The sequence below is a fragment of the Sus scrofa genome, chromosome 13, assembly GCF_000003025.6.
Source record: "Sus scrofa isolate TJ Tabasco breed Duroc chromosome 13, Sscrofa11.1, whole genome shotgun sequence".
NCBI classification, from domain to species: Eukaryota; Metazoa; Chordata; class Mammalia; order Artiodactyla; family Suidae; genus Sus; species Sus scrofa.
In genome coordinates, this window is record NC_010455.5 from 32,572,331 (window position 1) to 33,035,955 (window position 463,625).

At 53.8% G+C, this 463,625-nt stretch overlaps 19 protein-coding genes and 1 long non-coding RNA gene across 64 annotated transcripts; 8 read left to right on the plus strand and 12 right to left on the minus strand.

The window, feature by feature from the left end:
- RBM5 (RNA binding motif protein 5) lies at window positions 7,450–40,386 on the plus strand. Of its 7 annotated transcripts, none has more exons than XM_005669588.3 (25): window positions 7,450–7,764; window positions 9,051–9,120; window positions 10,911–11,076; window positions 11,811–11,966; window positions 22,081–22,150; window positions 22,638–22,711; window positions 25,158–25,241; window positions 26,068–26,128; window positions 27,291–27,356; window positions 27,929–28,089; window positions 29,043–29,140; window positions 29,759–29,846; window positions 30,009–30,086; window positions 30,170–30,242; window positions 31,485–31,570; window positions 31,959–32,043; window positions 32,259–32,350; window positions 34,526–34,687; window positions 35,384–35,533; window positions 35,624–35,695; window positions 36,281–36,460; window positions 36,753–36,827; window positions 38,333–38,430; window positions 38,509–38,638; window positions 39,766–40,386. In XM_005669588.3, exons 2-25 carry the CDS (start codon window positions 9,104–9,106, stop codon window positions 39,889–39,891), a joined length of 2,448 nt encoding a protein of 815 aa, XP_005669645.1. In that variant the 5' UTR covers window positions 7,450–7,764; window positions 9,051–9,103; the 3' UTR covers window positions 39,892–40,386. The 7 variants fall into 7 exon arrangements, 1 of the variants encoding a protein (XP_005669645.1); XR_002337527.1 differs by having other exon boundaries at window positions 7,614–7,764; window positions 36,753–36,868; XR_002337530.1 differs by lacking the exon at window positions 31,959–32,043 and having other exon boundaries at window positions 7,644–7,764; window positions 22,638–25,241.
- On the plus strand, window positions 69,046–98,901 carry SEMA3F (semaphorin 3F). 3 transcript variants are annotated; one of them, XM_013981731.2, is made up of 19 exons: window positions 69,046–69,541; window positions 73,826–73,983; window positions 88,227–88,387; window positions 88,486–88,548; window positions 88,664–88,783; window positions 89,495–89,587; window positions 91,212–91,305; window positions 92,647–92,766; window positions 92,995–93,134; window positions 93,261–93,375; window positions 93,545–93,614; window positions 93,781–93,925; window positions 94,787–95,009; window positions 95,642–95,730; window positions 95,867–95,908; window positions 96,091–96,248; window positions 96,414–96,498; window positions 96,763–96,896; window positions 97,551–98,901. In XM_013981731.2, exons 2-19 carry the CDS (start codon window positions 73,872–73,874, stop codon window positions 97,738–97,740), a joined length of 2,154 nt encoding a protein of 717 aa, XP_013837185.1. In that variant the 5' UTR covers window positions 69,046–69,541; window positions 73,826–73,871; the 3' UTR covers window positions 97,741–98,901. The 3 variants fall into 3 exon arrangements, with proteins under 3 accessions (XP_013837185.1, XP_001925178.2, XP_013837184.1); XM_001925143.7 differs by having other exon boundaries at window positions 96,431–96,498; XM_013981730.2 differs by lacking the exon at window positions 89,495–89,587 and having other exon boundaries at window positions 96,431–96,498.
- On the plus strand, window positions 99,047–106,064 carry GNAT1 (G protein subunit alpha transducin 1). Of its 5 annotated transcripts, XM_021068805.1 has the most exons (9): window positions 99,047–101,323; window positions 102,624–102,666; window positions 102,759–102,900; window positions 102,998–103,155; window positions 103,249–103,377; window positions 103,635–103,764; window positions 104,017–104,170; window positions 104,273–104,464; window positions 104,829–106,064. In XM_021068805.1, exons 1-8 carry the CDS (start codon window positions 101,218–101,220, stop codon window positions 104,461–104,463), a joined length of 1,053 nt encoding a protein of 350 aa, XP_020924464.1. In that variant the 5' UTR covers window positions 99,047–101,217; the 3' UTR covers window position 104,464; window positions 104,829–106,064. The 5 variants fall into 5 exon arrangements, with proteins under 5 accessions (XP_020924464.1, XP_020924462.1, XP_013837188.1 ...); XM_021068803.1 differs by having other exon boundaries at window positions 103,635–104,170; XM_013981734.2 differs by having other exon boundaries at window positions 104,273–106,064.
- On the minus strand, window positions 102,255–105,349 carry LOC110256232. Its single transcript, XR_002337533.1, has 2 exons — window positions 105,208–105,349; window positions 102,255–104,226 (listed from the first exon to the last, which is right to left on the minus strand). It is a non-coding gene; the product is annotated as an uncharacterized LOC110256232 (long non-coding RNA).
- On the plus strand, window positions 110,801–127,473 carry SLC38A3 (solute carrier family 38 member 3). 2 transcript variants are annotated; one of them, XM_005669590.3, is made up of 16 exons: window positions 110,801–111,061; window positions 120,986–121,143; window positions 121,240–121,321; window positions 121,488–121,603; window positions 122,180–122,253; window positions 122,338–122,430; window positions 122,519–122,600; window positions 123,687–123,769; window positions 123,852–123,910; window positions 124,222–124,386; window positions 124,469–124,548; window positions 124,819–124,919; window positions 125,143–125,267; window positions 125,362–125,506; window positions 126,387–126,490; window positions 126,580–127,473. In XM_005669590.3, the coding sequence occupies exons 1-16, from the start codon at window positions 110,975–110,977 to the stop codon at window positions 126,682–126,684; spliced, it is 1,659 nt and encodes a 552-aa protein (XP_005669647.1). In that variant the 5' UTR covers window positions 110,801–110,974; the 3' UTR covers window positions 126,685–127,473. The 2 variants fall into 2 exon arrangements, with proteins under 2 accessions (XP_005669647.1, XP_003358496.1); XM_003358448.4 differs by lacking the exon at window positions 110,801–111,061 and adding an exon at window positions 112,411–112,513.
- Window positions 132,996–161,474, plus strand: GNAI2 (G protein subunit alpha i2). 4 transcript variants are annotated; one of them, XM_021068546.1, is made up of 10 exons: window positions 132,996–133,176; window positions 139,873–140,660; window positions 155,742–155,784; window positions 156,041–156,182; window positions 156,353–156,513; window positions 158,416–158,544; window positions 158,907–159,036; window positions 159,120–159,273; window positions 159,630–159,844; window positions 160,454–161,474. In XM_021068546.1, exons 2-9 carry the CDS (start codon window positions 140,543–140,545, stop codon window positions 159,818–159,820), a joined length of 1,068 nt encoding a protein of 355 aa, XP_020924205.1. In that variant the 5' UTR covers window positions 132,996–133,176; window positions 139,873–140,542; the 3' UTR covers window positions 159,821–159,844; window positions 160,454–161,474.
- Window positions 164,770–177,303, plus strand: SEMA3B (semaphorin 3B). 10 transcript variants are annotated; one of them, XM_021068808.1, is made up of 18 exons: window positions 164,770–164,794; window positions 170,216–170,402; window positions 171,139–171,296; window positions 171,468–171,530; window positions 171,942–172,061; window positions 172,142–172,235; window positions 172,422–172,541; window positions 173,466–173,611; window positions 173,707–173,818; window positions 173,912–173,981; window positions 174,061–174,205; window positions 174,535–174,754; window positions 175,014–175,105; window positions 175,182–175,223; window positions 175,461–175,618; window positions 175,721–175,776; window positions 175,866–176,005; window positions 176,474–177,280. In XM_021068808.1, the coding sequence occupies exons 2-18, from the start codon at window positions 170,294–170,296 to the stop codon at window positions 176,870–176,872; spliced, it is 2,244 nt and encodes a 747-aa protein (XP_020924467.1). In that variant the 5' UTR covers window positions 164,770–164,794; window positions 170,216–170,293; the 3' UTR covers window positions 176,873–177,280. The 10 variants fall into 10 exon arrangements, with proteins under 10 accessions (XP_020924467.1, XP_020924466.1, XP_020924471.1 ...); XM_021068807.1 differs by lacking the exon at window positions 164,770–164,794 and adding an exon at window positions 168,047–168,135; XM_021068812.1 differs by lacking the exon at window positions 164,770–164,794 and adding an exon at window positions 168,051–168,135 and having other exon boundaries at window positions 174,064–174,205.
- LSMEM2 (leucine rich single-pass membrane protein 2) lies at window positions 180,185–184,712 on the plus strand. Of its 4 annotated transcripts, none has more exons than XM_021068814.1 (5): window positions 180,185–180,644; window positions 180,824–180,956; window positions 183,132–183,315; window positions 183,399–183,584; window positions 183,707–184,712. In XM_021068814.1, exons 1-4 carry the CDS (start codon window positions 180,581–180,583, stop codon window positions 183,579–183,581), a joined length of 564 nt encoding a protein of 187 aa, XP_020924473.1. In that variant the 5' UTR covers window positions 180,185–180,580; the 3' UTR covers window positions 183,582–183,584; window positions 183,707–184,712. The 4 variants fall into 4 exon arrangements, with proteins under 4 accessions (XP_020924473.1, XP_020924474.1, XP_001927860.2 ...); XM_021068815.1 differs by having other exon boundaries at window positions 180,186–180,599; XM_001927825.4 differs by having other exon boundaries at window positions 180,195–180,644; window positions 180,829–180,956; window positions 183,211–183,315.
- Window positions 184,341–218,433, minus strand: IFRD2 (interferon related developmental regulator 2). The gene is given in 14 exon segments (XM_001925104.5): window positions 184,341–184,866; window positions 184,985–185,080; window positions 185,160–185,288; window positions 185,373–185,510; window positions 185,828–185,933; window positions 186,023–186,201; window positions 186,287–186,337; window positions 186,508–186,665; window positions 186,751–186,875; window positions 186,982–187,066; window positions 187,154–187,273; window positions 217,913–217,985; window positions 217,988–218,155; window positions 218,398–218,433. Coding segments are annotated over 14 exon segments (1,545 nt in total). The 3' UTR covers window positions 184,341–184,785.
- Window positions 218,513–224,665, minus strand: HYAL3 (hyaluronoglucosaminidase 3). 3 transcript variants are annotated; one of them, XM_005669570.3, is made up of 4 exons: window positions 224,127–224,665; window positions 219,604–220,514; window positions 219,310–219,399; window positions 218,513–219,210 (listed from the first exon to the last, which is right to left on the minus strand). In XM_005669570.3, exons 1-4 carry the CDS (start codon window positions 224,221–224,223, stop codon window positions 218,935–218,937), a joined length of 1,374 nt encoding a protein of 457 aa, XP_005669627.1. In that variant the 5' UTR covers window positions 224,224–224,665; the 3' UTR covers window positions 218,513–218,934.
- Window positions 221,454–222,320, minus strand: NAT6 (N-acetyltransferase 6 (GCN5-related)). Its single transcript, NM_001003663.1, is given in 1 exon segment — window positions 221,454–222,320. A coding segment is annotated over 1 exon segment (867 nt).
- Window positions 225,805–228,375, minus strand: HYAL1 (hyaluronoglucosaminidase 1). The gene is given in 3 exon segments (NM_214441.1): window positions 225,805–226,371; window positions 226,545–226,634; window positions 226,926–228,375. Coding segments are annotated over 3 exon segments (1,308 nt in total). The 5' UTR covers window positions 227,826–228,375; the 3' UTR covers window positions 225,805–226,053.
- HYAL2 (hyaluronoglucosaminidase 2) lies at window positions 232,890–241,354 on the minus strand. 6 transcript variants are annotated; one of them, XM_021068571.1, is made up of 4 exons: window positions 241,292–241,354; window positions 234,608–235,587; window positions 234,006–234,095; window positions 232,890–233,604 (listed from the first exon to the last, which is right to left on the minus strand). In XM_021068571.1, exons 2-4 carry the CDS (start codon window positions 235,535–235,537, stop codon window positions 233,194–233,196), a joined length of 1,431 nt encoding a protein of 476 aa, XP_020924230.1. In that variant the 5' UTR covers window positions 235,538–235,587; window positions 241,292–241,354; the 3' UTR covers window positions 232,890–233,193.
- TUSC2 (tumor suppressor candidate 2) lies at window positions 239,858–243,042 on the minus strand. The gene is made up of 3 exons (XM_003132224.4): window positions 242,729–243,042; window positions 241,292–241,412; window positions 239,858–241,121 (listed from the first exon to the last, which is right to left on the minus strand). The coding sequence occupies exons 1-3, from the start codon at window positions 242,872–242,874 to the stop codon at window positions 241,056–241,058; spliced, it is 333 nt and encodes a 110-aa protein (XP_003132272.1). The 5' UTR covers window positions 242,875–243,042; the 3' UTR covers window positions 239,858–241,055.
- RASSF1 (Ras association domain family member 1) lies at window positions 243,826–253,156 on the minus strand. Of its 5 annotated transcripts, XM_005669595.2 has the most exons (7): window positions 252,480–252,974; window positions 250,271–250,377; window positions 247,842–248,014; window positions 246,136–246,240; window positions 245,641–245,938; window positions 245,405–245,520; window positions 243,826–244,784 (listed from the first exon to the last, which is right to left on the minus strand). In XM_005669595.2, exons 4-7 carry the CDS (start codon window positions 246,142–246,144, stop codon window positions 244,638–244,640), a joined length of 570 nt encoding a protein of 189 aa, XP_005669652.1. In that variant the 5' UTR covers window positions 246,145–246,240; window positions 247,842–248,014; window positions 250,271–250,377; window positions 252,480–252,974; the 3' UTR covers window positions 243,826–244,637. The 5 variants fall into 5 exon arrangements, with proteins under 5 accessions (XP_005669652.1, XP_020924483.1, XP_005669650.1 ...); XM_021068824.1 differs by lacking the exons at window positions 247,842–248,014; window positions 252,480–252,974 and adding an exon at window positions 253,068–253,156; XM_005669593.2 differs by lacking the exon at window positions 247,842–248,014 and having other exon boundaries at window positions 252,480–253,034.
- Window positions 253,068–257,707, minus strand: ZMYND10 (zinc finger MYND-type containing 10). The gene is made up of 12 exons (XM_021068822.1): window positions 257,430–257,707; window positions 257,049–257,157; window positions 256,013–256,129; window positions 255,833–255,886; window positions 255,576–255,713; window positions 255,376–255,464; window positions 255,185–255,285; window positions 254,317–254,489; window positions 253,945–254,070; window positions 253,741–253,862; window positions 253,504–253,629; window positions 253,068–253,415 (listed from the first exon to the last, which is right to left on the minus strand). Exons 1-12 carry the CDS (start codon window positions 257,519–257,521, stop codon window positions 253,340–253,342), a joined length of 1,323 nt encoding a protein of 440 aa, XP_020924481.1. The 5' UTR covers window positions 257,522–257,707; the 3' UTR covers window positions 253,068–253,339.
- On the minus strand, window positions 258,565–261,875 carry NPRL2 (NPR2-like, GATOR1 complex subunit). 3 transcript variants are annotated; one of them, XM_003132226.4, is made up of 11 exons: window positions 261,673–261,875; window positions 261,064–261,155; window positions 260,794–260,962; window positions 260,532–260,640; window positions 260,025–260,161; window positions 259,836–259,933; window positions 259,681–259,717; window positions 259,471–259,564; window positions 259,276–259,393; window positions 258,869–259,011; window positions 258,565–258,782 (listed from the first exon to the last, which is right to left on the minus strand). In XM_003132226.4, exons 1-11 carry the CDS (start codon window positions 261,748–261,750, stop codon window positions 258,715–258,717), a joined length of 1,143 nt encoding a protein of 380 aa, XP_003132274.1. In that variant the 5' UTR covers window positions 261,751–261,875; the 3' UTR covers window positions 258,565–258,714. The 3 variants fall into 3 exon arrangements, 2 of the variants coding, with proteins under 2 accessions (XP_003132274.1, XP_005669657.1); XM_005669600.1 differs by having other exon boundaries at window positions 261,571–261,848; XR_306793.3 differs by having other exon boundaries at window positions 258,566–258,782; window positions 259,127–259,393.
- Window positions 261,876–264,677, plus strand: LOC100517372 (cytochrome b561 domain-containing protein 2). The gene is made up of 4 exons (XM_003132228.4): window positions 261,876–262,064; window positions 262,487–262,638; window positions 263,097–263,134; window positions 263,800–264,677. Exons 2-4 carry the CDS (start codon window positions 262,512–262,514, stop codon window positions 264,301–264,303), a joined length of 669 nt encoding a protein of 222 aa, XP_003132276.1. The 5' UTR covers window positions 261,876–262,064; window positions 262,487–262,511; the 3' UTR covers window positions 264,304–264,677.
- On the minus strand, window positions 265,332–270,592 carry TMEM115 (transmembrane protein 115). The gene is made up of 2 exons (XM_003132227.6): window positions 269,203–270,592; window positions 265,332–266,125 (listed from the first exon to the last, which is right to left on the minus strand). Exons 1-2 carry the CDS (start codon window positions 270,051–270,053, stop codon window positions 265,921–265,923), a joined length of 1,056 nt encoding a protein of 351 aa, XP_003132275.3. The 5' UTR covers window positions 270,054–270,592; the 3' UTR covers window positions 265,332–265,920.
- On the minus strand, window positions 272,780–416,521 carry CACNA2D2 (calcium voltage-gated channel auxiliary subunit alpha2delta 2). Of its 4 annotated transcripts, none has more exons than XM_021068819.1 (39): window positions 416,027–416,521; window positions 389,658–389,739; window positions 343,115–343,231; window positions 305,804–305,863; window positions 298,141–298,185; window positions 294,544–294,685; window positions 291,292–291,423; window positions 291,044–291,101; window positions 290,254–290,304; window positions 290,022–290,121; window positions 289,750–289,908; window positions 289,427–289,534; window positions 289,251–289,329; window positions 288,601–288,650; window positions 288,325–288,414; window positions 288,058–288,129; window positions 287,783–287,857; window positions 286,201–286,275; window positions 286,048–286,119; window positions 285,894–285,965; window positions 285,725–285,786; window positions 284,758–284,834; window positions 283,494–283,514; window positions 280,704–280,764; window positions 278,335–278,432; window positions 278,023–278,113; window positions 277,853–277,915; window positions 277,603–277,706; window positions 277,230–277,328; window positions 277,049–277,137; window positions 276,793–276,840; window positions 276,487–276,558; window positions 275,967–276,119; window positions 275,763–275,815; window positions 275,592–275,647; window positions 275,329–275,455; window positions 275,128–275,237; window positions 274,956–275,038; window positions 272,780–274,851 (listed from the first exon to the last, which is right to left on the minus strand). In XM_021068819.1, the coding sequence occupies exons 1-39, from the start codon at window positions 416,239–416,241 to the stop codon at window positions 274,711–274,713; spliced, it is 3,462 nt and encodes a 1,153-aa protein (XP_020924478.1). In that variant the 5' UTR covers window positions 416,242–416,521; the 3' UTR covers window positions 272,780–274,710. The 4 variants fall into 4 exon arrangements, with proteins under 4 accessions (XP_020924478.1, XP_020924477.1, XP_020924480.1 ...); XM_021068818.1 differs by having other exon boundaries at window positions 276,793–276,843; XM_021068821.1 differs by lacking the exon at window positions 283,494–283,514.

Below are 463,625 nucleotides of genomic sequence, written 5' to 3' on the forward strand. Positions count from 1 at the left end.
CTATGAGATCCTAGGAACTTCTATATGCTGTGGGAGCGACCCTTAAAAAAAAAAAAAAAAAGTCCCTATGCATAAGGCAGGACCAAGGAGGTTTCTACAAAAACCGAGTGAAGGTCTTGGCATTTTGGATGAGCATTGAGGAATGGGAGAGGTTAGGAGAGGTGGGAGTATACCAAGGAGAAAACATTTGTAGCAGGATTTCCTGCTATGGCACAGTGGGTTAAGGATCTAACTTCAGTGACTTGGATTGCTGCAGAGACACAGGTTTAATTCCCAACCTGGCACAGTGGGTTAAAGGATCCAGGGTTACCTCAGCAGTGGTATAGTTTACAGCCGTGGCTCATATTCCATCCCTGGCCTGGGAACTTTCAAATGCCACAAGTGCAGCCAAAACAAAAAAAAAAACCCAAACATTTCTAGCAACAGGAACAGTAAATATGAATTTAAATTGTTTGCCATGCTGTGTCCAAATATAATCCCTTTCTCTTGGACTTTAATATTATTACTTAGCCCTACAAAAGGGAAAACAAACAGTAAAACATTGGCTTAGGGTAGAGTTTCCACTTGTAGCACAGTGGGGTCGGCAACATCTTGGGAACACTGTGACACAGGTTCAATCACTGGCTCAGCACAGTAGTTTAAGGCTGGGCATGGCCACAGCTGCCACTTAAGTCACAGCTGCTGCTTAGATCTGATCCCTGACCGAGAAACTATGCTACAGGGCAGCAAAAAAAAAAAAAAAAAAAAAAAGCAATATTGGCTTAGGGATCCAGGGCTCCTAGTTCTGGGCCTTACAACCACTAGTGCAGCATTTCAGAAGATAGGCCATTTGAATCTTCCAACCCCCAATGGATATACTCCAAGAGCCTTTCTGTTCTAACTCATGGTCTACCGATACAAATATGGTATATATTTCATTACTCTCTGACTTTCACTGAGTAGGTCAACACTTTTTGGAAGCTGGTCCAAATTTGTTCTGAACTGGCCAGACTAGATTTTCCTTCTATTTTGTGTCATCCTGTTGGGCCTAGCCTGAGCTGTGGAACACATCCTATGCTTCACTGTTGAAGAGTCCTGTAAAGGCTATTTGGTTGACACAGGTTAATGTCTGCCCAATAGAATCCCCATCAGTTTATGAAGTGTTCATTTTCTAGTGTTTTTAGAGCCTACTTTGTCACTGGGGCCATAGCAAGATGAGTGTTGGTCTCTGTGCCCATGGAATGCATACGCCCAGGGGCAGATGAACTTTGAAAAATTTCTGATGTGATGAGAAATGCAAGGGGGAAGTACAGCATGCTACTGGGATGGTATGACATGGACTTAAATTCTCATTTGGTGGTAGCACCTTCTCTGAAGTTTGGGCCATTGCCTAGTTTTATATTGTCTTCTGGTTTTATTTTGCCACTTTGGTGGGGATTTTGCCATTGGAAATAAGGTCTAAATATTTCATAACATGAGTTCCCTGGTAGCCTAGTTGTTTAGGATCCAGCATTGTCACTGCTGGTGGGTTTGATCTCTGGCCTGGGAACTTCTGCATGTGGGCGTGGCCAAAAAATATTTCATGCATTTTAAAAGCAGTACTTTGGGTATTGATGAAAGTACGAATGAGTGTGAAAAGTTTGTTACCCTATGATGTCCCTGGGAGATTCCCTGAGGCCTCTGATCAGAATGCCAGCTATATAAAGGCAGAGATCTTGGATAATTTTCTTCATTGCTGTATCTATCCTTAGGGCCTGGCCCAGGGCCAAACACAGTAGGCACTCAATAAACTAATGAATAATGCAGAGCTCATAGGTCTATGGTAGATACTGTTGAATTAAATTTTGATTGCATATCTCTCTCAGTTCATCAAACCCCATCTCTGACAAAATAAATTATTTTAGTTTCTTGGTATAGGCCAGAAAATCCTATACTAAGGCCCTGTAAGTCTTTTTACTAATTCTGAATAGCAGTTCCCAGTCTGGGATGAAAACATGTGAACTAGTTTTTTTTTTTTTTTTTTTTTTTTTTTTTTGCCAAGTGGTGGGAAATTAAGAAAAAAAGAAAAGGTAAAAGACAAAGATCATTTCATTAGAAGAACTTTTTTTAATATCAATAAAGTAGGAAAGGCAAGCTTAAAGGACTATTTATTAAACATTTGTGGCTTGGGAGTTTCCTTTCATGGCTCAGCGGCTAACAAACCCAACTAGGATCCATGAGGATGCGGGTTTGTGATCCCTGGTCTCGCTCAGTGGGTTAAGGATCCGGTGTTGCCCTGAGCTGTGGTGTAGGTGTCAGATGCAGCTCGGATCCTGCTTTGCTGTGGCTGTGGTGTAGGCCAGCAGCTGTAGCTCCCATTCGACCCTTAGCCTGGGAACTTCCATATGCTGTGGGTGTGGCCCTAAAATGCAAAAAAAAAAAAATGTGGCTTTATTTAACACAAAAACCAACTCATTCGTTTGTCTTTGTTTTCCTTACTTAGCTGGGGCCTTGTTAAGCTTTTCCAGGCCCATATCAGCTGCCAGATAGCCCTTTAGAAGCACAGCTCTGGAGCTCAATAGGGCAACGTCCACAGAGAAAGTTAGCTGTCAGAGGAGTTTGAGGATGGCATTTGCCTCTGGATGGAATACATCTTTTTTCCTAGATACCTCATTTAAATATTTAAGAATGATTTTGTACTATTTATGAGTAGCCGTGATGAATTTTATGACTAGTGACGAGCCCAGCCCATCAAGTACCTGAGGGATGCTCAGAAGTGCTTGTTGAATTTTGGAAATGAGGCAGACTTTTAATAGCCATTAAGCCTAGCAGGTTCTGGATCCTTGGCATGTGCACCATCCATTGCAGGGTTTGCAATGATCCCATCTATATTTAACTTTCTTTTTTTTGGTTGCGCCCACAGCATATGGAATTTCCTGGGCCAGGGAATCAGAGCCAAATCCTTAATCCACTATGCCACAGTAGGAACATTCCTTCCCAGGGTCACATACATTTAAATTTTTCTGTGTGGTTTTTTTTTTTTTTTTTTGGTCTTTTGTTTTTTTAGGGTGCACCTGCAGCATATGGAAGTTCCCAGGCTAGGGGTCAAATTGGAGCTATAGCTGCTGGCCTACACCACAGCCGCAGCAATGCCAGATCAAGCCGTGTCTGTAACCTACACCACAACTCATGGCAACGCTGGTTCCTTAACCTGGGATGGAACCTGAGTCCTCATGGATACTAGTTGGGTTCCTTACTGCTGAGCCATGACAGGGACTCCAATTACTTCATTCTGATGATAAAAGTTATATATATAATATATACATATTATATTTGTATACATACATATACACTCCCCCCATAAGTTCAATACTATATATAGACATACATACATACATGAATATGAAAATGTAGAAATATACATGTATGTGTGTGTAGGTAATGCTATGGTCTGAATGCTTGTATTCCCCTGACCCCTGTCCACTACCAAATTCATATGTTGACATCCTCACCCCCAAAGGTAATGGTAGTAGGTGAAAGCTTTGGCATGTTATTAGGTCATGAAGATGGAGCTGTAATAAATGAAATTAGTGCTCTTATAAAAGATCACACAGAACTCCCTTGAGGCTTTCACCATGTGAAGATAGAACAGGAAGTTTGCAACTCGGAAGAGAACACTCACTCAACCATGCTGGCACCTTGATCTTGGCCTTCCCAGGCTCCAGAACAGGTAAGAAAAAATTTACTGTTTATAAGCCACCCAGTCAGTGGTATTTTGTTAATACCAGCCCAAACAGACATGACAAACAGGAAGATAGAAACAGAGAGGGGAAGAGGAGAGAAAGAAAAGTTAACCCATTATTCCAAAATCCAGAGATTTTTACCTTTCTATCTATCGCTATGTTTTTAATTATCCAAAGAGTTTGCAGAGTCAGTCATTTAATGCCTTTGATATAGATGAAGATAAGCCATAGTTAGAATGCGTTTAAAGATGTTTCCCGGGAAAAAGATTGTCCAGTATATCTGAAGTTTCTGGTTTGAAATCTCTGACATCCTGGAGTTCCCGTCATGGCGCAGTGGTTAACAAATCTGACTAGGAACCATGAGATTGCGGGTTCGGTCCCTGCCCTTGCTCAGTGGGTTAATGATCCGGCGTTGCCGAAAGCTATGGTGTAGGTTGCAGACATGGCTCGGATCCCGAGTTGCTGTGGCTCTGGCGTAGGCTGGCAGCTACAGCTCCCAATTAGACCCCTAGCCTGGGAATCTCCATATGCTGCAGGAGCAGCCCAAGAAATGGCAAAAATACAAAAAAAAAAAAAAAAAAGAAATCTCTGACATCCTTTTCTTTGTCTTTTTGTCTTTTTTTTTTTTTTTTTTTTTTTTTTTTGCCCTTTCTAGGGCCGCTCTCACAGCAAATGGAGATTCTCAGGCTAGAGGTCTAATGGGGAGCTGTAGCCACTGGTCTACGCCACAGCCACAGCAACACCAGATCCAAGCTGTGTCTGCGACCTACACCACAGCTCACAGCAACACTGAATTCTTAACCCACTGAGTGAGGCCAGGGATTGAACCCTCTACCTCCTGGTTCCTAGTCAGATTCGTTAACCACTGAGCCACGATAGGAACTCCCTCTTTAACATCCTTCTACTTATTCATGAAAGATTTCTTATCCAGAAAGAGTAATGTGGGTGTGGTTTTCCATAACTATCTTCCTCTACCTTGTCATGATTTAATTTTTCAATCTATGTAATGTGTCATGAAAAATCGTTTCCGCTAAAACTATATAAATAATGACAATGGGGGGTTTCCGTTGTGGTGCAGCAGAAACTAATCCGACTAGGAACCATGAGGTTTCGGATTCCATCCGTGGCCTTGCTCAGTGGGTTAAGGATTCAGCGTTTCCGTCAGCTGTGGTGTAGGTCGCAGATGTGGCTAGGATCTGGTGTTGCTGTGGCTGTGGTGTTGGCTGGCAGCTGTAGCTCTGATTAGACCCCTAGCCTGGGAACCTCCATATGTGGCAGGTGCGGCCCTGAAAAGACAAAAAGACAAAATAATAATAATAATAATGACAATGGGCAAGTTTGCTAACTGGATGCATAGGAATACCACCTTTTCACTGATGAGTCAGGGTCCAAAATCTCTCTCTGAGTTCCCACTGTGGTTCAGTGGGTTAGTATCCATGAGGATGGGGGTTCGATCCCTGGTGGTTTATAGCTCATGCAGATGTGAAGATGCAGTTCAGATCCTGCCTTGCTGTGGCTGTGGTGTAGGCCAGCAGCTGCAGTTCCAACTCAGCCCCTCGTCTGGGAACTTCATATGCCACAGGTGCAGCCCTGAAAAGAAAAAAAATTAAATTTAAAATGGGAATAATAACATACACCTTGCAAACCGATTGTGATGATTGGATTAGGTGCAGGTTGAATCACGTAAAACTGAAAAAGAGGAGTTCCTGCTGTGGCGCAATAGAATTGGTGGCGTCTCTGGAGCACTGGAACAAAGGTTAGATCCCCAACCCAGCACAGTGGTTTAAGGATCCAGTGTTGCCACAGCTGTCACAACAGCAGCTTGGATCTGATCCCCAGCCTGGGAACTCCATATGCCTCATAGTGGCCAAAGAGGAAAAAAAAAGAAAAAAAATCTCTCAGGAGTTCCTATAGTGGCTCAGTGGTTAACAAACCTGACTAGGAACCATGAGGTTTTGGGTTTGATCCCTGGCCTCGCTCAGTGGGTTAAGGATCCGGCATTGCTGTGAACTGTAGTGTAGGTCGCAGATGTGGCTCAGATCCCACATGGCTGTGGCTGTGGCTGTGGCCAGGAGCTGTAGCTCCCATTAGACCTCTAGCCTGGGAACTTCCATATGCCACGGGTTTGGCCCTAAAAAGACAAAAAAAAAAAGAAGACCTCTTGGGGTGGGGGGTGGGGAACAGGAGTTCCAGTGTTGTCACTGCTGTGTCTTGGGTCACAGCCCTTGCATGAGTTTGGTCCCTGGCTTGGGAACTTCTGCATGTCAAGTTTGCCCCACCCCTACCTCCCAAAAAGGACAGTGATAGTGGCTTTGACTAGGTGAAGAGTAGTTGAGGCAGGTAGAAGTGGTCAGGTCCAAGATATATTTTAAAGGTACAGTCCACAGGATTTGCTGACCAATTGGGTGCAAGGAAAAAGGAGTCATGGATGACTCTAAGGTTTTTGTCCTGAGTAACTGGAAGCAGGGAATTGCCACTCACAGTCCAGGGAAGGCTGTGAAGGAGACAAGGTTGGTTTTGGCTGTTAACTTCGAGATGCTCTTAGAAAGAAGACCAAGCAGGAGTTCCCGGTGTGGTGCAGTGGTTAATGAATCCAACTAGGAACCATGAGGTTGCAGGTTCCATCCCTGGCCTTGCTCAGTGGGTTAAGAATCTAGTGTTGCAGTGAGCTGTGGTGTAGGTTGCAGATGCGGCTCAGATCCCACGTTGCTGTAGGCGGGTGGCCATAGCTCCTATTAGACCCCTAGCCTGGGAACTGCCATATGCTGCAGGAGCAGCCCTAGAAAAGGAAAAAGACAAAAAAAAAAAGAAAAAGAAAAAGAAAGAAAGAAAAAAGGAAGGCCAAGTAATAACTCTTAAAATAACCCTGGTATATAACTTCCCTGAGCCCTTGCCTTAGACTAATATTAATGGAATGATATTCTGGACTGCCTTCAAGAATAGTCTTCAGGAGTTCCCGTTGTGGTGCAGCGGAAAGGAATCTGATTAGGAACCATGAGATTTCCGGTCCCATCCCTGGCCTAGCTCAGTGGATTAAGGATCCCGAGTTGCCCTGAGCTGAGGCCTAAGTCGCAGAAGCAGCTCAGATCTGGTGTTGCTATTGTAGGCCGGTGGGTACAGCTCTGATTAGACCCCTAGCCTGGGAACCTCCATATGCTGCGGGTGTGGCCCTTTAAAAGACCAAAAAAAAAAAAAAAAAAAAAAAAAAAAAAAAAGTCGTCTTGAATTTCCCGCGGGACTCAGTGGTAATGAACCCAATAGCATCCATGAGGATGCAGGTTCAATCCCTGGCGTTGCTCAGTGGGTTAAGGTCAGCAGGTTAAGCATATGTTGTCGCCTTGAACTGTGATGTAGGTCGCAGACGGGGGCTCGGATCCCACATTGCTGTGGCTGTGGGGTAGACCAGCAGCTGTAGCTCCGACTGGACCCCTAGCCTGGAAATTTCTCTATGATGCAGGGTGGGGTCCTAAAAAAGAAAAAAAAATCTTAATTTCCATAAACCTCAATTTCCTCACTTGTAAATGGGTTTAATACTCACTTCCTAGGTCATTAAAATAAAAATATATTATTTGTAAAGGTTGTGGCCCAATAATCTAATCTACTTTTCAATGATGCAATAGGCAATCAACCTATGTTCCTTCTCTTAAAGCCAGATTAATCGTGATGGTTTACATCCTATCAGTGAAAGCAAACTGTACTCTCTAAGACCTTTGTAGCCAAGGCAAATAATTACTTTGCCTAATAAAGGTGAGAGTTCTGCAAAAGACAGATTGAGGACTTGGCGGTGGTTTTGAAGAAAGAGAAATACGCAGGAAATTGACACTGGGCGTAGTTAAGTGACAGGCTGCCCTAGCGACCACACTTCCCAGCAGCCCTCGCTCAGCCAAAAACCTTCTGGATTGGACTTCTCCTTAGGAGGCGGGGGAGGAGGGGAAGGGATAGGCGCGAGGTACTGTGGGTAGGAGACGGCCTTCGACGGAGGCGCCATTTTGTGAAGCGGTGGACCCTGCTGCAAATCTGGAGCATAAAACCGCTACTGCTGCTACTTCTGTCTTTCTTGGGGGTAAGTGCGGCATCCACCCGTAATGACTGGAAGTTTCTGCTCTTGGGGTAGACTCTGTAGAGCCTTCCTGTCAGCCGCGGGCGGCGGCCCATCAGCCCCAGCCAGATCTCCCGAAGGGCTACCAGAGGCTTTGGAGGGCCGCGCCCCTCCTCGCCACCAGCGTTGTCAACTTTCAGAGGGCGTTCTGCCGCCCAGTTCGAGGCCCGCTTCTTTCGGGCTTTGAGTGTACCCCTACCGGGACGTGTTTCTGACTCCCCAGCTGAACTGAATCGTCGTCTGTTTCGGGTACTTCTCAGGGGCGCCCTGGTAGTCTCCAGCCGCCATCGCCCCGCAGCTTCGGTGAAAGCTGTTAGGTGAAGGCTGATCTTCGGGCTGGGAATCTCTTGGGGGAAGGCGCGTGTGCAGGCAGGAAGAGAAAGCAGGACGCCTGAGTCGGTCTCGCAGGCCGTGGCGCCGCCATCTCAGCCGCGACACCCCACGGAGGTGGGTCCGGGCACTGCCCAGGCGATCAGGGGCTGCATCAGAGATTATACCCAATGCCTTGTTTCTCCCAGATGGTTCTTTTCCATTTATTAATTCAGCAGATGTTCTTTGAACAGGCGCCAGGGACGGCTGTAACTAGTTTCTCGGACCTTACACACATCGAACGCCGTCTAGCTGTGTGATGTTGTATCACTCCCTGTGCGCCGCGGGGCCAGGCTGGCAGCCTCTGGGGTGGTTATTGTTACCTAGGAATTAAGTCATGTCGAGGTTTGCTCTTGTCTGATTGAAACAGCTTTGGACCAGCCGTTGCGTTATAAATGGAGTAGATTTCAGTCAGCTCAGCATCGGGTTTCTGAAAGATTTTAAGTTTTTTATCAGTAATTTTTAAACTTCATTTTGCTCCTTTTATTAATAAAGATACTTTGATTAATGTTTTAACTACCCGGTTGGAGTTGCCTTGATCCAGAACACAGAGAGCTGATTGCAGCTGTGCCCTTTTTGCATTGTAATCCTAGAGTAGGAGCAGGAAATGAATCTTCTGCTTGCATCATTTTATGGGTTTGTTATGAATATGGAATGTGATATTTTAAAGTATATTTAATCTTTTTATGCTCACTGTTAACAAAACTTTAGCTTGATTTTAATGTTGACAGTTTGTTCCCACCTCCCTCCCCACCCCCAACCTTAAATAATTACTGGTAAGGGTTTGATGACATTCCAATCTCAGTAGTGTCCCAGTTTATGGAACAGTTGACTTAAGTAATCTCTCAGATTTGCAGCAACCAATCTTTCTTGTCTCCTAGAAAAAACAAAATTTGAACCTTTTGGAGCAGTGTGCTAGATCTTCAGTAGGACAATGGGTTCAGACAAACGGTAAGTTATTACTGTACATGCCTTTGATCTCAACATTTCAGTAGGGACTGAAATATTTGTTAAAAATTGTTTATCAAACAAATATTTGAGTGTCTTTTGTGTCAGGCATTGCTGTGAGCATTTTCATACTTGCTCTCACAAGCACACAGTTTAATTAGAGATTAAAATACTGAGTGAACTGTGCTGTGACAAAAGAAGTTGAGGGTGCTGTTAGAACACTTAGGGAAAATTTCCTGGAGAAAGTATTCTCAATGGTGATGACTGAAGGGTAACAAAGAACTGGGCAAAGAAGGGCAGGGTGAAGTAGTCACTGAGGGTTCCCAGTGTGGGTAACGGCCAATGGTAGAAGCTAGGAGATCATACATTCTGGCACTTTGCACAGTACCTAGCTGTAGAAAGCAATCAGTGACTGCCAGTTTTCACCTCCATGATAAGATGGTCCAGATTATAGAGCTGAGAAGCTTTGGACCATGGATTACATTTTTAAAAAGAAAGAAAAACTGCTAAAGAATTAGTAGAAAATTAAGATGAGAGCATTAGGCTGCTGTGTCATCTGTAGATTCTCTCACTCAAAGCTCAAAGCATTTGATTTAAACACACAACCTTTACTTATTCAGCCAGCTACCTTCTTAATATTGAGTTCAGTCCCAGTGAGCGATCAAATTGATGGTCCATTGAGACTCAGGAAAATGTTCATGGCATATGATATCATTGTTTTAATGCTTTGTCAGTAGTTGGTGGTTCCAAATAAATTTAACATTTCCGTTTTAGGGTCTTTTAGCCACATATTGCATATGATGGAATTGTCCTAGACTACTTGTTTCATTCATTTCTTTTTATTAAATGTGTTTACTCTAAATGAGGCCTTTATAAAAAGCCTTTCCCTTGTCTTTCTAACACAGTAGTTTTATGAACCTGGTAAGCAATTTATTAAAGAACTATTTATATCTGTGGTCAAATGAAATTAGGCTTCTTGTTATTATATTTTTCTGTGAGGCCCAGTGCTGCCCAGTAACCAAAAATAAATCAGCTGTTGTGGGGAAAAATATTCTCTGATGGTGCTAGTTATGTCTAACAGATGAACTTGGTTAACTGCCTAATGGGAAACAACACTTAATCATCCAGGTTGTTGGTCCATTTCTCAGTAGTGAGATATCCTTCAGAATGGACAAGTCAGGACATGTTCTTTGAAATTGAGTGAAATGCTAATACAACTGACCTTTAAAATAGATTTGAATTGTGCGGGTCCAATTATTTATTGAGTTTTCTTCAATAAATATAGTACCACACGATCCATGGTTATTTGAATGTGGATGCAAAACAGCATGCACAGAGGGCTGACCCTGAGACTTGAGCGTTCATGGGTTTTGGAATCTGCAGTGGGTCCTGGAACCAATCTATACTGAGAAATAACTGTAATTGCGCTCTTCTTGGATTGATCACTAGGATCTGAAATAAGGGATGAAAGGAGTGATATGGACCACAGGCTTGGGGGGAAGGCGGGAGGAACTTAGCCTAACTCTCTCAAAAGTATTAGACCCAAATATTTGATAGCTGAATTTTTAGATTTAGTATGAATTCCTGAAAACTACCTGTGCATTGAAGGATATAGATGTTTTCCCAACGGTTGTCTTTGTAAATTGGAATTCGGTGAAAATTTTTAAGAGATACATTGAACTATTTGGATATCTTATAAACTGAGATGCGGGGTGTATGTTTTTCAAACTTATTTTCTAAAGGGACAAAATGTGATATACTTGAGAGTAAATGAAAATTATTTCCCCTGACAGAGTGAGTAGAACAGAGCGCAGTGGAAGGTATGGTTCCATCATAGACAGGGATGACCGTGATGAGCGTGAATCCAGAAGCAGGCGGAGGGACTCAGATTATAAAAGATCTAGTGATGATCGGAGGGGTGATCGATACGATGACTACCGAGACTATGACAGTCCAGAGGTGAGTGACCAGCAACTCTTTATGGAGTTGTTAGAGTTATGAACTATAAATTGTTAGAATTATGCACAGAAGCTCCAAGATTCTTGAAATAAGACCAGATGTGGAAATCTCTCAAATGTAATATTATATTCAAATTCTTTATTATTCTAAAATCTGTTTGACTTGATTATAACCCTCAAAGACAGACTGAGCCCTGTAGTAGTAGAAGACTGGCTAGGGTTGACATAGGGCTCACCATGCATCAGGCACTCTTTTGAGCACTTGACTTAGATGAACTCATTCAGGTCTCATTACAACATTATAAGGTAGATGTTATTCCCATTTTTAAAATGAGGCAGTTGGGGCATAATTATATACCATCCCTGTGCCTCAGACGTGATTCTAAAAGTTGTAGTTTAACATCATAACATACTTTGTTCAGAAGTAATTGTGGTGCCCACATAATCTTGCACTTTTTTTTTCTTTTCCCATTCAAATAGTCTTATTATAGCAAGTAATACTGTTTGTGTGTTCATATATGGTGAGTTGTTGAACTATTCTCCCTGAACTAAATGATTGTTGCCAGGTTTAGGGATTTCTGGTTTTGTTTTTTTGCTGTTTTAGAAAACATCATCATGGAGTTCTTAAATTATCTCTGTTCCTAAAGATAAATACCTGAGAGTGCAGGGACTGAATCAAAGGATATAAGTAAGCCTGGTGTGATTTGAATTATAATTTTGTTTATTGTAAATCAGAGAGAACGTGAAAGAAGGAACAGTGACCGATCTGAAGATGGCTACCATTCAGATGGTGACTATGGCGAGCATGACTATAGGCATGACATCAGTGATGAGAGGGAGAGCAAGACCATCATGCTTCGCGGCCTTCCTATCACCATCACGGAGAGCGATGTAAGGGGAACCAACAGTTCTAATGAGTCATCTAGTAGGCACAACAAAGTTTGAGCCTCTTTCATTATTTTCTTGTGTTATTTTATCTCAAGCTACTGTCTAGTTTCTATATTTAGGGTGGAGTTCTCTTACCTTGGTTCATAATTAAATTACCATTTATATTTAGGCTTTGAAGGTCAGTGTAGAGGTTTTCAGAAGTTCCTTAACTACAGGGAGCAGTTCTTATTCCTTCAGTAGCCCTCAGGTAGTCAGTACATTTTTATTGAACTGGCTACTTATTCACTGAGGATACATCAGTAAGAACATTTTATGATTTGGCCACCTTTTGACTTGATGGAAATTGTATTCTCCATTTGAAACCTTTGGAAAGTCTATTGAAAAGCCTGGCTCCTCACCTCTCAGACTGGCCACCTAGGACTTTGGTGTACTGGACATTGCCTGATTTCCATTGATATCTTTGGCCTTCACCCATTCCTTCCAGCCATATCTACCATTTGCTTTCCTGCAGGCCACTTTCGATATGTCCATTGTTCTGCCAGTGTACTTTTTTCTGCTTGAACCCATTCCTGACTTAGCAGACAGAATTTCTTATGTGTATTCCCAACCCTTGAATGCAGGAGGTTGCCCAGCTAATGCAGTTTGTGAAATGAATGTGATATGTTTTTTTTGTTTTTGTTTTTGTTTGTTTTTTGTCTTTTGTCCTTTTAGGGCCACACCCGAGGCATATGGAGGTTCCCAGTCTAGGGGTCCAATTGGAGCTGTGGCTGCCAGCCACAGCCACAGCCACGGCAACACCAGATCCAAGCCACGTCTGCGACCCACACCATAGCTCACAGAAACGCCAGATCCCTAACCCACTGAGTGAGGCCAGGGACCGAACATGGTTCCTTAGTCAGATTCATTTCCGCTGTGCCACGACAGGAACTCCATGAACGTGATGTTTTGAAATACATTCTTTTATGGCCACACCCATGGCATATGAAAGTTCCTGGGCCAGGAGTTGAACCAGTGCCTCCGCAGCATCAGAAGTCACTGTAGTCAGATTCTTAACCCACTGTACCACCGCAAGAACTCCTGAAATACATTTTTAAAAGATATAAATAGACAGTATTGTGCAAGTATCATGGAATATTCAGAGTAATGTTCTGACTAATGTTCACTGAATTTTATTTTTATTTTTCACTTTTGGCCATCCCAAGGCATATGGAGCTCCTGGGCCAGAGATCACATCCGAGCCACAGTCACAACCTAAGCCGCAGCTGCAACAACACTGGATTTTTAACCTACTATACCGGCTGGGGATCAAACCCGTGTCCCAGTGCTCCCAAGACACTGCCTATCCCATTGTACCAGAGCAAGAGCTCCTATTTTATTTATTTTTAATTTTTTTATTATAGTTTATTTACGGTGTTCTGTCAATTTCTGCTGTACAGTGAAGTGACCCAGTTATACATATGTATACATTGTTTTTCTCATATTCTGTCATAAGTGATTGGATATAGTTCCCTGTGCTATACAGCAGGACCTCATGGCTTATCTATTCTAAGTGTAATAGTTTGCATATACAAACCCCAAACTCCCAGTCCATTCCACTTCTTCCCCTTCCCCCTTGGCAGCTACAAGTCTGTTCTCCCATGTCTGTGAGTCTCTCTCCATTCTATAGATAGGTTCATCTGTGCCATACTTTCTTTTTTGTTTTTTAGGGCCACACCCATGGCATATGGAAATTCCCAGGCTAGGGGTCAAAGCAGAGCTACAGCTGCCTACCTACACCACAGCCACAGCAATACGTGATCCTAGCCGTGTCTGCAATCTACACCACAACTCGCAGCAAAGCGAAATCCCTGACCCACTGGTTGAGGCCAGGCATTGAACCTGCATCCTCATGGATACTAATCAAATTCATTTCTGCTCTACCACAATGGAAACTCATGTGCCATAGTTTAGATTCCACATATAAGTAATGTCATATGGGATTTGAGTTTCTTTTCTGACTTAACTCAGTATAAGAATCTCTGGTTCCATCCATGTTGCAAATGTGACGTTATTTTGTTCTTTTTTATGGATGAGTAGAATTCCTTTGTGTTTGTGTACTGCATCTTCTCGATTGGTTCATTTCTTGGCGGACATTTAGGTTGTTTCCATGTCTTGGCTATTGCCAATAATGCTACAATGAAATAAGGGTGCAGGTATTTTTTCTAATGAAAGTTTTGTCTGGATTATATGCCCAGAAGTGAGATTGCTAGATTATTATGGCACTTCTATATTTAGTTTTCTGAGGAACCTCTATACTTTTTTCCATGGTGGTTGTACCAGTTTACATTCCCACCAACAGTGTAGGAGGGTTCCCTTTCTCCACACCCTCTCCAGCATTTGTTATTTGTAGACATGTTAATGATAACCATTATCTTTTTAGGGCCACACCTGTGGCATATGGAAGTTCCTTCAGCTAGGGGTCAAATTGGAGCTGCAGCTGCTGGCCTACACCACAGCCACTGCAATAGCAACATGGGATCTGAGCCACATCCATGGCCTACACTGCAGCTTGCAGCAATGTCAGATCCTTAACTCAGAGTGAGGCCAGGGATCGAACCCACATCCTTATGGATACTGGTTGGGTTCTTAACCAGCTTAGCCACAACAGGAACTCCCTTCATTGTATTTTTTGTTTGCATTTCTTTAATAATTAGTGATGTTGAGCATTTTTTCCATTGGCTATCCATACATTTTCTTTGGAGAAATGTCTATTCAGGTGTGCCCATTTTTCTTTTTTTTTTTTTTTTTTTTTTTTTTTTTTTTGTCTTTTTGTCTTTTGTCTTTTGTTGTTGTTGTTGTTGCTATTTCTTGGGCCGCTCCCGTGGCATATGGAGGTTCCCAGGCTAGGGGTTGAATCGGAGCTGTAGCCACCGGCCTACGCCAGAGCCACAGCAACGCGGGATCCGAGCCGCGTCTGCAACCTACACCACAGCTCACGGCAACGCCGGATCCTTAACCCACTGAGCAGGGGCAGGGACCGAACCCGCAACCTCTTGGTTCCTAGTCGGATTCGTTAACCACTGCGCCACCACGGGAACTCCATGGTGTGCCCATTTTTCATTTGGGTTGTTTGTTTTTCTGCTATTGAGTTGTATAAGTTTGTATATTTTGGAGCTTAAGCCCTTGTCGGTTGCATCATTAGCAACTATTTTCTCCCATTCCATAGGTTGTCTTTTTGGTTTTTGTTTTGTTTTTTGTCTTTTTTGTTTTGTTTTTTGTCTTTTTTCCTTTTCTAGGGCCGCTTCCCGAGGCATATGGAGGTTCCCAGGCTAGGGGTTGAATCGGAGCTGTAGCCACCAGCCTACGCCAGAGCCACAGCAACGTGGGATCTGAGCCGAGTCTGCGACCTATACCACAGCTCACGGCAAGGCCAGGGACCGAACCCGCAACCTCATGGTTCCTAGTCGGATTCGCTAACCACTGAGCCACGATGGGAACTCTCTTTGGGGTTTTTTTTTTTTTCTTTTTTTTCTTTTTTTAAATGGTTTCCTTTGCTCTGCAAAAGCTAGTCAGTTTGATTAGGTCCCATTGGTTTATTTTTGTTTTTATTTTTATTGTCTTGGAAGACTGACCTAAGAAAACATTTGTGTAGTTGATGTCAGAGAATGTTTAATCTTTATTTTCTTCTAGGAGTTTTATGGTATCTTGTCTTAATGTTTAGATCTTTAAGTTATTTTGATTTTATTTTTGTGCATGGTGTGAGGTGTGGAATTTTATTTTTTATTTTATTTTTTGGTAAATTTTAGACAGCTGAAGATAAATATTAAGCTTACACAGCTTTAGGAGTTCCTGTCATGGCACAGTGGTTAATGAATCCAACTAGGAACCATGAGGTTGCTGGTTCAATTCCTGGCCTTGCTCAGTGGGTTAAAGATCCGGTGCTGCCAGGAGCTATGGTGTAGGTTGCAGACGCGGCTCGGATCCCAAGTTGCTGTGGCTCTGGTGTAGGCCAGGGTCTACAGCTCTGATTAGACCCCTAGCCTGGGAACCTCCATATGCCTCGGGAAGTGGCCCTAGAAAAGGAAAAAAAGAAAAGAAAAGAAAGCTTACACAGCCTTAGTCTTCTAAACACTGGAAGTAACAAATGGGATGATAGAATTACTAGTGGTCCACTATTAGCATTAGCGGATCCACAGCACACTCACTACAGTATGTACCTTTACACTGTAGTAATGCGGAACCATGATCCTGCTTCATAAAAACTTAAGGAGGAATAATAGTAAGGTCAGCAGATAATGAAGACAAGGCAGAGTAGAAAGGGATAGATGTTAGAAGAGGTCCTGATTTTTTTGTTTGTTTTTTGTCTTTTTTTATTTTAGGGCTGCACCTGTGGCACACAGAGGATCCCAGGCTAGGGGTCCAGTCGGAGCTATAGCTGCCGGCCTATGCCACAGCTACAGCAACGCCAGATCCAAGCCATATCTGCAGCCTACACCACAGCTCACGGCAACATCAGATCCTTAACCCACTGAACGAGACCAGGGGTTGAACCTGCATCCTCATGAACACTAGTCAGATTCCATTTCCACTGAGCCACTACAGGAAGTCCTGGAAGAGGTCCTGTTAAAAGTGGTTCTGTGGAATAGCTCTGGAGGCTTCCTTAAGGGAAGTGGTTTCTAGTGGAGGGTAAGGAAGGGCTACAGGGAGATATTAGTTGAACTGATTCCTAAGGCATAGAAATGTTTTGATGTGGTAGAGAACTGAGGAAAAGGTGTGGACTGGCCCTGACCAGCTTGATTTGACTGAAATTAAAGACTTTGGGAATTCCCTGGTAGCACAGTGGGTTAAGGATCCTGCTGAGTGCAGGTTTGATCCCTGGCCTGGGAACTTGCTCATGCCACACATACATGGTTAAAAAAAAAAAAAAAACGCCTGGCGTAGGCCGGTGGCTACAGCTCCGATTCAACCCCTAGCCTGGGAACCTCGATATGCCGCGGGAGCGGCCCAAGAAATAGCAACAACAACAAAAGACAAAAGACAAAAAAAACAAAAAACAAAAAAAAAAAACGCCAAACTCATATTCCCCTAATAAAAATAATTTATTGACATAACGATGTAAACCAGCTATAATAGAAAAAATGAAAACCTTTTAAAAATTAGATTGTTATTTTTTTAATTTTACTTTTATTTTTTTGTTTTTGTTTATTTATTTATTTATTTATTTGTTGTCTTTTTGTCATTTCTTGGGCCACTCCTGTGGCATATGGAGGTTCCCAGGCTAGGGGTCCAATTGGAGCTGTAGCTGCCAGCCTATGCCATAGCCACAGCAACGTGCAATCCAAGCAGCGTCTGCGACCCACACCACAGCTCACAGCAACGCCGGATCGTTAACCCACTGAGCAAGGACAGGGATCGAACCCGCAACCTCATGGTTCCTAGTCGGATTCGTTAACCACTGCGCTACGATGGGAACTCCTGTTTTTGTTTTTTTAGAGCCGCACCTGCGGCATGTGGAGATTCCCAGGCTGGGGGTTGAATCGGAGCTGTAGCTGCTGGCCTACACCACAGCTACAGCAGCGTGGGAGCTGAGCTATTTCTGCGACCTACACCACAGCTCAAGGCAACCTCCAGATCCTTAACACACTGAGCGAGGCCAGGGATAGAACCTGCATCCTCGTAGATACTAGTCGGGTGTTAACCACTGAGCCATGACAGGAACTCCAGATTAAATTAAATTTTTAAAAAAGAAAAGACTTTGGGTAGGAGGGAGTGGGTGGGAAGGTGCTTTGAGGGCCAGTGCTGGAGCTTGAAAGTTCAGCAAAGTATAAAAGAAAGCTACTAAGGTTTTTGCCTGTTAACAAAACCTGTGCAAGTTAGAATGGTGGAGGGGTTGATGGAAGGCATGGCTGAGCTTAGGTAGCTGCAGCTCTGTTATGTGGAGCAGGGGAGGCAAATCCTGCAAGAGTCAATTGAGGAAAGTATATTTGGTTTTTTGGGGTTTTTTTGTTTTTGTTTTTTTGTTTTTTTGGTCTTTTGCCTTTCTAGGGCCTCTCCTGTGGCATAGGGAGGTTCCCAGGCTAGGGGTCTAATCAGAGCTGTAGATACTGGCTTACGCCCGAGCCACAGCCACTCGGGATCCGATCCTTGCCTGCAACCTACACCACAGTTCACAGCAACGCCAGATCCTTAACCCACTGAGCAAGGCCAGGGATCGAACCCGCAACCTCAGTCGGATTCATTAACCACTGTGCCACGACAGGAACTCCAGGGGCAAAATATACTTTGGGGGAAAGTATACTTGTTGATCATATTGTCATCTTGAATCTATTAGGTCTGTGGCCCTGGGAACTCATAGAGAAAGTGGGTGGCATGGGGACAGCAATGCCCTAGCTAATTCTGGGGGCCTTCCCTTTTGGTAATGAAGCAAGAATATAATGCTTATGTATTTCAAGATTCTTAGACGTGCTTACCATAAGAAGGCAGGTGCTGGGGCATTCCCTGGTAGTCTAGTGGTTAGGATTCGGTGCAGTCCCTGGTTTGGGAACTGAGATTCCCACATCAAGCCCCTGCACACTGAGGTGGTGGGGAGGGGCATGTTTTCAAAGTAGAATTCCTCAGGCTTTCAAATATTGACACTATTCGTAGGAAATTTGCTAGTTGAGATCTTTAAAACATTTGGGTTGAGGCAGGCAGGGGCGGGCATGCCCACGTCATGTGAAAGTTCCCGGGCCAGGTATCGAACCTGAGGCACAGTAATGACAATGCCAAATCTTTATTTTGAAATTATAGTATTTAAAATATCTCCTGAACTTCAGTTTATCACTTTCATTATTATTTGTTAGTTTTTTAGTTCTCCCACTGAACATGTGAATTCTTAGAGTAACTATCTTTAGTTAAGTATGTTACTGTATAGCACTACTTTTATAGAAACTGTAGTTATTCTGGTGACTGTTAACTATGTTACCAAGTATGAGCTTGAGTCAAGTGGTTGGGTCTACTTCTGTGTAGCACTTCTCATACTCTTTGAAAAAAATAGGGTTGATTTTTCTTATTTGTGGTAGCTACAGTCTATAAAGCCACAGGGAATACTGAACAATATGCTCTTAGGAAAAATATAAAGTTAGGTTTCTGTGAGTCTCTATTCACATTTTTATCAACGGATCAATATACAGCCTTGATTCGTGTGTGTTTCTGTTTAGAGGTGCCTTATTTAATATATATTGTGAATTCATTAGCATGGACCTCACAGCCAACAGCACTGTAACTCATGTGTGAATGAAGCTTTTCTAACATACACATTTTCTTTGTAAAGGACATCATATCCTTCCTTCTTGGATTTAGGAACACTAGACAGCACTTCAGCCCTGTCCTTTTTTTTGTTGTTGTTGTTTTGTTTTTTTGCCTTTTCTAGGGCCGCTCCCTCGGCATATGGAAGTTCCCAGGCCAGGGGTCTAATCGGAGCTGTAGCCACCGGCCTGTGTCACAGTCACAGCAACTCGGGATCCGAGCCTCGTCTGCCACCTACACCACAGTTCACAGCAACGCTGGATCCTTAACCCACTGAGCAAGGCCAGGGATTGAACCAGCAACCTCATGGTTCCTAATTGGATTCGTTAACCATTGAGCCATGATGGGAACTCCAGCCCTGTACTTTTTAAACAGTGTATCACCAACAAAAAGTACAAAAACGCAGGGAGTTCCTTGGTGGCCTAGCAGCTAAGGATCCGGCATTGTCATGGCTGTGGCACAGATTCAATCCCTGGCCCAGGAGTTCCTGCATGTCACAGGCGTGGCCAGAAAAAAGTGAAAAACATAAAACTAAATAGACTGTGAGTAGGACACTTGTTTTAAAAAATGAAAGCTGAGGAGTTCCTGTAGTGGCTTAGCAGAAACAATCTGACTAGCATCCATGAGGATGAGAGTTCAATCTCTGGCCTCGCCCAGTGGGTTAAGGATTCAACATTGCCGTGAGCTATGGTACAGGTTGAAGATGCGGCTCAGATCCTGTGTTGCTGTGACTGTGGCGTAGACCAGTGACTACAGCTCCCAATTGGACCCCTAGCCTGGGATCCTCCATATGCCTCAGGTGCAGCCCTTAAAAAAAAAAAATGAAAGAAAAAAGCTCGGAGCTCCCATCATGGCCCAGTGGTTAACGAATCCAACTAGGAACCATGAGGTTTGGGGTTTGATCCCTGGCCTCGCTCAGTGGGTTAAGGATCCAGCATTTCCGTGAGCTGTGGTGTAGGTTGCAGACAAGGCTCGGATCCTGAGTCGCCGTGGCTGTGGCGCAGGCCGGCGGCTACAGCTCCAATTAGACCCCTGGCCTGGGAACCTCCATATGTTGCCGGGTGGCCCTAGGGAAAAAAGAAAAGACCAAAAAAAGAAAAAGGTGAAACAAGGCAGAGCATCACTACTCTGCACATGTTTTCAAATGACCATCAGAGCACTATAGGTTAGGTATTGATTTGGAGTTAAAATTTTTAATGAATAGGCAGCTCCACAAGTAGAGAATCCACAAACAATGAGGATTGAGAATCCTGCAGCGTTCACCCATAATTATGGAAAGTTGGGGCCACTAAGAATCTGATTCACAAATTTGGCCCTGGTTTTTTTCCTGGGAGTATTGCTGCCTAGTGTGATTGATAAAGAGACTAAGGTACTTTTAATGTATTTTATCTTCTAATAGGGCTTTGATCTGACATCAGTAACAAGCCTATTAGCCAGAAGTCTTTCTTTGGGCTCAATTAATGTTTATATACTAAGAGCCTAAGAGTATTATGAGCTTTGTTAACTTTTATCATTAATGTAAATACAGGAAAACTATTTCTTGAAGACATTGTGAAGAAAAAAAATTTTTTTTTTGGCCATGCCTGTGGCATACAGAAGCTACAGGGCCTGGGCTCAAACCTGGATCATAGCTGCGACCCAAGCCACAGCAGTGGCAGTGCTTGATCCTTAACCCACTTTGCTACCAGGGAACTTAACAGAAAATATTTATCTTAAGGGAGGTTCCTCATTTTTTGGCTATTGATTCTTGGTCATTGAATTCAGAGGATAGTGACATATCTTCTGCCTCTTTTTTTCTTTTTTTTTGTGGCTGTGCATGCGACACATGGAAGTTCCCCAGGTCAGGGATTGAATCTGAGCCCTATCTGCAACCTGTGCCCACAGCTGCAGCAACACCAGATACTAACCAACCATGCCAGGTTGGGGATTGAACCTGTGCCTCCTCCCCATGCCAGGTTGGGGATTGAACCTGTACCTCCTCCGCAGCAACCTTAGCTGCTTCAGTCAGATATTCTGCCTCTATTTTATTTGATTTTTTTTTTTTTTTTTTTGTCTTTTTAGGGCCGCACCCATGACACGTGGAGGTTCCCAGGCTAAGGGTCAAGTCAGAGCTGTGGACACTGGTGTAGACCACAGTCACAGCAACAACAGATCCTTAACCCACTGAGTGAGGCCAGGGATAGAACCTGGGTCCTCATGGATGCTGGTCAGATTCGGTTCCTCTGAGCCACAATGGGAACTCCTATTCTGCCTCTTTTAAATCTCATTTTTCTCTTTGGTCTTTTAGAACAAAAGACAAAATTAGACTAAAGGAAGGAGGCTTGAGGGACAACCTCCATGTGAACTTACCATGAGCAATATCGTGTGTCACAACGTAAATAATTGTGCTTGAGGAAATACCTAGTCAGCACAAAAAGAATGCCTTCAGGGAATTCCCATCATGGCTCAGTGGAAACAAATCTGACTGGCATCCATGAGGACGCAGGTTCGATCCCTGGCCTTGCTCAGCCGGTTAAGGATCTAGTGTTGCCATGAGATGTGGTATAGTTGCAGATGCGACTCAGGTCTGGCCAGCAGCTAGAGCTTCGATTCAACCCCTAACCTGGGAATCTCCATATGCTGTGGGTGTGGCCCTAAAAAAAAAAAAAAAAAACACAAATCTGTTATATCATTTTCTGTGAGAAGTATTCCTGCCTTTATTCCATTTTTAGAATAATTACATTTTAATGATAGAAGTTTTAAAAGCTTGGCTAATTAAGCAGTTGATGAATCCATAGTCCTTGAACTCTCTTTAAGTGTGGAGTAGTTTGTGGCTGAATCTTTAACTATAAATCTGTAAAACCCTGTTCAGATTCGAGAAATGATGGAATCATTTGAAGGCCCTCAGCCTGCGGACGTGAGGCTGATGAAGAGGAAAACAGGTGAGAGGTTGCTTAGTTCCTGCTATTCTGGTTCTCTTCCCCATTCCCACCTCAGTCCCTAAAGAACATCCTGATATCCCCAATCTTCAAGCACATGAATTCAGAATGAAAGGTTTGCCATGGCTAAGGAATGTGACTCTTTGAAAACGATGTTAGGAAGCATCTGAGGACCTTTTTAAAAACTTTGTTTCTAGGGGCTTTTTTTTCTTCGGTAAGTAGTGATTTATAAACTCCTTGTTTGACTGTTTGTAGTCGGTTGCATGGTTACTTTTTAAGCGTGGAATCAGATCGAGTGGCATTTAGTTCAGGCGGCTTGGTTCCTTGCCATGGCAAAGTATCAAGAAGATCCCCAAGTCAAGTCACATTTGTAAAGCTGCTTCCCAATTGGCTTTGTCACGCAGTGTTGAAGCAGTGGGAGAGAGATTCACCTGTTATAAAGGAACTGACTAACACGAGTATCCCGTCTATATCTGAATGCTGTCTCTAGGTGTAAGCCGTGGTTTCGCCTTCGTGGAGTTTTATCACTTGCAAGATGCTACCAGCTGGATGGAAGCCAATCAGGTTGCTTCACTCACCAAGTCTAGATATTCATGAAAATGGAACAAGTCTGTACAATTAAAAAAAAAAAGGTTGAAGGAGTGGTTTGTTCCAAAGGAGTGACTTTTAAAAAAGAAAAGCTTTGTATATATTAAAATTGATATTACTAGAATAAATACCATGCAAAGCACCACTACATTGCAGAATTTGCTCTGCCTTTAAATGTGGCTACCTGGCAGGGCTTTGTTAACCCCTGAATATCTTGAACATCTCAAATATTCCTCTTTCCTTGCCTGATTATATTCCTATTTATTATGTCCATTGAGAGTAATCTTAGAATATCTAACTCTCAATTTGACAGTGAAGAGAGTATAAAAGAAGTCTGCTACAGAAATTTTATAAGTAACTCTTTATTTCTGCTTTGAGATCACAAGCCTCTTGGAGGCATAACTGCTCATATGGGTCTTCAAGAACTATTTAAGGACCTAGTAGAATTTATGAACAATAAGTCTGATGAGACTAGCTTGGGAGCTGATGTCCTGCCGCTGTCTGATCTAGTTAGAGTGGCATTAACATTCTAATCTCCTTGAGAATACCTTTTATAGTCTCTTCAAAGCAAATCATTGATGATTCTTTGATGCAGCATTAACTGAAGTGTTCTACAGTTTGTCAAGATAATGTTCAGTGCTTGGCACTTAAATAACATTTTTTGCAAGAACTCCAAAGCACAGTATCGAATGCCTTAACCAAGTGCATTCTGGGGAAGTTTGCTTAACTCATTATGTTGCTTTTCTGCAGCATTTTATGATTTGTCACTCATAAATAAGAGTTATATTCTTTGGTAATTTATTGTCATTTATAGCAAGACTCAGGAATGGGGGGTATCATTTTGATTGACTGATTTGTTAGATTTTTCAGCCTGTTTCCTTAACCCAGAGGTGACAATCTGGTCATATAAAAGTAGATCTTCATTCATTTCATACCATGGACACCATCCTGATAAATTCAGAGTATATGCAAGTGTTATGTGAGTCCACTTTCTTTACATGACAGCATCTTTTAATGCAGTGAATATATCAGAATTACTTGTTTGGGAGTTTAAAGCTCCTAGGAAATTAAAACCTGTAAGACACTTGAAGATCTCCACAATTTTAATGTATACAAAGCTATGTTAATGTGTAATATTTCATTACAATTCAAATTCACTCCAAAAATAAAAGGCCAATAGGATTAGGGACTCAGTGGTAGTTTGGAGTCTCCCCTAGCACATATCCCTTCTAATGGGATGATCTGTTGACATATCTCCCAGCCTCTTTGTTTTTGCTTCTGTACAACACAGTGAGTGGATGGCCCTTCAGCTTTTTCCCTCTTGGCCAGACATGCAGTCTTGCCTTTAGATATTGCAGAGACAACATTCACAGCATGTCTTTAACTCTTCCAGGATTTGCAAGAATCAAATTGCTCAACAGTATGTATGTTTAGAGGGGTTAGACTCCTTTAAAATTTTTTGGATACCTAACCTCCTACTTAAATCTGTTCTGACAGTGTCAGAACATCCCACTCCCTTCCCCTCCCCCAAGAAAAAAATTTTTTTTTCCTGTTAAATGAAGGCTCTTTGGGGGCAGGTGCTGGGTGTACTCTTGGCTAGACTGATTCAGCTCAGAGTTTTGACCTTTGAAAGTTAAGTCCCTTTAGTCGTGTGGTTGACTTGAAGGATGAGGTGGTATATGAACATTTACAAACTTCCTAACCCCCTGAAGAAACTTCATTGGCCTCCTGGTTACTCATCTCGAAGAGAGTACCATCTATTTCACTGAAAGACGCATCTTTCACTCAGGACATCACGTGGTTGGAGTTGGCAGGAAGAAATCTTATTTAGCTGTTTTAGAGTCGATGGCATTCAGAATAGTCCCTCCTGAGAAAATTGTAACCAGATTCCCTTTAAAAATGAGTTCCTTCCCATTGTCCCCCAAAGGACACATCCTGAAGCAGGAATTTGGGGGAAGGGGAAAAATAAAGGCTTTCACTTTGCATAAAGATGGGGGCCTGGGGAAAAAGTGAAGTGAAGCCCAAGGACACCATGTTTAAGGGCTGAAGTAGGAGACAACATCAGAACTGGGAAAGTTGTGTCTTCTGCTTTTTGAAATAGACTGTCACTCTCAGGCAGCCTGTCAATGCTGAACGTTAGGACTTCTGTCTCTGCTGGAGACACGGCCTGGTGCATGTCAGCGTTTAGTGTGTGGCAGCTTTCTCAGCACTCCCTGACTCCGTTTACCTTTACTCCGCATCCCATTCTCTTACTGCCTATCTGAAGGATTGGATGGGCAGAGTATAGGTGGCGGTGGTTGGTCCTCCCCGTATGTTGTCCATTTAATTCCAGAGCACTGATTTTTCCGAAGTGTGCTCTGCCCTGGGAAAATGGACACACGTTCCTCACAATGGAAATAACTAATTACTTCTTTTTTTACAGAAAAAGTTGGTGATTCAAGGAAAGCATATCGCAATGCATTATAGCAATCCCAGACCTAAGTTTGAAGATTGGCTTTGTAACAAGGTAAGCATGTGTTCTTCCCAAACAGACAAAACTTTTCTGGGTTTTGTTATTTTCTGTTTGTTTCTTTGCCCAAACAAGGAAACTAGTAAGTACACAATCACCAGCTTTTATTATAAGGTGATTTTTGTGCTTTGTGACTTTCTTGGGTTTTCCTGAGTAGGTATTAGAGGACGGAATCCCTCAAACATGAGAGATTTTTTTTTTTAAAGATCTGGGTTCTAAGCCCAGTTTTTCAGTTGAGATTTTAAGTTTGTTTTACTTGTATGGTTTCTTGAATTCCAGAACTCTCAACTTTTGGCAGTCTCTTAATTACATTAGCAAAGCTCTTTGTGACCCTGCTCACATTATATAAGGTCTGTTATGGTCCTGTCACCAGTGCACCATTTTGAACTTCTGTTGCTATTGATATTTTGAGGGTACTCAAATTCTGTTCTTCACATGTCCCATATCCAGCAGGGGTCTAGACAGTATTCTCTTCACATCATATTTGTGTTTATAGAGTGGTCCATATAGTGCTCTTGTGATAAAAGGGAGAAATTTTCCAGTAGCTTACTACAAGGATTTGGGGTGAACTGACTTCCCCAACTTGATAAAAATGGAATTCTACTTCAAAATACATCAGTTTGTTTTTCTTAAGAGAATTCACATAACAAAGCATTCTAAATTTTTAGGTTAATACTCCTTTGTCTTAGATACATGCTGTCACTTTCTGTTTTTTGTTGCTCACTGACCCTATTCCCTATTACTCTAACCCACACTGTTACAGTAAGCCTGGCTTACTGTGATAAATAATTATAGATAAAACTTTTTTTTTTTTTTTTTCCAGTGCTGCCTTAACAATTTCAGGAAAAGACTAAAATGCTTCCGATGTGGAGCAGACAAGTTTGGTAAGTCCAGATTTAGCTATTTGGACTATGTATTTAAACCTGACTAATGGGTTTGTCTGTGAACCTGAGAAGAAGGCATTTAAATGAGTAATGTATATACTCTTCTTAAACCTTCTTACCTTAGGTTAGGTAGATGTTGCTGATGATTGTGAGAGTGCAGATAGTTCTTTAAATTTCCAAAATAAAGTCTGCTTGCCTCGTGTGTTCTGCATCTGCTCATCTGCTTTACTTTTGTATTGAGGTAGTGTCTGTCCTCCACTGGCCCAGTTTTTGCATTCCACATTTAAAGTTCACATCAAGGAGATGCCTGGTAGCCTGGCTATTGAGGATCCAGCATTGTCACTTCTGTGGCGTGGGTTTGATCCTGGGCCCAAGGACTTCTGTGTGCCACGGGCACAACCGAAAATAATAGTAATAGTTTATGGTGTGGTGCATTGGGATCAGTGATATCTACATCACCAGGATGCAGGTTCGATCCCTGGCCCAGCACAGTTGGTTAAAGGATCCAGCGTTGCTCCAGCTGCAGCATAAGTTGCAACTGTGGCTCACATCTGATCCCTGGCCTGCAAGCACCATATGCCACAGAGTGGCCAGAAAAGAAAAAATTTAAAAATAATAATAAAATTCATTTAGGAGTTCCCTGGTGGCATAGTGGGTTAAGGATCCTGTGTTGTTGCTGCTGTGGCGCAAGTTCAATCCCTGGCCCAGGGACTTGCACATGACATAGGCATGCCAAGAAAAATCTATATTTGTGTCAATTAATGGGGTTGTACTATAACCACAAATGGTTATAAAAGAAAAAAATCACTACTATATTTATTTAAAATTAAAACTTTGGGAGTTCCCGTCGTGGCACAGTGGTTAATGAATCCGACTAGGAACCATGAGGTTACGGGTTCGGTCCCTGCCCTTGCTTAGTGGGTTAAGGATCCAGCGTTGCAGATGTGGCTCTGGCGTAGGCCAGTGGCTACAGCTCCGATTCAGTCCCTAGCCTGGGAACCTCCATGTGCCGTGGGAGCGGCCCAAGAAATAGCAAAATAAAAGACAAAAAATTAAAAATAAATAAAATAAAAATTAAATTAAAACTTTGTTGTTTGAATGTTTTTCTTTGCATTGGTTTATTGTTTGTCTTCAATTACTGAGTCTTCCCCTCTTCTTATAGATTCTGAACAGGAAGTGCCCCCTGGAACCACAGAATCAGTTCAGTCTGTGGATTACTACTGTGATAGTAAGTTCAAATGTAATCTTCTGACCTTTATGTGGAAAGTTGACCTCCATTGGATTTTTTTGTTCTATATCCTTTTTTAATGAGGAGTGACAGCTTTCAGATTGTCTCATGAGAGATTGGTTTTTAGGCATTCTCTTGTGTCACAATTGGTTAAGGATCTGGTGTTGTCACTGCTGTGGCACGGGAAGAAAAAAAGATTGGTTTGGTTTTTACAATCTTCTCCATGTCAAAGTGGAATATACACAGTTGACCCTTGAACAACATGGGTTTGAACTGTGTAGGTCTACTTATATGCTTTTTATTGTCAGTAAATTGTACAGTACTACACCATCTGCTATTGGTTGAATCTGGGGGTGTGGAACTACCAGTACAGAGGGCTGACTGTAAGGTTATACACAGATTTTTGATTGCATGGTTGGGGTGGGGGTGGGGTCAGCACCTCTAACCCCACTGCATTGTTCAAGAATCACATGTACTAGAAACCTCTCAGCATTTGTTTGTATTTGAACCTGCCTGGAAAGTCATTGGTGGTCGGAATGCATACATATGTCATTTGTCTCATTCACCCCCAGCAATCATACTTCGAAACATAGCTCCACACACTGTGGTGGATTCCATCATGACAGCGCTGTCTCCCTACGCGTCCTTAGCTGTCAATAACATTCGCCTCATAAAAGATAAACAGACCCAGCAGAACAGAGGTTTCGCGTTTGTGCAGCTGTCTTCTGCAATGGTGAGGAGTTTGTTAAATCTTTCTGTTTAAAGGAAACTGAGCTTTAATAGGCAAATGTAGTTCATCCAATTATGATACTATATGTAAGGCTCCTTGAGCCCAAAGTTCAAGACTACATAGTGACAGTTATTGTAGTGCTGAATTACAGACTCATGACTTCAGTTAAGTGGTAAAAATAACATATATACTTGTAAGTAACTGGCATCACTGAAGTTTAAGCCATGATTTCATCCTTTCTTCATGCTTTGCTTTGTTTTGGATTGATTTAGCATTTATTCTTTTAATAATACTGGATACCGGAGCTCCCATCGTGGCTCAGTGGTTAACAAACCTAACCAGTATCCATGAGGATGCAGGTTCGATCCCTGGCCTTGTAGACATGGCTCAGATCATGGCGTAGACCAACAAGCCGCAGCTCTGATTAGACCCCTAGCCTGGGAACTTCCATATGCCACAGGTGTGGCCCTAAAAAGCAAAATTAAATAAAATAATATTGGATACCTTCATGTTCTGGAGGAAGGAGGGTGTTTTTTTATTCCTTGAGATTTCATACCCACAAATAGTAATGAATTGCTCTCCGTTTTTGTTGTTGTTGTTGTTTTGTCTTTTGTCTTTTTGAGGGCCACACTTGGCAGCATATGGAGCTTCCCAGGCTAAGGGTCTAGGCAGAGCAGTAGCCGCCAGCCAGAGCCAGAGCCACAGCAACACCAGATCCGAGCCATGTCTGCAACCTACACCACAGCTCACGGCAATGCCGGATTCTTAACCCATTGAGCAAGGCCAGGGATCACATCCACAACCTCATGGTTCCTAGTTGGATTAGTTAACCACTGAGCCACAAAGGGAACTCTGTGAATTGCTCTTCTTTTAAAATACTTCTTTGAATGGGATAGGTGGTAGGGCGAGATTTTCAATTAAATGACAAAATTATTTTTCTTCACATTCTCTTTTAGGATGCTTCTCAGCTGCTTCAGATACTACAGAGCCTCCATCCTCCTTTGAAAATTGATGGCAAAACTATTGGGGTTGATTTTGCAAAAAGTGCCAGAAAGTGAGTGGCTTTGTTGTCCTTACTTCAAACTATTGCATCCACACTCTTGCCTGGGGACAGACACCTTGCTAACTGCGCCCAAAGCGCCCAGATGCTGTCCTTCCTGGTTGCCAAGGCTGGAAGGAAACAGTTGTTGTCTTCTTATCTTTTTAGAGCTTATTTCTTCCTGTCCTTAGTAACCAGTTGCCAGAAAACTTCAGAGCAGAACAAAGATGGCAGAAGGGTTGAGAATATGTGCTATGCAGACTGCTTCAGGACAGTGCAAACCCATCTGGAAATAATCCTTTCCTTCTAGAAAAGCATGCTAATATACAGCTTCATGTATATAGAGCTCCACTCTCTCTAGCAATGTAAATTTCCCGTTTCTAGTATCATTGCTCATCCAGCAGACACCTTACTAGATGGCAGGGTACAGTGTGGAACAGAAATACTACGGGGACACTTGCCTACTGAGGGCTTTGTCCACGGAAATCCCTCCTTGCTCTGAAATGTGGCCTTGTTGGCATTAGAGAGCTTCCAACCAAGGCTGGAGTGAATTGCTGTTTGCTAGGTAGTGTGAAGTTAGTGTTTGGACACATACTGAGATAGAATCACATGATTGGATCTTTATGGTTTCAGAGACTTGGTCCTCCCAGATGGTAACCGGGTCAGCGCCTTCTCTGTGGCTAGTACAGCCATTGCTGCCGCTCAGTGGTCATCCACCCAGGTGAGATGGAGGATCTTTTTGCTCAAAGTAGTGTGGTGATGTTACACAGATTCACAGAAGTAACCTCTGCTTCAGTGCTTGCCTTGGAAGCTCTCCAATGACATTTTAAAAAACTTGATATCCACTAAGTTTGTCTGTTTCCTTTTTTTTGACATTTTGTAGTCTCAGAGTGGTGAAGGAGGCAGTGTTGACTACAGTTACCTGCAACCAGGCCAAGATGGCTACGCCCAGTATGCTCAGGTCAGTAGATTTGGCCAGCATCCAACTTCTGGTCTCCAGGCTGTGCCTGAGAATAGCAGCTTTAATGGTGGACTTTTCTTCAGTATTCACAGGATTACCAGCAGTTTTATCAGCAACAAGCTGGAGGATTGGAATCTGATGCATCATCTGCATCAGGTAATAAATTTTATGTCCCTTTTATCTTTTATTTAAGTAAATATAATTGAGATTCAACTAGATATTCTCACTAGACCCGAATAAATCTAGAAGAGCCATTTACCTGCAAGACATGGTGGAGCTGGGGGTGGGGGCACATTTAAGGTTGTCACCATGTGCCTAAGATCCTGGGAGAAGATTGGGATCACTCGTGTACATCAGGAGCTGATGGGAACCTTTTAGAGACCATGTTGTGATAAGTGTTCATCCTTGGACTTGAATTCGGTATTTCCCCTCTCTGTGTTGTTAGGAGGCATGGGTGCCCAAGTTGGTTCAGGTGATCAGAGACAGTGTGGCTCTAGAGTCTGGTGTCTAGGAGTTCACGTCATGGCGCAGTGGAAAGAAATCCGACTAGGAACCCTGAGGTTGCAGGTTCGATCCCTGGCCTCGCTCTGTGGGTTAAGGATCTGGCACTTCTGTGAGCTGTGGTGTAGGTTGCAGACACGGCTCAGATCTGGCGTTGCTGTGGCTATGGTGCAAGCAGGCAGCTACAGCTCCGATTCGAACTCTAGCCTGGGAACCTCGATATGCCACAGGTGCGGCCCTAAAAAGCGAAAAAAAAAAAAAAAGTGGTGTCTAGGCATCAGTCAAAAGGGTCACTTTAAGAAGATTTTGCTTTAGTTTTTGTTCCAGAGGTTTTTTTTTGTTTTTTTTGTTTTTTTTTTTTTTTTTGTCTTTTTTGTCTTTTTGCCATTTTTTGGGCCACTCCCGAGGCATATGGAGGTTCCCAGGCCAGGGGTCTAATTGGAGCTGTAGCCACCAGCCTACGCCAGAGCCACAGCAATGTGGAATCCGAGCCGCGTCTGCAACCTACACCACAGCTCACGGCAATGCCAGATCCTCAGCCCACTGAGCGACAGCAGGGATGGAACCCGCAACCTCATGGTTCCTAGTCGGATTCGTTAACCACTGTGCCACGACGGGAACTCCTTGTTCCAGAATTATAAAGATTCTCAACCCCAGAGCAGATATGAAGACGTTCTTCCCTTCCTTCTTAGCTGTCATATAGAATGTTTGACTTTGTGTGTCACATTCTAGTGGGATTATAAAAATGAAAATAATAGGTTCAAGCAACTTACTGGGAATTAGGTTGTTAAGAACTGAAATATACAAAGACAGATGCTAGATTGGGCATTACAGATAACAGTATTTGGCTTCGAATTCAGTGCCTCGGCTCTTCCTAACCCCTATGTTTGTCATCAGGCACAGCAGTGACCACCACCTCAGCAGCTGTAGTGTCTCAGAGTCCCCAGCTGTATAACCAAACCTCCAATACACCCGGCTCTCCGGTAATCCTATCATCCTAAGTACAGAACTGATGACTGGGGGAAATGTTGTGTTGCTGTACAAGTGTTACCTTTTCCTGCTGTATGATATAGGGTTGAATAATATACACACACACACACTTATTTCTCTCTGTCTGATAGTATTAGCTAATAAAATAGTTTTGTGTATATATTTTAATATAAGATTCCAAACAGGGTATATTTATACTATGCATGCTTCAACTTGACCTTTAGGAAGAAAGTTGTTAGCAAGTGTTTTGCTCAAGGATTGCCTTAGATCATTGCTGTAGTGTGTCTGTCAGGGAGCCCTACCTGCTGGATGATTGCAGTGATTTAGTTCTCTTGAGAGGCTTTACAGTTGAAATTATATTGAAGCTGCTGTTCTTTCCAGACTGAGGAAGCACAGCCTAGCACTAGCACAAGTACACAGGCCCCAGCCGCTTCCCCCACTGGTGTAGTTCCTGGTACCAAATATGGTAAGCTAAACCTCATGGGGCTATTGACAGTTGGAAGGTCCTAGTTGTTGTCTCTGTTTAATAAGAGTTCCTCTCCCTTTGGGGGTGTCAGAGGGACACTTGGGGATGTGAGAGAAGAAGATCATTAAGGCCTGCTGCATCTCAGTGGCTTAGAATTGGAAGTAAAGCCAATTTCTTACCTGCAAATGACTGTGTGCTGGATCTTGTTTTTGCAGCAGTGCCTGACACATCCACTTACCAGTATGATGAATCTTCAGGATATTATTATGATCCAACCACAGGGCTGTATTATGACCCCAACTCACAGGTAATTTAAAATATGTTTTGGGAAGTTCCCATTGTGGTGCGATGGAAACAAATCCTACTAGTATCCATGAGGATGCAGGTTCAATCCCTGTCCTTGCTCAGTAGGTCAGGGATCCAGCGTTGCCGTGAGCTGTGGGTAGGTTGCAGATGAGGCTTGGATCTGGCATTGCTGTGGCTATATGGCTCCGATTGGACCGCTAGCCTGGGACCCTCCATATGCTTCAGGTGTGGCCCTAAAAAGCGAAAAACAAAGCAAATAAAATGTATATTTTGAGGTTTAATGTACATATGGGAAAATGCACAAAACTGACACATGCAGTTTTTTGAATGTTTACTTGTATATGTTTTCATACATTTACCAGCACTGAGATAAGAGCTAGAATAAACATTCCTAGCATGCTGAACGTTCCTCATGTTCTAGCCAGTCAGTACCCTCCCCCTTCAGTAACCACTGTTCTTATTCCTATTACCATAGATTGTTAAGTTAAAATTTATAGATGGTTTAGAGTATTCACTTAAGTGGTGGTTAGTATATTCACAGTGTTGTACAACCATCACCACTATCTCATTCTAGAAATTTTGATCACTCTCCCCCAAAAAACCCAAACCCTGTCCCTCCTCACCCCAGCAACCACTATCTGCTCTCTGGCTCTATGATTTGCCTATTCTGAATAAGACATTTTATATAAATGGAATCAGATAATATGTGACCTTTCATGTCTGGCTTCTTATTAACAACCCTTTATATTCTTGAGAGTAGAAATTAGCAGACCTGTGGCATGATGTTTTATTTGTGGTGCTATATATAACTTTTAAAGAGGAAAAGCAACATTAACACTACATAAACAACTATTTATGATGAGGAGCTGTATATATATAGAGAGAGAATAGTAAAAATAAGTGCTTTTGACAGGAACTTGGCACTGAGAGCTTGTGGTTTCTGAGAGAGTCCGGTGTGAAGCTATGTGGAGCCTACCTAGCAGGCCAAGCCTCTACATGCTTTACTGCTCTCGTTGGTGAAGTCTGGCCATTTCCTAGGCGGTTCTCCTTGGTGGCCACAGAAGTTGTGGCTCCTGTGTCTGATCCACATCACCTTCCCTGGAAGAGATACAATGTTGGCGGTCTCTCCTGGGTTCCTATTGATCAGGTATAATGAGTGAGTGGACATTAGAGAGGAAAGGAGAGGTAGCTACTATCTATTCTCTGTTGTAGTTCTCTCTACACATTTCAGATCAGGCTCCTTCACCCTGTTACCTCCTTCCAGGCTCCCAAGCTAGCATTTTACCACCTATGTGTGGTTGCCTAGGTGTGCACAGGCAGGGTTCTGCATGATTGAACCCAAAAATGAAATGTTAACTGCTTGTCATGGAGGACATGTGAGAAAAAGCTCCTAAACCCTGTTCTGGCCACCTGGTTTGTATAAATGGTCTATCTATGGAAAAGAGACCCACTGCTCTTTGGGTTCCCTCTAGGCCCAGGAATTAAATTAATGGGAACTGGACTCTTGAAAAGAAACCGCATTCTGCTTTTGCCCCAGAAGTTTCACACCTCTTCGCTGATTGGTTCATCATCCTTACTACACCAAAGTGTACAAGCACGTCCTTCTCTCTGCAAGGAAATATTACTGGTGCACATGTTTTATGTCTTTATGTTTCACTTTTTGACAAAACACCTTTTTTTTTGGCCATGCCCATGGCATGTGGAAATTCCTTGGCCAGGAATACCTGTGCCACAGCTATAACCAGAGACACAGCAGTGACAACACTGGATCCTTAACCCACTGAGCCATGAGGGAACTCCCCGAACAACTTTGATGTGCTTTTTTTTGTTTTTTTAATAACTTTGCTGCAGCTGTGGCAATGCTGGGTCGTCTTAACTCACTGCACTGGGCCAGGGGTCAAACCCTTGCCTCTGCAGCAACCTGAGCCATTTCATCAGGTTCTTGACCCGTTGTACCACAGCAGGAACTCCTTGATGTGCCTTTTTGACAAAATACTTCTTTAAGTTAATGGTTCTACATAACAGAAAGTCTGCATTAATTGTGTTTTATTTCAGTGTGTGACTGGGTCACCTTGCCGTACAGTAGAAAATTGACAGAATGCTGTAAACCAGCTATAGTGGGAAAAAAATAAAAATCATTAAATAAAAAGAAATAAATAATGTGTTTTATTTCTAGTACTACTACAATTCCTTAACTCAGCAGTACCTGTACTGGGATGGAGAAAAGGAGACCTATGTGCCGGCCGCGGAGTCTAACTCCCACCAGCAGACGGGCCTCCCTCCTGCGAAAGAGGGGAAGGAAAAGAAAGAGAAACCCAAGAGCAAAACAGCCCAGCAGGTGGGAACATGACCCAACCAGCAGACTCATATTACTCTCTGGGGTATTGGGCTTAATTTGAGGAGGGGAGGGTTGGGGAGTAGGCTGTGACATTTATATCAGCTTTATTTGGATTCTTTTGTGTCAAGTTTGTAGAGCATTTTGCAGTTTTTTTAGTGTAGTTGTGTGTGTGTTGTCTGTCAGTTGCCTTTGTACTTAGTGGAGGGAACTCCTGAAAGCTCACAGACTTTTGAGCAGTATTCATTAAAGACTTTGGTTAGGAGTTCCCGTCATGGTGCAGTGGTTAATAAATCCGACTAGGAACCATGAGGTGGCGGGTTCAATCCCTGGCCTTGCTCAGTGGGTTGAGGATCCAGTGTTGCTGTGAGCTGTGGTGCAGGTTGCAGACGCAGCTTGGATCCCGAGTTGCTGTGGCTCTGATGTAGGCCGGTGGCTATGGCTCCGATTGGACCCCTACCCTGGGAACCTCCATATGCCGTGGGAGTGGCCCTAGAAAAGGCAAAAAGACAAAAAAGAAAAAAAAGACTTTGGTTGTATGCATTAGCACCTCATATAGATAAGGGCAAATGGGGTTTTGTTACAGACTGTGTGGTTGAGATAAGACCCTTAATGGTTTATTGTCATGGCATAGGAGACTAAGTGTTGTCCAAGTTCCTCCACTTAAGTGTTCTTTTCATGATTATTGTTTGACTTTAGATTGCCAAAGACATGGAACGCTGGGCTAAGAGTTTAAACAAGCAGAAAGAAAATTTTAAAAACAGCTTTCAACCTGTCAATTCCTTGAGGGAAGAAGAAAGGAGAGAATCTGCTGCAGCAGATGCTGGGTTTGCTCTCTTTGAGAAGAAGGTAACAGTATAGGAATAGCCATCCTTCGTCAGGGGAACTTAGGTAAATTAGGTGAAACTTCAGGTTTACGACTTGTTCTTTGTTTCCTAGGGAGCCTTAGCAGAAAGGCAGCAGCTCATCCCTGAATTGGTGCGAAATGGAGACGAGGAAAATCCCCTCAAAGTAAGGAAGTACCACCAGTGTGTAAAGGCCATATCTGTGCTTTGTGTCTCACTTTTGAAACTCAGCTACATCTTGGCTAATGTGATTCCTACTTAAAATGGGATGTGGTCACTGCCAGTGGGTATTTGGAACAGCTTCTACACATAGTATCCATGTTCAAGGCTTTGTTTTCTCTGCATGGGAGCAGGTGAGATGGAGCAGAGAATGAAGCCTGAATTCCTGAGCTCAGTTAATTGAGTTTTATTGCGTTTGTAAATAGAGAGTTTTAACGGTCTGGAGAGAGAAAATTAAGACAAGAAAAAAACGTATTTTACTTGGTAGACACTAATTGAGTGGGCCATTACTGTGATCATTGTATTTGGGATTTTCAGACATGGTCAGTAGTTTGCAAACAGCCATCCAGAAACTCTTCTTATGCCCCAAGAGGGTTGGTGCCGGGAGGCTGTGGGGCCCAGCACTAGAGGACCTGACCGCTTCACACAAGTGGTGAAGTGGGGTTTTCTCACAGCTTGGATTAGGCGTTACTTTTAGCCATTGCTATCTTTCAGTTGTGCTTCCAATGACCCACCCTCCTTTTGTCCCTAGAGGGGTCTGGTTGCTGCTTATAGTGGTGACAGTGACAATGAAGAGGAGCTAGTGGAGAGACTTGAGAGTGAGGAAGAAAAGCTGGCCGACTGGAAGAAGATGGCCTGCTTGCTCTGCCGGCGCCAGTTCCCAAACAAAGACGCCCTGGTCAGGCACCAGCAGCTCTCAGACCTACACAAGGTGACCATGCTTCTCTGACCTGATCTGAGGCAGGGTGGGGAGGCAGCAGGTACCCCGACAGTAGGGAAGGTTCAGTAAATACCTCTTGAGTAATTGCCTTTTAGAAGGCTACTCCTGATTATAGTGTCTCAGATTTTAAAGTGGAAAGGAGCATGGCAGCTCCATATACACCAGGCTCTGGCTTTCATACTGTAGTATAGTGAATTGGAGAATACAGTAGATACTGATAATGTTGTGATATTTCAAATTGGGATGGTCTGAATTCTTTTTGTCTGTCAAATCTCTCATATAGCAAAACATGGACATCTACCGACGATCCAGATTGAGTGAGCAGGAGCTGGAAGCCTTGGAGCTGAGGGAGAGAGAGGTGAATGGGGGTCATTGTGCCGCTAGAAAGAGTGTCTTGGGGTAACTGCCTTTGGCTTTTATTTGTAGCACTTGTTCCAGGTCCCAGGGGCAGGGTGGGGATTTGTCAAACACTTGTCACCTGACCATTGTGGCTCATGTAGACTGGACTCAGGCAGTGTATGCTTAGTGAGCCCTACACTGTCTCTCTATGAGGGTGTTCAGGACTGCTCACAAGTCCTGAGTGCCAGATACTTGCTGGTGAAGTACGCTAGATTTTAGTAAGGAGAAAGTGAGCTGGCTTGGCCTGGCCAGGGAAGCCTTCATGGGCAATGAGGGCAGCTTCAAATGATGCTGAGAACAGCAGGACTGCAGGTAATGAGGGAGGAAGCAGTGGGCAGGAGAGCCTGTGAGGCCAGTAATGGGCAGTCATTTGCTAGTTGATAAGGCAGGTTGAGAGCCAGCTGGGCAGGGTGGCATTTTTTGTTTGTTTGTTTGTTATTTATTTTGTCTTTTTAGGGCTGCACCCGCGCAGCATAGGGAGGTTCCCAGGCTAGGGGTCTAATCGGAGCTGCAGCTGCCAGCCACAGCCACAGCCATGCCAAATCTGAGCTGAGTCTGTGACCTACACCACAGCTCACAGCAACACCGGATCCTTAGCCCACTGAGCAAGGCCAGAGATAAACCCACAACCTCATGGTTCCTAGTCAGATTCATTTCCCTTGCGCCACACTGGGAACTCCTGGGCAGGGTTTTAAATATAAATAGAGGCCTGTATGTTAGAAATGAACAAGTGAGCAAGTTACTCGAAATTTCTCAAGATAATTCTGAGGAATCTATAGTTAGGGCTTTTGTTTTCCTGGTTTTTTTGTTTGTTCGTGTTTCTCCCATTGTTTATGGTGCCAGCTCCCCAGAGACTAGAAGGTCTCTAGAAGCCTCCTTGGCTCTGTCTGCTCTTGGAGGTGGGCCTGTCCCAATGCTGAGGGGGAACAGCAGCTCTGCCCGCCTCTCCCTCTAAGATGTTGGCAGGCTCTGCCCATGCCCAGCAAGCTGGTTGAAGAGCTTGACAAGAGGTGACTCATTGGAGTTGTCTTGTAGTGTAGCAGGTTAAGGATCTGATGTTGCCATTCCCGTGGCTTAGGTTACTGCTGTGGTGTGGGTTTGATTTCCTGGCCTGGAAACATCTACAGGCCACTGGTGCAGCCAAAAAAAAGAAAAGAAGGTACTCATCAAATAAAACCACTTGCTTGTTGGGAACTCAGTTCTGCCCCAGGTTCCACACATAATTCATCTCTACAAACCTGCTGTTTTGGATATGACCAAGTCTAGTGAGGGAGGCAGAGCATGTGGTATTTCAGACCACTCTAAAAGGCCAAGCTCCAATGGAAAAAATAAAAATCATTTTAAAAATAAATAAAAATAAAAGGCCAAGCTCCAGATGAAGAAAGCACTTGAAATGGTAATCTTGAAGTGTGGGTGCCTGAGACTACCCACAGATTGTCTAGCAGTATTTGTTTTCCCACTTAGATGAAATACCGGGATCGAGCTGCAGAAAGACGAGAGAAGTATGGCATCCCAGAACCTCCAGAACCCAAGCGCAAGAAGCAGTTTGATGCTGGCACTGTGTATGTGTTGTGCACATTTTCCACTTTGTGAGCCACAGCTCTGGCTGTTTTAAGTAACTGTGTGTTTGCCACTGGCAGGAATTACGAGCAGCCCACCAAAGATGGCATTGACCACAGTAACATTGGCAACAAGATGCTGCAGGCCATGGGTTGGAGGGAAGGCTCGGGTTTGGGAAGAAAGTGTCAAGGCATCACAGCCCCCATTGAGGTAAGCAGTGGGATTAGGCTTCATTGGCTTGCAGGCTTACCCCAAAGATGAGATGAGGAAGATGAGCCCTCTCCCTGCAGCTCTCCCATGTTTTACCCTCCTTTTTAGATGTCAGTTGGGAGTTCCCACTGTGGCACAATGGGATCGGCGGCATCTTAGGAGTGCCGGGACACAGGTTCGATCCCTGGCCTGGCACAGTGGGCTAGGGATCCTGGCCTGGGAACTCCATATGCCGCGGGACAGCCAAAAAAGAAAAAACACTACAGTAGAAGAGAAATATTAATTTTTTTTTTTTTTTTTGTCTTTTGTTGTTGTTGTTGTTGTTGCTATTTCTTGGGCCGCTCCCACGGCATATGGAGGTTCCCAGGCCAGGGGTTGAATCGGAGCTGTAGCCACCGGCCTACGCCAGAGCCACAGCAACGAATTTTTTTTTTTTTTTTTAAAGATGTCAGTTGGGAGGGTTGGGTGTGGTCCCTGCTTGATTTAAAACCTTTTTCTAAGGACTCTGTATTTCTGTGTCCTTAACACCAACTCAGACCCATGTAACTTAGATTGGATTTTTAGAAAGGTGATGTGCTTTAATCTTTCTTTCTAAGTGATTTTGGTTACATATACAACAAATATAATTTAGTAGGGTTTTCATCCGTGATAAGAAATCCTTACTCCACCAGAGCTCAGGCCTGCAACCACTGGCCTTCTAGACATGAGCACCACCAGTGATTTTTCCCTCTCTGACCTGGTAGCCTAGCATAGGTTATACTTTCACCATTGGTTTGTGCACATGAACTCTGCTGGCTTAGAGCTGTCCTGCTGCAGTCTGTGCCCAAGATTACCAGGCCTTCCCTGGGCTTCAGTGCTTTGGAGCCCTTATAAGGCACAGTGCCTGCTGAGCAGGCATGGGGCTGGGAGAGTGTGGTTCTAGCTACCTGTCTCCCTTACGCATTTGATCCCTTCAGTCCTTAAACCTGCTCCAGGTCTCCAGTGCAGAAAGCCATATCTTCAACTTTAACTTCCTTCCTTGTCTCCCAGTGGGTGTTCATGCTCAGTAGGGAGTGGGCTGGATGAGGGGAGTGAAAGCAGTCTACACCCTACCCCACCGCTGCTGACAGCAGTTTTATTTTCCCCAGGCTCAAGTCCGGCTAAAAGGAGCTGGCCTAGGAGCCAAAGGCAGCGCATATGGACTCACTGGTGCAGATTCCTACAAAGATGCTGTACGGAAGGCCATGTTTGCCCGGTTCACTGAGATGGAGTGAGACTCAGAGGGGTGACAAAGAGCACGGAGTGCTCCAGCTCCTAAATTCACTCTGACCACCTTTCTCTTTAAGGGCATGCCTCATGCTGTTAATAGTTTTTAGGGTGAACCACTTCATTCTGAAAGGTTCTCCCACTTAAAGGAGTTCCCCTTGTATGAGTTATCTGGTGAATGGACTGCCTTCCTGCCAGAGGGCTTTTGAGCTGGCCAAGGGGACAGTGGGTCTTTTATACTTCTGTGTATATAGTGTAATGTAGTGTGTTTTACATGTGTAGCCTATGTTATGATCCAGCACCCCCTTGCATTCCTAGGGGTTGTTGAGATGCCCTAGGTGGTATGTAACACCAAAGCCGCCTCTGTCATTCGTTGTGCTGTCTTTTCTTGGCAAAAGCCTTGTGTATATTTGTACATTACACATTTGTACAGAATTTTGGAAGATTTTCAGTCTAGTTGCCAAATCTGGCTCCTTTACAAAAGAAATACCTTGGAAAATGAGTATCTGTGTGTCCTTATTCTTGGGTGACCAGGTGGGCATAGCATGTCAGAGCCAGTCAAGCCTGGTGTAAGAACTCTTCATTAGCCACTCAGTCATAACCGAGCCAGCTTTTCCATGTCCACTTTCTAAAGGCTGTAGTGAGTGTGAGCACTTGGGCCTCTCCACTTCCCACAGACTATATTGCATACACGCGGGGGTAGGCATGTTACTGCTGTGTGGGCAGGAACCTCCCTGCTTTTGGCCATGATATAGGTGATCCCCCTGCTGAGATGGAGGGGCTGAGAGGCCATCTCTGTCCCCCAAAGCACTCTTCTCTGCTGTCATCTCAGCTGCCAGGGAGGTGGTCAAGGACATTGCACGGTTTTCCATTCTGAGTGGTGTCACCCCGTCCTTACCATCATTTTGGCCAGCAAGACCATACTTGACAAGGTCAGGAAGAGTGCCTGAGTCTGAGGCTGCTCCCGAGATCATACGTCGTGATGGGGTACCCATGCCGCCAATCTGGCTGAACTGAGTGCTTGGGCTCCCTGTTTGGCATGTAGTCAGGGAGGGGGAGCTTATTCTTAAAGCTCGAAGCCTATGACTTTTGTGGATGGTCATGTTTTTCAATTTTCAGGCAGGGCTGGCCCTTATAAAATCAGGATACAAAATGCTCAGGAGCTTTCAGGGCCCAGGCCCTCACCTCAGCTTCCTAGGGAGTGTCTTGGAGAGACTAAGCCTAGCTTTGCTGGAGAGATGTCAAGGCAAATACAGAAGCCCCAGGCCTGGGCTCCTGTGGGCTAAGTTTTGGGAACCAAGTGAGGATCCAACAGACTCGCACATCTCCTGGCGTCAGCCACACCTGTAGCCCTTGCAAGCAGTTTAATTAGACACATCTGACAGCCACCCTGGACGTCTGTTCCAGGTGAGGCCACTCTTGAGGTTTGGGAAACTCTTAATTGCACATGCTGAGCTCATCAAAGGCTGAGTGAGTGTAAGGTTCTTTCCTGGGGAAGCCACAGCTGAGCCCTGGCAGCAGCGCTAGACCTCTGTCAGCCACCTTGATCCTCGAATTGACTTCCCCACACCAGTAAGGGCACTTGAATCAGTCCCAGCCTGCTTGAGGCTGATAGTCACCTGCTTGAGGTTCCCATGAAAATGGCTCTGGATCTGCAGAGCATCTGCTGTCTGCACTGATACAGGCTTTAACATCGAATTACTCTCCATCCTCTGATCAGCCCCTCAGAGAAACTGGAGGCCCCCTCTCCCTTTTTCAGCCTGTTCCACAGCTATATCTAACACAAGCATACCTAGCCAGGTGACTGCATCTGAATTCATGGCCCAGTTTCTTAAGATTTGACAGGCTGTACCTTCAACTCAGATCTCTCATGCAAGACTATATTTGGGAGCTCCTGCTAGCGCTGCATGACTCATCCCCTGAGGACCTGAGGCCCAAGAGTCCAGGTATCGCCTACTGGCACGTTAGGATCTGCTTCAGCCCCAAGCCCAGGGAATGAGTGTGCTGTGTCCTACCATGCCACAGGGCCACTGTTCCAGTAATGCCTGATGCAGGTGCTGCAAGAGCAGTGCAAAGTTCCCAATCAGGGAAACCAAAATTCTGAATTTGGAAGGGTCTCTTGCTAACCTAGAGGGAGCCTCCAGGGATCCCAAATCCAGGCTGCCCTTGGCTGGAACAGCTGCTGCAATGTGCTGGGCTTTGAGGGCAGTCCAGGAGCAGCTGTCATGGCTGTGCATCAAAAGAATTTCAAAGCCCAGATGAACATCCAGGGCTGAGCTAAGCTCCCCAGGCATGCACAGTCTGGCTGGAGGTCTCAAGGGCACCTGGAGTCCAGCCATCAGCCACCCTAATTCCCCAAGGATGAATGCTCTCCGGGACAGGTGGGATTGGGGAAGGAGTACATGGTGGGGGAGTGGGGGAGGTGCCTTGGAGACTGGACTTTGGAGAGGGGGCTGTGCTGCTGGTGGCCACCAGGTGGCAGCACTCTATCATTTATAGGCTGGGCTGGTTTGGGTGCTGGTAGTAGGATGTCTCCCCAAGTCTGGGGTGTGGGAGGATGCTAGGGCCTCTTCCAGGTCTGAGATTCAAAGAGACCTGGCTAGAACTCCAAGCCTGGTGCTCTGTGTGGAACGGGACAGGAAACAAGTCTGTGAGCCCTGCAGTTTCTTGACAGCTCCCCTTCTTCCCACTGGCTGGAAGGGGAAGTTGTTGCCCAGCTGTGGGGAAAAGTCAGGATGGCCCTGCACATAGTAAGTGCTTCAGTCTCTTAGCAATTCTTCCCAACCTAGGTAAATAATTTCTGTGGTTGATAAAATGCACCTCTGCCTCACACTCCCTTCACCATCTGCCTGACTATTGGCTCACAAAAATATTCCCTTGGCAGAGCCCACATTGGATCCAGAGCCTCTGTCTCTATAGCCAGAGGAAGTTGGGGCTGAGCTCACCCAGGGCTCTCAGGAGGAGGCAGGGAATGTCCACATGCCCTCACCCAACCTCCCAAAAGGTGAAGGGGAACTTTCCAGCAGGAGACACAACCAGGGGCAAAGCCCTTGCATCTGCTTAGTCTCTGAACTACCTTTAGTCCCTGAATCACTTTCACCTAGTATAAAGAGGAAACAGGCTCAAAGCAGAGCAGTTGCTGGGGGTTACCAGGCTGGAAGGTGCTGACCCTAGGTCCTAACCCAGGTACCCTGCCCAACTGACACCTGGACCAAAGGGACTCAGTGGAGGTGGGTCCTTAGCTGCAGGCACAGGATCAGGCTCTGGTTTGGGCAGCTCTGGCTGATGGGTTGGGGGTGGAGCAGCCAGCTGGGCCTTGGGATACCACAGCCCTCCCCCTTCCCCAGCCCCCCACTGCCCTGGGGAGAGAGAACACTGACAGGGAGAGGCAGGATAAAAGACAACTGCAGACAAAGCAAGGCCCGGAAGATGCGGGGAAGAAGATCCAGAAAGGTCTGCCATGGCAAGATAAGGCAGGGCAGGGATGGCAGGGATGGCAGGGTCTTGGGGAATAGGTTCTGCTTCAGCCCCTGGCTGCTTGAGAGATAAGACAGCCAAGCAGCAGTGGGTGAATTTTGCACACTGAATGGGGAGGCGAGGCCCAGACAGGACTGCCAGGCACCCCTTGCCAGCTTTCCAGACAGACTGAGCAGTACCCCCACCTGCTCCTGCCCTGAGTCTGGTGCACCCAGGTCAGGCTCCCAGCTCCAGGCAGGCACCACCACCCCTTCTGCTGGACAGAAGCTATTTGAGAATGATTCATGAATGCCGTTAAAGGTCCCCCCCTCTGTCCCCTTGCTTGGGTAGGAATGGCGGGGTGGGTAGTGGGAGGAGTGCAAATTTGGCAGTCCTGGCCTGCTCCCATAGGGTGGGGTTAAACACAGCCAAGTGCCCCAGGACACTGGCTCCAGATCTGCAGGCTGGAGCAAGGCAAGGCTGGGCCCAAAGCTTGGGGGATACCCAGGCGGGGGCTGCTGCTTCTTTCTCCCCATGTCCTAGTCTGTACTCACAAGCATGCGAGAGTGTGCCTGCACATGCACGCACAGGCCTGAATAGTCTTCCAGTGGCAGAAACTTCTCTGGCACCCTCAACTCTGTGTGTGTGTGTGTGTGTGTGTGTGTGTGTGTGTGTGTGTGTGTGTGTGTGTGTGTGTTGGGGGATAGGACATGCAGATGCCTGCAGACCCCAACCTCCCCCAACCCCACCCATGCGTGAAGCACACAAGTTCACACATACCTCTTTCCAACCAACTGCACATGGGCAGGCCAGGTCCAGTCCTGAAAGCTCGCCCCTGCACACACTTAGAGCCTGTTCTGGCCCAAGGGCGCGGGAATCAGACTCTTGCTACCCCCTAAAGGAAGGAAGACTGGTCTGGCAGCCCCACTGGAAGCTGGGAAGAAGGAGGGAGACCCTAGGCCACAGTGGAGCAGGGCTCAGCTGGCAGAACAGAGGCACACCCTGTGCTCGCACGCAGTCACTCTGCAGCTTCCCCCTTCCAAAGTAGGTGGATCTTAGGGGTTTCCACCTTAAACGGGCTCCTAAGCTTAATGGGGGCAGGGAGAGGGGAGGCTGAGGAAAGGGACACATTGCTCCTGAAACATTGGCTCAGAGCTCATAATCTCCCCTTCTGTTACCACACTAGACGAGGAACAGCAGCAGCCTTCTCAAACAGACTGGTAAACTGAGGCTCAGAGGTGGGCAGCTACTGCACACTTGACTGATAGGGGTCATTCACAGCTCATGGTACCCAAGGCTCCTATCCCTGCCCCTAATCATCTCCGTGGGTTGGTGTCCTTTGTCACCCAAGATTGGCTTCTCCCCTCAGACTGGGAGACCCTAGGATCACCCCCTCAGCAAGCAGTCCCCAGAATCAGCTGGGTTCTGCCTCCTCCCTCAGACTGGAATCTCCTAGGCCTGGGCACCCCAGCATGGGTTTGGCTGGGCCTCTCCTCTCAGACTAGGACGGAGCCCCAGCCTGAGCCCCTGAGGCTCTACCAGGCTCAGACGCAAAAACGTGAGCAGCAACCACACACTGCTGTCCTCCCCCCTCTCAGATTTTTCTGGTTCTTATTAATGTAAATGAAATCTGCTCAGCGTCCTTAATGGAAAGCGTTCCTGGAATTTGTGCAAACGTGGTGGGGGCGGGGGGCAACCTGAGATTAACTCTTGTGCAGCCAGACAGACATTCCTCAGGCTGCACAGTGACCCTCAGGTTTCAGGCTGGGTTGGGGCTTGGTGGAACGAGGACTCAGCCCCTGCCAGAATCTTGTCCAGGAACATCAAGGGCAGCAGAGCACCATGTATATTCTACCCTTTGTCCTGAGACCAGCGGGGCAGTCCAGAGGTTTCTCAGAGCCTGAGGAAGATGGCCTTGACAGGAAATGGGGAGCCCTCGAGGGAGGGGCCCAGCCAAAGCCCACAGGGGTAAGGGAGCTGAGGAGGGTGGCAACTGCTGGTCCGGCTGCCCATCCTGTCCTCATCCGGCTCTGTCCTGGGTTGGAGGGGGACCCAGGCAGCAGAACCTCTGCACCCTGCAGGGAGAAGACCCCTCCTCTGTGGCGCCCCCACTTCCTCCTCCGCCAACCTTACTCCTGTGATAGATCTGCCAGGACAATTATCTTCCTAACTGTGGGGGCAGAGAGAGAAGCTGGAGACCCCAGAGTGGGTGCCCAGGGACGATTGGCTGTGAGGGTAGGGGGCAGAGAAGCCCTGGCCTGGAGCCCACACCTGGCCCTGCCTGGCTCCCTCCGCAAAATCTGGATGCTTGTTCTGGCACAGCCTTCCCCGCCCAGCCCCCGCCCAGCGCGCCCGCCGCTGGCCCCAGTAGATCCCTGTTTTACTGCCTTTCGTAGCCAGGACGGGGATGTCTGCTTCATTGGCGGGGGTAGGGGAAGAGTCTAAGATTTCAATTTCTCCCAGGTGTGGCTCAGTCTGGAGGATGCCTTGGGGAGGCTGGCTGAGGGGCCAGCACCTGGGGGGAGGGCAGTGCAGAGAGGGGGAGGGGCTCAGGAAGGGGAGGAGGCTGCAGAGGGGGTCTCCAAGAGGGAAAGGGGGCTTGACGGGGTGGGTTGGAGGGGCAGGGGACTCAAAGTGGGACTGACTTCAATGGGGGACAATAGGCTGACAGTCCTCCCTCTCACCCACACCTGTCAGGCAGGCTGGGGGAGGGGGACTGACCCACTTAGCTGCCTCCCCTCTCAGGCTTCCACTAATGAGCGCTCAGGGCTTTGGGAGGCAGCCTTCTTCCCCCACCCCAGGCTGTGCCTGAGGCTGTCCCTTCCCCCCAGCCCCTCATTATCTACTGGGGTGCTTATTGGCTCTGGCTGCCCCCCTGATCTGCAGCTATGCCTGCCTGTGTCAGTGAGGAGGCTCTGGGCCCCCAAATGTGCCCTCTCTGCACCAGCTCCCCTACACCCCCAGGGCTGGGAGACAAAGGCTCCGGCTCCCTGCTGTGCAGCTGGGCTCTGAGCAGAGGGCTTTGATTCCACCTATGGGCCCCAGCAGCATGCCAATGAGGGAGGCTCGGGAGACCTGGAGCAGAGGAGCTGGCAGGACCCCTGGGAGAGGGGGTCCGCTCTGCTCACCAGAGGACTTTCCGGCAGCTGTGGTCAGCCGTGCTTGACCAGGGGAGGGGACCCACGGTGGGTGAGGTGGGGGCGGCTCCCAAATGTGTGAAGGATGGAGAGTAGGGAGTGCCACTGGGGGGCGCAGTTCTGGGAGGAAGGTGTGGGGTTAGGAGAGCCAATGGGGAGGTGGGGAGAAGTTTACATGGGCCAGGATCCTTATGGACAGTGTCCTGGGGGATCACGGCTCTGGAAGGACGATGCCCATAGGAGCGTGAACAGGGAGGTTGTGCTGCGGGAAGGGCAGCACAGTTCTGGGAGGATTGTCTAGGGAGCACGAGAGTGAGTGTGGTCTGGGGGTGCTGATGTGTGTGGGTGGCACAGCTCACAAAGATATTCTGTCAGAAGACAGTCCAGCAAGGAGGCGGCCATGTCTCTGGTACCCTGGGCCTCTTCTGACTCCTCCTCCCCCACATTCCTGGGGTGCATGGGGAGGTCTGGTTGCCAGAGCATGCCCAAGGGCCCCCAGGCTTCCTCTGGCTCTGTCCCGCTGTCCATCTGCCTGCCCCCTCCCCAAGGATCCCAAGGCCCAGGTGGTACTCTCCCCTCGCAGCAGCACCCTCATTAGGAAAGGGCTTTGAGATCCTTCTGCCCCAACCCCCACCTCCAAGCCAGCTGCAGGCTCTGGCCCCTAGAGCCTGATAAATATTTATGACAAGATAAGTAGGATCTGCCAGGTCCCAGCCCAAACCTTTGTCCTGGGAGCTAGATGGCAAGGCAAGGTCAAAACCTCAGGACTTGAGTGTCTGGGGCAGAGCTGGGTCTCTTGTTCCGGTGGGTAGGGGCAGGCCTGATTGTGTAGGCCTCCTGGGCCCTTCCTAGGGAGGGGGCTGGGCTGCTGCTGGAGCCCCGGGTGAGTGAGGGGGTTTTCTTCAAGGTGCCTCACTGGCCTAGGTCACTCTCCCCCAACCTGGCAGGTCTTGTTTGGGAGGGGCGAGGGGAAGCATGGGTTTACACCAAACTTGGGACCCCTTTAATTCCACTGGGAACAACTGCTGTACCCAGGGTGGGGTTAAAGCCACACCTAGGGGCAGTTCTGAGCCCAGGGAAAGAAGCCCTGAAATTGAAGAGGGTATGACCACCAATTTTTTTTTCTGGCCACACCCACAGCATATGAGAAGTTCCTGGGGACCAGAGATCAGATCAAACCTATGACATAGCAGTGACCTGAGCCACAGCAGTGACAGCAGGAAACTTCGGGAATGAATACCATTGATGGTGAGTCCAAACTCTGGGTGTTCTAGCTGAAGAGGTGTGGCCCATGTGATCCAAGGGGGTCACCCATGGATTCCAACCCTGCCTAGAGTGTGTAACCCTCACAAGGCAGCCAAGCTGGGCTCAGGGCTGCTTAAGAGCAGGTGAGGGCAGCCTAAGGAGGCCTGGAGGAGGAGTCCCCACTTCCCTCACTCTAGGGCTCCTGCCTAGTGGGCCCCTGATCTTTGTCCTTCCTGAGAGCTGGGTGCCACCTGACCAAGCCCTCGGAGAGAAAGGCCAGGCTCCTTGTGGTGCAGGGCAGAGGCCCAGACAAACCAGAAGGGTTTGGCCTCTTACATGTGGCCCCAGGTGCTCCTGGGGTATCAAGGGCTGGCCTGAGGCTGCAGCCACTGACTGCACCCTACGTGGCAGGTGTGGGCATGACGAGGGAGATGGAGACTGAAGCAAGCTGGGACCCAACTGGAGCACCCTTAGGGGCCTGCTCTGAAGAGGGGACAGCCACCTTGTGTGGAGGCTGGGGAGCTCCCAAATCCCTGAGGGCCAGCCCTGCTGTTCCTATGGTCCCTGTGTGTGTGCCCACATGTGTCAGTGAGAGGTTTGGGGCCTGGGTTAGGGTCAGTGCCCTCTCCCCACCAGTCATAACTCCAGCCACCTTCCCAGTGTCGCCTGATAATAGCCCCATCTGACCCCAATCAGGCGCTTCCTTCCCACAGCCTGTGGAGCAGGGAGGATGTGGGCTGTGAGGGGCTCCTGGAGCCTTTGCCAGGATGGTTTTGTGTTTAGCATCAGCTGTTCAGACCTCAGAATTCCTTAACCTGGGCCAACTGGGCTAGTGGGGAGGCAGGATCCTGAGGGGGCTGCTCTGGGCTGGATCTCCCTTCCCAGCGCTAGACAGAGAAGCTTCTACAGATGTTGGCCCCTTCTGGGCTCAGCTTACCTACCTGTGACAGAGGCAGGTGGACTGGGAAGCCAGGGAAGGAAATCTTCTCTCTCACCCACTGGTACCCAGCCTCCAAGAAGAACAGGCCCTGAGACAACCATAAGGAAGAGCAGGAGGCATTAGAGTCCCTTGGGGTCTTCTCCAGATTCAGGAAGTATCTCCTACCTGCCTGAGGGCTGCTTTTTCTCCTAGATGGACTTGCTCTTCTCCCCACCCATCCCAGGTAGTCACTGGGGTCACTCAGCATCCCACATGCTCTGTGCCATGCTCTCAGCAGAAGGGAATTCTGGGGGTGGGTCTGGGAATCTGGAGTGTAACAAGTCTGCTTGAGGCGGACAGACTAGGAAGGTAGACACCCTCACATCCTTTGCTGACTGTCCTGCATAAACATACACACATGCACGCGTACACACATGTCTCCAAGGCCACAGACAGCCCATATATTCTCTGAACTTGGCTACGCTAATGCATTAATGGAAAAGCCTGAGACTCGGAGCCAAGTTGCTCCCAGGTGTGTTTAACAAGCATCTTCTGGCGTCACTTGGAGCCCCAGAGACAGACTCTGATGGTAGGATGTCAGGCCTCAGGGCCAATGAGCCTGAGTGTCCAGTCTCTGAGTGTGAGAGGGTCACTTGGGACCCGGTGGCTGCAGAGGTCAGTCCTGAGCCCACATCAGGACCTATCAAATGCGACCTGTGCTTCTGGCTGCCAGGCTGTCCTCGGGTTTCTGAAAGAGTTCTTGGCGGTGACAGAACAGGAGATTTTCTGTCCTGCCTGGACCCTGGACCAAGGTTCTGATAATAGGTCTGGAGTCCTGGAGGTTATAGGCTCTTGGAGGAGAGGACTGCTACCTAGAGAAGCCATCTTCCAGGTGTGTGGTCATCTCCCAGGTGTACACATGTAGCTATCCTCGGGGTATATTTTCATTGTTTTCCTCCAGGCCTCCTGTGGGTGATTCCTGCCGATACACTTCTTTCTTGGGGGGCCCAGTGACTGTGATGGTGACTCCCAGACTGCCACTCCCTGAGGTCAGGAGCAGACTTGAATGGTCTTCAAGCCCCAGGCTCTCAGTTAAGCAGGCTCAGGATCCCACTCAAGGCTACTATAGGCCAGAGACATGTGAGAAAGGAGTGGGTGAGGAGGTGTGAGGGGATCATTCCTGACAATATTTTCTTCTCTGACCCCACTGACAGAGAAGGCAACCAGTCTGGCCTTCTGGAAGTGTGGGGGTGGGTGATCCCAGGCTGGATAGCACCCCCCCAAAAAAAACCCTGCTCCAACCCAGGCTCAGCCTCCTCCACCCACCCCCTCCGGCCACCTCCCAAATCCCCAATCCCGGCAGCAGACCTCCGTGTTTGCTTGTTGCCATGGCAATGGGATGCACCTTTCTGTTACCATGGCAACCAGCCAGGGGTTTTTAAAATTCAGTTGAGGTAATTTCCACCCCTCAATCCTCATCCTCAGACACCTCATTCTTCTCTTTTCTTCTCTGAATCTTAGAAGGTGGGGGGAGCCCACAGCCACCAGTCAGAGGTGGAAGATCAGAGGGACCAGTAGGAAGACTGTGGCCCCATTCTTTCCTGACTCCTCCATGTGGACTAGACCTCAGAGAATAGGGCAGCCTCTTCCCCATTCTCTTTCCAGATCAGGTCCATGGTGGGAAGATGAGGGATTTGCATGGCTGGGCAGACAGAAGCCAGCACACCTGGGAGGCCTGGTTGAGGGTATGGTCTGCACAGCTATGCAGGAGCAGGGGGAGTCAGCGGGACCCTCCCAGACCTCCCCCTTTGTTTCCAAAGCTTCTATGAGGATCTCAAGATGCTAGGGCCCAGATCCCAAGACAATAGGGGGCCGATGTTCTTTATGCTGTGTCCTGGTGCTAAGGAGCTTAGCTTAGTGGAACTCTGGGCTGGCTGGATTTGGGCAGAGGGCATCCAAGAAGGATGGAGGGAGAGAGATGTAGATACTGCCCTGTACCTGCCCTTACTTAGGGTCCTCTTTCCCCAGGAACCAGGGCTTCACTGGTCTGGTCATTGTAAATTCATGAGGCCCAGCATTCCCTCCTGCCCTCACCAGCTTCCTGATTGGGAGAAGAAGAGCCAACAGCCTAGGACAGACAGGTGGATGCCCCCCTGAGCAGAGCAGACTGAGTTTAGGGGATGATGGGGCCCCAGGCCCATACTCTGGAGTTCCTGTTGTAGTACAGTGGAAATGAATCCAACTAGTATCCATGAGGATGATGGGGTTTTTTTGTTTTGTGTGTGTGTGTTTTGTTTCGTTTTTTGTTTTTTGCCTTTTCTAGGGCCGCTCCTGAGGCATGTGGAGGTTCCCAGGCTAGGGGTCTAATCGGAGCTGTAGCCGCTGGCATACGCCACAGCCACAGCAACACCAGATCTGAGCCGCATCTGTGACCTACACCACAGCTCACGGCAAAGCGGGATCCTTAACCCACTGAGAGAGGCCAGGGATCGAACCCGCAACCTCATGGTTCCTAGTCAGATTCGTTAACCGCTGAGCCACAATGGGAACTCCCAAAGATGAGGTTTTGATCCCTGGCCTCGCTCAGTGGGTTAAGGATCCCGCTTTGCCGTGAGCTGTGGTGTAGGTGGCAGACACAGCTTGAAACCCGAGTCTCTGTGGCTGTGACCTAGGCCAAAGGCTGGCAGCTGCAGCTCCAATTCGCCCCCTAGCCTGGGAACTTCCATATGCCTCAAGTACGGCCCTAAAAAGAAGAAAAAAAACCAGCCCAGGCCCCATCATGCCTCATGTGCATGTAATTCCTTCATACTTTGACTTGTCTCTGTGGCAGGTTCATGCCCTACAGGTGAGGCCATGCCTCAAGAAGTGGATTCAAGGAGGGAGAAGTTGGGAAGAATCCTGCAAGCAAGAGCACCCTCCCCACCTCCCCTGTTCTCTCCCTATGCCTATCCTTCCACCCCATCCATCAGATGGGTAGAGGGGTCTCCCCAGGATGAATGTGGAGGGACGGCAGGGCCAGCAGGTGGGTACCAAGGCCAAAGGGAAGTCACTACCAGCTTCTCTGTCCCTTGAGCTCAAGGCCCAAGACCCTATAGCAACAACGCTGCTGAGGACACAGATGGACAGGCCAACCTAGGAGGGTTACAGAGAAGCCCCCAGGTTGAGGCCCAGGCTGCCTGAGTCCCTGCTCCCTTCTCCCCGCCTCACCCCAGGCAGGGAAGTTTTGTTCGGGTTAACTGCCCTCCCCAATCTATTATACAGCAGCCCCAGCCAGGGTCCACTCCACCCAGGGGTGGGGTTCCCTGATGTCCTTCCCACCAAGGACCCACAAAGGCCCTTCCAGAGTCCACAAGTGCCCAAACACCTGGATCCACGGCCCCCCACGTGCAGGCTAATAAGGTCTGTGTTTGACACTTTTCCTGAGTTATTATTCCCACCAGCCCTGCAGGCTCCACTGGCCCAGACAAAGCCACAGGGCTGTCCATGGCAAGCATGGTTAACTCTTCTCTGTTCCCCTGTCAGCAGATGGGAGAGCTGGGGGAGGGGGGGTTAAACCAGAGAACTCTGGGAAGGAGGGGATGGGGTGAGGTTGGAGAGGAACAGGACAGAGGAGTGTCATGGCCACCCCACCACCACCCTCCCACTTGCCCACTTTTCTCTCAGTCCCTGATCCCCCCAGGTTCCCAGACCAGGGAAACCACAGGCTCGGCTGGGGAGGAGGGAGCCCAGCCCAAGCCCATGGTGAGAGTGGGGATGTCTCAGGTGGAACACCCTGGTAGCACCTCCAAGTGCTTATCACCCTGGCACCTCCCCTCCAAAAACATCTACTGACCCTGGCAAGCTTGGGCATCACTGGAGCCCCCCTCTGCAGTCAGAGGAGTCAGGGCAGGGTGGTATGGGAGTTGAGACCACCCCATCCTGGGACACCAGATGGCCTTGTTTCTGGGCACCTTCTCTCCTCTAGGATCAGAGACAGCACTCTGTCCCCCACACGTTGGCTGTGTCACTCACATCATGTAGGGAGCTGGCCTCATACTCCACAGGTCATATCCTTGGACCAGTCTGATGCCTGAACATCAGGAGACCCCCAAATTGCCCAGCCTCACTGGAGAGGGGCCCCAGGGGCTTCAGCACCAGGAATGAGGGCCCGGAAGCCTGCCTCCCCAGGGGGCATTTAAAGGAGAAGCTGAGGAAATGCCAGCAACTATTTATAGCCTGTGGGATATGCCAGCCCCAGCCCATGCCCTCGTTTTCCTGCCAGCCGCTTGCCCCCCCCCCCGCCCCCGTGGAGTGAGCATCGCTGTGCTGTGCTAGAGCAGAGACCCCCAAAGACTCAGAGCAGACTTCTCTGAAATGCCACAGCTCAGGACCTGCACAGTCTTGGGAACTGGGCCATGGGGGCAGGGAGCAGCGCCTGACCCAGGGCACGGCATGGTGGGGGTGGGGTACTGGAATGGGAACATTTACTCTGAAATGGGAAGGGGTAGTCAGATACGCCTCCTGGTAGGGGAGTGGATTCCAGTTCCCTCTGCATGGAGCTAAGGCCATCCAATTATCTGTAGGTTTGGGCACAGGGTGGTTGTCTTGGGAGCGCTAGGATGCAGGTCCGTCCCCAGCCATGCACAGTGGCTTAAGTATCCAGCGTTGCCGCAGCTGCAGATTAGGTTGTGACTGCCACTCAGATCTGATCCCTGGCCAGGGAACTCCATATGCCCCAAGGCAGCCAAAAATGGCCAAAAAAAAAAAAGTGGAGGGTAAAAATTGTCCTGCCAGCTTCTGTTTAGGAGCCTCAGCCACAGGAGCAGGGAGCAGATCAGAGCTGGGGATGTGAGGGGCACTGGGTGTCGCTGAGGCTGGTCCCCACCCCTGGCTGAGTGGACTGGAGATCAGAGGCTTAGGAACCCCTCCCAACCCAGCCACCTGATGAGAGTGCTTTCCACTGAGCCCCTCCAGGAGCACCCCTGAGCCCTGACCTCCCAACTACTCGGTATCCAGATGCTCTGACAGCCCATCTATCTTGGGTCTCTCTAGGTTTCTGTGGGGCCCAGGGGCATGGCATCTGTTTCCTTAGTCCTAAGCCTGTCCTCCAGGAAGATTCTGAGCTCTGGGAAGGCAGAAACCAAGCTGGCCAATGTCCATACCCTCCCCACCCACTGCCCATACCAGGGCCCAGGAAAAAGAAGGACACATGGACCATTCTGTGTGAGGCAACGAATGATTTTGCCTTAAAGCAATGGAAATGGATCTGTACTTTGCAATCAGTCCATTGACTGAGCTGTTATCCAGTGCTGCCCAGATCTGGGGACCAAATGTGACTGAGACAGATGTGGTTTCCGTCCTACCAGAGCTCCCAGTCCCGTGGGCAAGGAGAACAAAGCCAATCCGAGTGGCTGGACCTGTGATGAGGGCCGCGGGAGACATGGGATCTCAAGGAGGAGTGACTAGGCTATCTTCTTTTTAGGAGAGGTCCCTGGGCAGAGCTGGCCCCTGGTTGGAGCCCAGCATCTCCAAACTGTAGCCCAGAGAAGGAGGCACATCAGGACCCAGGAAGAACCCCTCAGAGCTGGAGTTGACTTGACCAACTTTCCCCGAGATGAGATGGACTCCGGAGAGGATGGTGAGATGGGAGGTCAGAGGGGCCTGCAGGGGGCATCTTTTTTTCATCATGGATAGGCACACAGAACCAGGACCGGAGGCAGTGGAAGGGCCTCGGGTCACTGCCTGTCACTGACCTGAAGGACAGGCCAACTCAGATCTCCCTGGAAGCTGGCTCTCCTGTTCTGACTGGAGACTGAGACCCCAACTAGGATGTGAGCAGAGACATTCTGGCCAGGAACACTGGGGAGCAGACTGTGAGAGGTACTTGTCATCTCAGCCTTATCTGGACACATTTGTGTTCCTTCCCAGCAGGCACCCCATTCCCAGGCACTGGTTGTTCTCCCCCAGGGCCTGCTAGGATGACCCCCAATGCACTAGCCAGGCATCCACCCATCCCACCTTCCAGGGACACAGGGGTCGGGTCCCCACACCTCAACAGGTGAAGCCCATTCTTCACCAGCTGCCAGCACGGAGCCAGCCTCCTTCCCGGGAAACCATCTGCTCAGCTCAGGTTGCCTGAAATGGGTACCAGCATCTGAACAAACAGTCCTGAGTGAGGCGGGGCTGGGGGTGGTGTTGCAAGAGGTAGGGCCCCTGCCCCTAGCCCTGCTCTGGAGGGAATTCGCACGAGTTCTCACAGCTGCCGCTGTCCCAGTCCTGCCTGATGACTGCATAGACTTCCCACTCCTCAGCCCCATGGCTGCCACTGCCTGCCCACTGGAGCTCTCCCCGGCCCTCCCCAGGCCACCCGTCTTCTTGTCCTGGCACATGAGTGGCCTCTGCTTCCCTCCAGGAAGAGTCCTCCCATGGCTCCCATCCCTGTCACCACACCAGTCAAGCTGGGCTGTCCTTCTCAGTGTCCACCACTGCCCTAATGCCAAGGGCAGGCTGGCACACAGTGGGTAATCAGAAAGCATTGCTGCCTGTGGCCGTGACTGTGGAGTGAGTGCTCCCAGGGATGTGGCCTGTTTAGTTTGGACCAGCTGTTCTTCCTGCTCCTCAGTCGACGTGAAGGCCTGACCCAGACTTAGAGCTGGGCAGGCTCCTGCCTGGGGGCTGCCCATGTAAGACCCATACTCAGGCCAGCTGACTCTGCCCCTGCCCACTTGGGGAAAGAAGGGACTGGCACGGCCCCTCCCCCATACCCCTCTGCTGGCATTGGCATTCAGAGGAGGGGTGGGGGGGGCCCTGCCACCCGGGAGGAACAGCCTCTCTGGGCCTCAGAGCTCTCATCTGGGAAATGGTGCCCCATCTATGGGGTGCAGGGTTGCTGTGGACCTAGGATCTGGGCACTCTGTGCCTGGCACCCCTCAGAAGGCTTTGGACCCTACCTTGCCTGCTGCCTAGGGGTCGGGGCAGGGAGCAAGTGACCTTCGTGCATCTTTTTCCACGAGAGACTGTCAGCGATCTCTGTCTCTAGGTGGGGGACTTCCAGACAGCACAGAGGCGGGACCTGTGGGGTCCTGGGTACCCGTAGGACGGCACAGGGCTCCCCAAGGACCCGTGGGTACACAGGGGTCCCTAGCAAGCCTGATGGCCTATTTGCTATGTGATCTCAGGCCGGGGTTGGGGAGGAGTGTGAGGTGTGGCCCCTCCTGCTGGGTACTCCAAAAAGCAGTAAGTGCCTCCCCCAAGGTTCATTTTCCATTTCCTGTAGGTCGGATCTCAACCTGACAGGCATCCCCTCTCACCTCCCAATCACCATTCCTCCCACCCTTCCCCCTCCTCCCACCCCCTTTTCTATTACCCGCCCCTTCCCCCTACCTAATTGGAGCGCGCCCCCACCCCCACAGAATGGCTTCCTCTCTCCAAGTCTCATTCCAACCGCAGTGAGGAGAGGCCCGCACCCCACCCCGGCCTCCCTGCCTCCCCACAGTCCCTGCTCTCCCTCCTCTGCCCTTCTGGAAGCCTCCACCCCACCCTGAAAGAGCCCACCCTTCTGAATCCCCCTCCCCAACCTGGGATTCAGTGTCGTGGGGCGCCCACCCCCAGCAAACTTGGCTCCTTTCAGCTCCCCTCCCTCACGGGCAGAGGCAGGGCGTTCAAGTCCATTTAATCTTGGCAGAATGCAATTTCCTGCTTCAGGGAGCTGGCGGGTTTAGGAGGCTTAATGAGGGGGAGGGGGGAGGATGGGGAAGAAGAGAAGCTGAGCGGGGCTGGGAGATGGAGACAGAGTCCCTGAGAGGGGTGATCCAGGAAGCTCAGTGTCTGGAGGTTGCCTGAGGGGTCTTTGGGCTCACATAGGGGTCAGCTCTTCAGCTTCAGGCTCCCACTAGTAGGCCATGGGCTCCTCAAACCTCCCCGCCCCCAGCTATGTGGGATGGAAATGGGGGAAGGGGAGAGGCCCCAAAGTGGCCCACAGTATGTGAGTGTGTGTGTGGCACTTGGCCTATATGACCAAGTGGTGGACGTGCAGGTCCAAGATTGCAGGTGGGGGAAGGGGGTCCCAGGGAAAATGTGCAGCTGGGGCCATCCTAGATGGCCCAAATCCTCGGGGTGGGTCTTGGGGAAAATGTACAGCTGGCAGGTCCCAGACCCCCAGGTAGGGAAGAGGGCAGCCGGGCTGGAATTTCAGCCCCAAATGGGATGTTTATCTGGATACTGCCACCTAGGAAGCAGAGAAGATAAGGGACAAAGGGGCCTCTGAGCTGCCGGAAGCCCCACACCTGGCAGGGGCCGGGCGGGGCGGTGAGGGGGGGGGCAGCCTAGAGGCTCGCCTGACTCCCAGAATTCCAGCAACCTTCCAGGAGGAGACTGAGGCTGGGCATCTCCCTGCCTGCTTCTTCCTCTGACTGACACCTCCCCATGGATTGTTCCTCACTCTGCCTCTTTGCTGAGCTCAGCTCTGGCCCTCCTGGCTCCTCTAAGTGTCAGTCAAAGCGGAGCTCCTGTGCCACTGATCATACCCCCCACCCCACCCTGCCCTGCTGGCCCGGCCACACACACCTCTCTAGTGGACTCTGACACCGAAGTCCACTCAAGACAGCGTCATGATCTGGCTTCCGGGACACACCTTGACAGGCTCTTGCCCGGGTTGTTCCTTCATCCTTTAAGCTGGGAGATTCCTGATTGGGTCTTTAAGGCTTCATGACAGGGTCACCTCCCTCCTCTACACAGCCTCTCCTGAGTCAGCCTCCTAGCCCTCTGAGGATGCACACCTGCTAGGATGCCCCTGGCTGGACTAGGAGCTGACCTGGGGCCTCATCATCTTGCCAACTCCAATAGCTCCTGGTTCATAAATGTTTGGAGGCACTGGGGGCTGAACCCTGGGGTCAGGGCCAGAGTGTGGCTGGCCTACTTAAGGAGAGAGGCAGGTGTGTGGCCCAGGAGTCCCAGGTGTGCTGCTTTGCTAGCACCACCGCATTGTTCCCATGGCAACTGACAACCTGCAGGTGGGCTTCTCCCAGGGACGGGAGCATGAGGTTGCCTTTGCTGGTGGGGGTGCCAGTGGGGCGAGACTGCGCACCCCCCTGCAGGTCCTGGATGTCTGAAGAGCTAAGGCAGTGACAGGTACCCCATCCTGTGTGGACCCTTCTGCCTGTGGCAGAGCATTTCAGGTAAGCCCTCATGCCATGCCCCTGGCGCTGGCATCTAGGTCTCTCTGTCATCCGTTGGGAAGAAACAAAGGTGCTATGGGCAGAGTGTGCCCTACATAGCAGATACTGCTCCTAGCAATCTGCTCTTGGTGGCTTATTTAATCTTCCCAGCACCCAAGGTGGAGGAGGGACTTGCTCTCATTTTACAGATGAGGAAACTGGTTCTCAGAGAATAAGCAGATGAATGCACCTAGGCCATGGGTGGGTGAAATCCTCAGGCTTGGAGTCAGGGGGGTCCTTAATGGGCCCAATAGGGACCTTCCAAAAAAAAAAAGGAGTTCCCGTCGTGGCGCAGTGGTTAACGAATCCGACTAGGAACTATGAGGTTGCGGGTTCGGTCCCTGCCCTTGCTCAGTGGGTTAACGATCCGGCGTTGCCGTGAGCTGTGGTGTAGGTTGCAGACGCGGCTTGGATCCCGCGTTGCTGTGGCTCTGGCATAGACTAGTGCCTACAGCTCCGATTCGACCCCTAGCCTGGGAACCTCCATATGCCGCTGGAGCGGCCCAAAGAAATAGCAAAAAGACAAAAAAAAAAAAAAAAAAAATAGGGACCTTCCCACACATGTGTGCATGGGTACTGCAGCCCCAGCCTTGCTGGCCCTGATGTTTGGGTAAGCAGAGCGAGGTGCATTGAGATCAAGAGCTCGGTGGCCCTGCCTGCGCCTGCCCGTGTTCCCACTTCCATGGAAGTTCTCGTGGCTGCTTGGAGAGCAAGGCCAAAGCTGCAGGGCTTCTGCCACTGCCCAAGCTGCACACTGGTTTCCACGCTTCCGTGGAACTCATGTCTCGCTAGATGTCGGGCCTCTTCCTGACTGGGGTCCACCTCCCAGTCCTCCCGGGGGCTCTCCAAGGTGTAGGATCCTAGGTGGCCTAGACCCTGCAGAGACTTGATCCCCCCAATCCTGTGCCATCAAGGTCTCCTGAGGAGGCCGCCACCCCTCAGTCTCAGACCTGTAAGCCTAACCTACCACTCCTTGGAGAAAATTTTGTTGAAATTTCAGGCCAAACTGGGGTGGAGAAATGGCATGGGGTGGGGTGGGGATTTGGTGCCTTACCTAGTGAGTGGTCTGGCCGATTTCGCCCATCCTCCCAGGACCAGCTCTACACCCTTAGCCCAGAGGAGACTCCACAGGCCCTTTGGAGGTCACAGTCCAGAATGAGAGTGAGATGGGTGGAGATGTCAGCCTCTGTGGCCTGGGATTGGGCACATGAGATGTCTGCAGAATGAATGAATCAGTGACATTTGAGCAAGACACAAGGTAGAGTGAGAGGTTCTTTTCTAGAAGCTCCAAGGACAGAGACTAGCTGGGCAATCAGGGAAGGCCTTTGCAGGGAGATAGCACTTGAATCTGGCCAGAAGGACTAGGAGAACCATCCTGGGGAGATAGGAAAGATATTCCTGGTAGGAGACTAGCCCAAGCAAGGGCTAGAGAGTAACATTGTACTCGGTGTGATGGGGCGGTGGCCCTTCAGGAAAGTTGGAGTGACCCAAGGAGCTGACCGGCCAGACCATGGGAACCTGGATTCCAGCACTGAGGTTCATCTGCGAGACCCCTACAGAGACCCCTCTGACTGGGTCCCAGAGCAGACAAACTGGGCTCTGGTGCTTCTGACTCGGACTTTCCATGGGCATTTTCTGGGTCCTCATCCTCCGCATTTGCTAAGCAGCACCTTTGCCTGGGAGGGGGTGAGGGGCCCCTGGTGTGGGAAGGTGTGGACATCTCATCTGGGGAGGCTCCGTGGGGAGAGCAGATGGCTAGTGGTGAGCCGGAACTCACAGGCATGCGTTCTGATCTGCCAGGGAAGGGGCAGAAGGGTTTGTGCCCTTGATCACCAAGTGACAGAGGGGGCAGAACTGACCCTGCCTAGACAACTGGAAGCCCCAAGTTTCCCCCACAACAAGCCTCTCATCATAATGAAACACCCTGTCCAGGGAAGCAGATTGGGCGGGGTGGTGCTCAGGGGCATTCAACATAGAATTTCTCTCATCCTCTGGCTGGGGTGGTGGGGTGGGGCTCTCAGGCCTTGTACCCTCACCCCCAGCTCAGCCCTCACCTCCTCCTCCAGGACCCCTCTCCCAACTGCAGGCCCCAGGATGATGGAGGCCCAACCTGGACCATCTTGTGGCCCCAAGGCTGCAGAGCCTGAGGCATGAGCAAACCAATATCCAGGCCTGGGTCCCCCTGGATGACTAAAACCACAGCGAGAAACACCGTGTTATCCAGAGGATGGGCCCCAGCTAGCCCTGCCTGACCCCTTCCCGGAGAATGGGGCCCCCATAGCTCAAGCTAGGAAATGTGGGCTCCCTGAGGCTCTGTGTTAACCCAGGGCTTTGGGTTGCTGCCTAAGATCCCAGATTCAGGCTAGTGTACAGATGTCCTTGGCTGGGAGGTGCTGATTGGGGGGGCACTCAGCTGGTAGGGAGACGCCTGTTCCCAGGGAGGGAAGCTGAGACAAGTAGTCTGGGGGATGTGTCCCTCAGGGGAGTCTGGTAGGTCTGGGATCCAGAGACCAGCCCCCACCTCCACCCCATGCCTGGCTCCACCCCCCAGAATGGGTGCTGGAATTTCCTCCTCTTTCCAGCTGCCCAGCTCTCCATGTGCCTTGTCTCCTCCAGGCAGGTGCTGGGTACACAGAGAAGAGTGGGGAGAAAAGGGCAGCCCCATGGTGGAGGGTGGTGGGGAAGGACCACAGTGAGGAGTTGGGTGGACAGTTAGGGTGACTTGGGCTAGAGGACAGGAACAAGGGTGCTTCAGGAGAGGATAACGGGGACACGCTGGAGGACCTCACTGTCTACTCAAAGACTGCGAGGAGCCCAGCAATTGGAGTAGGGGGCAAGTGGCAGGGCAGTGGCCTCCTTTTGAGGAGGTAGCGCCCCTCCGGTGGTGCCCCTGACTTTGTCCTGGGGATCCAGACCTGTCCAGGGCTAGGCTGGCTGAGGGGTGCAGCTTGGGCCCCAGAGACCCTTCCTGGAGGTCTCTGAGCGAATGTGACTGAGGTAGCAGTGGCACCAGTAGGTGCTCAGGGAGGCTGTGGACGCTCCAATGCATCTTCTAGGAGGCACGAGCAAGGCCCCTCCAGGTTAGCCTGAGGGTGCTGCAACAGGCAGGGCAGAGGGTGAAGGATGGATTTCCGATCTCTCCCTCTGTGGGCCCTGCCCCCTCCCCTCCTCCACATCCCCCTCCCACCTTATCCCCTGATCTAGGCTGGTCCCTGCTCCTTCCAGCAGCAAATATGAGCTTTGCAGAAACTTGTCCTCGGATTAAATCTTAAACCACGGTCTCAGGGGAGGGGGGCAGGGAAGCAGCCAGGCCACATGCAGAGGGTGTACGAGGCCAGGAGGGAAGCCTCTCTCCCCTCCCCCAAATCCCAAGTCAAGTGAAAGGTGAGGGGACCCTGGCTGGGTTTGAGGGGACCCAGCAGTACCCCTAGTAATCTAGCCAGGTCCCTATTCCCTTCTCTCCAGATTGCTCATAGCTTCCTTTCTGGCCCCCCAGGAGCCGAGCCAGAGGAATCCTTGAAATTTTAGATCAGATTATGCTATGCCTCATTACCCTCAGGCCAGTCCTAGCCTTTATTCTATCAGAGGCTGCACCCCAACATTCAAGGGGGCCCGAGTCTGGAATCCTCAAACAAGTTTGCCCAGGCCCCTCCTCCCCGAGGTCTCAGTATTATTTTCTAAGAAATGGGAGTTCCCATTGTGGCGCAGTGGAAATGAATCCGACTAGGAACCATGAGGTGGTGGGTTCAATCCCTGGCCTCGCTCAGTGGCTTAAGGATCCAGCATTGCCATGAGCTACGGTGTAGGTCGCAGACATGGCTCAGTTCCCCCTTGCCATGGCTGTTGGGTAAGCTGGGGTTACAGCTCTGATTTGACCCCTAGCCTGGGAACTTCCATATGCCATGGGTTCAGCCCTAGAAAGACAAAAAAAAAAAAAAAAGAAATGGGTACACGGAGATGTTCTGGCCAGGGTGAGCCAGAGCCCCTCATCTTGCCTACGACTCCATAGATAGCACAAGAGAGCCCCCAATTCCTGGATGCAGGGCCAGAGGCCAGGTAAGGCCGAGGTGTCCACTCTGCCCAGTTGTGTTTGGAAATCAAACCCTCACGGGAGAGGAAGGCACCCTCACCTGGGGTAGGGAGCTTGGGCTCTGCCTCGCTACCCTGCCAGCCACACCCCTGGGGCAAAAGAGGCTCATCGCTCTGGATGGAGAGCTTTGCAGGCACCAGGCTGGCCAGGACAGGCCCAGCTCCCTCCCACCGCCTGGCACTAGCCCTGCCACCCGACACTCCTCTAAGGCACAAGGCCATGAGCTGAGAACGGGAGATTCTTTGCAAGCAAGGAGCCTTCCTCCTTGGCCAGTCCTAATGCTTCTGTGCCACAAATCTTTGCAGCCCCGAAGAGGCAAGGTGCTGGCCGAGAGCCTCCATCTCCTGGCTCATGGGGAATGGAGGCCCAGATGGGATGCTCAGGCCTTAGACCTCATATTGTAGCCCTTCCTCAGGGAAGACCTGGAGCCAGACTTAGAGAAAAGGGCCAGGATGGCAGGGTGCCCAGGGGCGGCCCACCAGCCCCGCCCTCTTCCGGGAGGCTGCCTTCATCTGGGCCCCACTTCCCTGCTGGGGGAGGCCGTGCCGTGACTGTCACGGAAGGGACATTCCCCAGTCATTTGGAACTAAATAAGTCCAGATCCCAGCTTGCAGGCCTGGCTGCAGGACCCTCCTCTGGCCCCCCTCCCCCAAGACCATGGCCACACAGACACATGGAGGGTGTGTGTGCAGCAGATGTGGGCCTGGGAGGCAGCCAGAAACCCCACAGGATCAGAGCCCGGTGCAGTCAGCTTTGTTGGGGGGCTGCCCAGGTCTCCCTTAGCTCTGAGACACACCTCGGCCTAGGGGACGATGCCTGCCTCTGGGAGGTTCACAACTGGAGCGTCCCTGCTTTTTAAGTCAAGGCAGAGTCTACCTTGACTCTCTGGGGCTATAGCTTGAGACACTCCTCAGCCCAGCTCTTTCGTAGAAGAGGGGACAGCCTGTGGGCACCCATCCCTGCCCCATCCTTGGCTCCAGGGAGTGTGAGCAGAGGCCTCAAGAGAAGTGGAGAAAGCAGCTCCCAGGCCCTGATCAGAGTAAAGAGGGGCCCTGGGATGAGCTCCTCTCTCATTTAACACCTAGTCTATACCAGTCTCCATTCTGGGTGCTGGGAAGCAACAAATAGACACAACAGTTCTTGGCCCTCTCTCTCTTTCTCTCTCTCTCGCGCTCTCTTTTTTTTTAAATTTTAATTTTATGGCTGTACCCATGGCATATGGAAGTTCCCAGGCCAGGGATCAAATAGGAGCCACAGCTTCAATCTACACAGCAGCTGTGGCAATGCTGGATCTTTAACCCACTGTGCCTGGTGGGGGATTGAACCGGCACCACCACAGAAACAAGCCTGCTCATTAATCCTCTGTACCACAGCAGAAAGTTCCTGATGCCAATAGTCCAGCAGGGGTGGGAAAAGGGACGTAAACAACAAGCATAAAAAGAAGTACATGATGGCGTAGGTTGGGAGGAGAAAATGAGAGGAAGGAAGGGACTCAAGAGTGCTAGGGTGGTGATGGAAGATTTACTGAGAAGCTTCTATATCTAAGCAGAAATCTGAGAAGGTGAGGGAGACGCCATGGAGGGGCTTGCAGGAAGGGCAATCAGGCAAAAGGAACAGTCATTGCAGGGGCCCTGAGGCTGGAGTAAGCCTGGTGGGGGAGGAAGAGGCAGGAGACTGCAGCCAAGAGCAAGAGGACATGAGCCAGAGATGGGGCAGGGACTGAGGGGCAGCCACTTCAAGAACTTGGCTCTCAATGAAATCAATGCCATTGAGAACTTTGGGCAAGAGAGATACATGTCCTGGCTTCCATTTTAACAGGGCCCTTTGGATCCTGGCTGGCTAGCGGGAGGCAAGAACCAAAACTGGGAACCTGGTAAGGAGGCTCCACTACTCCTCAGGCAGAGACAAAGTTGGGCCTGGAGGTGGTAGCTGCAGAGGCAGTGGCTGCAGAGCTGGTGGCCAGGGAGAAGGTGAGAAGTGATCACCTGATAGTTTGCATATTTTGAAGGTGAAGTTGAAAGTATTTACTTCACCAGATGGTTTAGATGTAGATGGGAGGGGCAATCATAACTGAACCGCGCAAAGCCAAGGAGTGGCTGGTGAGTACTTCCAGGTGGCTCCAGATCTAAGGTGTTTTCAGCCAGGCTCCATACCCCTTACTCGGTGGCTGGGGTGGCCCAACCACTACTGACCCAGGGCCCAGGCACTGAGAAAAAGGCCTGCTGCTATGGGGCAGAGGAAATGCTGACTTCCCATCCCAATTCTTAGTAAAGAGGCCTCTCTGAAGAAGATAAGGATTGAGCACTGAGCCCAAGACCTGGGCTCCCCAGCAGGGGCTGGGCAGGCCCAAGTGGGTGAGGGATGGCTGTCTGGCCTCTGTCTAAACAGGATGTGCTCAGGCTGGCTGACGGTCATGGGTCACTTGGCAGCCAGCCAAGCCTGGGCCCACCCAACCCCCACCTCCCTCACACACACACGTATACAAACATGGGATGAGGGAGTGTGGGGCAACACATGAGGATCTCAGAGCCTAGTCTTGCAGCTCCCTCTCTTGCTCACTCTGAATTCACATGAGAAAGTTGCCGATGGCTCTGTATGGGCCCAGCCAGGAAAACACAGAGAGGCCTAGGGTCTCTTAGAGTCTGGATGGGGATGCAGAATCCACAGGGGCCCAAGGAAACTCCTGACCCAGCCACTAGGACTGGCTTCCTGGTAGGTAATGACTTCCTAGAAGTCTGCAGGATATATAAGGAAATAAGAAAAGCACTCTAGGCACAGGGGAACAACCTACGCAAAGAACAGAGAAGGGAGAGAGGGCAGAGTTCCTGAAAGAGGCCTGGTATGGCTGCAGGGCTCCAGCAGGGAAGGGGAGGATCAGGCAGCTTCAAGAAAGGAGGCCTGGGGAGTTCCCATTGTGGCGCAGTGGTTATCCAATCCGACTAGGAACCATGAGGTTGCAGGTTTGATCCCTGGCCTTGCTCAGTGGGTTGAGGATCTGGTGTTGCCATGAGCTGTGGTGTAGGTCGCAGACGCGGCTCGGATCCTGTGCTGCTGTAGCTCTGGCGTAGGCCTGCAGCTGCAACTCTGATTCGACCCCTAGCCTGGGAACTTCTATATGCCGCGGGAGCAGCCCTAGAAATGGCAAAAAGACAAAAAAAAAAAAAAAAAGAAAAAAGAAAAAAGAAAGGAGGCCTGGGAGTTCCTGTCATGGCGCAGTGGAAATGAATCCAACTAGGAACCATGAGGTTGCAGGTTTGATCCCTGGCCTTGCTCAGTGGGTTAAGGATCTGGCGTTGCTATGAGCTGTGGTGTAGGCTGGCAGCTGTATCTCCGATTGGACCCCTAGCTTGGGAACCTCCATATGCTGCACGGCCCTAAAAAGCAAAAGAAAAAAACAAGAAAGAGAGAAAGAAGGCCTGGAGGCCGCCCCTGGGGCAGAAAGGAACAGTGTTTGGGGGTGAAGGAGGTGGCCAAGGGCTCTGGGCTAGAGGAAACACAGGGTTTACAGTGGCACTGAAGTCAGGAAGAACATTCCTGGTAGAGGGGACAACAGCAGAAAAGGCCTAGAGGCAGCTTTGGGGAGCGGCCAGGGAGGTGGGTCTTTCCAGCTTTTGATCGGCTCAGAGCCAGCCCCTGGGGCAGGCTGGGCAAGAGACGCTGAGTGGAACCCCATCCAGAGCCAGGGCTATGGGTGACTCCTCACTGCCCACCCCCTCCTGGTCCTGCTGCACACCACCGGCACCCCCTCCTGGGCCCCCTTTCCAACACTCCCCCTCTCAGAAATCCAGTTCCGGGCGGGTGGGGGATGGGCCAGAGAGCAGGCAGCGCCTGGGGCAGAGGAGATGAGAAAACCAGAAAGTGGGGAAACCTGAGCCAGCAACGCTGGGGCTGGGCGGGCCAAGGCTTGCTCAGCCTGTTAGGCCCGGGAAACAGGTTCCCCGGAGACTGGGCCAGAGGAGGGAGTGCTGCTTTAGTCGCCACCTTCATCAAGGGGGCATGGCCCATCCCTGAGGCCCAGGCCTTCCTCATCCAGCCTTCTAGATGCAGAGGCCCTGGGAGGGCAGGTCTTCTCTCAAGGTTCCCAGTACAGCAGGCTGCCCTCTCCCCACCAGGGAGGCCAGAGAGAGGCAAACAGTGCAGACAGAGTATAGACAGGCAGCAGGAGGTTCAGGGCTGCACTTTAGTCCCCAACAGCACAGCCTGGAAAAGCCAGAAGGAAAAGAAACAGGCATGAGCATGGCCAGAGACAAAGGCTGGGCCAGGCTGAAGTGTTTAGGGGTGTTTAGGGGAGAAGACCTTCAAAGCTCTCCTTCCCATGGCCAGCACCATCACCTGGATGGAGGCTGGGAAAAAGCAGGCCAATTCCTCCCCAACTATAACCTCTACTGTTGGGCTCTGTGGTACCTCAGGAGCTCTGGGAGGTGGAGCCAGATGCCTAGAGCTCATCAGCCAGGATGTCACCCAAGGGCCTGTCTGCATCTGAGAAGGGAGAGGAGGCTGCTCCAGGACAGGGACCCCAGGGGTCAGTGGGGGAACCAGTCCTGGCTTAACTATCTCTGAGCTCCACCAACTTGCGTGTCCAGATTGGTACCAGGTTGGGCCATAGGGGAGCTGGAAAAGAAGCAAGCCTGGGATCTGAGGGTCCACAGGAGAGGGAGGGAGGGAGACCTGGCAGGTAGGAAGTCAGCCCGGCCTGGCTGTCTCCCTTCAGATGACCACACAGGGCATCCAGGGTGGCTCTCAGGTGGAACTAGCACAGCTGAGTGGCGTTTGGAGGGAAAGAGAGAAGGACTGGGTGACAGGGAGAGTGTCCGCTGGGGGCAGCCGGTCCAGGATGGCAAGGAGTTGGCTCCTGGCCTCTAGGCTCTTGGCTCGTGTTCCCTCTTGGACCTGGTGCTGCAGGGATTTGCCCTCTTATTCATTCAATAAAGATTTATTGAGCGCCTTAAGTGCCACATGGAGCTCCAGCACTCGTTGTCAGCCCCCAGCACTGGGCCTGGTTTGCAGACCCTTGGCTCCATGTGGACCCTGTGGCCTGGCCCTTCCCTCCTGGAGCCTTCCCATAGCTCTTGAAAATGGCATCTTTCCCATCCCACAGCATGGTGGTTACAGGCCTCACCCCACTTTTCGCAGTCTCCTCTTCCTTATCTGTACAATGAGGAGAGCAGGGCTTGCTTCTCAGTTGCGAAGTGCCGGGCAGGGGAGTAAATGACCATAAACTCTGTTGGCGTGCAGGGCCCTCCAACATGGCCTTGGGGGCTGGTTTCATGGGCTATTTGGACCCCTGAAATTGAAGGCAAAATCACTGGAGGCTCTACAATATTGCTCCCGATAATACATATTATATATAAAATAACATTTATAATGATGCAACGCTCAGCCCAGCATCACACAGGGCAAGGGTACAGGGTAGATTTGCTGCCTCAATAATAATTGTTTTTATTCTTATTGATTACTCAGCCTTCTCACATTGATTATGCATCATTCCACTGTGTGTAGCCCTGCTCAGCTTTAGCTCTCTTCCCTCTCTCTATCCCCTCCTCCTACCCTCCCACCCGCGGCACCAAAGGCCTCTGTGTGCTGGCGCTCTTCTGAGTGTCTGAGAGGAGCTCCAGGTACTAATCAACTAAGTCTCTCTCCTTTCCAACCCAGCACCCTGGAGTTGTCTTTGGCAAATCCTAACAGTTCTACTTTAGTGACTGTGATGGTGATCATGCCAGGGGTGGTGACAGAGGAGGCCAGGCTATGAGGAGAATATGGAGGCTGGGGATTGGCAGTGGTGGAAGTGATAGTTTTGGAAACCACAGTGATGGTGGCAAAGGCTGTGCTGGTAATGGTGGTGCAGTGGTGGTAACTCAAGAGTGATCTGGTGCAGAGGAGTGAGGTTGAGGAGGAGTGATTTTCACAGTGTTTTCAAATAAGGCATGGAGACAGGGACAAGGAGGAGATGCACAGGTGCTGTCACTGCAGCTAACGTAACAGCAGGCTGATGTTTCCTCACATCAAGTGGCCAGCCTTGGCTTGGGCCAGCACTCCAGGTCCAGGTCAGGAGACCCTCATCAGGATCCCTAACATCTCACCCCAACCTGCATTTACAGTCAACCAGTCAATGGGTCAGAGGGAGAGATGTTTCCACCGGTCTCGCTAGCCAGGAAGAGAAGGGGAAGGAGGAAGAGGAGAGGAGGAGGAAGGAGAGGAGAGAGAAGAGACAGAAAAATAGGGGGAGAGGAAGGAGGGGGAAGAGGAGGGAAGGGCAGAGGAGAGAGGAAAGAATAGGGAGGAGAGAGGGGACAAAGAGGGTCCTGCCCATTGGAACCTCAGCAAAGTGCAGGGGGCTGGTGAGGCCTTGGCCTTGGGGATTGGGTTGGGGTTGGGTGGAGGTCACAATGGGCAATGGGCGCATGGCTCAGTCGCAGGGCCCTCAGGTCCTCAGGAGGCCATTTGAAAAGCAAATGTCCCTTTTACAAGAGGAGGCCCAGCTTATCGGGCTTCTCTGGGGTGTGGAACTCAGAGGGATGGGTCTGGGGGGCTACAGGCTTGAAATAGGGCTGGCTGCTGGAGGGATGGCTGGGAGCCCTGGAGCTGCTGAACTGAGCTGTAAGGCTGACCTGGCCTGGGCCGGAGGCGGGAGGCATGTCCAGCGGTACCAGCAGTCCCAGGGGCTGTACCGCCACCTGCTGAGCGGCCGGGTGCAGTCCTGTGTCCTGGCTCACGCGGGGCCAGGCGCGGCGGGCAGCGGGTGGTAAGGAGGGACACCGCAGGGGGTGCGCAGGTGAGCGCAGGCTCGCTGCTCCCCGGCGCGCCTGCTCTTCCCGCCAGGGAGTTGAGGGCCCGGGTAAACACCAGGCGCGATGTGCGCGGTGTATCCACGGAGAAAGACAAAGCCAGGGCGGGGCGGGGGCGCCGCCCGCGAAGCCGGGGCGGGGGCGCGGAGGGCAGATTAGCCTCCCCGGGCGCGGGCTGCCCCACCGACGGGGAGCCCTGAGCCCAGTCCTCGGACAGGTGGAGCGGGGGCGGGACAGCGGCCAAGCGGGTCCCGCCCCGGGGGTGGGGCCGGGCGGGGCGGGCGGGGCGGGGCCGCGCTATGCAAATGTCGCCCACGGGCGGCCAATTGCTGGCGCTCCCCGCGCGGCTCCGAGCGTCCCGTCCCGCCGGCGGCCGCGAGACCAGAGCGAGCGAGCGAGCGAACCGCGGCGGTCCGGCAATCCCAGAGCGCAGCCCAGCGCGGCCGCCCGGCCCCAGTCCAGAGACCAGGCGAGCACAGCGCCCCGAAGCCAAGCGCGCGCCGTTGCCCGCGCCCCGCGCCGGGGAATGCGCCCTCGGCGCGCCGGCCAGGGGGCGCCCGCAGCCCACCCGGGGGGAGGCGGCCCCTAGCGCCCCTGAGCCTTCCCATGGCCCGGGATGGGGCCCGGGGCCTCGGCTGCTGACGCGCCCGAAGCCCGCAGAACCCGTTAAGCCGGGGCCGCTGCGGCGACCCCGGCCCAGGCACAGCGGCAAGAGGGCGCGGGCAGGGCCATGGCCCCGGGGGGCCGCTAGCGCGGACCGGCCCAACCGGGAGCCTCTCTGCTGCCGCCGCCGCCGCCGCTCAGGAGCCCAGGCCCCGCCGCTGTGGAAGAGGTGAGTGCGGCGGGAACCGGGAGGGAGCGGGCAGGCGGCCCGGCCATCCCGCGATCCCTCTGGACCCGCGGCACTGCAACTCTGCGGAAGTGTCTAGGTCGTGGGGCTCAGAGGGAGAGCCTGGGAGCTTCCCGCGGACGCAGGGTGACAAAACTGGAGTGGGCGCTGTCCGGGCTGCCGGGACCCTCCGCGTCGAGGCGACATGGGGATGTGTGATGGCCTTCGGGGTCGCCAGTGTGCAAAGCAACAACTTTCCCCCCCCCCAACGAAAGGTTCTGGGTGGATGGGTGCTTCCACACACCTCCACCCCCTTGTTCCGGGAGTGGGAGGCCTGATGCCCCTTCTGGCTGAGCTGTCCCAGAAACGCCTCAAGGCAGTGCTCTTACAGTAGGTACTCCTGCCCTGCCTCAATGTCCCGATCTGGGGATCCTCTGCTGGAAGCAAAGCGCTATTCTGGCAGCCTCCACGTGGAGGGTCTCCAAGATCAGCAGGGCAGGAGGACAGCCAGCCCTAAGGCTTTTCTCTCAGCTCTGTGACCAGTCCCCTGATCTCCCACTGCCAGTTTGGGTTTGCTCTTCTAGCAGGAAGTCTTGCTTGGATTAGGGGCCCTGCTCTATGTGGGGAGAAAGTGAGTTGGGAGAGCCTGCAGTCAAGCTCCCATCTGGACAGGTTGGGGCCCGTCGGAAAAGTGGGTAGGGGACACTAGGAGCTTGGTGGGCTTCCCTAGAGCAGGTGCGACCAGAGAATGTCAAGGTGGCCCAGGAATGAGGCAGGGCTCACAGAAAGGGTCAGCTGGAGCTAGGACTGGAGGCTTGGCTGGATAAATAACTTCCAATTCCTGAGATAACTGTATTGTGAACACCAGCCCATGATTATTTGAGGGAAGGGGATGAGCTGAAGGTACCGATATGTCCCCTCTGGTGGTTGAGGGTTCCTGTCCTCCTGAATCCATCCAGATTGTCTCCCGAAGCCCCTGTCTTAGAGATAGGGAGACTGCACCCAGAGGTTGGGAGGCTCATCCCAACCCAGGGGGGTGGATGAAGCTGGACACTTTTCTCAGGCTGCACAGAGAGTGTGCCTAGACCCTTCGGGTAAGGTGTCCTGGAAGGTGAGGGCACCAGGCATGCCTCCCCTTGCTGTTGCCCCTGCTGCTGCTCCTCAGTTCTGAAGGAGTCAGACCCAGAAGTGCAGGGGTTGGGGAGAGAAGGCGAGGAGCCCAACCTCAGCCCCCTGCTGCTCTGGGCATGCCTTGAGGGGGAAGATGGAGCCAAGCCCAGGTGACCTTGACTGGGAAAGCCTGACCACTAAAGGAGGGGGGCGTTTCAATTCCGTCTATGCTGGGGTGTTTCTGCTTCTTGGTCCATGGGGGGACTGGGGGAGGGGAAAGCCAAGAAGTCAGGAAGGAGCTCTGGCCTGCTGTGGGAAGTATCAGAGGTGCTAGGAGGGGGTTAGGGTACTGTTAGTTTCTTCACCACATTCCCCCAAAGCCCCTGCTGCTGCATCTCTTCCATCCAGGCAGTTCTTAGCTCGGAGGAGCCAACCTTCCTTCCCTGAGGCAGGCTGTCCACCCCCCCTCACCCCCCAAGCCTGGAAAGTCTGGATCTGGCTGGACTATTCAACCTCCTAGCCCCCTGCCCCGCCCCCAGGTGCCTCCAGACCCCCTCGTCTGGCCGCCCCTTCCCTGCACCCCTTGCCAGCCCCAGCCCCTCGGTTCTTTGTTCGAACGTCTCTCCTCCGTCCCTCCCTCTCTCCTCCCTCTCTCCTCCTCCCTCCCGCCTGCCTGCCTCCCTCTCTTGCTCCCTCCCGCCAGCCTTCTTTCCTTCCTTCTCTGCTCTCCTCCTGGTGGGCTCCCAGGTGGCGGTGGCTGTTCCTTCTCTGTCCACCCACCTGGACTTGGCCAGACGGGGTTTCTCTGGGGCTGGGGCTGAGTGGAATGTATCTAGGGGCTGGCAGAGGGGAAACGACTGTGGAAATGCCTTCCCCTTCCCTCTCTCTGCCCTTCTCTTCCTCTTCTTCCTTCCTTTTCCTTCTCTCCTCTATCCCCCAGAAGTCAAAGAGGGGACTTGGACTTGGGCCTAAGGCCCCAACAGATTTGAACATCCCCTCATTCACCCCTTTAAAGGGCCAAAGCATCGTGGGAGGTCCCTGTAGGGGCCCAGTGGAGCAAGGCCCTTTCCACCTTCCTGGACACCTTGGGGGCCTCCAAAACCATCCTTGGTTACCATGACCTCGTCACCGTGAAAATGGATGTAGGAGAAATGAGGTCACAAGGACGAGGGGAGGTGAGTCACTCAGAGCCCCCTGATAAGGAGGATCAAAGCTCTCCAAGGGACACAGCCTACATCTTGTCCTCCCCAAGTCAGGACAGTGTCTCCCAGCTTCCTTGAGCCCCACCCCACTAGCAGGTCAAGTTCTTGAGCAAACACATGCTTGTAAGGATGAGTGCTGACTTGTAAGTGTGGATGTGTTTATATCCACAGCTGTTCGCGGGGGGCTTCCCAGGTGTACCCCGAAGGTGCTGGTAGCTGCACTACTCTTTCTCCCACCTGCCTGCCTCGTCAGGGCCTGCCATTCAGTCAGCACCAGCTTTGTGCCTCAGCAGACTGGGGGAGGGGCTAGTTCTGATTCTCCCCTCCCTCAGCCATCCTCTGCAATGGGGGATCTTGAAGGAATATGAGAGATGTGTCAGGAGCTCAGGAGAGGGTGTTCCCACAGAGGGCACCGCAAGGGGAATGGGTCAGGCAGCCTGAAGGTGCACTTCCTGCATGAGGAACCACCAGTGGTTTGCTTGACGGGAGAGGCCAAGCTCAGGGGAGGTGACTAGGGACAGCATCAGGGTCTGTGTGGAGCCTGGGCCTTGCCTCAGGATGTGTTAGTGCCAGGGATTAACAGGCCACAGTACCTCTTACCCCCAACCCCAAGGTCCTAGAAATAGGCCTGGGGTCCTGCCTCCCATGGGAGAAGGAAATAGACTGGGCAGATCTGGGAGAATGGGGCTCATATTGTCATTCTTAGTGCCCCCACCCCTACTGCCTCTGAGTTGGCGGGGAGGGGGGGGAGTTTGGAAGTTGGCACTGGTTTTTGCCGGGAGGGAGCAATATGTTCTGACAACTGGTGCTGGGCGGCATTTACCCAACAACCAGCCTGCCTGGGGAGACAATATTTGAAAAACATTGAATGGAAACTTGGGCCTGCTGGGGGTGTGGGAGTTTTGCAGGGGACACTGAGTCTGGCTTAGATCTACCCCAGGTCTGCTGGCCTTCTGAGCTCCCTTTCTTTGCTCTTTGTAGGTAGAGCTGAAATTTTTCCAGGCAGGAAGTCCTTCTGTATGTCTAACCTGTATCCCTCCTGCTGTGATTTCAGTAAAAGTAGACCTTGCTGTTCCTTGCCTCTCCTTTTCTGGCTGCTGTCTCTCTCTCACTCTAGGTCATCCTTGTGTGACTTCCTCATCCTCTACTCTCTCTCTCACGCCCCCAACCCCAGTGATCAGGTTCAGATTTCCCTGTGCTGGGAGGAGAGGTTTGGCTGGAACCGGCAGGACTGGACCCATCTCTTCTCCATTCCTTCAAGCGAGAGAAGGAAGGAACAGCCCATTTACTTGCGGGGTGGATGCAAGGGAGAGAGCCTGCTGGAAACTGGAGAGGGCTGGAAGATCGCCTGCTTGAGCTGAGCCCTGTGAATGGAATTCAGGAGGCTGTGGTGGGGGGAATGTTTAAGTCTCCGCTGGCCCCTATTAGCACTGATAACTCCAGGCTGCACCCAGTTGCTTGGTCTTCAGGCCCATTGGCAGGGGAAAGAAAGTACATGAGGTTTGCACACTAGGGCATTCATGGTTCCAGGCCGAGGGTGGGAGAAAGGAAACATCCATCACCCTCTTTATTTTATTTTATTTTTTAAATTTTTTTTGTCTTTTTGCCTTTTCTTGAGCCCCTCCCATGGCATATGGAGGTTCCCAGGCTAGGGGTCTAATAGGAGCTGTAGCCTCTGGCCTACGCCACAGCCACAGCAACGTAGGATCCAAGCCGCATCAGCAACCCACACCACAGCTCACAGCAACGCCTGATCCTTAACCCACTGAGCAAGGCCAGGGATCGAACCTGCAACCTCTTGGTTCCCAGTCGGATTTGTTACCCACTGCGCCACGACGGGAACTCCCCCATCACCCTCTTTATTCAGATGAGGAAACTGAGGCACCTTGAGCAGAATTACACAGCGAAATGGTAGGGCAGGACATCCCCCAGCCCTGTCTGCCTCACATATTACAATCTTCTTTCCCTCCCCCAGGTTCCTAGACAGCTGCCTGCTTCCTGGGCCCTAGGCCCCTCCCACAATGCATGCCTCTGGTCTCCTCCTCTGGGCTTCCCTACTGACTGGGGCCTGGCCAGCCACCCTGACCCAGGACCACCTCCCGGCCACACCCCGGGTCCGGCTCTCATTCAAAGGTAAGAGGCTGCCTTACTGTTGCCTGGCATCCTGCTCTGTCCAGAGCATTTGGCCGTGTTGCACAGGAGAGAGAGGAGAGGTCAGGGCGAAAAAGGACAGATTGTGTAGCCACATGGGTCACCAAGGGTGTGTGGGGGGAGGCAGGGGAAGTGGTGACTTGCTGAGAAAGGCTGGAGACTGGACTACTTAAACAAAGGTCCAGGAGTTCCCGTCGTGGCGCAGTGGTTAACGAATCCGACTAGGAACCATGAGGTTGCCGGTTCGGTCCCTGCCCTTGCTCAGTGGGTTAATGATCCGGCGTTGCCGTGAGCTGTGGTGTAGGTTGCAGACATGGCTCGGATCCCGCGTTGCTGTGGCTCTGGCGTAGGCCGTGGCTACAGCTCCGATTCAACCCCTAGCCTGGGAATCTCCATATGCCATGGGAGCGGCCCAAGAAATAGCAACAACAACAACGACAAAAAAGACAAAAGACAAAAAAAAAAAAAAAAAAAAAAAAATAGATGCCAAAAAACAAAGGTCCAGTCTCCAAAGGTCCTGAGTCTGGGCCCCTCCTGGAGCCGGAATGTATGGTCTCTGGGTTCGGGCCTGCAGAGCATCTCCCTCTGTGATATCTGGGGAGATAGGGACATCATGCCTTTCAAATTTGTGTTTGCAGAAGCCTTCCCTGCCCCTGGGCTAACCCTGCGTGGTCTTTGGGGTGGAGGGTCAGACAGTTGGGCAGACCCTGAGGCCTGTTGGAGGAGCAGAACCTGCTCCGCTGGGGTGTGGGTGCTTGAGAAACCTTGCTGTGGGTCTCCAGGTAGGAGGGGTTCCCAGGAACTGGGAAGGGGGCTGTTGGCTATGACTGGAGGATAGGCTAGCTGGTGAGCTGAGAGAGAGCATGTGCTGTTGTGACAGGTCCGAGATCCTCAGTGAGTGCTTTGCCTGAAGTAACTGGAAGGTTTTTAATGATGAGTTGAGGTCTGCAGAGTGAGATGCGGTCCTCCAGCTCCATCACAGGCAGGTGCACACAGGTGGCACACATACCCAGGCATACAGATGGCTTACTCACTAGCAGCTTCCTCAAAGGTGTGTGTGATCCTAAAGAGTCTACCCTTGGTCTGAGATAATGGGAAGTGGCCATGCCTGGGGAACCTGGGGTCACTGCTGAGTTCTTAGCCTTGGCCTTCCTCTGGCCCAAGGTCACATTGTCCAGCCATCTGCCCTGGGTGGGGCCACTTCAGCCCTGGCTGGCCAGATTTCCCGGCACACTTAACTAGGGTGAAAGGCTGGGCTGACCTTTTCTTCCTCAGGCTTGGCTGAGGCCCAGCCCCCACCTCACCATTTTCCCTTGTCCCCCAGCAGAACCCCTCCCGGCCCCATCCCACCCCTGCAACTTGATTGGGCGAATGGGGAGTGAATTTCTGAGCATGTGCCTGTGAGGAGTCCTGACAGGGCCTGAGAAATGGGCAGAAGTGTCGATTGGTTCGGGTTGTCAAAAAACAACCCCTCTCCTAGGTCTGGGAAGGTGAGCTATTTATTCTGTGCATAACTCTTCCCTTCCCTGATGGAATTCCTCAGAGCAGATTAATAAATACTGCAGGGGCTGGTCCCCCTCTCACCCTCTCCCCAGCCCAGGGTCCCTGCAGGAGGAATAGAGCATCTCCTCCCCCCACAGGCGAAGAGAGGGTGGCTTGGTCTCCACACCCCTGGGATCTCGAAGCCCAGACAGCCACTCTGGGTATTGTTTTTGCCATCACCCTGGAGACCCATGAGAGGAACGAGTCCTAGGGAGGTCCTCTGTACGCTCCTTTCAAACCTTCTTGGACTTGCAGGGGCAAAGAGGCAAAGGCTTTTGTTCCTGTTTTCCAGAGCGAGAAACTGAGGCTCAGGCAGGGGCAGGGCCAAGGTCAGGCAGGAGGCAGAGGCGAGGCCAGAAATAGAACCCTGGTGTCCTGGCTTTGCTGACGCCTGACACCCACATCGGTCAGGTCGATTCCCTCTCAATTAGCTCTGAAGCCAACACCCGCGGTGACTAAAAGCCCAACTCGCTGGCAGCCAGCCTGTGGCGCTGACTGTTGTGGCAGCCTGGGGTGGGGCGGTAGGCTGCCTAGGGCCACTCCATCCCCGGGCCTCTGTGCCTTTGCACACGCAGGTTTCCCTGCCCTGAATGACCTTTCCTGTTTCCCACGTGATATCTTGTCCTAGTTCTATGCTTAGATGTCACTTAGTATAACATACTCGAGCACCTACTGTGTGCCAGGCCCTGTGCTCAGTACCGGGGGACTCTGTAGTGAGTTAAATGGGTTGCTCATAGACAAACTGGCTGAAAAAACAATGGCCACCCCTCCACCCCCACCTCCACCTCTGTGCTGGATGGTCTCAGCCAGGTCACACCTACGATCTGGCCCTCAGTGGGGAGTAGGTCTTCATTGAGCGTTTGTGGAGTGAGAGTGGAGCCCAACACCTACAGATTCTGGGTCCTGGCCTGGCTGTGGCCAGAGCTGGGGGAACTTCTCTTCCGAAATACACACAGGGATGCAGAGAGGGCTACTTTTATATGCACTGGTGCTCACTCCGGCTCCATGCCTCAGTTTCTTCCTCTGTGCTTTGGTTGGATATAGCAGCTGGCCTCCCAGGCCTCAGGAACTCAGCCCAGCCACATCTCCTCCCCTGCTTGGGTCCTGCTGCCACTGGGCGGTGCTGGTTGCAGCCTGGTCAGGCCAGACCCTCCACGCCAGAGGTGCTGGTATGAGGGACCATGCTGCCCAGGGCAGATAAAGGAACAAAGGCAGGAACTGGGTCAGCCTTGGGCTTGTTGCCTGCCCATCCGCCTGGGCACCCCAGCCAGGCCTAAACCAAGAGAATATGTAAAGGAGAAGGAGTTCAGTCACAGGTCAGAGATTCCTATGGCCCATCTGAGTTTCCATGAGCAGCACAGCGAAGGTTGGGTGGAAATGAGGGGTCAAGTGGGGAAGATTTTCAGGAGCAGGAAAGGTGTTCTTTGAGAGCTCGAGGTTGTTTAGGACTAGAGGGCCTGGGCAGCAGGACCCTCTTTCCTCCACCTGTCCTTGCCTGGGCCTGGAGTCCCTTTAACCCCATTGTCACTGGCCAGTGGGAGGGAAAATCTCTCCCTTCCTCCACCCTGAGATGGTCCACACCCTGGGGTACCACCTCCTGCTGCAGAAGGGATGTGCGAGAGCCCTGCCAGTTCCTTTGTTCAGCTTGGGAGAGTGTTTACTTTTTCCCGGGAAGCCACCCCCACTGCTGCTGCCTGGGCTGGCTTTGGCCAGGACTTGGGGCCAGGAGGTATTTGGAGGGGAAAAGGGGTCTTGTGATGACATGAGGTGGCTGGGCTTTTGGGGAAACTGAGACAGGGGTAGAGAGATGGAGTGGAAGGCCACCTTGTCAGGGGAGGTCAGGAAAGATGAAAATAATAGAAATAACAGAAGGTACCCATGATGATAACCAAGTGGTAGTCCCTCCAAGGCCTGGGAAGGGGAGCTCCCTGCGTTTCCTGGGAGCAATCAGACCCAGAGGTCACTCTGGAGCAGGACTAAGATGGAGCCTGGCTCTGCCTGATGTCTGAGCCTGCCCCAGGACTGAGAGTGGTCGGTGGGTTGGGGGATGCTGGCACAGCCCTCTCCCATGGACCAGGAATAGGGTTCCAGAGCCCTCCAGCACCAGCTTTAGCCTGCCCGCCCTCATTTCCCACGGAAAGGGCTGGGTTTGTCCTGGGCAAGCTTCTCGTGTCCTCTGCCGCAGAAGAAAGAGCACTTGGGTTTGCTTATGCCCTATGCATCCAGCCCTTCCTCACCCCAGCCTCTCCATTGATCAGAGTGCCCTAGGAGACTCTCCCTTTGGAGAAGGGAAACTCAGAGAGGAAAGAACTCCTATGTCCAGAGTGCCTCTGGAGTTCCACCTTCTTATAGTATAGGCATATCTGGCTTGCTCTGTGGGAAGGACGATCTGCAGATGGAGGGTGAATGGGGGTGCTGGTCACTGCCCACCAGCCCACCAGCCCACCTCAGCCCAGGATCTGAGCCTCTGGGGCTAATGGCCCAGAACAGTGCCACCACTTACATCATTTGCTTGTGGCATCAGAGAACTAGAGTCGCCGGGTCTCCTTATTAGGAAATGAGGAGATTGGAGGTTAGGAGGGGTCACAGTCCGTTTACTTCACCCAAGGGGGAGTGAGTACGGGGTGAATGTGGGTTGAGATGTAAGTGCCTTTAGCAAGCCTTGATTTAGCAGTAGTGGGGGTGGGGCTGGGGAGCTCAAGGACCTGCCCGCCCTCCCCTCCACCGCCAAGCAAGGGGGTGTTCCCTGGCCAGCCAAACAGGCTTGGAGCTTCACATTGCAAGGCAGGGGTGCAGAAGCCCAGGATCTTGGAGGCCAGGGGTGGCAGCAGGGAGCTGGGTAGGGGTCCAGTAGCTTTGATAGCTGCAGTGGGACTTGAAGCTAGCAAACTGAAGAGAGGTGGGTATTCCTGAATGATCCTGATGAGGGAGGAAGGAAGACCCAAAGTGTGAACTTGAGCCCAGATCCCTGCATTTGGGATTTCGATTTTCCCAGAAATGGGAGCTGCCTTACTCCTGAAAGAGGACTTGGAAGTGGCCACTTTGGGAGTTGGGAGGTCCTGGGGACTGGCTGGCTTCCCCGTCAGATGGCCAGGGATTGGCCCTCAGAGAAAGCAGGCCAGGTCCTTGTGCTTGCTGAGAACCTGCCTGAGGCCCAGCCAGGCTCAGAGGCCCTCAGCTATGGTCCTTCCAGGTCCAGCCCAGCTTCAGATGGGACCGCCACTGGCTGAGCCTCCGCAGCACAGGCCCTGTCTCTGGTTCACTGGCATGATGCCCGCCCCTCCCTCCCTGGCTCGAGCTTCCTTTGGCACCAAGTGAGGAGCTGGTGCATGCTCAAGGAGTAAATCATGTTCCTTGGCAGCCCTCGCTGCTTTGTAATCGTAAAGAATTTAAAGAGAAACCGCCAAGATAAAAATCTCATCCTGGCCCATAAAGGCATCTTTCACCCTGTGGCTTGGGAGGCAGAGCCCTCAAAGTGGGTTCCTGATTATCTGCACCTGCGCAGATTCACCTCCAACCCCGTGACCCCTCCAGAGGTGGTGGGGCCCCTGAGGGTGTCTTCAGAGGTGGGGGTACCTGGCCCCTGACTCCTGGGACACCTCTAGCTCCTTTCTCAGGGCAGATAGTGGGACATGTAAATTTGGTAGAATGCAGAGATGGTGCTGGTGGTGGTTGAGAGATCTGGCCCTGAGGGTAGACACGCCCCTATCCTACTTTTGTCAGCTGTGTGATCTTGGACCAGTGGCTTAGGCTCTTCCACCCCGGGTTTCTCCATGTAAGGAGACAGTGGCCCTATGGACGTGGCATCCTGAAGGCTCAAGCTGCCTAGCTTGCATCCTGGCTGTGGGTGGACCTTGCATAGTGAGGTGTCCCTGCTCCCTCGTCTATAAAATGGGGATAAGAATGGTACTGACCTCATTGTGTCTTTGAGAAGACCAACTTTATGAAGACAGTTATGGCTTCGCCCAAGGAAGTCTCAGAACCTAGGAGCTATGCTGAGGGTAACAGATAGGTGAGGGCTGATCCTGGGGGTGGCCACGGAATCCATGCTGCCTCTCCCTCTAGTTTTCTAACCCTTGGTGAGGCAGACAGTATTTGGAAAGGACTACAAGAGGGACCCTGAGCCCAGTGGATGGAATGGGGTTAGGAGGAGGAGGATTCCCACCATGGACATCTGGACAGGCTTTGTGGAGGAGAGTACATCTCAAACAGGGGAAAGGAGGTGTTCCTGTCATGGCTCAGTGGAAACGAATCTGACTAGTATCCGTGAGGACGCAGATTCGATCCCTGGCCTCACTCCGTGGGTTAAGGATCCAGCATTGCTGTGAGATGTGGTATAGATCACAGACACAGCTTGAATCTGGTGTTGCCGTGGCTATGGTGTAGGCCAGCAGCTGCAGCTCCAATGGGACCCCTAGCCTGGGAACCTCCATATGGTGTGGGTGTGGCCCTAAAAAAAAAAAAGTCAAACAGGGGAAAGGAGATTTCAGGAGAGGGAAGAGCAGGAGCAGAATCGGGGTATATGGTGCAACAATTGGTGAAAGGTCAAGATCCCTAGCAACAGTCTTGTTCTTGCTGGTTATAGAGTTTGTACTTTCTCCTTGTGGTTTTGTGGGTTTGTTTTTTTTTTTTGTCTTTTTGCCATTTCTTGGGCCACTCCCACGGCATATGGAGGTTCCCAGGCTAGGGGTCTAATTGGAGCTGTAGCCACCGGCCTACACCACATCCACAGCAATGCGGGATCCGAGCCATGTTTGCAACCTACACCACAGCTCACAGCAACGCCTGATCCTTAACCCACTGAGCAAGGCCAGGGATCGAACCCTCAGCCTCGTGGTTCCTAGTCGGATTCGTTAACCACTGAGCCACGAGGGGAACTCCTCCTTGTGGTTTTTAAGCTCTTTTTTTTTTTTCATGGCAGAGGTATCAAATACATACTGGGAAAAATCCAATGATTTTTGCATTCAGGGAAGGGATGCCACAGAGGGAGCCCCTTCTGAGATGAGTGCCCCGGTCAGGTTGGGGCCCACAAACAGCTGCAGTGACCCCCCTTGAGGGGGGTCTGTTCTAGCTCCTACAGCCTCTGCTAGGGTTGACCAGACCCGGGTTGCTCTTGGCTGTCTGGCCTGGTCTGGCGCTGTCCTGGGAATCTGAGCTCTGCCTCAAGGGAGCCCTTAGAGCTTTGGAGAAGCAGAGACGATTCCTGCTGCATTTTTCTTAGAAATAGCAAGAGGGCCTTTGCCAGAGGCCTGGATGCCAGAAGGCTCCGGTCTGAATCCAAAGCCCAGCTCACGTGGGTGCCTGAGCTTGGCAGGCTTGCGGGCTCCCACCCACCTCACCTCCCGGGACTGCTGAGCGGCCCTAGGGAGAGGGCGGAGGCCTTTGGGCCTCCAAACCCTAATCACTGATCCTACCCGGCAAAGAATGGGGTCTGGGCGGTGGCTGCTGACCTAGGATCCAGGAGGCTAGGCCTTGGCAGAGGGAGGATCAGCTGCATTGACTTGTGAGTTCTCACTGGGGCTGCAGGCAAGTATTGTCTGTCTGCTACACCTCTGCAGGGCAGGGACAGCCTCAAGGCAACAGGCCCCTCCAGGGACCAGGAGGTCTTTGGGACATGACGCCTCAGCTCCAGACCCCCCCTTCCCCCAGTCTTCTTCCTTCCTTCCTCCCTCCCCTCGATCCCCTCTTGCCTCCATCTCCTCCCGTCACCACCATGACCCCCTCCTTGGCTTCCTACCCGGACATGCTCTTTCCTCTAGGTCTCTGCACCCAGCCAAGAGCTTTGTTTCTTCCCATTTAGGACTCAATGCTTTAGGACTCAATGCTGATGCCCTCATTTCCCTCCAAGGGCAGAGCCCACTTGCAGGTCGGCCAGCATGGGTGACTCCTGAGGGTCATACACCACAGTTGCCAAGCAGCAGCTAGACTGTGGGGGTCGTGCAAAGGAGCAGAACCTGAGGTGCAGTGGGTGTCACTCCAGGCTCCACTGCCCAAGGCTGCCCCCACTGTCATTTTGTTGAACACTCTCCAGTCCCAGCACCAGGCAGCGCAGAGTACTCTCTGCCTTTCTAGTCTGGTAACCAGCTGAGTCCTGCCTGGACTCCTGACATAACTTCAGTGCGTCCCCCAAGACTGATCGTGAGCATTCTTCGGCACAGTGCCTCAATTTCCCCATCCGAATGTTGGGGAGGGGGCTAAGACTATCTCAGACATCCTGGGAATCTCCGGGTGGGTGATGTGAAGGGGCCTCAGGGACCTCAGGAGTCTGAGGAGAGCAGCAGAGACGGGGGCTGGGCTGAGGGCAGGGGGAGGGTCTTGATAGCTACTAGCCTGTTGGTCCCATCCTGTCTGCCTGGTTGATTTATCAGAGTAAATGAACCATGGAGAGTTTGTTGTCTTTTGCAGTCACAGGGAGGAGGAGGTGGCAGAGGAAGGAGTGAGGGGTTTCCGGGCCAGGTCTGGAATGTGGGAGGAGGGGTGGGTCCCGAGGCCTGTGGAGCTAGAGGCTCTGATCCACTGTCCCCACCTGAGAAATGGATCAGTGCCACCCTCCCCTCAAGACCAGCCCCTCTTCCCATCGCCTTCCCACACTTCTTGGGGCACATTCCAGTGTGAACTGCTTGCCTGGCCCAGTCCCCCTCCACCCATCCCTTGCACAGGGCCCACCCTGCCCCTTCAAGCTAGCTTTCTTCATTTTTTTTTTTTTTAGGTGCCGCTCCCAAGGCATATGGAGGTTCCCAGGTTAGGGGTTGAATCGGAGCTGTAGCTGCCGGCTACAGCCACAGGCATAGCCACACAGGATCCGAGCTGCATCTGCAACCTATACCACAGCTCATGGCAACACCAGATCCTTAACTCACTGAGTGAGGCCAGGGATTGAATGTGTCCTCATGGATGCTAGTCAGATTCGTTAACTGCTGAGCCACGACGGGAACTCCCAAGCCAGCTTTCTTGCCCACACTGTGTCTTTTCCAAGCTAGGCTAGAGCTCTGAACTTTGCCTGGCCAGTGGATGCCCAAAGGTGTCCCCTTAGGTAGCTACATCTCATTTGGGTCCATGTAGGACAACCCAGCCTCCTGAGCTGGCAACCCAGACCTAGAGCACTTGGGTGCCGTGGGGCCCTGGGGGTGGGCAGGGATTAATGGAGGCACCTAGGCTGGAGGGCCCCCTACCTTCTGGGGCAAAATGGTCAAAGGTCATTGAACATCCTTGGGGAGAGGTGCAGAACCTCTTATATCCACCTGATGTGTGTGCCAGGGGACAGTGACCCTGCTGCCTCTTCTTTCCTGGCTTTTCCTGGGTCAGAAGGGGCTGTGCCCGCAGCCTGTCTTCTCTGGGGCGGAGCAGGTGGGCACTGGGGCGGAACGGGCGTGGGAATAGCATGCCTCATTCTGCTGGCCCCAGCCCCTAGCCCTCAGCCCCCCAAATGGGAGGGAAGGCTTCAGTGGAGCTTAGCCCAGCTGGGCTGCTCCAGCTCTGCCTCAGCTTGGTGTTTACTGAACAGCTGGGATGTTTACAGTAGCCCTTAAGAAGGGGCCCCTTGTTCTAGAGGATTTCCCTTCTTGAGGGTCTCACTGGGGGCTCTTCTGACCTTACTACCTCCCCACACTCCTGGGATAGGCCTGTCAGGGAGGCAAGGGCTCCACCCATCTCCACCCTCTCCAGGACTGGGCGCCTGCCCCTCCACCCTTCCCTCTGGCTTTGGGGCCCTCTCCCTGGATGAACCGAGGAGTCAACATTCCTTGGAAATGGCAGTTCTAAGTGGTGAAATACGGTAACCAGGTCCCCAGTTCAGACTTTTAAATTAAATTCAATCAGAGCTGTTATTGAATATAAACACACGGAGTCATTTACATGTTAATTATGCTGAATGGACTACGAGGCCATAATTAGTTGCTAATTGGGTGAGAGCGGCTGTAATTGGTTTTGTTGGCACCAACCTGGCTCACCTGCCTTGGGGGAAGGGGGGCCAGGGTGTATGGCTCCTAGGGAGGCCTTTGGGCCCCCGTTCTGGACAGCCTGATCCAGGGATGGGATTGGAGAGGACGGATTTTGAGGGGCTTGGGGCCAGAGGAACCTGGAACTTATCTCCCGGTGGGGAGTCGGCTTGAGCCCACCCCCCCCCAGCAAAACCCTGGGTCTGGCTTCTAGGGGTTCTCATCCCTGGGGGCTGGGGCCTGGGAGGAGGGACTGGGGAGCCAACCCCTGGATCAAAGGTGACAACCTCCCCTGCCCAGTCCTGTGTGGGACCTGGACCTGAACAAATGGTAAGTGCCCAGGAGAGGGTTCATGGGAGCACAAGGCACATGTCACCTTGGTATGTCCCTGCAGATGCTGGGGTCTTGGGTTGGCCTGGCCAGGTTTGGGTCTTGGCATTGGAGTATGAGTGAGGTGGGTGTGTTGAGCAGGGAGAAAGGCTGCACTCAAGGGCTTTGGGGCTGCCCTGCCCCCTACTCGAATTGGTTGGGGCTCCAGGGTTGCAAGGCTGTGGCCAGAGGCTGAGGCCTTCCGGCTGGCCGCTCATTAAAAGAGGATTAGGCTGGGAGCCAGGGGGCCAGCCCAGCCCCCGGGCCTTCCTCTGGGGCCCCTCACAGCTTGGAAGAGTGATAAAAAGGCTGGGGGCCACCCCTCCCTAGAGCTCACGGCGGTGTCCAGGAGGGATTGTCTGGACCCTGCTACTTCTGCTGCTGCTGCTGCTACCATCTCCTTTTCCACCTCAGTTTCCCTCCTCAGAAGGGCAGGAGGATAAAGCTGACAAAGACCCTGGCCAGCACCCCCACCCCTCACCCCCAGCTCCAATTCTCTTCGGTTTAGGGATTAGGGCTGCACCAGCCCACATGAGGTCAGAGGTCAGGGCTGGGCTGCAGGAACCTGTCCATCACCTCCCAGTACCCAAGCACAGCAGCCCAGGGAGGTGACACTCTCAGTCAAGGCCTGCTGCTTTGTGGAGCTGTAACCAAGGGGGCGGGATATCCATCTCTGCTCCAAGATCCCCCCCTTTTGCTGCAGCCCCTGCCTCACTGGCAGCAGACCTGGTGTCCTAGAGACGAGCAGCAGGGGTTGTGGGCCTCCCACTCAGGGTCTGCGGGTGAGGGCTGCAGACACGCCTCCTCAGTGCTGTCCTCTCCCATCGCCTCCTTTAAAGTAAAACATCGTCAGCTGCTTCCCAGAAAGGAGGAAATGGAGACCCCCCCAGGGTCAAGCCTCCTATGCACTGAGAAATTTTCTGCCTCTGGACCTTAGCCAGGCCCTTCTGGGCCAGGACCCCAAGTGTCTAATGGCCATGGAAGAGGGCTAGAGGCTGGGAAGGGCTGCGGAAATGAGGTGTCTAATTCCAGAAAAGGCTCTTCCTTCCTGATGACGGGAAAAGCTTTCCCGGATATCACCCCGCCTAACCTGTACCCAGCTTGGGTGAGGGCGTGGGGGTGGGGAGACCTTTCCTGGAGCATCACCCAGGCACACCGCCCTCCCTCCCCAAGGTCAAAACTTATCCACACTTGAATCCCCGATACCCACAGAGCCCTTGGTTGCACCCTAACCCCTTCCCCAATATTGTGTTGAGGGTGGGGGAAGGGTGACACGCCTGCTCTCATAGCTGGGATTGGGACAGGTGGAGCAGAGATGGGGACCGGCCTGAGGACATGAGCAGCTGGGGACCATGTCAGCCCCCTTGCATACACTGATGCCCCCTCAGGCCCCCAGGTACCCTTGGCCCAAATCCCTGCTCCCCAAGGGGGCTGGGGGCCAGTAGACCCTTGCCCTGCTGATGCCGCAGTTGTCAGAGTAGAATGCTCAGGGCTCCTCGACCACCTCCTGCCCTGCCCTGGGCTTTTTGGAGGAGTGAAACCCCACCCCCACCCCTTCCTTTGCCCTGTGGCAGAATGGGGAGGGGAGACAGGACACCAGTTTTACTCCTTACCCTGTGACCTGATGTGAACACCACTCTCCCCTAGGCCTCAGTTTTCCTGTCTAGAGCTGGGGCTGTAAGGCTGGCATAGGGCCCCTTGCTTTAATTCTTTCCTACAATCTGGCATGAGGGAGACGAGCACTCCATGACCCCAACCAGTCATGAAGCCCATGCCAGAGCCAAAAGATTCCTGACCCTTCATCCCACCCCTCCTCCATCCCACACGGCCTTATGGGGGTTCCCCGCCCCTGCCAGTTTCCACAGTGACCAAAACATCATGTCCTGTGACAACGGAGCCATTGACGCCATATCCCGTGGCCACAGGGCGGGATCCCGAGGGTCCTGAGTCATGTGCCCCGTCAATGGAGAACAAGTCACCTTCCGGCCCTGGCCCCTCCCAGTGGGCAGTCCCTACCACCAGGACTAGTTTCACCAGGCCTGCCCCTCCTGTAGCCCAAAAGACCGTGGACCTGGATGGGAGTCCCACGCTTCATGTACTCTGACATGTCACTTCTGTGTTCTGCTTCTTCTCAGTAAATTGGACATTGTGAGCACAGGTCTTTGCATGTAATAGGTACTGGATAACTAAGTGAGAGATAACCTAAAGGGCAGGGGCATGGAGGGTTGAGAGAGTAGGATGTCAGATCAAGGCTGATCTCCTTCTCCCGATGTAGGTCTGTTTCCTCATCTGCTGAATATCTCTCCTCTGCCCTTCTCACAGTGCTTTGAACTCAGAATGGGAACTTGGACTTGGGGCTCTGGCACTGGGGGTCATGGCACTGCAGAGGCAGAGGGTCCAGATTATATGGGCCCAAGTCTGGGCAGGGATGGAAGGTTAGGGTCATGGCTGGTTGCACGCCTGGGGCTATATGTTTGGCTCTTCACCCTCAGCTTAGGTGCCTGTGTCTGAAGGTGCCTGCTTGAGCCTCCCCTCCCCTACTCCATTGCCCCCCAAATGCCCCCTAGCCTAGCAGGGCATGTAAGGGCACAGCCAAGGCCATGCCCCCAGTCAGGATATAAATAACCCCTGACAGCCTGTCCTAACCTGGGGGTGGGGGTGGTGGGCTCCACTGGCAGTCCCACTTCCTCTCTGGCCACTTCCCGGCCCCAAGGGTGGGGGAGTGTTTACTTTCCTGTTGTCACTATGGCTGAGTGGCCAGGCGGGGGACTCCGAGTGGCCCAGCAACAGGTGCAGGACAGGTGCTTAGGCTGCCCTGCCCAGAACTTCAGAGGCACCGCCGGACAGGCGGGTGAGGCCATAGCCAGGCAGGGATCGGCCCTTTGATCCCTTGGCGTCCCTGCGTCCCAGTGGTTGGCCAAGGTCATCACCTGTATTCTCTTGTTGCCATAGGCAGGGCAAGCCCTTTGCTTGCCCTGCCCAGCCCTCAGACTTGGGCTCTGGGTCCACTGTGGGAGTCCCCTGGCTCCCAGCCTACCTCACATGCCCATCTCAGCCCAACCTGAAGCTCCATCCAAAGCTGCTCTCAGGCACAGCCCCCGCCAGCTCCTCTCCAGGGTCCCCAGCACACAGCAGGGTTCAGGGTCAGCCGGGCTAGTCAGAGACACCTACCTGAACAGAGGGCAGCCTTGACTAATGGGATGGGGCCACCTGCTGGTTCAGGCGGCATCTAGGGCTCTCAGTGACCTCAGGTCCCAGTATTCTCCCTCCCCAGGCCTCCTCCTTGATTGCCCCTGTGAAATGGGTTACCAGCTTTGGGGCAGGGAGATGGGACGTGTATGATCCCTTTGGTGATGGCTTATCTGATGTGTGATGTGTGTACTGGGCCATGTGCCTATGTACACACTCTCCTGTGTACTGCCGTCTCAAGCCTCTTGTGCTGGTGAATATTCATCACCCTCATTACAATCCCTCCTCTCCTGTGGAGCTAGAAATAACCAGAGGTGGGTGGAGGAGGGGCTTGCCAAGGGGACCCTTCCCAGAGAAGGGTTCCCAAGTTTCCTGGGGTCCTGCGTCAGTCATTGGCCTAGCACTGGTCAACCTTACTCCTGTCTCAGCCTCAGACAACCTGGGGTGAGAGGGTCAGGGCTGCCAGACTCACACAGAAGGGAAACGGCTCAGCTGGACCCTGTCCCTAGCCCTGGGTGCTCTGTTGCACTAGGAGGAGGGCCTCTTTCCTGGGAAGGACTTCCTGGCTGGTTCAGAGTGGCCTGAGGATTCTACCATCAGCAGCCCTGTGGGGTCCAGGGGAAGCCTGAGGTCTTGCTAGGCAGTTTGGTTCCAGCAGGGATTTCCTGTGTCCTGGCCAACCTGCTTCAGTCAACGTGGGGACCTTGCTGTGTGCCAGCTTTGGTGGGCAGCTGGGGTGAGCAAAGGGCACCCTGGCTCCATGCCAGCATCTTTGAGCTGTCCTGGATGCACCTGCCCCCCCCCTTTGCCTCATAACCCTTTTAGGCCCCTGTGGGGAGCTGGCCCCACCCTGAGCGTGAGAACGTTACCCCCACCTGAGCAGAGAGTCTTTGATGCCATCATGTGCCCTGGCCCGTACCCGCTGCCCTTTCATTGGGACCCGGAGCCTAACTGGGCTGCCAATGAATCAGGGCCCTGGCTTTGGGTGTGGCCACTAGGCCTGCCCACCTGTTCCCTGTTCCCTTTCTCCTCCCAGCATGCCAGGGACTAGAGAGGGAACCAGGTGGGCCCTGGAGGGGAAGCTGGGGGTTTAAGATGACTGTGTGTTGGGGGTGCCCCCTCTGTCAAAGAGGGTATGGCTGGCTGGTCTCCAAGAACCCCGACTACTGCTCTGCCCTCTGCTCACAGAGCTTAAGGCCACAGGCACGGCCCACTTCTTCAACTTCCTGCTCAACACCACCGACTACCGAATCCTGCTCAAGGACGAGGACCACGACCGCATGTACGTGGGCAGCAAGGACTACGTGCTGTCCCTGGACCTGCACGACATCAACCGCGAGCCCCTCATTGTAAGGGCCAGCCCAGTGTGGGGCGGGGGGGGAGAGGGATGCGGGCCCCAGGGCTGGGGGCCCTGTCCGGCAGGCCCTCTGACCCCCATCTCTGGCAGATCCACTGGGCAGCCTCCCCTCAGCGCATTGAAGAGTGTGTGCTCTCAGGCAAGGATGGCAACGTGAGTGCAGTGGGACCCACCTGTGGGGTGGGGGGGCCAGGGGACAGGGGACCCCAGGAAAGCAGTGGGGCCAGGCAGGCACCTGGGCACCTCCTTGGCTTTTCCTTGGCCCCAGGGTGAGTGCGGGAACTTCGTCAGGCTCATCCAGCCCTGGAACCGAACACACCTGTACGTATGTGGGACCGGCGCCTACAATCCCATGTGCACCTATGTAAACCGCGGCCGCCGTGCCCAGGTAAGCCCCGCACACCCTGGCCCTGTGCCGCCCCCACTGCTAGCTTCCTTCCAGGGGTCTGCTGGAAGGATGGGCTTGAGCCCCAGCCCTGCCACTTCCCAGCCCTGTGACCTGGGGTGAGTGACTTCTTTCACCTCTCAGAGCCTCAATTGCCTCACTGAAAATGGGGCTAATAGCTGCCTTTCTCACAGGTCGGTGTGAGGAAGAGGCAGTGAGCTGACGCTCTCAGAGTTCTTAGCACTGTGCCTGGCATGTAGTAAGCGCTCGCTCCACATGCGGCAGCAGTTCTCTTGGCTATGCCTGTGGACCGTGCCCCTGCAGCCAAGCCAGAGGGCCTGGCGGGGGCCTCAACGTCAGGAGGCTGGACGCCAGGGTCAGCTTCTGCCATACGGCCTGGAGGAGAGCTGCCCCTTCCTTGGCTCTGCCCCACCCTGCCCGCTTCTGTCCTCCTCCATTTCCATGTGGGCATGTGTGTGAGCTGGTGCGACCTTATAGGGCCTGTGTGAGAGCGATTGGACCTAAGGGGCACAAGTGTGTACAGGCGTGCCCCAGCTGTGCGTATGTGGTCATGCACGGGTGCATGTATGTGCTTTGGGGGCCCAGGTGCTCCCCCATGTTCCTGGCATGTGTGGTGTGAGAGGCTGGCAGCCCGAGCCCGCTCCCCCAGCCCCTGCCACCCCTGGCTCTAACCCCTATTCCTCGTCTTCTCAGGCCACACCCTGGACCCAGATGCAGGTGGTCAGAGGCCGAGGCAGCAGAGCCACGGATGGTGCCCTCCACCCGACGCCCACAGCCCCACGCCAGGTGGGCCTCATCCCTCCAGGCCCTTGCCCGGCAGCACTGCCTTTGAAATCAACTCCCTCCCCACTCCGGGCCTGGCTTTCCCACCAGGAACCTGTACCACAGCCCAGCCTCCCCAGGGTCTTCCATCTACCTCTGTGTCCCCCTACCCCTTCCCTGCAGTGCCCTCAGGCTCTGAAGGCATTCCCAGCTGGACTCATGTCAGCCTCAGTGTGACCCCTGCAGGCAAGAAATCATGAAGCCACCAGGTGGGGAAGACAGGAGCTCTGGGGACAGCCGTGCCTCTGCCCTCAGGACACATGTGTAGATACGTGGGCACCCACTGGGCATTCTCCACCCCTTAGCACCCAGCGTGGGGACGTGGCGCATGTGTGCGCCCTGACACACGACTCTCAGATGTTCATGCCCCTTGCTTCCCCTGGGTCATGGGTTAATACAGGTGTCCTACACACTCCCATGCTGGGGCTCTCTTCCCCAGAGCTGTGTGTCTACTAGACTTGACCTGGGACAGGGCGGGGGGCTGGGATGGGGGTAGGGGGGCTGGGGCTGGGCTGGGGCGGGCAGGGGGGCAGGGGCTGCCGGTGAGTGATAGAGCAAGTGGTCACTTGAACCTGTGTGTCTGTGGCAGGGAGTGATGAAAGGTAGGACCGCCCAGACTCTGCGTGCGTGAGTGTGTGTGTGTGTGTGTGCACGCGCGCGCCCAGGGTGTGAAAATGGGTTCCGTATGTTGCCAGTGGTGTGTGCCAAGCTGTGTGTGCAGCCCCATGTGTGCTGGAAGTCGTGTGTGTGGAGTGTAACTGGAAGCAGGCCTGTGTACACCTTCCCATCACCATCCCTGCCACCTGCTGCCCCTTTCTTTCTGCCTCTGCCTCTCTCCTTTCCCTCCCTCTCCCTCCTCATAAGCTCATCCTGGTCCCACTGCCTTCACCCACTTTCCTCCTAGCATCTGCAGGGCTGGACTGGGAGGCATGGTGGGGAAGTGTTTGTGAATTCCACGTGGTCTAGGCTGGACCCCTCAACTCCCGGCTCCCTGCGGAGATGTGTGGAGCTGGGGCCCCTGCCGAGGGGCAGGAAAGGGCCTGGCCTATTAGTCTGTCCTGAGGACCACAGGTAGGGCATAAAACCTGGCGACACAATAACCTCTGAGCCCTCTGGCCTGGTGGGACCTGATGGCAAAGGATAAGACCCCAGATCCTTGGCCAGTACCCGCTGCCCTGGTCAGGTTGGCAGCCCCTTCATGGCCCAGGAGAGGCAGCCACAGGTCAGAGTTGTGCCTTTGTGGCTTAAGGGGACCCTGACCAGAGTCTTTCTGAACGAGCTGACATGGAGGGGCTTCAGCTCCTGTAAGCCCACCCCATCCACCTCTCATGATTCAAAGCCAAGTCCTCTGAGACTTGATTTCCAGGTCTTCTCTGAGGCCTGGACCAGGAGGCACCTCCCTTGGAACCCAGAGCACAGCCCTGCCCTGGGAGACTGGCCAGATAGGGTTAAAACTCATGAGACCTGGGAAACTAGGGGGGCTTCAGGGTATCCTGGGGGCTTGCTCTCACCCTGGGAGCCTGAAGACCCTCGCCTTTCCTGGCTGTGGGATGGCTGGGATGATGCTGAGCCCCTTTCTGCCCTGCAGGATTACATCTTCTACCTGGAGCCTGAGAGACTCGAGTCAGGGAAGGGCAAGTGTCCGTACGACCCCAAGCTGGACACAGCCTCAGCCCTCATCAGTGAGTGCCCCCACCCCACCCTGGTTCTGTAGGCGAAAGATGTGGCCTCTGCCTCTGGAGCAGGGAGCATGGCGCTAACACTTACCCCAGGGCAGACCATGAAATTGCCACCTCTGAAGCCCCTGCAGTGTGGTCCCACTTGGTAAGGGGAGGGGTACAGAGCAGACCCCAATATGAGCTAGGGGCCAGAGACTGGGTGGTGTGAGCCTCCATCCAGCCCCTCAGATGGGGGTGGGTGGGCTCAGGGGCCAGATTCTACCCTGAAATCCACAGTGTAGTCCATGCAAAGGCCTCTACCCTCCAGGCCACAGGGTTCCTAGAAGAGAAGACAAGCCAAGTCTGCCCCAAGGGTGGTATTGGGTGGTCCCATAGAGTGTTCTCAGACTGTCTGGGATGCTGGGAGAGGCCCACGAGGCAGCACCAGTGAGGAGTCCTGGCACAGGGTCCAGCTGGGGGAGTTCGTTTCTGGTCTGACCAGGTGTCTGGGAGAGTTGGGAGAATGTTCTCTGAGGAGGAGTCCTGCTTAGAGCAGAGCCTCAGGAGCAGCTGCTGCCCTACTCCCAGGTCGGGTGAGCCACCACTAACCCTGATGCCTGCGCTCTGCCTACTTTCTGGCTGCCCAACCCAGCCTGCCTCTCAGAGCAGCTGCTGGGCAATGTGCCGCCTCCAAGCCGGGGAGAGGCAGGGGGTGGGCCTTATCCTCCCCATCTTGGTGAGTACGAAGGTCCTAGCCTGACGGCAGAGCGCAGACCAGGGAGTCTGATGGGGGAAGGCAGGGCCTGCCCGGGGGAGACTATAGGGAAGACATGGGATGGTGTGCTGGAGCCAGTGTGGTTGTTAAATTTTCAGGTATTTTGTGGGTCAGCTGTTAAAAAACAGCTATTATTAAAAAGTAAATTATGTAAGATTACAATTAAATAAATTACTTCAAAAGCAAAGGTAAAATACTCAAACCTCTTGGCTTCTAATTTTACTCCACATTATCAACTATGTTCTTGAGATAATTTACATCTACTGTATCTATGCAATGGATATACTATACAATGGCTTTGGCAGCTCTTCCCAGCACCATTTTCAGTGACCTCAGGTTAGTAGCTTGAAGTCAGCCATGGTGGGAGTATTTACACCACAAAAATTTGGCTCTGGCTGCTCATCAGAGCCAATTGCTGCTACTAATCCCAGTCCTCCCGAAGCCAGTGGTGAAAACGTTCACCAGTGGTGATCCTGCCGTGCCCTAGAGAACCTGAGGGGGAAATGGGACCCAGCTCTGGAGGGATTCTGTGCTCTGCACTGGCCTTAGCCAAAGGCATCCCCCTGACTGATACACTGGCCCACCCGCAGACGAGGAGCTCTACGCGGGTGTGTACATCGACTTCATGGGCACCGACGCAGCCATCTTCCGCACCCTTGGAAAGCAGACAGCCATGCGCACAGATCAGTACAACTCCCGGTGGCTCAATGGTGAGCACAGCCCACGGGACCTTTGGTGGGCAGCACGTCTGGAATGCTGCACGGAGATCATAAGGAAACACTGGCGGGGGGGTGGAGGGGTAGGATTTTTGGCCCTTGACCAGCTAGGTTGTGGGTAGTTTCTTGTCCAGGGAAGAATTGGGGGTGTTCCTGTACTGGGCCAAGGAAAGAGGCCTAGTTCGAGGAGGGCTCCCCCAGCTGACCCCTGCCCCCCTGCAGACCCTTCATTCATCCATGCCGAGCTCATCCCTGACAGCGCAGAGCGTAACGACGACAAGCTCTACTTCTTCTTCCGCGAGCGGTCTGCTGAGGCACCGCAGAGCCCCGCCGTGTACGCCCGCATTGGGCGGATCTGCCTGGTATGTACTGGCGAGGCCCCTTTCGGCCCCCTCCGCAGACCCAGTCGTGGCTGTCTCCACCCCGCTCTGTCAGGGTCTCGGGGGTGAGTGAGCTGATCTGACCCAGCCCCTGCCCCTGCCTCCCAGAATGATGACGGCGGCCACTGCTGCCTGGTCAACAAGTGGAGCACATTCCTGAAGGCACGGCTGGTTTGTTCAGTACCAGGCGACGATGGCATCGAGACACACTTTGATGAGCTCCGTGAGCACCCAGCAGGCGGGAGGGGGCCTGTGGCTACCATGGGGGCTGGCGGCCAGGTGGGTGGTCAGGGAGCGTCTGGTGTTCCCGGGCCCCCTACCAGCAGGAATGAGCAGGGCCTTTGGGCTTCTGGCCAAGGTACCCTCCCAGCACCCTCTCCCTCTGTCCCCAGAGGATGTGTTTGTCCAGCAGACCCAGGATGTGAGGAACCCAGTCATTTATGCTGTCTTTACCTCCTCGGGGTGAGGCTGGGGCCCAGGCCAGCAGTGGCAGGGTGTGGCCGGGTTGGGGGTGGCTATGATTTGTGGAGGATCCCATCCTGGTGGTGAGCTGTGGGTGGGGGCGGGCTGGGGAGGGGCCCGGGCCAAGGTCTGCCCCACCTACAGCAGCAGCCTGCCCTGCCCACAGCTCTGTGTTCCGAGGCTCTGCCGTATGTGTCTACTCCATGGCTGACATTCGCATGGTCTTCAATGGGCCCTTTGCCCACAAGGAGGGCCCCAACTACCAGTGGATGCCCTTCTCAGGGAAGATGCCCTACCCACGGCCCGGCACGGTAAGGTCCCCACTCACTTCACCTGACGTTTTCCTCTCTTTCTATGAGGCCGGCCTTGGGTCAGGCCCTTTGAGACGTGGGCTCCCCATCAAGGTGCTCAGAACCAAGTAGAAGAGGTGGTCCATACACACATGGCATTTACCCTCAGTAAAGCTGAAGTTAAAACACAAAAACACTCTGCCATTTATGCACAGTGTCAGGCTGTGAAGAAACCCAGCAAGGATCCTGAAACAAAGACGGTGGGCTGGGTGTGGCGGGGTTCTCCCTCTGGGGGGCTGTTTGGGAGCTAAAAGTTGTAGGGAAGAAAGCAGAAGCCGGAAGGCAGGCTGGAGGTGGGGGTGAGCAGGAGCCTCTGCAGTGGTGGAAGGCAATTCACCTGATCTTGGTGTGACGTGGGCCACTGCAGGAGTCTAAGCAGGAGAGGTTCGTGATCTAATCACATGCCTAGGGTGCTAAAGGAGCTCAGGGCTGCAGTCCCGCTGATCATGGGCGGGGTTGGGGGGTGGTGCCTGGAAGAACAGTCAGAGAAGAAGGAGACAAGTGGGTAAGGGGATGAGGACCTAGAAGGGCCATGGTCAGCTCTGCCAAATGCTGCCACAAGGTCATGGCACCTGAGGCCAGGGAGATGACCATGGGATCTGGCCATGTGGCACTTCCTTGGAACCTCAGCTGGAGCAGGACCTGCCGAAAGGTTGAGTGCAGGGCAAAAGCCGGTATGGGGGTTCTGAGGAGTGGAGTAGGTAGAACCCCTCCCAGCAGACTGACAGAGGAGAGCGACAGAGTAGAGACGTCTTTTGAAGCTAATGGGCCCAGAGGGCCCCCCCGGGTGGTCTGGGCCTGACGCTCATACCCTGCCTGTAGTGCCCTGGCGGAACCTTCACGCCATCCATGAAGTCCACCAAGGACTATCCTGATGAGGTGATCAACTTCATGCGCAGCCACCCACTCATGTACCAGGCCGTGTACCCTCTGCAGCGGCGGCCCCTAGTGGTCCGCACAGGCGCGCCCTACCGTCTCACCACTGTCGCCGTGGACCAGGTGGATGCAGCCGACGGGCGCTATGAGGTGCTTTTCCTGGGCACAGGTACCCACTGCTGCTCCCGGCCCCTCCCACTCTGGGCCCTCTGGGTGGAGGGTGCTGATCCATGGGGCTGGGTCCTACCCTGCTAGGGGGTTGCTATAGAGTTGTCTGGCCTCTGCCACCTTCTCCTTTGGAGCCTTCTCTCTGTTACCACAATACCTAAGAACAGGGGTAGGCAAACTCCATTTTCATCCCCATCTCTGGTGGCTGGAGCACAGGGACCCTGGGTGACTGGGGACCCATATTGAGACAGGAAAAGGGAGGACAGTTGGCATTCACCTCCAGTATACCCAGGTCCAAATATGGACACACATGCTATTGTGTGCACAGCACCTACCTACCGCTGTTCCAGGAGCCCTCAACCCAAGGGAATACCTCCAACATCCTATTCTCAGCTTCCCCAAATGTGGATCTGGAGTCGGAGGGACAGATTCTAGCTGTCACCACCCCCGCTTATCCAGACCCAGTCCCCTCAGACCTCTTCCCCTCATCTGAGAGCAACTCTTCAACCTTGGCACAGAGCTCCTGCTCCACTGCTCTTGGGGAGTTTGGGCCCTGGTGGGGGAAGGGGCTGAGGCTGGTGCCCCTTCCCCAGCGTCCTCAGCCTCACTGAGGCCCTGCCCGGCCCGTTCCAGACCGCGGGACAGTGCAGAAGGTCATTGTGCTGCCTAAGGATGACCAGGAGATGGAAGAGCTCATGCTAGAGGAGGTGGAGGTCTTCAAGGTGGGTGTGACACCACCCAGTCCTGTCCTCCCCCTGCCTGCCAGCCTCCCTCAGTACCAGCCTCTGACCCCAGACCTCCAGGTCAGGACAGGGAAGGTGTGCCCAGGGTCATAAGCTGATCCCTGTCTTCTTCTAGGACCCAGCACCTGTTAAGACCATGACCATCTCTTCCAAGAGGGTGAGTTTTGGCAAGGTGGGCTGGGGGTAGGGTTGGAGCCTGCTTCCCCTTGGGGCAGGCCCTTGGCACAGAGATGGGTCCCCTGAGGCACAGAACAGGAAGGAGAGGAGCCTGGCCCAACTGGCTCCTGAGGAGGGCTAGCTGTGGGGAGGGAACTGACAAGCCCCTACTCCTGCCCACAGCAACAACTGTACGTGGCCTCAGCCGTGGGCGTCACACACCTGAGCCTGCACCGCTGCCAGGCATATGGGGCTGCCTGTGCCGACTGCTGCCTTGCCCGGGACCCCTACTGTGCTTGGGATGGCCAGGCCTGTTCCCGCTACACAGCATCTTCTAAGAGGTACGGACCCTCAGACCTTTGGAATTTCGGCCACCAGACCCAGGGCCCTGTCCTAGGGGGGTTGGAAGTGGATATGATGTTACCCTGGGGGACTCTGTGGGTGAGATATCCTACCCTGGAATTTGGGACCTAGGGGGGCGAGCTTTCTTGGGAATACTCCTTCAGGAGCTATCTTCATCCAGGCGGAGCCGCAGGCAGGATGTCCGGCACGGGAACCCCATCAGGCAGTGCCGTGGGTTCAATTCCAATGGTGAGTGTGCTGTGTCTCACCACTGGGTGTGGAGCCACGCAGCCCACAGAACTGCTCACAGGGCGCACACTGGAAGGATTCTCACATGGTCTATGGGGGTGAGAGGGCTCAGGGTTTTGGAGAAAGGATGTCCCTGGCCACCCCCTCAAGGAGGGGATGCCCAGTGGCCCAGCCCTGTACATGGTGGGCTGGCCCTGTATATGCCCCTCGCCAGCCTGCACTGGAGGCAGTGCTGCTTTCATGGAGCACCTTCCCATTCTACAGCCAACAAGAACGCTGTTGAATCTGTGCAGTACGGCGTGGCAGGGAGCGCAGCCTTCCTTGAGTGCCAGCCCCGCTCACCCCAGGCCACTGTTAAGTGGCTGTTCCAGCGAGATCCCAGCGACCGGCGCCGTGAGGTGATTTCCTGTGCCCCACAGTCCTCACCGTGGATGCGGGAGTCCCTTGTCCAATCGAAATTCCACGTGGGTGAATGTAGTGTAGGACCCAGTCTGGGCCAGCCCTCCTTCTAAGAAGGCCATGCCAAGCTCCCTTCCCTAGGTGGAAATCATTTGAGTAAATCCAGTTGTAGGGAAACTCAGCAGGGTTTCCATATTATATGGAGACTGTAGGCCTGCCTTTTTATCTGAGAATGCTGTGTGTATACTCTCTCAGCGGTACTCCTCATTGTATGGAAATGTCACATGGATGAGCTCCAGCATATGGAAATATGAGCTCCCGCATATTATGGAAATGCCTTCAAGGCATTCCCTTCTTACATGGAAATTCTATCAGGGTGCCCCAACATCTATTTATTCTCATTAGGTAGAAATTGTGTGTACGTTCTAGAATTCTCTCATTGCACAGAATCCCCTGATGCTCATTCCTCCTGACATGGAAGTATGTGTTATTCAGATGTAATGTGGAAACTTCATGTGGGTTTTTCTTGGCATATGGAAATTCTACCTGAGTGCCCCTACCATGGGGTGGCTGCAAAGGTGGTCTGATACGGGAGCTGGCTGGGGCAGCAGGGTGGTGCCACCACTCCTGAGCCGTACCCTCTGCCCCTGCAGATTCGCGCTGAGGACCGCTTCCTGCGCACAGAGCAGGGCCTGCTGCTTCGCACCCTGCAGCTTGGTGATCGCGGCCTCTACTCCTGTACAGCCACTGAGAACAACTTCAAGCACGTCATCACACGGGTGCAGCTGCATGTACTGGGCCGGGACGCCGTCCATGCTGCCCTCTTCCCGCCGCCAGCTGTGAGCGTCCCACCACCCCCAGGCGCCGGCCTCCCCACGCCCCCTTACCAGGAGCTGGCCCAGCTGCTAGCCCAGCCGGAAGTGGGCCTCATCCACCAGTACTGCCAGGGCTACTGGCGCCATGTGCCCCCCAGCCCCAGGGAGGCCCCAGGGGCACCCAGGCCTCCTGAACCCCAGGACCAGAAAAAGCCCCGAAACCGCCGCCACCACCCGCCGGACACATGAGGCCTGCTGTCTAAGCCCTGCAATGGGCTAGCCTAGCCCTCATCCCTTTTAATATAAAAGATATATATATATATATATATATATATAAAAATCTCTATATTCTATATACACCCTGCCCCTGCAAAGACAGTATTTATTGGTGGGTTGTAAATAGCCTGCCTCAGCGGCAGCATCATTCAAAACTTCAACCCACACTGGTCAGAGACGGCAGAAAACAGAGCCCACCTAACGAGGCCCAGCCAGTTGGCCGGACCAGGCCAGGACCACACAGTCCCCGCAGGCTCAGCTGGGAGTCTACCTGCTTGGACAGCCACCACCAGGATCTAGAGGACACAGGGAGGGAGCAAGCTCTGCCTGGATGGGGCATGGACTACACCTTTGCCAGTGTGCGCTGTCAACCTGTGCCATTGGCATATGCGTGGATGCGAGGACTGCTTTGGAGACTGGGGGTGGGGGTGGGGGCTAGATGCACTCAGAGAAGGGAAGAAGGGGCCCGCACAGGATGCTGGCCCCTGCCTGGTTAGGGGCACTCAGTCAAGGCCAGTCCTTTCCTGGGTATTTATTCTCTATTTATTGGGGACAGGAGAAGAAGAGCCCCACCTGGGTGGGGCAGCTCCTCCAGCCCTTCCTTCCCTCCCTGCCTGGCCACTCTACCTCCTCTTTGCTTTTTCTGTGCCACTGTGATGCGGAGGCTGGGAGAATAGCAGAGGGGCCAGGCTCAGGCAGCGCTGAGGGGAGAGGGGGCCATGGTGGAGGCCTGGGGCCTGCAGGGGCTCCCTGGGGCTCTCTTCTGCCCACCACTTCAGATGATGGGTGTAAATAGCTCTGGGGGGGCAGTTTGGTAGGTGGGTGAGGTCTCCTGGCAGCCCTCTGCTGCCCAGGCCTGCCACACCTGCCCTTGGGTTCCATCTTGCTAATAAACACTGGCTCTGGGACTGGACTTTGGCTTTCTCCTTGGCAGAGGAGGGAGGATGGGGGTTCAGCCTGCACCTAGATTCTGTCCCTCCCACACACACCTCCAGGTAGTTTGGCCACCAGTTCCCTCATTCAATTGTTTGATCACTTGTTCACACTGTTTTCTCACTTGCCTTTGTGTCTTGCCAGGCTCTAAGGACTCAGAATTGGTAAGACAAAAACCACAGCCCTGACAGTTCAACTGCCCCTGTCCTGAGAATCCCATCCTTCCTGCCTCTTTCCAGCCAGCTCTCAGCAGAGGGCCCAGCACAAGCAAATGTCCAGAGGTGGGGAAGACCAGAATAGGTGGGAAGCTGCTAGAGAGGACCAAGTAGGCCTGGGGGCCCCGTGCCAAGTTTAATGAGCAAGCCCTGGCAGCGGAATCCAAGAGCTCGGGAGGCTCACGGATCCAGCAGGGCTTAGGGCCATACGTGGCAGGCAAGGGGAGCCAGGTGGGGCTGGGGAGGCCGTGTAATGATCCCATTAAGTAAACCCAATATGTAGAAAACAGGTTTAACAAATCTGGGCTTCTGCACCACCCCACCCCCACTTGACAGTGTGTAAGGGGCTGCAGAGACCCCCCCAGGAACCACTTAAAATGTGGGGGTGGGGGTGGTAGAGGATGAATGGTACCCAAAGGCTGGAAGTGGCACAAATGATGTGTTGTTCCTGGATCAATTCTCCCTCACACAACAGGGTAGATGTTGAAGCCACCAGCTCACAGAGCCAGTATCTGCTTGCCGCATGTTTAGGGACAGTCTTCAGTGCTCAGTATCAGGCTCTGGCACTGTGTCATGGTCTCTTGCATCTGCAAGGGTTGAGTACTAAGCTGGGCCAGGTTTCCAAGGAGTCCAGCCAGGAGGAAGCCATGAGAGCCCAGGGTCTGAGTCTTCTGATGGGAGGTGGCAAATCTCCAGAGGCTGGAGCGTGATACTGCATGCTCAGTTGAACCATTTCCACCCAGTAGCACTGTCCCATCTGAACACCCACACAGATCTCAGACCTCTAAGCTGAGGCACACATGCCCTGAAGATACCCCTAGGCAGGCCCACTAGTACCCAGTAGGGACAGAAGAGGAGCAGAATGGATGAGTCCCACTCCTCAATGCTCTGGGAGCGCCAGACCTGCTCTGGGACAGCCATTCCCTGGAAGAGTCTGGCCACCTCTGCAGGTCAAGTACACGTGTACACATAAGCACAGGCACATGCAAGTGTGCACACACATAGGCAGCCACATGCAGAAATATACATGCACACACTAGCACACATCTACATGTACTTACACATTCATGCACACACATGTCAACTCACACAAGCAGCACAAAGTACACATACACATGTGCACATGAAGAGAAATGCACAAAAGCTCATCTGGCTCAGGCACACACGGTACACAAACAGGTGAGCAGAGACACACAGAGGTACGAACACACAGGTGCATGTGTACACAGTTGTATACACAAAGGTGTCATGTCATCGCTTTGCTTGGTTCCAGTAAAGGATAGACACACACAACCAGTACATGCGGCAGACATGCAAGCCCACTCAAGTCCATTGGAATCAAGGAGGCCTGGAGAGGCCTTGCCCAGGTCAGATTCAGCCCTGGGTATAGGGCAAACACAAGGTCCACCTTGCCCTCTTGACTCCCTGCTAAGGAAGGGACCCTGGTCTGGAGTTACGCAGCCTTTCTCAACCATCTCCTGCTGTGTGACCTTCTCAGCCTCCACTTCCTCATAAGTAAAAGGGGGCTGATGATGTATGCAGCCATCAGCACAATCTAGGTAAGAAGCAGTGCTGAGCCCAGTGCTGGGCAAAAGGCAGGTGCCCCATGCATGCCTCTCCTACTCCCTCTGGCAGCCCCATCCCCCATGGCCCCCATCCCCAGGACTTGAGGCCCTATCCTCCCCTTTCTGAGCCTGGATCCTCTGGAACATGTCTCCCTGCTCTGGAGCAGGGGCTGAACTATCTCCAGGGTCTCTCCCAGAGGGTTTGGGGAATGATGTAGAGGGGGTGCAGAGTCAGCAGTTGAGGGATTGGGGCCATGCCAGCCTGATTAGGATGGCTGGGGGCTGAGCTGGATTCACCTGTCCTTGTCTCTGATTGGCTCTTTGGTACCAACAACCCACAAATCCTACTAAACAGCCCCACCAGGGCCTGCACTTGTCTCTGGACAGTTGATTGCCACTTCTGGGGCCAGAAGGGTGTCTGTGGAGGCCAGACCCTGGCTTGGGCCTGGCTCTGGGGATCCCTTCCATCCAGAAGAACCAGCTGACTACTCTGTTCCTTCACCTCCTGCCGGGGCCATGGGGGCTGGGGCCAGTGCTGAAGAGAAGCACTCAAGGGAACTGGAAAAGAAGCTGAAAGAAGATGCTGAGAAGGATGCTCGAACTGTGAAACTGCTGCTTTTGGGTAAGGGTTTGGGCCGAGCTGAGGCCACTGCCGCTAGAAGCCTGGGAGCAGGCAGGTGGCCCTTCTATGAAGCAGGAGTGACTAAGGAAACAGAATGCACCTACAACCTGATAGGGAACAGAGTGGGAGCCCTGGCCAGGCAAGACCAGGCCTGACAAGTGATACCTTGGCTCCCTAAAGCTGGGTTCCTACAGAACTCCTCTCCAGAGGGCCCAGCCTCAGGCAACTCCCTCTCCCTCCACACTTTTGTAGATATGTGTGTACGAGACCCACTTTTGTCCTTGTTGGGCTCCCTTAAACTCCAGCCTTTGGCTTGATGGGTCTGCTGGGCAGGGCTTAGAAACCATGGGCCTCCTTGGGAACCTGTAATAGAGCTGCTCCCTTGGGAAAGAGAGGGTAACAGTCACCTGAGAGTTGGCAGCCTCTAGGACCACCCAGACCCACAGACAATGGCTCTCTGTATTCAAAGCTTTATTGTTGGCAGACCTGCAGAACAGCTAAATGGGGTTAAAGGGGGTACTAAGGCCCAGCAGGGAATAGATAAGGCCATGTCCATGTCCACGGTCCCATGGGTAATGAGGGGAGATGGGATAATCCAGTACCTCGAGGCCAATTCCTCCCCACAGGGTAAGAGGGAGCTGATTTGAGAGTGCAGTATGGTCTCTACCGGCTCTCCAGGGTCAAGTCAGACAGCTGGATGTGGGCAGAGGGACCAAGCCAAAGTACCCCAGGGAAGACAGGCTAAGCCAGAAATCCCATTAACTGTGCCCAACGCCTATAGGAGAGCAGGCTCAGAGGGGCTGTCAGCTCTGTCCTTTAACCCAGCCAAAGGCCCTAATTCCCTCTGAGCCTCTTGGAGACACTCCCTTCCACCCCAGGTGAAAAGCGGGGTTGACCCGGCTCAAATAATCCCATGCATGCACTACCAAAATTTCCCACCAGGTGGCGTTCCAGGTTTCTTTATTTTGGCTTCACAATTATAAAGACTGCGTTTACCGTTTACCGGGTCTCAGAGGATCCCCAGCACAGTTGAGGTCGATTTCCCCACCTCAGCCCTCTTCTGTCACTACTGACATTTGCGTTTTGCTGTCAGGGCATCAGGACCTTACTCTGGGAGGTGAGGGGAAAATAGGTGGGACCAGGATTTGGGACAGTGTCCTGGGCTCCCCAGCCATTTTCTGGGCATCGGTTTTTGGTTTTTGGTTTTTGGTTTTGTTTTGTTTGTTTGTTTGTTTTTATGGGCGAGAATTAGAGGGGGCGGTGTGGTCAGCGCGGCTCTGAGGCAGGGTTTCCATTCCAGGTGCTGGTGAGTCCGGGAAGAGCACCATTGTCAAGCAGATGAAGTGAGTGCCCCTGCCCTATCCCAAGGCCCCTGCGGGTGGGCACACGCAGGAGGTCTGTCCTTCCCAACTTACCCGGCTCTCCACGGCCGCAGGATTATCCACCAGGACGGGTACTCGCTGGAAGAGTGCCTCGAGTTCATTGCCATCATCTATGGCAACACACTACAGTCCATCCTGGCCATCGTTCGTGCCATGACCACGCTCAACATCCAGTATGGAGATTCTGCGCGCCAGGTGTGCCAAGAGGGTGGTTGAAAAGGGCCTCTGAGGACTCGAGGCGCGAGGCTGGGCCCAAGTCCATGTCTCCACCAACCACTCCCCCTGCCCTCAGGACGACGCCCGGAAACTGATGCACATGGCAGACACAATCGAGGAGGGCACTATGCCCAAGGAGATGTCAGATATCATCCAGCGGCTGTGGAAGGACTCGGGTATCCAGGCCTGTTTCGAGCGCGCTTCAGAGTACCAGCTCAACGACTCAGCCGGCTAGTGAGAGCGCAGGCGGGGTGAGGGGAGGGGGGCGTGGGCGGGGCCCTGCCTTGCCCCTTCTCCCCATCCTATCCGCACCCCGGTCTCCCGCAGCTACCTTTCGGACCTGGAGCGCCTGGTAACCCCTGGCTACGTGCCCACTGAACAGGACGTGCTACGCTCACGTGTCAAGACCACGGGTATCATTGAGACGCAGTTTTCCTTCAAGGACCTCAACTTCCGGTACGGCCCGCACCCTCGCTCTAGCTCTGGGGGTCTGCCCCCAGGTTCACCGCCGGAGGCCCGTCCGGTCCCAGAGGCCACATCCCTACTAGAGACCCTGCCTCTTCTCCGACACATTCCCGCCCCCGCAGAAAGGCCTGGCCCCTGCCGATGCCAGTCCCAACTGAGCCTCCCAGCCAGCATTAGAAAGTGAGGGGATGAGTGTGGGCGCATCCAGAGGGCTCGATGCTCGGGTTCAGGTCCTTACGGCCCCGCAGGATGTTTGATGTGGGCGGGCAGCGCTCCGAGCGCAAGAAGTGGATCCACTGCTTCGAAGGTGTGACGTGCATCATTTTCATCGCGGCGCTAAGCGCCTACGACATGGTGCTGGTGGAGGACGACGAAGTGGTGAGTGCCCAGCAGGGCCTGAGCGTTAGAACCGGGAGGAGGAGTGTAGAGACGGCGCTGCGGGCGCGGAGAACGTCTGAGAGGGGACATTCGCCCCACTCAGAGGGGGCGAAAGGGGAGGCGGTCTTGGAGCTGTCTGTCGGGAAGAGGGAACCCCGGAGCCCAGGGATCAAGGCTCGGCCCGCGGGCCGCAACCAGGCGGGGCCAGCGGCCGCTGTCTCCCCGGTGCCCGACAGCCTCTGCCCTCTTCAGAACCGCATGCACGAGAGCTTGCACCTATTCAACAGCATCTGCAACCACCGCTACTTTGCCACCACGTCCATCGTGCTCTTCCTCAACAAGAAGGACGTTTTCTCGGAGAAGATAAAAAAGGCTCACCTCAGCATCTGCTTTCCGGACTACAATGGTGAGACCCTCGATCCGCCGCCAGGCGGCGCCCGGAACCCATGATCTCGGCCTGCGCTAGGAAGGATTCGGGACACGGAATGAGAGCCCCCTTCCCCACCAGGGCCTAACACTTATGAGGACGCGGGCAACTACATCAAGGTGCAGTTCCTCGAGCTCAACATGCGACGCGACGTGAAGGAGATCTATTCCCACATGACGTGCGCCACCGACACACAGAACGTCAAATTTGTCTTCGACGCTGTCACTGACATCATCATCAAGGAGAACCTCAAAGACTGCGGCCTCTTCTGAGGTGGCTTCTCACTGGCCAGGATGATTCCCTGCCGTGCCCCTTAGTCCCCTTAGTCTCAATACCCCAAGCCCTATTCCCAGCTCCCCACCCTAGCTCTCTAGATCCACTCCAATTCCTGGCATCTGGCCCCCAACTTGCAGACCTTCCCGCTTCCAGGCCCCACCCTGGCTCCTCAGGCTTCACACCCCCGCCCCCACCACAGGCCCCTCTTCTGACTCTCAAGCCCCAGCCACTCAATCTCTTTTGACCCTGCCCAAGCCCCCAGGTGTCACCCCTTCCAAGCCCACCTCCACTTGTCTCTCAGCCCAAACCCAATTATTTTGGTTCTTAGGAATGTTGATTCTGTTCCTTTTTCTCTTCACAGGTGTCTGAGCTCATGCACCCTTGAGATCCTGTAGCCCTAGCTGCCTTGTAGCCCTGATCCACAGGACCCTATCAGAACCCAGGATTACTGGGCCCCAGGCTGTGGCCCCACCAGCCACAGATCTAAAGCCCTGAGCCCTGCTGGCCTGAGGCCCTAACCCTCCCTCATGGCTCCCAGGATTCCCATGTCTCTCAAAGCACAATGCCCCCAACCCAGCACTGCCCTTCACGGCCTGGCTACTCTGGCCTCCAGGACCCACCACAGCCAGCCCCAGCTAGGAGCAAGCAGGACCTGGGGCAGCTAGAGCTCATGGTGACTCAGCAGTACCCCAGTGACCAATCTCCTGCTGTGCTTCTGCCGCAGGAGGCCCGTGACTCACCTGGTGGGTCTAGGTTCAGCAAACAGCCCTCCCTCCTAGAGCCTCATGAAGGGCAGGGGGGCAGGCAGAGAGCCCTCCTCCAAGCAGGTCTGCTGCTTACCATCAGCCCATTCTAGCCTTTCCACCTCCATGTGACCAGTCTGACACCCATCTACCCAGTGACCAGTGACTGGCCCGCCCAGCAGCTTCAGGGATCCAAAGTCCAAGCCAGTGCTGGCCTGTGCCGCCCATACATAGATGATTAGTGAGTAGGGGCAAGTCTGGGACCTCCTGGGTGCCAGGAAAAGACTCAAGCTGGACCCTTCCCCACATACCCTATTCCCTTCCCCCATAGGCTCTGCTGCCTCCGTCCTTGGACACTGGATTCATGTCCTACCTCACCCACCCACCCACAGTACTCCAGGCCAGCCAGTCTGTTGAGGGAGGGTACTGTTGACACCAGCTATGGCCAATGGTCAAACTGTCCAGAGGGGTGGCTGGGAGCAGAGTCCGGCTCTCATCGATCAGCTCCGGCAAAGGATTTGGGACAGGGAGGAGGTCCAGGTTGTGCTCAGAGGGGTCTGCCTCAGGTGGGGTCACGAGCAAACCCACGTGACCCTCTTGTCCCTGCCACCCGCTTCTTATCCTTCCCTGGTAGGAAAAACTGAAGGCCATGTCCAAACCATCGGGAACAAAGGCCCATGTCCCCCCACCCCTGATCCCTACTTCCTCATCAAATGCCACATCCTTGCTGATGCCTGAGGGCCGGGGCCTGTGCTGCAGTCGAAGGCAAGGAATTTCCTTCTAGCAAGGCCAGGGCATAATTTGCACTCCCATCAGCTAGATGCACAGACTCAGCAATAAACCTTTGCATCAGGCCCCAGTTGTCTTTTCTTGGGGGGAAGGGGAGAGAACGTTAATTATCACAAGTCATGGGCATTTATTAAGTCCCTGGTGCTGGTCTGGACATGAATAGGATGATGGTCCCTTCTGGGGAGATGACCTGACACAGCAGGGGGCACTCTTGGGGGCATGGGCTCCATCCATGCCTCTAGAAAGAAGCCATGGGAAATATTCACAGGGACAGTCTTGGATCAAGAGAGGGTTGTGAGGAGGAAGCTCATTCTGGCAGGGACAGTCAGATGTATAAGGCCCAGGAATGTGGGCTGGTGGGCCACAGGAGTTCAGTGCAGCAGGAGCAGAGAAAAAGATGGAGTGGGGAGGCAATGGGCTGGTGCCAGAGCCTGAGGGCCCGTGCTTCCTCCGGAAGATGATGGGTCCAGGAAACCCTTGAAGCTAGGACATAATTGCAGGGCTGGGATTAGGGTGAGGCAAATGAGGCACTGGCGTGAGGTGCAAAATGTAAGTTAGTGCCAAAAATTCAGTAATCAAGATAAATATTAATGCAATACTTTCAAAAATCAAAATTACTGCCAAAAAAAAAAAAACCCATGATAAACAGAACATCAAATCTTTAAATAAAGACAAGATCCTAGTGCACCCTACAGAGCCATATTGGCCACTGAAGCAATAGGGAAAATGTCCACATTCCTATGTATGTATTTTATGTGTTTTGTTTGTTTGTTGTCTTTTTGTCTTTTTAGGGCCACACCTGTGTCATATGAAGGTTCCTAGGCTAGGGATCTAACCGGAGCTGTAGCCACCTGCCTACGCCACAGCCACAGCAATACCAGATCCTGGCCTCGTCTTTGACCTACACCACAGCTCACGGCAATGCCGGATCCTTAACCCACTGATCTGATTGAGGCCAGGGATCGAAACTGCAACCTCATGGTTCCTAGTCAGATTTATTTCCGCTGCGCCACAACGGGAACTCCTATTTTATGTGTTTTAAAAGTTTAATTTTTCTTCACAGAACATTAAAGTAGTTGAAAAAACATCAAACAAATTGAAAGTTTGTATATTCAAACTCACAGTGGGAATTCCCTGCTACGATGCAATGGGTTCGGAGGCATCTCAGGGGCACTGAGTTACAGTCTTTTTTGTTTTTTTTGTTTTTGTCTTTTTGCCTTTTCTAGGGCCACACCCGAGGCATATGGAGGTTCCTGGGCTAGGCGTCTAATCGGAGCTGTAGCTGCCGGCCTACACCACAGCCACAGCCACGCCAAATCTGAGCGGCATCTGCGACCTACACCACAGCTCACAGCAATGCCGGATCCTTAACCTACTGAGCAAGGCCAGGGATCAAACCCACAACCTCATGGTTCCAGTCGGATTCGTTAACCACTGAGCCATGACGGGAACTCTCCTGAGTTGCAGTTTTGATCCCTGGCCCCGCACAGCCACAGTGGGTTAAGGATCTGGCACTCCTTCAGCTGTGGTATAGGTCACAACTGTGACTCAGATCTGATCCCTGGCCCGGGAACTCCATATGTAGTGGGGCAACCAAAAAAAAAAAAAAAATTAAATTAAAAATGTTAAAAAACTCACGTTACTTGAAGCTTAAATATTTTATTTATATCTAAAACAATTTGTACTTTTATTTTCTTGGCTTTAGTGGACATAAAATCATCAATGATATTTTCCAAATCTGTTTTTGGGACATACAATCTTTAAAATTTTTCATCAAATCACATATATAGGGACACACATCTCTCCTGGGGGCCAGGCATAGGGGAAGACAAAGTGAGGCTGGGGGGATTCATGAGGAAGAGACATGTCATTGCCCCATGGGGATCAGTGACAAGGGTCTGGATCTGCAAGGAATGGGACTCAGTGACAAGGGTCTGAATTTCTGCAGTGACCAAGTGCATGGGATGCCTCCACCAAGCTGGGGCTGCAGAGCATTGCTGAGGGAACTGAGTTTTCTGGAACTGTGGCCACCTGGGGGAGAGGCCCAGGAGGCAGATACCTGGGGTAGGGCAGAAGGCAGCATGTGGGCAGTATCCCTTGTGTCGAGGTGGAAGTGGCCCTGTGAGCCTGAGCAGGGCTAGAAGGGGAGAGTAAAGGTGCCCAGCCTTAGCACAGGGTGGAGGGAGAGACACTGGATGGGTTAGGGAGCCCAGGAGACATGTGAGCAGCCACACTGGTGCTGCTCAGAGGCCTAAGAGGAGGAAGATGTGGCTGGGACCTCCACTGGGTGGTCTTGGTCCAGATGAGCTGGGGCTGCTCAACCCTGCCGAGGATCCTCTGCCTGAATAATTTACTGGAGTGAGGTGGTGAGTGGGATTTTATGGTCGTGAGGGGCAAGGCAAAAAACAGGCTTTGAGGAGCTGGAGGTGGCAGGTAACGGAGGAAGCTGTTGGCAGAGGTGGGCTGATGGGGTCTTCCATACAGCCACCTTGTCTTGGAAGGAAGGTAATGAGCTCCCCAGCCTTCCTAGGCAAGGAATAGAGAGGAGGCCAAACACCATGCAGGAGCTGGAACCTATGCTCCAGGAAGTCTGACTCCAGGGATTTACGACCAGTATTCTTGGCTCCCATGGACTGGGTTCACTGCCTGGCCTCAAGCTGCCCTGTCCATGGCCAGTTTCCCAGCCTGAAGCCTCCTCGGCACCACTCACCACACTGGTGTAATTATACCCTAAAGAGCAGGATCAATGGTTGCCCGATGCCTGATTCACAGTCCAGGGCAGAAGATCAGAGAGAGCTGGCCCAGAGTTGGCACAGTGGCCACACCCTCATCCTGTAGGCAGGGGGCATTTACTGTGGGTACCTCCAGCCACCGCCATCCCTGCCTGACTTCAAACTCAAGGTGCCCCTGAGGGCCTTCACAGCCTTCAACTCTGGCTCTGACAGGACAAACCTGGCCCGGCCACTGACCAGAGATTAGACTGGCCTGGCGGATGGTTAATGCCACTGACGTCAGGGCCTGGTTGGGTGGCCGCTGGGGCCTTGAGCCCTCCCCACAGGCAATAGCATGGCCCACGTGACCTGGACTCATTAAGCCGCTTCAGTGACCAGAGAAGCTGGGGGCCAGATCTCAGCGCAAAGAGGAGGGCCCTCCAGGTCTGTGGGAGCAGGCTTCAGCCAGGAGGTCAGCAGTTCTGGGGACCTGGGCCAGGGGAGACCTAGAAGGCAGGGTTTGCCTATGGGTCCCCTCTCTATTTCCATACCCCTAAAGTCCTGCTTGTGCTGCCCAAAGAGGAGGCTCCCAGACACCAGACTGGGCAGAGTGTAGTCAGGAGCTGTGGGTGTGGATCCTCAACTCTGGGCTGTGGAGGGGAGAACAACTCTCTCCTATGAGGTCTGGAAAGCCCCCAACATGACTTCAGGCCAAGGGTCCTGCCCCTACACACAGCCCTCCACCTATCAATGCTGATCCCACACTCACTCAAGCCTCCCTGTGGCCAACTGGTTTCTTCCACCCACAGTGCCCTCTCTTCCCCACCCTGGCATGTGCCTTTCCTCCCCTTGGCAGAGCCAATGCCACAGATTGCTTCTCCATCAGGTTTTTCCTGAGCTGCTTTTAGAGCTAACCTGGCAAGAGCTTTCCTGTCTAGAGGAAAAGACAGGCGCACCCAGAGACACTGAGGCTGTGGCCATGCAGTGGGGTGATGAAAGCAGCTGCAGTAAGTACAGGGAGAGCTGGTTCTTCCTGGGGGCTCAGGCAGGATTCTCAGAGGTGACCTTTCATTTGGGCTTTGAGGAACAAGTGAGAGTTCGCCAAGGAGGTGGGACAGGAACGTGTGCGGCCAACCAGGCAGTGGGGGATGAAGAGGCCAACTGGGAAGAGGAGCAGGTTGGGAGGATGTCAGGGAAGCCAGCTGGGTGCGAGACAGGTGCTTGCAGTGTGTCCAGGGAGCTGGTGGATAAAGATGCTAGGCTCTGGGGAGGACTGGGTTGGAGGTGAAGATGGAGCTCCACTGTAAAAGAGGGTCTGGGAGTTCCCATTGTGGCGCAGGAGAAACAAATCCAACTAGTAACCATGAGGTTGCAGGTTCAGTCCCTGGCCTCGATCAGTGGGTTAAGCTGTGGTGCAGGTCGTAGATGTGGCTCAGATCTGGCATTGCTGTGGCTGTGGCGTAGGCCTGCAGCTGTAGCTCTGATTAGACCCCTAGCCTGGGGAACCTCCATATGCTGCAAGCGTGGCCCTAAAAAGCAAAACAAAAGAGAGAGAGAGAGAGAGGGTCTGGGGTTTCTGTGTAGATGGTGTGCCAGGGGAGGTGCTGGCATGGTGAGAGGAGCCTACCTAGCTGGAGGTTGAGAAGATGTGACTAAAGAGGGAGGAACAGAGCAAAGGGCTGCCGGGACCCTGGAAGGAGGGTCTGGGAGATCCTGGGACCCTAAGTTCTGCCTTGTGTGTTTAGCAGTTTCTGGAGATGAGGGAGCAGAGGCAGGGGGCCCGGCTGAAGGCTGAGATAAAACTTCCTCCACCTTCCACTCCACGTGGCTGCCCCCAGTGCTGCAGCTATGTGGATGGATATTCCCTCTGGCCTCTGGCAGAAGGCGCCTGGTACCTCTCAGAGCCCCGTAACGGCTGCCAGATGTCCAGCCACCTCGGGCTGGGTTGGGAGATTCGGCAGGTGGCGGGAAAGGCCTCCGAGCTGTGTTTGCCCTGGCTGGGGCCCAGGCCTAGCATCAACAAACAGGCAGCCCCTCCCCCAGCCTGGCCACAACTGGCCCGCCCAGGGACCCCACATCACGCTGCCTTGGTGCCTCCCACAGCAGCCCAGCCCAGCCAGTCCCTGCTTCTTCCAGTTTGGATTGAGGACCCCAACACCCACATGATGAGTGACCTTGAAGCCAGGCCTGGCTCCTCAGGAACTGCCAGTGGGAACACCCAACCCTTGGCAAATGGCTTCTGTTAGCATCCAGGGTATCTGGAGATGGGAGGTGGGGGCAGATTGAAATGCTGCTCAGCGCCTCTCCTATGTGACTCTGTCCCACCGGCAGTCCTCAAGGCCCTTTGGAAGGTAAGAGTCTTGGGGTCTCTTATAACCAAGGTAAGCTGTGATCTGGGGATTACACCAGCTCCAGATCAAGAGGGAGAGCCAGTCCCTTCCTGTTTCTCAGCCATCAACAGGGAAGGAGCTTGGGTAGTTTAGGTTTTCAAGGATGCCACCATCCTAATGCCTTTCTCTTTAGTCCTCCCAGGCCCCTGGCACTCTTAGCCAAAGCTGAGTCCCCTGCCCTTTGCTCACAGCTTCCCCTTCACCCACTCCCTGAAGCCAGGGGAAAGGACAGAGCCATTTCGTGTAACACAGAGAGAAACTGAGGTGTGCTAGGGCTTGGCTGTGGTGGTGCCATGAGTCAGGAGGAAGAGAATTCTGGAGTCCTGACTCCGAGGGCAGGGGAGGGTTGTGGTTCTTTCCCAACACCGGGGAGGGGGGCATACATGAGACAGAGACTAGCTTGGCTAGGAACAGCAGAGGCCATGGATTAATCGGATCAGAGCCAGTGGCTGAGAAGCAAGTGACACAGCTGTTCTACGAACACCCCCGCCCCAATTCACCCCCAAGGTCAAGGCCTCCCCCAGCATCCCTGAAGGGGGGGCCTTAACACCCACCACCCACCTCTGAGCACCAAGGCCTTAGGGGAGAAGCAGGCAAGGGTGGGATAGGAGCTTCCTGCCAAGAACCTGGCCACCCTAGAAACCCCTTCCCCAAGGCACCAAGTCCCAGGCCTCACTGCCCATGGGCAGACACAGCTGTCTCCTATTCCTTAGAAATAAGGAAAGGGGGCATGGCCAGGGGGATCCAGGCAAGGCTGAGCACCAGCCGAGCCCGGCTCCACCCCTGTCCTCACTGCCCCAACACTTGTCTACCCGCAATCTCTTCTGAATATTTGGGAGTAAAGATAGAATTGATATAGGGAATGTCTGTCCTCACCCTATCCCACCTCTGCTTGGGAAGGGCGAGGCAGGCAGAAAAGAAGTCCCTTGTCCTGAGTGATGTCTGAAAATCCCCCACGGAAGGCACCCTTCACTGAGGCCCTGCTCCCACTCCTCTTGGTGAAGAGCCTCTTCTGGCTTCAGGGAAGTGAGGGCAGAGTCTTTCGGGGGTAAAGGGGGCAACTCAGAGACCTCGGAGAGAATTTGCTTTGGACTAAAGCATTTCCCCCCCCACAACATGCAACTGAGCCTCTTCCAGGGCCGCTGCTCTCCTACCTAGGGACTCAGGGCTTGGGCTGCCCCCTTTGCTCCAGGCCTGCAGGGGGGAAGGTGCGGGGGGCGGGGGTAAGGAAGGGGCCCCGCCTCTCCCCAGACCGGCCCCTCCTCCCGCGGGCCGCCAGGGATTGGCGGGCCGGGGGCGGGCCGGGGGCGGGGCCGGGCGCCCTTCATCCCCAGCAGCTGCGCTCAGCCGGGAACAGAGCCGACAGCACCGGCCGGAGCGGAGTACCGCGCGTCCCCCCACCCGCGAGGCCAGGTACTGCTGGGGGCGCCGACCCCGAGTCCAGGGGCACCGGGCGGGCGGAGCCCTACTGTCCACTTTCACGTCCGGATCTGGACCCTGGGCAGCTCCCTTCGGAGCTGCCCAGGTCCCGGGCAGGCGCCCCAGCCTCCGGAGCTTCAGCCCCAACCGCTCCGAGCGCAGGTCTAGAGACCTTCCAGTTGGGACCTTCCAAGCTTGGGATCTTCCGAGCTTGAGCGGGTGTCCCAGGAGGGGCACTTCGTCGTTTCGGGGCCTCTCGCAGAATCTGGCAGGATAGCGGGAGATCCGTGGCACCAGGGGCTGGGGCCACAGGACGCCTTGTTGGGGGCTCGAGTGGCGTGCGATAGACTGTCCGAGGCATGGCCCACGGGGACGGGCTCGAGAGGGTCCTGGAGGGGGGCCTCAGAGGGCCCGGGAGCTGGCCCTGGAGCGCTGCCCCGACGGGCGCCTGACAAGCAAATCAGCCCGGCTGGCACACCAGGCCTCCGGGTATATTTATCCCGCTGTTTTAGGCAGGGGCTTGAGGGCAGATCGGGCCAGGTTGCCTAAGGGGCCGCGGGGCACATTTTGGTCCCAGAGCCGGTGCCATTTGCAGCCGGGCCAGCGGGCACCACGGGCACAGGGCTCGTGTGGCTCCCTGGCCTGAGGGCGGGGCTCCGGCCGAGCTCCTAACCGCCTAGCTCCGGGACAGGGTGCGAGAGCTGACCACACGCTCAGGGGCGGAGGGAAAGGACCAGGATTCGGTTTGCAGGAGCCCGCCCTCGCCCGATTGGCCACAGCGGGTGCATGCGTTTGTTTACACCCGGGAGGGGGAGACCAGGGGCGGGGCTTGTGGGAATTGGCCCCCTCCCCCACAGTGACCTGATCCCTGAGCCCAGGTTTAGGCACTAGGAGAGGTCTGAGGGGGACTAAGTCTAAGGCCCTTGCACTGTGGGGAACACCTACACCCAGGTCCATCCTTCCTTCAGCCTGCCAGTCCTTCCTTCCACGGCTGCCTTGGGCCACCGTGCTGTCCCTGAAAGAGGCCCTTTCTCTTCAGTACACAGTCTGGCATGGGGGCTCACTTCCTTCTGGAAAGGAAGCAAATCCCTCAGAGGTTCTCAATCTGGAGCACAGAATGCTGGAGAGATCTCAAGACAGTTCATTTTGAGAGGGGAAAGTTCTACACAAGCACAGAAGGCTTCCTGCAGGAAGCACCAAAGGTGGGAGGAATGGGGAGGGGGGGGCAGGGAGCCAGGCCTGGAACATCTCCACAAGGGCTAGAATGACTGAAATCAAGAATGAGAATCTGGGAGTTCCCGTCGTGGCGCAGTGGTTAACGAATCCGACTAGGAACCATGAGGTTGCGGGTTCGATCCCTGCCCCTGCTCAGTGGGTTAAGGATCCAGCATTTCTGTGAGCTGTGGTGTAGTTTGCAGACGCGGCTCGGATCCCGCGTTGCTGTGGCTCTGGCGTAGGCCAGTGGCTACAGCTCCGATTGGACCCCTAGCCTGGAAACCTCCATATGCCGCAGGAGCGGCCCAAGAGATAGCAAAAAGACAAAAAAAAAAAAAAAAGAATGAGAATCTAAGAGTTCCCCTTGTGGAGTTCCCGTCATGGCTCAGTGGTTAACAAATCAGACGAGGAACCATGAAGTTGCGGGTTCGATCCCTGGCCTTGCTCAGTGGGTTAAGGATCCGGTGTTGCTGAGCTGTGGTGTAGGTTACAGACACGGCATCAATCCTGTGTTGCTGTGGCTCTGGCGTAGGCTGGTGGCTGCAGCTCCGATTGGACCCCTAGCCTGGGAACCTCCATATGTCGAGGGAGAGGCCCAAGAAATGGCAAAAGGACCAAAAAAAAAAAAAAAAAAAAGTTCCCCTTGTGACTCAGCAGGTTATGAACCTAACTAGTATCCAGGAGGATGAAGGTTCAATCCCTGGCCCCACTCAGTGGGTTAAGGATCTGGTATTGCTGTGAGCTGTGGTGTAGGTCACAGATGCAGCTCGGATCCTACATTGCTGTGGCTGTGACATAGACCCGCAGCTGCAGCTCCAATGTGACCCCTAGCCAAAAAAAAAAAAAAAAAAGAAATGAGAATCTCTGATCCCTTTGGCTGAGGGCAGGGGGCTGTGCCTCTGGGGTGGGTTGGGGTATACATCTCAGAACTTTGTTCTGTGTGGGCCCATAGAGCCCCTGTCCTCAGTGGCTTTTCAAGCCACCCTTTGTTCAGTAATGTTTTCTGGAGTTCATGTCACAAACACCCCTCAGTCCAGGGCTCCAGGTGGCCAGACCATGAGAGTTGTTTGCTCCTGTCCTGGTGGCTGCTTCCCCAGCAAGTAGACTTGGAGTCCTAGACAAATGGAGAAGCTGAAGAAATGCAGGAGTACATGCTGGGTGGTTCATGGTCTCTACATGGGGTCAGGAAATATTGTTGAACCAAACCGAGTGTATCCCGCACTCGGTCTGGGCTGGGTAGGGTACAGGCACTTAGTTTGAGGAGAAACTGTTTGGGGGGAGCAGTTGGCTGCAAGAGAGGTTCAGTTTTGGCATCTATGTGCACAGAAAGCTGGGGTGGGATATGATGCAGCCTATACCAAACAGGGATAGGGGCCCTGCGGGAGAATGTTCCAGTGCAGTCATGGCCAGCCAGGTGCCACTTGGAGCAGGTGAGATGTGCTGGAGCCTTGCCAAAGACCTCAGACCCATTCCATTCACTTAATACTTACTGAGTACCTACTGTGTGCCCCAAGCACAGTCCAGTAGGGAAGAGTTGGACTTTGACTCTGGATAAGAAGACAGATGCAGGGTGGGGGCACTCCAGAGGACCAGGTGGGGCTTCTAGGGGCTAAAGGGAAGGACCAGCTGCTGGGGCAGGAGGGGCTTTCCGGTCAGCAGCCTGGGGTGGCTTGGTTTTGAATTTCCGCTCTGCGGGCCACGTCCTGTACACAGCCTTCAGCCGGCACGTCTGCACACGTGCATGGCCACTAAGGATGGGGGTCACTCCAACTGACTGCCATCTCCGTAGAGCTTTCCCATTGTGTGGGTGGACAAGCTCTGGGTGCTGAACTAGAGGGTTCTGAATTTTCCAGCTGGGCCCGATCTTGTGGCCCTAGTGGGCTCAGTCCCACCCTCCAGCTGTCCTGTATCTGGCTAAGGAGGGCATGACCTGCCCTTGTAAAAACTTGGAAAAGCTGTGGCATCCTGCATCCTGCTGTGGCATCCACTGGGCCTGCTGCCCCTCACCTGGGCCTCTGGTCCCTTCTCAGCACCTTGCTCCTTTTGGGGTGCTCTGTCTCTTTCTCCATCTGGCTGTCTCTAACTAGTTGGCTGTCTCTGTCTGTCTGTCTCTCACCTGTCTGGTTGTCTGTCTCTCTGTCTGAATGGCTATCCATCTCTCACTGTATCTTTCTCTGTTTGTGTCCCTCTATAATCTGTCTGCATTTCTGTTACCTCCCCGTACCTTGCTAGGACTGTCCCTCTGTCTGGATCAGTGTGCAGGGACACACATATCATGTGGGTATGTTTTCTCTCCCTGCCTCTCTTTTCCCTCCCTCTGCCTCTCTCTGCTTCTTCCTGACATTGGATGGTGTCTGTCCTCCAGGCTGACCTTGCCTTTTGCCCCCCCCCAAGCCAATCAGGGTCTCCAGTGAGTCCTGAGCTGCCCCAGGCCCCTGCTCCAGCTTTCTTTAGGGCCAGAAGTCCGGCTGTCCAAATATTTGGCTGCCTCCAGGGAATTCCGGGTCAGCAGGGAGGAGGATGGGCTGGCTGGCTCGGGGTCTCCCCTGCCCCTGGGGGGCCACAGGCACGTGATGTCCTGTCCTTTGCCTCAGCTGGGCCTTGGGCTGCACGTCCTTCTCAGCGGGCTGGCAACTGGGGGGAAGCGGCTGCTGCTGGCTCTGGCCTGGTCTTGAGCTGAGAGGTTCTGACTGTAGCTTCTACTGGGGCCAACCTGAGCAAGGAGGGTCTAGGACTGGGCAGCGGGGGAGGCACGGGCGTTAGGGGGCTAGGCCCAATACTAAGCATCTGTTAGGTGTTTAAAAAATGTACCCTGTCACAGGAAAGTCCATCTTCCGGCCCCAGCTGGGGCCCTCAGATCCTCCTAGATGCTTCCGGATGCCCAGAACACAGAAGGATGGGGCCAGGGAGCTAGGGGATGAGAGAGGTTAGTGTGGCCAACACATCAATGTTCTGCACTGTTTGTCTTTGCCTGATGTGCCCCCTCCTACATTGCCACCCCCTAAGTACCAGCCCGGTGTTGGTCACACGCTAGCCACTTAGTGTTGTTGACAACAGGGGAGTCGTAGATGTAAGACTGGACCTGCTGAGGTCAAAATCTGGAGTTGTGGGTCTGGGGGAGGGGCCAGGGCTTTGTTTTAGTATCCTTGCCTGCTCTGAACACCCTCCCACACGCCCTGTCCCTAGACCCCTGACCTCAGCAATCAGCTCTACACCAATTCCTGTGGCTGTGCCTTAAAAACATACAATCCAGACTTATCTGTCAAATCAAGTTTCCCTGTTAATGGAGAGCTTGTCCGAAGAGGGTGTTTTCCTTCTGAAGCCTGGAGAAGTAGGTGGGCAAGGGGGTGCTAGGTTGGGAGGGGCACCTTCTCTCAGCTAACCAGGGCAGCAGTCAGGACAGGTGAGCTCAAACTGGGGGCAGCCCTGAGCCCCAAGGGATGACCACACTGGACCTTTAAACCAGGCCAGCAGCCTCTCCCCTAAGATCTGGGCTGAGGTGAAGTCTGCCCAGGCACACGGAGCTTGGGGCCCATGGCAGAAAGCTATATGGGGTCTGCAATGCCACCAGCACATTCCCACAGGGCCAAGGAATGGCTCCCTGTAGCTGACCCGCTACTGCAAACCCACTCATGTTCCTGAGTGTTAGGGAGGAAAGCCAGGCTCAGAGCCCTGGTACCTCCAAGGACCTCAATGCAGGGATAGAGAGATGTGCTTCCCATAGCAGCTGATGCAAGCAGTGGCCCCACAGTGGCCTGGATTCCTGGGTCTCGAAATCTTTAATTAGCCGAACTCAACGCCTGCAGAGGAGGTGTGCCTGACAAATTCTCACCCTGTGATGTCTGCGTGGGAGGACGGTACCTGCTGTGCTACCCCTGTGGCTCCTGCTCCCCCTGGCCTTTATCTCCCAGCAGAGCAAACAGGCCCCAGGGCAGTGGCCTGGACCATTGATTTACTGCCTGAACCCATGCTACACCCCTGACAGATGCCATTCTGATGATCTGCCCAAGGTTGCAGTAATCTTCCCACCCCAGAGCCTGACCCCTCTCTGAGAGCCCGTGGTCTGCCCTGGGGCCGAAGTTCTGAGAGAGGCTCCTCGGTCGGTCCCTACCTTTGGTCCAATCTCACGGAACCCCTGAAGGACGGAGGCCACTGAGGTCCTGAGTGGGGAGTGCTTTGTCCATGATCACACAGTATCCAGGGCCAGGTCAGGCCTCAGACCCAGAATGTCCACTCTGGGCTTTCCACACAAGTGGGTCAGGATCTGCTGACTGCTTCTGTCAGGCAGGGGCTGTCATCTGAGTCTACCCTAATACCTGATGCAAAGGAGCTTGGGAGGTGGCAGGCCTGAGAGATGGGAACTGTCAAACATGAACTGCCAGCCTCAGGGAATGGCTGTAGATCCACATGCCAGGCCAGTTCTAGTCTCTGCCCTGGGCCCCCCAACCCTCAGTCCTGCCCTAGACTGAAGCACAGACTCCTTCAAAGTCCTATCAGGCTTGTCTATGCCTTGGAACCTTCATTCTATCCTCACACTGCCTCATACTATACCTCAGGGCCTTTGCACATGCCATGCCCTCTGCTTGAGGCACTCTTTCCTGTTTCCACACCTTGGGACATCCTACTGGAATTTATGAACTGGTTCCATTGCCTCCTCCAGGAAGTCTTTCTTTTGCCTCTCTCTCTCTCTCTCCCCTTTTTATAATTTTTTTTTAACTCATGGTATGCAAATTTCCTGGGTCAGGGATCAAACCTGTGCCATAGCTGTAACCAGAGCCACAGCAGTGACAACGCTGGATCCTTAACCTGCTGAGCAGCAAGAGAAATTCTCCATCTTGTTTTGTTTGGTTTTGTTTTCTCTCTCTCCTTTTCTGAGTCCCAGCACTATGTGGCTCACACTCAGTTACAGTAGGAGCCATAGGGTAGGGGATGTGGGTAGGGGTTGTGTCCCTTCCAGACAAGAAACTTCTTGAGGAAATGTAGTCCATGTCTGCTCTGGGATGTCAGGCCAGCCTGAGACCCAGCAGTGACTGGTCATGAGGAATAGACAGGACCTGAAAGTCTAGGTCCAGGTCCTGTTGGGGGTGGGGAACCTGGATCCAGGACCTCAGACACCTTGGCCATGACCATGCCATGGCCTGTGGTCTCCCTGGAGGCAGTGCTTGGCTGCTAGGGAAGAATATTAAGGCAGAGAAATGCGCTTTGTCCAAGCTGCCGACTCAGCACAGTCTGAGGGCCTGTCCCAGCCTGCCCAGGGTGAGAGGCCCAGCAAGGGCAACCCCAGCTGAGAGCCAGGGGGCACTCTGGAGTGACTCTGGAGAAAGGGTACAGATAGCCTTGGAGAAGTGCTGTTGGTGAGGCTTGGGGCAGGGGCATGAAGGAAACAGGCTGATCTTGAAGGCTCTGGTCCAGGGAATAGGGTGTGAGAAGAGATGCTTAAACTGCCATGGTCCTGAGTGGACAGGGCTGGAGGAGAGAAGGGTTCAGATGCCAGCATAAGAGGAACAAGAGGCAAGTTGAGGTGTCCAAGGGTGCTAGGTATGGGGTCCCTAGGACAGAGGTGCCTAGGATCTGAACTCTGGCTTGTGGTGGCCTGGGGCAATGGCAGGGAGGTCCTCTGGTCAGTTCCGCGTGGCTGCTGCCTCCAGGACATGGGGCCTGAGGCCTGAGCCTAAGCCTCCCCACCCACCCTAGCCCTGAGTGCTGAGTTTGAGACCCTGGTACCCCAGCTTCCAGAGTAGACCTGAGACCATCAGGGTCTGGAGTGGGGTTGGGGGTTTTAAGGCAGAACACAGGGTTCCCAAGCAGAAGGGCTGCCATGATGTCAAGATCAGGCTCTGGCAGTGCTGCCCTGTCCCTGGTTTCCACTGTGGCCTCAGATCTCCTGCTGGCCTGACTGGCCTTCAGAATGTCCTTATTGGAGCTCCCATCGTGGCTCAGTGGTTACCGAATCCGACTAGGAACCATGAGGTTGCGGGTTCGATCAGTGGGCTAAGGATTTGGCATTGCCATGAGCTGTGGTGTAGGTTGCAGACAAGGCTCAGATCCCATGTTGTTGTGGCTCTGGCGTAGGCTGGAGGCTACAGCTCCGATTTACCCCCTAGCCTGGGAACCTCCATGTGCCGCGGGAGCAGCCCTAGAAAAGGCAAAAAGACAAAAAAAGAAAAAAAAGAATGTCCTTATTGATCCTGAGGGTACTATGCCCAGGTACCTTCTGGGGTAGGTGGCTCCCCAGCCCCAGTGATAGGAGAGGAACCAGTGAGTTGTCTGGGCAGTAGGCAGGGTTGGGCATGAGGAGGAGTGGAGCTGGTTCCTTTGAGGCCCAGCAGAGCTACTCCCTGAGAGCAGGGAGGCAAATACTGACCCGGTGGTCCAGGCCCACCTAGAGCTGGCCAAGGCCCCGAGTTCCTGATCTGGGGCTCCAGGAAGTACGGTGTCCGCTCAAGAGGGGTGGGCACCTAAGTGGAGGGTTCCCCAGCAGGGCAGGAGAGTCTTGAAAGAGAACATGACCCTGAAGTCAGGGCTGTGTGGAGGGTCAAGCCCATGTGGCCCAGAGAACTGTGCCCCGAGGTACCCATTTCCTGGAAGGTTCCCCGAGGGCCCTTCACAGCCAGGCGGGCAGGGCCCAGGTGTCCAGCCACCCAGCACCGCCTCAGGCCTCCTGGTTCGGTGGGGGGAGTGTAGCCTCTGCGCCTGCCGTTCCCAGCGCCAACTCTCAGCCCACAGAAGCTCCTTTGTTCTGGCTGCCAGCAAAGCCCGCCGGGCGGCTGGGAACAGGGCCCACAGCCCTCACCCTCTCCCGAGGCCTCCAGCCATCGGGTAGTGCCATTCTAGGTTGGCCAGGAGGCCCCTGGCACACAGGGCCGGCACAGGAAAACGTCTCCCAGTATTACTGTCAGGGAGGGGGGGTCAGTCCAGGGTGCACCCCCAGAGTAGGGTCTGGAGGCCTGGGACTCAGCATCCTGGGGTCCTGGCACCACTGGGCTCTGAACTCAGGTCATCCACTGATTCCACATCACAGATGGGGAAACTGAGGCCCCACAGGCTTGCCTGGGCCGATCTGTGTCTGTGGTAGGCGGAGCGCTAAATCCTGGCTGAGGCATCCCCTCAGCATGTTCTGGAGAACTTAGGTACCTGAGCTCTGCCCTGAATCAACTTCTGGGAGATGTGCTACAGCGGCAGACTTCCTGTGGGAGTGTGAGCCATGGGCCCGAGGAGCAGGGTTGACCAGAGGGACTGTCTGCCCCGTAGACAGCTGACCACGTCAGTGTGGGAGCCTGTGTTCCCGGTGGTGGTGGTTCCAGAGCGATGGAGGCACCTCTGCAGACGGAGATGGTGGAGCTGGTGCCCAATGGCAAACACTTGGAGGGGCTGCTCCCAGTCACCGCCCCCATGGCTGGCAACCAGAGGTGAGCCAGGGCCCCAGTCATGGCTTAGGGTGGGGCAGGGCAGCGTGCGGGCCCAGGCGCTGGAGCTGAGCTGCCTGCTGTGGTCTGTGCCTGCAGGGTCGAGGGCCCCGGACGGAGCTGTGTTGAGGGTGAGGGCTTCCTACAGAAAAGCCCCAGCAAGGAGCCGCACTTCACCGATGTGAGCAGGGGCAGCGGTGGGGGGCTGGGGTACCACTGGGAGCTTGGGTGCAGTAACGAGGCACTCTGGGGCAGCGATGGGAGGCCAAGGGACAGTGGTGGGGAACCAACACTGATTTGCCCTCCACACTCACCCGACACCTCCCATCTCACTCTGGCGCCTGCAGTTCGAGGGGAAGACATCATTCGGTATGTCAGTGTTCAACCTTAGCAACGCCATCATGGGCAGCGGCATCCTGGGGCTCGCCTACGCCATGGCCAATACAGGCATCATCCTTTTCCTGTGAGTGCCCTCAGCAAACCTTCTAAAGATAGGAACCCTAAACAGGCCACCAACCCTGACCTCCCAGGACCTGCCGGTTTCCTGTCCCAAGACCCAGGCTACAGTGGGTGGGCACTTACAGTCAACCCAAACCACTGCTGAAAAAAAGACAGCCATGGCCAGACAAATATTCCTCACTTCCCTGTAAACCCACTGAGCTGACAACACGGAGCCAGCCTAACAGACCCAAGTCTGTCCTTCTACCACATTTCTGTGTGACGGATAAACCCTCAGGGCCAGGCTGTATGTGGGTACACGTGTCCTTACCTGGGAGCACTGCCCTGTGGCCTAAATGGAAAGCACGTTTGTTCAAAGAACTCAAGGGGAAGTGGTGCTCGGAGGGCCCTTCTGGGTCATGGCCACCCTGGGTCAAGCCAGGTGAGGTTCACCACGCCTGGGGTCTGCTGAGCTTGCATCCACACATGTGGGGGATCCGGACAGCTGGGTCACAGACCCAGCACTCCCAGGCCTCCTGGAGCTCATCGCCCCCGCCAGCCTGGGGAGGCCCGGCAACCTCTTTTCGTCTAACTTCCCCAGCTTCCTGTTGACGGCCGTCGCCCTGCTCTCCAGCTACTCCATCCACCTGCTACTCAAGTCCTCAGGGATCGTGGGTGAGCCCCAAATCTGGCCTGTAGCAGGGAGGGGTGGGCTGGGTCAAGCCCTCCTGACCGCATCCTGATTCCCCGGCCCTGCAGGCATCCGTGCCTATGAGCAGCTGGGCTACCGTGCCTTTGGGACCCCAGGAAAGCTGGCAGCAGCCCTGGCCATCACGCTACAGAACATCGGAGGTGAGGTTGACGGGCAGGCGATGGGTGGTAGACAGGCTGAGGGCTGGCTGGTCTGGCTGGATTGGCTGACCTGCCCCCTCTCCCCCAGCCATGTCCAGCTACCTGTACATCATCAAGTCTGAGCTGCCCCTCGTCATACAGACCTTCCTGAACCTGGAGGAGCAGACCTCGTGAGCCCCAGGGTGGGGTGGGGCTGGGTGAGCGTGGGAGGACCCAGTCTGTCCCTCTGTGTCCACCACTAATGGCGCTCAGGCCAGGCCAGCAGAAGAGACAAGGCAGGGTGGAGGCGGGGAGCAGAGAGCTGCCAGCAGAGCTACCTTTCAGTGGACACTCGATTATGAAGCATCTAGGGGAGGCCCCAGGAAGGCCATGTGGGGCCGGGGTGGGTGAGGCCGCAGAAACTGCCCGCTAGCCCTGGACCCAGCCTGAGAGCACAGAGGACCTGAGAACCTCGGGCTTAGCTCTAAGCTCCTGCTATTCCTGACCGTGGCTTGGGTGTTAGCCCCCCCTCGCGCCCCGCCCCAACCAAGAAATTAAGCCCACAGTGTCCCAGTTGCCTGTCATCAGTTTAGCCAGCACTGATGGCATCAACCATGTTTTGTGGGTAGAAACAGAGAGGACAGCCAGGCCCTGCCCTTGGCCACACAGTCCGGACAAGCAAAGAGACTGTGCAGCTAAGAGATGCCTTGGGAAGAAGGAAACATCCAGGATTCTGCCCCTGGCCCTGGGGGCCTTTCCCAAGGAGCTAGCCTTTGAGCTTGCCCCGAAGGGGCATTTCCTCAGTTCCCTGTATCCACTGTCCATTGGGGGGCGGGTCAGGATGATACAGGATGCAGATGTGGGGAGGGGGGACCACAGGGAGTTCAGGTGGTTGGCAAGTCCCTGAGGCCCCCATAGAAAATGCCTCACCCCTCAGAATCAGGTTCTTTCACCCCGCTGGCCCCCTTGGGGCCATTCCCTGGGAAGACTAGACCCAGACTTAGGTGTCCTGGGAAAAACAACAACCGTGACTATTATTGTAGGGGTTTCCAAACAGGAGCTGAGTGCATTAGTCTTCACATCTCCCGCAAGGAGAGCGCTAAGAGTATGCTCACTTGGCAGATGGGGAAAGGGAGACTCAGACCTGTGAACAAGTATTCTTCAGAGGTCACTCAGTGGTGTGACTTAGTGGCACCCACCAGCTGGGGGTGAAGGCAGGTGACCCCACCCAAGGCTGAGTGGGCTCTAATCTTGGCTCCCCACTCCTGGCCCTGCAGGGACTGGTACATGAATGGGAACTACCTGGTGATCCTGGTCTCTGTCATCGTCATTCTGCCCCTGGCATTGATGCGGCAGCTTGGTGAGCGTGGTGGGACCAGATCCTTGGAGGGATGCCTGGGAGGGGACCCTCAGTCTCACAGCCCCCCTTCCCCACTTTGCAGGCTACCTAGGTTACTCCAGTGGCTTCTCTCTCAGCTGTATGGTGTTCTTCCTAATCGCAGTGAGTCACCCTCCAGGCTGGTTCAGGGAGGGGGCAGGTCTTTCAGGAAGCCTGGGTCAGAAGGCAGCTCCTCCAGGAGTTCCCTGTAGTGCATCGGGTTAAGGATCTGGCATTGTCACTGCAGTGTCTTGGGTCCCTGCTGTGGCATGGGTTCAATCCCTGGCCTGGGAGGTTTTGCATGCCACAGGTATGGCAGGGGAAAAAAAAAAGAAGGCAGCTCCTCCAGTCCTGATCTAGATGTGGCTTCACAGTGACTTCCCAAGCAGCCGAGCCTGGCCCTGATTCCTTCATCCTTCGCCATCCCCACCTAGGTCATCTACAAAAAGTTCCACGTGCCCTGCCCACTGGCTCCCAGTTTAGCCAACATTACAGGCAACTTCAGCCTCATGGAGGTTGTCAAGGAACAGGCCCAGCTGCAGGTCGAGACGGAGGTCACAGCCTTCTGCACCCCAAACTACTTCACACTCAACACACAGGTTCCGACAGCCCAGGGTGGGGGCAGCGGGCCTGGTGAGGGGGGGTGGTGGCCATCCTGACTCAGAACCTGTATTTCCCCAGACGGCATACACCATCCCCATCATGGCCTTTGCCTTCGTCTGCCACCCCGAGGTGCTGCCCATCTATACAGAGCTCAAGGAGTAGGTGGCTGTGGCGGGGAGAGGGGGTGGGGCTGCCATGAGTTGGCCTGGGGAGGATGGATGTGGTCCTAAAGAAGGGAGGGAGTGATAGGAGCCAGATCATTTTATCAATGATTTCCAGGGGCGCCACGAGGGGCCAGTGGGGGCAAGAAGGAGGCTCCCTCAGCTGCCAGACGGTGAGGGGTGGTGCCAGAGAGAGACCCTGGGACACACGGGGCTTTCCCAGTGTGGCCCAATGTGGCATCACTCCCCTCCCCTGCTGCCCCATAGCCCCTCCAAGCGGAAGATGCAGCACATCTCCAACCTGTCCATCGCCGTCATGTATGTCATGTACTTCCTGGCCGCCCTCTTCGGCTACCTCACCTTCTACGGTATGGCTGGACCGAGGGCAGAGGCAGGCCAGGCTGGGGGGCAAGGGGCTGGCCGGTGGCCATGGCACCCTGCAGGCTCTAGGTGCTTTATTAGGTCTGTTAACTGTGCCCTGCAGCTGTGGAGGTGAGTCTGTTGCCACTCCCCACAGTGTCGGGGTCAATCCAAGTTCAGAGCCCAATCCCCTCCCTGGACCTCCCGCTGACCACTCCCTGCCTGCCACAGATGGGGTGGAGTCAGAGCTGCTGCACACCTACAGCAAGGTGGACCCATTTGATGTGCTGATCCTGTGTGTGCGTGTGGCTGTGCTGACAGCAGTCACTCTCACGGTGCCCATCGTTCTGTTTCCGGTGAGCCGACGTGCAGGTGACCAGGTGGCCAGACCAATGGCAGGTGGGATTATGCGGCTGACAGATTGATGACTCTCCCCAACCTCCTCCCCAGGTACGCCGCGCCCTCCAGCAGATGCTGTTTCAGGACCAGGAGTTCAGCTGGCTTCGGCATGTGCTCATTGCTATTAGCCTGCTCACTTGTATCAACCTGCTGGTCATCTTTGCCCCCAACATTCTGGGCATCTTTGGAGTCATCGGTGAGGGTCTGGCCCTGCTGTGAATGGAGGCAGGGTATCACCCCAGAGAACATCCCTCCTGCAAACCCTGGTGGATTCCTGAATCTGTATCCTACATTGAAGGGATGCCTGCTGGCCATGTGCACAATTTGGCTTCCTGTCTGAGATTCTGAGGGCTAACCCATTTTGAGGGCTCAGAGCACTGAGTCAGTTACTCTTTCTGGGGGACAGGAAGCCCAGAGGTTGGGGGCCTACGCAAAGGATTTCATTGGGTCTTGTCCCCATCTCATGTATAAGGCAGTTTGCAGTGATTCAGGGAGAGCCATGTAGCTGGTAAGTGGAGGGCCTTCATTCAGCCCTGGGATTATGGGATTATAAGTTTTGGGGTTCTGTCCACTGTCCCATCTCAGTTGAGGCTCTGAGCTGGAAGATCAGACAATTCCGAGACATCTTTGTGGTGACCCAACTCAAGAGGCAGATTCTCCAACCCAGCTCTGCAAGGACCAACACACAGACCTGGGGGCTGAGTATCCTGGATATCATAAACAGGATTCTCGGTTGGATGTCTGAAATCTAACTCAAAATGAAGCAAGCAGAAAATAATGTATTGGCTCAATTAATGGACAGCCTTCAGGAATAGCTATATCCAGGAACCCAATATCCTCAAGGTTTCGTCTCTCTCCTCTCTCTGCCTGCCTTTTCTCTTTGCTAGCTTCATTCACTGATAGATTCTTCTGATACCAACTGCACTAGCCTTCTGCTCTCTAGAATCAGGCAGAGCTCTCAAGTGGAATCTCAGGATGAGACTCCCTCAACAAGGAACATTTGATCTCAGTAAGGGTCTACCCCTGAGCCTCAGCCAGGACGTGAGCCAGCAGAGGCCATGTGCTACTCTTTGCAGGTGCCACGTCTGCCCCATGCCTCATCTTCATCTTCCCTGCCATCTTCTATTTTCGCATCATGCCCATCGAGAAGGAACCTGCAAAGTCTACCCCCAAAATCCTGGTGCGAGGGGCCTAGAGGTTGTGGGGCTGGTGTGGGGCTGAGGAAGGTGCCCTGAAACTAAGAACTAACTCTGACTTCTGACCCCACAGGCCCTTTGTTTTGCTGCAGTTGGTCTCTTGCTGATGACCATGAGCTTGAGCTTCATCATTATTGACTGGGTCTCGGGGACAAGCCAGCACGGAGGAAGCCACTAGGATGAACCCCCCCATCCTGTTCTGTATCCCTGCCCAGACTCTTCATCCTGTGGCCAGCTGAGGGAGGAGAAAGATGTGGTGAATACTATGGCATTTGGCCCTGCCCCACGTCCTCTCTGTTGTAGTTTTTGTTAGAGCCAGGACCAAGGCCCTTGGGCCACTACCCTGCTGGGCTCCTGGGCCGCAGGGACTTCCTGAGCCGGGAACAGGGCGGGGTTGTAACTCCTGCTCCCTTCCTGCCGCCGCAGACCTCAAGCCCCTCACCCTCTTTGCACAGGTGCATAGACTGAGGCCCAGCCGCTGCCGCAGAGGTCACACAGCCTGTAGGGACATGTAGAGCTGAATCAGGCCCGCAGTCATCCCCCTACCTTGCTGCTGGGCCACAGTCCACACCCTGAGGCCTCATCTCCCCCAGCCCACTGGCCTTTCCTCCTTCTGTCCCCTAGAGCCTCTTCAGGCACTTGGGCTCAGGCCCTTAGATAATCTAGTCCTGTTCTCCCACCTCCTCCACCAGGAGCAGACCCCCCCCCCAACCCTCCGGCTGGGGCCAGCAGGATCTTTTGAGGGTGAGGCTGGTGTGGGCACCCCCAGGGACACCTGCCCTGGCCCTTCACCAGTCCCGGGGAGGCTGGGACTCCCCCCACCCCCAGCCCCGGCCAGAGCTCACATTCCACTGCAGGGAGAAGGAAGAGGCTGGAGGGCCCTGGGAACCAGAGACCCCCAGGGCCACACTGGGGCCAGGGTGGAGAGGCTGGCAGCCCCCTTTTATAAATATTATACATAAGACCAGCTGTGCTTTATATTCTTTTTTTAAAAAAAATTATTATAGTTGACTTACATTGTTCTGTCAATTTCTGCTGTACAGCAAAGTGACCCAGTCATCTGTATATATACCTTCTTTTTCTCATATTATCGTCATCACATTCCATCACAAGTGATTGGACATAGTTCCCTGTGCTATACAGCAGGACCTCATGGCTTATTCATTCTTAATGTAACAGTTTGTGCTTTACATTCTTTTTTTTTTTTTAGGGCCTTACCCATGACACATGGAGGTTCCCACGCTAAGGGTCAAATCGGAGTTGTAGCTGCCGGCCTACGCCACAGCCACAGCAACGCCAGATCAAAGCTGCGCCTGCGACCTACTCTACAGCTCACAGCAATGCCAGATCCTTAACCCACTGAGTGAAGCCAGGGATCAAACCCCCAACATCATGGTTCCTAGTCGGATTCATTTCCACTGTGCCACAAAGGGAACTTTCTTGCGCTTTATATTCTTGATCGCCGTGGTTCCTGGGTTCCTGGAAAGTGGGGTAGGAGCCGGGACATGGAAGGCGATGGCAGCCCGCCCGCCCTGCCTCTTTCCCTGGGCTGAGGGTGGGGACAGGGTGAGTCCCCTAGTCCACCCAGGCCCCCCCCCGCCCCCTCCCAAACCAACCAGTGGCGTGCTCAGACCCGGTTCTGGGCTGGGGCCAGTCTCAGCACAGACCTGCTTTCTCACGGGGTGAGGTGGGGAGGAATTAATGAGGCCCCAGGAAATGGGACAGAGAGAGGCCTCCGGAAGGAGGCAACGTGAGGTGCATCCCCAGCAGCTTCAGGGAGGGTCTGAGCTGGGGGCCACCGAGCCACAGGGAAGCCCTGTGGAAGGGCCCCCTGCCCTCCCTGGCTGCCATGTCAACCTCTGACAATGCCTTGAGTCCAGGGATAAAAATCCAGCGGTCCTGTGCCCAGTCAGACTAATCTTTTATTAATGGTAAAAGCTGCCGTGAATAAGGGTGGGTTGTTGAGTGCCCATCTGGGAGGCCTGAGTCTTGAGTTGGGGCGGGGGGGTGGTGTGCAAGGCAGGGCAAGAGCCACCCCAGGTGCCCTGGGCTGGGTGGGACTGGGAAGCTGCCCACTGCCTGAATCAGCTGGGATCCAGCAGAACAGAGCTGCCCAGGCCTTGGCATCAAACCCTCATTAGGAGAGACCCCGCACCCGGCTAGGATGCTGGGGAAAGGGCAGCAGGAAAAATCCAGTTTGAGAGCCGGCAGCTGCCAGCTTGAGAAACCCCTGAAGAAAGAACTTCCCCAAGCTAGTGGCTGCTAGGCCCATGGCAGTGCCAGCTGATCAGAGGGGGACTTCCTGTGTCTGGTTCTCATTAGCCCCAGGCTCCTGACTCCAGCCTTGGGACTCACCCAGAAGCCCCATGGCCCCAGAAAAGAATTGGACACCAGCCAAGAGGTGGCCGCAGCCCAGAATGCCCCTGGCATGCAAGGCCGCCCTCAGGGGGTCACCTTGTCACCTGGGGCCATGGCCTGAGACCCCTGCCTCCTGGGGAGTAGGAGGCAATAAAAGGCCAGGGCCCTTCCTGCTGACAGACCCTGGAGGTCTCTTCTCACACTCCCTCCATCCAAAAAAGGCTGCAGATCTGAGCAGCTGCAGGACTGCCTGGAGTCTCTTAAGACCTCAGGTCTGGCTTCAGGCCTCTCAGACCAGGGGATGTTCTGACAGTAGGTCCACCCACCCCTCCCCCAACAAATGCATCTAGGATGGAGGAAGGACCCTGGCCCTGGAGGCCATCTCTGGCTGCCCAGCAAGGTCTCCTCCAGACCAGGGGGGAGGGGGCAGGTGGTGTGGCCGCTACACCATATCCAAAAGTCAAGTGCCCACAATAATGTTTGAAAATGAGTATCCTGGAAATTCCCATTGTGGCTCAGCAGTAATGAACCTGACTTAGAATCCATGAGGATGCAGGTTTGATCCCTGAGCCCACTCAGTGGACTGGGGATCCAGTGTTGCCATGAGCCGTGATGTAGGTCATAGACACAGCTCAGATCTGGCATTGCTGCGGCTGTGGTGTAGGATGGCGGCAACAGCTCTGATTAGACCCCTAGCCTGGGAACCTCCCTATGCTGCGGGTGCAACCCTAAAAAGACAAAAGACAAAAAAAAAAAAAATTCCCAGGTCTTTCCCCTTCTTTTTTGCTTTTTCAATCTTGCTGTGATGGGAGTTCCCATCGTGGCTCAGCGGTTAACGAACCCAACTAGCATCCAGTGAGGATGCAGGTTTGATCCCTGGCTTCACTCAGTAAGTTAAGGATCCAGCATTGCTGTGAGCTGTGGTGTAGGCCTGCAGCTGTAGCTCCAATTCGACCCCTAGCATGGGAACCTGCATATGTTGCGGGTGCAGCACCGCACCCCCCGAAAAAAAGGCAAATTTTGCTCTGAAAAAAAATTTTTTAATCTGCTTGAAATATTAACAAATTAGAGCTCCATCGAGGTCATCTATATATCTTTTCACTGCTTTTCATATGACTACTTATAACATAAAAATAAGATGATACAGAAAAGGGGCCAAAGCATGGACCTTGGACTCCCTGATAAGTAACTGCCCTTGCCTGCACACTGGTCTCCGGTGTGTGCATGCGCACATTCCCCTATCAACTGAAAAGGAATTCATTCAGCGAGTATTAAGTACTCTTCCATCACCTGGACACACAACAATGGACAAGGTGAAGACCCTCGCCTTCCTTGAATTTACATTCTTGGTTGAGGAATGGATTCAGACCAGAAATATGAAACATAATCAGTAAGTTCTATCATTCGTTAGAAGATGGTCAGTGGTACAGGGAGTAAAAATGGCAAGTTAAGGGCCATGAAGAAGAAGGGCTGGGAGGTGTTTGATGTTTACTCAGACATTGGAGAGATAGGCAGTCATGTGGATATCGGCAGGGAACATTCTAGACAGAGGAACTAGCCAGTGCAAAGCCCTGAGGCAGCCGAGAAGCCATTGTGGCTGATGTGGAGGGAAGCAGAGGATGGGAGAAGGGGTGAATGGGGGCTAATGGGGGGCCTTGTCAGCCACCACAGGACTTAAGATTTTTCTCTGGAAAAGGCAGGAGCCAGTGCCAGGTCCTGAAGAGAGGAGGTGGCTGTAGCAACTCTAAGTGGATTTTTCTGGCTACTGCATTGAGACAAGATCCTGGTGTGTGGGGTAGGGAGCCAAGGGTGACACTGACACCAGGGCTATTACAGTTTTTCCAGACAGACATGTCAGGTGGCTCTGTCCAGGGACTGGCACAGTTGGGGTGAAACGCTGGGCATGTCCTAAAGATAGAGGTGCCATGGTTCCCTGATGACTCCAGTACCTATGAGGGGAAGGGCAGAGGCAAGTCCAGGGTGACTCCAAGTTGCTACTCTATCCACTGAGGAAGGCTGGGGAGGAGCAGGCTTGGAAGGGACATCAGTTCTGCTCATGGAAAGTTTAAAACACTAACTGGACATCAAAGTGTAAATGCCAAGTTTGCTGCTAGGTATGTGACTCGAGTTCAATAGAGTGGCCAGTACTAGAGCTTTGGATCTGGGAAGCAAAGAGAGTGAATAGGTACTTAAAGCCAGAGGCCTAGATGTGATGGAGGAAGGTGAGTTTAGAAGGAGGAAGGCAGCAGTCAGGACTGAGCCCTGCAACATTCCTGGTGGGAGGTCGAAGAGACGAGGAACCAGCAAAAAAAGCTGAGCAGGGAGTTCCTGTTGTGGCTCAGCGGGTTAAGAACCCGACTAGTATTCATGAGGACACAAGTTCAATCCCTGGCCTCCCGCAGTGGGTTAAGGATCAGTGTCGCCGTAAGCTTTGTTGTAGTTTGCAGAAGCAGCTCAGATCATTCATGGCTGTGGTGTAGGCTGGCAGATGCAGCTCCAATCTGACCCCTAGCCTGGGAAATTCCATAGGCTGTAGGTGTGCCCCCCCCCCCGAAAAAAGAAGCTAAGTAGGAGCAGCCAGGGGTTGGGAGGAAACCCCAGGAGAATGTGGGCTCCTGGGAGTCAGGTGAGCATCAGCTGCTCCTGGAGGTGAGGATACAGAACTGACCACTGGGTTGTGGGTTGCTGGGGACCCCGACCAGGGCTTTTGTGTAGAGGGAGGGGCAAGCCTACCTGGAAGAGGTAGAGGAGAGGGAGGTAGGAAGTTTAAAGAACAAGTGCAGACAATTTATGTGAAGTGAGAGGAACAGGGCCAACAGAGGCAATTATGGACGACTGGGGAGGGGGTTACCTGGTAGGTTAATGATCCAGCCTTGTCACTGCTGTGGTATGGGTTTGACCCCTAGCCAGGGAACTTCCGCAAGCCAAAAAATAAAATAAAAAGAGAAGACTAGGGAGAAGCAGGTATTGAGCATAAGACACTGGAAGAAGCTGGGAGGGTGGTGGGTTGGAGGTAGTTGAAGGACTCCTGGGCCAGAACCCCGGAAGTACTGACAGAGCTGGAAGACAGTATATGGAGGTTGAACAGTGGCCTCGGGGAGCACACAGGGTGGCCACCGTGGCCACTGCCTGGCCTGGCCCGGCCAAGCGCTGGTAGTTAGGACATCATGGGTCCAAGATGCAGCCAGAGACATCAAGGAACCTGTGGAGGGATCCCAAAGACCCATTCAGATCCCTGCCTTGACCTCAGTTTAAAGTCATCCAGCAACTAACTTTCAAACTACTTGGAATAATAATAATAGACTACAAGTTACTTAGAAAGAAGAAGCAAAAGCAGCCCTGGAAGAATATCGGAAAGAACAAAACTGCATTCAAAACCCCACAAGACTGCAAACCTGCCCTGCCATGCACAGCTGGACCTGAACAGGATTAGGCAGGTACTTAATCCCCACCCTCAACCACCCCGCCCCGCCCCCGAGGTCATATAAGGCGGTCTCTGCTACCCTCTGGCGGTCAACGCCGGAGTCCGCTCTGGACAGGATTGGGGAGGGATTTAGTCCCCACCCACCTCCTCCCCGCCTACCCAGATGAGGTGGTCTCTGCTGCCCTCTGGCGGTCAAAGCTGCGCTGCACGGTGACCCACCGATCGGCATTAAGACCGGGTCGGCTCAGGGTGCAGCAGGCCCTGAGACTCCAAGGCTTCAAGACAGTCCAGGAAGGCGTCCTGGCTGACGCATGGGAGGAAGGCAGGCAGGAAGGCTCAAGGCTCGGGGCAGGGCGGGAGGGGTGAGGTCGCTAAGAGAAGGGCCAGGGCTTCAACACCGGGTATCCTGGGCTGGTGAGGAGCTGCCAGTCCCACCCTTGCCTAGGTCCTCCAGAGGCCAGGCCTGGGGTCCCCCACGAGCTGCCTGATCTTGGATGGTTTCCTGGCGCGGAGGAAGTGGCCAGAGTCCCAGACCCACCCTTAACCAAGCATTCTGAGAGAATCAGACAGCTCCTCTCCTCATATTGCCCAAGTCTCTCCTGGGGTCAAGCTCAGCAAGGCACCTGAAGCTGCTAAATCGCACACACGGGGCCCCGGCCCAGCGCAGGCTATGGGCACTGAGCCGCCCCAGCTTCAGGAAGCAGAGGGAGTGCCCACCAGAATAATCAACCAGATCAGCGTTTATTCTCCGCGCTGTGAATTTGGGAAGATGGAGGGCGAGAGAGCATCTTGGAAAAGAGCGGGCAAAGATGCCATCATGCAGGAAGGCAGATGTCGTGGCACGTTCTGCGGATCGGCTGAGGGCGTCTAAGGCTGGAAGGAGACCAGGTGGGCTGGGGTCATAGCCAGGCGAGGGCCATGGGGCGCCACGGAGGACTCTGAGCAAGAGGACGCTGAATGGCTGCTGCCCTGTAGAGGGAAGGCCTCGCTGGCTACCGAGTTGGCGGATCGGCGGAATTAGGGGCCGGGTTGAGGGTAAAACAAGGCAGAAGGTCAGGCCCGATGGGGGTAATGGTGAGAGGCAGTCAGGAGGGAGGAGCGGGCTGTGAGGAGGTGGGGGGGCTGGGCCCGCCTCAGCTCCCGCACTGCGCCAAAGACCCGCTAGGAGGCGCCACTGCACCGTGATGCCGGTCACCGAAACCCAGCCTAGAGAAGCCCCGGAAGAGGCGGGGCGGTGCACACAGAGGCCGCTTCCGGCTTCAGCTCGCGCGGGTAGGCTGGCTGGGCGGGGGCAGGATTCTGAGAGGCGCGTGGCGGGAGGGGGTGCGGGCGAGTGCCGAGGGGCGGGGGCAGGGAAGGCCGAGGGGCGCGGGGATTAAGAACTGGGGAGGAGGGCGCGAGGGGGTTGCCTTAGGCTGAGGAGGCAGTGTTGGGGGTTCATAGAACAGGGGCTACAACTACCCGGGGCGGGAGACCAAAAGCAAAGGGAAGGGCTCTGGTCTGCAAGACTTGGGGCAGGGCAAGCGAAGGAGAAATGGAAAGGGAACTCCCGTAGGGAAGTGGAGAGGTGCACGGAATTGGGGAAGCAGTTATAGGCGCCTGGGGAACCCTTTAGACAGATTTATTTATTTGTTTACTTTTATTTATTTATTTTTTTGCAGCACCCCAGGCTTGTGGAAGTTCCTAGACCGGGTTTGAACCTGCACCCCAGCGGCCACCCCAGCTGCTGCACGGGATCCTTAACCTGCTGCGCCACGAAGCAACTATATATACTTTTTTTTTTTTTTTTTGGTCTTTTTAGGGCCACACCGGCATTATATGCAGGTTCCTAGGCTAGGGGTCCAATCGGAGCTGCAGCCACTGGCCTACACCACACCTCATGGCAACGCCGGATCCCTAACCTACTGAGCAAGGCCGGGGATCGAACCTGCGGCCTCATGGATGCTAGTGAGATTCCTTTTCGCTCATCCACGACAGGGAACTCCCCGTATACTTTTTTTTTTAATGTTTGAGCAATGTCGTTTTGGAGAAGAGGCCAAGCCTGTGGAGAAGACTGAAAGGGGACTAGTCAGCCCAAACATGCTAAAGGAACAAGCGCAGCCCAGTTATACATGCCCTGCCCCCAACATGTCTCCAGCTACCCTCTCCTAGAAGATGTGGGATCGTCCTGTCTCCATAGGCTTCACTCCATCTCCCTCATCTCCTGCACCACATGGTGGTCACCCTCTGCCTCCTTCCCTTCTCTCTTGTCCACAAGGACCATTCTCTTCATAGCCACCAGAGGGAACTTTAAATAGCAGATCACGGCCCCCACCCTTAAAAAACCCTCCAGTTTTTCCCTTCACATTTGAAACAAAATTAAAACTCTCCCTGCCCTATGGCCCTGATGATTGCAGCCCCTGCTGACTGCCCTCTGGCACTTGCCCACAGCCTGGCCTGTGCTGTGATGGACAGTGCTGGCCCAGGGCCTTTGCACCAGCTGATAGCATCTCAGAAGCTTTTCTCTAGCTGTGTTACGCAATCCCAATGAGGCTCATTCCTCTACTCTGTCTAGTTGGCTTCTGTGGCAGTATTTGCTCCCTGCACTATTGCAGAGCAGTGTCCCATGCTCCCAGGGCTCAGTGACCAGCATCTCTCCCAGGACAGGTCCCCTGGCTCTCCCCTCTCTACTCCTAGTCACCATCTGCAGGCAGCATCAGAGCCCTGGTGGCTGGGCCTTGGAGGCACCTCATGAGCTGCTTGCAGTTGCATCACCTTCATTAGGGCTGTTTTTGCTTCTTCATTAAATTAAATTCCAGGAAGCAGTGCTAATGAAAGTCCTAACAAGTCGCAGGAGAGGTTACCAGCCCCAGCCTGTGGACAGCATGACAGGGGAAGGCGCAGCAGCAAGGTGAGCGGAGGAGTGGCTCCTGGGGATAGGGCTGATTATCATCTCCCAGGCCCTCTAAGGACCCTGGGTTTCCCAGGGGACCTGGCCTTGAGAGGCTGCATAGATGGCAGACACAGTGGCAAGTTGGCAAGAGCCTTCAAGGATAAGGAGGTGGGGGCTCAGCTCAGGCTTGGTCCCAAAGCTTTGGGTCTCTTGCTAAGTCACTGACTGGGCAGTTCTCCCCCAGTCCTATTGCAGCACCCTAAGTGCCAGGATCTGTTGGATTTTCAGGGCCAGACATGGGTCACTGGCTTGAAGATGCTGGTGCCCACTGCAGGCTCATATGTACTCCTACCTCAGCGTCTTTGGGGCACTTGGGAATCCCCTGCCTCATGGCTGTCCCCCCTCAGTCTAAGGCTTCCCTCACTGTTCTGGCCAGTCTGGCCTTTCTGTTCCGGAACACCCAGCCCCTTCCCACCTCAAAATCTGCATTGCTGTTGCCTCTGCCTGTCACCCTCTTCTCTTGGCTTGTCACATGGCTGGTCCCTTCTCATCATTCAAAGTTCCCCTCCTCTGACCATTTCCTCCTGCGTTCACCTCCCAGTGGCTCTCATGCCACCCTGCTGATTTCCTCCGAAAAGTGTAGAGTTCATTTCCCTGTAAGCATGTTTGGTGTGTTCTCCTGAAGGTAGGATCCCAGCTGCTTCCCTTACCCTAAGGTTCTCAGCACAATGGCACACAGTAGGTAGTAAACAGTAGTTGCACAGGTGACCCCTTTCACAGAGTTTCCTGCCTCTGTATCAGGTGGAACCCCCTAGCCCATCCAGAAACTTCTGGCATGGAGTGTTGGGGCCTGAGTTCTCCAGTCCAAAGCCACTTGTTTTTGAAGGAGGAGGATAACTGGGAAGGGGGACCCTGAACCCCAAGGCCTGCTAGGCTTGTGATCATTTCTCTGAAGGCCGGGGATAGAGGTTTGAGAGGAAAGGGCAGAGAGAGCAGAACAGCTTGACTCCAATCTCAGAAGTGCTGCTGGGCTCAGAAGCAGGAAAGGGGAAGTGGCGGGGATGTACCAGGAGGTGGAGCCTTGCTCAGGGCGGCAGGGAGGCAGCCAGCTCAGGCCGCTGAGATGTACAAGTAGAAGTTGCCAAGGAGGTTATGTCTGCAAAGCTGCTATTTGGTGGTACAGAGTCTTGCCTGCCAGGGATTCTCTGCCATCAGGGGGCCATGGAAGTGGGGTGGCCGGATCCCTGTGGGGGCCTGCCTGTTCCTGGACTCTGTGTTGGGGCAGACACACCTACCCCGAAACTGCCTTTGGGGAAGTGCTGGCAGCTTCCCCTTTCTGGAGCCTGTGACTGGGGTGTCCCAGCCCACGGAGGGGGTCTCCGTTCCTCACTCCATCCAGCCTGGCGCACAACAGGAACTCTGGACAAGCCGGACCTGTTCTGTGGCCTGTGGTCAGTCCCAAGGCTCTTCTGGTTGTCCAGTGAGCCGGTGGCCGCCACTTCTCCATTCCAGCTGGAGTGCCAGGCCATCCTCAGTTCTGCTGAACGTCACTTCACTGTCCTTTATGGTCTTGTTCACGTGGTGCTGGACCAGTGTGCACAGGGGCACGAGTCATCCTCCTCCCGTGAGGCCCCGGTGGGGCAACTATGCTCTGCCCCCAGAACAACATCTCTTGAAAGGATGAGAGGACTTCTGGTTTCCCCAGTGTGGAGGAAGCAGCATGCCTGTGATGTCCCTCACTGGGTGACCGTGGATGGGTCCTGCCCTCTTCTGGGCCTCAGCTGTGAAGCCAGGTGTTTCTGTAGCTTCGACCCTTGATTTTCTCTCCCCAGCGCTGCCCCGAAGGAACCCATCCTCCCATTCCCTGTTCCCTCTTCCTGGAACATGATTCCTCCTCCTCAGTGACCTTTTTCCTGGACCTTTTTCCTCCTTGCCCTCCACCAAGGAGGCACCCTGACCTTCCCAGGCACCATTAGTTTCTCCCCTCTCTGCACAAACAACTATAGCAATGTTTTTGTTTGTTTTTCTTTTTTGGCATTTAGAGCTCCTGGGCCAGGGATCAGAGCCAGCCACAGTTGACACCTAAGCCACAGCTGCGGCAACGCCGGATCCTTAACCAAACTGTGTCAGGCTAAGGACTGAACCTGTGTCCCAGCACTTCCAAGACACCATAGATCCCATTGCACCACAGCGGGAACTCCTAGGGCAAATATTTTTATAGTGACAACAGGATTAGTTGTTTACACCTCTCCCCGCTCCAGGATGAGGGAGCCCCTGGAAGGGCGGGTTAGACTCTGTGTGATTCATTTCATCGCATTTGCCAAGTATTCACCTGCCACCCTCAAGGATTAAGCTGCAAGGGCTCAGGAGTCAGAGACCCGGGTTGGTGGGAGAGATTCAACAGCAGGATAGTGGGATCTGGCTGGCTAGGGCAAGCCCCAGGACAGTGGGAGTCAGAGATGCCAGCTCAGAGCCCGGGAATGAAAGATGGGGAGGAGGGATGAGTGGGGGAAGGAAATGGGGGGGAGGTATAAGAGGATGGGGAGGGCAAGGCAAGCCAGATGGCTGGAGTGCTGGTGTGTTGCAAGTGGAGGGAGATGAGGTGGGCCTTGGATGGGGACAGCAGCTATAGGGCCTGGCAGAAATGACTGTTATCACAGCTAACCCCTGCTAAGGGTGTTCCATGTACCATGCACATTCTGAACATCTACTTACATTTCTTCCCTTAGGCCTGGCCTCACCCAGTGCATTGGGTATCTCTTAATATTAGGTTCATTTTACAATTAAAAAAAACTGAGACATAAGGAATTTCTGATACTTGTCTCAAGTAATACATAGCCAGAAGTTGCAGACTGCTCCCCAGAGCCCTTGCTGTCAGCTGCCACTCTACCACCTCCTCCCCAACACAGTCCAATGCAGTGTTGTTTGTGGGCTTTATCTTCAGGGCCACAGAAGTTTTGTATGCAAGAGTGATGTGATTTCTTTCGTTAGGATCCCTTCGATTGCCATATAGAGCATAGATTGTAGGGAAAACAGGAGGGCCAGAGCGGAGGCTGGAGGCCTAAAATAAGGGACAGTGGGGACAGAGAATGGGGGTATGTTTGAGGGGGAACTGAGGAGGGAAAGAAACTGATGGGGTGTAGAGTTGGGTGGGAGGGTCATGGCTGTGGCTGGTGAGAGGCCCCAAAGTGGAAAGCCCAAGAACAGGGTGAATGTTCTTCACCCCAAAATGTCTGGGGGGGAGGCTTCAGGGCATCGGTGGACATGGAGCTTGTGATCAGGGGAGAAGTTGGGCTAGAGATGGCCCTGTGGGCCTCTGAGCCCCCAGAGCCTCCAGTATGTGACTGGAGGAGCAAACAGAGGCCATGCAGTAGCCCTGGGAACCCCCATGAAGACAGAGAGGGAGCAACTGGGAGTGCTGGAAGCAGGGGTTGCTGGACTCTGTAGAAAGAGCACTTAACTGGAAGGGAGTGGCTAACTGGTGGGAAGGGTGCAAATACCACAGAGCCTGGCTTGAGGCTGGAGGAAGCTCTGGGTGCTGCCCTGCCTTGCCTCCATTGATTGGGGTCTGAGTCTGCCCACCTCTGGTGAGCCTGGCCTCCAAGGGGCTGACAGGTTCTCCCTGTTGCCTGGCAACTGCAAGAGCGGTTGGCTGTTGCTAGGAGCAGGCTGGAGAGGCCCGAAGAGGGAGGATCGGGATCGGCTCTCAAGCAAGGGGTGGGGCTGGCGGGGGATGAGGCCCGCCTTGAAGCTGGGTTTGTAGTCTGTGTGGACCCGCTGTGTTCTTGGCTGTGTGCACCCGTTTTTACAGTGTGTTCTGTGAATCTGAAGCATTTTGGAGGCCGGGCATATGTATAGGTGTATAGAGCATATCTCTGGATGTCTGTGTCCCTGGGAGGGCATTGTGTATTTTCAACAGGTTTGCTGCATGCAGGGCCTGCCTGAGATTTGGCTCCAGACAGGAGGGAGCCCTGGGGAGACCAATGGAAGGCTTGGAGGACAATGGCTGCTCAAGGAGGGAGCAGATGAGATACGGACACACACACACACACACACACAAGGGAGCTGAAGCAAGGTGTGTGCCAACATGGTGAGGAGGAAGTCTATGCTGAAAAAGACTGTGGGTGGCCAAGCATTGATGACCAAATATTGGTGGCCAGTTCCCTTCCTGGCTTTGTGAACCTTCCTTGTCTTTGAACTGGGGCCTCGTTGCATCAGGTGACATCTCTCCCTATCTTTTTCCCTCTCTCTCTCCTCTTTGGGTCATGCTTGCTGGGTCCCAGGTTGGAGTCCCAGGATGGCTACCTGCAGGAGAATACCTCCCAGAAAATCAGAAAAGGATGGATGTCTTGGATGATTAGAGAAGTTATCCCAGTTGAATGAGATAGTCTGGGCAAAGGTGGCATTAGACCTTTTTCTCTTTCTTCTTTTTCTTTTTCTGTCTTTTTAGGGCCGCACCTGGTGCATATACAGGTTCCCAGGCTAGGGGTTAAATTGGAGCTGCAGCTGCCCGCCTACGCCACAGCCACAGCAATGCCGGATCCGAGCCGCATCTGCAACCAACACCACAGCTCACAGCAACGCAGGATCCTTAACACACTGAGCGAGGCTAGGGATCGAACCTGCGTCCTCGTGGGTACAAATCAGATTCCTTTCCGCTGAGCCACGACAGGAACTCCTCTCTGTCTCTATCTCTCTTTTTTTAACTGCAGCTTTGAGAGAGAAGGGGCCAAACCCACTTTAAGACGAAGAAAAGCGGCAGTCCAGAGAGCCTCCGGGGCGCTGTAGATCCCAAAACAAGTTTATTGGGTTCATTAACTTTAACAAATGACGAAGACACGCCTCCTCTACTCATCTCGCTCGACTCTCAGAAGCTTGGAGGGCTGGTTCCTGCTTGGCCCGCGAGGTGCACCGGATCCTCATCCTCGGGCTACGAGATCCGCCCGCCCCCGCCGTCGGGCAGCGGAGCTCCAGGCGCTCCGCACCCAATCGGAGCCCGGCCCCGCCTGCGATCAAAGCTTCTGTGCTAGGCTCTACCCCTACAGCTATCCCTTGGCGTGGCTCCGCCTTCAGCCCGCACCGAGTTTGGGCTGCGCCTAACTTCTCCCTCGAGCCAATCACTGACCCCGGGTCTCCTGTGGCCCCGCCTCCGGGCCCGCCCCGGCCCAGTCCTCGGCCAGACTAGCTCGGGCCCCACCCCCGGCCCGCCCTGCCGTCGGTGCGCGGCGGCCTGGAAGGCACCGCCTGCAGACGCTCGGAACTGCGGACCCGAGAGCTACCCGTAGAGGGCCGGCGGCGGCGGGAGCCGAGTGGGTCGGGCGGGGCCGAGCCGGGCCGGGGCCGTGTGGTGGCCGGGCAGCGGCCGGGCCGGCGGACGGCGGGATGGGCTGCACCGTGAGCGCTGAGGACAAGGCGGCGGCCGAGCGCTCCAAAATGATCGACAAGAACCTGCGGGAAGACGGCGAGAAGGCGGCGCGGGAGGTGAAGTTGCTGCTCTTGGGTGAGGCCGCGTCCTGCGCTGGGACCCCTGATTCCCTACCCAAATTCCCTACTTTGACCTGCGGACTAGTGTTTCGAACTCCCACACTCGGCCTGGACTTAACCCCGTAGACCCGCCTGGCAAGGACATACAAATAAATAATGGATCAAAACTCAGGGTTGGCCTAGACCTCTCAGATCCAGAGCCCAGACTCTAGATCAGACTCAACTCATCCCAAACCCCGGGCCCCCAAACCCAGACACTGGTGCCTCAACATCCGCTGCCCAGAATTCTGTCTGACCATCCACCCTTACTGACCAGCCTCATAGACCTTCGGAGCCTCTGCCTTGTCTTTACATCCTTACCTAGACTTTACCCAAACCCCCAGAATCCCATTCAGACCCCATCCTCAGGCACCACCTGTTCCCTCACTAGCTCCCCCTCTTCCTATTGGGCATGAGTATCTCCAGGGGCCCCTCCCAGGCCCCCACTCACTCCCTCCTTTACCCTCTGTGCCTCATCTTCATTCTAGACCCTATATCCTCCACCTGTGCACCTTGACCCCAAGAGACCTCTCAAGTGGGATTTTGGTTTGAACTTATCAAATGAGATGATTACTTAATAAGCTCTCCCTCCAGCCTTTAGAGACCCCCCCCTGCTCCCTGCTCTGCCTCTGCCTCACCGACTCCCTCTCTGCATGCATCTCACCTCAGATCCTCTGCTCCCCAGCTCTTAAGTCCTCTCTCACACTCTGGTCTTTTCTAGATTCCCCCACTCTTCCTGCACCAGGTAGGCTGAGCTGGGAAGACAGGCCCCAGACACCTAGGGGGCTGGACTGAGGCTCCACTTGGTCACATCCGGGAGGGGACCAGGCCTCAAGCTTCCCAGAGAGTTCTGCGGGCTGTCTATCTGCTTCCTAGTTTCTAAGCCCTGTCTGGGCCGGTGGGTGGGGGGAGGGGGTGTCTGGGAGTAGGAAGGAGTGTGGAGGAGTTCGGGTTGCGTGGCCTCCAAGGCCAGGGAAGATGGTGGCTGCTTGAGGGGTGGGGGGAAGTGGAAGTGGTGAGACAGCCGACATATTGCTGCCCCCGGCGGGCAGGCCAAGGAGATCTGCTGACGGGTGTGGGCCTCCCACACCCCTTCTGGGCCCAGCGGCCTGGGACATGGCCTCTGGGAGTAGGTGGGCTTGTCGGATCTTGCCCTGCGAGGGAGGGAGTGGTGGACCAGCTGGTTGAATAGTTGGGGGCCCTCTAGGGTGGGCATCTGAAGTGGACTTGTGCAAAGACTGTGGGTCTGGTAGTGGTCCCTGTCCAGCCTCCCACTGCGAGCAGGTGTGGTGCCCAGTGGCAGCCTGATTTAGAGGGATTTCAAGGGGGAGAGGGGAGGGAGACCCTCCTGGCATCGTTGGAGGCTGGACTGTATATGTGGGGGGGTGTGGCCCCTCATCCCCAGAGCTGTCTTGGGGTCCCCAGGCTGTGAAAAGTGGGGCTTTTCACGCCGGGCGTATGGCTGAGAGACAGGATGTCTTCCATCCTGGGCTCATCTGTTGACTGTCCCTGGGGGCCCGGCCTCAGGGGCACAGCCCCGGAGATTTCAAAATGGCATCCGCTCAGCCGCCGCCGCTGCGGGGAGGAAGAGAAGGGGCGGGAAGGGGCGGCGGCCCAGCCTCCTGGGCTGTTTTGCGTTGGGCGCTTGCCTCTTCCTGTCTCTGCTGCGAGTGCGGCAGCGGCAGTGAGTGGCAGTGAGTGGGTGTCACCGCGGTGGAATGCCCATCTCTGCTGCCCGTTGGGCCTGGGGATGGTGCTTCCGGTACTGCTGCCTCCCAGTGCCCGGCCGGGGGCCTCTAGCCAGCCCCTTCCAGGCCGATGGCAGTTATGGTGGCTCCTGAGGAGACCTGAAATTGGGCCATGGAGCTGGGGCACACAGAGCCTCTGGCCTGTTCCGCGTCTTGACCCTATCCCACCAGTCTTGCTCCTTGAACCCCAGCTCCTGTTTTGGGCCTGGAGACCCCTCCCATACTGGGCTGGCAGCAACCAGGGGTGCTCAGCATTTTCTAGGCTGGGGAGTCCATCTCAGCATCCTGGCCCTCTGGCCTTCTCTTCCTTTGTGAAATGGGCTTCCTGGGTTTGGGCCAGAGGAGTGCTGTGTCCAGGATGGGGAAAACAGGGCCCTCGTGGAGTGGGGGTTGGGGGCTAAGATCCTGCAGAGGATGCATCACCAAAGGGGCTGGAGAGGATGCACCACCAAAGGGGCTGGGCCACCAAACTTTGCCTGAAATTGAGGACCTGATCTGCCAGGGCTGCGTGGGGAAGGGTCCTGGCTGGCCATCCCTTTTCCATCCAGGCACAGGGAGGTGATGCAGTTGAGCCCAGCTGAGGCAGCTTCAGAGTGCTGGGCTCCTGTCCCACGTAGCGGGAAAGACTCTGTCCAGGCAACGGGACTCAGGCTGGGCAATTGCCAGCCTTCCCTCCCAGCCAGAACCACGCCTGCTGCCCCACCCGCATACTGGCTCCTTCCTGTCCTGGGTAGCCCTGCCAGCGAGCCGGCACAGTCACTGTCACCAGGGCAGAGGCAGATGTGGAGCACAGTGGCAAAAGAGTTTTTCCTGACAGCTTGGTAGGGGGAGCAGAGTTGCTGATATCAGTCCTACTTCAGAGATGCCCTCTCTCCCTCACCACCCAGTTCAGCTTGACTGATCACCTATCCCCGGGTATCCCCAACTATCCCCAGTGCCCTTGGGCTGGGCACTTAGGGGAAAGTTAGCCCATGTGTGTTTAGGGGGAGTCTCTGATTTGGGATGGGCCTGTGTGGGCAGCTTATAGAGAAAGGAGAGACAGTGTCCATCTTGGCTCCGGAAGGCTTCAGGATATAAATACAGCAGTTCTCTCTTGCCCCTGGGACTTTATATCTGTTCCCTCCACTGGATGTCCTTTTCCCGTTTTACTCCTACTTGATTGTTCTTTAAGACTCTGCTCAGGGATCACTTCCCAGGATCCTTCCTTGACAACTCCCCCTTTCCCAGGCTGGGGAACACCTCCTCTGTGACACCCCCCCTCCTATGCCCTACCCCCATCAGACCATGGTATTTGCCCTCATTACAGCTGGTCATAGCTGCGGTCCCCTGAAACAGGGCAGGGCTGTGTCCTGTTCATTTGCCAAGCCTTCTGGGCCAAGCATGGAGCCTGGTACCTACTGGGTGCTCCTTGTCTGTTTGTTGAATGCAAGAAGTGCTGCTTGTGTGAACTTGCTTTTGGGGATGGGTAGATGGAGGAGTAAGATGGCAGTCACCCATATCATGGGCAGGTGGCAAGAGCTCGGTGTAGAGCCAATGACCAGGATTGAGGGGGAGGCTGAGGGAAAAGTTCTTCAGGCTGTTTCATTTTGGTCTCATCACAGCCAACCCCTGTCCCACTCCATGAAGATCTCTTGCTGATGAAGAATCTGCAGGCTGTCACAGGGCACAGCACTCTGGAGGGACTCCAGCTGTTCAGATGGAAGAGTGGCTTTGCGTTCTTCCTTTCAGCGCAGGCTGCTTGGGGACTGTTGCAGACCTGCTCTCTCTGCTGCTCCAGTAAAGTCTTTCTCTCTCTTGGGGCTGGAGTTGCCCCCCTGCCATGGGGATCAGACCTGAGTAATGCTGCAGGCATTCTTGACCTGGCTAGGGCAGAGACTGCACACACAGGGGCGCAATTAGGTTTATCCAAAGAAAAGGGAGTTTTGTGACCTTTGTCCAGTCTGTGTGTCTCACAAGGAGCTGGGCACACTGTAGGTACCTGCTGAGTGTGATGGAAAGAATGAAACTGTGGAGCACATCTGTGAACAGGGATCAGTAATTCTGGGGCTGTTGGCCTGGGGCTTGGTGTAGCTCGAGTTGGTGGGAAGGGCTCGCCTAGGATCCTGGCCACCTGCATAATGAGTAGAGTCTAATGATGCCTGTGAATGGAGGGTGCTTCCTGGAGAAAGGTGTCCTCTGAGTAACCCTGAAAAATTAGTCACATTTGCCAGGATCAGGCATTGGGCTTGGGGGTGGGAGGCAGAGGAACCAACTCACCAAGGGCACTGAGGTAAGAAGTCCTGGCCTAAGTTCCCAAGCCTTTGAGTGGATGATGATTCCTGGCCTGGGGGAGGAAGTCTTAACTTCCTTAGACCAGTTCTTAGGGTTACACAGACCTGAGTTCAAATCCCAGCTCCACCTAGTGTACTGACTGAGAAACCCAGCAACAGGTGAGATCTCGGTAGATGACCTGCTCTCCAGCTATAACCTGGGACCAGGTGCCTGCCTGCAGCCCAGGTGTTGTGGGGAAAGCACACCAAAGCCTGGACGTATGAAAACAGGTGAGAGACCTTCTGCTGTCTCCTGCAGAGCTGAGAGTTTGGTGGGGGTGGTGTCCCCAGCCTGGAGGCTGCCTGGCCACAGTATGGGGGCCCTGGGAACCCCCTCCGTGGCCCTTGGCAGCTGGTCACAGCAAGTGGGAGACATTTGGTGCCATCTGGAGTGGCACGTTGTCTTGGGGACCTTCGGCCCAGCTTCTGGGGGCTGAGCCACCTTCCGGGGGGGTCTGGGGTTGAGGGTGTGGCAGGGCCCTGGCTACCAGGTGGGCTGGTACTCAGGCTGGCCTCCAGCCTCCCTTTTCTCCTCAAAGCTTTCCCACTCCCACCCTCCTGCCATCCGCCATCCTGCCTGGAGCTCATTAGCACTTGAATGGGAGGCGGGGCAGCTTGGGCCTCTTGAGTCTCTTCTTCCCACCCCTCCCCCAGGCTAGGCTAGGCTTTGTCTTCCAGGGCCAGTGGTGCAGCCCTGGGGCTCCCAAGCTAGGGAGGGAGTAGGGGGTCTAAGCCATTTCTGACCCCCTCTGGCTGGGTCCTGCCTTGTCCCACTGGGCTCCGCTCCCGCCCATGACTCCAGTGTTGGTGCAGCCAGTAAAAGTCGTACCTCTAGGATAGGAGTGAGAGTGGGTCCTTCAAGGGATAGCCCTGAGCTGGGAGACTGGGCAATTCAAGGTGGTTTTACAAAGAAGGTGACACAGGAGCTCAGCTGAGGGCATCTCATTGAGGGGTAGGAGTGGAGAACCCCAGACAGAGGGCAGAGCAGGTGGTGAGGACAGAGGGAATGCCTGCCGCTGTGGCTGGAGGTGGAAGTCAAGCCAGCTGGGGAGCTTAGGCTTGCCAGGCCCTGAGGCAGTTGAGCCACCCACTGTGCTTGAGTTGAAGCCTAGGCTGCCAGATGGGGCTTGGCATGGTCCAGGACCCCTTCGGGCGTGAACAGCCATTCAGGGTTGGCCCTGGGCTGGCCTGCGGGGCCACCCGGTAGCATCACTGGTATCCTAGGCTTGCAAACTGTTGCCTAGTGACAGCAGGTAATGCTGGGCATGGGGCCTGATGGGTTCCCAGTGAGGTCCTAGGCTCCAGCACCGCAGGGGCTGGTGCATGGGGCAGGTTGGGTCACAGGCCGCACACTGGTCCTGTACACTCTGCCCTTGGTCTCAGTCCCTGGTTGTCTCTCTCGGTCTCGGTCTGTCTCTCTAAAAGGCATCCCTTTTGGCAGAAACAGGATGGAGGAAATGTCCGCATAAGCTCTTAGCCTCTGAGTGATCAAAACTTGTCCCACCACATCCCCAGCAGAGGGCGAGACAATCTGAGTCTGAGTGCTGCCTCCCTGGCAGGATGGGGCAGATGGGGGCAGGGCCCAGGCCAGCTTTGGGCTCAACCTCCCAGTATCTCGGGGCAGGAGAGTCCTAACCTCCAAGTTCAGAGTGGGGAAGGTGTCAGCAGATTTTGGCCAGGCCTCAGCTGATGGGACCTGCCTAAGAAAGCCCTGGGGAGGGCAAGGACTAGGCCCTTTGGTGGTGGCTCTAGAGGCGGCCCCTCCCTCAGCCACAGGTGCAGGGTGGGGCCCCCTCTGCCCAGCCCCACCCCTCCTCTCCAGCCCGCCAGCCTGGAGCTCTTGTTCTTACTAAACCCCAACCCACTCCACCCTCACCCCAATGCTGCTTCTTGGGGCTACAATCATCTTGGTTTGGGAGGAATAACCTCCCCAGAATAACCACACATTCTCTTGGCTGGGCCAGGCCTTCAGTCCTGGGCTTCTGTGTATACTTCCAAGGCTTGGCAGTAAGTGCCGGGCCAGTTTGAGCCAAAGCCCGAAGGTGGGATCATATAAGGCTTGTGAGAAGGTATCCTTGTGGCTTGGAGGATTCCAGAGTGCCAGGGTGCTACAGCAGCACTTACTGTGCGCTGGGCTGGAGGAGGGGCAGTGAGGTCTGCATGGCAGGGCTGGGCCTCTCGGGGAAGTGGTGTCCACACCGGAGGAAAAGGAGGAAGCAGCTGGAGGAGGAGGAGCTCAAAAGAGGAAGAGGCCAGAGGGCTGCTCACACTCTGCACTGGGGTGGGGGGGTGTGAGCCAGGTCATCTGGGGGATTAGAAGGTGAGCCCCACCTGTGCAGGCGCATCTGCATATCTCCCTGGGCCACCCTACTGGTAGTCACTGGGTTGGAGTTAGTCCGCACAGCTCTGACCCTTGTCTTGCCCCAGCAATCACTGGATCCAGGATCTCAGAGAAGGTGGCCCCTCTGAAGAGGATTCCAGGCCCCTCCTCTGACCACAGGAAGTGGTGGCTGGGAGAGGGACGCCGACTGGGGGTGGCTAGCAGGAAAACAGAGGGCTGCTCCTATGTTCCCAAGCGGCCATTGCCCTCCAAAGCCGGAAGGCCGGCTGCAGGCCCAGATGAATGCCCGGAAATGGAGCAGCAGCCCTGGGATTAGCTCACTCTGGGTTTCCCCTGTCTATGGGTAGACAGAGGGGCCCTTGATCCAGCCTAAGGATTCCCCCTGTTACTACCCACTGGGCCTGGGGGTGCTTTCACTGGGCCTCAGTTTCCCCTCTCGTGACAACAGCAGCTGCCTCTCATTAAGCCTTGACTATCGCATAGGGCTGTGAGGCTGGGACTGACATTTTATCCATTTCGTTCATGTGGAAACTGAGGGTCAGGGACATTACGTGACTCACCCAGTAAGCAGAGATACCAAAACATGACCCAGGTGGTGACTCTGAGCGCCTGCCCCCAACTCCTGTAGCCCCTCAGAAGTCTCTGCCCAAGTGGCAAGAATTGGTCAGTCAGGATGACAGACAGATGCTGTGGGTCCTGGTCCATGTCCCCTCACAGTAATACTTAGGTCATAGTCAGGCAACTTAGTGCTTCGCTTTGTCCCTAACATGCTTGTGCCTTCCACCCCCACCCCCCACCCCCCGCCCAGGCTCAGGAGACCAGGGCTGAGGAAGGCTCAGAGACTGTCATGGTCCAGCATGGGGACCCCTGAGCCTGGTCTCAAGACCATGAGTTGTCCAGATGGGGAGAAGGGAGAAATGTCCTGCAGGGAGCCCCCACTAAGAAAGAGCAAAGGCTGTGGTGCGCCCGTGTAAGGTACAAGGTGGTGATTGATGTGTCCATGCTGTGAGTTGGCCACAGCATGAGAGGTGTGGGGAGACTGGCCCTCATGCTTCTTGGCCTCCAAAACCCAAGTTTTCCTGCCTTGTCCTCCCCACAGAGGTTCCCAGAATTCTGCTCTAAGTTGTCAGGCCAAGAGCTGAGGAGCCTAAGAGGCTTAGGAGAGCTACAGCAGAAGCAGTAGATGCATCAGGGTCTTAGTGGGCTCTGAGGTCACTCACAAAGCTGAGAACATGCATCCTCATGGCCAGTCAAGACTTCGGGTCCCAGAGGGCCCACTCCCCACTTTCCTCACCATGTGACCTCAGGCTGTCCTTTCCTATCTCTGTGCCCATCCCTGGGACCTATGATGTCATATTTCTCAGCATGGCCCATGGCTTGTGGGCACATAGACAAACCTTGGGCTTGGACCCTGGAGCAGTTTGGGGTGGGTGTGAAGGCCCAAGGGAGGCTCCTCTTGGCAGGCGTTGGGCTTGGTACCCTCCCTTGTGGGGTACTTTTCGTAGATTGGGCCATGAGGCCCAGGCATGGGCATCTCACCCAAGGTCTGCCACCATGAATGAGGAGAGGTAGGAGTTCCCATGTGGGTCAGTAGGTTAAGTATCTGGTATTATTGTCACTGCAGGGGCCCAGATTGCTACTGTGGCACAGGTTTGATCCTTGGCCCAGGAACTTCCACATCCCCTGGATGCATCCCCCAAAAAGGAATTCCCGTTGTGGCTCAGTGGGTTAAGGATCCGACTAATATCCATAAGGATGTGGGTTTGTTCCCTGGCCTCACTCAGTGGGTTAAAAATACGGTGTTGCTGTGAGTTGTGGCATAGCTTGCAGATGCAGCTCGGATCTAGCATTGCTGTGACTGTGGTGTAGGCCAGCTCCGGATTCAACCCCCAATCCGGGAACTTACAAATGCTGCAGTTGTGGCCCTAAAAAGAAAAGAAAAAAAAAAAAAAAAAAAGTAGGAGTTCCCAGTGTCGATCAGGGGTAATCACCCTGACTAGTGTCCACGAGGATGTGGGTTCAATCCCTGGCTTCACTCTATGGGTTAAGGATCTAGTGTTGCTGTGAGCTGCAGTGTAGGTCGCAGATGGTGTAGGTCACAGACGCAGCTCAATCCCACATTGCTGTGGCTGTGGTGTAGGCCAGCAGCTGCAGCTCTGCTTTGACCCCTAGCCTGTAACTTCCATATGCTGCAAGTGCAGCCCTAAAAAGGAAAAAAAAGAGAGAGAGGTAGAAGTTATTTAGATTCTTTACAGCCGCACTTGTGGCACATGGAAGTTCATGGGCCAGGGATCGAACCCTCACCTCCACAGAGCTTATACTGGATCTTCAACCTGCTGCGCCATGGCAGCAACTCCCAAAATCTTTGGGTTTTTGGGGTTTTTTTTGTCTTTTTTTTTTTTAGGGCCGCACCTGCGGCATATGGAGGTTCCCAGGCTAGGGGTCAAATCTGAGCTGTAGCCGCTGGCCTACACCAGAGCCACAGCAATGCGGGATCCAAGCCATGTCTGTGACCTACACCACAGCTCACGGCAACGCCTGATCCTTAACCCACTGAGCAAGACCAGGGATCGAACCCACAACCTTTTGGTTCCTAGTTGGATTTGTTTCCTCTGAGCCACGACGGGAACTCCCAGGAACTCCCAGATTATTTGAAAACAGCAAAGGCAGTCCTTAAATGAAGCATCAGGAAGAGAGGTATGCCAAATGGCCTGGCTCCTTGCATGACCTGGGCCCAGTGCAGCATCACTCCTGTGTCCCAAGGGGCCAATGATGAACAGGCCTCGGGGCCTCCTCTCCTCTGGAGTGTCCTTCCTTACCCAGTATCTCACTTTCCCTCTGTACAGTGGGCAGGGTCCCACTGAGGGTGACAGGGCCCTACCCTGGGGAGGCCTCTCCCTTGCACTGAGAACTCTGAGTTGGCAGTGGCCGGCCAGGCCCTGGTTGTTAGTGCCTTGCTGGTCAGCATCATGAACTCCTGGAAGCCGCTGGAGGCTTCCCAAGTTGACAGAGTAGAGGGAAGGAGGTGCCCTGTTTCTTGGGGCACCTGGGGGAAGGCGAGACCACACATGTGGATGGGGATGTCGCAGGGTCAATCCGAGACCGACATCCCTGCCCTTCGTAGTGGCACACCCAGGCTGAGCCTCCTTGGAGGGAGTGAGGGGGCCAAAGAGGGGCACCTGGAGGAAGGAAGAGACGCCAGGGGCGGGCCTTGGAGGGCCTTTGTCTGGCGGGCCCTCTCCCCCTTCCTCCCATTCCCATTGTTCCCTGGTGTGCCGCGTCTCAGCAGGCTCCTGGCTTCCCAGGCTCGGGAAGGGGCCACGGGTGAGGCACCTCCCCCAGCTGCTCGTTGCCGGGACTGCTTTTCAGAAACAAATGCTCCCCTGCGCCGCCCAGCCCCCACCTCCACTGGGTCTCTGGCTGCCGGGCTCCCCCTGGTGGTGGCGGCTGGGACCCTAAGGCTGCAGGGGAGCGGAGGGAGCTACCGCGGCCCTGAACCACAGACTGGGCGGGAGAGAAGACGTGGCACCTTCCCGGGGTAAGAGTGGGAGGTGGTGCCTGGGCTGCCTTTGGGATGGGCTTCCCAGGGCGGGATGGGCGCCCCCGCTTTCCCCCAGTGCCCCACCAGGGTAGGCCAGTTGGGGGTGTGGTGGGGGGGTGGCAGTGGGGACAGGCCTGTGCTGTGGGTTTGAGCTGGGCTGCTGCCCAAGCCTACCCTGTGGTCCCAGCCACTGCTGCTTCTGAGAATCTCTGCCCTCAGGCCTGCCACGTCAGCTGGCTGCTGTCCCTGGCCCCACATATTCCAGGGAAGCCCACCAGCACATGAGCCTCAGCCGGGCTGCCTCTCACCCAGCCTGCCCAGCCATCTGGGTGCGGAGAGTCAGCGAGCAGTGTCTGCGGTGAGGACGCAGGGCGGGCCGGAGTACCCTGCTGTGTAGGAGTGCTGGGTTGGGTTGTGTGAAAGGGAAGTGACGAACTCGGAGCAAAAAGCCTGCAAAGGAGTGAGTGGCTCTGACTCCTGTCCCAGGTTACACAAGTCCCGGCAGGGAACCGCCACTGCTGAGTCAGCTTCTTAGCCACTGGTCATTGCCCTTCACTGTACTTTGTCTGAAAGCCTCAGAAACTCGCCTTCAAAATGAGATGGCCACAGCAGGCCTCTCTGCAGGCTGTGGTCACAGTGACCTATGCAGTGTGGTCACTGTGGGTTGTAGGAAATGAGAGGTTTGGGAAAATCTGTCATCTTCCAGAGGGTAGAAAAATAGTGATAATAACTTTGATCTGAATGCTCGCCGTGTGCCAGGCACTCACCCGTCTCCTAGAAGGAGATGATGGTGGTGTCCTGTTTCACAGATGAGGTGCCAGAGGAAGGGCAGGAAGGGCCTGTGGCTCTTGGAGGTCTTAGGAAGGATGAGGGTGGGTCCAGGTCTGGACCTCCCTCTGGGAGAAGATCTGAAAGTGAGAGATGGGCCTGCTGGCCACTTGAAGCTTTGCAGCCTCTGCAGAAGGGAAACTGAGCCCAGAGAGGAAAGCAGCACATCAGGGCCTCGCAGCAGGACAAAGCCAACTGGGAGATAGAGAGTCCAGAGTAGACAGAGACAGCAGAGACCTGATGCTGGGACTTGGGATCAGCATCAAGCTTTTGGACCAGTGGCCCCGTCTCTGCTGCAAAGGCCCTGCTAGCCTTGTTCAGGCAGGTGGAGCTGTTTGTTCTCCCTTCCCCCATGTGTTCCCTCCTCTGTTGAGACCCAGCATTCACAGAGTGGAAGCAGATGTTCTAACACAGAGCAGCCGCTGTCACCCAGCACATCATAGCAATTACTGCCCGCCAACTGGGGGCCCAGCAGCTGCACCCCAGGGCAAGGGCTGCAGAGGTTGCTTCCTTGGTGGGATGAAATATGGCCCAGTGGGAAGTCTTAGGCCACCCCAGGGAGCCTCTGCGGGTCCTTCTGGTCTCCCTCAGCTGGAAAAGGAGTGCCTGGTGGGCCCCCTGTAGGTAGGAGATCTGCCATCTCCTAGTGACTGAGTTCCCCTACCAAGCACCTTTGCCACAACCCAGAACCAGCGAAAGCCCCCTCCTCTGAGGGCAAGGTACAGGGCTGGCTGGGGAGAACTGCGTGCCCAGAATCAGTCAGGTACAAGCAGACTCTGAGCCATGTACCAGCCTATCTGATAGGGTAGCATCATCAGGCCCTGATGGAAAAGGAGCCCGCTGCCCCACAGCTCCTAGGGCACCTAGCTTGAGGGCTGTCCTGGAACCCCGGTGTCCACCTGGATGTCATGCTGTGATCCCACCCACCCTGCCCTCTGATCTGATCTGCCGCAGCTGCTCCTGGGCCAGGCCTGTGATTCTGTCCTGGTACTCCCCCCGGGCTTTCTGCTTGTCTGCCAGCACCACACCCTTTCCTGCCACTTACTTCTTCCCTCTTCAGTCACAGCTGCTAGAAGGACAAAGGGACTGCTCTGGGTCCAGGGCTGGGGGCCCCATGACCTTGGTTTGTCCACCTGTCAAATGGGAGTCTTTCTGCGATAACCCCTGCTGGGGGACAGAGAATGTTCTCCTAACTCTTGGAAGGGAGACTGAGGCTCTAAGGGGACAGAGAAGGGGACCTTAGTGTCTGCCAGGTCTGCCACTGCTAGAAAAATCAGATGCAAAGCAAGTTTGTGCTGTCCTCCCCATTTCTGCCCAGGGTCACGGAGTGGCCGTACCACTTACCAAGAGACCAATCAAAGGGAGACTGGTGCCTCAGGTGGACTGTAGTGCCAAAGTCACCATCACAGAGGTCCCTTGTACCCTGGAGGTGCCTGCTCTGCCTGCTGTCTGCTCTGAATCTTGTTTCGCCTGACTGGGGATGGCATGATGGATCTAACTTTTCACTTTACATCCTTGGCCTCCACTCTTGCACTGGGCCCCCCGATCCTGTCTGAGACGTGGGGTTCCTGGGTCGTCCCTTCAGAATGTGCTCCTGCCTCCTGCTCTGCGAGAGCAAGCACCAAGGTGGGGAAGAAGCTAGACGATCCCCTGGCCCTCGTGGTTCTCCAGTGCTGTACTCCCTGCCTCACGAATATTCTGGGCCCTGGGGGATGGGCCTCAGTGATTAGGCATCACTGTCAGGCCTTCCCAGGCCCTCTCCCCATGTCCTCACTCAGCAGGTGGGGCATGTTATGTGGGGGATCCTGGCTGCTCCTCTGCCCTGCACAGCACCATGGAGAGGGAGGGGTGCTGCCACCTGACTGCAGCCCACGCTTAGGGGAATTCACTGGGGCTGGGGCGTCTAGTGCCAGGAGCTGAACTGAGAGGGGAATCACACCCCAGACTGCCCAGAGCATGCTCCTTTGTGCCACCCCCTGTGCTCCTCTATCCTGGGAAGCAGGCCTGGGACAGGCAGAAGCCCAGTGATTTCGGGTAGCAGGTGGCATTTGTGAGGCAAGCCCAGGCCCCTCTCCTCCTGGGTTGTACACATCTGCCCACAGTGGCGAGGGCTCTAGTTTCTCCCAGTAAATGGGCATGTGGGCGTGGAGGTAGGGCGGATGCAGGCAGGCAGGGGCCTCAGCAGAATCTGCTGCTGCCTGGCGGACACTGTAGAGACTTAGACCTGTGTCTGCCCTGGAAGGCAGGGAGTGGACCCAGTGGTGAGCGCCGTGTGGCATGTGGTGCAGTGCGAGGAGGTACCGGGGAGTGGGCCACCCGCAGAGGGGCAGAGAAGCCTCGCTCTCAGTTTCCTCCTTTGTGAGCTGGGGTGAGAGTAGAGCTTCCCATCTCCTCAGGCTCACTGCAGGATGACTTAGTGGACATGATAGGCACAGAATAGCATCTGACACGTAGAGGGTACTGCTCACTTGGTCGTGATCATCAATTCTGGTGTTAGTCTTGCTGTTCACGGTCGTTTGTGTGTTAGCCCCTCTATCCTCCGTGGTTGTCTTGACCAACCTTGGGGGATAGGGGGGCCAGAGTTCCACTTCCCCACTGACCCCGCCACCCACCCTGCTGAGCTGGGCAGAGTGACAGACCTGCCACAGTGATCTGGAGGTTTGGGACACATGTAGATGGGGCATGTGGTACAGGTGTGCCCGGCAAAGAGAACTGCGTGGGCCAAGGCCTGGAGTTGGCAAGAGGCAGTACCTGGCAAGCGCAGGTGTGACTGGCAGTGATGGGGCAGAGCAGAGGGAACAGGCTGGGCAAAGGCTGGGAGGGAAAGCTGGGCCCAGCTGAGGTGTCCTCTACCTGGAACTTAGGACAGGGAGCAGCAAAGGGAAGAGCTGAGGCCCTGCCCCCACCTCCTCCACCCCCCTAACCAGGAGTTTGGTGGCCTTCTGGGTCTCACACTCCCTGCACAGACTCCCTGGGGAATGCAGGTTTCTGGGCTGCACCCCTCAGGATCTGGCTGTGTGTCTGGGATAAGGCCTGTGAGTCTCTGCCTTTTTTTTTTTTTTTTTTTTTTTATACCCACCTGAGGCATCATCCCATAGCATCTGTGCATATTTTGTTAAGGGCTGGGTAGGCCAGCCATCATTATCCTTCATGTCTTCCTGCCCTTCTGAATCCTGGCTACTGATCTTGGGCCAAGACTACTTTTATGAGCCTCAGTGTCCTCATCTATAAAATAGGGGAATCCATACCTATTTGTGGGGCCGCTGTGACAGTCACAAGAGAGCCCCTGGAGTTCCCATTGTGGCTGAGCAGGTTAAGAACCTGACTAGTATCCATGAGGATGCGGGTTTGATCCCTGACCTCGCTCAGTGAGTTAGGGATCTGGTGTTGCCATGAGCAGTGGTATAGATAGGTAGCAGTGGTGTAGTGGCTCGGACCCCATATTGCTGTGACTGTGGCGTAGCTCAGCAGTTGTAGCTCCGATTTGGCCCCTAGCCTGGGAACTTACATATGCTGTGGCTGTGGCCCTAAAAAAGAAAAGGAAAAAAGAGAAAGAGTGCCAACAAATCCCTCAGCACTGGTCAAAGAGAAATACAGGGTGGGCTCCCCAGGCCGGGGAAGTGTCTTGAGTTAGTATAGGGGTGTGTGTGTGTGTGTGTGTGTGTGTGTGTGTGTGTGTGTGTGTCTAACGCTGCATGTCTCCCAGGTCCTGGTCTCTCCGCCTGGAATAGACCTGGGCCCCGCGAGCAGGGGCCTGGGCCTTGGGCCATGTCTGGGAGGCAGGGGTGTGACACCATGCCCAGATCCAGGCCCCTTGGCAGCTGCCCCAGGCCCCAGGGAGAAGAGGCCTGCTGCCATGCTGGAGCGCACAAGGCTCCTTTTTGCCAGCTGCGCCAGGGCTCCAGGTTGGGGAGCCCTGGCCACGGTGTGGCAAGCCTCCCTGTGTGAGAATGACAGGGTGACTCCCGAGGGGCTGGCCTCAAGTCTCTGGCCAAAGCCCCTGAATTTAACCAGGGCAGTGGGATCCATGGTAGGCAGTGGAGCTCGTGGGAAGCCAAGGCCTGCAGTGAGTCCACCATGGGGTCCAGGTGGCCTAGGTTGCCTTCACCCCTGTGGCTCTGCCAGCCGTACCCCTGTAGCTCTGCTACCCACCAGGCCCAACTGCCCCCATCTCACTGTGCACTTGATGGGGAGGGTGAGTTCTGCCTCTGGGGCCGCATGGCTGGGCCGCTAGTTGCTTGCCTGTGTAGCCCCACTGGCCTGCGCTGACCGCCTATGCCCTTTGTTCCAGGTGCTGGGGAGTCAGGGAAGAGCACCATTGTCAAGCAGATGAAGTAAGTGCTGTGTGCAGGAGGCAGCCTCCAAACCTTGATTTCCCCTCTTCTTCCTCTGGGCCTGTCCTGCCCCCGAGTGTAGGCCCAGCCAGTGTGAGCCAGGCCCAGAACCTTTCCAGAGGCAGAATCCATCCTCAGGTCCCAGTGGTTCAGAGGCAGTTTCCTCCTCTCTGAAGTAGGTTCCCGCAGGCCCCAGCAGCCCCAGGCGACCACGTGAGGTCCCTGTGCACCCTAACCCCTGACCCCTGGCTGCCAGGATCATCCACGAGGATGGCTACTCAGAGGAGGAATGCCGGCAGTACCGGGCAGTCGTCTACAGCAACACCATCCAGTCCATCATGGCCATTGTCAAAGCCATGGGCAATCTGCAGATTGACTTTGCCGACCCCTCCCGTGCGGTATGTGGACTCCCCCGTCCTGCCTGCCCCCATAAGGCTTCAGGGCAAGTCTTGGCCTGGGGAAGATGAGAACACCCCAGCCTGGGCCCCGTTCCGGAGGCCTCCCTGCCTCTGACAGATGGGGTGGGGGTGCACTCCTGCACTGGCTGACCCCTCACCGCTGTGCCCAGGACGACGCCAGGCAGCTGTTTGCGCTGTCATGCACGGCTGAGGAGCAGGGCGTGCTCCCCGAGGACCTGTCCGGCGTCATCCGGAGGCTCTGGGCTGACCACGGTGTGCAGGCCTGCTTTGGCCGCTCGCGGGAGTACCAGCTCAACGACTCTGCCGCCTAGTGAGTGCTCCGAGGGGCTGGGCTGCGGGCACCTAGACCATAGCCTGGACCTGAGGGCCTGGGCGCCCTCAGACAGATATGGCCAGTCTCTTCATGAAGCTGCTGTCAGCCAAGGCCTTGGTGGTGTGGGGCTTGACCTGCTGCAGGATGCTGGTCACCCCACAGGGAATAGGGCAGATAGGCTGGCCCCTGTGGGGAGACATCCACAGGTTCTGGATAGTGTCACCCTGATGGGCTGCTGACCCCATACTCTCACATCCCCTCTCCTACCTCTGCATAGGTCAGTCTCTATATCTGAACACCTTTCCCACTCCACTACCCGTCGATCCTGAGCCCACATCACTCACAGAGACAGCCTTCCCCTGCTTGCAGTGAATGCACTTGGGAGTGTATGCCCCCCTCAGGAGCTGTGGGGTCACAGCCCTTCACCACGGGGGGCCTCCCAGAGGTCACAGACTCAGTGCCAGCAGAGCTTTTGGGTCCTGGAGGCGGGGAAGCATGGGTCCTATCAAAACCACTGCCATCACAGTGCCCAGGATACTCGAGGAGGTCAGGTCACCTTCTGGCCACTTCCCACTGTTCCACAGCCCCGTCCTTCCTTCTCCAGATGTTAAGTACCCATTGTGTGCCCAGCACTATTCTGGGTGTGGGGATTCAGCAGGGAGCCTGGGCTGTGCCCTCCTGGGCAGTTTTATGCCGTGACAAGATCACCTGGGGTGGGAGCAGATTGGAACATTCCAGGGAATGGGCACACTCCAGCCCCTCTTCACAGCCATCCTCCAAGGCAGTGGGTCCCTGGGGTGAGCCCACCTGTTGGGGACAAGGGAGAAACTGGTGTAGAACCCAATGGGCCTCTGGGCTGGAGGCTCTCAGTAGGGGCCAGGTCACAGCATATGCGTCATGGTCCCCCATAGCCCTTCCTGTTTTTCTGTTCTGTCCCTGCGTCTCTGAGTTCATTTCCCTCTGGCCTAGCTGCTGGTGGGAGTCAAGAGCGGGCTTAGGGAGTTCCTGTTCGTGGCTCAGCAGTTAACGAACCCAACTAGCATCCATGAGGATGCAGGTTCGATCCCTGGCCTCGCTCAGTGGGTTGGGGATCCTGTGTTACCATGAGCTGTGGTGTAGGCTTGGATCCCATGTTGCTGTGGCTCTGGTGTAGGCCGGCGGCTACAGTTCCGATTTGACCCCTAGCCTGGGAACATCCATACGCCACGGGTGCAGCCCTAAAAAGACAAAAAGACCAAAGAAAAAAGAGAGAGAGAGTTGGCCCAGCAGTCCTGCCCCAAGAGTGAGACATCAGTACTGGGCAGTGGCTGAGAGGCCTGGACCCAACTCCCAGGGCACAGCAAGGATACTGAGGCAGGCGCAGAGCCGGTCTCAGGGCTTGGCTGGGGCATCACTGATACTAATTAGAGAGCTGGTAATGAAGAGCCCCTGGGACCCCAGCCAAGCAAGTGTCAATGCCCTCCCCCTGAGGAGCCCAAATTTTACTGGGCGCTGGGCAAAGAGCCCACTGGGCCTGGCAGGCCCCAACCTGTCCAGCCCCGAGTCAAGGGACATGCCAGGCTGCTCTGCAGTGAGTGCCATAATTGTGCCCATTAGCATCCTGAATCTCTCACCTAAGGACTAATTTGCCTCCTCCTGCCTCCCTCTCCTGCAGCTCCACCAACCTGGATCCTGTCTGAGGCAGGCCGGGCTGAGGCCTGGGGGCTGGGGCTTGGCTGGCCAGGTCCAGAGCTGCCCCTCCTCCCAGGCCTGGTCCACAGGCAGGAGGCAGGGACGCTAGCGCAGGCTTCCTCATCTGAGCAGTGAATGCAGCACAGACAAGGGCTCTGCCTGAGAAGTGAGCGGATGGGAGGGAAAGGGGCCAGTTGGCCCCCGGTGACATTCCGACCCCCACCCCAGCTACCTGAATGACCTGGAGCGCATCGCACAGAGTGACTACATCCCCACGCAGCAGGATGTGCTGCGGACCCGAGTGAAGACCACAGGCATCGTGGAGACGCACTTCACCTTCAAAGACCTACACTTCAAGTGAGTGGGCATGTAGGCAGGAGCTGCCAGCCTTGGGGCTGCCTGGGGGAGGGATCCTCATGCCAGGGCCTGCTGGTGGCTGTGTTGGGAGAGAGGGCTGATTCAGGATCCCCAGCCCCACTCCGAGGTTTCTCAAGGCTGTGTGGTTGCCAGCAGCTCACAGCCTCTGCTGCCCTAGCCCCATGTGGCCGCAGCCAGCTCTGCTGACCAGCCCGACCCCACTGGGCCAGTGTGGATGACTCTGTGGAGGCAGCCGCCCTACTCTGAATAGGCCTCTGTCCTCAGTCAACCAACCTGTGAAAGGAGGCAGAGAGACCTTCTCCCAGAACCCCCTTCTCTGAGCTAGGGCACTGGGTCCGCAGGATGTTTGATGTGGGCGGTCAGCGGTCTGAGCGGAAGAAGTGGATCCACTGCTTTGAGGGCGTCACAGCCATCATCTTCTGCGTAGCTTTGAGCGCCTATGATCTGGTGCTAGCCGAGGACGAGGAGATGGTGAGAGGCCCAGAGGCCACTGAGCCGGGTGGGGGCAGGGGCTGGGGCTGGGGCTGGTGCTGACATCACCGTCCTGCCCCCAGAACCGCATGCACGAGAGCATGAAGCTGTTTGACAGCATCTGCAACAACAAGTGGTTCACGGACACGTCCATCATCCTCTTCCTCAACAAGAAGGATCTGTTCGAGGAGAAGATCACACACAGCCCCCTGACCATCTGCTTCCCTGAGTATACAGGTGTGGGGTCTGGGCCTCTGGGGAGGAGCTGGTGGTGACCAGGTGACCCCCAGGCGCCCCCCGCTGGACAGAAGGGTAACAGTGGACATTCAAGCAGGAACTGGTGCCTCACAAGCACATATACTTATACCTGCACGTCCCAGGACCCTTCTTAACACACTCAAGGAGGCACTCCGTACATGTCACTGGGCATCCTCCTTCACACAGGTGCCCCTCTGCACACTCAGAAGTGTGTTCACTCTCACAGCCGGCACGATGTGCTTATCGTTTCACCTGCACAGAACCTTGCTGTACCTGAGGGCAGGGCCTGCCTGCCCCCAACACCGCACGCATCCTCACCACTTTGTCTCCTGCAGGGGCCAACAAGTACGACGAGGCAGCCAGCTACATCCAGAGCAAGTTTGAGGACCTGAACAAGCGCAAAGACACCAAGGAGATCTACACACACTTCACATGCGCCACAGACACCAAGAACGTGCAGTTCGTGTTCGACGCCGTCACTGATGTCATCATCAAGAACAACCTGAAGGACTGCGGCCTCTTCTGAGGGGCAGCGGGGCCTGGCAGGATGGTGAGCCAGGGGGGGCTGGGCAGGGAGGAACGGAGTAGGGCCAGTGAACCCAGAGAAGGGACAGGGTTAGGGCTGGGGAGGGTCCAGGTGGGCGTGGTGGACCTGGGGAGCCAGTAGGAGACCTGGGGAGGGGGCTTGGGGGGGCAGAGGGTGCTGAGTCAGGAGGGCGACCGAGTGCCAGGCACTGAGGAGGTGGCACGGGTAGGCCCAGGCGGTCCCAGTCTTCCTTGGAGAAAACTCACTTGCTCACCCATCAGGCCACTGGCCTAGCCGGAAGGAAAGGATGTGGATGACAGAGGGGGCCCAGCCACCTGCCACTCAGCATGACTAGCTCTGTACTCCTCCCTGCCCTCTTTCCCTTGGACCTATCTGAGGGTCCTGGTCCGAGTCTGGCCCCAGCAGCCCTGGGAAGGCGGGAGGACTCTGCCAGTGCGGCAGACTCCCCTCCTCCACGTAACCCAGCAACACACACTGGATCTTGGGCAGCCACTGTGTCTCTGGTAACAAGTGGGTGGGAAAAAAGGAGCAGGGTCATTGTCTAGGGAGTCTGGAGGAGAGATACACAGTGGCTCCCTCCCAACCCATGTCCTGACTGTCCCCCACCTCCAGGGCCACCGCCGACTCTGCTCCCCCAGCCCGAGGAAGATGGGGGCAAGAGGACCGTGCTCCCCACCTGTCCCCCTGGCCGCTTTTCCCCTTCTTTCCTCTCTCTGTTCTTGGCTTCCACCCTGCCCTGTCCCCTCCCTCAGCTCCAGAGACTTGGGGGAGGGGTTGCCATAGGCCTCCCTGCTGGAAGCCCGCTCTTGTCCCTAGTGCAGGGAACGGCCGAGGTACCCCCTCCTGGCATCTGTTCTGGTTTTGACCATTGTCCTCTTCTGCAATGAGGGAGGGGAGCACATGCTGAGTCTCCCAAGGCCTGTATTTGGAGGGACACCCACTTTTCCAGCCTAGGACCCCTGGCTTCGCCTAACACCAGCCCCTGACCCAGCCCAAGTCCAGATGTTTACAGGGAGCCTCCTGCCTGCTCCTCAAACCATCCCCCGCCCAACAAGCCACTCGGAGGCCCCAAAGGAAAAAGCACAAGAAGCGTGAGATGTCACCATTCCCGGAGACCACAGTCCACCTGCTTATCTCGTAGCTTTTTAAAAAAATTAAGTCAAGAGGGAGAAAAGAAAAAAAAAAAAAAAAAGAAAACTGCAAACCTAGAAAACTTTTTAGAGGAAAACTATTTAAAACTGTCAGATCCTGACCAGCGCCCACCCAGCCCCCTTCCTGTGATTCTGTGCCTTGAGTGTGTCTGCGTGTTTACACCCATCCCTCTGCTGGTTGCCCCCCTGTGTGGGCAGTGCCCTTGCCCTGCCCTCCACAGAATTGGGTTCCAAGGGCTGTTCCAGACAACTGCCAATGTCACTGAGGGCCCCGCTCCAGCGGCCCTGGGCCCTGGCTCCATTAACCTAAATGTAGCTCCTTAGCGCTAACCTAGGAACCGCCGCTGCCTGCTGAGGGGCCCTGCCCCTCATGCCCTCGCCCCAGGCCCGGGTCCTTCAGCGTTGAACACTTCCTTGCTTTTTTCACATGTTTTATGGAATTGTTCACCTGGTTTGAAATAATAAAATGTAGAAAGAAAAAATACCATGAACTGCTCACCATTCTTCTCTCCCAGGGACAGAGACCCAGGCTAAGACGTGCGGAGGCAATAGTGGTCTGCACCTGGATGCTTGCTTGCAGCAGGGCCCTGGGTCATATTCAGCCCCAGTACTCATCGCTTCAGTTTTCCCACTTGGATTAGTCATCTTACTTGTTGGGACCTCCGTCCCAGCACCTGTGCAGTTTTGGATCTGGTGCAGCCTTCAAGCTTTGCTGGGAACAGTGGGGCAGATGTCTTAAGCTGTTCACCTAAGGGGATTCTTCCATGTTGGAAGCAGGAGGAGTGTCCAGTGAGTCTAGTACAGAAGGATATGTAACTTCTGGCCTCCCAAGTCCAGGGCTTAGAGACAGTGTGTGCTGCTGATTCTGCACAGCCCCACTAGGCTGCAGCCCCTTGAGCACACTCCCCTGTCCCCCTCTGTGACACTGCCCAGAGCCTTGCCCAGATTTGAGGCCCCTTGGGTTTGACTAAACAAAGTTGAGGACAGCAGGGCCCTTGAGGCATGTTCAGAAAGGTCTCTGTCCCAGAGGTCCCCCTCCAAACCTGAGGGGAATCGAACAGGCAGGTGGCAATACTTCCTGTGACGGTAGCTACCGGCGGGGAAGGGGAGCGCTGGAGAGCTGCAAGGCTGTGGCTGCATTGAGACCAGGGCTCTCAGTGCAGAGACCCATGAGGTGATGAGACGTGCTCGTGCGTTGCTGGAGGAAGGAACAGTCGATGGCAGATGACAGGGCCGGGATACCTGTGGAGCGATCCCTGAGCGCCAGGCAAGGCACCTGGACTTTCTGCCCTGGACAACCGGGACTGCAGTGGACAGACCCTGTGGGAAAGGCCCGCCTCTACTGGGCGGGGCTCGCAGGCGAGCCCTTCCACCTTCGGCCACCAGAGGGCGCTGCAGCCCGCGCGGGGCTCTACCGGGCTGGTCGCGGAAGCTGACGTCATCGGTCCTGCTGAGGACGCGGGGCACAAAAGCAGCTTTGTAGGGCGGCGGCGGCTGCTCCGCGCCCGCGGTGAGACAAAGCAGCCTGGGCCGGGGTCGGCGCCGCCGAGGCGGGGAAGGCGGAGAGTAGGCCCAGGACCTGGGACCCCCGCCTCCGCACACCTGCCAGTCCCCCCTCGGCCTTGGGGCCCCGAGTCCTGGCAGGAGTTGAGAGACTGCAACCGCCGCATCGGAAGCAGATCAACGCCTCTCAGACCCGGTCCCCGCCCTAGGCCCTCGGGCTTTTCCTGCTACCCCTGCTTCTGAGGTTCTGAGGAGCGCGGATTGACAAGAAGTACAGAATCCCACGGCTAAGCAGGATCCCTTCCTGCCTTCAGCGGTCAGCCCTAGACCCCGCTGAACTGTAGATATACGGGCGGGGCGGGCGCCAGAGATAGTTCCTTCCTTCCGTCCTGAGAGAAAACCCTGCACAGAGGGCCATTGAGGGGCTGGCATTGTCTGCCTGAGGAACCCAGTGCCTCCCTCCCTGGGTGGGCCACACAGGATTCTGGCCAGGAGCCCTTTATACCCGTTGGCAGTGGGTCTGGGTGGGGTCCTGGCAAGCAGTGCTTCCCTGGGCACAGACAGCTAGGCTCCCACCTGCCCTTGGCCCTCCTACCCCTGCTCCGATTTTGAGAGCATAAGGCTTCATTGTCCCAGCACTGGCGGGGGCGGCCTCTCAATTCATCCTTGTTTTTGATGGTTGGGAAAATCCCAGCCATGGGGGGCAGGAGGCAGGGGTGGCTTCCCAGGTGTCCTGCACCCTAAGAGGAGGGACTCCATGAAGTTGACTCCTGGAGATCCCCCATTGCCTAGAGCTGTCCAGGGCTGGACCTCAGCCATCCCTCATCCTAGGAGGAGCTGGGTGAGGAGAGCCAGAGATTCAGTGTTCCCTGGCCTGGCTGTGTGGTCCCTCAGAGTTCTCCCAGCCTAGGAAGGCCCATCTTCCTGGCCCCACCCATGGGCAGCTGCATCTGTGAGGCTCAGAGCCAGGAAAAGGACCCAGGCTCCTGCTCCCAGACCAAGCCATGGATCCCAGTATGAAGTGGGCTGTCTCCCACCAGTGGGGACTGTCAAGAGGCCGATCCACCTCCCAGAAGGCCTGCTGCACTCCAAATAGTTTGCTCAGGCTACTCATGTGGTAGCAGCCTTGCTATTTTTAATCCATTGCGGGGGGATGACACCGGGACACAGCTGGGAAGAGAGAGACAAGCCCTCAGAGTCAGAGAAGTCTGAAGAGGGGAGGATGCAGGGAGATGCTGTGGGGAAGAGGCAGTCCAGGCTTGCAGCCACTTCCCAGCGCCCCTGGGCCAGACCCCCCACCCCCAGCAGGTGGGTGGAGACTCAGTTGCTAGGTGCAGAAAGGAGGGGGTGCCCCATTAGAACCTGAGCACCTGAGGCTGTGGGGGCTGCTGAGGCCTAGAAGAACCCCTTACCATGTTCCAGGGCAGTCCCATGGCTCCTCCTGATGTCAGGAGATCCTCCTTCTCCCCTGAGGACCCCTCAGAATCATTCCCCACCCTTGACCCAGAGTTCCAAGTCAGGCATCAAGGCTGGAGCTCTGACTCCAGCCACCTGGCCTGTGGCATGGCCAGCTAGGTCCTAGTTGCCCTGGGAGTCAGGAAGAGGTCTGGGATAGGACTCCAGATTCTCTTGGCTGAGTTCTGGGTCCAGCCCACTCTCAAACAGCTGAACCCAATCCTTGGGTCTCTTGCCCTGAAAGGGATCCTAGCGACCCTCATCCCTGCCATAGGGCTATGCATTCCCCCAAGTCTCCCTTGAACACCTGGAGGGGAAGCCAGCACCCAGCACACTCCCAAGGAGAGCCTCAAGCCTGCTGAGGTCTGCGTGCAGCTGTGCGACAGCAAGTGTGTCCGTTCTGCCAGCCAGTCAGCTCCTCAGTTAACCACACAGTGACGGGCACTAGTGTCCAAGGGGTAAGGGTCAAGGCCGTGGATCTCTTTTCCTTCCCTGCTTTTGTTTCTCCCCTTGCAGGAGACCCAGCCTCACAGGTGATGTTATTTAGGAAAAAAATTTGTTTGACATTCCTTGGCATTACTCTGTTTTCTGACCTCATTATGGGTGGAGGGAGTCAAGTCCTGAGTGGCTGCTGCAGGGTCAAAAGGGGCCTGAATTATCCCTTTCCATCAACCCCCCCAAGACCCAGCAGGCCCCAGAAGGTGCAGGTCCTCCTGCAGGCACTTGTTTCCCTGTGCTTGAGGCCCTTAAGTGCTGGCATCTGCCGGGAACCCTGAGCCCTTGCAGAGAGGCTTGGACCCGGTGTAACAAGCGTCCAGAGCTCCAGAGGAAGGTGGGTGAGGAGGTGAGTGGTGAGGAAAAGGCCAGCAGGTGGCAAACGGGAAGGCCTAAGGGGTGGAGGGCCCAGCCCAGGCTGAATCCTGGGGTGGCTGGAGTTCTGGCGAGGTTACCTCGGGCTGAGCTAGGGAGGGGTGTATGAAATGCCTGGCTAAGAGCCTGGGGTGTCCCCAAGTTTCAGCAAGCTCTCTGAGTGAGGGGCTGGGGAGGGCAGGGTCCTGAAGGGAGGTACTCCGAGGAGAACTGGCAGAAGGACCACCAAGGCTGGGTCCCCTGTGAAGGGGTCCGGCTTCAAGCTGCAGGGGGGGAGGTGAGGGGGTGGGGCTTTGCCCTGTTTTGAAGGAGACAGGAAGGCCTCCTTGAGTTGGCCGCTCTCTGGAGGGAGGAGTGTAGGCTTGGGCACTGTTGGGGTGGGTTGGAGACTTGGAGTAAGAAGACTTAGGAGTCCCCAGTCGCTGGGCAGGGAAAGAGGTTCAGGTGGAGGTTCGGGCGTTGGGCTGGGGGCTGGGAGGGTGGGTAGAGGGGCGGTGGGGGAGGGAGGGAAACAGGAGAGGAGTCAAGCCTGAGAAAACGTCCCATGAAGCTGGGCTGGAAGGGGCTGCCGTGGAATCTCCCTCGAGGCTGGTGGCCTGCATGCCACAGGATGCCCAATGCTGGGATGGCAACCAGAGTGCACACCTGTGGACCCCACATGTGCCAGACTTGCCTGGCCCACCATTTATAACCTGGGGCAAGTGAGGAGAGGAATCTGAGAGATTCATTCTGCTTCTAGGGACACACAGCTGGTGAGCGACAGAGTCAGGATTCAACCCCGCCCCTCCTCAGCTACTTTGGTGGGGATCCCTGAGGCAGGCGCAGTCCATCCTCTTCGAGATGCATCTTGAGCCCCCCGACCAATACTCTCCTGATGCTCTCCCCCAGCAGAGTAAGGGAATGTGGGATTTATGTTAATGTATGTTAATGAGCACAGGGTGCCCCAGGAGTCGACTTTTGCAGCATTCTTGGCACCTCCTCCCCCGCTTCCCCCAGGCTATAGGAAAGGAGGGGAGAGGGAGGCCCCACCCGCAGGCCCCTCTTCTTTCTCCCTCCCCCTTCCCCCCCTGCTGGGCAACGAAGAAAACAGGAGTGAGTGGAGAGCTGTGATGTGGCTGATGGGGGGGGCTCCCCCCATCCCGGAGGGGCTGACCTCAGCCGGGGAGGAATGTGCAGGAGGCGGAGGGCAGGGGCGGAGCGGGTGGGGGTTGGGCCCCAGCCAGAGGCCCAGGGTTCCTGGTGGCCCCTCCTTCAGCCCCTCCACCTCAGCTCTGACAGGGCTTTCAGAAGGGAAGGGAACAGACAAGGAGGGGAAGAACTGATCTTTCCAAAAAGGTGGGCCAGGGTCCTGCGGGAGCCTGGAAACCGGTCTGGGGGTGTGTGTGGGGGAAACACCAGACAGACCCTTCCCAGGAGATCCTCTGGCGTGGGTAGCAGATTGTCAGGGAGGTTAAGCCTCAGCTAGATTCTCCAGGGCCCACTTTCCTCCCCCCATGCCTAAATCCTCAGGGTAGCCCTTCCTAGTACCCACGTGGCTGGAAGAGGGGAGGGTGAGATATTGGAGCCACCAGCCCTGATGGCAAAAGCAGGTGTGTGTGGGGAGCCAAGGCCTGACCCAGCCCAGGCTGGACACTGGGAGGGTTGGCTGTAGCCTTCCCCAAATGGATGTCCTAGCCCAGCCTAGTCATACCACCTAGAGTCCAGGCAGAGGAGTGGGGGAGGCCCAGCTGGCGACGAGGGCTGGGGATGCAGGTGCTGGGACTTGGTACAACAATCCAGTTATTTCCAAAAGGAAAAACCAAGGCCTTGGCAGGCTGTGCCACTGACAGGCAGCACCAGGGACCTAAGCTGCCTCCCCTGGTGTGTTCTGTCCTTTCAAGACCCAGACCCAGGCTGCCTGATTCCAGAACCTTTGGGGACTTCCAGAGCCCAGAGCAACCCACAGTCAGTGACCCTGCCCCTAAAGGTTGCCTCTGGACAGTCCCTACCCCGAGCTGAACCTGCATGCACTGGGACCTGGGACTGAGGAGCAAAAATGAGACCTGGGGAGGGGGGAGATGGGTGAGCTCTCCCCCTCCTCCCGCCCCCCGCCGCCGGAATCTCCCATCCTGCTCCACAAAGGCGACACGTCTGGAGGTGGGAAGGCTCAGATGGGCCGGGGACAGCCCAGTCCCTCTGGCTGGTGGGTTGAGTCCCAGGGTGTTGGAAAGATGGTGGGGGCTCCTAGTTTCATTTTCCAGTATGGACGTTGGATTTGGGGGTGGTGAAACAGAGGCTAGGACCCTGGACACAAAGAGCTGCAGTAGGGGCAAGTAGGGGGCACAGTAGGGGTAGGTGGGGACCTCAAAGGCACTTGCTGATCTTGGCTGCTTGGGTGGAAAATTGTAAACAGCCAAAGAATTTTGTTTGCTTGCATGGGGCCAGGGGAGGCTGTTCAGGTCCAAAGCAAAAAGAGCCTGGGAGGAGGAAGAGGCTATATCCTGGAAGCCCAGGAGCTCAGACAGGGATGCTTCCCCAATCTCCCTCTTAAGGCCCCTGGTCCTCCCACAGACCCCCACCCTTCACCTGCCAACCGGCCAGCCAGTCTAGCCAGAAATACCAGGCCTGAGGCTCAGGAGACAGAGGCATGCCCCACCCTGGCTAAGCACAGATACTTCTAGTCCAGGGACTTGTCAGGAGATGAGCAGCAGAACTATGGGCACTTGAAGCACCCACACAGCCTCCCTCAAAGACCCCTTGAGGAGCTGCTGATCAGCCTTGGGGAGGATGCATTTTGGGAGGATGGAGAGTTGAAGCCCACTCTCAAGTCCTGGTATGTCCATCCAGGCAGAGCTGAGAGCCCCACTCTGTCACTGTCAACACTCAGCCCCTCCAAGGAAGTACCCCTGGCGGTACAAATAGAGAGTATCCACCAGGCGCAGCTTTAAGCCAAGATCCCAGACCCTCCCCAGCTAAGAAACGGAGGTGTAGGAGGCCCCTCCTGCCCTTGAAGCTCCCTTGGGTACCTCACTGTGTTTGGTGGGGCAGTTCCCCCCATCTCCAACCTAGGAAGAAAGACTGGAGTTCACAGAGATGGCATAGAACCCCTCGCCTCCCAGCAGAGATGTGGGACTGCCCTTTAAGACGAGGTCGCTGGATGATCGCACACCCTGCAGGGCAGAAATGAGACTTAATCACCTGCCCCCCTACCTCTCTGGCCCTCCTCCCCTGCCCCAGACTGGCTCTCATCGAAGCCACTGCCAGCCAGGTGGCAGAAGTACTTCGTGGCCCAAGCGTAAGGAAGGACTGGGTCTTGGGGGCCCATCGGACCTCCAGGTGAGAACCCCCCTCCCCTGACCTCTGACTGCCCTTCCCAGCTGGCTCCTGGGAACCTAGGTGGCAGCTGAGCCGATCATTACCCGCCTCCAGCTCCCCAGCTGTGGATGGGCAGGTGGAGAGCCAAGTCCCTGGGGTTGCCCCGTGTCTGGCGTTTCCCTTCACCAGCTGCGCAGAGCCGCAGGGACTGGGGGCTCTCTAGGGCTTCTTCCTCCTTTGCCTTGACTGCCCGCCCCACTTCTAGAACCGCCGTCTGAGGCATCCTATTGCTATGAAGCCCGACAGGACGGGGGGAGGGATCGACCCTACCCGCCGCCCCTCCCTTGTGCCCGCTCCACTCTGGCCTGGCCACCAACTCCAGCCGGTCCCGGCTGCCTGCCCAGTCACCCGATCCGCCCCGTAAACTTGACGGCGGGGCGCGGCTGGCTTGGTGGGGGCGGGGGCTGCTCCTTAAAGGAGCCGTCAGAGGGTGCCCTTCGGCCCCTAGGCTTCTCCCCTTCTCAAGGGTGAGAAGGGGCTAGGGTGAGGAGACGCTGCCGCCGGAGCTCTCTGTGGAGTGTGAGAAGGCAACCAGGTGTTTTGTGACATCGCAGACCTCACAGGCTTAGAAGCGGCAGTGGCAAGTGTCAATGGAAGGAAGGAGGGAGGTGGGAGTCCTAGGGTGGGAGGGGTCTGAGGCTGCCAGCTCGGCGCGGGCATTTGGGGAGAGCATCTGGGATGTGCCCCAGGACCTTGCCCCACACCAGGGCTCCTGTGCCTGGCACCTGCCCAGCCAGCTTCTGGGAAGGAGGGTGGGCATTGCAGCCAGAGCCCGGCCCCACCTGAGGGGTCCTGGGAAGGGCTCTAGCTCAGAGAAGTGGAGGGGCTCCGAGATGAGGAAACCTCCAGAGGCTCAGCTTAGGGAGACAGTGGAGGCTGGACAGAGACGGGCAGTTCACCCGAACTGGGGCTGAGGCTGCCTCTGGCCCTTGGCTCTTCTCAGCTGATTCTTCTTGGGGCAGAAGTCTGAGCTCACAGAATTTCTGTGTGTGACCAGCCCCTCCCACTCTCTGGGGTGGGGAGAGCGAGGTCAAGTGCAAAGCTGGGGCTGCTGGATCCAAGAAGAAGCAGCCCCAAGTCCGAAACAGAGGTGTATGCCCAGCCCTGGGTCTCCCCGCAGCCCTCGTTCCTCTGAGAAGTGGGTTTCCTGGGATGCCTCAGATTTGAAGGCAGTGATTGATCCCGCGGTTGTATTTGCTTACCTGCATGTCCAGAGAGATGCATACACTTGTGTGCACACACACACACTCGTGCAACCCACACATATACATGCTTACAAAGTGCACACACCCCAGACATATACTCACGGTATAGGCATGCACACAATACCATGTGTGTGCATACTCACATGTGCCACACCTCCATGTTTAATAAAACACACTTGTCACGTGGTCTCACATAGATATGTACACATGTTCATATAGATAGACATACACACGTGTGCGATACAGATATACAGAGGGACCCTCAGGAGCGCATTCACACTCACAGGCGATCATACCATTGGCTCCAGCCCCAAGGTGCTTCTGTTTCTCTGTGGGGGCCTTGGGGGCACAGCCACATCCAGAGGCCCCGCCCCCCCATACTCTCACACCCATGATTGGCTTATTTTGCTCATTGCACTTGGCACCTCTGAAATAACTGCACCAATCTGAGTCCTTGCTGGCACTCTGCCTCCTCCTGCAGAGGGACCTTGTCTGAGTCCCCCAGTGCCCCCAGCCTCAGTCCCAGACTGGCGTAAAGTAGGCACACAGAGTTTGTGAATAAATGCCTGTGAGTGTGTATACTGAAGGGCGGGTTACTGGGGAGGGTGACGTGGTGGGGCGGGTGCCTGACACTGTGGGGTTGACCCCAGGCGGTGCCCAGCGTGGGTGTGTCTGTGATCGTGGCCAGGCAGGGCACCCTCTGCGGGAGAGGAGGGCTGAGGGCTGGGAGGCGGAGTGCGACCCCCCAGCCTCTTTCCCCAGGGGCTGTAATATGATCCCTGGGGACTCCCCCCAGCCTCCCGCCCTCGCCCTTGCTGCAACTCCTTCTCTTCCAGATCCTGGGGCAGAGTCCAGGGCGGCTCAAGACTCCTCCACACACACCCGCTGAACCCTGAGCGCCCTGAGCCCCGGGGATGGGGCGGACCGAGGCCGCCGCCATGATCCCGGGCATAGCCATGTTCTGGGTGGCAGTGCTGGGGGGTGCAGCCCCCCACACCCCACGCCTTCGCCTCTCCTTTCAAGGTAGGTGCACCTGGCAGGCGGAAGGGCCCAGCTCCTGGTGAGCAGGAGAGGGACCCAGTGTGGGTAGGGGGCATGTGTTTGCTGTCGCCCTGGGTGTATGCCACTGGACCGAGTTGGATTGGGGACACTCTCAGGCCATTTCAGTTAACCCTTTCTCTGGCCTTGGTCCCCAAGCTTTCTGGCCACATTCTCATGCTTTCCCAGGAAGACCCCCTGGCAACCGATCCTGCCTCTGTCCCATCTCCTACTCCCAGGGCAGTTGAGGTGGGGCCATTAGAGCCCCCTTCCCACAACCACAGGGTGGTCATTAGGCAGTGGCATCAGCTTGAACCCAGGCACTGTGTGCCTATACAGTGAGTACATGTTTGGGGTGGCAGAGAACCCTCAGCTTGACTTTAGAGCTGGGGTTCCGGCTTCCCTACATGCGGGCCTACACCCCAGAACCCTTGCCTTCCTGTATGCTGGCCAGGAAACCCAGCTCAGAGACACCTCTTGTCTGAACACACCCGAGAAGCTGCACCTGCTTTCCCCGTGGGTGGGGGCTGCACTGTCCATCCTGGATGCCCTGCACCTGAGTGGGCCTGTCCCCTCCAAGTGTAAACTCATACACATGTAAATTCACACGTGTGTGGGCCAGGTCACACACAACTTGGGCCTGTGAGAGAGACAACACGCAGGGCCTAGAGGAAGTTTGTAGCTTGGCGGGTGAATCCTTAGCAGCATCCCCATCCCACAGAGCTCCAGGCCCGGCATGGCCTCCGGACCTTCAGGCTGGAAAGGACCTGCTGCTACGAAGCTTTGCTGCTGGATGAGGAGCGTGGACGTCTGTTTGTGGGTGCCGAGAACCATGTGGCCTCTCTCAGCCTGGACAACATTAGCAAGCGGGCCAAGAAGGTGCCAGGGACCCTCAGCCCTAGCACTGTCCCTGGAAAGAGTCCCAGGACCCCACTCCAGGCTGCCTGGAGAGCCCTAGGAGGACAGACCCCCCCCCCGAGTGAACCCCCTTAGCACAGAAGACAGCCGAAGTCCCTGACCTGTGCTCTCCCTCCCCCACCCTCCCCATAGCTGGCATGGCCTGCCCCTGTGGAATGGCGAGAGGAGTGCAACTGGGCAGGGAAGGACATTGGTGTGAGTGTTGGCTGCCCGGGTGGGAGTGGGGAGGGTCAGCCCCTCACCCTAGAGATGGGCAGTGCTAAAACAGAGGCCTGCCTGTTCTAGCTGTGAGGGGGCAGGAGGGTCGAGGTGGCTGAAGTCCGGAGGTAGTGAGTCAGGGTCGGGGCTCATGTGATTCTTCTTGGGGGCCTCTGAGTCACAGGGGGCAATTCAGGCCTGTGCTTCCCCGCAAACCCATGCTGGGGAGAGGTGGGCCGGGCTGGTCACCAAGGGCACCTGGGGGCCCGGAAGTCCATGTTAGTACTTGTCTGGGCCCATGCAGAAAAGAGGAAGGGGTGGGGGATGCCACTGGTGAGCTGCAACCCTTTACCGCCACCTCCCTGGGGGAGGCCTCATTGCTCCTGCCCCTGTCTGCGTACATGCCAGACCGAGTGCATGAACTTCGTGAAATTGCTGCATGCCTACAACCGCACCCACTTGCTGGCCTGTGGCACAGGGGCCTTCCACCCAACCTGTGCATTTGTGGAGGTGGGCCACCGACTGGAGGTAAGGCCAGATCTAGTCAGGGAGGGCAGTTGGGAGGGTAAGGAAGGGCCTGGCAGTAATGACTCCCCCCTGCCTCCCAGGAGCCCATGCTCCGGCTGGACCTTCAGAGGCTAGAGGATGGCAAGGGCCGGAGTCCTTATGACCCCAGACATCGGGCTGCCTCCGTGCTGGTGGGTGAGTCCAAAGGCTGGGACCCCAGTAGAGCTCCTGGAACCCCTCAGAGACTCTAGCATCTCGCAAAGTCCCAAGACCCTACCTAGAGCCCTAGAGATCCCCATAGCCTCACTGAATTCCCAAAAGCCCCCCCACCCCCATCCCTGAGCCTCCAGCTTTGCTAAGCAGCCCTTGCTCTGTCTATAGGGGAAGAATTGTACTCGGGAGTGGCTGCAGACCTCATGGGCCGGGACTTTACCATCTTCCGCAGCCTAGGCCAGCGTCCAAGCCTCCGAACAGAGGCACACGACTCCCGCTGGCTCAATGGTGAAAGGCTGGTGGGGCTGTTGGGAGGGTGCCCTCATCTCCAACAGAGCAGGTGCTGTGTCAGGCCCATAAGGGGAGTGAGCAGTGAGTGCTCACCTGGTTCCTGCCCTGGGTCAGGCTCTGCACTAGGCACTGGGTCTCAGGGCAGACAAGATAAATATGGCCATGCCCTCTTTAAGTTCACAGGCCTCAGAATGAATACACAAGAAGATCAGTTCCAACGGCCATGAGACACAGTGAGAGAATAGAGAAGAAGGGCAAGGAGGCATGGTGGGGATGGTGGAGGTAGGGTTGGAGAAAGGAAGCCATCTGCTCAAGAGAGATGTGAGCTAATTCCCAAAACACAGCAGGATTGAGGAGAGAGCATGAGAGCATTCCAGGCAGAGGGAATAATTAGTGCAAAGGACCTGGGGGTAGGAACAAGCCAAGAGACAGACTCTTGAAGGAAGCAATGATAAGGGGCCTAGACTGTCAGGGTAGGGTTGGGCCAGGGTAGATTATTCTGAGTGATGGGACCGAGCAGAGGATTTGAAGCAGGAGTGGGGCATCTACTTCCTGCTGGAGAGGAAGATTCATGAATGAAGGTAAAACCAGATACCCCATATCCCTCCTTTCTTGGCCCACTGGCATGGAGACATGCCAGGGGCAAGGTAAGAGGCCCACCCCTGGCCATGGTCCCCTGCCTGTGGACTTAGGTGGCCATGGTCTCTGCTGCCCTCTCGTGGTTTCTTCTTGATTTTACAGGCCCTCATTCTTTCGATTTGGGGTGGGGGGGGCTACTGTCTGAACTTGATCCTGGAGGTTGTGTCTGCTGCTGCCCCGAGGGTTTCTGCGAGCCTGAAAGGAAGGGGAGGTGGTGCGTGGGTCTCTTAGCTTGGAGAAGAGCCAGGACCTTGCTGACCCCACACCTCTTGCTGTGGCCAGAGCCCAAGTTTGTCAAGGTCTTTTGGATCCCAGAGAGTGAGAACCCAGACGATGACAAGATCTACTTCTTCTTCCGTGAGTCGGCAGTGGAGGCCACACCCGCACTGGGACGCCTGTCTGTGTCTCGAGTTGGCCAGATCTGCAGGGTGAGGCATCTCTGGGCCACAGTCTGTGACCCCGTCCCCTCCCTTTTGCCTTTGTGTTGGTGTCCTGCCCTCATCCCTTCCCACTGACCCCACAGAATGATGTGGGCGGCCAGCGCAGCCTGGTCAACAAGTGGACTACATTCCTGAAGGCACGGCTGGTATGCTCAGTGCCTGGCACTGAGGGTGACACAAACTTCAACCAGCTTCGTAAGTGACAGGAGTGGGGGATGGGGAGGTGGGGGATGGGGAGGTGGCAGAGACTGCTGTGCACCGGCCCCCAGCTAGGTCCCTTCCCTGCAGAGGACGTGTTCCTGCTGTCCTCTCGAGATCGCTGGACCCCACTGCTCTATGCTGTCTTCTCCACATCCAGGTGAGGTGTGGGAGGGAGGCGGGCAGGGCTGGTTGGGCTCCACTTGAGCCCCCTACTCCACTTACATCTTCTCTTGCAGCAGCATCTTCCAGGGCTCTGCAGTGTGCGTGTACAGCATGAATGACGTACGCCGGGCCTTCCTGGGACCCTTTGCGCACAAGGAGGGGCCCTTGCACCAGTGGGTGTCCTACCAGGGCCGCGTCCCTTACCCCCGACCTGGCATGGTGCGTAGCCCAGGGACTCCCACCACGACCTGCTTAAAGCTTCAGTGGTGAAGAACTTGGCATGGGGTTTTCTTGGTGAATGTGGTTTCTTCCTGTTGTTATTGGGAAAACATTGTGTTCATCAGACAGGGCTCTGCAGGGGAGGCCATGTTTCCCCCTCAGACTCCCAAGGGCAAGGCTGGGGCTCTTCTCTCAGATTCCCAGGGCGGGCCTCTGGCCATTACCCCTACCCCCTGCCCCAATGTCCGGTTCTGGGAGGTCTCCTCTGGAGGGCTGCCCACCAGGCCCTTATACCCACATCCTTGTTGTGCCTCCTCCCCACCCTCCAGTGTCCCAGCAAGACCTTTGGCACCTTCACTTCCACCAAGGACTTTCCTGATGATGTCATCCAGTTTGCCCGGAACCACCCCCTCATGTATAACTCAGTCTTGCCCATGGGGGGACGCCCTCTCTTCCTACAAGTGGGTGCCGGGTACACCTTCACTCAGATTGCTGCCGACCGAGTAGCAGCTGCTGATGGACACTACGACGTCCTCTTCATTGGCACAGGTCAGGGCCCTGGCATGGCCACCCACAGATCCAGGCCAGGCCCTTTGGCCTGTGAGTGGAAGCTCCCCCAGTTCAGTCCCATCTCTGTATCTTTGCTGGGATGTGTCCCCATCTCCTTCTGGATGCTGCACTGATTGCTCTAACCCATGTTCTTCACCTTCCCCATCATGCTGAGGGTGGAGGTCTCAGAGGTGAGGAGAGCCCTGGCCCTAGCTGTCAGGGAACACGAGGAGTTGCTCACCCCCTCTCATCCCTGCAGATGCTGGCACAGTGCTGAAGGTGATCTCTGTTCCCAAGGGTGGCCGGCCTAATGCTGAAGGACTGCTCCTGGAGGAGCTGCATGTGTTTGAGGTGAGGCCTAGCCCCCATTATCTGGGGTACTCCAACCCCTTGGAGCCCTGTTCCTAGTGTTCCTTCTCCCTCTCAGGACTCAGCAGCTGTCACCAGCATGCAAATCTCCTCCAAGAGGGTAAGTGACCAGAATGCTTTGGGGTGGAATAGACCCACCCCAGCGTGTTCCCAGCCCCCCCCCATTCCTCTCTTGGTAGTTGTAAGTCTTGGGTTCGAGTACAGGTTCTGCCCCCGCTAGACTGTGTGACCTGAGACCTCAGTGTTTCCATTTGTCAAGTGGGGAAAGAGATCCCTGACTGATGCGAGGCGGGTACAGGGCCGCCCTCGGTCAGCCTGGAGCCCCTTGTACCCCTAGCACCAACTGTACGTAGCCTCTCGGAGCGGGGTGGCCCAGATTCCGTTGCACCGCTGTGCTGCCCACGGCCGCGCCTGTGCCGAATGCTGCCTGGCACGTGACCCCTACTGCGCCTGGGATGGGGCCGCCTGCACGCGATTCCAGCCCAGTGCCAAGAGGTGGGCAGGGGTGGGGGCAGGGGGAGGGTTGCCTGGAGGGAAACTTTCACTGCCCCTGGCAAAGAAGGGCTCACAGAGGCTCCAATGTTCCCACCTCCCCAGGCGGTTCCGAAGACAGGACATAAGGAACGGTGACCCCAGCACGCTGTGCTCTGGAGGTGAGTGCCCCAGCTTACTCTCACCCCTCAACCTTTGAAGACTGCCCCATCCTGCCTTGCCTGAAATCTGACATTCCTCTTGTCCCCAGACTCTTCCCATCCCGAGCTGCTAGAGCGGAAGGTGTTCGGTGTAGAGGGAGGTAGCGCCTTCCTGGAGTGTGAGCCTCGCTCGCTGCAGGCACGAATGGAGTGGACCTTCCAGAGCGCTGGGGAGGCGGCTAGCACTCAGGTGAGCTCCCCCTCACCCCCCAGGTCCTTGTCCTGCTCCCAACGTCCAGGAAGTGCCCCTGATTAATGAGACCCTTGGCCTTCTTCGCAAGTCTGGACGAGGTCCAGCCCCGCCCAATGAGTCTCCACCTAATCAGACCCCTTACTCCACTTTGGACCCTTGCCTGCACTCCGCTTTCAGTTGAGGCCCTTTTCCTCTAACTAGGCTCCTGGCGCCCCGGAGCGTCTGAGCGAAGCCCCGCCCTCGCCCCGCCCCCCACGTTCAGGAGAACTCTGCTCTGTTCGGGTTTCCACATGAAGACAAAGGTCCTCCTGTCCCTAACTTTCAAATGCGTATGTGCAGGCACCCCTTTCCTGCTTCTGCTCGGCCGCTAATGGCCCTTTGCCTCTCCTGTCTCACGCTGGGAACCGGAAGCCCAGTTCCCCATCCTGACCCTGACGCCCCGCCTCACGCTGGCCCCGCCCGCAGGTGCCGGCAGAAGAGCGCTCGGAGCGCACTACGCGGGGGCTGTTGCTGCGCGGGCTGCGGCGTGGAGACTCCGGCGTGTATCTGTGCGCAGCAGTGGAGCAAGGCTTTTCGCAGCCGCTGCGTCGTTTGGCGCTGCACGTGCTGAGTGCCACGCAGGCCGAAAGGCTGGCCCGGACAGAGGAGGCTGCTCCTGTCGCACCGCCAGGACCCAAGCTCTGGTACAGGGACTTCCTGCAGCTGGTGGAGCCCGGAGGCGGTGGCAAGAATTCCTTGCGAATGTGTCGTCCACAACCCGCGCCGCGCCCACTGCCTCCTGAATCGCGGAGGAAGGGCCGCAACCGGAGGACACATGCCCTAGAACCGCGTGCTGAGCGGGGGCCACGCAGCGCAGTGCACTAGTGATTCTGTCGTCCCCACGCCGGGGACTGGGGAGGAGGTGACAGGCGGGAGAGGGGGCAGTTAGACCCTGGGAGACAGCTAGGGGCCCGACACTGCGGTTCCTGGTGGAGGGAGACACGGACCGACAAGCCCTGGCCAAGGGGCAGCTGTGCCCGCTTATTTATTAACAGGATAACGCTTGAATGTAATCCCAATAGGGGTGGCCCAGGCTGGGTACAGGGTACAGATGGTTGGGAGGAGGCAGAGAAGCGGGGTTCCCGAGCGTTGACCTGGGTGGGGGAGGTGCCCGGAATGCCCACCCTGGGGAAGGACCATCTCTTTGGGCGATGAGCAGAAAGCTGTGAACAGGCTGGGTGGGTGGGATGGGGCAGCCTGGTTGTACTAATGCAATAAACATTATCAGCTGAAGCTGGAATGTCCCCAGTAGAAAACCGCTGGTCCTAGTATTACCAAATCAGGTTCTTAAACTCTTTTTTTTTAATTTCTTTTTAGCTTCTTGTCTTTTCTAGGCCCACACCTGCGGCATATGGAGGTTCCCAGGCTAGGGGTCGAATTGGAGCTGTTGCTGCCGGCCTACGCCACAGCAGCATGGGGTCCGTGCCTCGTCAGCGACCTACACCACAGCTCACAGCAACGCCAGATCCTTAACCCACTGAGTGAAGCCAGGGATCGAACCCAAAATCTCATGGTTCGTAGTTGGAGTCCTTAAGCACTGAGCCATGACGGGAGCTCCCTTGAACTCTAACCAATAGAAATTGATAAGAGGTTAGAGGGGCTTTATTGGGACTCCCGTTACAGTATGGGGGGGGCAAACAAGAAACAGGTGCCCAATAAGCAGCAGGTGCCCTTGCTCACACCATGAGGGAAGTGGGGAGGGGGCAAGCTGGTTCTTTAAATGGAGTGATGGTGGTGGAAAATTGATTGATCAGTGGGAGGAGTGGCTTAGGTGGTGTGTCCACCCCCTTGTTGGTGCTGTGTGCAGGGATCAGGCACAGTAATCTGCTTTTGCTCCCTACTCCTGAGAAGTGGCAGTTTGGATTTTGGCCCTTTTGTTTCTTATTGTTCATAATTTACCCCAGCGGCATGCATGTAGTTATTTTTATATATTTTGATAGTTTGTATTCTTTTGCTTGAGGAAGAGACATTTGTCCAGGTATAACCCTGCAGCAAAGAGTCCTAGGTTGCACCCTGTCTCTTCACCCACTCCCCCCTGCCCCCCACTGCCCCCAAGGATTCCTCAGCTCTTAAGGGATAAGGGCTGATGATCTCTTCTTCTGAAACTATTCCTGCTGGGCAGGGGATGCAGACCCTATCCTACCCTAGGGGTGTAGAAATCCCTCGTTGACTGTTTTAGGTTCCTATAGGGACCTGGGCTACCCTCAGCTGGAATGGGTTGGAATCCTTGAGCCATCCTGAGTCTTGAAACTGTTGGAACCTAGAAGGCGCAAACTTAACCCCAAGGTTAAACAGGGGCCAAAAAGGAGGATAGTAATAGCCACTAAATGGCCCAGAGTGGGCAGGAACCAAGTTCATTTGGGGAGGCATTCCCTAACTGATGACCACACAGCTGGTGGTATCTCCCCTGCCAAAAATGTGAAGCTGTTCTGCTTGGGTGTGTATTTCTATAATATTAACATTTCTCCTGTCTCATTGATTCAGGTGCAGGAGGAAGTATTAAGTTATCCCACAAATTCTGCGTTTTTCTGTCAAAAGGCAATTAAGAGCTAAACGATTATCTAGAGTTAAATTAGCCAACGAAACAAGAGCAGCCTTAAGTCCCATTAAGGCCTACCCTGTCTGGATTATCACATAACCAAGCTGTCTGGTGAGACTGCTCAGTGTTGCTTCCTGATAGATAAAGTCTCCCTGTGGAGCTGCAGTCCTGTGGCTAGCCTTGCCACTGCTAAGATCATTGCTCCTGCTCTCTGGGTTTGGTGGTGAAAATCCCTCTTATCCCTCTAGTTCCCTCTCCTGTGAAGGGGACATCATCACTGCAGTTAGAGGCCATAGGTTGATTGAAAAAGGTCAGGCTCTGGCTATAATTCCATAACACAGGGTGGTTTGGGTGTCTGCAGAACAAAGCCCTTCAGAGGTGCAGAAGTGAATGTCTGCCTCATGGTTATTTGGAGCTGGGAGTCCTTGAAGAACAAAGCTATTGCTAGTATGTGTGCAACTCGGGGAAAAGAAACCATTCTTTTGGTCGTTTAGACCATATGATGTCATAAAAGTCTTAATAAAAATGCTCCAGTATGATTTTGTCAGAGAGCAGAGGCGGGAAAGTCAGCTCACTATTTGTTCCGTATCCCACAAGTGGGTTGAATTTGATTTCAAGGAGATGGAAAATTTCCTTATTTGAAACAGCACACATGGGTGAGGTTGTAAGTACAGCGTATTGTTGTATAAGAAGCAGAACAGCTGATATAATTATACCTGGGGGCGGGAGTGCATTGGGGGTGTGTGAAACAAATGCCATTTGTGGAATTTAACTTAGTGTGCCCCATGCCTTGGGTCCCATTGTATGGGGGAGTCAGGTAAAAGCCCTGGGATAGCCCCCTGGAAGGTGCGAGTGTGCCTAGCAGAGGTCAAGGGAGTAGTGATTTAGGTAGTCATCGGAAATTGTAGGTTCAGGTGAAATGCAAGAGAAAGGCTACTAGCCAGCTGGGACTGTTGATGGCATGGCCAGCATTCTTGTAAATATTCCTCTTTGAATATGATTTTGGAAATGTTAAGTGAGTTTTCTTGTCATTGTCCCTATTCCACCCCTAGCCTGGGAACTTCCTTATGCTGTAGGTGTGACTCCTAAAAAAAAAAAAAAAGGGAAAGAAAGTCATTTTCCTGCCTGCAATGTCAAGGGTGACTCGAGGCTCCCTTGGAGCAATGAGGATGCATTGTCTTAGGATCTGGAGCCCACCAGGTCCTTGGGGCATGTTGGTTGATCATTTGGTCTGTAGGTCCCTCTGTGTGATGGTATCTCACCCCAATTTCACCAGGAACTCGGGCTGCTTAGGGTTGTTTCTTTGTTGCCCACAAGAGGGAGCTTGCAACAGGCCCCCCCCTCCTTCTGACAAAAGGCACACTGGTTTCCCCCCAGGTGGCTCCTAGGCTGTCTGCCTGGGTTTGTCAGCCCTTTAGGGTCCCCTCGACGACACAGTGGGTCAATCACAGCAGCCCAAAGCCGTGTTTTCTTCACTGGCCTCTGTTAAGTCTCACTGCTGAGGATGGACCTTGAAGGCCTCCTCTACCAAGGCTGACAGCGGGGTTTGGGGCCCAGCCTCAAGCTTTTGTAACTTTCTCCTGAGCGCGGGAGCAGACTGGGTGGTCAAATGCAGGGCTAAGGGCGATGTCCCTTGTGCAGACTCAGGGTCTTAATTGGTGCCCTTCCTGAATGCCTGTCACCCGGCTCAGGAAGACTGCTGGGTTTCCCTCTTTGGGTTCTGCGTCACTTCTGGGACCTTGTCAGAATCTAGGCTTTGCCATCCACCTTTTCATTGCTTCTGACAGACGAGAAATATACTGTCCCATCCTGGCCTGTGTGCTTGTGACCTTCCGAGTGTTACCCCTGCTTGAGCCATGTGGTGGTGTGGATTGGTGGCCACTGGGCTCTCTGTGTGGTTTAGGGGTGTCTTTGCCTCCTTCTGATAAAAGGCACACTGGTTTTAGCCCAGGTATTTTCTTGTGCACAGGAGTCCATTCAATGTCTTGGTTACCATGGGGGACATCACTGGAGGTATGAGGAGGTTTGTTCGGCTGAAGGCTCCATGTCCCTGCACGTGTGAGTAGCAGGGTGTCCTGGGAAAGACCGTGGCCCCAGGCCCTCGTTGAGGTACATCCTCCCCTGGGCTCCAGCACCAGGCAGAGTCCAGGCTGGTCTATGTGGGTCACTCCGCCCCTTCCCATGGTGTTGCCCCCTCTAAATATAGCCCAGTGGGCTGAGCTCAGTTCTATTTTCAGTGCAGGCTGGGAGGTGGCCAGGCCTTCTCCGGGGTCATAGGAGCCACTTCTACTCCCTCCTGTCCTGCTACTGGGCACGCTCATCGGCTCCTGGCTGCCCACCCACCCACCATGCCCGAAGGAACCCAAGAAGGTAGGAAAATAACTTGAAGGGAGGGTAAGGCCCCAATCCTCTGACTCTGTGGACCATGGAGAAACCTGGCCTCTGTCCCACTGACCTCATTTTCTTGACTCGTCATTAATCACTATATCCCAGAAGAGAGACCTGCCCCCGCTGCGCATGAAGGAACGGCTTACTGAGTCTGGAAAGCCTCTTCAGCTCAGGCCTATTCCTCCTGCAAGGGACTGCAGGGGGTGCTTAGAGGAGCTTCCCCACTTGGGGGAAGAGTAAACCAGAGCCTGTGCTTAAGTGGGCCAGGCAGTCTGGCCAGTGCAGTTCTTCCTTCGGGGAGGACACTGGGATTGGGGGTGGGCAATGGTTTTGGATAGCGTTTGGGTGCATGGCCCAGGGACTGGGAGTGTATAGGATTCTAGCCTGAAATGTGGGCTAAAAAGTTGGGGTCCCTTGGCCTGGCCTGTCTGACTTCTAGTTAAGACTTTGGTGGCTACCACTCATTGCCCCACTGTATTCAAGAGGGATGGAGGGTTGGAGGGACAAGAGCATTGACTTGGGAAGCTTCAGATACAGTGCTGCTCCAAGGCTCCAGCCTGATCTAATCACTCCTCCCATCACATTTTCAGCATTTTATACTGGATGGGAGGGGCCTGGCCCCGGGTGTGGGGGCGTCTTAACAATAACATTTACTAGGGTTTTTCCTGGTAACAGAATCCAAGTTCAGTTTAAAGTGTGTGAAAAGCACAGCCAAGTGCAAAGAGGGAATTTAATATGAACCTCAAACTACCATCACCCAGTCATAATGACAGCCAGTACCTGTTTTTGTTTCACTTTTTTTTTTTTTTGGTCTTTTGTCTTCTTGGGGCCACATCCACAGCATATGAAGGTTCCCAGGCTAGGGGTCAAATTGGGGCTGAAGCTGCCGGCCTACATCACAGCCACAGCAACTCGGGAGCCAAGTTGCATCTGCGACATACACCACAGCTCACGGCAACGCTGGATCCTTAACCCACTGAGCGAAGCCAGGGATCAAATCCACATCTTCATGGATCCTATTCAGGTTCATTAACTACCGAGCCACAATGGGAACTCCTGTTTCACTTTCTTTTGAGCATGGCAGAGGCCCGTTTGAAGCAAATCACAAAGGTTGAGGTACTGTACTGAAAGTGATAGGCCCAGAGTCCAGTCACCCTTGCCTGTGTCAGGAGGTATCCCTGCAGTGTCCCTCCATTTGACATCTGAAGATCTCAAGGGGCCAAGATTTAAAGGAGGGGGAAAAAAAAAAAAACACAAAAAACCCCAGAATACAATGTTTAGAAATCACAAAACAAACACTCCACTGGGTCTGAAAATAATTAAAATTACAGAAAAAGTACACAGATTGCAGTGACTACATGGGCAGAGGCTGTGAACTAGGAAGCCACACACATATTGGTCAGGCTCCCCAAGCAAAGAAAACCAACCAAATTGGTCAAGAAAAGCCTTTCCTCATTTCCCAACTTAGCAAATATATGTGTGCACTTAGGTATATTAAACTTTTTTCAGTGGAGATGCCTAATGGTGGCAATATTGTACTCTTTGGGTGGCTGTGGACAGCCATTCCTGAGGTCGCTTTGGTAATAGCCTAAAAGAAAAAGTCCCTGTCTTGGATCCAGTAATCCTACTTCTGGGAATCTGTCGTTAATAACTATGGGGAAATTGGGGAAATCTTTATACTATCATGCATGTCCTTTTCTAGGGTTTATTGGAAACAACCGAAATGCCCAGGCAGCCTAGAAGGGATGCCTGAGGGGAGACCTCAGAGGCAAGCGGAACAGTTTGATAACAAAGGCCGGTCTCCTGTGCGATGTTAAGTGAAAAACAGTAGCGTTCCCAGAAACAGAGCAGAATCATGCTGAGTACATCTAAAGGGGGCAGAGTGAGGCTGGGAGGGAAAGGCACAAGGCTGCCTAGAATGGGGCTGCTGCTGCTGGGGACAATGAAGAGACCCAGGCATAGGGTGTACAGGGAAAACTGACAGCAGAAAAGGCAGGAATGAATTTCATGGGTTGTGGGTTTAGTCCTCCCAGTCAACTGCACCTGCTATTACTGGGGGCGAAAGGGGTTGTTTTGGCTCCAAATCAGGGATCATTCTTCAGTTGGTGTTAGGTGCTTAGGAGCCAAATGCCCCCTCTCCTCCCTACCTTTTCTGAGCTCCTGCTGCTCCTGGAGGCCATCTAGGAGAAGAGAGGGGGTGAATCCCCGGCTGAAACACCCTGCACTACCCCTGCAGACACCGCAGCACCAACGACAAGAAACCGGGCACCGGTGGCCCCCAATCACGTGCAGGAGGTGCGCCTGTACCGGGTGGAGTCCATCAGCGATCTACACAGCGGAGGTGAGAGGGGGCGGGGGAGCGGGACAGATGGACTGGGAGGAAGGAGGAAAACAGGCACACCTGATGCCCCATTCTCCCTGCAGGTCCACTGTGCCCCTACCTGGCGGAAGAGGCGCAGCCATGGGACGAGCTTCTGGGTATCCTGCCTCCATCACTGTGCGCCCAGACCGGCTGCAGCCCTGTGCACAGTCGCGGCGGCTTCCTGCTGCTGCTTGCGCTGCTGGTGCTCACCTGCCTGGCGCTCGCTGTCCTGGCAGTCTACCTGAGTGGTAGGGAGGGCACAGGAAGCCACTGGAATGGAGAGGCTGAGCCAGGGAAGGGCTAGGTGGGTAGGAAGTCGTGGGGTGGCCTGTCGTCGGCTAATCCCTTATTCTCGCCGTCTGTCTTGCAGTGCTGCAGAGTGAGTCCCTCCGCGCACTGGTGCACACGCTGCGCGCGCAGGAAGAGGTGCTACTCAAGCTCCGGCTCGCCAGCCTCAGCCAGCTGCGGAGACTCAATTTCAGTGAAACCCGAGCACCTAGCTGAGAAGCCCCTTGGACCTGGGGCCTGGGGGGGTATTTGTAGGGGAGATAAAGTGGTCGCTGACAGGTTTCTCCTCTCCCACTGCGACTTGACACTTCCTTGGTGAGGGTTTTGTATGACCCTGAGGTGACCCCAAGGCTCCCTGCCTTTCTTGGCTTCTCAGGCTAGACCTAGCCAAGCATTCTAATGCCAAGCCCTGCTTTGGGTGGCCCAAGGTTAGGGGAAGCAACACCAGCCTCCTGGCTCCTCCTCTGGCCTCCTGCAGCTAGAGGTTCAGGAGTCTAGAAATAGTTGCTCACCCCAGTCACCCAAACTGCCAGGCCCCCTGGTGGGGGTCCAGCCTCAGCTCTCAGAAAACAGGCTGGGCTCTGAGCAGGGGGAGGAAGGCCACTGGGGAGAGACTATCTTGGAGGGCAAAGGGGAGCTGGAGATAAGGAGGCCCAGCTGGGTCAAGCCTGGGTTAGTGGAGAGAGAGAGGGAGGTCAGGCACAAACAGCCAGAAGCCAGGGCCACAGAAGGCTGAGCACTGTTTAATTATCTCTAATACCCTTTAAAAATCAGCACATAAATCCATTCCAGGTAGTCTCACTTCCCCACCTGTTGTAGTGGCATGTGTCCAGATCCCACCCCCTGGAAGTGGTTCAGCCCAGGGGAGCAAGACCTGAGAAAGGAAGGCACAGCCCTCTTCTGCCTGCCCCACAGCCCTGTGACAGGCTCACAGCTGGCCTGGCCTGAGACAGGGCAGGAAGAAGCCACAGGGCTGAGTGCAGGGGCAAAGTGCCAGGGTCCCAAACGGCCTGGCCTCTAGCCACCCATACTCATCTCTGTTTTTGGTTTTGTCATTAAAAAAATAAAGTGACAATTCCTGGCAAGTACCAGGTATTGCACTGTCTTCTGTTAAAAGTATAGGCAAGGACGTGGACAGTCTCCACTTCAGCTGGTCCTGCCTCACAGGATGTCTGCCCGCTTGTCCCGCACACGGCTGCGAGCCTTGGTCCTGGCTTTGAAGGAAGCAGCGTTGTACAGGTGCTGGAATGGGGGCAAAGAATGAGGATCTAGTGAGATGGGGAGGGGGCGGCCGGGGCTTCTATTCCAGCCCCTGCAGAGCTCCAGGCCTCCAGCTTGTGGGAATGGAGGGAAGACAAACCTTCTCAAAACGTGAGATTTTGCAGGCCTTCAGGGCAGTGGCATCCAGTACCAGCACAGGGCCCAGGCCAAAGATGTCACGGAGTAGCTCATTGTTCTGGGGGCAAAGAAGGCAGTGAGCTCAAGCTAGTCTGAAGCTGCCAAAAAGGCTACCTCCTCCCTGTCCACCTCCCCACCTGGAGGTGGTGGTGCATGCCAGAACCCAGCACATCCTTGAAGGCAGCGTAGATCCGGCGCCGAGCCCAGCTGTCCACATAGAGCACCTCGAGCCCAAAGCGGACTGTCTCTTCCTCACACTCGCCGCCCTGCAGGGTAGAGGGGCTGTGACTGGGCTTGGTGGCTGTGCCTGGGGCACACTCTTGCAAGGAGGCATCCAGTCTCACGCGTACCTCAACAAAGTGCAGCACAGAGCGGAAGGTCGAGCGCTGGCGCCGGCGGTCAGCCTTGGCACGATACTTGTTGCTATCGGTGGCCAGAGTGCGCAGCGCACCGCAGAGGGCCTCCATGTCCTCATAAATGAAGTCCTCCTGCAGTGGGTGTGATGGAGGACATGTGAGCGCAAGCCTAAGCTCTGCTACCTCTCAACACATGGGAGTTGCCCAAACCCTTCCTTTCAATGAGGAAGTCTTTTTCTTCTCGGCCTAGCCCTCCTGAATCGCTTACTGGCTTACTGAATCAGGCTTACTGGCCCTATCATAGCACCCAGCATCTGAGTCTGTGTTGGGGCTACTCCCCTGCCATAACGACCTAAGGCAGCCTTGTTTTCAGTAGCATCCCCTGCACCCAGCCTAAGATGGGCAGGTGGTATCAGCAAGCACCTCCCTCCGCCCCCCACCTCTCACACCTCAAGGTCCCGGGCCAGTTCAAAGAGCAGTGCGATGGTCTCTCCAGCAGCAATCCGCAGGTTCACGCTTTCACTGGATAAGAGCTGGGGCAGCTGGGGCAGCTGCCTGGGGAAGGGGCAGGCTGAGCTATGTGTATGTGGGTTGGGCGCCTCTTCACCCTTCACCTCCCACTCCCAGTGGGCAGTCGCCCCTACCTGTCCAAGATGTGACTGATGTGGGTGCTGGGGCAGATGGTAAGTAGCAATGCCCAGGCCTGCAGGGCAGCACAGAGCAGGCCATGCAGGCTGGTAGGGACCATAGGAGCTGTGGCGCCACCCACACCACAGGACCGGCTGAAAACACCTTCCAGACAGGTGAGGCAAGAGACCAGGTCCTAGGGGCACAAGGAGGGAGGTGAGTCATTCCGGGGCAGAGCTAGGGCCTGGGTGCTCTACTGCTTGTGTCCAAAGACCACTTACCTGTACATCGGCAGCAGCCACGTAGCAGCCCAAGCCAAGAGCAGAAGCGCACTGTGGGGAGGAGGGCAAAGCCAGGCCTTGGTCAGAGGGTGACCCTGGGTTCCCAACTATGGGACTCACCCTAAAGTAAGGGAGCCTGAAGGAAAGTGGAGCCCACCTCTCTGCTTAGGAATGGAAGGGGATGAAGGAAGGAAAGGGATCACGGGGCATGGAACACTCACGTGGAGCCGGGCAGCAGGGCTAGCTGTGCCATCAGTGAGCACAGAGACCAGCAGGGGCTGCAGGCTGTGGAATAACTCCTCTCCCTTGGGTCCAGGGCCCAGCTGCACACACAGCAGACCTAGCACGGCAGCGGCCAGGGCCTGTTCCTCGCCCTTCCCTGCAAGGATGCCTTCCAGTCAGTCCATGCAAGCAAGGGTTGGCACCCAGCCAGTTCAGGCCCCCCACTGGCTCCCAGGCCCAACCTTTCTTGAGGCACTTTTCCAAGGCATCAGCCAGTGTGAGGCAGCGTTCCAGCAAGAAGTCGGGAAGTAGGTGAGCTGCCAGGGCCAAGCGCAGGCTCTCAAGAGCACCCTGCCGGGTCTTGGCACTGGTGGATGAAAAAAAGGCCATTTTGTGGGCTAACCCTACCCAGTCACATCTGGCATGGGCTGAGTGGGGAGATGGGGAAGGGGTTGGCTGGCAATCAGGGGTACCTCTTGTCTGTGAGGCAGTCCACATACTCCTTCAACTTCTCCTCAAGGTCTTCCTGCTGACCCTGCTCATCCACGGCATCCCCCCCTGCAAGGCCAGCTGGTCATCCCTGCTTCTTGCCCTAGCCCACAGAGCATCCCCCTGAGTCCCTGCCCAACTCCCACCCACTCTTACCAAGGCCTTCCTCTGCAGCGGTGCTCAAGAGGCTGGGGCATTCACTGGTGGTGCTGCGAGCCTCACTGGCTGCCTCATCCTCGCTGGAACCTGAGTCAGCTTGGGTACTGCTCCGGGCACCTGGGGAGGGTGGGAGGGGAACTTAGGCTGCCTTCATGGATAAGTGATGGCTGGGGTCACCTCACCCAGCCTCATGATCCCACAGGACACTATGCTGCCCCTCTTTCAAGGCTGAAGTGGGAGACAAGGAAGCTGATGCTGGGGAGTCTGAGGCTGGAAGCAAGAAAAAGAGAATGAAGTCCATCTGCTGGAGACAGTTGAACACCGGGCCCAGCCTAGGATAACTTGGCAGACTTGGCGAGCAGAGCCTCCTTGTCTAGAGCCTACTTTAAGGGAGAGACCTAGAGCTGGGCAGAGGCAGAAGGGGCTGCAGTAGGCCTCACCAAGGCCCAGGGCCCAGCATAGAGTGGAGGCATATTCAGGAACACTATGCGGGAGACTCAACCACCAGCCCATATGATGCCCCTGAATTGCCAGGGCAAGCACCAGGGACTTTACAGAGTCCGACAGACCCAGGGTTCAAATCCCAGCTCCAGGGTTCAAATCCCAGCTCCATCTCTTACTAGGGGTGTAACCAAGTCAGATACCTAGTCAAGAAAAATTAGCAAGTTCATTTGCAGGGATGCAAGGTGAATTAAAGGCACTGAAGAGCAGAATGAATAATGCACAGGAATGAATTAGTGACTTGGAAAATAGAAAAATGGAAATCATCCAGTCAGGACAGCAGACAGAAAACCAAATGAAAAAACATGAAAGCAATATAAGAGATTTATGGGATAATATAAAGCAGGCCAATCGATGCATAATAGGGATTCTAGAAGCAGAAGAAAAAGAAAAAGGGATTGAAAATGTATTTGAAGAAACTATGGCCAAAAACTTTCCAAATCTAAAGAAAACAGATATCAAGATACAGGAAGCACAGAGGGCCCCAAACAAGTTGAACCCAAACAGGCCCATACTAAGACATATTAGAATACTCTACCCAGCAAGAATATAATTTAAAATAGAAGGTGAAATAAAGAATTCCTCCAACAAACAAAAATTGAAAGAGTACAGCATGCTAAACCCATTCTAAAAGAAATATTGAAAGGGCTCCTCTAAATAAAATAAGAAATAGGACGGAGAAAATCACAACTGGAAACCAATCACTTAAATAAGCCAGTACATAGAACTAAAAGGCGGGGGGGGGGGGGGAGGAGACCTATTATAAAAGTGACGATAAACACAAGGAACAGCAAAAAGATAAACATGAAAATGTTTTTAAAAAGGACATCAAAATCATAAAATGTGGGGAAGTACGAAAATCTAGGCTTTTGTTTTGTTTTTTACAATGTGTTTGCACCTATATGACCATTAGACTAAAGCAAGCAGATATAGGAAGGGGTTGACAGACTTGAAAAACAGGGCAACCACAAATCACCACCAGGGAGTTCCTGTCATGGCTTAGTGGTTACAAAACCAACTAGTATCCACAAATCAAAACCAAACAATGCATTCACAACAACTGAAAAGAAAAGGACACAAGCATAAAATAAAAACAAAGGAACAAAGGATAAATATAAACTCCACTGGAAAACAAGGTTTCAAATGGCAATAAATACATATTTATAATTACTGGAGTTCCCATCATGGCTCAGCAATAATGAAACCGACTAGTATCCATGAGGATGCAAGTTCAATCCCTGGCCTTGCTCAGTGGGTTAAGGATCTGGCTCTGCCGTGAGCTGTGGTGTAGGTCATAGACGCAGCTCGGATCCCAAATTGCTGTGGTTGTGGCGTAGGCCAGCAGCTATAGTTCCAATCCGACCCCTAGCCTGGGAACTTCCATATGCCTTGGATGTGGCCCTAAAAGGACCAAAAACAAACCAACAATAATGACCTTAAATGTCAATGGACTGAATGCTCCAATCAAAAGACATAGAGTGGAAGACTGTATAAAAAACCCAGAGTCTACAATATACTGCCTATAGAAGATTCACTTTAGGAAAAAAGGACACATGTAAATTGAAAGTGAGGGGATGGAAAACGATATTTCATGCAAATGGAAAAGACAGGAGGAAGGCAGGAGTTGGAATACCCACATCAGGAAAAAAACAAAACAAACAAAACAAAACAAAAAAAAAAACATAGATGCAAAATTCTCAACAAAATTTTCGCCAACCAAATCCAACGAAATAGTAAAAAGATCATATACCAAGACCATATGGGATTCATCCCACCTTCACAAGGATGGTTCAACATAGGCAAATCAATCAACATCATATACCAAGTTAACAAAAGAAACGTCAGAAACTACATGATCATCTCAATAGATGCAGAAAAAGTATTTGACAAAATCCAACATCCATTCATGACAAAAACTCTTATCAAAGTGCGTAGAGAGGGAACATACCTTATCGTAATAAAAGTCATTTATGACAAAGCCACAGCCAAAAGAACGCTCAACAGAGAAAAGCTGAAAGCTTTCCTGCTCCAATCTATAACAGGAGAAGGATGCCCATTCTCACCACCTTTTTGTGTGTGTGTGCCTTTTGGGGCTGTACCCCCAGCACATGGAGGTTCCCAGGCTAGGGGTTGAATGGAAGCTATAGCTGCCGGCCTATACCGCAGTCACAGCAACACAGGATCTGAGCTGCATCTGCGACCTACACCACAGCTCACGGCAACACCAGATCCTTAACTCACTGAGCAAAGCCAGGGATCGAACCTACAACCTCATAGTTCCTAGTCGGATTTATTTCTGCTGCACCACGACAGGAACTCTAGGAATGCCCACTCTCACCACTTTTCTTCAACATAGTATTGGAAGTCCTTGCCACGGCAATCAGACAAACAAAAGAAATAAAAGGTATCCAAATTGGAAGAGAAGAGGTAAAATTGTCACTCTATGCAGATGACATGACACTATACATAGAACACCCTTAGGACTCCATGCAAAAACTACTTGAACTGATCAATGAATTCAGCAAAACAGCAGGATACAAGATTAACATTCAGAAAACAGTTGAATTTCTATGTATTAACAATGAAATATTAGAAAAGGAATATACAAATATAGTACCTTTTAAAACTGTACCCCAATGGGAGTTCCCGTCATGGCACAGCGGTTAACGAATCTGACTAGGAACCATGAGGTTGCGGGTTTGATCCCTGGCCTTGCTCAGTGGGTTAAGGATCCAGCATTGCCGTGAGCTGTGGTGTAGGTCGCAGACGCGGCTCGGATCCCACGTTGCTGTGGCTCTGGCGTAGGCCAGTGCCTACAGCTCCGATTAGACCCCTAGCCTGGGAACCTCCATGTGCTGCAGGAGCGGCTCAAGAAAAAGGCAAAAAGACAAAAAAAATAAATAAATAAAAATAAAAAAATTTTTTAAATTGCACCACAAAAACTTAAATACCTAGGAATAAACCTGACCAAGAAGGTGAAAGACTTATATGCTGAGAATTATAAAACAATCAAGGAAATCAAAAAAGGATTCAGGAGTTCCTATTGTGGTACATTGGAAATGAATCCAACTGGGAACCATGAGGTTGTAGGTTCAATCCCTGGCCTTGCTCAGAGGGCTAGGGATCCGGAGTTGCCGTGAGCTGTGGTGTAGGTTATAGACACAGCCCCGATCTGGCGTTGCTGTGGCTCTGGAGTAGGCCAGTAGCTACAGCTCCGATTAGACACCTAGCCTGGGAACCTCCATATGCCACAGGAGCAACCCTAGAAAAGACAAAAAGACAAAAGCAAAACAAAACAAAACAAAACACCAAGCAGGAGACATAACTCGCCCAGATTTTAGGCAATATTACAAAGCCACAGTAATCAAGACAGTGTGGTACTGGTACCAAAACAGACATGGCGATCAATGGAACAGAATAGAGAACCCAGAAATAAACCCAGACACTTACTATCAATTAATTTTACACAAAGGACACAAGAATAGAAAATGGGAAAAAGTCTTTTCAGCAAGTGGTGCTGGGAAAACTGGACAGCCACACGAAAATCAATGAAACTGGAACACACCCTCATACCGTGAACAAAAATAAAACTCAAAATGGCTTAAAGACTTAAACATAAGTTAAGACACCGTCAAATTCCTAGACAAGAACAAAGGCAAAACATTCTCTGACATCAACCTTACAAATGTTTTCTCAGGTTGTCTCCCAAGGCAACAGAAATAAAAGCAAAAATAAACCAATGGGGAGTTCCCGTCGTGGCGCAGTGGTTAACGAATCCGACTAGGAACCATGAGGTTGCGGGTTCCGTCCCTGCCCTTGCTCAGTGGGTTAAGGGTCCGGCGTTGCCGTGAGCTGTGGTGTAGGTTGCAGACGCGGCTTGGATCCCGAGTTGCTGTGGCTCTGGCGTAGGCCGGTGGCTACAGCGCCGATTCGACCCCTAGCCTGGGAACCTCCATATGCCGCGGGAGCGGCCCAAGAAATAGCAAAAAGACCAAAATAAATAAATAAATAAATAAATAAACCAATGGGACCTAATCAAACCGACAAGCTTTTGCTCAGCAAAGCAAACCATTAAAAAAACCAAAAAGACAACTTAAAGAATGGGAGAAAATAGTTTCAAACGATGCACCCGACAAGGGCTTAATCTCTAAAATATATAAACAACTTACACAATTCAACAGCAAAAAAGCCAACAACCCAATGGAAAAATGGGCAAAAGACCTGAACAGACATTTCTCCAAAGAAGATATACAGATGGCCAACAAGCACATGAAAAAATGCTCAACATCACTGATTATTAGAGAAATGCAAATCAAAACTACTCTGAGGTACCACCTCACACCAGTCAGAATGGCCACCATTAATAAGTCCACAGATAACAAATGCCAGAGAGGGTGTGGAGGAAAGGGAACCCTCCTGCACTGTTGGTGGAAATGTAAACTGGTACAACTATGGAAAACAGTATGAAGGTTCCTCAGAAAACTAAATACAGAACTGCCATAACATCCAGCAATCCCACTCCTGGGCATATATCTTAAATTTACACTGAAAAAGATATGTGTACCCCTATGTTCACTGCACCACTATTCACAAAAGCAAAGACATGGAAACAACCTCAATCAACAGATGAACGTGCTAAGAAGATGTGGTATACATACACAATAGAATACTACTCAGCCATAAAAAAGAATGAAATCGGAGTCCCCACCATGGCTCTGTGGTTAACAAACCTAACTAGAGTCCATGGGGATGCGGGTTTGATCCCTGTCCTTGTTCAGTGGGATAAGGATCCGTTGCTGCCATAAGCTGCGGCGTAGGTCACAGATGCAGCTTGGATCTGGCATTGCTGTGGCTGTGGTGTAGGCCAGCAGCTGTAGCTCCAATTTGACTCCTAGTCTGGGAACCTCCATATGCTGTGGGTGTGGCCCTAAAAAAAAAAAGAAATCATGCCATTTGCAGCCACATGGATGCAGCTAGAGACTCTCATACTAAGTGAAGTAAGTCAGAAAGAGAAAGACAAATATGATAGAATATTTACATGTGGAATCCAATATATGGCACAAATGACAAATGCTGGAGAGGGTGTGGAGAAAAGGGCACCTTTCTACACTGCTAATGGGAATGTACATTGGTACAACCACTATGGAAAACAGTATAGAGGTACCTCAGAAAACTAAATACAGAACTACCATATGACTCAGCAATCCCATTCTTGGGCATATATCTGGACAAAATTTTCTTTGAAAAAGACACATGTACCCATATGTTCACTGCAGCACTATTCACAATAGCCATGGACACGGAAACAACCTAAGTGTCCATCGACAGATGGATGGATTAAGAAGATGCGGTACATACACACAGTGGAACACTACTCAGCCATAAAAAAGAACAAAATAATGCCAATAGCAGCAACATGGATGGAACTAGAGACTCTCATACCAAATAAGTTAGAAAGACAAATACCATATGATATCACTGATTTCTAGAATCTAACATATGGCACAAACGAACCTTTCCACAGAAAAGAACATCATGGACATGGACAACAGACTTGTGGTTGTCAGGCAGGAGGGGGAGGGAGTAGGATGGACTGGGAATTTGGGGTTAATAGATGCAAACCATTGCCTTTGGAATGGATAAACTATGAGATCCTGCTGTGTGGCACTGGGAACTATATCTAGTCACTTACGATGGAGCATGATAATGTGAGAAAAAAGAATGTATATATGTATGTGTGACTGGGTCACCTTGCTGTACAGTAGAAAACTGACAGTATACTATAAACGAGCTATCATGGAAAACATTAAAAATCACTAAAAAAAAAATAAAATAAAAATATGGCATAAATGAACCTATCTATACAACAGAAACAAACTCATGGACATAGAGAACAGATTTGTGGTTGTCAAGGGGGAGGGGGAAGGAGTAGGATGGACTGGGAATTTGGGGTTAGCAGATGTAAACTATTGTACTTGCAGTAAATAAGCAATGAGATCCTGCTTTGTAGCACAGGGAACTATATATCTAATCACTTGTGATGGAAGATGATAGATGATAATGTGAAAAAAAGTGTATATATATGCACAACTGGGTCACTTTGCTGTACAGCAGAAATTGACAGAACACTGTAAATCAACTATAAAAATTTTTAAGTAAAATTTAAATTAAAAATAAAATCTATTCTGAGAATTTCTTTCTTTTTTTTTTTTTGGCCTGTTAGGGCCGCACCCGCAGCATATGGAGGTTTCCAGGCTAGGGGTTGAATAGGAGCTGTAGCTGCCGGCCCACACCACAGCCACAGCCACACAGGATCCAATCTGCATCTGCGACCCACACCACAGCTCACGGCAACGTCAGATCCCCAACCTACGGAACGAGGCCAGAGATCGAACCTGCAACCCCATGGTTCCTAGTCGGATTCGTTTCCATTGTGCCAGGACAGGAACTCCTATTATGAGAATTTCTTTGCCTCTCAGCACTTGGGTCTTAAACCCCATGCTGCCTTCCACAGCACCCAACTCCAGTTTCCCAAGGGTTAGGTTCCTCTTTGCATCTATCGGACCCCCTTCGCTTCAGGCCTTGGCAGCCTATACACTGCTACGGACAGCCTACTGGGCTGGCCACCTCACAGAATCTCGCATTATAAACTTTGTAGATGCTCAATAGTGAGGCTACACCACAGTATGGGAAGACGTCATAGGGCATAAGCTCTATAAGCAACAGATCCCCCATAAGGGGAATCCTGGCAGCTGTTGTACACTGATACAAATGTCTTCCCCTGACAAAGGGGCAGAATATCTTGCACAAGGAATTAATTTTGACCAGAGACGTCTCTCGATGGGAGAGTAGAGGATGCTCAAAAACCTGTCAGGTTCAAAGGGAATTTGGGAGAGGCTCTGAACCCCTTCAGGTTAAAGCCTCCTGGTAAATTCTTCCAGCACACCAGATCAATTTCTAGATTTCTCTATTTTTTTTTTTTTTTTTGTCTTTTTTTGCCATTTCTTGGGCCGCTCCCGTGGCATATGGAGGTTCCCGGGCTAGGGGTTGAATCGGAGCTGTAGCTGCCAGCCTACGCCAGAGCCACAGCAACACAGGATCCGAGCCGCGTCTGCGACCTACACCACAGCTCACGGCAACGCCGAAACCTTGACCCACTGAGCAAGGGCAGGGATCAAACCTGCAACCTCATGGTTCCTAGTCAGATTCGTTAACCACTGCGCCACGACAGGAACTCCTAGATTTCTCTTGTTCTTGGTTGCAGGTTACTCAGCATGGGAGGATGCTCTTCCAAGAGAGAAGAAAAACCCCTGGAATTTAAGCGGAAATTAAAAAAAAAAAAAAAAAAAAAAAAAAAAGGCTGAAAAAGGAAAAACTTAAATCCTACCCCAGCACTGCCTGGCCTTTATGTAATTTGAGGGATGGAGAAAAATGGCCTGAAAATGGGTCTCTAAATTATAATACCACTCTGCAATTGGATATATATGTTTATTTTACGGCCACACATGCAGCATATTGGAAGTTCCCAGGCTAGGGATCCAATTGGACCTGCAGCTGCCAACCCACACCATGGCCACTGCAACACAGGATCCAAGCCACATCTGCGAACTATACTGCAGCTTGTGACAACACTGGATCCTTAACCACTGGTGAGGCCAGGGATCGAACTCACATCTTTATGGATACTAGTTGGGTTCTTAACCTACTGAGCCACAATGGGAACTCCTGCAATAGGGTCTTTACTGCTGCAGGATGAATAAATGGACTGAGGTTTCCTATGTTCAAGTCTTCATGGTTTTTTACCAAAATATTATCCTATGTGGCTCTTGTAAATCAGAAGCCTGGAGAACCGAAAAACTCTCCCAACATTTTAGATGATCCCCTTCTGGAGTTCCCATTGTGGCTCAGTGGAAATGAAACTGACTAGTATCCACAAGGACGCAGGTTTGATCCCTGGCCTCACTCAGTGGGTTAAGGAGCTGGTGTCGCTGTGAGCTGTGGTGTAGGCTGCAGATACCATTCACATCTGGCATTGCTGTGACTGTGCTGTAGGCTGGCAGCTGCAGCTCTGACCTGAACCCTAGCCTGGGACTCTCCATGTGCCGTGGGTGCAGCCCTAAAAAACAAATAAATAAATAAAATAAAAGTAAAACGGTAAATGATCCTTTTTTTTTTTTTTTTTTTTTTTTTGTCTTTTTGCTATTTCTTTGAGCCGCTCCTGCGGCATATGGAGGTTCCCAGGCTAGGGGTTGAATTGGAGCTGTAGCCACCGGCCTACACCAGAGCCACAGCAACGTGGGATCCGAGCCGCGTCTGCGACCTACACCACAGCTCACTGCAACGCCGGATCGTTAACCCACTGAGCAAGGGCAGGGACGGAACCTGCAACCTCATGGTTCCTCGTTGGATTCGTTAACCACTGCGCCACGACGGGAACTCCAATGATCCCCTTCTAATCTTCCCCTACTCCTTTTTAATTTATTTGATTTTTATAGCATTTTTTTTATCAATTACATTTATAGTTGTACAATGATCACCACAACCAAAGTGTATAATAGCATTTCCAACCTAAAATCTTCCCCTACTCCTGACAGTACCCTTACTTCTTCGGAGCCACCCACTTCTCTGGAATCACCTACCTCTCTGCATCCCTCTGAATGATCCCCAACTCTACCTCCCTCTTTCCCTCTATAGCCTCCATTACCTCAAGACAGACAGACTAGTCCCTATGGTAACTTGTAGTGGAACTTCCTATCACTCAGGATCAGGGAAAATATGCCCTCTTAAGGAAGTGGCAAATGGTGAAGGGGCAATCAGAATACATGTGCCCTTCTCTCTGATTTAGCTCAATGCAAATAGCGACTGTGCTGATTTTCTGAAAACCTCAGTAAGTTTGAAGGGTTTTAGGCCCTAACTTTGGCCTTTGATTTAACCTGAAAGGATGTCCAAATAGTACTTGCTGTACTTCTAAGGAAAAACAGAGAATTTGGGCAGCAGCCCAGCAGCACAGCAACCAGCTTGCCAGGGACCAACCCCAATATTTTGTTATGGGTGCAGATTCAGTCTTGAATCAGAAGCCTTGGTGGAGTTATAATTCCCCAGAGGGGAGTTCCCGTCGTAACGCAGTGGTTAACAAATCTGACTAGGAACCATGAGGTTGCGGGTTCGATCCCTGCCCTTGCTCAGTGGGTTATGGATCTGGCGTTGCCGTGAGCTGTGGTGTAGGTTGCAGATGCGGCTCAGATCCCGCGTTGCTGTGGCTCTGGCATAGGCTGGAGGCTATAGCTCTGATTGGACCCCTAGCCTGGGAACCTGCATATGCTGCAAGTGTAGCCCTAGAAAAGACAAAAAGACAAAATAAATAAATAAATAAATAAATAAATAATTCCCCAGAGGGAACAGAAGCCAAGAACCACATAATCCAACGTGTATTAGAAGGGATAAGAAAGTGTATCAAACAGTTAACTATGAAAAGGTTAAAGGAGTGACCCAGGAAGAAAAAGAAAATCCAGCCCTCTTTCAGGGACAGCTTGTGGAGGCTTTTAGAAAATTTACTAACACTGACCTCTCCACTCCCAAAGGCCAATCCCTTCTGGGACAACAGTTTACTAAGCCAGTCCAGTCCACTCCTGATATTAGGCAGAAACTCCCAAAGTTTCAAGTAGACTCACAAACCTCTAGGCCCCAACTCCAAGAGGTGGCCTTTGGGGTATTTAACAGTCGAGATCAAGCTGAAAAGGAACAGAAAACCCTACATGAAAGCAGGCAGGCCAAGCTCATGCTAAACTGGCAGCCATTGCTATCAACCAGGCCTTGCAACCTCAGGACAACTCAAGGGGGCCAAGAAAGTTTGACTATCCATCTAGAGGTAAGACCAGCAAGGGGCAGTTCTTCAAATGCAAGGAAACTTGCCATTGGGCCTGAGAAGGCCAGTAAGAGCTCCCTGGGCCCTGTCCAGCCTGCAAATGAACAGGTCAATGGAAGTGGGACTGCCCAGGCCCTCAGCAAAGAACTAAGGGAGGTACACCTAAAAGGGGCTATTCTACAGTATGTGGGTGATCTACTAATACATAGCCCTTCCATGGAGGCCTTGGATCAAAATACCACTGAAATCCTCAATCTCCTTGGGGCCCGAGGTTATAGAGTCTCTCAGATAAAGGATAATATTTCAAAGCCACAAGTTAAATATCTGGGATATATTATAAAACTCAGAAGTAGAGAGTTATCTCCAGATAGAAAACAAGCTATATTAGACCTAAGTACTCCAAAAACAAAGAAACATCTCCATACTTTTTGGGGCATCATAGGATTTTGCAGAATTTGGAGTCTAAGATTTGGGCAATGCCAAACCCCATATGAAATCACTAAAGGCCCAGACACAGAATTTTGGACTGGGGAACAGGAAAAGGCTTTTAATAATATCAAGCAGGCCCTCACCAGAGCTCCTGCTCTGGGTCTCTCCAATTTGAAAAAGACATTCATCTTGTACGTGGCTGAAAAGCAGAGTACAGCTCTGGGGGTCCTAGTACAGAAGCAAGTAGAAGTTCCTCAGCCTATATGATATTTTTCCAAACAAACTAGACCCTGTGGCTCAAGGCTGGCCTGACTGCCTTCAGGAAGTAGCTGCCACCACTGTTTCATTAGTGGAAGCAGCTAATAAGCTTATCTTTAGACAGCCACTGGAAGTCCAGCCTACTTACCAAATACAAGGGATTCTAGAGATAAGAGGCCACCATTGGCTAATGGAGGTTGCCTTACAAAGTACCAGGCTTTGCTCCTCAACTCCCCAGAGGTAACTCTAAAATTTGCCACACTCTCAACCTGGCTACACTTTTGCCTCCTTAAAGCCCAAAACTAACACATTCTGGCCTTGAAACCCTTGACCAGGTTTATGCCGGTAGGTCTGATCTAAGGGATCAAGCCATAGAAAACCCTAAGGAAGAACGTTTACTGATGGCAGTGGCTTGATTACGGACAGGGTTAGGAGGGCAGGGTGTATATCATGAGCACTCACAGCGTTACAGAAGCAAAATCTTTGCCAGCTAACACCTCAGCCCAAAAGGCTGAACTGATAGCTCTAACCAGAGCCTTAAACCTAGGGAAAGGAAAAATTATAAACATATACACAGACACAAAATAGGCCTTCCTTATTAAAGGATCTGGTGTTGCCGCAGCAGCATAGATCACGAGTGTGGCGCAGATCTTAACCCTGGCCTAGGAACTCCATCTGCCACAGGGCGTCCAAAAAAGAAGATATTCTAAGCTTGTTTCTGAAGCTGATTGCTATAGTCTATCTTTGGGTGAAGAGCAGATGCCCATGATAATAACCGAGATTATGCATACTGGGAAAAGCATCCTTTAAAACACTGTCTGGGAGCTCCTGTCATGCTGTAGTGGAAACGAATCTGACTATAGATAGCTTCCATGAAGATGAAGGTTTGATCTCTGGCCTTCCTCAGTGGGTTAAGGATCCGGCGTTGCCGTGAACTGTGGTGCTGTGGTGTAGGTGGCATACGTGTCTTGGATCTGGCGTTGCTATGGCTGTGGTGTAGGCCAGCGGCTATAGTTCTGATTCAACTCCTAGCCTGGGAACCTCCATTTGCTGTGGGTGCGGCCCTAAAAATAAGCAAATAAAATAAAAAAGACAACCCCCCCAAAAAGCGAAGTCTATAATAAGAGAAAAAAAAAAGGACTCAAATCAATAAAATTAATAATGAAAAAGGAGAAGTTACAACTGACATCACAGAAACTGAAAGGATCATAAGAGATTCCTACAAGCAACTATTTGCCAATAAAATGGACGGCCTAGAAGAAATGGAAGAGTTGGATAAATTCTAAGAAAAGTACAATCTTCCAAGACTAAACCAAGAAGAAATAGATGAGCAGACCAACGACAAGTAGTGAAATTGGAACTATGATTTAAAAACTTACAAAAAACAGGAGTTCCCGTCGTGGCGCAGTGGTTAACGAATCCGACTAGGAACCATGAGGTTGGGGGTTTGGTCCCTGCCCTTGCTCAGTGGGTTAACGATCCGGCGTTGCCGTGAGCTGTGGTGTAGGTTGCAGACACGGCTTGGATCCAGCATTGCTGTGGCTCTGGCGTAGGCTGGTGGCTGCAGCTCCAATTCGACCCCTAGCCTGGGAACCTCCATATGCTGCAGGAGTGGCCCAAGAAATAGCAAAAAGACCAAATAAAATAAAAAAATTAAAACTTACAAAAAACAAAAGCCCAGGACCAGATGGCTTCACAGGTTGAACTCCACCAAAAATTTAGAGAAGAGTTAACAACTATCCTTCTGAAATTATTCCAAAAAATTTCAGAGAAAGCAACACTCCCAAACTCATTCTACAAGGCCACCATCACCTGACACCAAAACCAAAGATATCACAAAAAAAGAAAACAACAGCTCTTTGCTGATCCTTTTCAGCAATCAGACTGTCGACATTCCAAAAATGTTGACATCATTCCAAAAGGACACACAGTTATTATGAAGGGCCCCAGAGGCACTTCGTCCACATCAATCTAGAATTCAGTCTCCTTGGAAAGAAAAAGAAGAGGCTCCACGTTGAAAAATGGTGGGGAAATAGAAAGGAACTGGCTACTGTTTGCACTATCTGTAGTCATGTACACAACATCATCAAGGGGTTACACTGGGCTTCCGTTACAAGATAAGCTCTGTGTATGTTCACTTCCCCATCAACGTCTTTTCTTTTTTTTTTTTTTTTTTTTTGCTTTTTAGGGCCGATCCCGCAGCATATGGAGGTTCCCAGGCTAGGGGTCAGATGGGAGCTGTAGCTGCCGGCCTACACCAGGGCCACAGCAACGCCAGATCCAAGCTGCCTCTGCGACCTACACCACAGCTCACAGCAACGCCAGATCCTTAACCCACTGAGCAAGGGCAGGGATGGAACCCGCAACCTCATGGTTCCTAGTTGGATTCGTTAACCACTGTGCCACGACGAGAACTCCCCCATCAACACCTTTATTCAGAATGGTTCTCTTGCTGAAATCCAAAATTTTGGGGGTGAAAAATACATCCACAGGTTTCTGATGAAGCCAGGCATTACGTGTTCAGTATCTCAAGCCCAGAAAGATGAGTTGATTCTTGAAGGAAATGACAATGAACTGTATCAAATTCAGCTGCTTTGATTCAGCAAGCCACAACAGTTAAGAACAAGGATATCAGAAAATTTTTGGATGGTATCTAAGTTTCTGAAAAAGGAACAGTTCAGCAGGCTGATGAGTAAGATCTGAGTTGTCTGGCTATAGAAACAATATGCCAGATGATTCTTCAGACTCATCTGTGATGTTTTAAGATATAATAAAAAGCCTATTGACCTAGGGAAAAACTAAAGAAAATTACAGGCCAGTATCACTGATGGACATAGATAAAAAAATCCTCAACGAAATACTAGCAAACCAAATCCAGCAATACATCAAAAGGATTGTATACCATGATCAAGTGGGATTTATCCCAGGGGTGCGAGGATTTTTCAATATCCACAAATTAATCAGTGTAATATACCACATTACAAACTGAAGAATAAAAACCATATGATCCTCTCGATAGATGCACAAAAACCTCTTGACAAAATCCAACGCCCATTTCTGAAAAAAACTCTTCAGAAACTAGCCATAGAAGGAGCCTACTTCAACGTAAAGGCCATATGTGACAAACCCACAGCTAACATCATTCTCAATATTGAAAAGTTAAAAGAATTCTCACTAAGATCAGGAACAAGATAAGTATGTCCGTTCTCACTTCTATTCAACATAGTTTTGGAAGTCCTAGCCACAGCAATCAGAGAAGAAAAAGAACTAAAAAGAACTGCGAGTTCATGTTGTGGCTCAGCAGAAACAAATCTGACTAGTACCCATGAGCATGCAGGTTTGATCCCTGGCCTCGCTCAGCGGGTTAAGGGTCCAGCATTGCCATGAGCTGTGGTGTAGGTTGCTGACTCGGCTTGTATCTGGTATGGCTGTGGCTGTGGCTATATGGCAGGCAGCTACAGCTCTGATTCAACACCTAGCCTGGGAACTTCCATATGCCATGGGTGCAGCCCTAAAAAGACAAAAATAAATAAATAAATAAATGAAATCCAAATTGGAAAGGAAGAAGTAAAACTATCACTGTTTGCAGATGACCTGACACAATACTTAGAAAATTCTAAAGATGCTACCAGAAAACTGTTAGAGCTCATCAATGAATTTGGTAAAGTTGTAGGATACAAAATTAATACACAGAAATAAAATACATTTCTAATTTCTATATACTAACAATGAAAGATCAGAAAGAGAAATTAAGGAAACAACCCCACTTACCATCACATTAAAAAAAAAAAAAGAAAAAAACCTAGGAATAAACCTACCTAAGGAGAAAAAGACCTGTACTCTGAAAACTATAAGATGCTGATGAAAGAAATAAAAGATGACATAAAGGGAAAGATAGATATACCATGCTCTTGGATTGGAACAATCAATAGTGTCAAATTGACCCAAGGCTATCTATAGATTCAACACAATCCCTATCAAATTACCAATGGCATTTTTCACAGAACTAGAATAAAAACATTTTAAAATTTATTTGGAAACATAGAAGCCCCAAAATAGTCAAAGCTATCCTGAGAAAGGAATCAGGCTCCCTGACTTCAGACTATACTACAAAGCTATAGTCATAACAACAGTATGGTACTGGCAAAAAACAGAAATAGAGATCAGTGGAACAGGCTAGAAAGCCCAGAATTAAACCCACACAACTATGGTCAACTAATCTATTGACAAAGGAAGCAAGAATATACAATGGAGGAGTTCCCGTTGTGGCTCAGTGATAATGAACTGGACCAATATCCATTAGGACACAGGTTCACTCAGTGGGTTAAGGATCCAGCATTGCCACAAGCTGCCGTGTACGTCGAAGACACAGCTCACATTCCTTGTTGCTTGTGGCTGATGTTTAGGCCTGCAGCTATAGCTCCGATTCGACCCCTACCCTGGCAACTTCCATATACTGCAGGTGCAGCCCTAAAAAGAAAAGAAAAAAAGAAAAGAATATACAATAAAGACAGTCCTTTCAATAAGAAGTGCTAGGAAAAATGGATTATTACATGTTAAAGAATGAAATTAGAACACTCTCTAACACCATACACAAAACAAACTCAAAATGGATTAAAGACCTAAATATAAGATGGGACACTATAAAAAACTCTTAGAGGAAAACATAGGCCCTACACTCCAGCATAAACTTCTAAAATATCTTCTCAGATCCACCTGCTAGAGTAATGACAATAAAAATGAAAATAAACAAATGGCACATAATTAAACCCAAAAGGTTTTGCACAGCAAAGGAAACCCTAAACAAAACAAAAAGACAACCCAGAGAATGGGAGAAAATATTTGCAAATGAAGTGACAAGGGATTAATCTCCAAAATATACAAACACCTCCTGCAGCTCAATATCAAAAAAACACAACTCCATCACAAAATGGGCAGAAGATCTAAACTGACAATTCTCCAAAGAATACATACAGATGGCCAAAAAACACATGAAAAGATGTTCAGCACTGGAGTTCCCATCGTGGCTCAGTGGTTAACAAACCCAACTAGTATCCATGAGGATGCAGGTTTGATCCCTGGCTCGATCAGTGGGTTAAGGATCCGGCATTGCTGTAAACTGTGGTGTAGGTCACAGACACAGCTTGGATCTGGTGTTGCTACTGCTGTGGTTGTGGCGTAGGCTGGCGGCTGTAACTCCAATTCAACCCCTAGCCTGGGAATCTTCATGTGCTGCGGGTGCAGCCCTAAAAAAAAAAAGAAAAAAGATGTTCAACGTCACTAATTACTACAGAGATACAAAACAAAACTACTATGAGGTACCACCTTACACCAGCCAGAACAGCCATCATCAAAAAGTCTACAAACAATAAATGGTGGAAGTGTGGAGAAAAGGGAACCCTCTTACACTGATGATGGGGATGTATATTGGTGCAACCATTACGGAAAACAGATTCCTTAAAAGCTAAAAATAGGAGTTCCCGTTGTGGTGCAGCAGAAACGAATCCAACTAGTATCCAGGAGGATGCAGGTTTGATCCTTGGCCTTGCTCAGTAGGTTGATGATCTGGCCTTGCCATGAGCTGTGGTGTAGGTCACAGACTTGGCTCGGATCTTGCGTTGCTATGGCTGTGCCAGAGGCCGGCAGCTGTAGCTATGATTTGACCCCTAGCCTGGGAAAACTCCATATAGTGCAGGTGTAGCCCTAAAGAAGGAAAAAAAAAAAAATAACAAACCAAAAAAACTAAAAATAGAATTCCCATATGATCCAGCAATCCCACTCTTGGACATCTATCCAGAGAAAATCATGACTCAAAAAGATACACGTACCTCAATATTCACTGCAACACTATATACAACAGTCAAGACATGGAAGCAACCTAAATGTCCATCAACAGAGGAGGAGAGGAAGATGTAGTACATACACACAATGGAATACTACGCAGCCATAAAAAAGGAATTAAATAATGGCATTTGCAGCAACATGGACACAGAAATCATCATGCTAAGTACAGTTAGACAATGAGAAACAAACATCATATGCTATCACTTATACATGGAATCTAAAAAAAAGGATACAATGCACTTCTTTGTAGAACAGAAACAGACTCACAGACTTTGAAAAACTCATGGTTGGTTACCAAAGGAGACAGGTTGGGGATAGGGGCAGCCATGGCAGAGGAATAGACTGGGGGTTTGGGATGGAAATGTTGTAAAATTAGGAATGTGATGATGGTCGTACAACTATAAATATAATAAAATTCATTCAATTAAAAAAGAAAAAAGAAAAAACACTGCCAATGCCAGGATTAAAAGATGATGACATCAGAAGTAGACATCTCTCTCAAGACTGTCAGACCTGACTCATACAGCTGCTTACGTTTTCTTGAACTTTTACACACGAATTAAATTTTTATTTATAATGGGCATGATCCTATGCAAATCAATCCAACTGTTGGGTGTGTGGTAGCTGCATCTGGTACCTTTTTGTTGTTGTTGTCTTTTTGTTGTTTTAGGGCCACACCGGCAGTATATGGAGGTTCCCAGGCTAGGGGCCTAAACAGAGCTGTAGCTGCCGGCCTACACTACAGCGACGCAGGATCCGAGCTGTGGCTGCGACCTATACCACAGCTCACGGCAACGCCAGGTCCTTAACTCACTGAGCGAGGCCAGGGATTGAACCCGCAACCTCCTGGTTCCTAGTCAGATTCGTTTCCACTGCACCACGACGGGAACTCCACTTTTTTTTTTTTTTTTAATTTTATTTAATTTTATTTCATTTTATTTCATTTCATTTCATTTCATTTCATTTCATTTCATTTCATTTTATTTTATTTTTTGGTCTTTTCTTGTTGTTGTTATTGTTGTTGCTATTTCTTGGGCCGCTCTCCCGGCATATGGAGGTTCCCAGGCTAGGGGTCGAATCGGAGCTGTAGCCGCCAGCCTATGCCAGAGCCACAGCAACTCGGGATCCGAGCCGCGTCTGCAACCTACACCACAGCTCACGGCAACGCCGGATCGTTAACCCACTGAGCAAGGGCAGGGATCGAACCCGCAACCTCATGGTTCCTAGTCGGATTCGTTAGCCACTGCGCCACAACGGGAACTCCTTTTTTTTTTTTTTTTTTTTTTTTTTTTTTTAACAGTTGTACCTGCAGCATATGGAAGTTCCTGGGCTAGGGGTCGAATCAGAGCTGCAGCTATGGCCTACACCACAGCCATGGCAACACCAGATCTGAGCCCCATCTTCAGTCTACACCACAGCTTGCTATAATACCGGATCCTTAACCCACTAACCAAGGCCAGAAATTGAATCCACATCCTCACAGAGACAATGTCTGGTCCTTAACCCACTGAGCCAGAACAGGAATTCCTGCATCTAGTTCTGATTTACCTAGGTGGGTTTATACCCTCCACGGCTCTCCTTAGTTAGCCCGTTGGAAATTTATTCTAGCAGACTAAGCCAGACAACCTAGGGACATACTGAGCTGCAGCTAATGAAAATTCTTGATTTAAATTTTTACTTATGACCTTATTAATATTGTTAGCTATATTATTTTTTTAAATACTGCCTGTTTTACAAAGTTGTAGTTTCTTGCATCACCAAATCTGTGACTGAGCCTCTGATAAAGTGATGATATACAGTTCCATATGAGATCAATGACAGTGTAATTCTGGATATGGGAAGAAGCAACAAGAGGGAATATTCTCCTCATAAGAGACTAGAAGACAGGTAGTCCAGAGATTTTTGCTACTGTTAATAAAGCCCAGTCTAGTAGTAGCACATCAAATGGCCTACCAATGAAATCTTTCAGACCTAGGAATGAGCATTCCTAGTACCATAGGACAAAATGGTCATGAAATTCCCCCAAACCATCGTCAAATTTATGACTGTAAAGGGGCCCTGCTGACTGGAAACTAGCACTTATCTACCTTTATAAGGATTATATCATGAACCACTGCAGTGGCTGACCTTCAACACCCCCTGAAAGGAGTTCAAGGTGAAAAATCAGCAATGAGGTAGGCGCTCTGTGCTCTGAAAAAACCTGGCAGAACAGACCTTTAGATATATATTTTTAGGAAAGAATTTTTATGAGCCTAAATTTGTGCATCTTCTCATATCTAGAAAAGCACTAAACCCACTAACAGTGACATGCACTTTGGCCATTAAGGAGTGATGTGAAAGTCAGAATGAAGTAGCTGTGGTTCAGACATCCAAAGTAATACTAGGTGGCATAATGGGCATAATTTCAGACAAGTCGTTGTATTCCTGAGAGTTTAAGTTTTATAAGCTATGTCAGACTTGATGCCACCAGCCATTCTCAAAGCAGCATCAGCTGGCAGCTGGGAGCAGCAATCTCAATGGGTTTTTTTTTTTTTTTTTTGTCTTTTCAGGGCTGTAACTGTGACATATGGAGGTTCCAAGGCTAGGGGTGTAATCAGAGCTGTAGCTACCGGCCTACGCCAGAGCCACAACAATGTCAGATCTGAGCCGCATCTGCAACCTACACCACAGCTCACAGCAACACCTGATCCTTAACCCACTGAGCGAGGTCAGGGATCAAACCCACAACCTCATGGTTCCTAGCTGGGCTCCTTTCCACTGCGCCAGGTCAGGAACTCCTGTAATCTCATGTTTTAAAGCTCTCCTTTTGTAACAAATTATTAGACAATAAAGTTGCTTTAGATAACACATTAACAAAAAGAGAAGACGTGTAGGCGTTCCTATTGTGGTGCAGTGGAAATGAATCCGACTAGGAACCATGAGGTTGCTGGTTCAATCCCTGGCCTCACTCAGTGGGTTAAGGATCCGGCATTGCCGTGAGCTGTGGTGTAGGTTTCAGATGCAGCTCGGATCTGGCATTGCTATGGCTGTGGTATAGGCTAGCAGCTGTAGCTATGATTCAATCCCTAGCCTGTGATATGCCTCAGGTACAGCCCTAAAAAGGAAAAAAAAAAAAAAAAGGGAGAGAGAGAGAGAAGATGTGTATGATGACCAATAATATATATATATATATATAATATATAAAACCAATAATAATATAATGACAAATATATATATACACATACACATATATAAAACCATGCCAAGTGGCTCCATTCCTTTGGACATGTAGCTGAAAAGTAGGGCACAGTTCTGAGTCCTTGTACAAAAACCAGGAGAAGTTCCTCAGCCTAGACTAGTTTTCTATACAATTGGCTTGAGGTTGGCCTGGCTGCCTTGAGCAGTAGCTCCCACCACTTTAGTAGTGGAAAAAGCTAAAAAGCTTACCTTAGTAAAGCCACTGGAAGTCCAGACCCCGCACCAAGTATGAGGGATTCTGGAGATTGAAGGCCAACATTGGCTAAAAGGAGACCATCTCTTGGCTCCCCACCACAGGTAACTCTCAAAACATACTGCACCCTCGATCCAGCCATGCTTAGAAAGCCCAAAGCTAATATATTCTTGTTCTGAAAACTTCAACCAGGTTTATGACTATAGACCTGACCTAATAGATCAGGCCATAGAAAACCCTGAGGAAGGCATTTCCGTCGTGGCTCAGCAGAAACTAATCTAACATCCATGAGAACATAGGTTTGATGCCTGGCCTTGCTCAGTGGGCCAAGGACCTCGTGTTACCATGAACTGTGGTGTAGGTCAGAGGCTACAGCTGCAACTGGAAGCCTAGCCTCAGAACCTCCAACCGCTGCGGATGCGGCCCTCAAAAGACAAAAAAAAAAAAAAGACAAAAAAAAAAAAAAAAAGACAAAAAAAAGAAAACCCCGAAGAAGAATGGTTTATTGATGACAGTAGTTTCATTAAGGACAGAGTCAAGAGGGCTGGGTATGAGCCCTTCGGGTGTCATAGGAGCAAAACCTTGGCAGGCTAACGCTTTAGCCCAGGAGGCTGAACTGAGAGCTCTAACCCAAGCCTAATCTCAGGAAAAGGAAAAATTATTATTATTATTTTTATTTTTTTGCTCTTTAGGGCCACACCCACGGCATGGAGGTTCCCAGGCTAGGGGTCGATTCGGAGCTGTGCCCACCAGTCTATGCCACAGCAACACCAGATTCAAGCTGTGTCTGTGACCTACACCACAGAAGGAAAAATTATAAATACATACACAGACTCTAAACATGCCTTCCTTGTTTTACATGCCCATGCAGCTATCTAAAAGGAAAGAGCACTTACAAAAGCAAAAAAAAAAAAATTCCTTTGTGGTTCAGCAAGTTAAGGATCTGGTGTGGTCACTGCCAAGGTTCAGGTCAGTATTGCAGCGCAAGTTTGATCCCTGGCCTGGGAATTTTCACATGCTGCAAGTGCAGCCAAAAAAAATCCCTTGTAAATTATGGAGCTGAGATTTTACCACTTATAGAAGCAGCTCAAAGACCAAAACAAGAAGCAGTCATTCACTACTGCAAATAACTACTGTGGCCACTGAAACGTAATTTCTCAAAATTATCCAAGGAAACAATAAGGGAGGTAAGGAAGCAAAGAAAGCATCCCTGACGCCCGTAACAGAAATGGCACTGGGTCCATCCCTTACCCCATCTAATGTGATACCCAAGTACTCAGCTTCTAAAGAGACCTGGGCATGAGACAAAGGGGAAACTAAGGAGACAGATGGCTGATTGGACACAGATCAAAAATTGCCTATATCTCTTTCAGACCAATGGACAATCGTTAAAGGGCTACACGATTCTATGTGGGGAGAGATCCATTGTCTACAATTGTTTTTTGACTTTTTATAGGGAAAGGGCTTCCAGATACAATCAAGAGCATCACTTGAGCTTGCACCCTCTCTGCTACTCACAATCCAGGAGACAACATCAAACCACCTCACCTTTTGTTAGCCCAGTCCAGTGACATGGGACTTACCCAGGAGAGGAGTGACAGATTTCACTCAGATGCCCTCTTTCCAGAGCTTTAAATACTTACTAATTTTTTTAGATACTTTTACTGGGTAGATAGAGGCCTTCCCCACCAGAACAGAAAAGGTAACTGAGGAGTTCCCATCGTGGCGCAGTGGTTAATGAATCCGACTAGGAACCATGAGGTTGTGGGTTCGGTCCCTGCCCTTGCTCAGTGGGTTGACGATCCAGCGTTGCCGTGAGCTGTGGTGTAGGTCGCAGACGCGGCTCGGATCCCACGTTGCTGTGGCTCTGGTGTAGGCCAGAGGCTGCAGCTCCGATTTGACCCCTAGCCTGGGAACCTCCATATGCCGAGGGAGCGGCCCAAGAAATAGCAAAAAAAAAAAAGAAAAGAAAGAAAAGGTAACTGAAGCGGCTAAAGCACTTCTGAAGGAAATTATTCCTAGGTTCGAGATGTCCTGTCATCTCCAGACTGACAATGGGTCTTCGTGCATAGCAAAGGTCACGCAACAGCTTTCACAGGCTTTAAAAATTAAACACCACCTCCAGGGAGTTCCAGTCATGGCTCACGGAAATGAATCTGATTAGTATCCATGAGGACACAGGTTCGATCCCAGGCCTTGCTCAGTGGGTTAAGGATCCAGCATTGTCGTGAGCTGCGGTGTAGGTCACAGACATAGCTCGGATCCTGCACTGCTGTGGTGTAGGCCAGCAACTATAGCTCCAATTCCATCCCTAGCCTGGGAACCTCCATATGCCACAGGTGCGGCCCTAAAAGACAAACAAGATACCACCTTCGTTTTGAAGGAGATAGATGGGGCCCAGTCTGAGCAACTGTAATCTGTTCTCTGTGGACAAACAACTTCAAGATAAACTCTGCATCCTGTTGGACAAAAGAAAGATCATCTCTTTCTCATTTCTGAAGTCAAGGAGACCTCCAGAACTGCACACTTGAAGAAAGGATCCTTGGGGGTCAAAGAAAGGAGGTGCACCAGACCACAGTATATCCTGTCAACTTCCCAGAGACCCCTGTGCTAAAATACATCCTGAAGGCGGGGCCCTGAGTCAAGCCAAAGCCAGACGAAGCAAGATGACTGGCCAGAGGAAGCCTGGAAGGAGTGCCCCCATACAAGTGATTTAAACGATCTCCAAAGCACATGTTGATCTCTTCCTCTCTTGCTTTTTCTCTGTGTGTCTTTCTCTCTCCCTTTCAACTGCTCCCACCCAGCCTGCCTGTGCCTGTTTTCTCCCCACCTATCTCCTCTCTCTAAACAAACATTTAATTGCCTCACTACCCTCAGTCTCTTTGCAGAATTCTTTCTCTAAAGGGACAAAGTTCTGGGAACCTACATCAAGTGGTTAGGGTTTAGCATTCTCATCCATCAGCCACCCGAGAACACATTTGTTCTGGAGACCTCAGTCTTCAGAAAAAGTGGAACAGGCTAATCACGACCTGAAGAAAACCTTAAGCAAATTCTGTCAGGAAACATCAGAACCATAGTATCACCTGCTGTCAATAGCCCCCTTAAGGGTCAGGGCAGCCCCTAAAACTACTAATCCAAGCACCTTAGAAATGACAGACAGATGGAATTCCCATCACAGCTCAGCAAGTTACGAATCCAACCAGTATCTATGAGGACGAAGATTAAATTCCTTGGCCTTGCTCGGTGGGTTAAGGATCTGGTGTTGCCGTGAGCTGCAGTTTTGGTCACAGACATGGCCCAGATCCTGAGTGGCTGTGGCCAGCCAACTGCAGCTCTGATTCGACCCCTAGCCTGGGAACTTCCATATGCTGCAGGTGGAGCCCTAAAAACACACACAAAAAAAAGAAAGAAAAAAAGAAATGACCTACAGATGGCCATTCCTCACCCTCCATGTGACTCAAAAACCTAAGCCCATCTTAAATACATTATAAACCTAGGCCACGTCCAGAGGACTATATAAGAATATGGCAATGGGAGTTCCCTCGAGGCTCAGTGGGTTAAGGATCTGGCACTGTCACTGCTGTGGCTTTGGGTGCAGCTGTGGCATGGGGATTCCTGGTCTGGGAACTTCTGCATGCTGAGTGTGTGCCTCCCCAGTCCCCCCCACCGCCCCACAAAAAAAAAGAATATAGCAACAGAATTCAGTCCTCTCCAGTTAACAGTCCCAGTCACTCCATCACTCCACTGTAAACCTTGGGGACTGGATGCTCTCCCCCGCCCCCTTTTGACCGCCCACAGCATATGGAATTCCCAGGCCAGGAATCAGATCTGAGTTGCAGTTGCAACCTACACTGCAACTGAGGCAACACCAAATTTTTAACCCACTGTGCCAGGCCTAGGATTAAACCTGTGTCCTGGTGCTGCAGAGATCCCGCCGCACCACAGCAGGAACTCAAAAGTTTCTTTTATTGCACGGCCACAGCTGTGGCACATGGAAGTTCCCGGGCTGGATAATGAACCCAATGAACCAAAGCTTTGCTAAGTACCCCTCCTCCAGGAGTTAAACTCCAGGGAGTCACTAGTTGGGTCCATTTGTCCAGGATTAAAATGTCTCTACTGGAGTTCCCGTCGTGGCTCAGTGGTTAATGAATCCAACTAGGAACCATGAGTTTGCAAGTTCAATCCCTGGCCTTGCTCAGTGGGTTAAGGATCCGGTGTTGTTGTGAGCTGTGGTGTAGGTCACAGACCAGCTCGGATCTGGCGTTGCTATGGCTCTGGCGCAGGCTGGTGGCTACAGCTCTGACTGGACCCCTAGCCCAGGAACCTCCATATGCCACAGGAGCAGCCCTAGAAAAGGCAAAAAGACCAAAATAAATAAATAAATAAAAGTCTCTACTGATTGGGTCCATTTGTCTAGGATTAAACTGTCTCTACTGACATGTTACAAAAACACACAGTCCAGCCAAACCTGTGAATCTGTCCCTTTCCCCAAGTCTTTGCAGGACACAAAGAATCTTAAACAGCCTGAAAAATCCAGGTGGATAAGTGAACTTGTCTAAGACCTGATGCTTTTACCCAAGAAGGACAGAAAAACTTCATAAACCTAGCAGAAGGAAAAAAAAAAAAAAAAGTCCAATTGTAGGGATGACAAACTGACATTATAGCAGTGTTTTGTTTTTGGCTTTCAAGGGCTGCACATGCGGCATACGGGAGTTCCTAGGCTAGGGGTCAAATGGGAGTTGTAGGTGCCAGTTTACACCACAGTCACAGCAACTCGGGATCCGAGCCACATCTTGGACATACACCACAGCCCACTACACACTGGGCTAGTTGATTAAACCTGAGATTTACTTGGTGGCATCCTGGAGTGAGATGCCTGTTTCTTAGAGTATACATGGTTACTACGGTGGAGGGTAGCTGCCCACCAACATGTCCTTCGAAACTTGTCTCACACTTATCAGAGCCAACAAGACTGCTAACTCTTTCTCTTACTAATTTACAGAGCTCCCTTGATTCACTGGTCAAGGTGGTACTTACAACATGCTAGCCCTGGATTATCTATTGGCAGAACAGGGAGGGGTCTGTGCAACTGTCAATACTTCTTGTTGCACATACATTAATACCTCTGCTCAGGTAGAAACCCACACTGAAAAAATTCAACAAGCCACCTGGCTTCAGCTGACACCCATTAATCTGGGCAGGGGAAGTAAAAACTGGTTCTTTGTTCTTCTGGATAAAAAACTTCCTGACAGGAAGTTTTCAGCTTCTTATAACCATTCTCTTTTCAGTCATACTGATTTATGCTGGATTTTGTCTAGTGCTCTATTGTCTTCCTTACTGTTAAAAATCTGTGACTGGAGTTCCCGTCGTGGCGCAGTGGCTGACGAATCCGACTGGGAACCATGGGGTTGCGGGTTCGGTCCCTGCCCTTGCTCAGTGGGTTGGCGATCCGGCGTTGCCGTGGGCTGTGGTGTAGGTTGCAGACGTGGCTCTGGCTGTAGACTGGTGGCTACAGCTCTGATTCGACCCCTAGCCGCGAGCCTCCATGTGCTGCGGGAGCGGTCCAAGAAGTGGCAAAAAGACAAAAAAAAAAAAAAAAAAAATCTGTGACTAAGACTTTTGATCCCAGAGAAGGACCTGGGACCAACAAATTCAGATCTTCCATTTTAAAAACAGGACAGAGTTCCCACTGTGGTTCAGGGTGTTGAGGATCGTTATTGTCTCTGGGGTGATACTGGTTCGATCCCCAGCCTGGTGTAGTGGGTTAAAGATCTGGCATTGGAGTTCCCGTCGTGGTGCAGTGGTTAACGAATCCGACTAGGAACCATGAGGTTTTGGGTTCAGTCCCTGGCCTTGCTCAGTGGGTTAACGATCCGGTGTTGCCGTGAGCTGTGGTGTAGGTTGCAGATGCGGCTCGGATCCTGCGTTGCTGTGGCTCTGGCGTAGGCCGGTGGCTACAGCTCCAATTAGACCCCCAGCCTGGGAACCTCCATATGCCGAGGGAGCGGCCCAAGAAATAGCAAAAAGACCAAAAAAAAAAAAAAAAAAAAAAAAAAAAAAGATCTGGCATTGCCACAGCTGTGGCCTGGATTTAATCCCTGGCCTGGAAACTTCCACATGCTGTGGGCACACCAAAAAAAAAAAAAAAAAGAGAGAGAGAAGTCAAAATGGAAAAACATATTAAACTTTAACCCTAGGATTTAATTTGATTTGATTTTTGCTTTTTAGGGCTGCACCTGCAGCATATGGAGGTTCCCAGGCTAGGGGTTGAACTAGAGCTGCAGCTGCCAGCCTATGCCACAGCTCACAGCAATGCCAGATCTTTAACCCAATAAGCAAGGTGAGGGACTGAATGCACATCCTTGTGGATATTAGTAGGCTTCATAACCCACTGAGCAACAACGGGAACTCCTAATCCTAGGGTTAACAAAAATATACTTACTAATCACTCATGATGTAACCTGATTACAGTGACTACAATAATATTTTTACCAGCTCCTGCCTTGTTTAGTCTATTTGTTTAGTTTTTTGTCTCTGGAGCACAACAGTTTTCCAGATAAGATGATGGTGATGCAGAGATTGAAGGCACTCCTCAGAACAGACCCTGCTGACTAACAGCAGAAATCACCTTGGGGCCTCTTAATAAGACAGGGCAAGAGCTCTGTGGCCTCAGTTAGGTAGGATTTGCAAGCTCCTTACCAGACTGATGAAGCTATGGAACATGGACATAGCTTCCACATTGCCTTTCATCTTCCCAATAAAGATTTTTTTAGGGTCCACATCAACCAGGGGGGTGATATGAGGTAGGAGGTAAATGGACCCCAGGCTGAGATCAGCTGGGACTTGTTAGGCTGAGTAAATTGGACCTTGTGGGAGTTCCTGTTGTGGCTCAGCAGAAACAAGTCTGATTAGTATCCATGAGAATGTGGGTTCAATCCCTGGCCTTGCTCAGTGGGTTAAGGACCCAGCGCTGCCATGAGCTGTGGTGTATGTCAAAGACATGGCTCGGATCCCACACTGCTGTGGCTGTGGTATAGGCCAGCAGCTATAGCTCTAATTCCTCCCCTAGCCTGGGAACATCCACATGCTGAGGGTGTGGCCCTAAAAAGCAAAAAAAAAAAAAAAAAAAAAAAAAAGGAGAAGGAGAAAGTTAAGGAGATAGTTGAAGGAGTTGAAGGAGAAAGTTAATAGCAAGAGGCTGAGCTCTGCTGGAGTATAAAGATAAGATGATCACATTAGTCACTCTTGAAGTCAAGACTTCTCTGACTACACATGTGCAGAAAGACTCCTAGGGGGTCAAAAAGAGAGGAGACATCAGGCCGTATTAAGTTCTGCTAACCTTTGTGTAAGCCCTTGTGCTAGAATCCATCTTGGGTAGAAGGCCAATAGGTGCATGCAACTATTCACAATAGCCAAGACATGGAAACAACCTAAAAGTCCACTGACAGATGAATGGATTAAGATGTGGTACAGGAGTTCCCCTCGTGGCTCAGTGGTTAGCGAATCCAACTAGGAAACATGAGGTTTTGGGTTCAATCCCTGGCCTGGCTCAGTGGGTTGGGGATCCAGCGTTGCCGTGAGCTGTGGTGTAGGTCGCAGATGCAGCTCGGATCCCGCGTTGCTGTGGCTCTGGTGTAGGCTGGCGGCTGTAGCTCCTATTAGACCCCTAGCCTGGGAACCTCCATATGCCAGGGGTGCAGCCCTAGAAAAGACAAAAAGACAAAGAAAAAAAAAGATGTGGTACATGTACACAGTGGAATACTATTCAGACACAAAAAAGAACAAAATAATGCCATTTGCAGCAACATGCCTTACTTCATTTATTTTCATACTAAATGAAGTCAGAAGGAAAAAGACAAATACTATATGATACCACTTACATCTGGAATCTAATACATGGCACAAATGAACCTATCTATAGAAAAGAAACAAACTCATGGACATGGAGAATAGACTTGTGGTTGCTGAGGGGGAGGGGAAGGGAGTGGCTTGGACTGGGAGTATGGGATAGTAGGTGCAAACTATTGCACTTGGAGTGGATAAGCAATGAGGTGTAGCTACACAGCACAGGGAACTATATTTAATCACTTGTGATGGAACATGATAGAAAATGAGAAAAATCATGTATATATATATGTATAACTGAGTCACTTTGCTGTACAGCAGAAATTGACAGAACATTATAAATCAACTATAATAAAATTTTTTAATTAAAAAAAATAAAACAAATTAAAAATTAAAAATAAATAAATAAAAGATGTATATGTGTATCTGGGAGGGCCCTGGGTCTGATCATGTGTGAGAAATAAACCAATCGGCCAAAGGAAAACAAAGACCCAGAACTGCCCCCAAATAAGTGATTTAAACTACCTCTCTAAAGGCTTGTTAGCAGAGCTCCCGTTCTGGTGCAGAGGTTAACGAATCCAACTAGGAATCATGAGGTTTCGGGTTCGATCCCTGACCTCACTCAGTGGGTTAAGGATCCAGCGTTGCTGTGGCTGTGGTATAGGCCGGTGGCTACAGCTTCAATTAGACCCCTAGCCTGGGAACCTCCATATGCTGAGGGTTCGGCCCCAGAAAAGACAAAAACAAACAAAAAAGACAAAATAAAGACTGGTTAGCTTACTTAGATACAGCCTGGTGCTAATAAATCACCTTTCATGCACATTCCTCATTCAGGATGATGCCCACACCAGCACTCTTCTTTTGGGTGTGTATTACTGCCTTGCCTCTGTCTTAAGTAAATAAACTACTTCTCGGAGTCCCCCGCTGTGGCACAGTGGAAACTAATCCGACTAGGAACCACGAGATTTCGGGTTTGATCCCTGGCCTTGCTCAGTGGGTTAAGGATCCAGCACAGCCGTGAGCTGTGGTGCAGGTTGCAGACACGGCTCAGATCTTTCATTGCTGTGGCTCTGGCGTAGGCCGACAGCGACAGCTCCAATTCAACCCCTAGCCTGGGAATCTCCATATGCCACAGGTGCGGCCCTCAAAAGACAAAAAAAAAAGAAAAAAAAATTTTTTTTTAAATTAAGTAAATAAACTACTTCTCTGTGTGCTCTCCCACAAGTCCTGCTTGGCCTCTGATAATAAACCTTGTACCTGTTTTTACAGTTTTTGCCTCCTTGAAACATTCTTGTTTTCAAAGGGGGCAAGAATCAGGGCAACTCTGCTTTTAGCCTCTAGCTGGTCTAGTGGCTAGGTTTTCGGGTTTTCACCTAGGCTGCCCAGGTTCAATACCTAAGCAGGGAATTAAGATCTCACTTCAACCCATCACTCACTGTTCTCTCTCAGAGATCATAAGGATCATACTGAGCCTTCCCACAACAGAACCCTACCATATATCCTCTGCTGTGGCTCCTCTCTAAAGTACCTAGAATTATCTATTATTAAGTATCTAACGCAAATTTCCTGAGCTGTTTTACAGATGTTAAAATCACCACCATAATGGAAGAAATTACCTACTTACTGACCATGAGTGGGAAGCTCCCAGACTCACTGGCACATAAGGACTGATAATGTTAACACCTGTGACCTGTTACCTCACCATTAATCAATCAGATAATTGTGCAAGAATGATCATATACCATAGGGACACCCCCCCCCCGCCCCAATCCCTCACCTGGCCTGTAAAAACGCTTTACTGGAAACCCTTTGAGGAGTTTGGGGGTTTTGAGCACCAGCCATCCCTTCTCCTTGTATTGACACCTTACGGCAAACACTGCACTTTCCTTCCCACAAGCCAGTGTCAGCAGATTGGCTTTACTGCTTGTAGGCAAGTGAAACCAAGTTTAGTTCAGTAACACCCGCACCCAAGCCCCGTGAAAGAGGTTGCCAAATCTTAACTGTGCCTAACAGGCACCCCATCCCTGTAGAGTAAACATATGTGTTTACTGCACCACTATATGCTTCTTTCTCCAGGTCTGACCGAGCTGATAAGCGACTCTCAGGGCTGCCTCATGCTCCAGGGCACTCATCCACCTTCTAGGGCCAAGCAGCCCAGGACCAAAATTTGCACCTTCCCTATCATCCTCTCTCTCTGCTCTCTGGGATAGGCCAGGCTAGCCCAGTCCAGGAAAGGATCAAGTCTCGGCGAGGGGGCTGGCTTCCTGCTCTGTCCGGCTAGATTGTCCGGCAAAGCAGGCAACTGGAGTAAAGAAGCAATGAAAAAACCAACCAATGCCAGTAGGTACGGACAGGGTCAGGGCCAAGAGAGAGGGCTCCAGGCAGGCGGGCAGCACACTCAAGTTGGGCGCACACGTGGCCGCTGACTCCCGGGGCACGTGCCGACCACGGAGGAGCTGCAGAAGGTGGCACCAGACTGGTCAAAGCAGGAGTCTCTTGCCCAGGACCCTCCGGGACACCGACGGGAACCCACGCAGGGGCCCCTGCTCGGCGTTCCTCAGTTTCCCCGTGACGCCCCACCTACCTCCTCCGCGGCGCTGGCCGCCTCTGCGGGGCGCGTTGCCCTTTCGGGCGCGGGGCATGCCGGGAATCAGGTGCCCGACGGGCGCGGGGTCAAGGACCCGGTGGGTGAGGGCTCCAGACCAACGAGTCACCGGCCAGTGCACTGAGCTGAGACTTGAGCAGACGGTGGAAGCCACACGCCGCGCGCGCCACCATCTTCACCAGGCGCCTCACCCTGCCAAACGGGTCGAAACGCCCCGCCCTGCTAAATGGGCGGCTGGGAAGGCGAGTCTCTGGCCACTTGGTTCAGCTCCACATCCACGCCGGTGAAACTACTATTCCCAGGATGCTGCGCGCACAGATTACAGCGGGCCGGCTGGGCGCAGGGCACCTAGGGAATTGTAGTCTACTCTGGGGACCCATACCCACAAAACTCTCTAGCTGAACTCTGCACCCACAATGCCCTGCGCTTCCCCTCCTCCCATACAAACACGTGTAGTCGTTAACTCTGAAGCTGCTCCCTTGGAGCTGCCCACCGTGCATGACCGGCAGCTCTGGGCATTTGCAGTTGGACCCTCACGACGGGAAGAGGGTGGGTTCTGGTAGAAATGGGGATAAAACCTCAGTGAAGAAAAAGTAACTTTATGATGAAAGCAGGATACAGACAATAGCTTAGCACTGACACATCTTAGCCAAGCTCATGGGGCCAACCTTTCCCTGAACGAGTCGTCCCTGACCTCTCCATGGACTCAGTGAGGTGTAGAACAGAGCCCTAGGCTGGCAACCCTAACCTTCTGGAACATTGACTTTTCTTGGGGCTGCTTCCCTGTCATCAGGGATCAGGTGAGCTCACAGGGCCTCTAGTTTTAATATAGTGTGTTTCCTCTGGCCTCTCCCACTCCCCAGGGATCCCATGAGAAGTGGGGTGTGTGAGGGGAGAGTTGACTGTAACGTAAATAGAAGAAGAGTGAGACAGAGTCCTCCCTCCAGGACTGGAAAACTGGCAGCAGGAACAAGAAGGTCCGGGACAGGTGACTCCTGGCTTTACGTTGCTTCTTCAGGCCCAAGCTCAGGCCTGGGCTCCTGACAGGTAGGGCCAGCCCAGCCCCAGTAACAGCGGCAGCTGAAGGACTCCCAAGCTCCAGGGCTGCCACCTGGGTGCAGGTGCAGAAAGACTTTCAGCTGCCCTGGGTCTTGCCAGGCACAACGGCCATGACCATGGCACCGCTGGTGACTGCAGGCCATGGCTGCCCTGGTAACGTTGATCACGTAGGGGCCCAGGGTGCCCACTAGGTAGTCACGGAGATGCCAACACTCCTCCTGAGGAGAGGGGAGGAATATATCAATGCTCCTGCTCCATGGCCCTGATATGGGATGCCAGCATGGGCTGTGTGGCAGGCTGGACAGGGCAAAAATCACCTCAGAACTGGAGAAACTCAGATCTCCCCAGAGCACCACGCCGGCTGCCCCCAGTGCAGCACTCACACCAATGGTCTGCACAAGTTCATCCTGGAAGCAGAGAGCTGCTAAGCCAGATCTGTGCTGGCCAGATCCATCTGGGCCTACCTCCACTTTCATGGCTCACTGCCATGATCTGATCCCACCTCTAGAGTAGGGTCACTTGGCCCTGAGCCTCTGAGTGGCGTCTCAGGCCCTTCACTCAGAGAACATCATGCCACCCACTCAGACCCCTAGACTTAAGCTTTCACTTACCTGGGACAGGAACCTTCCAGAGTTCCGGTGTGTAAGGCGGGCATAGGCCAGGACAGGCAGGGGATGTGGGTGTCCAACAAGGGCCACACGGAAGGCCTCCTCCAGGCGGTATCGCACAAATGCCTGGTGATAAGCAGGTGGTAGCCCGGGTGGGAGGTAGATGCTGGGGAAGAGGGCACTGGAGGCAGCCCAGAGCCAATACAGCTGGGTGTTGCGGGCCAGGGCAGCTGCATGGCAGTGGCCTGTGTAATTAGAAGCCGTACCATGCCAGCCATTGCCACAAGCTGGGTAGTGATAGAAGCCCCAGAGCCCATGGGGCCGCAGCATGCGGCCTAGCCGCAGTGTGTCCTCCATCAGTGCACGGGCTGCCTCTTCAAAGCCAGCACGGGCCTTGCAGAGCTGCTCCTGGGGATCCAGGTTGGGATATACCCGCTGTGCCCAAGCACAGGATGCTGCCTGATAGGCTTGGCGGCGGCCCCAGTTCCCAGCCCAGAGTGGACACCATTCCTCCCAGTCCAGCACTGCCAGGCCAGTGAAGCCAGGTCGCAGGCTGCGGTGGATCTGATAGGCAGCCCGTGCCAGGTGGTGGTCAAGGGACACAGCCTGGGGGATGCCGCCATTGTGAGCTGTGCCCCTAGGCCCAAAGTAGGGATAGAGGCCGAGCTGGTTCTTGTAGAAGATGGTGATATTCTGGCCGTGGAATCGTTGACCATGGTTGGCTGTGATGCCCAGGGCCTCTAGTGGCAGGTGAACGCCAAAGCGGGCCTTACAGCGTGCTGAGGGCACGTTCCACAGCACACAGAAGGGCCGTTCAGGGGCCCGCAGCAGGGGCTGGCCACACCCCAAGCACATGGCCACCCCTAGCACCAGGGCCAGGCCTAGCTGCATGGTCATGCCCCAGGGATGGTAACCTGCAGGAGAGAAGGGATGTGAACTTAGAGTCCATGGCCACACCTTCCACACAGCAGAGAAAGCTGGGAAAACTCCAGCTCCTCCCCATAAGGAAGGGAGGTGGGGGGAGAGCGGTCCCCAAGGGGTCTCACAGGCCTCTCAGAGCAGCCACAGCCCAAGCTGGCCTGGGCAGCTCCCTTTCCATGTTGTCCGTCTCTGTCATGGCATCATGGTGCCTTCTGACACCTCCCTCCCATGATTCTCACAAACCCCCTTCTTCCCTCTGCTCATCTTGCTTCCTGCCCCAAGAACACTCAACCCCAACCTTTCCTGGCTTAATTCTACACAGCACTGAGCTGTCTGCTACGACATCTCCTCTGGGAGGTCTCCTGTATCTCCAAGTGGAGTGAAGGCACTTGAGCTCCCACTGTCCTGACATGGATCCTGCCACTGTATGCCTGCCCTGTCCCCTGGGTTGAGACCCTATCTGTCTGTCTAGTTCACTACTGCCTGTGTCCAAACCAGTGCCTGACACACAGTAGGTGCTCAGTGAATGGTGATGAGTGAATGTGGAAGGAAACAGACACTGTGTCCCCCGGGGCCTGGCAGAGTGAGAGGAGCAAAAGGCAGATGTCCCTCCATCTGTGGCCCTAAGGCCAAGGTAGATATGGGGGCTCCTGCAGAGATAGGGGAACTGAGCCAAGGCTGGGAGGTGAGAGAAGGAGGTCAACAAATACACTGTCACAGCCACACCCAACAGAAGCCTTTATTCAGCCACACTAAGCACTCTGAGCCACAGCCATGGAGCCACCCTCTGGCCCCCCTTAGCATTCAAGAAATATGGGTAGGCTAAAGCTGTCTTCAGGGGCTAGAGCTGAGGGATGGCCAGTGGGCTTAGGCTACTACTGTCCTGGGCAGTGAAAGGACCCAGAAAGTCAGCATCTTGCCCTAGGTAGACCTCAGATGTCTTTCTCCATCCAGAATATGGGGTATCCTCTCAGGTCTTGGTATTGTGTCTTCAGCAGGCTTTGTGGAAGGGGCCCTGCTGGAGGTGGGGGTAAGGTGGTCACAGGCTCAGGCAGGGGAGGGGGGGGCGGCACTAATGGCCCCCTGGGGGCTCTTGGGGCAGACTGGGCAGTCAGGCTAGGAGCCTTGCTGGGTGGCTGGGGAAAGGGGGCCTTAGGGAAGGCACTGAGCAGGGTGGCAGGCAGCCGCCGACTGGTGAAGACCAGGCCCTGCACAGGCTCACCCAGATGGTAGCCCAGATGGGCATAAAAGTGCAGCTGGTCATGGGTGGTGAGGTGTAGCCGGTGGAAGCCCCGGGCCTGAGCAAAGGCCTCGAGGCCCTCCATGAGGCGGCGGCCAAAGCCACGGCCCCTCAAGGCCCGGGCCACCACTACTGTCTCCACTAGGAGGCTCTGGGGCCGGTCCAGCACGCGTGAGAGGCGAGCATGGCCCACCACAATGGGGGGTGCCCCCGGCATGGGATGGGGGCTCAGCAGCATCAAGCAGAGGGGGAAGGCATCTGAGGACTGGCCCAAGGAGTGCAGGCGGGAGGCACGGCTGCGGGGCCACTGCTCGTTGATGAGGTCAGCACAGGCATCCAGGAGCTCAGGTCGGCAGTGCACAGGCTCCATGGTCAGCTCAGCCAGGTTGGGGACTGGGGTCTCCTCTGGCTGGCGTGCAGGATCCAGGGTCAGCTCTGGATGGCATGCGGAACCCAGGGTCAGCTCATCTAGCCTGGGGCTCAGAGTCAGCTCTGGCTGGTGTGTAGGATCCAGGGTCAGCTTGGCCAGTTGGATCTCAGGGTCACCTCTGGGTGGCATGCAGGATCCAGAGTCAGCTGGGCTGGGTTGGTACTCAGGATCAGCTCCACCTGGTGTACAGGGTCTAGGGTAGGGGTCAGCTTGGCTGGGCCAGGGCTCAGACTCAGCTCTCACCTACATGTAGGATCCTAGGCTCAGCTGAGTCAGGCTGGGAACCGAGGTCATCTCCTGCTGGTTTGCAGGTGGCTCAGTGCCAGATTGGGGGTTAAGACCCTAGGCTCCAGCAGTGGTATCTCCTCAGACCTTAAGGGTGCCTCTCCTGTGGACAACAGCCATGCTGGGCTGAGCCATAAGGGAGGATGGAGTTGGGGCAGGGAGTGGCTGACAGAGTGCTAGCGAGGGCCATGCATTCTGGAACTGGTGGGCTGCATTTTGTCCCCATATTCATCTGATGGCATAGGTGACCTGGAGGATCCCATCCCCTATACCTGGGGGAGCTGACTCAGGTGGAGAGCAGAGGGGACGGGTCCAAGGTGCCCTGCCTTACAACTGGACAGAGGCTGAGGGCTAAAAGCTGGGGCAGAATCCCAAAAGTCCTAGCCCCAGCCTGCTCTGGTTATAGCTTTGTCCTCCCTAGGACAGTTGATCTGGCCCTATACCATTGCAGCTGGCTGGCCATCAGACAGACCATGCAAACTAGACACCACAACCCCCTGAAAAAACCCATTATTCCCTTCAGAGGGAACACAGCTGCCCCAGGACCTCCCCTGTCCCACCCTTCTCCCTACTCCAGGTTCCAGCCTCTTTTTTTTTTTTTTCTTTTTTCTTTTTCTGCTGTCCCCATGGCACATAGAAGTTCCCAGGCTAGGGATCAAATCCAAGCTGGAGCTTGACCCATGCCACAGCAGCAGCAATGTTGGGTCCTTAACCCACTGCACTGGGCTGTGGATCAAACTGGAGCCTCTACAGAGACAAGTCGGATCCTTAACCCATTGTGCCACAGTGGGAACTCCAGTCCCAGCTTTTTTTTTTTTTTTTTTTCCCTGCTTTATTTAGGGCTGCACCTGGAACTTCCCAGGAAGGGGTCAAGTTGGACCCTGCAGCTGCTACTATGTGGGATCCAAGCCGCATCTGCAAACTACACCACAGCTCATGGCAATGCTGGATCCCTAACCCACTGAGCAAGGCCTGGGATCGAACCCGCGTCCTCATGGATACTTAGTTGGATTTGTTTCCACTGCACCACAAGAACTCCTCAGTCCCAGACTTTTTGAGTACCTGGGCCATGCCTGCCACCTAACTGATCCTGAGACACTATTCACTCATGCATCCAGCTCAATTTTCCCTTCCTGGATTGCCTCCCCTGCCTGGGGCACAGAGTCCATGGCCCCCTCCCAACACTGCCCAGCTCAGGACTCTTTGATTGGGCATGCACCCTACTGTCTCCTCAGCAGGGGCCCCAGCAGCACTAGCAAGGGGCCTGGATCACATAGCACTGTGACTCCTGCCGGCTTGGTTCCCCACTGGCCTGAGTTTCGTAGCCACCCTAGATAAGAACCACAGCTTCCTTCCTACATCCACGGGGTGCCCAACTGCCACCAGGTAGGGGGCCCATACCTCCCACCCCCAAGCTCCATTGTTTGTCCATCCTATCCCAGGTTCCTGCTGGCCGGAGGGCCTATGTGGGGGATTGCTAGCAGTAGGTAGCCACTGGGCTCCACCCTTCTGCTAACCTGCTCCACAGGGAATGCCTTGGGTCCCCTTCCCCGTAAAGCCCCCTGAGCTTGAGGCCAGTCCACACTGGTCAGTAACAGCAGCCCCCTCTCCTCACACCACATCCCATTAAGAAGGCTAGAAGTCCCTCACCTGCATCAGCCACCTCCGCAACAGCTGCATCCGCGGACCAGGAGGTAAGAAGCCTCAAGATCCGCCCCTGGGCCTGGAGCCCCCAGACTTCCCCCATGGGCTTGCCCGCTTCTGTGCTGACCCCACCCACTGTGGGCGGGGCTCCCGAATCCCCAGAGAAAGCTGCAGTCTCTCCAGCCTCGGTTTTCCCCTTCCTCCCAGTGGGTGACAAACCGTGGAGTCTGGGGGTGGGGGCTTTGGGTGGGTGTGGCTCGGCATGCTCTGGGAAGAAAGGTCAGACGCAAGAGGGGCATGCAGTGAGGCTTAGTAACTTAAGGACTCTACGCCCTCTGCGGACAGGGAGAGCCGGGAACAATGAGGAGAACACGCCGCGCGTGGGGAGGAAGCAATACTGACATGTTGACGCCGGGCTCCGGGATGCTCCGCGTCCTCACTCCGCACGGCTCCGTATCTCGCTGGCTCTGGCTCTGGCTCTGATTCTTCCCTCTCTCGGCGCTGGCCCCTAGCGGTGCGGCGGACGCACTGCAGCCGTCCCCGCCCGCGGCGCACCACCCGGTCGCGGCGACTCCAGAGCGTCCAGGCCCCGCCCCCTGCCGGGCGCGTAATAACGCAGACCAAACCCAAAGCGGGTTCAATGCTAGCTCCACCTCTGCCCCTCCCGCCTTTGCTTTTCCAGGCCCTGCTCCAGTTGAGTTCGGACCGAGCTCCGGGTCCATCTCGGGTTGGCTGGACTTCCGTCTCGCCCCGCCCCAGGCCCAGATAGGTCACACCCCAGCTCAGCTTTTTCTTGGCTTACGCCGGTATCTCCCTCCAGCTCAGCATGGTAGTAGCGGTCAGATCGAGCTGCTTCCTGAAATTGAGGACCCACCCAGGGAAGCAGCCGCCCTTAGACAGACATGAAATCTGAGTGAGAGGAAAGTTTTCCTGTGCTCTTTGGATCCCAAAGCATGCACGTTTTAGGCGCTCAATAACAGCCCTTGGGGAGTTCCTGTCGTGGCGCTGCGGAAGAGAATCCGACTAGGAACCATGTCGTCGCGGGTTCGATCCCTGGCCTTGCTCAGTGGGTTAAGGATCCGGCGTTGCCGTGAGCTGTGGTGTAGGTCGCAGACGCGGCTCGGATCCCACGTTGCTGTGGCTCTGGTGTAGGCCGGTGGCTACAGCTCCGATTAGACCCCTAGCCTGGGAACTTCCATATGCCGCGGGTGTGGCCCCTAAAAAAGCAAAGTAAATAAAAAATAAACAGCTTCTTGAAGTAAGAATCATGTCTGCTTTGTTTGTGAGGCTAGTACCTCTGAGCAGATTCTGCATGCCTGTGGTTAGGCCAGCAGCTGTAGCTCCGATTAGACCCCCTAGGCTCTGAGAACCTCCATATGGCCCACCTGCTGCCGTAAAAGGACAACAAAAACAGATGTCGTACAGGGCTGGTTACCACCAACACACAGTGGGAGCCAAGGGGCTCTACCTCTATAGCCGTCTAGACAGCCTGGGTTTGAATCTCAGCTTCTCTTCTCTATTGTCTGGCTGTGCTACTGTGGGTAAAGTGCTTTCCCTCCCTCTGTGTGTCTCAGTGTCCTCACAGCATCGTGTTAGGATTTCACAATTAAGTCAGCCTACTTAAAATGCTTAGCACAGGACTTGGAAAGAGTATACGTCCAGTAAATATCAGTTCTTATGATTGCTGCAGTTTAAAGACTGGCTTGGGGTCTCTGGAGGAAATAGTTCTGATCCTACTGGGCGGGTGCCCAAGGCTCTAACTCCTCATGCAACTATCCTGGTCTGTAAGCACATGTGCATGTGCTAGCATACGCTCATGACAGTGGCTGAGTGTACTTCTGACTGTGATCATGACTCCTGTGACTGTGTCTGTACTTGAGAAAGCCATAGCCAGGCCCAGAGTGCATTAGGAATCAATGTATGCATGTGCCAGTCACCGTGTGCCCTGCTGCTCACACCATGTTCCCCTCCACCCAGGGTAGCAGCGGCATTGGAACTCCTCAGCCATCTGCACCCGATCCTTGAGTGAGAGGGCACCTTGGAGAGTCAGAGGCCCACCACCAGGTGTGGGCTTGATGGAGAAACTGCTGGGGTTGAGAATGGGGAGGGCCTCGGTGTGGCTGGGGCGCCGGACACAGCGGCCATGGCCAGAGCACACGGCCTGACTGCACAGAAGAGCCCCGCTGGTTACATTCAGGATGAAGGGCCCCAGCGTCGTGTCGACATACTCCTTGATGGACTGGCATGATTCCTAGATGGGAGAGGGAGTGTCAGGGACACCATGGCCAGGCATGGGTCCACCTAGGGCACTGAGGCACTCACCTGCTGGTCAGCCAGGACTGCAGGGGTAAGGGTGGGCCAGGGTCTCCCCAGTCAGCCTGGCAGCTGCCCCCACCCTCACCCCCATCCTGAGCCTGAGCTCACCTTGGTTCTTGTGTTCTCCCAGCTCACCCAGAGCACCACTCCTGCTGCCCCCTGGGCTGCACTCTCCCCCAGGCTGTGTTCCAGCTCCTCCTGGGGAAATGATAGCATAGCTCTGTGGGGCCTCCCCACAGCAGACTGCTGTGACACTCCTGGATAGGACAAACAATTCATAACCCCCACCTGGGGCTGCTCTAGCCCTGCTGGCCGGTGGTAACCCTGCCCCCACTCTAGCTTGGCACACAGTAGGTGCTCAAAGAATGTGAAAGGGAAATGGATGAAAGCACCCCAAGGCTAAAGTGCCCCAGGGCCGTGTGGCCTCAGGTACCAGATTAACTCCTAACAAGATAGGCTATAACGTGGACAGGGTCACAGGAGACTCACCCGAGACAGAAGGCGGTTAGTCATGTCGTGGAAGATCTGGGCATAGGGCAGCACTGGCAGATTGGGGTCCCCAGCAGCCGCGGCCACACGGAATGCCTCATTGACGCGATGCTGCACATACAGCTGAGTCTTATTCGTGCCCTCCAGTGCTGAGGGCAGGTAGATGCTAGGATAGAGGGCACGGCTCTGGCCCCACAGCCACCCTAGTTGGTCATTCTGGGCACTGACTCCTGGGGGGCACTGGCCTGTGTAGTTGGAGCTTTGAAAATCATAGTTATAGCAGTCAGGGAAGCCATAGAAGCCCCAGAGCCCATGAGGCCGCAGTGTTTGTCCCAGCTTGAGGGTGCCTGCCATCCAGGTTTGTGCAGCTTCCTGGAACTGGTCCTGAGCTGCTGCCTCCACCCAAGGAGCTGGCCAGTCTGGGTGCTGCTTCTGTACCAGTGCCCGCGAGCGCTGCCGGTAAATGTCCTTGGCATCCCAGTTGAAGGCCCAGCGTGGGCGCCATGCCTCCCAGTCAATGACCGCCAACCCTGAGAAGTTGGATTCAGGCATGGCAGCCAGGATGTCCTTGAATGTGCGGTTCAGGTGGACATCCAGGCTGGCATTCTGGGGCAGGCCACCAAACACAGGCTCCCCAGCAGATGTGTAGTAAGGGTAGGTACCCAGCTGGGAGCTGTAGAAAATTGTCATGTTGGGGCCGCGGAAGGTCTGCCCTGGGTTGACCACCACCTCAAACACACTGACATCCACGTCCACGCCGTGCCTCTTCAGACACCACTGGGTGTTTGCATTCCAGATGGTGGTGAATGGCCGGTTGGGTACCACAGGGTCCCTGGATCCTTGGGCCACGCTGAGCAAGTTCAGGAAGAGGGTGCAGATGGGAAGCAGGTGAGCTGCCATGGCACAGGGCAGGTCTAGGGAAACCTGGCCAGGGGAGGCAGAGCTGAGAGCAGGCTTTGAATTCTCTGACCCCTACCGAGAGCAGGCAGGCCAAGTCCCTTGCTCATTAATCCATCTCTGTTCTGGTTTCAGAGAGCTATTGACCAGTGGGGCTCAGGGAGGTCAGAGGGCAAAGGAGAGGCACTGAGAGGACCATGACCACTAGAGGGCTCATATGAGTTGCCTCTTGGGCAGGCCACTGCCCTCTCTCTCCCACAGGCCTAGTCCTGTTCTAAGCTTGCCCACCCGCCTTCCCAAGGGCCGCAGAAACCATAATAGCTATCTAGAGAAATGCAGCTGAGGGCTAGGCCCTCAGCCTCCAGGCTGACCGGCTGACAGAAACAAGTGGGGGCTTTCCTGTCTCTTCCCCCAGGAATCCTGGCCAGCCATTGAAGGTAAGGATGCTCAATGACATAGGAAAGGTCAGCCCAGCCCTCCTTACACCCCCAGTCTGCCCACTTGCCCCTGCTGACCTCAGGGCTGAAGGGCCTCATTCTCCAGATTTCCTGACCCAGGGGTGAGGGCCTAGGCAGGGCTCAGCAAGAGTTCAGCAAGATTCTGTTCCTTAACTCTGGTCCAGCTGCAATGAGACTCGGAAAAAACTGCAGCAGGAAACTCTGAGCTTTTATGGGGAGTCACCCCGCCCAGTCTCGGGGCGGGCTAAGGGGGTGGGCCCTGGGCTGGAGGGCTGGCTCAGACAGTGGAGCCGACTGTGCACTCCTAGCAAAGTGCTCTTGGTAGGAGGTAGGTCTGGGCTGGAAGTGACCCCTCCCATTCTGTCAGCACTTGAGCTGGACTTTGTGCTTTATTTGGGATGAGGTGGAGTGAAGGCAGTACAGGAGGTCAGTCAATCCTGGTGGCAGATAGGATTGGGCAGGCCTGTCTGCGATACTGGCGTCTGGGTGCCTTCCCTGCAGGGCTGCATTATGACGTCTGTGGGCCCTAGGTATTTTCGCCTTTGTTGGCCGCTTCCTCACAATATTTTTAAAATATTTTATGACTATATTTGTATAAAGACATATAATCCAAACTGAATTCATTATTACTTATTAATTATTAATATATTTTTTCTTCTGATTAAAAATTTTTTCTTTTTTTCTTTTTAGGGCCACACCTGTTGCATAGGAAGTTCTCTGAGCCATGGTTGCCAGCCTACATCACAGCCACAGCAATGCCAGATCAAACCCACATCTGTGATCTGTTCAGCAGTTTTCAGCAACCCACTGAGCAAGGCCAGGGATTGAACCTGCATTCTCATGGATACTATGCTGAGTTCTCAACCCACTGAGTCACAATGGGAACTCCAAAAGATTAAAACATTTCTCTGGGGAGTTTCTGCTGTGGCTCGGGGGTAACCAACCAGACTATTATCCATGAGGATCCAGGTTCAATCCCTGGCCTTGCTCAGATAGTTAAATATCTTGTGTCACTCTGAACTATGGTGCAGGTCATAAACGTGGCTCAGAACTCACATCACTATTGTCTGTGTAGGCCAACAGCTGCAGCTCCAATTCAAACCCTAGCCTGGGAACCGCCATATGCTACAGGTGCAGCCCTAAAAAGAGGAAGAAGAAAAAGCTTTCTCTGGGCCCATATAAGTGTCATGGCCCTGTACCTACTGGGTAAGTCACCCCTGCTTTAGGGACCTGCATCTGAAAGGCACTCTGTTCCTCTAGTCAGGGCTGTATGTGTTGTCACCCTTTGTATATGGGCTGGGTCAGTGACTGTGTCTTTGTGAAGCCCCAATGGGTGGACATCTGGGCCTCTCCAGAAATTCCACTAGAGTCAATATGTGTGAGTGTGGGACCTGGTACCTGGGATTCTGTGTGTGCTTGAGACACAGACATCTTATGTGTCTTATGACTGTGAGACCCCATGTTTGTGTGACCACACGTATGAGCATGGATGTATCACTGATGATGAGTTTATTCATTCCTATGTGATTTTCCTTGTTTGCTGATTCAGACACTAGTAGCTGAGACCTGCTGGGTGCCCAGGCCCAGGCTTGCCTGCTAGAGTTGGGTGAAGGAAACATTATGTCCCTGGCTCATGTGAAAGCACTGCCAGGGTCCATAGCCAGTCTGAACTTGAGCTCATGGCCCCCTGGCATGGCGCTTACTGGAGCAGTGACAGTTGGCTACCATCTGGATTGGTCTTCTAGGCCGGCTTCTAAGCTGGCAGTGCTAAAAGGGAGGAGGGCCTAGGTGCTGCGGGCTGTGGGCACATCAGCCACCACCTAGGCATGGGATCCAGCCAGACATGGTAGCTGTGAACTACTGCTACTAGCTCCGACTAGACCCCTAGCCTAGGAACGAACCTCCATATACTGCAGGTGCGGCCCTACAAAGCAAAAAAAAAAAGGAGTTCCCATCGTGGTGCAGCAGAATCAAATCTGACTAGGAATCATGGTGAGGTTGTGGGTTCAATCCCTAGCCTCGCTCAGTGGGTTAAGGATCTGGCATTGCCATGAGCTGTGGTGTAGGTCACAGATGCAGCTTGGACTCCACGTTGCTGTGACTGTGGCAGAGGCCAGCAGCTGTAGCTCTGATTGGACCCCTAGCCTGGGAACCTCCATATGCCCTGAGCGTGACCCTAAAAAGACAAAAAAAAAAAAAAAGAAAGCAGGTCTCAGAGTGATGACTATGTCAGAGAAGCTAGCAAAACTCCCAAGGGCTGAGGGGGCAAGAAAACGTCAAGACCCCTTCTTCCTGAGGCTCAATGCTCCATGCAACTTTCTGAAACTGGGGTGAGTCGGAGGTCACCCCCAGAAACCTATGGCTGCGTTGGCACAATCCAGCTAACCAGCAGGCCAGCATTCTCTTGCTGGCCTCAGTCCCAGGGAGAAGCCTAATGGTGGAATAGCAGGAAGAAGCCTGGCAGCCCAAACCCCTCCTCCACCCCAGGGCCCTGCCCACAGGCCTGCTCCTGCCTGGTGGCTGGTGGCTGGTCCGATTGGTCCAAGCAGTATGTGTGCTCGGGGTCAGCCCTGCCTGCTGTCTGGTTGTGTTCCCTCAGGCTCCTGAGTCATCTCCCTATCACCCACACCCAGAGGACAGCTCCAGCCATCCCCAGGCTGCACTTTCTCCAAGGCTGTCTTCTAGGCCTTGCAAGGGAAGCGATGTGAGGTGGTCACAGGTATGGCAGGGTCACAGCCATGTAGAGGTCACAGATGTTTGGGAAAGATAACAGCTGTATAGGATCACACATGTGGGGGAATCACAGCTTTGCACATAGGGGGTTTCAGGGGTCATAGCTAGGTGGGCAAGGTCACAGCTGGGTGTAGGGGTCACAGCTCCTCCTTCCTTGTCCTCCCTCTGCTGGCTCTGCCACCTCGTGGCTTTATTGTCCAACACCTGAGTCTCCAGCAGGCCTCTCCCCACCTTGGTCACAAGCAGCTGGGAACCCTCCCTGCTGGGTATCCTCTTCCTCCATGTGATTTGACACCTCCTTCCCAGGGCTACCACCCAACCCTCTTCTCTCCATCTCTGCCATCAGCAGCCAGAGGGACAAAGGATCCCTCTGCAATCTGAACTGATATTGATTTGGTGGGGACTGCTTCTCCAGGCTCTGACCACAGCACCCTCTCGCCTGCAGGCTTCTCTGGGGAGCACTCTCCACAGTTCAACATCTGACTTGGTCTTGGCATCCAACATGTGTCTGACTTTACACTGTCATTCCCGAGGATGGTGGTGTTTGTTGGTTTTTCATGGACAGATCTCCAGCACCCAGCCCAGTCCTGGCACACGTGTGTGCTCATGTGTTCACTGAATAGGTGAGACAGTCACCACAATGGAACAAAAGCTGTGCCCCAAATAACACCCCAGCCTCAAACTCTGTGCTGCTTTGTTCCCAGCATCAAGCTTCCCCTTCTCCTTTCAAAACTCAGTGTATTTTTTCCCCTTTTCATTTTTGGCCACCCCACAGCATATGGAATTCCTAGGCCAGGGATCAGTTCCGAGCTGTAGTCAAGACCTAAGCTGCAGCTGTGGCAGCGCTGGATCTGTAACCCACTGTGCCAGGGTGGGGATTGAACCTGCGTCACAAGCACTCCCTAGACACCACCGATCCCGTTTCGCCACACGGGAACTCCTCAAAATGCAATGTAGAAAAGCACTTCCTCGTGGTTACTTCCGAGTCCTTGCAGCTGGGGTGCCCTCCTCACCACTCAGCTGTTTCCTGAGTCTGATCCCTCACCTCAGAGCTAGTGTTTCCTGAGGGCAGGGGCTCAGTCATCACTGACAGGGACAAGAGGACCCCGGTATGGGTCTTACGCTGAGGGGAGGGACAGAGACCCACCCAGGGTAACTCGCTTCAGAAGCAGAGGGAGGGAAGCAGGTCAGAGCTGATCTGCTTCTCTCCTCTGGGACAGCTGTGGACAAGCTATGCTCTCCCATGGCTGGGACAGAGCTGACCATGGAGGGTCCTCGTCACCCCATCATCCTCTCTGCAGTTGTACAGGGACTGGGCCTCAGGACCCAGACCCCAACGCCCTGCTTGCCTCCTCCCGACCACACCTAGTGGAGGACTCTGACGCAGATGGGCAAAGTGCGTGTGGCTGAAGTCCATTTCCCTTGCCAGCAAGGCACGGAGGAGACACCCTTGTCTGTGAGAATAGCAGGAAGGAGTGGTCTGGCTACCTGCCCAGCCAGGGAAGATGAAACATCCGCTTTCCCCTTTCTCCTTGGGTGGGCAAGGTGAGGTGGCTGGCAGCAGCCCAGCTGGAAATACAGTGGCAAGCAGGAGAAGCCCAATGAGCCTGTCCCTCACAGAAGCTTGAGCCTAACTGCTTTCCAACTGATATGGAGAACAAGGTCCTTGGAGGTGGGGTAGAATGTGAGCCCCACCACTACCAGGGGCCCCTGCCCTAGCAGGATGGCTGGAGCGGGCGGCTCTGGCCCACAAGTCCCAGTGAATGCATTTTATAGATGAGAAAGAGTCTGAGACAGAACTGAGCTCAAACCTTATATGGAAGACTCTGAAACCTCCCACATGCCCTGGAGCAGGCTCAGACAGTCCAAGCACAGAAGCAGTTGTTTTATATTTAATTTATGAAAGAGACCCCAAAATAATAATAATAAACTATACAGGGACAGGGGAGTAGGGTCAGGTCCTCCCCAGCCCGGCTGTGCCCCTCTTCCTCTCTGGCAGGGAGAGAAGGGGCCTCCCAGGGGACTGCCCCTCCCCCTTAGAACAGGGGGTGGGAGCTGGTACGAACACCCTGCTGGGTATCCCAGGGGCTCTGCCCCTCCAGACTCCAGTTTGTCCACCCCTTGCAGGCTCCTACATGCCTGGCAGAGCCCAGCTTGCCTGGCAGCCAGGTGAGAGACCCTTACAAAGTCCAGGTGAGGGCCAGGGCTGCCAGAGCCAGCAAGCTGGTGAGGTGGGACCCAGCCCAGGCCCTGCTGGCATCCCCAGCTGCCCGCCTAAGGTCCCGCTGGCATTGCTCGCCGCCCCAGCCCACATAGCACTGGCAGCGAAAGTGCGTCTGCAGGTGGTTGCGGTCGGCCCAACTGAGTTCCCCTTCTGGTCGCAGCTGCGGCTCCCCAGGTGCATGGCTGGCCACTAGGCGGAAGCTGCTGGCACTGAGGTGCAGGAAGATATTAGCACTGGGGTCTCGGCGCACACAGCGCCCATGGCCATGGCACTGGGCCCAGCTGCAATACTGGGCAGCCCAGGACACATTGACGACGTAGGGTACCAGCAGCCGTGTCAGGTAATCCTTGAGGTATTGGCAGGTCTCCTGCGGGGAGAGAGGGTAAGGGCTCAGGGTCAGCTGCCTCAGCTCATAGGCCCAGATGGAGACTGTCCACACTGTGGTGACTGTACCATCTTTTACCAGCGCACACGTGCACACACATGCATGTCTGAGCCTCACTGTCTCTGTTCCTTCTAGGAAGGGGGTAGGGGCAGCGACTGGACCCCAGCAAGGCAGAAGGGGCAGGGTGGAACTCAACAGCAGTTCAGGACAGCAAGTCCCCTTTCCTGGGAACAGGGGAGGGGCTCTGTCTTCTCTGTTGGGACCAGGGACGCCTTGGGTGGGAGACAGGCCAGGGGACCAATCTAAGGTTTGTAGTCAAAAGCACAAAGGCCCTGGCTGCCCCCACAGACTCAGCTCTGGTAGGCTGGGTGGGTCTTACTTACCATGCTGGTGGTGTACCCTGCGTCTCCCCAGAGGATGACGCCAGCCGCACCTAGGGCTGCACTCTCACCAATGGTGGAGATGAGATCCATCTGTGTGGGAAGGAGATGGTCACTGGGGAAGACCGAGACTGCCGGGTGAGGACAGACAGGGTGGGCAGGCCCTAGCCTGTTCTGAACTGCTGATGACCCCCGGCCCAGGCCTCCCCTTCTCACCCTTAGGCAGAGGCTCTGTTTCACTTTCTCCTTTACCATTTAAACCATTTCCACCCCCCACTGTTCGCTTCCAATTCTCAAGCCAATTCTCAGGTCCACGTGAGCCTAGGGTGTCAATCACGATGGACTCTGAGGTCAAAATGCTCTGCTCAAGTCCCTGCTCTGCCCTGAACTTTCTGGGGAACTCTGGGCAAATTTCTCAGTACTTCTGGGCCTCAATTTTCTTATCGGCAAAATAGAGATAATGATGCCACCCTTTCATAGGCGTACAGAGAGAATGTGGTGAGAGGATGTAGCGCAGCCAATAAACTTGGGGGTAGGAGGCCTCCTGGTAAGCCAAACCTACAGTGGTTTCCCAAGGAAGAAGACAGGCCCAGGGAGGCACATACCTCGCTAAGCCCTGTGAGGCCGCGGCTATAGGTGGGCCTCGTGAAGACGTAGACCGGGAGTGCATGGTTGGCATGGTGGGTGTGAGCCACACGAAGGGCCTCCTGAACACGGAAGCTGACAAAATTGCGGCCATGAGTGGAAGAAGCGAGTGTCTCTTCCAGGTAGACAGAGGGGAAGAGCGCCGTGCTCTCAGCCCACAGCCAGGCCAGCTGGTCGTTTCGGGAAACCTCAACATCAGGGCAGCGGCCGGTATAGGTCTCCCAGTTCTGCACATAATCATGGTTATAACAGTCGGGGAAGAGGTAGAAGCCCCACAGATGCTGAGGCCGAAACGCCTTGACAAATCGCAGTGTCTCCAGCATGAACTGCCGGGCAGCAAACTCAAATTCATACTGCGCCTGCTTGACTACACGATCTGGTGGCCAGTCAGGGTGACGACTGGCCACCAGCTGGCGTGATAATCGGCGGTACACGTCCTTGTCCTGCCAGTTGCGCACCCACACTGGCCGCCAGTCCTCCCAGTCAATGACTGCCAGCCCTGCAGGTTCCTGTGTACGAATGTAGTGTTCCACATGTCCCTTGAGCATCTTCAGATGTACCCAGAGACTGCCATTCTGTGGCACGCCGCCATGCACAGACCTCCCCACTGAATCAAAGTGTGGATACATGCCCAGCCGGTCACGGTAAAAGATGGTGATATTCTGGTTCACGAAACCCTCATTAGGTGAGGCCTGCACATCGAAAGCCTTCATGTCCTTTGGGTCCAGTGGCACCTTGTGGCGTGGGCCACAGTCTTGTGTGGGCACGTCCCATGCTACCACAAAGGGCCGGCCGGTGAAGATAGGTGGTGCTGTGGGCTTGAGCTCCGTGGCCCATGCCACCGCCAACACCAGAGCCAGTGTGACGGTGGGGCCCAGGCCTGCCCACATGCTGGGGGCTGCAGGAAGACAGTGTTACCTGCCTGGCACCAGCTCAGGAACTGGGGAAGGATAAGAGAGAACAAGTCAATCTAGACAATCTTGGAGGTGCCCACCCCAAGCACATCAATAGTCCCAAAGCCCACGCTGTGTAGGGCACTGTACCCAGGGTTGTTCAGACCCTGTTAATGGCTACAACAGGTCAGGTCTGAGAGACCACAGGCCACTGAAGGGCAGGCAAGGCACCCTGGGATCTCGCTGCCAGGAGCATAGGGCTCCTTCCTGGAGCAGGTAGCCTTCGGCTAGGTCTGTAACTGCTCTTTGAATTGCAAAACTGAGCTATGGACTCACTGCTGAGACCCACACATGACTCAATACCACCCGAGACATGGTTTCCCCAAACCCAAGGCCTACCCTGTACCCTGATAAGAACTCTTGGTCCTGAGAAATCAGCATCTGGGTAAGGCAGAGCACAGCTCAAGCAGCAGCTAGGAAGCTGGAACGCAGCCTCGGAGCGGGTTATCTTTTTTAGCACCGCCCAGCAGGAGTGAGGCTATCGGACTTTGTCTCGGCGAAGACACTCTCCCAAGCTTGGTGGAGGCCCCGCAGGGACAAAGGGGCGGCGGATCTCTCAGAGTGGCGCCCGGCAGACCGGCTTTTCTCTCTCTACAGCCAAGAAGAATGCGCGCGCCCGCACTCCAGGCGGGTCTGGGGCAAAGCCCACTCCACCTGGCCTTTGTCCGGGACCCCGCCCCCGCCCCGCACGTGGGGCCTGAACTCCGCCGGGTAGGGGGTAGGGCCCCTGGGCCTCCTCCCTGGGGGTTCAGAACCGAGACCGCGGAGAGAGAGCCGCCAGGCATGCACTGCCCTCCCTCACCTTGCGCAGGCCGCCACCGGGACCTGCGCCACGGCCATCGCTACCGCCATCCCCGCCCCAACCCGGCCCGCTCCGGCCGAACGACCAGGCACGGCCCCGGCCCCGGCCCGGCGCCCCTGCTGGCTCCGCCCCCCCAGCCCGCGGGCCCTTTAAGAATCCGGCGCGGAGGCGGACCCAGAGCAGGACTTGCGGCCGGGGAGGGAAGGTGTTTCTGACTTTCGCGCCGCCAGTGCCGCGTTTTAGGCTTCACGGTCCCCAGACCCTCTGCCGAGAAATGTGGCCACCTGTATGGAACCGTGAGACCCCTCGGAACGGGGCTTTCTCTTGGAGTCTCAGCCTCGAGCGTTAGTCAGCCCCAAATTCCACCCCCGCAGCCGGCGGCCGGTGGTACAGTCCTCCCGGCTTCGCTACGCGGCCAGTCGCTTAAACGGACGGCTTAAAGGAACGGGATGGGGAGCTTGAATAAAGGAAATGTTGGTCCCTCGCCCGGCCATTAGGAGGTGCTGTGGGACCCCGAGGTCTTGGCTGAGGGCAGTAGTGAATCTGGCTCTGCACTCCTGAGTGCAACCTCCAGCCCAGGGGCCCCTTTGTAAAAGGGGGACAGTGACCCAAGCCTATCTCCAACCTCCTAAGACAGTTTAATGCCCAGCCCCCTCCGGATCAGAGTTCCCTTCCCGCGTCCCTAGTCTAAAGGGAAGCCCCGCCCCCTGCCAGACTCGGGTAGGAGGCCGAGTATCTGCGTCTTAGCCCTTCGAGGGCTGGGTGGTTGCAGTGGTAGTGCTAGCAACACGGGCTGGGGGTCGCAGCTAGGCCTGCCCTGCTCCGGGCAATTATGCCCCAGGGGTTAGGGCGTCCCCTTGCCCCTGACCTGCACCACGGACAGGCTAATCCTTGTTTCGTCTCCGGGGTCCTGTGGGAGGCCGCAAGGCTTCCTTTCAACCCTGAGGGAGCGCCACCCTTGCTAAAGTTCCTGGCCAGACGGCAGAGAAAGCCGGACCCGGCCAGAGGGGTTCCCCTGGTCCTCCCGCTGTACTGAATTCTTTTGCCCTCAAGCCCCTCCCTCTGGGGGAACAGGCTTCGGGCTGGAACAGTGCAAGGATTTCTTGCCGCTTCCTCAGCTCCTCCAAAGGGCCGGATCTGCACTCCCAACCCATTCCACTCCGAGCGCCTGGGAATAGAGGGAGAGAGCGCTCCTGTGAGCGCATGTACCGTGGTACAGAGCTGTTGTCTGCGTTGGGCTCACCTGTGTAGGAGTCCGTCGGCCCAGTAAGTCCGCTGCCTCCCTCCTTCTGGGGTAAGCCTCTCCAGCCAAGCTACTCACACCAGCTCCTGCCCTCTGGGCAGCGGCCGGCCGACTTGATAAACCCCATCCCTCCCACCCACTCCCGCCTCCCACCACAGCCCTTTCTCCTCACTTCCTGCTGCCCCTCTGAGAGGAAAAGGCCAGGAACATGCGTGGGGGAGGGGACCGCCTTGACCCTGTTTCCCTTGGGCATGCCCAGCTGGCTGGCTGTCTGCCCCACCCTTCCCTAGTAGGCCATGGCCTGGCAAACTGCACCAGGTGACAGGAAGGCTAGGGGGCAAAGTCAGGTGCCAGTCTCCCACATGCCGGCATCTTCCTTAACACTGAAAATTATTCTGCCCTATCTACCCTTAGGGTTGAGGCCCATTCTCAAATCCAGCAGTTTGTGAGTGGAGGGGCCCTGGTGCTCACGCTTTGGGAGTCAAACTACTTGGGGGATGTTTGGCAGATGGTCCCCCAGAAGCAAGTGGTAAAGAAGGGAACCAACCCTGGGGCAGGGAACTTACAGGAGCTGAGTCAATTTTTTTCCACTGAGAACGGAAGCATCCCAACTGTGACAGTGGACAATGTGTTGATGTGGGTGGCTGTGGGGTGGGGGAGGGCCTGGAAGGGTTCTGCAGGGTGCTCTCCTGCCAGAGGACATTTCTAGGTGGATTTCACTAAGATGCTGCAGAGAAGGGGGCTCCTTACAACACAGGTGAGAAAGGGGTGTATTCCTGTGGGAAGAGTATACACCTAATGTAGCTGGGTCCAAGGAGGGCTGCAGCAGGGTCCCAGCTGACCCCTCCAGAGGTGGACAAATCAACACCCTCAAATCACCCTATTGGCTCACCTCCTTGATGTCCAGGGCCTCTCTCCTAACAAAAGGCTGTTTAAGACTGAGTCTGGGGAAGGTGAGCACATATCCTAGTCTAATGCTGATAACCAAGAAGTCCAGGACATGGCATGGGAGGGTGGTGTCCCTGGACTATGCTGGCTCCACAAGGGACACAAGCCTTGGAAGCTCCAAAGGTGCGGGCCCCTGAGGAAACAAAGGCCAGACCAGACTGTCCCAGGGCAGGGACACTTCCTCAGGCAGCCAGCAGGAAGGAAGTGAGCACAGCCCAGTGGGAGGGAGTGGGGAAGCATAGCCATAACCCCCATTGTTTTCAGCTTTGGGGTCAGCCAAGGCAGGCCCAGTACAGGGAGTTCCCCACACTGGGACAGTGGTGATACGATGCCACTTGACATGGCAGAACTCTGGCCCTGGGGCAGTCAGTATGAGGGTCAGCGGAAGATCACAGGGCTTCATGACTGGCATCTTATTGGGAAAATGTCCAAAGAACTACAAGGCTAGGCTACACAGGGTGATCCTGCTCCAGACTGGACAAGTTTAAACCCCCCAAAGACAGGCAGGTCAACTCTACAGACCCAGCAGCCCATGTCTCTGAACTCCCTCCTCCCTGAGAGCTGGGTTGATGGTCAAGGGCTAGGCCTAGCAGAGAACCAGCCCCAACAGCAGGGCCTGAGAAGTGTAGGCCAAATGTCCACAGGGGGCAGGTTGCAGGTGAGAAGACTGGGCGGAAGGGACCAGAAGTATTGGGTGGCTGAACTTTGCCTGCTGGAATAGAAGTCCCAAGCCTACTCTCCAGGTAGTACTCACAGGCAGCCTTGGGAGAAGGCAAGAGGGTTTGGGCTGCAGAGCCTCACAGTAGGTCAAGAGCAGTGGCACCCACCTAGCTGCTGTCCACCTAAGGCTGGGCTTTGTAGGTCCAGGGGGCTCAGGCTCTGAGCACATTATGGGATTAGCTGACACTGCTGGGGGCAGAAAAACTGTTCCAGACCCCTCTGAAGTCACACTTTCACCTCAGGTATGCCAGATGGGTCAAATCCCAAGTGAAGCATCCCAGGGCCTTCCAATTCCAAGGGTCCCCACTTATTAACGCAGAGAGCAAGCTACTCTCCATCTTAAGGGGGCCTGCAGTAAGGGCTGTGTGAATACACTGCCATCTGCTGGTTGTGGCTGGGTTTGCAGCAGGCTAAGCTCAGGCTCACTCTGACCCTTGCTGGAGATGGAGGTGCCCAGAATCCTGGGCCCACACCTACCTACTAATAAGCCCAACTGGTGGTCTAGACACTATGTATCACAGCCTCAGAGGATGCCACTCTTGTATGCAGGGTCTACAAACAATTTTATTGAACAAACAACACAACAGCCTCCCTAGATTGAGGGCTACCCTCCCCAAGCCATTTCTCACACTCTTAAAGCACAGAGTTCGCACAGTAAGGATTTAAAAACAAAAAACAAAAAACAGTGATTTCTATGTAGAAATCAGACTCTGCTCCAACAATATCATGGACTAGACTATTTACAAGCTTTCACATTTTAAGTATTCCTTTTATGGTTCTCTCCTTTCTGTCCCTATCCAGGGGTTCCAGTACTTTCTCTTGACTGATCCTGAAGGGATGGGTATACTGTAGGGGAAGGGGAGGTGGGCTCCTCAGAGCTACTGGCACCAGCGCTCAGGTGCTGTCCCTTACACAGGGCGCTGGATGTGTAAGGGCAAGGGAGATTAGACAGAGTAGGTGGGATGGGGCAACTCCCCACAGGCACAGGCATCCAGAGCCCTTCCTGATCCCCATCCTATGCCCTCTCAATTGGTGGTGCAGTGTGTGTTGTGTGTGTGTGTGTGGGGGCACAACTAGTTGTAGTGGGGAGAGATCAACCTCACCTTGGGTCGAGGGAGACGCCTCCCACACCAGTCCTTATTCTTATTAACAGCCAGCAAACTGTCCATCCATTTGGGGGTGGGAACAGATGGGCAGGTAGGCAGGAAAGATCAGGCTTGCGCTGCCCTTAGCCTCTGTCCAACACAGGAGGAATCGAGGTAGCAAACGGCTGAAATGCTCCAACGAGAGGGTAAAGGAAGTGAGGGAAAGGAAGTTCCCACTTGTGTACAGCTCCCACAGCCCTGGGGCTGGAAGAAGGCAGACCTTGCTTGTAAAGTGCTGTAGCCTCTATCAGGGCTGGGCCCTAGGCAAGCGTGGAAGAAGGCAGGCCAGGCAAGGGCACAGGAACCTGGCCTTCCTGACCAGCATATGCCCTGCCATGCTCCTCGTAGGGATTGCTGGGAAAGGTGGGCTGCTAACTCCGCCATCAGCCCTCGCCAGCCATCAGCCACTTCTTGTCCATATACAAACCAACACCCAACCAACATTGTAGGACTGCCCTGCTCACAGCTGAAGGTTCCAGGCCAGTGGAGTTTATTCAGGGTTGTGGCCCCAGCCTAGGTTCCTCAATGGAAGCCACACCTTGTGCCTGGGGGTTTCTTGCTGGGGCAGGGGGTGCTTATGCCTGCCACCTCCCAGGCTCACACCTCATAGAGGATCACAGGGAAATCCACGTGGATGCGGGGGGGATCCAGCTTCACGATGCCCTGCCATGGAAACAGAGGCTAGTGAAGGCCAGCTCAGGGCCCCTACTCCAGGAAGCCTTCTTGTTCCTCCCAGCTCCGCCCCCAAAAGCCCCCACCATGACAGCAGACCCCATCTGGGTCTACCTCCACACACTCAACACAGGCTCTGTGACCACTGCCCAGCCCCTCACCTGAGGAATCAGGTTCTTATGCACCCGCCTCAGCTTGGCCCGCTTCTGCCCGTTCTTGGTGATGATTGTCTCCTCATAGAACTCGTGAGCCAGATCCCCATCCTCGTCATAGAACATGGAGCTGTGTAGAGGGAGAGGGGAACAGGCTGGGCTGAAGTCCCACACCTAGTCATGGCAAATGCCACAGACCACAGGGAAGAGCGCCCTCACCCAAATGCAGAGGAAAAACTTCGGTGGGAGGAAGAGAGGATAATATGCCTGGAGAATCCCTTGCTTAGGGTCTGGGGTCTACTAGAAGGAAGTGGGGTGGTGGCCAGTGCTACTCTGTCAGACCCTGAAAAGAGAGACCATACCAAAACATCACTGGCTTGTTCAGCAAGAGTAGCCCTTCCATCAGGCTCTTGTCTTCACCCAGGACTTCTAAAGTGAGCAGGATGGTGGCCTGGGCATGTTGGTGTCACTACAGAAGACACTGCTGGCCCAGGACCAAAGCCTGAGATAGCAGATGCCTGGGCTAAGAAGAAGCCTAAAGAGGAAAAGGCTGCATCCTCCCCCACCCAGGTGGCTGATGCAGCCACTGTTGGGATCCCCCTAGTATCTTTTTTTTTTTTTTTTTAAGGGCCGCACCCGCAGCATATGGAAGTTCCTGGGCTACGGGTCGAATCCAAGCTGCAGCTGTGGGCCTACACCAAAGCCACAGCAACGGCAGATCCCCAACCCACTGAGCAAGGCCAGGGATCAAGCCAGCGTCCTTGTAGTTACTAGTCAGATTGGTTCCCGCTGAGCCACAAGGGGAACTCCCCTCCTAGTATCTAAAGACAAATCTAAACTAGCATCATCTGAGTGCCAGTCCCCAGGTGCGAGTCAGGGACAGGCCAATCTAGAGCTCCTGTCTAGACCCCCTAGGGGAGGGGAGAAGTCAGTGTTCCAGGTATGGGAAACATACCTGGTTGAGGGTCTTTTCCCAGGGCCCCATCCCCAATGCTAGGGCCCAGTCCTGCTTTCCCGGCCATTACCCAGAGAGATCCAACCCCACCACTGTGGGAAACGGAAAAAAAAAAACAAAACAGAGGGCCATTCTCCTCTAGGAAGAATTAGAGGTGAGGGAGGATAGGAGCCTTCAGCTTGTAGGCTGGAACGGAAGGAATGAAAGTGGCTCTGAAGTCTCTGAGAGGAAATCCCTATCTTAGGTTCACTGTGCGGAGGGCATGCCCAGGGACAAGCCTCAGGCCCGCTCTTCTCCTCGAGAGACCTTCAGAGCAGCCAGACCGCTAGGAACCTACTACTCCGTTTCCCCGACCCCTTGTTCCTATGGGGACCGGAAATAAGAAAATCATCCTGACTCGGGTGTAGGGGTTACAGCGGCGGGAGCGCCCCATGACGCGGGGCGCCCGGCCGCCCGTCTGTCTTCCCCAAGGCGGAACCCCGCGCCCTTACCCGCGGCGCGTGAATACGAAGGGGGGCACGACTCGGCCCCGCGGTCGCACCAAAGCTTGCTCAGCGACCGCCGCCTCCGGGCCGCCGCCCCCCGCCGCCGAGGCGAAGGGCCACAGGCCCCGAGCTTTGGAGCCGCTGGCGCCCATGTCAGGGCCACCGATGCATGGCGGGGTCCGCGGCCGCTTCGCTCTTAGAGGGCCGACAGCACCGCCATGCCCTGCCTCAGCCTCCGCTCGCAGGTGCCGCCGCCGCCGCCGCCGCCGCCGCCACCACCACCTTCAGGCTCCGCTGTCTCCACGGAAACCTCACTTCCGCTTCCGAATGCTCTTTACCTTGCCCCCTCTAATTGGTTGCTTCTCTCGTCGATCCGCGGAGCAGGGCCAATAGCCGTCCTCCGATGCTAGGCATCCTAGCATGCACTGCGAGACGTCAGTTCCCAGCAGGCCACGCTCCCTCCACCTGGGGCCGCTCCCACACAAGAAACCTGTGGCGGTGTGCTCCTGGCTTCTTCGATGTGTGTGGCGGCGTAAACGTCCACAACCCCTAGAAGTCAGGCTCAGCGGACCCGTCCAACCACCAGGTCCTCTCAAACCAGCACTTTAGGGCCTGACTTCAGGCCAGGCTGGGAAGTGCCTCTCTGGCCTCATTGTATTCCCACGCTGTTTGCTATTCCCACCGTGGCATGCGGAGAAAATACCGAACTTAAGGAGAATTGGCCAGTGGTTGTATGGCTACATTCAGGACTGAAGAACTTCAAATCGTGTTCTTTCTAAACCCACCAAAAACCATGCTTCATGAAGGTTAACATCTGTACCTTCGGTCCCATAAGCAGTGTCTGCTCCACACCAGTGTCTGAATATTTGGCGAAGTGTGTGGTTTCCCTAAGCTCCGGCCACAGCTGATGTTCTTGCCTCTACCATGCCCTGAGCTCCCAGGTGTTGACTAATGACCAAGTACATATCCATATCGCACAACCTTCACAAATTGGTCTCATGGTCCCCGTGGAAAAGGTGCTTTATGAGGCTGTCTGTCAATCTTGGCAGCCACTGGCATGAGGGGCAACTGCAGATGAGGGCCCGTAAAAGAATCCAAAAGCAGAATGCTTAAATCTTTATTCAGCCAATTCTCTCAAGCCCCAGGCCCTGATGCCCTTCACCCCGACCCCTTTCCCAACAGGAGGCAGTGAGCTGAGGTCACAAAATATTACATACATTCGCACACATCATCAAAAATACTCAAGGGAAAGACCCTGGCTTTGACTGGCAAACAAGGCACAGAGGTGGGCCAGTGCCCACACACAAACCCTGACCCAGGGACATCCTCCTTGGAGGAGGCACTGAGGCACCATTGCTGCACCATGAGCTAGCACTACCTGACCCCAGAGTGTCTGAGGAGTCAGAGGGTGCTACAGAGAGAATCCTAGACTTCCTTGATGCCTAGAATATCCATCCTTGGTTGTGACAGGGCTGTCCTGAGACCCTATCCAAGACTTAAAACACAATCTTTCACCATAGATGAGGGCCCTCATCCCTGCAAACATGACCCTATTATTTGTTTGTAGGATCTCAAAGATTCTTGTATCTAAGATACAAATTAAGTAGACTTCTGTCTGCTCCAGCCCCATTGGCAACCCTGGAGCAGCTTCCCAGGGCAACCCTGGCCCACCATGACCCAGTACATGAAGGGCAGAAGGGTGCAGAGCCATGCTCTGTTACACCCACTTGTGGACACAGGGGACCAGCTCCTTCGCTGTTCTCTGGGCTCATTCCCCCAGCAAGAGAGGGCCTCCATGCACATTCATTCCTCAGGCCACATGGGCCTTCGCACACTCACACGGCACGCCCTTGGCGCTGCCTACTCTCCTCCTTCCACCCAGGGGTACAAGAGGTCACCCCAGGGGTACAAGAGGTCACCCCAGGGGGCAGGCATGCAGGGCTTCCTGGATCTTCTGGCGGCAATAGGAGTACTTCTTCAGGATCTGGCGGAGGTGTTCCTCTTCTTCCCGCTGCAGGATGCGTAGGAAGTTGTGTAGTTCAGGCATGCTGAAAGCATCCCACTGTAGAGGGGGGGAGACACAGGCTGCAGCACACACCAACAAGCCAGCAAGCCCTCCCCAGAAAAGACCAGAGCATCATGATCACACAGCTGGGATGGGGCTTTCTAAAGTCGGCTTCTTGCCTGATGGCCTCTGCTAGGATTTCCAACGACAATCCACATACAAGATGGGCCCCACAAAGTAGGGCGGTCACCTCGTGGACAGGCAGCCAAGCCAAATGTTCCCCAGTTACCTGTGGATAATCATACCCACTCTCTCTGAGTTAAATCTCACTCTGCCTGTGTACTACCTTGGAGCTAGAAAGATTCCAGGTAAAAAGTTCTAATGCCTGAAGGGGGTGCCTCCATGTCATCCTGTGCCCATCTGTGTGACTTTGATCTGACCACCACACTGTAGAATGGGACTCCTGCATCACCGGAGGGCTTTCCACAATGGGAAAGAGCAGAGCACAAAGACATTTCTTCCTGGCTTCTTGAGTTAGGCCCTAGACCTTGGCATGAGTGTCACTTTAGCTACAAGTTTCAAATACTCTTGGGAGAGGTCTTGCAGGGCTACTGTAGCTGCAACTCACCAGTCCTGCCCAGTGACAACCAAGAAACTAAGGATGGCTGTATACTCACGTTCACCTCCCCAGAGTCATTTTCTTTCAGGACAAAGCTTAGGGCCTTCTCACTGGGCCCTGCGAGGAGCCGGAGCCGAAGGGGCTGCTCATCATCTGATAGCTTCCGGAGGTACACTGAGGACCAGGCAGGGGGACGGGAGTGTTTGATTAGTCAGGCCCAGTCCCCTCAGCTGCTGCATGCACAAGCACATTTACTTTCAGACATGATGGGGTGGGGTGGAGTGGGAAGCCCACCTTGGCCATGGCGCTCAGCCCGCTCAAAGAGCGCAAACTTGCGGGGATCATCTACCACCAAGAACTTGCGCAGCAGGGCCTCGATGACTTCACGTGCCCGGGTGCGTGACAACACATGCAGGTGCTTGACAGCATCCTTAGGCAGGTAGAAGGAGGTACGGCGTTTCACAGCTGTGCCCCGCCCTGGGCCCCGCCGGGCATCCTGCAAGGAGGGTGGCTTCTTGCTGGAGGGAACGGATACAGGACGCACCAGCTTCAGCTGAACCTTGATGAAGCCTGTATAGGAGCCGTCTTTGTTCTGAAGAAGAAAAAGCAAACCATGACTAGGTGCCAAGTGAGATGGAACAGATTTGGATGCTACCAGCCCACTTGGGGCTAGGCTGGGTATGAATAAATCACTGCTTGGGCCTACCCAAGAAAACCTCAGCTGTGATCCTTGGGCATCAGGCACACAGCTGGGTTCCTGCCCCTCTCCAAAACAGGATGTCAACTCACAAGGCTCATGAACAGGTTGCTGTTGATCTGGCTGTTGTACTCCTTGATCTTCTGCTCAATCTCAGCCTGAGAAAGGTCAGGTGTCTCCCACTCCACGGGCTCATCCTGAAAGATGGGAAGGTGTGGACACAGGATTCTTAAGGAACCCATTCCTCTGTAATGTGTCACAGGCAAAGGAAGTGAGCCCTGGATGGACCACTATGAAAAGTGGCCTATAGAAAGTGACAACAAAGCTTGAGGTCTGGAGTTCCCTGGTGGCTCAGTGGGTTAAAGACCTGGCATTGTTACTGTAGTAGCTTGGGTCACAGCTGTGTTGTGGATTCAATCCCTGGCCGCGGAACTTTCACAGGATGTGGGAGTGGCCAAAAAGCAAAGAAAAGTTTGAGCCTTGATGAGAATAACCTATTACTTCCTGCCTGGAGCCACCTTAGCACTGGGTAAGGCCCTAAGAATACCTGGAAACCAAGGTAACTGAAGGCATGAATGAGGCTAGGGGCTAGGAAAAGGATGGGGATTCTGAGGATGGACAGCTTATCTCAGCACCCTAGTTGGGTGGGGTCAGGGCGTGTCCTGGAGAAGGCAATCCACTTTGCTACTCTGCCCTGACCAAGACCCTCTATACAGTGAGAGGTGTAGGGACTGGTGCATACCAGGAGCTCGGCCGCCAGTGGGCAGAAGGGGAACAGCAACCTCTACAATGTTAACAATTAACACCCCCTGGTGGGGGACTTGGGGCCAGCCCTGTATATCTGACATAGTGAGGAAACCACTGTGACATGCCATTTGATCTTGACACAAGCCACACAAAAGGTGGCTTTAGGCCAGGCTCCAATCTGCTGGAGGTGTGTGGGCAGCCTTCTGGTAGAGCCTGTCCCACAAGTGCCAAATAGGTAGGCTTCTGCACCTCTTCCCTGCTGCCTCGACGTTTAGTCCAAAGATTTTAGCTCCACCACTCAGCCCTTCCCCTGTTCCTCCAGGGACTGGATTCTTGTCAGAAGGGTGGAGTATGTACCAGGGCTTCCGCCAAACTCCCTTGGTCCCATTGCATCAGCCTTACTTCCTGTTGACGTCAGACAGGCTCCAGTAGGAATGAAAGTGTCACGGACACAGCTGAGATCATCACTGAGTAATGCTCTGTTCTAGGGGAGTTCCCACCAGAAGGTCTCCTGAAGAATAACCTTAATCTTGTGCTCAGCTCTGAGCCCAGTACAGCCAGGCTTCTCCCTGACTAATGCCTGGGAGCCCCCTAAGCTTAAACTATTTCATGGGGATATAAAGGAAGGACAGATGGGAAAGGAGGGTATAATCCACAGCTTTCAACAGTATGCTCATTTAGAACCTGCTGCTGTTTGGCAGCTAGCAAGTATGCAACACAGAGGATTGAGGCTGGGAGAGAGGTGAGAACTGAAGCCTATTGGCTGCCCCATGTTTCCAAAAGTCTCCTACATGGAAAAAAGCACTGAGAAGTGAAACTCTAGTAGAAACCTTGGTGGAGACAGTGGGAAACCCTGAAAAATAGTAAGACCCAATGGTGTGGGCCCTGAAAATAAGGCATCTGGGGGTAAGAGGAAGGCTAGAGGCTGGGAATAAAGGGTGGTGTTGTTTGTTAAGACCCAAGGAGAGATGTGATGGGAAGGAGTGCCAGTGCCAGGAGAAAGTTGAGCAGACTCTAGTGCTAGGGCAACAAAGAAGAGAATTCTACTTACAGAGCAGGGTGATCAAAGGGATAACACTATCTTATCCCCCTTCCTTGTGATGGCTCTGAGCTCTAGCCTGGATCCTTCCTCTTCCCTTCCTGGGTTATCCAGGAACCCTGAGCTGGATGCAGTGACCTCAGTTCCAGCCCTTTCTCTTCTCAGGTGGATCTCCCTCCGCATCTCTACTCATAAAACAAAGGACTTGGACTGGAGGCATTTCAGTGGAGGATTTCAGCAGCTATCCCAGAGGGATACACAACAGGATCATGCAACTTCCCTTCTGCACTGTAGCCACCCACCACTCTCTGCCACTGCCCAGAGTAACTGATGGTTTTATTTTATTTTTTTAGTCTTTTTTTTTTTTTTTTTCCTAGGGCCGCACTCATGGCATATGGAGGTTCCCAGGCTAGGGGTCCAATTGGAGCTGCAGCTGCCGGCCTACGCCAGAGCCACAGCAATGGCAGATCTGAGCCACGTCTTCGACCCACACCACAGCACACGGCAACCCCAGATCCCCAGCCCACTGAGCAAGGCCAAGGATCAAATCCGAAACCTTGTGGTTCCTAGTCGGATTCGTTAACCACTGAGCCATGACCGGAACTCCTGATGGTCTTATTTTACATACAACTTGGGATTCCCCAGCCTCCTTTTCAATTGCCTGGTGTGATGTGATTTTCTCACCTTTCCACAAAGGAAAATGTCTCAGGCCAGAGTGACACAGTCCCAGGGATCCACACTCAAACCTTGCACCCTAACTCTGGGCTGAGTATTTGAGGTACAAAATTTTCATCTAACGAATTATCTACAACTCCCTCTTCTTGGCTCACATAAGGAATTCTGCCCCCATTGCTGCCAGGTATTAGTTTAGTAACTTCACTTCGTGGTACCCATCACTCTTTCCTGATGCCTTGGCCAGGGTGCTTCTCTGAGATGTATCAGCTCCAGAACTGTTATTTGAACCCAGTGGTCACACTGACGTCACAGAGCATAGAGGTCTCCGATAAGGGGGACAACTGGGAGATTGTGAGAGGCACAGCTGTTCCGGCACCACACCTTAGTCCTGGATTAGTAACTCCTATTTCTCTTGGCCACTCTCAATCTAACTTTCCTTACTTCTTGTGGATAAAGTGCTCTTGGATGCTTACAGTCCAAAATAAAACTTCCTTCCCATCCATCCCCAAATCCCCTTTCTCTAGGTCTGCTCTAATTTCAGTAGATGTGCTGCCCAAGCGAGCACTCCTGATACACTTCAGAGGAAGGAGCATCAGAATCTTTCACATTCCAGCAGCTGGTAACAGGCCAAGAGGTGGGGACTAAATTGGCTCAATTCAGGAGGGCAAATGGAGGGGCCCAGACCCTCTGCTGGTCTCCCAAATACACTTCTCAATTCCGGGCGATCCCCAGAGCGAGGGTGGGAAATGGGAGGAGCGCCAGCCCGCGGAAATCAAGGTGTTAGTCCAGACTGCGCAGTGAGCCTCAGTAATGGGTGGGTAACGCCCGTCCCCCGTCTACCCCAAACTACTTAGCTGCCACCTCTGGTACCAACACGCTGAAAGCCCAACACACGGTTCAGAGGGCTGGCCAGGGTCGAATCCCGGATCCACGTTGACGGGAGGGCGGAGCTGCCCACAAAGTGCCGACACCTCAACTTACCGGGGAAGGGCGAGGTCCCAGCGCCCGCCCGCAGCCCGCCTCCTACAACCCCTGGCCCCCACCTGGTCCCGGCGCGGCCTCCGAGCCAGCGAGGTACGCGCGGTGAAGTACTGCTCGAGCTCTGAGTCCGAGTCCTCCTGGCTGCAGTAGCCACTGCTTGTCGTGCTGCTCCAGGTCATCTCGAAAGAAGGCGTCCCCGCGTCCGCCTCACCCATCGCCGCGCCCGACAGCCAGCCCCCGTGTCCCGGTAGCCTCCAACCACCGCCCCAGGCGCGTGTGCGCACGCGCGCCCATGTATGTGTGCGCGTGCGCCGGAACCTGTATCCGCACCGCAACCGTTAACACTGAAACGTAGACAGCCAGGATCTAGCTCTCATGTCATTGGAGGAGGAATGTCGAAGGGCGGGACCACAGAGGCCACGCCTCCAGGAGCGATATCTTCGCCAGTGCAGCGCAGCTCAACTCTGCCTCACAGGCCTCACTTCCCACCAGGAACTAGTCCGAGAGTGTGCGCATGTGCACCAGCGTGGCCACAAGACCGGATGCAGATGTGGAAAGGTGTGGAAATTGCGCTTGCGCGGAGCCTGGGCGGCTCCTGGTGGACAGCGCCTAGTCAACACCCGGTGTACCCCTTCGAGTCCTCGCACAGAGTTAGCTTCTCTGCTACGGAGAAGTTACAACGTTCCTTGCGCGTAGCGCCGGACGGCTTTAAGGAACGCCTGCAATGTGCCCCGCTTGTCTGTTCCTCCCTGCCTTGCCCATAAACTCCCCTGCCCCGTGCTCACCACGTTCGTATCCCGTTCCAGCGCCGGTTCCCAGCCCAGGTCCCGGGGCCCGCAGCAGTCTAGGCAGACAAGCGCGCGGCAACGGTAGTGGCAGGTGAACTTGCAATCTGCAGAGAGGTCTGGTCGTGAGGCGGAAAAACCCCAGCAGCAGCTTGGAGAAGCGTCCCAGGGACAGAAGGGAAGCCTCGGTGTGAAGGCCTTTGCTCTCTGTGCTCTGCATGACCTGCCTCATCTCCGGCCCCGTTACCGCCCCACTGCTACACAGATTTTCAGTGTTGGTCCCCGGGGGATGGGGGTGGGGGCGGGGGCGCCTGAAAACTGGCGGGGGCGCCTGAAGGCCTCACGCGTTAGGTTAGGCCTGCTTAGCAGTTGGATTCCTAGCGCTTAGGACAGAACTTTCCCCTTCCTTATTATCAGTGCCCCTCCCTCCGCCCATTTATTTGAAGGGGAAAAAAATAAAAAAATTTTTAACCCAATGCTCTCTACCCTCTCGGTGTCATTTGTACTCCCCTGGCACCAAAAGCTTACCAACATTGGTCTACAAACACTTAATTCCTCGCCTTCACCCTTTACCCATCCCAGTTAGGCTTGCCTCTTCCTCCAGACACGGCACTGTTCAGGGTTGTTAGCGACCTGTGCATTACCAAATCCAGTGGGCCCTTCTCCATCTTCGCCTCCTCAGCATTGTCTGATGCTTGCTCTCCTTGATCCCCACCCCGGGGAGGGGGTGCTACCCTGGTTTTCCTCCCACCTCTCTACAGCTCCTGCTGTTTCAACTTCCAGATTTAGTGGAGTGTCAAAGGCTCAGTCCTGGTCATTTCCCTGCTCTGTGTACACTGACCTACCCGAGATCCAAGGCTTCCCTCACTGACTCCAACCCCATCAAATCCCATGTGTCAGTTTCTTCGTTTGGATGTTTTATAGATATCTCAACCCAACGTGACCAAAATTTAACTCACTTTCCTACCCTTTAAAACTCACTTTTCCTCACTCTTACCCTTGCCAGAGCTTCTCATCTCAGCAAAAATTTCCCAGTTGTTTGAGGCAAAAAAATCACCCTAACTCATCCTTAATTCCTCCCTTGTTTCTGCCTCTGACACACATCCAAATTTTCCTGTTTTTCAATTTCATATTCACTTTATTTCTACTTGGGAACAGTGCTAATGTCCCAGCCCTTGTTCATGCTTTGCATTCTGTAACAACTCCTGTGCTCCTCCCAGCTGAATTCAGGACAAACTCCTGTACCTGATGAGGCTATCCTTGGACACACAGGCCTGGGACAGCTTCCCTAAGTTCCTAAATGGGCCAGAGCACTGATTCACAACCCAGGCTGCACATTAGAATGATCTGTCTTTAAAAATCGCTGATAACACTCTCGTGATCGATTCAACAGGTCTCAGGTAGGATTCAAGCATAGAGGTTTGGAGGACTGTAAAAGCATACTAAGTGTATAGCCAGGGGGGAGAGCAACCTCTTATTGCTGGTGGTTCCTGGAGGGCAGAAGCATCAGCTGGTGTGTGGACGCTCCTATTTTTTTTTTTAAGGGCCGCACCCACGGCATAGGGAAGTTCCTGGGCTAGGGGTCTAATTTGAGCTGCAGCTGCCGGCCTACACTACAGCCACAGCAATGCAGGATCTAGGCCACATCTTCGACGTATACCACAGCTCATGGCAATGCCGGATCCTTAACCCACTGAGCAAGACCAGGGATCGAACCCATGTCCTCATGGATACTAGTCAGATGAGATACCGCTGAGCCACAAGGAGAACTTCAACAAAAACTCTTGCTTGCAGGGGGCCTACCCAAGGGTCTAACTTTTTCAAGGCCTTCTCCCATTGTCGGGTAAATTCTCTTCACCCCAGGAATTCTGGAGGGGGACTTGGTGAGTGAATCTTTGTAAGGGGCAGGTGTGGGAATATGAACTCAAAGACTGGTGGGTACAAAGCCTTTTTCAAGAAGGATCAAGGCACTTTTTAAACTTGAAAGCAGCACCTTGTTATTCACAGGCAACCACTGCTGCCTATGTCCCATATGCAGGTGGCACGCTTGTAAGATATCAAGGTTATAACCCATCTGCCTGCACTGTCTTAGGCTATTTGGCAAAAGTAAACTACCTGGTCTGTGGTCCCCACTGACCCCCTCCGTAGCAACTTGGCCTTCAGCTTGGCCACCCGTTTCACTCTCGCCAATGCCCCGGGCGCTACTCACGTGCGCACTGCAGGCCCTTGCGCACGACGCCCCAGATGAAGTCACCACAGAGGTCGCACCACGTGTGCGTGGCGGGCCCCGCAGGCTGGAAGCGGTGGCCTCGGCCCGGGACCAGCTGCCTTGCGTTGTTGCGCGCTGTGCCCGGAGCAATGCGCAGCGCGTTGGCACGCTCCAGCCGGGTGCGGACCGGGGCGGCGCACCGAGCGGGTGCCAGTTCCCGCAGCTCAATGAGCTCGGGCTCAGCGGACATGTCCCGGTCCGGCCGGGACTCCTGCTGGCTCTGGGCGCCGAGCGAGCTCCCGACGGGCGGGGCCGCGGGGCGGGCCCCCGATGCGGCGCCGCCTCCGGGGTTCAGGCAGAGCGGCGGGAGAGCAAAAGAGCGCGGCGCCAGGGATACCCAGCACCCAGGCTGCGTCTGCCCTCCCGCAGGAGAAGTGGAGCCCGGAGGGCGCTGCACGGGTGCTGCTGTCGCGGAGTCCCCGCCCTCCTACCTCCCTTCATCCCTCGAGCTACTCCCCTCCCCCTAACAACCACGACGACCACGCGGAAAACAGGCGTCTTTATGGAAACCAGCTTTACTTTACTTACTGAAGGAAGAGGGTCCCCACATCCGGTTCTCACCCCCACAACCCCGCCCAGGGCCTCTCTCCCCAGCTTGCTGAGGCTGCACCCTAAGCCGGGTGGGGCAGGAAGTGGGGATGGCTTTGCTGGGGAAGATGGGTCAGCAGCACTTCCCTCCTGCTGTCTTCCTCATCTGGGAGGCTGGGGCACTTGCAGAGGCCAGGCCGAGATCCAGAGGTTCAGGGGTACACTCTAGTGGATTGTATGGCATGGTGGTTGGCCCTCAGCAGCTGCATCCTTCACTTGGCTCTGTCACCTTGGGCTGCCACAACACAAGACTTTCCATGTTTTTCCCAGTGCTTGACTTGGCACTCCCTGCAGGCAAGTGGGCCAGTAAAGATTCAGTGTTTGTGAGGGGTATGGAAGTGGGATTTAGGGATCCAAGATCCTAGGATACCCTCACCTGCAGCAGTACCACTCATTCTGGCATCGTGAGCAGCGCTTGGAGGCCTCTGCACTGCAGTAAGCACAGCGGGGTCGCTCTGGAGCCACTGCCTCCAGCACGTCCAGTCTGTAGGTCTCAGCCCACCTGGGAAAAGGGTCAGAAGGACTTGACTGGACCTGTGGGTGGGGGGACAGGAGCAGCCCTGCCCACATCCATGCCTTCTGCATCTCTTCCACCCCTTCCAGCAGGCCTCACCTTTGTGCTTGCAGCCTCAGGTCCTGCTCTGAGGTGCTGAATATATGCTGCAGCTGGTGCTTGGCAATAGCCTGCCACTTGCCTTTGTTCTCTTGCTCTAGCCGCTCCCAGATTTCTGGGATCTGGGGAAGAGAAATGGAGAGTAGCAGGGAGGAGCTGGCAAAGTGGGCAGTGGTCCCGAGCAACTAACTTTCTAGTGCCTACCTGTTCCAACACCAGGTCTTTCTTAGGGGGCTGGGCTTCGGCCAGGGCCAGGTGGGCTAGGAAACCCTGCAGGTCTGCCAGGTTGGGCATCTGGTCCAGCAGCGTGTCTGTGAGGAATGCCTGAAGCTGCAAGGGTTTCCAGGGAGGCCAGTGTGAAGCAGTGCTGACCAGAAGGTCAAGGAACAGAGAGACCCTGGGCTGGGTTGGACTAAGGATGCCCGTGGGACCCACATCCCATTAGCTTCTGTGTGTGTCACCTGAGGCCCAAGTTCTGGAGAGAGGCCTAGGGTTGAGGCAGGTGGGTAAAAATAAACAGGGGTGGGGTGGGGCAGGGCTAGGGGGCTGTGGGGCTGATATGGGAGGAGTTCCTACCTTGAGTAGCTGTCCTTTAGCAAAGCTGGTGAGGCAATAGTGGGCTCGGGCCTCGGGGCTTAGCAGCAGGTTGTACAGGGCAATCCACACCTGCCCATCCAACTTGCTCAGTTTTTGCTGCTCTGATGGGGGCACTGTCTGCCAACGGCCACTCTCAAATTGCTGCAGCTTGCCTGGGGAGAGGAACCAGCATACTGGGTACAAACATCGCATGCTCTTTGAGTGAGCCAGCTGCGTGGGCTGGGAGACTGACCACTGCCTGGGCACAGGACTTGCCCAGGCTGGGGTGCTGCTTGCTTTAGAGCAGGGTGAGTTCTTTGCCTGCTGCAGAGAACAGGCCTAGGTCCAATTTGTTTTTTTTTGGGGGGGATGTACCTATGGCATGCAGAAGTTCCCAGACCAGGGATCAAACTTGCGCTACAGCAGTGACCAGAGCCACAGTAGTGAAAATGCCATATATATATATTTTTTAATACTTTTTTTCCTTTTTATGGCCATACCTGTGGCCTATGGAAGCTCCCAGGCTAGGGGTTGAATCAGAGCTGTAGCTGCTGGCCTACACTACAGCCATGACAATACTGGATCCTTAACCCACTAAGTGAGGCCAGGGATTGCACCTGCATCCTCATGGATACTATGTTCGGTTCTTTACCCTCTGAGCCACAACGGAAACTCTGAAAATGCCAGATTTTTAACTGCTAGGCCACTAGGGAACTCCCTAGGCCCACTTTAGGTGAGGCATTCTGGTATTCTCTGTGGGCAAGGGGGCAGAGTTTGTCTGCTTGTGTGCAAGCTGCCCCCCTGTCAATCCTGGAGGATGTCCTGGAAGCAGTGGGCTGGGGCTTAGGCAGATGGAAGAGGACCTTACCTCCTTCCTGCCGGCTCCAGGGACTATGCTCCAGCAATTCCACCAGGAGACAGGGTAGGTTGTGGGTGCTGAGCATGCGGCTCAAGGTGCTCAGGGAAAGGCTAGGGACAGAGATAGAAAGGTAAGGAGAAACTACAAGCCCAGGCTCCCAGCCCTCCATTTCAGGCCCCAGACCTGGTAGGGCTGCCCACCTGTCCACACAGTCTGTAATGTAGCGCAGCACCGAGAGGGCCTTCAGTGCAATCTCAAATTCCATCAGCTCTGCCTGCTTTTGTAGTTCCTGAGTTGGGGGGTGGGACACACGGCGTTCAAGGTGGGCCATCTTCTTGCCTGCTTAGACCTGGGGGAGCCTGGGTCTAGCCCTTGCCAATCCTAGGGAACCTCAGCCCACCTGCATGGGGGTGCTGTACTGGGACTCCTCTTCCTCTGAGGGGCCATCATGGCCACAATGGGCCACCAACAAAGTTAGTTTGCGGTGGCAGTAGTCCACAAGGTCCAAGACAGTGTCCTCTGCTGATTCACACACCTCCTGGGGGTCAGGAGGAGGGGAACATTCTGTCTCTGATGCCCTTCCCACACAGATACAACCCCCCTTGCTGCCAGGCTCTGGCCTGGGGCAGTAGCCAGTGGGCAGGGCGGGTGCCTCACCTTGTGGAAGAACACTGTCTCCAGGAGGTTGATGATGGAGGCTTCGTGGTGTATCTGTCAGTTAAAGAGGAGAACAGGACCCTGGGCTGCTGGAAGAGGGATAGGGGCTACCAGCTTCCTTCTCTAGTCTGGGTCCCTCTGAGGGGCTGAACAGGGGTATGAACCAATGGCCCAGCTCACCACCATGTATATGGGAAAAGTATTCTGGGGCTTGAAGTCCTCCAGCTTGCACAGCACAGGGAACACCTTCTGCTTCCACATCTCCACTGCAATCAGCTCCTCCACCAGCGTGGGGATCTTTGGGGTGAGGGGGTTAATACAGGGATGAGACGGGCCTGCCTTGGCCTGGCAACTTTCCTGTTCCTGGCTCAGCCCAGCCCAGCTCTTGTCAAACTCCCCTGGGCCCGTAGACTCTCACACACCCCACAAATTCCTTCCCGACCTCTCTTCTGCACCTTAGCGCTCCATTTCTAGCTGCCCCCAGTATCTCTGTGAGGGCATCTGGTGTCTTATGACTGGCCCTTGCCTTGTCCCCAGGATGCCAAGCTCCCCCTGCATCTAAGCCCTTATCCCCTCCTTCTCTATTCAGGTGTACCTCTCAGCTCATGCCCTCCTGCTCATGCCTTCCCTCTTGTCCTTGTCCTCTGGCCTCACTGCTTTTCTGTGCCTTGGCCTCACTCTTACTCAGCATCCCCCTCACAGTGCCCTATTCCTAGCCTCCCCCTGCCCCCAGTAGAAGTTTTCCTTGCAGAGGAACCTTGCTGTCAGGTGCTATCTCAGGTCATTTACTGTACCATCACCTGGCACATGTTCCAGCTGAGCCAATCTCTGGTTTCTAACTCCCTCTCTCGTTTTGGGAAGGTTGCCTCCTTCCATGCCAAAGTCTCACCCTCACTTCAGTGGGGACCTCCTCCAGTCTGTCAGTCTATTCAGGAAAGGCTTTAGAACTTGGGACCTCTCCCTACAGCCTAGGGTGTTCTAGGATCCAGGACTATCTCCCTAATCAACCCACGCCCTCTACCCTGCCTGGCATGCTAGGGTCCTGTCCCATAGGGCTGTAAAATCAAATTGTAATAATACACTATTCCTTCTCCTTTAGGGAGGACAGGTGTGCCAGCCAGAGGGAAGCACAGGCACCCAAGTTACCCCTGAGGTGTAGAGTGGTGGGGTGGGTGGTGGTGAGAAGGCAGGAACCCTGTCTGTGATTCCAGCATACCTTCCCATGGGTGACAAGGAGCTCCTGGATGGGTTCGCCCTGGCTAGCGGTGGCATCAAGGATGGCCTGCATGTTCAGTTTCTCCAGATTCTCATGCTGCTGGTTCCATCTGCCCCACAGAGGGTGTGTGTGCATGTGGATGCACGTGTGTGCAGTGGGGGTGGGGGCTGGGTTCTGTTGAAGCCTAACCCCGATCCTGAGGCGTCCGATGTAGCGCAGGACCATATACGCCCCCGCCCCCTCAGTCTCTAAGAGCTTTACCTCCCCACCTGGGGGCCCTTCCACGCTGGGCAACCCCTCCCCCCAAGGTCAGGGCTACCCTCTCCCACTCAAAGACTCTGACCCCATGACTCCGCCTGCCCCAGGATCCAGCTGCCTCACCCTCCGGAGCCCATCTCGCGGATCTGGAAGCTGCGCAGTCCCCGCACTAGTACGTCAGCCTCCCCGGGCAACAGTAGCTCCAGGTCGCCCATGTCGGCGGCCCAAGGTTACAGAGGGCAGGAAGGCGGGGTCCAGCTGACAGCGGGCAACAGCCGGCTCTGAGGTAGGGGTGCTGACACTCTGGGGGACCACGGTCTCCGGCGGGGCCCAAGTCTGGGATCCTGCAGTTGCGGAGCGGTTGGGAAGTGTGCGTCTTTGCAGCCATGGAAACCGTTAGCACGGCGCATGCGCAATGCGGCCTAGGCCCCGCCCCCGCCTGCAGTGTTTCGGGGTAGGGTGGCAACCCTCCACTTTGCCTTACAGCCGGCTGCGGCTCACGGGTCCCTAATTCCCAGTCTTGTGGCCTAGGCTCCCTCCTTGGATGGACATCAGGTCGGCCGGACCTCATCAGCTCTCCCTGCCGCTGGTCTGTGGCCTCATTGCAGTAATCTCTCGTGTCCAGCTCCACTACCCGCGAAATACTGCGCAGGGCTCACTTCTCTCCATCCTAGTCCAGGCTGCCATCACCTCTCATGAGGTAACTACTATGGCTTTTTTACTGAACCACTTCCACTCTTGACCTTTCCTGAGTAGCTAGTCTTTTAAAGACGTACATGGTGAGTCTGGCTGCCCCTGGCCGTCAAAATATTATGTCAAAGGCAGTTTACCAACAGCTCTGCAGAATCAGGCTCTTGCCCCCTCTGCTACCTTGGGCCTTCGTTTCTTGCCCCTTTTGCTTTTTATGTTCCAGCCCCATGGGCCTCCCTTAACTTCCTCATACATCCCAAAGTGGCTTTTGCTTCAGGGCTTTTGCAGTGTTACTTCTGCCTGAAATACTTTTCCTCCTTCGGGGTTCAGTTTAAGTCAGTTCAGCCAGGCCTTCCTTGCCCCTCTAATCCAGAGCAGCCCCAGCACCCGTCCCCACTCAACTTTTCATCTCCTCTTCCTCAGTTTATAATTAGTAGGCACTTTCACATGCCCATTATCGATCCTGACCACCAGATGGCGTTCCAGGGCGCCAGGGCGATGGTCATCTCCTTCACTGATAGTTGCCACTTCTCTCTGGTGGCTGCCTCAGAGTCGGTACTCAATAATGGTAAGTTGAAATACATTACTTTATTTACAGAAATGGGGGTCAACCTTGAGACCGTATGGCCTAGTTTGCTGCTCTATTCCTCATGCACCAGGCAGGGCTTAGCTGGAGAGAGCAGCCATAGCCGTGTGCCTAGTTTAGCTCCCATCAGCCTCACTTCCAGCAGATGATGATGTTGGGGTCGTTTTCCAGCCGTTCATCCAGCTCTTGGTAGCTCATGCCTGGGTGGTGTAGTGGAGGAAAGGTCAGCGGCCTTGGCTTGGCCACCCTGCCCTAATCCTACCTCAGCCGTCCTGCCTGCCTCTACCTGTTTTACAGCAGATCTCATCGTAGCTGTGGCAGCCCGTATAAAGCCTGGCAGGGTGGCTCCGCTCCTCCCGAGACACCCGCACAGGATACTTCTGCAGTCTCCGGATGAGATTCTTCATAAGCCCGAACTGGATCAGCTTCCTAGGGTGAGGGTTGAGGGAGGAAGGGGTGATGTTCTAGCCAGCTCTGCTTCTAGCCAGGCCAGTCTCCCCTCCAGTTTTGTCTCAGTGACCAGGATAGCCTCCAAACCCATCACCTCAAGGAAGTCCTCCTGGAGCAGCAGTGCCACATGATTCTGTTCACTGGGGATCTCCTTTTTTTCTCTCTGACCCAGAGCTACAGAGAGACCCAGAGAGTGTACCTGCCCTCAGGAAAACCCCTCATGGCCCAGGGGTCCCCTCTGACCGTTCATCAACGTGCTGCAGCTGTTGGGGGTGGCGGCCAATGAGATCTCTCACAGTGGTGCCAGGGCTCAGACTACAGTACAGCTGGAACACATCCCGAAGACTGGCCCTCTTGTGCCCTGTAGGCATCAGGGGTTAGCTCTCCAGGTGGCTCTGCCCTCCCTGAGATGGCCTCCCTCAGAGCTTGTGCCAGTACCTTGCTTGGTCACGTAGGATAGACATGCCTCCTGCAGGGTCTTGTCATCTACCAGGTCCTGGACCTTGGGTGTTGGGCAGTACACATTGGAGTACTGGAGGGGAGTAAGAAGCACAGGGGCCTGAGCGAGGGGCTTGGAAGTATGAACAGCCCTAGGTGGGCCCAGCCACATGGTCCATTCTCCACTTAATCAGACCCAGACTTGCCTACCTGGAGGATGGACACCAGTGTCACAACACCATAGTACCTGGGGAGACAGTTGCACTCAGCTTCTGAGGGCCATGCCTTCCCAGCCCTCTCACTCAGGCCCCTGGTCCCTTCCTGATTAGAGACCCCATCCTGGGTATCACTGTTGCCCTACTCACAGCAGGTTCTGGATGGCGATGCGCACCAGGTTGAGCTCCACATCTGCTTCAGCTGAAATCTTCTGGACATGGCGGAAACCATCAATGTAGGGCAGGATCTGGGCAGGGCACAGCAAGGTCATTAGGGGTGGGATGAAGTCAGGACTGTGACCAGCCACAGACTTTGAAAGCCAGGGAGGGCTAGCACACCTGTTGTGTGGTGAGGTCCCACTGCGAGTTGAAGAAATCCTCCTTGTCTTTGGTAAAGACAGGCACATCATATTCCTGGGCCACAGGAGGATCAGGCCGTTGTTCAATGACCTTCAAGTGGATGGTGTTGGATTCATCTGCAGGGGACCCACCCATATCCTCAGTGCCACCTCTTCGAAGAGGTCCACAATTACCATCCAGTCCTCCCAGCAACCCTTGAGGCAGGCAGGTGGCTCTGGGTAGGGCCAATCTTCTCCTTTTATTGAGCAAGACACTGAGGTCCTGAGAGGGGAAGAAACATGCCCACGGAGCAGAGCCAGGGAGCTCTACTGGCCTCCCCTCCCCAGCCCCATCACGCACTGCACTCTGGACATCATCAGCCCAGCTTATAGCTATCTTGGTCACCAATTTGTTCATGAGTCTTGTCCTTGGCTAGGCTCACCTTCCTCTGCTACTTTCCCATCCCTCCCCAACACCTTTGCTATTCTTGCAGAGGCTGGGCCATACCGATGGGCAAAGTGCACCGGCCTGAAGCATTTAGCTCCTCCAGCAAGATAGTCATGATGGGCACCAACTTCTGCTTGCTCTCCTCCGTGGACACGAAGCTGCTCTCTAGCTGGATGGAGCAAGGACAGCATGGTGGGCACACCCCAGGACCCTTGGCTGGCATCCCGCCTTGGCAAGCTTTCAGGTCCAGAGGGCTTTGGAAACATGCAACACCTTCCCTAACTCTGCCTGCCCATCCACCCAAGACCATCATGTTGCAAACCTCCAGTGTGGTCAGGTAGCCAGCCAGCTTTTTGACAATGGGCTCTAGGGCACAGGTCTTGGCCTGGGCATCACAGACAAAGCCTAGGTTGAAGAGCAGGGCATTGCGGCTGTACTTCTTGTGCTCAATGCACACAGGGCAGCCGATCAGTTTCTTCTCCATGGCTGTGCTGGACCAGGGGAACAGGTGGGAACAGAGTCAGGTTCCTCCCACCCCCAAGTCTTTCCACACCTCCTGGCAACCTTCCCTCCCTTCCAGCTAGGGCCTCACACAGTGATGAGCTTGTTCTGCAGCTCTGGCTTGGTGATGATGTACACCTGGACAGTGTCAAACAGCTCCCGGGAGATGAAGTCTTCCGGGACCTGAGGGAAAAGAGTGGCAAGAAGTTCTTGTGGATCTTGTAACCAGGCAGGGTACACAGGGTGACCCCCAAGGCCTAAGTCCTCTTCTCCAGGGTTTCTCCCCCCCTCTCATCCACCCAGGCCTATTACTCTTTTGTGTTTCCAAACACACACTATGTTCTCACCTACCTTCTGGCTTTTGCATATGCTATTCCCTCTACCTGGCATACTCCTTCCTCACCTTAATTTCTATGTATCCAGGGATACTAGTGGACTACCTATTCACACCGCTCCTAGGACCTGGCGCCTCCCCTGGGCCCCCAGAGCCGATTTCCCCTAATCACTGCCTAGGTGATGTTTGCCTCGCTGAGAGCCTGGGACTGGGTCTGAATATCCTCTTGGTTCACGATTCTCCGCGAGTGGAGGAGTGGCGTGCCTGCATGCAGCGTGGGGTACGGGGTTCCACCGCTTCCAGGCAGCCAGCTGAACTCTCCCGAGGGTTCCTCTATCCCGCAAGCCCCGCGAGCCCGGATGGCACCTGATAGGTGATCTTGGGTCCCAGCGTGGGGTGGAACTCGCTGAAGAATATGCATTCGATGCGGCAGCCACTGCCCATGGTGCTGGTGGGGTCCAGGTCGGTAGCTGGCTTCTCTATCCCGGGGAACACCTGTCAGAAACAGCTCAGTCTCGGGCAGCCTGGTCAAATACGCCTGCGCACTGACACGCCCACGAACCCATCGGCTCAATAGCGCCTGCGCAGCGCGACTCAGCCCTGTGGCTGCGGAGGGGACTGTCCCAGGAAGTCCTGGGTGGGTAGGCGTCGCACCCGGAAGTTAAGCGGCTCCGCGACGGAGCGGCAGTGCGAGCGGCAGAGCCCCGAGTATCCCATTTTTTTCGGGAGGAAACCACCGCATCGGGTCGGCGCTGCGGGTGAGGCAGGCGAATCCCTGGCGTGGCGGTGCAGCATGCTAGCGGCACGTGGGGAAGCTGTGTGCAAAGGGATTCAGGCTGTAATTTCCACGCAGCCGGGAACTACAGTTCCCGCAGTGCTTCACGACTTTCCAGCAGGCGCTCCCGCCCGGCGACGGCGTAGTGCACGCTGGGATTTGTAGTCTATTACATGGCCTTGGGACGTCTGCCTGGAAGGTGGGCTAGTTAATGATCAGTACCAATTTAGATGGGGGTACACGCTGACAGGCCACCAGTCCTCTACTGTTCCTGCTGCCAGCCTTAGTACTGTTCCTTCCTACCTTAACCTCTTCGAAGAGAGTGGCATTCCTGCCCTCCCAACCCTTGCTCCAGTGAGAAGAGTAGACCCTGGAGACCCTTGCTCACTGTTACTATGCTTTCAGGCTGCAGCCACCGGCCTGGTTGACCATGGCCCTTTCTGTGGAGACTGAGTCGCACATATACCGAACTCTGCGCACTGCCTCTGGGGCTGCTGCCCACCTTGTGGCCCTGGGCTTCACCATCTTTGTGGCTGTACTTGCCAGGCCTGGCTCCAGTAAGTAGAGTTCAGAGTCAACTTTTGGAAAGGAAAGTGCCACTTTTCTTGGTGACTAGAGACAATAGGAAGCCTTAGTTCTGACTCCTGGGAAAAGTCTGGCTAGCTGAGGGACATGCTATGCTGGAGGGATAGTTAGGGTGGAGTGGATGAGAGTGGGGACTCTACCAGCTTGGCTAGGCCCCACAGAATACCTGGCTTCCCTTGTGTTGGTGTTCCAGTTTTACAAAGTGCAGGGGGAAGGAGGGAGGACTGCCAGAGGAGTGGCAAAGCATGGCCTCTGATCCATGGATGGACCAGGAAGAGAGAATGGTTATAGGGTCAGTTTGTTGCAGCAACAAAGGGGATTACATTTTGGCAGCACCTCCTTGGGTGATGGGCTGCTCATTTTCCTCAATCTGTGAAGATTGGTGTGGCTGGGTTCTTCTTGCTTTTAAGGCTTACTCTTCTCATTCCAGGTCTCTTCTCCTGGCACCCCGTGCTTATGTGTCTGGCTGTAAGTAGTGGGCCTGGCCAGCTGTAAGGGGTGGGAGGAAATATAGATGTGGGTGTTGGTCTTAGAGGTCTCTAAATGGTAAGGGACACTTAATAGCTGTTTGGAGGGATGGGAATATGGGCTTGGCGGAACTGCATGCTCCAACTCCTGCCCATAGTTGATATCCGAAATTTGAACCAAAGTATTCAAGATGCAGGGTCAAGGGTTTGTCTAAGCACAAAATGAGGCTTGATCTATTTCTAGGCAGGAAGCTTAGAATATGCATTTGGGTATACCTGTGTCCCTTTTCACCTTCATTTATAGCGATGCATCTAACTTTCCCTGAAACAGTGCACCCATGTGGCCAACTTCGGCCATGAAATTGTATCCAATCCTGTGTCAGGGAAACAAAGCTTGTGAATCATTTATAACTGCCCCATCTCAAATCCTGTGTTTGCTGGGTAACAGTAGAGATGACATTTCAGAATAGCACCTAGGAAGAAGTGTGGAGAGATACCCCTTGCTGGTTAACTGGAGCAGATGTTCTGTTCCAGAAGGAGTTGCCCCACCAAAGAGACGACAGGCCAGAGAATGAAGGGGAATCTAGCAGCTTAGGTTATATCTAAAGCTCTCTTCCTTTCTGCTGGGCAGCACTCTCATTTAGTGTCCCATTTTTGTCTCCCCAGTTCTCTTTCCTGATGACAGAGGCACTGCTGGTATTCTCTCCTGAGAGTTCGCTGCTGCGCTCCCTGTCGCGGAAGGGCCGAGCACGCTGTCACTGGGTACTGCAGCTGCTGGCCCTGTTGTGTGCACTGCTGGGCCTGGGCCTTGTCATTCTCCATAAGGAACAACTCGGCAAAGCCCACCTGGCCACATGGCATGGGCGGGCAGGACTGCTAGCTGTGCTGTGGGCAGGGCTGCAGTGCTCAGGTGGGGTGGGGCTGCTCTACCCCAAACTGTTGCCCCGTTGGCCCCTGGCCAAGCTCAAGCTGTACCATGCCACTTCTGGGCTGGTGGGCTACCTCCTGGGTAGTGCCAGCCTCTTGTTGGGCATGTGTTCACTGTGGTTCACCGCCACAGTCACTGGTGGGGTCTGGTACCTGGCTGTGCTATGCCCTGTGATTACCAGCTTAGTCATCATGAACCAGGTGAGCAACGCCTACCTGTACCGCAAAAGGATCCAGCCATGAGCTCTTCCCAGCCTAGGGGAAGCCTGGATTTGCCCCTCAGTGTGCTAACTGAGGCTGAGACCTTCTGACTCTTCTCCGCTGACTCAGTCATGGGACACCTCAGGCACTAGGGCCATCAAGGGTAGCCAGAGTCCTGCGTGTGTGACATTTTTGCTTGCTCCTCATGCTGGAGTACCCCTTCCCCTTTTCCTTCTTTCTCTATTCCCAAAGGAGTTTCATGGATCATGTGTCTGGATGAAGTCGAGGTTGCAAGACTGTCTTCCCCTTCCCCCCATACCAGCAACTCTACTTGTGCTGGAATGTCCAGAAATTACAGAAGAGAAAAAAGTAAAATTAAAAAAAAAAAAAAAATGGCTGAAAGACTGGAAGGAAAAGCCCAGAGTTTGAAAGAGTTCTTTCCAATGCCATAAGCATGAAAAAATGGGCAGCTGGGCAAGATGGGGACCCATCCCTGGCTGCTGAGGGGCTTAAGCTCTCCTGGCACACCAGCCCCCCAGGATCTGGCTGCTAAGTGTCCCCATGCCACCAGTAGTCCCTAGAGCTATAGCTGTGAATGGTGCACTGTGTCCTTGCAGTCTCCCAGCTGCCCACTGTGCTGGTATCCAGACTGTGGCTGGTATCCAGACTGTGGTTGTCAGTCACAGGATAGGAGCTCGGGGTGGGCTGCCTCTACAGGAGTTAAGCACTGAGCACTGTCTTAGAGATGAGCCACAGATAAGAACAATTCCTTATGATAGAGAGGCCCTTGATCATCAGATCCCCTAGACAGGGCCACCCTGGCCAGATAGTGCAGGGAGAGAAAAAAGCAAGGGTCCGAGATGACAGGTCTGGGAAGCCTGTTTAACAGTGGGTGTGTGGTGGTGGGGGACGGGAGCATGGCGGGGATAAGGGAATGAAAACAGTGGGCTTTTTATTCAGCTGGAGTAGCCTTGGGGACCAAGCCCTTGAACCTAGAGTAAAGTCCCTGGCTAACTCTGCAATAGAGCACGATGAGGGAGTTGTACAAGGTGGTCCAGCAGAGCCCAGGAGCCATACTCAAAGAACTGCTTTATTGATACTGCGAGGCTGGGCTTGGCTGCCCACTCAAGTGGTCCTGTAGAAAATACCTGGGAGCTGTGACTGTTCTGGCCCAGAAGCAGCCATGGCCACAGCAGAAAGAATCAGAAATCTTGACGTGAACATAGTCTTTCTGGGGGTGGGCGGGGACGTGCAGCCCTGTGCCGGCTCCTGCACTGGCTGGACCCCCAGAACATTTTTGGCAAATTCTTGCCTTGGCTCAGGGCTTTCGCAACCAGTATCAGGTGTGGGGGTTGGCCCAGGACCCATGGCACAAGTGTCCCTACAGCCACTTGCTTGGGGCTGCTTGCAGAGGTACAGTCTTACCTCAGATGGCCCAGGCTGGCTGATGCTTCAGAGGCCCTGTGCCTGGCATAGTGGTTGTCTGGACTTGGAACCAGGTAGCAGGAGTCCTGGGTAGTGTTGGCGAGAAATAGCAGAAGGCTGTGCAACCCCGATCAGGCCTTCTTTCCTCTCCTCAGAGCAGTCAGTGCCCTGGAGTAGCTGAGAGGGTGTCAAGGGGGGCTTGGGAGAGGAGGCTACACTCAAGGTGGTCTGGAGTTACTGCTTCGGGGGAGCTGCCTCAAAGGTGATCAGGCTAGATTCTGGGACAGCCCCCTTCCCTGGAAATGTGGGGGCCTTGTCTAAGGGCAGGGGGCTGTCCACCTTGACCCCAGCCTCCTCTTCATCGTCGTCCATGCTGGGCCAGACGGACTGATCTTCCACTCTCTTCAGCCGCTCATTGAGGGCCTTCAGAGCCAGTTGCCTGGAACAGGGGAAAGATGACAAGTCACTCTGGGTCTGGCCTTGGCTCATGCCCTACACTCTTCCCCATGAAACTGACTTGCCTTACCACTCAGACTTCTCTTCCTATCTCACAATCCTGTGTGTTCCCCTTTCCCATGCAGGGCACAGGGCTCCCCAGGGATTTGATTAGGGCCCACTCTGCTATCAGAATGAGGATCCAAAGGCTGAGAAGGCCAGGTGCATGCCTGCCAGCCTGCTAGCCTGCCCCAGGCCAGCTCTGGGAATGGTTCTGGGGATGGTGCCTAAGATTGGGCAGAGCTGATGTCCCAGGACAGATGGTAGAAGGGCAGGTCCCTGGACACGTGAGTTTCTGCCAGGCACCAGCACTGAATTCAAGGAGAGGGTTATTACTTCTTCTGTCCTTGTTAGGAGCATTATGGGCTTCCTGGCAAGGGTGTGTGGGGAAGTTTGGAACTTAAGCACCTACTGTGGTTCTCAGGCTGGGAAGCAGGGCCAACTTGGGTCAGCCCACCCCTCCAACTGACTCTAGTATTCTCCTCCCCAGAATTCCCAAAGCCACCAGGGCCTGTGTTAGAGCAGGAATACACTGCGTACTTGCAGGAAAAGAGGAAGGAGAAATAGCCCACGTGGATAGGGCACAGGCCAGAGCCTACGGTTCCACTGGGCAGACCCCTGGAGACCCCACACTGCGGGGAGGTGGGAAAGTTCGCTAGAAGAAGGTACATACAAGCATTTGGGACCCTACCCACCAGGAGGTGTGATGCCCGTAATGCCAGATAATGTTTCCAGTAGTGGCCACTGTGGACGCCTGATGCCTCAAACTCTGTGCCACTAGCATGGAGGAGCTGTAAAGCTTTCCAAGTTCCAGCAGAGAACCAAAATCTCCACGATGCCAGAGAACATGACAGGAGGGGCAACAAGAACACAGGCACAGAAAGCCCAAAGCACACTTCCACTCTTTCCTCTAGCCTGGCACATGGCAGGTTGGTACAGACAGGACAGTCCTTCCCTGCTGCTACCCAGGCTCATTCTGTTTAAAGCCTGCCAAGGCAGAGAGATAGTGGCAGGCTAATCCATCACTTTGTCACAAGGGTCAAAGATAGGAAACCCTGCCTCCCACTATTAGTAGCCCGTTGGGTGAGGGAGTGGCATGCACCCAGATGTCAAACTGGTTGGAGGAGTAGCCCCTATCCCCAAGTAGGTAACAATCACAAGACTGTGCCAAAGAACCCACTCCTTAACACCTCATCCAAACGTGCTTCCACGTGTCTATTTTCTTGGGCGTGCAGAGGTTTTTCAAATGTCCAGCCAATCCCAACAATCCAAGATCTCTCAATTGAGGAGGGGCCACCACTGTGGCCTGGGCCCACCTGAATAGCTTTAAGGGCAGCTCAGTCCCCCCGCCCCCACCCGCCGGCTTCTTAGGGCCACACCCACAGCATATGGAGGGTCTCAGGCTAGGGGTCGAATTGGAGTTGTAGCTGCCAGCCTACACCACAGCCACAGCAGGATCCAAGCCGCATCTGCTAACTACACCACAGCTCACAGCAATGCCAGATCCTTAACCCCCTGAGCCAGGGATCAAACCCGCAACCTCATGGTTCCTAGTTGGATTCGTTTCTGCAGCACCACAACGGGAACTCCAAGGACAGCTCGATTTCTACCAGGACCAGCCCTCCTGGCTGCATCACTCCACTTAATAGAGACCCCGGTCTTGAGGATTCATCAGCCATAGAGACACAAACTGTAGGGCCCCTAATTATGCTCTGCAGCCTGCCATGTGTACTTTTCAACACCTGCCACCTTGGAATATAATAATCTGTGGCCCTTTCCCAGCTGGAAACTTCAAGAAAAGGGTGTGTCCCACACTCTACAGCCCCAGTGGAGAGTAAGTGCAGGGATGACTCCAGCTGAATTCATAAAGCTGCCTAAGAACCCATTTCACAAGTGAGAAAAAGCAGAAGCCTTTGACAGATGTAGAAAGTAGGAACAGAACCTACTCTAGATTTCATTTCTCAAGTAACTGCATCAAAAAACCTCAAGAATAATGTTGGAAACAGAGCTGTGACTACTATAGTGAGTCCACAGACCTGTGAGAGAGAGAAAGAGCTGGATTAAAAAGATCTGTCCTGGAGTTCCTGCTGTAGCTCAGTGGTAACAAACCCAACTAGTATCCATGACGATGTAGGTTTGATCCCTGGCCTCGCTCCGTGGGTTAAGGATCCGGTGTTGCCGTGAGCTGTGGCAGCTGCAGCTCCAATTTGATCCCTAGCCTGGTAACTTCCATAGGTTACAGGTGTAGCCCTAAAAAGCAAAAAAAAAAAAAAAAAAAAAAAAAAATCGGTCCTGCCCTGGCCAAGGTGCATTAAGTGAATAATTCACTGGGACTCCTGGTGGTACTAATGGGTAGGTTTACAGATAATGAGAAAGTCACTGCATTCCCTAATGTGGTCAGTAGGCTCCCTCCGTGGGTCACATGGCTGTCTCCTGGGTTTGGTGACATGCTTCCCAGAGTGGGGTGTGGGGGGCATGGCTAAGTCTAGTTATACACCAGGCTTCCCTCTCAATAAATAAAAGGCAGAGAAGCACGGCATCGGAATTAAGGCCCAGAGAGAGGGTATAGATTAGCGTTTGGAAGCTGCGGTGGCCCCAACCACCTCTTAAGGATCCCAGGTCTCCTCCTCTGTCCCTCCCTCACAGGAGAAAAAGGACCACCAGGTTGATTCTGGTTCCCACAGGCCCAGTGTCTAGGATTCTGAGACAAGCCCAGTGTTAAGTGTATCTCACTCTCTATTAGCCCTTCATGCAGCTCCAAAGGAGGCAGGGCATTTCTGGAGACTGAAGTGGCCTGAGTGGTGATAAAGGGAACTTTTACTCCCTAATTTTGCAAAGCACTTCCTGCAGCCTAGACACCTAAATGCTGATCTCAAGGCCCCAAACTGGACTTTCTCTTTCTGAATTTACCCAACATCTGACTGTAGGCTGCCAGCCAATGTACAGGAAGCACCTCAACAGATGGAATGTGACTTCATCAGTAAATACGCTCTTAACAAGGTTTGGAAGATCCCACGGTACCTTCTCCGCTCTGCATCTTGAGGGTCTGTGCCTGGGAGGCTGATGGTGATGGAGGATGGTGCGCCCACATCATAGCGCTTCACTGTCTTCTGGCATATCTTTACCTTCACCAGGAGGCCATGTACCAAGTTTGCCAACAGCCCCACCACAGGCTGCAGGATCTCAGGGAAGAAGGTGGCGAAAGCAAAGTGGTCGGCCATGTCTCCTCGGCCTCGGCTATGGCGCTGGTAGAAGCGAAGATACACCCAACTGGAGAGCAGCCCAAAGCCATAGGAGGCCAGCGCTGGGCTCTGGAGTAGTGTGGCCAGCCGCAGCAGCAACAGCAGCCCCAACAGCAGCATGGGCACCACACTGACACGAACCTGGGGCACTCGGAGCACCACACAGTCCCCCATGGTTTGCTTGAGTGCCACCAAGACACCACCTAGGAAGCCCAGGGAGCCGTGGATGCGGATAGTAAAAAGGTACACCAAGTTGAAGGAAGCCATGTAGGTGAGGAGGTAGGCGAAGGCCCCCAGCAGCCCCACAGATACGTTCACCACTGAGAAGAAGATGAGCAGCTCCAAGGCCCCCCAGAGGGGCTCCAGCAAACGTCCAGCTACCACCACTGTGGCCAGGCTAATGGCCACATCCCACACATGCTGTTCCATCAGCCCATGGGTGGCCAGGGTCCAGATCCAGAAGTTGGGTGGAAAGAGATAGCCTGGGGTGACAGCCAGGCAGCTCGTGTCCACGGCAAAGGACAGCAGGTAGAGGAATAGTACAGCAACGCACAGAGCCTTCACCACCACGCTGGCGCTGGCCAGGATGGCCCCCAAGTGTTGGCGGGCGCCCGGTAAGGCGCGCTGCATCTTCCCAGCTGGCTTCGGCCTGAGGGAAGGGTTTAGTGGGCTAGGGGCCTCCCCGGGGCCTCGTCCAAGTCCGGCCCCGACGGGAGGCCCGGGCCCGGCCTAGTCAATGGCCTATGGCCCGGGTGAAATCTCCACTTCCGGTCAGGTCGACTCCGGTCATAAACGGCAGAGCCGGGCCTGGTCGCCGGACCGGGGACTAGGCCCTTAGCAGGGGATCTGAGGGAAGGCCCTGGGTAGCTTCTGCACGCCCGCCTGGTCTCCCTGCAGGCCCCACGCCACACCAACGGGTCTGGACGTGATCTTAGGGCTCGATCTCCTCCATCCACTCTGGGATCCTACGGTCCGCGCGGCACTGGAGCCTAGTTCTGGGCCGGAGTCAAGTCTGATCAGTCCCGCCTCGGCCTGGGTCTCGGTTTCGACTCTACCTCCTCCCTTCTCAAGCGCCGACAAACAGGGGCGCTGCGCCTGCGCGCCCCGGGCGGCGGCAGGATGCCCTCTGAGCGTCGGCCTTGCGGCTCCACTGCATGCTGGGATAAGGAGTCCTGGGCCGGAGCCGGAACCAGCGGAAATCAGGATTCCGGGTAGAACACGTCCCAGGAGGCTGTGCGTCGGGCTGTTCCTGTTGGTGGTGAGAAAAGCGTGTGCTTGGGAGTTGTAGTTCCCAGGACCGTTTCTGCCAGATCTCTGGACGTGGGGGAAGGTGCACTAGCGTCGCTAACCTTGAGAGAGCGGCGAATACCAGCGGCAGCACAACCTCAGGTCACACACTTGATGAATTTCCCATGAGGAGTGGCTCAGTGTATGCCTGTACACCTGGGTGGGTGTCTCCTTGCGGGCAGGTATGTGGGTAAGAATGTTGGATGATCCAGTGGGCGCGAACTCCAGGAATTAAGGCGGTCTGCTGTATGCCTGATTCAGGTTGGAATTCTTGCTTTGCTCTTTGGCGGCTGTGTGACATTGGCCAAATTCCTGAACTTTGTTGAAGATCAGTTTCATGGACAGGAAAATGGAGATGATGACTGTACTTACTGTGAGGATCCAAGGGGACTGGGCTGTAAAATGCCAGTCTACTCTGGGCGCTCAGTGAGGGTGTTGCCCTGGCTGCCCTTGTTACAAATGAGGTGGAGCCAGTACTTGAACTAAGGCCTCCAGTCCCCAAATGGGTGATGTTGGGCCACTCTCAGTGGCTCTCCTCCCCACCACAGACAATCGCTGACCATCATGAAGAGAGGTCTCTCCACAAACTTGAGTCAGGCTGGCCTGGGGCCCCCACTTCAGTGCAATGGTGGCTTCAGGCAGGTTGTGTCCTGTGCAAATTGATTTTTTTTTTTTTATATTGAGTTACATTTTAAACAGTTGTAAAATAAAGTACATTTATGAAGTGCAGAATCCCTTCCTTTCCACCACTGATCTCAGTTCAGCTGCCATTGTGCATAGCCTACCAGGTTACAAAAGGTGTTGCTGTCCTTTATCTTTGGCATCCCACTGGATGCTGCCCCAGTGTAGGATTGCCAGATTGAGCAAATCAAGAGGGCACTCAGTTAAATTTGAATTTCAGGTAAACAATTTTTTCAGTATAAGCGCGACCCCAGTTTTTAGCATTGCTTTGTCCCATGCAGTGTTGGTAACATACTAAATATTTGTTGATTATCTGAAATAACAAATTTGACTGGATGTTTAGTATTTTATATGACAAGTCTACTCCAGGATTTTTGGGACTGCTGCAGAGCATGGGAGCTGTCCAGAGGTTGCTAGTTAGGCTTTGCTCTGTGGCCTGCTCTTGTGGAGTGAGGAAAGGTGTCTTCACTAAGGCCTGGAATGCCATCTTTCATTTATTTACCATCCAAGTTCCCCCAGCCATAGGCCACTTCCTTTCTGAAAACTTTACTGGTTTCTTGCTCTTCTCATCTGGGAGAAAAGATTTCTCCTGTCTCAGTTTGTTCATCTGGGATATGGGGATAAACTAGTATCCAACTCTTAGGTTGTGGTGAGGACTTAGCTGGGTGAGTGCAGAGTTTGGAGGGTGTATTCTAAGAGAGTAAGTGTCAGTAGCACTGGGAAACCTCTGCACTGGTGGCTATAAGTCTTTCCCCTTGAAAAGAACTTGAAGGTCACACAGAAGAGAGCTATTAAGAGAGCTGGCTTTAAAATGGACAAGGGTTAAAAAACAAAACAAAACAAAAAAAAACGGACAAGGGTATAGCGCTTTCCAGAGGAGGTCCGAAAGGATTTGCAGAAGCTGACTCAGAGTTGTGTTCCAATGTCGGTGGCCTCTGAGAGCACCAGGCCTCCACTGGGCTGGGAAGGAGCAGCCATCATGCTTGTGGGTGGGCCAGACCCCAGCCTCCTCTGGACTGGGTGCTCAAGGACCAGGTACTCATTCTTTGCTCCAAGTGGGGGATCTGCTCACTTGGCCCAGGTGGTCTGACCCTATGGTCAGAAGCCTGCTTAAACCAGCATCTCATCTCCATCTTATTTTCTCCACGGTCTTGGCCTTGAGCCTCTGGGAAACTCCCCCCCCCCTTAAAGACTGTTTCCTGGAGGCTTTCGAAAACATTACACAAGACAAAAGATTCTGCCACCTAGGAGGCCTGGGAAGCATCATGCCCTCCACCCACTGGATTGCTATGGCCTTCACTCCCAGTTGAGTGGTCAGTGTGGCTCTGAGGTCATGTCTTCAAGCCACCCAATCCACAGTCAGAGGCACACATAGTGGATGGGAACCATTTGAAGTGAAAATATGAACATTATTTAATAACTGATCTTCTGTAATAAACCATTTGAAAATATTTTACAAGGAATCACACACACAATATTTTACAAAGTTTTCTTGACTTTTTTGTCACTGTTGTTTTTCTGACTTGTCTGTACAAAATACAACAACCAAAAAAAAAGGGCAGATAAAAGGAAATGGCCCCCTAGTCCCCCACAGATCCCCCGAGCCCGAGGTGAGGGGGTAGCCAGGTCGGGTGGGTGATGAGAAAGATCAGACCCAGCTGGGGGTTGGACAACTACCTGATGGGAATTGTTTTGTCTGCTTTTCTGTTTTTTAAACTTAAAATATATATTAATTTTTCTGTATATGTTTCTTATTTTTATATTCTCCATTGAGCACCTGACTACACTACAGTTACACACACGCCCCTGCAAGACATGGCTGGCATCTAGGCTGGGTGTACAGCATGGGCGCCCACCCTGGCACCAGCAGCGGGCATGGACACACACTGAGAAAGCGACAAGCAACGTGACATTAATTAACAGAGCCATTAATTAATGCATCACCCTCCCCCCTCCTCCCAGTCCATCTGAGCCCCGTGGCAACATTCCCCTGCCCTCAGTCCCCCAATGGCCCCCAGGCCAAGATACCTTTGGGGGAAATGACCAGAATGAATGGTGTGAAGAGATGTGCCCAGGCCCCAGCCTCTGCGTGTGCACAGAGTGTGTATATGTGTGTACGTATGGGCAAGTGTGTGTTTAGCAGGGAGGAGCAGTTTGGCCAGGGAGTGTGTGTGTGTGAGTGGGAAGGAGACAGGGAGTGGGCACAGGCCTGAGTGTGTAAGGGCCAGATTAGGGGTGGGATGACCCAGCTAGGAGTGATCAAGTCACCCCTAAGGCAAAGGGCGATGTTTGGTGAGCGTTCCTCTGCTGAGGGGTGCAGGCAGTGGCATGTGGTCCCATGGGGGCGGCCTGACACTAGAGAGAAATGGTTACAATGAGCACCTGGTGGGGTCAGGGGCATTTAGGGGACACTGGCAGCTAGTGTGGGACAGAGGGGTCTTCACTCCTTGCCCCAGCATTTGGCACTGTTTGACATTCAGCTTTAGAGACAGAGGACCAGCTAGGCGGCAGGTCAGATTAGAGGCGGACGGTGAGCAGGAGATGGAGTGTGCATGTGCCAAGCCTCCCACCAACCCCTCACCCTGTGTAAGGCTTCGTGAGCCCCCACCCTGACCCTACCCCATGTTGTGTGTGTGTCTGCATGCGTCTGTGCGTGTCTGTGTCCTGGCTATGTCTAATCTAATGTGAGTCCAGTTTCTGCCCTCAGGGCTCCAGGTGTGTAAGGGATTGTGTTTTAGCCAGTGTCACTGTCACTGTCCTGCCCCCTGCAGGGCTTGGGGAGGGAGAGGTGGCTGTAGGCCTGAGAGAGGCAAGAACTCATTGGGGGACTGCCCCTGGGACCTCTCTCCTGCCAGGACTTAAGCTGGAATGCACGGGCCTCAAAGTGCCCATCTCAATTTCCTTCATTATTCCTAGAGAATCCAGGTTTGGTCCTGGGTGGGGCAGAAGGGCCAGGCTAGAGGAGTCCTGCTGGGGCAAGGCCTAGGTCTTCCACACAAAGGGAGCCTCCGGGCAGGGTGAGCAGTGGAGGCCTGGTTTGGCATCAGTACTGTGGCCTTCCTGGCCCAGCCCTCAGGGGTAGGTGAGTCCAGTGGGAATGAGGGGTCTGGGGACACTTGGATAGTTCAGCGGTGGTACTGGCTTGGGGGGGGGTCAAAGACCTGTGGCACCTTCCTTTGGGACCCCCCCCCCTTCCAAGGCGCAGACTCTTGGGAAGCCAGGCGCATCAGATTCTTCAGCGAGGGAGCCGGGAGGCTCTAAGGGAGGTGGTGTGGGGAGAGGGAGCAGGGGAGGGAGGCCTGGGGTTGGGAAGGGGCGCTCAGAGGCGGCGAGAAGCATGGGCGTGGACTTGAGGCTGTGGCCGGGGAGGCAGGCCTAGGAGGAGCAGCAGCTGCAGGGACACCAGGACGCCCAACGACGGCGGGAAGGAGGCTCCACGGCCGCAGTCTGAAGTATCTTCCTGCGGGAAGAGACGAGAAGCAGCTGGTCGGATGGGATGGGCAGAGGGGACGAAGGGCCGCGCTAGCCCTGGGGGAAGAGAGCTACACGTTAAGGCCTCCTCACCGTGGCATTGTAGTCGAAGCAAATGTGTGGGCCTCTCCGGTATCGTGGTCTCTGCACCAGTTCACACTGCTCCGGGCCGTCCGCTGGGCATGGGTGGGGAGTCAAGGAGGCGGCGGCAGAGAAGGGACACGAGGGGCGGGAGGGGGCGCGGGGAGCGGCGCGGGCAGGATACAGTGTGTTTCCTTCTGCAGCAGCCGGCCTGCCTCACACTGGCTGCACATCGGCTTCTCGGCCACCACGAAGAGAAGGTTGGTGTTGGTCAGCCTCTGCGCGTGGAAGAGCCTGGAGACAGCACAAAAGGGCGGGGCGCCGAGGTTCGCCCCACCCTCCGCCCCGCCTCGCCCCGCCCCCCTGGCTAGCTCCTGGCGCGCACCTGGAACAGTTTCCGCAGTCGATGATGGCGTTGTAGGAGGCGTTCACCGAACCGAAGTAGTACTGGGTCTGTTTCATGACGCAGCTGCTCTCGCGCACCTCCGGGTTCCCTTCGGCCTCCGCCGGGTCTGCGAAGGCCCAGAGCGCCTCAGCCCCACCCCTACACACCCTGAGCCTCGCCCAGCTGTAAGCCTGGCCCTCCCTTTGGGGTCAGTCTCAGATTGGGAAAGGGCTTTAAGGAGAGGCATCCAAAGCCCTACCTACCTGCCTGGAACCAGCTGTGGTAGATAATGCCATAGAGAAGCTGCTGGAACAAAGACCTGCAGGGCATGGGCCACTAAGTGGGAGTGGTCAGCAGAGGCCAGTACTATGCTCCATTTCTCTCCAGCTCTTCTGGAGAGTACCCTCCCTCTCCCGTTTTCCCCTCCTACTCACCAGGCCGCAGCAGAGGTCCACCAAGCTAGGTTAAGGAAGTCTGCAATGGTGGGCTGCAGCGGAGAGAGTGGCATGGGCTCCCACTGCTGCCTCTGGACCCATGTCACCTCCAGCTTTCTTGTTGGTGGTTGGGGGGGGTCATGTGTGAGCAGGTCTCCCAGCCCTCCCACACCCTCCTCCAGGCCAGGCATTGCTGGAGCTCACCACAAAGATGCCTCGGGGTGCAGATCCCAAGTTGCCTGGGGGCTGGGGAGCACAGGCCGCTTGATAGTCATAGGACTCCTTGCGGGTGTAGAAGGAGTTATTGTAGAGTGCCAGCATCAGGTTGGCATCCACCTCACTGAAGAACCTGCCCACCTGCCAGGAGGGAGTGGTAGTCACAGGGATGGCGGTGCCACACCCCCAGAAGGCTCACACCCGAACTGCCTCTTCCCTTTTTTTTTTTTTTTTTTTTTTTTTTTGCTTTTTAGGGCCGCACCCGTGGCATATGGAGGTTCCCAGGCTAGGGGTCGAATTGGAGCTACAGCTGCCAGCCTACGCCACAGCCACAGCAACGCCAGATCCGAGCCGCATCTGTGACCTACACCACAGCTCACGGCAACGCCGGATCCTTAACCCACTGAGCAAGGCCAGGGATCGAACCTGCAAACTCATGGATACTAGTCGGTTTCATTTCCACTGCGCCACAACGGGAACTCCCTTCCATCCTCTTCCTGACCCTCACCTGGTCCCACTGATGGTTCTGGTTTGACAGTACCAGGAATCCCCCGTCGTCAATGAGGACACAGAGCAGGTCCTGGGGGCAGGGGTTGGGTGGGGGGAGAAAGATGGAGAGGGGCTTGGGCCCAGATCTTCCTCCCCAGGCCTTGGCAGTCCAGTGGCTGAGTGGAGGGAGCCCCATTCCCCAGTTCTGGTAAAGCTGAAGTCAGGGTGGGATGTTGCGCTCTATTGGCCAAGGGATAGGCTAGGAACTGCAGCTGGGACTAAGGTGTTCAGGAGAGGGGTAAGCTAGGGTTCAGGGCACACGTACCTCATTGTTAACTTCGCAGTCCATCTCACAGTGGCTGCTGGGGCCGCACTGCTGGGTAGAGAACAAGGGCCATAAGGTGCCCACAAGTTTTCCCCCTCCCGTCACCTTTTATACATGGGGTTCCCTGGGTCATCTGCAATAGCCCCTACCTCTCCAGAGGCAGTAGAGCCACACTGAGTGGGAGGACTCATAGGGGTTCCTGGGGACACCAGAATGGCTACTGCTGGGCTTTCTGCCCCCATCCCTGACCAAATACCTTCTGAGGCTGGTCCTGGTGGGTACGGTTGCTGGCTAGCACCTTGAACTTCTCAGCCCATGCCTCTAGGTCCAGTTTCACGCCCACGACTATGGGGGAGAGCAAGGGGCCATTAATAGCTACCTACCTGGGCAGCACACTGCCCACTGTCTCTTTCCCCACCTCCGTCCTGGGTACTCACCTGCTGGTCTCAGTGTGCGTCCACCTAGGCTGAGCTCCACAGCCGTGCTGACCAGGATGCCCACCGTGTCATTCTCCAGCTCCAGTGGCCTTAACAGGGCTGGGGTGTGTGGGGTGGGGTGGTCAGGAGTAGGGTCCGGCAGCCATACTGACCATTCTAGTGCTGGGCTCTGTGAGCCCATGAGCCCAAGCCAAGGCTGACCTCAGCCTAAGCAGCCAATATAGTGTTTGGCCCAGCATAGCCCTTTTTATCTGCCCCAGTTCCAGCCAGCCTCCTGTTTGAGAGGAGCCTCACAGAGTTGAGCCTAGCCACTGCTAAGCAGATAGGGAAGCCTCAGCTTCCCCTGCTGCTGTGCACCTGGGAGAACACTCACCATCCTGATGCGGTGGCTTGAAGACGTAGCCATGGTTGTCTAGGCTGCGGCGATAGAAGCTGGCATTGAAGGGCTCGGGGTTCTCTGTCCAGTCCTCAGCTGCCCTGGTCACCCGAGATAGGCAGAGGTTGGTGGAAGGGGTGGCATGTGGGGGCGATGGTCTCAGCAGATGCAAGGAGGGCTCTGGGTAGCGGAACAGGCGGAGTCCCAGGGAAGGGCAGGGTGTTGGGTAGTGGGGCAGGTCACTTACTTGTTGGGGAATACACGAGTGATGCCGCCATCAGTGGCGGCGAACACGGCCAGAAGGCTGTACCTGGAGGCAGCAGGGAGGTGAGGTCACAGACCTGCTTTCTGCAGGGCAGGGCCAGGGCCTCTGGGCCCATCCCAGCTTCCTGCCCCCACAGGCTGGGTGGTGCCTACGTGTTGAGATCCTGGTCCCGCCACACACGCTCCACCAGCTGCTGTGTGATGCCTGTGTCCAAGATCAGGTTGTGCAGAAGGAAGTTGTTGCCTGGAATGGGAGGGTTGGGGTGGAGGAAGTATCTTCATGTGGATGCCTGCCCACTCTCCCCGCCATCCCCAAGGCTCCCAGCCTGGCCCAGGATCTGGCCCAGGACCTGCCCTTGGCTTGGGCTTGCATGTTTCTACACCTTCCCAGTCTCTGGGTTCCTCTGGGCTGCCCCCTTGCTGCCTGGGCACTGCCCAGACCCAGCTACCCCACCAGGCACTCACACTGCTTGGAGTCTGGAGTCACTTTCTCCATGAGCTCAATGAAGTTTTTCAGGAACTCGGTGTTGTTGTCTGAAGCATTCAGGTCCTTGCAATACTCTCTGGGGGTGGGGAGGGGCAAGAAGAACGGGCTTGGGGGACTGGACAGGGCAACAGGGTTGAGGCTTCCCAACAGGCCTGCCTGGCTATTTGTTGAGAAGTCCAGGCCACAGGGAGGGGCGTGTATATTCTTACAAGCTGCAGCGACTATGTGCCGACAGCTGCCAGGTCTGGACAGGGGCAGAGCTGACCTGGTTGGGTGTAGGAAGCAGAAAATGACGGTCTGCTTCCTCCACCCAAATAGATTCTCCCTTCTGGGCTTGGCCCTCCAGAGCTTCCCACCTCGCTTGTGTAGCTGGAGCCAGATGGTGCACCTGGAAGGCCCCAGGAATTGCCTTATGGCCAGCTCGTCCATGTGTGTGCTGCAGCATTCCATGGGCACAGTGGGTAGAATCCTAGTACCAGCTTAGTCAGCATGAGTCTAAGACCTCATCCTGCCACTTCCTGGCTGTGTACCTTTGGGCAATTCACTCAAGCTCCTTGAGCCTCAGTTTTTTTCATCATACCATGGAGGGTGTCAGGGAGTCACTGGGAACATGTGGGTCCTTGGATTGGCTGTTCCCTCTGCCCAGAATGCCTTCCCCCAGAGAACACAGGGGAGTGGGGAGAGCTGCTTGGGGTTCTGCTCCCCAGGAACTCTTGGCGAGCTGTCCTTTTTACCCTGGTAGGTGGAGCTGTCTTTCTTGCTTGCCCTCTCATCCATACCCCTGCCACCAGAGACCTCCCTGCTGGGCTGCATGGCAGCAGCTTTGTGGGATTTTTTTTTTTTGCTTTCTAGGGCTGCACCTGTGGCACGTGGAGGGTCCCAGGCTAGGAGTCAAATCAGAGCTACAGCTGCCAGCCACAGCCACAGCCACAGCCAGGCCGGATCAGAGCTGCATCTGTGATCTACACCACAGCTCGCGGCAACGCTGGATCCTTAAGCCACTAAGCAAGGCCAGGGATTGAACCCATATCCTCAAGGATACTAGTCAGATTCGTTTCCACTGCACCACAGCAGGAACTCCCTGTGGGAATTTTTTAAATGCTCTGGTTCTCCAGGCTGTGTGAGGGCCTGCAAATTGGTGACAATACCTGGGACTGGATCTCAGCCCCTACTTGCTCCCTGGCTCCCAGGGCCTTCACGTGGAACAAGCCTGCATCTCTCTGTGAGGAGGCCATACCTGATCTGCCCAGAGTGACACCCACACATCTATACTTGAGATGCAAGTCACCTCAAGTCCCTCCCTCTCACATAGTATGCACATTTACACTCACCTAACACATATGCATTGAGCTCTCCTGTGCCAAAGATACAGAGAGGACAAAAACAAACATGGTCCCTGCCCTCAGAGCTCCCTCAGGGTCCTGTGGGCCACACAGGCCTTCTCACACATTCCCACAGTCACAGATGCACACGGCCACCCCACATGTACATTCGGACTCATAAATGTACACGATGACTCACAAATACAAACACACATTTACAGAGAGTCACAGAGTACTCTGTGGGTGCATGCACGCACGTGCGCACACCAAAGTTAGGAGTGTCCAGAGCCCTCGTGTGGTGCTTGGGAGTGCTCATGGGTCTCTGTGTTACACCTACCTGCCCCCATCCAAAGCCCAGGCCACACAGGAGGGCTTCACCACTCAGGGGCCTGCTGGCCTCCTCAGACATGGGCCAACAGACATAGGGTGTACACATGAGGGTGCATGCCAGGGATGGTCCAGGCCCAGGCCTGTGCTGGGCCTTGACCCCTTAGTTGCCAGAGCAGCTCTTCACAGCCCCGACCCCTCTTCCCTGTACCTCCCCCCAAACTCAGTGAGTCACCACACGTGGACCAGGCACTGCTGACGTGGACTCTGGCTAGCTTGGCCCCCACACCCACACAAACACTGACTGACACAGGACAAGGACGGGTGCAGGGTGGGGGTGGGGTGAGGAGGGCACCACAAACCAGAGCAGCAGCTGCCCAGTGAGGGGCGTGCTTCAGACAGCCAGCTCAGGGCAGAAAGGGCTTCTTCCTGGTGGCCTGGGAGGGCAAGGAAAGTCAGCAGTCTAGAGCCCTCTCGTCTCTGGCATGGTGGGAGCCGAAGCTGTGGGCAGCTGGCTACTGCTGCCTGGTGTGGCTACATGGCCCAGGTATGCACGCAGCCGCACATACGGGGCTATGCATGGCGGGGCGACACTGCACAGGACACAGACACACACAGCTCCAGGTAGCAGTGCAGGAGGCAGGGCCAGGGAGGTCAGGTTGGGGGAGGACACCTCAGCAAGGCCACACGCAAGCTACCTGGGAGCAATGAAAACATGTCCTTCAGACTCAAAGCTGCTGGGGAGCAGGAACTCAAAATCTGCAACAGAAATGGGGGGTTATCCGGCGGGGGCTGGGGAGGCAGGAGGCCAGGGGCTCAGAGCTGACGGGGCTGGAGGGACAGGACAAAGGGTGGCTTGAGGGAGGGAGACACCAGCAAAGAGGAACCCGCCACTTCCACGTTCAAGTTCGAGCCAGAGAGAAGGGATGGGCGGGGAGGGGTGGAGGGCCTGTGGAGACTACAGCATCGCAGGAGGAGGGCAGTTATAGCCAATATGTTGCCCGGGCCTGGTCCTCTGTCGGCAGTGAGTCCCTTGGCGTGGCTGTATATGCTTCCATACGGCTGTATAGCACATATACACGGACACACACACACACATATATATATACACACACTGCTATATATATGCATGGTCTGGGGGAGGCGCCAGTCTCGCTCTTATCACATCCATAATGGAAAAAACCGCATGCTGAGCTTCCTTGGCCTCCAAAGAGACTTTGAGGAAGGGAATTGGCTTTTGGCTGCGGATTTTTATCTCTCTTTGCTGCGGCTGTTTGCATTTTGGTAGGTCTTGCTTTTGTTCTGTGTCAGGCATCAACATGGCCAAACCGAAGGGGTTTTCTCACGGGCACAGACAGTCCAACCAGAGACGGTGTGGGCAGCTGGGGGTGGGACATAGTGCATTGTGGGGGGTCCAGGGGTCCTCCCTGGGAGAGGAGGCTGGGTGAGGGGAGATCCTTCAGGTGCCTGGGAATGTTCCCACACTGAGGGAGGAGAGTCTGAGAGCTAGGAGGGCACAGGAGCACTGCTTGAACCTGCACACCTGCCCTCTTAGGCTGGGGGCAGGAGGGCAGGTGGGAAGAAGAGCTGGGTCTCTACTCTTCCTAGGACCTGTCTGGGCTCAGAGCAGCCAGGGAGGAATGCTGGGGGTTCCAGAGAAGGCATGGGGTGCTATTGAGCGTTCTGCCGCATGTGTGAGTGAGCACCATGTGTAAGTGTGCATATGCAAGCTTGTTTGTGTATGTGTTTGCATGAGTGTGTGTGCATGTGTCTCTGTATGGATCTGTGAGTGAATCTGGGGATGTGGCTACCGGTGCTCCTCTGGGGCCTCTCCCTGCTCAGCTGGACTGGCCACTTTGCTGCTCTGCACCTGGGAGGTGTCCCTCTGCTCTCAGTCTGTCTGTCACACCCTGGGCAATGCACCTTCCCATCCTTTCACCCAGATTCTGACCTCAGTGTCACCCCATGAGAAGAGGGGTCTTTCTTGTTTCCAAATACTTCCACAATGCACTGCCAGATTCTGGGGAGTGGGGGCTTATGGAGGTCACTGGTTGGACTGTTGCTTTCTGAGAGGACTATGAGGCAGGGTTTGGATACAAGCCGACAGGGAGGGGTTGGGGTGGGGAGAGGAGGAGGAGGAGGAGAAAGAAAAAGGGGGTGGGGGACCAGGAAGGGAGACTATGCCATGGTTGTCATTGTTACCAGGGTCCTGCATTTCTGGGGTCACTGGCAGGGATGTGGGAGGGGGAGAAAAGACAACTCAAGCCAGTGGGAGTAGGGCATGTTCTCCACCTCCATCCAGGCCAGTGGGGGCAGCTGGATCCACTTTTCTGGACTAGGCTGGACAGGGCCCCTAGGGTTTCTTGAGGAGCCCCTGCTTCCTCATGGGGAGTGGGGACACAGCATCTCCCTGTGGCTCTCCATACTCCATCTGCTACATCTGTTCTGTGGGAAGGGCGTCTCTGTGCATCAGAGGCAGAGACCCTTGTGTGCTGTCCTCTCTCATGTCCCTTGTTCTTCACCTCTCTCATGTCCCTTGTTTTTGGCCTCTCTCATGTCCCTTGAACTTGAGCCTGCAAGTTCACTGCCTCAATTTTCTGAAGTCTCTGGCTTGAGTACCTCTAAGTGACAGAACCTTTTTCCCCACCCCCCAGCCTGATTCCCTCTGAGCTTCTTTGCTGGCCCTTGGGGTCCAGACAAATCCTCTTCCGTTCTCAGCCAGGCCCAGGGTCCCCGAGTCTACCTTTATTTCCCAGGGGAACACTTTTCCGATACCTGACCACTCCCCAGCAGCAGAAAGCACCCCAGGGAGGGCTGGGCCGGTGGACTTAGCAAAGTCTCCAGAAGCAGTGGGGGGAGCAGGGGACACAGGCTTCAGCACCTAGGCCAGCACCCAGGATGGTCTGGTCTGCCTTGCTTTCCTGCTGCTGCCCTATCCTGACCCTCTGCCCCAGGGTCAGGGTGTGGGGCTTCCAAAGCTTTCTGTCTCCTCTTGGGAGGGCTGCCAGCTTCTGGAGAGAAACTGGAGAGATGAGAGGAGGGAGAACTGTACCAGAGGAAGCCTCACATAAACCTGCCTCTGAGAACTGATCTACCCCCTGCATCTCAGGCCCCCTGCCCTGCTGGGTGGGAGGTGGTAGAGAGGCATATGGCCCTGTCCCCACTGTTGAGTTGTCTTGGAGGGATGGAGTGGGGGATGGGGGGGCAGCGGCCTGCCCACAGGGAGAAAGGAGGGTAAGGAGAGGGCCTGAGCTCTTAGAACACGCCGGAGACCACCCTGCAGGCAGGGCCAGGGGAAAGGGCTGCTGGCTCTAATAGAGGTTTAGGGATCAGAGGAAAGGCAAAAACTAGAGGAGCCCAGGGAATGCTGGGGGGAGTCCTGGAGAGCAGGGGTTTGGCTGGTCCTGGGCAGGGAGGGGGGCAAGCAGGGGTGTGAGGACGAGGGTGGGGTGGGGAGAGGAGGGTGCACTGGTTCTGAATATACTTGCCCTTCAGTTTGCTGATTGGCACTGGGACAGTCCACCAAGAGAGAAAGCGAGGAAAACAAAAACAACACAAACACAAAAACAAACGAAAAGGGGGAGGGGAAGGGGAGGGGCACAAACAATATTTTATTCAATGGCTGTTTGAATGAAAATATTGTGTCTCATCATCATACCGAAAGGAAACTTCTTGCAAAAAACAACATGAGAGAGAAAGAGAGAGCAAGAAAACTCAAAGGAGATGAGCCCCAGTCGGCCAGGCAGGTGGGGGGCGCCCGGTGGGGCCGGAGCCCCAGCCTCCCTCCCAGTGACCTCGGGGCATTGGGCAGGCGGGGCCAAGGCTCTGGAGGCCTCTCAGGGGAGGACCAGGGTGATCAGGACATGCAGGGATGAGCCACAGGCAGAGGAGCGGAGGAGCGGAGCGGAGCTGAGCGGGAGAGGGAGGGAAGGAGGGAGGGAGGGAGGGCAAGAGAGTGAGAGATGGGGAGGGTGGGGAGGCAGGGATGAAGGAGGGAGGAAAGGAGTGAAGGAGGGGCTGGGAGGAGAGAGGAGGCGAGAGAGGAGGAGAGAGGAAGAGAGGCTGAATGAGGAGTGGGAGGGAGGGAATGTGGGAGAGAGAAAAGGAGGGAGTGAGCAGAAGAGAGAGGGAAAGAGGGAGGGAGATAGAGATGATGGGGGTGTAGGGAGGGAAAGGAGAAGGGAGGGGAGGAAAGAGAGAGAAGCAGCAGAAGCGGGAGGAAAGAAGGAAGGACAAAGGGAGAGAGTAAGTAGGCAGGAAGGTGATGGAGGCAGGAGGTGAGAGAGGGGGTGCAAGAGGAAAATGAGGGAGGATGAATGAGGGGGACAGACAAGGGAGCAGAGCAGGGAGAGACCCTCGGGATGGTGCCACAGGGGCAGAGAGCTGCGCAGGGAGCAGGGGGCAGGAGAGATGAGAGGAGGGGGTGTCTTCCAAGAACGCAGCCCCCAGGGGTGTGCGGGGGAGGCAGGCTAAGGAGGGAAGACACGGAATAGGAAAAAACCAAAAACAAAAACCTCAATGGAAACCATGAGAGAATGGTCTAGAACTAAATCTGAGAAAAGGCGAGCATGCAGAGTTCCACAGACTTTCTGATGGCCATGGCCGGTGCCCCAGCCTGCGGGCACCTGGGGGTGGGCAGACTGGGGAGGAGGGGCTGCCTGGCCGCAAGCGGCTGGCTATGCTGCCTGGGGCCGGCCAGGGTGCAGGGCAGAGGCAGGGGTGCAGGGAGCAGGCAGGGGCCGGGCCACTTACACTTGACCTGCAGGATCTGGTCACTGAGGTTGGCTTGGAGGTAGAAGGTGCTGTAGGGCGGGAGCACTAGCCCTAGGCTGGGAGGGCAGGGAAGGGAGGAGCACGGGTCACTGCTGGGGAGAGGTGGGCCACATTGGCACTCTCCTCCCCATGGCTTTGGAGCTGGGTAGAGAGGCCCAGGCTGTGGCATCCCCTCCCCTGACCACCAGGGACACCTCTCCCTGGTTAGCTGTGGGAGATTTATGGCCCTAGGGGCTGGACCCTCCACTCCCCGAACTCTTCAGGAAGCCTTGGAACTCCCAGTCCCAAGGTGAATCCTCACTCCATCCAGCAGCCCAGCAGCCTCCCTCAACACACCACCTGCCCAGTCAGCCTCCTTCAATCTGGCCGGCAGCTGGCAGCACTCTCACAAGGGGTAGAATGCTGTCAGTGAGCCAGGCTGTGGGGGTTGGAGTGGGGGTGCTGCCACGAGAGTGCTGCCACTCTCATGGGGGCCATGGTCCCCAGAGACTGCTAAAAGCAGAGCTGGCACTAACATAGTGAGGGAGAGTCATGGGCTGGTACTGGGGTATGAAGGAGACCTGCTCTTGGGGCACACAGAAGATACCCTGCACTGACTGGGTCTGACCCACAAGGGGTCGTGCTCTGAGTCTTCGATGACTGCTGAGAGCAGGCCTGTTACTGTGCTGAGGATGACATCCTGAATGCGGACACCCAGGGATTCAATCCAAGGCGGGAGGGATGTAGAGAGGGTGGTGGGGCATGGGGAGACATTTCTGCCCTGCGTTCCCAGGAAATAGTGCTTGTGCATGAAGGGACAGTGACAGCCCCGGCTTCTGGGACCCGACTAGGATTCTGGTCACAGCTGCAGAGAACTGGCAGATTGGGGAGGGGGGGCAGCTGGGCTCAGGCCATGGGCTCTGGGGCCTCCCTGCCCCCCCCGCCTGTGCAGCCTGACCCCACTCACCTGTAGTTGGTGCTCCTTATAGGCACCCAGGTGTAGTTCCGCATCACCTCGTCTATGTACCTCTGGGAGAAGAGGCTGGGTCAGGAACTTGAGGTAGCAGGCAAGGGTGGGGTGAGGGGTAGGAGGGTGCCCACCCTGACCTTCTGTCCCCCCTCTGCCACCTTCTCACCTCATCCAGGGACTTGACCAGGGTTCTGATCTGCTTGTGACCCTTGTTGCCATCGATCATGCTCCGACGGATCTGGAAGGGCCGGAGACACGAGAGTCGGGGTTCTTACCCTCCTCTGCTCTGGATGCCCTCTATCCCCTCCTCTTCTCTTTACCTCCTCTTTGTTCTCATCCTCCAGCTCTGCATCCAGGAAGTCCAGAGTCACAGGCTCCCGGAAGTTGGTGGTCTAAGGGAGGAAAGGGAGGGAGTCAGGAGGCCCTCTCTTACAGGGTTTACACCCCCTCTTCAGGCCACCCACCTGGCTCACCTGGGGCTTGAGGTTGGGGTGCAGCAACACATAGCCATTCAGGTCAATGGCAAACACGTAGCCGTTGGCTCCAAGCTGGGGATGGACATAGGGGGCTTAGGGCCTGGAAGGCTGGGCAGGGATTCCCTGGGCTCTGGAGCTCCTCTTTGTCCTGCCTTCCAGGTGGCTGGGGAGTGCTGTTTACCCACCTGGGCCAGGAGCCCCCACATGCCACATGGCCCCAAGTCCACCTCTGAAGCTAAGTCCGCCAGGCTGATGCCCTGCATGCACCAGCCCTTGCCCATTGGCCAGCTCCATGGGACCTTGTGATTTGGCCTTCTCAGGCCCTCCCCATGGTTCTCATGGAGTGTCAACAGGAGCTCTCCACCTCCACTGGACCAACAAGCCTGCTGTTGCCCTCCCCTGACCTCCCCAACATGGTCTCTTCCTGACCCCCTTCTTGGTAGAGCGCAGTGGGAGGAGTGTATTCTTAGTCTCCCTGGGGCGTCCCTCTCAAGTGGAAGGGAAAGAAGAGCGAGACCCTGCACTTACCCCTTAACGTCTCTGAGGCAGTTTTCTCATTGCACATGGAGGCCAGTGACACAGGGCCTTCATGTGGCTTAGGTCTAAGCATGCTGACACACATCTGCCAACCCTTCACAACCCAGTCCCACACTCCCTTTGCCATAGGCCCTGGGCCAGTCTCATTGACCGGGCCCCTTCCCTGGCTTATGAGTCTGTTTTTCTCCTTCAGGCCTTTGCCCAGAGTGTTTCCTTCGTTTATTTATTTATTTATTTATTTTTGCCTTTTTGCCATTTCTTGGGCTGCTCCAGCGGCATATGGAGGTTCCCAGGCTAGGGGTCGAATCGGAGCTGTCACTGTCGGCCTACACCAGAGCCACAGCAACGCAGGATCCGAGCCGCGTCTGCAACCTACACCACAACTCACAGCAGCACCAGATCATTAACCCACTGAGCAAGAGCAAGGCCAGGGATCGAACCTGCAACCTCATAGTTCCTAGTCAGATTCGTTAACCACTGAGCCACAATGGGAACTCCTCAGAGTATTTCCTTTGCTTTCAAGGTATGACTTCCTCTCCTTTCTACCCAGGACACTCCTGCCTATGTGACAGTCCAGGGGTCGGCAAACTAGGGCCCATGGGTCATGCCTAGCTGGCTGCCTGCTACTGTACTGCTGTGAACTAAGGACGGTTTTTACATTTTTAAATGGTTGAAAAAAGGGATTCTATTTCATGACATGTGAAAATTATCTGAAATTCACATTTCAGTATCCACAAACAAAACTGTATTGGAACTAGTCATGCCCATTTACTTATGTTTTGTCTCTGACTGTTTTCTCCATATAGCAGCAGAACTGAGTATGAATATTTCGGCTGGCAGAACCTAAAAAATGCAGAGTCTGGCCCTTTACAGAAAGTTTGCTGATCCTGCTCTAGGTCCAAGGTCACCACCTCTGGAGGCCTTCCCTGACTGCCTGAACTCAGAGGACTCTACAAAGGTGTGGGAACCCCCATCAGTCTGCTAAGCTTGGCCTGTGTCCACATGGGAGGCTGAGCAGACAGATGGGTAGGCAGACACTCACCGTGTAGTTGGGAGTCAGCCTCTTGATGTCATTCAGAGCCACATCAATGCCCATCACACCCAGGATCAGCTGGTTCTGGGAGCAGAGGCATGGGGGTCTACAAAGGGCTCAATTCCATGGGGGGGCTGCCCTGCCCAACCCACCCCCCAGGCCTGAAGGAGCTCTCACAAACAGTTGCCTTCAGTTTGCAGGCCTACCTATCCCTTCTCCATCCCAAACCTGCTATGAGCATACCCAACCTTCCCCAAGCATGCCTTGCCCTTGGGGGACCTCACCTTCTTTTCCCCAGGGCCGTCCTGTGTCAGGTTGAAAACAGGGAGGGTCCCTGTCACCACCAACCCCAACCCCTGAAGGGAGAGGAAGAGGGTGGGTTAGACTCCTATGGCCAGCCATGCCCCCATTCTGAGTATTCAGAGCAGGGGGGCAGGGACAAGCCTCTTTCTCCTGTTTGGTTTAAAGTGGGTCCTCAAGCGACTTGACCCTTTTGTCACATCCTGGGGGAAGGTCGTCAGCCCCACCTCTTCCTTGCCTAGAGGCCTTACCAGTGCATCCTCGTACACGTTGGTCCATTGCACCTGCTTGGCCTCCTTGCCTGCCAGCACCATGGGCCTGCCCAACACGTCTAGGTATTCCTGGGGAGGGCGGGGGTGCGGGGTGCGGATTGAGTTTGCCCCTCCCACTGTACCTTCCGGGTCCCGCTTCCCCATGTGTCAGAAAGCCACAAGGGGGCGCTCTCACCCCACAGGAGCCCATCATTCCTTCCATTTCCATTGAAGCAAGGAAAGGGGCCGGGAGGAGGAGGCTCCCAACAGTCTTACCTGCGTATTGATGCGGATGGCGCCAATGGAAGGGATCTCAAAATAGTAACCTGTGAGGGAAGGGCAGACAGAGGCGGGCCTGGATGTTGCTTGGGATCCACAGCACAGGGGGCCCTGTACCCTGAGGTGTGTTACCAGCCCTGACTGTCCCTCAGGCTCCCTCTCTTTTTGGTGTCATTTCCCCTGAACTCATGTCCCTCTGGTGCTCCCTGCCACTACCCTGTCAATGGGACCGATGTCACAGAAGGGGCCATGGGTGTAGAGGTGTAAGGAAGCAGAAGTGGGGTGAAAGGAGGAGCCTGAGGCCTGAAGTCCCTCATTCTAGGATGTCAGTGACATTCAGGGTCCACATGGGGGCCAGGCTCATTTGCAGAGAGAGATGGATTGCCAGCAAACAGATGCAGGAGCAGAGAAGCTGGGAGACAGAGGACCAATGGGCAGTCAGACAGATGGGCAAGAAGATGCTCAGTCAGATGGATAAGTTAGCCAGAAAGAGAGATGGACAGTCATACATATGGAAAGATAGACAGACAGTAGATGAACAAGCAGCTGGGGAAGCTGGACATGTGGAAGGACAGGTGGACAACCAGCTCAATGGACTGCAGGACACAGCAGGCAGGCCCTATGGCAGTGATGCCCAGACGAAGTACCTTTGTTGGCACAGGCCATCCATTGCAGGGGAGTGACGTCATAGTTGTGCTGCCCCACGGAGAAAGTGAACACGCGAACCTGTTTGAGGCCTGAAGTTATTGCCACGGCCACCAGAGGACAGCCCTCCCCTGTACTGGGCACGGTCAGGGCAGCCCCTGCCTGGGCTGAGCCTCACCGTCCGATTGGGCCAATTGTACTTCTCAAAGACGTCCTGCACACGGTCCTCGCCACCATCCGTGAACATCATGATCATCTTATTGCAGTTGGCACGAGTGATGTTGGACTGGGCAGAGTAGGTGTGGAGTCAGGCAGCTCTTGATCCCTCTTCAGTCCAGGGGTGGGTCTCCTTCCCCTGGGTGAGCCTGGCCCTCTGGCCCTCCTCCCCCACTGCAGTGCTATATGCCTGACCTGTGTGTTGGGCACTAACAAGCCCATCTGTCTTGATTTCCCTGATGTCACCAAGCCCCAGCAGCCCGCCTGCCCACCCAGGGGGCTCACATTTTGCAGCTGGTCGAAGGCATACTCAAAGCCGGCCTTGTAGCCTGTGGTGCCCTTAGCCACCATGCCCTGCACAGCTTCCTTGAACACCTTCTTGTTACGCACGTTGGCCTGTACCAAGTGTGTGAAGCATGACACAGGCTGTGCCTTTTCATTGAACTGTGGGGACAGTGAAGGTAGTGAGTGGCCTTAGGCTGGCCTGGTGAGGCAGGGGTTGCATGGGGTAGGAGGGAGTGACCAACTGTTTGCCTGCCTGCCGCCCCGGCACTCACAGAGGCCACGTTCACATAGTCATCATCAGAGAGCGTGTCCAGCATCTCACAGACAGATGTCTTCATCAGCTTCAGGGTCAAGCCGCTTACACTGCCACTCCTGGGGGGTAGGGTCATGGAGGCGCCAGGTAGGCCTCAGGTGTTCTCCTGCTGTGCCCGCATGATGTCCCCAGGCAGCAGATTCTAGTCCCTAGTCCCGGCCCCACCCCACCCGCCAACATCGCTCACTCACACATCCACGATGATGACCATGTCCTTGGGCGATGAGGCCCCCTGGATATACCTGCCCAGAAGAAACCTCAGTTAGGCCTAATCTCACTGGGACCTGCGGGTCCTTTCTTCCTTCAGCCACATACTGATTCAACATGTTTCCATTCAGCATCCATGGCATGGACCAAACAGCATTCTAGGCAATGAGGATACCAATTTTTTTTTTTTTTTTTTTAAGGATAGCACCTTTAAAAAAACAGACAGTCCTCATGTCATGAGTGACCTGGTCCCCCATCATGCGAACAACCCGAGGGAGGGGTGAAGAGGTGATCCAGAAAGGGGACAGGAGGCATGTTCCAGGGCCTCAGTGGCTTGTCATTTCTCTCTGGCCCAGGCTGAGGCGCCAAAGGCAGAGTTCTAGCTGCACATGGAACTGAACAGGTGGCAGGGGAGGAGGCCAAGTAGTATTTCAGGAGAGGGTAGGGGTGTCTAGGGTAAGGGGTGTCAGATGGGTAAGGCAGGGGCTGGCCAACCCCACAGAGGATACGTCCGCCCTTGGAAACCCTCACTGGCCCAGTCCCTCAGTCTCGAGGGGGTGGAGTGCTGGGTAGTGGATGGAGGGCAGAGGCAGCTGGGAGGCCTGCCTGGGTGATGGGATCCATTTTCCAGTGGCAACGATGTGTGAAATGAAAATTGGATAGAGCTGGCTGCGCCCTGCTCGGAGGCCTGGATATGGAGAGGGAGGGGAGCAGGCAGGAGAGGTGGGGGAGCTGAGGGGGGTGTCCTTGCCCAGCCCCTCCTTGCTTGCTCACCAGGGTCTCCTTCGGACATCGTACAGGTCGATTTTCTTGGGGGCTCGCCATGGGGTGGCTGTGGAAGGAAAGGAGGTGAGGGGGGACTGGTAGGGAAGGGCCCTGCCCTGGCAGCAGGACTTGCAGTGGTGGCCAGGCTACTCTGAAGCCGACATGGTGACCATCCCGCCCTCTAGACCCCAGGATGTGGGGGCTGGGAGGTAGAGGGTGGGGTGCTGAGCGGACTGGGGAGACAGGCTGGTGCCCACCTGGATAATAGCGAGTGACTCCCGTGGCGCTGCCAAAGACCTGCCACAGCAGTGTGGGGTCCTGCCTGCGGTTCTCAATGAACACATTCTCCAGGGCTTCTGTCCAGTTGAGCTCATTGAGAATGATGGTGGCTGGGGGAGGGAAGCAGGGGGCTGGGGTGGGAAGCGCTTGGGCTGTTCCCCTGTTGAACCAAACCACAACACCCGTGCACGTGCCTCCCACTTAGAAAGCCTCACCTGTTCTCTCCCTATCCAGACTTTCCCTCACTTCCCAGGGCTTGGCTGGGGCTGCACCAGCTCCTTCAGAAAGACATCCTAGTCCTCACCCCCTCCCAAAAAATGGCTCTGCCTACCCTTCGGCCAGGCTCCACAGGATCAGGCAGGGCAGCTGTGGCCTGTGGCCCCTATAGAGGGGCCATCCAGGTGTCAGGGAGCTATGAGCTGGGATGCCCATCCAGTATGCTGCCTGGAGCTTGGGCTGGTCCCCTGGGAGCTCACCCACTCAGCATGCACTCCGGGCTGCAGCCACAAGAAAGCAATTAAGAGCCCGATGATGGGGCTGGAATTATTCAGCTATTAAGGTACCTGATAAGCTGGAAGCCACTCAGCTCCATGATTAATCAACTGGGGCCAGGAGCAGGCAGAGTGGGGGCGGGGGCTCTTGGAGGGGCAGGGGCTGTGCCATGATCCTGCTGCAACACTGGCGCGTGCGTACACATGCACGCGTGTGTGCACGTGCACACACACCCACACCCCTGCACTTGTATACTCTATGCAGGTGTATACAACAGTTATATCTATATCCAACCTCCGTGTTTCCAGCCAGATTTATCATTCCCTCACCTCCAAACCTATCTGCCTAGCAGCCTGACTGCTGCTATGGGCACAAGGGCACACATGCTCATACCTACATACCACTCTGCCTCTATAGGAGGACACCAATAGGTCCTGCTTCCACAACCCCCCAGCACCAGTTACCCCCACCCTCCCTCTCCCCCAGCCTCTGCCTAAACATGTGTGATGTCCTGGCCTGACCTCCCCCCCCCCCCCCCACACAGAGCCAAGGCTTGTCTCCGATGGACTCACTCCATCCTGTGGATCCCTCAACCTGGGCAGAGACTCAGGATGGCTTAAGCAGTAAGGCCAGCACCCTCCCATCTCAGGACAGTTCTAAATCTGCCCAATGTGTTTATGTGGCACATGTTCTCACATGTGCAGTGTACCTGTCCCTGCATGTGGGACACTCACATAAAACAGCAGAGTTTGGATACCTGCTACTGCCAGGCTTCTATAGCTCACCTCCTCCCCTAAGGGGCTCTTTCTTCCTCTAATTTCTTCCACCTTCTTTCTTCCCAGGTGGAGCCTGACACCATCACCACCCTCCTGACTATCCCCAGCAAAGATTCACTCTCCCAGTGGGAAGGAAAGAGCAGTGATTCAAAGATGCAAATGTTCCAGGCTTGGCCCACCACCTGGGGGCGCCAACACATTCGGGAACATTCTGCCCTCTGCTCTCTTCCTTTAGAGTGTGGGGCCTCTGCTGTATCTTGTCCATTGTCTAATCCTCCCCCTCTGCTCTCACTCCCTTTTCTCTGTCCCTTTCCTTAGCTGACCATAATGTGAAAACAAAACACATTTCTAGCATTGGCTGTGCCTATTGAACAGTATGTTATGGTCCTGTTCCTAATTTAGAAACTTAGTGAGTTGTACAATTTCTATTTTTCTCTTTAAGGAAAAAAATAAAACCAGGCTCTCCAATGTTTCACACAGTACTGTCTGCCCCTGGGGAGAATCTGCCTGAGAGAACCCACCCCTCACTGGACCTCAGTTTTCCCACCAGCACGATGAGAGGCTTAGAGCAGACAGACAATCCCGGAAGCCCGTCTAGCTGCTGGCAGAGGAGTGTGCCTGAGTCCAGTCAAGAGCCGAGAGGAGACCTGGCTGGGCCGGCCCTGTAGGAATCCATGACCACAGCACACACACGGATTCACTGTAAGACACACTTATGCACACATTACAGTACCCCGACCCGGAAAGGGCTTGCTCCTCAGCCCTGTGTGCACACACTCGTACCCACGTGCCCTCATGCTCAGATCATGCTGAGTTGGGAAACGGGGACCATGCCCCCTCAGGCAGGCGATTACAGATTTAATTAAAAGTGACACAGTAAATAAAAAACATATAAAATGTAATTTGTGTGGGTAGCGAGGGGTGACTGGGAAGGGCGGTGTGGCTCCTGTTTTAATTAGCATGCCTGCCTGTGATAGTGCCTCTCGACTGGCTCGGGCAGGTGGCCTGTGGGCGGCCCTTGGAGAGGGCGGCGTTCGGGGAGGCATCACCCTCACCCCGGCCTGAGGCTGTCCAGAAGGCCTGGCTGACCCTAAGGATAAAGGGGGTCTTCCTGAGGGCTTTCTGAAGACCACCCAGAAACTCTGGGACCTCTGCTCCAAGAATCCCCACTCAGTAGGTTCCTTGGATTCTAAGGCTACTCTGTAGGTGCCCACAGAATTATGTCAGAACCAAGAGACCCCAGGGCCTTAAATGCTACTGCTAGAGCTCTCCATTCAGTGTTTGACTCTTGGTCTCTTCTCCCTACACTTCCTGAGTTCTTCAGGAAGCTCATCCTCACGTCTGACTCAAATCCTTCTAGCTGGAGTGAATTGGTTTCCCTATTGTGCAAAGCTACACTGTCCCTAGAAAACAGAATCTCAACCACACTCTACCCAATCTCCCTGCCCCCCATCTCCACCTCCCTTGCCCACCAAGGAGAAGGAGGGAGGTGTTAAGAGGGTTGGTGTCTGTGAGTGAGGAGGTGCACCCTGTCCCCTCAAAACCTCGTGTCCATCTGATGTGGTAGTTCTACAACCATTCCCACGTGGGGCCAGGGAACAGGGAGGGTGGGGAGAAACTGCTTTGGGGATGAGTGGAGACTTGGTCCAGCATGTGAGGAAACGGTTGCATACATGCATTTGTGTGGACATGTGTGTACACAAGGGCAGGAGACCGTGCATGCATGGGGGTGAGAGGCTCAGTGTTTCGTAGCTTGCTGAGAGTTAGCAGGAGGCTGTGCCTGACAGCAGCTTGATGCCTGTGTGTGGGTGAGTCTGAGAGGTGAGTATGTGTGACCCTGGGTGTAGGGGACTGAAGGTGCATGGCATTGGCTGGGCACCTGGGACTTGGCAGTGCCCGGGCAGTGGGACTGGCCTTTATGGTGGGTGGAGAGGGCTGCTCCCGATCACTTTGCACACTCACAGCCTTTGTAGATGTCCGTGGGGATCTGCACAGCTGTGTATGAATAGTTGACCTTGTTCTTGAAGTTTGAGTCCTCAACAAAGTCCAGCCTTAGGGTACTGGCCTTGGACCCCCTTTCCACATCCTCACTCTCAGGGTCGTCCTGCAGAAAAGGACCCCCCCCAAAAAAAAACCATGACAGTGTCAGGGCTAGGAAATGGTGGAGTGGAGTAGGACAGAACTGCAGGCAGGGGGCCAGAGGCTAGGAGATATGGGCATCTCAGAATCAGAGACTACTGCAGTCAGAGACAGAGATGGAGAGACACAGGGCGAGAGGAACACTGGGCTGGACCCCTTATCCAGGAGGCTTGTGACTCCCACCTGCACCATCCACCTCATCTATCATCTCCACATTTGCTAAACTTAAATTCTAAAACCAAAACCAAACCAAGCCCTTCCCCACATCTTTGAAAATCAGTTATCAGTAAAGGAGGCAAATCTTGGAGCCAGGGAGAAGGAGCCATTTGCAGACAACCTGCTCACAAGGACATGCCTTGTGCAATCACAGGAAGGCCCTGCCAGGAGCTTTGCGACCCATATGCCAGCCCCAACTTGGCCTCACTCATCCCCTGCAAGGAGTTCCTGTGGCACAAGGGAGAGGGCCCTAGCCCCATCTGGGGGTGGGGCACCACCCTCTGCAGCAGGGTGGCTCTAGGGGCTGAGCTGTGGGGGGAGTCCCAGGAAGAGCTGGGCTCAAGGGTCTAGCACCGGGACTTGATAACCTCTGGAAGGAGGGTCTGCAGTGCCTGCTAGCAGCAGGACTATAAAGGCCCCTGTTGACTTCTAAAATGAGCTGTAGCCTGCTGACAGGTGCCAATTACGGCATCTCTCGGCCTGAGAGATGCCGGGCAGGCTAGGCATGCGCTGTGCGCCCCCACCCACCACCACAGACTGGCAGGAGTGGGTCTGTGACTATAGAGTGTTGATGCTGCAGCCAAGGAGGGGGGGCTGTCAAGGGTGCAGGTGTGCAAGGGGGAAGGGAAGATGGAGGTAGAGACTGAAGGGAAAGACAGGGAAAAGCCAGATGGAGAGGCAAGGAGAAATAGAGACCAAGGCAAGGCAAGGGCAGAGTTTGGGGGGCTTTGTGTAAGCAGCAGAACCATTCACATGCTCCTCACCGCCCCTCAATGCCCCTGTGACCACCCTCAGCACCAGGCTCAGCTCATTTCCTCTCCCCTGTGGATCTCACATGACAGCTGACCCCACTGCTCACTGTGTCCTGGGCATGTGCCTCATGTTCCTGCCTCCAGGCTGTGTCTTGTCTGGGGGAAAGGGCGACTGTGCCTCCCCACCCAGCCAGCTGTGCCTTCCCCATCCTGGGAGTGCTCTCTCTGGGTGCACCTTCAGGCCTGGGGAATGAATTACTGCCTGGATGAGGGCTGTAGCAGGCTGGCCTATGTGCGGCTCGGAAGGGCCTGCAGCAAACACCCTTTTCATCTTTTTAACAGTGGATTTTGTACAGCAAAATCCAAGCCATCTGCTGCCCTTCCATTGCCCCTCATCCAGCGTGCCACCCCTCTGCCTACCTCGGCACACCCTAGGAAGACACTCAGAAGCTCCTGGAGGCCTGGCAAAGCCGGCCAGGTAGCTGTTGAGCATGGAGGCCAGAGTGGGGGTGGGGGTGGGTGGGGACCGCCTCTGAGGCGTGAGCCACTCACGTTCTGCTGGGAGGAGGGGGAGGCTCGGGAGAAGAAAGCCCCCGAAATGTCAGCAGCAGAGAAGGGCGCTGGAAAATTTAATCTCCCAACTTTCCCAATGAATGTGACATTTGGATTCTGTTCTGATAAGCTATCAGCTGGTGAACTTTTTCCTTCCTTCTTTTCCCCCCTCCCCCACCCTCTGGCTGGTAATTTAAAAGTAAATGGTCTAGAAAGATCTCTAACTGTACCTCTGGCAAAGATTAAAAAAACAAAACACAACAATACAACAAGCAGGAGAGTTGGGGAATGTGTTCCTGTGCTGATATTTACACCAGGGCTGGGAGGGCTGTGCTTAGCCTAACTGACCCTGGCCTAGCCGCATTCGGTGTGCATTTGGCGAATGGCCCACCCTGGCCCTCCCTAGCCCCCAGCACATGCCCAAGGGGCTGAGGGGGGAGTCAGTAATTTAGAGTCAGGGTTTGGGGGCTGCTGGGAGCAGAGAGTTCAGGGTGTCCTGGTAGGGGACAGGCGAAGGAGCCCCTCAGTGCTACCCCCACGCCCAGGGGCTTTGTATGGTGGGCAACTGCAGTCTCTTGGTTTATATTTAATGCACTGATTGCTAAAATTACAGCCTGCTGTCGAGGGGGGTAAGGAATTAGATTCAGGGTCTAATTAAAGGTTTGCTCTTCATTTGAATTTCAGATTCCAGCTTTAATTTTAGCAACTTCTCTGGGAGCCACGGCGGCTCAGCCAAGGGGGAAGCACACCTGCTTTAGCCCACCCACCCCTCACCCCTCCTTCTTGGGCCCCCTGTCCGCCTGCCCTCCTGAAGGCTTACCCAGGCCACCCTGGCACCACAGACCCTCTGCAGGGATCCCTTCCTGCCTATTCACCTCCTGGTGCCACTGGATACCTCCTGCCTGCCCCAGACAACACCCTAGGCCAATAGGCCTGGGAATGGAAGTCTGGATTTTGGGTCTCCTGCACCAGCCAGCACAGCTGGGACTCTATAGAGACTGAAGTGTGACACCTTTGTGTCGGGTTAAACTGCTTTTGCCTCAAAGGCAGGCGGATGAATGACAGGTGGACCAAACACTGTTTGTTTCGACTCCTCCGTAGGCCTCCTCACATTCCAAATGGTCACACATTCTTCATGTGAGTCCTTTGGTGACTCTCTGTGTCACAGGGCTCCCCAAGCAGACGTGAACCAATCAGTGAGGCAGAGGCAGGAGAGTAGTGTAGCTCTGGGTGCTGTGGTCAGTCTTAGCAGCACCACTTCCAGTGGGCTGACCCCTGATGAGCCAGAACCTTCTCCCTCTTCTGAAAAAAAGGCATAGGGACTGGGCTGCCTCTATAGGTGGGGCAAGACTGATTTAACTTGTGGCCCCAGGCTGTGGGGAGGTCAGCACTCTGAAGCCGATTTCCCCTCACCTCAGGGCGGGTACCTGCACAGGCCTGAGACATACCTGCATCCCGGCTCTGCCTGCCTACCTCCAAGAAGCCCTCCCCACCTGCTCCCTCTCTCCCGTATCTTGTAGCACTCAGCATCTCTCTGCCCTCCTGATGCTGGCACCTGAGTTGACCTAGGGGAGAAAGTCAGAGCCTCACCACCTTGCGGGGAGAAAGTCTGAGAGCCTCACCACCTTGCTCAGGGACAGGGCTGGGCCCACCCCACACTGTCCAGTGAAGCTGTGCTCCTTGGTGCCACAGAGACACAGCCCTGGAAGGGTCAGGGCCCCTAGGGCGTTGCGGGAGGTATAGGGTGGGGACCTATGCAACCACAACTCTGCAAGGCCAAACTCAGAATGCTGAAGTGCTGAATCCTAATGTGCACTTTACAGCCAAGGCCATTAGATCCCAGAGAGCGGGTGTGGCTCTGGCAGCTCCCCTCCCAGCCAGCATGGGTGGGGGCACTTACCAGCTCAGCGTCGGCCTTGGCATCATAGTACAGAATGTCTTCCTCCTGGTGGGGGAGAGAGGCCTCAACATTCATGGTCTCCTGGGGTGCAGCCAAGAGCCCCAGCTCCACAGGGGAATGGTCTCCTCAGATTTCTCTGGGGCACAGACTGGCCCCTCCCCCCTCCAGAGCTGCCACGGGAAGGCTGGATGAGTCAGGCTGGGGATGCCCCACCCCCACCACAGCCAGACGTCCTCAGGGGCTTTCACAGGCACCAGAGGGATGTGGTAGCCTCCGTTGGGTCAGGACACCCCAGGGCTCTCTGACTCCAGGACCAGGGTCTGAGCACTGGAACCTTGCTGGGAGGTAGGGTTAGAGCCAGCCTGATTGCAGAGACTCTGGCTGAGGCAGTACAGAGGGGGAAGTGAGGAAGATGGAAAAACAGAGCCGAGTCTGGGAAAGAGTGAAATAATGACTCGACACCACATCTTCCAATTTCTTCTATTAAAAAGCCTGCTCATTACGGGCATGTACTTATTAATTATCTGTGATTTGTTGTGAAATGCAAGGGGGTTTACACAACAGGAGCGGGAGAAAACAAAGCCCAGCCCCCGCGCCTGCCTCCCAACTCGCCTGCCTGCACTGAGCCGCCATCCTGGCCTCGCCCACCAGCCCACTGCCTGGGTTCTTGGCCATCTGCACGTCATAATCACTGGCCACCCTGGGGACCCGTAATACAAACGGGCTAATTTCATGTTTAATGATCTTTAATCAGAACTGAGCACGGCTGCCAGAAGCTGCCAGAAGGTGAATCTGGTGCCATCAGGTGCCATCCGCTCAGGAGAGACCACCCTACCCTTGCCTCAATAGGCCCTGGGGCTAGGACAAGAGATAGGGCCACTGTCCAAGTCACCCTCCCCTGGTGCTCCTCAGCTGCATTTTATACAGCAAAACCCTGCAGCATGGCCCTGGCAGTCCCTTGTTCACCAGGAGCCCATTTCTTTGTGGTGTGCAAATGGGGGTGATGACCAAGTGTGCTCCCAAGACTCTGGCTCTAAAACAGCCATCACAGAGCCAACACTTACTCCATGGGGGGCCTCCCCTTGCTTGAGCCTGTGTGACCTCAGGGCTGCACTGTTCCCTCTCTGAGCTCAGGCTCCTCATGCTTCAGGCAGGGGCTTAGCGTTGGTGACTGTCCAGGCGCTGTGTCTGAGGCCATGAACTGAGGTGGTTGGTACTGGGGCTTGTGGTGAGGAACAGCCATGAGGTGTCACTCACCAGAGGTCTGGGGAGTGCAGGCCACTGGCTAGTCCTATAGGCATAGTCCAAGCATTCTAGAACACTGACTACATGCCTGGCACCATGGCTGGGCAAGACTACAACCTCCTGGTGAATGAAAGGCCAAAGTTTCAGTCCTCTGGGGCATCTGCTATGGCTAGGCCTCACATTCACTGTGGCACAGGGTTCTCCCAACAGCCCAGTGACCCCGTTATACAGATAGGACTCTGTGGCAGGGATAAAAAAAGGTGTCGCACCAGGCTCTAACCTCTCCCACACCTGTCTACCCACCAGTCGGAAAGACTGGAGCTCAGGTGGGCCCAGGTGGGGGCAGGGGCTGGGGCCCAGGCTCCAGGGTGCTCGGCCTTTCCCTGGGCTCAGCTCTGACTGAAGCAAGTAATGAAAGCTGACATTACATCAAACACAATAAGGAGTTTCAGTTGATGAAGATCATTCCTGAACACACAAACCCATTAAACCGAGGGGAAAAAATATCAATTCAACACACTCGCTGGCGAAAAGAAAATGTGATTTGTTATCTAAAAGGGGGTTATAAACATGGCTCTGATGCTCTTTCCCTCCGTAATGAAAACAGGCAGACGCAGTAGGAGAACTACAGATTAGAACATGGGGCTTCGCTCACCAACTTTTTAGACAAACCTTCTGCAAGGACGAGAAAGGGCGTGGGCGGGGGCTGGATGCTCTAGGCCTCCAGAGTGACTCACAGTGACCCTTTTCTGGGCTCCCCTCACAGGCCGTGCCTGGGTCCTGCCTGACCTGGGCTGTCCCCAGGACACCTGGCATTCACTTGGGCCACGCTTCCAGATGCTCCAATGGTTCCCTCTGCCTCTCTGTCCTGCTGTTCCATGGCCTCAGTAGAGGGTTAGATGTTGGTGGCACAGGGGGAATGTGTCACACAGGATTCTAGCCCCTGCAGACTGAGGGCGAGGCTCTGGGATCTGCATGCAGTCCTTGATCCCCATGGGTTCGGATTCATGTGGCCAGGACTCCTCCCTATCCCTCCCACCTTGACAGGCCCATCCCATCCCCCTTCCTTGGTAGAGAGTGACATTAACTTTGGATGGTGGTGAGCAAGGTCACACGGGTGAAAGTATACTGTAAACCCAGCTGTGGTCTCTATGTTTGATGTAATGTGGAGCTGGGGATATGGCAGGATGGGGCCATCTGGGTCTGGTAGGAGGTTCCCTGGAAAGGCCACTGTGTCTCCTTTGGCCTGCATGGTGTCCCAATGGCCGCAGCGAGTGCCCTGCCTCTGGGACATAAGAAAGCAGTACCACCTAGCAATTATGTGCAGGGGCCTTAGCAAAGGGTGCTGGCCTCAAATCCTGACCTGAACATGTGAGCTCTGGGATCCTGAGCAGTGAGTGAAGACCGAGGCTGAAGCCTCACAAGACCTCTTGGCCCCGTGAGGACTCCACGGGGTCCCCTTCAACTCACCCAAGGGGCAAGGTGCCTGTTAAATCCTACAGCCTCAATGAGGCAGTACCTCAGGGTTTTAATTTTCCACTTGTAAAATGAGAATGATGGGAGACTCTAAGAGGACAAGAAGTAATGCCTCTCCAAGGGTTTGGGCCAAATCGACTCATGAGTGGGGCCCCTAATGTTTGCAACTGCACAGCCCCAGGACTGGTCTGCATATGGAAGAAACCCCCTGATTGGGCTGAAACATGTATCCTTAATGTCCAGGGTTCATACCTCTGATAACGTCTCCATTACTTGGTATTTTAGGGGCCATTTTGCTCAAACTGGGCAGGGAGTGGGGGGAAATCACTGCCTCTGAACTCACGCACACGCCTTCCCCAGGGTGGATTTCTGTGCATACATGACACAGGAGGTGGGGCTGGGGGGCCCACATGGCCCTTGTATAGATGACACATATGTTCTTCTTAGCTGCAGCTGAGCCCAAGAGAGGGCACGAGGGATCCAGGGATGCTGGTAGGTGGGGAGTGGGGTAAGGAAGTGAGAAGGGGGTTAGCATGGGAATAGCAGTTGGCGTCTACGTTTGCTGCTGTGGAAGGTGGCTGCCATGGCCTGGTCAGATTTGACTGCTGCTTGCTCACCAGGCCGCTGAGCAGGGCCCAAGCCAGCTACCCGGCTGCACCAGTGAGGACGCTTGGCCTTCTTGCCCTGGCTCACTGCCAGCTCAGCTCAGCCAAGAGGACTGTTTTCTGAGAGAGCCGTCTGTCGCTGGCCTGGCAGAGAGGCAGGCAGCAGGCTGATGGCTGGGGCAGACCTCAGGCCGGGGAGCCACCTGTCCTGTCCAGCCGGCTCCTTGGCCTGGCCCAGCCTTCATAGCCTTCCCTTTAGGTTCCCAGGCAGAGCTACCTCTCCCATCAGACTCCTCAGGGTAGGGCTGCGTCTTTTCCCTCAGACTCTCCAGGGCAGGGCTTTGTCTCCTGAAAGCTCTGGGGCTGGCATTAGGGCCCTGGGACCAGTAGCCACCTGGCCTCCCTGACCCGTGCCCTGTCCCCAGCTCAGCTCCTCCCTGGTGGCGGTTTAGATGACAGTTAATGCTGGCACAATGAGGTGCTGGCACCAGGCACAGTGTTCGGCAGGTGAGCTATCTTCATCTATCCTAAATGTTATGGGCACTAGAGCACCTGCTGCCTGTCTGCAGGGGCCATGAGAGGTGCTACCTGCTAACAAGGGCTGTGGTGCCCAGAGGCTGTGGCTACAGGTTCCTTACCCCTGCTATGGCCAAGATTGTGGGGTCATGACATGGAACTAGGGAGATGAGCATGGGTGTGTGTGTGTGTGTGTGTGTGTGTGTGTGTGTGTGTGTGTGTGTGTGTGGTTCACGTCCAGACATTTCCCACTCACCCCTTTGACTCTGCAGACTCCAGGCTCTCTCAAGTCCCTGGGCTGGTGTCAATGGTGTAACTGTGTGGGCATGTATGTGGGTATACCACTGTCTGTTTCTCAGAGATCTCAGAGATCTGCATGTAGACCTACTATGTGCTCTTGGCATAGGCAGGGCCACACTCAACTGATCATGCAGTGGACTCCAGTCTAGCCCCCCAGGCCCAAGGGTTTCCTCTGTGCCTAGAAGTGCTCAGTACCATCCTCCCCATCTCAGCAGTAAGAAGACTGAGACTCTCATCACTCTGTCCTCAGGGCACCCAGCTGTGTACATGGACAATTGATGGGCAGCACTGAGTCAAGCACAATTGCTTCTGGCCTAGAGGAGCCATGGGTGGGACATTGACCTGGGGGAGCCTGCACTGGGAGCCATCTGTGATGGGGGTATCAAAGGCAGGTGCTGTGGGCAGTGGTGGCCAATCCTAGGGTTGGAGCCAGAAAGAAGAGTCCTAGGAAGTTAAGTGGAGAGGGAGGTGTTGCCCTTCTGAAGGAGGTAAGGGCATTCCTAGGAGAAGGTCTGGCTTGTATAAAGGGCCTGAGTTTGACACTGGGCTTGTGGCACGGGCTGGGTATGTGCCTGAGTGCTGGGGAGGAACATGGCTCCTTGTCTGTCACCTCCTGGAGGGTGCTGGGAAGGACATAGGTTCAAGGGGGGATAGGGGCTGGCAAAGGACAAAAACATCATCTTTTCCATGGCCTCAAGTCTCCATATCCCAACCTCCCCATGGGTACCCCCCATGGCCAATCCTCACCCTGGCAGCTCTCCCCAGCAGCCTGGGTGGGGCTAGCTGGTATGTGGGCTAATAGGCCCATCATTAGCACTGATGCCTTTCAGCCTGGCAGCTGGACAGGTAAGTGCTTCCGGGGAAGAGAAGGATCCTGAACTTGGGAAGGAAGGGGTGCCCATAGATCCACCCTGCTCAAGATACCAGTGGGACAAACAGGAAGACTGATGGACTAGTGGGGGTGGGTGATGAGCATTGAGCAAAAGAGGCTGGGCCCAGCTGGCCCTGTGGTCACACCATAGCTGGGGGCATCTCAGGTGAGGCCAGGGAGAATGGGGCCAGTGAAGCCATCTCCTGCCTCATCTCAGGCCAGGAGCACCTAGAGCCCAAAGGCTGCTGTGGCTACAGATGCATCCACACTGTCACCAACCTGTACCTACATGGCCTGATGTGTGGACCGAACCCTTCACACATCAGGCCTGAGCTGACAGCCCCAACACCAGCCAGTCCTTTGCCAAATGGGGAAACTGAGGCCCAGAGAGGGGCTTGCCCTTGCTGGGTGCTATAGGAACTGTGACCAGTATGCAGGAGTGGGTCCTCATGCAGTACCTATCTCAGCAACCCTTGGACACCCCTGGCCCCTGGGCCTTCCTTCCGGTAGCACCCACCCCCTACCCGCCCTGTGGTGCCCACTCTGGCCTGGGATAAACTGTTCCTGTCTCAGGGAGTAGCTGAAAATCATGGGTCAGGGGGCCAATATGATCCTTGGAAATCTTAGGTTTTCTGCAGAGTCAGGAAGAAAAAACAGGTTTGGGGCAGAGGAAGCCTCTTCACCTTCCTGTTTGGGTTCTGTACTGGGAAGATGAGAAAGCCAGGCTGAGGGCTTTCCTTTCCTCATTCCCTGATTCTTTCATTCCCTCTCCTGTGTCTGCTTTGCACACCTGTTCTGGGCAGATGCAGGGTGGGGCAGGGGTAGGAAGCATTTATCTCAGAGACAAAGCAAGGGCCAGATCAGGAGCAAAGGGTTCTAGGTGCCCAGAGGGTGGAGTGGCTGATGAACAGGGAGATGGGAGCAGCCTCACTAGGAAGAGGCATGACAAGCTGGGCCTTCAGGAGGAACAGAGGCCATTCTGGGTGGAGGGGACAGAAGAGGCCCGGTGTGAGGTGTTCAGTGTGGGTGGAGCACGGGAGGAGGAGAGGGAGGTGGGACATTAACAAGAGAGTTAGGGATAGCCAGATCCTGAGGCCTTGAGCACAGGCTCAGGCTCGGCCTTGTGGGGAGTTGCCAGGGTGGAGTTATTTGCAGGTGGGTGCAAGCCCGAGTGGCCAGCGAGTGCAAGTGGCTGCTGCTGTGCGTATTTCTGATCAAGAGGCTGAGAAGGCACGAGGTCCATTAATGGGTGGTGGTGCTGGAATGGAGAGGGAGAAAAAGGCCAGCCCCGTGCTCCCAGGGATGGGGGACTGGTCTAGGGAATCATTAGCTCATTTATGTGTTCACTGCGAACAATCTGTTACCCTCCAACCCCACGCGAGCTCCTGAGGGCAGCACCCAGCACCCACTGGGCAGCAAGGGAAGAATGCTATGGTGTGGGCTCAGGTGGCCTAGGGATGGGGACAGAGAAAAGGAACAGGGTTGGGGGCCTGCATCATAGGCATGAATCCCTCAATACCTGACAGTCCAGATGTGACTCTCTGCCCCCAACAGGTAACTTCAGGTAGGCCTGACCACTCTATGCTTCAGGGCTTTCATCAGTTAAGGAGGGATAGCGATCCCTCCTGCCTCCTAGAGGTGCCAGGCTCAGAGCTGGAGTGAGTCAGGGGGCTGCCCAGATCCCTTATTGACCCCTGGGTTCCAGGGGCAGCTCTTGGTAACACTCCCTGCATTTAGCACAGAGACCACCAGGAGGCGTGGCCCACATGCCTGACTGGCTGTGGAGGACACTGGGATTGCTGCCAACTAGAATGGTCCCTGAGGGGGCCACCATCCTTGGCATCAGGGCTTCCCTGGGTCTGGGAGGAACCCTGTCAGTCTCTCTTCTGGTTTACTGTGACCCTCTGACAGAAAGAGTGCAGGTGTATCTAGCCCCATCCCAAATCAAACACAGCTGCTGAAATATGTGAGCATATTTCAGCATATGTGGGTTTGAGGTGCCGGGGCTGTGGGGGTTGGGGGGACAGTTGGTGAGGCTTTCCTTCCCTCCCCCACATTCTGGTCCTTCCATCCTCAAGAAGAGTCCTGCTCGCAGCTTCTTACGCCTCCACTTAATGGGTACCTGAGCTTCTCCTGAGCTCTTCAGGTGGAAGGAGAGGCTTTTGTGGCAGTGGCAGCCTGGTCCCTGATCCCAGCCTGGGGGCCTTCTAGGAGACAGGCTGCTGCGCAGACAAGTCTGGGAAGGGGATAGGGTCCCCTTCCTCCAGCGCCTCTTCTAGGTCTGTATATTAAAGTCTGAAAAGTCCTGGAGTCAGGAGGCATCTTTGCCCCAGGGGCTCTCCAGGAAGTCTGGGCACCCCCTGGTGGTTAACTAAGGATGTCAACTTTGGAAAGCATCACTTCAGAGCGACCTTTCTGTCCGCAGGGGACTCAACAGCTCCTCCTGGGGTGGAATGAGAGGTTCATATCTGCACTCTGTGTCTCAGCCCAAGGGGAGCCTCAAATGTTTGCTGAACCTGGACAAAGGTTCCTGGCTCCACACAGAGCCCTTCCAGTGGGTTGGGCAGCGTCCCCCCACCTCCTCCCCTGCATCCATCCTTGCTGGGGGTGAGCAGGTCCTAGGGCCTGAGGAGGGCACTGCAGTTCTTACCTTGATGTTGTCCTGCCAGCGGTGGGCTTTCTGGAAGTTCTCTGCAGCATCGGCCAATCTCTGAGGGACAGAGCACAGGGAGGTCAGAGGCTGAGGATGGTTTGTGGCCAGCCCAAAGCCTTATCCATCTCCAGCACTTCCCAGGGCCAGGCTGGCTCAGTGACTCCCTGAGCATCCTGCCAGACCCCTAGACATTCTCCAGCTTGCTGTGGGAGTCCATCCCCCCAATAGTGGGCTCCCACAGGAAAGGTGAAGCCTGCAAAGAGTGATCCGAGCGGCCTCTCAACAAGACTTCCTGGATTTCAGCTCAGCCACATCCCCTCCCACAGGACCCAGGCCCTGGAGTCAAGCCCACTGATACTCTCTACTCACCACAAACCAGTAAGACCCCAGAGCTAAGAGGAAGACCTTCCCCAGCCAAAGATGAAATGCCACGAGTGACAGAGTGCCTCGCTGATACACCTTTGCCCCCAGCTTGCTCAGGACACAGCAGGAGGTACCCATAGCCCACCCCTGCCCACCCAGGCCCACCACCACTGTCCTTGTCCTAGCTTTCTGAGTCTCCTCCAGCAGGGCTCTCTAAGCCTCTTGTCTACACAAGCCTGGCCCATCTTTGGGTGCTGGTTCCTGTGGCCTTCTCCACTGAGGCCCCTGTGCCTGTGAGGACAGCTGTCTGTCCAGCCCATACCTTGTTAGCGAGTACACCTGGGGCCAGACTGTGGAGACGTGTGGAGATAGAGCCAGCCCTGCTCTCTCATAGTCCAGAGGGGAAACACAGAACCAGGCAGAACAAGCAGAGCAGGAGTAGCTGAGGTGCTTCTGGAAGCTCAGTGCTATGGGAACTTCCCTTCCCTGAGCCTCAGGGAAGGCTTCCCGGAGGAGGTGCTGGAACCTGGCTACCCTCTGGGCCTAAATCCTGGCTGTCCCAAGATTCTTATTTTGTGCTTCCATGGATCCTGCCCCTTTAGGAAATCTTAAGCCTTCTGAGGACAGGACTGAGCCTGGCCCTGTAGTGCCTCCCTTGGAGGTGAGTGTGGCAAAGTCCTGTTAATCATAATGATGACTGTCACCCTGAACAAGTCAAGTACTGCATCAAGCCCTCCCTCATGTGTACCTGTCACCATTCACAATGTGCTTGGCATGTTCTCCTCAGATGAAGATACCCAGGGATGGAGATGGTGAGTATCACCAGGTCACATAGTGACTCTGGGCTGGGCTGGGGCCCTTACCACCGAGTTTGCTTTGCCCAGCCCAAGACCAAGGTCTGAAGGCATTCTCCACAGGGCCCCCCATTCCCCAGGGAGGGATAGAGTGGTTCTTTGCAGGATAGAAGGCTCTTGTCCCCAAAACCCCACCCTACATGACCCCATGAATTGAGCAGTAGGGTCCTGCCTTCTGGCCTCCAGCCCCTATTCAGAGGCTTGTGGCCCCTTGGTATTCAAGACAAATGTTCCCATCCATCATTTCAGCCTGATGGTTTGTGGGCCCTAGAAAGGAGGTTCTAATAAAGTCTGGCAGCTGCCCATCAGGGGGAAAAGAGAGACCAGCCTTTCCTTCCTTCCAGCATGGAAGCGTGTGGTGGTGGGGCCTTGTGGTACTCCCTGCAGAGCTCCACCATTTGGGCAGCATTCCACCCCCAGGGCTGGCCATGGTTAAAGGGGTTGTCCAGAGTTAACTCTACTCCTGCTGGTCCTGGCTCCCCCTCTTCCTCAGGCTGAGAGCATTGAATGCTGGGAAGGCTATGAGGTTGGGGGACCTGGGGGCAGGGAGGGACAGTCCCTTTCAGAGTCAAACCCCCTCACTTCACATTGCTGAGCCCCTCCTGCCATCCTCTTTGTCTCTTTTTTGTAGGTTCTCTCCTCTGCACACCTGTTACTGCAGTGCCTGCTTGGGTGGGCCTCACCATGCTTATCTGGTTCAGGGACCATAGGTCTCTCTACTCCTAGATGGTTCCCAGGTCTTGCATCTAATCCTGGCCCTTTTGGAGCTCCTGAACACTTTTTTTAGGGTAAAGCTGCAGGCCCACTGGAGCTTACAGCACCCCCTCTGGGAATGAGCCCATCCACCTTGTTACCTACTGTCCCCTACATTCCACCCTTGATGTTAACTCAAACCACCTACTGATGACCCCCAGCCTAGGCTCTTTCCTCTCTTAGGCTCCTGCGTCTTCTCTTGCCCTTCATTAGCTTTCTCCACATAGTACCCGAGGCCTTCAAAATGTGGCTCTGAGCACATGGCAATCCTGCTCCCCCCCACCCCCGCCCTGCTGCCCCAAACCCTTAAACCCTTTGGCAGCTCCCCATGATGCTGCATATAAAAGGCAAAGTTCTCTTAAGGCCCCAAGGGCTCCCCTGAGCCCAGCTCCTGCCCCTCCCTTTCCATCCTGGGGCCTCCTCTCAGCCTAAACCACAAACACCCCTACCCCGACCAGAGCCCCTGACAGATGAGGCCCCTGATTTACAAACTGGTAGTGCCCTTGCGCAGAGGACGTTATTGTGTGACAAATATGGCTAACCCCTGTTAATAGCGCTGACCTTGCAAGTTCAGCACCTGGCCTGGATGGAAGTGTGTGAGCCTAGAGAGCAGCCCCCACGGCTACACCTCAAGGTGCGTGCCCCCCTTCCTTTCCTTACCTGGTGGCCCACCACCTTCCCAGGGACCCCAGACCCCTCTCAGAGTGGGCCTGGAGCCACTGTCATTTCACGGAGGATGAGGCTGGGGCACATGTGGAAACAACCAGATCAGCTCCCTTGCCACAGAAAAGCCACAGGGTTGATGGGGTTGTAAACACCAAACTGACACTAGCTGAAGTCTCTGAATTGGCCATGGCCTTGAGGCCATGTGCTCCAGCCCCTACCTTCCCTGCTGGCCAAAGGATGCCTGCTCCTTCATCCTCTCAGGGCTTAGTTCTGACTCTGGGATTCACAGGCCTCAGGAACATGGGGGCTGATGGCCCCTTGGGCTCCCTAGCCTAGAGGCCAAGGTGATGGAGACCCAGGGAGAGAGGGCCCCAGCCCCAGGAGTCCCACGGGCTCAAAGGCCCAGGTCAGCCCGCTGACTCGTGAATAACGGAGTTGCAATAGCCACAGTGAAAGGATTACTTTTAATCTTCAATAACGATCAAGCCATTATTATTTTTTCGGTGTTACAGATCAATCAGTCCATCCCTGGATGCTGGACGTGTGGAAACTGCTAAACATGCAGGCCTGGTGGTGTGGGAGGAAGGGCTGAGGCAGTTAAAAGGGGTCGACCGAACAGGCTATGGCTGCATGTGGCTCTATGGGCCCCAAAGTGAGAGGGGAGAGGACTGAGCATCCACACAGCAGCACAAGAGGCCCCAGGTGGGGGGGACGCTGGACCCTGGGGCCTTGGTTTCAAATCCTAGCTTCCACCCACAGACCTCAATTTCTTGCCTAAAAATTAGAGATGGTAACCATACCTACTCAGAGTGTAGTTAAATTCTTGGTAGCCCCCTTGCTCCAAACCCCAGAAGTTGCCCCAAAAGCCCACTCCCCAGGGATTTCTCTCACTGCCTCTGAGCACACACAGCCTTTGCCCTCCTCTGGGCACGCCTGTTATCTACTCTTTCTGCTTGGGACGTGTCAGACTGTCACCTCCTCTGGAAGCCTCCTTTTGTCCTTGTCCAGCCCATGGGCTCCCTTCCCTTCTGTCCAGAACGCAGCCTTGTGCACCTGTCTCCACAGAGCCCACAACAGTCAGGCCTGCTCGGGGTTGGCTAGGAGGCAGCTCACAGACCTCTCTCTGCCCTGCCCGAAGGTTCATTCTTCTCTTTCCCTCCCACTTCTCCCAGGTCCTCCTGATGGCCTGGGGAAGAAAGGATGGGGAAGGACACGGAGGCCCAGAGGTAAAGGGAAAACCTACAAAGACTGCCAGCAGTGCAGGGGCAGGGGTGGGGATGTGGCTTGCCTGTCTGGGAGAGATACGCTCCGTTCCCATCTCTGACCCTGAATGTCTGTTCCCTGGAAGCAGCTCCCTGCTCAGCCACCGCAGTCCCTGGCTCTCCTGCTACCAGGCTCCTGCACATTCTGCTCCCTCCTTGTGCAATCTTACCCAGACTCCTCTAGCCTGTTTCATTCCTTCGCCCTTGAGGCTAATGCCACATTCTTAGACCACATTCTCCTCCTAACCACTCCTTGGCCCCTGCCAAGCTCTCACTTCTCCCTATCATGGAACTCAGAGAAGCATCTGCTTTTCCCCTTGAGCTCTGAGCTTGGTGAAGGCTATATCTGGCAGCTGTCAAATTTACAGTCACCTGGCCCTTGGCACATAGTAGGTACACAATGAACATCTGATAAATCAAGGTCATAATATCTCTGAACCTGGGTAAAGAGCTTGAGTCTGGGTCTGCCTGGCCAGCTGTGTCACCCTCAGTGTGTTGTGTATCCTTCCTGAGTCTCTTTTCTTCATCACATCCTGGAGCGGGAGGGCTGCCTTTGAGGGTGATGTGCTATGAAGTTGCTGATGGTGGCTTGCCTGGCCTGTGATGTCTCCATCATCGCCAGGGCGCTGGAGGAAACTGTGGTGGGACTACTGAGCAGGGCTGCTCACAGCCAAGTCAATCATGATAACAGCGGGCATTTCAGAGGCAATTATCAGAGAGTTTCACTTAACAATCAATTTCCCTTAGCTCCGGAAACTGTTCTTACAGGAAAAGGCAAGAAAGTGGAGGACCGAGCGGTGGACAAAGCTCCCCTGGGGAGCAGCTCCCTCCATAGATACCTTCGAATTTCACTAAGTTCAAAGTCTTTCAATTTGCTGTGGAGCCGAGACAGACCATGACCTGACATAAGGGACTTGGGGCCATGGTGGGCGCCTCTCAGAGGCCAATACCTGGAGAATAGGGCCCCACTGCATGCTGGGAGGGGTGGGCTTGGGCCTGGATCCCAGAGCCCTTGGGATTCTTCATCCTCTTTGAGGGCCAGCTCCTCCCTGCAGGCTGGTGACCCCAATTTTCTTCAGCCTCCTTCCCTACCCCTCTCACCTGGAACCCCTCCCCCATTGCTGGCCTAGCCTACAAGGACCTGGGGAGCAACTGCCCATCAAACAGGATTTGTTTTGTGCAGCCCAGAGGGAAAGAGTGAACAAGTTTTTTGGTCTTAATTAGTTATAGTTACTCTTTCTTCCAAGAGGATATGAGAGGCTTAGGATAAAAGGCCCTGAACCCGTGGGGCACACACAGGATACTGAGATCTGTGTAGCTGGGGGCTGAGCCTGGCAGAAGCTGTGATGGGGGCTCTGAAGTGGAGGTGGGGGGGGCAGCAAGCCCAGAGGGAAGTCCCAGCACAGTGTAGGTGTCCTGAGAACACTGCCAGAGGGTTGCAAGGAAAGTAATGACGACAGGCTGATACCAGACACTGTCCCTGGAAATACCTTGGGCCAGGGCTTCAATGACTGGCATCGTTAATCCATAGATAGGTAGAGGATTGTACCTCCTCCTCACCCTCCCCACTCCATCCCTAGCAAGACACCTGAAAGGTGGATTCTTCTATTCCTCCTCTGTAAGGGGACTGAGCATTAGTGCCACTGCCCTAGGCCCCTGGTGAGGAAGTGGTAGAGGAGGCATCAAACCTAGGTCTACTCACAGGGCTGGATGGTGAATATCCCAGAGAAGGACCAGGGCTGGATGGTGAATATCCCAGAGAAGGACCAGGTCTGGCTGGGTGGGGCCTGGCTGGCTGGGCCCAGGTGCTCCTTACCTGCTTCCCAGGTTTCTTTGCTCTTTCCCCAGCAAAGGGGATCAGTAACTGGACTCCCAGATGTTGCTCTGGGCATACCCCCCAACCTTTGTGTCACTGGACCCAGACCCTGGGAGAGGGCAATAAGCGCCAGGGTGCCCAGAAGTCTCCGCCACCCTACTTCTCCCCCACCAGAGGGCCCTGTATTAGCTCTGTATTGTGTACTGATAGATACTAAATACAGATTTCCAATTTCCAGAGCTGTTATGGTCTAATGAGTAAATAATATACATATTTAAAACTGTCTAAAAACATATCTGCATAATTAAGATATCTGCATAATAATGAAGGAGGATGCAGCTTAGCAAGGAAGTTGCTGGAGCCCCAGGGCTGACAACAAGGGTAGATGTGCCGGCCGGTGAGCAGTCCTAGTCCTGTGGGTCCCTTCTTCCTGCCACCTCAGCCTAAGTGGGCATTTGTCTGCCTATGCCTAAGCAGGTACATCATTGCCAGGGACTAGGAGAATCCTAACTTGGCCTTGTCCTTGCACAACCTGTGGCCTGGGGAAGGCTCATGTGTGGGTGGACATGTGTCGTGTGAGCGATGGGTGTCCTGATGACTCTGACTGCTCAGAGCTTTACGGGCACAACCTCATTCACCAAGACCTTCTGAAGATGGGTCCTGTCCTGATCCCTGTTTTGTTGGGTTCTGAGGGGTGAAGAGAAGTGCACCAGCATGGGCAGAGCAGGCTGATAGGACCCATGACTTATACATGGCAGGTGACAGAGAGACCCATGGCTTTGCCTTCTTGTCAAATGCACTGCTGACACAGGTACCTCCTGGGTGTCACCGGCACTCAGCCCTGCCCTCCCAGCCTCTCTACCCCTTATCTGAGGAGCTTTTTTTTTTTTTTTTTTTTTGGCTTTTTGCCTTTTCTAGGGCCGTTCCTGTGGCATATGGAGGTTCCCAGGCTAGGGGTCCAATCGGAGCTATAGCCACCAGCCTACACCACAGCCACAGCAACGTGGGATCCAAGCCGTGTCTGCAACCTACATCACAGCTCACGGCAACGCCAGATCCTTAACCCAGGGACCGAACTCAAGACCTCATCGTTCCTAGTCGGATTCGTTAACCACTGAGCCACGATGGGAACTCCTTCCGAGGTGCCTTCTTACATTGCTTCCTGCCTTTACCCACACTGGGCACACCTGCTTCCTGTCTCATGACGCATCTGCCCCACGCATTCTGGATTAACTGCTTCCAGCGTAAAGATGAAACAACAATTGAAACAATGAAAAACAAATAAATGAGGAGTTCCTGCTGTGGCATTTCCACAGAGGGTTAAAGATCCTGCATTATCACAGTTGTGGTTTAGGTTGCAACTGCTGCTCAGATCTAATCCCTGGCCCAGGAACTCTGTGTGTCACATGGTGATCAAAAAAGGAAGCACAAACAAACACCTAAAACCAAGACCAAAGTTCCAGCAACCAAAACTGCAGGGAAAACAGCAAACACTCTGAGCTGCAAAGGGCGCTGGTAGAGGGGGGAGCCATCACGTGAGCCTGCTGTTGTTGGCAGCGATAGACAGGCTCCCTGACCTTTTCCCTCACCAGCTACACTCGTCCTTCAGAAGTTGATAAAAAAAATTAGTAAAATGGATTTTTTTTCTTTAAAAAAAAAGGTCAGAATGCATGTAACAGGGAAAAACTCATTCGAGTTTTGGTTCCCCTCTGGAAGGGGCACCCGTCTCTCCACTCCCAGGCCTGGGCTTGCTCGCTCCCTGTGGGCATCCTGGCCTTGGTTATTGATTCCTATGCCCTCTTGGTCCCACCTGCAAGGAGCACCCTGTTTTAATTTCCCAGGAAAAATAGGAAGAATTGAGGGCTGGTTTGTGATGGAGATGTTTTGGAACCTAGTGTCTGGAGGATTGAATTTCAATCCAGACAGGCTCATTCTGAACATCTAAGGATGGTTGCTAGCTTGTATTTTTCCATGGGAAGACATTAAAAACGTTCTGCCCAGCCACCAGAACTATTACTGGTATGTAACCACAAAAGTGGAATTTTCACATCAGGAGTAGGGAAGCCATGTACTCTGAGACCCTCCTTCCCAGGAAGCAAAGGAGGTGAAGTGGCACTCAAGCCATGACAGAAAGTCCACTGGCTTCAATTATTTAGTTTTCAATGGGAACTGCGGTCAATAAAAATACGTGTGAACAGGGCAAGAGGTGAGGAAAGGGGCCTCTGGTGGCTGGGAAGAACATTCACAGGGGCCAGCTTGAATTTACAGAGCAGTTGTCAGGAACCACCGACGAAGTCCACTCTCAGGAGACTTCAGCTCTGGAACTGGGCTGCTTCAGGAGGGGACATGTGTTGCCCTGTATAGCCTCATGCTGAGTGTGGCAGGACAGGCCCAGATCTTGGGACGATGCCCTGCTGGGTCACTGGTGCTGCTTCTGGGTCCCTTGTTGGGCACCTGTGAGAGGTTCCCAAGCCAGTAAGTCTAACACACTACATCAGGTCCATGTTTGGGCTGTGGGGCTGGAGCCCAGCCGTAAGGAGGCACCTTAGCTCCCAGGAGCCCAAGCCGAGGGCTGGGCTATGTGGACTCTAAGGCTACTGGGGCTCCTTCCAAGGCACTGACCTGCTCAGCATAGTCCCTCAGGGGGATCATGGAGATCAGAACCTGCCAACCTAGCTGGCACCCCTTCCACTCCCAGCATGAAACCTGCACATCTCCTCAGTGAATCCGTCCCTAGTGAGCTAGGTGGAATTCCTCATAAATCTGCCAGTTTTGCCAGCTTTCCTCCCTCTGAATGATGACCTGGTATAATTCATCAAAATCTCTTTCATCCTTTTAAAAAAGATGCAGATAGCATCATGTGAAGGTATCAGGCCCAGCTTTGTTGGCCACTCTCTGGTCAGAGGAGCAGGGCTACATGTCATTTATTTAAGTGCATGCAATGTCTCCTTTCCCTCCATTGGGTCATGTTCTAAAGACACACATGTGGGCATGGGTGTGTGTGTGCTTGTATGTGACAATGCCCCTGCCACTTAGGAGGCCCAAGCTTGGCTACTGGCCCAGCATGTACTTTGGGAAGCAACGACCTTTTCTCTCTGGACCTCAGCTTTTCACCTGTGTCCCTTTTGACCAGAACGCCAACCGTGCCCTCCCAGGGCTGTGGGGATGTGAAAAAGGTGAGGACAGAGGGCAGGATGTGGACTCAGTCTGGAAATTGGAGATAAAGCTCCAGGTCCTGGATTGCCTCTTCCCTCTGCTTTACCCCAGGGACCTCCTGACTGTTCCCCTCAACCTCAGCTTCTGTTTTGGGCCTTTTAACCTTGGCTTGACCTCTCCCCCTCTGAAGCTCATGTCAACGACTGCCCCCCACCTCAGTACTACCTTTTTCCACCAACCCCGCCCCGTCTCCGCTGCCCCATAGCACCCTGGCCTCACCTCCAGCCCAGCCCTGCCCCATTTGGGTGTTCTATTCAACAAACCCCACCCAAGCTGAGCTGTCATTTCCCCAAGGTCACCTCTTAGAAGCTGCTCCCCTCCAAAGCCCCTATTCCCATGACCCCCTTCTCCTTTCCAGACCAGCTCTCTAGAACCCCCCTCACCTTCCCCAACCCAACTTGAGATCCCACTCAAGCTGCTTGGCATGAGCTCATCTGCCCCAGGTCCTCACACCTTCAGGCTTCGCACTCAGTTCCATGTGCTCCCAGCCAGTGCTTCCCAGATGCCCTGACCACGTCTCCCTTTCCTGTTGCCATCCTTTACATGGCCCTGTGTGGCCTAGCGCCACCAACTTCGTCACTCTGCCACCACATTGACCTTGAACTCTGCCCTCCTGCCATACGTAGGTTCTATACCCTTGTTTCTGCTGTGCCCTGAACCTGGAATGTCCTTCTGCAGCTCCACCTCATCCTTTAGGAGTCAGTGCCATCTACCTCCTCCAGGAAGGCTGGTGCCCTTGCCAGGCTGGGTGTCTCCATTACTGTTGTATCTGACTCCCTCCTATGTGTGGTCTCCTGAGGGCAGGGACTTCATTCTTGGATCTGTGTAGACCCAGAGCTGAGCACGGGCTTCTACCATGGTCAATGGGATTAGGGTGGGTCAGGAGGTGCCCTTAATGATTTTCCAGCTTGGAGGACCTGGGTTTCCTTGGGATGAAGACAGCAAAAATCAGGCCAGAAGCAGCACTGACGGAGCACAGGGACTTAAGATGGTGCAGAGGTAAAGGTAAGGGCAGGGTGAGGCTGAGTCTAAGTATGGGCCACACTGGACACTCTATGTAGAAGGGCCAAGGGGTTGCCTCGGGGGTCTGAAATGTTGATGTCTGCTCTCTGAGACCCCAACTCCTCTCTGGACCTCATGAAAATGTCATCCACCAGTCCCACCCAGCTGCAGCCAAGTCAGTGATGAGATAGATAGTTTGGAAGCAAAAGCCATGAGGGCCCTGCTGGAGTAAGGGGCTGGGTGAGGTGGACACGAGCTCCCTATCTGGCCAAGTCAGCCATAATTGGGTCCCTGGGGAGTTTGGCACCCCCTGCCTGGGCCCCAGAGCAGTATGTCCTCCTTACATGTTCCAAAACTTCCTCTTAGGAAGTCTCTTCAGATGCCTCTACACCCCACCACAGTTCAGGGACAGGACACGGGAGGGTAATGGTTCCAGTGAGAAGATGGTGATGTGACTTTCCTTCTTTGCTATCAACAAATGTTTATTAAGCACCTACTGTGTGCCAAGCCCCTACTTGTGCTAGGCATGCATAGGTCCGTAAGCAGTACAGATATGGTCCTGCTCTCCTGTGGTGTGCCATCAGTAGGTTCTTCCCATCTTCCCACTGCAACTCAGTCCCACTGCCCTGAGTACAAAACTTGATAGAGGCCTCTGCAGTAACAGCTGCCTGGGGTAGCAACTTCACTGGCAGAATTTAGGGGTGCCAAAAGGCCCCTCTCCTATGAAATATATTTCCACCTGAAGGCTGAGCCCCCTACCAACTAGAACAGCAGAGGCTGAGCCCCTGCCTGTGAGGACAGCAGAGCCCAAGCTCTTGCTCAGCTACCATGCTCCCTTTCCTGGATGTTATTTTTACACTTTTTCCTAAAACACAGCCTGAGCGGGCCCTTCTCAACTCTATTAACATTAGGAATCTAATCAGTAATCAGGCAGCTCATAATTTTCTGATTAGCTCTGATTAGGCCCGACCTCAGGGGGAGAGGCAATGGGACAGTGAGGAGGGAGGTGGGCCCAGAGGGGCATGGGGATGTGCCTGAGGGGGTACTGGCTGGGCTGGAGGTGGAGGGCAGAGGGAAAGAGACTCTGGTCCCACTGTTTTCTCTCCTGGGGGAGGGAATGGGGTGAAGTCTTGGGTTGCACTGAGCCAGAGAGGTTGCAGAGGTCAGAGAGCAAGGGCAGCAAAGCTCCTGGCTCACCATGCAGCAGGGACCCTAGGGCAGGTTGGGCCCAGACTTTCAGCACCTTGGACAGAGCAAGAGGGATGGGCAGGTGGCCTATACGACTGGGTTTGGGCACCCACTTGGGTCCTGCTCTGCCTAGGGCCCCCTGTGTCCCACTATAGAAATGATCCTAAGCGTAGCCTTAAGTGGTGGGACAGTGACAAGATGGGCCTGCTCAGAGGGGCGCAATATGTGACCTTGACATGAAGAACTGTGGCTGAGCCACACCACAAGCAGAACCTAGCTTGACGATCATCACCTTCAATGTGCAAACAATGATGCTGGGGACCCTACTGCACAGTGGGAGAGAGCCCACTGGAGGAACTGCCCAGGCGATGGTGCCAGTTAGAGGTAGAGCCTGGACCTGTACTGAGGCCAAGGCCAGGCCTCTCTTTTGCCTGAGGCCTGTCTGTCACCTTTGCAATACATGCTCATATGGAACCATGGTGCTGGCCAAACCAGACCCATGGTCATTCCTGGCTGACCATGAGGTGCCCTTATCCACTGGACTTTCCCATAAACCCAGACTCCTAGGTGCCACACCCTGAAGCCCTGGTCAGGTCAGGGTCAGAGTGGCCTTGACCCTGCCCCTGGTCTGGATTACCCCTTGTTGAATGCAACTATTCAGGTGACCTCTGATGAAATGCATGAGCCTGCTGGAAGAGACGTGCACAGCTAATGCCATGCAAATTGGCATGGAGGCAATCAGCCTGACTCTAAAAGCTGCCCCATCGGCCGCAGGCTGGCTCATTGTCTTTTCTGTCAATTTGCATCTCATTACCCAGAAGGCTGTGCTCACTGGAGGTTAAAAGAAAAAGAAACTCAAGCAAGCCCACTATGTCCTGCCTCTAGCTAGGACACAGCACACATGTAGCACAGGGCTGCCTGGTGGACTGTCCCATGACGGACATTCCACAGGAAGCCTTGCCAGCCCTATCAAGTCCCTTACCACCACCACCATTACCCCAGCCACCACCAGCATATTCCCATCACCACCATCACCATCACCTCCATCATGAGCACTGATCCCCACTTAACCACCATCAACATTCCCATGTCTACCACCAACATTCTCCATCAGTACTGCCAATATTATTCCATCATCACCACCACTGCTAGCCGTATCACTATGTCATCCTGGCACTACTCCCATCATTACCTCCAAAGTTATTCCCATCACTATTACCACTGTTGTCCCCAGTGGTACTCCCATCCCCAATCACCCGTGTTATTCCCATCCCTACTGCCACCATCACCAGCAGTTCCACCATTGCTACCTTCATCTCCACCATTAGTCACCAGCACCATTACTGCCACTTCTACTACCATGACCATCTACCATCACTTCCACTATCAACAGCACCTCCACCACCTTCACTACTATGGCCATCACTCCGGCGTTGCACCTCTGCTAGCATCTCATGTCTCCTTGTGATCACTGCCATCATCATTGTCCTCGACACCACCTGCCCCATCCCCTCTTCATTCATGAGGAAAGTTTAATGCATGGGCAGAGGCTACTTACTCTTTACCTTTCTCTGCCCATCACCCTCCAGCATCATTGGAAGGCTAGGGAACCTGTGAGCAAATAATTCAGTGATCAGAAATCTCATAAATCAACCAACCAAATCTGACCTGGACACCAGTGCCTGTAACTAGGTGTCTCAGGAAGGAAACCCTCACTGCCACGGTGTGGGGGTGCCTGACCTCTCTGGCAGAGTCCCTGGGAGGGTAGGGCTTACTTAACTCCCCTGATCAGCAGCTACAGCACCCCATGGGGCAGAGCCAAAGCTTCAAGCACGTGCGTGTGTGCGTGCATGTGCGTGTGCGTGTGCGTGTGCGTGTGTGTGAGAGAGAGAGAGAGAGAGAATGGGGGACTGATTCTCATCCCTCTCTAAACCTTGATTACTTTTGTTTCTAAAATGAGGCTTCTAATACTCCTGACCTCACAAGGCCCTGCAAGGACAAAGGCAGACAATAAGAAAGGAATGTTGAGCATTAAGGACCCATTCAAAGGGTCACATAAAACCTGTGGGAGAGGAGTATGGTTAGATCAAGACAGGAAGGCTTCCTGGAAGAGGGAAGGACAGGCTGAATTTGAAGGACAAGGCTAGGCAGAGAAAAGGAAGGGGATTCCAAATGAGAGCCTCGGCAGTGCAAAGTTATGGATGTGGGAACAAGTGGGCTTCTTTGTGGGGAGAGAAGGGCAGACTGAGTAGGGCAGCTGATGCAGGCCTTTGCGCCTCCTGAGCCTCCCTCTGTCCAACGGTGTTTGTGGTCACAGTGCAGCTGAGCCTCTTCCACAGGACAATGTGACTTGCACCTTGTTTCACATACATGTTTCCTCTGAACCCAGTGAAGCCCAGTCATTATTCCCATTCCATCGACAAGGACACCAAGGCTGAGAGATGAAGCTGAATTGAGAGGAAGTAAGGGGTCCCTGGCAGAGGTCATCCTGAAGAGTGGGAATTGGAGTCAGATCCTTCCACTCAGGACGCCATTCTGCTGGGTGTGGACTGCTGAGACGCCACTTCATCACGGCCCACCAGCTTTGGAGGCAGCAGCATAGGCACCGCCTGGGACACAAAGCTGGGCACTGGCTGGCCTGGGGGTGATGCTGGGGGCCTGGGCAGAGGCGATAGGCAGACAAAGACCTGGATGTGGAGGGTGGGGTGGGCAGAGCCTGGCTGCCAGGTGGAAATGTCCAGGGTAAAAGCTGCTCTGAATACTGGCTGCATCCTGCTGCTCCAATCAGCCTCGACACTTGGTTATTACGAGGAGTAAAGGCGGCCGGAGGGACAGCTGGAGCCTTGGCGACAACATTTAAGGCGTTTGTCAGAGCCGTGGGACACGGGCTGCCAGGCGCTAATGGCTTCTGCTCGCTGCTGCCAAGTGAGAGGAGGGCGGGCAAGCTGAGGCGGCCTTGCTCCTGCCCGGGCCACGTGCCCACCCCACGCTGAGAGGCTGCTCCACGACAGGTAGGGCCCACCTGGGCCTTACGGATGCCTAGCAACAGCCACAAAGCCACGGCGCCAGCTGGGAAGGGTGGGGCAGCAGCCATGCAACATGGGCCTGCCTATTTGAGGCACCTCTGTCACTACAACCTCCATTCAGGTTGCAGCCCTTCTCCTCTGGGACAAGAGACTGGGATTCTGTTCTCTACCATGCCAGCTGGCTAAGGCCACCTCAGCCCCTGATCTCCACTGTCCTTTGGGTTAGACTTTATGTGGGAGAGACCCCTCTAGTGATGGACCCACAGTGGATTCAGATCTATACTGACTGGGTGATTTCAGCTCTCCTGGCCTCAGTTTTGCTCCTTGTGAAATGGGAAAATGGCACCATCCACCATCACTACATCAGTGAGAAAACAATACTGATGTGCTGGCCACATGGAGTCCGATGGCACTTGGACGTATTAGGAAGGGCCAGTAAGAGAGTTAGATGTTACTAGGAGGGGTGGGGAGTGTGGACCTGGGGCTGCTGAAAAAGGGAGTAGCTCCTGGAGGGAGGCCTGAACAACCTGGAGGGAAGGGCCAGGAGTTTTTTAAGGAGGTAAACACCACGGCCAGGTGATCAGGTGGGGCTTTGAGCACAAAGTGTTCCTGAAATGTACAGGGTTGGCGGGGAATTCCTGTATCTGGAAATGCACTTGAAGGTCCAGTGCTTCACTTGGATCTGTTGTTATGGCCACATCACTGAGGGCTCATCAAGCCCCAGCACTGTTCATGAATCCTGACAGAGCAGCCTCTACAAAGCAGGTCCCATCTCAAACCCATTTTACAAATGGGGAAACTGAGCCCAGAGGTAGTTTTGCAGTTTGTCTGTAATCATAGCGCTTTAAGGGCAGGGTAGGGGTTGTCCCTGGGGCTGTGTAACTAAACCTTCCTCCCCTACTCACTGATTTACCCACAAGACATCCCAAGCCCCCTCTGAGACCCTGAACATCCTCAGAGGAGGAAGTGAGCCTTTGGCTGGCTGTGGATCAGAGAGCATGGGATGGGAGAGCACAGTGAGACTGGGTGAAAAATCCAGGGGGCAGAAGGAGACCTGGGTAGGCCTTAGCTCAGCCTCCGCTTTACCACATGACCTTTTACTTGTCATCCTGAGTGGCGTTTGAGTTCTTAGCCCTTTCCAAGGGCACATGCTGAGGCTGTAGAAGACAGGAGGTGTACCCGAAAGAAGGTGGGGAGCTATGTGTCCTGCCCTCTTCTATCTGTAGTCAGCCTCCGGCACTGCTGCCAGGGATAGCCTGTGACCCTCATGGCATCAGGGCAGGGGTGCTGCTCTGGGTTTGTGTTCATCAGTGTTGAGTCTAGACATCCTTTGGGGGCAGCTGTGTTTGGCTCTGCCTAGATTTGAGACGGCTGCCTGAGCTGAGGGCTTGGAAGGGCAGAAGGCCAGGTCTAGGTCCATCCCTCAGAAGAGTAGACTCTGAGTCCTGGGCTGGGTGGACTGGTCCCAGGGCCATCCTTCCATACCCATCATGGCAGAACCTCCCTGAGCCATCCTCATCCCATTTCACAGGTGGCAGCATCAAAGCTCAGCTGAGCTGGGACTCCCCTAGGGTGGGGGTGAGCAGTGAGGTTAAGTGCAGAACTTGATCACCACTCTTGGTCTTTTTCCCTTCCCTGAATCCAGAGCCAGGCATTCTTTTTTTTTTTTGGAGGGGGGGTGTCTTTTTGCCTTTTCTAGGGCCGCTTCCCACAGCATATGGAGGTTCCCAGGCTAGGCGTCTAATCGGAGCTGTAGCCACCGGCCTGTGCCAGAGCCACAGCAACGCCAGATCTGAGCCGCGTCTGTGACCTACACCACAGCTCATGGCAACGTCGGATCCTTAACCCACTGAGCAAGGCCGGGGGGTCGAACCCGCAACCTCATGGTTCCTGGTCAGATTCATTAACCACTGCACCATGACGGGAACTCCCAGAGCCAGGCATTCTTTAGGGAAGGAAGGGTCTTTGTGCCTAGGGCCAAAGGTATTCAGCCCATCAAGTTTAAGCCCTCCAGGCCACCCAATTCTCAGCCTTCCACTCTGCCTGGTCCAAGCCTGCTGGCCTGTCCTTGGGGTTGGGTTCTGGCTAGAAGGGCTTTCTTTCCCCAGTACTTTGGAGCCTGATGTTGTTCCCCTGCCCCCAGAGCCCCCTAGTACTCTCCCATAAGAAAGAGGGGGGCAAGTGGGACTCCTGCGACTGGGGACTCTTGGGCCTCTACTGAGGGAGGTCTGCCGAGTGGGAGGACTGTGGTGGTCTTTAGCTTTAGCAGAGAGTGGAAGAGGAGGCGCCTTCCATCTGATTTTGTGGTCGACAGCTTTGTAGTCCTGGGGTGGGGGGCTTGGAACTAGAGAAGGAGGATGTGTGCACATTTACGCTTGAAAGTATACCCACGAGTACCTGCATGTGAACATAAGTGCAGACATAAGAAACCTCATGTATGTGAATACAAGTGCACATGAGCATGGGAACACATGTGCGGATATGCATGCATGCAAACACGTGTTCAGGCCCACTGGCACACGGTAAGTGGGTCTTCACCTTCACACCTGAACTCACCTCCTGAGGCACAGGAGGGGCAAGGCTGCTTTCTGCTGTGGTGAGAGGTAGCTCACTGGACCCATGGATCCTGGACACATAGGCCCTCCTGCCTGCCATGCATGCCTGACCAAATGGCCCTTCTGGCTGCCACCTGCCTCATTCATGTCTAGTGATCCGCTCCTCAAATGTGCCCTCAATTTGTCCATTGGTTTACTTTTTTCCCATCCCTCACTCCACCTGTGATCACTGTGTTTTGTGTTATCTTACCACAATTAACACCGCAGTAAGGAATAAATGAAAAGGAGACTCCCAGGGTCGCTCCTTTTCTTCTTTCAACAAACATGTTCATGGCTTGCGCTGGCACCAAAGATGCAGGCTGAATGAGACTCGGCCTCATTCTCATGGAATGTACAGTGGAGAGAGGGGCTTCTCTTGCCTCCATGCTCACCTCCATCCCTACCTGGCAGTCAGAGTATAGCCAACAGCAGGCTAGACACACGCTTGGAGCAAGGAAATCCTATGTACCAGTCCCAAACTGACTGCCCACCAGGTGCCTTTGTGACTACAGTTATCACTTATGGGGGGAGGCTGGTGCTACTGGTCCATAATCAGAAGAAGGCTCAGAACAACGCGGATTAGTACTCCATGGCCACAGAATTGGCAGGAGGGACCAGGACATGACCTAGGTCTGTTGAGATGCTGAGCCCAGGTCTAAGGCACTATAGCCTGTGTTGGCCACACCTGTGTGCTCAGTGATCTCAGCACTGTCAGCAGCTCCTGCCTACAGTTACTGGCAAAGAACAGATGGGGATCTGAGGCCTGGGGAGGAGGGACATGCTCAGGACTGGAGCCCAAATGCCAGTTCCCAGATTCTGCTCCTTAGGAGAGGCAAGGGGAGCTGAGGGGCACATCGTGAAAGTCGCCCCCCCCCCCCCCGCCAACCAATCCATGGGAAGCAACACGGCTTCCCTGGGGAGTTGATCTAAATGTCTCAACTCCTGTTGTTAGAGCACAAAGTACTGGGTCTCCCTTTTTCCTTTGGCTACCAGAAGGCTCAGAGGTCCCCCGGTAGGCTCAACTAGACCAAGCACTTGGTCCTGAGTTTGCTGACCTTGGCTCTTTCATCTCATCCTTATCAGTCATATTCTATGTTTTAAGAACCCTGTGCTTGGAGTTCCCACTTTGGCCCAGTGGGTTAAGGATCCAGTGTTGTCTCTGTGACAGTGGAGTGGCTTGGATCACTAGCCAAGAAACTTCTGCATGCTGTGGATATGGCAAAAAACAAACAAACAAACAAAGCTGTGCTTTTGTGATGAGATGCTCAATACTTTGCCAAATGAACTGGGAAATAAACCAAATTAAGCTGCGCTCCCCACCCTGCCGATTCTCTCCTCTTCTAGGAAGCAGGTACCCATGACAAGGAAAACTGTTTAGGGGTTAGGAGGCCTCAGTGCTCTGTCGGGTGTCACACTCTCCCCAGCTTCTGTCTCCCCCTTCCTGGACCCCTGTTTTTGCCTCCCTCATCCCCCCAGGCCAAGGAGAGTCAGTGACCCTGTGAGGCTAGACTGACTGACGGTAGATGGCAGGGCCCTGCTCCAAGCCACTGCTCTGCCAACAGTCAGGCTGGCATCTGGCTGGCAGGCACAGCCGTCTCCCTGGTAAATGAGATGCTTCTTACTGAGATAACGAATCTCTCTATTTAGATCCAAATTAACCTCCCCCAATTACCCCATTTTCTACCACATTTCACCAGATCGAAATCCCCTTCTGCCCAAAGACTGAGCCCTGCCCTTCCTCACTTCCAAAGCCAAGGTCCAACCACATTCATCAGCTCCAGAAGGGCTGGCAGTTGCATGGTCCTTCCACGGTCATATTTTTCCTTTCTTCCTTTTTTTGGGAGGGGCGGGGAGTGAGGTGAGATGAGAGGAATGGGAAGCTTGATGCAGCTGTCACTCTGAGGAGTAGGAATTTTCATTTTATTTTTTAGCTCATTCTTTGAAATAAGGATGCAATATGGGATCAATTTTTGATGACAGTGAAGTAAAAGGGGAAAATAGTAGCAATTTTCTCTTCTGAACATGCCCTATTTAATGGAAGGATGTCACGGTGGAGCTTTATCCAGAGGAGAGAGAGGGCCTGGTTCCCAGGGACACATGGTCAATCAGAGCTGTGTGGAAGGATCTCAGACTGGGAGTGGCTGGACACCACCTCCACCCCCACTAGGATGGCTGCCAGGATCCAGGACTTGGGGTGGGGAGAGACTGAAGCCATAGGCCTCTCTGTCAACTTCTGGGGCCCAGGTGCTGGGGCCATCTTCGCTGACCCAGCACCAGGGTGGACCCCTGCCTCATGCTCTTCTGGTCTCAGCCTGCATCACAATTCTAGAGCTGGGTCCCCAGGGAATCCGGTGTTAATTAGGGTTATAAAATCCTGCCCGGCTGCTACTGCTGCCTTTTGTGTTAAACGTATGGAGCTGAGCTTCCCTTAGCCTGGAACCAGGAGGGTGGAGAAGAGCGGCAGAGAGCGGGAGTGGGTGGGGCATGATCCTGAGCTGGCCAGGACTGCAGGCAGTCAGGGCATCCATCCTTTTGTCTTGGGGCTCAAAAAGGAGGGATCAGGTAAGGCAGGGGTCAGAGGTGGGAGGCTTTCTCATTGGGGGTACTTCTCAGGGGATACTGTAGGAGGAATAGTTCCCCCAGCTTCAGAGATGAACTGAAGTCAGACACAGGCTGGCCTTCAGACTCAGTCCAGTGGGAATCTCGGGTCCCCTGCTTGGGTGTCGGGGGGAGCTCCTGCTCCCCTGCTCTGAGTTGCCCCTGGTGTGAGGTTAAGATCTCTGGGCTGGATGGACTGGAGCCCAGGGGTCTGGCTGCCAGGGCCATATTTCCAGAGGCCAGGAAACCCACCCCCAAGGTTCATTCACCATGGAACCTGTGAAACCCAGGGCTCCCGCAGTGGCTGAGCGGAACCCTGGGCAGCCTTAACCCAGCCCTCCTGAAGTCCAGTCCCCTCTGGCCATCTGCTCTTGCAGTGCAGGGACCATGGACAGAAATGAATTAAAATTGTGTCTCAAAGGCCTGAGCTCAGCCACAGATGTCTTATTTACAGATACATGCAGTCATGCCAGGTGACATGTGACTCACAAGCGCAGCACATAGTCATGCCAAGCCTCTAAGTGACTGCACAGAGCCCACAGTTGTGAAGCTATCCAGCCAAACCCCTGCACAAGCAGGGCCCCACCCAGGTGCGGTCCTTACAATCAGGAAGTCACTGTGTGACTTTGGCTTCACACAATGAGAAGAGCAGTGGCCTTTCTGGAGCCTTTTCCCATCCACCACCCAGGACCTACTTGGACCCATCATCCAAGACTCCCAAAGTGACCTGAGAGAGTTTCCACAGTGAGGCCAAAACAGTCCTGGCAAGAATAGACCCTGCTGCCTCTTCCAGGTACTCCATGAAACAGAAATGGAGGGGCTGGGCAGCCCCTGCCTACAAATGTCTACAGATCAAGGGAGGAGAGTGGAGAAATGGCAGACTGGGTCTAGCATCCCAGTGCCTGCCTGTTGACAGATGCCACCCAAAGCTGCACCCACTTCCCTCCCCTCCTAGGATGTGGCCGGGCCTCTGAAATAATTAGCAATTCTGCTCAACAAAACGCTGGCCCGATGGGATAATAAACTCCAACATCTGTCACAAGAGCGAGTTCCTATGGAATTGCCAAGAGAAACATTTTTCTCCTCATTCAATTCACATTTAAATAGAAAACAACCCCTCCAAGTCTGTGCCAGGCCGGCGGCATGGGGCTCCGGGAGCCCACAAGCTGTTCCTGGGCCTGCAAAGAGGCCTGGAAGAGTGGTGATCACTCACTCAAATTAACAAATCATTTTATTTAGAAACGAAGAGAATTTGTAAGTGACGGATGACTTGAGAGCTCTGAGGAGGAGGGGAAGCCAACCATCAGCCCTTCTGCTGCACCAGAAGGCAGACCTAGGTCACCCCACCCTTCCCCCCGGGCAGAAAGGCCACTGGACAGCTTCGGTCATGGGGGCCAGCACTCCCTATTTTCACAATCACCTAGTGTGGTAGGCAAGCCAGAAGCCACATTGCCATTCTGTGGTGGGTAATCGAGGTTCATTGAAATGCCCAAGGTTCCCAGTTGCTCCTGCCAGCTTGAGAAGGACACAGGCCCCACTCTGAGGGCACTGATCCAGGGTTGGCTCTGCACCCAAAGCAGCCTCCTGGGCCTGCAACTCCACCTCTGGGCTTCAGGGGTGTTGCCCAGAGAGGACTGAGTCCTGTGTGAGTCTATGGTTGGGTCTGGCTATGGACAATCTGATACAACTGCACTCTTGAAAAGGAGCCCTGGAGACTTGATTTCCGGGCTTAGGGCCTCTGATTCCTGTCTATTCAATGAAGGATAAAGACCTGGATTGCCAAGGGCCTTTCCAGCCATGAGGGCCTCCTCTGAAGATCAGGTACCGAATATTGACAAATGAAAAAGAAATGCTGACAAGTAGGCCCCAGCCTGGCCAGACCCCTCCTTGGAGGTCCCACAATGCCCGTATGTCTTCCATCATACCCCTCCTTGGGGTTCCCTCAGTGCCTGTGTATCCCCGTCAAGTCCTCCCTTCCAGGCTCCTTCAGTGCCTGCGTGCCCTCATCAAGGACTTCACTGCTCCATCCTGTAATTTCCCAGCAGACTGTGTTATCTCTGACATGGGGACAATGCTGTTTTTTTCCTTCCTGGAAGCCCTAGGGCCCAGATCTTGGTAACTGTTTGGTGAATAAACAAAAGAATAAATGTCTAGCTGAACAGACACTCAAGGGTATGAGATGGGGGCTTGACAATGCGTGGTTATCATGACACTCTCCCACCTCTGTGCTTTTGCACATAACACTCCTGCCTGGGATGCTGTTCTCCTCCTTCTCTGCCTGGACAGTTCTTTCCTGCCTCGTAATGCCCAGCTCAGGTGCACTCTGCACAAGGCCTCTTCCTGCTTAGCCTCTCACAGCCAATGGTTACTATGGGGCAGGTACCAGCCTGGTTTACAAGGCTGGCTACCCTGGGCCAAGTTCTCTTGAGGTCATAGCGGGGTCTGATTCTTCCTGTGTCTCTATTTGGGCCAGGGCTGGGTCTGTGGGGGCTGAGAGCATGGCCTACCTCTGAGAGCTTCCCAGATGGGAATGTCAGGAGCTGCTGAAATAAACCCAGAAGTGTTCCTGGAGGGTAGAGGGGAGTGTGGAGGGCTAAGACAGGAAGCAGGGCCAGAGGGACAGACCGGAGAGCAGAAAGTCCCAGAAAGGCAGGAGGAGGAGAGAGAATTTCGGGGCTGGCAACAGAGGCCTGGCTGACACCTTTATTTCTCCTCTACCTGTAGTCCGGCCACCTTTGTGCATGACGCTCAGGAAAAGGTTTCTCCTCCCCAAACTGTTATGACTGTGAGCTCAGAGGCTGCCCTGTGGGGAGACCTTGGATGTGCTGCTGATTTGGTGTTCAAGGAGCCCCTTCTGAGGGGAGAGCAAACAAGAATCGGGGTTCTCTGAAAACCCCAACCCTCTGTCTTGGACCCCATAGGTGGGGCAGGGGAGCGTGGGTCCCAGCTAGGGCTGGTGAGTCTATGGCAAGCCTGTTTTCCCTTCAGCACCTCAATTGCCCCATCTTAAAATAGAGTTATTCATCCTGGGCCCGCCCGCCCGTAGGTGCAGCCGTGCGAAGACTGGAGAGAGGGATGAGGCAGCTGTGAAGGGCTGCATGCCAGGAGTGACAAGGGCTTTCTAGGCAGGGATGTGCATGTGCATGTGTGTCTGCCTGGTACACACATATATACGTGCAGGCATGCAAGGGCTGAGACATACACTTGTACATGTACTACCTGTGGATGTGTGTGCCAGTCTACCTGCAGGCACTCTCGTGAGGGCCTGGGACTTGGGTGTGTTACTGGGGTTGTAGACCAGGATGTGGGACACAAGCACACGGTTTTATACACACAAACGTTTGTGGGTGCCTGAAGCATGCCCACATGAGTGCCTATGAACAAGGGATGTGGCAGTGCAGCAGAACCCTGAGGTAGTAGAGGTCTCCCCTCCCTTCCTACCCCAGCTCTTTAGACTCCTCTGGCACATGCCACACGTCTCTCATATCCTCACGCATGCAGACTCTGCCTCGGAAAGCCCTGGCCACCCCTCAGCCATACACGTGGGCACAGATCTCTACCCAGCGCCATCCCTGATGTGCACATGGGGCACATTCCAGCCAGAGACAACCTCCCATTAGTACACACACACTACACTTATCTTTTGGCCTCAGGCGGGTCCCCCCATCATTGCTGTGAACTCTAAAGGGCACATGGAGTTCTCTTGCTGACGCCAACAGCTGCTCAGGGTGGCCTGGGCTGGGCAACCCAGGAATATTCAGTACCACCTGCTGTGCCCACCCTGCGTGGTCTAACCACCTGCACAGAGGTGCCACTCAGCTGACCCTGCTGGGCATGGGTGGTGCCTGCAGAGCTTGGGGGATGCTCCTGTCCACTCAGCCTCCTGGCAGGGGCAGGGCTAGGAAGCGGGCAGGGGAGACCCCACCAATTCTCAGGAACCTATGTCCCTGGTGGGGAGATGGGGCTCGATGCTGAGCTACCACCACCTTCTCAGTGGCTTCACCCCTGCTCATGCTGCAGGTCTGCATTTGTGGATGGGGCAGGGAGCTGACACTCGCTCTTGGCCTGCGTGCTGCGACTGTCCTCTGACACTCCATTATATACCTTCATGTCAGTTGTCTACCCTCTGCCTTCCATCTGGACCACAAGGTCCTAGAGAGTAGGACCAATCTTTCCCCTGTCAATGGGGAGTCCCTAGCAACCAGCACAGAGCCTGGCAAATGCAGATACAGATAGGTACCTGGGGAATGAGTGCATAAGTGGAGCCTGGCATGGCAGGGTTCAGGGAGCACTGAGATGTGCTGTGGTGGGAGGAAGAGAGCCCCCTGCCCCATGCCTGTCAGTATCGGCTTTGGAAATTACTGGATCTTAATGGAGAAGTGAGACAGGAAGAGATGGCAATGCTATCAGAGGCAGGACAGTGCTTTTGCTCCTATTCGCCCAAAAAGGCTGTATCTCCCCCTCCTCCCACTGTAAGGGATGCAGAGGGTCTCCCCTAGAATCAGCCTACTCCGCCATCCCAGAGCCATGGAGCATATGTAGGGGATGTGGGCACTGCCTGGGGGCTGGGCCAGGCCACAACACAGGCATTGGCACACAGTAGGTGCTTGACATATGCTGTAAAATGAGTAATACCCCTGCCTTACCCAAGAGGCTACCAGGGCTTCCAATGCCTGAGGTCTAAATCCCATGCCCGGGGTTTGAAGCCTCCCGCTGCTGCCATTTCTACTTTCCTGGCCCTGCACTGCTCTCACCTCCAGCCAGTCCCTGCTCAGAGCCCTTTCTACCTTTGCTTGTGCTGGTATCCCTCTCTGGCCTGCCCATCCTTCCTCCCAGCTAATTCCCCAAATCCCGCTGTGGCCCCACCCACCTCTGTGGGTTTGTCTCCCTGAGTGTTCCCAGGGCCAGTCAGGGTGACCTCCAGGTCTGTGAAGCAGGACACATGCAGGAGGTGTCAGGATAGTGCTGAGGACAGCCTAGAAGGTGAGGATCCTAGCCCCTCAGGGCCAATGCCCTCATCGCAGCCCCTTCTCTGGCACATGCTAATGCTTGCACCAGGGCTAGCAGTGTTCCCTGTCACTGCTGCAGACTGGAGAGGAGAGTGAGGTGAGGGTCGTGGGGTGGGCCCCATGGAGGCGCAGGCCTTGCTAGTGAGGTCCTCACTCCTCCCTTGAGTTCGGGCCTCACCAAGTCCCTTAGCCTTTGGGGGCAATAAGGGGGCCTGCCCTCATTGTGACAGAAGTACAACCTGTGGTGGCAGCATCTCAGGACGGGACATGGGGATGTGTCTGGAGGAGACTGTGAGTTTGCGGGAGGCTTCCTGGGCTGGGCCAAAGATGGAGGTCCTTACCTGCAAAGGAGCTGGGAAGAGACAGGACCATGAGGAAGTGGTGACTCAGTGTCTCTTGGGCAAGGGAGGACTTAAGGACAAGGAAGTCCAAGTTAAAGTTCTCTAGAGGTGGAACCAAGGAAAGGGTTCAGCCAGAGGACTCATGGTCTGACTCAAGGAAGAACTTGCAGAGTGGGTCCAGCTCTGAAGTGGGAACCTGAGGACATGGTGGCATCTCCCTCCAGAATCAAGGATAGTCTAATGGGCTGCTTCCTGAAGCAGGGGGCATAGGCCAGCCCATATCCAGCCCCAAAGTTTGAGAAGCTCTTCTGGCTCTCTGACGACAAGGATCGGTGTCCCCAGCATCCCTGGGGCTCTGATCTCATGAACCAGGACTTGACTTTGTGCCCAAGCTGAACCAGTAACTTGTGAAGCATCTGGACCCAGTTGGTGATCTTGAGGCCCACGATACAACCCGGGGCTGCCTCTTGCCTGACGGGTACCCTGTGGGACATTCCCCTCATCTGTGAACAACAGGCGAGGTGGCTGAAGCTAAGAGCACTCTCAAATGAAAGCAGGGGTGCTTTCTACTCAGTGCAAATGGATACTGCTGTTGCAGTCTTGAGTGACTATGTGGAACATGGTGGGAGTGCACAAAAGGCCCTTGGGGGCTGGTATTATTCCTCAAATCTGGCTGTGCACTCAGGGTGGAGCCCTTAGAGCTGGGAAGTCAGGAAGGGTGACCCAGGGCAAGGAACAGCCGGTAGCCTCCTCTGGGCCAAGCCTTGGTTCCCCTAGGGAGCCAGGAGACCCAGAAAGAGACCAAGAAAGGCCTGACCTCCACTCCTTGCCCGCTGCCCGCCTTCCCCCATCTCTCCTTCCAAGAGGAGAATCATAGGAAAGCAAACCTTGGGGGGAGAAAGGAGAATGTTTTTAATTAAAAGTTTAAGAGAATTCACATCCCGAGGGAGTCGAAGCAAGAGAAGGCAGGGAGATAGTGGGGGTAGTTGGGGGGGGGTGCGAGGGAAAGTAGGCCACACCAGCTGAGGGCTCGCGCCCAATCCTTCCAGCCACCTGGGGTCCCCACTGCAGCAGGGTCTGAGCCACTGAAAGCTCTCTGCGCAGTCGAGGCCTTGGAAGTCTCTAGTTTCCATCTGGGAATGGATGGGGGAGGTGGGGCGGGGGCTTAGCAGAGATGGCTCTCTCCGCGCTGCTCCGTCTGCCTGGCCCCACCTCTGGGGGCAAGAAGGGCAGATATTCAGCTTCCAGGGAGGAGGACAAGGCTGGAGCTGTCATGGTTCGTCAGGGAAAAGCCTGGGCCACATGTGACCCACTGTCCACGGTTCACCGCCCCCCACAGCCCCCACCTCATGGCTGAACCAGACCCTGGCTGGGGTGGGTGAGTGGGAGGGTATGGGGGTTGGGGCACCCCACCCTTTGTGGGACCTTATCCAATGGGTAGAGTGGGTGGAAAGGTAATAATGAAAGATCACTGGAGTTCTTATTAACCAAGTGTTTGCTGCATGCCTGGGGCTCAGTCCATCCATGCACGGCCACTTGTGCCGAGCAGAAGCCATCAGGCATCCTGTCCCTTCTCCCTGCCTACTCACTTCCAACCTGCCTGCCACACACATGTCCACCATGGGCTAAGTCACTTAGTAGCTCATTAGTCTGAGCTTGGCTTGGGCCTGAGCAGTTCCTGGGTGTGAGCAGGTGCGTACAAGGGCTCCCAAGGGCAGGGCTCAGTCAGGCTAGGACCATCCCTTTCTTCTGACACAGGAAGGGCTCTGACACTCTCAGGTCCTGCCACCAACCTTCATCTGCTCACAAGGCCCTCAGTCTGGGATGTGTGTTGAGGGCCTTTGTGCATGTATCTGTACACGTAGGAGGCAGGGCCAGAGCAGACCTGTGAGGTGGCCCCATGCCTAGAAATCTTTCCCCATCCCATCCACTCCTACCCTTTCCAGGGAGAAGGAAAAGGCAAGGGGAAAATATGACAGATGCAATATTTTGCAAAATGAGCTAATTACACGGCAGTCAACCAGGGAGATGAGATTAGCAGAAGAATATTTGATAAAAGGAGGCCTAGGTATGCACATGGGCGGTGGGGAAAGGTCTGTGTCATCACTAGAAGACTGTGGAGCTCTCACACACACACTCACATGTGCTTCCCCCACTACCTCCTCCCCCACCTCCTCTTTGGGTTGGGGCTTGCACTTGTGGTGGGTGTCCTACACATGAATATCAGTGACTCAGAGGGGCTCAGCCCCGCTCCCCACCCCCACTAATTCAGCAGTCACAATGGACTCTGCCTGATCTCCCATTTTCACCCCCAGGACCCCTTTATGCTATTCCCTTTTTCAGAATGCCCTCTGAGAGGCAAATACCTCCATTCCTTCAGCATCTGCCTCAGGGCTACTTCCCTGTGCTTCCAGGTATCTGGGATGCTTTTCCACAAAATACCAAAGTGAGGTCAAGTGACTGGGATCTTCCCTGTGGCCCAAGCCCCATAGTTATAACAGTGATAACCCCATGGGATGTGCGTGTCTAGCTGGCCAAGTCTCAGCTAAGCCAATCCTCTCAGCAATCCAGCTGGGGGGACTCTTATCACTCCATTTTATGGATAAGGAAACTGAGATGCAGAAAAGGGAAGTCACCAGCAAAGGCTATGCAGCTGATGCATCAGTGCTGTAGCTGAGACCTCATGGGCCCTTCTGCCTTTTGATCCAGCTGCCAGTACATGACCCAGAGGCCTCTGTCTCCTGGGTGAGTGACCCTCAAAAGCTCATTTCTGGAAAACCTATTGATGAAGTAGGTGTGTGTGGGGGTCTCATTTAGAAGTAAATAGGATTTAAAGGTCCAGCTCTGCCATGTGGCACACTGACCTGGCCCCAAATGGCGAAAGAGCTTTGGTTGAAGAGTGGAAACCAGAATCTCTCCAGGCTCAGAGCAAAGTACTCCCCTCTCTGGACCTCTGTTCTGTCTGTCTCTGACAGGCACTGCCCACCCCTCCCTTCCCCAGGGCTGTAGCTCCCCACCCACCCACCCACCCACGCCTACACAGCACACACATGGATGTCAGCTTGCCTAGCTCAGGCCCCCTTGAGTCCTCTCATGGACGCTGTCTTGCTGACTGTCCATACATCTGTCTACCTGCCGGACTGTTCAGGCCTCCTCTTCTCTGAAGCTTCCAGATCTGATAACTGGGAATCCCAGAAGGAAGGGGCTGGTGCTGGGGCTGGAGAGGTCAAGGGGATTCTGCAGAGGGTGTAGGAAAGCCCCAAACTTTGCCTGCAAAGGCGTGAGGGCTGACTCTGCCAGGAAGTCCTCCTGAGCTATGCCAAGGGGTTTGCCAGCTCATCTCAAGTTCTATTCCCTTGCTGGGGCTGCCCTTGATGCTACCAGACACCTGCCTAGCCCAGGCCTGGTAGTCCTATGGGTGAATGGGTCAGGTATGGGAGCTGCCCACTCACCCACCCACTGCAACTGGTCAGGGAGGGGCTGGACCCCAGGCACCCGGGCAGCTGGCGGATGGGTCCTTGTACCCTCTGCTATCTTGATAACTGGGCTCCAGCTGGTGTTGACACAGCAAATATGCCGCAACTCCCATTCACCGAGGCACAGAGTGGGCAAACACAGGAAGGCTGGAACAAAGGGCCCGGAAACCGTGACCAGCCTCTCAAATAAGGGCCCTGAGGCCTGTGCCAGGAGGCAGGAATCCTTGAGCAGCCTGGATAGTGTGGCCTACAGAGGTGGGAGCTGGGGATGGGACCTTGCCGAGGCGTTCAAAGAGGAGAAGGCTGGCCATAGGTCCTACAGCCCAGGGCTGGCCTATGGGCAGGGTGGAGCTGAAGAAGCACAGGTCAGTCTTGTCTGTTGGGGCCTATCTCACATGACACCTCTGTGAGCATCCCTTACTGAACTGGTGGCACCAAGGCCTGGGCACAAACTCTGATGACAGATCTGTGAGGCTATGTTTGTTGCTCCTACCAAACAGGTAGGAGAACTGAGGCCCAGAGACTTGATTGTTGCCAAAGGCTTGGTGCTGCTCAAGTACACAGTGAGGGCTGCAGCACAGCTGTGAGTGGGGCCCCTAATTCTTCGCCACCTTCTTGCTCTGGGCCTGGTCACATGTATTACATGCCACGCTGCATCTTTCTGAGGGAGACTCTTGGCTAGACTCCAAGGATCTGCATTGGGCACAGCCCATGCCCGCCTCTGCCTCAAGCCCCACCTTATCTGTGCACCTGCTCCGCAGAGCCAGGCCTGGTCAATATCCATGGGCTTATTACCACCTTGGCTATACACTCTGGGGCATGGGTCACATCAGCATCACCTTGGGCAGACTGTATTCCTTGAGGGAGGTGCCCCACAGGTAAAAGGTACACTGTGCCTGTCCCTGGCAACCTAGTGTTGCGCTTATACATAGCAGGTGCTCAGCACTCAGTAAACAGAGGCCGAAGGAAGCAAAGGACACCTGAAGCACTGATATCCCATGATGTGCTGAGCCAGGGTAAATTTTGGGGCCCCCTGTCTGAGGTCACCATGGCACCTGGGGCTGGTCCACATGTAGGCTTGGAGAAGACAGCTGAGGGATCCATGAGAGGCCTGAGGGCCTTTGCAGCACCCCAGTGCTCCCAACCCTGGGGTCAGGTCCATTGCACTGTGTCTTCCTTGCCAGCATCCCCAAGATTCACTTCTCCCTCAGGTGCCCACTGGCACAACAAAGGCACTACTAACTGTGTATTTTAAACCACAGCAAATGGGCTGCGAGAGCTGACTGGCTGCTTCCAGGGTTGCCTGTACGGCGAAGGGGTCATACTTACAGATATACAGTTACTACCCCAGAACTCAGGTGGTGAGCCCTGCCTCCTGCCTTTGTCACCTCCCCACTCCCTTCCCTCCAGTGGAAACCGTTATGCAAAACTGCATCTTCTGGGCTCTCTTCCCAGCCCGCAACCCTTGTCTCAGCAGACTCAGTCTGAGTCACTTCTGCTCATTTCCACTGCTAGGCCAGGACTAGGCACCTTCCTTCTTTCCTTTCTCCACCTTTGGGATTCCCCAGGCACCACCCCTCCCCTCCAAGGCTCGGCTCAAACATCACCTCTTACAGGCTGTCTTCTTAGACCTGCCCCTCCCAGGTCAGCTGTTCTGCACACAGGGGCCTCATGCCTTGCTGTCTGTCTCCTCTAAGTCTGGGGTCCTAGAAGGCAGGGACCAGCCTGGCCACTGGCTTGCCCTGACTTAGAGGCACACTACCCTCCCCCAGTCCTTGTACATGAGGATTTTCAGAACAAAGGGTCAGACGCTATTAAAACTCAATTAAATTTCTCGCTTCTCTGATCCTGAATTAGACTGGTTTGTCCCTGTGGCATCTGCAGGCTCTTTTACTCTGCCTCCTAACATTGCCAGCTAGGACCCCCTGGGAGGTGGGCAGAAGCAGGAGAGGATCCTCCCTCAGTGGAGGCCTTATCTGGACAGTGGAGTCCAGTAACTTGCCCTTGGTCCCAGTGTTCATTTTCTCCATATGGCCAAACCCACCCTCCATGCCCTAGATTCCCACCCTGTGGTAGGCAGGGCACAGGGGTAGTAAAAGGGGAACGGGACCAATGGTTCCCAGCCTGCACGTGTAACCCTCTCCAGCCCAGCCACCCTTACCTGCTGTTTCCCAAGGTTCTCAGTTGAGATACTGCCTCTAAGCCCTGCTTATGCTCTGCCCTCTGCCTGGGAGACCCCCACCTTTTCCCTTCCCAACCCTGGGCCTCCTCTTTGCCCCAGCCAGCATGGCTCTGCTTCCCCCCAATTCCTGGGAGCTCTGGGAGGAACAGGCGCATAGGAGCCAGGGCAGCAGGGGGAATTCTGCCTGTCTCACCCAGATGGACTGGCATCGTCTCTGAGCCTCTGCTTCCTCATTTGTTAAATAGGAATTCTGGCCCACAGTGAGCGGAGAATGGTACCGTGCCTAGGGTCAGGCTGGGGGCAGTGGAGAAAGTTTGCTAAATGACTGAGTGAGCAAGAGAATGGCAGGGAGACTAAATGCTGCTCCCTGGGGATGCACCTGGCATCATGAGCAGGGCCATGGAAGAGGCTCAGAAACCCCATCTTGGGGTGAGACTTGAGCCTGGGGCACCTCAGCCATGCACCTCATAGGAGGTGGGCACTACTGGTCAGGGAAAGCAGGATGCAGAGCTCCCTGGTCTGATACGTGGCTGCAGTTAGCCCTTCCCTCTGACCTTCAGGGGGAGAACTGGGCCACAGGGTGTGTGTGTGTAAGGCTGATCCATCAGGCTCTGTGGGCCTCAGGGACATCGCACTCCAGGCCCCGAGACTCATCCTTTGTTTGTGGATGTGAGGAATAACCACAGCTGTTTTGACCCCTCTTGAGGCTCCTGTACCTCAGAGGAGGGGCAAGGAGAGGCAATCCCAGGGACCAGGGAAGCCCAGGCTCAAGCTTACAGCTTGGCCCTTCCTGAGGCCTGATAGGCCAAGCCAGGCCCTCATCTGACCCCCACTAGCACAGGCAGGTGGGCAAAGAGAAGGGAATGACATATTTTTCCTGAGGATCCTTTGGTCACTCCCTAGCCACGCCCCACTTGCACTGTCTCCCTCTTTGTTCCCAGGGAGGCCAGCTCCCTGCCCTGCCAGCTCAGCCTGGGGGCCCTCCTAGGGTCTCTGGGTTCTCAGCTACTTGGTGGGGATGCAGGCAGGGGAGGCCATCCCACACTCATGTCCACCAGCTGCTGGGAGCAGCATCTTTGCCCAAAGCTCATGCCGACCCCAAGGACCCTTGGGTGTATGGTGAGTGGACATCAGTTTGCCATCCCTCTTGTACCCAGGAAGGCCACCTCCTGCAAGGAGCTCCCTCTGACCTCTGTTCTTGAGCCGTTGCTCTCAGCGGAGGTGCCTGAGGGCTCCCTTTCAATTGGCACTCAGTGGATGCCCATTCATCAATTCAATGTTCCCCTATCCCTGGGGGCCTCAGTTGGCTCCTCTGGGTGGTGGTGGCACCCTGCCAGGAAGCAGCAGTGCTGTTTGGGTGAGGGGAGAATAATCAGCCATAAATGCTGCAATCAGAGAGAAAAGGCTGCTTGGGCTCTCAGCACCCACGCGTGCGTCTAATTGGCTCCATGTGTCTGTGGCTCCTTTCAAGAGTGGGAAAGTGGAAGGGTCAAGATCTCTTAATGTTCATAATGGAGGGGGGACAGAAGCCACTGCCAGGCCCACATAAACACCTTTTAATTGCCCAGAGAAGGGTGGGTGGAGGCAGCCAATGGTACAGAATTCCCTGCCTGTGTGTCCATCTTTACCGTGCCTTTTAGAGCTTCCCTGGTCTGGAGTCAGACCCCAAAGGCTGACCTCTAGCTAGAACCCAGAGCCATAGCCTTGGCATCTGTTCTACAGATGTTCATGAGGCTCCTATGCTGGGCCAGGTCTTGGCAGTAGGTGATACCCCTGGCCTTGTCTTCCCAGGGCCAATCTGCTTGTCCAACCCCTACCGACCAATGCATTTGCGGACTCAGCTCTGAACTGTTCTCCAGCTGCCCCCGAATGCCAGACTTTCCCCTCAAATCCTTGATGCTTCCTCCAGGCTGCCCTAGACTCGCTATTACTGCCTTGAACTGAAGGGATCTTCCTCCTGCTGGGGCTGTTCCATTCTGCCTATACTTCTCTGAGGTCCCCAATATCCCCCCTGCTTGTAGGGCTTCTATTTAATATGGCTGCATCTCTCTGTCCCATTAGACCAGTGGTTCTCAACCAAAGGTTACTTTGCCCCCAGGGGACAATATTTGGAGACATCTTTGGTTCTTTTAATTGGGGGAGTGGAATACTACTGGCATCTTAGTGGGTAGGGGGCAAGGACACTACTGAATACTCTTCAATGCACAGGGCAGCCCCCACAACAAAGAATCATCCTGCTCAAAATGTCAATAGAGTGAACAGTGAGAAACCCTGCATTAGGTGAAGGCTGCAGAAGGAAGCAGCAATACATGGGAGCAAGGCAGAATATTCTCCCTCCTGACAAGAGGGGTTGTCTGCCCCACAGACCCTGGCACCTTGGCTCCCTCCTTGGCTCATTCCTCCTGCTCCTCTGAATACCCAGCCCAAAGCCCAGTTCCTGAACAGACCCAGCCACGCTGCCAACAATGCATCAGTTTAATTGGGTTAAGTGGCCATTAGTGGCAAAAGCAGGGCGGCTGTGTGCAGAAGGGTTTTTAATTTTACTCTTTAAATGATGCTTGCTCCCCAGAGAGGCCACTTATGGTGGGAACACTGCTCACTGGAGCCCCTAAAACCAGAGCCACAGCTGCACCTCCCCCATCCCATCCACCTAGGCATCTTGGTGTGAACTGGGAAGGATGCTCAGGGTTTGTTTCTACTGCCCAAGGATGATGCTGCGGGGAGTAAGGACTTGTCAAAGGTCAAAAGGTCGTCCCAGAGCAAGCCCCTGCCAGAAGGGACCCATCTTCTCTTCCCTCGTCCCTTTCCCCCTCTGCACAGCAAATGCCGGGTGGCCACCAGTGGTAGCACAGAGGAGGGCAGTGTTGGGGGAGGGCAATTTTTGGAATCTGGAGCCCAAGTGCCTGGATCTATAGTCTGGTTTTGCTGTGAGACCTGGGGTCCAATAGAATAACCTCTCTGGGGCTGATTTTCCTCAAATGTAAAATGGGAATAAGAGGATTAACCTTTGAATTGTATGGAGGATTTGGATAGACCTGCAGTGTTCTGGGTGCTAGGGCAGGTGCTGAAAATGGTACAACCTTCAGGGACACTGTTTTCACTGTGGCTTTTACAAACGATGGCTCCTAGAGCTGTGAAACCAGAAGCACTGGGCAGGGACAGTCTCAGGTCCCCATTTCACAGAGGAAGAAACTAAGGCCTGGAATGAGATCAGACTGAGCGTTCCAGAAAGACAGGAATGGGGCCTGTCCTTCCACACTGTACTCCCAGCACCAGCCTGGCATCCGGTAGGTCTTTCCTGAATGTTGATGAGTGGATGGAGGAAGGACTACAACCAAGAGATGACCTTTCTGAGAAAGGGGCTCTGAGAGAGGCCCCAGCTGGGAGCACAGGAGAGACCTGATTTGGGTCCAGCTCTGCCTCCAATGGGCTATAAGAATTTAGGCACCTTCCTACCCCTCCTGGGACTCAAGACCCTAACAGAGCAGGCCCTGGCTCAGAGAACCCATCTGGAGAGTAGAAGCTCTTAGAAGATCCCCTCTGTGTCTCCTAAGCTGAGGCCCCAGCAGGTTTCCTGCACTGGGGAATGCTGGCTGCGTGTGCTGCAAAGTCTCTGACCTGGCCTTCTCAGCTTGACTCTTTTTTTCTTTTTTTTTTTTTTTGTCTTTTTGCCATTTCTTGGAGCGGCATATGGAGGTTCCCAGGCTAGGGGTTGAATCAGAGCTGTAGCTGCCAGCCTACGCCAGAGCCACAGCAACGTGGGATCCGAGCCGCGTCTGCAACCTACACCACAGCTCACGGCAACGCTGGATCGTTAACCCGCTGAGCAAGGGCAGGGATCGAACCCACAACCTCATGGTTCCTAGTCGGATTCGTTAACCACTGCGCCACGACAGGAACTCCTCTGCTTGACTCTTCACCTGGTAAATCACTCTGTATAGCTTGGAGAAACTTGTTACAAACATCTGATTGTCCCTGATTAGATGAGACAATGAACTTCCGTCCTGCATTGCTCAGTTCTCTCCTTGCAAGCCCCACATTAAAATTCCAGACCAGAGCAAGGGGATTTAAATTGGATTACTGGATGGGGTCCAGAGAAAGAGGGACAATGGAGTGCGTGGGGGGGTCCAGACCCCAACATCCCTCCCTCCACAGGCACTCAGGCTGCAAACAAATGTGGGAAAGGAGAAAAGGGCCAGGACTTGATTAAAAGCAAATTTAAAACATAATTAAGACCAAAGCTCATCTTGAACAATTAGGACCAAGGCAGGAGAAGGACAGTCGTTTTCTTCCTCTGGGGATACAGACAGGAGCATCTTTCTAGCCTGGAGCTGGGGGCACTGCAGGGGGCGTTCCCTGGCCAGGAGAGTGCTGGGCTCCATGTATACTTCTGGAATAATGTGGGAAGTGAAGGGTCTGGCTTAGGGTCACAGTGACCTGGGTTCAAATCCTGACTCTGTCACATCCTGGCCTAATGCATGCCATGTCCAAGACTCAGTGTCCCCCCTCCCTTAGGGTGATGCTGTCGGAATGACACATCACAGTGAGTACCCAATAAGTGAGTGCCTGTTCCTATCATTCTTCCCCTGAGAGCCAACTCTGTGCCAGGCCATGGGCACCTGGGCTGTGGGCGCAGTGGGAAGGAGGCAGACATCTGCACTGCCTCGTGGGGCAGAGTCCGGCATGTGGGGTGTAGGGAGAGGGTTGGGATTAGAACCCCATGTTTTGGGCTCCTTCGTCCCCAAGCTGTCAGTGTTGCCTGTTCCTCTAGAAGTGGGGAAAGGAGCATGGGGAGTGACTCCAGCCCTGTGATTGTCAGAGAAGACAGGCAGGGCCTGGGTCCTGGCCTCCATATGTTCAGGGCAAGTTGGCATCTTGTCACTGCTGCCACTCAGCACCCCGCATCGAGGTGACTAGTTCTAAAGCTGGGGTAGGAAGCAGGCCTAAAGGCATGAAGGGTGCCAAATCCATTAGACGTTTTTTTGTTTTTTTTTTGGTCTTTTTGCTATTTCTTTGGGCTGCTCCCACAGCATATGGAGGTTCCCAGGCTAGGGGTCGAATCGGAGCTGTAGCCACTGGCCTATGCCAGAGCCACAGCAACTCGGGATCCGAGCCGCGTCTGCAACCTACACCACAGCTCACGGCAATGCCGGGTCGTTAACCCACTGAGCAAGGGAAGGGATCGAACCCACAACCTCATGGTTCCTAGTCAGATTCGTTAACCACTGCGCCATGACGGGAACTCCCATTAGACGGTTTTGATACAAGTTCAGAGCTGGTGGCCTGTACTTTTCATACTGGGTGTCTGTGGGCGATGGGCAGCAAAGCAAGGAAGTAGTGGGCAAATGGGAGGTCTGGAATGAAGCAGGGAGAGAGAGACAAAGAGACAGAGACTGAGAGAAAGGAGGGGAGAGTGTCCAGGTCGTGATCAGTTCTAGGAAAGGCAAGGAGGTGGGACATGGTGTGCTGGCTGGGTGAGGTGAGCGGATGGTTCCCACAACCGGGGGACACTGCTGGACCCCTACAGGGATGATGGTTGCAGCTGAAGATGTGGCTTTGCCTCCTCCTCATGACAGCTCACTTCCTCAACTGTCTCCCCACCTGACTAGGAGATCCCCCAGGTCAGGCTGGGCTGGGCCCAGTTCTGGGTCGTCCGGGTCCATACGGAGTGGGAGGCCCTTAGGGCCCACCTGCTCCGGTCCCAGGATGCCAGTCTCTCCCTATTCCATGATTCCAGGTCACACAGGGGCAGCAGAGCCCAGTTCCTGGAAAAGGGGGTCCTAATTCTCTCCCGGGGCCTAGATGTGGTAGGGGTTTAGGCGGCTCTGACTTGACCCTGTCAGGCCCTTGGCCTGAGCCTGGGCATGGCTTGTACAGCCTTTCTCAGAAAGAGAGCTCAGAAAAAGAGCTTTACTGAGATAACATAAAATTCACCCACAAAAACTATACAATTCAGTGCTTTTTTAGCATATTCAAAGTTGTGCAACCATCAACACAATCTAATTTTAGAATATTTTCATTACCCCAAAAAGAAACCCTGTACCCATTAGCAGACACTCCCTATCCCCTCCCTTCCAGCCCTAGGCAACCACTAATGTACTTGCCGTTTCTATGGATTTGCCTATTGTGGACATTTCACAGAAATGGGATCACACAATAGGTGGTCTTTTGTAATGAGCTTCTTTCACTTAGTATAATGTTTTCAAGTTCATCCATGTTGTCATGTGTATCAGTACTTCATTCTTTTTTACTGGATGCTTCTCTGTGACACAGCTGGGACAGCAGCAGTTCTGCCTCTGATCTGGGGGCAGCTCAGAACCCCCTCCCCGCTTTACTGCACAAACTGCCCAGGGCATCCTGCAGCTCCAGAAGCCCCTTCCCTCCCGCTGTCCCCACAGCGGGTTGAGTACTGGGGTTTGCTGGCTTTGTAGACATGATCAGGGTGGACCAGCAGGTCCTGTCACATCACAGAACCTTGGTAGCTGACAGGCATGACCTCTCTGAATAGAGTGTATAGACTGAGGCCCAGAGGGAGGCAGAGAAGTTGTGAGCAGAACAGGAGCTCCAACTCTCAGCATCACATGGCCATGTTCTTCTCTGCGGGGTGTTCAGGTCCCTCTACACCCTCTCCCCTTCAGAGCCTGCAGTGTACCCTCCCAGCTTTCAGTAGGTCACTATCCTGGCCAGGTGCTCCCCCAGGGCACACACAAAGGCAGAGCAGAGGAACAGGAGGACCCCAGGCCCAACAGAAGGGAGGGGAGGGCCCAGGTCACCCCTTTGCAGCTTACTCCAGATGAAGCCATCCTGCTCCTGCCGAAGCTGCCACAGTCCAGCCTGCCAGTCATGACCCAGCCAGAACTCTGAAGGCCAGGCAGGCCGTGTGTTCACATTGGGTTGGGACACTGCCCTCACAGTGCAGGGCCCCTCTGCCTAGTCATCCTTCAACCCAAAACTGCACCTACCTTCAGGGCCTGCACCTTCCTGTCTAGCAGGCTCTCAATGTCCCCCGCCACCTTCTCCACCAACTTCTGGGGCTCATTCTCCTGCACCTCAAACAGGTTCCTGTTGTCTTTGTAGATCTGGAAAGAAGCAGAAGCCTGGGGTGATCCAACATTGCCATGTCATGGTGTGCATATGTCTTCTCTGCACAGCTCACCACAGAACAGTCCTAACCCGACCGTGACCCTGGCTTTAGCCACAGAGAGAGAACAGGGAGGTCTGGGGGACAGACTCACTGCTCTGATAGACTTGGAAGAAGTGCAAGGCCATGGGCTCCATAGCTTGTGTTGGTTGTGTGTGTATGGTGGGACAAAGTCGTCACTGCCTTCTCTGGAACTCAGTGTTCACCATCCAGGGGCTATGAGTGGCACTCCCTGACCAGCTCAGAATGGCTAAGAGCAGCAGAGTGGGCAGGGTGCCAGGGTTTGAGGGAGATGGAGCCAACAGGCACACATTGTGTACCACATACCAACATGAGGATGCTCTCACACCCACATGTGTACATAAACCCACACACCCACACATGCATCACACACATAGCTGCCCCTCTACACAGCCTCAGGCATCCATTCCCCCTTTTGCTAGTGCTGCCCCAAGGCATTTATGGAAACTATTGCGGGAGCTCTGGCTGCCCTAGGGGTTCTTCTGTCATTCCTCCGAAGGATCAGGGAGGAAGAGGTATATGGAGGGGATGGATCTGCCCCTCCTACTTCCTTGTTGGGTGGGGGTGACAGCCTGACAGTCTGTATGTACATGTGTGAGTGTGTGCTATGGCTCAACACACATCCATCTGGGTGCATGTGCCTATGTGTTGGGGTGGGGTGGTGTTAGGGCTGCTAGATGAACCCAGGGGCTGTATATGAACTGTAGAGGCAAGTTATTGCAGGTGTCTTTGTGGCAGGGTCTTGGGTATACGCACATGCATGCATGTGTGTGTGTGTGTGTATGCACTGCACACCCCTGCCTGTGTCTCTGAGCCTGCCTGTGTCCATCCAGGTGACCTCAGGGAGGCTATGCTACAAGCTGGCTCCTTTACCAGAGGTCACAGGTTGGTCGCAACAAAGCTGCCACCACCAGACTTTGCCAGCGGGCTGTGAAGGAATGTGGAGAGACACAAAGAATAGGTGAGGAGGGGGAGATAAGGAGGTGGGAGAGGCTGCTGATGAGAGACAGACAGGCAGGGGAGATAAGGTTGGTAGAGTGACAGCAAAACGTGGGGAGATAAAGGCCTCTGGCATTTGACAGAGGGAGGAGGTGGGGGATTGGGTGCCTCCAGAGCCCTTGTCCTGCTGCCCACCCAGCACCTGGCAGTACAAGGGTTAAAGCACTGCTCAAAGCTGGCTCAGGCAATCTCCTCCTCCCACCGCCCCCCCATCCCTCCCGGCTTCTCTTTTCTTTTTGTCCTTCTCTTAGAACAAAATAATTTGTGGTGAAGTCGCTCCTTCCCACAGAGCAACGATTACAGGGCGAGTCACAGGCCTGGCTGCATGGCCAGGGAGGATGAAGGCCCCAAGTGGGCACCAGGCCAGGCTGTTCCCTGGGCCCCCCACGGCCGGCCTCAGGACAAAGTCCTCCAGATGGAGGACGGTGATGGATACAGAAGCCAAGGCAGGTAGTGGTCAGAGCCTGGGAGTCACTGAGAAATACAAGGAGGCTAGAGCCCAGTGGCCACTATTAGAGAAAATCAGGCTCAGAAATAGAAAAGGATAGGTCAAGGCCACATGACTGTGAGTGAAAAAGTTCACCTGTCCTCCTTGACACATTCTTAGGTTTGGGAGCATTAAAAATACACCTTTTACAAAGTTCCTGTTGTTGTGCAGCAGGTTAAAGATCTGGCATTGTCTCTGCAGTGGTTCGGGTCATTGCTGAGGTGCAGGTTTGATCCCCCACCTGCACAATGGGCTAAGGATCTGGCGTTGCTGCAGCTGTGGCATAGGTCGCAGCCACAGCTTGGATTCAATCCCTAGCCCAGGAAATTCCATATGCCGTGGGTGTGGCCAATAAATAAATAAATACATAAATATACCCTTTCCTAATCCTGGATCATTGCTTGCTCCTGGCTGAAACCTTGCTTGAGTGCAGCCCGACACACTGATGCCAGCAGGGGGAGCAGCTGCCTGACTTCTCAGGGCAAGGGATGAAGTTCCCATATCTGATTCCACTGTCAAGGTCATTCCCAGCTGCTCCAATCAGGGCTGTCCACAGCACTGGCAGCCCTGGTTTTGGAGGCTGGACCATGCAGCCTCCTGATAACTCTCCTCAGGGAACTCGGGGGTCCCTCCCTTCTGGGTCCAGGATGCCCCTGGCAACCTGGCATGGCAGGCAATGGCATGGCAAAAGGACCAGGGCTCAGGGGCCGCAGAGGGAGTGGGTTTTTCAGGTGACAGTGACAGGGTCACACTCAAGGACGCTGAAAGTTGATATAAGGGCTTGGAAGAAGGGACTCCACTAAGAATTACTCCATCTCTGAACCTCAGTGTCCAATCTATTAAATGAGAGAACTGTAGTTCTTGCCTCACAGGCCAACCAAGAACCTGAAAGATTCATGCCACAAGAAGCCTATACTATTGTCACTATTTATTGTTTAGGATCGCCAGAATTCTGAGAAGGAACAGTCCCCTCATTGTCTCCACTGTCTTCCAGTTGGATCTGCACCCTTAGGATCCAAAGCCATTGGCTCCCATTTCTGGGCAGGAGACCCCTGGTCTCCCTGGTGTCTGATCACCTCCAGCCCCACTCCTCCTCCCAGGCTTCTTTGGACAGTACCTCTTCCATCAGCCATCCTCCAACACTTTGGCCTCAGCCCTAGAGGTGATAACAAGGGAGCCTAGACACAGGGACACCATGGATAGGATACAGCCATGGCTGGCTCCCTTCCATCTCTCCCCCGGCACCAGGCCTGTGTGCAAGGGACCCTTGGCCAATGCATATGCCCAATTCCATGTTCAAGAGCAGAGCTCTGGGGCCAGTCCTCCTCTTTTGCCTTTAGGTATGCTATCCCTTGGAGCCTTGGGGCTTCATCTGCCATGCCTTCTTCCTGAGTCTACCCAAAGAGCCACCATGACATCCTTCTGCTTGGCCCTGGTGCCAGCATTTGAGGCTTCTCCAGCTCACTGACCTGGCACGTGCACATGGGCCTCTGGGTCCCCAACCCATGTGGACTCCTATTGCCGCACCATTGCTCATGCTGTGCTTGCTTCCCCTCCGCCCTTCCCTGCCTATCTAAACCCTCCATAGAGTGAGGGTGGGAAATGATCTAGAAGGAGTTTCTGGGGAGAAGAGGGCAAAATCCCAGAGCTATTGGGGCTGGTTGAGCTACTAGCCACACCTGTCCCCCAATCCCAAATGAGATGCAACAGTCCTTGTTCCTTCCATCCCAGGTGCTGCAGCCCTCTCAACATTCCCCTGGACCTGCTCCAGTTGTCCCTGTCCCAGCAGATGGTCTCATCCTGGGGGATAGGTCATCTCTCCACCAATGTGGTCTATGGGGATGCTTTCCAACTGCGGGCCCAGCAGGAAGCCTGGGAGAGCCCAGGACAGCTCCTAAGTACAGCCAGGACTGGCTCCCCTTGACCCCAGTCTCTAGCCAGCTTGGAAGCAACAGAAAGGCCAGGGTGCCCTGGGTGCAGGGCCTCAACAACCATGGCAAGACTACATGCCCACTAGTGTCCTTGGCCCAGCAAGCTAACTGTAAAAACCCAACAGCTCCCACAGCAGCACAGCCTGCATAGCCCCCAGCTCTGCACAGGCAGCTGGACTAAGGGGAGAGATGGGTCTGGCTGTTCTCAGGTTGCTGCAGCTCCATGCCAGCCACGATGGAGGAGGAAGAGACAGGGGTTTCAGCCCAGAGGATATGGTGAATGGTAGTGGTACCGGACAACAGACCAGGGGACAGGCTGGCTGGGACCAGGTAGACATGTGGGGGAGGGCAGGAGACATGGTGACAGAAGGGTGGAGGAACAGGGAAAGCAGCGGTAGCTGAGGCCCTGACGGACAATTTAGGAGGCAGTTTGGAGCCCCTTGTCCCTGGCTCCCCCATTCTGTACCATATACCAATGGCCACTGCTCGCCCAGGCATCCTCTTCCTCTTGAGGGCACCCATTACCAGTTAGACCCTCCCTCCATCTGCCTCATCTCCTCCGCACTACACTCCTTATGTGCTAGCCCCAACCCCAATCCTCTCCCAACTCCAGTAATTCTTTTGTTAAGCAGCGTGTCTGGCCAGCCTTCTGGTCTTGGAAATTCCAGGGCCCGAGGGGCCCAAGGCCTCTTCAGGGGCTCTAGGCCCTCTGCCCAGCCTCCTTCTTCCATAGGTGTCTCCACATAAAGGGGAGGTGGGCCTGGAGGACACTTGAAGGAATGGCGACCTTGGACAGAAAGCTTGGATACTTGCAGGGGCAGATGGAGCTAGCCTCATCCCCACAGCTCCAAACAGTGCTGACTCAAAGGGAGAAGCTCTGAGGCACCCGGGACACAGAAAGAGCCACCCCAGGAGACACAAGGCCCCAGGACCAGTGACTGGGACAGGCCTCCATCATACTAGAGAGGCATTTTGTTAAGTCCCAGAAAGCCAGCAGTAGTGGGGCCTGGACCTAAGCTAGCACCCAACCCACCCAGGGAGAGAAGGAAGGTGGGGGAAAAGGAGAGGAGAAGGAGGGCAAGAAGGGCAAGGGAAAGAAGGGAAAAGGGGGGAAGAGGGACCGTGGAGGCCACAGGAACAGCTCTGCTTGTCCAGTGTTGGTTCTGGCCACCCTAGGCCAGGTGCTTCACACACTTGACCTCACTGATGTACAGCTTCTGAGAAGGGATCATTCTGATCATGCCCATTTAGCAGACAGGACACTGAGGGCCAGAGAAGTGATGTTACACAGCAGAGTTCAGATCTGAACCTGGTTCTGTCTTATCTAAAGCTTGCTTTGCTTTAGACCGCACTGCATTTCTGTTCATTTTATTTATCCCCAGACTTGAAGGTGAAGGACAAGGTAAAGGTAAAGGGATCACAGGGGATCAGCTGGGAGTTTGGGGGAGCCTGGGGGACCCAGGATGACCCTAAAAGCCTGAAGCCCACGGAAGGCAGGAGGGTCATTCTGGAGGGGAGGAGGGGGAGGGCCAGCAGAACCAGCCCGATCGACTAACCAACCACCCAAACCTTAGGAGTAAAAACAAGCGTGCGTGCGAGGCTCCTCTCTGCAGTGAAGGTGAACGGGCCCTAATCTCTGGAAAATTAAATCAGAAAGAAAATGGAACGAGAAAGATTTGATGCAGGCTGGGCCCTGCTGCTGCCTGTCTCCTCAAAGGCCCAGGCTCTGCTGCAGGTTTGGCTGGGTGCTCCAGCAAATCAGCCCTCTCCCCATGCCCACGGCGCTGAGAAGGGTGCAGGCTGGGTGAGGGAGGGGAGCTTCCGGAACCTCATGAGATGACCTTCCTGGGGGATTTGTTGTTCTCAAACCCCCTCTAGCCACATCTCAGCGTCTGGTCCCTGGTCCTGAAAGGAGAAGTTGGTAGGAGTTTTAATTGCCCAGTTCTCCTGTCAACAGTTCCCTAGAGATGGTAGACTGGGCCCCCTAGGCTGGCCTGCATGGGCAAGCATTGGAGAAGCCACAGGGTCTGGGATTGGAGACATAGGACAGCTACTGGGATGTGCCAGGGATCAGGGGAGACTTTGGTGGGAGGATAGGGGGCTCATGGTGACACAGGCCAGGAGGGAAGCATGGGAATGGAAGGACTGGTAGTGATCAGCTCAGGGACCTCAGCTGGTCAGGACAATGCTGGCCCTGCCTTCGCCCCCACTAGGCTTCTGTCCCCATCTCCTGCCTTCTTGGGGAAAATCAAAATGTAGCTGCTAATAATCACCCTTGAAGACCACAGGATGGATAGAATAGTCAGGTACCTGGGGACCCTTCCACTGAGAGCACTCAGGACAGATCCAGGACAGGGTGTACAACCTGGCTCTCCCCATACCCTATCAGCCTTAAGCTCCACAGCCCAGTTCCTTTGGGTTGCACCCAACCACGAAAACCCTGATTCAGCTCTTCTGGGGACACACCAGGCCCTGGACTGTGTGTGTGGCCAGAGCTCCCTGGGGCAGGGGTTGTGGCCCCTCCCTGGCCTGCCTGGTTTGGGGCTTACAGTAGGATGAGGGTGAGGGGACCCGGGAACTGTCAGAGCACAGAGTTGGCATATAGGCAGCCACTCAGCTGCATGCTTCATCAGCGGCTGAAAATCACCAGCTGCCATGGTAGGGTCCATGTGGCCATGCCATGTTGCCACCATCCTGGAGTGGGGTGACTCCACAGTTAGCTGTATGTGGCATCATAAGCAGGGTTTGTACATCGTGATGCTGGTTGTCACATTGTTAACAAATAACCTTCACACTGAGTATGGATTTCTGGGGAATGAACCCTCTGTTTCGAGGGAGTTGGAGACACCTACCTGGGCCATTACAATGTGGCCCCTGTATAGGTTATGATGAAGGACACAAAGGCACTGTGGGAACAGGGAGGAGGGCTTGTGGCCTGGCTTCCAGAAGCAGGTAAGGATGTGGCCCTCCTGGGTAGATGGCCCATTAGTAGCCTTATTTCCTCTCACCTCCATGTCATGTTCTTACAGCCCCACTGGGGCACTCATGTTCAATGCCATAAGCTCTTGTTGGGACCTCTTGAGCCTGGAGCAGCAGAGACAGACCAGGCCTTGTCCCTGGCCCCATGGGACTCACAACTGAAGAGGATAGATGTCCACCATTCAGACTGCTAACAGCAGAGAGGTGCAGGAGACATCTGAGGGTGAGACTGGCGTACCTGGGTACAGTGTGGGGGGTTGTGAAGGCAAAGACTGAAATGGTTTTTCAGGGAGAAGCCATCTGAGAGCATCTAAAAGGCTGGGCAGAAGTCTGCCAGATGTGGGCATGACTTGGGGATAAGGGACTCTAGGCAGGAGTAACAGCAGGTACTGTTAGGCTGGGAGTAGGGAATGGACAACTCAGTGGGAGGAACACAGGGCTTGTGGGGGTCAGAAGGGAAGCTGCAGGGACAGGTTCTGATGGGCAGGGAGGTGGATATCTAGGTGGCAGGGAGTGAGATGGAGTGGGGGTCCTCACGGGAGGAGGGAGTGTGGCCTAGATCACAAGGCAAGAAGGCCCTGGTAGCTCTGTGGCCCCCAGGCCCCCAAGAGGCAGCTGCTAGAAGATCTCACCAGGAGATTGCCTTTAAAAAACTCACAGGGGCACAAAGCCCCCACCGCCACCCCCAGCAACGCCTCCCTGTTTTTAAAGTTAAAGTTTAGTTGACTGTCATCCATTACCGCAATTAGTACATTATGTCTAATTATGCAATTAGTGTAAAAAGTGCACTTGCTGCTGAGAATGGGAAATTACACTGCCTCGTTACGCTGTAAAATCCATGTCATAAAAAGGCTCAATCTCTTGTTTTTCAAAAGACACAAAACCCAACACAAAACAATAAACCAAATCCTCCCAGTTGAGTTAGGGCCAGTCTCTCCCAACCTCCCTGCACTTGCCCCCATGTGACCCCTTACCTCTGCAAGGCCTGCCCTATGTCAGCCCCAGGCAAGGCAATGACCTGCCACAAGGGAGCGCTGATGCCTGGCCCACTCCTGGGTGTGGCCAGCGTTTGCTCCTCTGAAACAGATGTGAATTTCTAAACTGACTTTAAAACTGTGGCAATCCTGATTATCCACCTGTTATCCCAGATCAGACTTGGAAAGAGGCCTCCAGCATTTAAGGTATGTATATTTTAGGTGACGGCATCCTGGAGGGTATGGCCTCTACCCAGCTCCAAGAGTGCAAGGCAAGGTTCCTGAGGCCAGAACTCTGGGGTTCTGGATGGCGCCTGTGGGGAGAAGGGCATATTTCAGCTCAGGGGAAACTGGAGGAATTTTCTTACACACAAAGCTCTCAAGTCCTAAGAGCATTGTTTGGATAGATAGTGAGCTCCCCACCACAAGAAGTATGCAAGCCCATCTGTTAGGGATACTGAGAAGGGATTCACCCATGGTCCCCCTACACAGGAGATGGACTCTAGGCTGCCACTGTTAGAAAAGAGCATTCTCATGGCTGTGAGCCTATCCGACACTTGCAGTGTATGACTCTATCTTCCCCAGATTTTAGCTTCCTTGGCAGTCAAGGGGATACTTGGGACAGGTGAGAGGGGAGAGAGGAATCTGACAGGGTTCTCCCTACCACAGAGGTGACAATGCCAGATGGCCAAGTTCATGGGAGCTGGGGAGAAGGAACACTCCTGTGTACTACAAAAGCAAATGCTCCAGGGCCAGGTCTGTCACCTGCCACCCACCTCCAAGGCCAGAAGTTAAAGCTCTAGCATAGGCTGCTTAGTGCCTGCCTAAGAAGCCCCATCTTAGAGCCCCTTCTTCCAAGTTCCCATCACTCCTTGAGTCCAAGCTTGACCCAGGCATGGTGGTAGGGCGGTGCAGTGTCACAAAGACTCCTTCCCAGCCAAGAATCTACCCTGACCTCGTGGGGAAGACGAATGCACCTCTTGCAGCTGTCCCTGGTGAGCAGAGAACCTGGGTCGAAGAGGCAACAAGGCCCCTACAACTGCCCCCACCTGCAATGTGCACGCATCAGTTTTGGGCATGCTGGGGTACCTGAGTGCTGTGCACACCCCTTTGGGAAGCACTTTCTGAGAAGGCAGCCAGACTGTAGGCAGGGACAAGGGCCTGGACACCACTAGAGGAATACCTGTTGCCTACACTCAAGGCCTGGGTTCCTGGACAGTTCCAGCCTTCAGGCCTTTGTCTGTTGAGGGGAACTGTGTCATGGCTCAATCAGGTGGACACCTGTCATGGAGACTCTCAGGGCCTCATCTTCTTGATTTGGTCCAGGAGAGCCCCAGGATTGGGGGTGGTTTGAGCCCGAGGTGAATCAAAGTACAGGCAAGATCTGGGGGCCCCTGCTTTCTCCCCCTCCCTGAGCTGGGAGCCGCCGGCTGTCGAGGCAGCTGGGAGGGAAGCTGTGCCCAGCATGCCAGCTGGCACGGGGGAGTGTGAGTAAACATACCCACACTTTCCCAACTTGCAGAAGTCACCGGGTGGCGGCGGCCGGCTGGTGTGGGCGCCCATGTTTACGGGAAACAGATTGTTTGTGCCTGCGTCTGGGTCCCCTTGCCGCCCGCCCTGGCTCAGCTCTCTCCCACTGCCTCTCCACGCAGGTGGCTCTGCCTTCCTTCCCCCAGGACTTCTCAGCCTCTTAAGCACTGAAGGACAAGGATGGTAAGGACAGCCCCCGCTCCCCCTCATGTGGCCAGACAGGGCTCAGTGTGTCACCCACTAAGCTACCATCATAACAATCCTAAAAGACAGGTACACTTACTGTCCCCACTTCACAGCTGAAGAAAGCAAGGTTCTGGCAGGTGGAGAAGTTGGCTGGAGACTGTAGGCAGTGAGTGAAGGACCCTGTGATAACAGGCTTCTTAAACCCTAATCATCAGTTCCAGGCCCCAGGGTCCCTTGGTCCCATCACCCCTAGACAAGCCCAGTCTGCCCCTTACCTGGGTCACCACCTTGAGCAGCCCTGGCTTGGAGAGGTGTGGTCTTGGAAAAGGACCCTGCCCCCTCTCCTACACAGCAGCCCTAGGAAAGAGACCAGACCCTGGGCACTGGCTTGCCATCTGGCCTTTCCAACCCCTCACCTCTGAGTTCTCTGTAAAAGACTTCGGCTCTGTAAGGCACGGTCTCTGCTCTTAGGAGCAAGAGTGGTGGCAGGGTGGGGCAAGGGCTCTGGGAGCCAGGGTAGGCAGAAACTCCAGTGGGCCGTTGGTTGGCCAGGGAGGACTCCTACTCATTTCACAGAGCCAGTTGTTATCAAGATCTCACCTAAGGTGACTGTTCCTCATGCCAGAGCTGGCAGAAATTTACCTCCATAAAGAGGCTCCCGAGACGGGTTTGAGGCTGGGCCTGAGGCACAGTTCTCAAGGCCAGGGAGCAAAGGACAAAGTTGGCTTACTCTGCCCTCATCACCTCCATTTCACCCCTCCCAGCATGGATAGCCCAGGGTGGGCAACCCTCTTCAGAGGCTGGGGCAGGGCTCTCAGGGACTCCAGAGTAGCCAGAACCCCACCTTTCCCCCAAAGCTCCCAGGTGGGCTTCCTGGAGGAGTTCAGATTTTTCTTCATCTACCCCCCCCTCCCTGAGCTGTGACAAGGGTGCCAGGAGGGTGCTCTTCTTATCACACAGATGAGGAAACTGAAGTGCCAGGAGGGTCAGAATCTGTCCGAAGGGGAGACCTTCAAACCCCCAGTGCCCTGTACTCACAGCCAAGAACTGGCTAAAAAGACACAGGCCTGAGGCCTGAATCCCTATGTGATTCTTTACCAGCTGCAGGCTTGGCACCAGCCTTCACCCTTAGCGTGCACCCAGCCCTGAGCTGCCTCAGCCAGACTTTCCAGGGCATTCCTGGAAAGGTCAAATGTAAGGTAAAGCTGGCTCTCATGGGGCCTCGTTCCAGGGCTTCTCCTGAGGCCCTGAGGGTTCTCCTTGCCCCACAGTTTCCTGCAGAGCCTGATTTTCCAGGCCTCACAGGCTGGAAGTCAGCCCTTTGCTGCTGAGACTTGCTGCTGAAGATGTCGCCAAACAATGACAGCGCCAATCGCAAGGAGAGGCCCTCAGGCTGGCTGCTCTTGTGAAAATAGAGGACCTTGGCATGTCAGGTATGGGGGATAAAGACAGAGATAGAGGTAAGCCTGGGAGTGGCTGTGGCTCCCATGGTATCAAGGGTCCCTTCTGGGCAAGGTCATCCCAAGGTCCTGCCCCACACCTGGAACTGTAGTTCCAGGTACACATGCCTAACCTCACAGGCCAACTTCACCACATTCACACCCGTGCCCAGGAAGCCACCTGCAGATCCTGCCCATGTCTCACACTTAGGCTCCCAGAAAAAGCACCACAGCCTGGAGGCTTGTCTACTGTCCCTGGATGCCCAGCAGCCCCAGGCCTGGGTGAGGCACTGAGGGTTCCCACCTGCACCTCAATAGGTAGCCATCTGAAATGGTTTAAGCATTGAAACTTTTCTGGCCCTAGATGGGGCTTCCTAAAGGTCATGGCCCTAAATCCTCCTGCTGGACATGGCACTGGAGAGGTTCCTAACAGCATGGGGGGCTCAGGGGCTCACTGGGGACAAGGGCATGGTCTGACTGACAGCTGGGCTCTGAATCAGTGTCTCTGGGAGGGCTGGGGTCCCTCCTCTGGCCACAATGCCTGAGTGTCAGGCACTGATATGGCAGTGGGTACCAGAGCCATGCTGGGGCTGCTGTCAAGTGTGTGAGTGTACGTGGGAGCACCCCCACGCCTGGGCCTCTGCTGGCATCTCCCAGCTCCATCTTAGTCCTTCCCCTGGTTTTTCTTTTATTTTTCTCCTACTTCCAATTTATAGGCTCTTCTTGAATTTTATGTATCCTTGTAAGTGCCCTTAAATCTTCTGTAGAATAAGTCAGAGGCAGAAATAAATAAACAGGATGGAAACAGTGAGGCCCCGCACATGCTGAAGATTCACTGAAGACAGGTACACGTTAGGGACATGCGTGTACTGAGAACACACACACACTGGGGACACCCCCCCTCTTCCTTCACAGGCTCTCCTGAGCCCTCATAGGAAAGCTCAAAAAATCCAGAGTGGTGACCACACAGGGTTTCCTAGAGCTGCGAGGCTGGTGGTCTCCATATGCGCTTCCAGCCAGGGGCTGCTGGGCAACCCCTGGCCCCTCTCTGTACCTCAGTTTCTCATCTCACTGTAGGGAGAGAAGAACAGTTCTTGGCATCCTCAGATCCAGGTTCTGTCTCCATGAATGCAAAAACCTCAGCAGCTACCAGGGCTAACATTTACCTTTACCATGACCGTACACACTGTTTGCCGTGCAAATGAACTGTGGAAACTCAGGACCCACTGCCTGGCCAGTCCAGTGAACACTGCAGGGGCCTCTGGTCTGAACAATCACGAACTTCAAAGTAAGTGTGCTGTGCTCAGGGGAGGCAGACACTGCTCCTGGGCTCCCATTCCAGGTGGGCCACCTCCTCACTGCCCAGCTTTGGGGACTGCTTGATGGGGTGATGACTGCCACAGGAATAGCTGCCAGCACCAGTGGCATCCAAGCGAGCTTCCATGCTAGCCATTCACAGTACCAAACTCTTACAAGGCCCAGCTGCTGTCTCCACTTCCCACAGGTGAGGCAACTGAGGCAGAGGATAACTGGTGCAGCTGGGATTCAGTTACATATAGACTAACCACATACCTGAACACAGACCCTGTTCCACACTGCCGCGCCCACCTCCCAGCAGTTGCTCTCCATTCCATGGGATCCTCTGACTCTCCTCAGCCCCAGTGCTGCCTCAGGCCCCCTCCTCTGGGAAGTAGCTGCCTCCTCAGTCACATCTATGGGGCTGCGTGCCCCCAGAGCTATTAAAGTCAGTGGGGGTCAGCTGAGTCCAGTGTTTGCAAACCTCATCCTGATTTGAATGTCCCTGAAGAGCTCATCTCTCAACATTGGTCCATGTTCTCAGGGTACTGATGGGTAAATTGAGGCCCAAGAGGGAGGGGTGAGCAGCAGGACAGGGCCAGGAAGCCCCAGGCTCCAGCCATTGACACCTCCTCTGTGCTCTGAGGTCAGGGAAGAACTTCTAGAAAGGGGCTGTGAATAGATGGGCCAAGAGAGTGCCTACCTGGCAGGGGAACAAGAGCAAAGGTGGAAATGAGTGACCAGCCAGATACAAGGGCCTGTGAAGAAAGCTGCCAGGGGATCCAGTGGCAGGACAGAGGCCACTCTGTCCACCACCCCTCACCAGGGCCTTGGGGGATGGTCTGCTGGTGTGAACTCTCTGAGAACCCATGGAGTCATCTGGTGGGCTGGGGCCCCTGGATGCCCAGGTCCCTGCATATGGTGTGAACTTGTCCCCCTGCCCCCCACTTTCCCCAGGCCTAGACACCTCAGGTCTTAGCAGAGAAGATGCTCTGAGCTCCTGCATCCTCTGCTCAGCGACCTCCAGCAGGAGGGAGTGACGCCTGCCTGAGCTTCCAGCTCCATCACGGGCTCCCTGAGCAGGAAGACAGTGAGGGCAGCGATACCAGGAGGACAAGAGCGGAACAAATTGCCCCAATTATGTAAGGCAGCCCTACTTCCTCCTTAGCAAGGAGAGAACTGGAAAACTAGGTTCCTCCTACCCCACTCCCACATATGCCACTGGGCCTGCTGGGAGACTCTCACAGGGGAACTACTCAGAGGTCACCCCAGGCAGGGTCTGTGAGCCCAGGCGGTCCAGGACACTAGGGAAAGATCTTGGGGATGGACTCCAGTTGGCCCTTTCCTGGGTCCTGAAGGGAGGATCAGGGCAAGAGGTCTGGGTCAGCCCTGTTCCGGCACTGTTCCTTGAGGGTCTTTGAGCATACCCTCGCTGCTCTGCTTTTCTTGCCTACATACTGGGGTGGCTAGCCTCCCTGCCCAGAACTCCGGGCCCCAGTCCTTACCCCTGCCCCAGCTACCATGGAGTCTTGGGAACTCTGAGCCCCTCTAGAATCCAACCATGCTCCTTGCCCTACGGCACCCCCACTGGAACATGGCTCAGGTCTACTCTTCCTGATGCTACATAGGGGCCAAGCCGGAAGCCTCCTCCTTCAGACTCAGCACAAGGCTAAGATGCCAGAGGTGCCATGTCCTTAGCATGGCTACAAGACTGTCCCTGCCATACACAGAGTCTAGCTTCCACCCCAACCCCAGGGCCTGGATTTCTGAGTTTCTGTCTCTTCCCTATATCCTAGGGCCTCTGGGGAATGTTAGTGATGCTTTAGGCCAAGGCCCCAAGGTGGTGCCTTGCCTCTCGGCCCCTCCCTAGCACAGGCAGTCCCAGAATAGGCCCTTTTGCCAGCTGGGCCTGGGTAAACTCTGCCCTGGAGAACTGGATGGAACAACCGGCCAGGGAACTCCTCTTATACGGTCCCATGCTTTGCTGAGCTGCCAATACACTGTGATGACCTGGCTATCAAGTTCTTTGAGTTTACAGAGCTAGCAGGTTAGGGTTGCTAAACCACAAATTTATCTCCTGCCATAAATCCAGGTGATGCAGAAGCCAGTGTATGTGCCTGAGTGTGTGTCTATACATGTATGTTGGAAGGTACATGTGTAGTATACATCAGGGTGTGTGGACACAAGTGTTCACCAGCCTGCACATGAGAAGGATGATGGTGTTGCTGTGAGTATGCAATGCATCATGCACAGGCATGTGTCCTGGTGTGTGTGTGCACAGGCACACATGCGCATGTAGTGGGGAAGCTCGCTATGAACGAGGCAGCCCCTCCCTGAATACAGCCCCAAGTCCCCTGTATCCTCTGCTCAAATGCAGCACACAGAAGGCCTGAGGGGATATCTAAGTGCACGGGACAGACCTGGGATGTCCTCAAGCAGACCCAGTCCCCCGCCTATTTGCCCATCGTCTCAGAGGGATTGGAGCCCAGCACAGGCCACACATCTGGACTCAGGCCAGCCATACTGGGCTGGTGTGTCTTTCTAGCCACTGGCCCAGAGACACAGAGAGCGAGGCTGCAGCAGAGAGAGCTCCAGGGCACACATTTCCTCCTGTGCATGTGGAGGAGTGACAATGGAACCAGCAGACAAAGCAGTCTTTCCTGGCCACCCCCACCCACAGGCAAGAGGATCCAAAAACACCATGAAAACAATTGATCTCCTTGCTGATAGTGGGTGAGAAAAAAATTATCTTTTCTGAACACTAAAAATAAAGCCCAGTTTCCTAAAAGCAAGGCCCACGGCTTAGAGAGGCTTTATTGCTAACTCTAAACGTAGATTTGTTGGAGAAGCTAAAAGTGCTAAACCCTCACCCAGGGGCTCAGCCTTGGGGCAAGATGGTGCCCCCTCAACCTCTGCCCCCGTGATCCAAGCTAGAACTCAGCTACGCAGTGAGCGCAGATGCTGTTGTCCAAGATAGGCAGGAAGAGGGCAATAGGAACCAGGTCCATATGTTACTTGTGCCCAGCTAATGGGCTGACAAATTAGCAAGTCTCCCCTCTAAAGGGTGATGAATGAGCAGCAGCTCAGGAGCACAAGGGGAATGGGCCACCTCCACACAGCACTCCTCAGCCTCAGCGCTGACTTGGCATCTATGGGGTGCCCAGCCCAGCCCCAAGACTCCCCAGGTGGGTGGAGGCGACTGTGGGTATGGGCAGGGGAAAGGGCAGCCCCAGTCTTAGAGGACTTCCACAAACAAGTCCAGACAGGGAGGCCTGAATTCCCTAATTCCCTGGGCCGCTGTCATGCTGTTCAAAGGGTGTCATTGAGGAGGGGGGTTGAAGCATCGCCCTCCTCAGACTCCTCCTTAAGATTGTCATTACAACACACACAGCAGCCTGCAGCCCTTAAAGAGAGAAGCGGTCAGGCTGTGGGGAGGCATGCAGCCTGGGAGTCTGTGCCCTAGAGACTGACCAGGATGGGGAGGAGCCTGAAGCTGGGTCCCCAGAGTGGGGCTGCTTCTCCCACACAACCACAGGACTGTAACCTCCTAAGCTTGCAAGGGCTATAGAGGAGACCCACTGGCAGAGGTGAGGAGCCACGTTGAGGTGGGATCCAGGGGCCTGACTCAAAGCAAAGGGCGGCCTCCATTTAGTGAGTGAGCCCCCATCACAGAGGGGGTCAGGAGAAGTCGGCCCTCAGGCCTCAGCCGGACCCCTTTGGTGAGGTGTTAGACCAAATGGTCTTAAGTGTCTTTTCTGATCTAAGAGCCCAATATCCTCAATTTGCCCCCAAATCATTATATAGTCTCCCTCCTCCAGGTCCTCAGGACATTTCAAATGGGGCAGGATTTCTGCACACTTCTGACAGAGGATCAGCAGGACTCCCTTTGAGAGTGCTCTGTCCAGGTGAGGCAGCCCCTGACCCAGGTCCTCGTGAGCTCCCTGTCCAAACAGCCCCAACCCCCCTGCTTGCACTGCCACCTCTTACCCGCCCCAGCCCGCCCCCACCTAGTGTAAACAGAACCTGCCCGCTTTCTCCCAGGGGCTGCTAATTCCTCACCAGAACTGCTCGGACGTGAAATTGGAGTGAGACAATGTGTGTTTAAGGAAATGAATCTCGCATCTTAAGAGGCTCGGGGAGCCCGCCCTGCACCCCCATCACCCTGCCCGCCCACCCAGAGCCAGGAAAGGAGCACTTGGCATCAGGGAAGAGAAAGGCGGAGGTGACATTCAGTGCCAAATTAGCAGCCGCCACAGCCAAATATTGTACTTGCCTCCAATCTTCTTTTATTTTTCAAAAGAAAAGGCTTTTACAAAGTGAAAGAGGCTGTTGGAACACTAAAGCTGATGATCGTTTTAAAAGGCATGCCCGCCATGCGCATGCCCATCTGGGAGTGTTCCCTTCCTCTCAGCTTGCCATCTCCTCCCTGCCCACAATCACAACCCCAAGGGGCCTGCTCCCACAGTCAGGCCCCACCACACCAGCCACACAACTGACATCCCAGGTGTTTTTGGCTAATGTGACCCAGGGCCTCTGATCCTGGGCCAGCGCTGGACATGGGACCTGCTTCCGAGCCATCTCCCATCATGCATGGTGCCCTTGTAGGTGAGGGGTCATTTGTGGCAGGCTCAGAACCACCTGGCCTACAGAGACCTCAACAGAAGTGACCAGCTCATGGCCTCTGCAAGGGCTGCTTGTCCATCACCTGATGGGCCTGAGTGCTCCCACCATGAACAGCCATGCTGCCTGTGCTAGTTTCCGTCATCTCTATTATCTCCTTCCACTAGATGCCTGACGGCTCCTACTTGCTGGTCACTTTGTTGAATGAATAACACCACCAGCCCAGTATCCAGCCCCCAGAACCCAGGCTGCCTCCATGTGCCACTAATTTACTGACTCACTGAATAGGCTGAGCAGACAGTCTTTGCTTGCCCTTTCAGAGTAAACACTATTTTCACCCCAAGCCCTTGACCAAGTGCTAGGTTGATCTCACTCATTGCCAGGAGCCAGTCAAACATGATGGGGTTTTATCCAGAGTGAAGACTTAGCCCATGTGTCCTATTTCTTCAAACCTGGTCTGCCCTGGGCCTTGGTTCCTTGTCAAGGGAGAGGATGGGGAGCCTGGTGGATTGAGAGCCTAGTGGATTGAGCCACCCAATCTGGCTTTCTTTGCCCCCTGAGCCCCAAGCCCCCACCTGGATGGTGACTGGCCCTGGCTCTGCCCTACATATGTACATTCATGTTCTCACCAATCTAAGCCACCCTCTGATCCCAGCCCTGAAATGAGAAGAAGGTGGGGGCCTGGAAATGCCCTGTTTAGAAGAAGCACGAGCCTTGCAGAGCTCTTGGGACTTGCCCAAGTTCTCAGTTGGTGGGAGGAACGACCAGAACCTGCATCCAAGTTGTGTGGTACCACAACATGGATCCTGGGGTGTGCCACCCAGACTCCCCCATAAGGATGCAGTTCTCACTCCCCTAGGTGTCAAGGTGCTGCCTACTGATGGCTCTCAGCTGAGTTCCTGCCTAGGCTATGGCCTGAGCAGAAGGGAGCTGCCTTACCCACGCTCTGCTTGACAAGCGGGTAAGTGGAGGAGTACAAAGGTCCGCCTCAATCAGGGACAACTCTGAAGGGTGAGGCCAGCTCCAGAGCCCTCTGTAGAATTGGCTGAGGCTTCTATTAAGAATGCATCACAACCAAACTTGTCCTGCCACCCAATCCGGCTTTCTTTGCCCCTTTTGAATGTGGTCCTGGAGAGTACTCTCCCAGGAAACACCTGTACACAAACCTCCATCTCAGAGTCTGATGCCAGGGACCCAGCACCATCATAACTGGTGCTGGGAGTGGTCCAGAAATCTGACTTGGAAGTAAGAGCTGTCCTCCTGGCATAGGGAGCCTTACCACAGTGGTTGGTGAAGTGCTGACAATCCTGGTGTGTGATAAAGGTGCAGCTGAAATGTTCACTCATTGTGAACTGAAATGGTTATACGTGTGGATGGGCACAACATTTCAGGTTGTGACAATTTCAGGGAAGTGTAATTATAAAGACTATGGAATGGGATGGCTGTTGCTGAGGGCTATCAACACTTTGGAGAGTGGCAACGAAGGGCTGAGTGTGATTAATCACGAATTTAAGGTGAAGTGTGAAAGTCAGACTCTCATTTCTTGCAGCCAGAGGCAGAAAAAGCTGAGGGTTGGGCACAGGTCTTAAGCAGAAGGGTGGCAAAGATCCAGAGGAAGTTACAGTCTCAACACCAGCAGGCTGGCTACAAAGTCAGGACACTGATTGGAAGGGAATGGGTCCCTGAAATGTGGGGTGGGGGTATCGGGTTCCCTAAATTCTAGAACCTTAAAACCCCAGACACCCTAAACTTTCTGAGCTTATAGAAGTGGCTGCTCCTCTCTGTTAAAGGCGAGGACCCCTCTTGATTAATGATGAAGAGGAGGCCTCCACATGTTACAAAACTCACTCCTCTCCTTCCCACCCACCAGACCAAAAACTAGGGTCAAATCACAACACAACCAACCCACCAACCCCAGGAAGTGCTAAGCCTACTATTCCCCCTTTTTTTTTTTTTGCCTTTTTTGTCTTTTTAGGGCTATATCCACAGCATATGGAGGTTCCCAGGCTAGGGGTCTAATGGGAGCTAAAGCTGCTGGCCTACGCCATGGCCATAGCAACATGAGATCTGAGCTGCATCTTTGACCTACACCACAGCTCATGGCAATGCTGGATCAAACCCGCCACTTCATGGTTGCTGGTCAGGTTGGTTAACCCCTGAGCCATGATGGGAACTCCAAAAGGACTATATTCTGATGGTACTATAGTGTCTAGTCAGCAGTTGGGACTGGATCCTGAGGTTGCCGGATCGAGGACAGTAGAAGGTAAGGGTGGATATGGGAGACATTATTTTTATTTTTATTTTTTTGGTCTTTTTTTTAGGGCTGCCCCTGCAGCAATATGGAGGTTCCCAGGCTAGGGGTCAAATTGGAGCTGCAGCTTCTGGCTTACACCACAGCCACAGCAACACCAGTTCCGAGCCACATCTGCGACCTACACCACAGCTTAGGGCAATGCCGGATCCTTAACCCACTGACCCAGGCCAGGGATTGAACCCGAATTCTCATCGATGTTAGTCAGATTTGTTTCCGCAGAGCCACGACAGGAACTCCTAGGAGAAGTTATTGATATGAGAGTCCTTTCTCATGATATAGGCTCTAACACCCCAGCAAGGACCCCAGGAGATGTTGGAAGCCTGGAAAAAGGGATGATTGAGAGTAGTTGAAATGCCAGAACTCCTATAGAAAAGCTGAGAAAGGGACCAAAGGCTTTAGACAAGTGCACATACAAGAGTGGTTCTACAACCAAAGACCAGAAAACCCACCATGACCATGTTTCATGGGAGGGCCCAGAGGACACTGTTTACTAAAGTAAGAAATATGTTGGTGAGAAAGGCACAAGCATCAGAGAGAAATTCAGTGCAGGCTCTCCTCTGTTCTTAGGGCTAGCCTGGGACTACTGCTCCATCTCATATGCTAGGGGACATGGAAGGATTTTAGCTCTGAATGAGGCCTAAAAGGAGCTAAAAGGGGGTCTGCAGTAGGTTCAAGCTGAGGTGAAGGTGGCCCTGCAGCTTTGGCAATATAATATAGCAGGCCCGAGGGGACTAGAGGTATCTGTTTTGGGAAAAGATGTTATGTGGCGTTTATGGCAGGTTCTAACAATCACAGAAGAGTCTGAGGCTCCCAGAGAAAACTACACACTGTTAAAAAAGCAGCTCCTGGGAGTTCCTGTCGTGGCTCAGTGGTTAACAAATCTGACTAGCATCCATGAGGATTTGGGTTCAATCCCTGGCCTGGGTCAGTGGGTTAAGGATCCGGCCTTACCGTGAGCTGTGGTGTAGGTCACAGATATAGCTTGGATCTTGCATTGCTGTGGCTGTGGTGTAGGCCAGCAGCTGCAGCTCCAATTTGACCCCTAGACTGGGAACCTCCATATGCTGTGGCTGCAGCCCTAAAAAAACAAAACAAAACAAAAAAAGCAGAAGAAAAGAAAAAAAAAGAGCAGCTCCTGGATTGCCACCGGGCCCTGGCAGAGACTGCACATGGCACATGATTAAATGACCAAGGCATTAAATGACTTAACTTCTGTCATATTCCTGAAGTCATGAGGTCTTGTGAGCCCAAGAGCAATCCACTCTAAGAAGGAAGGTATGCATCCTTGATCAAGTATGAGCTGGTCAAAGGGTACAAGAAAGCTGCATGGACAGGTGGTGCTAACTTCATTCATTTACCACTGTTGCATGAATGCTCCTCTCTCAGGTAAGACTGCACAGAGTGTGTGTATTGGGGAATCTCTCATGACCCCCTGATAGAGGAGGAAAAAGTCTGAGCTTATTCTCAAATGGGTCAGTGTAGTATGTTGATGTGAACTGAAAACAGACACAAGCCAGGAGTTCCTGTCGTGGCTCAGTGGAAACAAATCTGACTAGCATCCATTGAGGACACAGGGCTCGATCCCCGGCCTCGCTCAGTGCATTAAGGATCCAGCATTGCCGTGAGCTGTGGTGTAGGTCACAGATGCGGCTCAGATCTGTTGTTGCTGTGGCTGTGGCGCAGCTCTGATTCAACCCCTAGCCTGGGACCCTCCATATGCCTCAGGGAAGGCTGTAAAAAAAAAAAAAGGAAAAAGAAAACAGACACAGTTACATTACACCCAACTCAGGGATGGCCTGGAAAGACAGGAGAAAGGAGAAATCCTCTCAAAGAGCAAAGCTTTGGGCAGCACACCTGGGGTCATCAACTTTGTACGGAAAGGGAAGCGGTCTGAGATACAAATATATACAGACTCATGGGGAGTGACAAATGGCTTGGCTGGCTGCCAGGATGAATAAAGTCTGGAACATCAGGGACAAGGAAGTCTGGTAGAGAGGCATGTGGACGAACCTATGGGCATGGGAACAAAATGTGAAGATCTGTACGTGCTGATGCTTATCAGCACCACTAGGAAGGAGGCACCAAGTAACTGGACAAAATGACTTGGTCAAATACCATCAGTCAGCCTCTGTCATCAGCCACTCCAGGACCGGTACAATGCATGTGTGAACAGAGTAGCTATGATGGCAGGGATAGAAACTATGCATGGGCCCCAAACCAGGGCTGATCTAGCTACTGCTGCTGTTGAATCCCCAACCTGCCAGGAACAGGGACCTAAACCTGGCATATTTCTCAAGGGATCAACCAACTTGATGGCAAGTTGATTATACTGAACCTCTTCAACCTCAGAAGGGGCAGTGAGTCATCCTGACTGGGACTGGCACATATGCTGTTATAATATCACATCAGTTCTCCTCTCTTACATGGAGGGGATTGGTTATCCAAGAACTTACCAAGTGTTTCATCCATTTCATGGATGCAGGGAACCCACTTTACAGCAAGAGATGCTTCAGTGGGCATATGAGCATAGGATGCACTAGTCCTATCACTTACCTCGCTACCCTGAAGGTACTGGCCTGACAGAATTTTGGAATGAATGACTTTTTCCCCTTAATAACAGCTTTACTAAGATATAATTCACATACCACAAAATTCATATACTTTTAAAGTATACAATTAAATCTTTTTTTATCTATTCACACCATTGTGTAACCATTAATACTCTAATTTTAGAGCATTTTCATCACCCCCAAAAGAAACCTTGTATCCCATTCCTGCCTCCCAAAAGTCCTTGGAAATCACTAATATATTTTCTGTTTCTAGGATTTGTCTATTTTGGACATTTTGTATAAAATTAATCACACAATATGTACCCTTTGGTTAATGTTCTCGAGGTTCATCCATATAGCGTGTATCAGAACTTCATTCCTTTTTATTGCTGAATAATATTCTACCATATGTATATACCACATTTTGTTTATGCATTCATCAGTTTATAGACACTTGGGATGTTTCCACTTTTAAAAAATATTACAAATAATGTTGCTATGAACATTTGTGTATAGGTTTCTATGTGGAATGTCCTTCTGAAGCATAGCAAACCAGGTTGGAGATGGTATTCAGCAAGAATGGGGAGCCATCCTCTAAGACACAGTATGCACCCTAAATGTATGACCATTACAAGTGCTGAGTCCCTAACAGACAAGAATACACAGGTCCAGGGACCAAGAGGCAGAAGTAGGAGTGGAATGGTTTCACTTCTCGTCACTCCTTGTCTCCTACTTGGGGGAATTTTGGCTTCTAATCCCCTCAATTTTAGGCTCTGTCAATCTACAAGTCCTACTTCTCAGAGAGAGAATGTTTTCACAAGAGACACTGAGTTCCACTAAACTCTAAGTTTCAGCTACTGGCTTGTCACTTAAGGCTTCTCAGGCCAGGAGAACAGCAACCATGGAAAAATAATTGAGTCTCATTATCAGGACATGCTGGGGCAGGGAAAAATTTGTTAGACACCCAGAGGACCCACTGGGATATCTCTTGGTGCTCCCCCATCTAGTTTTAATGAAGGATGAATAAGTGCATAAGTCATGGCCCGAGAAGCGCATGGGCGTGGAGGCTCAGGCCCACCAGGGAGGGGTCAGGGTCTGGGTGAGGGGAATCTAGGATGCGTACCAATTGTGGCCTCTGTTGGAGCCCGTGGCTCTTCCCACTCTCCTTCCTCCTGCAAGTTTCCCAGGCAAAGGGAACAACCAAAATTATAAAGCACCTGAGCTTCCATAAAGACAAAGTTCACTATACGAAGCTAGGGTCCAAGTGACTCTAGAGGTGGGCTGTTGAGGATTTGGCTGAAGGTTCCCCTTCAGGATCAGTGCTCATTTCCTAACTGCCAGATGCTGATGGCCCATAGCTGAGCCTATCTGGGACTCTCCCCTGAGTAGAAGGAGACACCTCATGCAGGGTCATGCTTCTTCCTCAGTAGCAGCCTGCACCTGGTGACTGGGTTGCAGGGTACAAAAGCCAGGACATCTGGCCTCAATCTAGATCTCTAAAGAGCCATCTCAGCCCCAGAGCTCTCCAGGGGGCTGGCTGAGACCTCTGTTGAACTGCACTGTGGTCAGCTTCTCTCCCTGCCCAGGCCTGCTCCACACATCCCCTTATAAATGTTTTTTTTCTCAAAGTAGCCCCTCCCTGCTTCCCCCCAAAAAACCTTCTGTATGCAGATCTTAGCGTCTCAGAGCCTGTTTTCCATGAACATGACCTAAAGCAGACTATCCACCTTCACCAGTGCCAAACCCTGGACCAGCCTACCTACAGAGGCTCAAGAAAGCCCTACCATGTGGCTGCTGAACTTCTAGCACCCCCACTCTTGCCTTCACCCCCCCTCAACCCTTGCATTCAGGCCCCATCCCCTTCAGGGAGGTACAGTTTTGTTTTTTTTTTTTGTCTTTTTAGCCACACCACGGCATATGGAAGATCCCAGGCTGGGGGTTGAATCGGAGCTACAGCTGCTGGCTTACGCCAGAGCCACAGCAGCACAGGATCCGGCCACATCTGTGACCTACACCACAGCTCACGGCAATGCTAGATCCTTAACCCACGGAGCAAGGCCAGGGGATCAAACCCATGTCCTCACGGATGCTAGTCAGGTTCATTAACTGCTGAGCCACGAAAGGAACTCCCAGGGAGGAACTATTATTAGGCCCTTTTAAAGGTGAAGAAACCAAAGTTCTAGAGGGAACTAGCTCATCCAAGGTTCTAGAGTTGGGAAGGGCCTGTAGAAATTGAACCCCAATCTGTTTGAATTTCCTTGACTACCATCCTCATGACTTCTGTATTTTCTGGCAGAGCAAGAGAGGCAGCAAACAGGCTCTGGGAGCTTGGAGGAGACAGCTCACCTTGGCCTGGAGAGGTAAAAATAGACACTATGGAGGAGATCTTGAGGAGTTGGGACAGACACATGTGCAAGGAAAGGTTCTGCAGGAAGATGGAAGAGTGAGGGCAAAGGCTGGGAGGCAGGCCTTATTGGGGGTAAGGAGCCCTGGTTCGGGGGGATAAGTCAGGGAAGGGAGGTGTGATCTGTGTGAAGATCATGTGGACACAGGCCAGGCTCTGGTCCTATATACATTCTGCCCTGCCCCCACCTCGCTGTGTCCCATCTCCCCCCCAGGTCCCGGTGCCTGCTCTGAATGGCCAATGAGACCATCTGATTGGCTCATCAAGGGCAAATAATAGCTTTTGCTGAATTCAGCTGCAGCCAATCAGAGGCAATCAAGCGCACAAGAGGCCTGATGGGCCACAAGGGCGGGCGCCCCCACAGGCACCAGAGCTGGCCCCTCAGTCAGGTTCTGGTAGCTCCCTTCCTCGTGTGGGAGCACTGGGGTGGGGTGGGTCAGGGGAACCACGAGGCCTCAGGAAGAGAAGGGGAAGGGAGCCAGCTGGGCTCCAAAGCATTTACTTGGACCTGCTGTGTACCCAGAGCTCTAGAGAAGCAGTATACTAATGGGGGAGACCAGGCAGAGGACACACTCATCCAGGCACATGCTCTGCAGAGCATCCAGCTCACAGGCACTGGGAGGGGGCCTCCTTAGGAGAAGCTGTTCTGAACCCCACAACAGCCTCCCAGCATTTGTCCCTCAGCTGCACCCCCACCCTCGCTCACCCTGGCGTCTCTGTGCCGAGTTCTTGCCTCTTCCCTGTGGAGAGCCAAGCCTCCAATCAGACCCTGGGAAAGCAATTTTTCAATCTCCAACTGCAAACACTAATACCGCTGAAGCTAATTTTACAGATTTCCACTCTGAGGCCTCGCCTTTGTCCCAGAATCCCTCAGCCCGGGAGATTAGTAGTTTAGAGACTGGAAAAAATAAGGTATTTTAAAATTCAGCATAAAACTCTCTCTTAGACTCAGTGATCTAAAAAAAAAAAATAAATAAAAATAAAAAAAATTGTTTTTTGATCAGAAAAGAACCTGTTAGTGAAGTAGGAGCCAGGTCCAGCCCCTGCTCCATTGGTGGCTGAAGGAGAGGTGCTGTTCCAGCCGCCAGATGCCTACAGTCCCTGCAGCAGGCTCAAACCCACAGCCCAGGGAGGGGCAGAGAATGAAGCAGCGTCAGTCCCCATCCTACATGATGGGAACACATGGGCCCTCTTCTCAAGCCTCTGGGATGTGCATACCCCTTGAAGAAACCCAGGATTTCTCTGATTCCAATCTCAAAGCCTGCTGAGCTGCGGGGAAAGCTTCAGTCCCTTGGAGAGAACAGGCCACAAGCATGCTGCCCACTTTGCCGATGAGGCTGATTCCATTCCAAATCAGGCTCTCTCTGGGCCTTGGTTTTCCCACTGAACCAAATGACCAAAGTCCCTAGCTATATAGCCCACTCGGTGCCACACAGCCCAGCACTGCACCCCCTCTGTACACACACACCCTAGGCCACACTAGCTCAGACCCCTGCCCAGCACAGGCAGGCATGGGATGCGTTTGGTAGATCTCATTCCACCAGTACCTCTCTATGGCATCTCTCACAGACTAACAGTGTAATCACTCCGGCTCTCCAGGGGCCAAAAGCTCAGAAACATCCTAATGAAAAATAAATGTATTTACAGGGAGACGTCAAAGCTGCCAGGACGAGTCAAAGTAATATGCCTGCGACCAGCACACGGACTTTTATTTCTTCCCCCTCCACGCTCCAGAGCTGCTCCTGCGGCGTGGAGAGATAAATATTTTAAATAGCGACACTTTGGCGATGCACGGTTATGCAAGACAAGGAATAATTAGAAAATAAATTACTTTTTTAAAACACAGCGTTACAAACATTGGGCGCATCAGATTACTGCTCTCCGCAGTCCCGGGCTGTGCAGCTCCGGAGGCCAGCGCAGCAAGGACCTCAGGGAGCAATGGCGCACCAGCCTGTCCCCACAGCTCCCAGAGTGACGTCCCCCCTCCCGCCTGCTTGGGGAGGCTCCCAGAATGGAGTTGAAGACCACACTTGGCAGCTTCCAGAAAATTTCAGCGATGGAAAGGCTTCCTCCAGCGTCTCACCAGCAGTGGCGCAGACTAAAAATAGTTTAATCTCCTTGAAAGCAAAAGGAGCAATCAGCAAAACAGACACTCGGGCCTGCATGCTCCCCCGCATTGATCCTCACCACATTCTGCCCCCATCCGTGTGTGCCTGTCCCCAGTGCCAAGCATCATCAACTTCTGACTGACCCCTGGGCAGCATCCTGCGACCCCGCCCCGGAAGGCATCTCTCACCCCTCATCCAGGACTCACCATGCCTGCGGCTCCAACTGAGTTACATGCATGCTATGTGTTCTCTAAACCTTGTGACGGCAAAGGAGGGACGCAGGACAGGGAAGGTTATCTCTGCTTTATAAACATGGAAACTGAGGCGCAGTGACATGGAATCATTTGCCTGGGGTGAGAAATGATGGAGAAGGACTCAGACCCAGGTCTTGTCACCAGTGTGGGCTGTGTGCTAATGGAGGGGGCTCAGGCTCTATAGAAAGGAGGCTCAAGGTTTTTATTATTTTTTATTTTTGGCTGTGCCCACAGCATGTGGAAGTTCTCAGGTGAGGGATCAAACCCTCGCCACAGCAGTGACCTGAGCCACGGCAGTGACAATGTCAGATCCTTAACCCGCTAGGCCACCATGGAGCTCCTCATGGTTTTTAATTAGCACTTAACCTATGTCTCTGTGGTTGGCTCCCAAGAAATAAAAGCCACCCAGGGGAAGAAGGGGCAAAGTTGGTAGGGTGAGGGATGGAACAGGCTCTCACATTCAGGAGATGGGACCAGTTCCTGGCAAGGCTGAGTAGGTCTGTCACACAGATATGTTATGCTTACTGTGGCCAGAACAACTTTGTGATTACACTATTTTCACCCATTGGGCCTGGCATGGGGTGAATACCTGTGTTCTAGCCTCAGATCTGCACCATCTTTCTGTGTGTCTGAGGGCCTGTCCTTGGCCTTGATTTTCCTCAGAGATTGGCCAAGATCTGAGGGACTAAGGACCTGCCAGAAACTCTGAGGCCCTCCCAAGCCTGCCCTGCATACTCTCTGCTCCTCCTCACTCAGTCCTTTGTCCACTTGCTCTTCCTCTGTGCCCACCTGTGCCTACCTGCCCCCAAACAGAAGCATGGACATGAGAAACCTAAACACAGGCAGGGGAAGTCATGTGCCCGAGGCCACTCTACAGAGGTCAGAGGAGGCAGAGCCAAGACTAGGACTCATCTCTGATCCAGGACTATACCCTTCACAACACTTTGTGGCCTCCCAAAGAATGCTGCAGTCTCTTCCAAGTTCTGAAGTGCCTTTTGGGCCCTTCCACCATCCTTAAGAGAATGAAGCTAGGACATGAAACAATAAATTGGGCTCTGGCAGGTGGTTCAGCTCACCTGATCTCCTAAAATGCCAGCAGGGAAGTTGGAACTGAAGCTTCCTTTCCTACCACATATCTTTCCTGGTAACCAGTGGCTGCTGCAAAAATTACTCCATAACCTTGCTCTGAGCTTTTCAAAAAATAGCCTGTGGGCTCATTTCTAGGAGGCACTTCATTGCCTAGCCTATCTGTAGGAGTGAGGAACACAGCTCCATTCCCCCTCAACCCCTGAAACCCTCCACCATGGCCCCTCAGCCCGTCCCTTGGCCCTCTGGTTCTCTGGTCCAGCTGTTCCCTCAAGTCCAGTCCTTGCCTCCTGTTCCACCCTCTGGCCCCCAGTTTAGTCCCTTGCCTCCAGTCTCAGTTCAGCCTTTGGTCCCTAGTCCAGCTCTTGCCCCTGCAGCTCCATGTCTTTCTGTTGCTGCCTCAGCATATAAAGGGCCTGGTTCTGTCACTTGCAGCTACTTCACATCCTTTATCATCTCAACATGACCCTGAAGGCAGAGACGACCCTTCCTCTTTTACAGATGAAGAAACTGAAGCCCAGGCCACCTGATCTGTGAGGGGTTTCTTTAGATCTGATGGCTCTCAGGCCTGAGGAAGGCACCCCAGGCAGATGGGACAATTAAGGCAAGGGCATGGCCCTGGGTAGGCTCAGAGACCTGGGGCTGAGTTTGAGAGAGGACCTGACTCACTCAGAGCAGGCTGTTTTGAGAGCTACCCCAAAGGGATGTGCCCTCAGCCATCAGCCAGATTCAAGGGTATGCCCTACTGACCATGAGAGCCTTAGGTAACTCCACTCACTGGCACTCACCACCTAGGTAACCCCACCTGAGTGCAAAGAAGGTGTTGGTTTGGGGGCAACCCAAGGAATAGCTGGCATGCTGTCAACCAAGTCAGAACTTTATCAGCAAAGCTCTTTCCCACTGCTGTCTGTGAAGCCAAGCCAGCCAGGGCTTCCTACCACACAGACAGGGGAAGTGAGGGTCAGAGGGATAACCAGGCTGTTCAAGTACCCTGGGAGGCTGGTTGGGGCCTCTGCCTCTCTAATCCCCCTCCTCTATTTCCAGAGGCTTCCTGCTGCTAACCCCAAGCCAAGCCCTGGGTTTGACACACTCCCAAGCACAGGGCAGCAGTTCTCAAACTATGTTTCCTGGAGCCCTAGGCAACAGGCAGGGGCCCCCTGGGCTTGTGTAGAGGGTCATGTATAGTGATAGGGAGGTCAGGAGGCCAGCCCTGCCTTGCCACCTCCCTCAGCCAGAGAACCTCTTATTCATCTATTTGCTGACTGGGGCCCTGCATGGATTTCAGTAAACAAATAGTAAGGACTCAGCTGCTGCAAGAGAGTGAAAGCAAAGTGCCTCATGGATTGAACTTTCATTCTGTCTCAAAACTCCCTGAAACAACAGTAAAGGGCTATTCAAAATGGCAAAAACCCATGGGTCAAAGAAAATGACAATGTAGAGGAGACACCAGGAATCTTTTGGAAGTTGGAAGCAGATGGGCCAAGGATAACTAACTCAGCAGGCTGTGGAAGGGTCACCTCTGCTGGCAGTAGGTTAATGTTGGGGAGCTCCAAAGACTAAGGCTTAAATCCCAAATAGAAGACTGAAAGAAACTTCTCTGGGGAACCTGCAGCCTAGGAGGGGAAATTGGCCAGAGTGCCCACAATGAATCCCAAGGTTCCCCCACCATTTCCAGGGTCCCACCACTACACTCAGTGCCCCACACTTGGGTGGTATTTTGACTCGAGGCCCAGAGGGTTGTTAACCCCACTCCCCAGCTTCTATCACATTATCTTCTCTGTCTGCTCATATTCTCTGTTTTGGAAGATTATTTGCAAGCCCAAACACTGGGGGGAGACAGGCACATAGGAGTCAGAGACAAAACAAACAAACAAAACCCTGAAGGAATGTGGGCTATATGAGGAGATGAAAGTGTAAAAAAAATAAAAAGGCTATGATATGTATACCAGTGTTGAGGAAAAAAAGCATACATAGCAGATAATGAGAACTAGTTTTCTCACTGTTGGAGAAGTCACCAAAAAGGAAAGGAAGACTTTGGTGGGCGGGGCTGCATCCGCAGTATGTGGAAGTTCCTGGGACAGGGATCGAACCCCTGCCACAGCAGTGGCTTGAGCCACTGCAGCGACAACACCGGATCTTTAACCCACTGTGCCACCAGGGAACTCTAGAAGCCTTGAATAAGCCAAACTGTGCTGGATTGGAGTCAGAGGTTTCAGGAGGCGGGATTAAGATGGAGGAGGTGTAAGACATGGTGCTCACCTTCTTCCACAAACACATTAAAAAACCCCATCTACATGTAGTATGATTTGCATAGAACATCTACTGAATGCTGACAGAAGACCTGAGACCTTCAAAAAAGGGCAGGAAACCCTCCATATAACTGGGTAGAACAAAAATGGAGTCAGAGGTTTCAGTATGTTAATGTATATACAGATAGACAGATAAATATGTAATTATAGATATGTATGTGTGCAGGGATTAGCAGATGTACATATATTTCTTAGCTCTCCTTGTGAGAGGGCCTAGAAGCAACGAGCATATTCAAAACCCAGATCTTGATTTCTAAATAACATTCACCAATAAATGGAACCAGAACTCTTTGGAGAAGTAGCTGATTCCAGGGAAGATACACAATGAGCTGGAGATCTTGTGGTAACAAAAAGTAAGGAAGTGCTCCAATAAAGACACAGGCATGTCAAAAGGGCACAGGAGCCAACCTGAAAGAGCTCCAATGCAGATCTGGAATAATTTGGGCAATAAAACAATAAATAATTGAATAAGTAAACAGGGGAGAAGGGACAGTTTTCCTTACAGAAGAATTCCAATTAATAAATGTAATAGGAATGAGAGACATAGAAAAGTACCATGAGAACATCACAGTAATAAATGCTGCAGGCAAGATCTACCAATGGATGCTAAAATTAACGAGCAAAAGTTTGAGAGAAATGGTGTATTTGCATCGCCTCAAAGTATCTCCCAAGAAATATATTAATTACAAAGGGAAAAAGAGAGACTTTACAATGGAGGAACAAAGCAGATACCAGCTTAACCAAATGATCAAAGTTAGCATCACCAATAATAAGATATACTGATAATATGGTCTCCCTGATATGGTACTCTGAAAAGGACACATTTCTATAGTGTTTTTCCTAAAAACGCATGACCTCAGTCTAATCAGAGGAAAACATCAAACACAAATTGAGAGGCAGTAAGCAAAATAACTGACCAGGACTTTAAAAAAAAAAGTATCAAGGTCATAAAAGACAAAGAAGGATATAAAAACTGTTACAGACTGGAAGTGACTAAGGACACATGACCTCTAAATGCAATGTGGGATCCTGCACTGGACTCTGGTATAGAGAAAGGACACTAGTGCAAAACCCAGTGACATCCAACTACAGTTTTCACTTTGATTAGTATTAATGTACTAATATAAATTTCTTCCTTAATTGACATTTGTACTATGATTATGCAAGATGATAAATTTAAAAGAAATTGGGTGAAGGGTTAGGGAATTTCTGTACTGCTTTGACAACCTCTGTAAGTCTAAAATTATTTCAGGGGCTCCCGTCGTGGCGCAGTGGTTAACGAATCTGACTAGGAACCATGAGGTTGCGGGTTCGGTCCCTGCCCTTGCTCAGTGGGTTAAGGATCTGGCGTTGCCGTGAGCTGTGGTGTAGGTTGCAGACGCGGCTCGGATCCTGCGTTGCTGTGGCTCTGGTGTAGGCTGGTGGCTACAGCTGCGATCGACCCCTAGCCTAGGAACCTCCATATGCCGCGGGAGCAGCCCAAAGAAATAGCAAAAAGACCAAAAAAAAAAAAAATTATTTCAAAATAAAAAGTTTTGCCAAGACATGGAAACAACCCAAATGTTCATCGACAGAGGAATGGGTTAGGAAGATGTGGTGTATATATACACAATGGAATAATACTCAACCATAAAAATAACAAAATAATGCTATTTACAGCAACATGGATGGAACCAGAGACTCTCATACTGAGTGAAGTAAGTCAGAAAGAGAAAGACAAACACCATATGATATCACTTATATCTGGAATCTAATATACAGCACAAATGAACCTTTCCACAGAAAAGAAATCATGGACTTGGAGAATAGACTTATGGTTGCCAAGGGGGAGGGGAGGGAGTGGGATGGATTGGGAACTTGGGTTTAATAGATGCAGACTATTGACTTTGGAATGGATAAGCAATGAGATCCTGCTGTGTAGCACTGGGAACTATGTCTAGTCACTTATTTATTTTTTTGTCTTGTCTTTTTGCCTTTTTTCTAGGGCTGCACCTGCGGCATATGGACGTTCTGGGCTAGGGGTCTAATTGGACCTACAGCTGTTGGCCTATACCACAGCGACTCAGGATCCGAGCCACATCTGTGACCTACACCACAGCTCATGGCAACACCAGATCCTTAACCCACTGAGGGAGGCCAGGGATCGAACCCACAACCTCATGGTTCCTAGTCGAATTCATTAACCACTGAGCCGCAACGGGAACTCTGATGTCTAGTCACTTATGATGGAGCACGATAATGTGCGAAAAAAGAATCTATACATGTATGTGTAACTGGGTCACCATGCTGTACAGTAGAAAACTGACAGATCACTGTAAACTAGCTATAATGAAAAAAAATTATATATATATATTAAAAAAAAAAGTTTGGGTTTTTTGCAGCATATGGAAGTTCCTGGGCCAGGGGTCAAATAGGAGCTGCAGCTGGGACCTACGTCACAGCCAAAGCCACACCAGATCCTTAACCCACTGAGCAAGGCCAGGGATCAGATCCATATCCTCACAAAGATGACATCAGGTCTATGAGTCACAATGGGAATTCCTAAAAAGTTTTTTTTCTTTAAGCTATAATAAATAGTCCTCAGAGAGCCAACAGACATGAATGGCAAACATGAAATAAGAGCAAGTTGTTATTTTTAAAAAGAGATCCTGGAAATTAAGAATATGGTAGCAGGAGTTCCTGTTGTGGCTCAGTGGTTAATGAATTTGACTAGGAACCATAAGGTTGCGGGTTCGATCCCTGGCCTTGCTCAGTGGGTTAAGGATCTGGCGTTGCTGTGAGCTGTGGTGTAGGTTGCAGACGAGGCTCGGATCCCATGTTGCTATGGCTGTGGCACAGGCCAGCGGCTATAGCTCCGATTTGACCCCTAGCCTGCGAACCTCCATATGCCAAGGGTGTAGCCCTAAAAAGCAAAAAAAAAAAAAAAAAAAAAAAAAAAAAAAAAAAAAAAAAGGAAAGAAAAGGAAAAAAGAGAAAAGTATGTGAGTTAAAAGTTCTAGAAAGAAAAGAGGCAGATGGGAAGGGAGAAAATAGTCAAAGAGATCACTCACGAAAACTTCCCAGAACTGAAGGGCACAAGAATCTAGTTTGAAAGTGTCCACTGAGTGATAAGGAATGAAAATAAACCCCACTAAGGTATATCAGGGTGGAATCTCTAAATGCTGGGCACAGGAAGAAAATTTTGAAGTTTCTAGAGATAAAAATCAGGTCAATGGTTGGGAATCTGAATGGCTTTGGATCTCTCCATAGCAACTCAGGAAGCTTAAAGGAATGGAGTTCTGCCTTAGAAAAATTCTGAGGCAAATCGTTTCCACGCTGGACTTCTACACTTAACACTCACCTAAAATTTTTGCCAGGTGTGGGGGAGAAGGCAGGCTTTCTGACACATAAAAGTCTCACAAGTCTGGTTCCCATATACCTTTTCTCAGGAGCAATTGAAAATGTTCTCTATCTAATGAGGGAGAAAATCATAATCCAAGGAAGGGGAGCCCACAGTATTTGGGAGAGAGGGTCTCCAACTCAGAAGAGAAGTGAGGGAAATCCCAGGCCCATATCCGAGCCGCAGACTGTGTGCACAGGCACACGTCAGGAGGCTCCAGGCAAGACCTCCCTGGGCAGTGACACAGAACCCCAGATGCGTGTGCATCCATGAGAGGAGGTCAGATAGAAGGGCAGGGAGTTTGGGGCAGAATAGTAAGGTTCACAGAAAAACCAAGCAAAGAAATACCAGTTGTTACCTGTAGGAAAAAAAAAAATGTAAAAATTGTACCCCAAAGTGTACACTACGAATTACAGTTCTAAATAGCACTTGCTCCATCAGGACAATGTTGGCACTGAGTCCTGACCCGCCACATCACAATATGACACGGGGCCTGGAGGGTGGGGGTGGGCGGCAAGTGATAGGACTATGCCTGGGCAGAGGGAGAGCTACGTCCTCCACTCCTCCAATGGATGTCCATGGATAATGCCTAAAACTGAACAATCATGAAGCAGTGACAGAAGTATGTCACTTAGAGATATGGAGCTCTGAGATTAGAAAGTGACAGCCTCTGGGGAATGAGAAATGAAGAGGAGGGGGTAGCTGTGCTCCTAACACAACATGCCTGGTAAAACCATGTACATGTGTGACTGATTTTAAAACCTAATTTTAAAAGTCCATCTGGACATGTAGGAAAGGGAAAAAAAATAAGAAAGGAAGAAAAGAGGTGGGGAAGGGGAGAAGGATGGGAGAGAAGGGGGGAGGGGAGAGAATAATGGAGGCAGAGGAGTTAGGGACAGGGGACTGACTGCTTTGACTCCAGCCCCTGGTCTGGAGACCTCCAAAGGGTGGCAGCTGACATTATGCTATGTTGACATCACTGCTATTTACTCTTACCACAAACGGAGACAGTTCCCTGATCAGCTGAACACACAGACCAGGTCTTTAAACCAAAACACCAATTTGGTACTGGTGACCCCGCACCCCCAATCTTATATTTTCCCAAAGTTGGGGGTGATAAAAAAGCAAGTTGAGAGATAGCAGCCCACTGAGAGAGAATGCCAGCCATCCCAGGGGCAGTGCTGGGTGGGGAGGAAGAAGCTCTGAGTCTTCCACAGTGTCTGTGCAGCTATGAAAGCGCTAACTCCCTTTGTACCAATCTCTGTTGAAGCCTGTGCCAGGGTCAGGTGGCCATGCCACCCACAGCTAAAGGCAGCCAGGCCTGGGGAGGGGTGGGGAGAAAGGGACTGCCTGAGAAATGAGCCAGGTGTCTTTAACTGGAATCCCACATTTTCTGGGAAACACACAAATCTGTGACTCCTTCCAGTGATCTCTTTGCGCTGGACAAACATCCTGCTCCAGGGAGCCCTCAGTCCCAGGGAGAGACAGGACAAGTGCGAGGCCTTCATCGACTAGCCTCATGCAAAGTTCAAGTTCAAATGAGAGTCCAGCTCAATTTGGAAGAAGCTCAGAGTGCTCGGATCTCTGGATGGTGTCTTGTGCCTCAAAAGAGAAGGTGGAAAGTCAGGAGAGTCACCGGGGGAGCCTGCTCCACCGCCCAGGTCTTGTTCAGACCCAGGAATCTTCACACCCCTACATGCCTCATTGAGATAGTAGACCCCTGGAGACCCAAGAACTTGCTGGTGCACCAGGGTATCATGTGCTTCAAAATTCACCCTTCTATTTCCTGAATTCACCAGGTGTTCTCTGCAGAAGGAGCCCCAGGGCACCCAGGGGGTGGGGTGGGGGGGTCACCCAGCCTCACTCGTGCAGGAGGGAGAAGCATGCCTCCTTGGGCCAGAGGGGCACGTGTTCTACCCCAGGAGCCACTCTGAGGTGGGAGGCAAAGGCCCAATCTGACAGCCCTGTCCAATAAGGGAGACCACCTGATCTCTTGAGAGCCCTCAGTCTGCCGCGGTATGTGGCCACCACCCTTGCCAAGCTGTGGTTTGAAGAGGAGATAGTGCAAGCCCAGGGGGCCCTGGTCTGAGCTGGGAGGCTGCCAGACCCTTCCTGACACAGAGCAGGGAGTTTTCAGGGCCAGTCTCCTGCCTTCCCCATGAAGGCTCCAGACCTCCGTTCCCCCTCAGCAGCTCCTCCACCACTTAGCAACGGAGACAATTTACATAATGCATCAAGTGTGAGAGCAATAATGGCTGGGGAAGCAGGGTGCCGTTAGTGGCTCCTTGGGAGGGGAAATACCTGCTCCCATACCACCACCACCTCCCTTGTGGAATGGGGTCCCTGAGGCAGCCAGGAAGCAAGGTGCCTCTAAGTGCTCAGCTGCTGCCAAGAGGGGCCTGGTAATGCCATGCTGGCCCTGGAAATGGAACAACCTCAGGACAGAGATGCATGAAGGAGGAACTTTTCAGAGCACCCAAATTTTGAACATAAATCCACCCAGCCATGCTCTCAGAGCCCACACCCCTACTGGGCCTGGGCCCTGCATCTGGAGCCTTCCTGGAGGAGGAGATGCCCCAGCAGGCAGTAAGCTGTAGCCAGGAGGCTGGGGAGCCAGGCTGCAGCTGTCAGGGAGGTGGTCACTTCAAACACAAAGGCAGCTATAGAAGGGCAAGAATACATAAAAATTACTGGCATGGTAATTGCTTTTATATAAATGTTCTTTTTCAAAGTTTTCCCCAGTGTAAAAGTCCCTCTTTAAAAAGAATAAATTCACAGCACACCAATTTATTCCATGCCTGTAGATGGAGCATAATGAAGGCTCTATCAATACCTGATCAAGAGGCAAGTGGCTGCCACTTGACCGGCTTCCGGGTCTCCTGCAGGACAAGACAAACAGCGGTGCAGCCCCAGGGCCTTCGAGCAGCAGCAGGAGGGGGTGGCCGGCCTGCCCACTGAGAGTCAGCATCAAGTGAGACTCTGGGCCTCAGGGCGAAGCCCGACAAACCCAATTGGTCCCCCAGGAGAGGCGCCCGAATGGAAGGCAGCTACAATCATGCTGATGGGGAGACAAATGGGGCTGTGGGAGCTGGGGAGCATGGGGCTCTCTCTTTCTAGGGACAGGAGCGAGGAGGAGGTCAGCAGGTTCTGGGGTGGGGTGGGAGATCAGACCCTCAGGCCTGCCTGCAGGGCATGTGGAAGAAGCTGGCTGGTGACAAGGCACCTGGGGTTCGTAAGTGGAAGTGGCCCATTCCAAGCTATAGGAAGCTGCCCATAGACTCCAACTCTGCTCTAAGCCCACAGGCACCACACCCTTTCTTCTACCCTGGGAAGGGAACGCTCAGGAGGACTCCAGCCTAAGTCAGGAAGGGCTGCTCCCCTTCACAGGAGGCCCAGAACCTGGAAATGAGGCTTTTGTCCAATATTCCTTACTGGCCACAGCTTTCTCATCTGTAAAATTCACCCTTCTGTGAATGCTGGACTGGGGACCTAGGATTAGCGTGCAAAAGGCCTGTGCTGTCCACAGAGGGACTCTTGGTTCACAGCCCAGGGCACAGATACACATGGGTGTGAAGACAAAGATCCACAACCGACTGGCACCTTGCCCCCCTGCAAGGCTCCTGAGCACAGTGTCAGGCAGAGTGACCTGGGGAGGTGTGCACTGCGCCTGAGGACATGGTGTGTGTGTGTGTGTGTGTGTGTGTGTGTGAGAGAGAGAGAGAGAGAGAGCAAATGTGAGCTCCTCACCCACAACTGAGATTTCTCAGCTTCACTAATTAAACGGTTAAGTAGTTCTCGCCTGCTTGAGTGACACAGAGCTCTCAGCACCTGCCCCCTCATAGTCCCACCCTGGCCTGTGAGTGTGCCTGCTCACACGAGCACACAGATCACACAGAACTATGCACTCAGCCACATATATATGCTTGCCTGGTTACACATCCCATGAAGCACACACATGCGGGATCGCATGCTCTCATGCACACACACACACACGCGCGCGCGCACGCGCTCGTGAGCCTTGTCACGCCCCTACATGCACCATTCCATGAAGGTGTGGCAGCTCCCTTCCGCAGACACACAAATTTCACGTACTCACGTTCCTACTGGCAGCACATGTGCAAACACAGGTTCACGTATTGTAGTCTACCTGTGCGAATACACTCCCACAAGCAGTATCATGCTTCTCTCATCTGTTTTCCACATGTGATCAGCCACATCCCACCTCGCACAAACCTCCCACAAGTCAGAGACTGTGTCTCCCAGTGAGTCATGGGACCAATAGTCACCAGGGGCTAGATGCCTTCTCGGTCTGACTGCTCACGTTCAGGTGGACTACCCGAGGCCCAGCATGACCCTGCCCTCTGGTCATGGTGTCCCTATCCCATATGACGGGAAGACTGGACTGGGCCCACCAGAGGTCCCTGGCAGCTCCTATCTCCCATGCGTACCCGAAGGATGAAAAAGCAGAAGGGAGAGGGGAACACAGGACACCACTGGCCTCAGCACTGATTCTGGAGGGCTTCCTGGGGGAGGGAGCTATGGGCTGGGTTTAAAACTGGGGAGAGGCCTGAAGGGAACAAGAGTGAGTCAGGAGAGCAGCAAGTAGAGTAGGAGGAAGAGGCTGAGAAGGTACTGGGGCTAGGGAACATATAGGGATGGACGGAGGCCTAAAGGCTCTCCACCTCTCCTGCCCAGGCCACACATGTTGGCCAGACCTTTGAGTCACTCCAGGAATAGCCCAGCCTCCCTCGCTCCAGCCTGATGTCTGGGTGCCAGCACACTGTGCAGCCAGCTCTTCTCCTGGGACCTTCTCCACAGCCCCCACACCCTCTGTTTCCTCAGAGAGAGCAATCAGGGACCTTCTATGTGGGGCCAAGCCTGGCAGACTCCATGCAAGTCTACCTCTCCTGGGGCATCTGGCACTGAAGGGAAGCTATACCTTTTTTGATGCAGTTCCCCTAGGGGGCTGGATGGTTCCCACAGTCCTGTGGGATGAATCAGAGCCCCAGTTTCTCAATCCTCAGATGCCTGCCCCTTTGCTAATCCATCCCCTGCAGAGTTACTAGCTGAGCACCTACTCCAAGCCAAACTTGCGGACACAAATACTCATGTTTGTACACTGTATGCATGCATGTATATGTGTACCCTGTGTGTGTGCACAGCTTGCTCCTCCACCCAGACTGCACATCTTCTCAGGAGGGGGCCCAGCCCCTGACGGCATCCTGAGGCCAGAGCAAAAGAACCCCAGTGTCAGTCACTTGCTTCTTTGATTCATAGGAACCCAAGGACGGATGAGGAGGGGATCTGGAGAGTGTCTAGGATCCACCCCTGTCTTGGTTCCCCAGCCCCCACCTCCAAGGAGCCAGCCATCTCCAGTGCAGAGCCACGAGGTCCCAAGGCTAAGAGACAGATACAAGAAAGATGGGGAGTTTGGGGCTCTGTAACCTTCTCCAAATACCAGATCTCTACTCATAAGGAGAGGGGAGCCCTGCTCAGAGAAGGTGGAGGGAGGCCATGCTGAGCCTCTGTCTCCTGCCTGGTTGTGGTAAATGCTGCTCATGTTGCCCCTGGGGCTGGCTGTGGTTTGTCAGAACCAATTACTTCTCTGCCTCTGCCAAGTGCTTGGGGCTCCACGAATCTCAGGCAAGTGTCCTCGTGGCTGCCACTGATCCAGCAATGGATGGGGGAGGAGGAGGGGGGAGAATCGCAGATGGGGTCAGCCATCCCTGGGGGCTCAGCATGGAAACTCATTGGGCCCTCTATCGCCATCTCCCACTGTTGATCACCCAGATGAACCCTCAGCTCTGGACAAGCAGCCCCATCACTCTCCAGAGATGGATACCAAGGCCCAGGGGAGAGGTGGGTAAACGCTGGCCTTTCCTCAACAATTGGCAAACCCTGTGTCCCCATCAGAGCTGACCCCTAGCTGTCCTGCTGCAAGGTCAGCCTCCCTAAGGATCCCAGTGGAGAGTCAGGGTATTTATCAGAACACTCTGCCATGATGGGGAGGGCTTCTTCCTTATGAAAATTTGACAAACATCCCAAGATGGAAGGACTGAGGGGCATCCACTGCAGGGAAGGGGCCTGCAGCAAAGCCAGGGGTTCTCAACCAAAACTTCCAGAGAGCATGGCATTGTCTGCCGGGTGAAGTTCTGATCACGCCTCTTAGAATGTCTTTCTTAAACTGAGGGACCTCAGTCTGACAGCTGTCACCCTCAAGAACGGAGAGCTTGGTGGCTTCCTACCACCCCTACTTTAAGGCTGGCCAAGCCCTATGTCCTTCTCTGAGCGCACAGGGCCTCAGGGACAAGCTGCTAACTGGCCGATTGATTTGAGGGACAGACTCACAGGCTGCAAGGGCCCTCCCTTCACAACCGCCTGCTTCCGCCCCAGGGGTATCTCTGCGGCTGGCTCTCTTCCCTGTCCCATAGGCCTTGTTTCTTCAAGATCTAGTGGCCTTTGTGCCTCTTCCAGTAAGGTCTGCAAAAGATGTCATGGTCAAAAAGTGCTACAGACTAAAGGTCTGTATCTCCCTCAAATTCATATGTTGAAACCTAATCTCCACTGGGATAGTACTTAGAAGTGGGTTGCTTGGGAAGTGAGTAAGTCATAAGGACCTTGTCAATGGGATTAGTGCCCTTATAAAGGAGACCCCAGAGAGATCCTTCACCCCTTCTACCACATGAGGATACAGCAAGAAGACAGCTGACAAGGAACCAGGAAATGGGCCTTCACCAGACACCAAATCTGCTGGTGCCTGGATCTTAAACTTCCCAGCCTCTAGAATCATGAGAAATTTCTGTTGTTTTTAAGCCACCCAATTGATAGTATTCTGTTATAGCAGCCCAAACAGACTAAGATGGCAGAAAAGAGGAAACCAATTTCCAAATTCGTGGGCTTCAGTAAGCAAAGGTGACACCTTGGGCACCTGAACTTTCTGAAACTAACTAACTCCTGGAAGGGCAGGCAACTGATAGTGGAGGAGGCCACAAAGGCACCCCCACATTTGCAAGGCTCTGTCTGCAGCCTTTCCTTGAGATCCTCACATCTCCTGAGGACAAGGGTGCTTGGATCCCCATTTCACAGATGGGAGAAGCAAGGCTCAGAGAGGCAGGACAACAAGTGGCAGGTCCTACAGTGTGGGGAAGCCCAGCCCTGCCATTCCTCCCCAACACCCGCCTCCACTGCTTCATTCTTTCTTCTGCTACCCAACATTCAGTGTTGCCCATGGCACAGGCTCCATTATCAGCTATAGTTCCTCAGGCAGGGGCTACCTTCATATAGCTCCTGCCCTGAGCTGTTCTCTATCCTCTGGGAACTGACCTCGGATACGGCCTCAGAGTGACCTCTTAGCACATGGCAGAAGTTGGTGACCCTTCTCCCATGCCTGTATCACCAGGTGTGGGTCTGCTGAGCCCACCCAGAGATGCTTCTCCCATAGACCTGTCCCCTCCCCACCCACAACCTCCACAGGAATCTGGGCAGCAGCTCTTTGCTGAGGCTGTCCTAGAACCAAAGCCTCTGAACAGGGCCCTCTGCCCCGGTCTTTCCCTTCAAGACTCTAGGAGCAAGGGGTTCCTCTGCGGGGAGAAGGAGAGACCCGGGAGGGGCAGGGGCTGAGAAGGGCATGGGTACTGGCCCAGCTCAGCAGCCCCAGAGGAGCTATGGGGGAGGCTCCAGGCAGCTGGCGCCCAGACAGCATGGCCAACATGAGCCAGGGCCCCTGAACCAGTCTGGGGGGAACTCTCCCCCAACACTGACCTCCCTGTGCCCCTTCTCTGGTGGGCACGTAGAAGGGGTGCAGGAGACCTAAGCTGGCCAGCTGACCATCAAGTAGGAGCTCCTGCCACAGACGAATGAGCTTTTGAAAACCTTCTCAAAGATGGAATTTTCTCCTTTAGGCAACAATATGTGGGGGGAGGGGGCAAACAGGAGGCAGCTACCACCTCCCTCCAACCTGTCTCCCCAAAGAGTGCTCAGGAGAGTGCATTCCCAGGCCTTACATTGGGGAAATGAGGCCAGAAGAGGCCACCTCCGGGGCAGGACCTGGGAAGGAAAAAAGTGGGGAGCAGGCTGGGCTAGGGGGACAAAGAGGGGGTCTAGGCAGGGCTTCAGCCAGGCTCCCATGGATCTGCCTCTGTATATCCAATTATGTTCAAGTGGCAGCCTTGCCACGTTTCAGACGCCCTCCCAGGAGCCCCCCCCCTCAGCCCTATGCATCCCCGCTGGGTGCAGAGCAAGAGGACCATATGGAGGGAATAATAAGACAATTAACTTTCCATTAAAGAATAATATATGTGGGTTTTTAGAGAGGCGAGCGGCAGCAATCCATACCCAACGGCATATTTCACACCCGCACCCCCCCCCCACCAATCTCACACGTCCCACATCATCTATACCAGGAGAGAGGAGGGCACTGTTGGGCCTCAGTGGGAGGTGGCTGGAGGAGGGGTGGGGCTGCACAAGGAGCAAGCACAGAGCCCCTAGGATGACATTTCTGAGGCTTCTGGGAACCCTGGAGAAGGGGTGTGATGGGCCTGGGTGAGGCTCCCTCACTACTGCTCACCTGACTGAGCCCATCAGGTGGGACAGCTGTGCACGTGCTTGGCTACCTGGCCGGGGCACTGTTGCTGTAGGCTTGCCTCTTGGGGTGCATGTGAACCAGAGTGCTCTGATAGAAGGACCAACTATAGGTATGGGGGGGTCACAACCACTTGAGCTCCCCTTTCCTGGCCCTCTCAAGGCTGCTTCTGTCCCCCAGCACCTTCCCCCACCCCAGCTTCCTTCATCCTCTTCTGTTATAACTCCTCTAGGGTTCTGAGTGTCCCTGGCACTCCTGGACACTGCTGCTCCCACCTGAGATGTGCAGAGAGGACCCCCACCCCAAAAGGGGGCCAAGCACAGTCTTGGCCAGCACTCCCTGATCTAGTGAATGAGATTGCATGGGGGTACCACACTGGCAGTATCAGTGAGGGGTGGGGGTGGGGACAAAGAGAGACCTTTTTCGAGGGAACCTGTTGAGGGTCCCATTCCTGTCTTCCTGAGCCCCTCAGGAAAGAGGTCCTTAATATGGCCAGACTTCAGTCCTTGCTACGAGCCAGATCCAGATGTGGCTCTGCAAATATTAATTACACATTCCCAGGAAACACTGAGCAGACGTGGTGTGGAGATGGCCAGGGGCAGACAAGATGGGTTGGGACTATGGCACTATCACTGGTTCAGAAACCCAAATCCTGGGGACTCACAGAAGTAGGGACACATGGACACTATTTGTTTGATTTCGCCATGGCTGTCCAGAGAAGCACAGCACTGGGGAGGGGGGCAGGAGACCTGGGGTCAAGAGTTCCTGAGTCTTGGGATCTTGCTCCCCGTGGGTGTAGCTCAGCAGTCCTGGCACATGCCAGGTTCGCACCTCTGCCTTGATACTTCTTTTTTAAAAATTTTTTTTGTCTTTTCTAGGCCTGCACCCGTGGCGTATGGAGGTTCCCAGGCTAGGGGTTGAATCAGAGCTGTAGCCACCAGCCTAAGGCAGAGCCACAGTAACGCAGGATCCAAGCCACGTCTGCAACCTATACCACCGCTCACGGCAACGCTGGATCCTTAACCCACTGAGCGAAGCCAGGGACCGAACCCAAAACGTCATCGTTCCTAGTTGGATTCATTAACCACTGAGCCACAATGGGAATTCCTGCCTTGATACTTCTTACCAATCCCCTCCTCTACCACCAAGGGCTAGCATGTCAAGGCTCCAGGATGGAACTGGTGGGTGAAGACAGGCAGCCACGCTTTGGCTTCCTCATGAGTGACTAGCAGCATACAGCTGGGCCAAGGCTGTCATGGGGGTTGAAGCAGCCAGGAGTGTGGGCAGGGCTCTAAGCCATCTCTGCCTTGACCAGACACATGTGGGGGTTGATGTGGACTGAGAAAGGCTCCATTGGTCCAGCCTTGGATTGAGCTTTCCCAGAGGGTGGCCTGTAGTCCCTACACACAGCCATCCCAGATCTCTGCTCCCATAACAGCTCTGGCCAGGCAGCCTTTCCTCACCCCCAACCCCCAACCCAGAGAGATCTTCTCACTTTCTTCTACAGGGACCCCACAATGGTGCACCCGATGAGCCACTGGTTCTTCTTCATATCTGACTATAATCTACCCTGCTTTGCTTTCCTATAAGGTCCCCAGAGTTGTTCCTTTTCTACCCTGGACACACAGGCAGAAGGGGACAGTCCCTGGCTGTACCCATCAGAGTGACCTGGGCTTCAGAGGGGGGAGATGGGCTATCTCTGCATCATTCCCCTGCATCCCCAGGCACCTCATGAATTATTCATCCTGATCAGCTTCATTATGTAAATGAGCTCAGAGCCCAAGCATATGCTCTCTGCTATCCCCTCCCAGGATGACAATATGGTGCTGATGGGGGAGGGTAGAGAAGGGGCTCAGGAAATCTTGCTCAACTTCCAGGGGCCCTGAGGGGGCAGTGTGCAGTAGGGTCCACACTTTTGCGGCATGTTCATGGCAGAAGTAGGCAGGGCTGAAGGGGAAGGTGGGGCTGAGGTACCCAGTGGGGCATAGCTCAGGAGCACCAGGCCACAGTAGGAGTTCCTACTATGAGCTGGCCTTGGGGTTAGGTGAGCAAACGTGATAGGGTCTTTGCAGACAGCCCCCACATTCCGCCAAGGTGTGCCATGGTGTCCTATCTGTAAATGGGCCACGTTCTGCACCCAGACAGGCCCTCCTTGGGGTTGTGGTGAGGTCGGGAGGAGGAAAGTGCCAAGGCAAGGAAAATGTTCCTAAATGCCACAGTCTGCAGTTTCTGAACTCTTGCAGCTGCCAGCTCTGTGGCTCCCAGCTTCTGGGGGTGGGGCTTCTTCCAGGACTGGGGCCAGTGGAGACAGCATCCATGTAGGGGAAGAAAGCCAAGAGGTCTTGGATACCAGGGTCACCCCAGTGGCAAGGTGTTTGGGGGCAGCTCAGCATCAGCTCAGGGAGGTATGGGGAGGGGTGTGGCCTCAATGGAGGCTAGGGCTGTTAGCCTGGCAGAGGTGGTGCCAGGATCCACAGAGCATCATATCTGGATCAGGGCTCCACTGCAAACATCCTCCTGAGTCTCAGAGCTGGGCATGGGCTGGGCATACAGGCCTTCTCATATGCACCCTCTCATATTCTGCAGAAGCTTAGTCTGGGTTGTGGGAGGGTGGGGCCGCTTGGCTCCCTTCTGCTCCCATGGGTTGTCCTTTTCCTCCAGAACTCTTCACCTGCTCCCTTGTCGCCCACCTCACAAGAGTGTCCTATGCCAAGAAGCAGCCCCAGGGCTGCCAGCAGGAAATAAGAGGCTGAAGAAGCAGGTGAGAAAGAACTGGAGCAGGACAGAGCGCCACTGGAGAGCTGGCAGCCATCGACAGGCAGAAGGATGCCAGAAGGAGCCAGGAATGCCAGGTTAGCACTTCTCTGCCTGGCCACAGCCTCATCAAGCCTGGCCCAGAGCCCCTCTTCCCCAGGCTCATCCTGCCCACTCCAAGAGGGGAGGCCTAGCCAGAGGAGGAGCAGCACCCTGAAACAGGAGTCAGGAGCCCCCTTGGCCAAGCCTCAGCTCTGCCATACCCAGCTGTGTGACTTTGGTTACCACCAGGAAAGTGGGCAAGGGAAAGATGTGTTCTTTGATGAAAGTGTCTGAAATCACTCAACTCTCATCAGAAAGGAAGGGAATAACACAGCCTAGGGATGGAAATGATCAATGAGGGAAATTCAAATTTGATTTCTAGAAAAGGGTGTATCTCTGTCAGCCTGTCCCCTGTCATTCTCACCACCTCATCCTCTAGCTAGACCTCCTAGCCATTCCGCAGACCAAGAATGAGGATCACTGAGGGTCTAGGACTTGCCCAGGAGCCACACAGTGGGTATGCTGAGCCAGAATTCCATCTCTGGTTCACAAAGACCCAAGTCTCAAGAATGAAATGTGTACATTTTCCCATTAGCCAACTTTTGGAGTCTGAGTTGCCCATGACAATAACATAAACAATATCCTTGAGCTGAGGATTCGAAGCACCAAAGATTCGTGACCAGAGGTGCATAGTTACCTCTTTATGTGGGGGACATCTTATGTCCCAATGTGAAAATTGGAAAGGCACACCACCCACATTCCAGGGAACTCTCATTTCTTCATTAACCTACACGACTGCACTTGGCAGTACCCACTTAGTACCTAGTTAGCACTGGGTGCTATTCCTGAGCATAAACTGACTTCTGTTCCGGAACAGCTTTTCCTACAGCGCCTTCTCTGGAAAGCTCTGCTGGCCTCTGAGTGCAGCTGAGTCATTGAGAGTTCACAGGAAGAGAGTAGGATGGGGGTTACTGCAATTCAAGCCTAGCAACCAGGAAAGGGGGTGGCTCAGAGAGGCTGGGCCACCAGGCTGGAGGGAAGGACACCTAGCAAGTTGGTGGCTCCAGATGCAGCCTCCCCCTCCCCATCATGTTACCACCTCGTTAGCCACCCCTGATCAGCTCCATCCTGTGCCAGAGGTCCTACCTCAAGAGCCAATGTCAACACACTGCCACCCCTATTTCCTGGGCACCGGCTATAAGCTAATAAGCATAGGGAAAGGCCCCACATATATTACCTTCTCCAACCTGGCCCTAAGAGGGAGGACAGGAATGCAGTGCAGTATCTAATCACGAAGCCTGGGACATGGACCCTCGGAGGAACCCCCAACAATAACTCTACTTACTCAACTGTTCCCAGGCCACCCACTGGCAGGAGATCTCCATTAATCCCCTGTTTGGTTCTGGTCATACTTGCTGGCCCAAGTTCCCAGCAAGAGCTCCTCAAAGTCCAGCCTGTACCTGGGAGCCCCACCAAACCACTCCAAGAACTCAGCTTTCCAAGCCTCTGCGTTTCCACATAAAGAGCAACAGCTCAGGAGCCTATGGCCTGACAGCAACACATTTTGCAGCCTTCTGGGGGTGATGGCCTGTTCCTCACATCACTATTTCAAACATTAACATAATCTCCCAGGATGAATGTCGTTGCTCGTGCCTAATCTATCACCCCTCCCGCCCCTTGATCCCTCATCTTGCCAAGCACAGGCTTTCAACTTGTGCTGCAGCGCCCTGAGCAGGCGGCACAGCTCTCCGGGGCTGCTCGGCCTAGCACTCCCACTCATTGCGTGGACAGTCCCTCTGGCTTCCGTGCACAACTACATTCACTGGATCCGCCAGGGCCTGGACTTCCACTCTGAATGCTGCCTCAAACACAGACCTCACCGACCTTCCCATCAGAGCTGACTAGGTACGGCTTCAGCCCCACGGTGACCTGGGGAAGAGTAGCCCAAGAGGCAAAGGAGTCACTATTTCTGTTGCCTCACCTGCCCCCATGGATCCAGACTGTCCCGTCATGCCAGATCCTCAACCACGTCAAGCCTTCCTCATGCCTTACTTCTGAAACCCTTCTCCCATTCCCACTTGAAGATGGTCCCTGAAGGGAAAGCCAGAAGCACCAGGCTTACCTCACGGAGCTGCTGGACGCCCCCAAAGATCCTCATCACGCCATCAATCTCCTGCTCCAGGCGCCGGGCCCAGTGCTGCATCCTGTGTGCAGAGAGGAGAGAGGTGTCAGGAGGACCTGCCTGGCACTGGAACAGCCCTGTCCCGGCCACCTAGGGGTGACCCACAGTGGCTGCCCCTTCAAAACCCAATTTTCACTAGAAGAGAAACAGAGGCTAGGAACCAAAGCGTGTGCCTGTTTCCCTTTGAAGTCTGGACCGGGTGGCCCAGGCTCTTCTCACATACTGTTAGACAGTCAGGGAGGGGAGTGGATTATACTTTAAATGCACTGAGGGAGTCCAGCGGCTCCAAGGAGCCTGCAGGGAGACTATTTTTCACTGTGAAGAGTCAACCCTTGATGCTGTTGCTCTGAACATGGGGACTCAGGATACCAGGGAGGGGACATGAGTGAGCCTGGTGTCTGTTGGATCTTAGAGCCTTCTGCCCCCGAGGCTGGATGTGACCTGGGGAAGGGGAGGGACCATGAGAGCTGCTGCCACCACCATGTCACTATATAACCTGGGGCAGGTCTCTGCCCCTCTGGACCTCATCTGAGCAGTGAACATGGAGACCTTCTGGATTAGATGGCCCTGGCCTTTCTAGCAGCCTGGTAAAAAGATGCTTATCTGAAGCTCATTGCTGGATGCCCTGCATGAACTGCCCACTGAAGGGTCCAGTTCAGACCATCCTGCCCCTTTCTGGAGGCCTAGCAAGTCCCATGCACAAGCCCTTCACCTAGGCTACCAACCTGAGCAGTTCTCCTTTGCACTGTGCCACCCTGAGCTCATTTTAGCCCATCTGGGTCTCACTATCCTCCTCCAGAAAGTGGAGATAATTTGGGGCTATCTCGTAGGGTCTGAGAGGTACACATGAGAACTGGTACGTCAAGGGTGCTGCATGGGAATCTGTGACAGGCAAGGATGGACAGGTGGTCACAAGGCCCTATATTCTCAGGCTACACCCATGAACATGGATGATGTCTGGTGAGAGGTCTAGCCTGTTAGCCCATTTTTAGGCAGTGGCAGATCAGGTGAGCAAAATCACACTAGTCCTTGCCAGGGCCTGCCGGCCAGAAAGACACTCTCCAAACTGCCAAAGGCACTTTCTGCTCTAATCAAGGCCCCTGCCCTAATGCATCTGAAAGGCAGCTCATCCTTCCCTTCCCACCAAACACAGAATGAGGCCCTTCCAGGGAGGGCTCATAGAAGAATTACCACAAAGACTAAAATACATCACAGGTCAAGTTCATTCCGTGAGGCCAGGTAAGGGTGGAGTGAAGCCAGGCCCCCAGCCTCTTGAGGGGTACTGCAGGAGCCATGGGACCTGGGAGACTACAACTGACATCAACTCCTGCTCTGGACCTGCTCCCCCTCCTACCTCCCCTAGTGCCACTGGGGGCCAGCACTCTTATTCCCTGAGTCAGAAGAGCTTGAGCCTCTACTCAGGCCCCCAGCCCCATATCCCTATGGCTAGGCTGGGCCCTTGTCATTGCGTGTGCCCAGGTCGGTTGGCATGGGAACTCAGATCAGGAGGCGGGCAGATCACTAATTGCAATTTGCTAAGCTGAATGTCAGGGCTGTGATGGAAAAAAAAAAAATCAACATCAAAAGAGAGAGGTATTTGCTTCAGCTTGTTGCTGGCCGAGCCACATTCTGATGCCCATCTCTGCTCCCCACTGTAGGGGAAAAGCTAACCCAAGCCCAGGTAGAGGCCAGGCTGCAGGCCAGGCTATGAAGGGTGATCAGGACTCAACTACTAGCTGAGGAAGGGCAAATCCCAGCAGAGAATAGAGAGCCTGCTTGGCCCCTGGCTCCTGTCCACTAGGTACTGATTGCTTGGCCGTAGCCGTGGATGGACAATGTGGCAGGTGGCTGTTTTATGCTCCTGAGACAGAGTCCAGGGAGTGGGGGGGAGGACGGGGGGGTGGGGAGCGGCGACTAATGTTGAGATAGGCTGCTGCACAGTCTCGTGTCCAGCTAGGCAGGTGGCACATGAATGGCTGAGGTCAAGGAGCTGAGCTCCAAGGGAACCATTAGCTCTGCCCTGGCCCTCACTCTGACCTTGGCCACTCACTAGTCTAGGGGACAGAATGTCAATCATAATCTTTCCTGGGACTAATTAATATGTACAAGGGCTCCCACTATGTCTAAGGTGTGGTGCCAGCGTGTTACCTACTCTCTTGCTTCAATTCTCACAAAGATGCAAATCCCATTCCTCGCCCCTAATTTACAGATGAGGAAACTGAGGCCCAAAGGTTTTAAGTGACCTGCTCAAAGTCAGCTGCCCAGGAAGTGGTGAACAGAGAACTTGACCCAAGAGTGTAGTGGTGTCAGCAGAGATAATTGCAGGCACCTCTTCTCTGCATTCAGTGGTCACCTCAAGAGCTTGAAATCAGCCACAGTGGGAATATTTATACCACAGAAATTTGAAAATGCTACCAATCTCAGCATCTAGGGGTGGCTCTAGCCCTTGGTGTGGCATGGTGACTCTTATGGGTAGGCCCCAGGCCCCAGCTGCACTGCCCATCATCACGATGCCAGGGAAAACAAGTTATCATTATTCACTTAAACTAAACCCAACTATGAAGGCAACACTTGTCCAAGAGTTTAAAAGAACATGATAGGTCAATCATTTCATCATCACAGAGACATGACTTTGTGGGTTCCAGGGTTTGGCTAGTGTCCCAGTGCTGGCTCCAGGGGGTGACACACGGGGCTGAGGAGGCCAGAAGTCAACTATGCACCTGCAGCCTTCCTGCCGAGAGGTCAGAAAAACCACCCACCAAGTCACTCTGGCCAGGCATAATTGTATTCACTCCAACAGAAGGGCATGGGGCTCTGGAAGGATGGGGGATACATCAGGATCCATAGCCCCACTGGGTCAAAGGCAAACTGACCAAATCCTGCCTGGGATCCCCTCAGTCTGGGCCCAAGTGCCTGGCTCTGGCACCATCTCCCTGGCCAGACAGTGTGGCTCATGGGTCACCCTCCCAACAGGGTAGATCCACCTGCTAGCTCCCCACCTCCCTGTGATTTTCCATGCTCTTCATTGAGATGACATTGCTTATCTCCAAGTGTCTCTAAGTGCCAAATTAGCAAGACAGTGAGGAGAGAGAGTGTCTGGAAGGAGGCACGTGCAGCCAGGGACTGCAGCCGGCATGATGACTGGTGTGGGCACAAGAAGCTGCAGACAGCCCCACACCACTATGTCTTCCAGCATTCCTGAACCCAGTAAAGTGCAGGCACTGAGCCTTCATTTCACAAACAAGAAAACTGAGGCCCCTGGCAAGGATGGCTACCGAGCCGTTCTCTACAGAGAGAAGCCAGACCTGTCCTCCTGGCCTCTTCAGCTCCATGACTCACCCTGCACCCCCAGGACAATGCAACCTTTGGGAAGCCTCAGGGAGAGAGACTACCTCTACCAGCTGTGTGACCTCGGAGAGTTCTGGCCCCTAGAACCTCAGCTTTCTGTCTGTAAATGGGGAGGATAATGACTGGCTGAATAGCTTTCACAGCCAAATCCACACCAAATTGACACGACAACCTTGATGGGCAGTATTATTATTGGTCTGTTTCTTGAGGGCTAGAAGCTCATCCAATCCAGCCCCCGCTCCTTACCCTCCAATGCTCATAAATCTTCCCTGAGGGCCTGCTTGGTGGGAGAGGGGGCACGGAGGGAGGGTGCTGTGGAAAGAGTTTCCCTAATGGCTCTCTGCAACCCCCTGCTCCCCAGGCGGAGAAAGGTTGGGAGGAGACACAGAGCAGGGAGACGTGTGTCCCAGGACTAGAGGGCCTAGGGCAGCCCAGCAAGAAGAAGGTGACACCAGGTGCTGGGGGGTCTCCAGGGCACATTTCAGAACCAAGAGGAGTATGTGAGGGAAGAAGAGGGGTCATCATCAGACAGAGAAAAATCATCCATGTGTGGGGTGAGGATCTGGGGCTGAGGACCCCCTTTAGCAGAACCATTAAGACTCCAACTAGATGGCTGGGGAGGACCCAGGTCAAACTTCAGAGGACTCAGGTGGGGGCCTCCAGCTCTGAGGCCAGCTGCATAGGCTCCCCCAGGAAGGGGGAGGTAGGGAAGGCAAGAGAGGAGGAGGAAGGGCAGAGAGAGAAGAAGGGGTGAGGGAAAGAGCCTGTGTGCAGATGCAGCAGCATAGTTTAAACTGTTGCCAGTTGTTAATTTTATACGTGAAGTTGTTGATCAGAATGTGATTTAATTGTACAGTATAATCCAGGCTTTTGGAATAAATTATGCAGAAAACTCATCTATAATTAAACAAATCAAAAAACCAGAGACAGGTGACACTGCAGGTTCACCCTCAGAGGGCAGGAATAGGTGTGGGCGGCTGGACCCTGCAGCAGGGCAAGAAGGAAGGGGGAGGGCTTTGTTTGAGAACAGACAGGGGAAGGTCTAGGAGGAATGATGGTCTCTGGACCCTTGACTATCTCTGCAGGCCTTGTCACCACTGCCAAGGAGGCATTTTTTGCCATTTAGGCCTGACTACAGACTGTTAAAGATTGCTTCCACCAGGCAGTTGGCCTGGATAAACTCCATTCCATGGATGCCTAAGAGCAGTCTATAGCTCAAGCAGGGTAGCCACCATGGAGAGGAAATGCTGAGGGTGAGCAATAGAAGAGGTGGGAGGACAGGGCTGGGCTAGGGCAAGTGAGAGGTGCTGGGGAGCAGGCACAGTGGAAGCCACTTGCTGCCAAGAGTACTGTGAACCAAACTTGGCAATGGTGGGGGCACACAAGTCTCCTGCTTTCTATGTGACAGACTGGCCAATTATTCTCTTAGCTCTAGGGAAGGCAACAATTTAAAATAAAGTGCTATTTAATTATTCTGACTATATTTCAGCTGGCCTGCCATCTCCTACCTTGGTGCCTTCTGTCTTCTGAAAGGGAAAGAAAGATAGGGCAGGAGGGCTCGGTGGTGTGGGAGAGACTAGATAGGAAAAAAACCCAAGAGAGTTGGTCTACAGGGCTTGTGTGTTAGGCTCTGCCCATACCAGGGGAAGCCACTCCTCATTGTGGCCTGGAGAGGCCATGGGAAACTCAGAGAGCAGTTGAAGCCCTCGCTGAGGCAGGGCTTGAGGCATGGTCAGTCCCTCCCCTAGGCCACAGCCCTGCTGCAAACAGCAGGAAGCTCAAGGCTACACCCTAGGATGGTGGCATCTCCAGAGCCACCTCCCCTGAGAAGTCCTCCCTGACTACTCAGTGGATGTCCTTCTCTACCTAGACTGAGTGCCCAGATTCAGCCTTGGTTCTTCAGTGACCCTAGATCAGATGTGCACTCTTAAGCCTGTTTTCCCATCGGAAAATGGAGATAAAGCTCACCACTTGTCCACCTCCCAGGATCCCAAACGGAGGCAGGTGGAAAGTTATCAGTGATGATTGCGCCTCACACTCGTGTGCATACAGACCCATCTGGATGTCAGGGTTGCTCTCCCCTCAGTCCGATCCCCTTCCTCAGACGTGCAGCTCATTAAGCATGGGATGGCTGGGCCTCCTCCTTGGACTGGGGCCTCTGGATGGCCTGCAGCACCCCCTGCATAACCTGAGAGACTCTGACAGAGGGGAGATGCCTTGGGAAAGGCAGGACCTCCCATGATCTGAGGATCCTTCCTGCTTGTTTGCTCAGGAGAAAAGACTTTTGGGCCTCAACATCTTCTGGTGATCAAGCCCAGGGTAGGGCCCCTGACTTAGCTTCCTAAGAAAGAGGGCAAGTCTAGCCAAAGTCACTCACTCCCAAGAGGCCAAGTAGGCCAAGCCACTCCAGGCCATCGAGATCAGAGTGCCAGAGGATGGAAACCAGTCAGCACTGGCCTCGCACTGCGCAAACCATGGGAAACTGAGGCCAGGGGAGAGGGAAGCATGCTGGCCCAGCTGATTCACGGTGGAACAAGGTTCCTCAGACAGCCACCCACCACTTCACAAGCAGGTAAACTGAGATGCAAGACCCAAAGGGACAAGCTCATCTTCAAAGAATTTGTGATTCAGCTTAAGGGACTCCTAGTGTGGGTAACAGGATGCTCCCAGGAGCACCATCCCCTACCCCACCCACCATCCCGGGCTCTCGGAGACAAAGGCAGCCCACTCATCACAAGGGATCCTCAAAGATCCCCTGGAGCTGGGGAGGGGTTGGTGCTGCTGAAGCTCCAATTAGTCCAAATCCATCGGCCTCGACTATGTGTGTCTTGGGACCCTGCCCAAATACTCCTCCTTAATGAGGTTATTAATTAGGGGGCTGTCCCTTCCCTTTCTTTATCAGGGAGTGGAGGAACTTTCTTTTCCAGTCAGCTCTTGGCTAGGAGGCATCAAGCCTGTGCCTCTCCCTTCAGATTAACGGTGAACAGTCATCCGCTCTAATTAGGGCACCAGGTCCAGCCCAGTATTTACTCCTAACAGTCTGATGGGTGGAGGGGAGGAGAGGAGAAAGCCTAGAACTGGGAAAGAGGATCACCCAGGGCTCAGAGAGTTGGAAAGTGGGAGAATGGGGTAGTTCACTTTGCCCAGAGAGGGATGGAGAGTATCCCAGGATCACACAGCAAATGGCCACAGCACTCTGCCTCACTCCCCACCATCACTGCAGGATTGAGGGTCCACAGGGGCACCAGCATTTAGGGAGGACCACAAGGAACAGGGCAAACTGGGGATGTGCAGGTTGAGAAGGGGAAGGAGGTTTCCCAGTGGAGGTCAGGAGGACAGCATGGAAGACTCTCCTGAACCTGACGTGTATTCCCGCCATGGTTAGCTGTGTGACCTTGGTAACATCCTTTCCCCTGTCTGTGCCTCAGGTAACTCATCTAGAAAGTGAACTGGGGAGTTCCCACTGTGGCTCAGTGGGTTAAGAATCTGGCCTCACCCAGTGGGTTAAAGATCCAGCATTGCTGTGAGCTGTGCTGTAGGTCCCAGACACGACTCGGATCCCGCATTGCTGTGGCAACTGTAGCTCTGACTCGACCCCTAGCCTGGGACCTTCCACATGCCGCAGGTGCGGCCCTAAAAAGCAAAAAAAAAGGAGTTCCCATCATGGCGCAGTGGTTAATGAATCCGAATAGGAACCATGAGGTTGCGGGTTCGATCTCTGGCCTTGCTCAGTGGGTTAAGGATCCAGCATTGCCGTGAGTTGTGGTGTAGGTCACAGATGCAGCTCGGATGCCATGTTGCTGTGGCTCTAGTGTAAGCCGGCAGCTATAGCTCTGATTTGACCCCTAGCCTGGGAACCTCCACATGCCGTGGGAGCAGCCCTAGAAAAGACAAAAAGACAAAAAGACCAAAAAAAAAAAAAAAAAAAAAAGTGTTCTTAAGTAATACGAGGTGGTTATACATCAATATCGTCACATCCAGAGCCACAGGACTATGGAGCAGCCCCTCAGCAAGACCCTCCTCGCCAGGCCTGGTCTGGGGTTTCCAACAGGGAGAGAAGCCCATAAGAGGCACTGCTCTAGCTTCCACGAGAACAAATTCTGCCCAGTAGCTGCTGAAGAACTAGGAGAAAGGCTAGAGAGGCGTCAGGGACCAGGGAGATGAAGGATGTATGTGTCAGGAAGGAAAATGCTGGTCCACGGGGGACTTGGGGACTGAGGCCCAGACCCAGGCTGCAGGGCTCGGCTAGGGTGGGGAAGGGCTCAGGTCTCTGTGTACCAGGCTCTTCTCTGTGGTTTTGTCTCCCCAGGTCTCAGTTTCCCTCTCTGCCCAAGGAGGGGTGGCCTGCAGCCTCCACAGGCCACACAGGGATTCATTTCCCAAGGGGTCTGACTGGGGCCTTCCTTCCTGCCCCAGTGAGGTCAGGGCCCTCACTGCACTGCTGTAATTATCTTCACAGCAGTTAGATCATCATCCCCAGTTCTCAGAGGGGAAAACTGAGGCACAGAGCAGCAGATGCTACACCCAAGGTCACATAGCTAATGAACGCCAGGCAGGATGATACACACCTCTCCTCAGACTCCAGTCCCAAATGCCCAGCAACAGTGTGGCAGGTCCACTTGGATGTCTAACGGGCCTCTCAAACTGAATGTGTCCAAAACTCAGACCCTAATGTTCTTCTGGATCCCCTCCTCCCTTCTCTCCCCACCCTCTGCCTCCTGACTCAGCTGATGGCAGCTCCTTGGTTCAGGCCCAAGGCCTCAGGGTGACCTGGTACCTGCTTTCTCTCAAACCCACATCTAATCTCTCAGCAAGTCTTGTTGGCTCCACCTTCACAGTCTGCCTACTCCTCACCACCTTCCTGGCCTCCCACCTGGCCTGGACCACCATCATCTCTCTCTAGGACAAGTACAGCTGCCAGTTCCCTGGTCTTCACCTTCTGCCCTTACACCCCCCTGCCCCGGGCTGTTCACCTCCACACGCAGCCAGAGTGTCCTGCTGGAACCAGGTCCCTCCCCTGTCAACACCAGGCTGCAGCTCCATGGCCGAGAGGAAAAACAAAGCCCGTTTAGTGCCATACTCTCAATTGCCTCCTTGACCTCGCTCCTCAGGCCACAGTGGCCTCCTCTTGGGGCTTGAATGCACTCCTGCACTCCCTGTACAGGCTTTTGCACATGCTGTTCCCTCTGCCTGGGAATCTCTCCTCAAAAGTGCCCAGGGCTCCCCTCTTCCCCTCCTTCAGTGAAGTCTACCCGTCCCTCCCATTTTAAGCTGTGCTTCCTCCCACCCCCTCACAACGGATCTCAGGTGCTCTCCTGGGATTATTGTTTTTGCTAGAATTCCATCAGACCTCTTCTCTCTCTCATTTACTGCCCACCTCTGCCCTGGGCTATGAGCCCTGAGGGAAGAGGCTCCTGCTCTCTAGCCTGGAGGAACAGGCCCTTGGGCTTAAGCACCCCTCCCTAGAGGGGTCCCAACCTCCCTGCCATCCTGTCCTAGCCTGTGTGTGGATGGTCACAGGGGAAGGCAGGTGGGGAGGGCAGTGGCAGGCTGGGGGGTGAGGTGGCTGGAAGTGCAGTGGCTGCCCCAGGGACAGCCCAGGAGGCCCTCCCTTTTCCTGGCTCCTCTCCGTATGAATTATTAAAGCTCATTTATGATGGGCCTGCCCAGGCCTGTGGCTTCCCTGCATAATTCATGGCTCTCCCAGAAGGGCTCGGTGCTGGAGCAGACACTTCTTTCAGGAAGCAAGAAGAGAGTGTGGGCAAGGAATGGGCCAGACCGGGCTGTCCTCCACCCTATTCCCGTCACCCTGTCCCCATCTCAGTCAGCTCAGTACCTCCACCCACCCTGCCCCATGGTGTCATCTCTTGCACACAGATTCTGGTTCCCCAGACCAGAGTCCAAAGGCTCTGTGCAGACTCACCTACTTCCCTCTCTGTGCCTCAGTTTCCCATCTGTGGACTCATGGAGTGGGTGATTTTTAAATTGCAGAGACAGCGGAACCATTTATCTCCATGACCCTGGAGGCCAAGGCCCATGGGCTCCCAAGGTACCAACACCTAGGTGTCATTGTGAATTTCCCAGCAGTCTAGAGCTGGGATTTAGCAATGAGCAATACTCTTGGAGCAATGGTCCTGGGAGCTCATGAACTAGCTAAGGTCTCCCCAGAGCAAAGCAAAGGGCCCAGGCCAGGGACAGGGGTACAGACTGTCACTCTGCTCAGGATCTACCACCTGCTCCCCAGGCCCGAAGCCATCTACCCTAATCACTGCCATAGATCATGGGCCTTCTGGGGCTTATAGTGCCTCCTTTTCTCCCCAGCATGTTCCCCAGGTAGTCAGGCACAATGCAAATGTAATCCCTGTCCAGGCCCATTTAACAAACAGGTAACCTGAGGTTCAGTGAGGCTGGCCCTTGGAGGGAGAGGTAGAGATACAGGTGTTGTAATGGGAGAGCCACAGCAGGGTTGAGGCACCTGTGGAGGTCACCAGGAGAGTCAGGGAAGAGCCTGGGAGCTCCAGCTGCCTGTTCCTGCCTCATACTAGCAGTTGAAGCCTGACTGAAGGTGGCAAGATAGGCCCTGCCCACATGCCACCAACCGCTCTGGTCAGATTCAATGATTCACACATCCCCATCTTCCCTCCCATACATCTTCCCCACTCCCCGGCATGAGTCAAATCCTCTCTGAGCCACAAATAGCCATCCTCCATGTGCATCCTTGATATGGTGCCCTGCCTTGAGGAGGACAGAAACCCCCTCAGGGTCCTCTGTTCCTTTTCAGGGCAGAGATTCCCCACCCCCACCCCAGAAGCTGGCAGGGCCCCAGAGGACACCCAGGTGCAGAGGAGAGATAGAGCAAAGATCAGAAAAGAACTCAATCCATCAGGCCAGCTTTGTTTTCTGGCCTTGTCCCCTCTCTACCTGGCCAAGTCACCTCCTCCAGGAAGTCTTGCTGGATTTCTCTTCAACCTCCTCTCAAACCCATAGTCCTCACTCTACTTTAACAACTCTTGCCTTAGGTTGGGGCTGCCGTGTGGTCCCACCACTAAGCTCCCTACAGAGCTTAGTTTGTAGGACAGCAATGAAGAATCTTCTGGAAGTGCTTGGGGATAGATTTCCCTGAATATCCTCCCATTACCAGACTGGTGCCTGCCCTATCCACCTCCCTCTGCAGTGGGTGAGAGGCTGAAAGGGCCTCCAACTTCAGCAGACAGCAGAGCACCAATGGATGATGGAGGGTACCCGCTGTGTACTCTGTGTGTGAGCCCATTGAAGTCATATGGCACTCTTGGCTGGGTGCTGATTGATTCAGGTCCACTTCATGGATAAAGACTGAGGCCTAGGGGATGTAGCAATGCACCCGAAGCCGCACAGCCAGTCTGTGCTCAATCAGAATTCAAATCCAGCAAAGGGTAGCCCCAGAATCCAGGCCCTGTCCCCTAGACAATTAGGCCTCAATTCCCCAAGTGGATTTCAAGGGCCAAGAGTTAGGAAATAGGGCACAGGTAAGGGCCACCCCTCATTTATGACCTTTTCCACCTTTGAGAAGAGGTCTATTCCAAATCAGGGCCCTCGCTGCCTCTGCAAGCAAGCCGAAGTCAAGTGCAGTCAGGCGGTTCTTCCTTATACACCACCTGAGCAGCTCTGCTGTAGGTGGATGCAGCAGTGCAGAGCCCAAGCTCCTTGAAATCCCTCCCATGAGGGGGTGTGGGCCAGGGAGGGGGAGATGACCACTTCCTCTGGGATTTGCTCCTCACTACTGAGCGCAAGGCTTCTTAGCACAAGCCAAGCTGCATGTAAATCAAATGTGAGTGCTCAACTTGCTTTGACACCCAGTGGGCCAGTAACTCTCCTTGCTCTAAGGTGAATCCTTTACCAATGCAAATTCCCTCTGAGAGCCACGGCAAGGAGGGGGCCTTCCTTCAGGTGTCACCCCAGAGGCCCTATCTCCTTCTGAGACATCCCAGGTTGGTGGCCAGGCCAAGAGGAGCCACTGCCTGGTGAGCCTATGCTGTCCTCAGAGTTGGCTTGATGAGTGGCAGGTTGGCCAAACCCAGCAGGGTTTATCACAAACAAAATACTCCGCAGATGTTTCCAAGCATCTACAAATTCCCTACTAGCTCCCTCACTCCTCATTCATTCATTCATTTATATAGCTACTGAGTCAGGCTCCAGGCTGGGCACTAGAAAGAGATGCACAATGGTGAGCAGGGCAGAGGTGGGCCTGCCCTCAGGAGCTTGGAATTCAACCAGAGCAGATATCTGATCTGATTTAGACTCAATAAGTGGAGGGAGGAGTCTAGCGAGCCTTGTGGGGGTGGGGAATGTCCTTCCCCCTTCCTTCCCCTCCCTCCCCCCATGCATAGGAAGGGGGCTGACTCAGCCTAGGGGGCTGACCAGGTGAAAGTGGCACTGCAGAGCAGTATGGCAGTTCAGACAGAGGGGAGAGCACACGCAAGGAGGCTCAGCAGTGAACTCTGCACACGGCGATACCCTGTGAACACCCACAGGCCGACCGTGGACACCACAGCAGGCTGCTCCCACACTGAAGCCTGCAGTGCTCTGTCCTCAAGGACATGGTAAGTTGCCTGCAAGTGATGGATGGTGAAGGACAATGAGTTCTCAACAGTGGGGAGATGAGGAGAGTGGGCATGGGCAGAGTGGATAGTAAACTAAGGGTTCAAAGAGCAAGACTGCTCAGTTCTCAGCACCCAGCCTGGGCAGGCACAGTATCTCTGGGACCTCTCCAGAGGCACACATCCAGTTCTGACACTTTTTTTTTTCCTTTTTAGGGCTGCACCTGCCGCATATAGAGGTACCCGGGCTAGGGGGTGAATCGGAGCTGCAGCTGCTGATCTACACCAAAGCCACAGCAACTCGGGATCTGAGCCGTATCTGCGACTTACACCACAGCTCATGGCGACGGCAACGCGGGATCCTTAAACCACTGAGGGAAGCCAGGAATCGAACCTTCATCCTCATGGATACTGGTTGGGTTGGTTACCACTTAGCCACAATGGGAACTCCCAGTTCTGACACATCTTTACCTGCAGGCCCTAGTCTGCATCACAAATTCAATGTGTACAATACCCAATGGTCCCCTGGACCAACTTCCCTGGACCAACTTCCTCCCAGCCTCCTCTAGCTCACCTGGCAACAACTCTGTCCTTCCAGCTGCTCAAGCCAACCCCCCAGGGGTTGCCTGGGACTCTTTCTCTTTCTTATATGCAGACCATCAGCAGGTCTCACCACCACCAGGACCACCACCCCACAGCACTCCTGTTCACGCCTCTCCCAGGGGACCCACCTCAAAGTCATGCCCATTTCCTTTTTTTTTTTTTAAGGGCCAAACCTGTAGCATACGGACGTTCTTGGGCTAGCGGTTGAATCAGAGCTGCAGCTGTAGGCTTATGCCACAGCCACAGCAATGCTGGATCAGAGTCGCATTTGTGGCCGCAGCTCACAGCAATGCCAGATCCTTAACCTGCTGAGTGAGGCTAGGGATCGAACTGGCATCCTCATGGATACTAACTGGGTTTGTTTCCAATGAGCCACAATGGGAACTCCAAAGTCATGCTAATTTAATGACCCTGCCTGGCCTGGCCCCCTCTGCCCTCTGACCTCCTCTCTTCCCACTCTCCCCTTCTCCTCCAGCTCTAACCACATTGCACCTGAGGGAATTTGCACTGGGCTGCTCCTCTGCTTGGAACACTCTTCTCCAGACACCTATTTTTAAATTTTAAATTTTGCTTTTTTAGGGCCATACCTGTGGCATATTAGGAACTTTTGGGCTAGGGGTCAAATCAGAGCTGGTCAAACACCACAGTGTCTCCTGAGTGTGCAGAGAATGAATGAATGGCAGGCTGTGGTGAGTGTCTATGGAAGGAACGAATGTGCTCAAGGGGGAGGCACTGACTGGAAGCGGATGAACTGAGTGAGAGCCTCAGGCAGCATCAGGATTTCTCTGAGCACAGTCTGTGTGGCCAAACTATGGGCTGCCCCACAGCCATGTGGCCCCCTTGCACTGACCTGTGGGCCACCCCTACCCTGGCATTCGATCTGCCCTGTGCTCACAACCACAAAATATAGGGAATATGATCCCATTTTAAAGATAATAAGACTGAGGCACAAAATGACTCATGGTCACGCATGGGGCTCTTTTTATGACCCCTACTTCCTCTCCTTCTCAAGCCCCATCCCCTGGACCAGGCTTTCTAGTAGGCAGCAGGAAGACAGAGTTGAGTCCGACAAAGCCCGTGGCTCCAGGTCCCCCTAGATGGTGATATCCCCACCCTTCTCCATTTTAGAGTAATGGCATCCTCCATATGCCACCAGTCTGGAAATCGCCTGTGAAATACATTTCCCTCAGTGCTAGCTAGGGAACCACGTAAATCACCTGGTTTAATGGCCTCTGGGATTGTTCCCCACCAACTCCTCCCCAGCCACTCTGTGCCAGGGAATGTGGGGCCAGAGGGCACCAGGTAAGTGGGGCCCCAGTCATGATCTGAGGGCAGCCCAAGGCATCCCGGTGCCAGGAGGCACAGTGCAGGGGTGCAGTGGCCTCAGGAGCGTGTCAGCAGGAGAGGGATGGGGCTTGCCTGAAGCTTCGGGACCTAGAGCCGGATCCATGTGGGCAAGCCTGTCCCTAACCCCACCCCTACCCTTTGTCCTTGTCCCCCTAGCAATGGCTTACCCTCCGAGGAAGGGGGTCCTGGTGCTTTCCCTGGGGACCCCATGGCTCTGACTGGGGGAATTCCAAGCCGAGGGCCTTGGAATGGCTGGGAACCCTGAGAAGGCCTGTCAGAATCTGATCTGAGTGGAAGCCCCACACCCACCTCCACCAGCCCACCAGGGACTATGTCTCATCACCCCTTAGATGCTGCCTAGCACCAGCCATGCATGGTTATTATTATTCAGCCTCAGTTCTATTTCTTCCTCACTGACGATCTCCACCATAGACTGAGAGCAGCCCCAGCACACAGCTGGGGTGTGGGGAGAGGGCTCTGGTGGGGCTGTCGGGAGGCAGGTCCTGAAACATGGGTGGGCGTGGAGCAGTCAGCAGGGTAGATGACCATGAGCACATGTCAACACAGAGGGGCAGACGGGAAGGAGTAGGGCAGCCAGCTGGGGAGGCCTGGTGATCTCCCTGGAACAGGCTGCAGACTCTGGCCACTGGTCACAGGCATCTAGGAATAGCTGCCCCCCAACAGATACCCCAGCTAGAGACTCCCTAGAAGCAGTATGCTGGCCCCCACCCCTTTTTCTGGAGGCCTCGGTTCTCCTTGCTGGCAGAGTAGGGGAGGGGTCCTGTGTTTCCCTTCCTATCCCCTATGGTCTTTCTACCTTGGCTCACTGGGGCGGCTCTGGGAAAATGCTGATGCCCAAGCCCTGTCCCACCCAATTAAATAATGGAGCCCCATGGGGCCCTGGTCCCCCACCTTCACCTCTCTTGCCAGGGCAGCCCTTGGGGGCAGCCCCTGGCCTGGGGCAACACTTGTAAGAGAGCTACAGGAAGGTGTGTGGCATGGCCTCTGCCCTATTGTACCAGCAAAGCCAAGGCCATTAGGGGCTCTATCCCAGAACATGTAAAAGCTGCTCCAGTTTCCAGAGACATAACCAGCTTGGCTGCAGACACCTATGCTGACTATCTGTTCAGCAAGCATTTTTTGAGCACTTGGTGTGCGCTAGACTGCAGCTTCAGCCAAGGACAGGTGGCTGTGATCCCCGCCCTTCTGAGGCACACAGCCTGGAAGGGGAGGCAGCAGGTCTACAGCAGGACAAGAATAGAGGAGACCTTGGTGGGGGAAGGGGTTCTAAGAAGCCTCTGATCCACACGGGGAAGTCAGGGGAGGCTTCAAGGAACAGTGACTTCCAGTCACCAAGGGACTAAGTATTAAGGGACAGGCAGAAGTCAGCCAGACCATAGGTGGGTCCTGCTTGGGGCTAGCAGAGCCCTTTGCAGGCCATCCAACCTTTCCTCTGCTTATTTTATGCTCAGTGCATACTAGGTGCTTGTTAAACCCCCGTGGAAAGGGATGGCTACTTCTACTTGATTTTGAGGGCACAGATCCCCTCCTGTACCTAGTTCATGCCCATCAGAAGCAGCCCCCTCAGCTCAGGGTCTTCATAGCACCAGCTGATGGGGCAGGACAGAGCTGCCAGCTATGCAGATGGGGTGACAAGGGAGCATCATCATCAGATACAGAAGGATCCATTGCTCTGGAGGGTCTGGGGAATGATGAAGACCCTGAGTCTGGGAGGAAGAGGGCAGGTGGTCTGCCAAGACTTCCAGAGTAGTTGGACAGGGGCCAGGGCGAGGGTGGGGTAGGAAGAAATTGAGACAAGAGGGGCAGAGGGACAGGTATGGTGGATAAATGTAGGCATGTAGGGAACCCTGAGGATCCCGTGGTCAGGAGGCTGCCTGGAGGAGGTAAGCTACAGAAGGGCTGTGTGTGGCAGTGGCTGAATGCTTAGACCCAAGTGCCAGCACATGAATCCTGCCTCTACCACTCATCTTCTGTGCAATTTCAGCACACCTTAGCTCTGCTGAGCCTCAATCTTTCTTGTCTGTTAAATGGGAATAAAAATGGACTAATTTTATTGGATAGCATATGTGAAATACAGCACCCAGAGCCCAGCTCATAGTGATTGATGATATGGTTAAAATTACTTCTGTTACAGAGTTCCCATGGTGGTTCAGCAGTAATGAATACAACTAGTACCCATGAGGACGCAGGTTCCATCCCTACCCTTGCTCAGTGGATTAAGGATCCAGCGTTGCCGTGAGCTGTGGTGTAGGTCACAGACATGGCTTGGATTCCACGTTGCTGTGGCTGTGGAATAGGCTGGCAGCTATAGCTCCAATTTGACCCCTAGCCTAGGAACTTCCATATGCCGAGGGGGAGGCCCTAAAAAGACTAAAGGAAAACTACTTTTTCTTACAAATGTTTCCTGGAACATGGACACTCTTCCTTTTCTTCTCCTCCTACCTTCTTCTTCTTTCGGGCCTTTTGTCTTTGATGCTGAAGCAGATCCTGCCTCCCCATTCTTCATCATTCGCCATCTTCTTGCTAACAAAATCTAAGGCTGCAAGAATCTCTCCCGCCTCCAACCCCAAGGTGACTCCATCCTTAGCTCAAGGGTAAATCTTGATTAGCCTGAGCCAATCACACTACATATTCCCGATTGCCAGTGACTGGTTTAGAGTGTACATGTGACCCAGTGCTAGCCAATGAGCTGCGAGGGGAAAGTGGCTTGGGGCTTCTGGGTGAGGGATCCTAGCCTCCCTTTAAGAACCCAGAGAAAATAGCTCTCTTATTCTTAATGTCTGGTACATGGAATGTCTGGAGCTGTGGCAGCTGTCTTGTTGCCATGAGAGAACTCAGCCAAGGCCAGACAGCCACACAAACTCAGTAAGGCCAGCCAGGCAGAAGGCAGGTGAGGACTTGGTCCTCAATGACAGCCTATATGCACCCACCTCTGGGCTCCCTGTCAGAGGGCCTAACCATGATGAAAAAAATTAACATGCAGCGGTTGCCAAGGTATGCACAGAAGCAGCCTCTTTTCCTTGCAGCCATTCCTTGGACTTGGCTTTTGAGAAGTTAATAGTCAGCTCAATGTCTACTCCTGGAAAGCCTCTGCAAACTGGGCACAGAACTGGTGGGGAGGCACAGGGTTGCAGGAGAGGCCCGCAAGGGTTAGGGAAACAGAAGAAGATATTGGTCTGGAAGGCTCCTTGACCCAGTACTCAGGCTGAGCAGGCCAGCCTGGTAGAGGAACATGGTCAGAAGGGGGAGAGGCCAGAGCTCCTACTAGGATCTACAAGTGGCTCAGCCTGGCTGAAGTCTGGATAGTCACAGAGCTAGTGGCCAGAAACCAGAGCTAGCCTGGGCCTTGAATGCTAGGTGAAAAGTGGGGCTCTGCCCATGGCAGGCTTCTTGGGTGCAAGGTCAGAGCTAACCCTCAATGACAGGCACTGCCGCAAGCCTGGCAGGTCCAGGCAAGGAAGGGAGGACTCCTGGGCTCTCGCCACACCCACCCTGACCTCAGCTCACAGGGAGAAAGGAGAAACATCCATCTGTGAGAGCCCTCCACATAGAGGTCTGTTCTGCCATATCATTTCTGTGTGTGTGTGTCTTCTTAGGGCTGCACCTGTGGCATATGGAGGTTCCCAGGATAGGGATCGAATTGGAGCTGTAGCTGCCGGCCTACACCACAGCCACAGCCATGCCAGTTCCCAGCCACGTCTGCAACCAAAACCACAGCTCACAGCAATGCTGGATCCTTAACCTACTGAGCGAGGCCAGGGACCGAACCTACATCCTGATGATGTTAGATTCATTTCTGCTGAGCCACGACAGAAACTCCATCATTTCTTTTTTCTAATAAATGAAGTTGGGGGCAGGGCTGAGGTGGATTGTTTTGCTGTTTGTTGGAACCAGTGGCAGCACCAGACCTGACCTTTAAGGCTTCAAATGCAGCATTTCAGGCGGCGCCAGAGGGAGGAGAATATGGGCTGAGCAGGGAAATTATCAAGCCTAAAATGCCGCATCAGGCTGGAAACTAGAAGAGAGCAGGGGCCCCTAGCCATCTCAGGTACATTCCGGCCCGTTCATGCCCACCCAGTAACAAAACTATCCTTTCCAAGGGTTCCCTGAAGCCTCTCTGACTCTAAAATGGCACAAGGGCACCAAGGTCTGCCCCAGAGACACACCAGGAGCTGAGGTCCCACACCACAGGTACCTTGTTCTGTGAGGTTTGTCAAAGGAGGCCTCAATTTGCTCCTGCGTCTCATGCCAGGGATGTTTTTATTTAAGAGAACTAGCTGTACATCATAGTGCAAGGACAGCTGAAGCGGGGCAGCCTGGGTGGGGGGACTGGGCCCTGACTACAGAGTGTATGTAGCCGGCAAAAATGTGGGGCCTGAAGGCTCCTTTCTGCCATCCAGACATTCATTTCCATGTCTGTTCAATGGAGGTTTTTGGGGGCCCAGGAGCTTCTGTGGCTGGGATATTCCTTCCCAAATCACGGATCCAGGCAAGGCCTATTATCACCCAAGGAGATGGTCGTCCCCAGCCTCCTTGCCCCTGGTAAGAATCCTCACTGGCTCTGTAGGTACCCAAGCCCTGCGTAGACACTTCTGCTCTAGGCAGAAGCCCCCTCTCAAGACGACTAGGATGCAGGGCCATCCCAGCACTGACAGCACACAGGCACTGAGAATGTTAGGAAAGCAAAGCTTATGGTTCTCTCAGGCATCAGAAACCATCATCTCGGGGCCCACAAAGCCCAAGGGGCAGCACCCAGCATAGGGCACTCAGACAGCCTTGTTTATGAAGACCCAGTAGGCAAAAATTCATTCTTGAAAGATGAGCTCTGCTGGAGGTGTCCCGAATAGAGGAACATACAGGCATCATCAAGCCAAAGCTTTTATACCCAAATCATGGCTGCAGCTGACTGTACCAATGTCAGACTAGGAGTAAGAACCCCAAACCTACAACAGATGCTTCAAGGGATGCCAGTCTCCCTCCTTGCAATGTGCAAACGAGAAGCACCCACTCCAAGTGGGAAAAACACCAGGCCAAGGTCACACAGCAAGGATTTCCATTTTGCCTAAGCCCCGACCTCCATGCCTACCCTCCAGATTCCACATAGGAAGGGCTGTGAGCAAAGATGCTTCGCTTCACAAAGGACTCACCAATTTTCTCAGAGTCCCAAGTCCTCCAGTGCATCTAAATACCATTCCATTTGCAAAAATTTGAATTACAAGGACACAGCCTCTGTGTATTTCTTTTGCAGACTGTCACTGAGCCAGTTGGTAGATGATCAAACTTCCCAGCTCAGCCTTAACTCAGGCTGTTCTTGACATAAAAGTTTGCAAAACACTGGTCCTAACAAGCAGGCAGCTTTATTTCCCACTGCCAGCATTTGCCCAGCCAAGCCCTGGCATTAACCTCAAAGATGGGTGCAGAAGGTGGTCAGTAGGAAAGCTTCCTGGGTGCAGAGATAAACCGTACACGTGCCCACACATACATATGCATGCACACACCCACATTTGCATTCATAGGCACACACCAACACCTGTGCATATACACACGCATGTACAGATACAAAACCTGCACATATATATGCAAACAACATGCAAGCACACACACACACAGGCACACACATTCACGTGCACCCACACAAGCACATCTTCATAAACAAATGGACACTCACATGTGAACATACTCATCACATGTGAACAAACACATATAAGAGCAGAGACATACAGACACTTTCGTACACAAGCTTCCATGTGCACATAGGCCAAGGCAAGGGCTAAGCACAGAAGGAAGGACCCAGAAACCACAATGGTGTCACAGGTGCTGGTAGGGCCTGGCCGGGCAGTGTGCGCTATAGGTGATGGGACAGGTGCCTGGCACTTGGAGATAGGTCCGGCTGGACTGAGAACACTCAAAGACCCAGTCAGAATCCACATGTCCTTGTCATATGCACTCCCTGCAGCCAGGCCCATCCCTCATGACCTTTCACACCCCAACTCAATGAGACAGTGCAGTCAAGGGAACCCTGTTTTACAAATGAGGCCCCAAGACTCAAACAGGCTGAGGAGGTTCTCAAGGTCACACAGCTGGTGAAAGGTGTGGCAGAGTCTCTGTGTATGTTAAGAGGAGACTCATTCATAAGGATTTATTCATCAGGGAAGGAAGGCAAGGAAGGCACCAAGGCGGGAACAAGGGGCTAAGGGTCTAAGGGGGGCAGGGTAGAGGGGCAGAGGAGGTGACTTCTCCCCCCTCTCATCCACCCCTTTCCCCTTTGCTTAACGAGCCATTTCCAAGGTAGGGAAACATGGTTAATAATCAGCAGGAAAGACTTCCTGTGCCTCTCCTTCTCTGCTAAACAATTAGCCTGATCAGAGCTCAAAGTGGGTCAGTCTGAGAAGCAGATTCCTACACCCAAGGTGTGGCCAGAGGCCAGTATAGGAGGTGCAAGCACCTCACACTGGGGGAGATGGGGCTCAGCTGGGCCAGGGTCAGGCCTCACCCTTCAGCTAGAACAGAGTGTGGAGAGGAATAGGAAGACCTTGAACCTGTCTTCATAGGGCACTGCAATGTCAGAGTCAGAAGGGCCATGGAAGAGAGGAAACTGAGGCCCAGTGGGTGGAGGAGACTGACCAAGGTCACCACCACGCAAGCCAGCCAGCTGAGAGGATTGGGTTGGGTCTGCCTTTGACAGAGGCCCACCCAGGACCAGACCAATCCAAAATGGGGACCCCCCCAGGTCTCCCCATGAAGATTTCTCACAATGTAATCCCAGCTAGCCAGGGTTTCCTGCTGTGTAAGGCCCAATCCCTCACAAGCTCAGTCACCAGCCCTGGCAGTAGCCAGTGGCCCAGCAGGGTGGACTAGCCCTAGGAGGAGGGAAACAGGTGGTATGTGACCAGGGCCAGGGACACCAAATCAATGGCCTGAATCTCACAGTGGTAGGGCAGGGCTTGGATGAGTGCTGCCCCCAGCTTCAGCCTGCATAAGGTCAGGCTCAGACTGTGTGGCCCTAAATGACAGCATCATTGAGTCCCTTGCAAGCCCCGCAGGAACATCTCAATCCACATGGTCATGATCACCTGTACCAACAACTCCCTCCTCTTAGCCACAGGCAGCTCAGGAGGCTCTCCAGGTTACACAGGACAGGAGAGGAAGGGGAAGGGAAAAAAAAACAAAAACCACACACACACCTCCCTCTGGGAATAAGAATATTGATTCTTATTTAGGCAGTAGGCACCAGGAAAAAAGAAAAAGAAAAAACCAACCTGACACGAAAAGAAGCTCCCAGTTGGCTGAAGGGAAGCAGCCAGCAGTGGGAAAGCCCCCCACCCAAAACTTTAGAGCCCTGTAGTCTCTGGTCTCCCTCCCTAAGCCTGAGGCCCTGAGCCCTCACTTAAGGACAAGGTCATCAGTTCCCAAGGCAGACCTCAAATATGGAAGCCCACAAAGACAGAACCAGGGGGATGCTGGAAGGGAAAGGAGAAAGAGAGATACTATCACCACCCCCTGCCCACAGAGAGCACTACCCTCCAGGCAGGGCACATGCTACATACTTGCCTGCTTTGACTCCCAAACCTCTAGCTGCCCCTTGAATAGTTTCCCAGCAAAGAGAGCCCTGGTACTCCAGCCCCTCAGGCCCTACTTGTCTACACTGGATGAAAACCCAGGCATCTATAAGGTTCAAGTCCTTTGAAGTCCCCTCGAGCATGAAAAAACTGTTATAGCACTAGAGGACCCAGCCTCAGGTTTCCATGAACGACGCCCCTGTCCTTTCTCTCCGAATCATACTGGAATCTGGAGGGGGAGATGGCTTCTCAGAATCTCAAGATGAAGTCTCTCTTGCCCACCCCTCCACGCCAGGCACATATAGCCCATGACCCAAAGCCTCGGAGAAGGGAAAATCCTGGGCTGGGAAGGACTCTGTGATCACCTGTGTACTATGTAGGAAGAGATGGAAGCAGGCACAGGAGCCATAAGCATTAGGCTGGCAGGGCAACAAAAAAGGCCCCCTCAGGGTCTTCTGAGGGCAGAGCAGGACAGAAAAGGACAGAGCAAGAAAAGTTACAGTTAGGAGCCTAGGCTTGCCTCACATGTCTTAGGCCTCTTCATTTCTTCCCAAGACCCAGGTTTTGAGTCCCTACCCCCAACTTCCTGGGTCCACTGCCTAGATATGCCCATCCTCTGGCAGGTCAGCTAAGTGTCTGACAGATTAGTCTTCTTCCTGCCCTGTCCTAGTAGCTGTGGGGCTTTGGGCAGGCCTTTCATCTTTCTGAATCTCAGTCTCTTTGTCTGTGGAGTGGGCATGACCATGGGGTCTGAGGTCAAGGGCATAATGTGGATAAGGGCCCTGGCCTGAGGTCAGTGAGGGGAGGTCACCATTAATTCTGGTGACATCCTCCACTATAGTCAAGTTGGACTTCTGGGAATGAGAGAGCAAGGCGGCCCAGTGCTTGTTCTCACAGAGCTGATATTCCATGCAGGTAGGTACAATATGAGCTAGCGGCCTCCAGAAGGTGTGGGTATGAGATCCCGAAGGAAGGATCTAAACCCCTGAGAAAAGCAGGCAGTGATGAAGAGAGAACATAAGCAAAGCAGAGAGACAGGAGGCACTCAGCCCATGGGAGCGATATGAAAAGATCGGTGGGTGGGTGCCCTTCAGGCTGTAGGATCAGGGGCTGATGTTAATGTTATCAATAGCTGCCATGGCTCCCACCTAGGAAACCCTCCCTGCCTGCCAGAGGTGACACCCGTTTCCATTCTCACCACCAAACTCTTAAGCAGATTCTGTTATCTTAGTTGGGGAAACAGAGCTAAGGTCATCCCAAAGAAGAGGGTCAGCTCTGGAGAACAAAGTTTGGACCAGCAGGGTCTACATCTGACACCCACCACGGCCCCAAACTGCCTCCTCTCGGGAGCTGGCAGGGTCCACCTGCACACGGGCAGAGGGGAAAAGGAGGTACTGAGGGAGGAAGTGCTCACTCCACACGTGAGTCAGTCTCTCCTTGGAGACACCAGCGTGACTGAGAGTCTGGAGGGCGACTCACTTGCACACTATGAGGGGGCTCATCTTAAAGCGGGTTTCTCCCTTTTCAGGGGCCAGTCTGACAGAGGTGTCCCAATACCAGGTGGGCCCTGGGGGGGACAGCAGCCAAGGGTCTTCCCCAGTCCTCAACACTAGGAAGGATGTGAGCCAGTGGTAGCGGCAGCAGGCTGTGAAGCCTCTCCCCCTCCTTCTTCCTGCAAAAGGTGTTGGTAGGTAGTTGGGGAAATGCGGGACCCAGATGTGCAATGTTGCCTCCCTAATAGGGAGAGCTACAGGGAGGTGAAGACGTGGGCTTGGAGGCCCAGACAGACACACGTCACCCACCATTAGCCATAGCTAGACTGATGCATGCCCCATCGTGGGCCCTTGGGAAAAGGAGCACGTACTCAGGCTGTCATTAATTTGCTGGGGGACCCAGACCCCTTGGTTCCCCATTCACCAACCCACATCCAGAGGAAGGGAGGTGCTGGCCAGCACCATCACCGGGGCAGAGTGGGGCTAAAAGAGTGCAGCCAGCTGGGCAGCTCAACGAGGACTCCATGGAGCAGGGGACAGAGAAACCCAGGGATGCCAGAGAACAAGGGACAGAGGTCCAAAAGAGATGACAAAAGAGGCGGGCAGGGCGGGGTGGACACAGAGAGATGAGAGGGATAGGCAAGGAAGTGGGGGGAACAGGTGGGAGAAAAGATGAGAGATAGAGGGCAGGGGAGAGGGAAGGTGACTGACAGGACTGGGAAAGGAAAGACACAGCAGAGGCAAAGCAGTGAGGGCTGCCCCTCAGTCAGCAGCAAACAGGAAACTGGAGGAAGCAGGTGAAACGGAGAATGTGTATTCTGACTCCATCTCCCCCTACCTCACTCCAGACACACAAGTGCATGTATGCACACATATGTGCTTGTGCACATCTGGCCTCCTTCTTGTTTGAAACCCTGATCCAGGTCCAGGTGGGATGAGAGTGCCCCCAAACCAAATTCCTGTCCTCCCTCCAGCTGTAACGCCTCTGCCCTCCTCCATCCAGCAGCAGCCTGGGTTTGCTTTGCCTGGTGGGTAGACAGTCACGCTGCCAGAGCTATTACAGAAATAATGGCCACCAGACCCCAAACCCACACTTGCTTAAAACCTAGCAGCTTGCAAAGCTGTGCCTTGTCGCACCGCCAGACACTAACGAAGAAATGAATTTCCTGTCAAGAGCCCTCTCCAGTGAGGGGTCATCACCCTAATGCCAGGAGGCAGAGGGTCCCACCTCAGAAAGCCACCTGTACCTGTATCATATCCCATCCTAGCCTGGCCATGCTAACCCAGGAGAGTTCAGGGAGGCCATTGCCCCCCCCCTCCCCCCGCCCCAGCAGCCCCAGGGCTGCAGCCTCAGCCTTTCACGTTAGCGTTAGCACAACAAAAGTCTCAACTCCAACTAAGCCTGGTCCTGCAGTGGAAGGAGGGGAGGGACCCTCACTCAATTCCCTCCCCTTCCTCCCTCCAAGGATCAATGAGCGTCTGCATCTGCGGGACCAGGGCGGCTGAAGGGCGCTGGCTGTCACCGCCAGCCCTGTGTGTCGTCGCAACATTAGTCACCTCCCTCTGGACCCTCAGAGCTGCACAGCCCCCACCCCACCCCCACTCTCATTCTCTAATTACGGTTTGCAAGACATGTCCCAAACCCTCAAATTAGCTCCAAGTATATCGACAAGAGAAGAGCGTCCAGCTGGAAATGTGCCGCTGCCATCATACCCGCCTCACCATCTTCTGGCTGGGGACAGAAGGACAGGTGTCCACTCTGGTCAGGGTCTCTCGAATGCAAAATTTGTGCATTGCAGCCACCTAACCCACCGCAGGTTGCAAGGAGAGGGAATGAGGTGGGAAGAGGTGAAAAGAGACGTCCACTTAAACCTTCACTCAAAGAGCTACAAAATGGCAAGGGAAAAAATAACTGTTTCTTTGCTTTGAGGAAAAAGAACAACAAAAAATCCTGCTTTTGCTCTTTTTAAACATTGTGGCTTAAGTCCATTTTCATCACAGCAAATGAAAGACGATAACACACTCTCAAGCTCTAAACTTCCATATGATTCTCTTCTCCCTGTGCACACTCCACACAAACACACACACACACAGGAAAAACCCAGACGGTTGACAGAGGACACGTCCGTGCGGCACCTGTAATTTGCCTACTGATCACCCGCCTGAGCACAACCAGGCTGTTTGAGGAGAGAGATGATAAGGCAGAGAGAGACTCAGGCAGTGCCTTTCCTGAGTTTGTTTTTCCCTCATTTGGGAGAACCAGGGGTTCCTTCCCTTGGGCAGAACTGGTCTAATGACGCAGAGCCAGCCTTTTCCCTTCCCCGAGGCCAGACCCTTCCCCTTGGCCACTAGCAGCCTAGCTACCCATTTCCCGAAACCCCAGCGTGGCCAATGGTGCAGGAGTCCAGAGACAGGTGGCTCCTCAGAGACAGACAACAGCACAGTGTTCACTGTGCCCCAAAGCCAGTGGGGTGTCTGGGCACTGACATAAAGCTGGGTCATGGTGCCCACACAAACAGCTGCTGTCCTAAAGGCCACATGCACTGAACACCCATTCCCAGCTCCAGACACATCTGGCCAAGCTCACCCACAGGATGCCTGAGTTTTCAGGCTCTTCGGGAGGGAGAGATGGAGAACCAGCAAAAGCTGGCAGGGCCAGGAGATGCTATTACCCTGTTGACAGCAGCAGGGTCAGGAGGGGGTCCTCCCTGTCATTCACCTTCTGCTCCCACCATGGCACCTTCACCTCCCAATTGACCTCTCCAGGGGAACCCTTCCCCCAGGTGCAGTGGCGGGGGCAAAAACAGGGACACTGACCCCTTCTGTGGCACTGGCCGAACAGGAAGGTGCTCACATCCTCTGCATCCACCCTCTCCTTCAAAGGAAAATGCCAGGGAAGACAGGTGTAGGAGGGGCCCCCCACGTCTGGATCTAAAGCGCCAGGTTTCTACCCGGGAGGAAACATGGGGCAGACTCGGGGCTCCGACTCCGCGGCCAGGCAGTTGTCACCGGCAGCCCCGTCACCCAACCCCAGTTTCCCCTTTCACCCAGACGGCGGCAAGGGAATCAGCTGGCAAGCTCGGACCCCCTACTCCAACCCGAGGCTTGAAGATCCTGCTCTGCCCGGTGTGGGGGGTGAGGGGGAGAAGGGGCACCGCAGGGAAGTTTCTCGACGCAGCCAGAAGCTCCGGGACCCCGGCTGCCCGCCCTCTAGGCTTGGGGCCTCTGCCCCCGGGTGCAGCCGGCAATGAGACCCAGGCCCCCGACCCCGGCGCGATGCGCAGGGAGGAACCGGCGCTGGCTGAGGGCTAGAAGGGGCACCGAGCTCGCCCGGGGTCCCGCGGCCGGCCGAGGCCACTTACGTGTGCTGCTGAGGGAAGCTGTAGGCAGAGGCGCCGGGGGCGGCGAGCAGCGGCAGCAGCAGCAGCGGAGGCAGTAGCAGCGACAGAGGGCGCGGGGGCCCGACCGCCCGGCGCCAGGCGCTGGGGCCGGGCCGGGGGCCACGGCCGGGCAGAGAGCGCGCGGTCCGTGCCGGGCTGGGCCGAGAGGCGCCGCAGGTCCGAGCCGGCACCGCCATGTTTCCATTCAAGATGCGGCGCCGCGGGGAGGGCGAGTGGGGGGGCGGCGGCGGCGGGTTGGAGGGGGGGGCGACGGCGGGCGGCAATCGGCCTCTCCTCCACCTCCGCCTTCTTCGCGCTGGGCCTCGGGGGCTGCCCAAGCCGCAGCGCCTCTGCGGGTTGCGCGCTGCGATCTCTCTGCCGCGCTGCCTCGAAGCGCTCTGAGCGCTGGGTCCCGGACCAGCGCTCAAATAGCGGCCGCCGCCAACCTGCCGGCGCCTCCCTCCCTCCCTCTCTCTCCCTCTCTCTCCCTCTGGCCGGCCCGCCCCCGCGCGCCGCCGCGGCGGCCACGCGCCCGCCGGTGCCTGCGCGCCCCTCGTCCCCGCGCCGCCCGGAGTCTGCCCTGCTGGCCTGCGTGGCCGAGCCGAGCCTGGGTGCGCGCGTCCTGCGCCCCAGCCTCGGTCGGAGTTCCCAATGTGCGCACGTGTCCAACGCTCGGACCGGGTTGTTCTTATCTGCAACACCTGCGGGAAGAGTCCCGGGCCCCCGAGGCTCAGGGAAGGTGCAGGTGTGACCATTCTTGGGGCTCGACCTTCAACAGGCGTAAGGCCTGGAATCACAGGTTTAATGGTGGAATGGCAGGTTTCAGCAGAGGCCAGAGTAGAGGGCAGGGGTGCTGAACCCACACAGCAGGGGCTCCAGCTGCCTTCAAGAGTCCTCGGGAAGAGGAGGAGGGGGCAGGACCTGAGTTCCCAGCCCCTGAGAGAAAAGTGTCTTTGCTCATCATCACCTGGACGAGCCCTGCCCTTCTCTCACCCCTGCACAATCCAATCATTTCTGTCTGGGAGGCTCCTGGCTCGTTTCTGCTGCCAGAATAAGGCTGGGCTGGTGTCAATTCTGACTCTGCAGCTTGTGGGCCTTTCAGAGCCTCTGTCTCCTCCCTTGTGAAAGCTTGTGTGGGTGTCCACCCCCGTTTCCAAGATGAAGTGAGAATGGGAGTGAATTGCTTGGTATATTTAAACATTCATGGCTGGGGGAGAGCATCCCTGGGATTCCCCTGAAGTTGCCCTGGGACCCTGCTCTGCCCCTGGTATGGTCAGGCTGGGAGAATGCTCCCTGCAAGCCTGGCACAGGGCAAGACTCCCTTAGCAGTAACCACCCAGAGATTCTGTGCCTAAGATGAATGAGGACAAGCAACCACCTGAGCAAGAGCCCCCACTTAAAGATATCTAGGTGAGTCTCCCACCACCTACACACAAGACAGCCTAAAGAGGATTTGCATTGAGGAAGAGTGGTGACACCTGGGCTGAAGAAGGCAGAGGACAGGGACTGGAAATACGGCACAGGACAACCTTTACTTGCTACTCAGTCCTGCCTGGGTTGTCGCATCGCTGCCCTTCCCTCACAACCCAGGGGGACAGCTTTGTAGTGTCCTCCTTCCCCGGTCTGAGTGGGTCTTCAGGGGCCAGACTTAGGATTGCTATAGGCCCAAAGGCTCTATAAGAGGAAGGCAGTGCCCTGGGCCCCAAACCTCTGGTAAGCCTGGGGGCCTAATGAACAGGAAGTAGACTCTGGGAAGCCACGCCAAGCCAGCTCTGTGGGAGACAAGCAGGACCCTCACTGAGCCAGATACCCGATTACACCAGAGGCCCCCACCCCTACCTCTGGCAGGGCAGTCGTTCCAGCTGGACAGAGTGGGGAGAGTACTTCACAGGGGGAGTCAACAAGCTTGAGCTAACCGAACCAGCCCCCTCCCAGACCCTCCCACTGACAGCTCTTTCTAGCACCTCTATCTCTCCCATGACCCATCTGTTTGCTGGAAAAATGCCTGTGCTCATGGGTCCAGGAAACCAGCACAAAGGCCATCACCTCTTTGGGGTTCCCTCTTGGGTTAGGTGGGCTCCTTCCCAAGGCTGACTTAAAGTGGAAGAATGAGAAATGTCAGGGGCAGCCTCTCTGCCCTTTGACACCAGGATGGCAGTACTATCCCCAAAGAGTGCCCAGGCTGCCAGGCACCTGCAACTGGGCTGGGTGCAGCAAGTGGGCATTGGTAACTGGGCATTTCACTTCCAGCCTCCACAGATGTGCACCTAATTGAGGCCTCTGGTGCCAAGGGAAAGGCAGGAGATTTGGGTTGACAGGCCGTTAAAAGAAGACAAATAAGGAGGGGAGGTAATTAAGAGTAAACAGGGGTAAGTGTTTACACTCTTCGACTTCCAAGGCTCACAACATCTTGTGGCTCCAGCCACAGGATAAGATCATGGGAGGAAAAATCAAGGCTTCTCAGGGAAAAGGGGGACTTCCACGGCAGGAATATTGACAGGTTTGACAGCAAAGTCTTGGGGCTATCCACCCAGCCAGAGGTGCCTGTGCTAGAAGATGTAGAGCAGTAGGGACAGGTAAAGCTGAGGCCAGCAGAGAGTGGCAGGAGATCTGGCAGGTGCCAGTTCTGCATGCGGGCTGAGGGGACGTCAGCTGGCAGGCCAGAAGAGGCTGTGTGCCAACCAAGTCCTGAGGGACGAAGAAGCTCATCAGGAATGTCTGGGATATGGGACAGCAAGATCCCCACTTCAGCTGGCCCACCTTCAGCTGCCTTCCCATCATCCTTTTGCTGCTCCATAAGCCAGTGGGCTGGATAGATCCTGGCTTTCTTAGGGTTTTACCCCTGCAGTTCCTTCTACCCGGAACACTCTCCCTCATCTCTACCACTTGAACTCAGACTGCTTATGAAGCCATAAATACCAAATACCACTTATGCCGGGAAACCTTGCTGGGCCTCCCCTCAGTTAGACAGGCTTCCCCATCCCAGTATCTACTCTACTGCCCCCTCCCACCTGCCATGCACACATGTAGTGGCCTTTGCCTTAGGTTCAGAAAAACATCTACACCCTGGACTCTTGCCAAGGTGGGACCTGAGTCTCTCTTGTCCCTGTCACCCCCTCAGGGATCCACACAGAGCCTGGCCATTGGGAGGACATAGAAGTGTGGATGTAGGCCTTTCGAGTGGTGTCTCCAGGAGCCTTAGGGTATGCCTACGAAGAGTGGTCTGGCCTGGGCATAAGGAATGTGGCATTAGATATCACATGTTGTATAAAGTCATTTTGCCTCTCTGAGCTTTTGTTTATTCGTCCGCATAATGGGAGACATGATACCCGCCTAGTCAGGAATGGTATGAAGACCCAAAACATGGAACACCCTAGGGGTAGGATTTGGAACTTAGCAAGAGCTTAATGAAGGGAAACCACAGAGAAACTCAGGCATCCCTGAGAAGTGCGGGTCCTACAGGCTGGCAGGCAGGAAGACTTTTGGGAAAAGAGGAGGGTTTCCAACTTAGCCTTGCAAGATGGATCTTGCGTATTAGGGAAGAAAGGACCTGCCTTCCTGAGGCCCATTGACCCAGCTCTGTCTCCACTAGGGTCAGGTGAAATGGCCTTAGCCTTGGCAGATGTCCTATTACCTGCCTCATTCAGCTCCCTCTGACGTACCTGTTCTCTGCCCACTTTGGGCTGGACTCTCTGGTTCCCAAAGGCCCCCAACCAGGACACACTCAGGTATGGGCTGACTGCCAGTGCTTGCACCTGCAGGATTATCCACTGGTTCCTTGGAGACATCCAGGAATGTGATGGTTCCACAAATGCCCCTGCCTGAGCATGGTGCAGATGCGCCTGGCCTCTAGGTGTAAACAGATGGGGACCTCACCTCCAAGAGTATCAAGAAGCCATTAGGGATCCTCTCCAAAACGACCAACCCACAGTCAGTTTTATTGTAATAAATGGAGGGGGCTGGAGTTGAACATTTTTAGGCAGTGTATAAGCTGTCACCATCTGTACACCAAAATTAGGACCAAGTCCCAGGCTATCGACATTGGAGCCTATAGGACCCTCTTGTTAGAGAGAAGGGGAAACTGAAGCCCAGAGAGGGGAGGAGACTTGCACAAGGCCACCCAGTGGTCAGTGCAGATCAGAACATGAAGTTTTAAATCTGGAGACCTGGGTTGTCATCCCAGATCTATCTCCCATTACCAAGCATGAAGCTAGTCAGAGACCCCAGATCCTGGGCTTTAGTGTTCCCATCCCTGCCTCCAACATCCAAGATGCCGAGAATCCAGCATGGGACTCCTGGGGAAAATCAGACCTCCTTGTACTGCAGTGGAACTTCTTGGCTAGACCTCTGTCATCATGAGGGTCACTGAACTCAGATTATTTAATGGAGAGAGGACACTAGTTAATCAGGTAGGACATGGCAGGTGTAACAGGCTCGATCCTTGTTCCCTTGGAGCTCTCCACTTAGGGGGAAAATATGATACATAGGATAAACACAGTGACTACTTTAAATCGGGCATAGTTGTGTCATGTGGGTGAAACAAAAAATGTGATCACTCAGTGCTGTGAGGCCTAGGTGGCAAGGGAACACTTGCTGGAGGAAGGGCCTTGAAACTGGCACAGAAGGACAGGGAGGGCTGGATGGATGAGTGGCTGGAGGTGGGGGAAGGAGCATCCCTGGCAGTGGGTCTGAGCAAGTGCCTGAGGCAGGACTGGGCTGAATTTGTGCAGGAACAGTGAGGAGGCTGCCTGTCCAGGGACCAGCATCTTCCTTGCTTCACCTCTTCACTAACCGAGAGAGAGGAACTCAGCTCCTGGGGGAGTCCCCATTAGAGGCAGGGAGACAATGGCATGTCTTCCCAGGCAGAGTGGGGCCAGGCCCAGCTCAGAGGTGAGGGTGAGAGCCAGAGGGTGGAGTTCCCGTCAAGGCTCAGTGGTTGGCGAACCCGACTAGCATCCATGAGGACATGGGTTCGATCCCTGGCTTTGCTCAGTGGGTTAGGGATCAGGTGTTGCCATGAGCTGTGGTGTGGGCCACAGATACGGCTCAGATCTTGTGTTGTTGTGACCATGGGTATGGCTGGCAGCTGCAGCTCCAATTCGACCTCTAGCCTGGGAACCTCCATATGCTGTGGGTGTGGCCCTAAAGAGACAAAAAGACCGGAAAAAAAAAAAAAAAAGAAAAGAAAAGGAGAAGAAGCCTGTTCACTACTGATCTAGTTCTCCAGGACCCCAGGTGCCCTCATACATGGGGAAGCACCATTGGCTGTGTGAGTTCAGGGAAGCATAGTGTCAGCTTCCAGGCCTCAGCTGCCTTACAAAGCTCGAGTCCTCCCAGCTCAGGCACGAGTGCCCAGCCAGACAGCCTGCTCCCACCAGGAGCCCCTGTCTTCATAGTTCCCATTCCAACCAGGATGGTCTTGAGTTTTCCTCAGAGAGCTCTGGTCCACCTGCTCATTTTACAGATGAGGAAGCTGAGGCTGAGAGAAGGGAAGGACTCGTCCCGGGGAGATGGTGAGCAAAATGACTCGGGCTCCAGACTGCGGTTAAGACTCTGTCCTCTGTGCTCCCTCCCGGGCACTGGGGCCCATAGAGTCCTCGGAAGCCACCTTGGGAGGAGCCTGACCTGAACACCTTTCCCAAGGGAGTGAGAGGCCCCTCGGTGCCCGCCCCCCCTGGCCCTTGTCCCACACACAGTGGTGTGTGTGGCACAGAGGCCCCGACGCTGGGTTGGCCGCCCTTCCCTGAGGCCTTCATCCCACTGTGGCAAGAGAAAATGAGGACAAATAAAAGAGAGAAACTCTCCCCTCGGAAGAACATTAGGTGTCTAAACGACTTCCAAATAAATAAAAGTCTCCTTGGAGCCCCCGGCCAGCAGTGACAGTGGCTCTAACTCTCCACAAGACATGTTTTTCTGCCTCCAGGTGGAAGTGAAGAGTGTCAGCGGTGGCTAAGTCAGGCTCTGACGGAGGCGGCCTTCCATCACCGCCTAACGCCCCATCAGCGCCTCGGTGGAATGGCCACGGCAAATTGCCTCCTCTGATAGCCGCCCCTCCAGGCCCTCCGAGAGCGGAGAGGAACAGGCGCTGGCCTCCCCCACCGAGGTGGGGAAAGGGCTTCCTGGTCAGCTCCCGTCCCTGCCCAGTGCTGAGATCCAGTGGTCTGTAATTCTGGAAACCGACTGTCCCTACCTTGTTCATTTTGCAAATGAGGAAAGTGAAACACTGAGGGCTTTGGTGCCTTGGTGAATGAAACCAGCAAGCCGGGGATGTGTCTCCTGAATGAGTTGGCTCGGCTCTCTGTGAGGGCAGAGCGAAAGATGTTTCCTGAGACGGGGATCTTCAAGGGCAGGTCCACACTTTACACCATTCACCTTCCCTCCGCGACAGCAGAGGCAGCTGACATACTGATGGACATGAAACAGCAGGAGGGATCAAGGTCAGACCCCAGGAAGTACCTCCTTGAGCCATGGGCTGGGGAATCACCCTGAGAAAAATCCTCAAATCTGCTTCTGCTAAAAGCATCTCTTGGCTTTTGCCCATCAACCCTTTAGAGGATTATCCTCTGCTAGGTGGTTGAGGGGAAGACAGGACCTGGATTCACTATCACTTAATTTAACTGATGGTTGCTGTTCCTGTGAGGGGCAGTTAGTACTTCATTTGTCGAGCCTAGAAGACAGATGAGGCGAGGTGTTCTTTGATTACTGAAAGAAGTTGATGCTGTGGGAGATGGTGGCAGGGCCAGTCAGAGGAGAAATGTGTGATAAGAGGGAGCAGGCCCAGAGGCTGCCCTGCCTCATCTTGGGGCGCTCCCCTTGAATACCTTGGACACCAGACAGGGAGCAGAAGGGAAGCCTCCTGCCAAGAACCAGTCTAGCTTTCCCATTAGCGCTGGGCATGGGTCTTTCCACACCCTGAACCAGAGCACCACTGCAGCCCTTGCTGCTCTGCCTTGGTTAGGGCCTTGAAGATCTCTGTGTGTCCAGGGCCTGAGGTGACATGGGGCAGGGAACAGAGAGGAAGGAAGCATGGACTCCGCCCCCACTGGTTGGAGTAGCTTAGAGGTGAAGATCCTGGAGGATCCCCTCTCGGCCTGAAAATGTTATCCCCGCAGCCAGGCCATTAGCCTCAAACACAATCCACGTGCACTTACGATTCAGCTACTCCCCAGGCCCTGGGAGAAGAAGGGTATTTTCCAACTCAGTTCTTTATGAAATCTTTTTTGGCATTGACCCTAGGGGGAATGCATGAGCCACTAGGATCTGCTGAGGAAGGTCATGCTGGATTGGAGGCTACTTTGCTGCCTGGGGGTACAGGGGTAGCTGGAGACATTCAAGACACATGGGCCCACTTTGGGCAGGCAGCAGGCACCTCCAGCTCCTCAGGCCACACAAAGGGGTAAAGCAGACAGGGCTGTTCCTCTCCCCAGCCCGGATGGTAATGTGTTCCTTTCTCTCCTCTGCCAGCATGAAGGAGCACCAGGTTAGGCAAGTGGAGGGAGCGTCTAGTCTTAAGAAAAGGCACAGCCTGTGAGGTGGGGCAGGAAACAGGGGCAGGCATGTGAGGAGGGGGACAAGCAAGGCAGAGGCTGGCCTGGGGCTATTGTATCCCAGGTGGGGCTAGCTAAGGGAGAGACATCACTGCCCAGAAGGGTGGGATGGGGAAAGGGCAGTTGTTGAGGGCGTACATGCCGTGGGGAACCATGGCTTACAAAATTCAAGATCTCTTCCCAAATGGGCCCAGGGTCTAGGCAGGTTGGAAACAACCTGGATGTTCTCAAGATGATCAAGCCCTGGATTCACTTTCAAAGGACAGCAGGACCTCTGTGGACCCCTCACTCTATTCTATAAATGGGTAAATTGAGCCTCAGTGATGCTCTGTGCTGGGCCTAAAGTCACCTAGTAAACAGTGACACCTCAGAGACCAGAACCCAGGCTTCTTGGATCCTTGCTCAGGGCCATCCATGGCACTCTCTTGTTGTCAGAGCTGGCCCATGTCCCCATGTGGGGTGTCTGTTTTCCACTTGCTGATTAGGGGCCAGCACTGTGGCCAGCAGAGCAAGGCAGGTACCAGGACAGATACAGACAGCAGAGGGCCCCTCATTGGCCTAAAGACAGACCCTGGAGGTCTGGGAATTCCCAAGGCAGAGCCAAGCCCTCTCCCTGCAGAGTTAGGCTGTCAGAGGGCTTTGCTGAGCTCCAGGTAGGCAGAAGGGGATGCTTGGTGAGCAGCACCCAGGTAAGCCAGTGAGAGTCCGGAGGAGGAGGAGGAGGCTTCTGCCTGCTTATGTTCCCACCAGCTGGAAGGCCTCTCCCCCACACCTACTGCCACGGCCTCCCTGAGCCCAGTCTGGCAGCTCCAGAGCACCATCTTGCTGAGGTCTTAATTTCTAAATGAGCGAGGAGGAGCTTTGGAGAGGCAGAGGCGGATGGAGAGACTCGCTGAGAGAGACAAGAGAGACCTCGGGGAGGATCAGGATGTAGACTCAGCAGTTTGCAATGAGCCACTCAGGTCTTGCCTGAAAATCCAAGCCAGCTGCCATCGGGTAGCTGGGAGCAGGCCATGGACAGGAAACACTGGTGATGAGTCAGGCTTGGGGCAGAGTGGGGGATGGTGCCTGAACCTGGGGGCAGTAGGTGTGCCAGGCAAACTCAGGCCCCTCAGAGGACAGGGCATTACGTAGTGTTGATGAATGACTAAATAAATATGTCATAAGATATCACTTCCATCATGCTGGGGGCTGGATCAGGCCTGCCATGTGATCCCTGCCTGTCCTGCAGGTCACATCCTTGGGAGTGAGATGGACCCTGCCCTCACAACTCCATATAACCCCCTCGCAGCTTCTCTGCCAGCTGCATGTCTCTGATCAGACTGAGGGATCCCCATAAGCCCCAGCTACCCAGTGCCCCCCACGCCCACATACACACTGTGGAGATTCTGTTCGACATGCCAGGGCAACTGCTGCCCATTCTGGCTGGCCTCAGATCTCTGGCCTAGCTGCTCTTCCAGAAAGCTGGACACATCTGAAGTCTCCTCACTCCAGGCTCTACTGACCCCCTAGGACTCTACCTGCTTCCAGAGTCTTGCTATAGCCTCCTGTAGGTTCAGCCCCCTCACTGGAGTGTCCCTGCTCCCAACCTTCCCCAGGGACTGAGAACCTTGTATTCACTATGCAGAGGGAAAGCACTTACCCAGGCATTGTGGCCTTCCTTTGTTTTCCAATAAAGAATTCTCGATGTTTCCTCTGGAAAGTGAATGAGAATCAGAATCTCCATCACCATTCTCCCTCTCCGTCTGCCTCTCCTTTTCCACTACATACCAGGCACAGAGTGGGAAGGATACCTAATTCTTACAGCAGCCTTCCCAGTAGAGAGCATTAGCTCCATCAAGCAGATGAGGAAACTGAGGCTCCAGTGGTTTCAAGTGAGTTGATTGATCTGGCTGGGAAGCAGTGGAGATGGGAATCTGACCTCCAATCCAGCGCCTCCTCCTGCGTTGAGCCATGAGGAGCAAGTTGTAATCTTAAAAACATTTTTTAATAAGTCCATCTTATCTCAATATGCAAAACTATGCACATTACATGCAAATTAGCACATCCTACCCACTCCCAGCGTGATAGTGCAGCCTTTGGGTCTGACCAACAAATGTCTAAAAGATGTCCCCTTTCTGCTCTCCCTGTCCCATCCAAGGTACCTCTGGGCGGAGCTTCGCAGGAAGCAGTTGGGGATCTGTCTGCACACAGCCAATGAGCAGGCTTCAGATCCCATGGGTAAGGCAAGGGAACTCTGCCTCATGCTTTCCCTTCCCCTCCATGGACTCCTGGGCCCAGCAGAAATGAACATCTGCACTTTGGGAACTGCTTTCTGCTGTGGGGATATAGGAAGTCTCTCTAGAGGTAAAGGAGAGGACACTCCAGGTGAAGAGAACATTGGAGAACTAGCAAAAGGTGTGAAGGTAGGCTCTGCTCCAGGGAAAGCCAGTGAAGCATTTAAGGTCTGCTTTGTTTCTAGAAGTGAGGCTTCTTCATGATGAAAGAGCCCATTGCACTGGAGCAGGAAGGCCAGGAGGCTGGGAAGCAGGTAGAGGGACTGGATACAGGCAGTGGCCACAAATCATGGGAGAAATGTCCCATGAGCACAGGGTGGAAAGGACAGTCATCCCAGCATCTTGGCCTGATTCATGGCTGGGGAGGCAGCAGACAGCCAGTGGGCCCAGGTGACCTTGAGCTCATTACCTAGTGTTACTGCACATCAGTCTCCTTGCAGCTAAAATGGGTTCAATAAGCCCCCTCCACTTCCCCTCAGAGCTGCTGGAAAGCCACTGGGGCTTGATCTTTTGCTACAGAGTCATAAGCATGCATAGAAAGGCTGTGCCCTTAGTGCCCTCCAGGCCCGTGGAAGGAGGTGGGGCATAGTGCTGCTCCTGTCTCTACCTGCTCCACCCAGTTGAGGGAATGAGCCTACCCAGGACACACCAAGCTGGGGGTGGTGGTGCAGGACTGGAACTGAGGCACATTTCAGAGCAATTGGTCAATGAGGTGGAGGCCATGGGCAGAGGCCTTCCTGAGGCTGCTGAGGTACATAAGGAGAATGGGGTGGCCTGTGAAGGGATGTGACAGGGGCAGGGGGTGGGTGGCCCAGGTAAGTCTCTGATCTTCTGTTGGGGAGGTCTCAGGAAGGATCCCAGGGACTCAACAGATGTGCCCATGAAATTGTTCATGTGGGAGCAGCCACCAAGCTGGGGGTGGTCCACTGAAGTTTTATGGGCCTCTTCCAGGATGCTGGATTTCCAACTATCTTTTTAATCAACAGGAATTCATTTTAAACTAAATTTGACCCTCATATATATCAGATTGAAGTGGCACTGCTCTGATGGAGAATGGGGGCTCCAGAGGCTACCAGAACGGAGTTAGGGTACATACCCCATGACAGAGGAAGGCATAAGGAGCTGTGACAGGAGCTAGGGACCAGGGTCTAGATTCATTTCAACCCTCCCTGGACGACCTTAGGAAGGCCTTTCTCAGCCATGGGCCTTAGGCTCCCATCTGTAGAACGGGCACTCGTTAGTACACTTGCCCTCCGTGGCCCTCCCGGGTGGTCCCCCATCATGGACAGAGGGCTATTTATTCCTCCCCCTGAAGCGCTGAGGTCTTAGCAAACTCATCTGCCTCCCGCCTCAGCTAATTGGAATCGTTTTCCCCCTTCTCCTCTGCCTCTCAGTAAATTATGCGAATTGCCCCAGTCAGAGGCCTGGGTGATGGACAGCCCTGTCACAGCAGCCTAAGTGTTTAGAGAGCAATTGTTCTGGGGAAAGCTGCCATTCCTCAAGCCTGTGCTGAGCAAGGTGCCACGGGGAGAGCCAGCCTGGCCCTGCCCAGGCGGTGGCCCCTGCTCCACCCCTGCTCAGCCACCAAAGCCTGCTCTGCCCTAGCCTGCCAGCCACAGGCTGCCAGTGAGTTATCCTTGTCATAACAATCAGAGCAGCCGAGAGGTATTGCTCTTAAACCCTCAACACACATTTTTATAACCTTTCTGTTTAATAAGAAAGAGACAGCTCCAATTAGCTGGGAATATTCTGCAGAAATGGGATTATTTTAAAAGCTCTGGCAATATTATAAAATAGCTTCAGTAAGTGAACAGCTGTTGCTGGGCCCCGCCCGCCATGCGCACTGCGCCTCCAGCACCCTCTCACCAGGCGGGGGGCCTCTATCCCCTCCCCAGGCGCCCCAGAGTCCCTGAGAACTCTGCTCTGGCTGGCAGTCATGGACCCCTCTTCTGGCAGCAGGATGTAAGCTGTGAGATGGCGGGCCCAGCGCCCCCTGTTCCAGGCTGGAGGAGAGGGGGAGCTTAGACCTCCTCCTATGGTTGGACCATGGCCTTGCTGGAGTCCTGCCTTTCTCAGAAATGCCTATGTGGGATATTACCTCCAAAGGGCCTCCAGCCTCCTACCGTTGCCCCATGACCTAGACATGTCCCCTGCTGTGACAGGACTCCCATTCACTGCTAAGGTCTTCCTAGTCTGTCTCCCCAGTCAAGGGGGCAGGACACAGCTACCTGGCAACCCCAGTTCCAGTTACTGTGCATTGTCTGAGTCCATTCTGTCCAAGTCCACCCCAGGGCCAGAATTACCTAAGAGTTCCCTGCTCCTCCTTCTTGGGGCCAATTACCATCCCCTCTTTGGAGATCCCTCTACTCTCACCCGCAACCTGCTGCCCTCCTCCTCTCTAGATGGGAACTTCTCTCAGTTTCCTTGTCCACTCTAGCTGGCAGCTTTATCAGTAACAGAGTCTAAGCCTCATAGCTGTGGGCAGGGTCACAGGTGTCTTGTCCTTTCTCCCTCTTCCCAGGTCTGTTGGCAGAACTCTGTAGAAAGGGGTTCTAAGCTCCTCCCACCAAAGCTCTTGGGTTGTAGCTTATCCACAGCCCCCACATGGGAGGCCAGCTTCACCTAGGCCACTTTGGATGCCACCTCTTCCCTGGAGTCAGCCCAGCCTCTGTGGGGAGGCTCGGGGGGCAGGGGCTTCAAGGAGGTCTTGGGTCCACTTTGGCTTCCTGGGCAGAGAGACAGAGGGCCCTGCCTTCCTACCCCACCGTATGCTTGCCCCTCAGCCCATAACAGTGACCCTCCATAGGACTAGGTACCCCTCAAGGTTCAGGATGAACAGCAGATCATGTCTGAACACCTTCGGGGAAGGTGAGATTTGGAAGGGACCTCAGAGTTCAGCCCATGGAGCCTGTCACTCTGTGGCTGGGGAAACAATCCAAATGAGAAGAAGATCCAAGGCTATATTCTTAAACCTGATGGGAAGCAGGACCGAGGCTATCCGCCTCATTTGACCCCTGTGGGTCTAGCACAGCTGAGGATGGGATTTGAACCCTCGACCCTGATACAGTGGGACGGAATGAGCCCTGCCTCAGCTTCTCAGTTGACCATAAGCAACTCCCTCCCTTCCCAGGAGCTCAGTGAGGCCTTGCCTCTGAAGGCAGGACTCCTGGGGCTGAGGGGCAGGGGGATAGGGGGGATGTGAATTGAACACCTGGCCACTCTGCTGGGCAGGGCAGCCTTCTGTGGGTGCTCTGTGGCAGAGCGGGGGTGAGGCTCCTTGGGATCACCAGGTGCCCCACTCACCCATCCCTGCCAAGTCCCTCCAGGCCTGACCAGAGAATGCAAGGTCCCTCAAGGCTCCTGGGAGGATCCCAGCACCACTGCCCCTGCCTAACTAGGCCCAGGTCCTGGGGTCACTGCCTGGGGTATAGGAACAATTTCGAGGCATCCTTAGGAGGAGACCTCAGCCCAGCAACTGCAGCGCGATGCAAATGCACCATGTGCTAAATGGGGAAAAATGAATTTTACACCCAGACAAAGTGACTTTTATCATGTTAACGACCATGGTTTGCTCATCGTGTCTGCTGCAGTGAAATGGGGCCTGTGGATGTTTTTCTTTTAGTTCTGCTTTTAAATGGAGGCATTTCCCCCCCTCATATCAGGCAAGCCAAGCCCCTCAGATTGGGATGACAGAAGTGCCAATTCAGCAAAAACAAAACAGAGGAATTTATGTATGTATGTATGTGTATATATATATATACACATACATATATATATATGTTCTTCATCTGTGCCTTCAAGCAAAAATAGAGCTTGGAATGAGTTGCTGGGGTGTGTGTGAGGAACCCTGGCCTGGAGGAAGTAAAATGGCTCTGGCCCAGCTCACCCCCTACTCCCTGGGATGAACCTCAGCCATTCCTGACCTCAGTTTGCCCAGTGGTACTGAAGTGGGCCCAGGAGGTGGGCTGGAGCTGAGGTCCTTATGGTCAGAGAGCTGCTCTGTCCTGGCCCTTGCACACATATCCATGTCATGATCAGTCTGGATCCAGAACTGCCTTTTCCATAGGACCGGGACTCCCAGAGGACAAGACAGGCCCGTCATCACTAAGTCCATGATGCCCCCAGTGGCCAGTACAAGGCCCTGCATGGAAGGAGCATAGATGTTTGCTGACGGAGCCAGGACTAGTTCCCTGACATCTGCAGGAACTGTCCAAGAGTAGACCCCGTTAGCCAAGACCCTAAGAGTTCCCCCCACCAGCCCAGCACCCTACGCAAATCATTGACACATGGCAACTCCATATTGTTCTCATCAAGAGTCAGGAAAACACCATCTGATGGCTTTGTACAGCTGCCCAGCCCGGCACCCAGCTTCCCAGGAGGAGCCTGTGATGCGCCCAGTGGGGAGTGCTCTGCTAAAGCAAATGAAGAGGCTTTTGAGGGTGGCATATCTGGGAAACCTCTGCTCTGACACCACACAGTATTCCTCTGGAAGTCTTGCCCAGGTCAGGCAGGCAGGGCATTTGATGAGCAGAGATCAGTGGACAATTAGCCAGCCTCAGCGGAGGTAATTAATCAATGTCTGAGGCCTTCCATCTGGGTCTGCTGTGATCACTGCCATGTTGGTGCCCTGGTGGAAGTCAGAGTCTGAGCCAGGCTCACAGGAGTGGTCTCGATTGCTGTCAGTGTCCCTACTGCTAGCATAAACATCAGCACCAACACTACCTCCAGCAGCTCAGTGTTGCCATCACCATCACAGCCAACCATCATTGTCACCCCCACAGTAGTATCATCACCCAACCATGGACACACGGTCACCATCTCCATCTGCACTCACCTGTGCTAACTTTTCCTGCCCCAAGATACTTTCTCACTGTCTCCTCATTCCCATCTTCCCAGTTGTAAAAACACACAGGTGGCTTGCTAGGGACACTGAAGCTAGAGAGGGGAAGGGCCAAGGTGGTTAAATCAGGGTAAGAATTTGGCCTCCTGGCAGCCAGCCTGCTATTATTGCCATCCCCCCTCCTCCCTTCTCCTAGTACCACCTGCTTACAGAGAATATACTTCCTTCCCACATTAGCCAGGATGGGTTAAGCTGCAATAACAACAACCCTAAAATCTTAGTGGCTTAAAATAATGTAGATTTGTTTCTTTTTGCTGCTATATGTCCTTCATAGACCGGCCAAGGCTCTGCTCCATGTCATCCTCATACTGAGACCGGGCTGACTAAACAACTAAAGTCTATAAAACTGGCAGGGGGAGAGAGGATTTTGAAGGGTCTCACATCAGCAATTAACTGCTCAGGCATCAAAATGTTGCTTCTGCTTGCCACTCATTGGTCAGAATCAGACCACAGCCTCACTTGATCACCGGAGGCAGGAAAGGACAATTCTACTTTTAGCCTGGAGGCAGGGAGATGAGGGGCATTTGGCAAGTGCCAAAAATGCCTCTCAGGGAGTTCCTATTGTGGTGCAGTGGAAGCAAATCCGACTAGAAACCATGAGGCTGTGGGTTCAATCCCTGGCCTTCTTCAGTGGGTTATGGATCTGGGGTTGCTGTGAGCTGTGGTGTAGGTCACAGGCATGGCTCAGATTCTGCATTGCTGTGGTTGTGGTGTAGGCCGGCAGCTGTAGCTCTGAAGCAACCCCTAGCCTGGGAACTTCCGTATGCCTTGGGTGTGGCCCTAAAAAGCAAAAAAAAGAAAAAAAAAAAAGTGGCTATCAAATTTCCTCTTCCTTTTCTCCCTGTGTCCACCTCCCAGCCCCACGCACCAATGTTCTCTGGCCACCTGGCCCAGCGGGACTTCCAGGGTCAAGATGAGGCTTCCTCAGTGCCCCTGGGATCCTGCAGGGATTCCTGCTCCAGGAAAGGATGACCCTGGGGATAAGGCCGATGGAACCAAGAGGATCTGGGAGCCTGACCTCTCCCAGTGGTGCCTTGTGGAAATGGAAGAAGGGTCTGAGCTGAGCTTCAGGCAGAGACTCTGGCCTTAGATAGTGGGACTGGGAGAGGCTGCATCAGAGACCAGCCAGTAGAGTCTTGTGAGGATTCAGAAAGGCAGAGAATGGGCTGGCTGAGGGTGGGAGTCTCAGTAGAGAGGCCAAGACACAGGAGAGTGATGAAGGAGGGAGCCAGAGAGACCTCCAGTGACTCTGGGTGATGAGCTGGCTGGCTGGTTCTGGGCTGAGCCTCCTGGTCTGGGCAGGCATTTATAAGGCACCATCTGGGACACCGTAGTCACATACTAGTCCTCCAAACCTTTACCCTTGCAGCCTGGCCTCCCAGGGGCTGGGCTGCAGGAGGGGAGGCTGCGGGAGGGGCTATGTGGAGGCTCTGCATATCAGGTCTGGAATTCTGGAATTCAGCCCCAGGCTCCAGAGTCCCAACTTAGTGTTCCTTTTGACCACTCCTGTGGGCCAGGGCTGGTGGGGGGCAGTGTGGTGATGGGACAGGGAGAGTCTGCATCTAGGCCAGGCCATGTCTGGCCTCTCCTGGTGCTGGGGTGCCTGTGCCAGGGCAAATGTGGCTCTTCACACATCATCCATCACTGGGCTACAGAAGGCTGGTCATGATCAATAAAATAAACAATTATCCTGTCATTACTGATTGCGAGCCTGGGGCAGAAGCAGCAGCAGAGGTGGGAGCACTTGGGGTCTGGGGGAGCTTCCGATGAGGACAGTATATATCCACCATGCTGGCCCAGGTTAGGGGCTGCAGGGGATGAGGGCTATGGAGGCTGCTAGGCAGAGTGGCCCTGAGTTGGGGCAGGGCCCAGAACCTGCAAAGCAGGTTGATTAAGTTCTGTCTGAAGGAGGCGCGAAGCAGGGCAGTCTCCAGCAAACTGGGCAAGGAGGCAGCTCCGAGTGGGTTGACTGGCCCCACTCTTACTCACTCCTCTCCTTCTGGTATCTCTCTGCGGGGAAAGCCTAAGATTGGGGGAAGGGGACACATCAGGGAAGGGAGTAATTGTGAGCAATCCCAGCCACAAATTAAGAACCAATCCCTCCTCCGCCTTCCTGTCTTACCTCCCCGTATTTTAGGATCTTAAACACTCAGCCGCCACCTTAGCTCCCCAGGCAGGGGAGTGGCCAATGCAGTGGTATGGGTCTGGCTATGGGGGTGGAGGAGGGGGCAACCACCACTCTGGACCCTGGGTCCCAGCTCCTGAGAGATGCTGGACTTCTGACCTTGGAAAGGAGGACCTGTACCCCAAGCCCCCTGGAGGCTAGAGCAGGCCCATGGCCTGCTAACTCAGTGGAGAGGATGCAGGGCTGCGCAGGCATGGCCGTCTCGGTCCTCCAGTTCTGTTCCCTGTCCTATTCCCAGCCCCACAGAGGGGAAATCTCTCTCCATCAGAGGGAAGGGACGAAAGGAGAAGTGATTTATTATTCTATTCCATTATGCCTGTTTCCAGAGAAACTAATTATGGTGCATTGTTGTATTAGATACTTTCAGAAAGATTACATTTTCTTACTTTGGCCGATAAAAAAATTAAATCCATCAGTTTTCCTAAACACATTACAGTAAAGACAGACTTGCTCCTTGTAATTATTAATCAGTCGGATTTGGGGATGCAAAGCATTTGACTTAAGCTCAATATAGTCACGAACAATGTCCCGGGATCACATTTGGTATTGAAACAATTTTTCAATTTATTAAAAAGTCATTAAGGTGGTTGGAGTGGGAGGTGCAGGGAGCCAGGCTAAGCCGCTGAGTCAGGGCTGTGGGTCCGGAGGGTGGTGGTAGGCAAAGGGGGCCCTGCAAACAGGAAGAGACCCCAGGACTGTCTCATTCCTAAGCCGGGCTCTATCCAAGAGTTCTGTTTAGGGTGAAACAGAATGCTGCCCCTACCCCAGCAACACCATCCTCTTCCTGTCCAGCTGTCCAGAGTCTGTCCTTCCAGACTGTGACCTCTGTCAGACAGAGCAGTGGCAGTAAATGGCCCCTCTGGGAACAATTTGGCTACTGGACCTTGAGCCCAATTTCTGGTGGTCTGGTGCTGAGAGCTGAGAGTCTGCCTGACTCCCACCCTTGGTGGGGCAACAGGCCCCTCCTACTGGCTCAGGTCTTTGGAGCCCCCAGCAGGAGACATGTGGCTATTTGGAAGGACACCTGGTGTGGCTGAGTGCCTTGTTCCAGTCGCTGGCCCTGCTCACTCAATCATTTAATTACTCCTCTGACACTTCCTACTCCCAGGAGGGATTTGCAGGGGTTTAGGAGGCTGGTGAGCTACAAGCCCAGCTTAGCCTGTGTCCCGGCTGGGGTGGGAGCTGAGGTGTGGCAATAGGACCTGGGCTCAACCGCATGCAAACTCTTGACCTTGGACAAGTTAGTTAACCCTTAGTGTCCACTCTCAGAGAAAGGGAGCGCTGATGCCTGTGTCCGCAATGGAACAAGGGAGATCACAAGATCTTGGTTGTCCCTCCTGGTCTGGAACTTTGTCATGCCACCCCTCTATCCCTCTGCCAACAAGGCAAAGTCCTGGCTCATCCCTCAGGGGGTACTTCACACATGTTCCCTCTGACCACCTCCCCCACCACCCTAGGCCTAACTTCTGGAAAATTCCACTAACCCTTCCTCTAGGCCACTGCTTTAATGATCTTGCTCAAATTTAAATGGGGCCTCTGGGTGATCCCATGGCTCCCGGGCTACTCCCCCTCATCACATAGTGCCGAACCAAGGCTTCGTCTGTCCCCATTAGGCAGGGACCCTCCAGAAGTGCCAAGTCCTGTTCCTGATACCCAGCAGCAGAGCTGAAACCTTATGTCCTCCCTCTACGTGAGGCCAACCCTGAGCCGGTCTTGAACCTTGCTGCACCAGGCTGGCCATTCTTTTTTTTTTTTTTTTTTTTGGTGTTTTTGCCTTTTCTAGGGCTGCACCCGTGGCATATGGAGGTTCCTAGGCTAGGGTGTAATGGGAGTTGTAGCTGCAGGCCTACGCCACAGCTACAACTCCCACAGCAACGCAGGATCTGAGCCATGTCTGCGACCTACACCATAGCTCACAGCAACACCGGATCCTTAACCCACTGAGCAAGGCCAGGGATTGAACCCACAACCTCATGGTTCCTAGTCCGATTCGTTAACCACTGAGCCATGACCGGAACTCCCTGGCCATTCTTTCTGGGGCTGCATTGGGAGGATCCTGGATCCCAGAGACAGAGGACCAGACAATGCTGAACCCTCTCAGGCTCTCTTGATCCAGTGTTGAGAGACCCTATCCAGTAGCAAGACTGCTTAGCTCTGTCCCTACCCCACCTCCATATCCTGCTCTGGATCTGTTTCATGGAGGGAGCCAAGGGTGGGGGTGGGGCAGCCTCACCCTCAAGATGCCCCATACCCAACAAGAAATCCAGGAGGAGGCAGAGGCTGGAGCCAGGACTTGCATTGTTAGCGACTTTGGGGTTGCCTTGGCTCGCTCTGCCTGTGTGTGCTGCAGCTTTTCCCATCTGTATGATCTCCCCCCACCCCATTAGCTGAAAAGAGATGAAACCGGGGATCGAGTATCTGAATGGAAGGAAAGACTCTAGGATAGGAAGAAGGAGCTGGGAGTAGGGCTAGGGTTTGGGCACCATCATAACTGGGGGAGACTGCTGAGGCTGGGGCTGGGCCTGGTGCACAAGGTTGGGTTCCAGGCCTGTCTTACTCCCTACTGTCACAGGCCACAGGTCACAGAGAAGGAACGCTGGAGGCTGGGCACCCCGCCCCCCTCCCTTAACCTCTCACCTGCAGGCAGGTAGAATTGAGCGTGTTCCAGACACTCCATTTCCCAGGAATTTATGGAGGGTTTTATCTTCCCTCCTTGATCACCGGTGAGAGGAAGGAGAGGGCACACTTGGCTCCCTCCCTGCCAGAGGGGCAAAAGCAGCAGCCTGGCCACCCTGGAGCTTGGAAAATACTATCTAAATCCCACCTCAGCAAACCCCCCCTTCTCCTTATGGGGCCTCGTCAGGGCCCAGTGGGTACGGGGAGGGGATGGCAGCCATTTAAACTGTCACCAGCTCCATCAGAGGATTTAAATCACTGACACAGAGTAACAGTGCTGTAGATTACAGTGCGGGAGCCACGCGGCACAGCGTGCAGAGGCAGAGGAGAGGTGGCAGGGGAGTAAGGAGGTACAGGCTGAGAGAGGCATTGTCCTGGTACTTCACTTGGGGGGCGCTTCACAACTGAGGTGGGCGCAGCAGCAGGGAGCCCCTGAGCACCCCGTCTGCCCCTCTACTCAGACCAGCCCCTCACAGAAGCCCCCAGACTCCTGGGCTACCTCAGGGCCCTCCCTAGCGGGGGACCCATCCCCTGTGCCCTCCAGATAATGGCTGAGATCATGGCTCATATTTGTCCCCAGCTCCCCATGGATCTTTCACCCAGAGGCCTCACAGCCATGGGCACCCCGTGAGTGGGTGGGTGGGGGGCTGGGGGCACCTAGCAGGGAGCCTGCCTGCGCCTGCTCACAGGCACCCAACCATTGTCTTTGATTGCATGGTATTAGCCGTAAATTACAGCCTTTGGAAGGCCGCATGTAAAAATAAAATAAAATAAGTGTCAAAAGACAGAGAAAATATTGATTCTCCAAGGAAAAGAAAGGATGGCTTGGTTAAATTAAAACTTTGAGAGGAAGGAGAAAGTGGGAAGATGGTCCTTGGGACTGGAGAGCAGCCTGGGGTGTGGTGGAGGTTGCCTGGGAGACCATGATTCAGTTGGTCAACAAACACACTGGTCCCAAGATCCTGGCCTGTCCTGGAGGAGACATAGGCAAGATGTGACAGCACTCAGTGTGGAGACAATAGACCCATGAGGCTCACAAGGAGGGGCTCCAGGCACTGCCCCATAGGAAGACTGGCATCTGGGCTCAGGCACTGAGGAGCCCCCACGGCGCTGAGATTCATCTCCTTGCCCATCTTTCCCTCCCAGCCCCCAGAGAATCCCAGCCCCGACCCGCTCTCCTTGGGTCTGAGGACTGGGGATAGGCCCACATTAGGGTCTAGCTTGCCCCACTCACCCTGTTCTACAAACCCTCCTCTTCTGGTCCCCATCACCCTCTCCCATTGAGAAAGACAGGTAGATTTGCCTTAGTAAGGGCAGAAATGACAGGAAGATAGATTGAAGGATGGACAGAGCCTCTGACTGCCTGGCAGATGAACCATGAACCACAATGTTTCTGTAGCAGGTAGTACTTTCTATTGGTGTCTGATACAGATTCCAGACCTATAGGACCTAAGGCCAAGGCAGAGAGGACACTCAGAGCATGGGCGAGGGGTGTCAAGACCCTTGGGACAGACAGGAGCCCCTGGGAGCACTGGCTAATAAGGGCAGGAGTGGTAGCAAGTGCCTCTGCCCCCTGCCCCTCATCACAGATTGCCTAGACCTCCAGGAGGTCTCCCTTGAAGAAGCTAGAACAATTCTAAGGATGCAGTTATTTATCTAGAGACTCCTGGACCTCAGGTTGGGGGACTTACTTGTTTCTTCAATCACAGCCTTAGGAGGAGGGAGACTCCAAACTAGCCTTCCCAGACTCCCTTTCCTGTTTGGAAAGGGGTGACAGTGGGGGAACAGAAGAAGCAGGAATAAGAACTGAGGCTGGACCTGGCTTCTGCTAGAGGTGGGGCGGGGTTCCTGGAGGTGAGATGCCTCATAACCAAGGACATCTGCCTCAACTCTCCCCTCTCCCTCACCTACTGCCCCCGGCCCCACCCATCTCCACTGGCACTCAAGACCAAAGCCTGGCCAGGACCTCCTCTTGCCACATGGGCTCCCCAACCCTGCAGGCCATGTCCAGCTGCCGTGAGTGCCCATACTGGTGACAACTCCAGGACTCAGGAGGAGCAAACCCGCCTCCCAGACCGGATGTCTCAAGGGCCCCACCGGGACTGAGCCTAAGAGCCTCCTCCTCAGTGCCTGTGTCCTCCTCAACAAGACCCTCGACCTCTGGTGTTCTCGAACTCATCCTCCCCTGCCCAGAGCCTGGCCCTTAGTCTTTCTCCTCATCCCTCCTTCCTCAAGCTCCCTCACCTGGAAGCTGCTTTGAGTCCCCTCCTTTCAGCCCCTTTCATCTCCAAACCTTCCCCTGGCCTGCCAGGGGCTATGCTGGCTGATTTCACCTTGAAGCTCCCTTATCACAGTCTCCATCTCTTGCTGGCCTTAGCTGGAACAAAATTGTTTTCTTTGTGCCTGCCCTGAGCAGTGGGGCCAGAGTGGAGGCAGGGATGGGAATGGGCTATGGTGGGTGGAAATTCAAGTCCTGAGGTCCAAAGGCCTCCTCCACTTCCTCTTCCAGCACCCAGACCCTATCCCTCCCTCACGCCCACCACCAGACCGAGGTCCAGGCCTGGCCTACCTTGACTTGCTGCTCCTTCCCACACTCACTCCCCCTTCTCACCCTGGGCTACGCTGACCCAGCAGACACTTGGGATGCCCCCTCCCCTGTGTGAACACACTCCCCAAGCCCATGGCCTGGGACCCACACAAGCACACGCTCAGATTCTTTGGGACCCCTATGTTATACTTGTGCCCCCCTCTGGACACGCACAAGCTCTGCTACATAAAACATGTGCCAACTTACTTGCACACATGCCTAACACAGAGCTCCAGGAGGTTAGAGCCCAGAGAAGCCCAGGAGTACTCCATCCCCTATCCCCATCCAGAGGCCCTGTTACACAGATGGGAAAACAGAGGCCCAGAGGGGTGGAACGGAAGCAGACGTTCTGGGTGGGAGGCGGGTTTGCAAAGTCCCAGGGAGGGGATAGGGGTCCAGCTGGCTTCCCCTAAGCTTTGAAGAAAGGCCTCTCTACTGGGCCATTCCCCCCGGGGACATTCTCTCTCCAGCCTTTTTTCCTGTCCAGGGCAATCAAGAGCTTAGTGTTCTGCCCTGGGGTGCTCTAGCACCTCATTTTCCTCAACCCCTGCCCTTCACTCTCTCCTCTCTCCCCGTTTTCTTTTAGAGCTACCGCCTCATCAGGAATATCATCTCAGGCCTCAGCCATGCTCTAGAGTCTCAGCTCCAGGACCTGCTGTGTGACCTCAGTCAGGTCAACGCACCTCTCTGAACCTCCATTTCCTTGGCAAATAGGAATGGTAACAGAGCTGACCTTACAACCTCACATGATCTTAGGAAGCTGAAAGACTCACCTGAAAGGGACTTAGTGCAGGAACAGGGTTCTGTACCAACATAACAGTAATAGCAGCAATAATCACAAAGCTGCTGCTCTTTCCTGCTCTCCCTCCCTGGCCTCACCCTTGAGGATTTTTAATTCTTTAACAAACTCCTTGCAAGAGCTGCCTGCATCCCAGCCACCACTTCCCCTCCATGCACATACTCCTAAACACGCATGCCCATCCACAGGAGTATGCCTCTCAAATCCACACCCCCATCTGGTACCCGCACATGCTCACACACGCACACACAAATGGTAAACAGAATATAATTCATTTGTAAAGGAGACTCCAGTCGTGCCATCCATCTTAAGCTAAAATTCAATACTTCCCTGCGCGGCCCACCGGGCCTTGATGAATGGAGAGGACAAAAGGCTCCATCCCACGCACCCCACTCTCTGGAACAATGAATGCCAGCCACGAGGGGCCTCGTGGGATGGAGAGGCGGGGCAGCGTCCCAGCTATCCAGAGGGGTGGTTCTAACAGACTAGCAGCCCAGGTGGGGCCAGAGCAGGAACCACTCTGACTTGGGCCTCCCAACTGCAGCCTCCCAAGGGTTCAGACAGTCTCTCTCTGGTTGTGTTTTTTTTTCCCCCTGGACCTTCTGGAGCCAGTGCAGCCTGACCAGAGAGTGGACTGAGCCCCCCAATCACACCCACAACTACCTGGATGCCAGCCCCCACCCCAAGTCCACTCCTCCATCCCCAGCCTCTCCCCCTTCCCTGCTTGCATCCATACCCTTAGAGCCTGTGGCTACTTCCCAAGTATCCCTGACCTTTGCATAAGCTGTTCCCCACCTCTGAACACCATTCCTTCCCTCCTTAACCTGGTGAAGTTCTCCACGTGACTCAAAGTCCAGTTCAAACTCCCTTCCTTCAGGAAGCCAGCCCTGACCCTCCGGGAAACAGCCGCTTCCCAGGCAGTCAGGGTGTCTAGAGCCATGAGGTGGGCACCATGAGGGAGAGCCCACTATGCAGGCCCTGCAGGCCAAGGAGGGGGCTCAGCACCACCCAGGAATGGGGGCCATGGAAGGGATTAAGGGATAGCAGCCTGGCCAACTGAAGTGCCTGGGTGTGGCTTTAAAAGACACCTCCACGTCCTCTTCCCACCCGCAGCCTGGGTGAGGAGCCGGCCTCAGCCGAGGCTGTCAGGGCGGCTCCAGCGGAGCTGGCTCTGGGCGCGCTAAGCCAACATTCCTCCGCTTGGGCGCTCGGGGGAGTTTTATGGCCCGCGGTGCTTCCTCCGCAATGGCCTGTGCTGTTTACGCACCCCTCTCTGGCTTGGAAATAGACTGTCTTTCCTGAACGATTTTCTCTTTTCCCATTTACTAAACATTGATTTCCCCCCTCCTGCGCCTCTAATAGAGCAGAAACCAATACGTCTTTGTTTGCTTTTCTCGCGCGTTTGGGGCGCAGGCGGCGGCGGGGGCGAGGGCGGGGGGCGAGGGCGGCGGAGGGGCCAGGCGGCTGCTCCGCGCATGTGCATCCGTCCAGGTGGCACTGCCCTCCGCTGTGGCGCCCCCGCTGCCCCCGCACCGCTGCGCGCTGCCCGCAGGATACCAAGGTCGGGCACAGCGGGACGGGGTGGGGCTGTCCGACAGATCCTACCAGACCCCGAGTCTCGAGGCTGCTGTGAGGACCGGTAGCAGGGGTACCAGGAAGGCCACAGGTCCCAATCGCCTCCTAACCCTTCTCTGATGCAGTTCCATCACCTCCTCCAGCGCCTCCTTTGAAGTCCAGGAGCTTCTGGATGAAGGACCCATTAGTGCTTGGGGCTATAGGCAGGAGCGGCCAAGTGGGGATGGGATATTCATTCCCTCTTCCCTTCCTGCTCTCAGTCACCACAGGTGTCAGAGTACCTGTTCTGAGCCAGGCGCTATGCTGGTGGCTCAGCCTGGGGGACAGTGAGCAAGACAGATGTGGTTCCTTTCCATCCTGACCATGCCCTCTGAAGACCAGGGCAGAGAAGAAGGATAACTGGGTGTGAGAAGATCTCAGTCACCTGTGAACACAGCCTGATTCACACATTCTCCAGGGCAGCTGGGGGTGCAAGCCCTCCCCCTGCAGTTTGGGGACCCATCTCCCTGCTATCAGGAGCCCCCCAGACAGAGCCTCTGCCAGGCCAGGATTAATGTGTGACTGTGACCTTCCTCTTTTGGGCCTCAGTGTCTCCATTTGGAATATGAGGCCAGCACCCAGGTAAGCTAAGACTGTTCGCTGACCAAGGCTGGTGCTGCTCAACTCAACCCTCGGGAGTACCCAGCTCTCCAGCACCCAGTGACGCACCCCAAGACAAGCTGCCACAGACCTGCGTTCAGATTATTCTCTGCCCTTATTAGCTGTGGGATCTTAGGCACATCTCTTCCCTCCGGGGCTGCTGATGGTCCCTACTTCACAGGATTGTGTTGGGGATCAAATGGCATGAGGAAGCTCAGCTCCTGAAACCTGGTAATGACTTCTTTGATGTGGAGGGCAGAGGGGCTCAGAGAGGGGAAAGTGGGCCTGGGTGAGAGATCCCAGAGGATGTGGGAAAAGGCTCCTGGCCTCCCTGCCCACTGGTTATGTGGTTACACATCCACCCAGAACCCCGTGAACCTCACAGCAGCCCTGTGAGGGGCCATACAGGAACTGTGGCTTGTTCCCACTTTGTAGGTGAGAAAAGTGGGAGCTCAGAGAGGGAAGAATCTTGCCCAAGTCACCCAGCAAGAAAGAGGCGGCCCTAGAACAGGGCCCAGTCTTACTGACTCTATGTTGGGAGGTCTGTGGTCATTGGATGGGTCAAGGGGAAGAGAGGGCACATCTGGTAGGCATACCTGCTGGGAGCAAGGGCTTGGGGGCAAGAATATCTGTGACATAGGCTGGGGGAAACAGAGGTCAGATTCACTTTTGAGGCTTCCCAAGAACTTGGCTCTGGCTTATTTGGGACCAAGTAAATTGCAGGAGGGGGCCTCCTTGGAGCTGTGGCTTATGGAGAAGGGAAAACCAGAGGTTACAAGTGGGCAGACACCAGGGGAAGGAAATAGGCTAGCCCAGATGCCAAGAAGGGTTTAGGCAAACTGAAGGGCAAAAAAACCAGACTAGGTGCCCTGCTGACAGCTGGCAAATAGACAGACAGGCAGACAGATGGGTAGATAGAGGGATGCACAGATAGATGGGTAGACAATGGACAAACAAATGGACAGACCCGTGAACAGACAGTCAGAGAGCACTGAGCAGGATTCAACAGAGCCTGGAGGAGGATAGGGCAGCCCAGATGGGAGTACCCTGTGAGCAGTAGGTCAGAGGTGGGGCTGGGAGTGACCTTTGGGCTTTGGGCAGTGAGGGAGAAGGCTGGTGTCCCATTGCAGTAAATCTCAGAGGCCCAGGGCCACAAAGGAAGCAGGGTGGGGTGCCGAGTGGGTGGGAGTTGGGAGAGGAGGTGGTTTCATCCCTGCCAAGTGCAGGCAGCCCTTTCATGACAGGACAAAGGCAGTTCTCATGTGGATCCAGTCATTCATATCCCCCAGGGTCATCGCACCCACCACCCTCTACAGTTGGTGCCCAGTGTGTATTTGGAGGATGGACCTGAATCACAGTGCCTTCTCTGCACCAGGCACCAGGTGTCTAGTTGGCCTCTGGGGCAAGACTGTAACCACCCGGGGCCAATTGGTGTGGGTGGTGGGTAAGCCTCAGGCACCCTGAGGAAGCCAGTTGCAGCCACAGCACAGGGAGCTTTAGGAGGGGCCTGGACCAATTAGGAAAGAAGGGGAGGCAGCAATAATTAAAAATTAAAAGCCAATAAGGCAGCAGTTTAAAAATGGAAGGAGTGAGTAAAAACAATTAGAAGAGATGAGCCAATAGGGCGGGCACGATACAAATGGAGCTGATCACAAAGCACTAATGACATCGGAAACCTAATTTTTATAGTGTCAGGACTAGGTGATGAAGCACTGGGCCTTCTCACCTAGACCAGTTCTCGTGCTGTCTGAGGGCTGTGGGACTTCATCTCCCTCCATACAGGTCCCTTGCAGAGGGACCTGGAGGGGCCAGAAGGCAGAAGGTGGGGAGGCTTAGAGGAAGGGAGGCCAAGAGACAGCTCTGGGAGGCAGGGCTGGGAGGCCGGGGAACCAAGGCATGAGCTGGGGAGCCAGACGTTTGCCCCTCAGTGTCCACACCGACAAGGCGACAAGGCGGCAGTGGTGAAGTCACAGTCCTCGGCAGCACCCCGTTGCCGCGGAGACCAGGCGACCCTCCTGACAGAGAGAGGCTGAGTCAGTTTGAGTAATGGCGGAGAACGCTGCTGCTGATGGGGAAAAATACATCTTCATAACAGGGTGAACCTTTTGGAAAATGGAATAAGTAAAATAATTGAGAGAAAGAAAATTGAGTTTTTATTGCTTTTTAAGTGTTTAAGTGGAGGTTTCATTTAGGGAAATTATCGTTGCTTTTATTTTTAGCTACCCAGTGGGGTGGGGTGGGGCCTGGGGGAGCTTTGATCCAGGGTGGGGGTCAGGTCTCCCACCCCCTCCCCAGGAGCCCCAGGGGCCACTTGCATCTCACAGAAGAGAGAAGAAGGCTGAGGCTGAGGTCTCAGCGGAGATCTGGATCCTGTCTTGCCTCCTGCGCCTCTTGGGTCCTGCCAACAGGCTGACTTCTTGCCTCCTTTCTTGTTGGTCCCCCGACTGCACTGGAACACCCCCCTCACCTCCACAGCTCTTGCCACACATTCTAGGGCTGGTGTCCCCTCACTGAGCTCCCTCACTCTCCTAAGTCTCTGGATGCTCCCCGTGTCATTTCCTGGCCCTTCCTGACTGGTCCTGTGTCTTCTGCCCCCAGTACCAGAGTGGAGGTAGAGAAGGGGGCTCAGTAAACTCTTTATGAACTGACTCATCTCCTCCATGGGAGGCAGGGGAGTTTGAGCAGGGACTCAGACCGACTGTGGACCTGATGCCCAGAACGTGCTGGTTGAGCCTCTCCAGCAGCCCCTGAGGAGCCCAGTTATCTGAGATCTCATCCATGCATCCCATCCCCATTTTCTCCCCTGTCCCAACTCTGGCTGGAATGCTTCTACACCCTGAAGGAGCTCAGGTGAAGGCCACCAAAGACCCCACCGGGCAGACCGCGCAGTGGATGGGGTGGCCAGTCTCTCCAGGCCCCACTGCCCCCTACCCTGTGCCCCATGTCTGGTCTGGTTCCACCCTTGGTCTACTCCCTTACTCCTTTTCCATCTCTGGAATTGGCCTCTTCAAGGCTGCAGTCTTCCCAGGATCTCCCGGATGCCCTCCTGAGCCCCAGATGGAAGCCCCTGCTGGCTGGTCTTCACTCTTCACTGGACCTGTTAGCATCCTCCCCTGCTCAGTCCAACCCCTGATCCCTTTACTCCACAGACCCCACAGCAGCCCAGCAGTGCCCCAGTTTCCTGCCTCCACTCTTGGGCTCCCTGTCCCAACAGCTTCTTTCAATTTCTCAACAGTGTCAAGCTTTTCTCAACCCCAGGGCCTTTGCTCATGCTGTTCTCTCTGCTGAGAAAGTTTTTTTCCCTCACTTGACCTGACCCAACACAGGGGGCACTCTCAACTTTCAGGTCATGAATTAGGAGGCACAAAACGTGATTCATGTTATCCCAATCACAAAAGAGAATTTATTGCCATGAGTAACTGAAAAGTCCAAATCTATGAGCTTCAGGCATGGCGCCTATAGGTGCTCAAAGATTATTACCAGAATATGAACTCTCTATCTTGTACTTCCTTGAGTGTAAAATTCATGCCTGGTCAGGCCCTCCCATGTCCTACCCCTTCAGTACACCTCATGCCCTGCCCCTCGCAGAAGCCCTAGCATCAAATAGGTCACATATCCATCCCAGAAAATCACTATCGTCCTGGAAATGAAGGAAGCCAACTGGCCGTGCCTGTGCCAAGATAGAGAGGTGGGAAAGGGCACCTACCATGGAGAAAGAATGACAGTCAGGGATTTCCCCAGGGGCAACTGGGAGTGAGCATCTGAGCAGGCCCAGCCTCTGCAAAGCTTACACAGGGCCTTCACTCCCCTTTCCTTGATTAATTCCTCGAGGGGTGATCCTCTTTCTGTCCAGCCCCCACCTCTAGGCTGTGAACCCAGAGGCAGGACCCAGGTTGTCTTGGTCCCTACGGGATCCCAAGTGCCCTTGAGTGAGGGGAGCCCCTCATGTTACAGGTGGGGAACCTTGAGAGAGGGACTTGGCCAAGATCACACATCTACATGCGTGCTAAGGCGCCCTAGGCTCTGCTCGCATGTCATCCCCATTTCTCCCTCCACCAACCCCTCCTCCACTGCTCGCACATCTATCTCGCCCTCTAAACCATCCCTGTTCCCACAGGTGGCCTCCAGCTCTGCCTGTCTGTCTGCCCGTCTCTCCTAAACTCCTCCCCTGGTGCCTACACTCTGTTCTTCCTATCCTCAGTCCCAAAGCTGCCCACGCTGGCCCTGCCCAGCCCGATGCCCTCCAAGGCCCCTGTGGCCCCAGTGACTCTGCTGTGCACACTGCGCATCGTTAGTGTGTGGCTTGTCAGAAACTACTCTCTACGTCCCACACCTGCCTCCTCTCCTGCCCTCTGGCCACAATGTCTCAGTCCATTCAGACAGGTCTTATTCCAGCTGCCCCTGGACCACAGCTGTCCCCAGGCCTTGTCTCACACCTCCTCTCCCAGGCCATCCCTGCCTGGGGCCTCTTTCCCACCCCAGGGCCTGGTACACACACGGTATTAACCTCTGCCTTCAGTCATCCCATGTGACATGTCTTGGGGTGTCCCTGAGAGCCTGGGCCCACGCTGAGCTCAGGGTCTATCCCCAGCCATGCTCCCCCCACCCACATGCAAATCATCCCTCTTCCTGGCCCTGCAGTCCCTACAGAGACCAGGTTATAACACTCTGGTCTGGACAATCCAGCCTCCAGACGGGCCTGCCCGTCCCTCCACTGTTCAAAACCATCCCTTGCTCCCTATTGTCCTCGGGACCAGAAGAAGCTCCTCAGTGGGCCCCAGGCCCTCTCACTCCCACCATGCCGACTGCCCCAACCCCAACCACATGCCTGGACACTGGCCGCTTGTCCCTACAGATAGGCAAGGTGCCATCTCCGGAGGGTGTTCTCATCAGCCCTCTGCCTGTGGCCCTGCCATTCTCCATGCCCATGTGCCTTTCCTACCTGGCCTTCGCCTACACCCATCCTGTCCCTGGTTAATCACTCTTCTTCAGACTTAGCTCAGGGGTCACCAATTCTAGGAAGCCCTCCATGCCCATCTCCTGAGCCAGACTCCCTCCCCCAGATGTACAATGCACACCACTTCCGGCACCACTCTGCCCCTCAGGGACAGACAGCAGATGCCCCCTCAAGGTACCTGTCTTGCCAAACCCTGAGCCTGGGGCTTAGTGGGTGCTCACTGCACATCTCTGAAGGAAGGAAGGAAGGATAGGATGGATGGATGGATGGATGGATGGATGAAACTTTCCAGTGATAGAGGCTTTCACACTTTGTGCCAGTTCTCTATGTGCAAGATGTGGTAAGTCAAGTAGACCTCCCCAGAATTCCTGGCAGCGCCAAGGGCCAGCGTTGCCAATGCAATAGGTCATGAAAAGTCCTGAAAGCTGGGTGATGTGTCTGGATCCTGACTGCGGGCCCTGCTCTACTGGGAGAGGACCCCTGGGGAGCTGAGAGGACATGAGCTTGTCCTTCTGTCCACCTTGGCACCCTCCTTTCCATCCTTTCATTCTCTCCACCACCGCTCAGTCCTGGCCTGTGACCTCAGTCATAGTTCCCTTTCCCCTCCCCTTGGCTTCTGCTCTCCTCCTCAGGGTGCACTCCACAGCTGTCTCCGGCAGCTCCCCCTCCCACATGGCCCCACCAGGTCCCCACGCCTTCCCCATGCAGCCTATCTCCTGCAGGCCTGCTGTCCCTCCGCCGAGAACGGCTGCTTTCCTCCAAGAAGTTAAGTTGAATTGATCTGCTGTTTAATGACCTGATGTGTTCATGGCCCACGTGGTCCGCTGGCAGAGGTGGCTGAGGGCTGAGCCAGCAGACAGCTGGGATGTCTCAGTGCCTGGCAGGTACCCTCCTGCTCACCTGGGAGCACAGCAGTGCAGGGGTGCTTCCTGGAGAAGCCAGGGCAGCAGGAGACGGGTGCATACACCCACCACGCATGCAGTCACCCCCCGCCCCGAGTATCCACGTGCATAAACACATGCACGCAGTCACATTTCCATGTCACACACAATCAGCCGTGTCTTCCCCACACCTGCCCCAGCTTACTGTGCTTCCAGCTGCAGCCAAAAGCTGTTATTACCACCTTTCCTGGGCCTGGCATTCAAGGCCTCCACAATCAAGCCTCCAGGGACCACAACAGGCACACTTCCTAAGGTGTCCCTGGACACAGGGACAGAGGAGGGGAGGCTCTCCATCTCTGTCCATTATTAGCCTGTCTGTGTCTGTAGAGGCGCCCGTCACTCTGCGGGAGCCCCCAGGGCAGACACTTGGAGCTCCTGTACAGGCAGCTTCTTTCTGAGCCCAAGAAGGAGTGCGCCATCCCCTCCTCTCTCAACTCTGTCCCGGGCACGACCTGAGCTGTCTTCTGCAGCAGAGGGGGGCAGAGCTCAGAGGAATGAGCCCTCACTGAGCACCTACTCTACGTGGCGCTTTCACATGGCTGTTACATCTGGTCTGTGTCACAGTCCCAGTCACCCTGTCCCTGCCTGCACACCTTCCATCCCCCAGCTTCACACATACGGAATGAGGTCCTCCCTCAGGAACTGCTGTTCCCAAGTCACACCTGGCCTGCCCAACCCCCTCCAGTGTTCCTTGCCTGTTATGCAGGGTGGGGGATAAATCCCAGTTGCATCTTTCTTTGGACCAGGCAGGAGCCGGAGGTGGGCAGGAGGGACCCCATCAGAGTCCTTTTTGCCCACCACTAGCCCGGGTTCATCTTGCCCAGTTCAGCTGTGATATCCCGGGCCTGCCTGCTGTGGGCAAATCTGTGTGCCAGGCAACTCCTCGGGTCCTCACACGCCCCGCAGCAGAGGTGAGCCTCACAGCCCTACTTTATGGATGGGGAAGTGAGACCTTGAGGATCTAAGTGACTTGCTCCTGTGGGAGCCCACAGGTAAGAAGTAGCTGAGGCAGGAATTGATCCTGGGTCAGGTCATCAGCTAGGCTGGCTGATACCCTACAACCTTCCATACTGATGGGAAGACCACAGCCCCAAGGCCAAGAAAGATAGATGTATGGTGGCATATGGTGCTCAGTGCATGGTCTTCTTTCTGGAACTGGAGGACCAAGTGTCCTCTTGCGACTTTCCTGAGGATCTGGGTTCAGACTGCAGGGTGTGTATGTAGGCTGCAGCAAGTGGAATACAAACCCTTCTAGGCCAGAGCTCATATTTGCATCTGGTGAAGCGATCATTGCTGGACCTTCCTATCTCCACTGTAAAACAGCCCCCAGGGGCTTCTCTTTGTGGGGTATCATTTGCTGCTCCTCCCCTTGGGAGAGAAGTGGCCAAAGGGGTCTTTGTCCAGCAGCTCTTGAAGGCTGACCTTGGATGACTGAGTACCATGGCCACTGTCCCTGCCCCCTGCCCCTGCCCCCACCCCCCACCCCCAACTCCTTTCTCTCCCTAAGGGAGGGCCTAGCAGGGGAGAAGAAGAAGGAGGTGGAGGGAGGAAAGGAAGGAGGGGAGGAGGGGCGATGGGGAGGACAGTAAGGAGGCTGAGGGGGAGGGAGGGAGGAGAGAGGGAATGAGGAGGAAGGCAGAGGGAGGGGAGGGGAGGAGGACACTCCAGGCTGACCTGCGAGGAGGCTGGAGGGAGGGGGAGGCTGGCCTCAGGGGAGTCAGCGATGGCTGCAGGAGACAGATAAGGTTGGGAAAAAAGACATGCTCCGCTGATGGGAGCACAGGGATTAGGGGTGCCAAGGGCTTGTCCTGGACCTGTGGGTGGAAACTCAGGAAGAAGGGAAGCTGCCCTAATGAGAAGGGAGGAGAGAGAAGAGCAAGCGATCCCACTTCAAGGGACCCCCCCTGCCTTTCGGGAGCAACAGAAAATGCCCCCACCCCCACTTCACCTTATTGCATAGGGAGCTGCCTAAGCGGCTGCCAGGCCTCTGGGCCAGGGCAAGGCAGTGTGGAAGACCCCGTGAGCTCAGGGCTCACCCCCAGTCAAAGAAGATAAGTCATGGCCATGGCCCATCCTTCACATGCCAACCTGACGTGCCCACATCCTGGCAGATGTACGTGCCAGCCCCTGGTGACAACAGTGACCTCTTGTGCCTGGGGTGGAGTGTGGCCACCCTTCACACATGTGTCCTCTACCACAGTGTCCTCACACACTCGTGACCAGGCAGGTCTCCCAGATTCCTGTGCTCTGCTTGGGGCCTATGGCCTCTCACCTGGGGCAGGTAAGGACCTGGAGTACCAGCTGAGCTGGGCCCAGTGCCAGGTGAGGGAAGAACCCTGCACAGCAGGTTGTCATTTTCAGGGCTAGATTCTGAGGCCTTGCTCACTGTGCTGTGCCCAGTGCCCCCTCCATGTGGGCATGCTGTGGGCACTCATAGATGTCCAGGGTGCATGAATCTGGAACTGTTAGAATCCAGGACTCCTAGAGGCTTGGTGGGAAGAAGTCCCCCTTCTAGGCCTGTAGAACTGTGCAGAGACCTGCCTGAGGTGGCCTCCTCCCTGAGGGAGTCCAGCTGATGAGACCAAGAGTCAAGGAAGGACTGTGAGTGTCAGTCCTGTGGGATGGAAATAGGACCTGTTGGCCAAAAGCCTGGCTGCTGGGAGCAGCTTATGGAGGTAAATGGTCCTTGTCCTGGGTGGGGGTCAGGGCTGGGTAAGGTGGCCTTGGGCCTGATGGATGACTCAGGGCTGGGCCAGGAAATCGGGGACACCTCCTGCAGGGGATCTGCCTGGGGACCAGGAACCCAGTCATCCACAGCCTACCAAGGCCACCTCCACTAGGGCAGAGAGCACAGGGGAGGGTGAGCCCGCCCCACCCTGTCACGAGTATGAAAGCTGAGGCTCTGCTGGGCCCTCATCTGTCCAGTTGGGCAAGGAAGTGGGTTTTCCTGGGCATATTTGTCAAGTAGGCCAAGATGTTCCTTACAGAGACTTCAGAGCAAGGGCTGGAATGCTAGAAGCTGCCCTCAGTCCTCATTCTTCCTTCCTTCCTTCCTTCCTTCTTCTTTCCTTCCTTCTTTCCCATGCTTGTCCCTGATATCCTTTCTGGACTGTGATAAACTCCTCTCCACCCAGGGAGTTAGGCTCTCCCCTCTGCAGGAGAGGGGTGTGTACAGCCACCCATGCATGCATTCATGCATACCCTGGCATCTCTTTGCCCATGCCACTCTTCTGACACATTAGCCTACTGGCTGTTTCTCCAAGAAGATATAGGACATTTACATTTGCCGGTTTGTTTTTGTCCCTGCCATTATTTATACACATAGTCCTGGTTTGTTTCCTTCAGAGCCAAAACATACCTCATTTGCTGTTTCATTTGTTTATCATCTGTCTCCCCCAGGCACTAGGAACCCAAAGCCTTATCCAGCCCTCCCTAGGAGCCACGGTCTCTGCTGCTTTCCTTCCTGGTCCCTGAGTGCTCAAGTCAGGGCTACTCAGGTCAGTGTAAAGCAGTACCTGTTCATGGGCCAGTAGCAAGACTATTGTTAGGGCAATGGGCTGCCCATTTCTGAGAGTCCCATGTGAAGGCTTAAAGCTTTGGATCCAGGTTGCCAGAAGGAGGCCAGATGGCCAGGACCCCAAGGACCCTACACACCCAGAAAGCAGGTTCCCCAAGCCCTGTCTGGGTGTGGCCCTATGGCTGGAGCCCAGAGAGGATGCACATGAAGATTAGCACCAAATCTGGGTACCTCCACCCCCAACATGATGGAGAAAACTGAGAGCTGTAGTGGATGACAAGGAGGCTGGTGCAGCCTGAGCGATGCAATTTCTGGAGGGGGTCAAGGCAGTGGGAGACAAGATGCTAGAAGAATCTATAAGCCCTCTAGGACACCCACCACCCTGTTTGGAGAGGTGGGGAGACATGCTCCACGAGTGGGGGGTAGATGGCTTCAGGGCCCAGTTCAGCCTCAGCCCACAGGGGGGAAATCCAGAGTCTTTAATGCCACCCTGGTGCTAAATCCTGGGTGGGGGACTGTGGAAGTTTACCCAATAGTCGGGGCTCCTCTTCCTACCTACTCCCCTCTCCTCTCTCTCCCTCTACACGCCTGGCATCTTCAGGCTCCAGGGAGGGTCTTCTTCATTACTGGCTAGGAACCAATGGTCCTGCTTGAGGTGTGGCTGTGGGTATCTTGGCAGCCTAATTTCCAAGAACAACCCTAGTCTCTGTTCCTTCCGCCCAGCTACTACCCCAAAAGCTCCTCAGGGAGGCGCTGCAAAAGGAGACAGGGCCACAAGCCCTTCATGTCTCTGAGATGGAAGAGGGTCCTGTGCCTTAGAGAGAATATGGCCTCATATTTCTTCGCTCCCTGGAGGTCCAGGGCCACGGGATAACCTCAGGGTCTCTTTGGAGATCAAGTCCACAGCTCCAAAGAGAAAGGATGGAGTGGGCTGAATATACCTTCTACTGCTGCCACCTGGTGGCTGAAAGCAGAAAAGCATCTGCTATTCCAATTCCCAGGATGAGGAGGGAAGGACCTCAGGGTTGCAGGCAGAGACACAGATGACTAATACATGCACCAGGGCCCCCAAATCATCCACCAGCATTCTGGCCAGGAACATAGTCCTTCATTTTCCTTGGATCAGTGCCTCCCCAGGTGCTACCAGAACCTTTCAGAATGCCTTCAAAGCAGATCTGGCATTAAGGAGGACATAGAGCCTGAACAACACCCAGAGCCATACCTAATGGACTTTAGTGGCAGAAAAGAGAGGCAAGAGTGGGAGCTGGGAGGGAATCAGGGAGAAGGGGGAGCAGGAAAGCTGGTGTAGCCAAGGGAACCTTGCCTACCCTGTCCTTGCCCTACTCACAAATGCAGCTGGTTCTCTCTGTGCAGGACCTGAAGTGAGTCCCATGAGGCTGAAGTCCCCCACTTGTGTTGTAGTAACCCTTCTTCCTGCTTCAGAATGAGGGGTGGAGGTTTGCTCAGGACCTACAAGCCTCGGCCAACTGACCTCAGCAGAGGGTCCTCAGGAAGGAATAGAGGACCTGCTACTCCTCAATTCCCCACCACTCTGCCTGCCTCAAGGTTATGTCAAGGTTGCCAAGTCTACTGAAGGAATTATGGTATGGCAGGCAAAGTTAAAACTGGGTATCAAAAATGACCTTCTTGGAGTTCCCTTTGTGGCTCAGTGGAAACGAATCAGACTAGCATCCGTGAGGATGCAGGGTTGATCCCTGGCCTCCCTCGATGGGTTAAGGATCTGGCGTTGCTGTGAGCTGTGGTGTAGGTCGTAGATGTGGCTTGGACCCTGCATTGCTGTGGCTGTGGCATAGGCCAGCAGATATAGTTCCAATTCGACCCCTAGCCTGGGAACCTTCATATGCCGTGGGTGTGGCCCTAAAAAGACAAAAAAAAAAAAAATTACCTTGGAGTCCAAAGGAAAAACACCAAATGCATCACTTCAAATGGATTTTCGTCTCTTTTTTCTTAACCTCCAGGAGGCACATCCCACTCTGCCATCCTGTCCTACTGGGCGGGTCTCCTGGTCTCTCCCTCCACCCACCACAAAACATGCTATTTCCCCAGTGGTACATTTCATAAAGTCTCAATAATTCAGTCAAGAATAACCTCCAAGATGAAGTTCCTGCTGTGACACAATGGGATTAGTGGTGTCCCTGCAGTGCTGGGACACATGTTCGATCCCCCAGCCCAGCACAGTGAGTTAAGGATCCAGCATTGCTACATCCACATTGTAGGTCACAACTGTGGCTCAGATCTGATTCTTGGTCCTGGAATTTCATATGCTGCTGCCAGGCGGAAGAAGAAAAAAAAAAATCTTTGAGAAAAGGAAACCCTTCACTGTAGGTGGGAATGTAAATTGGTACAACCACTGTGAAGGACAAGTATGGAAGTTCCTTAAGAAACTGAAAATAGAACTACCATATGATCCAGCAGTCCCGCTCCTGGGCATCTATCTGGATAAAACCATAATTCAAAAAAATACATGCATCCCAGTGTTCACTGGAGCACTGTTTACAATAGCCAAGACATAGAAGCAACCTAAATGTCCATCAACAGAGGAATAGATAAAGAAGATGTGGCACCTATATACCATGGAATATTTCTCAGCCATAAAAGAAGAATGAAATAGGGAGTTCCCATTGTGGTGTGATGGAAACAAATCTGACTAGGAAACGTGAGGTGGCTGGTTCGGTGCCTGGCCTCGCTCAGTGGGTTAAGGATCTGGCATTTCCGTGAGCTGTGGTGTGGGTTGCAGACTCAGCTTGGATCTGGCATTGCTGTGGCTATGGTCTAGGCCAGCAGCTATAGCTCTGATTTGACCCCCTAGCCTGGAAACCTCCATATGCTCAGGGTGTAGCCCTAAAAAAAAGCCAAAAAAAAATGAAATAATGCCATTTGCAGCAACACAGATGGGCCTAAAGATTATCATACTAAGAGAATCAAGTCAGAGAAAGCCAAACATCATATGAGATCACTAATATGTAGAATCTAATTAAAATGATGCAAAAGAAATTATTCACAAAACAGAAACAAAGATTTCAAAAGCAAACTTATGGTTACCAAAGGGGAAGCATTGGGCAGAGGGATAAATTGGGAGGATGGGATTGATATGTACACACTACTATATTACAAACTCTATAAGTAACAAGGACCTACTGTATAGCACAGGGAAATCTACTCAACAGTTTGTAATAACCTATATGAAAAAAAGAATGGCTATATACACACACACACACACACACAAATACCATATGATAGCACTTATATAGACTAGAATCCACTTATAGAATTTATAAGTGGATGGCATAAATGAACCTATCTATGAAACAGAAACAGACTCATGGACATAGAGAACAGACTTGTGGTTGCCCAGGGGGAGGAGGTTGAAATTAGCAGATGAAAGCTATTATACACAGAATGGATAAAAAACAAGGCCCCACTGTAGAGCTCTGGGAACTATATTCACTATCCTATGATAAACCATAATGGAAAAGAATATTTTTTAAAGAATGTATATATGTGCATAACTGAATCACTCTGCTATACAGCAGAAATTAACCCAACATTGTAAATCAACTATATGTGGATAAAAAAAATCAAATCAAAAAGAACAACAGGCAAAAATAGATGAGGATGATAATCTGTGAAAAAAATTAACTTGGCTCCCTACCTCACACCTTAAAACAAACACTAATTCCAGTTGGATCAAAGTTAGAGGGACTAAAGAATGGAGAACAAATTGCTGAAGAAAACAAGGGTATTTTTGTACAGCTTTTATTTGACATGACCTTTTCTAAATATGACAAAAACCAGAAAAGCCAGAAGGGGAAAAAAACTGGGTACATCTGACCATTCTCTCTGCTTCCAGACTCTCCCATGCTCAGTTCCCTCTGCCTGCAACCCTCCTCCCCACTCCGTGGTCAGCCTCAAAGGGCCTCCTTGTTTACTCCTGGCTGCTGTGCTCTGGCTCTGAAAGCAGGGAGCACTCTTCTCGGCATCCCAGCCCTGCTCCCGGGGTGCAATTTGACAAATGGACAGAGGTCGCCCCAGGCTCTTGGCCCCGGAAACCCTTTGGAGTCTTGTTTTCTGCTGCAGGGCCCAGCAATGGGCCTTTCAGACTTTGGAAGGAAGGTGGCCTGCCTGACTCATGTCGGGGAGGCTGACCAAAAGAGGCCAGGGAGGACCTGGTGGGCGGGGGGCAGGGACGACTAGAGACCAAGACTCAAGGGACAGGCCTCATGGGAAAGGCTGTCAGCTGAGGCAGGGTAGGATCGCACGCAATCAGTAAGTAAGAAACCATGTTTTTAAAAATAACTCTGCTGTCAGCAGTGGTGAAACAATATAATAAATATGAGAAATAAATCTCGTTACCATGTAATGAGCTGCCTTATTAATGTGTTAAAGTTGTAAGAAATGCTTAAGTGTTTAATTGGCACCTAATGAGGGTGCCAATTAGGGATCATTATACATTTCTTTTAAAAAAATCTTAATTGGCAGGGGGGCATTTCAATCAATGCCACAGAGCCAGCTCCATGGGGACCCCGTCCTGGAGGTGCATCTGGTTGCTGTACCTGCAGGGCACACTTCTGGTCTCTAGCCCCACAGGAGCTTACAGCAAGGTCTGGTTGGACCTGCCCCAAACCCACTAGACACCAGGATGCAGTGTCTCCTGGGCCACCAAATCCTGCTACCGATGAAAGCCCATCTGAAATGGTGCCTCTGTCAGGAGGCTGCCCTGTCCCTCTGCCCAGTGGGGGGACTTGCTCTGTCTAGAGGCTTTGAGAGGCTCACTGGGGTCCATGACCATGGCTCTCCCCCAGTGCCCAGCACACAGAACTTCCACATCCCTCACTCAGCTAAACCTCATCCAGGCCACCTTTACAAGCAGCCCCCACGTGCCTGGCAGGGCCTGGGGGAGGGCAGGGGAGGGCCTCAGAGTGTATTCCATTCCTCCTGCCTCCAGGACTCAACCCTCCTTACCAGGAGAAGTCAAGCCAAGCAGATCTATATTGCAGGCCAGGCCAGCAGAAGAGAAGGGTCCTGAGCAGCTGGAGCATGATTAATTACCAAATTAATCAATCGGCTAATTGCCAGAGAGCTGGGAGGAGGGTGGGGAAGAAGGCTGCTGCCCACCAGGGTCAAGGCCCAGCCAGGGGCTGGATGGGGTGTGACTCTGGCCAAGGCAGGGGGCAGGAGGGCAGGGGCCGACTGGCTGCAGTCTGAGCAGATGGCCTCGGCAGAATGGGAGGCAGAGACTGAGGGTCTTGGAAGCCAAACTAGGGGGTTCTAGAGTCCTGGGGAATCTTTGCAGGCCCATGAGGGGAGTATACAGGGGCCAAGGGGGCATGGCCAGGAGCCCAGCTGGGGCAGGTGGGAGGCCCAGGGAGAGATGGCCAGGTGGACTGGGTGGGCACGTTCATGAGACTTGGAGGAATGGACGGAGCTAGCCTTGGGGGCTGCTGGGTTGGGGAAGGGTCAGTTTTTTGCCTGGGATCTGAAAGGCAGTTGGCATCTCTGAGCTGGACAGGAAATGAGATGGGACAAGGGACTAGCCCCTCCCCTGCGGCCTGTGGATCCAGACATCTCCGATGCCCTGAGCCTGCCTGTGGCTCTTATATTAGGAGTGACTGGGGTAGGGGCTGGGTAGTCACTGCCATCCACTGGTTTTCAAAACCTGAGAGATCCCATCCTGCCTAGTGGAAAAATACTCAGGGCGGCCAAGTGGAGTCAGGTCAGAGGGCTCTCTCGCCCCAGAGCTCAGGCTCTGCCCTAGCTTTCTCTCCTGCCCCACCTGCTTCCACTCTGCCCTCCCAGGCCAGATCCCAGAGGCTGGGCCATGTTACCAGGAGGCCACAGGTCAGACCAGGTTTGGAGCTTTGGATGCCCTATGGCCCTGCCCCTGCCCCATGGTAGGGGACTTAGGGCCATACGCACTCCTGGACAAGACTACAATTTAAGCCAGAAGATTTGACCCAAACCAGGTGGACCTGCAACCCCTGTCACCCCCTGGGGCTGCCAGAAGACTGAGTCTATGTGATTCAGGTGCTCTGTACCCCCCTGGACCACCCTTTGAATCTTTGGTGTGTTATTTCTTTTCTTTTCTATTTTTTAGGGCCACACTGGCAGCACATGGAGGTTCCCAGGCTAGGAGTCGAATGGGGGCTGTAGTGCTGGCCTATGCCACAGCCACAATAATGCAGAATCTGAGCCATGTCTATGACCTACACCAGAGCTCACGACAATGCGGATCCTTAAGCCACTGAACGAGGCCGAGGATAGAACCTGCATCCTCATGGATACTTGTCAGATTTGTTCCTGCTGAGCCACAACGGGAATTCCTAGTGTGTCATTTTTTAAACAAATACGCAGTGTTTCCCATGTGTCAGGCACTGTTCTAGGCCCTCTGCAAACATGAACTCTTAATCCTATCAACAGGGAGGCTCTGCTTTCCACTTTACAGATGAGGAAACTGAAGCAAGAGGTTCAGGAACTTGCCTGGGGTCACATGGGGGCTGACCTAGTGCCTGTGCTTCACAGCAGTTGGCTCATGCAGCAAGAGGCATTCAAGTGAGTTCAGCGGTCCCAGGGTCCTTGGCCAGGGGTCTCTGGGACACCTGGCAATGGCACCCACAGTGGAAGTTTAACGTGTCATTAGCCCCAGCCCCTCTTGGTAACTCCTCAGAATTAGGCTGCCTACAGGCACTCTATCACCAGTAATCACTTTGCGAGAGCTGCTTGTTTCCTGCTATCTGCCTTGGAGATGATGTATGGAGAGGAGATGGTGCAGTTTCTGTCTTCCCCACCCATACAGTTTGGCTGCTACAGGTGGCAAACACCCCATCTCATGTGTTCAGGCATGGGGGTGCAGGAGCTAAAGGAAGGGGGACTCTCAGTGACCCACCCAGGAACCCACCTAGAATCCAGCCCAGAGTGGGGCCAGCCACAAGGAATGCAGGGATGAACCAGACCCAATCAGAGCATGACCTAGGACTCCAACAGAGCTGGGTACAGATCCTGTGTAACCAAAAACAAGTCACTTAGCCTACCTGAAATGCAGCTACAGCTGGGATAGCTAATTAATCTCATAAGAGCTCAGCGGAATGAAGCCGCCATGGTGGGGGGAGGGGAGAGATGCTTATTGTCTTTCTGTGCAGTGCCCTGGTAGGTGCTGAAAGGAGCTAGGATTTGAGGTAAAGATAGGACAGGAATCTACAGTAGAGGCCCCAGTGCGGGCACAGGAGGCAGTGACAAGTTTCCAAGAGGGAGTGACTTGTAGATACTATGAGTTTGGGCCATGACCATGGAAGGGCATGTCCCACAGCCTCCAGTCAACATGAACCTGCTAGCAGGCCAGCCCTGTCAGGGACAGGAGAAGGTTGGCTTTCTCCCTACCATGGAAGCGGCCTGGTGGAGTAGAGGGTAGGGCCTAGTGCCTGTGCTTTGGTGCTTGGCCCAGACCCCTGCTGTCCCCCAACACCCACAAAGGCTGCTCCATTAAATGGCGAGGCCTTGTGGTACAGTCTTTATTCTCTGCTGGGAGAAATGTCTAGACATCAGGGTGGGGGCTCACAGACTGGACCTTCTGAGCGCAAGATGGTTGGGGACCTCTGAGGTGGTTCTGGGAAGAACCATCCTCTGTAATAAAAGTACAAATACCTGCATACATTTATGGAAGGCTCTTCATGTGCTTTTCATATATTAACTCATTTAATTCTCACTGGGCAAGAATCCCTTAATAATCCTCCATTCAGCGAACAGCCCTGAGCACCTGTGAGGCAACAGGCTCCAATCAGGAGGCTTAAGACACAGCTGTGAGTAGCCTCCCTGATCCGGCCCCGGGCAGGGAGGAAGCAACATCTTCAGTGCATCAGCCACCCAGACTCTCAGGCTCCAGAAAAAGGCTGCAAGGCCAAATTTCACCCAGAGCACCCATAAAACTGGCCCCACCAGTGGAGCTCATACCGAGCTCATAATCTGGACCTGTGCTGCCACCTGCTGGTCATGTTGGGAAGGGCGCCAAACAGAGTGTTTCAGCTCCCCACCGCACTACCAAGGGAAATTGGTCCACTCACCCACTGAGGCCCGGGGAAGTCATCACTTGAGATGGCAACATGCCTACTGGGTCCCTCTGGCAGTCATGCAGATGTGTGTGGTCTCTCTGGGGGAGTCATTCAGCAGCACCCTTGGCCCAGTGATCCTCTCAGGGCAGTCTGACAGACCCACTCCCCTCCAGCACTAGCGTGAACACGAGCCAGGCAAAGACACAGAGAAGGCATGGCTTGTAGGGCTGGCCCAGTGCAGTGTAGGTGCCCCATGTTTTTGGGGGGTTATCTCGTGAGGTCTCCATGACTAATGTCCATTGTCCTTTATACCTTGTCCCTGCCCAGCCTGAACTGTCCCTCATCACCTCGTGTCCAACGCCAGCAAAGGCCTAGCACCTTGCCTTGCCCCATTCACAAGTGATGTTTCCTCTTCTGCATTCCCCTGTCGCCTTAGCTGTATCTTTTGTCAATTCCTCTCGAGGGATGAGTTGTTGTTGTCAGTGTCATGTTCTGGCTCTCACACTGGGTGGGACTCTTCTGAGGCCAGCCCCCTCTGGGCTGCTCAGCTCCCGAGTCCAACAGAGGGCCTGGAATGGAGGAGTTGAAAACAGGTGAAGAGAATGAATGAGTGTTGGAGCGAGGAGCGGGGGGAGGGAAGCTGTATCGTCAGGGCTCAGAAAAAAAAATTTTTTTTTTTTGTGGCGTTTTAGTGCTGCACCTGTGGCATATGGAAATTCCCAGGCTAGGGCTCGAATTGGAGCTGCAGCTGCCGGCCTGCACCACAGCCATGGCAATGTGGAATCCAAACTGTATCTGCGACCTATACCACCACTCATGGCCAGATCCTTAACCCACTGAGTGGGGCCATGGATCAAACCCGCATCCTCATGGGTACTATTCGGTTTGGTTTCCACTGGGCCACAATGGGAATTTCCAGAGAACATTCTTTCCCTCTTTGGGACAGTCTTTCCCTCTTTGGGAGTGAGCTCCTGAGTGAGCTCTGGGGTTAACCCACCTGGGGTCAAGTCAAAACCCTGCTGCTTGCTGGATTACGCTATTGCTATGTGCCTCGGTTTCCTCATGTATAATATGAGGCCACAAGTGGTGCCCACGCCCTGGGGCTGCTAAGGGGTTAAATGAGCTCTGATTCTATCTGTGAGAGCCCCAGGAGGCTCACATGCAGACTCGGGGTCTGCCTCACTTGCAAGGATTTACAGAGGAGTCCTGCCCTCCTTCACCCTGGGCTCTGGGGCATCGCCTTATTGACCTATTACTGAGTCCCTGCTAAGCCCTTTAAGTCTCTCATAATCTGGTGTTCTCAGCCTCCTCCAGATAAAGAGCATCTCCTGAGCTCCACAAGGGAAGGGCCCACACTTCCATTGCTTGGCCTCTGGGGCCTCCAGCCTGCAGGCCAGGGGTTCAATGTCTGCCTCCTGGGTGCTGACCAGAGGGGCTGGAGCAGGGCCGGGACTAGGATGAGTGAGGCACTCTCGCTCAGGCTGGTGCAAGTGTCTTATCAGCACCTAAGCGGCTCCTGCATTTTGAACCCTAGACTCCCATTCACCTCACCCTAGTCCTGGCCCTGCCAGCTGAGCCCTCAGGTCAGGACCTGCAGTGCAAGGGCTGCTCTCCATACCACATGGCAGAGAAGCAGGGGAGGGATCTGAGAATAGGGCTACAGGAGCGCCTGGGGACCACCAAAGAAGTCACCAGGCTGAGGGTGGGGGCAGTAAGGCCACTTGCAGTGTCTATAGATGCCAGAAGGTGGCAGCACAAGAGGGCATTAGAGGCTGGAAGGCACATTGGGAGGCCAAGTGGGCAGTGCCCACTGGGTGCCCCCTCAGGCCCCAGTACTTTCCTGTTCTAGGTTTTTTCTGAGACTCTATTCTCCATTGGTGTAGAGGAAGAGCCAATCCTGTGGCTCTGAGCCTGGTGACCCCATTTTCTGGATGCTGGCTCTCTTCCTCTGTAAGATAGGTGACAGTATAACCCTCAGAACGGCCCTGGGAATAAAGTGAGATTGTGCCGGGATTAGGTCAATCGAAGGTAAATTTGCTGGGACCAGATTCTAGCCCTTGAGGTGGCCCGAGGCCCATTGTCAAGACCCCTTCTGGTTGTTGTCTCACTGTGGATACCTGTGAACAGCAGTGGGAAAGATCAGCCTAGCGCTTCCTATGTGAGCTGGTCCACTGCAGCTGGCACAAGGCAGAAGCTCAGTAAACCACACGTCATTATCATTACTTTTATTATTATTGGTATTGTTATCACCCCGAGCCCCTTTATCACTTGTTGCACCCCCAGGAAGTAGACCTGACTTCCCTCTCCTAACCCAGGCCTCCAGGCCTCCAGCAGAAGGACACTAAGGGCTGGGTAGATGGGATCAGCCAGGCCTAATGTTCTCCTGCTTGACCAGTGGCCAGAAGACAGGAGGCCCATCAGTCCCAAGGGCTGGGACATCTGCACTTGTCCCCTCCTCATTCTCCCAGGTCAGACAACAGGGGCGGCTGGGGTAGGAGAAGCTGAGGGGACAGCTGAGCTTCTGCCTGGATGTCACTAGGAGACACTGGGGAAGCCCCAGCAGTGGGGCACATCCATCCAAGTTGCCATCCAGGAAGGCGGAACTGGACCAGTGGTGTGAGAGGTTAGGAGACTGAATGCTCCTTGACAGTGCTCTGTGGGACTTTGGCAGCCCCAGGTGAGGGGTGCAGGTACTCAGGCACCATGTATCAGGAGAAAAGAGGGGTCAGACCAGGCCATGGTCTCCCATTCAGCAGCACATATGTATGCCTAGAGGAAATGGGGCTGGGATCCAGGCCGCCATGGAGCTTCTGAGGTGACCCAGTCCAAGCCCTGGCCTTGGAAAGCTGGGCTGATTCTATGGCCCTTTGCCCTGGATGCCTAGGAATAGGGTCACAGGACATTCCCAGCCTCCTGTCGGGTTAAAGGGAGGTGGAGGCTTGGATCACCTTGCGCCACCCTGGTAGGCACAGGCAATGTTGCTATCCTCCATGTCCAGGCCTGCCTGCGCCACATGAGCTGTGGGCCACGGGCCCAGGCTGTACCAGGTTCAAACCCCAGCCCTGATGTGTCCTGCACCGGCGGTACAAAGAGCCCTGGGCCGCTCTCCCTTGGCTTCTGTCTCAAGGTCCTCACTTGTGAAACGAGAGTGAGACCACCCACAGCCCTCAGGCACTGTGGGCATCAGAGAGCAGGCGTGTAGTTCCCGAGCTGAGAGACTTTCTGGGCCCCCTCTTTCCCTGACCCCTAGCCCACACAGGAATCCCTGTGGACCCAACTGGGCACCCAGAAAGTCACCTTTCAGGCTGCACCCTGAGAGAGAAGAGGACCCCTTAAAGCTGAGGGGAGGTCTGGAAGCAGGGCTTCCTCCCCTGCCTGGGCCAGAAGGTCTCTAACACAGACTGCATTCCGGCCAGAGGAAGGCGCCCTTTCCCACACAGGTCTCAGGCCCACTACCTCTCTGCTCCCCACACACCTGCTCTGGGCCTGAGAGCTCTAGAGCAGGATTCTCTCTGCGACGGCAGATACACTCTGCATCACCCTGCACTCCTGCATTGAGGGGGCATCCCCCCCAGGGGCGGGAGGACTGAGACACCAGCCCCGATCTTCCACTTGCGGAATTAAAGCACCCAGGGTGAAGGATGGGCGTTGGGGACCCCTGCCAAGGAGTGGTGAGGTGGGTGTGGGAGATGTGCCAAGGGCAGGCCCAGGCCCAGATGGAATGGTACCCTGGTCTCACCTGGTTCTGCTCCTCCATCCGCTCCTCCTTCTTTCCCTGAACCTGATGCTCACACTCTTCTTGTTCATTTCTCCTGGTCTCCGGCTTTTCGAGAGCATCCTCTGTGCCTCCACAGATGCCCCTGCCTACAGTTGCCCCCGTCCTGAGCCCACAGAGGTTAGGAGGGGTGGGGCTGCCAGACCAGTGGCTCTTCCCCCTGAGGATATCTGTGGGGTGCAGCTGGACAGGATAGGGTGGCAGTGTCTGCTGTCAGCCTCTGAGCACCCCCTGGGCACACCACACCCTCCCCCTGCCTTCTTTTTCATACAGATGCAGATAGAAAGCTATAGACATGCAGAATGTGTGTGTGTATCCTTTCTTCAATCATCCTTTCTTCCTATTCGACATCTGTCTCCTCCCACCTAAAATGGTGATATGGAGGCAACTGATGCTGGGCCCCGGGAAGGGCTCAGTAAAGTTTCTGGAAGGAATCCATCACAAGGTCAGAGTGCTCTACAGGAGTTTCTGGGCTCACCACCCTCCAAGAATTTTCCTTTACATTCTGAAGGCATCCCCAGCATCTGCCTGAAGCCCAGCATCGGGATTATTGTATTCAGGCTTGAAGATGACACTTCACTTGATTAAACAAGGTGGCTGCTCTGAAGGCACCCCTCCCCTGCGCACCACGGCCGCCTCTGCCCGAAGGCCGGGTCGCTGCCCACGAGGGAGGTTTCATGCATTGATGTGCACGTTGGGGAGGCAGAGGGCCAGCTCCCATGGGTTCCCTGTCACAGGCACTGTCTGGAGCAGCAGTAGCAGGCAGGCAATGCTATCTTGCCCCCTCTGCCTGGCCGAGGCAGTGAGGAGAGTTCTGATCAGCCCACCAGGCCCATGGTCACAAGGACAGGTCACCCAGAACTTCTTATCTCAGTGTTTACTGATTGCCTACTCTGTGGAAGACCTGGAACCTTTAGAGGTGGAATTTGGGTTTCCTCCATGACTGGGAAAGAGCTAGAAAACAGAAGGTAGGTAGAAGGGAAGAGGGGACTTGAGGGAACAAGGGATGAAGAAGCAGATCCCTTCACCCACAGAAACCCACCCTGTGTCCACCACTTAGCCAAGCCCACTCCCCTGGAAAGGGGTCTGGGGAAGGCGGTGAGAGAGGATGGGGACAGGGGTCCTCCTGGAGCCCTCATCCCAG

Bases quoted from the DNA above. Each gene is read 5' to 3' on its own strand.
- RBM5 (XM_005669588.3), top strand. The intron at 28,090-29,042 runs GTGAGGAGTTTG...ATTCTCTTTTAG, and splicing joins TGCAGCTGTCTTCTGCAATG to GATGCTTCTCAGCTGCTTCA. The intron at 36,828-38,332 runs GTGAATGGGGGT...TTTCCCACTTAG, and splicing joins TGGAGCTGAGGGAGAGAGAG to ATGAAATACCGGGATCGAGC.
- SEMA3F (XM_001925143.7), top strand. From the start codon at position 73,872: ATGCATGCCTCTGGTCTCCTCCTCTGGGCTTCCCTACTGACTGGGGCC. The intron at 89,588-91,211 runs GTGGGCCTCATC...TCTGCCCTGCAG, and splicing joins CGCCCACAGCCCCACGCCAG to GATTACATCTTCTACCTGGA. The intron at 95,731-95,866 runs GTGGGTGTGACA...GTCTTCTTCTAG, and splicing joins AGGAGGTGGAGGTCTTCAAG to GACCCAGCACCTGTTAAGAC.
- GNAT1 (XM_021068802.1), top strand. From the start codon at position 101,218: ATGGGGGCTGGGGCCAGTGCTGAAGAGAAGCACTCAAGGGAACTGGAA. The intron at 102,901-102,997 runs GTGTGCCAAGAG...CCCTGCCCTCAG, and splicing joins ATGGAGATTCTGCGCGCCAG to GACGACGCCCGGAAACTGAT. The intron at 103,378-103,634 runs GTACGGCCCGCA...ACGGCCCCGCAG, and splicing joins TTCAAGGACCTCAACTTCCG to GATGTTTGATGTGGGCGGGC.
- SLC38A3 (XM_005669590.3), top strand. From the start codon at position 110,975: ATGGGAGGTGGGGGCAGATTGAAATGCTGCTCAGCGCCTCTCCTATGT. The intron at 111,062-120,985 runs GTAAGAGTCTTG...TCTGCCCCGTAG, and splicing joins TCCTCAAGGCCCTTTGGAAG to ACAGCTGACCACGTCAGTGT. The intron at 124,920-125,142 runs GTATGGCTGGAC...TGCCTGCCACAG, and splicing joins CGGCTACCTCACCTTCTACG to ATGGGGTGGAGTCAGAGCTG.
- GNAI2 (XM_021068546.1), top strand. From the start codon at position 140,543: ATGGGCTGCACCGTGAGCGCTGAGGACAAGGCGGCGGCCGAGCGCTCC. The intron at 159,037-159,119 runs GTGAGAGGCCCA...TCCTGCCCCCAG, and splicing joins TAGCCGAGGACGAGGAGATG to AACCGCATGCACGAGAGCAT. The intron at 159,274-159,629 runs GTGTGGGGTCTG...TGTCTCCTGCAG, and splicing joins CTGCTTCCCTGAGTATACAG to GGGCCAACAAGTACGACGAG.
- SEMA3B (XM_021068808.1), top strand. From the start codon at position 170,294: ATGGGGCGGACCGAGGCCGCCGCCATGATCCCGGGCATAGCCATGTTC. The intron at 172,542-173,465 runs GTGAAAGGCTGG...TGCTGTGGCCAG, and splicing joins CGACTCCCGCTGGCTCAATG to AGCCCAAGTTTGTCAAGGTC. The intron at 175,619-175,720 runs GTGGGCAGGGGT...CCACCTCCCCAG, and splicing joins TTCCAGCCCAGTGCCAAGAG to GCGGTTCCGAAGACAGGACA.
- LSMEM2 (XM_001927825.4), top strand. The intron at 180,957-183,210 runs GTAGGAAAATAA...CTACCCCTGCAG, and splicing joins GCCCGAAGGAACCCAAGAAG to ACACCGCAGCACCAACGACA. The intron at 183,585-183,706 runs GTAGGGAGGGCA...TCTGTCTTGCAG, and splicing joins CCTGGCAGTCTACCTGAGTG to TGCTGCAGAGTGAGTCCCTC.
- HYAL3 (XM_005669570.3), bottom strand. From the start codon at position 224,223: ATGGGGGAAGTCTGGGGGCTCCAGGCCCAGGGGCGGATCTTGAGGCTT. The intron at 219,400-219,603 runs GTAAGTGAAAGC...CTCTGCTTCCAG, and splicing joins CTGGAAGGTTCCTGTCCCAG to GATGAACTTGTGCAGACCAT. The intron at 219,211-219,309 runs GTGATTTTTGCC...CCCTCTCCTCAG, and splicing joins TGAGTTTCTCCAGTTCTGAG to GAGGAGTGTTGGCATCTCCG.
- HYAL2 (XM_021068571.1), bottom strand. From the start codon at position 235,537: ATGTGGGCAGGCCTGGGCCCCACCGTCACACTGGCTCTGGTGTTGGCG. The intron at 234,096-234,607 runs GTATGTGCCTCC...CTTCCCACACAG, and splicing joins GCCTCACAGGGCTTAGCGAG to ATGGATCTCATCTCCACCAT. The intron at 233,605-234,005 runs GTAAGTAAGACC...CTCTCCCCGCAG, and splicing joins CAGGGTACACCACCAGCATG to GAGACCTGCCAATACCTCAA.
- TUSC2 (XM_003132224.4), bottom strand. From the start codon at position 242,874: ATGGGCGCCAGCGGCTCCAAAGCTCGGGGCCTGTGGCCCTTCGCCTCG. The intron at 241,413-242,728 runs GTAAGGGCGCGG...CCCTCTACACAG, and splicing joins TTCGTATTCACGCGCCGCGG to CTCCATGTTCTATGACGAGG. The intron at 241,122-241,291 runs GTGAGGGGCTGG...TTTCCATGGCAG, and splicing joins ATAAGAACCTGATTCCTCAG to GGCATCGTGAAGCTGGATCC.
- RASSF1 (XM_005669593.2), bottom strand. From the start codon at position 252,729: ATGTCCGCTGAGCCCGAGCTCATTGAGCTGCGGGAACTGGCACCCGCT. The intron at 250,378-252,479 runs GTGAGTAGCGCC...ACCTCTCTGCAG, and splicing joins CAAGGGCCTGCAGTGCGCAC to ATTGCAAGTTCACCTGCCAC. The intron at 244,785-245,404 runs GTGAGTATACAG...CCCCCTCTACAG, and splicing joins ATGACTCTGGGGAGGTGAAC to TGGGATGCTTTCAGCATGCC.
- ZMYND10 (XM_021068822.1), bottom strand. From the start codon at position 257,521: ATGGGCGACCTGGAGCTACTGTTGCCCGGGGAGGCTGACGTACTAGTG. The intron at 255,887-256,012 runs GTGAGCTGGGCC...TTTAACTGACAG, and splicing joins CTTTTCCCATATACATGGTG to ATACACCACGAAGCCTCCAT. The intron at 253,863-253,944 runs GTAGGCACTAGA...TCTCTTCCCCAG, and splicing joins AAGACCTGGTGTTGGAACAG to ATCCCAGAAATCTGGGAGCG.
- NPRL2 (XM_003132226.4), bottom strand. From the start codon at position 261,750: ATGGGCAGTGGCTGCCGCATCGAATGCATATTCTTCAGCGAGTTCCAC. The intron at 260,641-260,793 runs GTTTGCAACATG...TGCTCCATCCAG, and splicing joins GCTACCTGACCACACTGGAG to CTAGAGAGCAGCTTCGTGTC. The intron at 259,394-259,470 runs GTACTGGCACAA...TGATGCCTACAG, and splicing joins ATCCTACGTGACCAAGCAAG to GGCACAAGAGGGCCAGTCTT.
- LOC100517372 (XM_003132228.4), top strand. From the start codon at position 262,512: ATGGCCCTTTCTGTGGAGACTGAGTCGCACATATACCGAACTCTGCGC. The intron at 262,639-263,096 runs GTAAGTAGAGTT...TTCTCATTCCAG, and splicing joins ACTTGCCAGGCCTGGCTCCA to GTCTCTTCTCCTGGCACCCC. The intron at 263,135-263,799 runs GTAAGTAGTGGG...TTGTCTCCCCAG, and splicing joins CCGTGCTTATGTGTCTGGCT to TTCTCTTTCCTGATGACAGA.
- TMEM115 (XM_003132227.6), bottom strand. From the start codon at position 270,053: ATGCAGCGCGCCTTACCGGGCGCCCGCCAACACTTGGGGGCCATCCTG. The intron at 266,126-269,202 runs GTACCGTGGGAT...CCCCTGTTCCAG, and splicing joins CAAGATGCAGAGCGGAGAAG to GCAACTGGCTCTGAAGGCCC.
- CACNA2D2 (XM_021068818.1), bottom strand. From the start codon at position 416,241: ATGGCGGTGCCGGCTCGGACCTGCGGCGCCTCTCGGCCCAGCCCGGCA. The intron at 294,686-298,140 runs GTAAGTGCCCCC...CCTTTTCTGCAG, and splicing joins CCAAGGCCGACGCTGAGCTG to GACGACCCTGAGAGTGAGGA. The intron at 290,305-291,043 runs GTGAGCAAGCAA...TCTTCTGGGCAG, and splicing joins GATGTCCGAAGGAGACCCTG to GTATATCCAGGGGGCCTCAT.